This window comes from Cricetulus griseus (assembly GCF_003668045.3).
Source record: "Cricetulus griseus strain 17A/GY chromosome 1 unlocalized genomic scaffold, alternate assembly CriGri-PICRH-1.0 chr1_1, whole genome shotgun sequence".
Taxonomy (NCBI): domain Eukaryota; kingdom Metazoa; phylum Chordata; class Mammalia; order Rodentia; family Cricetidae; genus Cricetulus; species Cricetulus griseus.
In genome coordinates, this window is record NW_023276807.1 from 59,545,654 (window position 1) to 60,122,369 (window position 576,716).

The 576,716-nt window shown below is 41.8% G+C and overlaps 1 protein-coding gene, 1 non-coding gene and 2 pseudogenes across 2 annotated transcripts; 2 read left to right on the forward strand and 2 right to left on the reverse strand.

Annotated features, from left to right (window-relative positions):
- The first annotated feature begins 156,136 nt into the window (after window positions 1–156,136).
- On the forward strand, window positions 156,137–156,742 carry LOC100753810 (annotated as a pseudogene).
- Window positions 156,743–173,369: 16,627 nt separating this feature from the next.
- Window positions 173,370–454,474, reverse strand: Zmat4 (zinc finger matrin-type 4). Its single transcript, XM_035453381.1, has 6 exons — window positions 454,373–454,474; window positions 398,537–398,626; window positions 320,461–320,617; window positions 289,026–289,253; window positions 216,136–216,232; window positions 173,370–174,938 (listed from the first exon to the last, which is right to left on the reverse strand). Exons 1-6 carry the CDS (start codon window positions 454,472–454,474, stop codon window positions 174,923–174,925), a joined length of 690 nt encoding a protein of 229 aa, XP_035309272.1. The 3' UTR covers window positions 173,370–174,922.
- Window positions 215,312–215,447, forward strand: LOC113833468. Its single transcript, XR_003481159.1, has one exon. It is a non-coding gene; the product is annotated as a small nucleolar RNA SNORA23 (small nucleolar RNA).
- A 41,045-nt stretch (window positions 454,475–495,519) lies between the features above and the next one.
- LOC100758654 lies at window positions 495,520–496,058 on the reverse strand (annotated as a pseudogene).
- Window positions 496,059–576,716: the final 80,658 nt, after the last annotated feature.

Below are 576,716 nucleotides of genomic sequence, written 5' to 3' on the forward strand. Positions count from 1 at the left end.
TGGTGTTTTAATTATTATGTGTCTAGGGGACCTTCTTTTTGTGGTCCAGTCTGCTTGGTGTTCTGTAAGCTACTTGTACATTCATAGGCATATCCTTTTGTAAGTTGGGGATTTTTCTTCTATGATTTTGTTGAACATGTTTTCTGTACCTTTGAGCTGTATTTCTTCACCTTCTTCTATACATATTATTCTTAGGTTCGGCCTTTTCATAGTGTCCCATATTTCTTTGATATTTTGTGTTAAGGATTTGTTGGACTTGAGATTTTCTTTGGTGGATGACTGTATATCCTCTAGAGAGTCTTCAACAACTGAGATTCTCTCTTCCATCTCTTGAATTCTATTGGTTATACTCATATCTTTAGTTCCTGATCATTTATCCAGCCTTTCTATTTCCAGCATTGCCTCATTCTGTGTTTTCTTTATTGTTTCTATTTCAGCTTTCATGCCTTGAACTGTTTCGAGTGCTTCCTTCACTTGTTTGGTTGTTTTTTCTTGGCTTTCTTTAGATTCTTTAAGAGATTTGTTTACTTCTTGAATTTGTTGGTTTGTCTTTTCCTCGATCTCCTGTAATTTTTTGCTTGTTTTTTTTTTCTTCTATTTCTTTAAGGGATTTTCTTCTTTCATCTCTAAAGTACTCTATCATCTTCCTAAGATAATTTTTGTGGTCCATCTCTTCTTCATACTCTGTGTTGGGCTTTTCAGATCTTGCTGGTGTGGAGTCCCTAGATTCTTGTGGTGCCATATTGGTTTTTCTGTTGTTGAGTGTGTTCTTACTCTGTCTTCTTCCCATCCCTTCTTCCAGTGAGTGAAGGTGGGGTCTCTCCCTCTCTCAGGTGGCTGGTGGAGGGCTCAGCCTCTGGCAGCAACGGGATCGCAGAGGATGATGGGTGGACAAGGATGGGGTGTGTCTGGATTCAGGGTGGACCTTCCCGGACTGGGGAGGTCCACTCTTGTCTGGGTGGGGTCAGGCAGAAGCCAGCAGGTGTTGATGGAAGATGTTGGTGCTGGGCAGAGCAGCGCCCAGACTCACCTGAGGCTAGGGCACCCGCTGCAGGACAGAGGGCAGGGTGTAGACAGGGGTGAGTTATGTCCAGACTCAGGGTTGGCCTTCCAGTCTGGGCTAGTCCACTCTTGTCCAGGGGGAGGGGTGTTTCAGGAAGAAGTGAGCAGGGGTTGATGGGGGAATTTGGGAAACAGAGCAGCACCCAGACTCACCTGAGGCTGAGGCTAGGGCACCCGCCACAGGCCCCATACTCTGTTTCTAAGGCTTCATCATTATTTAGTGTATACAAGTGTTTCAGTTGCACGGCTGAGCAGCAGTGCATGCAGTACCCACAAATACCAGATGAGGGAGAGGGACCTCCTGGAACTGCAGTTACAGCCCATTGTGAGGAGACATCTGGGTGCTGGGCATTGAACCTAGGTCCTCTTGAAGAGCAGCTAGTGCTTTTAACCACTAAGCCATCTCTCCGGCCTTTGAAAAATGCATTCTTAATGCCCAAACCAGTTTTCTTCTGTTTTTTAGTCCTAGGAGGCAGATTTGTTTTTCTGGATGAGTGGTTGCCCAGAGTCATTCAGGGCAAAAAGAAATGTCTCAGAATACATGTAATTATACTGAGCCAAACATTTTGTATGATGACAATATTCTTTGGGGCGAGTGAGATAGTTCAGCATACAAAGGTGCTTACTGCCAAGTCAACAGCCTAACTTTGACCCCTGAGATGCCCATGGGAGAAGGAAGGAGTAAACAGACCCACTAAAGTCAGGCTCTGACCTCCACATGTACTGTGGTGTGCTAGTGTGATAAATAAATGTAACGAGATTTTAAAATTCTTCTGGGGTGAGGTAAAACTTGTGTGTCAGCTATAACATTATTATTCATAGTAACTATCAATAAGTTTATTGCTGTCTATCCCTGAACATGGTACTGCAACAAGTTAAGTCAGTATTTTAAAGCGTATTTTGTTTTATATGTATGGGTAATTTATCTGCATGTATGTCTGTGCACCATGTGTGTGCCTGGTGCCTATAGAAACCAGAAGAGGGCATCAGATTTCCCAGAACTGGAGTTACAGATGGTTGTGAGGCACCATGTAGATGCTGAGAATTGAACCCAGCTCCTCTGGAAGAGCAGCCAGTGCTGTTAACCACTGAGGCTAAGTCAATTTACATATCTGCAAAATAGCTATTTCCTACTCCTATCCAGGAACTAACCCTTCAGCATGGAATATCTGCAAAGCATGGGCACTCATAAATATTTTGTAGATGTGAGAGCTGAAAGAGATCAAGGAGTGGAAATGCTGTCTTGTGCACATGACATAGCTGATGCACTCATGAATTCCTAGCCAATCAATCAGCCACATCAATCCAGCCGACTTCTTGCATAGATAGGATAGATGATCTCAAAAGCCCACCACTTACTTACTTACTTGCTATTGGCAGATGACAGCTGCTGGGGGAGGGGATTATCTTTAAGGGTGGAACCACTGGTTGGTTTCCTACACTCCAATGGGTGGCCCCACACCCAAGTGAGTTTAGGCAGGAATAATCGGACTTAGTGGGCTATCAAAGAACAACGATGGTGACAAAGTTGGGAAGAGAATGTGTTGAGGAGATGTGGGGGAAGCTGGAGAGGGAAATGAGTGGTGAGTGTGATAGTATTTTGTTGGATACATGTGCTAAGTTCTCAATGAGAAAAAGCTATTTCCTAAGAAAAGTACTGTGCATGCGCACATGTACACACACACACACACACACACACACACACACACACACACACAGAGAGAGAGAGAGAGAGAGAGAGAGAGAGAGAGAGAGAGAATAAATTTTGTGACTACAGAAAGAATGATGGATTGTTCAATGTAAGTTAGGAAAAAGACTACAGCTCTCTGTGCATAGACTGCTTCTCCTGTTAGAATTGTAGTAAAATACAAATAACTTCTCAGTGTTGTCCTAAAGACAAAGTGAATCTAGACAGAGCTCAGAGATCCTGTTATTAATTACAGAACCCTAAAATATGTGCATGAATACTAAGTGCAAATTTAAAATTACATAGTAAGTTTCACATATGAAATAACTAGGAAATGGGTAAAATATATGAAAAATCATGTTTCCTGGAGTGAAACAGACTACACTTAAGGACAGACTGGAGTAGGAGATTTATCCGTGCAGGATGGAGTACAGGCTTGGATGGGACTTAGGATGAGTAGGGAAGTGAATGAGCAGATGGGGGGTGTGGCAATGCAGTATGCTGTTAGCGAAACTTCATCATTATTACACAATGGAATATTTGGGAGTCTAACCCAAATTTAAAGATATTGCAGAAATCCACATATAGGATATTCAGTGAAACAGTTATAACAAGTTTCATTTTGAAAACCCCCTGTCTTCCTGTTGGGTACACAACCATGAGAACACACATGTTGCATCATTTTATTGCATCGGTGATTGAGATAACTCAAAGGACCTGCTCATGGAAAGAAAGGGACATTTAGACTCCTCATTTCAGAGGGATAGGTTCATGGCCATTTGGTCCCATGAGCTAGAGCAGGACATTATGGAGGCAGGAGCATGTGGTAGAGAAGGGTGGTTCATTTTGTGACTGATTGGGAAGCTGAAAAGCCAAAAAAAGGACCCCCAAGTACCGGTATCACTCCAAAGATATTATAATCCCCTACAACAGGACCATCTGCTAGAGGCCAAGTATACACACACAGCAGCCTGCATGGGATACCACCGTTTTTAGAGTATATAGTGTGTAATACATCCAAAATCACACCTTCCTCAACAATTTAGAAATGAATAGCAAAAATATAATTCCCTAAAATATTTTAAAAATATATTTTAATGAAACATGGTTGCATACTTAAATATGTCAAAATGTTCTCACATATAATCAAGCTTACTGAAGTACTAGTTAAGATAAACTCTAATTTATTAATAACCATATGGTATGTTTGGAGCCAATGGCCTAGCAAAGAGATCATCTCTGAAGATAAGCAGGAGGAAAAGGACACCAGAGATTGATAAAGGCCTCTGGAAAGATGATTACAATACCCCAAGGATTTTAATGAAGAACAAAAGTGACTGGAGTGCTGATGTAAAGCAGAATGAATACCATAAAATATATATATTTATATATTTGATACCTGCCAGTGGCTGACTACACTATGCCATTAAGACCCAGAACAAATTAGAAACATATGATTATCCCCCTTGTCTAATCCATAACCTTTGATTAAATGAATGACAATGGAATGAAAAGGAAATATGCAAAAAAAAAACCCCACAGTACTCAACCCCTCCCCTTGGTACCTACTGGGCACAGATTGAGCAAAGGAGTAACAACTGGAGTAACAACTACCCTTTCACCTCATGTGACCTGGAAACGTTCTGTGGTTTCCTAAGAAGATACCAATGCTGGTCAGCCATGAACAAAACACAGCATGAGTCTGCCAAACATGAACTCTGGCTGTAATCCAGCCTTCCTGAGTCACCCATACATTCCCCAGATCTTCCGGGGCTACAGGGATGTACCATTTGACCAAGCCTTACCAGCTCCATGTTATGGCCGTTGTGTGCACAAAGAGACATTATCATGCTGTATACATGTGCTAACACCCTTTCAGACCCTTCCCTCTGCTGGTGCAAGGTACATAGAGATATCAGTCCAGATGTGGATTTAGAAAGTTATATAAGAGTTAGAGGCACTCCAAATACTTTGCAAAAGGATATGACTGTCTTGAAAGTCACAACGAATCTGCCTATTTCCCTGTCTCCCCTGTGTTTTCCAGGGCAGAGGTACTGGGTCTGCAGAGTCAGTGTTTCGTGGAGCAGTTCTGAGCATTACAGATAATCTTCCAATCTGAGAATAAATATTCTCACCATCTCTGCATTTATTGCATGCTTTCCAAGTCATGGGCAATTTTTGCTTAGCAATGAAAATCCAAGCAGACACTTACCAACTGTCTAATATCCCAGTTCTGTATCTACACTGGGCAGTTGGGGAATAATCGAGACAGCAACGTATATAGCCTTCTAAGGAAAGTGGCCATTAAACAGGCAATTAAAGCAAGTGAGAGGCTTACACCAGGGCACCTTGAGGACATATTGCAGGATGCTGTGAAAATCTCAGGGTACAAAGAGGACTTTGCTGTGCATATGAATCTTAAGCGGAGAGAAGAGAAACGTGCTTAGCTGAGGGGAGGGAAATGGGCAGGAACAATAGTGTGTAGCAGCAGGAAGAGTGGTTGGGAGCTGAGAGAATGGAAGATGCTATAAAATCCCAAGAGTTCTCAGAGCATTGTCTCCTTGGTTATAAAAAAAACTCTCTGGATGCTTGCTACATTCCTCAGAATACAAGCCTATATCAGCACTATCAAAGAGTTCATTTGCCCTCTGGCTGCTGCTTGGTTTGGTAAAAAGGGAAGGAGGTTTGGTATATTATCAGATAGAAGGTAGGCTATGAGAGAAAATGCTGGTCTCTTCTTCCTTTCTCATTCTGTATATATCTTGGGATCATTATCAAAAGTTACCTATTGGTCAAAGTGGTGTTCTCTACCTGCTTTGTGGCAGCCTTTGTTATTATTGGTTGACTGTGTTTTCATCCTGTGGAGCTGAAGGTAAGCTCTGTCACCAGTCCCACTTTTCTATACCAGCCCTTGGAGATGCTGACACAGCCACATCATTAAGTGCAGGATGCTTAGTGTCTCAGTGGTTACATTTGACTGTGTAGTCTTCTCCCTGTTAGGATGCAGACCCATAATGGCTATAGAACTGAATTCTAGTCAGAATAGCCTTGTGATGATTTAGAACTAAACAAGCTTAGTTAAATTCCTTTTCATTAGGAGTGATCATGTGACACACTCCAGGCCAATAACAGGTAGCCAAATACTGAAGAGGCCATAGGAGATTTCTAGAAGTGTTCTTAAGTGGAAAATGGGGGCTGAAGAGATGGCTCAGTGATTGAGAGCATTTGTTGCTCTTCTGGAAGATCTGGGTTTAAATCCCAGCATCCACAAGGTGGCTCACAAATGTCTGTAGCTTCAGACCTAGGTGATCTAATAACTTCTGGCCTCCTCAGAAGTATATGCACATGGTGCACAGATATACACAAAGGCAAAAACTCTCCTCTCATAAAGAGATAATAAAATCAAATAAATCTCTTTTCTTTTAAAGGCAACAACTTGGGCATGGTGGTGCACACCTGTAATTCTAGTACCTTGGGAAGACTGAAGCAGGAAGGATATCAAATTCCAACCCAAACTGCCTTAAAGGGGGGTTGGGGAAGAGTCTGTCTAACCTCTATGGGTATCTTTTGTCTTCTGATCTTAGAAAGGGTTTCCTACAATCCAGGCTGGCCTCCAAGTCTTTATGTAGCCAAGGATAACCATGAACGCTTGGTCTTCCTGCCTCATTTCTTGGGTGCGGAATGACACAATTATGCTACCAAACCGGATGCCTCCTAGTAGCCCTTTATCTTCTCTTTCTAGAACAGCAGGGAACATTTTCCCTTCTAGGACATCATTGTTCACATTTTGAGCAGGGTAACGAAAGCCATAACCTTAACTAAGGGAACAACAAAGTAAGGAGTCTGACAGCCATAAGGCATGGATGGATCATGTGGTTGCCCTGGACCTCCACTTCCCAGATCATTTGTTACACAGAGCAGACACATTTGCATGACCCACTGCAGATGGTGCACATCACATTCAGCCCATGCAATCTTAATGCAAAGAAGCTGTGAGTTCAAGGCCAGCCTGGGCTATAGAGTTAGTTTGAGGCCAGCCAGCTTAGGTTACAGAAACCCTTTCTGAAAAGGGCATTCAAATTGGCAAAACGTCTCTGTGGCTCAATAGCTTGGGAGTTAGGGGAGGCTGTCTAGGAGGCAGTGCAAGTTTTTATTCAACATCCAATATGTGGTGCATTGTCTCCATAACCATGATTCATAGTTCCAGGAATCAAGGGGTAGAACTGGGAATGGTTCCACTCACTATCACCCCTAGTTACATGCTAGGAAAGTTTTGTCTCTGCTGGCCTAGTTTGTGTCCCAGACTGAGAACACTACTGCCAGGAGACACAGCAAACATGCCACTGGATTGGGAGGTCAGGCTTCCCCTTGGCCACTTTGGGCTTCTGATGCCCTCAAGTCAACAGGCTAATAGGAATAAAGGTATTCAAAATGGTGACTGATTCACACTATCAAGTAGAAGTTGAAATGCTTCTCCATAGAGGTAGTATTGGAAATTATGTCTGGAGTATGGAGTATCCTCTAGAGGAGTGATGTTCTCAACCATCATAACCCTGGGACCCTTTAATACAGTTCATGTCGTGGTGACCCCCAGCCATAAAACTATTTTTTGTTGCTACTTCATAGGTGTAATTTTGCTACTGTTATGAATTGTAATGTAAATATCTGTGTTTTCCAGATGATCTTAGGTGACCTCTGTGTAAGGATCGCCCTACCCCACCCAAGGGGTTGTGACTCACAGTTTGAGAACCACTGATCCAGAGCATGTCTTGGTGTTACAGCATCCTGAGATAAAGGTCAATGGGAAACTGCAAACATCCAATCCTGGCAGGATGGCCAAGGGCACAGACCCTTCAGGGATGAATCTGTATGTCACTCCTCCAGGGTTAAAACCAAGACCTGCTGGGTTTGGGTCTCACTTTTGTCCAGCACTTCCTCCCTTACTTGACACTTTCCTCTGGTACTGCTTATTTTATTCCGACCATTCTGTAACCTGTCTGACTTTCTTGCAACAATAGCTCCAGTTTAGAACTGGGTTTACTAGCTTCTTATGATCTATCCCTTTAGTTTCCTACCTCCAGATTTCTGGATCTTCTTCCATCCAGAAATTGGATCACTTTTCTTCAAAACCAGAGCACTCTCTGGTAAGGATGCCTTGTCCAGAGCACTCGGAAACAACTCTGAAGGCTTAGGGAGAGAGAGACCCAGCAGGTCCATGCAGCAGGATGCTCCTCGGAAGAGGGACCAGGGCTGATGGTGCCATATCTCCCTACTTTCCACAGCCTCGAGTTTAATCACCTTTCTTAGAGTTGGGTCTTCTCATCAATAGCTCTGATAATTGGCTGTCCTTATTCCAGAGTTGTTCAATAAAGAAGTAAGTTAAAAGTCAAAAAATAAAAATGTCTCTCAGCTCCAAAGAAATAATCCACAGCCTGCATAATAATCTAGTGATTATTGTTGGAGTTTCAGAGAGATGGAGCTAGAACTCTGGCTAGGAGCCAGGACACCTGGATGATTCCGATGCTGGAGGAGTAGGCTAACCTTCCAGCACCCTAGGGTTCCCTGCTAAAGTGTGAGATGATTAACTCTGTCTGCCTCACGGGGTCTTGAGGGCATTCCTATCTCAAGTAATACTGGCTCAGGGGCACACTTCTCCCCACCCTGAGTTGAGATTTTAGCTAATGTCATCATCTGGAATATGTTGGGCACAAGTGAATTAGTTCAGAAACTGCTTTCTTACAGAACAATAAAGCATTCTGGGTATGCTCTGCAATACAGCTGCTTTCCCCCCTGTGGAGCCAGAGGGGAAAAGGTACCTGGCAGCTATTTCCTTCTGTCTGAATCTGGCTTTCTCTCTCTTTCATTTGGCACTTTCTCTGCCCAACTAAAGTCACAGGTAATTAACCTCCATCTACTAAGTCGCTTGAGGTCCTCTGCACTGTTCTCTTAAGAATTCATTTCAGAAATGAATGACCAGCTAGCTTTTCCTGAAAACAAGCAGTGAGCTCTTGCAAGTTCACCAGTATAAACATGAGCCTGTGTCTCCGTCTCTTTGTCTGTCTCTGTGGCTCTGTCCATCTGCCCCTCTGTCTGCCTGTCTGGCTGTCTCCCTCCACACACACACCTTGTGCATGTCATCACAACACTGGTGGTTTGTTAAGATGCAGTATGGAATGATGTCACATTTGAGAGTGCAATGCTGGAATGTCTCTTGCAAGGCCGGATCCCATCTCTGCATTTCCCACTTCATGGTAGCAGCCATGTCATTCAGCCTCTTGCCTCTGTTTTTCCTTGTACGAGTGGTGATGGTAAGGTATAGGGGAGGAGTAGCCTGAATCATGGGAAAGGCAGCTGGAGGTCTGGGACCTAAGAGAAAGCAAATAGCTTCTCTGGGCCAACACTTGGCAACTGAGTCCCATGCTGCTGTCTGTGAGAAGGATGGTCATCTTGGTTTCATGGGCAGAAGAACTGAGAGTCAGACCAACTAGTTATTTAGCCAAGTTTATGTCACCAGGGCTGGCAAAGAATATTCCCAGTCAAAGCTGCCTGGCACATGTCCATTTTTGTTGTTTGTACTGCTTTTAACATGGATTCTCTGTGTAGCTAAGGCTACCTTTGAACTCCCAGTCTTCCTGTTGCTAGGGGGTTATCTTATTGTTAACATTTGCAGTGTCCTTTATGTGTCATTGGGAGGCATAAAGTGATTTGCAGATAGATATAAATACACTGTATAAGGGCTAATTACTAAATTAAGTCAATTATTAAAGAAGCTAATTAACATTCATCACCAATATATGCATTTTTGTCACCAAAGCATGTGAAATATACCCTTATAGTGAAACTTCAGTATGTAGTATTCTATGATTAGCTATTTTACAAAGCCCACTCCACACTGTGATCAATCTCTGGATGTTTACCTGAAGGATCCAAGTGTTTGAAAAGACAGATGCACTCTTGTGTTCATTGAAGGACACTCTTGCAGTTCTCTGAAAAACAGCCAAGCTAAAGAATCAACAAGTGTCCAATGTCAACTGAAGCTCCTGGGAAAAATGCTTCATCTATTTTAAAAATTCTACACTGGGGCAGGGCAGTGGTGGCACTCACTCTGTGAGTTCGAGACCAGCCCTGGTCTCAAGACCTAGTTCCAGGACAGCCTCCATAGCTCCAGAGAAACTCTGCCATGAAAACAAAAACAAAACAAAAAAATTTCTACACTGGTTAGAACTTCTCTGATGTGGACATCTTGGAAACTTACAAGTCAAGAGACAAATTATTGGGTTATCCTTGGCCTCCATAATAGCCATTTATTGCCCGTTTGTGTGCTTGATCTCAAATCCATCCTTGTGACTACTAGGGAAATTCTTCTTTATAATTGCACTTGGTGTGTGTGTGTGTGTGTGTGTGTGTAAGAGTGCTTGCATGTACATATGCATGTATGAATGGCATGTATGTGTGGAGGTCAGAAGATAACCCATATGAGTCAACTTTCCCCTACCATGTGGATCTCAGGCTTGGCAGCATCTTCACTGAAATGAGCCCTCTTGCCTGCCCAAGAAAATTCTTTTGGAATTTTCAAATAGGCCCTTATCTTTCACCAACACACAGGCTAAATATGCCAGCAGCTTTATCTGAAGCTTATGGCACAGACTTCCTTACTTTGCTGTAACCACCTGGTACTGATGTGTGTAAAGGTCCCTTGATGTAGGACTTTTTTTGTTTTGTTACTATGAAAACGTCATGAAACTGCTAATACATTTGGAACACCCTGAATCCTTGTTCCTGGGTCATGGTCACTCATACTGATTTCCATAATCAATGGCCTCTTATCCCCTTTCATCTGAAAACTGTGTTCTTGCATAGCCCCTAACCGTGTAAGAATGAATAAAGAAATTGCTGTGGGTGTGCACAATGAATACTACTCAGCCTTTAAAAAGTAGTATGTTCTGTCATTTATAAAAAACATGGATAAATGGAATAATAGCTAAGTGAGATAAGCCAAACACAAGCATAAATGCTGCATGTTCCCACTTATAATATGAATCTAAATACCAATGCAATTAATGCAAAAAAATAGGAAGGTCTTTACCAGAGGGAGTATTCAAAGGCTACAAAACTTCAGTTGATAGGGTGGTTCAGTTTTTTCTTTAAGATCAGTTACATATCGAAGTCCATATTCTTGACTTAGCTATTTTATTGAGAATTTTGTACAGGCACACAATGTATTTTGACCAAGTTCACTCTCATTCCCTCTGCTCAATTCCTTCTTAATTATTCCATCATCAGTCTCTCCCAACTTCATGAGATCTTTTCTTCTCTTCTGTTGCATTTACTCATTGCTGTCAGGATGTGTCAGTGTGTAGGACCCTATCTCAGGGGCAGCATCCTTGAAGAAACAAACTCTTTCTCTCTGAGCAGCCATCAGTTTCAAATAGCTTCTTACATCAGATTTTGTCTGGCTTGATTTTGAGCAAGTCTTATGCATGCTATCACAACCACTGTGGCATATATGCAAGCTCCCTCTTGTGATTTTAAAACACTATTTCAATGTGGTCATCCACTGCCTCTGGTCCTTACTGCCCCTCTTCCATGATGATTCCTGAATGGTGGGAGTGGTATAGATGTCCACAGTATCTTTCTCTTTGCATGGGGACCAGTTTTGTTTCTGTGTTTCTGGGAAATGAAACTTCTCTGATGAGTTTAGGAGGATCACTAATCTGTGGATATACTGGTAATTCATTAGGGGACTAGTTAATATTGTTGACATACTTTCTAGACTCCTTGTGAACTATGACAAAGGAACTAAGATAATATTAACTAAATAATGTGAGACATATATTCATTCCATTTAATCCCATGGTAGCTTATTTCTCATTCACATTTGTCTGATCTGGGTCCATCATATCTCTAGCTGTAAAGGGTCCTTGAGACTTCCTTCTTCCAATTCAGTGACTTTTTGCATGTGATTTCCAACTAGAAGTGTGTGTAGGAAAGAGCCAGGAGAGGGTCACACAAGAGACATCTGCAAGTGGTACATCATACCACTTCTAATCATATGCAATGTCTTCAACCCCACAGCAGGAGGCTACACAAGGCAAGGCAGGAATCTAGGATCTAGCTATTTTGCTAAAGGAAGAGAAAGCAGGTATGCTAGCCTCTGCCATAGGAAATTGCTGCCAGTGTTTGGGTCCTGGAGGAAGTGATACTCTGTAACCACCACACACACCCAAGGTGTCATTGAAATGATGTGAAAGATGTTCAGCCATTCTTGTCCATTAAGAGATGATGAAATCTCTGAAGTAGCTATTTTCTTGAGACCATGTTTGGCTTCTGTATTAACGTGTTTCCAAGATCATTTCTTTTTGTCGGTTTATAACTCTAAAGAAGTTACTACATGGCCATTCCTTAAAATCCTATAATCCATCATCAACAACAGTATTAAGTGTTAACTCCCACTCTTAAATTGAATTTTAGCGCTCTCCATTAACAGCTCACTAGAGAGAAATGACAAATAATTTCATGGCTCAAGAGCAGCAGACAGATGAGTTCAGCAAAAAAGAGGGTCAAGCGGCAGTGGGGGGCGGTGGAAAGGAGTCTTCAAAATAAGGACAATTGCTCCCATCTTCCCCCGAGTATAACTCAGTATCATCCAGGGCTATTAGCATTGCTTCTCAGATGAGCATCCTGCTGTCCTGCAGAAAGAGCCCACCTTCTCCTAGTTTCAGGATGCCTCACATTTGTTTTACAACAGAGATGACCAGACCCTTTGGGAGCCTGAAAGCTCAAATAACTTGTTTCCAGATGTGCTTCCAGAGGTGGGCAGATTTCTCATTCTCAGTAAGATGATGATGCTCCATAACTCCCAATCTAACCTTTCCCTCCTTTCCTTCAGGGTTTTCTTTCTGTTTAGATCTTCAGAGAAGAATAGGACATTAGTCTCAGTCTATTGGAAAGATGTGTGGATGCACACTGGGTTTGGCTTCCTCCCATGGTGTATCTTTAGAGGCAGGGAACAGCCCCCAGGACATTGTCCACCATTAGCAAAGCCTCTTCTACATTAGCCACAGAGCAAAGGAGGGTAGGTGTCTGTCTTATGCAACCTCTGTCTAGAGACCTCCAAGTTGAGGATGGGATCCCTTGGGAGAGTCGTTTAGGGACAACTACAGGAACATTCTCTTCACACTTTTGTTTTTTGGCTTCCAAACCCAAGACACAAGAAAAGCTAATAGCAACCCATACCAGCATTCCCGGTTCTAATAAGTAACTTGGACTCCTGCTATTCTGCGACTATTATTGTAGAGAAAGAGAATGTCAACTGAGCCCAGAACTTATTACTCCCTCCACCAAAATGTCAGACCACCTCCTCCAAAGCACATGAAATATCCAGAATGCTGAACCACATTGTTTTACTGTTCTTCCCCCAGAAAGATTCAGGGTTCTTAACATAACTCAGAGAAGCCAAGAAGCAATCCAGGCAGAAACCTATCAGGCACCTACTAGGTGCGTTTCTCCCAGAGCAGAGACAAAACCATCTACCCAGACACCAATTACATAAACATGCAGATCTGGGAGTGTGGATGTCCCTGCATTAGTATGATTATAACAGCTAAAGTAATTTTTTTCAGAGATCTCCCTGTCTTCATTATTACTGACACAGGCACCCTTCCATCCAAAGTCCATCAAAGCTTGTCACATTGCTGACCTAGGTCTTTGCTAATTGCATCTACCTTCCCATTGAAAGATTTGTCTTTGTTGCTCACCTCCTTTCATCCTTTCATTGTTTTCCTAAAAGCTTTCCCAGCTTTTACAACACTGCACCATCAAAAGATGCAGTAGCATTCCTGATTCTCATATTATTAGTACCATTTTTACCTGTTACTAATGTAGACAACTTAGATAGCTAGTTTCCTACTCTCTCAGAATTGGGCCATTGTTATTTCTATTATTGAGTTGCATATATATGCATGTGTGTATGTATATGTATGTATGTATAGATATATATGTTTGTCTATGTACATACATATACATATATATGCACACATATGTCCTTATTTAATATATATAATTTGAAAATAATTTATTTCCTTTTTGGTATCTCAAAATTTTCCTTGTAGAGATCTTCCACTTCCTTGATTAGGTTTATTACTAGATATTTTATATTTTACAGATTTCTTAAATTTCTAATGGCTTTTTCAGTAAGTTCATTACACACACTCACCATATGTTGTTCATTTTTGTGAGTTGATTTTGTGCCCCGAAACTTTGCTGGAAGTGTTTATCAGATGCAAATTTTTTTATGGACTTCATGGGATAAATGAACTCTAGAATCATGCCATCTAAAACAAGGAGAATTTAACTTCTGCATTTCCTATTAATATTCCTTCTCTATCATTCTCGTTTTTTATTTATCTAACCAAGACATCAAGCACTACGTTGGACAAGAGCTGAGAGCATGGCCACCCTGACTCATTCCAGAGATTAGAAGAAATGCTACCAGTTTCTTCACATTTAGTTCAATCTGATCATAGGTTTATCATATGTCAGTAAAGGTGCAGGCTTACATGACCAATGTGAAAACCTGTAATCTTTTATATATTTATATTCCAACAATGAACTAGCTGAAATGGAAATAAAGTCATTGCCATTCATAATAGCAACAAAAAATAAGATGCAAGGAATAAAAATTAACTACTATAATAAAAGACTTCTGCAAAGAAAACTGAAACACTGTTGATTCAGTCTCCTCTGAATTGAAACACTCTCTCCAGGAAGAGGGGAGACTTATGGGACTCAGGGTGTAAACAAAGTGTCACATATCTGAAAAAAAAAACAAAAAGTTTTTTGTTTTGTTTCTCAAAAGTCCCTCCTGGGATGTGTAAAAAGAGTAAATGTCTGTTGGGGGAGGAGACTGACCAGCCTAGTTACAAGAACTACCCACAGCCTGCAGAAGGCTCAGGTGTGCCGTTTTCAGGAGATGCCATTTGTGTTGGATGGCTTTTGAATTGTCCTGCTCCTGTAGTAACCTCTCATCCATACTCCTGCTAGAAACACTGATAATTCATTGGTTCACTGAATTGGACTTCTGCACAATCTTTATTTTATTCTGTTGTGGGAGTCCCTTCCATGGGTGAGTAGTTGTGTATGTTGTGTCTCCTCAGGAAAAGTCTCTCACACAACAAACACTGATGAAGGAAAACTATGGAGGATATGTGTGCCTGCATTAACACACACACACACACACACACACACACACACACACACACACACACACACACACAGAGAGAGAGAGAGAGAGAGAGGGGGGGGGCAGGATATCCCATGCTCATGAATGGGAAGATTAAGTATTTTTAAAATGTCTATACTATCAAAAATGATCTGTAGACTCAGTACAAATCCTGACAATGATATTTGTGTGTGTGTGTGTGTGTGTGTGTGTGTGTGTTGAGGGAAAGAAGTTATTTATTTAGAATAACAAAAAACCTGGAAAACCCAAAACAATATAGAGACAAAAGAACAAAGCTATAGTTATCACAATATCTGACTTTCAAAACATATTATGAAGACAGTTATACAGCAGCATACAGCTAGCATACATTCATCAATGTATTTACAAGCAATTGATTTTTTTTAGAAAGCTATCAAAAATTTATATTGCTGAAAGGGTAATCTCTTCTATAAATGGTGCCATAAACAGGATATTCATTTACAGAACAAGGGACTAGTCCTTAGACAGAAGAAGAGACAGTCTACAGAATAAGATAAAACATTTGCTAAATATATACATGACAAGGGGTTAGCAACTGAAATAAGTCAAAGAGCATAACAAATTTAAAGTCTAATTAAAAATGCATGAAAGGCATGGACAGACATTTCTTTTTTATATGATTTATTTATTGCGCATGCAAATGCTTGTGTGTGTGTGAGTAAATGGGCACCAATGCATGTGTGGACATCAGTGGACAACTTACTTGTAGGTGTAGGTTCTCTCCTTCCACCAGGAATGTCCTATGAATAGAACTCAGGTCATCAACCTTGGTGGCAAGCACATTCACCTCAGGCTCTCCATTTCTTAAAAGAAAGCATGTGCTGGCCAACAAGTGCACAGAGAAATTGACATCACTAATTATTGGGAAATGCAAATCAAAAGTACAGTGAATTATTATTTCACTACAGTTAGGATGATAGTGATCACAAACACAAAAAATATCTGGTGAAAGTGTAGGGAGGAGTGACCTTTGCACACTGTTGGGAAGTGTAATTAGCACGGCCATCATCAATGACCATGTAGAGGTTCCTTTGAGAGTGAAAATAGAACTAATGTGTTATCAGCATCCAGCTACTGATTATACATTCCAAAGAAATACTGTCATTATGCCAAAAGGATACTAGGATTTGGATAGCAGGTAGCAAAATGCAATTGGACAGGGACTTAGCTGTAATGTTCATGGCACAGGAGGGGGTAACTGTCACCTGAAATAGTTTATTATTTATTTCAAGGTAACTTCAGGGGGAATGGTTTGAAGGCTCTCAGTAAGGAGCTATAAATGCCAAATACTTCAATTTAATCTCTACACATTCATACATGTATTGGATACTAATACAGTACCAAGGAAAACGCAAATATAATGTCAATTAAAAAGGGATGGCCCTTTCATACATACTGTAATAGGAATGGATTTTTAAGATGCAATGCTTGGTAAAAGAAGTCAGATCCAGAAATCACAAACTGTGTAGTTGCAGGTATATCAAATATCCACATTAGGCAAATCCACTGACACATGGCACAGAGTGACAGTTGCCAGGTCCTGGGAAGAGGGAGAACCAGAAACAGGCTGCTTGAGTGTGGGGCTTTATTTAGAGCTGTTGGAAGACTCTGCACCTAGATAGACAGTCACACAGCCTTGCAAACACAGTGTTCATGTTGAAGGAAAAGCTTTTGTAGCTTTTGTGTGGTGTGAATCTTACCTTAATTTAGAAGTCATCAGAATGTGTTTGCAGTCTCATTTGCATTTCCATTCTGCTTGCAGCTTCCTCCCTCTGTCCTGACTGCCCCCTCCCCACCCAGTAGCCCATCCCAAATGGAGACTGCATCACCTGTCAGGGACTCCATGCTTGATCCTCATTTATGCATCACTGGCCCAGCCAACAGATTACGGCATGTTCAGCGCAGGCCAGTTCTGTAGTTTCACCGAAAGCCAACAGAGTCCATTCTGATAAGTAGCCAAGAAAAACCAGCGTAGGCAGGCGAATGTTTCTAAATAGAAACACCACACCCATGCAAGTAGGCATGAAGCGGAATATGGCACAGCCCCCTGAAGACAGCAGACTGGTGGTTTAGACACAGCTGTTGTGACTGGGTGGAGGAGATGTGCTAGCCATCACAGAGATGGGGCAATGAGAATTGTGTTTCAAGGGCACAGGGAAGGTAACCTGTCAACTTTTAGTGTAAGCTCCATAAGCAGATGCTAATGTAAGTTGGGGAGTCAGGGCATGGGAACCTCAAGCTGATAAAGCACACAGCCTTGGGATAGGGGTTTTAGACTGCTGCATTCAGAGGATGAAGCTGAGCATGCCACTCATATGATGTTGATAACACTTCAGGAGCTGAGAGAATAAAGTTTACGTGATGAGACATGATTGCATTTCTCCCTGAACCCAGTGAAGAAGAAAACTTAAGTTCATCACTTTCCTTCAATCTGTATCTTGCCAGGCCCCATGCTTCCTGCTCACCCTCTCCAGGGCAGTACACTTGGTGAAGGAGAGCTGCACCTGCCCTCCCTCCACTGGTCTAGGGCTGCACCTGCCCTCCCTCCACTGGTCTTTGCTGAAATGCATCTCACCTTCTCGGATCTTTGACACCTTGTCAAGACTGTTAGGACCTCCACAGACTATGATTCATTTGAAATCATGTCAGCCTAAGCAGTGGGATATTACCTGTGAGTAAGTGGACATACGTTCTAGAGCTTTCTGTTCCGTTGCTCTGGAAGTCAGAGGCAGTTACACTTCCAGTTTAGGCTCAACAAACACATGTTGTTTACTTTCTGCCAGACACTAGGCTAACTGCTTTAAAAAGTACATAGTCATATTAATACATGCATAATACAAGTAATTCAGCTGTCTTTATCTCCCAAAACATTGGAGACTTTGGAAATTAGCTTGAATGTTAAATAGGCATTCTCATTAGATGAGATGACTGGCATTAAAGCATGAGGCATGACTATGCTACCACAGAGGGGAAGAAAAGATCTCACTTCTGGTGGAACATCTGATCATCTTTAATCTTTTTCCAGAGACACTACTTTTGGGCTGATCTTGGAGTGGTCAGCTGCTGTACATATCCTGTCCAGCAGAGACCAAGGTTTCTACTCAGGAATAAGGATTCTACTGGTAAAAATCTTACCAGTCTCAGGCTGATTCTGTACAGGACTAGGTGAGGGTCTTTAAGTAAGACAGGGTGCTGGAACCTGTTACCAGAGGACATACGCTAATTTGTCAGCAAATGTTTGTTTAACAATGTCTGAATATGGAGAACTACATATGAGACTTCTCTTCAATATAACCTTGTAGCAAGACTTCGGGGCTATTATTACTGGTTCTTGTCCATCATTTTATCTGGCTGCTCTTACAGCAAGGGCGGTCTTCACAGCATTTGTGACTAATTTTCTTTACAATGAGATTGTCTGGATTTCAGCATTATTTAGATGCAGGCCCATCATTCCCCATAGGACCTCCCATGTAGAACATTTCTTTTCTAATGGTGATTTGATTCTGTGTCGTTTTTGGGATTGACTGACAGTCATCATTTCTTCTCTAGTGGTATCTATAATCTGATGGCCTGGACAATATCTGTGACCATCTTACCTCTGGTAGCCAGAGCCTAAGCCCCATGCTTCCTGTCTCTTGATAGTAGAAGTCAAGCTGTATAGTCCCATTCCTTATTTTACCCAGGTTGTTTTGTGGATATAGTGAAACACACACAAAAAAGTGATGGCATGACTTTTTACTACAAAATAATATTATTTACTACTAGATAATAAAAAAGTCATAGCAGTCTTGATCACTTTCAGTCTCATTTCTATGTCTAGGTGATGTAGCCATCAAGTGGAAGACAAATTGGCCATAACCAAGTTTAGGATGCCCTTGACTCCTAGAAAATGGAAATGTTTTCCTGTGTATAGCAGGACATTTGTAGTCCAAGCATTCTGGAGATCGAGACAATAGCATTAATAATTCAAGACTGGATTCTGCCAAGACCTCCCCTGCCTGTCTACAACCTAAAGGCTACTCCCAGGTTATAACCATCACTTCTGCCAGACACTTAACATTCCTTGACGGAGTCTAGCTGAGTAAATCTATCTCATGATCCCCTCCTCCATGCATGCTCCCTAAGCTGCCAGAACTAGCCTGGGTCTCATATCCAGTGACTCAGCCTAGTTTTACCATACCTGTCTATAGTATCTCCAACCTCTGCCAGGACCCACCCTGCCTTCCCACAACCTGTAGGCATGCCTAACCTCTCTGCCCAACCAGATCTTGCCTATCCTTTGCTAGAGTTTATCCATATGAGTCCACCTGATTCTGCCCTCCACACAATCTCCTTAACTTTCAAACTATGTCTACCCCCAAACTCCAGTCCTAGACATAATGCATGCCAACAATGACCTCTAGGTCTACCAGGCTGAATTCCACCTAAGTTCCAACCTTTAGGCCCAATTAAATCCACATGTCCTATTCTGTCCCAACTCTCTCTGTATATCAGACATAGAAATAATGAAAGAACTTCACATACCCAGATCTTAATGCAAAAATACAAACAATATGAACGATCAAGGTGGTACCTTCCCTCTCCCTCAGCCTACCTGCCTCCAGTTCATCAGTCCTATAGAAATGTTCATCAGTAAGCATTATGTAGATGAAACCAAGGACACAAAATTTAAAATAACAAATAAAAACCTTATTTAAAAACTCAAAGAGTTTAAAGAAGACATAGACAGTTTGATGAACTTCAAGGAAATAAATGCCTGAGTCATGCCCCCCAAAAATACAAAGGTTAGACTGATAGAAACGGTGAAGACAATGAGGGTTTGGAAACAGAATTCAATAAAGAGATAGAAACATTAAAGAAGACCCAAACTGAAATGAAAATGGAATTGAAAAATCCAATAACCCAGCTAGAAAACTCAAGGGAAAGCCTTACAAGTAGAATGAATCAAGCAGAAGACACACTATCCAGAACAGAAGATAGAGAATCTCACCAAATAAGCAAGAAATGTGAAAAAAAAAGTACAAGAAAGGAACATAGAGGAAATATAGGACAACATGAAAAGACAACATTTTTGATATATAGAAATAAATGAGACAGAAGAATTCTGTATTAATGAACAGAATTCCTGAAAAATCGCACAGATGAGAACTTTATCAAAATCATACAAGAAATCTTTCCCAAATAATGGAAAGATACCCATGTAGATTTAAGTACACAGGGAACAAACAGACAAGACCAGGAAAAAAATCCCCATATCATATCATAAATAAATCACTAAGTGTACAGAACAAGGAAAGTGTATTGGGAGCTGCAAGAGAAAAATACTGCTCACATATAAAAGAAAGCCCATGAAAACAATAGCTAGTTTCCCAACAGACATTTTGAAGGCCTGACAAGCCTAGAGCAACGTATTCCAAGTCCTAAAAGACCAGGAAGTCCAAGCTTAACTGATGTACCCAGCAGAACTGTCTGCCATATTGACAGATTATGATAAGTTTCCATAATCTAAACAGCCTTAAAAATTTTATATCCAGAAGATCATTTCTAAAGAAAACACAGGAAGCAATTATTTTGGGCTACAGAGAAGAGTTAGCATAGCCACTCTTTCCAAGAGGCTATGGAAAGAACTATAAAGCCATAGTTACTAAAACATCAAGTACCACTGAGAATACAAACATCAAAACTCAACAACACAATGACTACAATCAACACACACCTTTTAACAATGACTCTAAATATTAATGATTTCAATTCTCCAATAAATAGATACAGCTTGGATGATTGTATGAAAGAGCACAAATCCATTTGTTGTCTACAAGAGACACAAATTTAAAAATAGGCACCATGTTAGAGAGTAAGGACGGGCGACAGTACTCCAATCAAATGGAACCAGGAAGAAAGTTGCATTTCTAGCCTAGTTTCTGGTAAAATAGGCTTCAGGCTAAAATAAAATTCAGAAGAGACAAAGTGGGGCAAGTCATCCTAACCCTCTAAAGAAGAAGAATTAACCAAGAAGATGTTCCAATCCTAAATGTGTATATGCCGAAGTCTAGTGCACCAAATTTCATAGAAAGTGCACTACTGGAATTAAAGACATTCACCCATTAATAGTAGGTGAATTCAATGCCTTACTTATTCAATAGTCAGGTCATTTGGAGAAAAAGTAAGCACAGAGAAATGTCAGAATTGAATGAATTCCTACATAAAGTGGACTCAGCAGACATTTATAGACTATTCCACTCAAACACTAAATTATATGCATTCTACTCAAGAGCTCATAGAAGCTTTTCTAAAATAGACCACATCTGAAATACAAAACAAATCTTAACATATTCAGGAAGACTGACATAACCCCATGTATCCCATCTGACCATGATGCAATAAAACTTATAATTGACAGTAAATCTCTAGGAACCACACATGTTAATGAAAATTGAAAAACTCATTACTGTATGATGAGGAATGGATCCAAAACAGAAAAAGAATCAGGAAAAATAATAAATATCCTATAACCAAATTAAAGTGAAAGAATAACATAACAAAGTTTCTAGGACTCGTTAAAAGCAGTCATTGGAGGGGAAATTTATAACACAAAATGTCTACAGTGAAAAAAATGGAGCACAAATAAATGATTTAATAATGCAATTCAAATATTTAGAAAACCAAGAAAAACTAAATCCAAACCCAGTAGACAAGCAAGGCAAAATAAAAACTAGAGATGAAATGGAATCAAAGAAAACAATACAAAGAATCAACGAATCTAGAGGGTGTTTTTTTGTTTTTGTTTTTATTTTTGTTTTAGATAAACAGGGTCAACAAAGCCTTGGCCCAACCAAGTAAAAGAGAGGGCCCACATTAACATAGTCAGAGATGACCAGGGAAGCATTACAACAGACACAAAATAAATTCAGAATATCATAAAGGAATGCTTTAAAAACAAAAACAAAACTGTACTCCATTAAGTTGGAAATAATAGAAAATGGACAAATTTCTTGATTCAATAAAACCACCAAAATTAAACCAAGAAGAGATCATCATCTTAAACAGATACATAAAAAATTAGGAGATTGAAATAGTAATAAAAAGTTTCCCATCTTAAAAAAAAAGAAGTCCAGGGCTAGATGAATTCACTGCAGATTTCTACAAGACCCAAAGATCTACAGCCAGTCTTCTTTAAATGTTTCAAGTGTGTGTGTGTGTGTGTGTGTGTGTGTGTGTGTGTGTGTGTGTGTGTGTGTAGATCACTCCCAAATTTATTCAATAAACTCAGTATTGTGATAATACCTAAACCAGGTAAAGAAAAAACAATAAAACATAAACCTTAGGCCAATGTTCTTGATTAGCATAGATTTTAAAATGCTCACTAACATAATTGCAAAGAGTGTATAGACATACATTAAAAACATCATCCAACAACAATCAAATTGTCTTTATTCTGGTAAAGGCAGGGATGGCTAACATACATACACTAATAAATATAATAAACCATATAAATGTATTTAAAAATGAAAATTATATGATCATCTCAATAGACGCTGTGAACAGGAAAAATGGTATTCCCCATTTGGTTATCTAATAGCCAAAAGTCATCCCTGAGATCATAAATATATAGATATAGATATAGATTATATATATTGGGGATATTGTATTATGTATTTAGGAATAGAGGAATATATATCAATTATATATATATCAATTAAGGAAAAGCAGTGACGAATTTGAGAGAGCTGGGGGAGGTACACAGACAGGGCTGGAATAAAGAAAGGGAAGGAGGAAAATTATATGGTGGCATTAAAATTTTAAATAAAAATTATATTTAAAAAATCCAAGTCCTCCCATGATGCATAGTAAGACCCTGTTTTAGAAAAAAATTGAATTTTTTAAAGTAAAGCCCTTTCTTGACCATGGGAACCAGATACTGAGAAGATCCCTTCGAGGAGCAAACATTGACGCAGGCTGATCTAGGTAGAGTTCAGGTGGCCTTCTGACATTTTGAAGTCCTCATAATTTATGAAGAAGAGAGATGGAGGATACCACTTTGAACAACTGTCATTCAGCAAATGCAAGAACCCAGGAAGCCCATAAGTAGAGGGCTGGCTGGAAGCCACAGAAAGAACTTAGGTGTGTAAGGTCAGTATTGTGACATCAAGGTCATAGGATAAGGCAACTTTACTTGATCTGATGGGGTGCAGCCTGGCTGAGATGGTGTTCAGGTGTGGCTCTGGTCAGTTGCTGGGTGATGCTGGGAAAGTTATACAGTCTTGAGCTTGGCTTTATTACGGGGAACATTACTGTAATAATCTATGCTCCAAGTGTTTTTTTTTTTTTTTTTAAGACAATGAGTTAAAATATGTAGCTGTGTTCGGCAAACTATGGAATGCTGTAGAACTATAAAGGATTTTTTAGTATGCACCCGTAGTGGTTCAAAAAACCCCAAATGTAAATTCACAAATTAGAAAGTCATTATGTGCTAAAAATATTGTTCCAAATCTAATTAAATTAGAACAATGGTTCATTTGTCAGTTTGGATGCTAAGTATCCAAATAGCTAAGCTGCAGAATGTAACTAATGAACAGGAATGGGCCGCAATAATGACTGGTTATGCAGAAAATGCTGCTACCTATATATTAGTGAAGTCTTAATAATAATCTTATTCAGAATTCGCTCTTTGAAAGACTGGAAATTGGTGCTTTAATAGTACCTGACTTGCTTAAGCCCCTTGTAAATGGCATTAAAATGTATATGAACCTTTTATGTGCATTATACATTGCAGTTTCCACAGTGTTTTTAGTGTACTTTTCTCTGTTGATTAGCCTGAAATACGAGTCTAACTTGACACCATTATGCATGGTGCATGCGTGAATGGAGAAAGTGAGCTAAGTGATGCATGGGAGGTGTTCTCAAATCGAAGAACTATCATTTGCTAATAGCACATCTGAGGCACAAACTTTGGATTTGTCAAGTTCCCACTTCTATTACTACCCCCTGCCCAGCCCAGTCACCTGGATGCTATGGAGTATGTGGAAGGGCAGCCTTGACTGTTGACCATCCTGCACAACCCTGGCATCCCACTCATGCAGCCACCCTCCCTCTTAGCAGTCTTCCTGAGACACCACCTCATTTTGCTCCAGGGAGAGATTCCCTCCATCACCTGTGCCTTGTTACAGCTGGGATGCCTTTTACAAATTGCCTTATTTCTCCCCACCGACGGGCGAGAAGCTTCTAGCATCTGGTGTGGTGTAGCCTGTATTATAAAGGGTCTTGTGTGGGAAAACAGTTTAGCTCAGGTCCTGGAATGAGCAGGGTCCCTGCTTGTCATAGAGACAGGACCAAGAACCCAAGTGATCTGACATCAAAACTGAGCAGCAAAAGCCACTTTCATCATGACCTTTAATCCCTGAAGGGACATATAATCAGAAAAGAGGGGAACTTCCTTCTGTTTCCTTTATCTAATGTGTATTTTAGGGTTTGTGTGTATTATTGAGATACATTTTCTAAGACCCTTCCCTACTTCCCCTTACTTTTCAAAAACAATGATGCAGAGACAAGGTTAGACAGGCCTTCCTTTAGACCTGCTCAGGCCAAATCCTGAGGGATATGCCTCTCAAATCCAGAGGGTGTATGCTTCTCAAATCTGGAGGGTGTGTATGACCCCACACTAAACTCCCTCCCCCTCGTCACTGCTGAGGGCTCTATGCTCCTATCAGGAGTGTATTCCAGAAAAAAAAAATGGCTAGGACCCTTCTCTCGCCCACTTCTTTCTGCTGCTGCTTAAAATAGAAAATAAATATAGCTCCAGTAATTCTATATTCTCCTCACAATAGAGATCAGCCCCGGGGGTGGCACTGCAGATCTGCACGAAGCATATCTAGCTGAGAGGAGAAGGTGCTGCTGGAAGCATTTGTTTCTGGCAAACAATTTTAAATTTGACATTGAGCTGAGCCAAGGCAATCAGTGAATGCATTCATATGAGGGGTTTTAAAGCAAAACAATAGCAAAGACTTGAGAACCAAACTTTCCAAAGAGTGTTCTGTGGGACAATGAGGGGTTTGGGAGGCATTGTGTGAACATGTGTGTCCAAGGACACTACATACCACACACACCTCTGTGAATAGACCAACAGCCTCAGAGTTCAAAATAAAACTTTGAATGTAGAAAAGGAGAAAATTGTGTTCCTTGGTTATAAGCATCAATACAATGTGGAGGCGCCTCAAAATAACCCACGAGACATCAATCCCAGCCCCTCACCCCTGGCTTGGTTATGTTGGCATTTCTATCAGATAACTGCTTCCAACAGCCATTATATAGACTCAGCCTATGAGGTCATTAGAGTATAATATATAAAGACCATTCGATACATACACAACAATATTCTATCCCCAAATACAATGAAATCTTTCCTTTGTAAGGATGTATGAATGCCTTGGGGGGCATTATGATGAGTGAGACACACATGGGCTGCTGGGGTTTGTTAGCTTGACGCAAACCAAGAGTAGTCTGAGAAGAGGATATCTTACTGGGGAAATGGCTCCATAAGATTGGCACATAGGCAAGCCTGTGGAGGGTCAACTCACTTGGGGTTGATGCCAGGATTGGTTGCGTGGTCCTAGGATGTAGAAGAAAGCAGGCAGATCATGAAGTCCATGCCACTAAACAGCACTCCTCCATGGCCTCTACTTCGCTGCTTCCAGCCTTGAGTTCCTGCCCTGGCTTCCCCAATGATAGAGCATGTGACCCAAGAGCTCTGAGTCAAGCTAAACCATTTCTTTCCCAAATTACTTTTGGACATGGGGTTTTCTCATAGCATTAGAAACCTACCCAAGACACCTCATGTTCTCACTCTGGTTCAGAAGCTGAAAAACAAATTGATCTTAGATGTAGATAGTGTAGTAGTCATCCTAGAGAATTGGCATGGCTGGAGTGAAGGAGCTGGGGAAATGCTGGTTAATGGGCACAAAATTCACAGCTAGATGAGAGAAATGAGCTAGCATCTGTTGCACATTATGGGCCAAGGGATTGATAATGACATAATCATTAGACATTTAACGTAAGTGGTACTTCACGGATTTTGTGCTTAAACTGTTTGTTTCAACAAATGCTGTTGACCAAATATTTATTGTAATTGGGTTCAGGCTATTATTTCTTCTCCATGATTCGTAAGCTGCACTTCATCTCAGGCTGTTTGCAGCTGGATGCCAGAAACAGGTATCAGGGTATATAGCCTATTGTAATTACGGGTGTTATGTTAGTCATGCATATCTTAGTTCATTTTCAGTTGCCATTATCAGAATGCTGCCAAATTGGTAACTTAGGAAGGATAAGAGTTGGTTTGGTGCACAGCCCTGGAGACCAGCTAGTCTAAGAGCAAGCTTTCTTATGGGGACGGTTCTACATCACATTGTGTTCACTCATGACAGAAGGGCAGAGCAGAGAGCAAAGAGACTGCACTACTTTGTAAGAAGCTGTTCTCGGTGACAGTGGCCTTGGTTCCATCATGTGGGCTGTGTTTGGACACTTTCCATTAGGACTCATTTCTTACTGTTGCTATGGTGGTAGTTAACCACCTTTGTAAGGCCTTTGGACCAAATAGTGCAGATGGACTTTCTGGCTCTTCCATGACCTTTTCAATCTTAGGTTTGATGGCCAGGATGACTCTCAATACCTGACTCCTTGACTCAGAAAAGCACTTTCTTCAGTGGCCCTGAACTTTTCTCCAGAGGTCAAGACAATCCTATAATTGCTTATTTTCTTCTATAAAGATCACGTGGTCCATAGAAGAGTGCAGTGTACAGTTTTGCTCTTTATTTTGTGATCCAAAACATGGTCTTCAGCATTTTAGCTCAGTTGCTCTAATACCAGGGCACAACTTCTTTACAATTGCAATGAAGCTGCCATCCAGATCATGTGCCTTACCTGGCACAAACCCATTATAGACTTTGACTCAAGTGTCAAGGTGACCCCACTGCAGACTGCAATGGAGACCAAACTTATATCTACACACAAAATCATATCAGTTTTCTTTTGAGAAAAACTAGTTCTAGCTTCCTCACAGATTAACCTAACAATGGCCTGAAAGATGATCCATTCTCCATAATTCAACTTCAGACCCCACTAAAGATGTTTTATATGTCCCCCATCCCAGAACATTCAACTTGCTCCTCAATTCAAATCAAGGGGCACATTTTCTAGCAGTTACTATCCTCAAAGAAGACTGACACTATGACACTCTGAAGGACTGGGTCAAAAAACAGGCACAACCATGGTATACTCTGAGGTCAAACCCAGGCATTCTCCATGTTACCTTTCCTCAGGCTGAGGGTATCAGTTAAGTTTGTAAAACAGAACAGGTAAGCTCTATATAAGCCTGTGTGAGTCAGCTTTTAGTTACTATAAGGAATGATCAAGATAGTGAACTTACAAAGAAAAAAAGGCTTGCTGTTGAGGTTCAGTCTATGATTACCCCTTGCTTTGGGCCCATAGAGAGGTGGTTGATCAGGGGAGGTGCACACACTGGAGTAAAACCTCTCATCTCATGGCCATAAAGAAAAGAAACCCCAAGGAGAGAGCCAGGCTCCACTATTCCCCTCAAGGTCACACCTTCAGTGGTTCAAAGACTTTCCACCTGTCATAAACATCCCAATAGATCCATCACCTCCCAATCTTACCAGCATAGGGACTAAGCCTTGAACATGTGGTGTTTGGGGAGACATGCGAGACCTAAACCATAGCAAAGTTCAAGTCTGCAACCAGCCAGGTTTATAAAAGATGGTCAGCAACTGTTTCCACCCTGATCCCTCAGAGCTTCCTCGTAATCTCAGAGTGACAAGGGAAAAGAAATGGGAGTAGGTTGGAAAGAGTTAGAGGTGGGATGCAAAAGTCTTGTTAATGCTGCTATCTAGCCTTCTATTACAACTCAGTGAAATCCACAGCTATATTCCCTTCTCTGTGTCATTATCTATATAGGGCTGTGAATCTAGTCTGCACATGTGCTCTCTCTCTCTCTCCTTCTCTCTCTCTCTCCAAGAAGATGGCCGTGATTCTGGTTACAAGTGTACTGTGAGTCCATGGTGCAGATGACTATGTATTTTAAACCCCTCCAGCAAGCTATTTTTGGCTTTAAAAAGCTGGTGTTCCAAAATTAAGGCTTGGGCTGAGTCACAGTCCTGGGCTCAGAAAAGAAGTGGTAGAGAAGTCAGGGCAGGGGGTGGGGATGAACACAGTGGGGTGCTCGACCTGGACATGGCAGATGAGAGCCACAGGCTGGATCTAGCCTTTGATACTGTTCTGTTGAAACACAATTATGCTCATCAGTTACTGGCCCTCTAAGGTGGCTTTGTGTGGCAAGCATGGCTACAGTGCAGATTGTATTTGACCTAAAATTATGAAGTTTTACTGTGTAACCCAACCCTTCTGAGTTTGCTTATCTCTCTTTGCCTTTTCCTGACATGGGAATACATTTTTTTTTTGGTGAGTTGAGTCATTTTAGCACCCTGTGATGTAGTTTATAGTTTGTGTTTTTATACCCAATTGTTCAATGAGGAAAACAGATTTATATAGAATGTATGACTGAGACTTTTCATCACCTGGATCTGTCCAGGATAAGGTGGGATGCACTTTCCCTGGTAGACTTGCCTCTGCTGTTCTAGTACTGCCCCAAGCCTGAGTTAAAGATCCCCAGCTGAGGAAATCTGGGTAGGTTCCTTGCTTTTAGAGCATCTGAGTTCCCCATTTGTAAAATAAATGAGATGTTTTCCATTTGAAAGAAAACATAGTCCAAATCATTAACAACTTGAACTTTCTACAAAGTGTCTCAGTTTCCTTTGCTTTCCAATACTGTCATATTTCCTTATATTAAAAGTCCTCTATGGCCCCCAGAAAGCCCTGTAATATACCCACTTAAAGACAAGGGAGTATGCAGGGGTCATATGGAGACAGTAGGGGAGGGAATGCTGTCACATTCTCTGCCACCCCTAGCTTTGTTTCTTTGTAGTTTGCCAGGTCCCTTCACATGGCAGCTGTTACTGATAGGTTCTAAAACTTGCTGGAAAAATATGAGTTTGCTCGAAGTCTGGTAAGGGGGGCTCCTGTTTATAGAATAAGGGTGAAGAGAAAGCACTTATTTGGTTAGTCAAGACTTTTCTTTTTCCCCCTGCTAATGGAATGTGCTATTTTTAACTTCCCATCAGCCTGCAAGCGCATGTGCAGTAACTGGCCCCTACACATTTGAATGATGTCCCTGTATCCCTCTGTGACATGGTGCAGAACCGCAGCTCTGTACTTTGCATTTTTATTGTGATGAAGATATTTTATGACAGCATTTGAATCATAACAAAATGCCTGAAAACAAGGCCTTTCTAGACGACTCCCACAAAAGGAAGGTGACCAAGAACAAACTCTTTTTTGGTAACTTGGGCTGTACTAGGTCTGGTCTCCATGGCAGGGAGGCTAGTGGCTGTCACATGCCCACCCATTACACTGGGAATAACTGCCAGATGAAGCTTGCAACACAAAGGTCTGACCCAGTTCTCTGTGATCTTTTGTCCCACATGTGCAGACTCCAAGTTCCAGCCAACAGAAAAATAGTTATAAAGATAATTGGAGGTCCTGAAACTCTCTGATAGGGGATTGTGTAGAAATCCAGAGACAGCAAGAGTAGGAAATGGTCCCCAACTCTAGGATTGGAGAGGGTAGATGGTGTTACCAATGGAAGCTAGCTTCATGCCAAGACTTCCAATAGGCACTGCATCAGAAGCAGGGATGCTTGGAGGAAGCCAATGCTAAAACATTTCCATTGACTTCCCAAGCTGAAGGAAGAAAGGTTTCTTCACCCCACCCCCTCCTTTTCTGGTTCATTCTCTAATCAATGACTCCCACTAGATGGACTCAGCAAACTATCAAGAAACTAGAAGCCAAGACTTTTATGGGTCATCTTGAAACACTGGCAGAGTAGAAAGGATACAACTGAATTTAATACACAACAGACAAAACCCAACCTGAACCAAAATAAAAGATAAGTGGTGACTACACAAACAAATAAAGCTAACTTTGTGTAACAGTTCCTTCTCTCAAACTAATGCTAAATCAAGTATCTATTGTCCTGGGAAGGACACATACTGCAATCTCCACAGATAATAAAAATGGAGCCCCATAAAGAGAAGATAAAACACAAATTCTCAACCTCTGTCACAAGCATCACATATCAGACATGCTGCATATCAGATATTTACATGAAAATTCATAACGGTAGCAAAATTGCAGTTATGAAGTAGTAGCAAAATAACTTTAGGCTTGGGGGTCACCACACCATGATGAACTATATTAAAGTTCACAGCTTTAAAAAGTTGAGAACCAACTAGTCTAAACAATGGGAAGGTGTCACACAGAGCCAGGGTCACATGAGCTGTCCTGATATCTAGGTCACAGACTGATACATTGGTTGAAAGATGCTGCATCCAAAATGTAAGTCACATAAGATGCCTGGAACCAGGAACAATGATTGCTCTATAGCTGTTTCTGGCTGGCTCTTTCTTGTACCAGATTCCAAATGAGTAGCTAGCACCTTCTGGGAAGGGCATCCTAAAGAAGGGGCTAGAAATCTGAAAATACAGCATCTAGCCTGCCATCACAGAGCAGAAATGACATCCCATGTCTGGCCCTTTATACAAGGCCCAAGTAAAGGTTCAAGAAAATATATTTTGACTGCTAGAAATATGGGTCCTGCATCAATAAATAGTTATATCTATTCATACAATTTCATAGTTTATTGATCATCCAAAGGGCTCTGGGCTTCTACTCTCACACACTTATAAAGAAGATGCAAACCCCAATCTTTAGGATAGGTTGAAATGGCTCACAAAGAGAGGAAAGGAAGGAGACTTATACCTTCAGCTGTGGCTTTAGGCCTGTAGTAGTTAGGAAGTGAGCAGATACACAGCCTGATTCCTGTGGTGGCTCCGGCTCCTCTCAGTTGCATGACATACAGCTTTTTCTTGAAAGCTCAATGCCTCTTTTTCTTCATCTGCAAAAAAGGAAGAATTACACACACTTTATAAGATGAAGGTGTGGTTTAAATTAATATGCAGGAAGCATTTGGTCCATTCTGGGTGGCTCAAAAACAAGTAAAACATACCCAGGAATTTATTGTGTGAAATAAGAAGTGTTTACTCTTCAGATTCGGTAATCAATTGAGGCCACCTTCAGTGCAGGAGGCATGGGCAGTGCCAGTCCTCTCATCCTCCTCTAGACAGTGGGCTAGATGACAATGTCCCTCTATTTCTACTTTCCTTAGGTAGGGTTTCGATTATTATAATGAAACACCATGACCAAAGCAAGTTGAGGAGGAAAGCTTTATTTGGCTTATACTTCCATATCACTGCCCACCATTGAAGGAAGTCAAGACAGGAACTCAAACAGGCCAGGAACCTGGAGGTAGAAGCTGATGCAGAGGCCATGGAGAAATGTTGCTTACTGGCTTGCTCATTATGGCTTGCTCAGCTTGCTTTCTTATAGAACCCAGGACCACCAGCCCAGGGATAACCCTACCCACTGCCACGGACCACCCCAGGAGGGTATGGGAGTCCCTGGGATGAGGGTTCTCGAAGAATAGTTGGGTAAGAATTCCACGGTGACAAACAGAAACAAACACAGAGGCAATTTGAATCTGAGTGTATTTTGCAGTTCTCAAACAAGGTTTTTTTTATAGAGATACTTTCTCAGGGGATGCTTTTAAACAACCCAAACATATGACATTATTGTTACTTGACACAGCAATGCAGAAATCCAAAACATAGAATCATCCAGGGTTAATAAAAACATGAAATTTGTCCTTGATTAGTCAAAACATAAGACCGTCCTTGATTAACATAGTATCATCCAAGACTAACCACATATTTCTTAAATCAAATTAATATATTTTTATAGTCAGTTATTGTTTAACATCGGTTACCTAGTTCTTGTGAGTTTTTGAAGTATTGAGCTATTGTAGCTATTTTAATTCTTTCTTATTAAAAGCTTTTGTTACCAGACACCTAAGCCGACTTTCGATGACACATGTACAGCCATATGAAATTTTATTGTTGGGAGAGTTTTCACTATTTGTACTTATGTGAATGACGTGAATGATTTGGAAAGCTCTGTTTTTTCCTGAGATGAGGTCATGGCTAGTGACCCCATCTCAGGGAATGTTTTCTTATCTATTTCTTTTGTTTGAAATGTCAGCATAGGCTTTTAGGAACATTTCGCTAATGTGAAAAAAGGAATAGAAGAACAAACAGAAATTGCCACGAGAATCACAGCCCAATATTTTTCTCCAGCTGAGAGTTCCACAATCGTTTCCAGGAGACCTCCTTCTTTTGAAGTTATTGCCTCAGTCTGTGGTACTTGTCACACAGAATCTACTGGATTTGGTGTGGTAATCCACAATGGGCTGGGTCCTCCTCCATCAATTACTAAGCAAATGCCCTACAGCTGGACCTTATGAAGGCATTTTCTCAATTGAGGTTTCCTCATTTCAAATGACTTTAGCTTGTATCAAGGTGACATAAAAACCAGTCAGGACACTATAACAGATATACAAGAAGATAAACTCTTTCTCATATCGTGACTTGGAGTGATATATATATATATATATATATATATATATATATATATATAGAGAGAGAGAGAGAGAGAGAGAGAGAGATTTACAAGCCACATATCAGGGACCAGGGAAACAGCCTCTGTCCCTTTGGGAGGCATGACCAAGTCATAGGTACACACACAAGAACTTGAGTGGGAAGGAGTGCAAATTATCAGCACCTATAGCATTGTAACATACCACCATAACATAATATGGTCAGTAAGGTTGCAAAGGCACCATCCCCAAACACTCTGGCAAGTAAATAGATGTGATTGATGGCTCATGACCCCACCCAGCTGAGGGCCACTACAGCAGGAGCAAACACTGAAAACAATCAATTCCTTTAACAGCATTTAACCAATCCACAGCTATGCCTCCTCTCTAGGACAGTTACAGGGTGACAAGGACTCTAGGGAACAAGCTAACAGCTTTGCCGGCAAAACAGTGAGTGGTAGACTTATTTTAATTGAGTCCTTTAGTGAAAAAAAAAATGCATCTAACACTGGAGGTTCAAAGAGAGAGTTACTTAGGAGCTTGGGAAATATGGGGCAACAAGCACAGCAGGGGAACAGCCAGCTGACTTTGGTGTGTGGGGGCTGAATAAGAACACTCTGAAGTTGTCCACATCCTCGTCTCTGAATCAGTCACTTTATGTGACAAAAGGACCTGGAAGTTGTGACTAAGGCTCTTGATTTAGAATATCAAATGGGCTCCCTAGAAATACAAGGACCTTCCAAGTGAGAGGGAGTGATGTTAGTTCTAGACAGAAGCCGACGGAAGGGTGGAAGGAGAGGCACATGTGCAGAATCTGGAAGATGTCACACAACTGATTTTGAAGATCTTAACTGAGGCTACACGCTAAGAAATATAGGTAACCTCTAGGAGCTGGAGGAGGTAAGGAAATAAATTGTTTTATGCAGCCCCAGTTAGTCTTCTTAGGACTTTTGATCTTCAGAACTGTGACAGAATACAATTGTGATGTTGCTTGAACCACAAAGGTGTTGGCAATTTGTCACAGCAGCAATAAGAAACTGATACAAGGTCAACCAGTTCTAGGATCATTAGCATCTTTATGGAGCTAAAAAGAGACCACAGACTACAGTTCCTACACTCTCAATGTTGGAGAAGTTAGGAACATTCTCTCTGCTTGGCCATATGCTCTTGATAAGACAATGGTGGCAAGTGGGAGGAGGGGTTTCAGACTAGAATCCACGCCCTTGCAACTTTTTGCAAGTGCATGCAAAAGCTCATGCCCAAGCCTGCCTATGATGGCTGTTTCATATGTTTCTTGAATTCTAGGTCTTCCTCACAGGTATAGAAGCCCACAAGGAAGTGACTGTATGTCCAAATGATTTCCACCTGGTTTCCTACTTTCTTAGAAACATGAGATTTTAGTGTATTTACCCAGAGTGTAGGAACCTCTTAGAGCTGGAAGCTTGGTGAGGGCTCCTTAGTCTACCTAAGGATGGCTGGCAGAAGCCAGTAACCATTCCTGACATGGAGCCATTGGTTTTCAAACAAAAGATCCAGTGGCTCAAAACAACAACAACAACAAATAGTATCTTCCTCTTAAGAGAAAGAAAGAAAATGACCAACACCAAGTACCAAGGAATGTGCAGTTATAGTGGAGGGAGGGGGAGTTAGCCTCCTTTCCTTCTCTTCTACCATCTTGCAGCAAGGTTTTATTCCAAGTTCACTGGCAGAGCTCTAGTCGTTGTACTCATATTTTTAGCAGGAGGAGAAAACAGCAGGTAATGCAAAGGAGGAAAACCTGCCTCCAACACACACCTTGTACCTGCTTTAATGTCCTTTCTGGAGGGTCCCATGGATTCTTGCTTCTCCCTAGCAATACTTTACTTTAGAAAGTATTAAAAATAGCCCTTTGTAATCTGTTAAAGAAGGACATTTGCTCTGTTAGAAGGAGAAGAGAATAGATAAACCTAGTTAGCCTGCCCCTTCACTATCCAGTGTCCATAGAGACTCTATCTAGAATATATTCCTCATCTCCCTCAAGAACCATTCTATGAACTTGTCTTGTTACCATGCCCAGCTCAACGTTCAGGGGATCTGGATAGCATGGAGTCGTCCCCATCACTTCTGAGTGTTCTCTTTTGTGGTCCAGTGACAGCTCAACAGCAAGTCTCCAAACCCAGTCCCAGGGCAGAGAAGCAATCTTATTATCATAATAACAAAAACAACTAAAACTCCTCTATGTGGAAATTCAGAACTTGGGAAAGGTGGGCCACAGAAATGAGCAAATCCATTTAGGCAAAACAAGCTAACCCCCCCCCCACCATCCCTACCTGATTTGTGCAGGCTATCAGCAGAATACCTGCTGCACCTGGCCACCTCGTTTTGCATGACACAGACTCAGGCTTACACCTCTGCTCCTCATCACACCAGGGCCTGAGCTATTATGCTCTCATGCTATCATGTTTATCACTCTCTACCTCAAATAAAGGAGGTATGTAGAGGCTTTGCTGGGGGCTCACACACCTTCCATACCCTACTTGCTACTGATACTGTTTTGGGGGCAAGGAGCTCAGGAACTATTTTATGGTAGAAAGCCTCAGGTTGCTGAAGGTCATGTTCAAGTTTGCTGTTATTATGTTGGATGCACTTGGTCTTCTTGCTTCTATTCAGCTATACCAAAAGAGCTTATTGACGAAGGCTCGAACAAACTTTTAATCAATAGGAGTCTCATCTTTTACCTACTGGCCTCTGCTCAATTGTGGTCTGCTTTCTCAAATTAATGGCTACTTCCCTGTCTCATCTGAAGTAATACACTTGGATGGAGCAGAACATCTTTAATCTCACAGTTTTGACCAAGTCCCTGCTTGCTTTGAAAGACCAGCCTCATTTCCTGGAAAAACAGCAGTTTTCTGAGCACTGTTCATCCCTCCTCTATGCGGTGCAAACACATTTGATCTCCACTGTGAGAGGCTCAATGATGAAACTATTCCATCTGGATGGTCGATTGTGGGCACTTCTCCCCCAGGAAACTGGTATTTCTCTCCAACATTGAGAAATAACATGGCTAGTTCTACTGAAAGAATCTCTCTTCTTGGAAACTCTGCAGAGAGCAACAGAAAGAGGCCAGCACATGCTAAAGTATTACATTGTCCTGATTCTTCAACTGTGGTCAGTATACTGACTGCTTTCCAAGTTACAGACTCACATGGGGTTTCCCTACTGCACTTTCAAGGACAGCAAAATCTTCACACCCTGAGGGATCTCTGGTACCTGTGTCCCACTGTCTGCATTCTACCTGCTTGGTATCTGGAGTTCTGTTATCTCTGGCACTCATTTCCAGAAGCCGAATTCCATGTTGATTGTGTTTTGCTTCATTCCATCTGTACATAATAGAAAACTGAAACACGATGAAGGTTTTCTTCTTCCTCGCATGACAGAAATGGGTGATCTAGGATTAGCAAGGGGGTGGGGATTATGTTCCTTCTGTTCTGTTTCATTCTATGTCAGGCAATCTCATTGTTTAAAATATTTACTGACTCTCCAGACATCATGGTCATATCCCAACAAGAGAAAGAAAGTGAGGTGGGGGGGGATAAACATGAAGTAAAGGCTGCTAGCTGAGTCAGCTTGATTTGCAGTTCTTTCTTTGAGTATCCTCCCCCTAGTACTTAAATCAATTTGGACCACATCTAAATGTAAAGAAGTCCAAGACTGTCTTTTAGATAAGCACATGGCCACACTAAGTGATTGGGTTTCTGCTAGCAAAGAGAAAGAGGGAAAGTAATAGAGAGCAGGCTACTATCCATCTTTTCTAATAGTGCAGAAATTCCACCTTTGCTCCATTTAGGTCCCAAGCTTGTGCACCCAGGAACAAGACCAGTGCCCTGGTTGCATTGGCACTGAATCCAGCGGAGTTGATTGAATGTTCCCAGAAAGGTGCAGGGAAGAACTATCATGAGTCATTGACACCTTTATGCCAACACATCTTGTCACTTCCTGACAATGGATTTGGAGATGAAGGTAAAGGAGAGTTTAACAAGGGCATCAGGTAGGGCTAAGAGAACAGTGCCACTGGTTTGTCTGGGTCTAGTGCCTGGGTCATTACAGATGACCCATTGCTTCTGCTAGACACAGTTGCAAACACCATCAAGATTAGAGTAGGAAAGATTGTTTTCTGGTCTGTTTATCACCAAAGAGAAGCTGTCCTGGTTGCTTCCATGAACTGAGATGGCCTGGAACTGTGTTGGGCAATGCCATGATTGGCTAAGTTTTGCATTTGTGGGTAGAGGTGGCTTGCATAAGAAGCAACCATTCTGCTTCTAGAATTAGTCTTCCTCATGAAGCTGGGACCTCTTAGCAACAATACTCCAGGCCAGAAATACTTCTGTTGTAAAAACAGCTTGTCTCCAGCCTGCATGATGGAATGCTCTAACATGGGTCTGGTGTATGAGCACCCAAGAGTGATTCCTTCAAGATGTGTGTACCTTGAATACTCTGGGTATCTCTGAATGCAGCCATACAACCTGAAGTCATGTAAAACTGACATTTTTGGCCATGTTTTATGTCAATGGTATGGTTCTCAAATGTGACCTTGGAAGGTGTTATGTAGAGAGGCCTTGCCAAATGGTTAGATATGCCTGTAGTTTAGCACAGTGTCCAGGGAAGGGACTTTAATGCCCCCAACTTCTAGGAGTGAATGACTAAATGTACTCTCCATAGTTTCCCTCTAGAAGTTGCCCTCATACAAAGAATGCCACATTCTGTGTGGTCACAGGCCTGCCCAGAGGAATGTCTCTCTCAGAGAGTGATGGTTAATGAATCAAGAACCACAAAACTCTGGAGTAGCTCAGAGGGCTCTCTTGGGTCTCTTTTGAAATTACATCCCAGGCCAGCATTTCCCCTGGTTCTACAGTCTTTTCTCTTCTCTGTTAGACATTGTTTGGGAAAGCAGTTCGAAGATCGAACTGCATATGAGATGGACGTATCCTTCTTGGGTCATGGTCCATGTGACTCAGTGTCATCTCTATAAAGAGAGCTCCTGGGTTGATGCAGCAGAAGCAGCTGGCCATCAGGTGTGCTGACACAGATGCAGGTGTAAGTATGACTTCCAAGTATCATTGATCTTCCTGACAAGCCAGGAAGCTATGACAAGAATTTATTTAAGCTTTTGTGTGTCTGATATAGCATTACTGCATGCAACCCACCAGGAAGATGATTTTTATAAGCTTATTTAAGAAGTTTCTGTAAGTGAAACCTCTTTCAAACTTTAAGTTTATACTCTCTGTCTGTCTGTCTGTCTGTCTGTCTGTCTGTCTGTCTGTCTGTCTCTCTGGTTTGGACTATCTTCTGATTCTGCACAAGGTGACCCAGGTGTCAGACAGACAGGGCAGGAATGCATACTATTTAGAAGCAGCCTGTCCTGGAAAACTGTACTGGGAGGTAGAAGCAGAAAAAAAGAAGCTGAGTCACAAAAGTGCAACTCAATAGGACAAAACCTGGCATTGCTTTCCAGCCCTGCCCAAGCCCAAGCCTGGAGACACTGAATCTGCAAGACAGCCTTAATTTAATAACCAGGAAGGTGTCCCTACCAAGGGCGGGGAATGATTCATCACACCACATCAGGGCTGGATGAATCCTTTCAGATTCCAGATTCCCCAGTTCCCTTTGATCTGATTTGTATTTGCTACCTAGCTTAAAGTTATTATTTTGACTTCTCTAAGAAGCAACTGTTCTCAGCCAGAGACATAGTAGGTCTTTCCATTGGATAAAAAGATGTTCCCTTGTGTTCTAATGGTGCTCCTCTCCTGATGTGCTATGATTTTAATTTGGTTTGTGTGACTCAGTGTCCATGATTCACTTTTGCTCCAGGACAATGACAGAGTTGGGAGTCCTAGGGACAATGAATTTCAGCTAAAGCCCTGCTGGTGAGATCCAGTGGTCAAGAGCCACCCAGTCTTACCTGATAAATCATCTCTCAAAAGAAGCCTGGCTTATGGAAAAAATGTCCAGTGTATCTGTCTACCTGTTTGACTTCCCAAGAATTGAAGTGTTGAGTGTCATTGCAAACCTACAGAATATCATACCAGCTTATCCTTTAGGCCCTCTCGCACAGTCAAGATTCAAAAGCACCTCCCAGGCTACGTTGGTTCTTTTCACAGCCATGCCTTAGGATTTGGTTAGAGATTAAATAATTTTTCTCTCTTTTTGAAAAAAAAAAATAACATTCTTGGAGAAGTTCCAGAAGCCTGTACTTCCAAGAATGGCATCCCCATCTGGAGAAAGTAAATGTGTTCCTCCTTCACCAGATGCCCAGATGAGGTTATCACCCATCGCTCTGTGTCAGAAAAACTTGCACGTGCCACAGCAATAATACCATTGGTGTCATCTGTGCCTCGTCTGCCTCGGTCTCTAGCTGGTTCTCCAGCCCACTGCTATTCCTCAGGCCCAAAGAGCAGGTGGCTCAGAACACTACAGCTGAGCTTTGGCTGTTCACTGTTTTCCGTTTTCTCAGGCCCTTATACTTATTCTCCAATCCTCTGTTCAGATTCAGTGTCGGTCTGGGTTTTCCTACTCATGGCTCTCAGGGAGTGTATGGGCAACCTGTCTTGCAGCTCTCTTGTGCTAAGATGTTACTGGTCATCCATCCATAGCTCTGCCTCATGCCTTTTTCCATTAGCACTGAGTAAGAGAGTCCAAGAAGTTCTCCTGGAGTTGTGTCCCCACCTCTGTCAGAGTGTACTCTTGTCTGCTGGAAGGCAGAACCAACCACCAGGCCTACCTGCCTGCCTTCGGCCATGTCCCAGAGAAGGTATGGGCTTTGTCTGGTAAGAACTGAGCATCTTGGTGTGAGGCAGGTGCCACCATCCAGAGCATCCTTTCTATGAGTCACCTTGGGAGTTCACTCCAAGGGTGTAATCAGGAAAACACTCTTGGAAAATCCTTAAGAGAATGGCAGTATTTCTTTCTCAGTCCACCAGGGATTGTTTCCAAATATTGAAGTCAGATGGTCTCTTCACCTCTCAGGAGATGAAGGAGTCAGCAAGGTAGGTACTCTACCAACAGCGCCACATCCCCAGCGCCAGACCAGTTATTGAAGGCACTTTCAACACAGCAAATTTCTCTCTAGACTCTAGGCTGGTGCAATGGCACACTCACCAGGGAAGGAGCTGGCTGAGCAGTCAGATGCCTCCCATCTCAGCAGGTCTTGTCTCAGGGCAGATGGCAGGTAACACAAAGGAGCCAGAAACACCTCTCCTCATGCCGAGGGTCTCGCTGAATTTGCCTATGCTCACTCCACAGATGGTCTGTGAAGGTCACACCTGACCTAGTGGTTAAAACTGGGATCAGTGGGTAAGAAGGCTGGCTGCCATACTCTGGAGTGTCCTAGTAACCATTCTAGGAAGTTCAGAGATTGCCTTTTAAACACTGGTGATCTGAGGGAGGAACTACCTTCTAACAAGATGGAAACCTGGAGGACTAATCAAGAGGGAACACAGACAGGAAAAGCAATCAGAAAATACAAACAAACCTTGCTTACTCCTTCAGCTCCTGAGAGGTGAAGAGACCATTTGACTTCAATATTTGGAAGCAATCTCTGGTGGATTTAGAAAGAAATATTGCCATTCTCTTAAGGAATTTCCAGGACTGTACTCCCGATTACACCCTTGGAGTGAACTCCCAAGGTGACTCAGAAAGGCTGCTTTGGGTGGTGGCACCTGCCTCACACCAAGATGCTTGGTTCTTAGTGATTAAAATACCATCTAGTCGGTCAAAGACCAGAGTTGAGAAGAAATTCCCATTTCCAGAAACACCTGTGTGTGCATCCAGACAAGCAGGCTAACTGCTGGGCATAAAATGTACAAAAGATAAGTATTAACACGACCTCTAGATTCTTTTATAAAACCTGTTTAGGATTTTTATTCGTAAATATAATGTGTTTGATCATGTCCAGCTCTCACTACATTGCTCCAGCTCCTTATAGGTCCTCACCTCTCATTTTCCTCCAAGCCTAATGTCCTTTTCTGTTTGCTTCATCGAACTCATTGAGTTCAATCAGTGTTGCTGGTATGCACATGGGTGTAGGGCTGCCTACTATGCAATGGGAAACCTACCATGGACCAGCATCCTGAAGAAGACTGATTCCCACTCATCTAGGAACTGTTGACAGCCTATGTTTAGGAGTGGGGCTTGATGACCTTCTGCCCATCTGCGCTAGAATATTGACAGATCTCATTTGGGTCTTGTGCAGGAGCCATAGCTGCTATGAATTCATGAGTATGATGACTGTGTCATGTTCAGAAGATACTAATTAATAGTAGTCCTTTTTTTTTTTTTTTTTTGCTTTTTCAAGACAGGGTTTCTCTGTGTAGCTTTGGAGCCTATCCTGGCACTCGCTCTGGAGACCAGGCTGGCCTCGAACTCACAGAGATCTGCCTGCCTCTGCCTCCTGAGTGCTGGGATTAAAGGCGTGTGCCACCAACGCCCGCTAACAGTAGTCCTCTTGGGCCTCTGGCTCTTAAAAATATTTCTGGTCCTTCTTCTTTGATGGTCCCTGAACCTTGAAGATATGAAGATATAGATGTCTCATTTGGGAGTGGATATTCCACAGTCCCTTATTCTCTACATTTTGACTAATTGTGGTTCTCTGTTATTAACTCCTGCCCACAGTAGGAAGAGGTTGCTCTGATGAGTGATGGGAGTTGCAATAATCTATGCTCATAGAAATAGATATTTAAAAGCCAATTGGACACTATACAAATTTAGCAAAATTATAATAGTAGGTTTCCCCTAGGATCTATGACCTCTCAAGCCATGAGCCATGGGTTCTTGGTCATGGGTTCTTGGCTAGGTGTGAGGCATGAGTTCCTGCCTATTGAAGAAGCCTTAAATCCAACTATATAGCTGTTGGTTACTCTCAAGACATTCATGCCACTATTGTACCAAATGGGCATATCTTGCCAGGTCTGTTATATTGTATCTGGCAGAATTTGCAGTTTGGTAAGACTGTTGGTAACTTTTCTCCAGCGACAGCCCACATAGCACCTTCTGGCACTATGAAAGCTACTCACCGGGGAATGGGTCTCTTGAAATTTGAGGATTAGAATAGATGTGAGACTTGAATCAAAATTACTAGAGAAAACATGCTTTACCTAGTCAACACAATTTTAGCAACATATTTCTTGCTTCTCTTCTATTTTATGTTTTCTTCTCTTATGTTTTTGTCTGCTTATTAATCTTTTGGCAGAGTATAATTACAATGGTATTGGCAAGGTAGAGAGAGGGCAACCATGAGGAAATCTACATGAAGATGGGGGCTAGATGTAAAGGCCTATGGTTAGGAAATAATTCTCAAAATCAATAAAGCAAGTCCTATAGATTAGAGCACTTTAAGAACCTTGTTGATCCTCCTTTGGGTGAGGTACTCATAAGGGAAGGGAAGAAACATCTGGAGTCTCACCTCCCTACTTCAGCTGACCTCAAAGTTTGCTGTTGTCCTGTTGACTGAGAGCTTGTTGGTGTCATCTTTACAGGAAAGGCTGCAGTTTTGGGCAGGTGGGAGAGAATAGGGAGGCGATCTCAGACTTTGGAAAGGATGTAAGATCTTCATGCCAGGTTCCCAGATATGCATGAAAAGTTAAGAGAAAGAACAGGCCCAAGGGGGAAGATAACATGGTTAGTTTATAACATGTGAAACACAAAAACTTAAGATTCTAGTCTGAACTCCTAGGAAGAAAGCACCATCAAATGAAAACCCAGGAAATGGAAGTCACTTTGCTAAGTATCATGGAGTTACTTAGTTTTATTCTTTCTACAATGGCTGGAAGAAATACTGTGTCATTGCTTGTAGATACGGGGAGTATGGTGGTGTAAACTGGCACATCATGTGTGTTCAAGACTCAATGGGTCTCCAGCTCTGCTGGCTCAGAGGGCATGTCGCTTCCTTTCAGAAAGTTAATTAAAGTTGTCCCCGGAACAAGAGAGGAGGATGGAGACCAGAGTGTCCCACATCAGCGCCTCCAATTATCCAGACAATTTATAAACAATTTCACACACTTCACCTTCAAGCCCAGATCAATGTCTATTTTCTGTGGCTTTCCCTGTAGTGGTTCATTTACCCATCAGTTCCCTACAGGCTGGAAAGGCACATGTGATAATGATATCTGGGGTTTTTTGAAGCTAGAGGTTCCAGTTAGACAGAAGGGAAGCACAGACTGCTGTTATCATAGAGGAAGGATGTTCTTCAGCCAATTTACATTCTGCACAGCTGCCCTCTATGGTAGAGAGCACAATCAGTGGCAATGACCTGTGTGTTCTTGGAGACTGCCATACATAAAGCAAAACCCTGCCTTTGCTGGGTAAAATTCTCGGCATGCAGACTGCTTGCTCTTGGCCTGAGGAGGGATGTGAGATGGAGATCTACCCTGTGCTAACCCGAGGCCTTCTAATATGTCATCGCTTCTGTTTTATAAGTTGCATTGCTTGCTTTTCATATGTACCTGATAGGAAGGGTTTATTTTGTCTTACAGTTTGAGGGGATCTAGCCATGCAGTAGGGAAGGCATGGTCTTGGGAGTGGGAACAGCCAGTCTTGGTCAGGAAGAAGAATGTTGAAAATCAGTTTACTTCTCTGTTCTATTCAGCCCAGGTCCCCAGGACCACCAACTGAGAAAGCCCATCCATGGATTCAGAGTCAGTATTCTCTTTTTAGTTAAACCTTTCGGAAACATCCTCCAAGACACACCTAGAGATGTCAGTCCATGGTGTTTCTGAGTTCAACCGAGTTGACAATGAGACTCACCATGCTAGATGTCAAAATAAACTTCCCTTTCTCCTCTTCTTCCTCTACTCCTTTCTATATTTTTATGTTAAACTATCTGGATTGGTGTAATAAACTCTACATTTAAGCACCTTGCCCAAACATACTGAATTCCCCAGATTTCTGAGTGCCTGAAAATTCTCCTTTGCAAATTCAAGTCCTCCTCAGCAAGCAGGACGCCCCAGGCTACACATACAGAATGTGAGAGCAGCTGGAGTTAGTAAGGTGGGAGCCAGAAGCATAGAGGCCCACAGACCAGACCAAGGCATTGAGTAGGCATTTTGTGGTCCATAGGTTAGCCTTCCAAGAAGAATGATTTGGATCACTGGGTATCCATCCATGCCTGATGGCTGGTATCATAGCCACAGGACAGAAGTGAGAGTATGGGCGGTCTTGTGGAGTTGAGAATTGGAAAGCTGCCAGCTGAAGCGAGTATATCCCGGACCTCAACCATTAATTATGAATTTTCATTCATGGAGGTGGATGTTGAATGAGCTTCATAGCCAGGATTAACCAGAGATTATCAGTTTCTATTTGTGGTCCATGCCCTCTGTTTAATGTTTGTTTAAGTTCGCTCTACTTATTACACTTCTTATTATTATATCATGACAGTCCGGAAGTGACAGAGATAGGAGTGAGGGACATGCCTCAGGAACACTCCATGATACTCCCTAAGAAATCATGTCCTTAGAAATCATGTCCCTATGCTGATGGTTCAGGTGCCTTGTGATTCTGGCAAATTTAAGAGGGTTGATAAGAGAGAAGTTTCTCTTCCTTGGGTTGTGAGTCCCTTGTCATTATGTAAGATATACCATATACACCTATACACCATATAGGCTTAGCTAGGAGATATTGCCACAATAAACCAGATGCCACAATTAAGTGAGTCACACAGTGTTTTGGTTTCTCAGTGCTTGTAGAAGTTATTTCTATGGTGTATTACAGTATCTTTAGTGGGAAATTGCATTCTGTCTAAAACAGCCAAGGTACATATCTTAAATAAAAATTCTTTATTTTTAAAACAATAACCATTCTCAGTGCCTTCAGCAAGTTGTTCATTTTTGGTAGTGGGAGGTTTTGCCTTGACATGGATGGCTGCTGAATGAGCAAGGTTATAGATACTGAAGGCTTGCAAGGCAGCTGAACCTCCTCACTAAAAAAGAACAATGAAGCTTGTCCCACGGATTGACTTTTTCTTCCTCAAAAGATTTCTCTTTAGCGTGCAAAGCTGTTTGACAACAACAGAACATTTGCCAATTGCATTCACACCGCTCAAAGTAAACCAACCCACAGAATGTCCTCTGTATTGTGTCAGCCAGAAACACAGTGCCTTCTCCAGCAGCAGAAAAGCACTTTGCTTATCCGAGGCAAGCTAGCTAGCATGTGGGTGGCTAGCATGTGGGTGTGGCCCGTGGAGTTCAGAACAAATACAGGGTAACCAAGAGCACTAATTCAGTTCACAATAGCAAATGGAATGGGAATGAGATAATTCAAATACAGTGAGAACATCTAAATTCCATAGGCAGGAAGTAAGCACACACTGTTGGGGGAAAAAATGGTACCTAGAAACCTGTGGACGAGGCGTGCTGGAAATATTCAGTCTGTGGACACCACATCTGCCAAGCACAAGGAAGTGAAGCACCCGGAGGAAGGAACCCTGTAACTCGCACTCCTGTTCAGTGGGAGTGGGGAAAAACACTTTCTAGACAGAACAGCATTGTTTGTTTGGTTCCATCATTGTCTACCATCTGTAACAAAGTGCTCACTGTAGACAGTGTTTGAGATTCAAGAAAAACTGAAGTAAAATTCCTACTAGAAACTCCAGAGGCAATGTCACCCCTTCCTGGAAAGTAGATGTTGGCACATTTAGGCAGCAATAACCAAAAGTGACACAATATGCTTTTGAAACTTAATGTTTTTCTACAGCAGCCAAGTTGCAAAGTTCCAGAAAGTTATCTGACTGGGTACCCCAAGACCTTTCTCACAATATTTGTGACATTTGACACGCCTGGCATCATTTGTCATAAAATTTCTTGACATCAGCAGCTGAAGTTCCTGCTGGGTTGAGAAATGTTTCCATCCTGGCCTCTGTGTGATGTATCCGCTGTGAATCTGGACTCAACGTAGACTAATGAAACTGAATATGAACTAGAATCACACATTTGGTAGAGAAGCCCTAAGCAGCAAGGCACACCGTCCTCAATCTCCCTCAACTCAGGTAGATCTGGGAAACCCTTTTGTACACATTTTTCTTAGACCCTGCCTCCCCCAGCACCCTTACAGAGCCCAACTTCACACAGAAGTACTCATCAAAGCCTCAAGCCCATCTCTCATCATCCTCTGAGGTTTCCCCATGGCTGTCTCTTGCCTTTCTTGCTTACCACTCCTCTCAGTCTCCCAGCTAGACTTCAGTTCATCCTGCCTTTGGAACCTTGAGCTTCATAATAGCGGCTCTGAAACAAATTAGAACTAACTTAGTGTCTTGACAGATGTGAGTTTAGTTCCAAGCATGATGGCACATGTTTGTAATCTAGTACTCAGCAGAATGAGACAGAATGGTGGAGGCTTAATGGACAGACTTGTAGTGAAATCCTGTCTCCAAACAAAACAAAGCAAAGATATGAATAACACCTCCTGGATTTATTACCAGACAGTTCTATTGAAGTCTAACATGAGCCACAATGCACTAGGGTAATGGTTCTCAACCTGTGGATTGCAACCCCCTTAAGTGACCCTTTCACAGGGGTCTCCTAGCACCATCAGAAAGCACAGATATTTACATTGCGATCTATAACAGTTGCAAAATTACAGTTTTGAGGTATCAACAAAAATAATGTTATGGTTGGGGGGGGGTCACCACAACATGAAGAACTGTATTAAGGGGTTGCAGCATTAGGAAGGTTGAGAACCACTGCTCTAGAGTCAATATGCCTGCAATGCTGAGTTCTTTCAGATGGAACCTGTTTCCATTGCCTCTTCTTGCTTCTAGAAGGCTTGTGTTCTGCTCCTCCATCCTCAACTAATGAGGGTGGGTGGACCCTTCTCATAGGACATGGCTTACACCTGTCTTCATTTGCGCTCTGATTCTCCGCTTCCTCCTCTATCTGCCTTTTAAGAGATGTGAGCTTTCACTGTGACCCCCCTAAACAATCCAGGACCATTCCCATATCTCAAAGTTCATAATGACATTCTCAAAGTGATTTCTTCTCTACAGTGTAACATAGTCACAGGTGCTGGCTATGCGCAAAATAACATCTGTGAAATGCTGTTATTTTGCCTACTGTCGTTCTCACTGCTCCCTATTCCCCTAGAATTCTTGAGGCCAAACTTTAATTTGATATACATATGCTCCTTGATTTATGATTGGCTTATGTCCTCGTGAACATACGGTAAGTTGAACATTCTGTAAGTCAGAAGTGTGTTTACTGCATCTAGCCAGCTGAGCATTGCAATTTAGCAACAAGCACACTGTAGCCAGTGGTTGTCTGTCCTCACCATGTTGTGACTGAGAGACGCAGCTCCCTGCCATGCCCACGTGCAGCTCCCTGCCATGCCCAATGTAGCAGTATATCACTGTAGGGGGAAAGATGAAAATTCAGAATCTGAAATATAGTGTCTATTGAATACATATCCCATTTTATATCAAAATACTAAAAGTCATAAATCGAAACTTCAGAAGTCATGGACCCTATATTATATGAATGAATTCATCTTGTTCTTCCTTCCCAATTCACATATCCAGCGTTGTTACATTTGCCTTTAATACCAAGGTGTAGGAAAGACAATAATGCTGGAGTCCTATGCACTGCGGCAGAACTGGGAAGGGGTAATTTCTGTCAGGCATAAAGGGAACTATCCACACATATGAATCACAACACATACAGAGGTATTTAGTCAGTCAGAATCTGGTATATTGCCCCATAAGGGTCCAGAGTCCATAACCCAGGGTGGGGTAGTATTTTGTTTTGTTTTTCTTTAGGCCAGGGCGATACTATGCACCTCATCAATGATCTGCTACCTAAGATATTACAGCCAAGGATATTTCCACACAGCACTAATTCATGGGGAAGAATAGACCTCTCTCCACATTGCTCTGCTCCAAGTTAGTGCACTTCCTGGGATTGAAGTAGATGCTATTGTTATGCCTACTTTTGGGATCTCTCTCTCTCTCTCTCTCTCTCTCTCTCTTTCTCTCTCTTACACACACACACACACACACACACACACACACACACACACACACACCCTCCATACACTCACCCACAGGATTTATCTAGGCACATCTGTGAACATGGCATATCACATGCATCACAGAACAAAGAGCTGAAGCCACTTAAACTGGGTGAACTTAGGGCCGGCTGCTGCTCTTTCTTTTCTTTTCTTTTCTTTTTTTTTTTGTTATATGTATCTTAGTATGAGAAGATTCAGCCCAGGAAATGAAAAGCGTTGAACCTTTTTGAGGAAGGTTTACAGCATGGCAAGGCTATCGATTGCTGCATGATGAGAAAATGAAGAAGGATGTGGCACATTTCATGATATTGATCCCACCTATTAGCAACAGTGGCAGGTCACTCCATCCTCCAGATCAGATCCATGCTCCAGCTACCTTGGGCAGGAAGAAGGCAGAGCTGAGTGAAAGAATTCCCTTTGCAGAAGAGTGCGCTCTCTCTCTCTCTCTCTCTCTCTCTCTCTCTCTCTCTCTCTCTCTCTCGTGTGTGTGTGTGTGTGTGTGTGTGTGTGGAGGGGGAGACAGAGACAGAGAGACAGAGAGAGACAAAGACAGAGACAGAGAGACAGAGAAAGACAGAGACAGAGACAGGGGAGGGGGCAAAAGGGAAAAAGGTCCAACAAGAAAGTGAAAAAAGAGTCAGCGAGCAGGGGACATTAAGAATGGAGCAGACAACAGCATTTATCAGCTGTAAGCGAGGGAGCCAGGCAGTTCAGTTATGACCTGCCAAGATGTTGAGGTCATAAATTTTTGAGAACTTGAATTGAAGAATAAGTAGTTGTCTAAACAAATAGCATGGAGAGACAGAATGATCTTTCAGGAGCACAGGCACTGCTGTTCACAACTAGACTCCGTGGCTTTTGGAAGGCCCTGTTCTATTTTCCCCGTCCAATTGTCATACATGACAATCCATCATTACAGATGGATTATGGGAAGGGGGATGGGGCTCAATCTTTGCAAGACAGCCCCATTTTAAAGGAGCAACACTCCTTGAATGGGAAATTAGTTGCAGCAAAGAAGCAGTGTTATTAGAACTGAGTCTTGGTTAAGAAAAGTGTCCACGGTGAAAAGAGAGAGAGAGAGAGAGAGAGAGAGAGAGAGAGAGAGCTTTAAGAGAAGAGCTAAGAAGTCAGACAGAGTGAGGGACATGGAAGATGGCATGGGGAAGCCAGAGGATGGTAAGGAGGGACACAGACAGCATGGGGCTTTGTCACAAACACTCAGAGCTTCTGTCTCCTGAAGCTGTGACCTGTAACAATTCTTTCATCTTCCTGAAATACCGCCATGCAACTTCTCTCATTAGAACTTGGAGATAAGGCTCTGGTATTTGTGACATTCAAGTCAAGGAGGCCCATGAACTCCTGTGCCTGGTGTAGGACAAATGCTAAGTATATACAGTTACTGTCTTCAGACAGATCCCAGACTCATGAAACCCCAGGCAGGACACAAGACTGCCTAACATTGTTGGAAGGTGTTACATATTCAAACATCTCTTGTTGAGACACTGGTAACCAAGCTGCTTATGGTGGTTTGGAAAAAAAAGATCCCCATAGGGAATGACACTATTAGGAGGTGTGGCTTTTTTGGAGTGGGTGTGGTCTTGTTGGAGGAAGGATGTGGGCTTTGAGATCTCATATATGCTCAAGCCACACTAAGTGTCACAGACTACTTCCTGTTGCCTGCAAGATATAGGACTCTCAGCTGTTTCTCCAGCACCATGTGTGCCGGTATGCCACCATGCTCTCCACTATGATGAATTTAATGTACTAAACCTCTGGACTGTAAGCAAACCACAGCTAAATGTTTTCTTTTATAAGAATCAATGTGGTAATGGTGTCTCTTCACAGCAATAGAAACCCTAACTAAGACGCTGCTCATTGTAGCCACTGGTATGTATGCACATCACTGGCCAGGATGGCTAAGTTCAACCCAGGGTACCTGGATGAATGCTCTTCCCTCAGCTTCCAGGGTCCCAACCTTCCTACTGGGCATCTGTCTTGTAGATCTGGCTTTCTGACAGTCACTCCCAGTTCGGCTCACACTCTAAATGAGAGAGAACTCCTAGGCTTAGCTCTGTCCTTCTCCCCATGCTGTTTTCTCACTCCTTTAATGACTGCACGAAACCTCAGGCTTTATACATAATCCATCTGGTGGGTACCCTGAGATCCTTTCTGACTCGGCCCTGTACTGCTCTATAATCCAGGAGGTGACCTCTGCAGACTACATTACAACAGCCCCCTTTTCTGGCCTGCTTCAGCCCTGCTGCCACTTGGGAGGGAGCTGCAGAAATGGAATTTTCCTTGGCTGTAGCTCTTACTGGCTCCAGGCAACTGTTCCCTCTCCATTTCTCCTTCAAGCCTGAAAGTGGTAATGACTTTCCATATTTGCAGGTCCCTTGATGCTCACCATCTCTTGTAAACTCTTTGCATCCTGCCAACATCTCTGTAAATAGCCCCTTTATTAAATTCCTTTCAGTTAAAGCCTTTTGAATGTGTCAGTGTTTCCTGCAGGGCCTTGCAGGATACACTGATGACTCTGGGATTCTGTCTCTTGCTCAGACATTTAAACTGTACACCTAGATTCAAATGGATTCCCCATAGATGCTTGGTAGTTATTTCAAAGTTCACACATGCTCCCAGGTGAGCATCTACCACAAATGACACTTGCTAATTTCCTTGTCTTCTCCATCTTGGTGATGGTAACAACCTCCTTTTTATGCTTATCTCTATGGTCCTAGACTTCTTTCTCTCTTTTTCATCTGGCATCCTACATCTGTAAGAATTGGGTCTGTTGAGGGGCATCTAGGTTGTTTCCAGGTTCTGGCTATTACAAATAATGCTGCTTTGAACATAGTTGAACAGGTGTCCTTGTATGAATGTGCTTCTTTTGGGTATATGCTTAATAGTGGAATTGCTGGATCTTGTGGTAGACTGATTCCCATTTTCCTGAGGAATTGCCATACTGATTTGGTATGTTTCCACAATGGAGTACTACTCAGCAGGGGGAAAAATCAAAGGAATCTTGAAATTCCCAGGCAAATGGATGGAACTAGAAGAAACCATTCTGAGCCAGGTAACCCAGTCACAAAAATACAAACATGGTATGTACTCACTCATATATGGATTTTGGACATAGAGCAAAAGATTACCAGCCTACCATCCACACTGCCAAAGAAGCTAGGAAACAAGGAGGACTCTAAGAAAGACATGCATGGCCCCCTGGAGAAAGGGAAAGGGACAAGATCTCCTGAGCAAATTGGGAGCATGGGGGAGGGCAGAGGAAGCTAGGAGAATGAGAAGGGGAGAAGAGGAGGGGTGATTAGGACATGAGGGAGCAGGAAGGTTGAGTTGGGGGAAGAATAGAGGAGAGCAAGATAAGTGATACCATAATAGAGGGAGCCAATATAAGTTTAAAGAGAAATCAGGCACTAGGGGAATGTCCAGAGATCTACAAGGATGACACTAGCTAACAATCTAAGCAACAGTGGAGAGGCTACCTTAAATGCTCTCCCCTGACAATGAGATTGATGACTAACTTATATGGCATCCTAGAGTCTTCATCCAGGAGCTAATGGAATTACAAGCAGACACCCATAGTTAAACACTGAACTGAAATCCAGTTGTAGAGAGGGAGGAGTGATGAGCAAAGGGGTCAAGACCAGGCTGATGAAACCTACAGAAACAGTTGACCTGAACAAGGGAGAGCTCTTGGTCCCCAGACTGATAGCTGGGAAACCAGCATAGGACTGACCCAGATCCCATGAACGTGGGTATCAGTGAGGTCTCGGAAATCTATGGGGCCTCTAGTAGATCAGTACTTATTCCTACCATAGGAATAGACTTTGGGAGCCCATTCCACATAGAGCGATACTGCCTCAGCCTAGACACACAGGGGAGGGCCTAGGCCCTATCCCTAAAGATATGACAGACTCTTAAGATCCCCCATTGAAGGCCTCACCCTCTCTGGGGAGCAGAAAGGGCATGGGATAGGTAGGGGGTTAGTGGGGGGGCATGGGAGGAGGGGAGAGAGAGGGAACTGGGATTGACATGTAAAACAATCTTGTTTCTAATTTAAATAAAAAATGGAAAAAAAAAGAATTGGGTCTGGGATCTTTATAAAATAACCATGCAATATAAAGCTTGTTAGCAATAGTTTTAATAAATCAAGCAAGCACACCCAGCTAGGGGCAGGGGGTCTATACTGGGCATTTATTCCAAGTACAAAGTGGCCTGAGCCTAACTCTGCTCAGAACAGCCTCACAATGTTATGTGATTAACTAACAAGGAGCTGCACAGTTTCCAGGGAGAAATGCAACTTGCAGGAATGAAATGCTGAGATAGCTTTAATCATCTGGGCAACTTAATCAGCTAGAAGTAGAAGACCTCTACTCACACAGAGAAGTGTGTGCTATCATCGGTGGACATTTTCATTTTTTCTACCTCAAGGATTTTATGAAGTCCACAGGATACTTTGAGAGAGTCTTAGCTCAGGATGCTTTCCATCTGGAGTCTGTTTTCTCTTCAGCCCTCTAAAAAATTCTTTTGGTAAGTTACACACCTTCATCTACCTGGTTAGCTAAGATATAGACACCAATACAACAATAACTTTTATATTACATCATACATAGACTCAGGTCCCCAGTGAGTCCCTTTCCCTTTATTATAATGTGGGTCTGATTTCTAGAGACTTTGTAGTCTCTTGATCAAGAAGTCAGTTGACTTGCCAAAAGGGTCTTTTCACACCCTGTCCTAGCTGACCTTGGAGGGCAGAGGGCAAACGTTGTCCTTTTTGACTGTTCATCTTCATTAGTACAGTATTCCAAGCTGTGTTGAACACCTTGAAGGACAGCTTTACCAGTCTTGTAATTTTCAATTTCTGTGTAATATTTAAAGCTGGGACAAAAGTACTGTTTCAAGTAAATTTGATTTTGTTATGACTCAGTTTCTCCTAGCGTTAAAGCCTAACAAATTGACAAAAACTAAAGTAATTATCTTAGTTAGACATACATTCTTTGCTATTTAAGTCAGCTTTTATAACCATGGATCAGTATAATTTTAGGAATTCTCATAACCTTTGACTATCCAGCAAACATCCGTGAGTCTCATCTCTCACAAACAACTTATTCAGATTTTCCCTGACTTGGCTTTAAGCTTTCTTGATCCTATCCTCACATATTATCTTTCACTCTTAGTAGAAAATTCATATTCAAAATTTATTCTTATCTAAAATATTCTTCTTTCTTTGTGAGCCTTTTTTATCCAAAAATATAAATTCATACTTATATCCTTCTAAACAATTCTCTGTCATAACTACTTATAGTTTCTTTTGTATTTTAGTCTCTAAACAAGAGTTGGATCCAAAGTATATACATGGCATATTGTAGCAAATGAATATATATATATATATATATATATATATATATATATATATATATATTCCTATTAACCAAACAAACCTTGAGGAAACCACTTTAACTATTACATACACACACACCACACACACACACACACACACACAGAGAGAGAGAGAGAGAGAGAGAGAGAGAGAGAGAGAGAGACAGAGACAGAGACAGAGACAGAGACAGACAGAGATGATTTCACAGAGCTGGAGAATTAGAAAAACTTCACAGTGTTAACAAGAGCCTTCACACATTATCAGTAATTTCAAATAGGGGAACACTCTTAGTAAACAAGAAAATATAGTAAAGAAACTATACACTAAACTTTACAAGTGAACTCTGTAACTGAAGTTTTAAATAACAGGAGACATTTATTCTAGTTGTTCTAGTTAGAACAGAGAAGAATGTCCAGCCCCAGTCAGCCAGAAATGTAATCTCTTTCCCCTCCCAACACACTCTCAATCTTCTATCATGCTTTCCTATGTCTGGCCAACTGTTAGTTACAAAGTGTAATTTTAGCATCCTTTGTCTGGAGGGTTCTACTGCATCTAATCCCAAGCACTGTCTCATCTGGTCCTTCACTTTCTAGGAACTCCACAGGCCCTGCTTCTTTCCATACGGGTTTTATTTATGTCCTGGTCCTGAAGTCCTTATTCCCTAATCCCTCTTAAGATCAAGTTCCTAAGATCCCGCATGTGGCCTCAGTGGACTCATTGTTACTTTTCTATTCAGGTTGTACCTCAGGCAGTTTTTCATCTGCTATCATTACATGCAGTGAAAATGGATGTTATCTTTTGCAAACAGCATGACAGTCTTCCTTACCACACCCCTTGTCTTCACCAAAGAAGACAGTACTAGTATGATGTCACTATTAATATTGCACATGAATTCAAGGAATTGATCCAAGTGATCAGTCATCCCATATAGGTCTTCTGTCGGAGACCTCAGTTCCCTTTTGTTTGGGGATTATCTTCCCCAAACATCAATATTCACTTCAGTAGACTATCAGGGGAATGTCACAGGGAGAATCCCCATTTCTCCCTTTCTCAGTTCTCTGTCCCTCACCCCTAATAGAGGTTTTTCCTATTGCTCCAATTTTGGAGCATCTCATGATGACATCTCAGCCATATTCTCATACCCTGAACTTCTCCGATGGCCAAGGCAGTACTTTGTAGTACAGTTTTCTTACCTTGCTTTGTGCACAGAGTCACTTGATTGCTTCACCTTGCTTGGAGCCCTCATCATCACATTGCTGATATACTTTTGCTTCTGGGTTTCCGTTAGTTCTGTGTGGTTGGCTTTATTTTTCTCTTTTGGGGACCCACCACCCAGATCCCAAATAAATTCATAGAGACTTATTCTTACTTATGAATGCAAAACCTTAGCTTGGCTTATTTCTTGCCAGTTTTTCTAACTTAATTAACCTGTTTCTCTTCTACATTTTGTCTCTGGGCTTTTTACCTTTCTTTATTCTTTTTTTCAATGTATAGGTACACTGTAGCTATGACTGCATGCCAGAAGAGGGCATCAGATCCTGTTATAGATGGTTGTGAGCCACTATGGTTTCTGGGAACTGAACTCAGGTCCCCTGGAAGAGCAGCCAGTGCTCATAACTGCTGAACTATCTCTTCAGTCCCTACCTTTCTTTATTCTATGTCTTTCTTCCCTTCTTACTCCATGGCTGGTTGTGTGACTGGGTGGCTGACCCCTGGTGTCCTCCTCTCCTTCTCCTTTTCTTGCTTCTCCCCTTTCTTCTATTTATTTTCTCTGCCTGCCAGCCCCACCTATCTTTTCTCCTCCTTTGATATTGGCTATTCATCTCTTTTACTAGGCCAATCAAGTGTTTTAAGCAAGCAAAGTAATGGAACTTTACAGAGGTAAACAAATGCAACATAAAAGAATAACCACATCTTTCCACCATTGAACAAATGTTCCACAGCATAAGCAAATGTAATACACCTTAAACTAATATTCCACAACAGATCTGAGTCAAGGAATGCTTCCACATCTAAAGTCACCCACAAGAAAGCAGCAGGTGCATGCCCCAGTTAGAGGGTTGTTCCTCAAAACTGTCACACAGAGTGTGTCCCATATTGGGTTCCAAGCTATTAAAAAAAAAAAAAAAAAACCAAGTCTGGTATCTCAAGAAAATGACAACATGATCCAAAGTATTTCAGCAAGCCAAAAAGTTTTAGCTCTGCAGAAGGGTAGGTTGCCAAGACAAATCAAATAAGTAAGCACACATGGTGGAGAATGGGCTGTGCTTTTTACAACTGATGCAAAGGAGTCCTGTGCATCACTCTGAGGGACAGAGCCCAGCCTCCCATTCTTAACATGAATTGGCTAATAGACAACAGCACAGTCTTTTTTTTTTTTTTTGTTGTTGGTGGCATGTACCTTTAATCCCAACACTCAGGAGGTAGAAGCAGGCAGATTTCTGTGAGTTCAAAGCTAGCCTAGTCTACAGAGCAAGTGTCAAGACAGGCTCCAAAGCTATACAGAGAAACCCTGTCTCAAAAAAACAAAACAAAAACAAAAACAAAACAAAAAACAAAGAAAGAAGAGAAATATTGAAATTGTTTTTAATTTCAAAAGAGATTACCAATGATTTAGAGATAGATAAATATCATTAATGTTTCATTGAATTTCAGTTGATAGAATGTAATTTTGGAAAGAATTTAAATCTCATGTTAATCTTTCTCTCCAAGAGTAAATAATAAATTTCCATGAAGAAATCTTCATCAACATCCTTTCCTAACTTTTTGTAGAAATCGATATTTCAAAGAAACGTTATTTTAAATTTCATAGGTAAGCAAAATTTTTATAAAATTTTCCACTAGATTAATTTGTTATGTTTTTGAAATAAAATTGCTTATATATAATAGTGGATGAAACTTAAAAATTTATAAAGGTTGGTGGTGCTAAGAGAGATGACTCCATTTAAAAATATTTGTATTAATTCTTTCAGATTTTCATACAATATATATTTTTAATTAAATTATTTTTCTACTCCTTCCATGATTGATTCCTCCTTTGCAATTCACAGCCTTCTTCTTTTTTTCCATTTTTTATTTGAATTAGAAACAAGATTGTTTTAAGTGTCAATCCCAGTTCTCTCTCCCTCCCCTCCTCCCCTGCCACTACCCCTCAACTAAAACACTACCTATCCCATATCCTTTCTGCTACCCAGGGAGGGTAAGGCCTTCCATAGGGAGTCTTCATAGTCTGTCATATCCTTTGGATTAGGGCCTAGGCCCACCCCCATTGGCTCAGGGAGTATCCCTCTATGTGGGATGGGTTCCCAAAGTCCATACTTATGCTGGGGATAAGTACTGATCTACTACAGAAGGTCCCATGGATTTCTGAGATCTCCGCACTGACACCCACATTCATGGGGTCTGGATCAGTCCCATGCTGGTTTCCCAGCTATCAGTCTGGGGACCATGAGGTTCCCCTTGTTCATGTCAGCTGTTTCTGTTGGTTTCACCAGTCTAGTTTGGACCCCTTTGCTCATCACTCCTCCTTCTCTGTAACTGGATTCCAGTTCAGTTCAGCGTTTAGCTGTGGTGTCTACTTCTACTTCCATCAGCTGCTAGATGAAGGCTATAGGATAGTATGTAAGTCAGTCAATTTCATTATCAGGGGAGGGCATTTAAGGTAGCCTCTCCTCTGTTGCTTAGATTGTTAGTTGGTGTCATCTTTGTAGATCTCCAGATATTTCCTAGTGCCTGATTTCTCTTTAAACTTATAATGTCTCCCTCTGTTATGGTATTTCTTATCTTGCTCTCCTCTATTCTTCCCCCAACTCAACCTTCCTGCTCCCTCGTATCCTCTTCACCCCTCCTCTTCTCCCCTTCTCATTCTCCTAGCTCCCTCTCCTCTTGCCCATACTCTCAATTTGCTCAGGAGATCTTATTCCTTTCCCCTTCTTCAGGGGACCATGTATGTCTCTCTTAGAGTCCTCCTTGTTTCCTAGCTTCTCTGGCGGTGAGGATTGTAGGCTGTTAATCCTTTGCTCTATGTCTAAAATCCATATATGAGTGAGTACATACCATGTTTGTATTTTTGTGACTGGGTTACCTTTCTCAGAATGGTTTCTTCTAGTTCCATCCATTTGCCTTCGAATTTCAAGATTCCATTGTTTGTTTTTTTCCGCTGAGTAGTACTCCATTGTGTAAATGTTGAGGGGCATCTAGGATGCTTCCAGGTTCTGTCTATTACAAATATGGCTGCTATGAACATCATTGAACACATGTTTTTGTTGTATGAATGAACAGCACAGTTTCTAAGAAGAAAAGAAACTGTAGCATATATTTGTTTCAAGGAGTGCTGGCCCTGAAGAAATATTTCCACCAAGTAGCCTGGTCACCATTTTCTTTGAATAGGATTTGTCATATTTGATCCTTTGATAGAACATTTTGCTTACATATCCCACATATTGAATGCAGAACCAGAAGGACTTGTTGGTTCTGCCCTTAAAAGTAATTCAGAGTCCAAGAAATTCTTCAATATCTTCATGAAACTCAGCCAACCCCAGGCTAAGCCTCATGTTTGTTCCTTGGTTACCTTGGGTCTTCTTATTTCTCCTCTGTTTTTCTGTAGTCTGGCCTCAGATACCACTCAGTTACAGACCTTTCAAAAGAAGATACAGGCAGAATGTCAGGGGCACACCTGTCATCCCAGGTCCTGGTAGACAAAGGATTAGAAATTGGAGAGCAACTTCAGTCACAAAGTTTAAAAAAAAGAAAAAAGTAAAAGAAAGTTCAGATAGTGGTTGCCCTGCTCAAGACTTGGTTGGCAGTAGCTACCCATTTCCTATTAAGTGAGAGACAAATTCTTTACGGTGGCCTATGAAGTCCTTAGTGAACCAGATTTTCACTTCTCTGATATCACTCCAACCATGCTGGTCACTTCAAAAGTAACATGCTGATCACTTCAAAAGTGTCTGATAAGCTCTACCTTAAGCTTTCTGTCTTGCCTTTCCCTAGAATCGCTTTATCTGATATGAGTTTGACTAATTACTTCACATTCTTCAAGGGTCCTTCTTCCCTAGAAATCAAATGCACCTTCTCCATGAACCTGAGGCTGTCACGATGTTCACATTTAAAGTTGTTACACAGCTGTCTCCCATTTTCCAGTGTCCTCTCAGTGTGCCCATTTCCTCATAGGAGTTATCATTTGTTGTCAACACAGTGTCTGTTTCATTGATTTTCTATATTTTTTTTAATTTTTAAATTTGCAACAATATTTTACAGTATAATTGTGGGTGGATTTATTAAGTTCATGCTTACTGCCTGTAAACAATACTGTTTTATAGTATGAGTTATCCAAGAACAGGGATTTTAGCTCATCTCCTCACTGAAGCAGGGAATATATTCACTGCTTACAATATGTTCTATATTACAGTGCTTGCAGTATAGAGGATGATCTAAGTTTTTTTTTTTAATGAAAGTCAACCCAATTAAGAAAGTTTATAAAGCTTGCTCAAGGCAGGCCTGACCTTGAGTGTCTCCCTTGAACTAGCTTCCTTCGACAGTGGAACACAGTGTTCAGAGGCCAGAGCACTGCTCACCAGCTCCATGACCTTAGCAAATCATTTAACCTCTCTTAGACTCGCTTGGCTCCTTGACAAAATGAAACAACAATGTCAAGTCTCAGGGTCATTGTGAGAAATAAGTTAGGGATACACATTGGCACTAACATACACACCTACACTTCGCATGGTGCCTGGACCATAAGAGTGCTGTTAAATTGGAAGCGGGGAGCTGGTTTCATTGTGAACTTGGAGGTTCAATACCATGCATACTGCAATTTCTCAAAGAAGAGGTAATCTGTTTAGACATGAAATTACACCATTCTTCTCAATACTGGATACTTTGAAGATATAGGCTCTGGAGCCAGTAGTTAGCCACCAAACAGGCTGAAGACTTGGAATGCCCCATTCCTGGGGTTATACATATGTATTACCTTCCAAGCAATGGGAACAATCTCTGTATCCTGAGTGAATTCCTACCAGGATTAGATGTCTTTAAGTAAGTCATACCTAGCAAAGGAGTTAGAGCTGGTTTTGAAATGTTGCTCTGAAATGTAGACATTTGGCTATAGGTTGAATCTTGAATACCCCACTATTCACTGGTCTTGCAGCCTCACTGGAGTCTGCTGTCACTCTAGGACAGGGCTTGGCCAAGTGCCACTGCCATCCTGACCTTTGCAAGTAACCTTTATTGGGAACTCTACCCTAGAGACATTTCTTCTTTGTGAGTACTCACTGATGACTGGTGTCTTCTAAAGAAAATGATTCATTTAGAACTGCTACCATCTTCCCCGGAGACCCAGCACATGGGTGTCCTTAATAACAAACCATCTTGAGTCACTGGGTGTGAATTTTCCCACCGAGACTAACATATAGAGGGTGGCCCCAGCCCTCCACAGTTCTCTTTCACCCACTTATAGACAATGGCCCCACCCAGAACAGATTCAAGGATGGGATGGGCAAACATGTATCATACTAACAGAATAGGACATTAAACTATCACAGATGTTAACTGGAATTATAATGCCAATCAAGTCATGGGGACTTATTAAATAATGACTCAAATAATAATTGCCCCTGCCTTACAGAGTGGCCTCAAAGGTAAACCTGAATAAAACATCAAAAATGAAATTCTTGCATGTCACAGATAGAAATCTCCTCACCTGCATGGCACTCCTCTGACATTAGTTTGTTATATTCTGCCTCTGAGTTATACACATATACTTCTCAGTTTTTAAAGCATTCTTTATCATATCTAGTGTGTTTGGGAGATCAGAAGTGAATTATTAGGAAAGTATCTGAGTAATTACTAATAAAATTATGTATTGAAATGTGTGTCCATTTAAATATGCTGCCAAATGAAAGGCACCATCTACCAGTTGCACCAGCATTTGAAGAGGCATCCACTATAGAGCTGGCAGTCTACTTTGGCTTTCCTGCTCTGTGGTGTCTCAGGATCATCATTTTCTAAATGGAAAACCACTTTCATGAGCATTCGGGATCTTTGGCTATAGGGAGTGGTTAAAAGCATACTGTACCAGCTTCTATCCAAAGGGCAAACCCGGAGTGGAGCTGTATACCAAGTAAACTCAAGTGATTCATAACACTCCTAATTTAAAGGAGTCTGAAGCAGAGGGGGTGAAGCAGCGAGAGAGAGAGAGAGAGAGAGAGAGAGAGAGAGAGAGAGAGAGAGAGAGAGAGAGAGAGGAGAAGGTGGGGGAGAGCATAAAATCCTACTTTTCTCTGTGGGACAAAGGTTTAGGCAGCATTCATTCTCTCAGGTGGGTCAGCCTCCCCTCTCTCCTGCCCTGCCGTTGTGGTAGACTTCAGTCTGGGTTGTGGTTTCTGACCAGGGCAGTGAGGGTTCTCATCAGGGGCTCACAGACTCTCATCCATCCCCTGGTAATTAATTCCAATACAGCTCCATTTAATACAGGGAGAGATGCTGTAGGGCATGGTTTTACAAGATACTGCAAAGCCTAATTGAAATTCTTTACCTTTCTCAAAGCATTTAGAAATATTTAATAGCAATGAAAATGCAGCTCAGCAGCTCTGTTTCTAGCTGTGGAATACTTGCAAGATGTGGCTCTGTCTACTGAGGTGCCTGGGCTGGTCCTCAGGTCACAGGTCTACATAAAATTGGAACTTTAAGAAATGTTGCAGGACTTGAAGACACCACAAAAGTTGGGTAGGGGACACAGAAATCAAGATAGAAATTGCTATCTAGGTTTCATGTCATCAGAAGGGGTTATACAAGCGGTTGGGGCAATTAGGTCATTAGTCATCTTAGCCAACTGTAGATCCTGTCTGTTACAATACTAATCTGTCAAGCAAGATGTGCCCATTGGCGCAATAGTGGCATGACTGCTCTGGGGGAAACTAGCTGTTTTATTGGATTTCAGGCCTGCTTCCTGGGAGGGAGTCTGCACCTAGTACTATAAATCTGTTCAAAAGCCTATTGCTATGAAGGTCATAGGCCCTGCTAAGTGGAAATATAGTCCAGTTGACTTCTAAATACTTGTTTGTAGCCATAGACTAGCATGGCTCTAAATCTCTGTCAGAGTACCTCATTGGGCAGTGAGTGATGTTTATGTTTAGCACAGATGCTCATAACTGGTCAAAGTGCTGGAGGAAAAGTGACTTTTTATTGCTCAGCCATTAGCAGGAAATCCATATCACCCCCTGCAAGGCACAGAAAAGAAAATAGAGTTGAAGGAACGTAAGAGCCAGAGGATGGAGAAGAGTGCTACAGAACACTGTCTTTTGAAGATGACATGGTTGCTGTACTCAGGAACTCATAGTTGCTGTGACTACTTGCACATGATGTGCACAGCAATACAAAGATGTCATGGAAGTAGGAGCAGAACTAGTTGGGAAGAATGAAGAGGAGTGGGAGGGATAAAAGAGGATAAGGGAGTGCAAGTATGATCACTTGTTTGAAACTTTCAGAAATTTAAAAATTAATATAGCTTTTTAAAAGTTGCCAGTACTTGTGTAATGCTCAGAGTGCAGTAGGCATTGCTCTGGGCACCTCTGTGGAGGATCTGAGGTCCTCTTTACAGGTTGCAACCTAAAACACAGAGAGGTTTTGTAGCCCTTCCAAAGTCAAGGCAGTCGTCATGTTAACCCTGGACAAGTTACTTTTAATCTTCCACCAACTCTTTTGGAGCATCATACTTCACGCACTCACTTCCCAAATGGAGAAAACGAGGACCAGGAAATGAGGTGTGGAGATTGTCATGCCCGGTATAGCTGAGCTATGAAAGAATGTGGGTGCAAGCTTTGCTCATACCCCACAGCTCAGAAACCGGTCCACAGCTGGGCAGAAATGCTTGGTCTTCCCCTGAGTCTCACGTGTCTGCCAGCTCTGACTGGGCACTGTCTTCCTTTCTTATTTGTTAATTGGCTTTCTTATGGAGTTGAACAAGAAGATGATTTTTTCCCCTGAGTCCCCCATGGATATTGATCAGATTTGATTATTGTCTAGCATTGGAACAGCTGTTCCTTTTTAGGCTTAGAAAAATTGTCCAAGAGAAGCTTTTTAATGAACACAAGAAGTGTGTTCTAAGTTAAGGCAATAGAAAACCCTGGGGACACAAGACTTCTACATGCTCAGCCTTCCTTCTCCACGTCTCAGGTTGCATGGTCTAACCTCCCTAAATGAGTGAGCTCAAACAGGGTACTACAAAAGGCTAGCTTCCTGGATTGATGCAGACTCTATGGGGAGGATTTCTCCTAGCACTATGGGGCCAGCCTGCCACAGACTCTGAGAGTCTGAAGGAGCCAGGTTTTCAGGCCTCACATTCCCAGAAGCCAGCAGCCCAGATATTTCTTGTCCTGTTCTTGTCTGTACATCTACTTCCCACTTAATAGCATTCTATCCCTACATCTTTTGTTAGATTTGACTTTAATATTCTTTTCGCTGTGCTAATCACCCCCTAGAAGTTATCTAATTTAATTTATTAAATCTAACTACAAAGTAACCAACTACAAGTTCAACATGTCCTCATTCCCACAGAAGCCATCTGGCCTAGTAATGATGCCTGGTTATTGATGACATAAAAAGATTCCAAACATTTTTAAAACTCATGAAGTATTTTTTTTTTTATTTTAGTTAAATTCCATGACTCTGAACTCCAAACTCACCCATGCTCCGCAGTATAAGTGAACTTTGTTGTTGGGGAATGTTGCTTTAAAAATAATGATCTGTCAAGCGGAGCTGAGAAATCATTTACTTATGTAGAGTTTTTCACTGCACCAGCTACCCACATGAAAGGAAACCAGTTTGATCCGAAAATGCATTTAGTGAGGTCTGAGTCTCAAGTTTCAGCTCTCTGCAGAGGTGAATCCTTTTGTCCCTGCTACTCTGCATGGCTCTTTGGGTGACCTCCTCTAACAACGACCTCTCTGCACACCTAGATGCTACATAACTTCCACATAGCAACAGCTTTTAAAGTTATTATTTTCCATCATGTTTTCATTCTCTGAGAAGCTCATACAGATATACAATGAAACACGGTCACAACCATCACCACATTTTCCCTCCCAGTTCCCTTTGTAATCTCTCCAACACCTTCAGAAAGCAGCATGTCAGAACACTCTTCCCCACCCTCCAGACCTTATACTCTTCCCACTTACTCTACAGTGTTTCCCGAGCCCTGTAGTGAGGGTGCCCCATTTAGAGGTAAGTATTCCTGGTCTATTATCCTCAGAGACTGGACCACTTAATGAGTTTCTGCTTTGATTGCTGCCCTTTGCAAAAGGAAGCTTTTCTGGCCAGAGTTGGGTTAAGAGAAGCCAGGTCTGTGGGTATGAACGTAAATAATTAGGAGGCAATTCTACAACATGGTCATTTAACAAATAAAAATGGCAGAGTCTATCCTCGGATCACTTCAGCCATGGATTTTTGGCCAGGATTACATGAGGCACCAAATTTATTTCTGTTATACAAGTTTATAATCCAATTAGAAAGTGGTTAGTTACTCCATAGCAGTTGTGACACTATTAAACCAGTGGCATGTGTTGTCTGGTAAGTTGGTATTGTATTATGCAGGGCCCAGTGCTAGGCGAGACCATAATGTCTTTTCTAACAACCAAAACTGTATCTATAATCCAACCAATTTTAGCTTCAAGCTCATAACTTTATATAGCTGTGTTTCATTCCCATCTAAACTGATCTCCTGCTCCAAACTCTTAACCACCCCCACCCACCACCAACCAGTTCTCCCATTCCTGGTGAATCTACCTAATCATGCAATCCCATGAACCTTTGCATAGCACTATGAACATTGCTCCCTCCTCTCTCCTGCTGCCACTGCCCCACATTTCTACAAGACTTGGACTTGGCTACTATATTTCTTTTTCACTTCTACCCTCCCCACACCAAAAACATTCCCTGTTTCTGGAGAAGCAAGCCCCTTCCTCGGCTTCAGGAATGCTTCACCATGGCTCACAGTTAGACCATTCCCTTGCTACAACTTACTCAGGATAAACATGAGACCTGATTCAAGGATTCTGTTGTGATACTCCCATGAAAGGACTAGTGGGGAGTTTGTTCTTCTCTGAAGGATTCTAGAAATGTTCCCCCTCTCTGCATGGTGTCATGTATGGTCTGAGGTATGAACTGTGATCATGTTATTGCCACCTTGAGAAGACAACCAACACAAAAGCCATCAAAGCAAATGTTCAGAGAAATTACTGTCTGTTACTCTTCAGATTGCCCTCTTTCTGAACCTAATATCCCCTAAAGGAAAAATTGCTTATTTTTGGAGCCAATTTGTTTGTTTTCTCTGTTTGTTGCTATAAGTTTCCTAAGAGAAGGCCCAATGATGACTTGCTGGGGTCTAATGTCCCCATGCCCATCACTGTCTCCTTGCTGCAGCCTTAGTACTAGATTATTTCTCTTGTAGATTAATGGACCAATCCTCCTCACTGGTGTCACTGTCTCTAACCTCAATCTGCAGCTATCCATCTCCTGCAGCCCTTAGCCCTTTTCTTTTCAACATGGGGAAAATATAAATCTGCTTTCCCTACATTCCTGATCAACAACTTTTTCTTTTCCCTTTTTCTTTTCTTTCTTTTCTCTTGCCACTTAGAGTTCACATTTATTAAGTAAACTGTGAAAAGAGGTAAGGTAAGAGAATGGAGAAGGGACCAGACTTTTCCCAAATCAGGAGAAACTGAGGCAGGAGCCCAGTACAGCAGAAGGTACAGCAGTGTCTTGGTCCTGTTTCTGCGTCTCCATTAGATTGTGTGCATGGAGACCACACCATTGTCCAGTGTTCCAATGACAACTTAGTAGTTTCTGCACATGGAGTAAGATTTGGTAGCTTCTTTGCCAACCAATGGAATGGAAGATGATACTTAGCTCCATCCTCCTTGTCTTAACCAAGTCAGACTTGAACCACACAAACCAAATCACCTCAGATGAACAGAAGGCTAGCTATAAGATAAGAAGACAAGGGTTGGCCATGGGATCAAACGTGTTTTGCCTACAGTACTTGGCTTATTACTCAGTGCTGCCAATGACTGTATCCTAGGCTTTCTCCTTCATAATGATGCCGACGCACATTTTGTCTTCCCAGAAGTTTGGTACCCAACTCATCCTTTCTCGGGTTTCTCACCTCCCTTGGAATTGCTACAATTCCCATAGGCATAGCCCTGCTGCTTTGAAACTCTGTTGCCTTGTCTTCCAAGCCTCAGCATATTGTTTCTGAAATTGGTTTCTAAGTCCCACTTGGAGAATTCAAGGGTTTCACTGGGAACTTCTGAAAATGGAAACAAGAGTTAGGCAATCTTATTTGTGCATCCAAGGTCCATGCAGGCTACATTTTCTGACACACAAAAAAATTGGGGAACAGGGAATATAATGGGGTAAAGAAGAGGAAGATGAGGAAGAGGAAGAAAACAAAAGGAAGAGAGTAGATATGCCTGCCAACTTAATTTTTTTTTAAATATACTTGCTTTTAAGAGCTGGATATATTATTGTGCCCAGATACTCACTGAGATACCTCAGTTCCTTATAGCAATTTGCCTTTACCCCCTTCTACTCCTTAGCTCAACAATTGTGATGCTTGTGCCAAAATACCAGGAACTAATATGCCCATCTCCTTTCCTGTAATTAACTCTCTTAGTTCTGTGCATCTCAGAGCCTGGATGCATAGATCTCCAAGGTGATATTCCCTTCCACATCTCCATGTCTTTGCTCATGATTTCTGTCTGACTATCTCTGTAACACTAATTTTCATCATGTACCAATGTCTGAAATCATGTTGTATACCTCTATCTCAAGTTAATACTCCATCCATACTCCTGCAATGCTCTGTCATGGCTTCTCCAGCACCTGTAAAATCCTGCATTGTATACACCAAGGCCATGGGACAGTTTGGGTGTTAAAGTTCTTTTGGGCCACAAGACTTCATCTCTGTTTTTGCTCCTAGAAAGCCATTTATTTGATAAATGTTTCTTGAATGACCAGTGTAATGAATGGGTCAACAAATTGATCAGATAAATGCAATATAGAAACTTGCATGCATTTTGTAACATAGCAAACTGCCAATAACTTTATAAAGGATGAGATGGTGAGATTCCTGGAGAACTCACATATACATGTTCTCTGGGTGACATGAGGATTAGTATTTCACTTTTGGTGATCAATCTATCAATGTATAGCAATGAGATGAGAATGTCCACATTTTTAAGCTCAAATATTAATTCCTCCCACCATGAACAAATTAGGCATAGAAAAGTCTAAATACACACTATACAACAATTATAATAACCACAAAGCTGTCAGAGAAGCTACTGAATTATAGCACATTGCAGTGATAAAATTGTAATTTAAATAAGAAACAATAAAGAAGAACATCATATTAGTTTGAATATGAAACTACAAAGGCTCTTCCTTTAGGAATAGCTTTAGTAGTGACAGAATATACTGTGCAAGTTTCCAAAGGAAGGAAGTAATCTAATTCTATGAGTTATGACACTTTTGAGCCATAAGAATTATAAACAAGGCAAGGTGCAATAGTGGCATTGCTATCTTGGCAGTAACCAACAGTGGTCTGATAGTACTTAGCACTCTTTCAACAGGAAAGAAAGCATGCCTGGAAACCTAACCAACTCCCTTGCACTAGTGAGGTCATGGGTTTTAGAGAACCTATGACTACCACTTTACTAGAATATCAAAATCCTAACTGCATTCTAAAACCCATCCTTCTACCCACAGACAAGTGTATCTCCTCATCTCTCATCAAGGAAGCTTCCTTGAGCAGCAGATGGAGACCATTACAAGAAACCACAACTGGCCAAAATGGAGAGATCAACTATTTATGGAATGCCCAGCTCCCAAACCCAAGACTCGGGGAACATCATGGAAGAGGGGGCAGAAAGATTGTTAAGAGCCAGAGGGTCAGGAAGCTGGGTGTGAGATTATGTCTCTGAGAAATAACAGAGAAGTTACAACCATGATACCTTAAAGGCTGACTAAATAAGACCAAACAATGTCAACACCAACAGACATGCTAATGTGCAAAGAGGAAACAGAATACACTTTACCCCTAGACTAAGAGCTATAGGCCACTAATGACTGCTGAGAGAGGGAGAATTGGCCTTTACCAGGGATGAGCCCCATAATCACTTATCCAATACCAAGTAGTGAGCCCTGGAATCATGTCCATACAAGCAACACTCAACAGACTCCTCAGGTTGTATGTATGTATGTATGTATACAACAACAATAATAAAGTCCGTAAGTTTAAGACGGGCTACGGAAGTGGTTGGAGGGAGAAAAGGGAAGGGCATTAGGGATGAAAATATATTTTAATTAAAAATTTGAAAACTCTTTAAAAATAGATAATGACACAATCATAAAACAAACATATATATTGCAGCACATATGTAAATGGCATATTTTCAATGTTCAGGCAGAATTTTGACCCCCTGTGAACAAAAATTAAATAGTTGTCTTGTTGATATTATTCTATCAAATCTGACTTTAATTAAAAACATACTATAATAATATTTATTAAAGGAAGTATCAAGTATTATTTTCCATATTACAGGATATACTTGCATAAGATATTCCTGATGCATAAAATCCAGTGCATGCAATTGAAAACCCTTCTACCCACATGGTCTCAGTTGACAAATTTGCATAATGATTTATGGACATTTGCCCTAACAATTGCGTGGGGAGACGAGGCAGCTGTTCACTAGCCTGGCTTTGCCTGTGCTAACAAGAGATGGACAGCTGCGGTTAATGAAAAACAATTGCTAATAGATAGCTCAGCAAGACTTGAAGTGTATTCTGGTATTGCCAATTCAGGAAAAATAGGTCTGGAATCATGTTGCCTACTTTTCCCCCTCCTCTCCCCAGACTCCACCTGGAAGGCAGCTAGGAGCAGAATGCCATGGTTGGGGCTCATCCAGTGATGACTCATGATAACAAATATATGCAGAGCGTGGATTTGGAGGCTGCTAGAAAGAACATGCAGATCACAGAGCTGTGCTAGATCTGTTCATGTTTCTGCCAAGCTCCACTGTGTAGGACATTTGAACCCTTAATACAGGATTTCTGGGAAGTTTGAACTGTCCAACAACACAGGACTTTGGTTTCTGTTATCTGTTATCCTTATTGAATGGATTCCCTTCCCTGAGCATTGTTTTGCTCATACAATGTGAAAGATTGGAAAGCAGATCTCTGGGCCCCTCCAGCTCTGTGCCTCCCTAAGCCCTAGAGTGGCATCGTCACAGAGAGGTTGCCTTTAAGCTCTATTGCCTGTGGACATTTGTGACTGTGAGAGCCCTTAGTCACTTCTTCTGAGCATGTCTTCTGAGTTAGCATTGAAATGACAATGGGACTCAAATTACAAATTGGGTAATTAGTGAACTGTGCAGTGGAATATTTTTAATATATTGCAAGTTTCAGTTCATATACCACAACTTAATTGAATTTGCCCTAAAGCCCTTCAATTAAAAAATGTGCAGAAACTAGCATTTTCAAGATAAATGTGGACCTTGACCAAACTCCAAGAAAACAAAATGGTAAGTTTTTGAAAGGTTAATAACATTTTCTTAATCGAGGCAATAATGGAGATGAAGAGGCAATTTTCCTTCTTATCATATGGGAGAGTCGATGTGCCCCTCTCAGGCCAAGCTGGTGCTCTCAGTTCAGCTGAGAAAGAAGCAGCCTTTGCAACCATTGGTAAGTAGCAGCACCCCTTTTAAGTGTGTGCTCAGTCTATTACCTCCATGGCTAGGTCAGTGCATGGTCCAGGGCTTTGCACACACTGCCATTCTCAGCCTTTTTGTCCTGCTTTACCAGGTTCTTTATCCTTCTATGTTCCTCTGTTCCCTGTTTACATATGTTGTGCCTGGCTTCATATGCTCAGTCACTACTACTCTTTGATTCAAAAACTCCTTCTGAGCTGGGAGTACGCCTATCACATCAGCATCTGGGAGACCCAGGCAAGAGAAGAGCAGGTTCAAGTATATTCATGTCTGTAGAACGAGACTTTGTTGCCAAACTAACCTGAGTTGGGGGATTGCTGAAAGTTCAAGGCAAGCCATAGTATATACCAAGCCAGTCAGAGACACACAGCAAGAACTTGCTTTTGCTTCAAACACAAGAGAACAAAAATTCCTTCTAGTCCTTTGAAAGCCAGGTTGTAAATGGTAAATCCAGACAAAGTGCCTATCTCTATTACTTATTCCTTGTGTAACCTAGACACAGTCTTTCTTGAGAGAGGCTCCCTTTTTAGTGAAAAAAAGGGAAATAAAAAAGAAATAAGGTGTTTCAAACAGGCTCTTCAAAGATGTTCAGGAGTGTGTATTTGTAAAACAACAAAAGGTATTCTAAGGAATGTAACAGCATGCAGACAGGACACATACATGCAGGTGTGCACACGCACATGCACGCGCGCACACACACACACACACACACACACACACACACACACACACACAGAGAGAGAGAGAGAGAGAGAGAGAGAGAGAACAGAAGATACTAGAAGAAAGTCAGCAGACTGTACCCCCATCAATCCTGTCTGTGATATTGCACTGTTGTTCATCATGCCACCACATCTCCACAAGGAAGCAGAGCAGGTCCACACAGATTCTTCTATAATTTGTCACAGTTGAATGTGAAACAAAATTTTTATTCAAATAAAAAGTTTGCTTAAAATGTTACCAGCAGTACTTACTGTATGAGAAAAAGGGGTCCCTGTTCATGAAACATGCATAATGAATGTCAGGAAGCACAATGTCCAATGGGGTTTGCCATTGAAGTCCAAGCACAGTGACAAGTACTCTGCTATGTAGTTGGTTATTCTTTTTACTCTTTGTAAGTTGCTACCAAGCTCCCAAATAAGAATATCTTGGCTTGTTTCTAGCCAGCTTTTCTAACTTAAATTATCCTGTTTCTCTAGCTATGTTTTTGCCTCTAGGCTTTTTACCTTTATTCTATGTATCTTTCTTTCTTTCTTCTTACTCCATGGCTGAGTTTGTGGCTGGGTGGCTAGCCCCTCTCCTCCTTTCCTCTGGAGCCTGCATTTCTCTTCTCTCTTCTATTTATTGTCTCTGCCTACCAGCTCCACTTACTTTTCCCTCTTGCCATTCTACTGGCTGTTCAGCTCTATGTTAGACCAGCAGGTGTTTGGGGCAGACAAAGTAACACAGCTTCACAGAGTTAAACAAATGCAACATAAAAGAATGCAACATATCTTTGCATCATTAAACAAACATTCCACAGCATAAATTAATGTAACATATCTTTAATATTCCATAATACTGGTACATAGAGGGGGGTAGAAAGAATGGAAAACTGGTACCTCCCATTATCAGAACAGAATCAGGGAGGAAGAAGGAAGGAGAGAAGAGGTATGAAAGGCAAGCAGAGTCAGGTGATGGAGGTCAATTCATGATGTGTTTTATCATGACTTTGAAATATAACCTTTAAAAAATGTGAAGGCATTGAAGGATTCCATTTTAAGGAGCCTTTGATTCTTTGCATAGTGCTATAACACTGACAAAGAGTCATGTCCTAAATATCTGGTCCAATGTGGTCCAATCTCTTTCCCCCTCTCTCTCCCTCAATCTCTCTCTCTCTCTCTCTCTCTCTCTCTCTCTCTCTCTCTCTCTCTTTCTCCTCTCATAAGCTTAGGAAGTCATATCCATAACAGCAATAATAACTCAAAATTATTGCCAAAAGTATCATTTTTCAAAGACAGACAACAGTCAATGAGAAACTATGGAGGAACCCAGCCACTGAGAGGGACTGAATATGTGGATTTAGGGTGACACTGCAAAAGTCAACTAATGCTGCCCAAATGTCAATCACATGTCTACATGATCAGTGCCCATAGACTAAATAGTCACTCTGATCTATTTTTCGTCTTGATATTGAGGAAAACCCTAGGCTTCCTTATGGGTTTTACATAAGTTAAAACAGGGACAGTGAACATCAGGGTCTGTATTCATTATGGAGAGGCAGCTGACTGGGTCATCTATGCATGAGATCCCATACAGAACCAATTGCCTGAGCATCCAGGACTTTCCACAGACTACACAAATCTGCCATGCACTCTTTATTTTTAAATTTAAATTAGAAACAAGCTTGCTTTACATGTCAATTCGAGTTCCCTCTCCCCCCTCCTGCCCTGCTCCCCACCAACCCCATATCCCATCCCCTTTCTGCTTCCCAGGGAGGTTGAGACCTCCCATGGGGGATCTTCAATGTCTGTCATATAATTTGGAACAGGGCTTAGGCCCTCCCTGTGTGTCTAGGCTGAAGGAGTATCCCTCTATGTGGAATGGGCTTCCAAAGTCCATTACTATGGTAGGGATAAATACTGATCCACTAACAGAGGCCCCATAGATTGCCCAGATCTCCAAACAAACATCCATGTTCAGGGGGTCTGTGTCAGTCCTATGCTGGTTTCCCAGGTATCAGTCTGGGGCCCATGAGCTCCCCCTTCTTCAGGTCCGCTGTTTCTGTGGATTTCTCAAGCCTGGTCTTGACCCCTTTGCTCATCACTCCTCCCTTTCTGTAACTGGATTCCAGAGTTCAATTCAGTGTTTAGCTGTAGGTGTTTGCTTCTGCTTCCATCAGCTACTGGATGAAGGCTATAGGATGGCATATAAGGTAGTCATCAATCTCATTACCAGAGAAGGGCATTTAAGGTAGCCTCTCAACTATTGCTTAGATTGTTAGTAGAGGTCAACCTTGTAGATCACTGGACATTTCCCTAGTGCCAGAATTCTCTTTAAACCACTAATGGCTCCATCTATTATGGAATCTCTTTCATTGCTCCCCTCTATTCTTCCCTTGAATAAATCTTCCTGCTCTCTCATATCCTCCTTTCCCCTCCTTTTCTCCCCTTCTCTTTCTTCTATCTCCCTCTCCCCTTTCCCCATGCTCCCACTTAGCTCAAGAGATCTTGTCCCTTTCCCCTTCTCCAGGGGACCATGTATGTCTCTCTTAGGGTCCTCCTTGTTTCCTAGCATCTCTGGCAGTGTGGATTGTAGGGTGGTAATCCTATGCTGTATGTCTAAACTCCATATATGAGTGAGTAAATACCATTTTTGTCTTTTTGTGACTGGGTTACCTCACTCAGGATGGTTTCTTCTAGTTCCATCCATTTGCCTGTGAATTTCAAGATTCCATTGTTTGTTTTTTTCTGCTGAGTAGTATTCCATTGTGTAAATGTTCCACATTCTCTCCATCCATTCTTCAGTTGAGGGGCATCTACATTGCTTCCAGGTTCTGGGTATTTTAAATAATGCTGCTATGAACATGGTTGAACAGTTGCCCTTGTTGTATGAATGTTCATCTTTTGGGTATGTGCCTAAGACTGGAATTGCTGGATCTTGTGGTAGACTGATTCTCATTTTCCTGATGAATCACCATACTGATTTCCAAAGTGGCTGTATGAGTTGGCACTCCCACCAGCAGTGGAGGACTGTTCCCCTTTCTCCACACCCTCTCCAGCATAAGCTATCATTGGTACTTTTTATTTTAGCCATTCTGACAGGAGTAAGATGGTATCTCAGAGTTGTTTTTATTTGCATTTCCCTGATGGCTAAGGAAGTTGAGCACTTTCTTATGTGTCTTTTAACAATTTTATATTCCTCCATTGAGAAGAATACTCTATTTAGTTCTATACCCCACTTTTTAATTGGATTATTTGGTGTTTTGGTGATTAGCTTCTTGAGTTCTTTGTATATTTTGCAAATCAGCCATCTGTCAGATGTGGGGTTGGTGAATATCTTTTCACATTCTGTGGGCTGCCATTTTGTTAACTGTGTCCTTTGCCTTACAGAAGCTTCTCAGTTTCAGGAGGTCCCATTTATTGTCGATCTCAGTGTCTGTGCTACTGGTGTTATGTTCAGGAAGTGATCTCCTATACCAATTCGTTCAAGACTATCACCTACTTTCTCTTCTAAAAAGGTCAGTGTGGCTGGATTCATGTTGAGATTTCTGATCCATTTGGACTTAAGTTTTGTACATGGAGATAGATAAGGATCAATCTGCAGACTTCTACATGCCAGCATCCAGTTATGCCAGCACCATTTGTTGAAGATTCTTTTTTTCCATTGTATAATTTTGGCTTCTTTATCAAAAATCAGGTGTTCATAGGTGTGTGGGTTAATATCAGGGTTTTCAATTCAATTCCATTGGTCTAATTGTCTATTTTTGTGCCAATACCAAGCTGTTTTCAGGACTGTAGCTCTATAATAGAGCTTGAAGTCAGGAATGGTGATGCCTCCGGAAGTTCCTTTATTGTACAGGATTGTTTTGGCTATCCTGAGTCTTTTGCTTTTCCATATAAAGTGAGAATTGTTCTTTCAAGATCTGTGAAGAATTGTGCTGGGATTTTGATGGGGATTGCATTGAATCTGTAGATTGCTTTTGGCAAGATTGCCATTTTTACTATGTTGATTCTACCTATCCAAGAGCATGGGAGATCTTTCCATTTTCTGGTGTCTTCTTTAATTTCTTTCTTTAAAGTCTCAAAGTTCTTACTGTAAAGGTCTTTCACTTGTTTGGTTAGAGTTACCTCAAGCTATTTTATGTTGTTAGTGGCAATTGTAAAGGGTGATGTTTCTCTGATTTCTTTCTCAGTGCATTTATCATCCATATATAGTAGGGCTACTGAGTTTTTTGAGTTAATGTTGTATACTGCCACTTTGCTGAAGGTGTTTATCAGATGTAGGAGTTCCCTGGTAGAGTTTTTTGGGTAACTTATGTAAACTATCATATCATCTGAAAATAGTGAAATTTGATTTCTTCTTTTCTAATTTGTATCCCCTTGATCTACATTTGTTGTCTAATTGCTCTAGCTAGAATTCAAATACAATATTGAAGAGGCATGAAAGAGTGGACAGCCTTGTCTTCTTCCTGATTTTAGAGGAATTGCCTTGAGTTTCTGTCCGTTTAGTTTGATGTTGGATGCTGGTTTACTGTATATTGCTTTTTTTGTTTAGGTATGTTCCTGTTATTCCAGATTTCTCGAAGACGTTTATCATGAAGGGGTGTTGGTTTTTCTCAAAGGCTTTTTCGGCATCTAGTAAGATGATCCTGTTATTTTTCTTTTTTCATTTTGTTTGTATGGTGGATTACACTGATGGATTTTCATATGTTGAACTGTCCCTGCATCCCTGGGATGAAGCCTACTTGATCACCGTGGATGATTTTTCTGATGGATTAGTTTTGCCAGTATTTTGTTGAGTATTTTTGCATCGATGTTCATGAGGGATATTGGTCTGTTGTTCTCTTTCTTAGTTGTGTCGCCATGTACTCTTTAAAAAGTTAGAATTCTGATAATTTACTTGTTTAAAATAATCTTGAAAGCTAACTCAAACTTCATGAAGGAAACTGTAGTTGGGACAAGTGATGTGGCTTTTTCCTTTGCAGCACTGGTGGGTAAACCCAAGGCCTTGTGCACACTAAGCAAGTGCTCTACCATACAACTACATCCCAGCCCTTGATAGCTGGGGGTTCTTGTTGCTTTATTTTCTTCATAGTGGGTCTGACTCTGTAACTCAGCCTTCCCATGAATGTGCTTTGTCGTACTTAGTCTCCTGCCTCATACTCCCAATACTCCCAAGTGTCTAGTGCCAGCTTTACAAGGTAGTTCCACTGCAGCCAGCTCAGTCACAATTTCAGTGTCATTTCCTGACACAGCTTCCCTATAGACGTGGGTCTCTGCATGCTTTGCATGACTTACCTCTTTGCACCTGGCTTTCTATTTGTTTGTAATAAAAAGGGTGAGTGTTTACCTGACACAATTTGGGATTATTTGCTGATCTAAACAAAATCATGTTTGGGAGCACAGCTCTGTGACTATCACCAAATGGCCCCACAGGTGATCCAGAGATGTCTCATGCTGCAGCCCTTTTATTAGGACCCTGGGATCCACAACACATTTTTGTTGGAAGACAGAGTAAACACAGTTACCATTTGGTCTATACTTCAGCACCTAGCAGGAAACAAAGAGAAGATGGGGTTCAGGAGGGATGCAACTGGGAGTTGGGGAGGGCTTATTTTAAAGATGACCTTGTTGGCCTTCAACTTATCTAGGTGGGTGAAAGTGCTTGCTCACAGACCTGACAACCTAAGAAGAAAACACACACACACACACACACACACACACACACACACACACACACACACACACACACTAACATATTGTAGTTAGATTTGTTCTTTTAAAGGAATCAGGGAGAAGAACTCCAAGCTTCTCATTTGGGAAATACTGCAGGGTATTAAACCCAGAGTCTTGTGCATACCAAGAAAGCATTCTCCCACTTAGCTTAGTAGATTTTATCTCTTTCTTTGGCTCTTTACCTGCAGGATATTAGGTGGTTAAGCACCACAACTTTGGAGAACAGAATGTGGGCTCTAATCTTGGCCTTGGATCTTACCCAGCTGTAACTGCCAGAGTTCTTTATTCAAGTTGGAGTTCCTAGAGTCAGAGTAAATGGTGAAAGATTATATAGTCACACTGTTCGGAGCACAACACCAGTGACACTGAGGACAGGAGAAAGAAAATGAGGCCAATGAAGTGAGCAGACAGAAGGCCATGCCGTACTTCTGGGATGGCACCTCCTTGTGGCATGTTGATTTCTCAATCTCACTGTGTGTCTTTTTAAGAGATTAGATAAAAATACTCCTGAGGATAGCAAAGAAGAATGTACCTGCAGAGTTTTTTTTTTTTTTTCTGATTTATCTGTGTCCACCATCACAGGAAGTCAACTCCTAAATGTCTAGGTGGCCTATAGATGGGTAACAACTAGATTTGATAGGGAATCCGACAGAGACTGGGTTATTCAAACTAATTCTAGAAGGTTGGAATGATAAACAGCAGAAGGGATAGAAAAACTCCTGGAGATGGACCCTTGATGTCAGTGACTCCATTCCACAGTTTTGAAAACAACACACATCATTAGGCTAACTCTGTCCAAACAATGCTCTGACACGAAGAGACTCAGTGCTGAAGGTGGGGATTGGTATTGCTTGACTCTTCTGCACCGAGGTTCCTTGTCTTTTGTAAGGGAATAACAATGACTCATGGGGCTGTAGAGATGTCTCAACAGCTAAGAACACTTGCTACACAATCATGAAGACTAACATACACATGGACATGAGTGCACGTGCACACACACACGTTTTAAAAATTGCTCACCTACCTCATAGGTGTTAAAACTAAAGAAGTTAGTAAACACAGGATTCCTCTATGCCCTGCCAGCTGATATGACGCCTGTGGGAGGCAGAGACAAAGGCAATCCCACTGAGCAGCCTTGGAATTCATTTCTGCCGTGGTTCTGAAATGCTCTGGAACCCACAGATTCTCATCCTGGGACCCACATGATAAGGCTAACTACAGGCTTATCTTGATTTTCCCCTAACTCAGCCACCAATATTGAGAAAGGCATCCTCTAGACCTTGAATTTCAAAGGCAGATTTTAGGTATAATAAGGGCTGCTTGCATACTCTGTGGCTTGGAGTGTCCCATGTTGTCTCCACAGGTTTGGTAGGAAAATTATAAAACTATAAAAACTGAGCTGCCAGTAGAGACATTGTAGGAAAAGATCATGCAAGGATTGCTAGCTCTGACCCCATCAGGAAGGACCACAATTAGGGTGGTCCCTTTAAAGGCTGATTGAAAACAGCCTTTAAAATCATGATATCTTTCATAATGACTTATTAAAAAGACATTGGAATTTTAAATGACCATGGGCCTGAGTTTTCATGGGTACCAGATAGCCAGGGCCATATCCTCACTTTGTGCTTCTGTCTTTGCTGGAGAACTCATCACTTATTATTGCCTTGTCCAGCTGGTCTCACTTCCTGCTATTGCTCTTTAAGTCATTATTTTGTTCATTGTAATTGTGTATGGTGTTTGTGTATGTGTGCCTGTGTATATGTGTGCCTGTGTGTGGCTCTGTCTTCATGTGTGTGACTGTGTGCTTGTGTTATGTGTGCCTGTGTGTGTGTGCCTCTGCATGTGTGTCTGTGTATGTGTGTTATGTGTACCTGTGTGTGTGTCTAAGTTATGTGTACCTGTGTGTTGGTTTATTTGTATGTATTGTGTGCCTGTGTATGTGTATGTGTGGTGTGTACGCATGTGCCTGTGTATATGTGTTATGTGTGCCTGTGTATGTGTCTGTGCCTGTATGTGTGTCTGTGTCTGTGTATCTCTCTCTCTCTCTCTCTCTCTCTCTCTCTCTCTCTGTGTGTGTGTGTGTGTGTGTGTGTGTGTGTTAATGTGTACCTGTATGTTATGTGTAGCTTTGTGTGTGTGTTCAGGTGGACACATGCCAAGACAAGAGTGGGAAGGTCAGAGAACATCTTTCTGGCTGTCTCCTTGTACATTGAGTTCTGGGGACTGAACTTGAGTCTTCAGACTTGCTCAGAAAGTACCTCTACCCACGGAGCCATCTCTCAGTGCTGCCACTGTTCTTATAGACAACATTTTAATTTCTAGCTCCGAGCCTGCCAACGTCTGGCCGGATGCTCATTTATCATGGCAGCACAGGCTCTCAGACTTTAAAGGCGCTTTAGAGATAATCAGATCCTAGGCGCTGCAGCCCTGCTGCCATGTTCCTTACCAGCTCGCTGAAGACTTGTTTGTGTTGGCTTTTAAAGTGGACTAGGTTTTTGCTTTTATTGATGTTAGCATATCTTTTTAAGAGACACACATAGAAAAATACACAGAGAACAAGAAGAAAATGATAGATTAGCCCATGATATAAAGAGACTCACTCCTAGTAGAAATGCTGATATATATGCAGAAGAAAGCCCCACTAAATGCCACTCAAATACCCAAAGCCAGCTTTCCCTTTAGCTTTTACACTTTAGTATCTGGAAATGCAGAGGGAACCTTTCTCAGAGTCCCTTCACCTCAGCTTTCCCGGGAGTGCCATGTGCCCCAAATCTAAAGCATAGAGGGAGGGGTCAAGAAGTTCTGTGCCTGCAGTTTCTTAGGCAACACAGCTGTTGAATGAGGAGAGGCAGCAACAGACAGGTACAAGGCAGTGTGGTCCAGAAGGTGGGGATGGGGGCTTGAGCCAGCAGCAGCAGCTCACTGCATTCCTATTCTGGCAGTCCTTTAGCAGCTCGCAGGGAGTCATATCTGGGCTCAGCTCACAGCCTGCCTCTCAACACTCCCATGATTGGTGAAGTCTCTCCATCACTGGGTTATACCCCTTTGTGCCTGGATTAGCTCTAATGGAATCTGTTGCATACAGACAACCTTGGGCAAGCAATGCCCTCCAACACACCGTCCAGGCTTTGTCCAGCTAGGCTGCTTTCCACACAAATACTGGAAGACTCATTTTAAATCATTTTATTTTGAGGTAATTATTTGTTTCATGTTCATGTGTGGCAGATGATGCATAGAATGTCCATGAGTCTTACAGCTGGCTTCCCCATGTGAATGCCACTGGAAACTATAGTTCAAGTTTCCAACCAGGAGTTTGACATTGCTATAATCTACTCACGTTATTCTATTTGTTGTGCTCTGCTTATATGTAGGTTTGTGAGTGCAAGCCTGCAATTCTATCATGTATGGGTCCTGTAGCCATCACCAGAGTTGGGAAGCAGATGGATCCAGTCCACAAAAGCCAGTGGTTAAGGGAGTTTGATGCTCTTTCGGATTTGGGATCTCAGCAGCTCACAGCTGTCTGTACCTGCAGCTCTGGGGAATCTGACATCTTCCTCTGGACTCTCTTGACACTTGTATATACAATAAATAAGGCTTTCAAAAGGAATCCCTTTCCTGTGCTTCAGATCCTCATGGCCCTCCCTATCCCCCAATCTCTATCCTGTTCTCCAGTTCCACATTATCAGTTCATGCCATGCTAACAAACTGCTCTGTCCTGAAAATTTGTGTACCCCCAAATCCATAGGTCAAACCTAACTACCAATACAATAACAACAGAAGGCAGTACTATTACATTCATGAGAGCCTTGCTTAAGGCAACCTCTGGGGGTTTTCCAACCTTTTCCCAATGAGGCTGCAGGTAGAAGCTGCCAACATTTACCACATACAAAAAAATGCCTTGCCATATGCTGAGTCTTCTGGTCCTTGTTCAGACTTCTCTGAAGATGTTTCATTATGATCCTGTACAACCATGTCTGTTTCACCTACCGCCTTCCGAGACTAGCTTTTTCACTCAGCATGCTTCAATGCACACTCACACAATGGCACACGTCAGTGGTTTATTCCCTTTCACTTTTGAGTATTATTTCAAGATAAGATGTCCACAATCTATTTAACCACCCGAGCTTTGAAAACTCATACATCATTCCAGTGCATAGTCATGCTGAGTAGAGGTGTCATGCACATTCCTGGGTAGACTTTTATGTGTTCAGCCATGACTGGGTCCCGTTGGTTTGTATTATAATTGTGTATTTAGCTTTATAATATAGTTTTATATCATTTCACAGTGTGACTACACCATTTTAGGACTCCTGGCAGTATATGAGAGGCCCAGTATTTCTGCATGTTGTGTCTTTGATCTTACTACTGTTTTATATCTTCATCTAGCCTCATAAAACAAGTGGTGTCTCTCATTCCAGTGAGATATGCATAGCACTACATTTTAATACCAACACTTATGTAGAATTGTTGCATTGCTCTATGCAGGTTATTTTCCTCTAGCTTGCCTCTCAAAAGGAAGGCCAGGCTCTGCAGTGTTTTCACAAATTTTGTTGGATTTAGTATTTTCTGAATCATGGTTTATTTTTATGATGAGCCCCTTTCTGTAATAGGGGTGTGAAGACCAAGAAATCATTAGCCTTGCACCTGTGATTTCACCAGAACCAGAGGGGAAACTGGGAAAAGCCCGTCTCCAAGGTTCCTTCCAACTCGTTGATTTGTCCTTTGCCTTTTGCCCATTTCACAGTTTAAACAGAGGGGTGGGTGACTTGGAATTCCCCTTCCCTAAGTAGAAAATATCTAGAATTTTCCACATTCATATGGGTCTGCACACTGCCTGTGGCCTGGGCCTTTCCTGGAGATTTCTGAGTGGGGGCGGGGTGGAGCAATCTACTCTTGCTTAGGAATGTGATTTCAAATGAAGGCATATACATGGGGTTGCCTTCACACTTTAAAGGCAAGCAAAAGGGAATGACAGATTGTAGATATGGATTTGCATCCTAATGGTCAGAGATTGCACTTTCTGAGACTCCTAGGAAGATACCAGAAGCTTGTGTGTGTGCAGGATGGATTGCCCCCAACCGTGGCTCCCATTTGTCCACCAGGCCACGAAAGCAGGTTCGGGGGCCACAGAGAAAACTTAGAAATTGTGAGGGTTCTTCTTGATTCTCAATCTCAGCAGATTGAGGAGCACCTAGTAGATTGCTTAAGCACACTCCTAATGTGTCTGTGGGTGTTCATAGAGAGGGTTTAATAAGGGAAGAAGGCCCAGCCTGAATGTGAATGGCACTGTCCATATACTAGGAACCCACACAGAGTCAAGGAGGAGACTGCCTGAGAATGCAGGTATCCTCTGCTTCCTTCCACCATGAGGGATTGAAATGTTCATAACTAAGGTCAACATAATTACTCTTCAAACTCCATCTCTGGTTTGGGTGAGCTTTGATGGTTTGCCTAACATGGTAATAGAGTACTATTGGCCAACACATTCTCTTCTGTCTCCCCAGACTCTCTGTGTTCCACTAGCATCCAGAGGGCAGAGATTCTTTAGTTACCAGCAACCTCTGCTTCATGCTGCTACAGAGATTAATGAACGGTCATGGCAGCCATGAGTTGTTCTGCTGGTGTGAGATGTTCCAGCGCAACTTTCCCTACAACTATTGTCACAGACTTTAATGAGAATATAAGTTTCTGCTGAATGAAACTCTCTAATTAGAAACTCCAGAGAGAGAGAAAAAAAAAGCCAAGCCTTAGCTGGCTGGTCATTATCACACCAGTAAAACCAAGAGAAACCTGGAGTTGTTCCCTCTAATTCATTCATCTCATAGACAAGTCAACTGAGGTTCCACATGGTCAATTCGAAAGAGTCCATTGTGTTTAGTTGGGGCTGTGATGACGATGTCCACAGGTTCTGTGGGGAAGGGTCTATCAGTGGTTACCTTAGTTTTCTGCAGCATCAAATGCTAGGTGCTGGCAAATGACTGTAGAACAAAGCTACTGAGATAGTCTCTCACAAAATTACAAGCTGAGATGGAAAAGACAATTGCTTGTAGCATGTGGGACACATGGTAAGTGATGCACAGTAGAGGAGATGTCGTGAGTATCGCCACACAGGCTAGGGTGTTGGCGACTCCAGCAGAGAGGGAGCACTGCTTCTGACAGCTCATTTCTAAGGCCTAGCACAACTCTCAGTGTATGGCAAACTCACTAAATACAAAAGTACACCTAATCTAGAGTAGCATTTTTCTCAGAAAGTTGGTATATTTGGTACTGTAAAGAGATGCAAACAGGAATAACAGATCATGAAAGCTTTAAAGATATCAAAATGTCAGCAAAAAAGTCACCTAGGGTAAAAGAAATATATTAGTGAAGGGGACCTGGTGATGGCCATCGAGGGTCAGGAATCTGTGGCTACTGCTTACTTTATGAACAGTTCAAATCAGATCACTCTACATTTGTTGCTGTTCTTATATGTTTGGGGTTTTTGATTGTTCTTTTTTATTCTTTCTTTCCATTTTTCTATTTAAATTAGAAACAAGATTGTTTTACATGTCTCATACGTATATGAAGTTCAATCGTGTCTACCCCATACCTGATATCCACCTCCTTCAGTGATCCCCATAACCCCGTAACATGTTCTCCTCTTAACTTCATTTCTCCTTATTCTTCTCCTCCTCCTTCTTTCTCCCCACTGAGATCAATACTGACCATACTTGCATGGATATGGAACCACCATTTTAAAATTTTATTGTCTTGAAAATAGAAAAGAAAATAATAAATTCTATCTCAAAATGTATTTCTGGGGCTTGGGAGATGAGATGGCTCAGGGGTTTAAAGTGCTTCCTGCTCTTGCAAAGGACCTAAGTTCAGTACCCAGCACCTATATTCGGCATCTTACAGCTGCCTCTAACTCCAGTTACAGGGAGTTAGATGCCCTCTTTCAGCCCCCAACCCCACCCCAGGCAGCCTCACACCTGTGCACATATCACATATCACTATGCATACATAAACTAGAAATAAATATTTTAAAAATCATTTTCTCTGAATAATTAAAATACATCAAATGTGTCATAGATGTGGATTTTAGACATAGAGTAAAGGATCACCAGCCTACAATCCACACTGCCAGAGAAGCTAGTAAACAAGGAGGACCCTAAGAGAGACGTTCATGGTCCCCTAAGAGCACAGGAAGAGGGGGAGGGAGCTACGTGAATGAGAGGGGAAGAAGAGGAAGGATGCGGAGATCATGAGGGAGCAGAAAGGTTGAGTCAGGGGAAGAATAGAAGAAAGGACATGTGATAGGTAGGGTTTTAGTTGGGGGGATGGTAGGGGTGAAAGGGAGGGAGAAGGGAACTGGGATTGTCATGTAATTCAATCTTGTTTCTAATTCAAATAAAAAATGATTAAAAAAAGAAAAATCCTAGTTGGTAAGGTTTCCCAGACTGACTCATAATGTAGACAACAACGCCCACAGCTTGCTAGGGAAGGGGCTAAAATAAGCTATACCATTGTCAACTTCGGGAACTATAGGCTGTCTATCATGCCTTGAAAGATGGAAACAATTTAGGTGGATAGAGCTCTTTGCACAAGATACGAGTGGTCAGTATGCCCAGGTGTGGGCTCAGAGCAGACTGCTGGAGGCTATTATTAGCCCTACCTCCAGGCTAAGGTTCATATGGGAGAGTTAGTTGCCTGAGGGGGTCCACTGGTAAAGGACAGAACATGCAGAACACTGGCATTGTTGGCGCACATTTGGGAAATGCTTGTCTTGTAATTGGTGAACTTTGAGTGCTTCTCAACCCTCATGAGGAGGCAAAAATCTGAAGCAGAGTTTTTCTTTTGCCATTGCAGTGTTGGAGACAGAGCATACTAAGCAAGTGCTCTACCACTGAGCCATGCATGACTGGTCCTCCCAGATGAGGTTTTAAAGATGCTCCAGCGGCACATGTCTGACAAGCATTTTTGCCTCAATTATGTTGGCAACTCCAGCCAACTGGTGCTCTGAACAAAATGTTCCCAGATTTATAACAATGTACAAACCTTGATGATTCCTGTTTTTACTTTTTTGTTTGTTTTTACTTATATTTATCTTGTGGGGAGGTATTCAGTCTGCCAAAGTGAACAGATGGAGGCTGAGAAACAACTTGTGGGAACTCATATTCTCTCTCCACCATGTGGGTTCTGGGGAATCAAACTCCCATGCTACCAAGCTTGGCGGCAAGCGCCTTTACCTGATGAGCCTTCTTCCTGGTTCTGCTTTTCAGTTTTTAGGAGATAGGTTTAAGAAGTTCGGGATGTCTTTGGATTCACCATGTAGCTGGGGATGACCTTGAACCCCCGTTCTCCTGCTTCCACATCCCAAGAGCTGAGACTACAAATGTGTGCCCCCACATCCAGGTTTATCTGGGTTTGAAACCATTAGTATCTCAAGAAGTCATTTGCTCTTAAACTGAATAACAAGAAACAATTGAAAATTAGACAAGATTATAATTTTCCCTGCATGCTGATTTGAATGTTGCAAATGAAAAAAATCTTTAGACAGTAGAAGTTTCCTTTAAAAAGTTTAATATTGAATTCTGTTCAAGATGATTATTGGCAGCAGTCTCTTTGTTCCCTCCTCGGCTAAACACAGGCTGAACATGTATTTAAGAAATATGAGACTGGCAGTACAGTCTCTCTGGGGTCCCTCTGTCTTTCCCTGGCTCTGATGAGAATGGAGCTTCCATTCCTCTAATGTGACTTTGGGGGAAGGCCCCTGCATATGCTACACAGAAAGGCTGGATAAACACCTGAAAATGTCACGTTCTCCAGAGACTCCTTTCCTTTTCTAGAAGTTATCCCTCAAGCAGAATCCAGCTCTTGCAACCAACCAAACAAACAAACAAATAAACAAGCAAAACAACAAAAATAGCCAGCCATCTAAGGAATAAACATTGGGTATTTAACACAAGGGGTCTCGTCCCTCTGTCCACCTGATACTGGGATGAGGGATGCAACAGCAGCTAGCTCTGTCCTGTTCTCCCAACAAAAGAAACAGGCAGGCAGATTTCTGTGAGTTCAAAGCCAGCCTAGTTTACAAAATGAGTTCCATGACAGCCGTAGCTGTTACACAGAGAAACCCTGTCCTGAAAAGACAAAAACAAAACAAACAAAAAAACATAACATAGCCCATCAGAATATGACTCTGGGTAAAGGGTAAAGAGCCCATTTCTTCTTCTACAAATTGGGGGTGATGATAGTGACACTGGCTGTAAGTGAAGGATAAATGGCAAACTACTTAGTTTTATTATTTAGTCACTTGTATCATTATCCTGCCCTACGGAACTGCTCGAAACTTTTTGCCATTTATCCCCATCATAACTCTCCTCATCTCAGTTGAACATGCTGCAAGTATCGTGACTGTATTCTAACAAGTCATCCATTCATTCCCAAGGACAATCTAGAGCAGATTTGGCTCTTCAATTAGCCACTAGATGTCTATGAAGCTGTCTGTTCTTCCTTCCTCCACTGCTGTTTTTGTCCTTTGTTGTCACCATTTCCTTGGCTGTAAAACTAATATGCACTGATGGCATCCCCAGCCTGGTCTTTGGAATGCACCCTACCCTTTGCCAACTTCCCTATGACTTTCATGTTCTTTCCTCTCACATACACGCTGCAATGCGGTGGGGGGAATAGTCCCTTCCTTTGTAGGACCGCTAAGTTCTCTACCTTCACAGGGCTATTCTGAGACATTCCTCCAAGCTGAATGGCTTAAACAGTGGAAATTTATTCTCTCATGATTTGAAGATGAGAGCTCTCAAATCAAGAACCAGAATCCCTCTAGATACCCTAAGGGGTAAATCTTTCCCCATTTCTAGCTGTAGTTGGGCCCAGATGTGTGTCTGGGTTACTTTTTATTTATTCTTTGTGTCTTTCACATCATGCTTCCTGATCCCACCTATCTCCCCCCACCACCATAAAACAAAATAAATTTAAGAGAAAAAAATGAAGAAGGGGAAAATCTTCTCATGGAAGCTACAGTGTGACACAGAGAGTCACGAAGTAAACCCTTTATCTAGACTTTACATGTAGGCATTTATGGAAAAGAATCATTTGTCTGGCTCATGCCCCTGCCTCTGCTGCACCATTGACACTGGGCCTTCACTGGAATTCTTCCTGGACATCCTATTGCTGCCCTATGTAGTGGAATTCCTACAACTTGGGTCCACAGGACCAGACCTCCCTGCTCCCAGCCCCCTGCCTTATACTTCAGCAGATCACAGATGGAGTGGATGCTGGGGTGGGCCAACATGTGACTTTAAAGGGTTCTTGCAGGGTTGGTTAGCCCAACATCTCTCCTCTGTCTTTGCCATGGGTCCACTTCTCTGGGTTTCATGATACCTTCAGGGCCAGGTCTACTGTGTCACACCTCTAAGATACTTTAAATAACTCCTCACTTTCCTCCAAATATACCTGACTTTGGGTCAAAACCCATCCAGATAACCCAGGATTAGCTCATTACAAGAGTCTTAGCTCAATTATATCCACAAAATTCTTTTATCCAAATTAGTTCATAGAGATTTCAGAAACATAATCCTGAAATTATCTCTTCTTTTGTGTATGAGTGGTGGTGTCACAATTCAAGTCTCCTTTCATTTTTTCTTTTCCTTGAAATATAATGTGTTGGGGTGTTTTGCTGGGCACCAATGTCTGTGCACTTCATGTGTACCCATGGAGGCCAGAAGAGGGCATCAGATCCCCTGGAACTAGAGTTACAGACATGAGTGTATTGCCTTGTGAGTTCTGGGAATAGAACCAAGTCCCCAGAAGAGCAGCCAGTTCTCAAAACCACTGAACCATCTCTTCTAATCCTGTCCTTTTTTTTTTTTTTAAATTAGTGGTAACATTGTTACTACTGCTCATACTTAATCAGCTCTGTGGCTTCTCGAAACTTCCATTCAGAACATTCAGTGAAAAGTCACGTAGTGTTGAATCACAGGGTGACACAAAAGGCAACAAGTTTGCCTAATTGAAATGTATTTTCACTAAAAACTTAACCCTTTCCCATAAAGAATCTCAGACACTTTGTGAGATGTTGTTAATATGATATGGAGCATGACTGACAGCCTGGGGATGTCCCTCGTCCTGAGCCTGTGAGATGCTCTGGAAACTCCCTACACATCTCCACCCAGCTTATCTTGCCAGGCTGAGAGGACCACAGACTGCCTGGACTTTTTGATCTTGTTTACCCTGAAGTCAATTCGGAGGTGATCCCCCCCCCCCGTGTGCGTGTGCGTGTGCGTGTGTGTGTGTGTGTGTGTGTGTGTGTGTGTGTGTGTGTGTGTAGAGAGAGAGAGAGAGAGAGAGAGAGAGAGAGAGAGAGAGAGAGAGAGAGAGAGAGAGAATTAGCTCCTTGGATCATATTTTAAATTTTATCTACACTCATTTCAAGAACTGGCAAAACCTCCTCTGTTTCTTAGTCCTGTAGCCTACTGCATAACTCCCTCTGAAATGGGCCCCATGCAGTCTTCTGCAATATATCTTCCAAGACAAGCAGATTAACCTATAGATTCAATTCTATTCTCATCACCCCGAGGATATACAATGATCCCCCAAAACACTAATCATCTGAAATTCCACTGACTTTAAAAATGCATTCTGATCACTCCCATCAGTGAGAGAGAGAGCATCTTGAGCCTAAGGGACCTGAATACACAAACAAAGAATTCACCTGCTGAGTATGTACTATAATCAATGCTCAGTTTTGGGTTGCTGCCACAAAATGTCTCACACAATTTCTGATCAAGAAATTTTCACTTGGCCTCAATTTTTGCAAAGTTTCAGTGCATGGTCATTTGGCCCAGTTACTTTTATGCCTATGGTAAGACAGTTTATTACTGGACTTGGCAGAAAAGGGGGTGCTGATCTCCTGGCACCAGGAAGTGAAGAGAGGAAGTTCACTCATATAAACCAAACTGTGAGTCCATAAGGAGATGAATTCACTGATGAGATCAGAGCCTGCAAATCCACTCACCTCCCAACAACTCAGGGACACTACTGCACTGGAGGTCAAACCTTCAACACATTAGTTTGGGGGACATCCTGGTTACATACAACACAGAGGTTGTAAATGGTGAATGGGATGCAAAGAAAAAAGATTTAAACTTTCCACATGTGGACTTGGCATTAGAACTACAATGGTTGACCTCCCTAAAGCTTCAGATCTTTCAGTGGAAAGAGTTGTCAATCATACCAGTCTCCTACGCTTACAAAATCTTTCTTTGACAAGAGAATTCTATCCCGTATGCTTTTGTTTTCATACAAAGAGCAGTACCTAAATCTTTTCAGAAGAGCATCATAACAGGAAATTCCATATGGGCTTTTCTCAAGGATGGATATATATGTGTGTGTGAAAACAAGAGAGCAGAGACTCAGAGCAGGTGATTGGTCCCTGTGCAAGTCCTCATCCTGTCACTCATCTTGAACATCCTGGGTTCATGATGATCTTCTCTTTCCAGCCAATGCCAAGCAACGTCTTCCACATTCCCAGCATGACCCCAAGTGCCCGAGTCACCTACAGATCTGTTCTAATTTCTGATTTGCACTTTGCAGATAATTAAGTTATTTTCAAAGTGTCTTGCTTTGCTTCCCAGTTCTGTAGATGATATTTCTCTCTCTCCCTTTGCCCTCACTACCACTCTTGAAGTCTAAGCATTGTTTTTTTCATATTGTATGAAAAGCAGATATGAAAGTTGCGATTTACCATATGTGTGTGCCTGAGGCTCTATAATGTTTTTGTGATAAGGGGAGCCATTCACCTGCTGCTTCCCTCATTCATTGCCACAATGATGTTAGCCCTCTAAGTTCTGCCCTGGGTCCCTTCTTTGTTCATTACATTTTTCTTTTTCCTGGAATATGAAGATTGTGTTTTGGAGGGAGTTATAGGGCAATAGAACTCTGTACCTGGGATAAGGCTTGATAAGGATGCAAGGTATTTGTTGTGCATTTTATTCTTCCCCTGCCATCAGATGCAAGGAAGAAAAAAACAAAACAACGACAATAGTAACAAAACCAACCAAATGAACAAAACCCCAAGTGTAAAACCAAAACCAAAACTAGTTCACTGATCATTTTGAGCAGAGAAGCAATCCACCAAATTTTTAAATGAGAGACTTAGCCTTGTCATCTAGCTGGTTTCTCCATTAATGACTTACAGGAATCTTTTTAACAGATGCTTATTTTGTGTTTGTGTAACAGACATGGCTTTTACTTAGCTTTGGGGAAATTATGTTTGACACCTTCGGAGGCTCTCCTGGAGTTTCCTGATGGCTTGCCTTCCATAGTCAGTTGCTCTCCCAGGCCTCATAGGCCATCTTCCTTCCCATGGCACTGTGTTCTCAGGGTCAATCAAGCTGCTTTTGTCATCCCTCCCCCTCCTCCTTCTGACCAGCCCAGCCCTTTGTTTGCCATCTGTTTCCCCTTCCTTGCTGAGTCTTTATATCTGATGATGTGTTCACATCCATACAGTGTTGCCATTATTGCCTGCTGGTGGCAGCAACCACTGCAGAGTCCATGACTGTAAGGTGGTGACTTCAAGGAGACTTAGAAATTTCTTCACATAGAGATGGAACACAACCGTGTTCTTAGGGGACAGAACAGAACAGAACAATCTGTCTTAGAATTTCTTCTGTTCGTCTTGTGGGTTTCTTCTTCAAGGTCTCAATGGGTTCGTTGCTGTTTTCTGTATTACTCTGTCCCAGAGCTGACATTGTGAAGCCTAAGATGCAAATTATCTGTGCTTCTGACTGGGAGAAGACCAGCTTCTGGATGCATGAGTTGACATATCCATATGTGTCCATACACACCGACTAATCTATAGAATATGCCAATACTTGGCATAGTCTGCCAAAAGTGAGTAAGCTCTGTTCTAATTGGCTTATGGGCATTTGTGTGAATCTATTGAAATCTAATATTTTCACGACCTTGCTAAAACAAAGAACCTTCCTCTAATATTTTATATATGCTACCATAAACCCAACAATGGCAACAACAAAAACATGTAGAAGGTGCAAGGTCAAAAGCTAAGTTGAAGAGATGAAAGGACAACTTATAATGGCTAAGCTGGCTATACATGTACCTTCTGGTGCCCAGTGCAACAAAAATGGGCATTGTGTGTCACTTCGATTTTTAAAAGGAAATAAAGACCTGGGCTTTGAATTTTTTATTCTTAATTAAGAGATTGATTGGCCTAACCTTCCTAAATTTTTCTGGTTTACTTACTAAAGTAAGTTTTAGATCATGAAAAATAGAACAGTGTGCCAATGGTTTGTACTAAAAGTAATTGTGTTCCTCAGTGTGCCAGTTTAAACCCAATCAAAAAATCAGTTAGCTAAAGTATCAAGTTCTTAGTACAATATTAGTTGACTTGCTTAAGATGTAATGTTTGGCAACCCAAATACTTGGTCATTTCTTTTGTTATTTTTTATGTGTCAGAGGGTGGCTATACTTTTCAATGTTAACACGTATCTATTTTGCCACTTTAAAAAGGCAGAAGGTATATAAAAGAAATTGACCTTCGGAGCAAATGAGCTCTTCAAGTCCATTAACAAGCTAACAACAGAGTAGTCACTTACCTCCTATATCAACAGTTCTCAACCTTCCTAACACTGTGACCCTTTAATACAGTTCCATATGTTGTGGTGATCCCCAACAGACATGCACTGCTACTTCATAACTGTAATTTTCCCACTGTTATAAATTATGATGTAAATATCTGATTTGCAGGATGTATTTTCACTGTTACAAATTAACCCAAGAGGGTCTCAACCCACAGGTTGAGAACTACTGTCTTAGGTCTTTCTGTACCATAGATTTTCCATGCTTGGGTGAAAAGTTGGAGTTAACACAAGATTCTACTCAGAGCAGTGAAAGCATCAAGATGCCATTTAGCATGAAAGATAATGCAGTAATTTGGTTGGATGAAAAAGAACAGTTTTGTTTAAAAACTAAACAAATAATTTCATTGTTCTTACTGTTCTAAAATGTACATGTGAATAAGGAATAACAAAGCACAAATCCCTTCAGGAGAGAACTCTGCCTGGATTCTGGAATGGTTGAAAATGCAATGAAATGTGAGGATTCTGCTAAAGATGATGCTGTCTTGATGACTTTATTCAAGAGCTTTTTAAAGGACAATGGCTCATTTAGTATCAAACATTACTGTTCTTGGTAATTTTATGTCAGTTTGACATACAGGCTAAAATCATAGGAGAGGAGGGAACCCCAACTGAAAAAAATGCTTCCATAAGACTGGGTCTATACAGGCTTGTAGAGCTTTTTCTTAATTAGTGATAGAGTAGTGTCCAACCCATAGTGTGTGATGCCAACCCTGACTGGTTGGTGGTCCTGGGTTCTATAAGAAAGCAGGCTGAGCAAGCCAAGAAGACCAAGTCAATAAGAAGCACCCCTCCAAAGACTCTGTATCAGTTCCTGCCTCCAGGTTCCTGCCCTGCTTGAGTTCCTATCTAAACCCTCCATTGACTAACAGAAATATGGAAGTGTAAGCCAAATAAACCTTTTCCTCCCTAACTTGCTTTTGGTTGTAATGTTTCATCACAGCAATAGAAACCCTAACTAAAACAATTACATTGACTCAAAACTAGAACTCAATTTCATTTTGTTAAAATGATAACTTTTTCTTGGAATATTGATCTGAACTTTCCTTCCAGGATATCTTATTAAAAATATCTAGGCTGGAGACAGACTGTCCCAAGATTCAAAACATATACCTCTAAACCAAATGTCACAACTATTTGTATAGATATGGCTTCATTAGAAGACAGGCATATGTGATCCTCAAATTTTAAAATGTTTATTATGTAGCCCTTTACAAAAAAGTTTACTGACCCTTGCTGTAGGAAAGAAGGGAAGTCCTGAGTGAATGTGTATTGTGTGACCTGGGAAAGGCCATGTCCAGTGCCTTAGATCCATGGGAGATGCCAAGGTCTTCTCCTGGTCCTTGGACAGATCTATACAGCATGTGCAGGAAATGTCCACCATAGCTTTCTTCCCCAGGATGTTAGATCCCTTATGGAGACTACTCCTACCAACATTAGCCAAACCTGCCTCCTTTTTCAGCTGTATAATCCCAACTCTTTGATCATCTGTATGTAGTAACACTGCTTACCTGTTCAACTGTCTATAGTAAACATGCTGAGCATCCAGTATGATGAGACTTCTCCATTAGACAGCCTTGTCCACCTAATCCTAGCTTTTCTGTGTTTCATGTCTTCATTACCTCACTGCCCCAGTTAGAGAAGGATGCACAGACATGGCTCCATCCTTGGAGCCAGGCAGAGTGTGGCAAGTAACACCTGAACAGAGAATTGAACCACGGGCCTAAAATGCCTGACTATGGGAAACTTGAATTGGTCAAAAGAGAGAATGCTTCTGAGAGAAACATGAAAATAAAAGCAAAACAAAGATGAAAATGAAGGCAAAGGAGAGATGTGGAATTCTAAGCATCAGGTCTAACACACAAGACATGTAGAGACAGGGAGTTATTTGTGGTGCTTTGGGGAAATTTTTGATAAACCATGGAAGTGGATGGAGTCAATGCAGCTTCATCAGCTTAGGGGCTGTGTTTGGTAGGTAAACCAAATGATGAATTTGGCTACTTGCTAAATGGATGGATGACAGATCATAGATAGATGATAGTTAGATAGATCAAAGATAGATGATAAAGAAAGAAATGGGGAAAATGAGGGTTAGATAGACAGCCAAGAGACCAAAGTGTGTCCCCAAGTTTGCTTTTGGTTTAACAGCTTTTATGTTGCATTTGGCAAAAAGAATCAACAGGCAGGTGATAGATACCCAGCTGTGGAACTCTGGTGGGTGATGGGAATGTCTGACTACTCATATGTTTGGGCCACAATGAAGCTTGGTGAGTTGACCCTTTGCAGTGCTGCACTGGTGACCCATATCAAATAATACACACTCACCCAGAACTTCACTCACCCACTATGTCTCTCTTTATATCTCCTCTTTCTTATTCCTTACCTGTTCAGGATGGACCTTCAAGCTCACTGCAGTGCTTGACTCCATACTGAAGAATGATAAGATGGGAGATGATGACAGGAAGGGAGGTGATCATGATAGCCTCTTTGACAAAGAGAAACAAGGTATGTTTTGGCAAGTTAAGGGGTTGGAGCTCACCAAGGTTCATTTTTGCAATATTAACCAGAGAAACCCATCTGATCTGGAGCCTTTTGCATTTCTAGGTTGTGCTGACTTAACTGGGGCACATCTGTGCTATCATTACTGTGGGTCCAAGCTCCCAGGAGGCAGGTCCCAGTTAATTCCAAATTATAGCTGCTCTCATTTTAAGGGACTAACGTCAACACACATGTGTTGGCAATCCATGTGACATATTAAATCCTGTCTAAATTGGAGGGCTGGAATCCCCCAAAAATATTTGTACAGAGCCCCCTGGGACTTCAGGTAACTAGAGAAATGCCCTCCCCCCTAGAATGGAGGACATCATTGGTATAAACAGGTATAGCCACTGTACAGAGGTGCACAGGCTTCTCTATTGACCAGCCTTACCTGCTTATGTATAGTTACCAGACACATGAGAAGTATAACTGCTGGGTTATTTGGGTCACATTGTTCAAAAACAGGGTAGCATTTAAAGTGGCCAAGATGTGTTCCTTTGGCTGTGTGCCTCCTCTGCATGGGGCAGTGGCTGCAATGCCACCTCATCTCGGCTCTTCGATATCTGTAAAGCTGTCCATTCTTCATTCTTTCATCATCCCTAGTCAGGGTTCTTAGCCCCAAAGCCATTCAAGGACATGGCACCTTGTCTTAAATCTGCTGACCCTTTATAAATGGGGAGGAAGGCTGTCTACAGGAGTCTTGACAGAGAAGACAGCAGTTAGAAAACATGTACAGACCTTGTGGCACAAATGATAGGAATAAATACCTTGAGTTTGCTAGCTTAGAAGAGAAAATAAAATAAAGTCCACTTCTGAAACAGTAGAAAACATTTGGTTTCTCCAAGCAGAAGTTAATTTTCTGGGTTCGGGAGATAGGTAGGGCAATAGGCAATGTGCTTGTTTTATAAGTTTAAGGACCTGTGTTTGATACTTAGAACCCACATAAAAAGCTGGATATATTAGTGCCCACTCATGGTTTCAGTGACAGTTGGATCTCTGAGGCTCATCGGACAGCCTGGCCTACTTGGCAAGATCCATGTTAGTGAGAGACTCTGTCTCAAAAGTCAAGATGGATGACTTCTGAGAAACAACACTGGAGGTTGACTTCTGCCCCCACATGTGCAAACGCGCGCGCGCTCGCGCGCACACACACACACACACACACACACACACACACACACACACACACACACGAAGTTTGTTTAGAGCCACAGTACTCTCACTTTGCTAACAGTATCAACAGTGGCTTTTTAATATTAACATTTTTGTGCAACTATGTAAATGAACCAAGTCTATTCCCTCATGAAACCAGCTTTTTGTGATCAAGACTAATTTCTGGGGCTTTTTTAAATCAAAGCAGAAACTCTTTAAAGTTTTGTAAGTTGATGGAGTTTTGTCAGAACACAGCAAGTGACCTTCCTCAACAGGGACCTTCTTTCATCAAGGCTTGTACCAGCAGCTGCTGGCTTTCATCAGGGTCTCTCTGGGCTGCTTCAGGGGCAAGCATGGGCTGCTTCAATAGAGACCAAACCCAGAATGGTTATCCTGTGACCACCGGGGAAAAAAAACAAAAGAAATGAAAACAAAATCCTTCCTCTTGAGGTGCTTTTCAGTGACTTCCTGCTGATCAGGATAGTTCTTACCTCTGTATGGGTAAACCCAATCTATAGAAAGATTTCTGTCAGACAGGAAAGCAAAGCCTTTTTTTTTTTTTTTCTTTTTTGTAGACATTTGAGGACTTCTGTAGAATAGTGGAGAAACCCTCAAGCACTGTGTTTACTGTGCCATGGGAAGCCTGCCAAGTTTGCTAGAGAAATTAACCTTCTCACTTACGCATTTTTTCCCCTTTATTCACTACATACATTGCTTTATCCATTTTATTGTTGAGTTCTCATTGATTAATTACTTCAATAAATCTGCTGTGTATTCACTTAAAAATCAAAGGATGATTAATATGTAGTTCAATTTTACCTTCAAATTCTTGTGATAAAGATTTTACCTTCAAATTCTTGTGATATAGAGTTATGATTTTGATGTCGTAAGTCAGAAAAATGTAAGTTGAAACTGCTTGATGAGGTATACGAATGCACAGCCACCATTACTGGCAAACAGTAAAAGTTGGTAATATCTAATTTCAAAGAAACTACAGGAAAAATACACTCCATTTATAGGAATGCATATCGGTGGAGCCAGTCTAAAGAGCAGTCTTTATTCAGTAAATTTAAAATTACTTGTAAGCCAGGGAAGACAAGGTCTCCCCCCAGGTATTAAGCCTATACACCCATTCCCAAATGTTTATAGCAGAAAAGTTCGTAGTATCAAGCAAGCAAACCTGGAGATAAACAATACTGCCCACATTAGATATGTAGAACAAGTATGCCACAGCCACGCAGACCCAAATGGAAGAACCCAAGAATGGACAATGGGTTTAAAATTCAAGTCAAGAAAGAACACAAATACTGTGACTTCCTGTAAACAAAGTCATATCAAGCAGACTATAATACATTAGGTATTGAGTACATGATAATGTTACAAGTTAAAAACATGTAACTCTAAGACAAAAGTCAAGCTTGTGGCTACCTCTAGGTAGGATACAAGATAAGATTCAAAATCTAGGAGAAGCCTCTAGAGAAATGTAAAACAGTTGGGTTTTTTTTTTCCTAAGTTGTGTTGGCAAACAATCAACTTGACTTAACACTTTTGCTTAAACCTTGTAAACACTGTTTCAAAAATACTCAACATTTAGTAAAAAAATAAACAAAAAAACAAAAGGCAAAACAACAACAAAAAACAAGTCTTATGAAAGAGCCTAGCCATGACAAACTAAAAGATGGCTTATAAAAATTTAAAAATGCAAACCAAGAATTCTGTATGTCAACCCAGATGCTGCAGGTTACAAATGAACAATGTGTAAAATAGGCTTAGCGCAAAGGAATATCAAGGCCAGGGCTTCTACCTCAACTCAGCCAGAAGAGGTAGGGAAGACTGGTCACATTATTTATTTGGAATCCTGGACCTTGCATCCCCTGCTTCCGGGATCTCTTTCTCCTAAGGACGGTAAGACCAACATTAAAGTTCTATTGCCACATTGTCTAGGTTGGGGCCTCGGTGCAGAAAAGAAGAAAGTACACTGTTGACTACGAGCTCCTAGTGTGGGTTTTTTGTTTGTTTGTTTGATTTGGCTTTTCAAGACAGGGTTTCCCTGTGGGTTTGGAGGCTGTCCTGGAACTAGCTCTTGTAGACCAGGCTAATCTTGAACTCACAATTGGCTCAGTTCGAAACATGTGAATGCTCTTGGCCAGTCACTGAGCAGGAGTACACAGCGTTCTGATTGGTTGGCACAAATCACATCCATGTAACCAAGGTGAGAAGAGAGACTGGTACTAAAATGTTCTTTTCCAAAAGATTCAGATGAAGTCCTGGTGGCAAAACATAAAAAACCCAAAACACCACAGAGTCTGGGTTACTCTTAGTGAGCCTGATTAGATGGCCTAATCCAGCATGAACCAAAGACCATTGGTCCAGCAACTGAGTGCTTGTGTTTATCTGGGTTTCCTAGGAGTCTGAGCCCGAATCTAATGCTTTTGAGCAATTAATTCTCTAGGGGAATCCTAACGAACAAGGGACAAGGAAAACAAAGGGGTGGGGGTGGGGGCAAAGGATCCAAAGTACACGGATGAGACACTGGCCATTAAATATGACACGCTTCGGGAACACAGTTTCTATAAACGGTCTGTGTTCTAATCAGGGTAGCTGGCTCTGATCACCAGACAAAGCTGACTAAAAAGGGCATGAAATGGGAGCAATACAGACTAACTACCCTGTGGCATGGCGAGCTGCTGTCTGGTGTCTATGTCCCAGATGGAGCTGCCACACACCAATTGGAAGGAGACTCACTGTTAGGAGCTCCTGGGCTGAGTTTTCTGGAGCAAGGCTACTTGGAGCAGGTCCCCAGCCTAGAGTGTACTGCCTTCCTTTGGTCTCAGCAGCTTCAGATGCAGTGATTGCCCACAGAAAGTTGACTGGTGGCAGCAAGGACCAAGGGCCAAGTAGGAGGAGTCTTCTTCGGGTTGCCGCTCTGAGGTGTCACGTGACCCACTGACCAGCTTGGCTTATTTCTGGGGCAGGTCTCAGAGATCAGTCAACATTAAGTCTTTGTGCTTTTGTGACTCCTCTCACTCTGTAATGGGACCAGCAACTGAGCAAAACTAAGGACTAGGAAATCTCCAGGGAACTTGATTAAGAGACGAAAGGGTTAAAGACATAATTTGAGTAGCGGAAGGGCTGGAGTTGTGTTAGTTACAATGCTGCTTCCCAGCGAGGGACTGCTCCGTGACTATGTGAAGTTATGGTTCCCCGAAGGTTAAGTTTTTCGAGAGGCGTTCTGCACCACTCTAAAGTAGAATTGCTTTCCAAGAGGTCAGCAGTGCTGTGATAAAAGCCCATTTGAAAAAAAAAAAATCAATCCGAAACATTAAAGTGGAAATAATTCCATGCTCAGCTACAGAAAGGAAGAAATGCATTTCATTGATGAAAAGCTTTTAAATATAATAGAGACCTTCATTTCCTGATCCATAAAATGAGAGGTCTGGGTCAGGCGACCTTGAAGGTCATTTGTCTCCCTTTGTTTTGGTTTTAGGAGTCTTAAAAATCCTTGCTGTGGATTTTTAAGAGGCTCTGGACTTGTTTACATCTCTCTGCTGTTTTATTTTTTTCTGCTTGTTTGCTCAATATTTCTGTCTGCATTTAGAACTTAAATATGTATAAGTCTCCATGTGTGTGTTGAGCTGTGGTAAACCCCCTTATGAAACATATGTTACCAAGATCCCTTCCATTTGTAGTACTCTGTGATTTTCATAATGTCGCCACTTGTTTTTCCCATCTGTAAAACAGAAGCAATAATTCTTGCATCTCTCCTTCTCCAGCTGCTGAGTCTTGGGCATTTGGAATATCAGATGTAAATAATAGCCTTGGAAGCTCCCCACTTCCCTGTGTCCTCAGAGCTCTGCTCTAGACTGTGACAGCCCTGGAATACTTAATTGTCCCAGTTTTCATGGCCACCTGCCCTCCTTGTCTCTAGGCACACAGTCCATCTCTGCTGCTCTTCCCCAAGGTACATCACAGAACTAATTTTTCATGTGTCTTTCTTGTACTCAGCTCCTACACCAGGGCACAAAGACTTCTGGAGTACCTGGGCTGTGGCTCAAGCTCATTTAGTCGCAGCAAGAAGCTCAGCAGGCACATCACCAGCCCTTCAACAGGTGGCGAATTCATTCCAGAGCAGATCACCATGACACAGGCTGGCAAGGGCATCTGCTTGCTTGCCCAGCCCTCTGTCTCTCCTCTGCCACCAATCCAAGACACTTCTTCATCTGAGGACATTGTATGCTATCCTGATGTAAGCCCCCAAGTTCCATCCTTCCTTCTTTTCTTCCTTTCTTCTTTTCCCTCCCTCCTTCACCTTCCTTTATTCCCCTTCCTTCCTGTCTTCCTCCCTGTCTTCCTTCATTCCTTCCTTCCTCCCTTCTTTCCTTTCTTTTTCCATTTCCTTTCCCTCCTCTTTCTTCCTTTATCAAATGGTTCATCACTTCAAGAGAAGTTAACAAGCTACTCGGTATTCTGCAGCACAGACTCTTCAGTTTTAAACAAAGAGAAAAGGCTTTCATACATTCTTTATTAAGCTCATCATGGTGATAAGGACAAAGTGAGGTAAATCTGTGGCTTAACCAGCTATAAATCCTGGCTGTGCCTTTCAGCAATGGCCTTTGTTAAACAGATAGGTGGCACTGCCACATTAACACTCCTATTCTTGCCATGCAGGCAGAAAATCCATTCCTGCCTCGAGTGTTTACAGGATGTGTGAGGAGCCCAGCAGGGTCCTGGTAGGTCATGATAAATCTGGGGTGGCAGCAAGTGATCTCAATTCCTGCATAGACTCAGATTCAGTTGAGTGGAAGACAGTGGCTAGTGAGCAAGGCCTCCTTCTATAGCTGCCTCTTCGATGTGCACTTTCCCTGTGTTTACAAATTGTCATTTAATTTTAAAAACAAATGACAAAAAATAATTACTAAGCCTTTAAGTATATGAGTCAAACAAGAAAGATCACTGGCTATCCTTTTTTGTAGACTTAGGATTTCTACCAAGGTTTCTGTAAGTAGAATTTTTCATCAGACCAATTGGCTTTGTCCTGCCAGCCCACTTCCAAATAACCACACAGAGTCTTGTTATTAATTATAAATGCTCAGCTAATAGCTCAGGCTTGTTGTTAACTAGCTCTTACAACTTAAATTTGGTGGGGGAAGTATTTCTGTAAATATGTTTCTCTTATTGGTTGATGAATAAAACACTGGCTGGCCAATGTAGCAGGAAGATAGGAGAGACTAGGACGAGAAGAATTCTGGGAAAGGTAGGCAGAAAGGGCCCACCAGAACAGTCGTCATGTGAAGCCTGGGAAGAAAGGACACTCAGGGTGTTCTCCACTAAGCCAAGACCACGTGGAAATACATAGATTAATAAAAATGAGTTGATTATTAAGACAGAGCTAGCCAATAAGAAGCCCAAGTCAATGGCCAACAGTTTTATAACTAATATAGCGTCTGTGTGTTTATTTAGGGCTCAAGGGCAGTAGGACCTGAACAAAAAACATCTTATTACATAAATTAACCCATATTTCTTAACTAAGTTTTACCACATGGCTCATGGCTTTTTACCTCATTTTCTAAGTGTCCTGCTCCCTCTGCATCTAACTTGCAACTCCTCAGTCTCTGCCCTTCCCAGTGTCCTTCTAGTCTGGCTCTCGTGCGAAGTTTCTTCCTGCCCAGCTACAGGCCAGTCAGCTCTTTATAAACCAGTGAGAGTAATATATATTTACAGGGCACAAAAAAATCTGGGTTTTTATCAGGTGTTTGTGTATTTTCTTCATTTACTTAAAATGGCAAACCTCTAAGATGGATATTGGTAACTTCAACTTGCAGTTGTGCTCTAGAAGGCTCATGTTGCACATGGCAAGGACACTGGAACCCCAACTTACTTCACAGTCAACCTTTGTGACTTCCAAACAGCCAAAGCACCCCCCCACACACAGCTAGGAAGCAAGAAGCTGCCACCCTGGCTTCTGCCCTCTCTAGTCAAACTCTCTGGTATTCTCTTTGGCTTTTTGTCAGCATGCACTTGAGTCCTAAGGAACATCTACACAGGTGCCTGCTGTGCAGGTTGGGGCAGTTGCATTATCAGTCACCCATATGGTGTGAGCTGCAGCTCTCTTGTCTATATGGGGTGCATTGAAAGCTTCTAACAAAAGCAGCAGCATTGCTACTCCATTTGGAAGCTGAAACACAGGAGTAGGAGTCCTGTAGTCCCAGATAATGTCATGCACAGGTCCTGCTGCCATGGGATTCCCCTGTTCACTTTGGCACATGGAATCTGCCAGCCAGATCTTCCATATCCCTGCCACCTTTCCAGAACAACTTAGTAAACTGTTCCCTTGCTTGATACAAAGTAGGAGAAACATTTGCATAGTGGAACTTGCCAGCAACAACCACTGCAGCAAGACTCAGCTCAAACTTCTGTGTAAATAAGTAGCTTTCTGGGGCTGGAGAGATGACTCAGAGGTTAAGAGCACTGACTGCTCTTCCAGAGGTCCTGAGTTCAATTCCTAGAAACTACATGGTGGCCCACAACCATCTATAATGAGATCTAGTGCCCTCTTCTGGTGTGCAGATATACGTGGAAGCAGAATGTTGTATACATAATAAATAAATAAAATCTTTTTTTAAAAAGTAGCTTTCTTCCTTGGGTTCTAGAACATTGGCCTGCTGGTGCAGTAGGGATTTAAACTTAGTAAATGAGCCTTTCCTTTTCTCTTTCTGCTTATCCCCCATCCCCACACCAGGCTTTGAGGACTTGTACTTCCCCTTGGGTTTATTTAATTATTCTTAGCACAAGTAGATGGGGAAACCTTAAGCACATCACTGGGGACAGAAGGATGCTGGGAAGGGTGAGCAGCCTCATCCTGCCTGGGCATGGCAGCTATTCTCAGGGCTTGGTGCAGAAGCTGGATGTCAAGTCAGGGAGCTAAGGAACCACCAAGAAAACTGCTCAGATGCCTCAGGAAAGAGCCGAAGGAAGGGACCAGGGGAACTCTAACATACCACACATATTTCTGAGATGCTGAAAATTTCCAGCTGTCTCCATCAGCCTCACATGGTCTGAAACGAGGTATGCTCCTTGTCCAAAGGGAAGGCATCTCTGGATGCAAGAACATTACGTTCCAGCTCTGCGAACACGAACATGGCAAAATTGACTGGGACCATAGATAAGAAAGTCAGTCCTGTGGGGACAGGGAGGGCTGAGGGACCTGGACAGCTACTGAGCTTTAGGGAAGCTTTGCTACTAACAAGGAAAGGAGTATATTCCAGGGTACAGTGTGTTCAGAACTTCAAATAATGCTTGCATTTATGGAAAGTCTCTTGTGCCCTAGGGTCGTAACTATTTTTCTAACTCAAAGAGACTTGACTGGTAGAAAAAAGAGAGGATAGGGGATGGGGACATTTTGAGACACTCCCTAGGGTCTTAGGAAATACCCAAAGTGCCCCCTCTGTAACTGAACTGCCATGCTTTCATCTTGGAAGAAAGCAGCAGGAGCCAGGCACCATATTAGTGTCAAATATAAAAATAAGATGATTTTCACCAGCTAGATGATGTCTATGAGAGGATGCAGACATATAAACTAACCCTGTCAACACAATACATTAAAGTCTATGAAAGAAGCAGGAAGAAGATACAAGGAGGTGATAAGTCTATGGGCTCTTGAGAACAGGGTGCTGTGGAATATTACTTTAACTATGTAAAGGTGTGTTGCATATGTTTATGCTGTGTTTGGTTAACTATGTAAAGATGTGTTACATTTGTTTATGCTGCATTTGCTTGAAGTTGTAAAGATGTATTGCCTGGAGTGCCTAAGGCACTTGATGGTCTAATAAACAGCTGAATGGCCAATAGCTAGGCAATAGAGGGATAGGTGGGGCTGGGAGGCAGAGAGACTAAGTAGGAAGAGGAATCTAGGCAAGAAAGGGGAGAGAAGAGAATGAGGGAGAAAGAGTGGAAAACACCTAGGCCAGACAGACAGACATAGAAGGAGGAAAAATAGGTCATATAGAATGAAAGAAAGGTCAAAAGTCCCCTAGACAAAACATAGATGAAGAGGAAACAAGTGAAATTAAGCTATAAGAACTATTGGAATGAGCATAAGATAAGGCAGAGCATTAATAATTGATAATAAGTCTCAGTGTCCTGATTTGGGGGCTGGCAGTCCAAGAAAGCCTGCTACAACAGTGGGCAGTATTCAGCTGAAGAGAGACAAGGGGAGGGGGAAACTGCAAGCATGGGTGAAGGAAAACATATATCATGTGCAGAGAAACCGGAATGGGAGGGGCTGTGGCCAGGGTGAGCAATAAGGGTACTGCCTAGCTATCATGCTTTTAAGCTCATGTCTCCCAGCGCTCATCACTCCATGCAAGGCACATCCCAAATTAGGAAGTAATATGCTAACTTGTGTTCCAGGTAAGTTGCTCATGTGGCTGTATCTGTGATGTGGCAGAAGACAGGGATGATGGCTGAAAGCTGAGAAACTTGCTGGGTAGTTATTTTAACAGTCCCAAGAGGGGAGCTTTCAAGGACTGAGGCCAGAAAGTCACTGTAGGAACACCAGGCAGGGAATGGACTCTAGACTGCTTTATGACTAAAGCCATCAGAATTTGAATGGATTAAACACTCAGATGCAGTCTGGAGGTTAAGGAAGAGTGAAGGTTTATAAGCTGAGAATAGCAGTAAGAAACACAAATAGAAATATCTGCAAGAGGGACTGGAGAGATGGCTCAGCTGCTATGAGAAGTTCCTGGTCCTGCAGAGAGCCAGGGTTCAGTTCCCAACAGCCTTGACGCCAGACCCAAGGGGACCAATGCCTCCTTTTGGCTTCTGCAGGAGCTGTGCACACATGTCATACACATAGATGCACACACATATACATAAATAAAACATAACATAAATTTATTTTTAAAAAATATCCAGGAGATAAAACTCTAATAAACTGGAAGAAATGACAATCACAAAAATTAGAACAATGTCACCTCCTCTTGGACAGGAGAGGGCCGGCACTGTGGAGAGATAGATGCGCTGGGGACCCCTGCAGCACAGGTGACATAGTCATTTACAGGTCAAAGCTTTCAGAGGCATTAACAGTGGTAGAGTTTATATGTACGTTACTTAGATTAGTTTTAAAGAATTGACACACTCTACAATAATGTTTGAAATGAACCACATGACTAGGAATCAAGAAGTCAAGACATAAAATGGAAAAAGAATCTTTCAAATTATTTAAGTAGATAAAACCAGAAAAAGTAGATTGAGTTTAAGTTTGAGGAACATATGAGCCTGAGCATGGTGATCTAGTAGTTTAAGAATGCAAGTCCGTGGGTATGGTGGGAAGAGGTACAGCTTGTGACTCATTCCTGGTACTCTAAGAGGAAGAGCATATCTTGGAAGCTGAAATATGCATGTTTGTGCAAATGAGCATGCATGGATGGTCACACACACAATCATCATCATCATCTCATCATCATCATCATCATCTCATCATCTCATCATCTATATTCAACACTTCAATAGCCACATTCACGTTATAATGGTGCCATTCTGGTCTCCACATCCAACCTTTCCTTACTAGAGTGAGTAGTTTCCCACCTATGTGCAGTTTCCCTTTGTACAATTTCAAGTACCATCACTGCCAGTGATGGTCGAAAAATACTTAAAAGTCCTGTAAGAAGTGACTCCCTAGTTTTAAGTACACAGCATTCTAAATGGTATGATGCTGCTGCTGCTGCCCTGAATGTCCCAGTTTGGTTTCTATGCCAGTGATAAATGCCATGAGCAAAAGGAAACTCTGGGAGGAAAGCATTCATTTGGTGAACATGCCCCAATCACAGTCTGTCACTGAGGGAAGCCAGAACAGGAACTCAAGGCAGGTACCTGAAGGCAGGAATGAAAGCAGAAGCCACGAGTGACCACTGTTTACTGGCTTGCTCAGCTTAATTACTTAAATCACCCAGGACTACCTGCTCAAGGATAGCAGTGCCCACAGAGAGTTAGGCCCTTTCACATCAATAATTAATCAAGAAAATGTCCCACAGAATTGAGTTGCTGATAGGATGTTCTGATGGAGGCAATTCCTGAGTTGAACTTTCCTCTCTCCAGACAGGTCTATGTTTTTATCAAATTGAGAGAATTGACCAGTATTCATTCCATTTCAACTGGGATTATGTCACTGATTCGTCCCGCATGGCCATGATGGACACCTCAGCCATGCACTCTGCACATCACAGCCATCTTATTTAGCTGATCAGTAGTCAGTCTCCCCCAGTGCTGTGTGCAAAAAGCCCTACATGCCAGGATGTACTGTCCACTTCCCTTCACTGCCTCGTGTAAACATTATGACATCTGAAAATCATACAAAGAAAGGCAGAGCCAATACAGTAAATTATTGCCTGAACAAGCATCCATCCTTCATACAACCTTGATACAATAACAATAGGTTATTATAACTACAATTTTTCTATTGTATTATTACTTTTGTTGGTAATCTCTTACTCTAATTTATAAATTAACCTTTACCATATCTATATAAAAGAAAATGCATATGTATACTTATATATGTATATGTGTGTATATGGCATATTTATTACCATCAATGGCTTTAGGCAACCATAGGGTCTTGGCACAGATTTCCTGTGGAAAAGAAGAGACTTACCATCATAGGACAGTTTAGAGTTTCAGTTCTATCTCTACATTATGTCATTATCTGCCATCTGTCCTACTTGTCTAAAATGGCAGATTCCTACTGCCTTTATTTGGTATTCAGTCATTATATTGTGAAGATTTTTCTTACCTCAGTTGTACGATAACTATCTTATAATTTTGGTTACTTCTCATTAGTAAGTAAAATTATTGCTAATGTCATTGCCTTGATGTCATTTGCTGATATTTCAACCCCAAGCCCTATTCTTTTAAAACCTATTGTATGAGGTCAGAGGATGGATCCCAGTGGGACAGTGCCTGCTTACCATGACCCCAAGTCAGTCACCAGAACATTCACCCCCTCAAGGTTATCATGTTCTGATAAAATGAAGCAGTGTTTTGTGGTGTTAGGTGCTCTGCTTGTCTTGTTTCTATAGCCATGGGCTCAACTGTCTATACATTCATCTTGATGTGGTGGCTTCTTGGCTAGGTTACAGAAGGAATAACATGAGATTATCTTAAAAGCTTGTATAGCACAAATAGGACTGTTTTTTATTTTCAAAAACACTACAAGTCAGTTGAATGTGGCAGATAAAACTGAAAAAGAAATGAAGAAGAGTGGCTTTAAGAGATGGGCATCTTCACAGAATAGATATGAATAAGAGCATTGTGTTTGTGTATGACATAAGTCCTCCATTAGGCTGCCTGTCCCCTTTAACAACCAAGAACAGCACATCACATAAAACACAAACAGCCGCTACCCGAGGCCACTGTGCACTGAGTGAAGGCAGCTTTTTTATGTGATAAAGAACAAAGAAAAGAAAATGAAACAGCTCCAGCCCCAAATGCCAAGAGGTAACCCTGAAAATAACAAAGCTTAAGGAGGGGGGGACCTCTAATCTTGAATCCAAACCTGTTCTGCACTCTAGAGAGCACCTGAGAGACACATGTGCAAAACTAATTGGAGCAGCCCCACAAAAGGCCAAAGACTGGATTCCTATGGTATGTGCACCTGCCCGTGGGAATGAGCAAGTGGAAGTCTGAATCTAATTACGTTAGCATTTTGATGAAACAAAGCACAAATAATCTTCAAGAGAAAGAAAACAGCCCAGAGTTACCGTCTCTTATTAGTCATGTTTAATATACTTCACAATTATCTCATCTAAACAAACCAAGAAAGTGAACCCACTCACAAAGATAAGATAATTTTGAGATAAATCCACACATTAGAAATAGCTGATATAAGACCAGAAGTTTGGCACTGTGGTTAAGACAGTGTGCTGCTCTTGCAGGGGACCTGAGTTCAGTTCCCAACACCAGAAAGCTCACAACCACCTGTAATAGCTCCAGGGCATATGATGCCCTCTTCTATTCTCCACTAGTACCTGCATGCACGTGAACATGCCTATATACAGGCACACACAAGTATATACAATTAAAAAACACTCTTTAAGAAAGTCATTATTAAACATGTGTCCAGTGAGGTAAAGAAAAAAATCACTTATATTAAAACAAGGAATCATAGTGAAGATGAAGGAAACATGAAAGAGAGCGAAATGAGAATTCTGTAGTTGTAAATCATAACATTATTCTATTTTTATAACCATTGAAATCTTATAAACACAAAGCTCTAATTATTGGCAAAGACTGGTGTAAGCAGTACTTTACTATACTATGAGTGATATTCTCAAACATGCTACCCATTTGTTCAATGGTTTCCTGAGACATGAAACATACAATCACATGATCTACCCATTTTACTCTTGGGATTTCCTTAAGAAAAATGAAAATGTTTGCTCCCTCCAATACTTCAGTGTTTTTCTACAACATTAAGGTAGGAAACACATAAGTGTTCATTGGCAGTGAATAAATGGACAGAGGTAATTTATTCATACATGGGAAGGCACGTATGAATAGAGTATGTTGAATGTCAGAAACACTGTGTTAATAAAAGAAGATAGTCACAGAAGGAAAAATGCAAAATTGTAAACACTATTTGTCTGATTCTATAAAATTTTAGGAAAGGCAAATCTTATTTTTGTTGACCAGAATTTGGTATAGGGCCTGGGTGTTGCTGGGAATCAGAGTGAGTTGCACTGCAAGAAGAACTGAAAACATTTGCAAGAAGGCCTGAAAACATTTTGTGTGTTATATAAGTGTCTTTTCATGACCTTACTTATGTGCATTTGTCAAAATGCATCAAAGTGCACTTTAAGTGAAGCAGTTGGCTTTGCATAAAATACCTAATAAAACTGAGTCTTAAAAGTACACACTATATTGGGAATCAGAGCAAAGCAGGAACAAGAGGATAATCAAATAACTTAGAAGCTGAATAGCTTTCAGAGAGTGAAAACACAGTCACCTTGAGAAACGAGTGTATTCAATATTTGATCTGGGTCTACTGGGTTCCATGTTCTTCAAAAGCCCAGTAAAAACATACCTGTCTATTGACAATTTCCTATGTAATTGATGGATAAAATTCTTGTGCATGTGGCTTGATACTGAATGAAATAAGAAAAGCATGTAGAGGTCAAATGAATGAATCACAAATTTGATGATTTTAGCAAAAGGAAGCTCAGATCAAAGGAATAGTAGCTGTATAAAATATCTCCCAAATGTGGAAAAAGTACGATGAAGCAAACATCTCTCTGTAGTTTGGACTGGGGGATTTGAGGCAACAACACTCTGCTCTGAAATGGCCATATACATGTGACTAATTATGTGGCTTGTAATTATAGAGCTGTGAGCATGAAAGTTTTGTGTCTAGAATGTGAACATGGATGAATATTCAATTGGATGATGTGTCAAAATCCCAAGAGGTCTCTGCAAAACTTGTACCTCTGGCCTTTATCCCTTGAGTGTGGTCAAGGTGAGTGCCAAGACAAGGTTCTCTGAGGAACTCCACACTGTGCTGCAGAGGAGTGACCAGACACTCCATTTCCTGTCCTGTGCTAATTAGCACCTCAGCCACAAAGGCAGGTTCCAGTCTCTTTTGCAACAGCAAGTGACTCTGGTAGGCTGTCTTGAATCTTGTCGTTCTCTACTAGGACACTTGTCTGACAGAGAAATTTGCTGGGCAAATTGAGTGTACGCCAGATAGGATTCTCTGGAAGGTATGTCACTATGCTCCATAAAGCCATTCTGAATCTTGCTCTAGCACTGATCATTCCTTATTTATGGATGGAGAAGGCCCCCCTTCTAGACATGCCTCCAGATGCAAAGATCCTGGTTTATTAGAAATTTCCTAACCACTCAGCTTCTTTATGCCCACAGAAGGAACCATCTCAGCCCTTGGAATTGTTGGAATATTGGAGCCACAGAACTGAAAGAATGGCCGCGAAATGGTGGAAGGCAACCATCTGTGTGTTTGTTATCAAGGACTTAACTGCCTCTTGAATGTTATAAAATTGAAAAAGAACATTTACTCATCTTGGTAAATAAGATATTTTGAAAATGTAACATTTTGCATTTCTGTTTTTTGTTGTTTTTTGTTTCCCCAAAATGAAACTCACATCACTCCATCAATGGGAACTAAACTGGAGTTTGACAAGAGAAAGAGGTCTCAGTGTGCATGGCAGAGTAGGGTGGCAATGAGGCAGGAATTATACAGTGCCTCATTCAGAAGTCTGGAAGTAAGAGGTGCTGATAGTTGCAGCATAAGCAAGAGATGCTTCAGTGTATGTGGATGTACATTTAACCTGGTTTAAATATTTACACATATCAAATGTGTACAGGCAGAAGCATCAGATGTCACCCTGTTAGTATCATATATTATGAGTCTACTCACATCAATTAGGTACTGAAAATATTAATAAAATTCCAAGATAAATAAAATGGAATACATCATTCCTTAGTAAACATTGCTTCCTTACATGTCATGTATTTTTCTAATATTTTTCATACACAAGGTAGACTAATCCTCAAAGCCTCATCAGTTATCATTGTTCATCTTTGTAGATACAGAGAGAAGAAGCAAGAGGAGGAAGGAGAAGAGGAAGGGCAGATGGAGGGGAGGTGTTAACAACCTCCCCAAGGACAGCACAGATTTTTGCAGACAGAGCTGAGATTTCAACCTAGCAGTGTGACTCCAGCCATCAGCCTATGACTAAAACCCTATGTTTTATTGACTTTTTGGCTGTTACAATGGTGAGTTAAAAGTGTGAATCAGCTGTGCTCCCATAAAACAGGTATTCTGCCAGCAGGAAACAACATGGAAATGCCAAAGCCTTTCTCACTCTTTATCACTGTCCTAGGACTCAGAGGGATTTAAGGCTACAAGTCATTAAAAAGTATTAGAGAGAAACCTTAGTTCAGACCTTAAGGAGGCAGCTGGCAATGCTGCTCCAGTGAGAGGTCTGTCCTCTGTGTCCCCACATAATTTTCTCTGGATATATTTCTTTTGGATCAGTGGGATATGAAAATAGGAAAATGAAACCCAAACCACAGGCCAGAAGACCCAAGTTGCAGGTCTTTTTCTGGAAACAAATGACCTTGAAATTTCCATTTCTCCTCATGGGCCTAAATTAACTCATCTAGAACGCAAAATCTGTCCCATTAGTTTGAGCAGAAATTGTTGCTGGAGTGTCTTTTATGCAACAAGCATAATAAAAAACTTGGTTGGGTGAAGAACTCCTAGCCCTGTGGAACTCACTGTTCCTGTCTCTATAGTGCAATGGGATAACTGCTGTGATTGACAGCTGCACGGTGAACTATTTGGGTGGAGCCATACAGGAACCTGGCATAAAAAAAAAACTCAACAGCCATGCCCAGACACTTCTCAGATGATTCTAGATCCTGTCAAATTAATCCATGTTAACCATCACAGAGACTAATACACAGTTTGGTTCAGGTGGCAATATGCCAGGTGGGTTCTTAGTCAATCCCCAGAACACTACCCTTCTGAGAGTTATTGATCTATAAACAGGGGATATGGGTTTCCTTTAGCCCAGTAAGATGGTTCTGGAAAATTCTAGAAAAGAATTCTTCCCCGATGGAATGCAAAGTTCACAATAACAACCCTTTCTTTATTTTGCTCACTCATTCCTCTGTCTCACTGTTTGGGCACTCTTCTGACCCCTGCCCCAGGCACAGTCCCATGAAGAGTTTGTGTTTGGTGCTGAAGTAACCATCTGGAACCATTAAGAGAGGACAGGAAAACTTCAGATGCATCTAAAGCTTGAGGCTATAGTTGCTGTAATAGTCCAGAAACTTCTGTAGATATTGGTAGAAGATGAAGCCATATGGTTGAAGCTACCCTTAGCCAAGTTATTTTTACTTAAGCTAAATGCATTGGTAACTCATGAGAAATATTTTACAACACTACACTTTCCATTTATGAACAAGAAAAGATCACATCGAGTGAACTTTGGACAATTGTTCAAAAAGGGCCCATCTATGAGGTCCTCTAGACCACAGTTAAGAAAGATGCAGAGGTCATGAGGGAGCAGAAAGGTTGAGTCAGGTGTAGATTAGAAGAAAGGATATGTGATAGGTAGGGTTTTAGTTGGGGGGGTGGTAGTCAAGGAAGGGAGGGAGAAGGGAACTGAGATTGTCATGTAATTCAATCTTGTCTGTAATTCAAAAAAAGGAAGCTTTAACTTAAAGGGAAACAATCAGCCCAAGGGGACCTCCTTACCCCATCTAGGAACTGAGGCACTCGGCACTATTATCCAGCATGGGCCTACCCTAGCAGCATAGTTATTTCATGTCTTGTGAACATTTCCTCTTTATTTACAAAGATAATTGCCAGGCTCAGCCAGGGACAAAGATAATAAAACAGGATGTAGTTCTTTGTTCCTCTCTCTCTCTCTCTCTCTCTCTCTCTCTCTCTCTCTCTCTCTCTCTCTCTCTCTCTCTGTGTGTGTGTGTGTGTGTGTGTGTGTGTGTGTGTATGTGTGACTGTGTATCTTGGGTTAGCAATGCTTTCTATAACAGATCAGTCTGACTTTGAACTAGTGACAATCCCCCTGCTGCAGTCTCCTATGAGCTAGAAATAATGCTCAGAGACAATATATCCAATTGATGACTATTTTCAGGAAACTGGATCAAAAGAGATATGATAAACTCCACAATGGTGCTCAGGCTGTGAAGAATACAAGCACATAATCTTTGAGTGGACCACAAGAGCAAGGCATGGAGAGTCATTAGGTCCCAGTGGGTAAGAGATTTGAACTATACTTTAAATGTCTCCACAGTTAAAACCTGCAGGGGACAGTGGTGACACTAGAAATTGTTCATGGTGTACAATCATCCAAGTTGAGAAGCTACTTGCTCAGGAGTAATTTTTTCAGATTAGAAATTGCTGAGGAAGCATGTGGTAAATTATTGACCACCTGGCAGGGAAAGGACATGAGGAGCCCCAGTTTCTGATGAGGTTAGAAGTATTTTTACATATGACATTGAAGAGAGGAAGGGTATCAAGTAAAGAAATAAATTTGGGGAGGATTAAGCAAGTACTGACGGGAAATCTCCCAAACCCCAGCTCTGCTAACCGAATTCTGAGAGGCCCAAGAGACTCGGCCAATTATTCCAATTGTTTCAGAAGGAGAGAATAGCACGGTATTGCTCACATTCAGGGAAGCATACAGCAAGGGAGCCTGGGTCCAGGGAGTGGGGAGACAGAGAGTGAAAAGAACCATAGGGAACAAATAGATGTTTCTCCTTTGACAGCAGCAAATTGTAGGCACAAAGACTAAAGAGGAAACCTCTAGATTTATTCCTGGGATGTTTTGGATCAGGAAGTTTCTTACCTCAACTCCTTGAAGAAAGATTCAGAAATACAGGCTGGGCGTTGGTGACTTTTTAAAAATCCCTGCATGTTTAGCTTACTTTGCTTCTTCAAGGACCTTCAGGAATATTCTAAAGCATATATTCCCAGCTAGATACCATCACTTCTAAGGAGGTGAAAATTGACTCTTGAGTATGTAAGAAAACCTTGATATTACAACATTTTGTGCCCTTGCAATGAGCCAGCATACATAAATAGATTTACCTAGTCTATGCTATGAAAATTTCATAGGATAGGGTGGGGGGAATTTTAGAGAAATGTTTTTAAACTTATTATAGTTTTTCCTCATGCAAATTCCAAAATATGAAGAAACTGTTAAAGATGAAGCATCCTACCAGAATACCCGATTCCAGAGCCATGTCCAGGACAGCTTTCGAGCTGCAGGGTATAGCCTCCTAGTCCATATGCCACCTCTGTCCCATGTTAGTTCAAGGACTCTGTACAGACACTAAGCTGGATGAACATGCATTGCCAACATGCCAAGGCTTTAGTTACTCAGGAAGAGGCCACTGGTTCTCTACTGAAAAAAAAAATGGTTGGAAGACAGAGTTCTGTAGGCCTCTTGTATCTCTGGGCATTTTGTGATGAGTCATTGACAAGATTACTTGCAGATAATCTCAACAGACTCTGTAGAGCAACAGCCAATTTAGATAAATAACAGTGTCTGTCTTGGAAGAAGGGGGGGGGGATTCTTGTTTCTTGACCAGGATAATGAAGATAATGTCTCCTCCAGGGCAAAAGTGGGTCATGTCTGCTAGAAGCTTCTTTGTAATACTGGAGTTTCCCTTACCTTGATATTCTTTGGCTAGTATAAACTGACTATGTAGCCATGCCGTTGTTGTCACATCCCTGTGTATTTAATGTGGGTCAGAGAGGGAGAATGACCCAACATGAATCCAATGCTCACATTTTCTGTTGTGCCACAGTATCTTGTCTTCCACTAACATCTGTGAGATGCAGGAAGGCCAACTTGTTGGTGAACTCTCCAGTCAGTTCTTTGTGCTCTGGAACAAAAAAAAAAATGTCCCTTTGTTTTTGCTGGAAGGAGGAAGCAAGTTAGTCAAGATGGTGGAGGAAACTCTCTTTGGTACACATTCCCCAGCCATATCAGAGAAGAATAAACCATGCCCCACAGGCTGCATCTAGTTCTGCATTTAGAATGAGGAGGTGAAGGGTGTACAGCTCTGTCTCAGCCAAACTTGTCATATGGCAGAACCTGGGCTGGCACAGACATCCCTTCCACTCAATTTTGCAGAGCAGTTGGGGAGAGGAAGTGGAAAACCAGTGATTGTAGCAAGGGAAGAGTGGAAAGGTTAGCTCCAGCCCTGCATGGTGTCAAAGCTTCATTGCAGTGAAGTGGTGACTTTTGGTTCAGTAAGCAGTTAAATTTAGACCAAGAGAAAAAGAGCAACAAACAAAAGCAAATTCCTCCTGTATTTTAGGTGTCCTATATAGAAGAATGAGTATGTGGACCTTAGATCTATGAGTGCAGCTTCAATGGCAGATGGGGTTGTGATGTACATTATGTTGGTAGATTGTTACGTGCTGTTTGAGCCCACTGAAATGCTGGCTCTCAAAGCAAGGTTTGAGCGGCTCCCTGTAACCCTTTTCATTCCCAAGTGTGTTTGTCTCAACATGTCCTCCAAAACCCATTGTCCAAGGACAAGCTAGCCCTACTAACTCTGTGATAGGGAGAAAAGAAAACAAGACAGCCCAAGAGCAAACTTACTGTCCTTGAAACGAGGTAGAAGAAAAACCATTTTCAACAGAGCCCACTGTTACTTATTCTTTGACCAAAAAGTGGCAGCATTGGGAATGGGAACCATAGGTTGAACCATGGAAAGCTCAGCCACGGACAGGGATCTTAAATGAGAACTCCAGCAGGTGCTTCAGCTTCCCTGATCCATTTCTGCTGGATGATTGTAAGACTCTGAGGATGCTGCCTTTACATGCTCTTCCAGTCAGGCTACTCCATTCAGCTCTGCTGGATTCTGTGAACTCCTGATTCTCCCCCTTCCACCATTTTCTCCTTCTCTCTCTCTCTCTCTCTCTCTCTCTCTCTCTCTCTCTCTCTCTCTCTCTCTTTCTCTCTCTCTCTTTCTCTGTCTGTCTCTCTGTCTCTCTCTGTGTGTGTCTCTCTCTGTCTCCTCCTTCTGTCTATCTATCTGCTACTTGCTTTTCTTCTACTTTTGTACACTATAGACTAAAAGTACTTTTCAAACCGCAAATCATGGCTATTATAGATCATTCCCCAGACTATACAGTACAGGGAAATGAAAGGAAAGAGAGAGTAGACCAATGTAGAAGGGATGGACTTATGCTGAACTTTATGGACTTTATGCTGATGGACTTACTAGGTAGGAACCAAGTGACAAAATTAAAGGATAACCATGTGATGGAATGTGAGAATATTCATTGTACACTACTGTACTATTTCCTTAATTTCAACTATATGTAATATTAACATTCTAATGTTAACTAATGATTATGAAGAGGCAGTACATCCTAGGCAGCATATATAGTATATATAGTGTCCCAACTATACAGTAACTCACCCTTCTCAACAACTCACTGAGGTACGGCCTCTGTCCTTGCCATGTTGGTGCTGAAGAAAACAAAATCAGAAAGACAAAGTCAGTAGCATGCTTACAGAGAGAGTTAAGTGTATAGTCCCCGAGCTCACAATCCTGGCCATGTGACTCCATACCTTCTCTCCAATACTCTTACCTGTCCTCTTGACATTCCCAGGACCCCTGTTCTTAATCTAATGTTGTCAGATATGAGCATTCAGATAATGTTGACTCAATCTCAAGTGTTCTGGTGCTATTGAGTCACAATTCTCTGGTAGTTCAGCTGTGTGACACTTCTGACAGAAAACCAAGACAGCTTCCCTTGTCATTCTCTTTTTTCCTTTTTTATAATATCAGAATTTATTGTATAACCAGAAATGTGCAAGGTATGGCAGCTTGATTGATAGCACTTTTCCAGGTACTCTGGTCTTCCTTGGTAGCCCTGTTTGGGGCAAACACAGGTTTATTCCTGTAATTAGTCTTAATTACTAATACCAACTCTCTGATTGTATATTACATGTCACACAGGAGTGTGTGTGTGTGTGTGTGTGTGTGTGTGTGTGTGTGTGTGTGTGTGTGTGTGTGTGTTACAGGATGGCAATGGTTAAACAGGCAAGGAATTTTGAAGGTCAGAGTTGAGCTAGCAGAGTGTGAAGTCAAGGGCAGGATTGGATCTGAGCAGGTAGGTAGAGGGCAGGTCCAGGTGGGCAAATAGGGGTGCAGGTGAGTACAATTCTATGAGGCAATGTGAACAGGGGAGCCTAAGCTCAGCAGAAGTTTCCAGATGGTGTGTAGTTCTCTGCCTGCAGCTCCCTTGATACACATAGCAGGTGGTCAGATCACAGGGGAGTAAGGACTGACTCCACCCCACTGCTAGGTGTCTACTCCTTCATGGAGTCTCAGGTGCCTGTTAAGTCCTTGGGCTTGGTTCTCCTGATTTGGTTTTAATACATCTGTGTTCCTATCGTCCCAATTAACCCCAGTAAGTCTACAGAGTCACTTGCTTTCTCCTACCAGAAATAAGTCAATATCACTTTGTGCCCCATAGGTGGTGGTATATGGATGGTGTCATTCAGGTGTCCAACCAGGTGCAGAGTCATTCTTTATCCTCAAAATGGAATCAAAGTTGCTTCTAAAATGGAGTCTCTCTGGGCAAAGTGCAGTACGAATGACCACTGTTCAACACAATGTGATGGAGTAACTTAGAGAAGGAACTAGTCTGATCTCCACATTCTATTAATCCCCTTTGAAGTGTTTTTAAAGCACATACAACACAGGATCCACCTGTAGTAGATCCCATGTCAAAGAAAAACAAGTACAACATTGTTGTTAATTCTTGGAGATTTTCATACATAGAATGGATTTTGATTCCATCTACTCCACTCTTTCCCCACATCTTCCTTGAGTTTCCATTCTTAAGCTGCTTTTGATTTATTGATTTTTTTCTTTCCTTTAATTAATCTGTCTGCTGAATTCTTTGTTGTCTTGATACCTGAGGTTGGTCACTTGAGACAGAACCCAGGGAAGCTGAGTGCCTACAAGACATCTTTGTCCTATCTTTTCACTCTCCGGAAAAGCCTCAAAGTGCTCTGAATTTAAAAATTGGCAAAGCAAAGCAGGGGGGAGTGGCTGTGATCCAGTGAGTCCTGTTGGGCCTGTCACCATGGGTCCTTGACCTTGCTTGCCTCAACTGCATCAAGTTAGCAGAAGAGCAATTGCTTAATGATGTGGGTCCCTGGGAGGTGAGATGACATAATGAATATGGTGGCTTTAGCAGACTGCCTGGTTAGTGTTTGGAAAGTGTGATTGAGTTGTCATTATTGTTCCTATAAACAGAGGTCCCTTACTGAGTCCCAGAAAGACTTATGAGAGTCAGAGAGCCCCCAGCATCCTAAGACTATCTACATAAAGCCATCTACGCAGATCTCTGGGCACTGCTCTCAGCAGGCATCCATAGATCCCTGGGATTCTCAAAACAGATGCTCACCAACTTATTTTCTTAATTCCTGGTCTATAATAAAAGCTTTGAAGATTCAGGAGAAGAAGCTTATCTCCACACTGCATTTGTGGTGTGTGTGTGTGTGTGTGTGTGTGTGTGTGTGTGTGTGTGAGAGAGAGAGAGAGAGAGAGAGAGAGAGAGAGAGAGCATATGACTGTGTACATGTGAATGTGTGCGTGTGTAGGTATGTGTGTGTGTAAGAGAGAGTGCATGTGAGTGTGTGTGAATGTGAGAGAGAAAGACTGTGTGCATGTGAATGTGTGTAGATGTGTTTATTAGTATGTATGTGAATGTGTGTGTGTTTGAGAGTATTGTGTATGTGTTTGGGTGTGTTTATGAGTATGCATGTGAATGTGTATATGTGAGTGTGTGTGTATGTGAGAGTGTTTGCATGTGAGTGTATATGAGTGTGAGTGTATTATGTGTATGAGTATGTATGAGTATGTGTGTGTGAGAGAGAGTGTAGGTGCATAGGTGTGTGTATAAGTATGTATGTGTGTGTATATGTGTGTGTATAAGTGTGGATATGTGTGAATATATATGTGTGTGAGTATGTGGATGTGTGCGGATATGAGTGTGTGAATTTGTATGTGTGCGTATTTGTGTGTGTGTGTGTGTGTGTGTGTGTGTGTGTGTGTGTGTGTGTGTTTAGGTAAGTTTGAGTTTCTAGTCTTCTAGTTTTTTTGTTTTTCTTGAACAGATTTTTCATGAGGAAGTGAGAGAGGACAGAATCCTGCCACCATGCCTTCTCCACCACGATAATAAAAACCTTAGTCAAAATACCCTTTCTCCATGGAGTATATTCTTGTTGGGTATTTGATCCCAATGATGTGAAAATAGCTGCTGGTGGAAGCTGGTACCAAGAAGTGGGACACTCCTGTGAGAAACCTGAGTGAGTAGTTTCCAGTCTTCAGAGCTTGTTTGTGGAAGGAATGTGGAGGAGTTTGTAGCTATAAAAGTCAAAGATGCCACAGATTCCCACAAGGAGAGCATAATGGGCCCTTCTGGTAGGAGCTCAAGGGCCAGAATGATGATAAAATGTGAGCACTGAAGGCTGTGATGGTGAAGTTTCAACAGACACTCTATCAGAAACTTTTAGCTGGAAGCAGCTGGAAACAGCACCATTGCATAAATGTGGCCAGAGTCACCTGCTGCTTAAGAGGGAGCTGATTGCAGAAACATGGAAAAGGCATCCAGGAAAAGCTCCTAGAATTGCAGGCTGTTCTTCACATAGATTCCCAGGCATTCCTGATATAGGGACAGACAGACACTGCTTGAAGTATGAACCTACACCACCGAAAGATGATGGGGAATGTCCTTCTGTGTATATGTTTATCTTATTGGTTGATAAATAAAGTACTGTTGTTGGCCAATAGGAAAGCAAGATAGGTGGGACTAGGAGTCAAGGAGGATTCTGGGAAACATAGTAAAGAAGTGTTGTGATCCAGGCAGGAAGTGACATAGCAGGCAGACTCATATATAAGCAGGGACAAGAAGGAAATCATCATTTTGCCCTTGCTCTTCCTCCTGCTCTCTGCTCTGTCACCCCCATGTGATCCCTGCAAGAGAAGATGCCTGCCACTAGTGTCTGATTAGATAAGTCTTATAAAATACATAGATTATGGTTATGGTTGATAATTAAGACTGAGCTAGCATATAAGAAATCCTAGTCATTTAGTGTAGGTAGAATATCAAAAGACAAACATGGTATGTACTCACTCATATGTGGATTTTAGAAATAGAGTAAAGGATTACCAGCCTACAATCCACACTGCCAGAGAAACTAGTAAACAAGGAGGACCCTAAGAGAAACATACATGGTCCCCTGGAGAAGGGGAAAGGGTCAAGATCCCCTGAGCAAATTGGGAGCATGGGAAGAGGAGGGGAGCCAGGAGAATGAGAAGGGGAGAAGAGGAGGGATGCAGAGGACATGAGGGAGCAGAAAGGTTGAGTCAGGCAAAGAATAGAAGATAACAAGAATGGAGATACTATAATAGTGGGAGACATTTTAGGTTTACAGAGAAATCAGGCACTAGGGAAATGTCTGGAGAGCTACAAAGATGACACCAGCTAACAATCTAAGCAACAGAGGAGAGGCTACCTTAAATGCCCTCCCCTGATAATGAGATTGATGACTGCCTTATATGTAATCCTATAGTCTTCATCCAGCAGCTGGTGGAAGTAGAATCAGACACCCACAACTAATCACTGAACTGAATTGGAATCCAGATGCAAAGAAGGACAAGTGAAGAGCAAAGGGGTCCAGACCAGGCTGGTGAAACCCACAGAAACAGCTGACCTGAACATCGGGGAACTCTTGTTCCCCAGACTGATAGCTGGGATACCAGCATGGGACTGATCCAGACCCCAGGAACATGGGTTTCAGTGAAGAAATTTATGGGACCTCTTGTAGTAGTGCAGTACTTATCCCTAGCACAGGTGTGGACTTTGGGAGCCCATTCCACATAGAGGACTACTCCCTGAGCCAAGACACATGGGGTGGGACTAGGCCCTATCCCAAAGGATACGATAGACACTGATGACCCCCTATGGAAGGCCCAGAAAGGATATGTGATAGGTAGGGTTTTAGTTGGGGGCAGGGTGGTAGTGGAGGACAGGAGGGAGAAGGGAACTGGGATTATCATGTAAAACAATCTTGTTTCTAATTCAAATAAAAAAAAAAAAGAAATCCTAGTCAATTGGCCAGTATCATTGTAAACTAATATAAGATTCTGTGTCTTATTCTGGGCACCCATGTGGTGGCAGGGCTCGGGCAGATGGAGTAAAGACTTTTCATAACAGAAAGATACCAATGACAGGACTCCAATGTCTCCACCACTTTCCCATGGCATAGAGAATACCCAGGCTGTGTGGGTTTTACTGGTTGTAACAAGCAGATGGATTATTCTTGGTTAAATTTTAACCATGTCATCCAACAGACCCTTTAGCCTGCAGGGCATATCCACCAATATCCACTCTCACTTAAGAATTCCAGATTTTGCCAGGCAGTTTTGGTACAAGCCTTTCATCCCAGCACTCAGGAGGCAAATCTCTATATGAGTTTGAGGCCAGCCTCAGCTACAGAGCAAGTCCCAGCACAGCCAGCCAGGACCACAAAAAGTAACCCTGTCTTGAATACCCACCAAGCCAGCTTTTCTCTGACACCATGTGAATGGCATTCAAGTTTACCAAACTACCAAAAGTCTTCTAATTCAACGCATGTTTTCATCAACCTGCCCTTGACTCCTGACCCTCCTTCTATTTGTTAGTGATCTGGATAGTTTCTACCCAGTTGTCTCTACCATACAGTCCCTAATCTCTTCCAGGTTCAGAGAGTAACCTCTCCCACTAATTGGGTCTCTCACAGCATGTAGTAAAGTATCAGGGTATCATATTTCCATCTAGTTGATTATTCAAGTTCTAACCTTGTCAGATACACAGGCACCCCCCCACACACACATATCTATTTCACCACTATGCACCCAGCAGCTATAAACAGAATAGTACTTCTCTAAATGTTTGATGAATGAGGATACAGACCAGCTCATCTCCTCCCCACTGATCCTCTCAGCTTCCCTTCTAGGCCATCTCTATACCCTTCTGTCAGCTGCTGATGTGCAGAAATACAGGAACCCCAAATGGCCAAAGTAGCTGGGACTTGGATAGGCAATTTTAACTCTCTTTCCTGTCCTCTATTACACTAGCCCCAGACTTACTTTTAGTCCTATAGTAGCCTGATTGTAGGGGCCCCTCCTTCCACCCTACTTCCTGGGGACTCTGTCTCATGATGCAGACTTTGGTTCCTATCACTTCCCGTGGTCTCTCTCTGCCTTTCATCCTAGCCCACTGCCATTCCTTCCTACCACACACTGACCCACAAGAAACACTCTACAAGGGAACCCACAGCCACCACATTTGCCTGGGATTCAGAGAGAGAAACAGCAATCAAAGAACAGAACGCCCACCCAACAAAAACGGGCCAGATATCAACAAGGAACATCACAAATATAATATTTACAGATTTCTAGATACTGGTGCAAAAACACAAATATGAGCAGCCAAGAAAATATGTCTCCATCAGAAGCCAATAGTCCTACTGTAGTGGGCACTGAGAAATGCAATATACATGAAACACATGGCAATAACTTCAAAATAAGAATCATGAATATATTCTAGGACTTTAAAATGATATTTTAAAGTTGCATAATTAAGTCCATGAAAAAACAAATAACAGTTGAATGAAATAATGTAAATAACTCAACACATGGAGTAGAATTTAATAATGAACCATAAACACCAAAAATCCAGCTAAAATAAAATTACAAACAAAAACCTCAGAGGTAAAATTCACCAACAGGTTATAAGATATGCAAGTGAGAATGTCAGGTGTTAAAGACAAAGTTCAAGAAATAGATACTTCAGCAAAAGAAAATATTAAATCTAAAACATTCCAGGTACAAAACATCCAGAAAATCTGGGACTCTATGTAAAGACAAGTAATAGGAATAGAAGCCACAGAAAAATCGAGGTTAAAGGCACAAAAACAATTTTAAAATAGTTGTAGAAGAAATTTCCCTAACCTAAAGAAGGATGTGCTTATCAAAATACAAGAAGCATAGAGAGTACCAAATAGCACAAAAACTACTTCTTACAATACACAATACTTGAAACACTAAATGTAGAAAACAAAGAAAGAGTATTGAAAACTGCAAGGGAAAAGATCAAGTAAACTATAAAAGCAGGCCCATTAGAATAATACCTGACTTCTCAATGGAGACTATGAAAGCAAAGGGGTTGAATGGATGTTCTACAAACTCTGAGACCACATGTCATGCCAGACTACTATATCCAGCAAAACTCTCAATCACAATAGATGTAGAAAAAAAAGCATTCCAGGATAAAACCAAATTTAAGCAATTTATATCTAATACACCTCTACAGAAGGCACTAGAAGGAAATTTTCAGTCTGAAGATGTAAACTACATCAAAGAAGACATAATGAATAAACAATCCCAGAACAATAAATCAAAAGAAGAGGAAAAATCCACACCATAACAACAATATAACAGGAATAAAGGCTGTTCATTGTTAACACTCAATATTAATGGTCTCAATTCCACAATTAAGAAACATAGACTTAAAGATTGTATTAGAAAAAAAATACATTGTTCTGCACCATCAAGTATAGACATTGCATCAAAGTACAAGAATGGAAAAAGATATCCCAAGCAAATGGACCCAACTTGCTAATAGGTATAGTCTTTTTTAATATCTCATTATAGGGGAAGGGCATTTAAGGTAGCCTCTCCACCATTGCTTAGATTCTTAGCTGAGCTCACTCTGTGGATTCCTAGGAATTTTCCTAGTGCCAGGTTTCTCTTTAAGCCCATAATGGCTCCCTCTCTCAAGGTATTTCTTTCCTTGTCTGTTCTTTCCCCAACTGGACTTTCCCCTATAATGAGATTGATGACTACCTTAATGTCCTCAATAGAGCCTTCATCCAGTAGCTGATGGAAGCTAAGCAGAGATTCACAGCTAAACATTGAGCCATACTCCTGAAATCCAGTTGTAGAGAAAGAAGAGTGATGAGCAAAGGGGTCAAGACCATGCCATGGAAACCCACAGAAATAGCTGGCCTGAGCAAGTGGGAGCTCACGGACTCCAGACTGACAGCTGGGGAACCTGTGTAAGACTGAACTAGGTCCCCTGAATGTGGGTATCAGTTGGGGGGCCTGGGCAATCTATGGGACCACTGGAAGTGGAACCAATATTTATTCCTAGTGCATGAACTGGCTTTTTGGAGTCCATTTCCTATGGAGGAACACTCTCTCAGCCTAGATACAGGAGGGAGGGCCTGCCCCAAATGATGTGACAGATTTTATGATCCCCCATGGGAGGCCTCAGCCTCCTTGAGGATTGAATGGGGGTGGAATGGGGAGATGGGGGGGGGGAATGGGAGGACTGGAGGGAGAGGGAACTGGGATTTTTATGTAAAATAAGATTTTTTAATTTAAACAAAAATAATAAAAAGTTTCCCAAACAAAAAACAAAAACAAAAACCCAGAGCCAGGGGGACTCAGCATAAAATTAACACCAATACTCCTTGAGTTATTCTGCAAAATAGAAAATTAAGTAACAGTTTCTAACTCTTTTTAATAGGTCAGTATTACCCTGATACCAAAACCACACAATAGTTGAACAAAAAGATAAAATTATAAACAAATTTCCCTTGTAAACATAAGTCCAAAACTTTCAGTAAAATACTTGTAAACCAAACCAATAAGACATCAAAAAGATTATCCACCACAACCAAGTTAGGTTCATCCCAAAAATGCAAGAATGGCCCAATATGATTAAATCAATAAACATAATCCACCACAGATACAGACAGAAATTTTTTAAAAAATCAGATGATCATCTCATTGGATCAAGAAAAGGCTGTTGACAAAATCCAAAATCCCTTCAGAATTAAAGTCCTGGAGAGACTAGGGATACAGGGGTCATACCTTAACAAAATAAAGGCAATTTATAGGAAGCCCACAGAAAACATCAGCCTAAATCAGTGGTTCTTAGCCTTCCTAATGTTAAGACCCTTTAATACAGTTCCTCATGTTGTGGTGACCCCCAGACATAAAATTATTTTTGGTGCTGCTTCATAAATGCAATTTTGTTACTGTTATGAGTTGTAACAATGGAGCATGAATAATAAAACCCCAGAGACAGATATTGAAGTTAAAGCTGAAAATCACAGAAGCAAAGAGGCCAGCCGCTGGAGAGTTCTCACCTCTGCCAACAATGCACTGACCAAAGAGGTGATCCACTGAAGCTCCCCAACAAACCTCAGAATGCCCCCAGCTTCTGTCTCCTCCTGCCTTATATATACAGGCAATAAGTACATCAACAATGTCTATTCCATTTGCATTTGACAAATTCAGAGAACATATTCCATTATCTATCCTATCTTGGTGAGTCCAAAGTCTTGTACCTAATTTACTTTCTATCGTGACTTGCATTACCATTCAAAACTATCTTTTCATATCTCTCAACATTATAACTTTACACTTTTTAGTGAGTTTATTTTCTGCATCTGGTAAACATGGGAAACTATAACTATCTAGCCTTTAACTCCCTCAGAGACCCAAGAAGGAAATAATATTAACTGAGTAAGTAGGAAGTGCAAGCAAGCGACTTCCCAAAAAAAAAAAAAAGTGAGAAATTACAAAAACAGCTGACTGCCTGGACAGTCACCCAAGGTTCCTCTGCGATGTTGGGGCATCCATCTTTGGCCTATAGGCCTAGCATCTCTGACAGACTTTTCTGTGAAGCAGAATTTTTGAAGGACTGCCCCTCTTTGTCTTGGGAAGCTTTGCAGGCATTCTCTTTTATGTCCTGTTTGTCTAATTTGGACAGCATACTGTCAGCAATCGAGGCACGGGCATGTTCTTGCCCAGTGGCTTACTTTTGCCGCAAAGAAAGTAAACTCTATGTGGAGTTTCTTTGATGTCCATCATCTTCTTTGAAGTAGATTGGTGTTGCCAGGAGCAGACATGTCTCATTGTCATAAAAAAGAACCTATGGTATTAAAACATCTTAAATGGCATATTCTATAGATCTCTGAAGTATTTGAAGATGGCAAGCCTTTTTAAATATAGCTCTGTTTGACCTTGAAAACCTACCTAATGTGACTACAAGTTTAATTGGAATAGGTGACTAATTACTAACCTGCATTTCCTTATTATCCTATGTAGTTGGTAATAATAGCTTTCAAGAACTAGAAATTTGCATTACATTGTTAAATGAGCTGTATAAGTACAATACCTTTAACAAGATTATAAATGTATGTACAGTATGTTCTAACACATTAATCTCAAATTTGTATCAATATACAAAATACATTTAGTCCAACTTCAGATGTCTCCAAAGTATTGTAATCTTAACACCGTTTAAGTTCCAAAATTCAAAGTTTATCCTGAGACTCAAGGGAATCCTGTCATTGTAATCCCCTGTAAAATTAAAGAGAAAGCTGCATGCTTCCAACGTATAATGGCACAGAATATACATCACCTGTAGGAGAAACTGTGGCAAGCCCATCCAAGCCACAGTCTTCCTACCCCACGCCCTCTGCGTGCTCAGGCCAGCCCGCATGTGTGGCAGACACTGCCTCCCTGAGTCAAGCTGCCAAGCCTGCCTCAATGCCCAGAGATTGCTGACAGAGATACACCTGACCCAGAGACACCACTGAGGAAAGGACAATGCAACAGAGTCAGCCACCTGAGCCAATAGGACCTTGGGAGGGGGTATAAAGGCAGGCTTAACTTCCTTAATAAACAAGTCTGCAACACACTCTGCCACTCACTGACTCCAGGTGCCTGAGTCGGTGTACCATCTTCTTACGCCCTCCCCCAAGTGATGTCCTAGCAGGGTAACCCCCAACACCCGGTGCCTAGACATAGGGCTTGTGGATCCCGTGCTGGCATGGGTCTCGGTCCCGCTTGAATCAGGGTAGTTTTGTTTTGGTTTGGTTTTTCTTCCATTGCTTCAGCTGTTTTTTGTATGGGCTCTGATCTTTGCCTTTTGTTGCTGGCAGTGCATCCTCGGACCCTACATTGGTGAACTTTCACTTTTCTATCTGCACCCTTTCAGAACTCCTCTTCATGCTCAAGGTGAGTTTCGGCACCCCCTCCTCAGTGACTTGTTCGGTGAGTTGGCCCCTCTATGTTTCATGCCCTTGGTCCTCATGAAGGTGAGTGTTGGGACCCTCCTTCTTTTCTGTCTTTTCCTTTGTGTCTGGTAACCCTGGTGCATTAGGCAGGAACATCTACTACACTTAGGTCTGACACACTTCCTGTTTTTATTCTAGTCGGTCTTTGTCTGTTTTAGACTTTGTTCTTGTCTAGGGCTCCTGCCATTAAGAGAATGGGGAACTTACCCTCTCACTGTAAGTTCATCAATATTGGTCACCAGGTGCCTTAAGGTTAAGACTGCTGATCTTGAAGGATTTGGGGGATGAGGTCATGGTGTTGTCCCCCTGGATTTTTCCCGAAAACATGTGGGAGCCTGACCCCTGAAGTGTGTGCTCTTTCTTGCCTGAAAGCGTGAAGTTGGCTCAGGAGTGGCCCCCTTCTTCCTATGCTTTGACTGGGGTATTGTTTTATTACTAATCATTCTCTTTAAGTGTTTCCTAAAGTGTATTTCCACAATCCGGGTTCTCAAGGCACTTCAACACCCAGAATGTGGCTCTCCTTGGGAGGTCTCTTGGGCCTGGTTCACAGAAACTTCTAAGACATAATTGGACAGGTGTTCCTCCCACCCAGGCATGCTTTCCAGAGATGACATTTTATAAATAGCTGGTGTTGAGAAATGAGGGAAATGCAACTATTCACTGACCTGGTGCTTATGATTCATCCAAGATGAACCAACAATGCTCAGATGATATTAAAATGACACCCAAGGCCTTTGAATATGACTTTGAATTAAGCTTTGAAATTTTTCCTAGCAAAACATTTAATTAACTGGGATACTTGGTTTATATTAAATCCAGATCAACTAATATTAAAAACATATATATTGAAGCTTAACAGCTCAGGGGGCTCTGGATCTGATTGTGGCATTATTCATTGTAATGTACAGGTTCACTGACTCTCCACCAATTGGGCATCAGGGACTGTACTACTACTATGGATTTGGAAATCACAGTGGGAGGAATTCAGTTCTTGTGCAAACACATTTATATTCAAAGCACTGTTTAGAAGGAGTTTTGGGGAGATTAGGTTGTCACTTTAATGATAATAGCAAGTCCCTGTTTATATCAAACATTGGGGAGTCATTTCTTAAGCCATTGCAGGACAACTATAGAGATAATGTGGCTATGTGGTGTGCTTTTCCAGTCTGTAAAAGGAACTATAGCCTCGTTAGTAAAGCTCAGTGTAGTAGCAAGGATTGTCACAAAGATGCAAGATCTGAACTTAGAGGAAGCAGTTGCAGGGCAGGATCTGGGAAGGATTTCATCGGTACTGAGATGGACCAGGCATCACAAAGGAGGCCTGGAGAGTTTACAGGAGAGGGAAGATACAGGTAGAGGTTGGGAAAAGGCCAGAGATATCCCATCAATATTTCATCTGACAAAAGTATTAGACAACAGTATATGTAATCTCTTCTCTAGGATTCAAATTTCACAGTGCAAAGCCACTAACAATGCCTGACTATTTTGGTTAATTGTGTACCTCGCTTTCTCTCATCACATTCATATGTTGTCAGCATCCATCATTTAATGTCTTCAGTAATATTTTTACTATGCCCCAAATATGAAAAGATTGGATTGAAGAAGGAACAGAGGCTGCAAAAAGCACATTTCAGACTCCAAATTCCTCCTTGAGCCTCATAAAATCTGTCAGGAAGTCTTTGACTCTACCCCTGGGACAATGCATGAATTTGTCACATAAATCGCCACGAACCCTGCTTCTCTCTACACACACACACACACACACACACACACACACACACACACACACACACTGGATGCCACCATCTTGATTTGTTGCTCATACTGGTTATAAAGGCCTTGCTTCTGGGCCTGCATCAACCTACTAGAACCTCAAAATGTCAAATCACATGATGTAGCAAAGCACTGACACCACCAACCTTCTTCTTTGATGGGATGCCGTTCAGAAGGCTGTCCTAGATATGGGTGACGCTTAACATCCTCAGGACCAATTCTAGACCCTAATGCTAATGTCCTGAAAGACCCAAAGTCCTGAATGTCACTGTCACTATGAAGGCAATCCCAAAGTCGAAACCCTGAAAGCTAAAATTCCTTAAGTTACGAGCAACTCAGTTGAGGGAAAAAAAGAGGCCATATGAGAGAGGCATCATGTATCTGAAGACTCAAAGCTATCATCCACCAAATGAGGGGAAACATTCAACCTTTGTCTTTCTGGGACTAGGTTACCTCACTCAAAATGATTGTTTCTCCATCCACCCATTTAGCAGTGAATTTCATAATTTCTTTTTTTCTTAACAGCTGAATGTAATTCTGTTGTGTATATGTACCACATTTTCATTATCCATTCATAAGTTAATGGACATCTTGGCTGCTTCTATTTCCTGGCTATTGTGAACAGAACAGCAATGAATATGAATGACGAGGTATAACTATAGAGGGTTATAGAGTCCACTGGGTATATGCCCAAGAGTTGTTATAGCAAGATCATGTGCTGGGTCTATTTATAGCTCTGTGATGAAACTGCACACTGATTTCCATATTGGCTGTGCTCGTTGTTCTCCTACCTGCAGAGAATTAGTGTTCCCTGTTCCCTAAACCCACACCAGAATTACTGCCATTTGTTTTTGTTTTTGTCTCCTGCTCAATCTTACTCATTCTGATTAGGGTAAGATGAAATTGCAACATAGTTTTAATTTGCATTTATCTGATAGCAAAAGATGTTGAACATGTTTAATGTTTCTCAGCTGTTTGTGCGTCATCTGTTGAGGACTTTCTGTTTTGGTTCATGTGTTATGCCCAATGTTTTCTATTATGCCCTATATGTGAATTGGGTTGTCTGTTTTCTTGATGTCTAGTTTTGGAGTTTTTTTATTTAGTCTAGAAACCAACCCTCTAACCCACTGTCAAGTATATAGTAAAGATTTTTCCCCACTCTATACCCTGTCTCTTCAGTTGAATTGTGGTACATTCTGCTGTTTTTAGTTTCAAGAGGTCACATTTATTATATTGTTGGTCATAATGCAATTATGACTGTACTGTTAGGATTCTGTTCAGAAAAATCCTTTCCTGCACCAACAAGTCAAATATATTCCTGATTTCCTCTTTTACAGGATTCAGGTTACCAAGTCTTAGGCTGAGGTCCTAAATCCATTTGAAGTTTAGTTTTGTGCATGGTAAGAGATAATTCTAGTTTCATTCTTCTGCACAGCTATTCAGTTTGGCCGGCACCATTTGTTGAAGATTTTGTCTTATCTCACATATTCATTGCTGGCCACTTTGTAAAATATCAGATCACTATGGGAGTGTAGAATATATGTGGGTTTCAATTCTATTCCATTGATTAACAAGTCTGTTTTAATGTCAGTGTCATGATATTTTTATTACCACACGTGCAGTCTAACTTGAAGTCTGGGATCGTGGTACAGCCAGCTTGTTGTTTGCTTTATTTTAATTGTTCAAGATTGCTTTGGCTATCCTGGATCTTTTTATTACCACATGAAATTTAAGATTATTCTTGCAATTTCTGTGAAGAATTGCATTGGAATTTTGATGAGGATTGCATTGAATATGTTAATCACTTTTGGCAACACAGTCGGTTTCACAATATTAACCTTACCACTCCAGGAACATAAAAAGTCTTTGTACCTTCTGGTTTCTTCTTTAATTCCTTTTGATTTCATTTTCTGAAACTTTGAATTGCACAAGGCTTTCACTTCCTTGGCTATATTTATTCCAAGATATATTTGATGCTATTGTCAAAGGTAGTGATTCCTGATCTCTTTTTTTTTCTTTATGTTTGTTGTTTGTATACAGGAATGCTGCTGGTTTTTGCATATTAATTTTATACCCTGATACTTCTCAGAATGTTTATCAGCTGTAGGAGTTTTCTGGTGGAGTCTTTGGAGTCTCTTGTGTATAGAATCATACCATCTGCAAATGAGGATACATTGACTTCTTCCTTTCCTGTTTGTAGTCCTTTATCTATTTCCTTTATTTGTCTTATTGCTTTAGCTAAGTCTTTTGATTGCTGTATTGAACATGAAGAGGGAGTAGGAATTCTTGTCTTGATACCAGTTTTAGTAGAAATGCTTTGATTTTTTTTCCCTCCATTTAGAGGATGTTGGCTATGGGTTTCCTGTGTATTGCCTTATTATGTTGTGGGAATACCCTTAGAAGTTAGGGAGTTTGTAAAGGGTGATTTGGGGATTTCAAGAGAGGCAAGATAGAATGCCTAGGTATAAATGGTTAAAGGGAAAAATGGAACAGCAAAGGTTAAATAGGGCTGAGGAGGAAAGGATAAGGGAGAGGAAGCTATAGAGGGAGGGAGGGAGGGAGGGAGGGAGGGAATAAGGGAATAACTATCACTAAATACATTTAAAAACAATCCCATGGAAACCTATTACCAGGAACTTATTTGGAGATTTTTTTTCCTGGTCCCTGAAGTTCAATAGAAATCTAAACATTGCATGCTATTGCCAATGCTCTTTGTTACCCTCCCTAACTTGATGGTAAGACCCTATTGCTGAAGACAACACATAGTTGAGTCTTAGAATATGGATAAATCAAGCCAGCTCTCACCTAGAAGTTTCATACCTACTGACTAGTTTTCATTGTTCTGGAAGGTGCCATGCACACTGCCAAAGAACAGCAATCACAAGTCATTTCTGTCTATGAACTCTGTGAGCTACAATAACATGCAACACAGCAGACATGCCCCTTAGTGCATTAATGGCACGGACATCCTTGGAGTAACCAACCACTCTCTGATTGAATGTAAGAGCCACAGATTAAAATCCATACCTGATACCAATGTTGGAATTGAGAACCTGTGTGGCCAGATAGGTCATCACGCCCACGGGAGAACACACTGTATTCATTTTGCTAAATAAATATAGTATTACATTGACTCCAAATGACTTACAGTTATACCTATAGATTAGTGTATCTCTCAACCCTTATCAGAGAAGTTTCTATTTGCAATAGGTGGAAATTAACACTGTAGTCCCACAAATGACTAGTGTGAACAGAATAATAGATTGTAGAACGTTCAGCCCTAAATGGAACATCTATGTAACACTCCTCCTCTCAAGGCTCAAGGATCATTGTAAAATAGGAAGTAAAATATTTAAAGAGCCAGAGGTGGTAGGTGACCACAGAGAAGTGGTGTTTTAGGATACAACAAGCCAGTTACACATAGGAACTCACAGCAGTCATGAGAGCATACATCAGGCCTGGGCAAGCTCAAACTAGAAAAAAATCTGATCTTGGATGTGGGAAGTAGCCTAGTAACCCAAAGTAGCACTAACTAAGAAACTATTGGCAGTAAATGTCCGTTGGAAGAGAGGAGGTCAGTTTTGTTGAAGAGTTTTGCTTGGCCCCAGCAGAAGGCCAAGAATATATCAGCCTCACAAACCATACTTGATAGACTTAAAACAAAAGGAGAACTCCATTTGGGTGGGTAGGGAAGGGAGTGGGTCTAGGAGGATTTGGAGGAGATGACTATAACCAAAACACATGGTACAAATTTTTCAAAGAATTAACAAAACCAGAAAATGAAAGAAAAATGAAGTACGTTTAGAGAGAGAGGGGCACAGCAGGATGAATTCTGGACATCGAGTGGTGTGCTATTGGTGGTATGCAAGAGAGCTGCATCATGTTAGACAGAATTTCCCAAATCATTATTTGAAGTGTTGTGAAGGAGTTATATAGAGATGAGTGGGGGTGAATGGAGCACTTAGGGGGAAATCCTCCTTAGGGTAGGTGACCCCATTCACCCTCCAGGCACTTGGAAAGAACAAATAGACAGTGAGAGCTGGCACGGTTTTCTTTTGCTTCTGTAGATATCATGATGTCAGGCCCACTGCCTATGGACTCTAGGATTTATGCCAGCACACACCCCCCCCCCATTTATTCTGACACACCTTTTTGCAAATTAGATTTCATGAAAGTGTATTATCCTCAAGTTAACTTTGTGGGTGCATAGAAGCATTATACAAGTACATCCAAGTGCCAAAACATCCTAAACTGATGAACAAATGTCTTTCTTGTGGGTCTGCACTCATGAAGGATGGGGTGGCTCAAGCCCTGGGCTGCCTATGTGTTAGGGTTTGGCCAGTCTTGTCTGAAGACTTAGATTGCTATTGTGGTCATGTACACATCACAATTTTAAAGCTGTGTGTACACAATTAACCATGGTGATAGGCATTTACACAATTCACCTTTTTACCCATTTCTTTATAGATATGGCTGTTCCAGTCATGTGACTGGATAGCTCAATATTTATGCTTGCAAAGAATATTCCTTCTTATTTACCTCTATCTGGTAAAGTAACCTACAAAGTTACTTGAAGTTTTATGTATTTCTTATATAGATATCCCTATAGTAATATAAATAAAATCTTTAAAGATTATTTATCTTTCCCATAATCATATTTTCACTATTTTTTGACTTGGAGATTTATATTTTCCAAGGTTTAATCATTAGAACTATGCTGTTTCAATCTGTGTCTTCCAGGATTATGGCCTGCACTCAACTCTGAGAAGCTGTAATTATTTTCTTTAAAAAATGGGGAGGACAGTGCCTATGGGGTTTTCTTCTGATTACAAGGGACAACATAGTTTTTTGTCAATAAACCTACTTTTCTTTCTGTGAGTGATTTTGCTACTTTGCTACTCATAAATCAGTGTTTTTACTTGGCAGAGTGTGGGTGGGATCAATACAGCAATGCATAGCTAGGGCTGTTGCACCAAAGCAGGAGAGGCTTGCATGGGCTATGGTACTGTACCCACCCCCTTTCCTTCCTTTAAAAAATAAAATAGAATTAGTCAATACTCTGGATTCAGTGTAGCTTTCCAGTGCTAGAGAGAATGATGGCAGAAATACAAGGAAGGGCAAAAGCAATAAAATGAAGAAAAATGCAAGGCACTTGATGGTGTATTATTCAAAAAGGGTTGTCATTTTCACACCTCAGTGAACAACATAATGTTCTCTGTGTAGGTATACATGTTTTTCAGAGGAACAGAACCAATACAAGAAAGAAAGTGGGGGTTAGGGCAGATGGGATTTTTTTTTTTCATATTGTGAAATCAACTGCATAGATTGTGGAATTTGAAAGTCCTGCAGTATGCAGTTGGCATTGTTAAACAGAAAACCTAATGTAAGCCCTAGAGTTCAAAGGCCTGAGAACCTGGCACTCCATCTGAGGGCAAAACAGCCATATCCCTGTTCCAGGAGAAAGCGAATTTGCCTTCTCTGTCTTTTGTTCTCAGCAGACTGACCCCTACCGGCAATGGTGAAAGTGGACTTTAACTCAGTTTTCTTACCCAAATGCAGCTAGGTTTCAGAAACACTCTTGCACATGCATATATGACACACACATTCCAAGCTTGCATTTAATCAGTCAGATAGACAACCCTTAACACAATAAAGAGTATAAAATCACAGTGGGGTTCTGAGAGTTCTGAGAGACCTCACATAAATGTCTAACCTTGGTTAAGACTTAGCTCTCTTGCCCATTTCTTTGGCCTGATACTTTGGTGTGTGTGCTGTGGTGGTTTGAAAGAAAATGGCCCCAAAAGGGAATGGCACTATTAGGAGGCATGGCCTTGTTGGAGGAAGTGTGGGGCAGGCTTTCAGGTCTCTTTTTCTCAAGCTTCCCCCAATTGACTTCCTGTTGCCTGTAAGATGTGGGACTCTCAGCTCCAGCACCACATCTGCCTACATGCCATCCTGGTGATAATGGACTGAACCTCTGAAACTGTGAGTGAGCCACCCCAATTAAATGTTTTCTTTATAAGAGTTGCCATGGTCATGGTGTCTCTTCACAGCAATAAAAACCAAAACTAAGACAGTGGCTTTGGATAAAACTAAAATAATTTATGCTATGAAGTGGACTGACATTTGTACCTGACAGCTGTGGTACATGCAAGTCTGAGATACCTGATCTTTGTCCTGGAGACCCCTTTTTTCCCTCTTGTGTTAGGGTTGAGCCATGAACTTCTAGCCACACTTGGTAAAATGCTGAAGGTGAAATTGCTGGTGGTGGCCAGATGAAGGCAGTATATGGCACAACTCTAACACCACCATGACACTGTTTCTGATCTTTTGCTCCCTATAGTTCTTTCTGCTCCCCCAAATATCTTAGCTATACACACCTTCAACATTCCAAAGTTCTGGCAATGTAGGAAACTCTCCACAACATGTCCTGACTGCATTCCAAAATGATTTAAGCTTGGAGAGACAGTCACTTCAGCATTGGCTGTGGGCAACCATCCTGTGACTACAGACATCCCCCCAGCAGTCAGTCCATGCTTGCCATACCCACAAAGAAAGCTAATGTGGATGTGACAAGCCAAAGTAGCTGTCTCCCTTCTCTCCTCTCTATTCTGTTCATTTCACAGAAACATACATTGAAATATATGCATGTGTATAGAAATACAGATTAAAAGCTATCATCTAAAGGGTGCATATAGCCACTTTAATATCTGCTCACTCAAACTCAGATAAGTCAATTAAAAGTTAAATTCCTTTTTCTGGGTAAAAGAACTTGAGTTTAAATTGGCTAAGGCAGTAGTACCCTGTTCCTGGCACATTCCCTGCTCCTGGGTACTTTTCAGTGTTGTCCTTCCTATACCCAAGGTCATAGAGGCTGATGGAACAAATGAATTCACAGACAGCAAGTGAACAGGAGTTCTGTATCTCCCTGGGAAGCCGAGTGGTGATTGTGCAAACCTGTCCCCCTGGCTCTATGGCAGCCACATGGCTTCTCCCAGGTATTGTAACCTTCCTGTCCCCCATGCTTTGATGATCCCATCTCCCCTCCCCTGCTCTGGTAAGTCCTTCATGGATGCCTGGGTTCAGCAGTAGCAGTCTCTCCTGATCTCACCGTGAACTGCCCTGTTATAGTGGAGGCTGTGTAGGTGCCCTGAGGCTAACAAGCCTGTGAAACAGAGCGGCTTGGAAATAGAGTACTGCAGTGGTACCATCTGCATCGCCACTGTCCTTCTCTCTGCTCTGCTGCCTCCTCTCACTCCTGCTTCCCTCAAGGTTATGTTCCTGCTATTGAGCTATTCAGTAATGCCTGGCCAGTCACCTGGCCAACCTGACATTTCTACCTGGGGGAGGGGGCTCTTGCTTATCTCTCAGGTTTACTATGTACTACCTTGAACCTATTCTCTCTGACAGTGGTTGGTTAACCCAGGAAATGAAAACTCTGTTTTGTATTTTTCTCGTATCAAAAATTCTGGGGCGATCTCTGCTCTCTCTTCTCATAGTCCACATCCAGTGCTGCAACAAAACCTTGAAAATGAAGGATTAGACCACTTCTCATGTCCTGCACTACAACCATCTAGCCCAAGCCACTGCCATTTTCTGACTGTATTTCTTATCTCTTTATCAAACATTTCTTGAGTACCTACTGTGTGTCAGGTACTTCAGGGTGGTATGTATTTGATTCAGTGGGGAATGTTCAGTAGGACCCAGCAGTGAAGGATCACTGATTTGGAGCTTTACCCCCAAAAAAGGCTGGTTGGAAAACTTAAAAGTGTTCCCCCATTCCTGTGGGACTTTTGGGCTGCCTGGTGATTCAGGAGCTAAAGGGTTAATGCTATGTCTCTAGAAAAGCTGGGAGTTTCATCTCCCTACCTGTAGGCCAGAATTTACTGAGGAAGAACAGAGTCAGTACCCTGGTAGATGGGAAATGCTAAGAGGCTACACTGGATAAGTGTTGATGTATGTGAGCAGTATGAGGTAGACTGGTGGCTTATTTGAAAATCTACATTTAATCAAAAGGTTAACACATATTCTTGTGGAAACAACCAACAAGCAACTAGAGGCATGAGTCAGGGACTTAGGAGAGAAGCATGCTCTGGACCAAATATCTATTGGCATTTTAAGGTGGCTCCCTTCATAGACTAACCTGCCCAGAAGGATATAGATAATGGCCCTCAACCTGTAGATCAAAATCCCTTTTCTGGGGAGAGTTGGATTGGGGTGTCAAATGGCCTTTTCACAGGGATTGCTGAAGACAACTGGAAAACACAGATGTTGGCATTACAATTCATAACAGTAGCAAAATTACAGTTATGAAATATCAATGAAAATAATGTTGTGGTTGGGAGTTACCACAGCATGAGGAACTGTATTAAAGGGTCACAGCATTGGAAGGTTGACAAACAGTGACATGGAGGCTTGAGCAACGGCACCTGAAAAAGCATCCAGGTATTTCAACCCCCAGGACACAGTCATGTAATTTGATTTAGAGAGGGAGCCTTTTGTGGTAAAATCAAGATAAGAAGACTCTTGAGATGAGGCCAGCTTGGATTATCAAGGTGATGCTTCAAACTAATGACACATTCATTCATTCATTTTTTAAAGGGAGATCTTTACCCATTGAGTGTCTATCAGGATAACAAATGCCAGAGATAAACCAACTTGAAGATAAAAGGTTTGGTTCAGGTTAACATTTTGTAGGGTTCATTCCTTGGTTAGTTGGCCTCTGTGGTCTGGGCCTGTGGCTTCACATCATGAAGATAATGTGATGGAGGAGCTAAGTCTCTTACCTCATGAGGTGATAAAAGACTGGGGACCCACCATGCCCTTCAAGGCCCAAGGATCTGAAACCTTCACTATGTTCTACCTCTTAAAGGGTTCTTCTAACTCCTCTGTAGTAAAGCCAAGCCTTTACTACAGAGGTTATTGGGGACATTCTTGATCCCTGAGGAGAGACACGGAAGGACAATGTGAAGAAAGATACAGGGACTAGCTCAGTGCTGCCACACAAATTCAGTAGCCAACAGGACAGGAAAGGAAATAACATTGCTTAGTATCTGTAGAGAAAGTGTAGTCCTGATAATTCTTGATTCCAGATGCCGGCCTCAACAGCTTTCAAACAGCACAATTCTCTTTCACATCACCAGCGTTCTTTAAATTTGTTTATGAAAGCCCTAGAAAATTAAACATGACCCAGGAACTTTGAGTGTCATACTCCGAGTGTCCACCTTCCTAATGTCTCCTCCCATCCACCTCTCAAGTATGCTTCCTGCAGTGTTACACCTTGTCCACCCTCCCAATGTCTCCCACCTGCTACCTGAGTGTGCTTCCTAGTTCCTTATTAGGAAGCTAACACAATTTTATTTTAAGGGAGCTGGACAAGTATCTTAAACCAGAGGAAGATATTTTCTATCCTCTTATATAAATAGCCTCAGAGCATAATGCACTGGCCAGCGTCAATCACTCAGACAGAGCCACAGGCCAAAATTGGTTGTTAGAGAATGGTGAGACTCAGAAGTCATACTGGATGGCCAGAGACAGTAAGTGGAAGGAAATGAGCACTGGACATTTGGACTAGTATTGGAGGCAATAATGGCAACTGGGTGGACACTCATATTGTTGCATGGCTCTGGGAAGATTTTCTCTTAAGCTCATGTGACCCAAGGGATTATGGGAACTACATTTATGCAGCATTTAACACTTACAAAGTCCTTTATATTATTTTTATGGCCTCAGATCTACCCAGGAAAGAGAGTAGGAATGCCTCTGCTCTCATTTTGATTTTATATCTGGGAAAATGTAAATATAGTGAAACCATGACTCACCTAAGCCTTCATAGTCTTGAAGAGGATTTGAGTTAATTCTGGTATTTATATTATTCCTACATTAATTTTTAAAAATCTCTTTTATTTGATGTGTATGGGTGTTTGTTGCCATGTATATCTATGCAGCACATGCATACCTGGTACCCATGGGGGCCAGATGTGTCAGATCACCTGGGACTGGAGTTATAGATAGTTGTAAGCTGCCATGTGGGTGCTGGGAATTGAACCTGGGTTTTCTAGAAGAGCAGCCAGTGCTCTTGACACAGTGCCATCTCTCCAGTCCCCACCTCCTTTTAAAAGCTGTCTCAAATTTGTTTATTTTGACTTAACTGAAGCATTATTACCAAACAGGAATAAATGACCAATTACTTTGAGATACTGTACCTACCTATGACTTTGTTGCTGGTATTATCCTGAGCTAGTTAAAAACAATTTAAAATGAAATTTCCTAACTATGTTCATTTTTGGTACTCCAAAATAAATCCTTGTTGGAAAAGACAATATTTATTTTCTACAGTTTTTGAAATAGGGCCCAATCTGAAACCTCCTGTGACTCTGATTTTAAACTCTGTTGAGCCAACTTCTGGAGGGGAAATGCATTTAAATGAGAGGAAAAAATGGCCCAAAATATTACAGAAGAGCTTGAACTTGTACTGAACCCTTCTTTTGCTGTTTGCTTCTGCAGGGAGAGAAGGAAGGGCAGGAAAGTAAGCTATTGAAATTCTTCCATGTTGAGGTGTTAGGCCTGAGAGCCTTAGTCTCCCATGTTGTGGTCTCAGTGCAAAGCCTTTGTCTTCCCTGTTGGTCTCAGTGCTGAGCCTTAGTCTCCCATGGTGACCTCAGTGCAGAGCCCTAGTCTCCCATGTTGTGGTCTCAGTGTTGAGCCTTGGTCTCCCATGTTGTGGTCTCAGTGTTGAGCCTTGATCTCCCATGTTGGTCTCAGTCCAGAGCCTTGGTCCTCTATATCATGGTCTCAGTGTTGAACTTAGGTCTTCATGTAGTTGTTTCATTGACTCTTCAACATGATATACTTGGTTGCATCATTTGTTAGGCTTTTTAAGATGAAAAACAAACACCAAATGTAGAAAATCTTATGCAACATCATCCAATCTTTAAATGAACAAAAATATTTTCAAGCAAAGTATAATCACATGTAGTTTCTCTTCACTCAGAGGCAGAAATGACAACCTAAAAAGAATGAAAATTTCTGTTGAAGAAGCCGTGTGAGTTTTCAATGTAGGAAATTTCTTTTTCCATGGCCACATTGGTCTTCTACGGAACATCCGCATTTGGCTCCAGGAATGGCCATGGGCAGTGGAGGATGCTCCAGCATCTTTAGCACTATCGTGGCTGTGCTCTTAATTAACCTGACGATTAAGTCAAAAGTGAAGATTCCATTGTTCTAGAAATGACACCCATTTGATTGACTTTTCTTCCAGCTATTTTGGCCATTTTCATCTCTGTAATTTTGATTCTTCTCAGACCTCTTTCTAGCAAAATGCACTTTAAAGCTGCCCCTTTCCTGAAGCTTGGGCATGTAGCTGAATTTTTCTTATAAATCAGTTCATTAAGCACTTGTGACTACATAGACATAGACTAGAATTTTCATTTTTAGATTAACTGAGATCCTGAGAGTTTTAGAAGTTTCATAGAGCTACACAAAGAGAGTAAGGACTAGAAGAGCTGTTCTCAACCTGTGGGTCATGACTCCTTTGGGAGTAGAGTGACCCTATCACAGGTGTTCCATATCAGATCTCCTGCATATCAGATATTTACATTATGGTTCATAACAGTAGCAAAATTAGCTATGAAGTTTCAACAGAAATAATTTTATGGTTGGGGGTCACCACAACATGAGGAACTGTGTTAAAGGGTTGCATTAGGAAGGCTGAAAACCACTGGACTAGAAACATGAGGAGCACATGTTCCCAGGGGATGCTGGTCCTCTCTTCTGACTTTTGTCAAGTACCTTAGTCTGCTCCACACTTTAGGGGTTATTGTTATATAATCATTCCATTCTCTGAAGTGTTAAATCATGTTCTCCAAGAAGAAAATGAAATAGAGACAATCTGTAACAATGACAGAGGTCCATGCTCCCCATGTTCACCTTCACCCTGCCTGAGCCTTCCATTACTCAGATCAAATTAGAGAACTCTATTTTTCCCTATAACAGTTCATGATGAACTCAGAGGCCTATGTCTGAGTTTGCATCTGAAGGGACACAAAACATGGTCTTATACTCTCTCTACCTGTGTATCTGTGCACATTTATGACTTTATATGTCATTATATATTAAGTCTATTTTATCAGGAAGGAACCAGAATCCTAAGCTATAGACTTCGTGTCCCATTTCTGCATTAAAAAAGCAACTTCCTTGTTAAATGGCAAACCCTTCATCTCATCTCAAAGGTTGAATAGTGTAGCACTTAAAAAAGACTTCCAACTGGTTACATTTGAGGGGCTGGGGAAAGGTTGGACCAAAATATCTACAGGCTAAGAGCCAGGGAGCTCTTTTGTTTGATATTGAGTTGGAAACATTTTCTCACCTGCTCTATTCTTGCCTTTTGAAATTAGGTCCTATGGACACATAAGCACAGAGCCTACAAGGAGGACAGTGCTGGCTCCCATCCCTCATTATCACTGCCAGGCTGAAAGACCTGATGTTCCATATGAGGGTTAGCACACGTTGTCGAAGGCTGCTTCTGATACCATTTTTTTCATCAACTCTTGGCTGAAAAAGTGTCAAGAAAGAGAGAGAACACATGCGCAGAGCCTCTAGAGGCAAAGGTGCTGAGTACCTGACCATACTCAGCATGCTGCTCTCTCTCAGCCTCTCTTGTGTGATCCCCCCACAATGCTCTTCCAGTTGTGGTTGGGGTGCCTTTTCTTCTCTCTACTCATGGTTTCACAGTGTTAGCTAATATCAACATTCAACCCCTTAACTTCTGCTCTTTGAAATGTCTTCTCATAAACCAATGACATAGGAATATTGCTCAGCTCTATCCTAGACAGATCTGTTTGCCCCAGTGTCTGTTTGCCCAAAAGGTAGTGAGAACTGGGATATTTTTGGTGGTGCATGGGCTTGCTGCAAGAGCATCTTGCTGACTCCTCATGTGTGTCAAGTGAGCTAACTTTAGGAATAACTACACTTAGGTATTTATAGAGAGAGGTGACTCCCAAATCTAGAGGCTGAAACTTGACTATGTGTTTCAGCTTCAGCATCCACTTTTAAACTGTCCTCACTTTTGAAGCATTTGCTATGCTTTCACCATTAACCATTAAGGGGGCAATTGTAGACATACATCACACAGAAATTTCATTAAACCAGTGATTACCTGAAGAGATGTTCAACAAAAACGGATGACATTCAGTCAAGAAACAGCAGCTAAGCCTCTCTGCAGGAGGATGAAGATCTCATTACTATTGTAAAGACTGATATCCTCAAATCCATCCCAAATGGTACCGCAGTTACAGCACTTGAATTAGTTGGGCCAGGCAGCAGGCACTCTTAGATTAGGAAGATGCAGGTAGAATGATAAATGAAGATAGAACATCTGGTTGAGGCAGAAGAAGCCCAAAGCTAGCTAGAGGTAAGAGGCTAGATGAAGGTGCCAGTGGGTCCAGGAAAGGGAAGGTGCTCTTGGCAGTGATTTCTAGACCCATTGCAGATCTGGAATAGTACTGTGCAATAGTACAGTCCCAGGAAAGATGACTGCTGCCCTGAGATAACTCATGAGGTCCCAGGACTAGTATGGTCTCCATACGGAAAGGAGACAGCTCCCAAGATACTTTAGGGTTGGTTTCTTGCTATACAAAAGCTAGAGATGGCTAAGTCACAAGAAGGCTTCATATGGCTTTGGCTGTCCAAGAAAGGGACAGACTACCAGATGAATGATGGCTGCATGAGTTCAACCTGTGTGAACTGAAGTTTCCTCATCAAACTTCTCTCAGTCATACAGTGGTAAGGTTATTTCTTAGACATCTGGTCTGAAGGCTTCTGTTAGAGTTATCTTTCCCACAGTAAACCTGGAAATATCTGAGCCATCACTATGTCTTAACAGCATGCTTTCACTTTACTATTAGCAACTTTCTTTAACTTTCAGAAGTTGACCTCCTTTTGTTTCAACTCCCACCATCCACTTATATCTACTTAACAGTTTTCTCCATCACTTTCCATCAATCTATCCCACACCAGATGTTCGTGCAATCTAAAATAACCACCCCCCATTCAACAAGTACTTATTATCTCGACTTACTGCCTGTAGCACTATGTGCAGAGGTAGGCCTGTAGAAATCTTAGTGTGCTTATGGTGTTTGGGTGGTACAAAGACATTAATTAATATCTCATACAACTGAATGGCAAACCACACCTGTGATAAGAACTGTGAAGTAGATAGTGGCCTATCATGTGTTGACTGTGGGGGTCCAAGTATGCTGCCTAACTGCTGATGGCTTCATTCTCTTCTAACACCCCTCAAGTCACTATCTGCATGACAAAGTACAAGTCCTTAAACCTGGCCATGGTTGCATTTAAAGGTTCCAGCCCATTTGTTCTTCCCCTGTGCTCACATGGCTTTACTAGCCATAGATGCTTGCTGACCATCATCAAGGATCACAGTTCTGCATCTTGTAGCCTCTGCCCATGTTGCACTGGGTGGGATGTTATTACATGACCCTCATAACATCCCACCAAGAACTTCTTCCAGTGCTCTTCACCCTAACCCGAGCTCACTTACTAAAATTTAGCTCACCTCTTCTCTCAGCTCCCCTGACTCTATGCCCTTAAGGAATTTTCCTAGCATTTACTGCCCAATCCATTATTTTGGTGCTTTTTATATCCACTTCTCTAGTTAGTTAATTTTTCATGTTTTCTCTACTACATACTGGCAGCTAAGTATCACTGGGGATTGTACTCTGCGTTCATTAATTTCTGCCAGAGCACCTAGGTCCTAGGCAAGGGTACAATAAATATTTTCATAATAAGTAACTATTCTCCTTCGTGAAGGAGATGTACTCCTTTATCTCTGAAAACTCCAGGGTGCTGTTTTATTTAATGCATTAACAATGGTGGTGAGTTCTGCTTTTCAAATGAACAGGGAATTTCAGTTCATTCCCTCTGAGAGTAATGGGTTTGTGAGTTCCATTTACACTCTGTCCTAACCCCCATGACTAATAAAGTGGATTTTCATGGTTACATCTCAAGGTTATAGTATAACTTTGGAAAAGATGTTTATATTTTAACTTTTCCAACACTAACTAAATATAATGGACTTTAGACTTATAACCTTGTCTTCTTTAATAGCATGCATTAACCATCTGTCTCAGTTAAGGTTTCTATTGCTTCAAGGAAGCACCCTGACCAAAAAGCAAGTTGGGGAGGAAAGGGTTTATTCAGTTTACACTTCCATATTGCTGTTCATCACCAAGGGAAGTCAGGATGGGAACTCAAACAGGGCAGGAACCTGGAGGAAGATGCCGATGCAGAGACCATGGAGGGGAGCTGCTTACTGGCTTGGTCTCCTGGCTAGCTCAGCCTGCTTTTTGATAGAACCCAGAACCATCTGCCCAGGGATGGCCCCACCCACCATGGGCTTTGCCCTCCTTAATTAGTCACTAATTGAGAAAATGCCTTACAGCTGGATCTCATGGAGGCATTTCCTCAACTGAGGCTCCTTCCTCTCTGATGACTCTAGTTTGTGTCAAGTTGACATAAACCCAGCCAGTACACCATCAGAGACACATCTTGATCTACTTCAGTTTGGTTCTGTTATTTTCAGTAAGTGAATCCAATTTAAGCTCTTCCCAAAGTTACTCAAAATTAGAGGCATGATCTCTCTTCTTCTACACACTGCTATGTGTGTGGCACTCATCAATTTAGGATTTCCATACATAATTTGAATATTTAAGAAACAAGGGTAAGGCTGGGCCATGAAAACTTTAAGGTAATAAAGTCTATGAAAGAAGGCAATGATATTCTTTTTTGCTTAGTTCTGAGCAAAATTAAGCAGCGAGACAAAGCCAAATATAACCTTCTTATTAATAAAGTCCACAAGGAAAGAAATGGTTTACACACGTACACATGTATTCTTCCTAATCCCGAAGGCTGAGCTAGTTAGACTTAAACTCCTACTCAAGGCCATTCTGTGCCAGAGAGGTCCTCAGCACCCTGAACCATACTCAAAGTCCTGCAGAAACCCTTCTTAGAGTGAGTCCTGGAAAATGACAGCAGATGATGGGTGTAAGTCCCCTCATTTTAAATTTGCCCAGTCAAGTTAGTTGCCCCACTTCCCCATGGCAGAAGAAGTGAGGAGTAAAAAGTAGCCAGGATTTTGATGCTCCCTGCATCAGCTCCTGCCTCCAGGTTGTGTTACCCTGTTTCACTTCACTTCCTTCAATAATGGACTACAATGTGGAAGTGTAAGACAAATAAACACTTTCTTTCCCAAGTTGCTTTTGGTCATGATGTTTCAACACAGCAATAGTAACCCTGATTAGGAGTTACCTTTATAGTTTAGCTAGTTAAATTCGCCCAAGAGACTTTTGGAAAACTGTTTTCAGGACCATGACAGTAACTAAGACAGCCACATGAAGATGTTTCCTGGAGGTTAGTGTGTTGATAAATGTTGGAATTAATACTAGAGTCAAGATCTTGCTGGATCTAAAGCCCATTTCCCCCATCATGTCAGACTCTAGCCTATAGAGTATACATACCAGCCAGGTTTAACCATTCAAGTTCTATCATGCTGTCAGTGCAGTGAGTGACCCAGAGCATTCACTGCCAACACCAGGCCAGCTCTCTGGCTCTAGGTTCTTATTGGTTCCCTGTGACTTCATCACTGGCTTGCAGACTCCTAAGTGCCCTCTGCACATAGACAATCTCGAGTGAACTTGGTTTACAGTACTATGCACAATGCTGTATAGCTCTGGGATGTGAGGAGTGAAGATGAATACTCACGTGTCCTGAGTGGGAGTTGTGAAGTGCAGAGGGCTGAGCAGATCCAGTTATCCTCACTGCCTGCTCTGCATCCCAGATGGGCGAGTTTATTCCACCCTGACTGCATGCTGCCAGGCAACACCATCCACTCCCATTTGTTGTCAGCACATTCTGGATTTCCACACCCTGCCCTGGTCTTTACTTCTATCCCTTTCCCCCAGGATTCAAACAGGGGAAAATGAGTTTTAGTATACACATGATGCACACAGTGTAATGAGCTGAGGCCAAGATTCAGTATAAACAAATGATTTCCATGTGTCCATAGAGAGTCGGTGATGTGGGCAGAGGGAAGTCAATAGGAGGAATAATTCAGGCAGACATGTCACCCAGGTAATGAATCCATTCTCCTCAGGAGAATAAATCAAATAGAAGCTTACTCTTGACGTGGGTTGGTCAGTTAATCTCATGCCTGCCCTTCTCTGGGTGTGTTGATGCATTTCCTTGGATTAATTCTGTTTCCAGGTGGGTCTTAAATAATATGTTTCTGATCTTAAAAGCTCAGGAAAGAAATGATTTATTTCAAAAGGAAAGCAAATCATAAAAAGTAATAAATGTAAAATGCCAGAAAATCCCACAACAGAACACCTGCTAAGTAGCACAGGGACAATGCCATCCAGGAGGCTGCAGACCCCCTCTTGAGGAGGGTGAAGCACTGGACATGAGCAAGGGACAGGCTGATGGCCAGAGACTTCCCAGTAGGAGGACTCAGTTTCAAAAGTAAAACTATGATTGAAAACCTTGATATAGATTCGCCTTAAATATCTGAGCTTGTCTGTCCTGTCCATTAGGAAGGATGAAGGCTATGAGTCTAAACCAGATTTTAAAATTTTATTTTTATCATCTTACAGTAGTTAGGATATAGTCCTTGTACACCTGCATTTGAGGTCTGAGATCCCTACTCACTCTACAAGTAGAAAATCGTGAAAATTTGTTAAGATAGAAATCAACTTATATGAAGAGAGATGGATTTCCCAGTATGGAAAAAGCTATTGTACTACAAATGAAAGATCAGAAAGAAACAAACAGTTTTAAGGCTGAAAATTCCTCTGTATGGGTTGTAAGCAAACAGCCACAGAGGGCAGCCAACTGGGCTTTCTTTTCCCCAGCAATTTTAGATTTCTTAATTTGTTTAGCATGATCAAATTTTGTGCAGTTGCTGGGCCCACCAGTGTTTCCAACCCCTGAGTCAGGCAGGTAAATGGGCTGGAAAGGCCTCTGGGAGGAAGAGAGGAGAGCTGGCTTTTAGCAGACGTTCTAGCTGCAGGGCTCTGGCCAGATACTGGGGCTCATTTCCCTCAACAACAAGGGAGAGTATTAAATTAATTCACTTTCAAGCAACCGCATACGGAGGGCCAAGGGAGGGTTACAGAGGGAGCATGAGTGGCCTCCCCGGCTCGAGGAAAATTTCATCACTGGCATTTAGAATTACCAGGGCATGGGTGATAAAAAGCAAACTGGAGGCTCTTTTTATTGATTTTCTGTTCTTTGCAGACACTTGCTTATGCCACACCAAACTGGGAGGCTCTGGGGACTCCCACTCTCTCCCTGCTCAGAATTCTTCCCCACTTCCTGAAATCTGTGATTCAGCTCTCCTCACTGACATCCAAAGGCATTTACATCTATTCATCTTACATTCCTCCTAGACTGGGGGAATCAGAACTTGGGACTTCAACCTATTACCAGTGAAGAGCTGATGTTGTGGTAGGGCCAGGGGCAGCCATCAACCCTGTCAAGCCAAGGTGTTAGTGAGGTCTGTGAAATACACCATGACTTTTGTACCTTGAAGAATGGCTTACAGCTCTAACTGCCAACCACCCAGAGCAAGTGACAGCTGCTCCATTAGGCCTCCTGTCCAGGCATGTAGGTTCCTATGGGTCCCCTTTGGTTTCTTTGGAATTTGCCCTGGCATGTTCATTTGCAGTCCACTAAGAGCCCTGTGAACTTGTATAAATACAGATAAAGACAAGTCACTTTGGCTGAAGATGCCCTTTGCCTCCTCACTATGTTGAATTCCCTGACTGGTCCCATGTTTTTAGAGAGCACTAATGTTGCTTCTTTATCCCAAAGCATGACCTTCACAATCCCCCTTAAAAAAAAAAAGTCCTGGGTGCTGGTGCAGGCCACCATCCTTCAGTGTTACTCTTGAAAGTGACAACTGAGGTGGGAAGTGACAGATGTGGGCATTCTCACCCCAGCAGTCTCTCCCCTACTCCTGTCCCCTCCCCACTGCTACAACTACACCCACACACTCTGCCTTTCTTTGCCTGCTTCAGAATCTGGAGATAATGCTTAGTGTGAAGGAAAGGAAAGGAAGAAAACAAGAGTGACAAAGAATTCCAGTGTATGAATAATAAAAACCACGTTCCAGATCCACTGTCAATATTCTAGAATGGAGGTGGCTGGACATTTCTGCTCTGTTATAGGACCGCAGATCAGAGAGCAAATGATGCCATGATGGAAGTGCTATTCAGACCTTGGAACCTAGCTTGTAGGTAGCAACACCAGCCAAAATGAGAACAAAGACCTAATCCATTAAAGACCCTAGTTCTGGGAAAGTCCTTAACTGTACCATCATTGCCTTTTGCCTTCTGTATGCTTCTGGCTAACTGGTCTTGTTAACTGGGTTTGTGCTTCAAAGTTCACTGGAGAAAGCCCCAAACACACCAGAAAGTCCCAAACACCCAATGTAATTGCCAGCCAGCTAATGAAGACTTTCTGTTGGCTTGAGCCTATGTGAGTAGTCTTCTCTGGTGCAACCCACAATAGCACCATTTCAGTGGGTCTGGTTTGAAAGTTCCATTTGCTTTCTAGGTGAAGTCCTCATTCATCTGTTTTGTTGCTTCACAATTTCTTATACTACAGTTTGAGGTTTGAGGACTCAGCCCTGGAGGTCCACTTGCTTCACCATCTTAAAATCCTATGAGAGTCTCACATCCCTGTATGCATGCTGCACAGCAGTTTCCTCAAAGATTGAAGTATGCAGCCCTGCAGGGAAGCTCCTTAAGACAGCAAGTAAACAACTATTGGTTCAGGAAGTCCCCGGAACTGACTGGATTCACTATGCTCCTTCCTCCCAGAATCAATAGTAAAGATTGCTGAGAGTCACTCTCAGGTGAGCCAAGCAGCAAAGAAACAGAAGACAGCTGATTTGCTGTCAACTGATGCACCTGGAAAAGACAATCTCCAACCTGTTGAGCTGCCTGAAGGCTGTGCAGTATGCTTCAGGTCCCCAGTTTTGTGAGCTGGGGACAAAGCTGGGGTGGGCTTTGGTGATATAATTGTCTTTTGAATAATTTCTGCTCCTGTAAGGAACCCCAATAAAACTCATTGGGTCACCAAGTTGGACTTGGGTAGTATCCATATTTTTGTTTGTCATGGGCTCCCAAGCCCATGACAAATACAGTGTGAGATGTTAAATATCACTGCCAAGTCTATGACACCAGAAAACCCTTGAGGCTAAAGGAAACAATTCAGTGTTCAACACTGCCCTTTCCCTTAGCAAAGAAGCCTGACACAAAAGAAGAGATTGGGTACCAGGGACCCCATAGACGAGTTAAACAAGGACATGGAGCACATAAATCATGAGCATGGTCTCTGAATTCATGGACAATCAAGTCATGTCTCCAAGTGTTGTGATATAGAGAGTGAGAAGTTGTGGGGCAAAGACTCCTTAAGCAAGTTTCCTGATGCACCTGTCTGGTACTGAGAACCCTCTGAACTAGGTGAACAAGGTCTCTCTTCTCAGGCACTTACACTCCACTTCAGAAGATGGAGAAGCCAACAAGCTGTAAGCAAATGGTCCATGTTGTTAGAACATCTTGACCTTGCTAAGAAATCAAGGGAAAGTGTTGGAATGCCCCAGTGTGTCAAAGCATGAGGACAAGAAACAGAAGACTCACATTAGCACTACTGATAACCTCCAGCCAGTTCCATTCAAGGTCTCTGAATCCATGAACAACCAATATAACTGTACCTGATACCAACATGATCCCACTCACAAGGCCCATCTGTATCATTTCAGCCCAGAGCCGTGCAAGCTGTCAGATGCCATCATCACAAGGGTGGAATCTGTGAAGAGAACTACCTGCCTCTGAACCATCTCCTTTAAATAAAATGAATGGCATTGTCAATGCTACATAGTTTTGAGGTAAGTGATCAGTGCACCCACCACAGATTATTAAGGGAAGATGGTAGCAGTCACTAAAGATTTAGCTTGGTACTTTCTACCTGGGAATGGATTTCCCTAGCAGAATGTATGGGCATTCACACTCTGCCTATGCTGCACCCCAGCTGTGATACATTTCATTTGAGGGAGGGGAAGAAGGCTGGCATGTCATTTGGTGTATCATATACTTGATAGAGTCTGATAGGTTTTCTATGGTTTCCCATCTTTGCTCTTCTGTCCCATAGATAACCATGAACCTAATCCCGTAAACCAGTTCCTTATTTTATAGATTTCCTAGACTCAGGAAACTTAAGTGATAACATTGCACATTATTTTGGAATCCCATAATGTTTTTATGGATTGTCCATTCTTTGGGTTCCGAAGGTAGGACTAGCTGTAAGGGCAGCAGGTGGGTGGTACTAGGAGTGTGGAGGTTTCAGCCCAGGAACAAAGCTCTTAGCCATAGCTGGTCCTGATGAGGCTCACTGCTGCAGGCAGCTCCACTAGAATATTGCAGCATCTTGGGGCTCATGATGTTTTTCCTCTCTTGTACTACCATGATGAATTCCTAGTCACAGTAGCCGACAGAGGGGGTTTATATCTCCAGATCACATATAGCGAGTTTGTATCTCCAAATGGACTAGATACAGTGAAGGGATGGCTCCTCCAGAATCCCCCGTGGGCACAGAAAAGGCCCCTGCACATTTGAGCGCTACTGACATAAGCAGATCAGTCAGGCACGTCTCTAGACCCTTCAGAAATGTCATCAGAGTATGAGTGGGAGCACCCAGGGGTGGGATGGGAGCTGATCTGAAACATGTCAATGATAGAGTCCTTTTATCAAGGGCTGCTGGATGAGAAAATAAAAAGACATTGCAGGAGGGTCAGAAAGTGCTTGGGAATACTTCCATTATTTCTTACTCAGTGTTTCAATTCAGAAGCTATGCATTTGTACTTTAAAAGAGGACATATTTTTTCAGATGAAGTCTTCAGTTTGATGGTGTGAATTATTCAGAGTAGGTTGATTCCATGCTAATTTTTTAGATGCCATCACCCAATCAGCAAACCACAGCAGTAAGAAGAGAAAGATCACAGGAGTCAGTAAAGGCACATATATGTGACATGTCACTGTGTGGTTGCTAGCACACTAACAGACCTGCATGAACTCTCTGAATACCCAAAGTGAGGTGGAAAGTCAGAGGGAAGGAAGAGATGAACTGAGCATGCAAAGTGGAAGGGTTGGTGGTGGTGATGAGGGGACTTCACCTGGTGCTTGGATATGAATATGGGTAGTCACCCTATGACAATAGAGACTTGTTCTCTGGGATGGTTCTATTGGTAAAGAATGTAGACCTTTAGTAGGTAGGGTCTAAAGGGGAGCCTTCAAAGGCCCAACCTCCAAGGGGCTGCCTGAGAGGCAAAGAACATTTGTCATCCAACAGCTAACCTCAGTTCTTCCAGTGACCACCCAGGTCCTCACTGCGCTCCACCCATCCCATTGTTTCTGTTTCTGGAACCATGTCTTTTCCTGAACAGGGCCTTTCAGAGGACTGAACTTCCTGTAGTGGCCAACATGGCTGTTTTATAGTTTGCAATATTAAGACTGTAATAAAAATTGGTGGGGGTAGGAAGGAAGAAGAGTGACAGAGACATACAGTGGAAGCTGTGTTTCTTTTTTATTTTTCAAATCTTACAAGAAAAATAATCATTGAGCATTTTAGTTTTACAGAAATCAAGTGAGTTTTTTATAGGTATCATTAGAGGAGGAGTAGATGAATCCTACTTTACAACAGCACTGCCTGGTAGAGATTCAGAAATGATTGCCATGTTGTCAATGAAGGTGCAGAGACTCACATTTATTCAGTTCTAATTGTCTTCTGTGGCTAGTGGCCATGGCAGTTGGCTGTCCAGACCTAAAGGATAAACCATAGCTTATGTGGCTAGTGACTGTGGCAGTTTACTGTTCAGACCTATAGGACAAACAGTCACAAGTCACTGGAATATATGTAAAGCAAAGTAACTGAAAAAAATAACTTCTCTGCATCCCTCTTGATGCACTCTAATGGGCAATTGCAAACTGGTAATAACAAGGAAGTCACAAGATTTTGCTCTTTTTGAGGACAAATGACAGACCTTGGTAGCTCTTGTCTCGTGTAAGGGTTGGTAACAATAAAAAGAAACAAGCAGTAGAGCCAGGGATTTGTTCTGAAAGGTAAGACAGCAAACACATATTTTTCACCAGCTAATGGAAGAAACAAAACTATATTTGGAAAGTTATTTCTTAAATTCTCAATAATACTCAAAAATGGGAATAGTACATCAAAAGGAGAGTCAAAAAGATTAGGTGTTGAGACAATTAGAGATGGAAAGATGGGCAGCGGAGAAGCAGAAAGGGGTATAATCATTGGTAGATGAAATAAGCAAAGATGAGAGACCATTGCAATGCAATCATTGGACAGCAATCTGCCTCACAAACTCCTCAAACAGAATTGCTACTAAATAATAAAAGGAGCCAGCTGGAGGACATTCACAAAGCTCTCCTTGACTGTGCATCAAAAAGCAAAGAGCAGTAAATAACTAAAGCTAAGAATAATAGGAAAGAGACAATAATGTAAAATAATGATCAATCATTACAGAAAACATTCAAACATATAAAGATAGACCCAATGCGCAAATTGAAAAGGTCATTGCAAAATCACCAAATGAGTGACAGGAGAGCTGGCAAGATATACTTGAAGGGACATTTTGCATTTTGAGTCTTAGGCAAAGCTTCTGAATGTTTTCATATAAATCCAGAGGAAAAATAGATGATACATAACTTAAAGACATGTGGGCACTTCTGACACCATGCAGGATAGCTAGTGTATTTGCAAACATGGCAGCCATGGGCTTTATCCTTCCCCAGTCTTTTCTTGGGCACAGAGAACAGAATCATCTTTAAAATGATAATACTTTAAAGTGATAATTTAATTATTGTAACAAGACACTCATTTTTAAAAAGAGCTATTAGCTATTTTTTTCTCAATATCAGTAACATCAGTTTTATCCTAGTTAAAATATGGACAGGATTGCCTCTCCAGCATTTCTTTCACAGATCAGTCCCAGTAATTACATTTTGAGCCCTTCATAAAACTACATCTTTAACAATATACAGAAATTGGTCCAAAATAGCCTATCATTTTTCACATTTATATCTTTTATGACTGCTGGAACTGTTAAACTTTTATGTGACATGATAAAGCTAGATCAGGAAACTCCTAAGGTCAAACACTTCATTTTAATCTCAAAGAGAGTCCATTCTTGGTTTGTACTTCATAAGAACCTAAACATAAATCCAATGTCCCCCAAACCCTCCATTTTCCAAGTAACAATGTATAGCAATAGATTGAATTTCTATGTTTTAGAATCTTGTTTCTGGAGATTTTCCTGAATTTATGTATTTCAGCTCTTGGTGGTGATGTTAATCTCTAAACTGTGGTTCAGTTTCTCCATGATTTGCTTCAGACCCTCCACAGGAGTGGTCTGTTGTTCAACAAGACTGTTGTTTTAACTTCAGCAATGTGGCTGCACCTTAATCTCCTGACATTTCAGCTAACAATTGCATCTCCAAAGTTACAGCCTGGTCACTCAGGCCACAGCCTGGTGGGAGTTCTGTTCCCCCTGGCACTGGCCTTTGTGGCTGCCACTAAAGCGAGCTTTCACCAAATCTCTATGGTTCTGTTTATAAATAAGACTTGAGATTCAAAGGCTGGGGTGAAAACCTTCAAGCTCAGAGAAATGGAGTAACAACTAAATAATCCTCTCTCCTTGCTGGGACTTCACTGAATCTTTCTAAGTCTTCCAGATGTCCTTTGATGTTCTATGATCACTTTCTGTCAACTAGTTACTAACCCAGCCTCCTGAACCAAGGCTAATTTTATTTAATTAACACAAATACAAACATGAGGTTCACAGTGTGATGGAATATCCCCCAACACAAGACAATTTAGAAAAACATAGAGTAGGAAAGAATTCCTTTGGTTGGGGCTGTGCCAAGTCACTTGAAGCTTTCAGCTGACTGGAGGCAGCAGGGAGGAATACCAATGAATATAGGTGGGAGAACCTATTCTTCTGTCTCTCAGCTCTTGGGGAAGTTACTTTAGAATAACTGTTCCCCAGTCACCCATAATAGTGTCTAGATGGACTCTTTGGGTGGATCTATTCAGTTGCATTCACATGCTTGTACTTAGTGAGAGTTCCTGGAAGGTTGGGCTCTGTGGTCTCTCACCCATCTATGCTGGTCTACCCTCTCTATGGTCTTTTCATCAGAGTGGCCAGACTTCTTATTTGTTGTCTAGGACTCTGACCTTTAAAAAGAAAGAATGGGCAACTGCTGCCAATTTTAAGACCCAGAACTGCCATTAAAACATATTCTGGTGGTTAAAGCCTACCCTGGTTCAAAAGGAAAGGACACAGATATTTCATACTGGGAAGAAGATGAACAATTTATGACAGATCAGCTCCAGTGAAATATAGCACATTCAGGCCAATAGAATTCTTTATTCCTTGGTTTTCACTTTTTTGTTCTTTTATGTTATAAGAAACCAAGATGTAGGCAAGCCCAGAACAATGCCTTTGCCCAAGGGCATTTTCAAGAGAAGTTTCTGACTGATCTTCTCTGTCTTTATTGTATTTCTGCCTTGATGTTTGACCTGGGTATGCAAAGATCAGTCTGGCACACTTCTCACTCTCCATGGTAAAGCTACTGCAACAAAAAGTCACAGCGCTGGTCTGCAAACAAACACACATGTCAATGGATTAAAATATGATCCAGATATAAATCTGCAGAGTTAGAAACACCTGATTTTTGGTCAGTAATTCCAAAAATATGCAGTGGAGAAAGAGAGTATCATCAGAAAGTAGAGTTGAAAACTAGACCTAGACCTGGAAGAATGAACTAGATCTGTTGCTCACCCAGCCCCCAAATCAACCCCGAATGGATCAAAGATCTCAATGTAAGACTCGGAATGCTGAAACAGTTAGGGGGGGGATGGTGTGGAATATGCTTCAAGATGCAGGAATCAGAAAGGGGCTTTCTGGAAAGGTCTTGTATCACTCAGGAAGTAATACCAACAACTGACAAATGGGAGCTTGTGAATTAATTTTTCCGTACAGTGAAGGATTGGCTGAAGCTGATTGAGTGAAGCAGCAGCCTATAAAATAAGAGAAAGTCTTTGCCAGCTATACAGCTGATAGAGAACTAATATCTAGAAAAGCAGAGACCTCAGAAAACTTAACATAGAGAAAAAAATCCAATCAAAAAAATGGGCTATGGGATTGAACAAATAGAACTCAAAAGAAGCAGTTCAGATGTCCAATAAACATCTTTAAAGTTGTTTAACATCATTAGCCACTAAGGAAATCCAAATTAAAATTACTTTGAAACTTTATCTCAACCTGTTGTCACATGCCTATCACAAAAAAAAAAATGACAACAAATGCTAGTAAAATGTAGGGGAAGGGAACACTGATTCACTGTTAGTGTGAGTGTAAATTAGTGCAGCCCCTGCATAAATCAGTGTGGAGGTTTATTTTTAAGTTGAAAATATGTCACTCCTGGACACATGCCCAGAAGACTATATCAGAGGACAGAGATAACTGCACCTCCATGTCCAATGCTGCTCTATGTACAATGAATAGAAAGTACAATCAACTAGATGCCTTTCTTTTTTTAAGTTAGAAACAAGCTTCATTTACATGTCAATCCCAGTACCTCTCCTTCCACTCCTCCTCTGTCCCCACTGAACCCCTATCCCATCCCTTTTCTGCTCCTCAAGGAGGGTGAGTCCTTCCATGGGGAATGTCCAAAGTCTGTCATATCATTTGGAGCAAGGCCTAGACCCTCCCCCATGTGTTTAGGCTGAGGGAGTATCCCTCTAAATGGAGTGGGCTCCCAAAGTCCATTTGTATACTAGGGTTAAATACTGATCTACTACCAGAGGCCCCATAAATTAACCAGACCTCCAAACTAACATCCTCTTTAAGGGGGTCTGGAACAGTCCTATGCTGGTTTCTCAGCTGTCAGCCTGGGGTCCATGAGCTCTCCCTTGCTCAGGTCAGCTGTTTCTGTGGGTTTTGCCAACCTGGTCTTGACCCCTTTGCTCATCACACCTCCCTCTCTGCAACTGGATTCCAGAGTTCAGCTCAGTGTTTAATTGTGGGTGTCTGCTTCTGTGGATGGAGGCTCTAGGATGGCATATAAGGTAGTTATCAATCTCATTATGTGAGAATGGCTTTGAAAAGTAGCCTCTCCACTATTGCTTAGATTGTTAGTTGAAGTCAACCTTATAGATCTCTGGACATTTCCCTAGTGCCAGATTTCTCTTTAAACCTATAATGGCTCCCTCTATTATGGTATCTCTTTTCTTGCTCTCCTCTGTTCTTCCCCTAACTCGAACTTCCTGATCTCTCCTGTCCTTCTCTCCCTTTCTCTTCTCCCCTTCTCTTTCTTTTCTCTCCCTCTCCTGTCTCCCCATGCTCCCAATTAGCTTAAGAAACCTTGTCCCTTTCTCCTTCTCCCAGTGAACCATGTATGTCTCTCTTAAGGTCATCCTTGTTTCCTAGCTTCTCTGGTGATATGGATTGTAGGCTGGTAATCCTTTGCTCTGTGTCTAAAATCAATATATGAGTGAGTACATACCATTTTTGTCTTCTTGTGACTGGGTTACCTCACTCAGGATGATCTCTTCTAGTTCCATCCATTTGCCTTCGAATTTCAAGATTCCATTGTTTGTTTTTTCCGCTGAGTAGTACTCCATTGTGTAAATGTTCTTCAGCTGAGGGGCATCTAGGTTGCTTTCAGGTTCTGGCTATTTTAAATCATGCTGCTATGAACATAGTTGAACAGTTGTCCTTGTTGTATGAATGTGTATCTTTTGGGTATATTCCTAAGACTGGAATTTCAGGATCTTGTGGTAGACTGATTTCCATTTTCCTGAGGAACTGCCATACTGATTTCCAAAGTGGCTGTACAATTTGGCACTCCCACCAGCAGTGGAGGAGTGTTCCCCTTTCTCCACATCCTCTCCAGCATAAACTGTCATTGGGGTTTTTATTTTAACCATTCTGACAGGAGTAAGATGGTATCAAGGAGTTGTTTTGATTTGCATTTCCCTAATGGCTAAGAAAGTTGGGCACTTTCTTATGTGTCTTTCAGCCATTTTAGATTCCTCTATTGAAAATTCTCTATTTAGTTCTGTATCCCACTTTTTATTTGGATTAATTGGTGTTTTGGTGACTAGCTTCTTGAGTTCTTTGTACATTTTGAAAATCAGCCCTCTGTCAGATATGGGGTTGATGAATACCTTTTCCATTCTGTGGACTGCTGTTTTGGCTTAATGACTGTGTCCTTTGCCTTAAAGAAGCTTCTTAGTTTCAGGAGGTTCCATGTATTAATTGTTGATCTCAGTGTCTGTGCTACTGGTGTTATGTTCAGGAAGTGGTCTCCTGTACCAATTTGTTCAAGACTACCACCTACCTTCTCTTCTAAAAAGGTCAATGTGGCTGGATTTATGTTGAGGTCTTTGATCCATTTGGACTTATATTTTGATGCTGGAGATAGATAATGATCTATCTGCAGTCTTCTACATGCCAGCATTCAGTTATGCCAGCACCGTTTGTTGAAGATGCTTTCTTTTTTTCCATTGTATAATTTTAGCTTCTTTGTCAAAAATCAGGTGGTTGTAGGTGTGTGGGTTAATATCAGGGTTTTCAATGGATTCCATTGGTCTACCTGTCTATTTTTGTGCCAATACCAAGCTGTTTTCAGGACTGTAGCTCTATAATAGAGCTTGAAGTCAGGGATGGTGATGCCTCCAGAAGTTCCTTTATTGTTCAGGGTTGTTTTGGCTATCCTGGGTCTTTTGCTTTTCTATATAAAGTTAAGAATTGTTCTTTCAAGGTCTGTGAAGAATTGTGCTGGGATTTTGATAGGGATTGCATTGAATCTGTAGATAGCTTTTGGCAAGATTGCCATTTTTACTATGTTGATCCTACCTATCCAAGAGCATGTGAGATCTTTCCATTTTCTGGTGTCTTTAATTTCTTTCTTTAAAGACTCAAAGTTCTTCCTGTATAGGTCTTTCACTTGTTTGGTTAGCATTACTCCAAGGTATTTTATGTTGTTTGTGGTGATTGTAATGGGTGATGTTTCTCTGATTTCTTTCTGAGAGCATTTATCATCTGTATATAGTAGGGCTACTGATTTTTTTTTGAGTGAATCTTGTATCCTGCCACTTTGCTGAAGGTGTTTATCAGCTGTAGGAGTTCTCTGATAGAGTTTTTCGGGTCACTTATGTAAACTATCATATATATCATCTGCACATAGTGAAAGCTTGACTTCTTTTCCAATTTGTATCCCCTTGATCTCCTTCTGTTGTCTGATTGCTCTAGCTAGTTCTTCAACATGGAGAGAGTGGACAGCCTTGTCTTGTTCGTGATTTGATTATTTCCTGGCATCTACTCCTCCAGAGTAAGTTTGCTTCTTTTTTGTTCTGGAGCTTTCAGTTGTGCTGTTAATTCTCTAGTGTGATTATTATCAAGTTTCCTCATGTGGGCACTTTGCTCTTAGCACTGCTTTCAAAGTGTTCCATAAGTTTGGGTATGTTGTGTCCGCATTCTCATTGAATTCAAGGAAATCTTTAATTTCTTTTTTTATTTCTTCCTCAACCCAGGAATTGTGCGATTGGACGTTACTTAATTTCCATGAGTTTGTAGGTTTTCTGCAATTCATGTTGTTGTTGAATTCTAACTTTAAAGCATGGTAGTCTGATAAGATACAGGGGGTTATTTTAATTTTTTTGTAGCTGTTGAGGTTTGCTATGTTGCCAAGTATGTGGTTGATTTTAGAGAAGGTTCCATGTGGCACTGAGAAGAAGGTATATTGTTTTGTATTTGGATGAAATGTTCTATAGGTGTCTGTTTAGCCCAATTGGGCCATAACTTCTATTAATTCCTTTGTTTCTTTGTTAAGTTTCTGTCTGGGAGCAGTGGCCTGTGGCACAGATCTAAGTGACGTGAAGGCTGGCGTAGCCTCGAGCCATCACAACCATGAGCGGGACCTTAGCGGAGATCGAAGCCAAGATGGCCCAGACTCAAAAGAACAAGGCTACAGCACATCACCTAGGGCTGCTTAAGGCTCGTCTTGCTAAGCTTCGAAGAGAACTCATCACCCCTAAAGGTGGTGGTGGTGGTGGGCCAGGAGAAGGTTTTGATGTGGCTAAGACAGGTGATGCTCAAATTGGGTTTGTGGGTTTCCTGTCTGTGGGGAAGTCAACTCTGCTGAGTAACCTAGCAGGAGTGTATTCTGAAGTGGCAGCTTATGAATTCACTACTTTGAACACCGTGCCTGGTGTCATCAGATATAAAGGAGCCAAGATCCAGCTCCTGGATCTCCAGGGTATTATTGAAGGTGCCAAAGATCGGAAAGGCAGAGGTGGTCAAGTCATTGCAGTGGCCTGAACATGTAATTTGATCTTGATTGTTCTGGATGTCCTAAAACCGTTGGGACATAAGAAGATAATTGAAAATGAGTTGAAAGGCTTTGGGATTCGATTGAACAGCAAACCCCCCAACATTGGCTTTAAGAAGAAAGATAGGGGAGGCATTAATCTCACAGCCACTGGCTTTGGTCTGGGGTCTCTCTGTGAAACATAAGCCTCAGAAAGTGGGTAAAGACCATACATTGGAAGACGAAGACGTCATTCAGATTGTAAAGAAGTGAAACCTCGTTTCCCATCTGCTGGCCAACCATAGCAATGTTCCTTATGACCAAGTAGCCTCCTCAACCCTTCTGCCTCTGGCAGCCATTGGATTGGGATACAGGGATAGATGTGGAGACTCCAAACTGGGACATCATATGTCTTTTTTTGTTTTTCTTTTTTTGAGGTGGGGTCCATTTATTTCAGGCTGGCCTTGAACTCTGTATCTGAGGCTCCCCTGGAATTCGTCTTTATCCAACAGCCTCCCTCTCCCAAGTGTTGGGCTCACTAGTGTGTACTTTCGTCTCAGCAACACCACCTTTCTTACCTTGGTATCACTTCTCTTGAACTGTATAAAACCCTGATGGGCCAAAAACAACAACAAAAAAATTCTGTCTGGTGTTCCTGTCCAGTGGTGAGAGTGGGATGTTGAAGTCTCCCACTATAAGTGTTTTGGTTTTATGTGTGATTTGAGTTTTAGTAATGTTTCTTTTACGAATGTGGATGCCTTTGTATTTGGGTCATAGATGTTCAGAATTGAGACTTCATCTTGATGGATTTCTCCTGTGTGAATATGAAATTACTTCCTTTATCTCTTTACATTGATTTTAATTTAAAGTCTAATTTGTTAGATATTAGGATTGCTATCCAGCTTGTTTCTTGTGTCCATTTGACTGGAAAATCTTTTCCTAATCCTTAACTCTGAGGTACTGTTTATCTTTGAAGTTGAGATGTGTTTCTTATATGCAGCAGAAGGATGGATTCTGTCTTCATATTTGTTCTGTTATTCTTTTTATAAGTGAGTTAAGACCATTAATATTGAGGGATATTAATGACTATTGATTATTCATTCTTGTTTGTTTGGGATTTGTTTGTGTGGATTTCTACCTCTTTTTTCTTTTGGCTGTTGGTAAAGTGAGATTATCTATTGCCTATATTTTTCTTGTCATAGTTAACGTCCTTGGGTTGTAGTTTTACTTCCAGAACTTTCTGTAGTGGATATGTATTGTTTAAATCTGGTTTTGTCATAGAATAGCTTGTTTTACCATCTATAGTGATTGAAAGCTTTGCTGGGATAGTAGTCTGGGCTCGATCCCCCTTTTTTTTCTTTCTTTCTTTCTTTCTTTCTTTCTTTCTTTCTTTCTTTCTTTCTTTTTGGTTTTCCAAAACAGGATTTCTCTGTATAGCTTTGGAGCCTGTCCTGGAACTCATTCTGTCAACCAGGCTGGCCTCCACCTGCCACTGCCTTCCTCCCGAGTGCTGGGATTAATGGCAAGCACCACCACCACCCAGCACCTAGACACTTTTCAACTGATGAGTAAATAATGAAAATGCAGTCTATATATACAATGGAATTTTATTCAGCTGTAAATAAAAATGGAATTTCAAGGAAAACTAATGGAATTTGAAAATATATGACGAGTGAGGTAACCCAGACCCAGAAAGACAAATTCTGCTTTTTGCTCATATCTGTATCCAGCTTCAAAGTGTTTAAGGTGGAGTGTTTGCAAAGGCCAAAAAGTAAAAAAAGAGCCATGCAAAGGGGGTGGGGAGGCCTCAAGGATGCAGTGGGATGAGAATATATCACATGTAATATGTAATAGATGTGAGGGAATGCTAGGCCTGGGAAGATTTCAATGGGAAAGGGGTAGGTCATGGAGAAAGGGAAGGGTTAGGGTGTAGGACAGAATTAACCAAAATCAAGGATGTGTAAGAAAGGTACACAAAACTGCTAATTTACATGGTAACTTGCTGGGTAAGGCTCCTTACAGAAGTCCTGGGTTTTGAAATGTAATTCTCTATGCCAGCTGTGGACTGACTTCCTATGATTTATAGGTCAGGGAACCCCAGGGGCTTGTACATCAGCACCGACTATTACCTTTGCTCTTGCATGTCTGCTAGAAGTAGAGGGTGAAACCCTACTGTTGAAGACACTTCTGATACAGGAAACAGAAACTAATCTATAACTGAGTCCTGAGCCCTAGACAGGCCATCTACTATAACACACACACACACACACACACAGAGAGAGAGAGAGAGAGAGAGAGAGAGAGAGAGAGAGAGAGACAGAGACAGAGACAGAGACAGAGAGACAGAGAGAGACAGAGAGACAGAGAGACAGAGTCAGAAAGAGGAGGAGGAATGCTATGAAATGTCTTTTGAACAAGACATGACTGTTGCAATTGTGAACACAGCTGCCATGGCTAGCTGTGCACAACCTACACACAGGGTGGAGGTGAGGGTGCAACACACATAAATGCAGAAAAGAGACCAGTTGGGATAAAGAAAAGTCAGCAGGAATAGCAGGGGGTAAAAGAGGATAATGGGGTGAATGTGGCCACAATACAATGCATAGATGTAAGATGCTATTAAAAAATAGAAAGGAAAAATGAGAAAGAAAAACTTATTTACTTGTTTCAATGCTTTGCAGAACAAATAAAATTCCACCACTGTGAGCCTCCCACTATGTAGAGTCCACTCATAATGTAAAAAAAAAAATCAGCCATAATAAATACTTCATAGCTGTGACATGAATTTGAAATACTTTGGGAATGAATAAATGATAAGTACTTTTCACAGAGAGATCTTATGGAATCCCCACAACTGTATTTTTAAATAGGCATTGTTATTCTTAACTTTCAGGTGAAGAAGGCAAGCAACCATTAACAATGCAAAGGTGAATCTTTGAAAGTGTGAATGACAGATGAAAACAGGCAGTAAGAGAGCTGCTGTCAACTTTTGAATTCTGTCCAAAGAAAGCCAGTGGTAGGAGTGAAACCAGAGTTTCAGGGGTGAGGCCTGGATTTGTAGGGGTGAAGCCCAGAGTTGCAGGAGTGAAGCCCAGAGATACCTTCTCCAGTCAACCACTGGAGAAGATGCCCTCCCTTGTTCCAGATTCTGTGTTGAATGAAGACAAACAAATGATGTTGGCAATACTCAAGATGCCTGGGGTCTGGCTGGAGAGCAGTCAGTAGGAAATGAGGGTTTGCTCTGTTTGCTTGGCAATGGGGAAGCTGGGAGGAAATGGAACCAACCCCCTGTGTTGTTGATGGATCCTCAACATTCTACTTTAGAAGAACATTTAGAGAGTTTGAGTAGATGGCTAAAAGCATTTGGACACACCCTACTAGCACAGACAGGACACTGGGGTCAGCATTGCACTGTCTGAACAGCTGAGAAATAGTGTAGGACCAAAGCCATACTGGAGAGGCATCAGCTGCACTGTGATTACTGCCTCTAAGGATTGAGTAAGGCTCCATACAAGAATAGGAACATCAGTTATGGCTGCCACCAAATGATGGGGTTATTTTCATCCAGTTAGCCTACTCATTATTCTTGTTTGCTCAACTGGCCAACGTAATTATGTTGGGTCTGAGAAAGATGTTGGGATTGAGATAAAAGTAAAGCTAAATCATAAGAAGTTCAAAGTAGGTATTTTTATAGAACAAATATTGTAGGTGCTTCTGGAAAGGAGCTATTGGAGCATTGCAGAGATTTGGTAGGACTGAGAAAATGATGAGACCTGCAGAACTGTAACGAAAGTCAGGAAAGGATAAGAGAAGAGGAGGACCAGATGGAACAGTTTGTCTTCATTCAGCTCAAGAGGGCTCAATGTCCTTGGTTGGCTCAAGCTCACTAGTGTGCATCAGAAACATTGATGATAGCACTAACCTCAGTGCAAAGCATAAATCCAGTGTGAAGTGCACAGTCCACTTGTCAAACGTTAGACACTTCAATATAGTTATGTGTGTACTAACATCCCCAGTCTATGAGTAGATGCCTGCTATATATGTAGGTGAGCAAAGAGAAGCATTTACTGATAGGACATGTGTGGCAGGTGACCCCAGTATCTTCATTAGAATATATACAAAGTCATCATTGGATGAGGATTACAAACCTTTTAGAGCCTAATTGAATATATTGCATTGTCATGTTTGTACAAGTTGTTCATGTGGGCATGCATGGTTTTGCATGTGTAGGGGAACAGTGCATGTGCATGTGTCCCATTTGTGGAGGCTTAGGTTAATATTGGGATTCACCTTCAATGATACTTCCACCTTATTCACTGAGGCAGGGGCTCTCAACTAAGACCCAGAGCTCACCAATACAGCTTGTCTTGCTAATCAACTTGATCTAGGGATCCTCTCCTACCACCTTCTGAAGCTGAAGTTACAAGTGGGCTGCCACACCCACCCAGTGCATCAGTTTCTGGGAATCTGAAGTACAGTCCTCATGCTTGTGTACCAAGGAGCTTCAATGCAGACTCGTCTCCTGGCCCCCATGGTTTGTGTGGCTTTCTTTAACAGGCTTATTTGTAAATCTGAAACCTTAAAGACACAAAAAGCATTCTTGGGGGCTGGAGAGAGCAGGAGGTGGGTGGAGGGGGCTGTGATTTGAATCTTTGGGAAGTACCAAGCCCAACCAGTAGACAGGGGCCTCACAGTCCAGATTCTGGCCCTTCTTTGGCTGGTTAGCTAAAAGTTCAGGCCAGTGGTATTGTCCTTCTTTGCTTTTGTGTCACCCAGCTGTACAATTGTGCATATCAGGGACATCAGTATCAAAAGCTGCCCTGAGGTCTGTCCTCAGAGGAGGATGTTGAAACATAGTAGGCTAGACCAGGTCTGCAAACCTCTTTCTCTCAATTTACTTGAATTACCAAATTGAAGGCTCATGCTACTCCTGATTTTCTTACGCTCACCTGCATTGCCTGTCTTGTGGCCTTACTTTGAGGATGATTACACCAATAACCAGTGCTTTCAGTCGCTTGTAGAAGTCATTTTTTTCTACTTCTACAGGAGAACTGAGGAGGTCTAACTGAGTTTCTTTGGTCAAAGTTCCTGTATTAACTGACTTTCCTCATGGACAGAATGCATGCATGACATGTAGCTTTCTAAAAATGTGTGACAAACTCTTTGTCCCACCCCACAGAGTGACTTGATTTCATCTCTTTCCTCATAGGTTTTAGGTTCAGAAGGAAAAGAGAATGTATTGTGGAATTTGTTAAAGCCTTGAGATACTGACTCATGTTGATGGCTTGAACTGGCCTGGGATATATCACAAACTACCAGAGGAAATTGACATGACAAGTTGTTTTCAGTGAAGAGCAGGTCCTTAATCAGACAGACAGCTCTTCATCTATGTGCTTAAGTGCTTCATACTGCAGTACAATTCCATTTGTCCCTGGGCGCAATGAGCAGCTACATATTTTTTATTTACATAAATTCAATTACCAATTATGTGATTATCAAATGCATTTCTAATGAGTGCTTTAAGTTTGTGACAAGCACAGATTTCTCCTTACACCTAGATCCTTCCCATACTGCATTTCTTAGCTTCCAGAAAGACCTGTGGCAGTGGCTTGTGTCCACCAGAGCTTTGCCTTCTGGTGTTGGAGCAGCATAGCCCAAGTTCATGCTGACTGGCACTGTTTGTTTGGTTTGCTTATACCATATCTTTATTATTTTTTCTGTTTTTTATTTCAATTAAAAACAATCTTATTTTACATACCAATCCCAGTTCCCTCTCCCTCCCATCCTCCCTTGTCCCACCAACTTCCCATCTCACCCCCAATCCATTCCCAAGGGAGGATAAGGCCTCCGTGGGGGAATCATTAAAGTCTGTCACATCATTTGGGGCACGGCCTAAGCCTTTCCCTGTGTGTCTAGGCTGAGAGAATAATCCCTCTGTTGGGAGTTGAGAACAATTCCATTAGAGGATTTCTCGGGGTCCAAACCTCAGGTTCCAGCAACTGGGAGCTCTGGTCTGCATTGTATTGCAGATGCTAGCTGATTTGCTATTGAATGGCATGCCTCAGCGGAGAATATCCCCTAGTTTTGCATCTCTACAGAACTAGGCATTTGAATAGGCCAGGGCAGAGGGCAAGGTCTACATGAGTAGAGATGGTTTGGAGGTATCTGCTGAGAGGGCCTAGGGAGAGATTGGGGAGAAATGGTCTCGGGGTCAGGGAAGAATGATTAGAAAGCATCCAGGAAGATGCTGAATAAAGGAGAGACTCCAGTTTTGCAGCATGGAACTGAGAGTTCTCTAAAGATGACAAGATGCCTGTGTCTAATATTTATGGCCTTTGGGTTGCTAGGAATTTCCAGGTCCATGCTCCCCCACTCAGGCTGGACCTCGTGGCTTCTGTGATTTGGGACTGAGACATGCCAGGCCCCAACATCCCTCCATAGGGAATGGGCTCCCAAAGTCCATGCACTGGGGAAAAATACTGGTTCTACTGTCAGAGGCCCCATAGACTGTCCTGGCCTCCCAATTGACACACATGTTCCTGAGGCCTGCTTTGCTGGTTTCCCAGCTGTCAGACTTGGGTCTGTGTGCTCCCACTTGTTCAGGTCAGCTGTTTCTGTGGGTTTCTCCGGCATGGTCTTGACCCCTATGCTCATCACTCCTCCCTCTCTACAACTGGATTCCAGGAGTTTGGCTCAGTGTTTAGCTGTGGAGCTTTGCTTCTGCTTCCATCAGCTAATGGGTGAAGGCTCTAGGATGACATTTAAGGTATTCATTAATCTCATTATAGAGGAAGGGCATTTAAGGTAGCCTCTCCACTATTGCTTAGATTCTTAGCTGGATTCATGCTTGTGGATCCTTGGACATTTCCCTAGTGCCAGATTTCTCTTTAAACCTATAGTGGCTCCCTCTATTCAGGTATCTCTTTTCTTGCTCTCTTTCTCTATTCTTCCCTTCCTCAATCTTCCTGATCCCTCATGTTCTCCTCTGCCTCTCCCCTTCTGCTGACTGGCACCCTTACCCACCTATCCTCTCAACTGCTGGCCAGTTCCCCAGGTCTCTCCATCAGTTCTCTGCTGGGGGATTGTCTATCAAGAGTTGACTCCACTGAGGCAGATACTGCAGTTCCTCGGGAAGCCCCTCCCTGGCTTCTCAGGATTGTGGCTGAGTTGCTACTCTGCTGTCAGAAAGGACAGAAACCTACTGCTGATCCTGCCAGAAGACCCACAGGCAGAGTTTAAGTTCCAGGACCAAATTCTGAATCATATGGAAAATCTTGAAAGAGTCATGACAGCTTCCAAGTCTGTGTCAGGACTTGGGGGTGTTCAGAAGAGCTGGCTCCAGTCTTTGGGCACCTACTCTGAGGGTGCTTGTCTGTTTGGCTGTGCCTTGTGGTGCCTGAATACATTGGGGCTCCTTGCTTATCAACTGCCAGTCTGGCGTCAGTAATTTGCAGCTACCCGGTTCTTGGTGCCTGTTCCACATTCCCAGATGAATTCCTTCCTTGGATGCAAATGAAATGGAAATAGAAGTGCTCCCTATTGAGATTGGTTCTTTTGGTTTCACTCTCTGGATTCCACTTGCCTTACAGACATCTTCCTGTCAACCTCTGATCTGCCCCTGCATCTTTTGACTACTATTACTGAATTGAGACCTTGTCCCCTGGATAGGACCCCTTGCCTCATTCACTTGTGTTTGCAAGATCATCTGGAAACTGATCAACAGTCCTTCAAGCCACTCATGCTATGGCAATCCCTTTCCATTGGCCAGTATGGTTAGCCTTGACCTAGATTGAGCTACTTCCACATCCTTTTTAGACATCTGATATTTGGGTCCCTGAGTGGCTCATCTGGAGGGTAGTTAAGCTGGGGCAAGCATAACCATCTCAAAGCTTCAAGGCAATGAATTTCCACTGAAGACCAGCAAAGCCCAATGGCCAGTTTATTCCCTCTACCTTTTCTGTCCTACAAGGTCCTGTTCTGATGGGGTATGTATGCATGAGGAAGGATGTGGAGGATTCGGTCCCTTGAGATGGGAGGCCCATTGTGTTGGTCTTTCTGATACATTAGAGTAGGCAGAAGTATGGGTTGGAAGTAATGGACCAGAACAGGGACTTTAGGGAACAATCGGGTCATCCTATATAGTATAATGGGACAGTGCCTCTCCAGATGCCTCAAGATGGTTGGCTGATCTGGATCTGGAAACCTGTCATTCGTGAGTTTTTCCCATGCCTTGAAGAAAAACTTTGAAGCATCATTCAAAGTGCATGTCTGTGGTCAAACTGGGAGTTATGACAAAGTCACTCCTAGTTTGGTTTCTACAGACCAATACTAAGCTGCTAAATAAGCATCTGAAGACTCATATTTTGTCCTTTCCCCAAAAGCCCAATTCTCCTTTACCAGGCATGTTCTTCAGTCTCCTAATCAATGGCACATGATCACACAACTAAAACATTTCCAGAATCCAGTTCCATTTAGCCACCACTCCCTGGAAGCAGAATTAACTGAGGCCCTTATATTCCTAGGGAACACCAGTACTGTTTGATATGCCAATGTGATAATGGTAGCTCTCCAGCCATGCCATTTTAGAAGCAAATTGGCTTAAGTAATCATCTAAAGCCTTCTTTTCCAAAGGACTTTATTGTTCGCTCCACAGAGTCTGTCATTTTCAACAATGAGGGACAGAGAAAATAGCATCCTAACTAATACAAAGGATTACAAAATGTTTAAGAGCTTGTGTTTAAATAAAGGTCCTTTAAACACCAAACTCAGTGCATGGACTGCAGTGTTGCCAGATATTCAGTTTATACTCATTGTTTACATGCCCCATCTCAACAACCATTATTACAGAGGAGTTTATGCCTACAGTGATCAAGCATCAGAGTAGGCTGCCCTTACTTACCAGACTATTCTTTTCAGTCATGAGCCTGGAGGGCATTGTTACCTTTGTGCCATCCAACACCAAGTGGGTGCTTTGGCCTGACTCCTCTCAATGACAAGTTTGATGTGGATGGATTTTTGAGGAGCACAGCCACACAGACTGTGAACATAAAAGGCTGTCTTCACCTTGCCCTATTCTCAACTGTAGCTGCATTCCTCAGCCCAGGCTCCTCATTTCTCCTCCTAGGGCTGACAGGTGCTGCTCCTTTATGACATTGGGGCCAGTGGAGTTTACCAGAGTTTTGTTAGGTCTGCACAATCAGAGGCAGGAGATAATGTTATGATTCTTGTTAGTGACTGATGATAGATACATACCTAGGCGTCAGGATGTGGTCTGTTAGAAAGCTGAGAGAAAATCTTTTCTCTGTTGCCCTTGGGCTACACACTGGATTCATCCTGGATTCCGAACTCCTTGTTAAAACTGTTTAACATATTTGGTTACAATATTAAGTTGTCTCTGTCACTTCCAACCAAAGCTAGGGGCACCGTCAACAATTCTATGGCCACACAATGAAAGAGCAGATGAGTCAAAGATCATATAAAGTACACAGGAGTGGCGATGACATTCAAACATCACCTTCTTGCTGCTGAGTGTGTGAAAAGCAAGGAATCTTGGGAGCTGGTGACCTCTCACCATTCTGGGCAGCCATGGCAACACCCTGGATCTCCTGAATTGCTTTGAATCACATCTCTGGATATAGAAGCAGGAGTCACTGCTTCATGTCAGTGTTGTAATAGAAGTGCAGCCACTTTAATATTCTACTGGCTTCGGGTTTTGTATAATGGCTAACCCCATTCCCGTCCTACCATTTTACCTGCAAAAGTCAAACCTGCAGGAAATAGCTTATTTTCTAGAAGCTCATTTTTATCTCCTGCCAGAGCATTGCTAAAAACTTCAGCTGTAACTTCCCGTTCTCCTCTTGTGTCTACACCTTGATTGCCCATGTGCACAGGTACAATTTTAAAGTGTGTTCACAGTGATGATGGGGGATGATTAATCTCTCAGATCCTGAGCCAGAGAAACTGACTTTCTGTGGTTCCAAGAATCAACCCCAGGGTTTTGTTGATGCTAAAGCAGTGCTCTGCTTTTGGAAACCATGTGAATGTCACACATACACACATGCTCCCTGTGTTCCTGCCACTTGCTGGACTGTCACGGTCCCATCCATACACGCCAAGGACACCCTCTGCTGGAAGAATAGTCTTAAGTGGACAGCAGCTGGTAGAGAAGAGCTACCCAGGGGAGGAGAGACCGCCCCTTCCAGAGAGGCATCAGTGCGATACAGCCTCTGGACTGGACTTAAGGACCCAGCTTCAGGAAGAAGAACCAAGAAGTGGGGTTCCAGCCTAAGCAGCAGCTGTACTGAAGGCCCCTGAGAGCTGACCATGCACATTATGTGTCACTGTGGGCAGTGTGGCACACCAAGCTCTGGGTAGCAAGGCAGAGATCCATCCTCACTCCTAAGGCCAAGCTAGTTTCTCATTGATTCATAGAACTCTGAAATGTATTGTGCCCTTAAGAAGACTGAATAGAAGTAACCAGGCTCTAACTCTACAGGAATTCACTTGCGTCCCAACTGTATTCAGGACCTCACTGTGTCCCTGACCCTGTAACCTCCTCTCTGACATCTATGATGTGGAGAACTCCCTGAATAAGCAGACCTCTGCTTATTCCAACCAGGAACAGCAAAGCACGGCTAAGGTGCTTAAAGTGCTGACTTATTTGGAGAGCTGGGCTTTCAGATTTTCATGAGGATTTGTGTCATCAGCCAGCTTTGTAGAGTGGGGCTCCTGTTCTGCAAGCAGATTTATGTAGTGGGCTTGTCTCAACTCACAAAGTTTGTGACTCAGCAATGTCTGCTTGACATTTATTACTCAAGCAGACTGGCAGCCATAAATTCAGCTTCACTTTTGCTGTTAAATGCCTCCTATTCTGAAACTAAGGAATAAAGGCGAACAATCCACAGCTGTGCTACTTATCTTGTAGCTTACCAAAAACTGTAAAAAATAGCAAAAGGTCATGTTGTATCAGGACCATCTTAATAAGCAAACATGTGTGCACAGTCCGTACAGGCATAAGGGAGACATGCTGTGGGGAGATACAGAGTGGCCACATGTCATCCTATGTTGGAGCAAGTAGGCCTCCTGAGTAGTTGCTCTGCAATCAGGATGGCTGGCCTTCAGCTACCTGTGTGATGGTTTCTGTACTGGCTAAAAGCCCAGCTGGCCAGTAGAGCTATAGGCACAGATGCTTGCAGCTTTGGGATGAAGAGGAACTAGCTAGGGTGCATTAACCTGGGTGGAGGTTGCTGAGGTTTACAGAGGACAGGAGACAGATAAAGGTGCCTGGGGAATTCATAGTAACAGCTTCTGGAACACATTAGGTTCTGTTCTTTGGGAAGCTGTTCCCTATCAGAGTTGTTCTAGGAACAACTCTCTCCACTATACTTTAATTCCATCTCATGTTTTCAAAGTGAGCATGTTCAGAATGAGGGTGATGGACGAGATGGTTTTAAAGATCAGTTTCAGCTCTCCATTATCCTGAATAACTAATAGTTAGTTGGATGGTCACAAAGAGAGAAGAAAGTTTATAGAAACACTTCAAGTCTATCAGAAGAGAACTCCAGCTAAGAGTGTAGCTGTAGAGGCCTGTCCAGCTTCCCAAGGACCCAGGCTACCTCCTCAGCACACCATCATCATCACCATCTTCATAATCATCATTATCAACACCACCATAGAAATCTCTTCCCTTTAGGCTGAAGGGCTCACTATTTAAATAGTATGGTAGTATAATTCAAGCACTCAGGAAGCTGAGGCAGGAGGATCATGAGTTTATGGCCAACCTCAGCTACAAACCCTAGACCAACATTAAGGAATGATAATGAAGGCTGTCTCTGAGCCTCACTCTAAGTACTGAGCAATTGAAGCTCAGAAAAACAGTATGTAATATGCCCAAAATCAAAACAAAGCATTGACATAATGATACACTAACCCCCACTTGCCTAACTCTCCATCACTTCCATATAATACTTTGCCTGTGTTTAATAACCAGTTGTTAAATTAATATATCTGTATGCCCTCGTTAGGTTTCTGTTGCTGTGATTAAGCACTCTAACCAAAAGCAATTGGGGGGGGGTGTTTATTTGGCTAACAGCTCACAATCCATCATTGAGGGAAGCCAAGGTGAGAATGTGGAGGCAGGAATTGAAGCAGAGACAACAGAGTAATGCTGCTTGCTCTGCTACCCTCCTTATACAATGCAGGCCTCCCTGCCTAGGGGTGGTGCCATGCACAGTGGGCTAGGCCTCCTTCCAAGTAGCAATTAAGAAAATGTCACACAGACATGCCCACAGGCCAATCTGCTAGAGGCCATTCTTCAACTGAGATCCCTGCTTCCCAGGTGTGTCAAGCTGACAGCAGAGATTTGATATCATCCAGAGTTGGATAAACAGCTTCACACACACACACACCCTCACCCTCTAACACCTCTTACTACTTATTTTAATTTGGATCATCATCAACAGAAGAGCAGATTGCTTCTTAAAATTTTAAAATTTCTTTTCCTTCCAGTGGTTCCCACTTCCCTTTTCAGATGTTTGGCTACAAAACTACCAGCAATAACTGAGATAACAGCAGACCTTTCCTAACGAACACAGGGTCTCTTTCTTGCACCACAGCAGTGGAGAGGGGCCTTAAATCGTATGAACAAGCGACTAAAGTGACTATGGAGTGCAGGAGGGGAAGAAGTGAAGCAGAGCTGTTCTGGAACCAGTGAGTGTGGCAAGGGACATAAAAAAGAAAAAAAAAAAGATGATATCTCAATATTTGGTTCTTTCTCTCCTAGGACTGCCAAGCGCCAATGTCTGGTTGAATCCTGAGTCCCAGGAGACCCACTGTCATCACTGGACCCCACGAGAATTCATAGAGGACACTGGCTTTCAGGGTTAAACTCTTTAAACCCAAGAGCAACGAGAGAAGAGATGTTCTATAAAGAAGGTAGACATAGGCTTATGATCAGCCTTACATTAAGTGGTTTATAAAATGATAAATGAAGACTAAATATTTAACAGATTACTTCTAGGGAGCAAGTGGGAACTTTATGGTTTTCAAACAGGCCTCTCAAATGGCATCATGCACTCGCAACATACTGCTTTTAAACCCTTGCTGTCTGTCACATTGTGAAAACCATCATTTTCTAGATAAGAGTAGCAAAAAAAAAAAAAAAATAGAAAGGACAAGACACCCCAAACTTCTGACAATGTGTTCCTCAAGGCTTGTGACCACAAACAAATGCCACTACAAGAAATGAGGAGGTAACTGGCAGCATTCGCATACAGAACTGAGACTTATGAGAGCACCCAAGTACTGAGAGCTGCAGGTTGCAACTAGAAGGCCTGGTGTCTTTCTTCCCACAGTGTGCTCTCACCCAGAACCTGACAAGTTCTCTCTAGGTGATGAGTGGAAGCTAACTTCCTTGTAATCCTCCATTGCATTGTTCTCTACCCAGCCAGAGAGATTATATGATTGATAAAACAGGTAAGTACGCCTATGCTCTTGTCTACACCCCCAGTTATTAGCTTCTCAAAGAGTTCTAAAGGAGGAGTGAACCGAAGGAGAGAGAATAACAACTCTTGAAATGCCATTGGTAGATTCACCAGTACTAACGTGACAGTCATGATTCACCATGAAGTCAGTTTCAATCAACTATGAAGACAATTTTGCTATGATTGAGCATACATGTACACACATAGAACCTGAATATTTCAAAGCCGATCCTTCCTCAGCCCCTGTGAGGAAGACTTCTATGGCTCCTTGTCTTCCTGCTGGATATTCTCCTATTTAAAGAGCAGCAGACCCCATGGTAAGTTTGCCGGAATCCTCAAAAGAGAATTATAAGAGAATCCATTACTGTGCGCAGTTGTCTTCATTTCCTTATAGTAAAAAAGGTGCTGTGTTTGCATTACCCCTTTCTTAGAAGCTGAGTCACCCTTAGCCCTTACTGACTCTGATGACCACAAGATAACTTGAGCTTGGACTTGGGACAACCCCAGCTGACTCTGAAGGACAGCAGGTTGTGCATCACTTACTAATGGCAGTCGGAAGGGTAGAAGTAAAATTCAATTTTTTTCCCTTACTCATATAATTTGAAGATTACAGGGTATGGGTTTTAAAGGTCAGAGTGAATTACTAATTAAGTTGAAGCATTTGAAATTAGCATGTAAAACCTCTACTCGTAATAGCGATTAAGGAATAATTAATCATGTAGAGGAAAATGGCTGCCAAGTGGGGGCAGCAGTAAAACTACTTTTTAACTAGTTGCTATGGAGTTTCCAGATGATGTCAGTGGGAAACTGGATAGTCTTAACTCCACTCCTTTCTCTTTAGGCTGCTGGGTTTGTTGCTGTTGTTTTTAAACTAAGGGCTATGAAGATGTCTCAGTTTGTAAAATGCTTGCTGAAGTACTTCCTGTACAAGCAATGGAGACCCGTGAACTTTACCTAGAACTCAGGTAAAGTCTGGGCATGGTGGCACGTCCTTGAAGTCCCAGTGCTAACATGAGGACCCATAGGGGCTCACTGGCCAATCTGATCCAGGAGACACTGTCTCAAAAACAAGGTGGGTGGTGAAACAGCACCTAACATTGTCCTCTGGTCTACAGGCACAAGATCTTGCATCTCCTCCCCCATACACTGCTTACACACACACACACACACACACACACACACACACACACACACACACACACACACACACACTCATACACACCATTTAAAAGGTTTTCAGGACAGCACAATCTAGGCAGATGTTCACCAATGCTACCAACCTCATGGATCTAAGAAGCACACACAGGAAGCTGTGACTGCTTTACTTTTCTTTCAGATGTGAAGGAACCTACACCAATGGTATCAAGTTGTAATCTCAAAACCACTTTAATTTTACTATAAATTACTTTAAATGCAGACATTTAGACTACCATAATATCATCTCAGATACTCTGAAGGCCAGTGTTGTCTCCTTTTTAAGAATTTAAAAGCCTTTGAGAGGCAGAGGCAGGAGACTAACAGTTCCAGGCAAGCCTGAGCTACACAGAGAGACTGTGTCTCAAGAAACCAAAATAGATACATAAAGGAGCAAATAAAAGTAAAATTTAAAATAAGTAACATGCTTTTGATTTTGTTTGTTGGCTGTGCAATGTTGTCTGGTGGCATATCCAACAGTTTTGGATTGTGCCCTTAGTCTATCCTGGCACAATCAGGATGTCAGCATCCTGAATGCTGAGATGGCAGGTGTGGCCCCCACGTCTGGCCTTTACACATCAAGTTGAAATATCACCCAGCTGATTTGACTCATAAATCTTTTGTGAGGAAAAACATTAAGGCGGCATTTACATACAGATTCATTATTTTAAGCAGTTGTTATTTATTAATCAGCTAATCCACACAACAAACCTATGAGGTAGTTTAACATGCCTTGAATATGAACAAATTCAAAACCAGAAAAGGGGAGGGGGACTCATCCCTACAATAATTTGTTGAACAGACAGACCCTTCTTAGTTTTATTCTTACAAAAGAAAAATAATTCATTGGACAAAGCTGATCAAGTGAACCATAGATATTTAGTGGAGAGTGTAGCTACAACCTGGTCAGTCTCTTATTGGGGTTTAGTGTTCTGGATTCCCAACCCCTTGTCAAAACATGTCTCACTTAGCTTTGACAGGAAGGTGGGGAGTTCTACAGAAGTGTCAGTATTGCACATGTTCTTGCCTTTTGATATGGTTGGCCTAATAAAGTCGCTCCAACAGACAGTATGAAGATCTTTGCAGCTCCAAATGTTCCTATGTCATCTAAGAGGCCAAGAAAGTTCAAATCCTGCTGGTCTTCCAGTCCAGCAGGAGTGGGTGAGTTTTACTGCAGAAGGAATCGCTGCAGCATTTGCTGCTTAGTGGATTGCTTTATGAGCATATTTATGAGTTCACTGGGCTGTGGAGACTGTATATAAGGAGAGCTCATTAATTTGGGACTCACTGCTATGGCATTTGTGGCCACTGGCACATGTGCTAGCCTCAAGTTTACTTCTGCACTAAAAGGGAAGAACATTTTGTAAAGCAAATTTGAATTGTATTGCCAGGACTAAGGAGTCATTTGGACCTCTGAGGAATCAGGGCTACACATGGAGTTCACATGGTAAATTACATGGACAATGCCTACTGAATAAGATTATGTCATGGGATGAAAAGAGAAGCAAGAGAAAGAGACATTTGACCATATTGACCATCAATGACTTTCTATTGAATATAGACATTTTCAATAAAGGGTTGGTAGGTATGTGCTTTCCTTGTGGCTGTTCCAGAGTGTTCCAAGTGATGGCAGCATGCATCTCTTTTCTTTCCAGCAGAGTTAACTGGCCATTTGAAAACATTTGCCCTAAACTCAACTCCCATCTACCCATAACAAAATTGGAAAGTAATGTAAGACTTAATTTAACATAGAGCCACACCAAAGGAACAGTGAACAGCACATTTTCCCGAGTAGAGGTGTTTCTATTCTACAGTCTCCAGGACACAGCAGTATTTCTGAGCCTTCCTGCATTAAGCAGTCTGGTCAAGTGGTCTTTATGGTGTGCTGGAATGAAATTCCCCTTATCTGCATGGACATGAACAAATATGAGAACAGTCAAACCAACAAAATTTCTGGTGGGGTGTTTGTGTCAGCTTGACAAAGGGCAATGGGATTTCAATGAGGCACTCTGAAATAATCAGATTATTGTAGCTGGAGGTTTATCTATAAAGGGCTTGGCAAAGCTTCACTGTAACACAAAGGGAATCTATGTTCCTAGACTTTTCTATCTTAGGTCATCAAAAAATAAATAAATAAACACACTTCAGGGAAAGAGCTCAGGCACTAAACATAAGCAGAAAAAAAAGATTTAAAAATAAAAATACTCAGACTATGCTTATTTTACAGCAGAATTGACAAATAAAGCTTTATTCCACACATTCGAAGACAAGCCATCACTGGAGGATTGTAGCTCTGTTGTGTGCTTTTTCCAAAATAGCAAAATAAAATTGTCACCACACCCTTCTTCCTCCCCACCTGCAGCAGGACTGTACATGGTGTGTGACCTTCCTCTTCACAGCCACAGTCTGGACGCTTCACAGACTGTGACCTCCTCACACAACAAAACAGGCACCTTAAGAACAACACTGTGCATTTCCGTGTCGTTTCATTTATTGCTCACTGGCTGTAACCACTTCAGATCTCCGTGGAAAGCAATGATGTCTGAAAAAGTCTGACTTCATTAGATTGGTGGTCACAGGGTGGAAAGGGCTGCTCCAGCCAGCTGAGAGCCCAGGAATGGCAGTTCTGCTTCTACCTTGTAGTGTGTACAAGACACTACTTCCCATCACAATGCAGAGCAATTGACCCTGGAGAAGGAATTTAACAGTTGCACTCAGAGTCGATCCCTTCAAAGAGCATCAGTTCTCTGGTCGATCCTCTACCCATAGTCATCCTTTTCAAAGTCACCAAATCCCAGCTCAGCAACAGGATGGAAGAGAAATAGAAGAAAGAAGCTTCTTCAGGATTTAGTCACTTTCTCCTCCAAATCATCAGTGTCCCAAATTAAAGCCCACCATTCAGGCCAACTTCCTAAGGACCATTTCTCTCTCACTCTGGGGTTTAAAAATCCTCCTTTGGATGCCTTTAGTAAAGCATTACACCAAGGTCGACCACTGTGACAACACTTTGACTTAATAGGATCATCATGCAATCAAACTAATTCTTTTCCTAAGCTATGATCTGGCAGCTTGCAAGGACAAAACTTGGCTTAATCTTAGGTAGCTTTCAATCAAGGTGATCCAGAGTGAAGGTCCTTCCTCTCTTTCTCAACTATTCGCATGCTCCTGGCATTAGAGGCAAGGCTGGCTCATCGGCGTGAGGCAGAAAGACCAGAATTCTGTCTGTTATATAACTTCCACAAACCACAGTCTGTTCTATTACTGCGGATGTTGTCACCAACTATGTTCCCCGTGATGACAAACGTGTAATCGTTAATGGATCTGGGAGACTTACATGATAGCCATGAAGGGTCTCACAGAATCATGGTAACTCTAAGGAAATCTAGAATAAATAGGAAATTAAATTTTCCACTCTGTGTAAGTCTGAATAATGCTCTGACTAGTTGCTGTGTGATTGCAGATTAGAACTTGTGCTAAACATGTTACCAGGAAAGGATTCTTTAAAACCCATCCAAGTATAATTTGCCACTAAATTAAACAAGGAAAAAGAAATCTTATCTATTTCCAGAAATCAAGATTGGTCATGTGTTAATCTGTGAATCCTTGTAAGAAGTGTTCATTGCTCAAGAAAGGATCCTCTTTTGGTCGGTGAGCAGTTCTCTGCCACAGAGAAATGCTGGCATCTCTTCTTAGCTCTTGATTGATGTTTCATTATTTATTCTTCAGGCTGCAAGACAGAAAGGAAGACAGTAATACTCCTTCCATAATTATACATAGAGGCATTCTACTCTTTCTCCCTCACTCCCTTCAACCCCATCAAAGTCAAGTTAGGATGAGTTTAGATGGTGAATCATTTCAGTGTGTGTGTGTGTGTGTGTGTGTGTGTGTGTGTGTGTGTGTGTGTGTGTTGTGTACATGTGTGAAGGTATGATTGATAACTTGTGAGTGTCTGTGTGGCAGTCAGGATCAACTTCAAGTTCTACCCTAACTTCTCTCTACATTATATTTTTGAAGCAGGGTATCTTCCTCAACCAGGACCTCATCATTTTGAATAGATTGACTGGCTGGCAGGTCCTAGGGTTTGCCTGTTTCTACCCTCGCAGTATTGTGATTGTAGGCATACACAGCCATGCCTGACATTTATGTAGGTGCTAGGGACTACAGCACAGGTCCTTTTGCTTGTACACCAAACACTTTACCCTCTTTGCCATTTCCCCAGGCCCTCTATGATGATTCTTTTAGGAGATTAAATAATCTGTATTATATAATGGATGGATTATCAATACCATCTCCATATTGTGAAAATTCTGCACTCTACACTCAGTCCAGGTACTAGCTCCTTTTTAAATAATCTTAATGTAAAAACAACAAATGTCAAAATGTGGTTGCTTCCTCCCATAACATTTGTGGCACTATTTCACTACTATCTCTTGAAGACAGGTTGCTACTGTAGGTCAAAGGATTTGTAGATTGGTGATATTGATTAAGCTTCTCCTTTGATAGTTTGCATAGGACCTTCCAGCACCATGAACACTAGTTAGTAGGGGTAAAGTTCCTAGTTAGGCACAAGCTTGATGCCACAATGCTTGGTTTCATAACAAAATATTGTCTTCAATAATAGATCTTTACCATCATGTTGTGGAGAGCAACTATCAGCCTTAGTAATAGTCTGTAATGTTTAGGGGGTTCCATGGGACTCCTTTGGCCGAACACTCAACAAGATGTGATTCATACCTGGCACTACAGTTGTACCTTGTTAGCTAAATATATCTAGTTGGGGCACTGTCCCTGCTATTGGATTTAAGGCCAACTATGTAAGATTTAACCCATGACCTGATACTGCTAAAATGGACAAGAACTGGAGACTAAATTGATCATGGGCCTACAGGAAAACCCAATATTATTATTCTGTCAAACATAGCAATAAAATGTATCCTACTGACATACTGCTATCTACACAGATCAGTAATTTATTCAACCCACATCACAGAAGCTTCTTGCAATGGGTGAGAATTAACAAAGATACCCACAATTGAACAATGTGCAGAGTCAGAGACTTTGGAGCATTTGGTCCTAAGTGGGATGACTTAATCAAACCCTTCCCTACTCAAGGCTCAGGGATCCAAGTGGAAGAGAAGGCAGAAAGATTATAAGAACCAGAGGTGATGGATGATTCTAAGGAAACAGTGTCTTCTAGACACCAAGAGAGATTGTGGCAGCATATGCAAGGTCAGCACAGATTCAAGCCAGAGAGGGTTCCAGCACTGAAAAGTGGGAATAGACATGGGATATCGAAGAAGTTATGTGCAGTTGACAACAGCCATTTTTCTCAGGTCTTTCCTGACTTTCAGCTCTTACAATCTTCCTGCCCTATTTTCCATGACAGTCCTTGAGCCTTGGGGACAAGGTGTGATATGAATGTCCCATTGGTGGCTGAGCACTCCAGAGTTATTTATTCTCTGAACTTTGTCTAATTGTGAGCTTCTGCATCAACCAACATCTACTGCACAATTAAATGTTTCTGATAAGCTGTGAGAGCTGTACAAAACTACAGAGATCCATGTATTTAGAGGACAGTTAGAAAAATAACACTAGTAGGCTAGAGCCTCTGAGTTCCCTAGACATGGATTCTTGTGCAAATTTGCAGCAGCAACAGCAGCAGCAGCAGCAGCAGGTATGAGTTTACTTCTACAGAGTGGGCCTTAAATCCTACTAGAAAGCATCTGTGCAACTATTGCACCTATGGGCATATCTTGTCATGCTGGGTAACATTATAGTAAACAGGGTTCACAGATAAATAATAGTGCTTAGGATACTACCCCCCCACAGCAGCATGGATAGCATCTTCCAGTAATCGAATGAATAAATGTGAGACATCTACAAAGTGAGACACTATCACTCATAACCAAAACCTCATTTTTCAAGAAAAATGCTGTCATATAATATTCTTAGGATCTGAGTAGGGATGGGAGTGCTGTCAGTATAATGCAAGCCACCTGGAAAAGGAGACCCCACACTTTGTCTTCTTTTTAATGGCTTTGAAATGTTGCCTTGAAATGACCTTGGAAACCATAGTCACTTTTAAAAAATAATTCTTCTGCAAAGAAAAATCCTATTTTCTTAAAAAAAATATTGCATTGGGTTTCTGCCACCAACAGTTCATGACCTAAGGAAACTCTACTGTCCTTGTCAACATCATGAATTAATGTGACAGAAAGGCCAAAAGTTCATACTCAGCAAACAAGTATAATTCCATTTCCATAAACTGTGGAGATGAACACTTTTCAAGTGAAAAGGAACCTGGATCACATATCCGTGGGTACCAGTAAGGAGTCCAAGCATATCTGCAGTGAGCAGTCATCAATCCCAATTGCATTCTATCCTGATGAGGGGTTGGGGTTTTTTGTTTTAACTTATAGTGAAAGTGGTATATTAAGGATTTAATCTCATAATGAGGGAAAATATCACTCAGTTCCCTTTGTAGTCAGGATAATTATTCAGATCCTTACTGAACACAGAGAAGTAATGACAAATGAAAGGGTCATTCAATTCCGTATAGCTTTTATAATTATTCTCCTAGAGCAGTTATCCTTGCTGGAATGGCTCCTTCATATTTTACATAGCATCCCATCAGATACAAAGAACATGGAAATTTTTACTGCTATTAATAAATATGGAGTTATCGAATCCGAGCAGAAAATTCCTTTTCATCTGAGAGATAAGTTGCATAATTCATATATTTTCAGAAATTTCTTAAAATAGAAAATTGAAGAAAAGCAAAGGAAGGAGAATTCATGGCATTGTTTCTGTTTATGCAGAAGGTTGGTGTTCCAGTTTGCTGTCTGTTGCTGTGATAAACACTGTGATAAAAAGTTGGGGAAGAAAGGGTTTATTTAATCATATAGGTTATAATCTCTCATCAGGGGAAGTTACAGCAGGAGCCCGGAGCAGATACTAAAGTAGCAACCATGGAGGAATGGCTGCTGCCCAGCTTGCCCCCGGGCTCACATTAAGCTGCCTTTCATATACAACCTAGGCCTGCCTGGTTGCAGGTGGTACTGCCCACAGTATCCAGCCCTCCTCCATCAAGTACTAACCAAGAAAACTCATTACCAACATGACCACAGGCCAATCTGACAGAGGCAGCTCTTCAGCTGAACAGCCCTCTTCCCACGTGTGTCAGGTTAGCAACCCAGAGTGATCATCACAGATACTCTCACAGTCTTTCTTCAACTGGATCAAGTTGGAGGACAGAATCTCAATTGCATCCTGCACATGTCAATCATGCAGCTTGCTTTACTCTCAACATGCACAGCAGTAAACAGGATAAGCCTAGAGGTCCCCCTTTTCACATTTGCAGCCTTTCTGAGAATATTAGATGTTAACTTGGGATCTTGGAACACCGTCAGAAAGAAATGGAATCATTTATAAGTGTTGCACACAACAGAAGTTTCCATGTCAGAGAACTGTAGAGCTACACATAGCTCCTATGAACTGTAGCTCCTATGGGATGTGATGGCCTTGGGGCAAACCACTTGAGAACCATGCCTCAGCATCAGGCAAACACAAGCACTTCTGCTCTTTCTATCCCTTTCCCTTTGCTGCATTTTAATTCCAAAAGATTAAAAGTGGTGTGTTTTGCTCCCACCTGGACACCAGACAGACATCTACACATAGCATAAGAACCACTGAAAAAAATCATCCCACATTTTAAAATGACCAGAAATGTACACAGGTCATCTTCCTATTATATAAGCATGCATGTTTGAAAGGGGTTATGTTTTATATTTAAGACAATCGTTTCTCATTTTACCTACCAATCCCAGTTCACACTTCCTCCCCTTTTCCTGCTTTCCCCACCTTCCCCCATCCACTCCTCAGAGAGGGTAAGGCTTCCCATGGGGAGTCAACAAAGTCTGGCAGGGAAATGGAATGACCCACTGGTCCCACACTAAATTTCAACCTTTCCATATATAAGCTGAAAACCAAAGCAGAATAATACTGTCTGGATTCATAAAGCTGCACTTCTGACAGTCAGACCACAAGTAAACAGTGAAAGAAATGCTACCACAGGGCCATTGTTCCTATTAAATAACACAGGCAGAGTGGTGGACAAAAGAGGAGTGTTCTTAGGTTTGTGTACTAAACAGTCACACTTTTAACTTACTTGACTGTCCAAGCTGTCCAGGAGGCTAAGGCAAGAGAATCACACATTTATGGTCTGGGACAGTGTGAGTTCAAAGCCAGCCAGAGCAACTTAGTGAGGCCCCTGTCTCAAGACAAAAAATAAGAAAGCAAACAGGGCTAGGTACATAGCTCAGTACCACACCACTTGCCTAACATGTGCTAAGCCTAGGCTTTACCCCCAGTACTAAAACCTACTCAACCTATGTTTCCCAAAGTAGATGATAGCCAAAGGCTTAACACTTTTGCCCAACTTTCTCAGCAGAATGAAAAACCAAGTTCAAGTGTATTCCTCAGGGGAACCACCTGCCATTCCTATCCCTTCCTTCCTGCACTCCCTCTTTCAAAAACAGGACTCGGACTTTCTCCCTCTGATTCCTTTTCTGATCATGTTGCAACCAATCGACTACCAGTCTTGGGCCTCCTACTTCATCTCATGTCCACTATTGCCTCAGCATCATGGAACCACATCCTACTGCAGAGTAGGAAATATATTTTCATGGAACAAAGGGACTCCAGAGTAGGAAATGTATTTTCATGAAACAAAGGGACACTGAAACACTAACTGCTGCTTTCTGACTCTGGGCCACCAGTTGGCCAATGATGCCATCAGAATAACCACTCCCCGTCATGATTCTGGAGACCTCTTGAGGTTCCTGTCCTTGGCATAACTCCTCCCCATCGAGATTCTGGAGATTGCTTGAGGTTCCTGCCTCTGTTGTGTTCTCCTGTGTAATGTCCATTTGCCTAGGTAGCTCATTCTGCCTGGGAATTGGTCCAGCCATTTTACTTGCCCAGATGCATGAGGATCTTGAAGGAAACCATGCATTCCCCAGATAATCCTTGCCTGAATTTATCCTGACAAAACCAAATGTAACTAGCTATTTTCAACAGCCACTTGAGAATGGAGAAGAATGCCTTAAGAAAATGGTCAAGCTTCAAGAAGTCATAAGCAATTTCTATGCTTATGAAAGGGGGTTGGATGCCAAGGGGTCAGGTTGGATATACTGTCTCTGAAAAGACTGTCTGGAGATTGAAGGGCTCAAGAAATAGTGGGGGAGGGGATAAAGAGAGTGTAGGGAAAGTGGGGACAGGAAGATGATTGGAGACTGCCACCTCTGAATAATGCTCGAATCTGACATGTAGCTGTCTAGATGAATGAAGTATTTGCAGTGTTCAATTTTAGTGGAATTCTGTGTAGTGTGGCAGGTAGAGGGAGTAGAGGGAAGGCATGCTCAGGTGTATGAGGAAGAAAGAAGGATGCAGAAAAACAGACAGTATAAGTTACAATTGCAGCCAAGCCTTCGGATGCTGCAGGGCAGGACCATGCTGACTCAAAACACCCAAAGGCAGATGGGATTCAGTTGACATCAGATAAGCACAAGATGAACTTATTCGAATCTATCCTGGCAAAACAAATCCTGTACATTTATAGCCCATGGGATGGAGAGGTAATTTACAAAAATTCAGCTATCATGAGCAGAAATCATGAATGGTCAAAGTATAGACTATTACAAAGTATTTGGATATGCTGCTTTCTAATACACACAGATTTGCACAATTGACAAAAAAAGTATTTGTAATTAACTTACCCAAGCCTCCTCTGCTTATATGAAGTTTGCATTGTTTTTATGCAAATGAATGCTCCTGATGCATTTTAGAACAGTTTATTCCCTTAAGAAGGCAAACATTCTCTTTATAATCTTGTTTACACTATTCATTTGCTTTGCAAAACATTTTTTCCACAAAATCTCAAAATAATGAAATGTTAGAGCCAGAGGGACCCCTGGGATTATCAAGGGAAAGCCAATGGCAGTGCTTCACAAATGCAAAAGCCGGACAGGGCCCCTAACACACAGGTACATTCATGCTTGCCATTCCTGAGATGGAAGCCTTTAGATCCACGCTCCTCCTTGGGGGTGGCACTCTTCTTTGGGGCTTTAGCCTCACAGGCAATTGTAGACAGAGCAAGAAGCTCACAAAACACTAAGATTTGAAGCACCTTCACCCCCACCCCCACCCCTACCCCATCTGGGAAGCAGAGTGGATAGACTTGTACCCCTTTCCATTTGTATAGAGCAAGAACCTGCAAAGTCCCTGACCATTTATAACCCTTGGCAACCATATTCTGTTCTCCTATCTCCTTGGTGCTCCTTTTGCCTCACCATTCCTTCAGGCTTGAAGCCTTGTCCTAGATGCTCTCCTTGATTACCAAACTCAACACCTGATTTCATGTTGCAACAATTTGCTGGCCCTCAAAACCCCATGAAAAGTCTTGGGCTGTATCTTTCTAACTCCATATTGTCTATGTTATTATAGGACCTGGCACAGGGATGGTGCATAACCTTTCCTCACTAAGCATGTTAGAGAAATCAGAAAAGGGGTCAGCTGCCACATCTGGAAGAAACAACTCCAGGTGTGCACACACCTCACTCACTCTCCTCCAGGTGTGCACACACCTCACTCACTCTCCATTCGGAACAAGACCATTTCTAGCCCATATTTTCAGGGAGATCCAGAGCTTTGCATCCCTGTTCCTCATCCATTTATTAGTCTTATATATTCAGAGAACTTGTGATTGACTTGAAGTAACACACAATTATATAGTGACAGTTATTTTCAACTCCAGGTGTGCACATGCCTCACTCACTCTCCATTCAGAACAAGTCCATTTCTAGCCCATATTTTCAGGGAGATCCAGAGCTTTGCATCCCTGTTCCTCATCCATTTATTAGTCTTATATATTCAAAGAACTTGTGATTGACTTGAAGTAACACACAGTTATATAGTGACAGTTAGTATTGACAGTTATTTTCAATATCACACCAAGGGCCTGGAGAAATGGTTCTGTGGCTAAGAAGTGCACACTGGTATTTCAGAGGACCCAAGTTCAGTTCCCAGAACCTAGGTCAGGTGGGACACAGTCACTGGGGTAACTTCAGCTCGGGCGAGTCTGATACCCTCTTCTGGACTCCATGGTTGGTCTTGGTCTCAGTCTCTGTCTCTCTCTCTCAACAAACAAACACACAACCTCACATCAGTAGTTAGCAGTGAATGCCCATGAACAGCATTGTAAGCTTTTTTAGCCTCATTAATTTCTAAAACAAAGACATCAATAGCATCTTTCTCAGGAGAGCTTCAGAAAGAGGAAATGAGAAAATGCATGTGCCCAGGAATGACTAAAAATTCAAAGATGTTTGTGTCCCCACCCTTATCTGTTGGTGAGGTGGTCTGCAAAGCCTACAGTCTGCAGATTTCATTATCTGCATGTGTGAAGACATCATAACAAAGCCATTATTTTATTTATGTAGTATATGCTAATTTAAAAAGTTTCTTACAGAAGGGTTTGGCATTTACTCCAGGCTCTTGGGGTGGAGATCTCTCAACACTTAGAGGACTCTTTCCTATTGGCACTGGGACATAATAGCTTGCAGTGGTAAAGTGATAGCCCCGCTGAGTTCTGAGACAGTTCCAGAAATGAAATTAGTCACACTTAAAAATATCAGCTACATGGTTAGAGGGCAGAGGCAAAAGCAAGCCTGCCTGACCTCAGGAAGCCTAGAGTACTAGCACTAGACTACAGTCACAGCCACTGATTTAGGCAAACTCACCTATGTGACAAAGCCATGGTCACAACTGCTGGCCCTAGGTCTCAACCCAGCTTCCTGAGCCAGTGCCTCAATGTGTTGGGAGGATAGTGTGTCCCCATTTCACAAGGATGGGGTGCAGGAGCTCCAGGAATTCTACCTCCCCAGATCTTGTCTTCAACACCTTCTCATTTGGTTGGTTCCCATTTGTATGCAAGTAAAACTAGCCAAAAGGCTAGCTCTTTTTTGATTCTGAGATTCCTTCCAGTGAATTGTTGAACTTGAGGCAACCCTGGGAACTCAGAGATGCATAGCTAATGAGAAGTACAGGTGGGCAGAGGAGCCTCGGGGCTTACAGCTGATGTCTGAAGTACAGGTCTGGTGAATACTATGCTTTTCACTTGTAAAGCATGCACTAACCCTCAGCAGTGTCAGAATTAACTGGCAAGCTTAGGCCATTCTTGGAATTACCTTTTTTTTTTTTTTAACTCAGAGTTCGATGTCATGTACAGTAAGTAATGAGAAGGTTCATGGTGCTAGGCCAGGAATTTCTCTGCAAGGTATCCTGACAGAAACACTTCAGTAGTTGTCAGAGAGAAGGCTTCACTTTCAAATGTCTAAACTTAAATTATAGCACATGTTACTTCCGTGGCCATGCCTCAGTTTCCTGGTACACAAAATGGGTATACTATAGTGATGTGTAGACCTCCTTGGGATGCAGTGCAGACTGAGGGGAGGGAGGTCAGTCAAACATTTCATTACTAAATGAAAGTACTACGTAGCTTGTACATGAGAAATAGCAAATGTTCTCTTATTTATCTTCAATGTGGGCCTCAGTTTTAGACTAAGTTAACTCCTAGGTCTGATATGACTGTCAGGCACAGAGGCAGGGTCTTGAAGTAGATCTAAGTTCTAGAGACCAAAGACAGTTGTTTTCTACCTACCCCAAGGGCCATGATGAAAGTGGCATAAAGATGGTAGATGGCAATGATGCTACTTTGTGATGGGTCCACAACAGTACTCATGCTAAAGAAGGCTGCATTGTCTACTAGGGTATCTGCAGCCATGTGTGGCCATTGAAATATAAAATAATTTATGTTAGATACTATCAAAAGTCAATTGATCTCTCACATTAGCTGCATTTCAAGTGTCCCCAGCTACATGTGGTTCTGTCGCCATACCGTATGAGTAGACACAGAGCCTTTACATCACCACAGGACTTAGAGTGCTGGTCTGAAGTCACCAAATGTTTCTTTAATCAGATATGCCTTGAAACATAAAGCACAGTGCTATCTTCCTTAATTTTTATAGCTACATGAAACTCATCCATTTTTTTTCCACACACAAGAAAAAAATGAAGAAACAGCGGGTAATTTTTATATAGATGAAGCACTGTTCTGTTTGACTGACCTCCCTCCCCTCTCTTTCTCTCTCCCTCTCTGTCTCTGTCTCTGTCTGTCTCTGTCTCTCTCTCTCTCTGTGTCTGTCTGTCTCTCTCTGTCTCTCTCTCAAGCACTTTAGTCTTCAGTAGATGAAGAAAAGTTGACACACCTTCTGAAATACTATGTCCCCTTGTTCATCTCACAGTCAAACTTCCCACAGAGCATGGCTTCTAAAAACCTAGGGTCCTAACAACACCAACAGATCCCTGGTGTGTTCAGAACAGCAATGGTCAGCAACAGGCTGAGGAAGGCTATGTCCAACTCTGGCCTGGGACAGAATGGGTAGAAGCTGCAGAAGCCAAGCAACGAAAGCCCAGGACAGAGCTGATAGTAGTGAGTTTGTGTAGGATGGGAGGAAAGGTCTGATGGAAGGACAGTGATAAAGGCTTTAGGAAAAAATCGTTCTCTGGGTGAGTTGCATCTCAGAAAACAACATGCCAGCAGAGGACAGTGCCGGGCTGAAATACAAAGGAAGGTGCCATGGAGATGAAAGGGAAGGTGAGAATTGATACCCATGTAGTGGACCCTTGGATGGGCTCTGGCAACCCAGCTGCCTGGCCAGTGTTAGCAATAGCAGTAGCATGATGATACAAATGGTTTAGAACACATTTTTGTCAATAATTAGATTGAACCTCTCAAACCCAAAACAAGTTTGCTTACTGTCATGCAGAGAGAAGATGCTGGCTCTGAAAGAATCTACCACAAAATGGCTACCTACCCTACAGTGTCATGGCATCCTCTTGTACCCCAGACTCAACATCTGCTTATGGACTAAGATGAACCCATTCTCCAGCTCTCCTTTCTTTCTTATATACTGGTGTATATATTTCTCTTTCTCATATACTGATGCCCTGTGGTTTGCATAAGGGCAGCACCATAGCGACAAACCCGACACTGCCTGCCATTTGGTTCCAAGTTTTTCAGGTTCAATAATTTTCTGTGAGTCTCATCAAAAATGACTACACTCTAAAAAAATTGCAAATCCAAAGAGAGAATTTCTTTGAAAACTTTCCCTCTAGTGTCAGGGTTCACATGACAACCATCACCATCTACAACACAGAAACCTCCAGCCAACATACATATCCATGCATCTACCACCAACAGCTGCCAGCATGTTTGGTAAAAAGAGCCAAACTATCTCTTATAAATGTATGGAGAGGCTAAAGGAAGATTACAAAGGGCGTCTGAGAGCTTGTGCTCTGCTGTGACAGTCTCCAGGTCATCCAGATCTAGACCAAATCAAAAGAAAGTACATCTTACAGAGGAGGATAGGTCTACAGTGTCTCTGGTAGGTGAACTTAATCTTCCAAAGCTATTCTCCCAACTTTCTCAGGAGGACATCTGAGACATGGCTATGGAATGTCATGTGATACCTTGTATATCGGGAACCAAATTGTTTCACTTTTCTGAGTCTCAGTTCTGCAATCTCTAAAATGGGTGTAAGTAAGACATGTGTAGGATACTAGTGAGGAATAAACAAATTAATGAGAGCCTTTTATGAGTGGTTAACTTGTGGTAAATATAGCTACCTTGAGGAAATCATTGCACTTTTACCATTTACAAAATAAGATGTTACTCATTTTAATTAAGATTGGCTAATAGGACCCACATACTTGCTAGCTAAGTAAAGTACCATCAGGGATTTTTTCCTTCCATGATCATTCTGCCACAGCCTAATTTCAAACATCAAAGGAGTCTAAATCCTATGTTTGGGGTACAGAAAGCAAGATTTTTATCAACATGGCAGGGCCAGAGCCTTTTCAGGAGATATCCTGGGATCACAAAGGGCAATGGAGCCAGAGATGGAATGTAAAGTGAGTCAATTAACCATTATAGGAATTAAGTATTGATTATTTTGAAAATGGCTGACCTGTATGGATAGGGAAAAAAATGAAATGGCCACATCAAAATTTTAATTTTGCTGCTATAAACCAAGGGCCTTCCAGAAGCTGGAAAAGGCCTGGAACACAGGCTTTCCTGTGCATGTGGGCCAGACACGGCCTGCTGACACCTGGTGGCTTTTCTGCCTCCTGAGTGATTAAACAGTACATTTCTGTGGCTAATGCCCCTGGGTTGACTACAGTCATTAAGGTCAAGAGGCAAGTGTGCTGACAGAGGGCCTCCCGCATGGTAGATGAGGCTAAGAAACACGGCTCCTGGATTCATTGTCCTCTGAGACACCATCATCTCCTCATTAAGCCTGGAAGAAGTAGTCAATGTGTCTGTTCAAGTCTTCAAACTTCATCTCTCCCTCCTGCTCTAGCCATAGAACAATGTGCTCATTGACTCCCGAGCATTCCCCTTTCATGGCAGCCCCCTCCCCACACCTCCCAGAGGCCAGAGAGGCAAGGTCCCTGCAGGAAAACTTGCAGCAAAATAAAATTGCTGGGCATAGGAAAAAGAAAAGTCAAGACAAGGAGGATCCACACAGGTCTCACTCTCAGAACAGATAGGTCCCAGGGAAAAAAAAGGAAAGGAGACAGAAAACTGGAGTGCATTTGGTGGAAACTCATTGACAATACCAGCTCAACTTTTTATAGAAGCCTGAAAGCAGGTCTCTTTCAAAGGGAAAAATAATCCTCTTGGGGCACACCTTTTGCATAAATTTGGCTTCTATAGAAACATTCACCAGAGTTTAGCTCTAAATGCAAGCAATTGGATTCTCGGTGTTGGGATCAATTGATTCTCACACCCTATAAACTATTCACTTTTAGTTAATAGACAAAAAGAAATTGATTATGGAAAAGCTCAGGGCTGAAAAACAAGACATCCTGATTAAAATTCATGCTGACTTCTCTCATCCAGCATTGGCGAGTCCGGGTGGGGAAGAAATTTTTCTTTTTCTTTCTTTCTTTTTTTTTTTTTTTTTTTTTTTTGGTTGACTTCGTTAGTACTGAAGAAGAAAGACTTAAGAAATGAATTGTGTTCCTGTGGTCCTCAGAGGAAACCTTCAATTCCCAAGACAGCATAATTATCCGCTTCCAGCCCATGACCTTTCTTTGTTGTGGACTGGTGAGTGGGAAGGAGAAGGGCACGGAAAGGCTCTGTGAGGGCTGCAGATGCCAGGCAATGGCCGGCATCTCACCAGTTGCTACAAGAATGTAGATTATCTGCAGCACACAGGAGTGCCTTTCCCACAGATCCTTGGAACAGAGACACATCCTGCCTGCAGCAGCTGGTCCAGTGGAGGATACTGTTTTAAAGCATTTAAAAAGCATACAATAGGCTACCGGGGAGAAAATATGCAGCTGCAATGCTGATAAAGAGGGAGGCACATTTCTTGAGGTGTATCCTTGGCCCTGTCCTCATGAACTCTCATTTCTAGATGGCGAAGCTGCTTCTGTTAATAAACACTAAGCGCCAATTAGACATCTGTGTGTGACATCTAAATGGAACACTTGGCTGGCTCATGCGTGTCCCTGCTTCCCCATCTGTGTGTGCCATCCAGCCTGGGTGATGTCATAAACCACAGGGGACACCCACCCACTTCACTTGATCCTTTGTTGATGTTTCTTCCCTCTTTTGGCTTCTTCTTCTCTCTCACAGCCTGGCTCCCTGACCTAAAATCCAGAGATCCATGAAACAGCAGCTCCCTGCTGGAGCCATGAAATCACTCTACTGACTATGGGAAATAAAGGAAATCATAGTCTGTGTGTAAAGACACGGGCCTGGGGGCTGGGCAGACCAGGACTAGAACTAGAACAAAGGCCTTATCATTTCCCAGTCACGTGACTGGAGAGAGTCACTTTGGCTTTCTCCACCCATGTCCTCTCATCTGACAATACTCAAACATGGAGATCCTGATATTTGACCTTTGTATAAATTTTGAACCACACACTGTTTTAATGTGATGGACATGTAGCAGAAAATAAAAATGGCAGAAGCCAGGATCTTGTAGATGAGGAATGCAGATGAGTAGGATAAGTAAATTATATTCTAATCCAGGCACGAATAAAGACAACAAAGGACCGAGGGCCAAGGACAGAGGCAAGAGAAAGAGGAGCCCAGCCATGTGCAGCCAGTTGCCATGTGGCTGTCGTGGTTGCCAGAAAAGCAGCTAGCTGGACCAGCAAGAGATAAGGCAAGGGACAAGACCTTGCTAATGAGCTCTTCAGTGGGAACAAAGAAGTTTATGCAGCTGGGACTGAAAGAAAGAGGCAAGAAAGAAGCTGGCAACAGGACAAAGAAATGCCTCAAGAAAGGAATGTTAGGTGCATGTAACCCTGTAGGCTGTTCTACATGCTCAGTTTTTGTGTGAGCGGAATAGAAAACTGTTCCAGTATTTGGAACCAAGTGGTAGCCCAATCACTAACGACGCAGTGAATTTATGAGGAGGAAGGATGATCTACAGCACCTAGGGTGTGTCTTCCAGGGAAAGGGATTTTACAATAGGTTTTCAAACCTATGCACAGCCTGCTCTTCCTTCTCCTGAGACTGTGTGATTGATGCATAAAATTCTGATGGGAAATTTTTATATTGCCTGAGTATTTAAACCATCAGAAATGAAGTGTATAACCAATGTAGAAGCTACATGTTTTTGTGGGTGAGTTCTGCAGTTCAAGGGCCTCGGGTACAACTGTACTGCATGGTATAGGTACCAATATAAGGGTGCTCTTAATATGTATTCTACATAGACTTAAAGAGGATAAAGAGAGGATTCTCCCAGAAGAAACAGAGAAAGACCAAGGCAAGGATGAGGTTGGCTGGGCCCTTGACCACTTGACAATGAATTTGTTTACAGCCCTCCTATGGTTGTATGGTTTGGGGGTTTTGATTTTTTTCACTCATGATTGTTCCAACCATATAAATGTCAAGAGATACACAGATGCCACATGAACAAGCTTATTGCTATATACGATTGTTGACTGACTTCTGGGATAATTAGGAGGACTCTGGAGGAAGAAAGGTAAGCTTATAACTCCAGTACTGAGTTATCTGTTGACAGCTATGCAGAACTACACCAGAGAGACCAAAAATACCATACTAGTCACCTGAATTTCCCCCCAAATGATGTGTCTTTATATAATACTTCCCTTTGAGAATGGCTCCTTTCCAGGACCTGAGCCAGGAATCTGGGAATTAGAGACTCTGCCCAGGACACTGGGGATCATGTGACACCATTCATTCATTTCAAGCCCTCTCCTGGCTTCTGCACATTCTGCACATTCACCATTAATGCTATCCTCCTGAAGGGCACTTTTCGCACAGTCTAACTCTCTTCCTTGTATCTTGCCACATCTGATTGGTTGGGAGGAGAACAGCTCTCTTTCCTCCTGGGAGCTCTTCAATTCCCTTTCCTGCTTCAAGGGTTTAGATTTGTATGTTTCTTCAATTGGTTACCAAACATCCCATCCCTGCAGCCAAATGGTCCAGCCACAGTAAGCTCTCAGTTCTCCTCCCAGGGAAAGGGCTTGAGTGTATCTATCCTTTGTTAGCTCTCCCACTCAGCCTGGGATAGTGTGGTTTCCTGAGTCAGAGGTAGCATTGAGAGTGAAGGCCCTATGCATCACATGAGGAGGGTAAAAGAAACATCCCAGTGCTGACCCTGCCTGCTTTTTTTCCCCCAGCATGTTTCCAGACTGCAACTCAATCCAACAGGGATGGTAGGCAGGCCTTTTGCTGGAAGACCAGGTTGTTTTGGAGAAACCGTGGCTTTTCACCAAGCCATCCTCCTTTCTAAGACAGTACAAAGGTCTAGAGAGGCTGTGCCAAACCTGCTCTCTCCCTCTCCTTCACTCTGCCTTAGACTTGTGGTCTAACAGCTTTCCCTGCTCCCACTAAATCTCCCATTTGTTTTCATATGTACTTTCCTCATCAAATCCTTGCATAGCTAATCTTTGGGAATTTGCTTCTTACAGGACCCAGTCACAGACTAATGCAATGATCTGAATATGTTTATTACATAGATGGTGTCTGATACATCTCTGGGCCCACAGCAGTGATTCACTACCAAGTACAAAAAAATGCTTACCACATAGTAAATGCTGGTAAATATATGTTGAGATCAATAAACAAATGTTTCATGACTGACTGAATGAATACACACATGAGTGACTTACACAAGCTCCAGGGCAGAGAAAGAAATCAAAAGCTATCATAAACATGGTAGGGGAAGAGAGAGAGAAAAAAGGAGGTACTAACTAGCAAGGAAGGACTAAGAAAGATTCCAAATGGGTCTCTTGAGAATTGCATTGACGTATAATTATAAACAAGTATTCAAAGTTTGGTAATTTTGTTGTCTATTGCACTAATGATATGATTATGAGCTTTTATGCATTAGAAGAAAGATGTGCCTCATGTGGTAAGGAATTTACAACCATATCTGTAAACGGGACAGATTTGAATTTGTAGAAGAGACTCAAAAAACAAAAACAAAATAACTAAACACCCTACCCAGCTCCCATTTTAAATATCACTACAGAAAAAGAAAAACAAAAAACAAAACAAAACAACAACAACAAAAAAAACAGGCTGTCAAGGGGAAGGGGATTTCTAAAGAATGAGGTCATCTTATAGCCTACCCTGCATGGGCCATGTTAGGTGCATGCTACATTTTAAGAAATACACTGTAATGCATGATGGTATCTATAGATACAACTTTCTTATGTTCAAAGCAGAGACTGTGATGTAATGTTTACAAACTGGAATTCAAAGCTCATGTCCTCTTTTGCTGTGTGACTTTGAACAATGGTGAGGACTTTTCAGATCATTCATTTCCTACCAAAAAAGGAGAATATTAACTTCCTCACCATGTCTGGGGACTGAATAAGACAAACATAGATACCACACAAATGGTGTCTGACACATGATCAAGGTTGAGTCAACACTGGCTGTGTTGGTAACCAGGACCAAAAGGTACTGTGTCATTTCAGATGTCTGAGATGAACTCCCTGCCAAGGTACTCAGAATAACCCTCTCACAACTGCGAACCTCATTTACTGTGTGTTGGCATTCCAAACTCTGGTGTAGCAGGGTCTGAAAAACTTCCCCAATGCACTTCCCACTCTCTGGTAACCCTGTGACCACTTTACAAGAAACTGCCTAGCACTTCATGGAACCCTGCAAAACAGATGAGTCTTCCTATACTAGTTGTGCCTGAAACATTGGTAGCCTCACTCTCTGGATGTCCAAGAGAAAAGCTCCAGCAATTTTTCTCTGACTTGTAGAGAAGTGTGCTGACTTCAAAAACATGCCCTTACATTTGTTCACACTCCTTTCTCCAAAAGGAGGGTCTATACTGTTTTCCATCTGCAAGACTGAAAGTAACTGTGACCAGTAGTTAGTTGAAGTGGTGGTGTGTGATATGGGAGACTCAGTCACAAAAGGAGCTATTTCTGTCTTTTGTTCTTTGTCTTGGGCTTCATACCACAAAAGAGATGGGCAGCTATCATGGCAGAATGTTTCTGCCGCAGCCTCCTGAGTCCCCCAGCATCAACTACTAAAGCCCTAGGTCACTTTGTGATACCCATCCTGATTTAGTAACAAGTGTCCATTGCTTTGATTTGCTCACAGTTGCTCACATTTGGGTAATTTGTTACATAGCACCAGACAGCTAATCAAGATCATTCTTGAATATTCCAATGTTTCCAGTTTGTTAGATATAAAACCTGACATCTTGTGCTTTAAGGTAACCTCTGAGACTCTTGAACTGACAGCCTGGGGACTTGAAAGTGATTTGGAAAAGAAAATTGAAAGTCATGTCTGACTCTCTGCAGACATAGGGGTGTTTGTATTGGCAAACACCTCTGACACAGACGTCTCCAGCACCAAAATAATGGTGAGTGCATTCATATGGGATTCCATGCCTATGTCACCTTATCTACGTGAGAGTTCCACTGGAGAAGTGGGAAAATCATTCACAAAGTCCACATTCCCACTTTCATTTGTATTTTCTTCTAGTTTCTGTGCTTTCATTGAAAGAACTCTTCCTTTATGATACACAGCCTTCTCAAACTCTGTGATTAAAACTGAACTTAAGATTTTCCCTTTCAAACTACCTTTCTTCTTTCACCAAGCAATATCACCATCCTAGAGGTCTGCAGTTATCTTGCAACTTGCTTATGACTCACTCTTTCCTTTCTTCTCCTTATAGTGTTGTCAATGTCTTAGATAAAGCTCTTGTCTTACTGCATCCAGTTCTACCAGCCATACCATTGAGAATCAGAGCACTTCTGCCTGGTCTTTACATACTCTCTTAATTATTTCTGTTTCTTGTTCTATAGATATGTGTGTATGTGTTTGTAGGGTGAGGTTGCAGGTTATAGAGCCTGGATACTTGAGCATGCTAGGCTACAACTCTCACCCAGACTTTTCCTTCTTAAAACCAACTTCCAGCCTGCTTCACTGGGATTACTTCCATGTTGTCTCATCACCTCGGTAGACATGAATGATATTGAATGTGCATTATACTAGCTCCCACCTCTTGCTCACACTCAAGCCCATTGCTCTCTTCTGTCTGCAACCCAAGAGATTTTCTATATTGCTTTAACTATTTATTGCTACCTAAATGTATCATTCAGAACATTTGGACATACTTTTGAAAAACAGAAGTATAGGTATAGGTCTTCAAAAACCTCAAACACCACCTCTTTAAGTGCAGCTTCCTAAAGAGCAGGCTGGCACCCCATTTTGTGTCCCAGCGCTTTTCCAATATGACATTGCCCACCATTTCTGACGGCCTGGAATACTGGTGTACAGTGTATGTCTTCTAGAACCCAGTCCCTTCTAAGTGCTAAGTGACAGCCGTGAATAAGACCCATAGAATCATTACATCATAGAAATGTTGCTGTATTTCCAAAGGAGACATAATCGAGGCAGAAAACAAACAGACAGGGGCATAGCTTAGACTGCATGGAGCTCTATGAGCCATCAGGAAAATATTGGTATTACTTCCAAGTAGGGTGAGAAGGCTTCAGAAGATTTATGTGGGGTGGCCTATGACCTGGGTCATGTTTAAATGCCTGCTCCAGCTACTGGATGGAAAACAAGACATAAAGAAAAGGCAATGGAGCCTAGAAACCAGCCAAGAAGATGTTGTTTGTTAGGAGTAGGAAAGAGAAGGAACTGAAAGCTGGAATGGAGGAGCTGGAAGTGGAGATGGAGAAGATGAGGCAGAGCTGAAGATTGTGGAGGTTGTCACAAGAATTCTTCACAGGAGGATGTGTAAAGGCAAGAAAGGAATCAACATTAACAAGCAGGCTTTGTGTTGAGCTGCTGGATGGATGGTAGTGCTAGCTAGAGACAGAGGAGTTGGAGGAAGTGGTATATGATCTGGGGTAGGGCAACAATATTCTCTTTTAACCATGTGGGAGGCCTGTGGAATAACTACACTGAGTGTCTGGACTTAAGGTCAGGTTTGAGATAAAGATTTGCAGTGTGTGTGTGTGTGTGTGTGTGTGTGTGTGTGTGTGTGTGTGTGTGTGTACATATTCGGGCGCGCGCGCACACACACACACAGACACACACACACACTCAGCTGGATTAAATGCTTTTTAAGAGTATGAAAACCAAAAAAGAACAGGCAACACAGAAGTGGGCTCTGTGATCCCTTCGTGTCCACTTAACAATACTCTTCCATGCAGACAATAATGGCAGAAGAGCTCCTGATCCTGAGCATACTCCAAGTCAGTTGTTACTTTTACATTTCCTTATTCCCTGAAGTCTGTCATGTTCTCCAGGGAAACCTGACACACACAAACCTGCAAATCTTTATCTCAAACCTGACCTTAAGTCCAGACACTCAGTGTAGTTATTCCACAGGCCTCCCACATGGTTAAAAGAGAATATTGTTGCCCTACCCCAGATCATATACCACTTCCTCCAACTCCTCTGTCTCTAGCTAGCACTACCATCCATCCAGCAGCTCAACACAAAGCCTGCTTGTTAATGTTGATTCCTTTCTTGCCTTTACACATCTCCAGCTAACACCAGTCCTCGTCCAGCAACAGCAGAGGATGCCTGGACATTGCCAACAAGCCACCCGCTCGCCCTTTCAGTCTCCATTCACAAAGTGGCTAAGCAGTTTCTTTCTTTCTTGTTTTGAATGATCTTTTATAATCCTGTCAAACGTTAAATATACATATTGAAAGTAAAATAGACAATTTCACACAGGAAAGAATGGGATATTTTGTCATAACTGCTTATTCTGAACAATTTATAAAAATATTACTACTTCCAATCATCATCTAGCTCCCAAAAAAGCCCTGCCACACTTCCTTGCACTACAGCCACAGTAACAGCAGAGGATGGCTTCTTTCTTTACTCATCAGAGCTGTTTTTCTTTTGCTGAAGAAAACATATTTTATTTATAAAATTACAATCTTGTTTTCTTCAGGTCATATTTTAATTCCTTAGTGTCCTGTGTACGAGTCATCCTAGGTGCTTATCAATTAGCTACACATGTAATGCTAAGATGTGCTTGCCGAAGGCACATGGCTCAGTTTAGTTCATCTTTTCCCTATCACCTCTGTGCATATTAAAGCAAGTAGCTGGGAGTTCAGGCATGCACACTCTTCACTACTTCGTAAGAGGGACAAGGAGATGTGTGCTTCAATTCTTCCTGTGACCTGCAATCATTTGCCTTACTTGTTACCTACTACCTGGCACTATTGTTCTACTCATGCAATGAGACAGTGCCATGTTTCTCGAATTCTCTTCCTTTGAATTTGGGAGCCTGTCTGTCCGTAGGCCCGCAACTGTGATTCATATATATGATCATCAGACCCCCTGAGGCTCAAGATGGTAAGAACTGATTTTAGGTTCAGCTTCTACTCAGGGGCTCTGGCTTGTCCTTACTCTTCCTGACTCTAAACTTTAATGACCAAGGATGAAAGACACCCTCAACCAGCAACCATAATTGCTTAAGGACAAATCCCTAGTGTATATAAAAGAGAGAGATGGGGAGACAGACAGATGGACTGACAGGTGCCTCCTGTTTGGCTTTTTTCTGATTGGATGCTCACAGATAAAATATCCCTTCTCTCTGTCTCTATCTCCTTCCCTCTCCCTCTCTCCTCTCTCCTCCTCCACTCTATCTTCTCTTTCTCTCCCTTTCTTCTCTACTGCAGAACACCCACGGAGTCTTCAACAGAGGACTTCATTATGTCCTCCGTAAGCTCTAGTCAGGCTTCTTTTCCAACTATTATACAATATTCCATTTGGAGAAAACACCATAATTCTGAGGTAGGATGTCTAACCTTCACATACTCTTTAACTGACTCACATGCCAGCCAGTCTCCAGCAGTGTTCCTCCTACATCTCAGACTAGGCAGGCAGGCCCTATGAGTCACCTCTTGATCATGGTAAGTCATGATTCTCAGTGGTTCCTCAAAATGGAGAGACTGGGATGGGCCACGGAAGAAATGTACTGGGTGCCACTTTGCACTCTATGTTCACTTCCAGAAGAAGGAATTCTACTTCTATGAATTCCACACACTACTGTTTTATAAAGTGTGCTCACACACAGTCTCAGCCTGTGTGTGACATCCAGTGCATCACCTCTGTCTCCTCATTGGCCTTATCACTCTCTGCAGGGCACACTTGCCAGGGTATCACTTAGGAGTATATCACTGCTAAGCCTAACCTTACTTTCTCTTCCATACCAGCTGTTGTGGTCATCACAACATGACCCATATGGTCTCAAATGTCACACTTCTTCCATGGTCAAATGGATGGCCACCCTTAACGGACAATAATCTTCCCACTTGATTCTTTTGGGACTTTATTTCTCTATTCTGCACCTTCCCTAAATGGTCTTTAGTATTTGATTTCTGAAGCCTTAATATGTTTCTTTACTCCTTTCTTTGTCACCCTGTGTGTGTAGGCATAGGTGCTGGTGAGCAAGCATGCAACCAGGTCTTTATACTGTCCCCATGTCATATCATCTGCTCCCTGGTCATCCATGCTAGAAGCTTCTAGGACACAATGACTCCAAAATCTTCATCTCTGCCTCCCATTTCCTCCAAGTCTAGGCCCAGAATACTAACTGCCCCAGTATCTCCTCTGCATGCTCCTAGACTTCTTAAATACACTCTTTCCAAACCCATTTCCTGCTTGGTCCTTAGCTTAAATCAATCTTATCTCAGCTTCTTGCTCATCATACTTTCTTCCTCCCTTCTCACTATTTCTGAATTCTTATATAAATCACTTTTTAATATCAGCCAAGTATAGATATCATTGTATGGTTATTAATGGTAACTCTAATGAAAATTTACAATGAAAAGGAACACGTTGAACAAGGAGATAAACAGATTAAGAAATGGAATACAGGAAGTGGTGACCTAGGGGCAGATCCCACCCAGCTAAGTTTCCAACTTGTGAAAAGAATTTTTTTTTTTTTTAAAAAAAAGCTTAAAGTCAGGTGTGGTGGCTTTAATCCCAGCACTCCAGAGGATCTCTGAGTTTGAGGCCAGCCTGGTCTACAGAGCAACTTCTAGAGCAGGCAAGTTTAGGCAAGAAGGAAGCCATGGAAAACAGAGAGCTGGTGAAGATGTAATTGAATGTGAGGCCAATGTCCAGCCCCAGCAATAAACAGAACTTGGCAGCTTTGACCATATGGTTCTGGAGTTAAGGAGAGAAGAGAAGGGCTATGGAATTTGCCTCTGTTAGGCCAAGCATGTGTCAGGGGTGCTCCTGAATGGAGGCCTAGAGAGGCCATTGAGTAAAGCAGTGAAGTAGAAGCCTGCATTGCCTTGGAGACCCCAAGATGTTGGAGATGCCAGAGCCATGTGATACCCGCTGAGGAGAGCTGCTAACAGAGAGTGGAACCAGCCCAAGAGAAAGAAGTGTGTTTCAGTCAACAAAGAAGAAAGGAGCTGGAGATCTCAAAAGTGCTTTAACATCTAGCATAGAGATGTAGAGTTTGCCCAGCTGGATTTTGGTCTTGCTTTGGTCCAGTATTTCTTTACTATTCTCCCTTTCTTATGTTTTAGAATGGTAATTTATATCCTGTGTCATATGTTGGAAGTATGTGATCTGCTTTTTTATTTTGATTTTATAGGGGACTACAGTTAGATTGCATGAATCTCAGAAGAGACGTTGAACTTTAGACTTTTAAATAAGTTTGAGACTGTTATAGACTATGGGGACTTTTGCAGTTGGACTGAATGCATTTTTGCATTGTAATATGGTTACAAGCTTATGGGGGTAAGGAAGTGGAATGTGATGGTTTGAAAGAAAATGTCTTCCAAAGGGACTAGAACCATTAGAAGGTGTGGCCTTGTTGAAGTATGTGAGGCCTCACTGGAGGAAGTGTGTCACTGTGGGCTTTGAGGTCTCATATATGCTCAATCCACCACCAGTATGGCAGATCACTTCTTGTTTCCTGTGAGTTAAGATATAGGACTCTCAGCTCCTTCTCCAACACCATGTCTGTCTGCACATTGCCAGAACTAAACCTTGGAAAAGGTAAGCCAGCCCAATTAAATGTTTTTCCTTTATAAAAGTTGCTATGGTCATGGTGTCTCTTCATAGCAATAGAAACATTAACTAAGATGAGCACAACACAAGCCAACATGAGCTGGACCCTTACCAGTCAATTATTCAGCCAGAAAATGCCCCACAGGCTTGCATTTTCTTAATTGACATTCCTTATTTCCAGATTATTCTAGCTTGTGTCCAAGTTGTCATAAACTATCACACACTTCTTGTCCTTCTCCCCTCTAAAATTACAACATGGGTGAGCCATGAGTTCAGTTCATCTACTGACAAACTGACATTTTTATGAACATCAAACTTGAAAAAGTCTATCACACACAACTATGACAGGTCTAGAGATACACATGCGTAGAAGATGTCTGAGCTAGGTGCTTCTCACTGCTCTGCAGGTTCAGAGTTCACTAAAGCAGGTGCTGTATCTTTGAACTTGCCTGGCCTGAATCCGTGAAAGCCAAGCCAGTCCCAGCCATCTCAGCCTGCTCTTTCAGGCATCACTACAAAATTGAATGACAGTTTGTAAATTTCTGTCTTAGGTCCATCCCATTTCTACCACTTACAGCCTTCTGGTATTTGGCATTTGCACACCTCACAGTACAATTATCCCTGGCTGGGATTTCTATGGCAAAGTAGACAAAAGCACATTTTCCCTCTGAGGTTGTAATTTTGACAATTACCCAGCAGGTATATACAGCAACGAGGCTATCACTGTGAAAAAAGAAAGCAATCCTCTGAAATTGCATCAAAGGCAAACTCAGAGCTACAGTGCACAAAAAATCCACCAATAGTAATGTCAAAATTACAATGCCATTCTAGAATGCTATCCATGATATTCACTGACTTTAGTAATCAAAAAGACTGTTGGCCTCTACCCTAATTAAACAGTTAAGGAAAGGAAGACAGAGATTATAGAAAATCCATGGTGGGCATAGGATGAGATATTGTAATGAAAAGATCAAGAATAAATGTATTTCAAGGGTTAAAAAAACCCACTCTGGGAGCAAGGGCTCCAATTTAGAACCACAAAACAGCTCTTGTTAGGGTGTCTGATGCCCAGTCTTATGTTTTCATCTCTATACCACCTTACATGATCATTTCCTGGCTCCTTAATGGCAAAGGAGAAAGTGTTATTAGCATAAAGAAGAATGGATAATTAAAATGATTTTCACCAGCAATTCGACAGATAAACGTCTCTAATCATCATTCTTTGATCACAAGTGTCACCTATCCTTAACGGAATCGCTCAAGCAGGTTGCTTACCAGTGAAGTGTCCTATCAGGTGTTGTAATTTAAGTACTCATGCATAATCAATGAGAGATTTTCAAAGACTATCCAGAAAATAGAAATTTATGAGTGAAGGAGGTAATGTCTTTTGGAGAAGGCTTTGAAGTCAGACACCAGTGATTTCCTAGGAACAACACTACAGTGCTGTTTTGGTGCCAACATCTAGTCCAGAGCTAATGCCCCTTTCTACTCAGAGCCTGCTCCCCACCCCTGAGCCCCCCAGGCTTCTCGTCTCTGATCCCAGGCTCTGAGAGCTCTGTCATCTAGAACCTATCTTTGTAGGGATAATGTCATATTTTTGTACACAGTAGGTGCATAATTACTCTCAGTCAGTTCAGTGACTCTTCCATGGCAACAGCTCAGACAGCTCAGCAACCTATTGCTATCCCAGCAAGGCCATCAGCACACGCGGCTGCGGTTCTAATGTTCCTAAGAACTGGAAGCTTTCCTTTTGGCACTGTAACACTTGAGTGTTTGGAAATTTAAACAGTGGCCTGAATGCAGAGCCCAAAAGCAGCAAATGCAGATAACTGATCTGTTATTCTTTGAGGTGATTTAGATTGCAGTGTGGAGTAGGTCATTCAATGTGCAGGGTAGCCTTGACCAATGGATGTCCTGGATGCAGTGGAGATGGAGTAGACCATTCAATGTGCAGGGTAGACCTGACCAAAGGAAGTTCTGAATGCAGTGTGGACTAGGTCATTCAGTGTGAAGAGTAGACCCAACCAATGGATGTTCTGAATGCAGTGTGGACTAGGTAATTCAATGTGCAGAGTAGACCCAACCAATGGATGGTTTTAGGTTCCTTACATGGATGCTGTTTCACTGACAATCTTCAGATCACTCATCCACAAGAACAAGTCTATAAATTCATTGTGGAAATAGTACTTTGTGTCCCCTCAAAAGATGACCAGTTAGTTCCTCACTACTGGATTAAATTTGCTATGATATCTACTTTCTCCACATGCATATACAAGGAAAAGTGGGAGCCGAACTTGAAAGACTTATGTTGATGCTTTCCTATGGCTGGTGGATGTGTCTACTTCCTGTGATCTTAGAGGGGACTCTAGTGACTGAGATGGATTTCTTCCTTAGATCATACTCTCTCTCAGCTGCATTCCAGGGAAAGCTCATCTCTACTCCATGGATTCCCATATGGCATGGGATACCAAGTTTAGGGCACCTAGTTCCAAGATTAAGCAATAGAAAACTGTGGTTGCTTTTGAAATCTGTTGTGGAGGCTGCTGGAAAAGCTCAAACTCTCTACCCAGCTTCCTGGAATAGGAGCTACGCTGAGCAAAAACTAGGTTTTTAACGAGACTCATCTCTACAGAGTCTTGCAGTGTCCATTCTGACACAGACATTCAGGGACAACTGAGTCCCAATTTAGTAAGACAGCTGCTCATAAAAACCTGAGCTCTCTACTGGGCTTCCTGAAACTCTGGAAAGAAACGTCAGAAATTGGATCTATTATTTGAACTTCATCCATTATCAAGGAAATAAAACCAGCATTTTTAAAGTTATCTATTTAAGGCAATCCTAAGATCTTCCTGTTAGGACAGAAATAAGTTCAATGGTGACAGTTTTAGAAATAAAAGAGTAAAGTCACATGCCATTCTGCTGGGCAGCTTTTGAAGAAAGAGCTCTTACATAAGGAAGGGGAAAGAGAGCTCTCAGAGAATACAATAGCACCAGAGGCTATGGATACAACGCTGAACTAATTGTGTCCTGGGGCTTGAAAAATTACCAACATTTCTGGAAGCTCACATTGTAGATTTTGATTTTGATTTGACTACTCAGCATGAAGTGAACTGAGATTTTTCTATAACTCAGAAAAGTGAGAAATAAAAAGCCACATGTTTTCTCCTTCCTCTTAAAGACAACTGAGGGTGAGCTAGGTATATGAGACTAGTGGACACTTAGATAAGTTGATACTGACTGAGGCCAGACGCGCACTACATCTGACTTTCCTGATCATGATATAGAATGGACTAGATTAGCTCCAAGAAGAACAAACCTGTCACAATGCCTGTTACTAAGCTAAATCAGCAACAGAAGCTAATGCCAGACATACCTCCCTCATTCAGGATTTTTGTTTTGTTTTGCTTTGTTTAACAAAAATTAAAAAAACAAACCTCTTCCGATTCTGGACAATATGCATTTCCAAATGTAACCAGCCAGTAAGGGGCATTTTGCCATAAAAATGCCCAAGCAGAGTGAATATATATTTTTAATGCTGAAATAAAGATTGAAAGAGGAGGGAAATGAGCTTTACGGGATCAGAATGGTAAAGAAACCTCACCATGGAGCTCCCAGACTAATGAAGGAATGTTAGTCAGCAAAGAACATGTTCAACTCTATTTCTTTTAGTTTTGAGACTATAATCCATATTGTTGGGAGGATAATGTGTAAACTGAGGATGACTGACTAAATGAAACTGAAAAAAAATCAAGAAATGTGTCTTTGAATTTTATTTTCTCTCTCTCTCTCTCTCTCTCTCTCTCTCTCTGTGTGTGTGTGTGTGTGTGTGTGTGTGTGTGTGTGTGTGTGTGTGTGTGTGTGTGTAAGTGTCCATGCCACAACACTTGGGTAAAAGTCAAAGGTAACTTTGTGGAGCTGGTTCTTTTCTACCACCTTTAGATGGAGTCCAGGGATCACACCCAGGTTAGACCTGTGTTGCCAGTGCTTATCTACTGAGGCATCACAGAGGCCTGTGAAACTGATCATCAAATTGTTGAGTGACTTTTGTGCATGGTGATAGATATGGATCTATCTGCAATCTTCTACATGTCTGCATCTAGTTATGCCAGTACCATTTGTTGAAAATGCTTTCTTTTTTCCATTGTATAACTTTAGCTTCTTTGTTAAAAATTAGGTATTCGTAGGTGTGTGTGTTAAAGACCTCAACATAAATCCAGCCACAGTGAACCCCTTAGAAGAGAAAGTGAGAGGTACCCTTGAACAAATTGGTACAGGAAACTGCTTCCTGAACATAACACCAGCAGCACAGACATTGAGATTGACAATTAATAAATGGGACCTCCTGAAACTGAGAAGCTTCTGTAAGGCAAAGGACATAATCAACAAGACAAAATGGCAGCCCACAGAATGGGAATAGATTTTCACCAACCCCACATCTGACAGAAGGCTGATTTCCAAAATATACAATGAACTCAACAAGCTAGCCACCAAAACACCACACAATCCAATTAAAAGTGGGGTGCAGAACTAAATAGAGAATTCTCAATAGAGGAATCTAAAATGGCTGAAAGACACTTAAGAAAGTGGTCAACATCCTTAGCCATCATGGAAATACAACTCAAAAAACTCTGAGATACCATCTTATACTCACCAGAATGGCTAAAATCAAAAACACCAATGACAGTCTATGCTGGAGAGGATGTGGAGAAAGAGGAACACTCCTCCATTGCTGGTGGGAGTGCAAACTTGTATGACCACTTTGGAAATCATTATGGCAGTTTCTTAGAAAATGGGAATCAGTCTACCTCAAGATCCAGCAATTCCTTTTTTGGGCATATACCCAAAGAATGAACATCCATACAACAAGGACGTATGTTCAACTATGTTCATAGCAGCATTGTTTGTAATAGCCAGAACTTGGAAGCAACCTAGATGTCCCCCCCCAGCTGAATAATGGATGGAGAAAAGGTGGTACATTTACACAATAGAATACTACTCAGCAGAAACAAAAGACAATGAAATCTTGAAATTCTCAGGCAAATGGATGGAACTGGAAGAAAACATCCAGAGTGAGGCAACCTTATCACACAGAAACACAAGCAGGTTATGTACTCACCCATATATGGATATTAGACATGGAGCAAAGGACTACCAGCCTACAATCCACACCACCAAAGAAACTAGGAAACAAGGATGACCCCAAGAGAAGAACACATGGTCCCCCCAAAGAAGGGGAGGGGGTCAAGAACCCCTGAGCAAATTGAGAACATGGGAGGAGAGAGGAGGGAGATGGGAAGGGGAGAGGGGTGAAGAGGAGGGGAGAACAGGAGGACTGAGATAGGGGAGGAATAGAGGAGGGCAAGAAAGGAGATGCCTTGATAAAGGGAGCCAGTGTAGGTTTGGAGAGAGGTCTGGCACAGGGGAAATGTTAGGGGATCCACAGGGATAGCCCCAACTAAGAATCTAGGCAGTGGTGGAGAGGCTGCCTTTGATGCCCTTCCCCTATAATGAGATGGATGACTACCTTGGTTACCATTCCTAGAGCCTTTATCCAATAGCCGATCTCAGGAGAAGCAGGCTAAACAATGAGTCATATTCCTGGAATCTAGTTGCAGAGAGGAAGGAGGGATGAGCAAAGGAGCCAAGACTGTGCTGGAGAAACCCACAGAAACAGTTGACCTGACCTAGTGAGAGCATGGAGACCCTAGTTGTAAAGTTGGGGAACCAGCATTGGACCAAACCAAACCCTCTGAATGTGGGAACCAGCTAAGAGGCCAGGACAGTCTATGGGACCTCTCACATTGGAGTCAGTGTTTATTCCTAGAGCACAAATGGACTCTGGGAGCCCATTCCCTATGGAGGGATACTATTACAGCCCAGATACAAGAATGAGGACCTAGGCCCTCTCCCAACTGATGTGATGGACTTTGATGGCCCCGTGGAGGGCCTCACTATCCTTGGACAGTGGGTAGGGGGTGGTTTTGGGGTTGGTGGGGAGCATGGGAGGATGGAGGGCAAGGGAATGGGAGGACTGATGGGTAAATAAGAGTGCTTCTAAAATAAAAAACAAATTGTTGAGTGAGGTATAAGATCAAGAGAGAAAGAAATATGGCTATGAAGACAACAGTGAAAGCATTTTGAAAACATTTCTCCCTCTGGCAGTTCTGAGATCACCTTCAGGTCACCACAAATTGTAGGTCAGTACTCTGCCACTGAGCCTCTCCCCTAGTAACAGTACATATCTTTCATAAATGATGCCAAATAAAATTCCAAACTATTGTATGAAATGAAGCCCAGGACCACAAAAAGTTAAGAGTGGGCCACTTTGGTTATGGGCCTTTGTCAGTTCTGCTGTCCCTCCTGCCTGATAGTTGAGATGGACTGTGTCTCCTTCATGAGAACCCAGAGCCCTACCCTTGGGGACAATCCATATGTGGAAATATGGGGGACTGTAGAAGTCACAAATCTGAAGATTAACTGAGACCAACTCAACACTTATACACCAATTCCTCAAGGCTCATTGTGAATAAAGTTCAGATAATAGTCTTAGTCATTCTTTCTTGAAGGAAAATATTCCATGACAATTACTGTCACAATATTTATTATTGTTGGTTGTGATCTTAAAACTTAGTCCTTACCATACTCAGAATGAATGTTTGTGGAGGTGTTCATGTACATGTGTTTGTGCATGTGTCTGGACTCCTGTATGTGTGTGTGTGTTTTAAGGCAGAGTCTCATGTATCTTAGGCCTTAGGCACTACTGAAATTCACTATGTAACTAAGGAGCTCCTGATCTTCCCTCCAGCCTCCTCCCTTGAGTCAGTGTTAAATAACATTTCTCTAGCCTGTTGCTTTCCACATATGTGCAAACTAAACCGTAGAGAGGTGCTCAGTTATATACCCAGAGACACACAGTTGGTGGGTGGCAGAGGCATGGCTGCCAGGGCAGTTGTCATTCCCACAATTCTGCATTATGTCATTCCACTGCAACCTCAGCTAATATTTCCAATACAGGCCGGGATCCCAGCAGCACTGTGTGTCCCTTGTGCTTGTGTGATTTTATGCTTACTTATATTATTACTTGGATTCTTGTTGTACATTCTCAGCTTAATGATAGATAAAGTAGGTGTGAGAAATGGATGTCTCCATGGCCTTGTGGTTTCCTCAGCACTGATTCTACAATCTAATCCAGTTGGTCAGTGCTCAGTAGACTTTGGTTATGAGACAGAATTGACATAAAGGGCTGATTTGTCTAATCATTCATACCTTCACCCTAGCCACACCATGAAAATTACAGTCCAAAGGAACGAAATGCTGTCTCTTCCATACCCCAAAGGCAGTATAAGAGAATAAGATTCATCCCTTCAAGCAGGGACATACCTCCACCCTGTTTACCTCCTCTCTTAATCCCCAATGGAATATGGTGAAACTGCATCTTTTTTGATTTAATTAAATTTTCTAGATGGCAGTGTTTCATTATAAATTATAAAGGAATAGACAAAAGTTGGCCAAACTCAATTCCCTAAAAAAGTTTTGTAAGTGCCAATTGCAGCTAATCATTTACAAGAACACACATTCTACTTTTTTTTCAAAATTATTACTCATTTTAATCACACAGGCTTTTGTAGTATAAGAGTTATGGTAATGGTAATGGTCACATTGGGGCAGTTAAAATTTCAATGTCTTTAAACGCTAAAAATGATTAATATAATAATCATGCATATTAGTAAAAATAAATCAGAATGGGATATATATTTTTCAAAAGGCACAAAATGCATGAGAATCTAGTAGCTTGATGTTTAAGCAAGCATCCAGGGTCTCCTTAAGAGCCCTCCTGAGTTGATTGTACTCAACCCATTTTCCTGAGTAGCCATTAGAGTCTGATTACAATATCATGATATAATCTGGAATTATAATGAACTCAGTCCTTTACAATCTACCTGACAACAAACTCTACATCTCTGTCCTCAGTTAAAACCAACAGGAAGCCCTATCTTATATTCTGATGGTCCAGTGGATTCATTTGGGAGTTTGGTCAGCTTCTGGACTATCCAGCAGTACAGAGATAAATACTAAAAAGAAATATTTCTAGCCATTTCCTGCTAGTTTAAAAATAGTAAAAGTTAAATAATGAAACTGTGAAGTCATACAAGTAAAGAGTATTAGAGCTGATGGGAAGTTTGACATGTAGGTTATAGCGCAGTTCCTGTATGCTCAATGGTGGCATACTTTGTTCAAAACCACACAGGCAAAGAAGGAACTACCACTCCATGCAGCAATGTGAGTGACTCTCAGAAGCATTATGTTGGGCAAAATAAGCCAGGCAGAAACACACACACACACACACACACACACACACACACACACTGTACCATCCCATTAAATCCCAGAATAACAAACTAAGCAACGACGGCTAGGCTACGGATGAAGGCATTAGTGGGGAAAAGCTGCTGGTGGTTCTGAATGTGTTTTGGATCATGACTGAGCTGGTGGTCCCATGGAACCCAGGCATATCAAACCCATCAAACTGTGCACATAAAACTAGTCTTTATTTTGTTAACTTGTATCTCAATAGGCTTGCTTAATGCTAGTATTTAAACTTGTTCAAGGCCACATAAACAGTGAGAAGAAAAACTGACACTGGGGCTCTGGCCATGGGCCTACCAAGAAAGGTCTGTATTGAAAACAAGCCTGGTTCTGCTTACTTGTAATGGGAATGCACTTCTCTGACCCAATTCTTGTAGTGAGTGGCACTCATGGTAACTGACACTGGATGCCTATATGAGGTATAGCACAAATAACATGAGATTTGCTGGGCTCCAGGGGTGAATCTGAAACATTAAGGCATCATCTCAGAGCCCCTAGAAGGCAACCATGATTTGTAACACAAATAATAAAAGCCCAGAAACAGATTCTGGGGTTCAAACTGAAAGATCAGAGAAACAAAGCAGCCAAGCCCTAGAGATTTCTCACCTCTACCAATGCTCAGACCAAAGGGGCGATTTTGTCCTCTGGTTGCATCTCCAAACTGCACTGCTCTCCACCAAGCCTCAGAATCCTAGACTGCTATGCTCTCTTCAACATGCTGGAGACTAATTGCCTAAGACTTACTTTGCTTCTTCCTTATATACTTTTCTCCGTCCAGCCATATCACTCCTGTCTCTATCTCCCTAATGCTGGGGTTAAAGGCATGAGATCCCAAATGCTGAGATCACCTTTGTATGAGCTGTTTCTCTTTTAGACTGGGTAAGTTTTGTGTAGCTCCATGTGCTCTTGAATTAACAGAGATTTGTCTGCCTCTGTCTCCTGAGTCCTAGGATTAAAGGTGTGTACCACCACTGCCTGGCCTCTATGACTAGCTAGTATGGCTGCTTTTGAATTCTGATCCTCAGTGACTTTGCTACATCATAAACAATATATCACTGCAATGATTCATACCAATTTCAAGGAGGACAATGTAATGATTACAAGTCACACAAAGAAGGAAGCAGGAAAGAGATGAAGGAACTGAAGAACATCAGGTGTCATTGGTAATTCTAGAATCCACACAAAGATGAGCATGCACCCATATGATCCTTTTCAAGCCAACAGATGACCTAAGCATGGCACACAGTAGTAATAATGTGACCTTAGTATACATATATTAAAATCACGCAAATGAAAAAAGAAAACAGCTGCCAAAATTTACCATGTATCAGTGAACTTCTCAAATAAGCCAGTGTATTAAAGTCCTCACCTCCTTCAACAGCAGAATCCCTGGTTAATAATGGTAAACTACACTGAAAAGCCCATAGAGAATATTTGTATTTTTAGTTTACAAAGAAGGATATGCATTGCTGTTGGTTGTTTGCCTTTTTCCAAAGAGAACCAACTCTTAGGTTTCTAGGCTGATTTTAGTTTTTATTAAATATAAAGAAATCTTTATGGTTGGCATTACTTTCAAAAATATTTTTACCTACTGTTGTGTACCTCCTAAACAACTCACTGCTATTCTGTATTCTAAACTGCTTAAAGCAAATATATTCTTCTATGCCTGGAAATTAGTCTGAGCAAGCATTCAAGCACTTGAGAAATAGATATAACAGAAATGAGTAGCGTAAACCTTTGTCATGAGAGTTCATACCAGTTAGGGGAAACTACAGAAAGAGTAATGGCTATTACCATTGAAGTATTCTTTGAAGAACAAATGAATTCAGAAATCCCTACTCATTGTAGGTTGGGTTGACACTTGCATCTCATTTTTAATCAACTGATGTATCAAAGTAATGACAACTTTTATGTCCATTACTTCTAGGTAATATAATGTTCGGAGGCCTAGAGTGTTCCCTGATTTCAAATTTAAGTACATTAAGGGGGAATTATTCATTAGTGTATGGTATATACTCAAGGCTTCTAAATTTCATTTTACTCATTTGTACTAATTGACAGACTAGATCCCCTGGAAGCAATGAAGAATCCACTAATAGGTAATTGCTTTATATGCCAGTGTGGGCATTTGCATGTCTAAGTTTTTAGTCTCATTATATGGCCAATATTTCTCTGGCTGCTTAACAATAGAAGAGTGCTGACTACTTTTGGGCTATTTATGATATCTTCCAAAAATGGAAAAGACTGCATCTATGTTACTAACACTTGCAGATGCAGACAGTAGTTTCACTAAGAAATATGTTCATTGAGATGATAGGCAGACAGCTTGATTTTTGCTCCTTGTCTCTGCCAAGCAATTATTTTTAAGGCCCTGAATACGTTATCTAACTTCTCTGAGATTCAGTTTCCTAACCTAAAATAGAGATGTTGCCCTCTAGTTAGTATCAGGATATTAGGATACTGTGTATTTCATGATCAATGCCTTTAAAACATTTATATTTGTCATTCCACTCTATACCCAAGTTCTACTCAGCTGTCAGTCACGACATCATCATCATCATCACTATCCTTGACAGCAGAAACAAAGTGGGTGTTTGCCTAGTAAAAGGCAACCTGAGAATTATCTGCAGAACAGGGCTAGTGGATTCTGTGTACTGTGTTGTTTTGAAGTTTACCATTAAAAACTATCACAAGCTGAGTGGCTTAAAGTAGCAAAAATGGACTCTCACTGTGGTGGTTTGAATAAAAATGCCCCTCATATGCTCATATATTTAAATACTTGGTCCTCAGTTGGTGGAACTGTTTGGGAAAAATTAGGAGGTGTGGAGGTGGTAAGTCACTGGCAGTTGGATTTGAGGTATTAAAAACCCACACATTCCCAGTTAACTTTTCTCCCATCTCCTACTTGTGGATCAGAAGTAAGCTCTCAGATACTATTTTAGTGCCATGCCTCCCAGCCTGCTGCTATGGTCCCCAACATGATGATGGTCATGGGATCACCCTCCAAAGCTGTAAGCCCAATAAACTCTTCTTTCTATACATTTTCTTGGTCATGGTATCTTATCACAGCAATAAAAATGTAACTAAGACAATAACTATAAGAACAACACAGATATTGGTGGACATATGGCTGGAAACAGAAGTAACTATGCCTACCAATGTTATCTCTAGAAAATCAAACCAAGAAATAAGGCTTCATTACCTTAATATCTGATAAAATATACCTCAAAACTGGGTCATATCATCTTGCTTAAATATTACAATTTTGAATATATAGGCATCAAATGCAATTATACTCAATTTCATAAGGCTAAGTTATAGATTAACTCTAATCTGGTAATAATGTGTGATTTCAATACCTTGCTCTCATTAATAAAAAGATCATATGAACAAAAACAGAGAAGCATAAGAGTTAAATTACTTCATAAATCAAAATGACTTAATAGGCATCAAGACAATATTCCATCCAAATGCCACAGAATACACATTATTCTCAACAGCCCATGGAATTTCCTCTAAAGGAAACCATATATTAAACACACAAAGCAAGTCTTAACAAGGGAAAATTCAAATAATTGCTTATATCCTATATGACCATAATGTGATAAAGCTAGAAATGAACAGCAGGAAATCATATAAAACTCTCAAAATCATGGAGATTAAACAACACAGGACCAAGTAATGGATGTACCACTTCAAAGAACTAAATTTGGACAATCTAGAACTGATTAAAATGAAGACACACAAAACAAATCCTACATCAAGGGCTCAGGGAGCATTTCAGAAGCAGGTTAGAGATATTGGAAGAACCAGGAGATCAGGGAGTTTGCTGTGAGATTGATTCTCCTAGGAGTATTAGAACTGATACCCATCAAGTCTCAACAACATGGGTGTCTAACATGAGCTGAACAGGATAACATCAATAGACATGCCATTGTGGACAGAAAAGAAGCCCACAAGACCTCAACACTACACAAAGAAATTCAGGGAACTACATAATGCTAAGAACAGGGTCAATACTCTTCCCCAGGGAAGAACACACTGATTGGTTATCCAATACCAAATAGTCAGCACTGAAAACATACATGCAAGTAATATGATATGGACTGAGCTGGTTATGCTATGTACTTAAAAGTATATATGTTTACACATACATCTGCATGTATGTGACAACAATTAATGGAATAAGAGGTCATAAATTTGAAAGAGAATAAGAAGGGGTGTGAGGGAAGGTTTGGAGGAAAGTAAGGGAAGGGGAGATTTATGGAATTACACTATAATCTTGAAAAATATGAAAGGAATAAATTTTAAAAATGATGACACAGCATACCAAAACTTATGGGTAAAATGAAAGAAACCCCAAGTTCCACAACTACAAGTGCCTATATTAAACACCAAAAAATGTCTCAAATAACTACATAATACACCCTAGTGCCTTGGAAAAATTAGAATAAAACAAACCTCAAAGGAGTAAACCCAAGAAAATGTTTATGATTAGGCAGAAATTAATGAAATAGAAATGAAAATTACAAAAATAATCGAAATTAAGAGATGGTTCTTTGAAAAGATAATCAAGATTGGCACTCTAAGCAAAAGAAAGAGAAAAGACACAGATTAATAATACCAGAGATAAAATGTGAGAATTTACAACAGATATAAATGAAATTCTTAAAAGCATCTACTTTGAAAAATATATATTACATTAAATTGGAAAATATAAAAGTTATCAGTGATTTCCTAGACCCATATGACTTACCAAAGATTAGATAAGATGAGATAAACTGTGTAAATAGATCTACAGTAAGCAATGAGGTTAACATAGAAATTAAAATTGCATAATGATAAAAAACATCTTGTTCCATAAGGATTCAATGAACCAGGTCTTAAAGAACTAACTTGAAAAAAATAGAGGTAAAAATCTTTGAACATATTTAATAATACCAGCATAACCATTATAATAAAACTAAAAGTATTACAAGAAAAATGAAGACCCCCAAACTGCTTCATTAACAAAGATACATAAACACACACACAAAGACACACACACACACACACACACACACACACACACACACACACACACACAGTCCTTAAAATGTTTTAGGGTGTTCATTCCAGAAATACATAAAAATAAAATATTTCAAGAAAAATGAAGTTTCAGTGAAATGTTACATTGTTATTTGAAAATCATTGACTATAGTTTAGCAGTTTATAAATGAAAGTTGAGATACTATGATCACATCAGTAAAGTAAAATCATTTGATGAATTTTATTTTCCAGTCATGAGAAACACTACTAGCAGATTAGGAAAGACAATCAAGTCTCTTGTTTTAATGTCTAATGTTATCTGAGGGTTTGTGAGATGAGAATGTAGTGACTATGTTTCTACTTGAATCGGCAGTGCAGCAAAGGATCTCCACTGTAATGAGACTGGTAGACAACAGGTGAGAAGAGGAGGGGACTCCCACTGTTTACTGATGACATCTTTCACATAGAAAACCCTTAATTATTTGCTGATGGAATTAGACTGTTAAGTAAATTTAACAAAGCAATTTGATACAGGCTTGGGAACATTACTGTTTATAACTAGAATTTTTAAATGATCTTGGTTATATTCTGGTCTCTTAATATGACATAAATCATTTGCCTTTTACAATGACCTAACACCCTCCAAAATACAGGTCCTTAGGAATAAATGTAAGCAAATTGGTGTAAGATTCCTGCAGAGAGACCTGTGAAACCTTTCTGAAAGAATCAGAGGCACAGCCAAAGAATGGTGGGCACCGTGAATGGGGGAAGGTGCAAAGATGCACTGGTGTCAACAGTTTCAGGGAAATTGACAGTTTGATGCTAAATTTATGTAAAAATACAAAGGGTCAAGAATAATGAAAACTGTCTTGAACAAAAATGCAAAAGTGGAAAATTTAAACTACTAGATACAAAGACCTACCATAAAGCTATAGGAGACGATGTTCAATGGAGGAAAGAAAGAGCAGCATGGGGTGAAGAGTGCAGAACCCAGACAGAAACACAAAGACATGCCTGTAAACTACCTGATTTATTAACAGGATTGCTGAAATTCCCCTTTAAATAAGTGATACTCAATCAACTAGTATTCATATAGGCAAAATCTGAAAATTGACCTCTGTCATACTATGCAAAAAATTGACACCAAAGGCCTACATCCATAATGGAGGGCAATGTAAGATCAGCAGAGTAAAGTGGAAATTTACCTTGATAACCTTGGGATGAGCAGACAATTTCAACTCATACTCAAATAACTCAAGATATTAAAAAACAGATTCGATGAGCTGGACTTTATTTTAAAAATACAGAGTTCTACAATTTGTTAAGTAAATAAGGGTGTAGGAGTACAGATTGGTTGAAGTGCTTTTCTGTATGCCCCAGGACCTGAGTTTGAGATCTAGAACAGGACAGGCAACAAAGGAGAAAGGAATAGCAGGAGATGAGGATATTAAAATGAAAATGAGAGGTTGAAGAGATGACTCACTAGTTAAGAGCACTTGCTTGTCTTCTACAGGACCTGAGTTCAGTCTCAGCACCTACATCTGGCAGCTCAGCTCATAACTGACTGTTAACTTCAGCTCCATGGGATCTGACACTCTCCCCTGACTTCTGTGGGCACCTGTGTGCTTGTATCATGCATTTACACACACACACACACACACACACACACACACACACACACACACACACACACACACACACACACGTAATAAAAATAAATCTTAAAAATAGAATCAAAGCCTTTTTAAGATAAGCAAAGAAACTAACATATACATACTCATAATAAGCATGAATGCAAAGAACACACAAACATGCACGCACACACACACACACACACACACACACACACACACACACACACACACAGGCATACATACAGAGGATACCTAAATTAAGCATAAAAGGAAGCAGAACAGACAGACATCTAGGACAGCACCATTGAAATTACTTTGTTCATTTCCCCCTCATTTCACTTTGCATAGTGGGACAGAGTTATGCTTATCATACAGAAGACAGATGTGTAAGTAAGTGGGATGCATTCTTCTGATGCCATATGTATCTACTGAATCATATGTGCAAAGTGGTACCTCAGTTGCAAAACAAACACACACCACAGAGCTCTTTACTGGCACTTCTCTGTTGAAGGCCCATGTTTGTGAAACTCATGTGGAGTCATTCGGAATAATATCATTCCCAGATGGGATCAGTCCTTGTTCTGTTGGCAACTTGGTGCTGGGAGTCACTTAAGTTCTGAGCCTCAGCTTCCCCTCTAGGATGATGACTCAATGATGCTTTTTAAGAGTATGTACAGGAATGAGATAATAAATGCAAAAATACCACAGTTTTATAGGTATAGATGGGGAGATGGGCAGACATTGCTGGAGCTGGACACAATATTTTCATTGTTATATGTATATCACATGCAGGAATGAGTAATAAATGCAAAAATATCACAGAGTTTTATAGGTATACTTGGGGAGATGGACAGACATATTCCTGGAGCTGGAGACAACATCTTCATTGTTATATTTATAACACATGCCACTTAAAGTCACTATTGTCTCCTCTTATTTATTAAGAATTAATGCATGTTTCTAAACCATTATAAATTTGTGCAGATACTTTTGTGTCACCCTGCACACTGGACACAGAATAACTAATATGTCTACAGTGCTCTTATGTGTTATTAATTAGAGGGTTGATGAAAGTGATTACTTTGGGGAACAGAATGAAATAGTCAATACTATCAATCAATGCAGAAGCTGGAGGTATTCTGCAAAGAATCAGGAATTTTCACTGTTGTTAATTTTTTAAGACTTCTTTTGATGTAGACCCTTTCTTGGGTTGATCACAGCAAAGTAAGCCTGGACTCTCAAGACAGTGGAGTGATAAGAAGGAAACAATTCCCCTAACTGTTTCAAGCTAACTCTTGGTATAAACTCCCTGACCTGAGGCTGATCTCCTATGACTTACATGTCTAGTGTCTGCCTAGAATGTTCCTACTCACAATATAGCCTGGAAAATTATTACTCATGTTTTAACATTGCATATTCATTCCATCAAAGCTTCCCGTCTTAGGGTTTCTATTGCGTTGATAAAACACCATGACCAAAAGCAACCTGGGAGAAAAGAGTTTATTTCACTTACACCTCCAAGAAATAGATCATCACTGAGGGAAGACAGGAACCTGGTGACAGGAACTGAAGCAGAGGTCATGATGGGATGCTGCTTACTGGCTTGCTCCTCATGGTTTGCTCAGCCTGCTTTCTTATACCATCTAAGACTACTGCCCAGGGCTGAAACCACTCACATTGAGCTGGGCCCTCCCTCATCAATAATTAATTAAGAAAATGTCCCCATAGACTTATCTATAGGCTAATCTTATGGAGGCATTTTCTCAATTGTGGTTCCCTTGGGTTGGATAACTCTACCTTGTGTCATAAAAAAAAAAAAAAAAAAAAAAACTAATAAGGATGTCTCCTAACATCCATGGAGATCCATGCTGGGCACCAGAGATGAATTCTTCCTTGTGTGTGCATTATCTGTACCAACACCCTAGGAAAACTGGCCTCACTTGTGCCTCCCCCAATTCTCAAGGCTCTGGTGTGCACACATTGTTTGAAAACAACCTTCCCAGCTAGCTGGGGTTCCCTGAGAGAAAGGCCTGCATCTACTCACCTTTCCCCAAGCAATAGGGAAGTCTGACATACAGTGGCACTCAATAAATGTTTGCTGGATGACATTAATTATTCACAGGGCCTTAATACAGTCAGCTCTGTTCAAGGATTCTCTTGATGAATTATTTAGAAATAAAAGCAACTGCATCTAGTTAGAGTCCATCTTTTTGAGACATTCTTTGTTCCTTATACACTATTGTATGGGTGTTTTCTTAACAGCCTCAGGGGCTGCCTCACACTGCTGGTCCTGGTGCTGGTGACTGTGAAAGCATGCAAAAGGTAGGTGAGAGAGAGGATGCCTGCAGGCTGCAGCATGTTCCAGTTTAAAAATCTGAGACTCTTCTGGAGGAGAGCAAATCAGAGCAGGCTTATATTTAATTGAGTGTGTGTGTGTGTGTGTGTGTGTGTGTGTGTGTGTGTGTGTGTGTTTGTGTGTATGTGTGTGTGTGTGTGCCACATTCACACCACACACAACACACACACACACACACACACACATATATATATATATATATATATATATATATATTCACATGTATGATTTAAATCTGAATTAAACATGCCAGGAGATCTGATATGTTTTCATAATAGTTGACAATATACACCCAGATGGGAACACACTAGGTGATATTCAGAGTTTGAACATTAACACAGAAGTTTAGCACAGCCTACAAATAGGGATCATGTTGGTTACTAAAATACACAATATAGTTGTAAAAGTTTCCTAAAGATCATAAAGCATGCCGAATCCCATTATTTGTGCTGAAGTGGGAGAAGCAGCTGTTCTTGCAGTAACGCTAGGCACATTTTGATGGCTGGCTCAAGGAACATAAATGTCAAGGAGACTTCGGAGATAAGAAGATAAAATCTATATCCATCTGCTTTTTTGAGATAAATAACATGTCTGGCTTTAATGATCTTGCAAAAACAAGTCCATAGGAAGGACCAGGTTGTGGAAACAGAAAGAGTGGGAATGGAGAAAGGTTAGAGGCAGAGAAAGAGTAGGAACAGAGAAAGGGTGTGGATAGAGAGAGTGGGAACAGGGAAAGAGGAGAAACAGGGAAAGAAGGGAATGAAAAGAGTGAGGAAAGAGAATGAAGTGGGAACAGAGAATGAATGGGGATACAGAATGAGTGGGAAGAGGGAAACAGAGAAAGAGTGGGAACAGAGAATGAGTGGGGACAGAAAGGAGGGGACAGGGATAGAGTGGCAACAGTACCTACTTGGTCTGATGTTTCGATCCTTGCAGGTGTGCATGGTACTGTTCTATTGAGTTGAGGGACACACTGCAGATGGTACATCTGTAAGTACGTCTCAGACCTGTGGGTGACAGACAGACATGGTTAGCTACATCCTGCCAACAGTCCGGATGATGACCAAATTTCTGAATATCCACAAAGGCATGTTCTGAGTATTAGAAAAGATATTGGTTCCCCTGTTTCAAGGCCACTCGTGTCCCTCCTTCCAGAGCCTAGAAACCAGACTCAGAAGACATGGGGATGTTCAGGTGTTTATCAGAAGTCTGTCCTATTTATAGATAGGTAAAAACAAATGACTCTGAACACAAGTTAAATGTTTTGGGAATTTTCTATCTCAAGTCAAGAAGTATGCTGCCTTTCCCACCTAAGTCATATAGACATGGTTTTTTTTTTATCTCTACAGTGAAATAAAAAACAAAAATCAGTCCCATTCCTTTGTCATCTCCCATCCAAACCAGAACTGTAGCATAACATTAGATGCTATTAACTAGGCTTGATCCTATTAACCTAGGCTTGATCCTAAGATTGTCTTACAAACTGCAAGTAACCAATAGAGATAAAAATGAACCAATCCATTCTCAGGTCTAGCTTCCCATCAGTTAATGCCATCTATGTATTCTCCTGTTTATTCATTTGCCTCATTAATACAGCATCAGCTATGGGCTAGGCACTAGGAATTCCAAAATAGAAAAGACATGTGTTTGGCTTTTAAGGCATATGGGAAAATCGTGAGTGTTTCAGAGCACTGACTTATCCAAAGGAAACTTTGTGTTACCAGGCAGCATTATCTACATCACATTAAACCTCCAGCACAGTAGAGACCCACAATGGCACATACTCCTCCTACAGCTGCACTCCTAAGCAGGGAGAGGAAAAGTGAAGCTAACGCTAGCTGAGTCCTACAAGTTACCAGGACACACTAGTCAGTTTGAGACCCTTGCAAGGAAAGATGAGTCTATGCCAGCTTGTATGGTTTCTGTGATGTAACTTGTCATTCCCTATTGCTTCTGAAGCTTCTACACTGTATCCTCAGCTTTGGAGGAACCAGGGAAGACATGGTGAGGAGAAGAAAGAACAAAGTTCTAGAGGGCAACTCAAAGCTCCAGGAAGGCAAAGAAAGAACTCTATCAAATATGCCTTCATGATAAGCCGTGGGGACATCTCTGCCTTAGATACATTAGTGGGTATTTCCTGTGTCTGTAGATGACATTGAAAATTCAGGCCACGAAAGAATGAGCCCCACAGAGGCAATGTGACTGGGAAGCATGGGAAAGTAGAGTTGACTCTAGAGTCTGACTTCAGATGCCTGCAGTTCCACTGATGGAATGGGGTAACATTGCTGTACCTGCTCTGAACATCTGTGATGTGAGCAAAGAGCCAAAGCTCAAAGTGCAGTGACTTGGAGTGTAAGTCTGACCGCAAGCAGCCACCCAGGAAAAACTTCTGTGACAGTGGCCCTCAACCTTCCTAATGTTATCCTCCAATACAGTTTCTTATGTCACAGTGACCCCTGACCATAAAATTAGTTCATTGCTACATCACAACTCTAATTTTGCTACTGTTATGAATCCTAAAGTAAATATCTGATATAAAGGATAGCTGATATGTGACACTGTGCAAGGGTTGTTTGACCCCTGAAAAGGGTTGTGATGTGATCCACAGGTTGAAAAACCACTGTTTTATAAGACCTGTTCAGAGAGCTATGCACAGAATCAAAAGGTGTTTCAAACCAGAACCCCATCCTACCCTATACTCAAAAAACAGCTGGGCATGGCAGCACACACCTTTAATTCCAGCACTTAGGAAGCAAAGACAGGTGGATCTCTGAATTAGAGGCCACCCTGGTCTACAGAGAGAATTCTAGACAGTCAAGGCAACACAGAGAAACCCTGTCTGGAAGACCCCTCCCGAAAATGGACAAACAACAACAAAACTTTACAACTTCCCCATCAGATCACACTTCACATTCTTTGACACTTGACTTAGGTCAGCTAAGGTGGGTCTGAGGAATGAAAACCAAGTTGCTCCATTAAATAGAGCTGAGCTTGCATGGCCTTTCCACTTCAGAAGGATTATCCTGCTCTCCAAACCCAGGGGCTATAAGTTATCACAGCCAGTATAGAAGTTGTCAGGATGCTTATCCAGGCCTGGTCCATGCTGCTCTTTTATGCATAGAATCAAAATATGAAATCCAGCTTCAGGCAGTAACTCCCTCCGGAGGTCTCCATCAATCTCTTCATAATAAACAGTAACTGCTGTGTGTGAGTCCTCCTTAGAGTTCACACTAATCAAAGGGCTCTTCGTAAAAAATGAAGGTTCAGTTTGGCAATAGGCATAAATATTTATGTTTAAAACTGGGAACTTTTAAGAACATCAACAAATTTAAAAAATATTCTGATCTGCTGGTTTCTGGAAGTATTCCCATGCTCTGCATCCAAACCAAAGCATGGGTTGGGGATGTCTGGTACTTTATTGCAATGTAAGCCTCAGGGGCGTTGAATTGAAAGGCCGTGGGCATAAATAAGAACAAAGGTAGAGGGAGCCTCCCACACACAAGACGTGGTGTCATTCTCAGTGGGAACTTAGGGATTTATTAATACTTAGTTGAAATCCCAACTGCTTTGGAATTATATGGCTCTTTTCCCTCAGGGGAACTAGAGAATCTAATTATTAAATCAAAAATGTCAACTTCCTTACTGAATCCATTTCAGCACAATAACACATTTATGGCATCCTAAAGCCCTGGGAGTCTAGTAGGATGGTGTGGGAGCAAGACAGAGTTTCTCACATGGATGATCCAGTAGGATTGTCTTGAAGACACATCACTTTGTATTTATATTTCCCAGCACAGTGTTTATAAAAACAGATGGGTCTGGAGAATTTAGCAGAATGTGACTCCTCAATGTGTCTTCTCAAGTCTAGTAAAACTAGAGTCCATATGACTTCAGCTGCATTCACTGTACATTAGAGGAGTGGCACTGGGCCTGTATTATGGTGACAGGTATTTTGCTGAATGCCCAGGGTATTGGAAATAATAAGACATCGTATGTTTTCTTATGGAGTTATTTGCAGAGAAAGGCAAACAGAGTTAAGGGACCCTGAGGTCTGGGCACAGAGAGTATACCCCTAGTCCTCATTCCCCTAGTCCTCATTAGGGAAGCTACATTTGCACTGGACAGCAGCAAACAGAGAGTCACAAGTAGTCTAAGTACTGACAGTATGTGATGATGGAGTGATCCATTCTAAATATGATTCACCCACTTCCTGCCAAGGCTTAGGAAACATTGTGGAGGAGGGATCGGAAAAGGAATGTACATGATAGAGGTTGGGGAGGACATCTGTAAATCAGTGTCATCTGGACATGACAGGGGAGCAATCCTGAACTCACAGCAGCTGTGGATCCAGCATGGATGGGGAGCATTCAAGGTCTACCCCTAGATGAGGAGCTATTGGCAGTTAATGCCTGCTGGGGAAGGAAGAATCAGTTTTAATTGGGTATGTGTGTGGCCCCATATTCAAGCCCATGTGGGCTTCACTAATTGGAATCAGTGGGCTCTGTAGGAAGCCTGATAAAACCAGAAGATGGCAACCTATCTACAAACTGATTCTGGGTAAGAAACAGGCTAAGGGAGAGGAGTCAGCATGTGGAGGGCAGAGGAGGAAATGAGCCTGAGTGAAAGGATAATTTTTTAAAAAGGAAAATAAAAGAATTAGAAAAAGCAAAATATCCTTGTCAATTCAGAATTCAGCATCTGTTAGTAAAACATGAAACTCAGGGGAAAGCAAACATATGCTCATAAATAAAACCTAGCCACACAGTATGCCTACAAGTTTGAACTACTACCGTTGTGTGTAGTTCTTAAGGTGCAGGAAAACAAAACAAATGAAAACCCTATACACACCACGTTGAAATTAAGGTCTACAGGCAAAACAATAACATGAACACCAGAATAGATGCATTCAGCTCCAGCCAGATGACACCAGGCTTGACCACCACCATTTGAGGACTCACATGAGGAAAGCAGAGAACAAATTCCCGAACATTGTCCTCCAACACCACATGTGCATTGCAATGTGCATGTAAGCCTACTCACATACACAATGCATACAGGCACATGTACATACAAATAAGTTTCAAAATATATAAAAAAAGAAACACAAGTTTGCAATCCCACCAGGAATACAGGGGTGTTCCCCTTACTCCACATTCTCTCCAGCATAAGCTGTCATTGGTAGTTTTGATCTTAGCCATTCTGACAGGTATAAGATGGTATCTCAGAGTTGTTTTGATTTGCATTTCCCCAATGGCTAAGGATGTTGATAGATTCCTTAAGTGTCTTTCAGCCATTTTAGATTGTTCTGTTGTAAATCCTCTATTTAGATCTGTACCCCATTTTTTAATTGGATTATTCAGTATTTTGGTGTCTAGTTTCTTGAGTTCTTTGTATATTTTGGAGATCAGCTCTCTGTCATTTGTGGGGTTGGTGAAGATCTTTTCCCATTCTGTAGGCTGTCATTTTGTCTTGTTGACTATGTCCTTTGCTTTACAGAAGCTTCTCAGTTTCAGGAGTTCCCATTTAATAATTGTCTATTTCAGTGTCTTTGCTACTGGTGTTATAGTCAGAAAGTGGTCTCCTGTGCCAATGCATTCAAGGGTATTTCCCACTTTCCCTTCTAAGAGGTTCAGTGTGACTGGATTTATAGTGAAGTCTTTTATCCATTCAGACTTAAATTTTGTGCATAGGGATACATATGGATCCATTTGCAGTCTTCTATATGTCAGCATCCAGTTATGCCATCACCATTGCTGAAGATGCTTTCTGTTTTCCATTGTATATTTTTAGCTTCTTTGTCAAAAATCAGGTGTTCATAGGTGTGTGGATTAATATCAGGGTCTTTGATTCGATCCCATTGGTTCACCTGTCTATTTTTGTGCCAATATCAAGCTGTTTTCATTACTATACCTCTATAGTAGAGCTTGAGTCAGGGATGGCGATCCCTCTGGAAGTTCCTTTATTGTACAGGATTGTTTTGACTATCATGGGTTTTTTGTTTTTCCATATGTAGTTAAGTATTGTTCTTTCAAGGTCTGTGAAAAATTGTGCTGGGATTTATATGGGGATTGCATTGTAGATTGCTCTTGGTAAGACTACAATTTTTACTTTGTTGACCATACATATCCAAGAGCTTAGGAGATCTTTCCATTTTCTGGTATCATCTTTAATTTTTTTTCTTTAAAGTCCTTGTCATACAAGTCTTTCACTTGTTTGGTTAGAGTTACCCCAAGATATTTTATGTTGTTTGTAGCTATTATGAAGAGTAATGGTGGTTTCTCAGAAAATTGGGAATCAGTTTACTCAGGACCCAGTAATACCACTCTTGGGTAAACACCCAAAGAATGTATACTCATACAACCTGGACATTTGTTCAACTATGTTCATAGAAGCATTATTTGTAATAGCCAGAACCAGGAATCACCCTAGATGTCTCTCAACTGAAGAATGGATAAAGAAAATGTGGTACATATACACAATGGAGTACTATTCAGCAGTAAAAAAAAAAAATGACATTTGAAATTCACAGGCAAATGGATGGAATTAGAAGAAACCATCCTGAGTGAAGTAATTCAGACACAGAAAGACAAATATGAGCCTTCATTCAGTAACTGATGAAAACCGACACAGAGATCCACAGTTAAACAATGGGTAGAACTCTTGGAGACCAGTTATAGAGAGGGGGTAGCAATAATATGAGTAAAGGGGTCAAGACCATGTTGGGAAGCCACAGAAACAGCTGACCTGAGCAGTAGGAGTTTATTGACTCAAGACTAACAACTAGGAAACCTGTATGAGATGAACTGGGACCCCTGAATATGGATGACAGTTGGGACGCTTGGACAGTTTATGGGGCCATGGCAGTGGAACCAGTAATTATCCTTATTACATGAACTAGCTTTTTGGAGCCCATTTCCTACGGAGGGATGCCTGGCTCAGCCTAGATACAGGGGGGAAGGCCTTGGTCCTGCCCCAAAAGATATGACAGACTTTGATGATGACCATGGGAGACCTCACCCTCTCTGAGGAGTGAATGGGGGATGGGGAGATAGTGAGGGGAGTGAGAGGAAAGGTGGGAGAGGGAACTGGTATGTAAAATAAGATTGTCTTAAAAAATTTAAAAATACAGCAAAAATGAAGTAATGAAGCTATGAGTATCTTTCCTTTAAGATTGCACTTAGTTTACCCAAAGGCTACCAACAACTTAGATATTGTATTTTAATGTTCATAGCATGCATAGAGTTCAAGCAAAGAATGAGCAGGAGTAGAGAAACACTGCTGAAGGATCATTTTGTTTATATGAAGTAGTAGACTTTTAATTCTAAGATGACAGGGAAATTTAAGGAAGGGATAATTCCACATGCTCTCTTACAGCAATTACTAAACAATTACAAAGAGCTGAGGGCTGAGAACATAATGCAGAATGATGAGTGTTTCAATCAGCCCAAAGCCAGGTGGGATAAGTGTTAGAAAACAGAAAACATGGAACTGTGGGGAAGGGACTCTCAGGCAGTACAGTGTTTGCTCTCCCAGCATGAGTTGCTGGATTTGGTTCCCCAGCACCCATGTTAATATTTGGGTGCAGCACCAGGTTATAATGGCCCCAGTACTGTGGAGGTAGAGACAGGGGAATTCCTGGAGATTTCTGGCCACTTATTCTACCAAGTCAGTGAGCTCCAGTTCAGATAGAACAAGACACACAGAAGTACATACCCCCCGACACACACTTTAGACACATATACCACACACACACACACACACACACACACACAAATATATGTACATATATATATATATATATATATATATATATATATATATATATGCCACACACATACCCCATGCACATATACCACATACACATATAACACACACACACACACACACACACACACACACACACACACACACACGTACCACACACATACCCCCCAAACACAGTTCCCACATATACATGGAAAAATAAAAATGGAAAACAAATGGAACACATAGAAAAACAAACAGCAAAAGTGATACAACTAAATTCAATCACATTAATAACTACATTAAATAAAAAATAAGCTTAAAAATCACCTCAAAATGCTGAAATTGTCAGAGTGGATAAAAACCAAGACCCAAATATTTCAAACACAGGCCTCAGTTAAAAGGCAGACTTTGTAAACCTAGAGGCTAGAGCTAAAGGGGTTGTTTGAAACTGATTCATTAGAATAATAAATTAAGTAGCTTCTGTTTATGTCTGAACAGACTTCATGGTAAGGCATCTCTCAGACATGAAGTGGGCACTTTAAAATGATAAGGGGAGGATTTTATCAGGAGGACATAACTTGGAATGTCATTGAGCTAATAAAAGCTTAAGAACAGGTCATATAAAGTCCAATAAAACCAAAGGAAAAAGGAGTCAAGAACACAATTATGGAGAATGTTCACATGCACCTCTTGGTAGTTGTTAGAAAAATGGGGAAAAAATCAACAGTGTCTAGAAAACCTGAGCAAAAGTGCCAGCTACCTTGTACTAATTTACATTTGTAAGCACAACTCTGTTAGTGCTCACTGGGAGACACTCATGTGAAGAGTATGCTGAGCTCCTATAAGCCCCATAAACTTACAGGGAGTGCTGATGACAATTCAATTAAATTCAAAATAAATCACAATAAGATTTTCAAAGCATCTAAAATCACTCCTGATAAATAAAAGAGGAAGACAGGTTGAACCAGATAAAGAAAACATTACAGATGCAGTTTTGAAGGCTATAGAGATATGTATAGTCTCAACCCTATGACACTAGACAATGGCAAGCACTTAAACCAAACTGTAAGTAACATAAAAAAAGACAAGGAAAAATCCACATTAAAACTAATAAAACCAAATTCTGGTCTTTGAAAAGACAAACTCACATATTGCCCCCCAAGCTTATTGAATATAGATTAAAAGCAAACAAGCAAACACATACCAGCCAAATAAGAGTAGACATCAATTCAGACTATATGGACCAGTTTAGAAGAGCAATAATAGAATTGGCATAAATCAGGCTCAAATACCATAGCTAGGAGGACAGCCATCCATCAACAGACAGAAATTTGTTGCTAAGGGTTTCCTACATAGAGAGATAGAAACCCAGATGGTTGCTCTGGAAAATCCTATCAAATACTAGGGGATTTTGTGACACTAACTTTAAAACACACTCTTGGGAGATGGAAGAGGAAAATATAGGCATGTGCAGAGGAGGATGTTTCAGAAATCTCTGCATCCAGGATCAAAATTTGTAACAAACCAGAAGAAAGTTTTATTGGGTAGAGAATGCCTATGTGATTTCTACAGCTAACACAACATTCAATGCTAAAATTATGGACAGTTTTCTCTGAGTAATATAAAAACAAAGAGTGTCACTTGGAGAAGAATTTCTAGTATCAAACCCAGGGCCTGTGCATGCTGAGTTCAACTACAGCAAGGTGTGAACTTCATGATAGCTGGGTTAGGCTACACCACCAGAAAAGAAAAGGAAATAAAAGGCACTCACATGGGAAAGGAGGAAGTAAAATAGCTTTGTTCATAGAATATATTGTGAAGTAGAAAATCCTAAAAGGTCAAGCAAACGACTACAACTACAACACATGGATTTGGTAAAGTAACCACACACAAGATCAATAGAAGAAGTACTGTTTTCAAAGCTACATTCAATTGGAAAAATCAATTGAAAATTTCTATTTTCTAATATCATTATAATACAACCCCAAACCATTTTAAAATGGGAGTAAGTTTAACAGTAATGTAGAAGGTCAAAATCCACAAATATTTCAAGAGAAATCAATAGGCACCAATGAAGATACAAAGATCTGAAATCAGATACTGATTCCATACTGTAGTATCATCAATAAATCAGAGATTCCTTGTAAACACATTAAAATATCAATAGGCTCTTTGTAGAGTAGAGTGAGACATGTAGACTGAGAAATATAGGGGAATGAAGAGGCCTAGAATGGCCAAGACAATTTTGAAAAAGAAAATAGTTTAAGGGGCCATGTTGAGGAGTTCATGATGCTCAATCAGCACTGAATGGGCACAGGGAACCAGTGGGGTGGGAAGAAATCAAGAAGGATGGAATCAAGATGGAATCATCAGAGGTTAGGTGAACATCAATAAAGATCTCAAGGCAATTCAACTGGAAGGAAAGCTTTCCTATGAGTGGAAAGATGTATGGACACTAACAAAACAATTAGGGTTGGCTTGAGCTGCCAACATACATGAACATAAGGGGTTTGAGATGGTGGAGATATGGTTCAGTAAGGAGAGTACAACACACCAGATTGGTAAAATCTCTAGAACACATATATAGGTACAAAGAGAGAACCAGCTCCACAAAGTTGTCCTCTGACCATTCACATGTGTATGTGCACATGCACGCGCGCACGCACACACACACACACTCACATACACACATACACACACACACACACACACACACACACACACACACTACCACCACCACCACCATTACCATCACACATCATATACCCAGTAATAAATAGAATAAAGAGTAAAATTAAGGCTATTACTACATTAACATTTACACTTAATGTTATGTTAATACACTAACACAACATCTTACATTTTAATGTAAAAGTTAAACTATAGAACTTCTATAAAAATATAAAGACTATAAATCATCTTCATGAATATGTAAGAAGCACGACCTATGAAAGAAACTGCAAAAACATAAAAAAGGATAAAAATGTTTCATAAAGCATAAGAAGATTTTACTTATAAAAATGCCATTTAGAAACAGCAGTAAGCAATACTTAGGGAGAGATATATCCAATGCAGGGCTGTGTCCAAAATGCAGAATTAAGTCCTGCCAATCTATCATTAAAAGACAACCAAGTATTTCAAACAGCAAGGGACTTGATCAGATGTGCCATAAAGGAAGATATAAATATGATCAATAAGCACATGGGAAAGTATTTCGTTTCAGTGGTCTCTGGAGAGATGCAAATTAAATGAATGATTAATCACTATCTCACATCCAATACAAATGCTGCCATCAAATAAAACAATGCCAAGTGTGACTAACCATGTGAACAATCAGAATTCACACATTCCCGGGGCAACTGGAAATGGTGCTCCTTGGAGAAACCATCTGGTGGTTACTTCTGAAGTTTTAATCACTTAACTGTACAGGGTTTACTCTAGAGAAATATAAAGCTCTCTCTTTCTTTCTCTCTTTGTGTGTGTGTGTGTGTGTGTGTGTGTGTGTGTGTGTATGTCTGTGTGTATGTATGTGTCTGAGAGTATGTGTGAATGTTATGAGTGTGTAAAACATGTACATAGATATTTGTAGCAATTTTAATTGTAGTTGCCAAACAATGACCATGTCCATCAACATAAGAACTGATAAATCAAAATACATATACTTATTTAATGGCATAAAAATGAGAAAAATTTCAATGTACTAATTAATTCATCAAAATAGATGATTCTCAAAAACATTCTACTTTGGTAAGCACTGGACACAGAAAGGCTAATCCTGTGTGATCCCATTGATGGGATGACAGAGACCCCAAAGATCTCCTGAGAAAGCAGGGTTCAGAACAGCACTCCATTTGACAGTGGAAACTGATGAGTGAAAACTGGAAAATTTGGAAGAGATAATATTTTCTATTTTGATGTAAGATGGCAATTACAAGGTATGTTCACTTATAAAAATTCATTATATCAAGACCTGTGCTTCTCACTTTATTTTTTTATGCATGGCTACAGTTTACACAAAACTTGAGTTTCGCCCTCTTTCCCCTGTTGTTTGTGTTTTTTTTTTTTATTGAATTACCAGAATACAGACTTCATGTTGATGCTATGAGAGCTTTTCACCATGAAAGGAAATGTCCACACCTGTTCTGAATTATAGTGTTCCCTACAGATGAAACTTCTGTTGAGGATGACTCAGAATATAAAGGGAAAAACAGTGTGCTAGCTATTGTCAACTTTACTATATCTGCAATTAACAAAAAAACCAAAAATGGGGTGGCACACCTTTGATGTATTTTTGCTGATCCAGATCTTACCTGGATCTTTGAGGTGGGAAGACATACCTTTAATCTGGATCTTTTGAGGTGGGAAAGACCCACCATTAAACTGGCCCATGCCTTCTGCTAGAAGCCTATATAAGACATGGAAGAAGGAAGCTTTTGCTCTTTACCTGCTTGCTCTAGCCTCATTAGCAAGTCCATTCCTTCACTGGCATCAGAGTCTACTTCTCTGGAATTCTGATGTATACTGAAAACTAACTGAGACATCCAGTCTTCTGTACTAAAAAATGACTGGATTCTTGGAACTTCCACTAATAGGCAGCCATTGTTGGATTAGCACGAACACAGCCTATAAGTCATTCTAATTAACTGTATGTGTGTGTGCACACATGTGTGCGCTCAAGTGCAACCTCTGACACTCTGTAATATGTAGTTATATTGAACCTTCATATCCATCAATTCTCCTGAATCTCTTCCAAAAGAGATTTGTCTGCTAAGACAAACCTTCATCCCCTCTGCATTTGTACTTGGTTGCTTAACTGTCATTGGATGTCCCTTAGGGACGACATACGTACTTCAAGCTCTGGGTCCATTATAACCGGTACTGGCTGTCTGGTGAGCTCTGAAAGGCTTCTGAGTGCCTCCCCCACAACAGCAAATGGACATTTTCTAAAGCCAAATTATCTCTTAGTGAGAGGTAGGGACAAAGTGCTATGGTATTTGTGACTATATCCTTCTAGTTCCAATGTGTTGGAACAAATTCCTCAAAAGTCAGGGTAGGGACTATGTGATTAGACTACAGCCATGAGAAAGTGTATGGATTTAAGGTCACAGGCACAGCTAGCTCAGTGGGTCAGGAGTAAACAAAGGAATAAAAAAGAGGCCAGGAGAACGAAGGCTACATTAGCACTGCAGGACATCAACTCCCTGTCCATGGGTCTGTGACTTCAGGAACTGCCCTAGGGAAATCATGAATGGCTGATAATTTTGTCTTCATGGGGAATGTTGCTGCATCCTAGGCCACATACATATGAATGTTAGGACTTTAAGAAATGAGAAGGAATGGAAGGAATGGAACCCTACTTAAAACAACAACAGAACCTACAAAAAAAGAAAATAACAGCAATAAACATACATGTGTACATATGTGTGTATATATGCATATGTCTACACACACATAAACACACATATACATATACATGTTTGATCAAAGTACTAGGAATGAGCAATTGTGAATGCTTACCCTTAAATGGGACTTCAACACAACCATCTTCCCACAAAGCTCCAAGAATATCTACAAAGAAAGAATGTAAGAGCAGGAGGATGGGAGCTGTGAAATGCTGTCTTCTAGTCATGGCTATCCCACTCGTGAACCATGAACTCGAGGAAGCATTGATTGCTATACAAGACTTACACAATATTGAAGCTGTCATATCATGCTGTCAAAATTCCCTCACAGACAGGAGAGAGGATCATGAGGTCCCCTCCTTTAGTGAGGAGATACTAACAGTTTATGGGTGCTGATGGATAGAGAGTCATTTTTGGGAGTTTGTGGTCACTGGTAGGTTTCTTACTTTACCATACCTTTTGCATTTGAGTGGTGCTAATGATACTCAGTAGGTCACTTTTAAAGAGAGAGAAATAAAACAAAGAGGAAATGAAATTAGGGAGACCTGGAGGAGTTGGAGGGAGCTGGGGAATGGGTATAACCAAAATACATTATAAACATATATAAAAATTTCAAAGAATGATTTAAAAGTATATAAAAATATTTTAATTTGAGATGGCTATGTGAGGTAGGTGAGATGTAGTGTCTGATTATAGTGAAAGTTTTGGGTCTAGAAAAACTGTCAGTTCTCCATCAAATTCCAAGCACTCTGTAAGTACTGAGGTACTGGACCTCAATTCCCATGGAGGAATTGAGAATCCATGTAAGGAAAGCACAAATATGACCCACACATATTAGGCTTGCAAGAAGGAAATTGCTCCTCTTTATGGGTGGAATCTACAAAATCTCAATATTAGGTGTAATAGGCTGCTACTTTACATTGAGATGTTCTAGGCACCACAGAGAGTATCTAAGTGCCATCTGAATTCAACCCATCGCCTACAGGCATAGACTTCAGGGTACCAAACAGCTAATTAAAGAGAACACACGCTTTCTAAAACAGTCCTTTCTCTGTCTGAATAGTGAATATGCAAAGCTTTGAAAACTGAATCAGCAAAGAAAACGTTTACCACCCTGAAAAGCTGTTTCCAAACAAACAAAGCCTAAAGAGAGGGAATACATTTATTCTCAGCAATTAAAAGACAACTTTATCAGTGTTGGATGCCTGGCCCAAGCAGGGCCTGGAAGTAAGTCATCATCAGTGAATACTCAGAAGGGCTAGAGTAGTTCAACCTAAACACTAGCATACTAGAGGTCTAGCACACTAGAGGACTGTGTAGATCTATTCCACTAGGCAAAGGCAGGCTGTAGGCTTTGATGGTTTGAACAAATCCACCTCAATACCTTAATTTAATTTTAAAGATGATCGTAACTCTTATGTGACTCTTTGTGACTTACATGAAAGCCAGAGAATCAGAAAGTTTTGCTTTTGTTTTGGGGATCTGAATCTAATGTGAGGCAAACATAGATAGGTTGTCTGAATCTACCCATTTGACCTGGACTCAAATGATTTTTAGCCATATATTAAATAACAAATGTGGGAAATGCTTTCTCTTTTTTGGTCTGATGTTGGTATGGAATAAGTGGAAATGGATAGATAAGAGGTGGGATGTGCTTTTTTTCTGTGAATCTTTTGTTTGTTTTGGGTTTTTTGTTTTTTGTTTTTTTGTTTTTTTTTGTTTTTCGAGACAGGGTTTCTCTGTGTAGCTTTGGAGCCTATTCTGGCACTCGCTCTGGAGACCAGGCTGGCCTCGAACTTGTGATCCTCCTGCCTCTGCCTCCTTCAGCAAATCCTACTGGTGTGTGTCACCACAACCACTCTCTGTGAATCTTGTAGCATTGCCAGTGACATAAGTTTGTACAGCAAGTGATAAGGTCAACATAAGTATAACATTTTCGTGAAATTTATTTCCTGTAGGACACAATTTTTGGCTTCATATTACTTCAGTCATGAACTAGACCATGCTCTTAATAGGGAGTTGTGGATTATGGCATGAAGTTAACAACACATTAAAGTAAATCTCAAATATGTTCTTGTGAGTTACTATCTGGAATCAGTGGGAAAATGGAAAGCTGTACAGGATGCTATGACCAAGTTAGCCATCATGTCCATTCTCTTTTCCTACTGCTCTATGGCATCAATGACAAAGTCTGTACACATGAACCATCTCTTCTTCCTGCTCTGCTATCTATGACCAAGACATCATGCATGTTCCTTCTCCTGCTGCTCTATGGAATCTATGACCAAGTCATTATGTATATCCCTTCTCTTCTGCTCTATGGTATTTACAACAAAGTCAACACACATGCCATGTCCTTTCTCCTGCCCTTTGCTACTGCTCTTCAAGGCAGCCCATCTCTTCCCTGTAACTCCTATGATTTCCTTAAAATGCATCATCAATAGTAGTGACACCTCCACAGTTGTCGATAAACTGGGATACATGCCTTTAGCTTCATCACCTAAGGTCCCAGTAAAGAGTCTTAACAAAACAGTCACCCAGTTTGCTTCAGTTGTATGATTCCAAAGGCTCTGAGCTGCATTGTGAGAGGCTTGCAAGTGATATGACCTAATGAGAGCCAAAGTTGGGAAGACAAGAACAAAAATATTCTAAATTGCCAATCACTCCTTATAAGCACTCAGATTTGATATACATGCTGTCCTTTCTGCATTTTGCCCTCTGTCGCTCATATAGACTGGTTAGGTGCCCCACGTATCTTTCTTGAGCCTTGTTTGATCCATAGTTCTCAAGATCTCCCAAGTAGCCAATCACTGTTCCATGTCAAGTCCTGGTTTTATGCTGCCTCCCTGCAGAACTGACCTCCTGATAAGGCTAACCAAATTTAAAAGTCTTCAACACCATAAAATAAAATCACCTTGAAAGGTGGTGCTGCAGGTTTGACAATTTGATTTAGAGAAAGGTTGTTGAGATTGTGAACTTCAAATCATTATGGCCATATGCCCACCTGCTCTATACTTCTGGAAGATCCATGCTGACATTTGCAGTTGATAGCCACACTGTGACTTCCACAGTTGACTTTTCTAATAAACACTTGATAGGAGCCTCACAATTTAAAACAGTGATCCCAATAATCTCACCTAATTATAGTTTTACACCCAATTACTCATATACAATCCAACAGAAAGAAGCAAAATTCACAGGCTGAAGAGGAAACTCATTGTTTTCAGAAACCAAAGACCTTGTATAAGGACTAGAAAATTACACTCCTCAATAATTCCTAGATACACCAGGCCTCAGACATGGGGGAGAGGTATAAATGATAAGAACCCAGCTGATCACTTTTAGTGGAAGAAGTCTATATTTTTTGCCATTCTATACTTACTGTTTATCCAAGATGTGTCTTTGTTTCCTAATCTATAAAACAGAGGGGAAAATTACAACCATCCTGAGTTCTTATTAGACTTAAATGAATTAATGAGTATGTAACAAAGGAGACACAAAAAGCTCAATGAATGTAAGTGACAGTGAATAGTTTCATTTTATTTAAATTATTTTTTTTAGCTTCCGAAGAAATAAGTTTCATTATGGCATTCTCCAAAATGTGTCTTTCTTGCTTGTCTCCACTGCACATCTCCCTACCCTCCTCTCTTCCTTGTGCCTTCCCACTCCCAATAGGCTACTTTCTACATTCATGTCACACATGACCCTTTGCCTTTCTTGCATTTCTGAGCACTCTTGTTCCATTCCCTTAATCTCCTACCAAATCCAAAGTCTGCACCCATTCCCATAAACCCTTATTTACACACATACAAATAGAGGGTGGCTATTTTCAGTCACAATGATCTTATGTTTGAATGAAAATGAAGATTCCACTCATGAGTGGAATCTTGAGATAATTTAATGGTCTAGAAAGAACACCCCCTTTGTAACAGGCACATTCAAGGCATCCTGGCAGTCTGGTTTCTCTACAGGTGCTATTTATTCCATCTCTTGACAGGTCACATGCTTCCAAATTTACTCATCAACCTATACATCAGTTTAGCTTAGAGTTAAATGGAAAATGATCCCTAGTCTTCATTTAAAACTATATTTTGGAAACACCATGGGACAAAATGACATGAACTGCTTCTGGCAATGCTACTGAAACCATGGACCTCAATGTTTTTGGCTCTCTATGTTTTAAATTGAGTGTCTGAGGCTACTGAATATATTATTAGTTAAGTTCAGAGGTCAGCTATCTCCAAGAGCAGAAGGGTATGTTGAAATGAGTATAACTCTCATCTTTTAGTCTTAGGAGTGCACTCAAAGGTTTATCTGAAGAATTGGGTTTTGTATATGAGGGGGTTTTATTCCTTTTATCAATGCCTTCCACTGAGAATACCATTTGCTCTCTTGGGTCCTTGTGAACACTGATTCCCTGATGACTCCAGTATGTCCAAATGGGAGGGAAGGGTTCATAACCCCCATTGTCAACACTCAGAAGCCTTTCAAACTTAAGCACATGTTTGCAGATTAGCCTGCATTAAAGGTCTGTAGCTAAGCAAGGCAACCTTGCCTCCTCATTCAGCCTTCCCATAGAGAAATGGGGGATATGAATAGGGGGCAGAGCAATAAAGTGAAATCAGCATTAGGACCAGTTAACTGAGGTATAAGTCTCAATATTATCTGTTCATCTGTGGTATCTAGGAACAAGGTAATTTAATATTTAGCAGAGCTCTCTCTCTCTCTCTCTCTCTCTCTCTCTCTCTCTCTCTCTCTCTCTCTCTTCTCTCTGTGTGTGTGTGTGTGTGTGTGTGTGTGTGTGTGTAATCCTAAATATAATCTGTTCAGCCTTATAGTATTACTTTTATATATGTTGTCAGGGTTGTTTGGCACTGGACAACCAATTGGCACTGGACAACCAATTGGTGTGATCTTCCCTGCAGAAGACTGCCTCTTCCACACTCAGCTTTCTTAAGTTACCTATAGTTCTTTATACAGCGTTACAGCTTCCTGGGCATTTCCCCATCCAGTTTGGCATGTTCATTGGTGTCATCCTTTTTTCAGCCCAAGGTTGGGCAGTAAGATTGCTAAGACTTTAAGGGTATAATTTATAATATTACTAGGAGATATAATATCACACAAAAACCCTGGTCCTATGGCTCTTAAAATCTTTCTGCCCCTACAGTGTCCTTTGGGTCTCAAGTGTGTGTGTAGAGAGTGTGGGGGGTTATTTTGTATATGTGTCCACTGAGAATGGACTACACAATTCTTCATTTTGATTGGTTGTGGTTTTCTGTAGTGGTTTCCACCTGTTTCAAAGACAAGTTTCATTTCTGGAGGGTGAAGACTACATTTATCTATGAATATAAGGACTAATGTTTTTATATTGTTAGCAAATATACTGATTTGGTAAATTGGTGGTAGTAGTTCTCCTCCAATAATCATGACTTCACTAGCTAGTTTTCCAGTACCAGGCTGCTTTCCTTCTTGTTGAATACATCTTATGAAGTTTTAGGGTCCCTGTAACAATAAGTCTTTCTTCCATCCGCCTGAGCCCTGCCACCATGGGCACTTTCTGCCTGGCTGCTGGAGTTCTGCCCACTACCACGTTAAGGTCCCAAGTAACACACAGAGATTTATATTAGGTACAAATGTTGCTTGGCCAATGACTAGGATTTCTTATCTACTAGGTCAGTCTTAATTATCATAAATCTATATATTTTATAAGACTTATCTTTTTGGATGGCAGCGGAAGTGTCCTGTCTTCCCAGGCTCATATGGTGACTCTGTGCTTTCTCCTACCTTTCCCAGAATCCTCCTTGACTCCTAGTCCCACCTATCTTGTTTTCCTATTGGCCAACATTATTTATCAGCCAATAAGACAATCATATACACAGAAGGACCTCCCCATCATCTCTTCTTTTCTGTCTAAATGAAAAAGGTAACTTATCTTTTATAATAACTGAAGAAAACTCTAACCATAACTATCTGTCTTCAACTCCATCAAAGACCACAGAAGGATAATATATAAACTCTAGAACTGACAGAGACATCTCGCTTCCTGGACAGTCACCCAAAGTTCCTCTGTAATGTTGGGGCATCCATCTTCAGCCTATAGGCCACAGTGTGTCTGGCACACCTCTCCATTTTGTCAGGAACCCTTCAGTACTGTCTTGTTTTGTAAGTTCAACACTCACTTTCCTGTAGGCCCTGTATGTCTACTTTATATAGCAAAAAACAATCCAGAAAAGAGAAGTTTCTAGCCCAAATGGCTAATCTTGCCATATTGAAAGCAAACTCCATAACGAATTTCTTCAATGCCCATCTTCCTCTCAGATGTAATTGGTGTGCCAGGAGCAGTTGTGTCTTACTGTCAAGGAAAACCCTTAACCACTTAAATGCCATATATTCTGAAGGTCTTTGCAAGATTTGAAGAATATATATCTATCTCAAATATAGCTTCGTATATCTAGAAAACCTAACTAACCTAATTATAATTTTTGACTATTATAGGTGACTATATAATCTGTATTTAATTATTCATATCATTTTTAAAGATCTGTATAAATACAATACCTAAACAAGAGGAGACATATACAGATCACAAAATTGACCTTAAAGTTGTATCAATAAATGAAAGGACTGTCCAGGCAGTGAGATATCTCTGTCAGTTCTAGAGTTTATATATTATCCTTCTGTGATCTTTGATGGAGTTGAAGACAGATAGTTATGGTTAGAGTTTTCTTCAGTTATTATAAAAGATAAGTTACCCTTCTTTTTATTTAGACAGAAAAGAGGAGATGTTGGGGGAAGTGCTTCTGTGTATGTGTTTGTCTAATTGGATGATAATAAAGTACTGTTTGGCCAATGAGGCAGCAAGTTAGGCAGAACTAGGAGTCAAGGAGGATTCTGTGAAATGTAGTAAAAAGTGGTGATCCAGGCAGGAAATGACATAGCAGGGATACTCATATATAAGCAAGGGCAAGAAGGAAGTCGTTCCCTTTTGCTCTTCTTCCTGCTCTCTGCTCTGAGCTGCCATGTGAGCCGGGGATGAGGACACTAATGAAAGGCATCCTACATAAGGTAAGTCTTATAAAATATATAGAATTATGATAATTAAGAGTGAGCTAGCATATAAGAAATCCTAGTGATTGGCCAAACAGCATTTGTACCTAATATAAGTCTCTGTGTGTTACTTGGGACCTTAACTTGGCAGCGAGCTGAACTTGGGTGGCCTGGCAGAAAGCTCCCAAATGGCAGCAGGGCTCCAGTGGATGGAGGAAAGACATTGTTACAGGTCCCAAATTCTCTGATAATAATTTCTCTTCATTTTCTTCCTACTTTATTCTAATTGTCTCTCACTCTGGACTCCTGTGCTACTTGGGTATAAAATGCTGAGAAAAAAAGGAATAGTTGTTTCAGTCATGTATTTTCAACGCTACTTTATTCATGTGTTTCCAGCACTGTTTCATTCATGTATTTCCAATTGTCTGGCACACAGTGGACATTTCATTGATATCTATATATAAGGTTAATTGGGAGGACTACAGTGTCCAACACACATACTTGAATACAAATACACACATATATATTATATACTTATTAATGATACAGTCATAAGCTGAAATTCAAGAAATAGAAGAACTAAAACAGCTTTCCAACATTTAGAGATTCTTCATAAAATATGTGTTCAACAAAACTATATAGGGAAACCATATATTAACCTTTACATCATATTGAAAAATGCAAAAATCAAAGCAAACACAAGAAGACAAGCTAAGTAAAGATGATTATGGAGAAATGTCATCTTCCTTTGAACTTTCAAAGTATGTATAGTTGCCTCTTTGTGGCTTTCCTTCCTGGGGCTCTGCGTAGAAGCAGGTGGAGGTAGGGTTGAAGATACACCAAAGGGGAATATATGTTGAAGTGGCCACACTGCCTGAGTAAAGCAGGTGGTATATACAAGCTCCTGTACCCCAGCCCACCAGAATCTTTCACCCCATTACCCCTGCTCTTCAGACCTGTGCATCCTCCTCATGAGGGCTGAGGTGTCCTCTGCATAACTTGGATGCTGTTTTCACAAATCATGGAAAGTTTGGAACTCTTCTTGGCCCTGATCTATTCAAATTAGTGCTACTTCCCTCTTTCTATCTCCCCACTAATCTAGATATTTCCCTGTGGTAATAGTGCCATCTCTAGACAGTTACTCACAGCTGCTAAGTATGGGTGTATATCCATGCCAAGAGTGCAGATGACAGAGAAAACTTATTTTTGCAGTTATAAATAAATCAATAAATAAATCTGTATAGCCTATCCTGCAATTCTCGCAATGTCTATCATTTCCCCTCTGACAAAAGTCAGCAGATACGGAAGTTCTCATGTCTTGTGTTCAGACATTCTGTTGTTCTGATTTCCACTCTGACTTTACTACTCTTGCTAGCTTCTGCAAGAAAATACAGTCTAACTATAGCATCATACAACTGCACGGGATGTAAACTAGGTCCAGTCTGGATGCTGGCTAGTATCTGCCCGCTATGGTGGGTCTAGCATGTCCTTGGCATCCTCCAGCCCATGCTGACCTCTAGAAGAGATTGATGAGCTCCAATATCACTAGCTCAGCACAGCAATAACTGCAGTGACCTCACCTTGCTAGTGGCTCATGCTTGACTACTGGGCCTCTGTAGGGGTCAAAGGTTAAGAGTGTCAGACCTCAGTTCCTTTCCATGTTTAGAGGATGCTCCTTGACATGGTCTACTTGGGTCTATATTCCAGAGTGTGATTATCCCTCATAGCCATCTCTAAGCAATTCCACTGTAGACTACATGAGAGGGCCACAGTGCTATACTGAGTTCCAGGAAAGTGGAGCTTGAAAATGGATCTCACTGTCAATATGAATTATTGGTTAGATTCTTTGAGTTGCAGAGAAACAATGTAATGGATCAAATAGGTAAGGGTCTCCTGGGGCTACTGTGTTTTAAGGAATGCTGGAGACTCCAACTTACAGTGGTTACAGGGCTGAACTTGTATAAGATAGAGAAAATAAAAGTTGAAGCTTTGTGGCTTTCACTTCAGGAGTTTAAAATAATTAAAAACAAAAACCCTTTAACTAAAACCTTCATCAAGGGTACCAACAAGTCCCAGAAGGGTCTTTTTCTGAGAAGTATTTTAAGAATTTTTCTCAAGTTATCTTTAGTGAAGAACTTAATGACTTAATTTTTATGATGTTACAGAACATACTTTTACAAAACTCAACAAAAAGTTTAACTATCACAACAATAAAATGAAAGCAAACACATAAAATCCAAGCTGAAAGTTTTCTCATTAAAATCAGAGCCATGGAATGACAAAAATCAATATTTCTAAATGTTCACCCTCAATTTGTGCAGGTATATGTCTGTTTGCAGATGAGTGACGTCATGTCCACTGCTCCCCTATCCACCAGTGAACTGGCCCTTCACCTAGGCTTCTCTGTACCCCAGTGCAATGGATACTACCCAAGGGCTGCCTACCATTTTCTCCTTTCAGCCAGACTTGACTGGCCTATCCTAAGGAGCCAATCTTCATCAGCCTGACCTTCCATCAGCTCTTTGTGCCTGACCAAACCACATGCAAACACAACTGAATGTGAAGAAGAACTCATCACTGAGATTTCTTTTCTGTGCTCACATAGTTTTCTTTCCCTGCCCTCTCTTTCTTGTTCTGTTAAAGGATAATTGACTTGGGATCCACCGATCCTTACTTGCTGCTTTGGACTTTGGCTTCCTGCAAGTTTCTCATCCTGGAAGTTCATGAGACTATGTGTAGGAAGGTTTAACATATGCCCATTGTGTCCACTGAGCCCACAGAGTCCATATTCAAGAATGACAAAGATCATGGGATTTTCCATACAACTAGGCACACGTGGCTGCAGATTTAGAACTTAGTCCCTCCATCCCAACCTGGCTATCTAACCAGTCCCCATGTAAGCTGGCATCTCAGGTCTTTATTAGATGTTACTGACAAATGCAAGTCATTGTAACAGGTTCCAATTGCTGAACACCTTCTCTATCTTTAAAAGTGTAATTACAAGAAATCTAAAAATATATGCTCACCACAATATGGAGTCTAGAGTTTAGGAAACTTCCATTTATGTAATAATTTAAAAAAACTGAGAAATGACTCACCAACAACTATATGAATTAATATAAATGCCACCAGAACAAAGCCTTTCTTGTCTGCATGAAGGGCACTTGAGAGTTAACTTATGTTTTATCTTGAACTAAACTAATGAACCCTTGTGAGTGCCTCATGCCTTAGGTAGACACACTATTACAAAGCCAAAGTGGATTCTAGAAAGGAGCTGTGCAGGGTCACACTTCCTCCATAAGAATAACACAGTTACACATATGTGTCATTATGAAGTGGGTGAGCCACCAAGCTACATACATATTTTCTATAACTGAATTGGGGATGTGTGACCTGCTTTATTTGGAATCAATGGAGTGAAGTCATTCATCAACAGCAAAAATAAAATTTGACTCCATTTGTCCCTGAAAATGTCTGAATCTCCCGCTGGATATAAGATCTGATGCTGCTTCCTGGGGTTCTGAATCTTTGGACAGATCTTTGATTCAAATTTAGAGGCTCTATAAACAGAAAAAATGGAGGTGGCAAGAGATGGACACTAGAGAAAACTCAGCCTTGTGACACTCAGGCCCTAGGGCTTTCCCCAAGTTTTGCTCAGTTTAGGTACATGGTGCCTATGAGCAGACTTCTTTTCATCACTATATGACAAACACACTTAGCATTTCAGAAAGACCCAAAGGGACACCTGAACTTTGCTTTGAGTTCTGGGAATAGAGGTCGGTGCCTAATTGAAAGGTTCCTTTTGCAAATGCAAAAGATGTAGAAAATTCTGTTGTTGAGTCACTTGAAAGTGGTTTTAATGGAGCATGTAATAGCTTATGTGACCGTGCTCTTTCCTTTTAGCATAAGCGCATAAATATTCCACTCAGACACTGGAGATTTATTCAAGGCAAAAATAGAGGCCCAGTGTGTGAGCTACAGCATCATTTATGTTGTGGTCCATTTAAAGTATATCAGTGTGTCACCATTAATTGTGTCCATCTGGGAAATGTACACATTATCTGTGGGATGCATCTGATCTCTGAAATGTACATTTCTATGTCTGGTTCATGTACTGACATTTAGTAAAACAACATTCTGTCCTACAACACATCGATGTAAGATTTCCTTCAAAAGAGAACATTTGTGCTGTTTCCTTATTCTGAGGATTAGTAAGAAAGACTGGTAAAGATGCAAAGTAAAAGTTTGGAGTATTTGAAAATGGTTTTTCAAGGGACATAACAATAAAACTTTACTATTGTGTATTTCAGCCTTTACCGACAATCAGCTTAACTGTAGTAATCAGCCAGAAGAAGCGGGGCCTAGAATGAACCTGTACGTGAGAAAGCTGGTTTCTCAACAAGAATTTTTATGAGCTGACTGACAAACAAGGGCAAACCAGCATGGTCCAGCACAGGACAGATGCCATACCTGACCTGGACCTCCACTGAGCACCATGTTCCTGCATTGCAAGGAAGAAGTTACTGCTGCCTGCATCACTGCGTTATTGTAGAGGAAGGAATGATGCAGCTGATGCAACATGCCAAGTACAGTCATGATAGGCCATGCACACTCACCATCCTTGTTCATGTTTGTGCTGAGTGGCTGCATAATTGCACTAAGCTACATTACAGAAGCCAAGAATGAGTTATGTGTCAACAGAAATAATGGGCAGCGAGGCAGTTTCTATGCTGAATTAGTTACTCATGACAACGGAGAATCTCTGCTCTGTACTGTTAGCAGGTCTTTCTGTTTTCTTTTAGATCATCCCTTACCATGTACTAGAAATCGACCTTCCTCAGAGGCTGGCATTCTTCTAGTCACTATCTGGCCTTTCTTTTCTCATAGCCTTATCCCCAGTCTGACCCACTTGTGGTCCTGTACTACAACTTGCTGCGTATGATCTGATGTCCAAACAGTCAGTCCTCAACTTGCTCCAAGCTCCAGCTTCACATATCCAGTGTACAAATTTCATCCTTGTTGGAGGGACCTCAAACTCAACATCTCTAACAGTGTCCTTTCTGTCTCACCTCTTTCACTGCCCTCCTGTATTCAGCCTCCCACGCAATGCTCTAGTTACTGGTATTTCAACCCCATCATTCTCTAAGCCAGTTTGTCACTTATCAATTTTAACAGGTTAACTAGGCTATGACCCTTCCCCTCCCATATTCTTCCCACCCCACAACTTTTCTCTGCCTTTTATCCACATGTATACCTTATGCAAATCCTCTTGGATGTCCTGACCTGGATGGTTTTATGGACTTGATGCCCATACACCATGAGTCATTAAGATGCTTACCTTAGGACTATACCTTCTGCTACATCTGAACAAGCTTTGCTGAGGTTAGGAAATCTAGCATTGCAACCATCTACCAAAGGGACTGGAGGACACAACCTAGAAGTATGAGTACACTGAACTTCCACAAGTCTGATTTGTCCTCAACGTCAGAGACAGAATAGATCTAGACAAAGGGATTCCTGCTTTTCTCTTTGTCCTGGACCACTGAAAGGAGGCTTCTTGAACACAGACAGACACAAATGATGCCCATACTGAGAGGTATTATCCCTGGGCTGCTTCTGTCTTCTTCCAGTTCAGCAGCAGCAGCAGCAGGCTAAATGCATCACTTCTTACAACTTCCCATCCTTTCTACATCCCCAAGCTTCCCCTCCACTTTGGACTTCAGACTTCACAAACCAAATAGCAGGTTTTTTTTTTTAATTCTTGCCTCCAGCTCTATCTTTGAGGGAATCCAGGAATAAGTATGCTTCTAAGAAGGGTTTGATGCAGCTTAAACCGAAGCCTCTTTACAATAAGTTAAGAACCCTTGGCTCACTACACTTTATCTGGATTAAGTGCAAAAGAAAAAAATAATGTATTTGTAGTTTAAATGCATGTTTGAGGAAAGCTGCAGCTTTTATAAACTTTCGCTTTGGCTTTTCTAGCAGCTGGGGTAAAGAAGAAAACACCAGACTCACAAGCAAGTAAGCAGCAGTAAATTTATCAGGGAAAAAAATGTCTGAACTGTTCCTAGACCCTTAGCTTTGGCTCAAATTTATTTTAATAGGTTTTTGTTGGTGGTGGTTTTTCATATATACATTTGTAGTATGTGAATTGCCTCCTACATGCTAGGCAAGTACTCCACCACAAGCTACGCCCAGGCCCAGCATTGAGAAGAACTTACCCTGCTCTCCACTTGAACTCTTAAAGCAATACACAACATCACATCCCTTGCATAATGCACATTGTTTCACAAAAAGTTTGTTCCCACATACACACACTGTGTTCCCGTGTGGCTTCTTTTTAGTACCAACTTAGGTAAAGGCCATAGTCAGGCACTATAGCACAGGTTTCACAATGCTGACTACACAAAGTTTCCTAGAAATCCAATTACTCCTTAGACTTACATATCCAAGCCCCGAAGCTGGGGTACATACAGCCAGGGCTTTTGAAATGTTGCAAGTATATGGCCACCAAAGTTTGGCTATGGACTATTTCTATCACTTCAATGTAGACCGAGTTTCTGTCCCACCTGGTCCCATAGCCATTCAGTCCCAAATAAACACACAGAGGCTTATGTTAATTATAAACTGGTTGATGGCTCAGGCTTCTTGATAGCTAGCTCTTTCTTAATTATTAACTCATTTCTATTAATCTAAGAGTTCCACGTGGTCTTGGCATCCCAGAGAATGCCCAGCATCCTATATTCCCAGTAGCTACATGGCATCTGACTGTCGCTACTCACTCACTCACTCACTGCCTTCCTCTTCCCAGCATTCTCCTAGTCTGGTAGCCCCACCTATAATTCCTGCCTGGTTACTGGCCAATCAGTATTTTATTAAACCAAAAAGAGGAACATATATTCACAGCATACAGAAGGACCTCCACCATCACTTCAACCTAAAGGTTATCTCCAAAGTTATTATAATTTTAATAGCAGAAATTAGTTCTACAGGAAGATTCTAAATGTTACTACAGAATGCAGGGTCACTTCATAATAGCACTGTTCATCCTACTTCAGGGCTTACAAAATGTAACAAATGAAACAAAGCAGAAAGTTGCAGAGGAGTTGAACATTCTTGCAGTAATTATCTGTGAGTACACTTTAAGGTTGCAAAAGCATGCTTAAAAGAAGAGCCCAGCATGTGGATGGAAGATATTTAGAAGTAATAGTCCCCTGTAGACTGTGTTTCTGTTCTGCCTGGTCCCACAGCTGTTTAGCACCAAGTAAAAACACAGAGACTTTTATTAATTATAAACTGTTTGGCCAATGTCTCAGGCTTCTTACTGGCTAGCTCTCTCTTAATTATTAATCCATTTCTATTAAACTATGTATTGCCATGAGGCTGAGGTTTACCCTGAATGTTACTCCTTCGGCAGCATGGTGTCTCTCTGGTGGCATCTCTCCTCTACCCAGCATTCTCCTTATCTGGTAGCCCCTCCTATACTTCCTGCCTGGCTACTGGCCAATCAACATTTTATCCATCAACCAATAATAGAAACATGTATACAGAAGAACATCCCCCTATCAGTCCTCTGCAACAAAGCTCAGGGCATACTTCAGAGGGAAAGCCACCCAGTAAAATGATGTACCACCACAGATGCAAACTGATTATTGGATATGCATCCACTGAAGAAGTCCAAGATCTATAAAATGTTTTCCTTTTGCTTTTAAAAAATAATTGAATTTAATATATTTACTTTTTAGACATGGTCTCATGCAGCTCAGTCTATGGGAAACTTCCTATGTGGCAGAGGATTATTTTGAACCTATAATCCTCCTGCCTCCACCACTCAAGTGTTGGGATTACATGACTGACAACCACACCTAGTGCATGTGATGGTGGGAATCAAACTTGGGGCTTTGTGCATGCTTGGCAGGCACACTGCCAACTGAGCTACATCTCCAATCCCATGTTCTGCATTTCTAAATAGAACTTGTCCTTCCACACATAGCTTTGTTACAGACAAGTGGTGTGAAATGAGAAAGCGAACAATAAGACTCATGGCATGGGCCAAGCATGGGGACACTTCCTTGACTCTGACCTCTCTCTGACTGTGACAGGCTGCCCAGAAATGAACTCACCACTGCTTTACATACACTATTGGTGCTCAGTTTCTGCCACTGGCACGTGTGCTCTAGGAAGCCTAATATATTCTAGGAGTAGACCTTCTTTCTAGGATTTTCATGTTCAGCTTTTAGATATTTGAAAGTATCTTCCTGTTTACAAATGAAAAAGAACACATTATGCCTAGGATGAGCAGAACAAAGGCAGTGGGAGGCGAGGTTTCCACTGCCAAAGAGAGCCCCAGAGGCACTGAGAGATGGAACGGTCACATGCAACTCTTCCAGAGGATGGAGAAAGCAAGTATAAATAATACCACTTGACACCAGACATACTGCAGAATGCCTGATGTTTGCTGAAAGTGATGCTCCAGGTGGCCAATGTACGATGATGGCTTTCATGTCATTTAAGAGGCAGTAGTTTGTGTTGACAGAAACTCTGAACTACTCACTGCAGAGCTCTGGAGCAGTTTTGGGTGCTTCAAAATCAAACTCCTTTAGTTTCCTGATGCTTGAAACTGTGTTGTCATTTTTGGTTGTGCATCTATATGTGATCCAGCATATATAGAAGAAAGAAGATGCTTAGTGTTAGAGGTCAGAGGGGAAGTACAAGAGAAGCCAGTTCTGACCTGCTCAGGCAGAGTCTTGCCTCAAGCCCCATTATGGTACCTCAATGGTGCCTCAGTTTCACCAGAATTGACCCACTCAAGGAATTGATGCAGACTGATTCCAGAGGCAAGTCCAGGAAACACCAATGAGAGAACATGATGAGACAGCCAGGGATAAGTGGCAACGAAAGGGTTTGTGTCCATGAAGTTAGCTCTGTGAGTAAGGGTAAGTCTCTTTACTGGGGTCTCCCAGTGACCCTCCAAGGGAGGGGAGGAGCTAGGCTTTCCTACACCATCTCTATTAGTCATTGATGGAAGGATGGTGAGGAAAGGAAAAGGCCACTCATTCTTCAATGCTTATGGCTGCTCAAAAATAGAAACTGTGCCATAGAGTCTAGGAAAAACCCACAGACAGACAAAGGTCAGTGGTAAGTGTATGACATCAAGTTGATGTGTGCCCACAAGTTGTGGGTTAGGGTCATAAGCAGTGCATTGGTGGAGTCATATCCTAATGGTCTTGCTATTTTTCATGTATGGCCTCCACACTTTGCACCTATTCCAGATCATGGCTGATGCCTTGGGTGAGGGTGGAGGGGGAAGTTAAAAAAAATAGTAGAGCCAAACTTCTTACACTTCTGTGCACAGGTTGGGGATGCTTATCACCCTCAATAAATACTACATGTTGCTGGTGGGCTTCAGGCTGGACTTAGGTGAGAAACCATGAATGTACCTGTCAGGCATGTTTGATGGCCATGATATCACATCTGCGATGATGACAGGAAAAGGCTTTCATTGCACTTTGGCAAATACAGAAAAGCGATGGTAGGAGCTTTTCCTTAGATTCTGGGAAACAGAAAGGAATAAAGAACTGAACAGGAACAAGGTGCTAGGATATGCCTAGCAGTGTTTGATGAGTCTTGGAGAGTCATTGACTGTATTTCATCCATCTCATTTCTGATACACTGATGACAGTGAAATCAGAAACAATGCTATAGTTCAGATCAGAAATGCCACCAAAGACCCATGTGCCAAAAAATCAGTCCCCAGCTTGGTGCTACAGGTAGGTGGTCACACCCCTTTAGGGGTGGAGCCTACTGGGAGGTCTTCAGATTACTGGAGTACTCTTTTGCTTCTTCTATTTCCCCCTGGCAGTGAAGTAAATAGCATTGCTCTCTTAAATTGTTTTGTTCGGGCTCAGAAGCAGTGAGTTCACTTGACCATGGCTAAAACCTCCACAATTGTGAGCCAAAATAAATGTGACTCTTTTAAAGCTGATTGTGTAAGGCATTTTTATAAATAGAAAGCTAATGGAGGCACCAAAGATGAAGGGCACTTCTGCCCCCTCCCCAAGAAATAACTGAGACCTAGGAAGCAAGGAAGGAGACTTTGTGTATTGACTTTTCCCCCAAATAACAAAGCACTTATATTCAGACTTGACACACAGCCTATTACATTACCAGTGGCCCAAGACCTTTTAGTCTGGCTTCTCTGAGTGAATCACCCACTTACAAAGAGTTTACATAGTAGAAATTTTCTGTTCAATTGGTATTGGCCATCAGCAACCACAGTCTGTGTTTGGAGTATCTGACAAGAATACAAATCTAGATGTATTTTCTTGATGCTATTCTAGAGCATGGGAGATCTTGAGATATGGGAATAGCTTGGCTTAATTTAAAAAAATATGTGGTCTAATACTTGATATAGGACATCTGACCCATATTCCAAAATGTTATCTCTGTCATTCCTGAACCTTGAGAATCATAACATGGACAAGCTGTAAAGTGGAAAATAGAAGTTTGGCTATTTAAAGTAGTAAGAAGTTAGACCTGGAGCAGATGGGTATAGGATCCTGTTAAGGGTCCAGCCCCCTCTCCATCCTTTCCCTGAACATGGCTGTAACACATCTGAGCAGTAATCTGGGACACACTGGGGTATAGAATCCCTAGATCTAGGAATATGCTTCCTAGAGTAAAGTCTTCTAAAATTTTCCATAGAAGGAATATTTTGATATTTGATATAGAGGCATGAGCCTGTAATCCCAAAGGCTGAGAAGCTCAAGCACAAAGTCTCAAGTGTGAGGCTAATGTGGGCTGTGTAGCAAGTCCTAAGCTAGTCTGAGTAACCCAGTTACAACCTGTGTTCATAACATGGAAGAAAATCATTGTAACTCAGTACGTTAATAAGTTCTGTGTCCTTGTAATACAAGAGATAGTCAGCTTGTGAAGTATAAAGGTTTGTTTGGCACATAGTTTCAGGGACTTCATTCTAGGACCAGATGATCCCATTCTCTGTGCCTGTGCCGAGGAGGAATATGGTGGGAGTGTGTGGTAGCAAATGTGCTCACCTCACCACTGGGAAGAGGTGGGGGAAAGGGAGGAAGGGAAGGAGGGATGGGGAAGAAGGTGAATGAATGGGGGAAGGAAAGACAGAGAGAGGGGGGGGAGAGAGAGACAAAGACAGAGAGACAGAGAGACACACACAGAGACAGAGAGAGATAGAGACAGAGAGAGAGACAGAGAGACAGAGAGAGACAGAGACAGAGAGAGGAAGAAAGAAAGAAAGAAAGAAAGAAAGAAAGAAAGAAAGAAAGAAAGAAAGAAAGAAAGAAAGAGGAAGAACGAAAGAGAGGCAAGGGAAGAGAGAGGGGAAGGGCCTGAGGGAGAGAGAGGGGGGAGGGAGGGAGAAAGTGTTTCCAAGTTCCTTAAGGATGCTCTTCTAACGGCTTACAGACCTCCCACCTCCTAAAAGCTGCATTGCCCTCATAAGATTACCAGCCTGAGTGACAAGTCTCTCCAACATAGGAGTTAGAGGACACCTGAGCCCCAAAGTTAAACTCTCAGAGAGCTTCCCTAAGACACAGAAAACCCACTTAGCAGCAAGCAAGCAAAGACTTTTGTTTGGAAGGCACAGATCACCTCCACAGTTGGAAATGCTTTCCATGTAAAATTGACTGCAAGATATTCCTCATTTGAATCTCCTGCTTTACAGATTTTATCCCCCCCCCTTTTAAAAAATCGGGTCACTTGGTTTCCTGTCACTTCTGTCTGAGTGTCCTACAATGCTCAGCCCTGACAGGTTGTAATTTTTGCAATTATACTATCTGGATACCCAATATGCCTGAACTGGACCAGAAATTCTGCAAAAGATCTTTGAACTTCAGTAGTGTTTGCAGGCAAGCTTGGTGGTTCTCCACCCCAAAAAGCCTGTGTTATGTGCACATTTCAACATCAGCATCCCTCCCAGCTGTGCCTTCATCTCCAATGCATCTTGGGCCATTTGCAGCATCATTAGAGATGCTCTCTTCCACATAGCTGAAGCCTGAGTTGTTAGAGAACTGACAACATTCATTTCTCATCTCTGTCCTTTTAGCTTAAGAAGTATGGGTTGCAACTGTGTCCTTACAGCCTCAGCAATACCAGTGAGGGACTGGGAACTTTAGGGATGTTGTCGGCACTAAACACAGAGCCTGTACATATGAGGCAGCCTAGTACCTCTCAGTACCTGCCCAGGATAACCAAATACATGGGAAGAGGAGAATATTTTATATATCCAAGGAGGGCAGAGTTTGGTTCATTAGCAGATGAATACAGAGATAAGGGACTGAAGGTGGTCCCAATCTTGCACTCACACATGGTGGGGAATAACTAGGAACCAGACTTGATTCAGCTGTGCTTCAGTTAGTCTAAATGACCAGGTCTGAGCTGGCTGCATTCTGCAAAGAAACGGGGACTCAGAAACAGAAGAGAAACAAAAAGGAAAAAGAGGAAGAGAGAGCAGAACCATGGCAGCAAGCAGGGCTACAAGTTTAATATGCTGAGATAAGAACCAACAGGACAAGACCGATACTACTGCAACATGACATCATTAAGCCACCGGCACAGGCTTCTCAACCCTGCCCTGTGCAGGCCAAGTACCACCACTGTTTATAAGTGGAAATCCTGAGACCTCTGGAGTTGTGTCACTTAGTGTTGGACCTGGAGAAAGGAAAATGAAAATACTTTACTTTGCTTTTCTAGGTTTTTTTTTTTTTTCTGTAAAATGAGTAACATGAACTGGTCTTTTAGAGTCACCCAAGGTCTAAGATGTAATTATTGTAATGGTTCTTTCATACAACCTATGAATTGTTCAAGGCAAATTAAATCATATTTTGATAAAGCTTCCCCAGGGGATTCCTATTTTGAAAATGTCAAAGGCTAACTTCACTAATCGGGTTTAGGAATTTATTGTAAAAGTGATGCAAATATTGAATCTTTTGCATAGTTTTAATAAAATTACTAGAAGAGCCATTGTGATAAGCTCCACTGCAATTGTCTCAATTGTTTAATAGGCTTAAACTGCTCATCACCAATGTATGAAACCACAGAAAATTCAAGGGTGTTTGTAATTACTAAATGGCCTGATTAATTCTTTTTTATACACTAATTGCTATGGTTTATAGTTTAAACATGCAAAACACAAAGGAAACAAACTAGGTTATTTCAGACATTCAAGGGGAAATGGTATATTTGGCTAGTGTTCTAAGGATGTTGTGACAGATCTTTGCCCAAACACTGATGTTGGGACAGACCCTTACCCAAACAGTGATGTTGGGATGGACCCTTGTCCAGACACCAATATTGGAACAGACCCTTGCCCAAACCCTGATGTTTGGACAGACACTTGCCCAAACACTGACTTCTCAGCATTAAAAATAACCAACAGTCTCCCCACTCCAGGGTAGGTGTTACATTTCCAAGAAGCTTGCATGAGTGAGCTAGGACTATGGAGAATGGACCTACTTCTTAACAGTGCTATATAATCTGGAGAAGTTGCATGGAACCTTTTATCTTCTCTGGATTGTCCCTCCTTTCCAAAGGAGAGAGAAAGCCAAATTGAACACTGTGACTGTAGGAGACCACAGAGAATCAACATTTCCTCCTACGAAACTTCCATTGCCTCCTTTCTACATGTAAGTCACTATGTGGGGTTGATGACATCAAGGCAAACAGACAATGAAAATACAATATCCAAAGTCCTAGAAAATTATGGTAGTTAGCTTCATATCAAAATAACAAAATGATGAAAGCAACCAACTTATGCAGAAACAGTTTGGAACTGGAATTGTAACTCAATGGTAGAGTGGTAGTTGTTTGACGTTCATGAACCCATATTCAGTCCCTAGCACATGCACGCAGCAAATGAGAAAAAAAGGAGGTAGGGGATTGCCTTGGCTCATAGTTTGGGAGGACCTCATATATAATCAAGTACCCCTATAGTTCTGGGTCTGTGGTGGGATGGATGGAGGGTGGAACAGCAGAGCAAGTGCTCACCCCATTAGCCAGGATATCTGAGGGAGTACAAGAGAGAGAATAAGGATCCTCCAACACCCATCAAGAAAAAGCTCTCAGTGACCTAAAGAATTCTCAAGATTACACAACCTCCCATGGAGACTCAGAGGACATTTGGCATCCCAACTGTAGCAGGAGATGACTGCCTAACTGAGGGATTGCCTTCCCAGGACACTGTACACCACTGAGTAGCTGGGAATGCCTGCAAAAGATGCTGTGAGGACAGAGGGGCCATGATGGCACAGGAGGACTAGAATTCTCACCATCCTCTATATGCTTGGGTTTGTGAGAACACTGGAGCAGAGTGGCACAATGAAGAAGGCAGGCTTCAGAGATCACTCTATGCAAATACAGTTACTGCCCCAGCATTCCTTCAGTCTGCAAAAACACACCAACGCTACGTTACTTGCATGGCTAAGGGAGGATTAAAGTGGGAAGCACAGGCAAGAAAAAAAAGTTAGCTGGGGTAGTCTAATGCAGTCTAGTGTAGCAGGTACATTCATTTTCATTAATATGCAAATTATGCAAAACAAATGAAGAAAAGAAGAGCCTTTGCTTAGGTTTCTTAGAAGGAATCCTGAGACTGTCAGAGATTATTATGGACCTAGGGATTGTTCCAAACATTCTAGTACAACCAACATACAGAGCATCCTAAAAATAGAGATTCCTGACAAGAGATGTGGGTCCCATGATGGAATAACTGCCCTTGTTCCTTCACAGAAATAGTCATCACCTGTCCCTCCAAGCAACCACCAAATGTGATGGATCCCAGAAGGAGACACTCTCTACCATTGGTGGTCCTTTTTCTCCACATGCTATAAACAATGATATGGAGGGAAATGGGGAAAGGGTGAATATATCCTTGGTTCTGCTTGAAAGATGCTAAGGTGGGAATATTTACTAGACATAGAACAAATAGAGAGGTACCAGTCTGACACTTAGAGGTGAGGGGTATATCTGACAGTGATTAACATGAAGGCATGGGAGCCAAGAGGGTAGATAACAGCATCAAAGTTCATCAGTGTAGGAGAGCAGGTCTTTGGAGTCTAGTTACCTGTAACAGTGTGCAATCCCAAAGCTCCCCATTATACCCTTCCTAATACATGTTCCGAGCTCAGTAAATCATGACACTCCTATTCTGCAGCTGTCAAAGGCTTTCTCTAGCCACTGTGCACCGTTTATCCTTAAGTGACTCAGGATAAAGCCCTGGGGCACATCCATATCTAGAATCAAGTGGAGAGGAACCCAGCCAATGAGCTTGGAAGGTGCAGGTGGGGGAAGGGGAGAAGGCAGGTGTGTGTGTGTGTGTGTGTGTGTGTGAGAGAGAGAGAGAGAGAGAGAGAGAGAGAGAGAGAGAGAGAGAGAGAGAGAGAGAGAGAAGCCAGAAGAAAATAAACAGGATGGCATCTAAAAGCCCCAGCTGGACCTGGATGCTGGCTGGACCAACAGTCAGGAAGCCTGCATGGGACCTATCTAGGCCCTCTGCCATGTGTATGACAATTGTGTAGCTTGGTCTCTTACTAAGGCTTCTAACAGTGAGAGCAGGACCTAGCTAGCTTTTGGTAACCCATTCCCCATGCTGGATTACCTGGCCCTGCCTGGATGTAAATAAAGGGAGGAGCTAGGTCCTGCCTCAACTTGATGTGCCATGCTTGGTTCAAGCCCATGGGAGGCCTGTCCCTTTCTGAATGGAAATGGAGGAGGAATGGATGGGTAGGGGGGTAGATGGGAAAGGGGAGAGGATGGGAAGAGAGGAGGGAAGGGAAACTGGTTGGTATGTAAAATAAATGGAAAAAATGTTTAGATAAAATATAAATAGATAAACAAATATATAAATAAAAGCCCTAGATGCTATCCCAAAAGGGCAGCACCAGAGAATTTACAGCTCATCCTCAGATTCCATGAAGAAAGGGAAAGGCAATTCCTCTAACCTACTATGCACATGACCACAACATTCTCTGGGATGATTCACTACCTGTAAGCACAGTTGCTGCCATTCTATGAACAGTGATGGGGGATCAGCAAGAACTACCAAGGATACCATAGACCACATGGGGCATGTCTGGGATTCAGCCAGGCCTGCTGATGGAGGATTTATCTGAACTTTATCTTTGCACTCAGAACATCATTTAAGAGGACATTATTTCTTCATCTATTGGTGGGAGATCACGTGCCACTAACTACCCCAGCTAGGTATGGGAATCCCTGGGATGAGGGTCCTCAAAGAATAGGCGGGTAAGGATTCAGCAGTGACAAACAGAAACAAACACAGAGGCAGTTTGAATCTGAGAGTATTCTGCAGTTCTCAAACAAGGCTTTTTTATAGAGATATTTTCTCAGGGGATGTTTTAGTTAAACAAACCCAAACATATGACATTTATTGTTACTTGGCACAGTACTACAGAAATTCAAAGCATAAAATCATCTTAAATCAAATTAATAAATTTTATGGTCAGATATTGTTTAACATCTATTATCTAGTTCTAGTTCTTATCAGCTATTTTATTTATTTTAACTCTTTCTTATTAAAAGCTTTCTTTACCAGACACTTAAGCCCACTTTTGATGACACATGTAGAGCCGTATGAAATTTTATTGTTGGGAAAGTTTTTACATTTCGTACTTATGTGAATGATTTGGAAAGCACTGGTTTTTCCGGAGATGAGGTCATGGTTAGTGACCCCATCTCAGGGGATGGTTTCTTATCTATTTCTTTTCTTCAATGTCAGCATAGGTTTTTAGGAACATTTTTTCAATGTGAAAAAAAAGGAATAGAAGAACAAACAGAAATTGCCATGAGAATCACAGCTCAATATTTTTCTGTGGCTGAGATTCCCACAACCATTTCCACGAGGCTTCCTTCTTTTGAAGTTATCACAGCAGTCTGTGGAACTTGCCACACAGAATCTACTGGATTTTGTGTGGCAATCACTCTCTGTGACTAAAGGAACATGCCAGTGTTCAGAGCACACACAGAAAGAACCAAATGTCATGTGAGCCATGGATGGATGAGACTCAGCTAAGAGATGATGATGCAGGGCAGCTGGAGAGAACTCTTTACAGCTGCAGCGTAGTAACACTATGGTCTCCTGAACTTGCAATGTGTGTTACAGTGTAGAAAGGTAAGCTTAGATTGCACTGCCCTGATGCCCCAACTCCAGAAGTCCCTTCCCTGCTCCCCTCAAGTCACTGTTTCTAAGATGACTTAGTGAGCGAATGCTTTTTGCTTCCTTTCCTTCACTTAGCTGCACCTGGTCCAGCAGAGATTCAACAGATGATGATTGAGCCAATCAATATTCCAACAACTAATGGTCAGGATGCATGCAATTTGGTTTATCCTTAAGAATATGAGATTTGCCTTCGCTAGAAGAACACTGCTGAGGAGCGTTCTATTAGAGATGCTGCAATTTTCAAGGGCATTAAGCACGCTCCGGATGTGTCATCACGTTACATAATCAGAACATTTCAGAATCAAATGTATCTACAGCATAGTTAGGCTGTAGAATTGAATCCTTTAAATAAACAGGAGACACTCCAGCCAATTACAAAATGTATGTATACACATGTATGTGTTTCTATATGAGTACACAGAAAATATCTATCATCTCGGAGGTCGGAAAAACATCTTTCTAAAATGGGTTTTCTCTCATAGAGCAGTATACCCTGCCTTTGCTCAACAAATACATGTGCTAATAGAACTTTGTGACTGAGATGGCCCCATTCTCAGAGAAAAGGAGGGGCAGGTAGAGACAGAGAAGGCAGGAATCTGGGGGACTAACTGCTTGAAGGTCTGTGGAAGGAGCTGAAGCCACCTACTGAAAGAGAATGCGGGGCAGGTTAGGACAAGGCTACACAGGATCTTCAAACTCTCTTCACAGGAAATGGGCAAAACATTACACATAGGTGCATGGTTACGAGCTAAGGAAGAAGGATCCTGTAAATATTTTCCAGCCCCAGGTTGAGTTGACATTCACCATTGGGGGGTAACATTGTAATTATAGGAATGCCAGCCATGGTGTGGTGATGGCAGAGTCCCATCACTGCTCAAAGTGATGAGGGTAGGTGACAGCTCAAGTATCAGCCATAAATGGGACATCTATATCTCTATAAAGTTCAGGAAACATCACATAAGAGGCAGAAAAATGCAAAAGCAGAGTAAGAAATGGAGTGGTATGAAGACTGGACAGGGCATGATGCTGTAGTTTTGAACTCACAACAGCAACAATTGCTGGCACAAGATATGCACAAAATAGGGACTATCAATTAGCTTGTCATTGAGGAGGGGGTGGCTCCCAATAAATCGTTCAGGATTTATCCCCAGTTAATGGTTGCTTTGGTGAGCAGGGCATTTTTCTTAAGTGGTGTGGGCACTGGAACAGTGCTTAGGTTTCTGTACAACCCTGTTCTCATAAGCATCCCCAAGGAAACTCATTAGGTCACACAAAGACATAGGAGAAATGAAAACAGAAGGGGGTCAGTCAGGAAGAGGCAAGTGATCAGCAGGTATGGGAGGAAACAGAAAACCCAAACAAAACTGCTCCTAGGTAGTCTGACAGAATATAATCAGGAAGGTGTGACTCAGGGGTATTAGCAAGAGTGGTATTGAGAACAAGGGACATAGTGAGATCTACGCTGAATAAAAGAACCAAATGAAGAATGGACAAAGGTTGGGTTAGTGTAGATCAAAGGACTGAAGGTCATTAGCCCAGACTAACATCTCAGGAGACTCCCTATGTATCCAGCATTGCACTTTAATCTTCACTATTTCATGTAGGCTTCGTGAAAAATCTTAGGAAGCGTATTTGGAGTAAGGTTTCACTGCAAACCAGTGGCAGGAATTAGAAGCTTCCACTCTCTCGTCTGTGAGAAGACGGCATGGAGGTCCAGCACAACTGCTCAGGAGGTAGATGCTCTTTCTGTATAAGCCTAGTGAGCTGACTTCAATGCCCAGAAACCACAGAAAGAGAGAACAGACCCTCAAAGCTGTCATCTGACCTCCACTGTGGTACACATGGGCCCACATGTATATTTATACTATATAAGCACAATAATACTTAAAATACATTTTAAAGGCCACATGGAGAATGATGACTTCTATAATTAAGAAATTATTTCAAATACAGAAAGCTGTGATTCAGATACAAGTTTTGGATAGAAGGGAAGAAAGGGACAATTGCTGTAGGGAATAACTAGCAGATACAGGAGTTGAAAAGAAATGAAGGGAGTCTCATAAACATAACTATTGAATTGGGAAACTGAGGTAAAATTGTGGGTTGTCATAAAAGAAAAGGACGCCAACCCTACTTTGATACTTCAAAGGTGACTGTGACTCAAAATAAGAAGAACCACTTGAAAATGCCATCATAACTCAACACTCCACACAATGACTCCCACCTACATACTAAGTGTACAGACATACAACACACAATGAAATAAAGATTGTGTCTAGACAGGGGCATGTGCAGACACATTGTGATGTTCACTTGAGGGACTCTCATTGTGTCTTCTATCTCAGCCTTGGTTCTCTCCTTCTCTGAGAAAGCTTGATGTCCATACCTGTCCAATCTTCACTTGTATTTATCAAATTCTCTTGTATTTGGGCCAAATTTCTCTCTCCACTGAAGCTTTCCTTCTGTCTTTGAATCTAGAGGCATATGCTACCTGTTACAGAGAGTCCGTGGGGCTTGATTTGCACTTAAAAGGCCTATTCTTCCTTTCCTACGAACATCCATAATTAGAAAACAAGAGCTCACATTATTGGGGAACATTCTCCTTGCCAGACTAAGAATTAATGCCATTAAGTGAATTAGCCTCAATAAGCCCATATATATCCTGTGGGGAAGATAAAACTACCGTCAGTCCCACCTCAGAGACGAGGAGGCAGGTTCAGAGAGGTTAATTCACTTAACTAACCTCACAACCAAATAATAGGAAACTCAGGGTTCAAGCACAAGCAGCATTTTGCTTGCTATTAATTTCTCACTCAACCACTAGAGTGTGTGTATAGAGCACACTTGGTATCACTAGTGGGCATTAGTAAGAGTCAGAATGGTCTAAGATCTGTGTCCAATTTATTTATTTTTCAGTGTATGCTCATGCTAATGTTTTATGGATTATCATATTCAACAAAGAAAAACTCTGTGATCAAACAAATACCTGTAGGAGAGGGTGAATTAAAAAAAAAAGACCAACTGGAACTCAGTCAAAGGAACATGGGAAGATTACATGATGTGTCACATATATCACAGTACACTAAAGACACTTGAGTCAACAGGACCAAGGCAGCATCCCTTAGCCGAGGCACACTTACTGTGTGTACCTTGTGTGGGTATGTTTGTACATATGTTCATAAACTCATTTCTTAACCTGAATATTTTTTATTTTTTCATAGTATTTCCTTATAAATTTACCAATATGTAATGTACAAATAATATGTTCCACATTTCCAACCAGATGTAATGCTGAAAGGGGTAATCTACATTGATTCATAATTTGTGCTAGTCAAAATCTTTAATTATGTAGGTCAAAAATTGTAAGGAAGATGGCACTGATGACTGGATAGCAGAGACAGATAAACATGACTCTCTAGTAATCTTTCTTTTTAAAAGATATCGTATGCATAGGTATGCATACAAATCTTTATATGTGTGTACACATAGACTAAAAGTACACGTGGTACATGTCCACTGTACTTAACCCTGGGAATTTGTTCTTTCATCTCAACAGTATGTTTTATAAATACCAAGAATCTTACCAGTCCATAGAAATATAATGTGAGCCACATATGACACTTCAAGTTTCCTGGATGCCACAATAAAAAAAATCAGGACAAAGTCATTGAAATTAGTGTCAGTTAACGTTGTATTTCACCTAATTTATCCAAAGTATGATAATGTCTACATGCAAACAATGCAAAATGCTAACAATGATGCACATTACTTTCTCATGCTAATAGAAAATCAGGAGAACATTTTACATACACATTTCCTGCATCTTAGGAACTTAGTACTATCTATAGCTGGTGACTACCATGCTAAACAGTTTGGATGACAGATGCTTGAATGGAAAGGGCTTACAGACTGATGCCATTAGTTTATGGAGTTAGATGTGAATGCACAGACCGATTAAGTGTGTGATGTCATTCCACTCAGTTTTCACTCAAGACTTTTCTAGCTCTTTCTGCCTCTTCCTGTACTGTTCCGTGATTGGGTGGAGTATGAGCATGGGGATAAGATGTGGTAGAGGTCAGCACAGCCTTACATTTCCTTACACAGAAGGAGCTTGTGGGACTGAGCATTCCAAGCCTCACTCACAGATGAGGTAGCTGAGAACTGGGGTTAGGCATTTAGAAAAGGTTTCCTGGGGTAGAAATGGGACTTGAATAGAAAGCTGTCGCTTATACAGTTCCTTAACTGAAGACAAAATCAGCTGGCATGGGAGACACACACACACACAGGGTGGGGGAGTGGAGGATATGGGGAGAGAGAGAAGAGGAGGAGGAAAGAGGAGGGATGAAAGGAAAGAGAGATGGAGAAGAAAAAAAGGAAAGGGAGAAGGAGAAAGAAGGGGGAGGAAGGAGTGTAGCAACAGCATGACAATCAACTTCTCAGTATAAGATGCATCCCCCAACATCAAATAATCAAATTATAATTAAATATAGGCATTTTCCTGCATTTTTTTCTGTGGCAAGTTCTAGACCTCGATTTCTACCCACATCCAGCTCTGTCCCTATGCAGAACAATTTCTAAGTAGAACCAAGGTGCCTATGCAGCTCTCTGCAGGGCAATCTAGTAGTTTAACCAAAAGAGGAACATTCCTGGGGTTGAATATTTGGCTGCTAATGTCTGTGGTCAGCATTACTAACCTTGGGTGGGATGCAAGAGTTTCCCCAGAAACCCACATCAAGCACATATAAATTGTTGAGAAGGAAAGGGATTGGAAACATTTATAGAAGAAAAAAAAAACACATAACAAAACAGTTGTATAGACTCTTGGAAATGATGCTATTTTATTGCCTATTAATTACCAATTAATAATATATGAACAAGACTATCAAAAGCATAAGAAAGTAATGAAAATTTACTATGTCAAATTCAGTGAGTCAAAACTCCAAAATGTGACTTGAGAAGTATACAGGGTTTTTGGAACTGTGACTCAGGCATATGGAGTCATCCTGGAGTAGGATGGGTCCCATCCAGTGACAAGCGTCCTTGAGAGAGGCACAAATAGGCAAAATGGAGGCAAAGGAACATGTGAAGGAAAGGAACCACTGAAAGTTGAAAGGGGCAAAACCAGTTTACCTCAGAGTTCACAGAGGGAACATAGCTTTCCAAGCCCTAGTTGCCAACATCTGGACCCCTTCATAGTAACAAACACAGGTCTGTTTCTCTTAGCTACTAAATTTATAGTGGTTTGTTTGGAGAACAAATTTACCTCCGTAACTCAGGCCACTGTGTGAAATCCTCATATGCACCCATATTTGATGTGCAGGGTTGTGGTGAGAGTTCTGTTTGAATTTCACTTAAAGGGGTAGGAGACTAACTTCTTGAGCTTGCCCAATGTACCAGACACAGCAGGGACTTGTCATGAAGTCTTTTTTTTTCTTTCACTTTTTGTATATGTTGCCTTCCCCTTCTTCTTTGCTCCAAATATATACCAAGACTGAGAGAATGGAGTTGGAGTGGGGAGATTATATTTCATTGCCAAGGAAATGAGGAAAGGAAATTATCATTGTTCTTTTTTTTATTAATGATATGGCTGCCCAAAGATGACATGGCCATGGGAACAACTGTCTAGAATGAGAATTTTTCAGAATTCCTTTATTTTTGTCATATTTCATTATGCCAAAGGGCACTCCCTCCCCAACTCTACTTCTGCACATTCCTAAAAGCCAAGCCTGGACAATTCAACTCAACTCTCTTCAGGCAACCAAAGCTCCTGTGAAGCATGCTATGTGGACACAGAGAGGAGATGATGCAGGGAAGGTAAATACTCTGACACACTGGGGTATGGGAGCAGGCAGAGGGAGGAATTGGTAGCAGAGAATGCAGAGATCATTGTACAGAGTGTCATAAACGTGAAATTCATCTTTCCTATCTCCACTATCATTTCATGAGCCACTCCTTATCAAACCTGAGTATAACAAGGTTGAAGTCATTTGAAGCACCCCTTGAGCAACCTGGTAAGAGGACCCCAAGGTGTGCCTTCCCATCTGGAGGATACAGAGAGCCCAGAAATAGGTTGGGAGCCTTTCAGCTGGTACCTAGAGAGGCAGTATGATTTTATAGATGGAGCCACTGGACAGCTCACCCCTGCAGGGATAAATGAGTGGCCAAAACTAGAATGTCATAGAGTCCAAATCATCTCTTACGACAGTGGTTCTCAACCTATGGGGCTCCACCCTCATTGGTTCACATATTGGATATTCTGCATATCAGATACTTACATTAAAATTCCTAACAGTAGCAAAATTACAGTTATAAAGTAGCAATGAGATGAGATTTTTGGTTGGAGGTCACCACATGAGGAAGTGCAAGGAACTGCATTTGGAAGGTTGAGACTTAAGAGGACTTCCAAGGGACCTGCTGTTGAAGTAGCAATAAGGGACCAGTAAGGGACAAGTCATTCTGGTTAAAAGAATAGACTCTTGTGTGGGGTGGAAATCTAACATTCCAGAAGGTTGGGCCAATCAACTAGTCAAGGGCTACTCCTCAGGGAAGAGGCATTGCCCCTAGGAAGGCAGTCTCACCTTACACCATGCTAAGGAGAAAGAATCCCATCCCTTTAATGAGACACTGTCCTGTTCCATCCCATACTCCCTCCCCTAGAGGGGTCACTAGAGAGCCCATCCATGCTGCTTCTAAGTCTGCCTAGTTTCTTCACTTACTGGAGAAATCATAACTTTCCCTAAGACTTCTCCTGCTGTGTGGCCACCTGATGCCATGTGTTTAACCTGCATGCCTACTTAATTTAAATAGCATGGCCTTTTTCCTCTCTCCTCTATTCTCTTCCAGGCAGCTGCTGAAGTTTACAGCTTGCTTGCACCACTCTGGAGGTTTTTCTCTTAAATGCTAATGAAATTGTCCTTGAGCTTCCATTTGAGTTGGTTCTTAAATTCTTTTATTGATGCAATTAAGAAGCCCAAGAGGAGACCTCGATTTCCCTGTTACTACTAACTGTATGCATGAGGTGGGCATGGAAACCTGCTTTATTCTTTTAGCATAGCAATCTTAAGTCCAATGTCCAATTGCCTTCTTTGAACCACACCTAAAAATAATGCAGATAGACATCAATCATCTCACACTGTGTGTGTGTGTGTGTGTGTGTGTGTGTGTGTGTGTGTGTGTGTGTGTGTGTGAAAGCTTGAAGGGAACTGAGCCTTCCATGTAATTACAGCAGTTACTGAAGAGTGATTTATTCTACAGTGCAGCCTCCTGCACACTCATGAATCTATTATCCACAGCCCTCCAACACCTTGTACCTCATTTGCAAGACATTAATTCCTATGTATTTACAAGGAGTTCATGGCGATATTCCCAGGGATCAGTCTTACTTGCCTGTTCTATCTCCCAATTGAATGGTGGGGATCCTGTCAACAGCAAGACAGCAGTCTCCCTGAGGCTCATGGGTAAACTGTTCAGCTACAAACACCGATGAACAGGTGGTATTCTTAGGTTTCCTCCCCCAAATCTGTACACATTTGGGAGATTTCTAAAAGGCCCACTGAATTAAGAACCAACAAATAAAAGTTGGTGTGGGGAGCATTGTTCAATAAATCTTGTTTCCACAAGGGCTCTAATACAAGCAGTGAGAACAATGTTCATTGTTTCTTTCTTGATAGTTCTCTGCTGTCTTCCTTTTCCCCAACAACTTCTGCTACTTTTTATGGGGACCCGTTTTTCTGCTATTGCTTTTTCTTTAGAGAATATTCAAAGTCAGTGTACCCATGGGAGCCCCTACTCTTCAGCCCAGCACCCACTGGAGCACACATGCTTTATCCCAGCACCCACAAGAGCGTTTGAGCTTCAGTCAGCACCCACAGGAGCACACCCACTTCAGTCTAGCACTCCCAAACACTCACACTCTAAGATATTCCATTTTTTGACCCAAGCAATCAAAAAAGCTCCCAGTCACTACTCTTAAGGTGCACTAATGTTTTATTTTAAATGGTCTCTGAAGTAGGACAGGCTGTGACAAAGCATGTGACTGAGACTGGGAAGTCCTAAGCTTGCATTCTTGCTTCATCATTTACTACTTCTGTGACCTCAGAGGAAAAAAGAAAGAAAAAGAAAAAGAAGGAAGGAAGTGTCACACTCTGTATCTTTACCTTCAGTGACATGGCTTTGGAAAGGCTCTCAAATTTCATCATTGTGGGATAAATGACAAGCAGACATGGCCCTCATGGGTTGAAATCTGAGAGGCAATATTTTAGTGGGGACCTAATGAGAGAAACTAATTAATAGAAACCAGTCGAAGTTGAAGAAGAGGAAATAAATTTGGGCCCTGGAACATTCTGAGAGCTTCCAGGACCATGAAGCAGAAAAGGTATGGGAGGGTCTGGTGCATCTCTAAATGTCACCGGCATCTGGGGAAGCTGGGTGCCAGCAGCTCTAAGATGTGCTGTGTAGAGTGGTGACCTAGTCAAGTCACACAACAAAGGAACTTTCCCAAAAGCTCTGCATTCATCTTAATGATTTTTAATACTGTATTAAAATTTAGTACTGTATAATACTTAATACTTTTAATACTGAATTGCTTTGGAATTAGGGGACCTAACTAAAATTCTTAGTAAAAAATGGAAAGCATGCAGACACGTGTGTGCAAGTATGCATATCTTGCATGGACTTTCTCCTTGAGAATAGGCTTGCATGCCCACACGGATTGTGGTTGGAAACCTCACTGCCCTGAAAGGCAGGGCTTGGAGTATTGTTCATGAACATCTTTAATTTGGGAAAACCAGCATCTCTAACATAAAGCAAAACAGTTAACTCGAGCCCTGCATCCATTAATCATACACCAAGCCTGTGCTCAATTTATTTTGACCAACACAATCAAAATCAAGATTGGGGTGCTCAGAAGCCAGCTTCAAATACCTTCATGGCATTCTGGCTACCTCCTATTACTCTTTGAAGAAAATGAATGACAACTTAGAAAATGAGGCTAATTTGCTGTGCCTGCTGAAGTTCAGGGGCTAGATGACAGGAAAAACAAGGGAGTGGTCTCAAGCGACATAGCCCAGAGGGGCTCTAATTAAACAGACAAGCTTCAAGCAGCTCATGCAGACATTGACTGGATCAGGCAAGTTTGTGTCTGAGATAGTCAAGTGACAGTCTAATGGGGATATCTGGACACTAAGGGATCTATTTATGAGGAATTAGGGTCTTAGGATCAATTTTAATCTCACCAAATCCGTAAGACCAATCACCAAGATTTTAAAGGACAGCTTTTCATCTTTTTAAGGAACCATCCCTTCGAGAGAACCACAGAATCTTTATCTGACCCAAGAGCTGACAAGTGCACATCTGAGTGACCTTAAAAAGAAATGTCTTCCCTAGAAATGTACATACAAGTAATATTATATAGGCCCAGAAGCTTATATTTAGGAATATATAGGTGCATACATATATTTATTCATCTAATTACCATTAAAGAAAAAGAGACTATGAAGGTTAAAGAGAGCAAAAAGGGGTATATAGGAGGGTTAGAGGAAGGAAAATGAAGGGGGAAATTGTGTAATTACATTATAATTTCAAAAAGAAAAGAAAAAAGAGAGAATGACTTCTCCAGTTAATATGTACATGTAGGATTCTTGGGAAAAGCAAACTTCAGGTCCCCCCAAAAAAGGAGGTGACTGAATCTTAAATTTAAAAATATTAAAAACTGTAAAAACCTGCAAGTCCCATGAAAGAGTACAGGACTCCTCAGAGGTCTTTTCTATCTTGAAATACCAATTCACAGCAAATGTCAAGTATTGGCAAAGGGGTCAGAGAGAATGCTGCAAGAACATGGCCAAAATAAAACAGCAGACTTTGTCTTGAGACAGTCTCAGAACGAAACCAACTTTAGAGACAACTCAAGTGGACAGCTATCATGCAAACTGCTCAGCATCAAACCAGAACTGATGAGCAAGTGGGCAATTTCGACAGGCTAGTCTCAGCCTACAGAAGCTACTGAGAGCGAGAGTCAACAGACCATTCTTTAAGCTTCTGCACTCTCCTTTCATTGCCTTATCAGTGAGGTCAACATGATATAATCTGACTCAGTTTCAGAAAAGGAATCCTTCCACTGTCATCTTAGAGTAACCTAGTGTGCCTACAGGTCCATCATTCTCACAAGTGAGAGCAAGCTATAGCAGAGCAAGTGTAAGAGTTTGGGTTGCATATAGTATACATCCCCCCAAAACTGAAAGATAGCATGTTTGTCACTCTCATAAGGAAGAAATGACTATTCTCTGGGGAAACAGGTATATTTAACTTAATTTGAACATTGCGCAATGTATCCAAGTATAGAAATATAACAGGGTACTCTATTGATATATGCGATTATCTGTTCTAATGTATCTGGTAAGACTATACTCAATTACAAAAGTTTTTAAAATGTGCTAAACATAAGTCATTAGTAGTAGTAGGTCATTTGCTACATTAGAAGGTGGAGAATTAGAGATAGTAACTGAGACAATTCAGACAGGCAAGTACTTGGCATGATTTGGGTATGACATAGGCCCTAAAGACTTCTGTATTGAGAATCAGTCCGATAGCAGCAGTATCCAGAGTTAGAGCCTTGAGAGATCACTGGGTTATGAAGAATCTGCATAAGTGGGTTTGCCCATTTATGAGTTCATAGCTGAATTGGTTATCACTGGGGGTTGGGGTCTAGTTAGAGGAAGTGGTTCACTAAAGGTATGTACCATCAGTGTATATTTTGACCTAGCCCTTCCTTGGCCTAGTTAGAGGAAGTAGCTCACTGAAGCTATGTTTCATCAGTGTGTGTCTTGACCTAGCCCTTTCTTTTCCACTTTTGGCTTTTATGAATACAGCTTTGCATTGTTTTGTTTTTCCACCAATATGTCTTCCTTGATATAGGTCTAAAGTAGCCAGGCAACCATGGGCTGGAAGCTCTGAAACCAACAGCCAAAATGAATATTTAGCCCTGAAAGTTAATATCTCTTAAGTATTTTGTTATACAAGTAAAGACCCAACAAACATGGTAAAAGTCCTTATGTGAAAAGTAGTCTTATTTTAGGGAGGAAAACATCTGTTTACATATATTTTTGCCAGGTGACATTTCAAATCTTACTGCAGAAACATAAATGGGATAAAAGCCCACATTTTGCATATATAATATCTTAATAATCATGGCAAAATGAATTAAAGACAATGTTTTGATAATAATTTAAAATATAAGTTACTTTATATGAAATTGATTGGCATACAAAACCTATGACTATATATGCATACTATTTTGGAGAAATGCACACACCTTGAAACCATCACCAGTATCTTTCTAAGTTTACCTTGTCTTCTTTCTGTATTGGAGAGAGAGATAGGGGAGAGAGAAAGACAGATGGACAGACAGACAGACAGACAGACAGACAGACAGACAGACAGACAGAGGAGTCACTTCCCTCCTTCCACCAGGTAGGTCATGAGAATAGAGCTTGGCAGCAAGTACCTTTACTGCTGAGCCATCTTACTAGCCTAGCTATTGGTATTACTTTGATTGCCTGTGTTCTAAGCCAGCATTTGAAAACAATATAGTCTTTCACTGCAGGCACTGTGCTGCATGGTTTGTCTGGAGGACAGCCAATACTATAGAATGAATGGGAACTTACTTTATCCTCTTTGAGATGGCCTTCTAACCTGCATTCTGATTGAAATTTAAACTATTGAAGATAATATGAACCTGAAAAGTGAGTAGGACATTAAAGTTCCCAATTGTAGCCAAAGAATTACAAGGAACTATTAGATTGGATTTGGATAAAAAATAACAAATCATTTTAATCAAAGTATTCCAAAAATATTTCAGACTTATTGATAACTAAAACTAGGGTGAAGAAAACAACCTATGTATTATGAGAAAATGTTTATAAGCTACACATCTATAAAGGATTATCTATAATATAAAGAACACAAATAACTTAATAGCAAGAAAGCAATAAAAAATTTAATTAAAAAATGAGCTGAGCAAAGGACCTAAATAGACTTTTCTCCAGAAAAGATATGCAAATGGACAATAATTATACTTGATAAATTCTCTTATCCTTAGGATAAAGGAAATTAAGATCACAATGCACAATGATCTGCATATCCCAGAATGGGTGTTGCTGTGATGGCAGGCCAGAAGACCCCTCGAGAGAACTAGTGCACTGCAGAAATGCAAGCAGAAACTGGATAAGGAAGGACACAGCAGAGTCAGCTCTGCAGACAAGCAGAAGCCTGATACATGAGGCTAAAGCCAAGGGCTCAGATGATTGCTAGAAGAGGCAAACCCAGATAGCCACAGCCTGCATGGGCTAAATAGGATCCCAGCAAGTGTGCAGCAGAACCAGGGATAGTTAACAAAGACTGTCCTGCTTCTCTTTCAGATTTGTCACGTGGAACTTTAAAAAGGCTTTTTGTGTGCCTTTGATTTTCTCTCACATTGTGCTGGCAAGTTTTATGTCAACTTGACACAAGATAGACTCATTTTGGGAGAGGTAATCTCAGTTGAGAAAATGTCCTACCAAACTGAGTTGTGGGAAAGCCTGTGGGGCAATTTTTTTTTTGTCAAAGATTAATGTGGGAGATCCAAGCCCATTGTGGGGAGTACCACTCCTGGGCTGGTAGTCCTGGGTGATATAGCAGTACTTGTGTGTTCTAAGAGGAGACATTCTTTGGGAAATCAGGACACATGTCTCAATCATTTCCTTAGTCTCAATCCTACCCAACAAATCAATCATAATTAGTTTGATCAACATAAGTTGACCATAGTTTTAAAGCAGAAAAAAATTACAGCTTAAGAGATTAACAAAATTATTTTCTTATCTTTAACATCTTTGCCCAAAAGTAAAGCTGATTTGGTCAAGAATAACATAAAATCACAGGAAAATTTTCCCCTCTACCAGCAGTCCTCCCCATTATCACCCAGTTCAGCCCTGCATATACCCAGAGCCCACTGAGACAATAAAAATCCTTCCCCCAATGTAAATTGTGTATGTGGGCCCCTATCTATGGACACCCAACCTCCTCTCAGTTGTTCTACACTGTCTCTCTCTTCTAATGCCCCCCCACCTGGGCAATCATTCAGTCTCACTATGTAATCAAATCATGTTTGCAGCACTCAAGCAATTATTCTTCAAAAGTTTCTCCAGGAGTGCATGATGACAATCGAATGATCCATCATAGCTCATCAAATCCAAGCTTTTCTGCTGCTACATAAAAGTAAGCTGACCTAGACCCTGAGGACAGAGCCCAGCCCTCCTCCATCATCTCCCTTCTGCAAGATGAAAGAATATGTTGCCCCTTCTTCTTACCTGATGTCAGGGCCTGGAATGACAGGTTAATGATCTAAAAGCTTTGGGTGACTGAGACACTCTGGAGAGGAAAGCTGACTAGTGACATCTGTGGAAGCTTATGCTAAACAGACCCACACACCAACCCTGTTAGTATCTACATAGTTCCATACTGCAGGGGGACTGGCCTGCTGATGGACTCTTCCATCCCCAAAGTTCCTCCTCTACAACCCTGTAAAAGCCCGAGAGTCCTACACCATGTCCACAATCTCACTTCTACAGAGAGACTAAAGCTTTCCACTGTTCTGTTTAGGGGCAGTTCTGCTTCTGGAGATGCCTGCCACCTTCCCTTTATTGCCAGTTCACCTCCATCTGTCCCTGCCTAACATTCTACACACGCAAATTAATAAAGGCAACCTTTGAAAAACCACGACCCTTTGTAAACAGTTGGTGAGAACTGTGTCCTGGGCTGGCATGGAGGGGACTGCACAGGGGTCTCTAGCAGACCACTATGAGACACTTCTTCAGTACATAGCAAGTGCCACATGTTGTTAAATGTGGAAGAGTGTAGACAGGAAGCAAGTTCATAATTCAGGCCATGGGAATCAAAGGTGAGCTTTCCATAGCGAATGCCACCACAGCAGGATACACACACACACACCACCACAGCAGGATACACACACACACACACACACACACACACACACACACACACACACACACACACACACACACACACCTGTGGAGAGATGTGAACAATGGCAAGCTGAAAGTTCCTTGAAGATGATCGGCTCATCTAAAGACATCCAATGGACTAAAAGCAAAGGAGAATTCTGTCAAAGGGTGAATGAGCCACAGTTCTAGTCATAATACTATTCACAGGCTCCTGGCAACTCCAGTGTTTCAGTAAGGATGGTATAAAACTCAGCTGAGCACTTCTAGATGGGAAGGTGGAAAGGAAAATAGGAACCCAGTCAGGAAAAAGCTTCCAACATTACATTTAAAGCATGTCCCTAGAGCAGCCCTGCTCTTATGAAGGATTTTAAAACCACAGTAACAACATAACAAGGTTTATATTTTATGATTCTCTCCAGTTGCCAAGTAGAAATCAGATTAAAAAGGGGGAACATTTGGGAGAATCTGATGTAGAGGAACGATGAGCCTAAAAGAATAGATTGGGTTTGAAAGGAAAAAAAAAACCTTGAAGTAATAAACACTTATTGGATAGAATAAAAAGGGAGAAAATCACTCCAAGTAAGCAAGTACCTACTGACCAAATCTTCATTGCTAGGATCACTGGGGGATGGAGGGACTCCTCCAAGAAATATCAGATTTTATGGAATGAGCCAAGAAATTCACAGACAGAGCTTAAACCACCCTGCTATATCATAAGGAAGGTACAAATACAAACAACATGCCCTCAACCCCTCAGACAACAACAGAGGACTGTCACAAGGCATAAAAGGAAGAGCTTCTGGTAGCAAAGCCTAGCAAAATGTGACCTACTGTGAAAGGAATAGAATTGGATTATAACCCTAAATATGAAATATGCAGACAGACATATGGCTCCACAGTGTTGTAAATAAGTGATTATGAACAATCTCCTCTATAAAAATTTCAAATGATTTTTCAGAGGCTTTGCCCTCAAAGGGATATCAGACAAGTCTCCACTCCTTTCGTGTATGTTATGCTATAACTTATTCCCAAGAGTACAAAATGACCAAGACTGACAAAATGACAGGAGACAAGCAAGCATGGTTAACCTACCAGTAGCAGTCATAATGATAGGCCATACACTTATGTGACCAGAACAGCATTGTGGGCTTTGGTCCAGCCTAATCATTAGGAAAACATCAACTATAACTGAGGATAACTCTCCAAAATATCTGAAAAGCATCATGAAAACTGTTAAAATTATAAACATAGACAAAAGAAATACTAAAGCAAACAGACCTACTAAGGCAGTCTAAGAAAAGAAAAGTCACAGCCAAGAATATTTGATGTAACAAGTGAATAAATGCCATCCAATATTCTGGATTGGATTCTGGGGCACAAAAAAGCATTTGATAAAAACTAAGGAAGTCTGAGCAAAACCAGAGTTCATCTAATAATACCATACCAACATTGTTCCATTAGCTGTGACTGGTGGGAGATGGGTTACCATCACTAGTTTATATAATCTATAATTAATCTAGAAGAAAGACAAGTGTTGAAAAATAAGAATGTGAGCTAGGATGAAAACCATGAGTCCTCAAGGGATGAGCTGTAGTTCACTGAGCAAGATGGATTGGAGGGAAGGTTCAGAAGTGAAACAACCCAGGAGATTTGTGTCCACTTAGTAAGGGTTTATATTTAGATAAATCTCTGTATAAACAGAAAAGGTTTCACATTAGGGAAGAAGTGTTGTGTCTAATTAGATCACTTCTTAGGAAAGATAATTCTCTTCTGATCTATGAGTGGAGCATGGACCACCTTAGGATAAAGAAACAAATAATTTCTGAACTAATACCTGACTCATACACACCTGGAATATGTCAACTTTGAACATAAGATTGCCCACACTGGGTAGAGATTCCATAAATTGGAGGGAAGTTAAGTATATTTGAATGAATTGAACTGACTGTGGCATTTTTGTGAAAAATATACATCTTCCATCAAGCATTCTATAATTAGTAACACACACACACACACACACACACACACACACACACACACACAAATGCCGAGATATAATGGTCTTTATTGGACATTTGAGTCATAGTCTTATAGTGACTTAGTGACACTGAATACACATGAGCCTCCTCTCTATAACAAGCTCTCATACAGAGTGGTCTACACTGAAAGCCAGGGTTTAAGGTCCTGGCTGGATTATATGTTTTGTCTCATTCTGAAAAAGTCCTGCCTTTTAAATGGAATGTTTAACCATTTTTCATTAATGTAACTAAGATAATCACAGGTGGGGCTTCCATGTTACACATGTATTTTTCATTTTCTACGACTTCCCTGATATTTTTATTTAACCAAACTTCTCTGAATGTTTATATTTATGCATTCTCTTTTAAACGCTTGCTCTATGCTTTGAGTAATTTCTCTAAGGATTATTGTACACATATTTTAACTTCTTATTCACTTTATAATTAATATTGCATCACTTTGCATTAAATGTAAGGACCTTTTATTCTCATACTTCATAACGAAATAGATTTCATTTAATTTCACATGCAGTTGCTAATGCAATTGATATCTATGATATCAATTGATAAACAGAGGATCAACAAGAAAATCAAAGTCTCAAATGATACTGAAGCCAAGGACAACCAAAAGACAGGTGCAGAAGCCCTAACTCAATGGCAGTGGAACACATTCTTAAGTGCATGTGATCTGGTTCTGGGAACAGAACATATATTTAACCATAGACCATGGCATAATAACTTTAGAATGAATACAGAAAGCTATGTAAGTATGTTCTCTATAATGGATGAAAATTAGAAATCAGTAATCAAAAGAAATCAGAGAAACTCACAAATATATGGAAATCAATTCACACACACTTATATAGTCTCAACAAATCAAATAGGAATTTTTGAAGGATAACAAAACATAGTTATGTAAATAAAAATGAAAACACAAGATATCAAAATACACAAGGAACAGCATGGCAGTGCTGAAAGAAAAAAATGTAGCTGAAAACACAAATACTTAAGTAAGGGACACTGCCCAGTTCACCCAAGGTTGAGTTGTATGAGACAAAGATGATTCTACTGTAAGCTGAGATCTGTTATTTCAGTCTATCAGAAACAAACACAATTATTATTCTGACTATTTTTACCTACATGATTTATTTAAATAAGAATAAATATTTCTGAGTGCTTTAAATATTGTGTAGAACTGCACCCAATATCCATGGCTGTGGGCAAATGGCTATAAAAACACAAAGTCACCAATGCCCTCAGAACCCTCTGCTGTAGAAACTGGCTTCTAACTGTGTAATGTATTATCTTCAAGCCATGTCACTGTAATACTGTATGCAAGGACTTGCCTTGCATACATTGTTATAGTGTGGGTGCTGGAGGGTCTCACACTGTGAAGGACTTCCCTTGCATACAGTGTTACAGTGTAGGTGCTGGAGAGTCTCACACTGTGAAGATCTTCCCTTGCATACAGTATTACATTGTGGGTGCTGGAGGGTCTCACACTGGGAAGGATTTCCCTTGCATACAGTATTACAGTGTAGGAGCTGGAGGGTCTCACACTGGGAAGGACTTCCCTTGCATACAGTATTATGAAAGCATCCTCTTAGGAAGTCTTCCAAGTGTGAACACAATCATGTTTTGTCTTTATGCCTCGCAGGTCTTGGCATTGCTAAAACTCACCAGACATCCATATTCGCTCAATACTGAATCACAGCAAAGAACTGACAAGGACGTGAAAAGAATATTTCTTATAAATGTAGAAACAAAAAATGTTAATGAAGTAGATTCATGAAGAATATACAATATTACTAACTAGACATAATTTTAAGAACTCACATTTGATTTTATATGTAATTAATTAACATAATTGCTGTAACAAATAAACAAGAAAAATCACATGATTAATGAAAGTGAGAAAAGGAAAGGGAATATGAAAAGCCGCCAAAATCTTTCATGCTCTAACACTCAACAAACTACAAAGAGATAAAAGCAGTACAGTTAATATTAAGAGCTACACCAGGGATTTCCCCCTTAAGGTCCAGAAAGAAAATATATCTATTCTTGCCAGTTCTCTTTAACATAGTACTGAAGGTTCCAATCAAGGTCATTACAAAGAAAATTAAGAAGTCTTATATTGGTAAAATTCTCTTTCTGCACATAGCATATTATGCTATTTTGCTACATATAAAAATCCATTCCCCTCTCCCTCACTAGCCCATCTCTCTGCAAATGAATGGATTCTACAATGTTTCAAGATATCTTTCTATAAAACTTAATTATGTTTCAATTCCTTTATAATGAAAACTTCAAATTAAAACTGAGAAAAAATCATTTTAATTTTATCAAAACACATCATATTAGGGATAAATTTACCCGAACAAGTGAAAGAGTTGAACATTAATTACCATGAAGCATAAATGAAAGATAGGCCAACAGGATGACCCCATGGCTAAAGGTACTTGCTACATATGCCTGGTGACCCAAGTTTGATCTCTGGAAGCACATAGACATGGAAAGACAGAATTAACTCCAGGAGTTAGTTGTTCTCTGGCCTCCACACTTATTCCATGGTTATATATATACCCTGTGTCATGTACACACACACACACACACACACACACACACACACACACACACACTAAGTGCAATTAAAAATTTTCATTGAAAGAATATCTAAGTGAATGAAATACTATTAGTATTTATCTATCAAATACTCTCTGTAAGATTGATGCATATTTCTTTTTTTGTTTTGTTTTGTTTTGGGGTTTAGTTTTTTCAAGAAGGGTTTCTCTGTGTAATTGCTCACTTGCTTTGTAGAACAGGTTGGTCTCAAACTCGCAGACAGCCACCTGCCTCTGCCTCCCCAGTGCTGGGATTAAAGTTACATGCCACCATCACCTTGCTAGACTGATGCACATCTTTAATATAAAACTTACGGCATCTTAGTCATAATTTATGCTTTACATAAATCGACAAGATGCTGTTAAAACATACACCTCTAGCTAGAAGGAATTCTGAACAGTCAAAGCCATACTGGAAAGATAGAACAAAGTTGGAAGACTGGCATTTTCTGTTTCCACAGTTGTACTGAATTGCTACAGTTTTGTGACACTAGTATAAAAGCACACAAGTAGATCAATGGAATGAGTTGGTGGTTCAGAATTAATGCCATAGGTTTGTGGAGAATCTATTTCCAACAAGGATGGCCAACAATGTTCTACATGGAAATGGTCTGTTCAACACATGGTAGTGGTACAACTATTTAGTTACAAGAATGAAATTACTCCCTTTCCTCACATCATGAAAGTATTTCATAGTGGATCAAATATCTCAATGCAAGAGCTAAAATTATAAAGCAACTAGAAAATAAATGTGGTTGTGACAATAAAATTAGGCAATGCTTCTGTAGATATGAAACAAAAAACATAAAAAACCCAAACATATAAAATATAACTTGGCCAGGTGTTGGTGGTGCACGCCTTTAATCCCAGCACTTGGGAGGCAGAGGCAGAGGCAGGTGGATCTCTGTGAGTTCGAGACCAGCCTGGTCTACAAGAGCTAGTCCCAGGAGAAACCCTGTCTGGAGAAAAAAAAAGGTGAACTGTGGTTATATTTTGCCGGGCACTGGTGGTGCACGCCTTTAATCCCAGCACTCGGGAGGCAGAGGCAGGCGGATCTCTGTGAGTTTGAGGCCAGCCTGGTCTACAGAGTGAGTGCCAGGACAGGCTCCAAAGCTACACAGACAAACCCTGTCTCAAAAAACCCAAAAAATACTAAAACTTCCTGCTTTGCAGGACAGACAGTATTAAGACAGTGAAAACAGTCCACAGAGCAGAAGGATGGTGGCAAAGCAGCTAACTGGCAGGAGACCATGATCCTAGAAGGAAGTGTGGACTGAGTTCAAGGCCAAGTGAGAAACCTGTCTGTCTGCTGCAGCAGTAATCACAACAGCCAGGAAACAGACCGGGCCTAGATGTCCATCCATGGACGAGTGGATAATAAAAATGTGCTACATGTGCATGATGGCATTTTATTCAGCTGTAAAGAAGTACGAAATCTACAGGAAATGGGTGAAACTGAAAAGCATTATTTTATAAAAAGTGTTTCATATTCAAAGACAAACGTCACATGTTCTCTCTTGTATGCAGATCCTAGCCTGTAAAACTAACATTCATTGAGTGAAAATATCTTTATTACACCTTTCTTCCAGAACACTATTTTCATGACTTGACTGCTTTATTTATTTATTTATTTATTTATTTATTTATTTATTCATTCATTTATTTATTTCCCTTTTAATATTTTAAACATACTTACTTGCTACTGTAACTTTTAAGACAATAAAGCATATTGGCTTCCATTTACATTGTGCCCTCTGAAAATGTTCAATCGTCCTTTCTCTATGGCTGCTTTCAAGACACCCTCTCTGCCCTTCAGAAGTTAAGCCAAGTGTGTGTGTACAAGTGTGTGTGTGTGTGTGTGTGTGTGTGTGTGTGTGTGTGTGCATGCACACACATGTGCACTTGTGCATTGGCTACATGAACAAGTGTGCACATGCACTGTGTGTGTCTGTGCATGCATGCATATGTGTCTGTGTGCATACATGTGTGTACATGCATTGCGTGTGTCTGTGCGTGCATGCATATGTGCCTGTGTGCATACATGTGTGTACTTGCATATGTATATATGTGCTCATGCATGTGTACATGTATGTGTGTGTGCACACTTTAACTTTTCTCAGTTCTCATGAGTTTCTCAAACATGTGTCTGTTTCTTTCACTTATGGAAATCTTTTGATAGTATGACCCCATAATGGGTATTTAAAAAAAAAAAAAACTAATCTCTAAGTTCAGTGACTTTTTTTCTTCCCAACCCAGTCCATGTTATAAATTTTCTTATGGTTTTTAACTTATTTTTCACATCCAAAATTTCCATGTGGCTGTGTGTGTGTGCGTGAGTGCGTGCGTGTGTGTGTGTGTGTGTGTGTGTGTGTGTGTGTGTGCGCACACACACACACACACACACACACTGCATTCATGAGTGCGTGTATGCTGCAGCCAGAATAGGGTGACTTGAAACAAAGAAAAAAGACCTACATAAAGAATAGCTGAGATTAGGTAGGCACTCCACACATTTCTTACACACAAGAAGGCATGCCAGTTAAACTCAGTAGAGAGGTTTCTGTAGAGGAGCAGCTCCAACTATCCAGGAGAAGGAAGATGTGGTGGACAGTTTCCACAGACATTGTTAGCATCAGTACTCAGCAGGGAGAGATCTTGCCATTCCTCCCTGTCTGAGGCACTGGGGTCATTGGCATGGCTGTGTTCATGCCAGCAATACACACTCACTCATGATTTCATCTGCTCTCTCTTTCTCTCTCTCTCTGCGTATGTCTGTCTGTCTGTGTTGCTGAGAAATGAACTCTGGGTTTAAGTTAGTAAGCACTCTACCACTGAACAACACACCCAGCTTTCCTGATTAATATTCTGTTTTTTAATCCATAAGTGCATTTTATTTTATACCCTTGAGTATAAATAAACAAATTAGCTCCTTTTTGGACCATTTCAATATTTGTCTCCCCTCTCTTGAGTACTAATCACATTCTCAATTTCCTCATGGTCATTTTTATTAATTTAGAATTATATCTAGGTATAATGAATAAAAACAATGTGTAAACTCTGTGCTCTATATATTCCTCTAGAGTGTTTCCTTTACAGCAGGCAGTGAACTTAGATGAACCCAAACCTAATCTCTCTCTCCTGTGATGAGGGTTGAGGAGATGTGGAAGAGACAGTAGCTGAAATTTCTGCTCAGTACAGTGAGGCTTTGCTGGGCTGCTTGATGATGGCATTTTGGATGTGTCATTCAATGTCAGGATCAAGTACAGGCAGAGGACATATAATAAATTTGGGATGTCCCCTACGAATCTTGAGTTTTTCCTGTCATGAATTTTCCTTTCACTTTTCAATGCTGTGGGTCATTCAGATCTCTTAATACCAATTATTCCTCTTGGGATTTCTTTCTTTCTTATTTTTCTTTTCAGTTTTTAAATAGCAATTCAGCTTTTATCTTAATGAATGCACTGCCTGATGCAGTTAGCCTGTCATGGTTCTTATCAGAGTTTAAGGCTGTCTGCTTGGTATTAATGAATTAATTCTGAGAGGGGGAAAAAGTAGACAAATTATGAGATACTCAATTCTGCTTCCCAATTGTTCATTTCCCTCTAGTTCTGCCTGCTTTGGGATTACTCTTCATTGTCATCAAGTAGATGATCTTTTACTTTGTCCAGAGTCTGTAGATACTTTGAGCAGGAGGGCACATTTGGTGGAAGTTCTTCCACTATTAGTAGATGCGTGATCCTTGTGGTTGAGCAACAGCAACAGTGAACTCCACTCACATGATGGCCACACTCAGAGAAAATGAGAGACAGGAATACTATGGGACGATATTTGTATGTGGGTACACATGTATGGTCAGTGGGCTACAAAGGCCATTGACTACCTGCCCTACTGAAGAATGTTTATACCTGGGGCCTATAGACAGGTAAGTGACAGAATGTGTGCCTAACATTGAGGGACAGAGCAGGAAGAGGACAGGGCAAGAGTGAGAGAATCTGTGTGTGTTGACTTGTGAGGATTGAAGGAAGACCTAGGGGATGATGGCAATATAGTAAATCATTGCTTACATGCTGGCTTGTATGGGGCTACATGTTGAGATACAGTTTGCACAGATTCAAGACAAATAGTAGCATGAGGTTATTTACCATGTTCACATGCTTACATTGCTCCTAGACTGGTGAAAACCCCATAGGGAGAAGACAAATAAAAATTCTTTTGTGGACCTGAGGTAAGGTCAATTTATTAAAATGAAACCTGGAGAGTCAAAATCCTATTTTGGAAGAGCAATTACCAAGCACATGAACTCAGAATAAATTATCTAGACAAACCTAAATGGGGAAAATACTAGATGGTGACTCTGTCTGATCAAGTCCTCCTACACTTACATTATAGACAAGAAACCAAGGCCCAGAGAGGTAAACTGTCTCCTCTGACTTCCACTAATGCTTGGTCACAGAGACAGGACTGAAACCTGGACCAGGCCTCTGAGTCCACTCCCTTGAACTTCATTTAGAAACCATTACTTGTAAAATCAAAGCCTTCAAGAAGAGAGATGCAATTCTTCCATGTAGAACCACACACAACATCAAGACTCTTATTTACAAAGCGTCAGTGCTCACCAACTCCTTCCAACTCATTTAGCAGCTTGCCAGCTAGTGTCCATAAAAAGCTGCACTACCACCTCACTGGTCCATTAGCTATTTCAGTAAATTGCATTATTTGTCATAATTTATAAAAGTAGACTCTAAATCTGAGTTACTAAATATTTCTGTTCATCATTTAGGTCTACAGATTCACTTAGATAATGCAGATATGGCAGTCACCTTCCAAACAAAGATCCATTGTGGCAAACATTATTTCTATTGTCAGGACCCCACAAGTTTTCAGATTTCTAGAGAAATATCTACTTGTACTGCTGTAAATTTTTAAGTTAAAGTGAATTTTCTAGGCTCCCCAGAGAAGTTTTTCCATTTCTTACACATGCAAGTCATAGGGGTTCTGACACATTATTTAAATCATATTAACATGTGTACTTCAGCTGCTTAGAAGCTGGCTGAGCTCAAGGACCATGCCTACAACACGACTACATTTTAGGTGTTGGGCAGGGCCAACAGCACAAAAGCCACTTCAAAAGTAAGTGATGAATGAGTAATGAACAGCATTCGTTCAGGTGACTCGGAACAATGAAAATATGGTGCTGTATCTTGGGCAGCACTTTTAGTCCTGGGCATAGAGCCACACAAAAGTTCTGAACACAATCCATCACTATACTTCTCTCTCAGCTACAAAGTCACTGCTTTGAGGGGGAAACTTCAGGGAATGATAATTGCCAGTAGCAGAACATATCTGACAAAATAGATGTGTTCTCAATTGATCATTTCACGATCTACATTTTATTCTCTCTTTCCTTTTCTTCCTTCCTTCTTTTCTTCCCTCTTTCCTACCCCCTTTCCCTCCCTCCTTTCTTTCTCTGTTCCTTGTTGTAAACAAAGTCTTTGGGTACTATCTTTAGGGATGTGAGTCTTAAGAGCACTTGTCACACAATTTCACCTGTCACAGAAGCCACAATATTGTGGATTTATTAAGAGAGGAAGAATGTCTTCTTTAAAATCCAGGACGATGTCTACATTATGTTCTAGGATTTTTGGTGTCTGTCACATGGTAAGTGCTCATTAAATATTAGCAAAAATAACAGTCAACAAGCATCTCAATGGGTATGTAGTACTTTGAGCAAAACTTATGCTTTCTTTTTTATCTTTTTCAGATTGTTTATTTTTTCCTTTTTAAATTTAAATCAGAAACAAGCTTGCTTTACATGTCAATCCCAGTTCCCCTCCTCCCCTCCTCCCCTCCTCCCCTGCTTCCCACTAACCCCCACCCCAACCCCTTTCTGCTCCCCAGGGAGGGTGAGGCCTTCCATGGGGATCTTCAAAGTCTGTCATATCATTTGGAGCAGGGCCTAGACACCCCCTCCCCCAGAGTGTCTAGGCTGAGAGAGCATCCCTCTATGTGGAGTAGGCTCCTAAAGTCCATTCGTGTGCTAGGGATAGGTCCCATAGATTAACCAGACCTCCAAACTGACATCCTTGTTCAGGTGGTCTGGAACAGTCCTATGCTGGTTTCCCAGCTATCAGACTGTGTTCCACGAGTTCTCCCTTGTTCAGGTCAGCTGTTTCTGTGGATTTCTCCAACCTGGTCTTGACCCCTTTGCTCATCACTCTTCCCTCTCTGCAACTGGGTTCCAGAGTTCAGCTCAGTGTTTAGGTATGGGTGTCTGCTTCTGCTTCTATCATCCCCATATTCATAAAAGAAACATTACTAAAACTCAAACCACACAGAAAACCTCAAACACTTATAGTGGGAGACTTCAACACCCTGCTCTCACCACTAGACAGGACCACCAGACAGAAACTTAACAAAGAACCAAAGAAATAATAGAAGTTATGACCCAGTTGGGTTTAACAGACATCTATGGAACATTCCATCCAAACACAAAAGAATATACCTTCTTTTTAGTGCTTATTTCTTATACCACAATTATTGAATCTCATCTACGTGATACATCTGCAAAAGAATTTAACATAAAGGATACTTAAGATTACCTTTTCTGCAATTAACATAAAATTTTAATTTTATAAACAAAATAGTCTCCCATTTATTAAAGGACAGGTTTATCTTGGTTTTAATATTGCTGTGTCTTATTTTGTCAACAAAATTGTGCCACTACCAGCCATAACAACTTCAGAGCCAACATGACAGATATATCCTACCATAACCTTAGGAAAATACTGTACTGAGCTTCTTCAAAATGCCATCCTAGCTCTTAACCTTAAAACAAACAATGGGGACCTCCAGGCAGCACCAGTAAAGGTCTTGGAGCTCTGAGTAAAAAAACAACTGTCTAGCAGCTGCACATCACATTTTCAGCTTCCTCCATGCAGCCCCAGGTGACTGCTAACAGAAGTCCCTTGAGCAGGGCACATGTGGGGTTATTTTTGCATTTTTTTAGTTAACATTTTGGAGTAAAGATACTGGTTTCCAGATAAGTTCATAGTTGTTTAAAATGCAGCAGCCATGTCTGAAATTAGGAATCTAGTATTTTCCAGTCCCAGTTTAATTAGTTTGTATACAGCACTTACATGGTGGCAGATGTGCAAAATGGATTCCATTTTAAAATTCATGCTCATCTTTTCCTGGGATCTAGTCAATGAAGATAAAGATCTAACCAAGCTTTTTCAGACAGCGATGCATTTTTTAGCATCATTAGGAAAAGTAATGGACAAAACCTGCCCCAGATGAGAAAGGCACTGGCCCACAGGGTGTAAATAGGCCACTGTAAATGTTCATCAAGTAGATTTCTTTTTGGATATGAATTTGAACAGAAATCTAAGTTATTACTCATACTCTTCATTATATCTGTTTTTTTCCTGCTAAGAGTTCCCAAGGCCTAGAGTTTCCTTGACCAGATCATAGAGAATCCAAATCTCTGGCTCATTTTCATGTGGCTGGAGTGGGGCACAGAGATTGTGCACAGAACAACACATCTCTTCCCTCCTGCTGCTCCTCCTCAGCACCCTTCAGGCCCTGACCAGAGTTACAGAGCCATTTGGTCTCAGCTTCCTGGCCTTTGGGGTCTACTTATCCCAATCCAGCAAATCCTCTGCTCCCAGGCAGTGCTAATGTATAAATGATTACAGTCATGACATAGAGCATGTCAGCAGTAGGAAAAAGGATCCAGCAAACTCTCTGTTCCCAGGTAGTGTAATGTAAAAATGATTCCAGTCATCACTTGACTCGGAGCATGTCAGCAGTGGGAGAAAGGGTCCAGCTTTCCCTGATATACAAAACAGCTTGTCATGGCTCTAAGCTATCTTTCCAGCTTAATTTCATCCAGACAGTCAATGTGTCTTAATCCCTTGGGATGCTCTACTCCCCATCTTCCACCCCTTCACTCATGCTCATCTAAATACCCTTGTCACCAGCGTCCATGTTTCCTGGTGCTCATCTCAAGTTGGAGGGAATTACTTTCTCCTTTTAAAACCCTAAAATCATTACAATTAAAGGGCTTTTAAACTCTTTCCTTTATGTTGTGTTACATTTCAATAAAGGTGTCATTTTTTTCTTCTCCTTTGTTCTACCCTTTAAATTCTTTCAGATTAAATAATGAGTCATAAACAATTTAGTATTCTCTTCAAAGTTCAGGGACAAATTTTTTTCTCATAATATGAACTTAATAAGCTTGAACAAACAAGCAAGCAAGTGAATGAGTGACCGACTGACTGAACGAATGAATTGAAGATAATCTCTCGTACATCATAATATTTCCCAACCTCATTCCCACTAACAATTATGACAGGATATGAGACATTTAAACAGCTAAATTGTCTAACCCAGAATGTGGGCTCTGAAGATCAGAGTAAGCCTACATGCAGCAGTTTAGGTGTCAAAACACATTAAAAATAATAATGCAAAAATAACCAGGTGTAATCTAAGCTAAGTATTTTCTTCAGCACTTCTACCATTCAGTTTAGAATTGTGTTCTATAATTATCATATCTGCTTAGAGGTCCTATTTTCTGCTGATGTTTAACTAGTTAAACTACTTTACAGATTGAAAATACTATATAAAGGAGAAACCATTGTATTTGTTTTAATTGATTAAACCTAATAAAATGTACCTTTATTGACATAGTAATTTTTGTTAAGTATGTGGTGCCATAAACCTTTAAATTGTCCCCTTGAGAGCCATGGTTTTGACTGCCTGAAAGAATGGAGGATGTAGAATGTGGTTTTCCTGTTGGAGAGCATGGCAGAGACCAATCATGTAGGACTTCTATCAACAATATATGGATCTAGACACTGGATAATCCAAAGGGGACAATATGACCTTTATTGTCATAACTCCAAGGTTGGGTTAAATTGAAGCAGACTGCTAGTCTTTGAGGCCCAGTATAGGATACTCACACTTCAGAAGACTATGAAAGCAGCAATGTGGCAAGCAGGGTAGTTTAAGGCCCTAGGACAGTGTTTCTCATTCAGTGGGTCATGACCCCATTTAGGGTCAAATTACCCTTTCACAGGGGTCACTTAAGACCATCCTGCATATCAGATGTTGACAATATGATTCATAACATTAGCAAAATTACAGTTACAAAGCAGCAATGAAAATAAATTTATGGTTGGGGGGTCACCACAACATGAGGAACTGTACTAAAGGGTTGCAGCATTGGGAAGGTTGAGAAGCACTGGTCTAGGGATATGGCTGTATAGTTCAGTGGCTGACTGCTTGCCTATGACTTGCCTACCATGAGCAAGACCCGGGGTTCTCTCCTCAGTCATGGAAAAATATCAAAGTCAATCAGGACTCACCTAACAAATCCTGTTATATTTCCATGTGTGTGTTAGTCAGCTTGTCATCACTGTAACAAATACCCAAGTTAATTCACTTACAGAATAAAAAGCTTTTGGATTATTAGTTAGTGACCCAATGGACCATTACTAGGGAACTGGGTAGTAGCATATAGTGACTGAGTAAAACTGTGTCATGAATAGGAAGCAAAAGAAAGAGGAGGGGGAGAATGAGAATCCACTGAAGATATTTCCATGATCCTGAGACCACCTGCTAGGCTACACCACTTGAAGAATTGTGCCCCCTTCCCAATAGTGTCATGTTGGGAACAGTCTCCAATACATTGGCCTTTGGGGGAAATTTTGGACACAAAGGCATTCAAAGTTTTTCTGTTTTCTTTACTGTTAAACCTTAGCACCCCAAAACTTTCTTCAAGTAGCTCAGGTTGGTGTAATTTCTCACTAGAAATAATAATTAGGCTAAAAACCTTCCAGAATATATTCCTGCCTGTAATTTCTCCCCCCCACCACCAAAATAGCCTTAGGCTGACATTACAAAGACACAGATATCAACATGTGCTTTCCTATTGAGAATCATGAACTGGGGCTTCATTATCTGCAGACAGAAATAGGGACATTCACCTGTCACTATTATCTGAGGATTTCTGCTCTTCTCTCTGCTCCTAACACTGCCAAACATACTTATAACCTCCATCATTCTACAAGGCCCACATGGTACTTCTACAGTGTCATCCTCAGCTATGGCCCCATCCCTATATGCAATTACCTAACATGAGAGCCTCTCAGTCATCCTCCCAAGCTTGCTTAATGCCACTCTATCTCAAAGCCTTGAACTTTCACAACTCTATCTCCAGTGGCACTCTCATCTCACTTCTTCAGCAATTTGGCTCTTTTATTAACTCAGCCAGATGAGACATTTGGGTCAGTCACCCAAGTCCCCTGTTCTGAGATGACTATCAGGTCCAATTTCCAGTGAATAAACTGTGCCCAAAAGCAACAGTGCATGCCTGCTTAACACTGTTGCTGCTCCACCATGATGTTCCTGAGCTCAGCTTTTAGGGAATTCTGATCTCAGGCCCACTAGCAATGGTCAGCACTGGTAAAGAAATCCCAGCCAGTTGGTGTTACCTTTCAGGACTAAATGAACTCCAGGGTCTTTGCTTTAGTCCTGTTAATCACAGACCAGTGCTGGATCTCTAATAGAAATGTTGGCTCTCCTAAAAACCTGCTACGTGGCAATGTAGCTTTGAACAAAGGAAGCATGAGGGTTGTATTGATGGAGGTGATAAAGCAAAGCCACTGTTGGACAGAATGTATAAGCAGCCCAGGACAGAGAGGAGCCAACCCTTGAAGAAGAGGAGAGGTGCAGTGCTTGGATTCACATGCAGTACCACACAAACACTTACAATGCTCTTGGAGAAAGTAGGGACCCTTTATTGTGACCTATGAAAACATACTGAATGTGGCTACACTTACCAGAAAGCTCACTTTCCACCCATCATCAGCCTTTGGCTTACTGATGCTTTCTGTGCTCCTTGAACATGTCTTATTCTTCCTGCTCTAATGATCCTGTGATCTAGCTGGGGCTCTCTGTTTGAGACAAGCCATTGCCTCACATCCAACTGTTTCACTGGTCTTTAGGTTGGAGTTCAAGAATGTCAGCAGTTCTGCAAAGCTGTCATTAACCTGTTTCAGGAAACCCACTCTCCCCCATCTCATTATTCTCTTGCCATTCTTACTGTACCTTTAGCACTTATCACAGGCTAAACATGTTTGTCTTCTGTCATCTGATAAACTGGGAGTCTTCTCTGCCTCATATGCATGGTTTGTGGTAGAAGCTTGGGAAATGCCAGTGGGATGAATGGGGGAATGAATGGATGAGTAAATCAGTGCATCACAAGTGAAACACAGAAGTAACATACATCATGACCCTGCTTATGAAATATTATCCCTAGCCACCTAGTCAGATCTTCCATTCCAATGGAATCATGAGAGACAGGTGGCCCATGACCAGGCTATGTGAACTCCAAAGTACTGGAATTCTTGTAGAAGTCAACTGTCCACCTTCTCTGACTCATTGTGATAGGTATAAAGTACGCTGATGCTTTCTGCTGGTCTTAGAAAGGTGAATTCTGGTCCCCCACATCACTTGGATATAACTAGACTTAGTCACACAGTGAGATTCTCTTCAAACCTCTGGATGAGATTCAAGGAAAAAGTAAAGACCTGCACTGTTAGCCATGAGAGACCACCTTTTCTTCATTTACTCAGTTTTACACATTTAAATGCTACTCTATACTTAGTATATAGTCACATATAATTTAACAATGACCTCCATTTGAACACCATGATCTCAGACCAATTTGTATTACCCCTCTTGCTGCTGTACTGTAGTTATCCCTGGCTTCCTAACCCAAATGACTTTGTCTCTCCACTTCTAATCTGTTTCACAGGGTAAAATGAACTATTTCCACTCTCCAGGACATCCTAGCTGCAGTTGGCAGCAACTTGGACCCTAATTCTGCTATAGAATCAAGAGAAACCACAATTCAGGAGCACAGGACAAAGACACTCCCAAATTCATCCATGGTATAGTGGTTTGAAAGAAAACGGCCCCCAACGCGTATGCCACCAATGGGAGGTGTGGCCCTGTTGGAGTAGGTATGGTCTTGCTGGTGGAAGTGTGTCACTATAAGGGGGGACTTAGAGGTATCCTATGCTCAAGTTACAGCCAGTGAGGCAGACCACTTCCTATTACCTGCATAAGATGTATAACTCTCAAATTCCTCTCCAGCACCATGTCTGCCTGAACACTGCCATGTCCTACCATGATGATAATAGACTGAACCTCTAAACTGTAAGCCAGCCCCAGTTAAATGTTTTTCTTTATAAGAGTTGCCATGGTGATGGCGTCTGTTCACAGCAATAAAAACCCTAACTAAGACACATGGTAAATGTGGAAGATGGTAAACATTTCTTGAGTTTAGTTTTAAAGCACTGAGCTTCTAGATAATGTTTACCTTACCTTGTTCTGAACATTATGTGATTTATTCCCCCAGAGCATCCTTTCTTTCCTTAAGTCTTGAAGATCTATTGTCCAGATGCCTGAGCATAGCTACTAAAGGTAACAAAAGGCAGAGAAGTTGCAAAGTCTAAATATGCTAAGCCACCCACCTCCTGGGAATCTAGCAAAGGCTAAGCCAAGATTAAGCAGAACCAAAGTAAGTGGAGCCAAGTCATATACATCTCACAGCAGAAATAATTCAAAAAGTGAAAATCTCCCATTCCCATGCTCTACTTATTTTGAGGTAAATCTGCTCCTTTTGACTCACATCCCACTTTTGTAATGTGAAGTCCTACTTGAGTTGCTTCCTCCCCTTGAAATCATTCCCCATTACAGCCAATCCACAGAGTAGCTGCAATTATAGTGAGAGTTAGAATGTAAGAGCCCCTCAGAGAACTGTACCTCTCAAGCCCTCACTTTCAGGAAGAGTGAATGTGATTTCTTTGGGTTTTCATAATTTATTCCAGTTCACATAGACTCATAAACTCCATATGAAAATTTACTTATTAAAAGAATACCATAATTCTGTCAAGAATCTATTTCCGGAAAACTGAGTTAATTGTGCTTATTTTATATAATTGAGGTCTAAGCAAGGCTTGAAAATGTATTTCAGCATATCTTAGTTGCTCAACCTCAACCTTCTAAATGGAAGAGTGGATTGCTCATGGTTCTAATATTGCAGTGCTGAGTCATGGAGATGGGTGTACCTGCAAGCGGAGGTGTTGAGTCATGAAGATGGTGTTCTGTAGCAAGAGGTGTTACATCATGGAGATGAGTACACCTGCAAGCACAGGTGCTGAGTCATGGAGATGAGTACACCTGCAAGCACAGGTGCTGAGTCATGGAGATGGGTACACCTGCAAGCAGAAGGTATTGAGTCATGGAGATAGGTACACCTGCAAACAGAGGTGCTGAGTCATGGAGATAGTACACCTGCAAACAGAGGTGCTGAGTCATGGAGATGGTATACCTGCAAGCAGAGGTGCTGAGTCATAGAGATGGGTGCACCTGTTATTGAGGGCTTAGACCTATGGCTCTAGTAGCAACTTAGAAGAGAAAAGCCTATTGGCAGCTCTAGACTTTAGAGCTGTAAAAAGAAAGAACATGTATAATTCAATGATTTTTAATGTGTCTTACAGGGCTATTACTCTTTTGATTCTTAGAAGCATTATTAATTTTTTAAATGTGCTTGAAAGCTGTGTCTTCAGACAGAATTACAGCAGAAGAATCTAGAGTCCTCTAAACAACAAATAAACCTGGATTTAGTCTCATTCTGAAGCTTTTAAAGGAATTATTAAAACGTATCAAATGAATATTCTATATGCAAGTAGTCAAAGTTTCAGAATTTACACTGCCACAATTTGTAAATAAGAAAGTACCTTCTATAGATGTTTTATGCTAACACAAAAAACTAAACCATAAAGAAAAACTCTAGGGTACTTTCCAATCATTAAATTTCATAATTCTATACTCTGATAGCTGTTTTTATAGTAGACTTTATATTCAGGAAGAGAGACAGGCTTTCCTTGTTAAATTATAATTCAGATGTAGAGATGCAACCATTTATTTTCTTAGAAAAAAACAGAGTCAGTGCTTGACTGTACATGCTAATTAATATTTAGGCCAATCCTACTTCTAATGCTTTGTTAGTTCATAGAAAATTGACTTTTTAATTTTTTACCTGTTACTTAAGGGTAACAGGCAGAACAATGTTTCCAGTGACAACACACAATGAACACCAAACATAGCAGAAAGTGCACATTGTTTGTATTATGAAATTACATGAAAATAACAGGTAGAAAATTATGTGTAAGCCACAGAGATTGAAGTCAATGTATAAAAGTGTCTAAATATTATCAGCCAACACATTAAATTACATATTTATACTTTGTAATAGGTTAAACAACATCAAATATTCAACATGAATTCAAAAAATGATGCACAAAACAAAACATTTGCCCTGGCTCCAAAGCCTTAAAGTCATCCCAGATCATGTGACTATGCTTTGAATAATTTAATTCCCCCACACTGATCTGCAGATAATTGATTCTTACTCAACAGTCCAGATAGCTTTCTACCTACAGACTGAAAAGCTGATCCTGAAATCCATACAGAGTGCAAAGGAGTTAGAATAGCCATGCCATCTTCAAGCTGGAGACCAGATAGTGCCTAATTTCAGGATTCCTCCAATGCTAAACAATCAGTCCAGTATGCCAGACCCTGAGGTTACCTGGAGAAAACAGTTGTCAGGAAATAAATACACATAGAAACAACAGATTTTCCTCTTTAAAAAAAGATTGCATTTATTTTTATTTATATGTCTAAGTGTTTTGCCAGGAGCATGTGTGCACACTACTTTTAGAGGCCAGAAAAGGGCATTGAAACACTTGGAACTGGAGTTACAGAGGTGATAAGCTACCATGTAGATGCTAGAACCAAACCCAGGTCTCCTGCAGTATCAGTTAAGGCTCCTAACTTCTGAGTCATCTCTCCAACCCCATAAACAACAGATTTTCAATAAAATAATTCAAGGCAACTCAGGAATGGATATTAAATATTTAGCAAAATTTTCAGAATCACTGTGCAAATGAGTATAAACAAAATTAATTTCAACCCTGTACCTCAAACTAAACAAAAAGTATATTTGAGATATATCATAATATGAAACATAATAGCTAAAACTATGAAGCTTGTAGAAGAAAATCCAAGAGCATCTTTGGTCACAGGTATAAACAATGATAATGGATGAGTGTGTTCATGTTCACATGTGGGGTACATGTGGGGTTCAGAGGGCTGGGACTAACCAGGAACATCTACAGACATTTCTCATGATATAAAAAAGTCACATATGAACATAGGAGTGTGAATTATGCCAGCACTTGCAGTGTCAAAACTCATAAAAGTATAACAGTATACATTCAAGTGTACAAAAAATATACATTTTTAAAATTGGAAGGATCGTGAATAATATCTTATGAAAATTATTCAATTGGGGACCTTTTAGAAATGAGGCATACAGAATTGTGGGCCAGGCTTTTTTGGTTTGTTTTTGTTTGGCCTTCTCTGATATTCATTCAGCAATTTTTGAGTAACTGTTACATGTCTTCCACTATTCTAGATGCTTTGAAACTTCCTATCAACTAGAAAAACTAACAAAAGAGTCGGCTTTCAAGTTGCTAACAATCTATATGGAGAATAGGAAGAAATATTTAAAAGAAAAAGGAATATCATGATAAGCAATAACTAATGTAGTATTTAAAACCATGAACATGATTTTAGAGATGAAAAAGCTAGCCCATAGCAACACCGTCATCATCCTCCATCTTCCTGATGCCAATTTTTTAAAGTTATGATATGCCTATACTTATGATATATTTGCCTTATTAATTGATCATGCTTTAGGGTTATGTCAGAAATAGCATGTACAAGTGCATCTCTGAAAACATGCCAATTTTCCAATGTTGCTTTATTCCTCAACAGTCTGTAGTATTGAACACTTGCATAAATATATAAAAAGCATCAACTGGTGTGAGAGAAAAGGTGGATCCAAGGACAGCATTCCGTATGCTATTGAGTCACAGCCCAGTAGAGGTACCAAGACAAAGAGCATCCTTTTGTCTTCATATCAAAGACAAGCCACTCTAGTGCAAGAGAATCTGACGCCCAAGTCATTAAGATGTGGTTGCACATAAAAGATGCAGTGCAGATAATTCAAACTAGACAAGAAAAATGTGCTGTAGCAATAATTCTTCTTCATGTCATAGTATCTGGCACAGACAATAAATAAATCCTCATTTTTCTCTTCCAGTGCCCTGCCATGAAGGAGCCACAGAGCTTACGTGTTATCTGCCATTAATAGCAACTTTGTGGGGGTGGTCCTTAGCTATGGAGAGACTTGACTTCTGTATGTAAGACAAAGACTTTTACCACCAGAAATCCCCCCAACAAAGAGCAGCCATGTCACTGATTCAACACCTTCTACAATGCAAAGTCAGCTAACATACTGAAGTAGAAAAGACTGTGTGGTTTTTCTGTAACTCGAAACCACACAAAAAGTGAAGCGAAGCTCTTGCAAGTTCGATCTTAGGCACTGTTCAAATGTTATGGAAGAATCAGCATCAACTTCAGCTTTGCAGGTGCATCCTGGGCCCTGAAACTCAGATCCATGCAGCAGTCTAAGGATCTTCCAGAACCATGCATTAGACAACTGTTCCCTGCTAATGTATCCTGTGTCTCTTGGTACACCCATGATTTTGCTGGCTTATCCTTATTTCCTGCTAGCACATCTGGCTCCAACTCAAGTCCTATTTCTTAGCAAGTCTTTCTCAATAAACTTCACAGCATGGCCTTTGACCACACGTTTATAATTAATAGTCACTAAAATCACTTACTGTCAGAAGCATCCCTCCCTCTTCTGGGTCCAACACCACATTGAGGGATTCAAATCACAGGTTCTTCTTGCAGAACCCAGTTGAAACCAGGTGGCCTTCTCAAAACTTGTTTGTAAATTTTTGTATTGTATAAATTACAAGTCTTATTATCAATGGTCTCCTGGTCAGTTCATAAAACCACATCTAAAATATGATGTACCAGGCTAAGAACATACGATCAACAGGACCTTTCATGGCATCATTTTCAGAGGAAATAACAATGAAATATGTAGTATGAAATTTTGATCTGTTTCTACACTGCCAGTATCAAGTTGATAACAAAATATTCATGTGATCAAAAATGCTTAAATGATTATTGAGGACAGGATATATCACTGAGTCCCATAAATTGGTCATGGCCCCTATGTTACCCACTGCAGCACTCACCACTACTCCACACTCTCCAAGCCTCTGCTGTAGTCCCAGTGAAAACCCATATGAACTTCAGATGTTTTCCAGCAGCCTAGGGATGTCTAGGGGGCAGGAGGTGGCTGCAGTGAGCCACAGGGCACAGCATTGCTTCATTTGGCTGAATGCATAGCACACAAGCTTACATAAGATAGCATTACACACCTTCAGTTTCTCTTATACTACTCATCTGCAAAAGCATTCACTAGAGAAGGGGCTTAATAATAGACAGAAAGAAAAGAAAATGGTTCCTAGATCTGCCTCTTTGATCTGAAAAGCAGTCAATAAAAATGTGGAAATAAGTACTTTGAAACCAAGATGCTCTTAAAAGTCATGCTAAAGCTAGCCACTGATCATTTTCTCAGCCATTATTTTAGAGATTCCCATGCTTCCCTTTAGCATTAAGGCACCATATTATGAGCCACCATTCTGTTTTCAGAAACCACAAGGTTTGCAGAGAGCCTTGTTGGGGAGCAAACAATGAAAGGATTGCTCTTACCTCTCAGTTCCCCCAGATCCAGCGATGTTCCCAGCTGCTCTAGCAAGGCAACCCGTGCTGCATTCTTTTTGTGTTTCTTGCCATCATAATGCTGCTGGGCCATCAGAGGATTATTAAACCAGGCTGCACAGAGGCCACAGTATCTGTCAGAGTCTCTCCTTTGATAGGGAGGTGTGACCACAGGAGCCGTGTCCACTCGAGGGGCCTTAAGTGAACTCAGGGGTGTTGCTGCAGGAGAAAGCAACAGTATGTCAGCGCATGTCTGGGCACACTTCCCATAAGTATTAGTAATGAGCATCCCATGCTCATGATGGCAGAGGCTTTGTCAAGACTTGGAAATCACCATTACCAACCATCATTTTGAGTAGGGTACAAACAAGAGTCTCCTAACCACTGAGATCAAAGTTTGGATACTTTCATTTTTAAAAAGCTAAGAAGATGGTCTTTTGTGGAAAAACAAGTTTTAAAGTCTTGAAGGACTGTTCTTGAAGTCAACTTGAAGTATAATCAAGACTTAAAGGCTTGGGATGAGTCAACTGGTGCTATAGTGGAATAAACAGCCAATAAACAGAGGCTAGCTGACTTTCATAGTACCAACTGAGGAAAACATGCTACATATGTCAGGTTTTTATCGGGATAGGCTATTTCAGGCCATATATGCTAACACTGATGTTGAAAGGACCATTTCTCTTCCAGAATACCCGATGAGACACACTCCTGAGCAGAAAGTTGCTTATCTAAGCTGGGAGGGCATATATCACTATTTTGAGATTGTACTCCCAGCGATTAATTTAACACATCCCATTGTGAATTTAGTTATTTCTGGCCCAGGGAAAGAATAGAATTGAACTTGAAGGAGTTTACTAATGGAAAGTAAAAATAACTTCTGTATGCTTTCAACATACAAATTGCTTCTTTTCTTACAATGAGTGTGCCTGGAGTTACTGTCCTACTTCTCAGATGATTGACTTCAAAAGCAGCAAGGGGAATGCTATAAAGGTAAGGGATGTAGTTATAATGCATGGCACAGAGCCAAATACTTCAGCTCCAAGGTCAGAGCATCTTCTCAGACCCCCAAGAACTTTCATGCTTAGTAAACCAAGAAGCCACCTCTTTGTTTTTATAAAGGATTACACTGTATCATAGAAAAAACAACATTTCAATCCAAATATTTCGGAGGAAGAAACTGGTATTCTGTCTCGTGGCTTGTTAGTCATAAGCAATTTAATAGTATCTTCCATGTGTCCCTAATCTCCATGACAAGGATTTGTAGTTGACAAAATCATGACAATTAGAGTATTCTTCCAAGGAAAAGCAACAGCTTGGAAAATCAAAGACAAGATAAAGAACCAATTAATCAACTTCTCAAGCTTCCAAATTTTTGTGGGGGACCTTTAATGTTTGAGTTAAATGACTGGTGTGCAAATACATACTTGGTGTATGACACTTTCATCCAAGCAGTGCACTATCGTGACAGTATCTCAGGCAGACTTACTTTTATTCTGAATGCTCATCATGGTTGTAGCTAAGATTAAACTAAATGGGCCGCTTTGTGGAGGAACTCTGATACATTTAATGTGTTTTAAAAGCCTCCCTGCTGAATTTGGTCAGCTGGAACCATACAGAAATGAAGCTCAAATGTGGGCCATATGTTTCATCTGCCATCTGCTATCATTCCATCATGACTTAGCAACACTAATGAAAGCTCTGAATATGCAGTCGATCTGTCTATGAAAAGATATCCATTTCCTATCTCCAGGAAATCGCACCTTGCTTCCAAAGCTTCCTGCATCCTTATCAGTTTCTGAAGATGCACAGCTACACAGCAATGGGAAACACATCAAAAAACTGTAGTCAGATTGAATGATGGCTCCTGAAGCATGATTGTTTTTCTTTAAACTGAGTTCTAGAAGGGATTTCATGGTCATTTTTGTTACTTGATATCTGATATTCCACATCTGGGCAGGAATGGCATACAAGAAAGAACCTGTCAAATGGATAGCCCCCTCTAGCACACAGGAAATCCATTTGCTCTTCTGTTTGTGTTGGAGCTTTTACTCCTCCTAACTGCACAGTTTTAGAGTATAAACCTGAAAGTTTTAACTTTCTCTTTCGTCTCATTTTCCAGACATCTCCACATCTCCAACCAGTTTCTATTCCTGTGAAGCCTGTGAAGACAAACAAAGGCGGCAGCATGGAAATAGCCTTGAATCAAAGCCATAACCTGGTCGGTCAGGGCTTCAGCACCACTGGGCTGGGTGACTCCAGATTCATGATGTCTTTAGTTTCCACAAAGCAACACTCCAGGGTCACCATCTCTTCTTAAGCTAGCACGTTTGTGATTACAGGCTCACCGGGTTGCAATGGAACAGGCTGTGGAAATTCTTTCTTTCTTTCTTTCTTTCTTTCTTTCTTTCTTTCTTCCTTCCTTTCTTTCTTTCTTTTTTTTTATTAACAGATTTGACTCAATACCAAATATAGAAATTATATAGGAGGAGTACCCTCTCAGTTTTAAACCTGTGTGTGCATGGATCAAAACACATGGCTTGGCCAAAGTGTACTGTCCTAACCAAATGAATACCAAAGAAGAATATTGATGATCTTTGATTGAAAAAGTTCTTTAGTTAATATGTAATTTTATTTTAATTTTATACTTTTGTATTCTTTCTAACTGTAAGAAAATACCCAATACTGACTTCACCTAACTTTTCAAGATCAAAAGTATTTAAAAAAAAAAAAAAAAAAAAAAACAAAACAAAAAAACAAGGAAAACCCAAGTTTCTCTGTGACTCATTTATTACAAGAACTTGGTCTGGAGTCATGCAATGGTATTTATAGGCTATAAACCATGTAGAGGGAAGCATACTGGATGGAATTTATTAATCAGTTGTTTCCCCAGGTTCATATATGCATATCATATGGTGTGTGTATCAGTATAAGTATTGGTTAGTTTTTATTGCCAACTTGTTACAAACTAGAATCACTTAGAGAGGGAACCTCAGTTGAGGAATTGCCTCCATTAGTTTGGCCCGTAGGCATGTCTGTGGGAGATTTTCTTAATTGTTAATGACACTAGAGGGCCCAGTCTACTGAGGGCAGGGCCACCCCTAGGCAGGTGGACCAGGATTGTGTAAAAAATCCAGCTGAGCAAGTTAAGGAGAGGAAGCCAGTAAGCAGTATTTCTCCTTGGTTTCCATTTCAAGCTCCTGCCTTGGATTTCCTCAATGAAGAATGGTGAACTATAAGCTGAAATGAACCCTTTCTTCCCCAGGTAGCTTTTGTTCATAGTGTTTATCGTCACAATAGAAAGTAAACTGGGACAGTACATTTTCAAGATCCTGAATATTTTCAGTTTCAAAACACTTTTAACCTAAATGTTTTGACCAGAAGGTCATGGATTTGTAGCCAGTGAAAAGTAGCCCAAACAGACCCCATTTCTCTAAGAATTAAGACAGCTGGAACACAGTTTCCCTCAAAACTTGACTCAGAAGAGTCACGGCCCTACGCGCATTTCATATCCTTCTGCATTCCTTAAATAAAGTTTGTCAGGAAACAACATCACAACAGAAAGTTATCAGATGAGCTGTCTGGAATAATAAGCTGGAATAATGTGCACTTTTGACCCCTGTTTGTATTTTTCTGACAAAACCACCAGCTGATTTGAGGACAAAAAAAATGTTTTCAGTGTCTGCACTGCTGTCAAAATACTGCCTTACTGTGCAGCAAGGCATTGCTTGCAACCCAACTCTCCACGAGAGGTAAGCAGCTAGTGGAGTGCAATCTGTGGCTTTCATTGATGACTGAAACAACTAATCGATGAATAAATAAATGATCACCATTATAAGCAAGTGAACTTAGACAGAAGCAAATTTTTTCCTTCTGCTTCTAAATTGTGTCATGTGAAAGGCTTGAGAAGCTCGGTGTTATGATAGCCAATGTAAATATAAGCTACGGTGTGATGAGCTGTTGGAGGGGAGGGCTTGATGAGTAAACAGTTTGCCAAAGTATGGACACATTCCCCAGGCTTTCTTTTTCTTTCAAACTAAATTAGGCAAATTAAAAGTCACTATTCTCTAATTTACATCCATCTTGTGGGATGGCCTATTTATTTTTTGGAGACTATAAATTGTGTGCACCATTCTAGAAACTTTGCTTTCAAGCAGGAAGTTGTGCCTATCTTGGAGTCCTAACTCTTTCTCTCTGGTTTCTGTTATGGTTCTGTCATCCTCACTTCTGATGATGCACATGGTTGGACTAAGGAATGACTCAGACATTTGGTTACACACTCAAGTGTGTCTGCCACGGCATCTCCAGAGGCTTTGGAGTAGTGAATGGATTCATTTCTTGATAGGTTTATCTGGCAGCATTTTCAGGAGGTTGAGAAAAGGAGAAGGTGGGTCTACTGGGAGGAAGTTGGTCTTTGGGGTACTACATGTCAGCAAGGTCCCTTGTATTTCCTCTCCTCTTGTCTGCCAGGAAGAGCAGTCTTAAGCACACCCATCCCCCATTTACCATGATGCTCTTTCCAAGAGCGTGGGGGTACAAGCAACAATGGACCAGACCCTCTGAAACCATGAATTAAATAATTCCTCTTCTTCAGTCAGGCATTTTAGTCAAATAGTAACTCAGCAGGTACCAGTTGTCATAAAATGGCTGATATTTGGAGGTTTCCCAGATACAGAACTTTCAGGGCTGAAACAGGAAAACCTGCTGGGCACACCCCTGCTTCTGAGAACAAAGCTGGCTTAATGTCATACTAGGAAAAGAAAAATCTGTGAGAAGTTTGGGATGGTTATTTCAATGAAGCAAGCAGAATCTACCACCAGACCACCAAGAGGGCATCAAAAGATGGTTCCCGAGCAGGAGGGGGGTTTCAACATCAACCATTCTGAAGACTACATCTCTTCTCCTGTTCTCTCCCAGCAAAGGTCCTCCTCCCATCTGCCAAGTCCTCTCTCACTTGTCTTAATTTTCTCTCTGCCAATCTTCTTTGCTCTCTCAGTCTTCCTCTCTCTGTCTTCATTACCCTTCTTTTCATCTCCCATGTCCTCTCTCAATTTCTCTGTCACTCTCACTCTCTGAATCCCAATCATTTACACTATCCCCACTCTCTTCTCAGTCTCACCCCTTCTCAATGCTTTTTAAAGGTTGAGGTGCCCAAGCACAGACTACTGTGACAAGGATCTCATCCCATGGAGACAGAGCCAGGGACCCACTCCACTTAAAGTATGTGGTGTTCTCACCATGGCAAACTCCTCCATGATGCTAATCCTTCCCACTTGTGTGTTGCCACAGTTTTCTACTTTCTTGGTTTAATTGCCCAAAATTCTTGATTGGCCATTGGTGCAATTTGGAGTTCAGGAGCTGAATCATTTAGCACAGGGCACTCTAGTAAGTAGCAGCATAGGAACCAGCAAAGACCAGATCTGCTCTGTGACCAGCACCACAACTGTGAGATCTAGTTTCCAGTGGTGCCTGGGAATCAAGAGTTCAAATGATCCAACACATCAAGACAAAGGCACTTCCCATGTGTCAGCATCTGTTCTTGGTGAGCATTATTTGAGATTGTACATTTTTTCCTTAAAAGAAATTGATTTCCAATGTTTATGATGGACCATCTTTCTTCTTTCTTATCTTAACCCAAATTAATGACAGTAGTAACTCTCTAGCAATTGTCACCTACCCTCCAAATACTGTAGATAGTAGTACATCTGACCAGATTATTAAGTACTGACTGAAGGCACATCTGCCACTGTAAATCTGCAGCTTCATTACCAAACTATCCTGATCCTTCTGCAAGTACCTGACTCAAGGCCATGGCCTTATGAGAGGATCCATTCAGACTCAGATTCCTTGCATACTTCCTGGGGTGTGTTTGATGCACATATGATGAAGGAAGAAATGAAGGAAGGAGGGAAGGAGGAGGAGAGAGGGAGGGAGGGAGGGAGGGAGGGAAAGAGGGAGGAGGGAAGAAAGAATGGAGTAGAAAGAAAGGAAGAAGGGAAGGAGGGCACCATGGACTTTTTGCTCACATTTACTTGGGGGGTATATTTTACATTTAAATAAATAATTTCTGAAAACTAAATTTGAAAGCTTTGAGAATTTCAACCAAACAATCTCCCAGAGCTAACAAAGAAGGTATATACATCACAGGTAATATGTGCATTCACAATTTGATAAAATATCATATTGCAATAGGAAAAAACAATATGGCCATATTTTAAGAAAAGTATTATGATACCTAGAGAAATCCTCATGATAGAACATAAACTAAAGGATATGGTTTATATTATGCCTAGGGTATAAAACCAAATCACTCATGAAATGATGCATCCACATACACAAACAACATAAAACTATGTACAAGTATTGTAAAAGTACAAATTAAAATCTTAGTGATGCTTGTTTCTACTGTGGATTATGAATTTTTAAATATCCATGTATATGTACTCATCAGTGCAGAGGCAAGCATTTTTATTTTATAAATTATATGTAGGCTACATTTCATGCTACCATGCTTTGGTACAGCCTGGAAAACGCGACTCTAGAGACTTGCAGCACCATAACCAGGTCTTAAATCTCTGAAGATTTCATTTGCAATGACTTATTTATTAATTTGTTGTTGATTTTCCTGGAAATAAAATGAAAGAAAGGTAGCGTGGTCAGAATATAATGTAAGTGTACCTCTGTCTTCTGCCTTCACAGAAACCCAGAAGAGAAAAGCAATTTTCACAGTATTTTCAAAGACAAAAGTGGTTCTAATTATTCAGATAAAGATATGTATTCTTTTCTCATGGGAAAGACCCTGAAGTGAACTCTGTTCCTTGTGTCATGAAGAGAAAAAAATCACATGCCCCGCTATAAATTAAACACTATGGTATGTGAAGTTTCAAGTTATACACCACTGTGTATTTCCTAAGAATAAACTAAGAGAAACATGGTTTCCCGAACTGTCCTTCTAATTCAATTGTGTCAACATTCTTAGCATATGATTAGTCTGCTAACATGGCTTGCTTCCCCACCCATCCTCATGCATGAATATGTTATCAGTCCTCATTAAGACAATAGTCATAGATCACTGGTTTTCATTAATTCAGAGTAATTCCCTCCAGTTTCAGTCACTGATTGGGCTCTAAATATCTTAAGTGCATCTTTTTTTTTCTGCAGGATCTTTGTATCTAAAAAATAGGCTATTACATAGAACTTTAGAGGGGATGGAAAGCCTTTTATTTCTCATGCCAACAAGAGTTTAGAATCTAAGTTCCACTGGACAAGCGTTATTATCTGTTTGCTCACTGATCCATCTCAGGTGCCAGGAACTGGACCTGCACATAGCATGCTCTTGCTAAAGGAGGAAAGCAATTCAGTCTCTATAACTCAGTTTGCATCTGAGAAAGAATGATGACTTGCTTAGGGTTTCCCCTGACTGGGTATCATGACTGCCACTGAGTCACTGATCACAGCTCTCTGCAGCCTGCTCAGGAAAATGTGTTTCTCTCAGAGAAGACATCATGGCACTGGGTCCTCAGATTCTGCACAGAGCAGCAGAATCTCTGGTTGTGTTTATGAGTCCTAATCCCTTGGTGGAGCTGACCTGAGATAATTCATGGAACTCGTACAAAATCCTTAGAGGGATTTAAAATCTGAAGACATTGAAGTCTTGTGGATCCCACAGGAGCCACTTGCTCAAGGTGACCCACATTTTCACCACTTGATACCATATCCCTTTCAGTCATTCCCTATTTCTTGAAAGCTGGACTTTTGGATGTTATCCAGAACTAATCTAACTGACCAATAGGAGTATTCATGTATGTTGCCTAGGTTTGTGATGCTATATACAGTGTCCATCAAACAAGGATCTTCATTGGTAGAGAGGTTATTTTATTAAAAATAAAATGAGAAGAACTTCTCTAGTTTGATTTGTATTGTGTTTTCAAATGGCCAAGATATTAAAACAAACTTATGAAATTGTTTAGATCTAACTATCTGAGAGGTACTTCTTTTGACCCAAGGGCATCATAGATTAATTCTGAAGGTACCCACTGCAGCACAAGTTCAGATACAATAAAAATTATAACATTGCGCCTCTATGGCAGTATGGGATGTACTTCTGAGACCCCAGGTCTCTTAACGTTCAAGTGTTCAATGTCTCATTGCTATCATAGATCTCAGCACATTTAGGATATTTATATTTTTCTTTTTAAAATTAAATTGAGATCATTTACCATCTTAATGGATGTTCTTCATGATGTTATTTGACACGTCTGAATGGCCTGAATGGCCAGCACCAATACTCTTGCACTTTGGGCCCTTTAGTGACTAAACTTAGGGTCATTTGAACTAAGCATGTGGTGCCATGGTAGTCTATCTGATGTCCATGGTCCCAACTAAGTAGCAGACAGTGAGGTAGCCTATGCAGCTTTGATACCCTGCACTAAATGGTGACTGACAACCTGAGAAGGAGAAGTGGGACAAGAGATTTCACCACTCTATTGAGAATGGTACATACTTTAAAATCCATGAGTTGTGTAAGTCTGGAATTTTTCTTGAATATTTCTGGATCCCTAAAAAAGTGAAATCATACATAAGGTTCAACTATTGCTTATTGCTTGGGCAGGAATTAACTAACCACCTGTTTACCAAATACCTGTTGACATGATGGCATGTCTTTAGATCTCTTCTTACTTAGAACAGGTAAGAGGCAACATTCAAGATAAGGGCAATGGTCATGCTGCCAGGAACTGGTTGCTTCCCCACCTCCCAACATCTGCTCCCAGAAAGTGTCCCAAGCCAGAAGCATTACCTACATCACAGAAACCAAGGTCCGAGCAGCAGGAGGATTGTGCAGCTGCCACCTGTCACTGGCACCAGCTGGGTTCCTTTGCTTCTGTTGGCACTCCCACTCCACCCAAACCATGCCCCACTCCAGAGTAGGGAATAATTTACTTATCCTACAGCATCAGCTATTCAACTGGAGAACCAGCTTCCTGGATCATTTCTTATAGCTATGAATATTTATAGAGGAATCAGAGATGAGAATAGTGATCAGGGCTAGAAGCATGGCTGAGATGAACTGCCACTACTAAATCTGGAGAAAGAGAAAAAGCAGCCTTGCAGCCTGGGGGCAGGAAAAACAGAACATTTGGAAGTCCTGATAGGAAGGGAGCCTGGCCTTGTTCTCTGTGCAGAACTCCTACATCCACACCCTGCTTTTCTCCACCCACACCACCTCCCCTCCACAGAAGGGGGTTCCTGGTTTTTCTGTTTAACTACAGTATTGAGATTCTTTATGCACATACTCTGAGGTTAGCATTGACCTCAATAGTCTATGGTTTCCAGGTTATGGACAGTGACTCTGCTTGCATTAAAAGCACAATGTTAACCATGTGTACAGGGTGCTCATATTTATTCACAGATAATTTGAAGGTGAAGTACTCCTTGACTGCTATTTGGATAGACACAAACTTGAGAGTTGCCACTATTCTGATTTAGCTCTATAAAACTTCAAAGCAACTCTAGACCCTCATGAGATCACATTCTGGGCACAGATGAGCTGCTGTGCTCCAAGACATGGAGGGTCTCTCCCAACATTTACACCAAGAGCATCCAGAGTGTTAGATCCTGACATACCATGGTCTCTAAGAATGTGAAGTCCCATGTTCCTGTCACTGCTCTTCAAATTGAGCAGTAAGGTTGGTGAACAGGGGACGAGTGTCAATAAGGAAGGAGTATTTAGGCTGGGCAAGTCTCTTCTGATGAATGTTGGAAAAATCATTAAGTTAGTACATTCCCTAGAGGACCTTCACAAAGCATACACTATCAAGTGCATGACCCACTGTCATTAATTTCACAACAGCTTCATCAACACACATCATTACTGCTACATCATAGTAATAACAGAGGCTGAGGACATGAGAATGAAAATAATCTCTTTTGATGAGACTATGTGTGTGCCAAGGACAGCCAGCCAGAGAACAGCTAGTTCAAATCTGCTCCCCAGGGTATGCCCCCACCAATAATACACATCTTCTGTCAGTATGTTAATCTCAGGTTGCTCCCCAACCAACAGATGGAAATCTGTATTCTGTAGAAGTCTCATACACAAATTAAATTTGAGGAGTTACGATTAAGGACTCCGTGGTTCTCTGTCTTGACTGGGTGTTAGAATCAGCTGAGGGAGGTTCACCTATCACTGTTCTCTGTCCTCACTAGACTGACTGGCTCAGAACCCCCTTAGGTGGGGACAATAGCAGCACTTTAAGCACTTTATACCTCTCAGGTGGCGACAGTCACAGTGGGGTGACAATCTATAGCATGGGCTCACTTTCACAGCAACCTTTCCAAGAAAGTCCCATTAGCTCATCTGCATCACAGCTGGCACTGTGTTCTGTACCAGGCAGATAGCACACCTCATGGACTTCAGTTGACATGTTTTGACCCAATTTCCAAAAATTTTTATTAAGTGTCTATATGTTCACAGAACTACTTTTACTAAATGTCTATATGTTTTCTAAGAAGAAAATCATGAACTCAACAAATAAAAACAACTGTGATTTTTGAAACTTAAACCACATTAAATTCAAATTCATAACTCTAGCTAAGATGATTTTATATGGCTTTGTGTTTAATTTGGACACTGCTTGTGTGGCTGCTGCATCTGTTTGAAGATATGTTTTTAGCCATGCTGGAACCCAAACCACCTCACTGCTCACATCCACCCCTTAGTTTTGCATTTCTCTCTATACTGAAAGAGGTTGAGCCAGCAAAGGTCAGGACTGTGTGATGGTGAGTGTCCATGTAGATGGACACAGTTTTGTTGTCGATCTAGAGAGATCCAAGACTCCTCCAAAGCCAAACAAGATGCCTCATAGAATAATAGGGAGGGTGTGTGAGAGCGAGAAAGATGAGTTAGGAAGGAAAGCCTCACCAGCTGAAGAGTCAAAGCTACTTAAAATGGAAGAAGAGAGGCTGAAATATGACTTAATAATACTTGAGACACACCATAGAGGAGGGAATGTGACCTGTTGGCCATCTATTTTCCAAAGTGGCTAGAAAAAAGGAAGCAGAGTGGGCCAGGAACAGCAGGCCCTTTAAAGAGAGGTACTTATTGACCGCTGATGCTAAGACATGTTGACTGTAGTCGATGACTGAAGGGTGCGGTGAGACTTCAGCTCCATTATTTCCAGTAGAACAGGGGAAGGCCGCCAAATCAAACAGGCTGTGGGACTTGTTGGAAATGGAAACTCTCTGGAAACAAGTGGATAAGATGGGATTTTGTGAACTTGTTCCATCCCAAGACATGGTATAAGCACACTTGGAAAAGCAAGATTCTTAAATGCTGAACAATAGGATTTGTGAAATGTGTGAATTAACTTCTCCCTTAAAAAAATGTATGTAGTAATATGTCTTTTTCACCTAGAGCTGGCTCCCCACTCCATCCTCCATCCTCCACTCCAATATTCTATATGTATTAGATTTACTAACTGAAAGTGGGAAATCCAGGCATTGATATCTCAGCTACCATTCTGGCTGAAAGCAAAATGAAGAGGCTAATGATTAGCAATTTGTATTAATCAAGGTACAATCATGGGAAGAACTGATGAGTGGGCTTCAGCCTGTGCCCACTTCTCAGGCAAGTGATCTCTTCAGGTAGCAAACTGGTGACAATTTGCTGGGACTGCAGGCTCCAATGTCCTCCCTAACTTCCCCATACTGAGGCCTTTGCTCAAACTTCCTGGATCCTGCCTATAGCTACCCCTAGCTAAGAGAAACCTGGCCTGCAGAGGGGATTGAAAGACCTGCTAAGGTACCCTTAATCTCCCCTTTGTGACTCATAATACAACAAAATGCTCTTGAAAATCTTAGGTAAATTTAAAGCCCTGGACTCCCAGGCACTCAAGGAAATCACTTAGCAGGAAATCCACCAGAGAAGCAGTTTCTCTGAAGGCTATCAAGTTAAAAAGGGAAAAGAAAGAAATTGTATGCTTCAGTGTGCCTGAGCCAGCTTGCTGTTGGCACACTTGATAAAAACGAGCATGTTTTCTACTGTATTCTAAACACAAAGTTAAAACCAGAGGACTGGCTTTCCTACCCCAGGACACAGTAAACCACTGCATTTATGATGAGTAGGATGGGAGGCGAAGGGATCTGAATGTCAAAGAGGGGTGTGCTCTCTGTCAGGAAACAAATGGGCGTTGTGGGGGACCAGACAGGAAAGGCAGGGTCCTAAGTATCAATACACTTCTGGGTTCTGGTGGAAGCTTCATCCCAGCCCCTGGCATCCATATACCCAGAGTCTGGAATGTTCTGGTGGAAGCTCCACCTGAGCCACCTCCCCCATCTCTCTCCAAACCCTGCTGCATCTCAGAAAGCCCTCCAAATGATGACCCCTCCCCCTTAGAAATGCTCAAGACCACCCCCCTCCAGTCTCTCTTTTCTGGCTCCTCTGGGGTTGGGTCCGGGTAGAAAATCATCAAGAAGCATTTTATCCATTGAGTGTGGCCTTTTCTAATTTGATTTGATTTGGTCTAATTTGGTTTGCTGTGTCAGTAGAGAGGCTTATAGGGGTGCAGAAACTTTTCATTCTTAGCCTGAGAACAGTTCAGAGCAGGCATGCAGTGAGGGGGGTTTCTGGGGGGTCTCTTCAGAAACACCTATGGGGAAGACAAGGTGTTCTTGTCTTCCAGAACTTGGAATGCGGAAGTTAACACTGAGTTAACACCCTCAGTGTTAACTTCTCTCAGTCTGCTGAGGAAGGTAGGTGAGAGAGACCCACTTTAAGAAAGTCCTGGGGCCTTGTGGGCAATCTGTTGAGATGAAGTACCCAACAGTATCCTGATAATTAGTGATAAAATCACGAAGTAGCCCAAGCTTAGAGCCAGAGATATAACTGAGGATACTCGCAGGCTGCTTCTGTGGCCCTCAAGAGAGAGGAGAACCCTCAGGCACTGGTGGGAGATGGCCTTTTCACCAATCTTCATGGTCAGAGAAAATTTAAATCTATTTTCTTAATATAAAACACTACGATGCTTACTTCATTTGACCACAGCCCCTGTTAATGCTTGTAAAACCAAGAGAAAACACTGTTTTAAGGCTGATGGTCAAGATCTATGAAGACTTCAAGGATTAAGGATGTCCAGGATGTTCACTACTCATTATTTCAGGTATAATGCCTTCTTTATGAGAGCCTTCCCAGTTTCACAGACTAGGCATAGCCTGGGCTCCTACCATTGCTGGGAAAATCTCAGTTGCTGACAGTTTACTCTGAATAGCAATGTACTCATTCTGTGTGAGCATGCTGGGAGGTGGTGGTGCACGCCTTTAATCCCAGCACTCGGGAGGCAGAGGCAGGTGAATCTCTGCGAGTTCAAGACCAGCCTGGTCTATAAGAGCTAGTTCCAGGACAGCCTCCAAAGCTACAGAGAAACCCTTTCTTGAAAAACAAAACAAAAACCAAAAAACTCATTCTGTGTGAGCATCCTGAGACTAACCACGTTTCCTGCTGGCAATTTAAGTGTAAGCACAATGAGTTGATCATCTTACTGTTTTGCTATACATCACTGTAGATATGGTCAAGAAATCTACAAGGATGACCCCAACTAACAATCTAAGCAATAGTGGAGAGGCTACCTTAAATGCCCTTCTCTGATAATGAGATTGATGACTACCTTATATGTCATCCTAGTGCCTTCATCGAGTAGCTGATGGAAGCAGAAGCAGACGCCCACATCCAAACACTGAGCTGAACTCCTGGAATCCAGTTGTAGAGAGGGAGGAGTGATGAGCAAAGGGGTCAAAACCAGCCTGGAGAGACCCACAGAAATATCTGACCTGAACAAGGGGGAGTTCATGGACCCCAGACTGATAGCTGGGAAACCAGCATAGGACTGTTCCAGACCCCCTGAACGTGGATGTCAGTTTGGAGGTTTGGGCAATATATGGGGCTTTTGGTAGTGGACCAGTATTTATCCCTAGTACATGAATGGACTTTAGGAGCCCATTCAACATAGAGGGATACTCTTTCAGTCTAGACACATGGGGGAAGGGTCTAGGCCCTGCTCCAAATGATATGACAGACTTTGGAGATTCCCCATGAAAAGCCTCACCCTCCCTGTAGAGCAGAAAGGGGATGGGATAGAGGGTCTGTGGGGGAAGGGGAGGAGGGGAGGGAACTGGGATTGACATGTAAAACAAGCTTTATCTAATTTAAATTTAAAAAAGAAAAAAAATATATGCTTTACCTTGTAATGCTAAAAAAAAAAAAAAAGAAAAGAAAAAGAAACGCTGCAATAGAGGCCCAGCCACATCCAAAAGGCTGCTTATGCTTAAGTCCTCTATTGTCTTGACACTTTCTCAGTCATCCTAAAGGGAAATGTTGAGTTCATGACAGTTAAAGGGATTTGGAAGTTATCACTTAAGATAGTAGTTGTATGGTAGTCAACATTCATATGTTAACTCTCATTTGCAACAAGATCCTCACTATTGAGTCTTACATGACAGGCAGTTAAACTCATTAGCCTTCAGGAAATCTGAAGGTAGGCAAAGCTTCAATCTCCCCTCTGTTCATAAATATCTTTTACAGTAACAACATCAGGACCGGAAGTCCCAACACTTGCCTTACATGACAATGGGCTTAGAGTTCACAAGCTCCTGGCATCACTTTTTGCTGACATCACTGGAGTGATTAATTGTCAATGTCAATGCTGAAATGGACTGCCTTTCCTCTCATTCTAACTCACAAACTGTGTTTGCCTCCTGATGTCTCATTTCCACTCTGAACCAGTAGCGAAATAATTTTCAAGAAAAGGAAATATAAGTATAGAAGATGATTAAATTCCCAAGTTTGGCCTTGGGTTGGGGGACAGTAGTTGTAGTGTTAAACCCCTCAATTCTGCCCAATCATTGATCTTGTATCTTTAGTCAAAATGCAAAAATCTGGCAAACTTGATCTAATCATTGCTCCAAACCTACTGTGGTTCAGAGAATAAAAGTCATGGCCAAAAGTCCTCAACTCATCTCGTTCACTGGGCTGATGCAATTAAGCCCCAGTGACCAGAGAGTGGTCCAGGAAGTGAGTGGTGTGATTTTGCCTCTCTAAAAGATATCCTGAAGGGATAATTACAAGAAAAGAGAGTTTCTGCTGCCAGCCACCTGCACCTCCTGGACAGACACAATTCCACCCCTCTAAGCTTCAGGTCCCAGAAAAGGAAAATGAGATGATTTGCAATTCTCCAAAGCTATTTCTTATATTTGTGCACAGCTATGAAAACAAGTATTGAGACAGACTATGCCAAGCCATCTAAGTAACCTGAATCAGAGGATAGAATGCCAATAGTATATAAAATCTTATATGCAAATAGGAGGTGTGGATGGAACCTGGGATGCATACATTATTCAACATTTGAATTTATGTAACTTTCAGACAGACCTAGAATACCCTGATCTTTATTCATTCCACAGAGAACTCAAATAAGCAAGTCTGTGTCTCGCATGGAAATTCATGGATGATTTCTGAAGCTTTGTTGTCTTTTCCCCAGGGAATAAAAAGGAAGACAGAATGTACAGTCAACATACACACAGACGCTGAGTGGCAGAGGCCATAGCTGATTTGTCTCCATTCCCATACTGCTCATTGTCCCTACAAATGAAAAATGATCCATTTCAAGACTATAAATATCTGTCCTTGGCTATGTTGCTGCTGATCACCTAGTGAGAGCCCTAGAGTTTAAACTGCTGTGATGAAGTAAGCCAAAATCAGCAAGTAGTTTCATGAAGTCCTACTTACCACCAGAGAATAGAGCCAAGTCCTAGAACCTGCAATCCTCCTAGCTTTTGCTTCTCAATTCTGACTGTGCACAATGCAAGTGTCTCACTTGCAGGTCTCTGCTGCTTCTTCAGTTAAATGGTCCTAATAATAATACATTACTGTGCTTTATGCTTGACAAAACACAAAAGACTAAATGAACAGTGAGTGTGATGCTTCTGATATAATCATTTTACAATTACCAGCTTTGGTTACTGGTTTTATTATTATTAAACTAGAGTCCGTCTACTCAGCTTCAAATAGTTTAACCGTATTTAGGATTTTTTTCAAATGTTAGTTTTTGTATCATTGCAGAGTAATGAGAAGACTTTCTGAAGCTTAATGTTTGGAAATGAATACCGGGTAATTTTTGTTGGGTATATATATAGTCATTTCTCATTATTCATGGTAGATTTTCAATTGTGGCTAGAAACATTGAACAGTGAGTGATGAGCCACTGCTATTACAGGCAGCTCATGACTAGCTAGGCTCATATGAGCTTGTGGTCACATTTTGATCAATGGATCAACACACAATTCTGTTGTGCATTTGTTAACGATACATTGTTTGATGCATACAATGAGTCCATGGTCAGCTGTGCTCTAACTAAAGCTTGAAAGTACCTGAAATATTGCTTGTATTTTCTCTACAAGGTCATCTCCATCTGATTGCCTTAGGAACACTAAACTGTACCTCAGTACAACCCTTGGGGCAATTATAAATGGTAGTATCACTGTGAAAAATTATAGTCAAAGACTTTATCCTCAATAGAAAGCAAAACTAGGACACTGTTCACAGTGTGGGAGCTGACACTAGAAGGGGAGAGGGCTGCCTCATTCAGCTTCAGTGTGGATCTTTTTCCTGGGGGTAACTCAGATTTCTTACACTTTGGCACATGTGTGGGAATAACTACAAGGGGCTCTGGCAGCTGATGCATTCAGTGAATCCTTCTTTACCAATGATGAGTGGACTCATGTGCTGTTGGTACACACTTAGTGTATTTATGCAGGACAGTATAGTCACTCTGTACTTAGCATGAGATGGACACTACACCAGGCTTTTATGAATGTATCTTCTACTTTATTGTAATCCTTCTCCAATTCATTTAGGGGCTGGCGTGCCAACAGAACTGATGAAAGTTTGCATAGGTAACCCAGAAATTAAAACTGGGTCTGCCTTCAGAGGCTGTGTTTGTGTCTTGGACTGCAATCTATAGCATGCATTTGAAAGGAAAGGCCATTCGTAAACTCAAGAAAGTGAGCAAGTTGGCCCATCGCTGTCTTCAAACTTTAACCAAGGCTATACAACCGAAAATGAAGGCATCAATATTTAATCACCTATCATTATTCTAATGTTTGCTCCCAATTTTACAAATCCAACAGATATTCCCTCAATGCACCAACGACTGTGCTAAGCACAGCAGCAAGACTAGGGAAATGATACCATGCTCCCTGCTAAGCATGTCTCAGGAGTACGCTGCCGGTGTTTTTCCAGTATGTTAAAACAGGCACTACAGCAACTTCAAAAATGAAAGAAAGGTTATTGCAAGCTTTAGTGTCATTACTGTCAGGCTAATGATGTTTGGGAATTATAGAAAACACTGGGCTCAAGATCTACTTTTTCTGTGATAGATGCATTCATAAAAGCTTCCAGGTGAAACAGGACCCTGAAGGGACAATGCATCAGCAGGATAGATTAAGCTCTCTGGTAATAGCAATGCTCAACTCCAAAATAACACACTAAAGGCTTGCTTCTTGTTCTTGCAAAGTTGCATGTCCTCTTCCTTCTGTAGCCTGGCCTTAAAATGATACCTATGTTATACCTATTCACAATCAACTTAATGTCTAGGGTAGGAGGTGAGTAGGTGTCACATAAGTAATGTGCACTAATGAACCCTCTAATACAAGACATATCTCCACCTAACCATTCAGATTATGTATCCACAGTCTAAACTTTATACTTCAATTTATGGCAGAACATGGAAGATACTGATAAAGATGCCTTTCTAGGTTTCAGATTTCCTTTTTCATTTTCATTTCTTTTTTATTAATTTATTTTTTACATTTCAATCCAGTTCCCCCTCCCTCCTCTCCTTCAGCTCCCTTAATTCTCCCTTCCTCCCATCTGCTCCATGGAGAGGGTAAGTCCTCCCCTAGGAAGTCTACTAAGTCTGTCCCATCATCTAGTTGAGGCAGGAACAAGACACCTTTCCACCTCCCACATCCCTGTGTATAGGCTGAGTAAGGTATCCCTCCATATAGAATGGGATCCACTAAGTCAGTTTGTGTATTAGAGTTAGATCTTGGACACACTGCCAGTGGCCTCATATATTGTTACAATCACATCATTGTCACCGATATTAAGGAAGTCTAGTTCAGTCTTATGCAGGTTCCCCATTTATCAGATCTGAGTCAGTAATCTCTCACTAACTCAGGTCAGCTGATTCTGTGGGTTTCCCCATTATGGTCTTGCCTCCTTTGTTCATATTATCACCCCTCCCTCACTTTGATTGTACTCCAGGAGCTTGGCCCATTGGTTAGTTGTAGATTTCAGCATCTGCTTCCATCTGTTTCTAGAAGAGGATTCTAGCTTCTCTGGGATTGTGGATTGTAGATTTTATATCTGGTATCCACTTGTGAGTGAGTACATACTATATTTGTCTTTCTGGTTTTGGTTTACCTCATTCAGGATGGTTTTTTTCTAGTTCTGTCCATTTGCCTGCAGATTTTAGGATGTCATTGTTTCTTACCATTGAGTAGTACTCCATTGTGTAAATATACTGCATTTTCTTTATCCATTCTTCAGTTGAGGGGCATCTAGGTTGTTTCCAAGATCTGGTTATTACAAATAATGTTGCTATGAACATAGTTGAGCAAATGCCCTTGTGGTGTGAATGTGCCTCCTTTGGGCATATGCCCAATAGTGGTATTACAGGGTCTTGAGGTAGGTTGATCCCTAATTTTCTGAGAAATTGCCATACTGATTTCCACAGCAGCTATACAAGTTTGCACTCTCACTAGCAATGGAGGAGTGTTCCCTTTTCTCCACATCCTCTCCAGCATAAGCTGTCATTGATGTTTTTGATCTTAGTCATTCTGATAGGGGTAAAATGGAATCTCAGAGTGGTTTTGATTTTCATTTCCCTGATAACTAAGGATGTTGAGCATTTCCTTAAGTGTCTTTCCAGCATTTGAGATTGTTCTGTTGAGAATTCTCTGTTTAGATCTGTACCCCATTTTTAATTGGTAGTTTGTTTTCTAGTTTCTTGAGTTCTTTGTGTATTTTGGAGATCAGCTTTCTGTCACATGTGGGGTTGGTGAAGAACTTTACCCATTCTGTAGGGAGCCATTTTGTCTTGTTGACCGTGTTCTTTGCTTTACAGAAGCTTCTCAGTTTCAGGAGGTCCCATTTATTAATTGTTGCTCTCAAAGTCGGTGCTACTGGTGTCTGTTTAGGAAGTGGTCTCCTGTGCCAATGCATTCAAAGGTATTTCTCAATTTCTCCTCTGTGAAGTTCAGTGTGGATGGATTTATATTGAGTTCTTTGATCCATTTGGACATGAGTTTTGTGCATGGTGATAGATATGGATCTATTTGCATTCTTCTACATGTTGAAAGCCAGTTATACCAGCACTAATGGTTGAATATATTTTCTTTTTTTCCATTTTGTATTTTTAGCTTCTTTGTCAAAAAATTGAGTGCTCATAGGTGTATGCGTTGATATTGGGGTCTTCAATTTGGTTCCATTGGTCTACCTGTCTGTTTTTATGCCAATACTAAGCTGTTTTCATTACTATAGCTCTATAGTAGAGCTCAAAGTCAGGGATGGATGTTGATGCCCCCAGATGATCCTTTATTGTACAGGATTGTTTTAGTTATCCTGAGTTTTTTGTTTTCCTATATGAAGTTGAGTATTGTTCTTTCAAGGTCTGTGAAGAATTGTGCTCGGATTTGGACTGGGATTGCAATGAATCTGTAGATTACTTTTGGTAGGATTGCCATTTTTACTATGTTGATCCGGCCTATCCAAGAGCATGGGAGATCTTTCCATTTTCTGATATCTTCTTCACTTTCTTTCTTTAAAGACTTGAAGTCTTTGTCATACAGGTCTTTTATTTGTTTTGTTAGAGTGACCTCAAGATATTTTATGTTATTTGTGGCTATTATAAAGGGTTATGTGTCTCTGATTTCCTTCTCAGCCCATTTGTCATCTGTATATAGGAGGGCTACTGAGTTTTTGAGTTAATCTTGTATCCTGCTACATTGCTAAAGGTATTTATCAGTTGTAGGAGTTCTCTGGTAGAATTTTGGGGGTCACTCATGTATATCATATCATCAGCAAATAGTGACAGCTTGACTTCTTTTCCAATTTGTATCCCTTTGATTTCCTTTTGTTGTCTTACTACTATAGCTAGAACTTTGAGTACTGTGTTGAATAGATATGGAGAGAGTGGACAACCTTGTCTTCTTCCTGATTTCAGTGGGATTGCGTTGAGTTTCTTTCCATTTAGTTTGATGTTGGCCATTTTGTTACTGTATATTGCTTTTATTATGTTTAGGTATGTTCTTTGTAACCCTGATCTCACCAAGACCTTTATAATAAAGGGGTGTTGAATTTTGTCAAAGGCTTTTTCAGCACCTAGTGAAATGATCATGTTTTTTCTTTCTTTCAGTTTGCTTATATGATGGATTACATTGACAGATTTTCATATGTTGAGCCATCCCTGCATCTCTGGGATGAATCCTACTTGGTCATGGTAGTTGATTTTTCATGATGTATTCTTGAATTTTGTTGGCCAATATTTTATTGAGTATTTTTATATCTATGTTCATGAGGGAAATTTGTCCGTAATTCTCTTTCTTAGTTGTGTCTTTGTGTGGTTTGAGTATCAGGGTAACTTTAGCCTCATAAAAAGAGTTTGGCAATGTTCCTTCAGTTTCAATTGTGTGGAATAATTTAAGGAGTATTAGTATTAGAAATTCTTTGGATATCTGGTAGAATTCTTTACTGAATCTATCTGAGCCTGGGCTTTTTTTTTTTTTTTTTTTTTTTTGGTTGAGAGACAATAATTGTTTCTTTTTCTCTCCTTTTTTTTTGTTTGTTTTTTTGAGACGGGGTTTCTCTGTGGCTTTGGAGGCTGTCCTGGAACTAGCTCTTGTAGACCAGGTTGGTCTCGAACTCACAGAAATCTGCCTGCCTCTGCCCCACCCCGACCCCTGAATGCTGAGATTAAAGGCAGGTGCCACTACTGCCCAGCTGCCTGTGTCTTTTTATAGGTGAATTTTGACCATTTATATAAATGGATATTAATGATCAGTGATTGCTAGTTCTTGTTATTTTTGGTTTTGTTGGTAATGGCACTGTTTGTTCAGTTCCCTTCTTTGGGATTTGCTGCTGTAAGCTCATCTATTTCCTATGTTCTTGCAGACATAGGTGATTTCCTTAGGTTGGCATTTTCCTCTAGTACTTTCTGTAGAGCTAAGTTTGTGGATACGTATTGTGTAAATTTGGTTTTATTATGGAATATCTTGTTTTCTCCATCTATTGTTATTGAAAGCTTTGCTGGGTAAAGTCTGGGCTGGCATCTGTGGTCCATTAGTGTCTGCATAACATCTGACCAAGACCTTCTGGCTTTCATTTTTTCCATTGAGAAGTCAGTTATAATTCTGATAGGTCTTCCTTTATATGTTACCTGGCCTTTCTCTTTTGTAGCTCTTAATATCTTTTTATACATAAAAAATTATAATAATATTTGATTATTATATGGCAAGGGAAATTTTTTTTTGGTCCAGTCTATTTGGTGTTGTATTTTCATAGGCATGTCCTTCTTTAGGTTGGGGAAGTTTTTTTCTGATTTTGTTGAATTATTTTCTGTGCCTTTGAGTTGGACTTCTCTTTCTGTCCCTATTATTCTTAGGTTCAGTCTTTTCATGGTGTCCCAGATTTTCTGCATGTTTTGTGTTAAGGATTTGTTTGATTTAAATTTTTCTTTGAGCCAGGTGGTGGTGGCCCATGCCTTTAATCACAGCACTTGGGAGGCAGAGACAGGCAGATCTCTGTGAGTTCAAGATTAGCCTGGTCTACAAGAGCAGTTCCAGGACAGCCTCCAAAGCCACAGAGAAACCCTGTCCCAAAAGGACCAAATAAATAAATACAAAGAAAATTTTCTTTGATGAATCTATTTCTTCCTAATTATCTTCAATGCCTGAAATTTTCTCTTCCAGCCCTTGTATTCTGTTGTATTCTGTTGTTATGCTTACATTTGTGGTTCATGATTGTTTACCCAGATTTTCCATTTCCAGAATTCCTTTGGTTTGTATTTTCTTTATTGCCTGTATTTCAGATTTCAGGACTTGAATCATTTCCTTCACTTGTTTGATTGCTTTTTCTTGGTTTTCTTTAAGGGATTTGTTGATATCTTCCAATTTTTTGTTTGCCTTTTCCTCCATTTCTTTAAGAGAATTTTTCATTTCCTCTTTAAAGGCCTCAATCATCCTCATGAAGTTATTTTTTAGGTTGTTTTCTTCTACTTCATCTGTGTTGGGATATTCAGGTCTTGCTGTTTTAGCACCACTAGTTTTTAGTGGTGCTACTGTTGTTGGGTATGTTCTTACCTTGTTGTCTATGTATCTCTTCTCTAATTGGTATAGGTGGAGCTTGTGCTTCCTGGGTTCTCTCTTTCTCCAATTGGTATAGTTGGGGGCTGTGGCTCTGTTGACTATTCCTTCAGGTACAAGTAGAGCAGAGCTTCCAGTGAACGATCCTGCTGGTGGAAGTGAGCCCAATGCTCAGGTGGTCACTCCTTGAGGTGCAGATGGGACTACAGCTCCAGTAGATACTCCTACCATTGGAGGTGTAGATAGGGCTGAGGGTCCAGTGGTCAATGTAGTAGCAGGGTATCTTCCAAGGAGAAATGGTATTGGATGCTGGCTGGGACACAGGAACTCTTTCCCAGAGGAACTATTTGCAATAGTTTCTGGAAGCTACACTCCTGGGCCTGAGGCTGGGGCCTCCCTCTGACTCTGCTCCGGGTTCTGAAATCCTGTTCAGGGCCTGAAGCTCTGGCCTCCCTCTGGCACTGCTTCTGAGCTCTAGTGCTGCTCCTGGGTTTCTCATTTTTATTTCTCATGAAAGGTTTTTGGTTATTTTGTTGTTGTTTGGGTTTTTTTTTTTTTTATCTTTTTAGTTTTCTTTTCCCCAAACCAGGGATTCTCTGTGTAGTCCTGCCTGCGCTGGAATGCACTCTGTAGACCAGGTTGACGTCAAAGTCAGAGATCCACCTACCTCTGCCTCCCAAGTACTGGGATTAAAGGTGTATGCTACCACCGCCTGGCTTTCCAAAAGAATTTTAATGATTAATATTTTTATTTCTTGAATTTGTAATATAATTACACCATCCACCATATCCCTTTCCTGTCTCCAAATCTTTCCAAGTATCCCCTGTTGCTCTCTCTAAAATTCATGGATTTTTTTCAATTGTTGATATAGATATATGTGTGTACATATTCATATATATATATATATATATATCATACATGTAAATATATGTATATACATATACACTGTCACTGAGCTACATCTTCATACCATGCTTGGCTATTTTGATTCACCTTCTCTGCCAGGTTTTTGTGACTCTGCATACCAACCTTTACACTTAGACTTGTCATCATGTAGGAACTAAACACCAAGTTCTATTTTTCTATCATTCTCTATCATGAAAATCGTGACAGTCAAGCTGGTGTCTTGGAATGTGCCAGAATACAGAATAACCATGGAGATATGGCTCCTTTATGATGTGAGTTTATAGACCAACTGGCAAAGTAAATTAACCCAGTGGCTTTGCCTTGGACAACAAACAATAGAACAGCTCATGTGCAAAATTCTATGTCCCAGAGAAAAGTTCAGAACAGAGTAAATAAAAATTGCTACACTTCTGAAATGGACAGAGCCATTTATGGTGCTCTAATAATGTGACAGATGTGTTCTCTGATGATGACAATCAGCTCATATAATCATCATGGCAAGGAAAAGAAAGTGCAAGAAAGTAAGTCCTCCACTAAATACTGAGACAAGACATAGCTATGGCTTATGCGATGACCACAATGTACTCTTTGAGATTTCTAGAAGCCAGAAGGAACTCCAAAGACTAGTGGAGTCCTCTACAGGATTTAGGGGGTAGTTAGATACACAGCAGGAAGTGTGAAAAACATCTCAGATGTGGAATCACTACAGGGAAGGCACACATTCAGGAGTGGGATTCAGAATCTGTCCATATCACATGAGAAGGCACATTAACAAAGAAAGAAAAAAAGGTAGTAGATGTGGAGGACTTAGTGGCAAGCTCTCAGTATTATGGAGACCAGCACATATACTACCAGAAAAATAGTCACCAATGGCAATACATAGGCATGGGGGGAGTAACTGAACCCAAGGAATAAGACCCAAATGAAGGTACAACTCCAGCTTCTCCAGCATTCCCGGTCTATAGTCATGGGTTCTAAGACAACAGTGTGACTTGTACATAAGATCAACAAGTCAGCTACCTGTGGGTCCAATTATCAGTCTCCACCCTGCCTGTGACAAATTATCACACATGCAGTGGCTTCATAACACAGATTTGTAATTTTACCATTCTACATGTCAGGACTGTGAAATGGACCTCACTGGCTAAAATCTATGCTGTCAGAACGGCATACTTCAGAAAACTGTAAAGAGAACCCTTGCCTTGTCCAGCTCTGCTAGCAACTGAAGAATAGTAGAGCCCTCCCACCACATCGCTCTGAGTGACCCTTGCCTCCCTTTTTCACTTTGGAAAACACTGGTGATTATATTGGTCCACTAGGACACTGTAGAAGAATCTCCTAGTTTCAAAGTTGATGAACTAGCCATTCTAATTCCACCTGAAACCTGGATTCCCTGTCACATAACCTGTCTGTGCAGGTCTTGGGGAACATCTTTGGAGAACATTATTTCACCCTCAGCAGGCTTCAATCATGTTCTTGGGGCTCCACCCATGTCAGACCTACTGCCATCTAACTTACCACTTGGGAATGAAGTTGTACAGCTATGGGCTCAGTGTAGCTGGGAAAACTGTCTATACATACAGGAGTCCAGGAGGAAGCCATACATAACTCACAGCCTAGGGAATGTCTCTGGCCAGTTTGGTACTTAAGCTACAGCACAGGCATGGGAAGAGTGACTCCTATGTATACCCTGGGCTTTGGTATCAAGCTTCCAGCTTTTTAATCACTGTTTTTACTGTGATAACAGAGATCATACTATGTTCCTGAGACATAGGCCCTCTTTGGAGCCGTAATACTGGTATCTGACTCCTTATTGTATCTTGAGTTTCTATCTTGAAGACTACACTCTATGGCTTCCGCTTTCTAGTCTAGGGTTTTAGCTCTTGTTTGGTACCTGGATCCTTCCTTCTGGAAGGCTTACTTCCCGGACCTCCATTGACCTTATGGTTCCATGATCCTCCCCATCCTCAAGTCCACCGATCCCCCTTTCAGGCCCACTAGAATACCTCCCCCCTCCCAGTAGCTCCAAGTGCCAGAACAGGCCTCAGCCCACAAGACACAGCTGAGAGAGTCATGTCCTAGAAGATGTAATGCAATGGCTTTTTGTGTTCTTGACAAGGCAGCAGATAAACAAATCAGAGGCTCTGGACGTGGAAGGGAACCAAGCTCTTCCCTCGCCAAGAACTCTGCAAGAACAGTGAGATACATGCAAATATATGCACAGCAGTAGAACAAAACAACAGATGAGAAGACTGAAGCTGGGGAGGGAGGAGAATGTGCTGACCAGAATATATAAAACTGATCTGGGAGCACTGAGCCTAAGCTCCGGTCCCTCAGCCCCCAAATCAGTGTTCAGCCAGTTTGTTGGGGAGGGGGGCTACTTGCAGGTGGCAGTAAGCAGAAAATCTCAGGTTGAGAGAACCTTGAAAGTATTCTGAGCTAAATACTTAGTGTGGCTGGAACTCCAGCTGGAAAGGCCGCCAGAAGCAGCCCGCAGATTCTGCATCAAGAGCTCCCACGTTCGCACTCTGCCTGGGAGCATCTCTGGCTATCAACAGACTCCTCCTTGTCTTTAGCTCTCACCTAACTCTCTGGTTTTCTGCCCACTCACTGGTTATATCTGTTGCTTTCAGGCACATGCACAAACACACATATGCACATAAAACACATGCTCCACAATTATAGCTCTTTCCTCTGAAAGCTTTTTAGAAGACTTGCCCCAAAGTGATGTGTTTTACATTCCTAACAGTCCCAATTCCTTGATTCATCCTCCAAAAAGAGAATTTCCATTGCATTATAGTTTGGATCCTAATTCCTCCAAAGGTCTCTGTTCCAGCACTTGCGAGAAGTAGTAGAAGCTAGTGAGAAATCTTCAGGTTATCAGGTATGTACCTTTGAATGACACAGTGGGATGTGGACTCCTTTCTCTCCCATGCCAAGAGAAGGGCACTTTTCTTCCACCATACACTTCCACAGCGATTTCTTACCTCCCTAGTAGAAGCCTAAAACCAATGTGAATTTCAAATCATGGACTGAAACCCTAAATCTGGGGGCCCAAACACTGGGAGACCACTCCCCTCCCCTGCCTACATTGTGCAAGTCAGACTCACAGACACTGCTGTTAGAGCTGCAATTCACCCTGGCTTTAGAATTCAGTAATACCCACTCACAACTGTTCTAGTCCTTTGGGACTCCGTGCTAAGACAAATCTCAGGATGCTGGTTACTCTGTGAACATACTTTATCTCCTTCCCTGCCCCAGCTGCCCAGGGCTCTGCCACAAGCCATCAATCAAATCAGTGAACCTCTCAATCTTGCCCTGCATTGACTCTACAGCACCTAGCAGCACTCAGCAAGAATCCAGCTGGAGAAAAGGAAGCCCAAAAGGTAAATTGTGATGTGCGAATTACCTGTTCATTCAAATCTTCCATTTTCCCCCTAAGATTCTCTATTCTATAGGGGATGAAGAAGAATAAGGGAAAGGATTAAACATCACTTTTTTAACTTTTTAAATCACCATCATTGTTTTTACTTAAAATTGGTCTGTATGCCTTTTTCTCCCAATTGCAAATTAGAATATCATTGTCCTGTTGCTATAGAGATAGCTAAGTGACATAGCCTTCTGTATTCTTGCCTCTTTTTACATAGCCCAGTTTCTCTGGTCTTGCTGCAAATGATAAGATATGGGCAACATCCATCTCTCTTCCCATCTGGGTACAATCCACACCCCAAGTTCTTTGGCCCTGTGAACATGTGGCAGTCCAGCAACTCTCCTTGTGCTTTTATCTTCACAGCTGTGTCTGGACCAGAGATTCAGAGACACCAGCCAAGATATAGAACTGGTTTGTGTTCCAGCATTCCAGTGGGCTGGCCAGACATTTCTGAAGCCCTATTAAAGATGTTCTCATCTGAAGAAGGCACCTCAGAGGGCAGTGGGACCTACAGAGTGCTCAGCTGATGTGTTATTCAAGGATAGATGGAGGTGGAAGAAAGTGATTTGCCAGTCCTGACTGTTCATCTCCATCAGATGAAGCAGCATAGCGAAGGAACAAGCTCGACTCCAATTATGCCTACCCAGAAATCACTGGGGTATGAGAAGCTATTATTCATGACATGGCAGCATAAGAGCCATACCTGAGCAGGGAATTGCTTCTCTCTGGCACCCTGATTCAGGTACTGGGTCATACATGTCAGTGTTTCCCTTTTGTTTTCATTACAGATATAATTTCAACCCAGCCAAGCTAATTAAGCAGTACTAGCCCATGTATGCACAGGGAAACCTCAGAACTGAACCCTCTCTAAACTGCTGCTAGGAAAGGCTGTGGTCTGCAAGGAATGGCTATGTTATGCCAGGCAAAGAACTGGCACAGCAACTCAGGATGTTCTGGCATGGGTCTTCTCCAGCTTCTAGGTTCTTGCCCTCACAATAACTGGATTTGTGTTTTTGGCTACACCTCAGTGACATCCTTCTCCATCTTGACAACTACTCATTAACTTGTTGTGGTCACTGTGGCCCTCTTTCTTTTTCTTACACTTCTCTCATATATTACACAATAACTATAATTTCCCCTCTCTCCCCAACCTCCCAGTCTCTCCCCTCATCACCCCTCAGAGAACAGCAGAGACATCAACCAAACACAGTATAATACACTACAGTAAGACCAGGCACATACTATCAAATCAGGGCTGAATGAGGTAACCAAGTAGGAGGGAAAGGGTCACATCAGGAGGCGAAAGAGTCAGCAACTGACCCCTCTCCCACTGTTAGAAATCCCCCAAGAACACCAAGCTACTCCGCAATAAAATATATTCAGGTGAACTAGTTCAGACCCCTACAGGCTCCCCGATCTCTTCGAGCCGCCATGAGTCCCTGGTCAGTTGATTCTGTGGGCCTTGTTCTCCTGGCATCCCTGTCCCTGCTGGTTCCTCCAGTCCTTCTTCCCCCTCCTCTGCAGGGCTCCTCCAGCTCTGCCTAGTAACTGTGGGATTCTGCATCTGCTGCCATGCTTGCTGGATGAAGTCTCTCCAATCTCTTTGAAAAAGATTCTGCTAGGCTATGGTCCCAGAACACTCTGCAGGCAGGCAAACTGTAAGGCATAGGTTTTGTGTCTGGAGCAGTGTCCCAGTACCTCCACATGAGGCCTTGCCTGGTTACAGAAGATGGCCGGTTCAGCCTCTTTGTCCCCTATTACTAGGACTCTTTCCTAGGGTCTCTTTCATAGATTCCATGGAACTTCCATTGCACTAGGTTTCCAACTCACCTTAAAATGCTGAAATCCAGTCCTTCCTCCCAGTATTTTCCCTCCCCTATTTAGCTAATCCCTCTTGTTCCTGCCCACCCCCAGTCCATCTACAAAATCTATTCTATTTCCCCTTACCAGGGAGATACTTGTAACTCACTCTAAGCCCTCTGTGTTACTTAGCCTCTCTGGGTCTGTGGCCTGAAGCATGATTGTCTTTTATTTTACAGCTACTATCCACTTACAAGTGAGTACATATCACAATGGGTATACTGGGTGGTTTTGTCTGTCCACTTGACACAAGCTAGAGTCATCAGAGGAAGGAGCCTCAGCTGAGGAAATGCCTCCCTGAGTCCATTTATAAGGCATTTTCTCATTTAGTGATCAATACGGGAGGGTCCAGCCAATGGTGGGTGATGTCATCCCTGGGTTGGTGGTCCTGGGTTCTATAAGAAAGCAGGTTGAGCAAGCCGTGGGAAGCAAGCCAGTGAGCAGCTCCCCATCATGGCCTTTGTATCAGCTCCTGCCTCCAGGTTTCTGTCCTGCTTGAGTTCCTGTCCTGACTTCCTTCAGTGATGAACAGTGATGCTGAAATGTAAGCCAAATAAACCCTTTCCACCACAATTTGCTCTTTTGTCATGGTGTTTTGTCGCAATAGAAACCCTACCTAACACAATGGGTACCCCTTCTTATTTTCCCTAAACCCCAGAACCGTAAGCAAAATCCTGCTGTCAATAACTACAGGTGTTCTGCTTCATCACTCAAGTTTTCTACAGCCACACTAGCATGCTACCCTTTGTCCCATCCATGTTCTAACCTTTAGCCTGGGCCACACCTCCCAGTGCCTATTTCTGTATGTTCTTTGTGTCTAATGGCTGGCACAATTCCAGTCGTGAGAATTGGTTTAGCTTCTGAGGACTCCAATTTTGTCTGTGGTTGCTACCTTTCAAGATGCTTTCTACTCAAAGCAGATGGATGAGATGCTGGAGAAGAAAAGTATGAACTGGATGAGAAAGAGTCTATGATGACAACTAGATACCCTGATTCCCAATGGAAGCTTCCAGCTGATAGTGCAATTATCCTTTCCCATTCCCATTAAGTCCTGGCCCAACAGGTTCCTGGATTTCTGCAACCTCATGGCTAAGTTAGAACAATGAATAGCAAGAGCCAACTCACTGAATAATGGGACACCTTGAATGTCTTTGGAATACCCCCTCTCTTCTCTCCCTCTCCCTCTGCCTCTCATATATTTGTTTATGTGGAGGCAAGCTTGCCATAATGTATGTGTAGAAGTCAAAGTTTAAGTTCTGTCCTTCCATCACAGAGGTCCAGGAACCAAGTTCAGGTTTTGCAGGCTTAGTAGTGAGTTTACCCTCTAAGCTGTCATACTAGTCCCTGTCTTTGGAATATATTGAGAGTTAATAAGTCAGCCCTGAGTTCTGTGGCCTAGTTCTGGGAAAAAAATGATCTGGTCCTTGGTTTTCTTGAAGATGGATACAAAAGTCACAAGGAATTATTTTTGGCATGTGATAGTTTTGATACAGAAATAATCATTTTCCCATTTACTAATCAGGGCAATAAATAAAGATACAGCCACTCTCCTCCCATTACTACTTCCAAAAGGAAATTTAACATCACTATTCTGCTTAGGCAAAGAGAACACACCAGCTAGTTACTCATTCATGGACAGAGTAGATAAAAATTTTCCAGTGACTGTTTCTTTGTGATGTCTATTTTAAGAGGTTTGACGATGTGTAGGTCACAAGGTTAGTGCCCCAGCCTTTCAGAGAACAAGCGTCTCAATAGAGCATCGCTTGATCAATGCCACATCACGTAGAGCCTCCAAAATAAGCTGCACTTGTTCCCAGACAAAACCATTCTACACATGAATGTCACATCCACCTCCAAGAAAATAGTATGCTTTACTCAAACTAAGCTGGGAAAGAAAAGATTTCTTGCTATTTGCTAAGCAAAAGAAGACTGCTGCTTAAGAAAAACTCCAGGGATGTAAAAGCCAAGCATTGTTTCAGACACTCTCTGGTTTTCAAAATACCATTTAAAAATAATTACACCCACGATTTATGCACGATTCATTAGACAGCCAGATAAGATGCACTACTAAATTTTAATTGCACTGCAAAAGTAGACATAATGAAAAATATCCCCTAACTTCTTGGGATTATAACCCAGTGCAGTAACATCTTCATCATGATATAAATCTTTCCAAATAGTTTTAGAGTTACTAAATTATATTAAAAAATTAGCCTCTCGATTTGATAAACCTCTGAAGACATTCTTTGGTTAAGCATTTAGAAGGTCAAGTAGTCTGCTATCAATATTTGCTACTGATGAAAGTTAATAGATTTGAATCACAGCTTCCCCAGTAATGATAGCAGGAATATCATAAATACATACTTGTCTCCAAACTAAAGTAGCTGTAAAGACTACAGTTTCCATCACTGCCTCCCCTACACTAAACTAAGAGCATAGAATAACACCCTGCTGTGTGTAAAGCACAAATGTAAAGAATGGTATTGGCTTTAGATAGACATTGACAGAACCTACTTCCTATGCTGTGTGCACATCTGTACCCCTGTGGAGTACAGGCTGAACCTGAGACAGCACCACAGACATGTGTCTTGAATGGTATGTAATAGGTGTGACAAACATCCTAGAGGGTGTAAACAATAGTTGCTGAAATCACACTCAGTGGTCTGCTGTGCCCAGGCTTCCAATCCATCCTTGTGGGTTTTGAAAGGCACCTGCCATTAGAGCCACAAAGCTTGCAGCTTCTGAAGAGAGGGTGATTCATGTGACAGATGCAGTGTATGGCTCTCAGTGCCAGCCTGAAACATTTGTTCCCACACATACCTGTGGTTTTCAATGGAGGTTTCTCTCCTAGCAACAGTTTTAACCTTTTGGCGTGAATTTTGCCTTGGTAGTGGGAGTCGGCCACCACAGCTGAGGTAAAGGACATGTTACAGAGTGTACAGCACTTATTCTTATCCACCGTGTCAGCGTCACTTCCCTGCATAGGGAAAAAGAAGACAGACAGTGTCACAGAGGAGCTCAGGTCCCATGTCATGAGACTTATCATTTACATGATATCTGTCTATTGCTGACCACCTTATAGACACACTTAGCTTTTGTTCTGCAGTCCTTTTCTTCTTTGTTATAATTATCATCAACTCAGTAATGAACATTTCTTTAGTGGCTACATGTGCAAGACACTGGGCTATAGGAAACCTTGCAGATATGAGTTACCTAAAGAAAAATGGAGCCCACAATTAGGAAAAAACACATTGTCTGGCTCCATGAGGAAAGCAGTTGGTAATTGCACACATTATACTCATTAAAGTAAGGAAAATATCAGAGTTCACATGGCCTGAATTATTTAGCAGAAATTATCATTTGGCATTCAGCTCTGCCTTTGCCAATTTTAACCTCACCAGGATACATGGCTCCAATGTTCAAGCTGTTTATATATATATATATATATATATATATATATATATATATATATATATATAAGTTTCTCTGAGGACTTGACTATTTTTTCATACTTAATTTGCATATCTATCCCAGAACTATGATGACCACACTGCCTGAATTTTCTGGCAGGAATTTGTGTAATATTTTTCCCTTTTCTTCAGAAAAGGTGATTGGCTAAATGCTGCACTGCTTAGTCCAGCTTAATTTTTATGCTTTTGTAAGATTTAATGAAATTGAATCGTGATTCAGAAAAAAAGCAACTTCTTTGTCAGAGCATGTGACATGGCCATTATGTGTGCAGGTCATCAATTACCTCTACTCTCCCAGAAGATTAATCCTCTGCCTCCTCTCCTGCCTCGTTGGAAATTGAGGGTACAGCGGGCTCTAAGATAAGGACTCAAATCTGTTCTTTAGTGGAACTGCATTAGCAAGGCAACTCATTGTTAAAGAATGGCCTCAGAGAACTCTCTAGCCCCACAATAGTCCCTTCTTGGAGACCCAGAAAACCCAGAAATGAAATTTAAAATTGGATGGGACAAGGAGGAGGATGGGGACAGGATGGAGGGGAGCAGAGAATTATATAACTTTCACATAATAACAAAATGCTCATACTGCTAGAGAGAGTGTAGCCTTACACACATTATGTGGTAGATAGAAAAGTAACTCAAGTAACTCCTTCTGTAAAGCATCACTATATGAGATCCCTGATAATTAGTTTTTGGTACTCAGGAAGACAGCTCGTGTGTGTGTGTGTGTGTGTGTGTGTGTGTGTGTGTGTGTGTGTGTGTGTGTGTGTGTGTGTGTGATGAGGCTGGCATATGCTGAAAAGGTAGGAACAACAAACTGAAATACTGAAATTCTGGGAGTAGGGGACAGTAGTGTCAGGAAGTTGGACACATCAAGAAAGGGACACAATTCTACAAGACTCTTCCAGGGAGCATTCTGCCCTTGCTGAAGGTAAGCTATGGTACTTTGAGTTTTGCTTTCAGGTGAAAATAAAGGCACAGGGACTTTTACAATCCACCACGAGGTTTACTATGATATAAAAAGAACCAGGCAGTAGAGCAGGAACATTGGCTCTCACTCATCTCTCCAACCAATCCTAATGAGGGTACAGTGTCTCTTGGAGAGGAACAAGTCCCAAAGTACCAAGAAAAGCCAAATCTCAGAGCAAATGAAGAAGCACAATGCATTTGCTGAAGAGTGAGGGGCTGGGGGGCTTTGGGGCATAGAAAACAAAATAGCAACCTTCCCGCTGTATGCTAGGCATATTAGTCCTACACCTTTAATTACTTAAAAGCTTTGAGATTATAACTACATTTCTGTCTACCCTTCTGTAACTCCAGAACCTCCTATCCACCCCTTCTTTCTCTCTTTCAAATGCAGAGCATCTTTTTATCATTGTGATTACATGCATATATGTACATGTAAACACACACACACACACACACACACACACACACACACACACACACACACTGCTTGGTTTGTATGTTACTTGTGTATTTTTAGGGATGACTAATGGGGATTAACAAATTGATGAGTACTTCCTTGGGTAAGACTATTTCTTCCACTCTCAGCATTATTTAGTTGTCTTTAGTTCTTTGTCTGGGATTGAGGCCTGGGTGGTATTTCCAAAGTCTACTTTGGCATGTCAATTTTTTATTTCCTTGCTCAGAGTGTGTTTACAAAAGCCATGATTTAGGAAGACTTTACTGGTGTTGCTTCTGACATCACTAGGAAACGCAGTCTTACAGCAAACTCCCTGATCCTTTGGCTCTTACGCCCTTTTCTATTTCCTCAATGCTCCCTGAGCACTCGGTGCAGGAGTGTTCTATAGATATATCCATTAGGGTTGGGCTCCACGACTATATTTTGTTTGGTTATAGCTTCCTGTAAGGGTCTCCCCCCTGATATTTCAAAGGGAAGTTTCCTTGATGAGAAGCAAAGACTACACTTATCTGTGTATATTAGGGCAAATGTTTACATTGTTGTTAGACATTATGCTGGTTTAGTAAAGTAGTGCTTGTAGGTTCTCCTTCAATATCTATGATTTCACTAGCACTGATAGTTGGGTAGGTTTCTAGTGTCAGGCATGAATTTCCTTCTGTTAAACAGACTTTAAATCCAATTAGAAAGCTGTTGGCTACTGCCAAGGAATATGTGCCACTACTGCATCCTTAGAGTCATCATGCCATGCTGGTCATTGGTGTGGTTTATAGGCATCATAGCTGGCTAGGATTGTTTGCTGTATCCTTCTTTTGGAAGGCTTGAATGGCATGAAAGTTAGTCCTCAGGGAAGAGACAATCAAGTCAGTTTTAGTTCAGGGGTCTCTGGGCATTGTTTCTGAAGTGAATGGTATTTTCAGCAATAGGGATTTACCTTTCACCTATAGGAGATAACCAATGACAATAGCATTGGGCTGTATGTTCTGGTCAACAATCAAAAAAGAAGGGTTCTCATGCCTGATACAGAGATTTTTGTTGGGTGGTCTTTGGTTCTTAGAGAGAGCAATGTTATTGGAGAAAAAAAAGTTTCATTAAAATCATATGTGCATATTAATACACATTATTAAATTTAATAGTTGAAGTAAATAGTTGATCATATGATTCCTTGTGGCATTCCCAGAAACTCTTGTTATTTTCCCTCCTCCTTTCTTCTCTATTTACCTCCCTACTCTACCATAAGGAACTCTCCCTTTTTTCATTGCCCTAATCAAATCACTTGTTCACTGCTCGTTCCTTTTACCCTGCTCCCTCCTTCTTCTCTATTTGCCTCTGTTTCACTTCTTAAAGAGCTCCCTGTTTCCCCATCATTTGATCAGACCACTAGGACTTTGCTCTTTCCTTCTCTATTGCTCCACAACCCACTATCCTGGCAATGATTTCATTGTACTTTCTCGGCTTCTACAGTTACTCCAGGCTATGTCCCCACATCTGAAGACTCAGAGCTAGGAACCAGAGATAAAATAGCACATTTGGTATTTGTCTTTCTGGGTCTGGGTTACCTGACTCAACGTGATCTTTTCCAGTTCCATCCATTCACTGGCAAATTACATGACTTCATTTTTCTTTATAGCTGAATAGTATTCCATGGTATATTTATACATTTTCATTATCCATTTGTCACTTGAAGGTTATTTAGATTGTTTCCATTTTCTAGGAATTATGAATATGGCAACAATGAACATAAATGAGCTTCCTCACTCCCACTCCAGCATTTACTGTAAATTGTTTGGTGATGCTTGCCATACTGACTTAAGTAAGAAGAAAACTCAAGTATGCATTGATTTACATTTCCCTACTTTCTAAAGACAATGTGCATTTTTATGATATTTCTTAGCCAATATTTTTTTCTTCTCTGTTCAGGTCCTGGGCCAGTTTTTGGATGGTTTCTTGAGTCTTTCTTTTTTGAGTTCTTTATCTATTCTGAATATTAATCCTCTTTCAGATACATAGCTGGCAAAAGATTTTCTCCCATTCTGTGGGATTCCTCTTCACCTGGTTAATTAGTTTTGCAGAAGCTTTTTAGATTCATGTGAATCCATTGTCAGCTGTTGACCTTAATTCTTGAGCAAATGGAGTTGTATTTAGGAAGTCTTTTCCTACACATGTATCATGTAGGGCAACTGCCTGTGTTTACTTTTAGCAGTCTCAGTGTTTCCTGCTTAGGTCTTTGAAGTTAGTTTTCATGCAGGGTGATAGGTATAGATCTAATTTCATCCTTCTGCAGATATCAGTTTCCCCAGTCCCATTTTTTGAAGATGCTTCCTTTTATTCAATATGAGTTTTTGGCATCTTTGTCAAATATTAAGTGGCTGAAGTTAGATTTACCCTATGTCTTTTATTTTTTTCTGCTGGTCTGCATGCCTGTTTCTGTGTCAGGAGATTATTGTTTTTATTAATATGTCTCTGTAATATATCATATGATCTGGTATTGTAATCCCTCTAGCATTGCTCTAGCAACTCAGGGTTGTTGTGCTATCTGGGATCTTTTGAAGCTTCATATAAGTTCTAGTACGCTCTTATTTCTCTAAAGAATGAGATGGGGATTTTGATTAGGATTGCATTGAATCTGTAGTTTTTGATAAAATGGTCATTTCCACACAATATCAATTTTACCTATACATAAACATGGACTGTCTTTCTATTTTCTATTATCTTTATCTCTTTGGAAGTTTAAAGTTTTCATTGCAGATGTCCTTCACTGCTTTGGTTAGGTTTATTCCTAGATATTTCATTTTCTTTGAGGTCATTGTGAATGGAAGTGTGTCCATGATCTCCTTCTCTGTGTGTCCGTTGTTCGTTTCTGAAAAGTGACTCTGTATCCTGCCGCATTGCTAATTTTTCTACAAGCTTTCTGGTAGAATTTTGTGATTTCTAATGTATACTTCAATATACTTTGGCAATGGGGATAATTTGACTTCTTTTCCCCCATTTGTGTCCCTTTCATTTCCTTATCTTGCTTTTTTTCTCCAGCTAATGATCTACATACAATATTACAAAGGAGTGGGGATAGTGGACCTCCCAGTCTTGCTCTTGTCTTCAATGGAATTTCTTCAAGCTTCTCCATTTAGGATGATGTTGACTGTGTTTTTCTCATATATAGCTTATATGGAGGTATTTTGGGGCATGCTCCCGATGGCTCTACCTCCTTCAAGACTTTTATTATAAAGTCATGTTAGATCTTGTTTAAGGCTTTTTCTGAATCTATGGCAATGGACATGCAATTCTTATATTTAAGTCCATTTATGTGTTTCATTATTGTTATTGACTTGTGTATTCTGAGCCATTACTGAGTTTCAGGGATAAAGTCAAAATGATCATGGTGGATAATCTCTTTTTTGTATGTCTGTATTCTGTTTGCAAGTATTTTACTGAGCATGTTTGAGTCTCTGTTCACTAAGGATATTGGCCCATTTTTTTCTTTTTCTTGCTGTGTCTGCACCTAGTTTGTGTATTAGAGTGGTCCTGGCTTTGTAGGAAGAAATTTGCAATGTTGATTCTGCTTCTATTTTTTTACAATAAAAAACTGGCTGTAGATCTTCTGTATTTGGGTATCTCTCAATTCCCCATGGAAGCCCTTTCACCCCACTTCTTATCTAATACACACTAACCACAGTGGGTGTTCATGGCTCAATTCAACTTCATCTCCTTGAGATGGAGTTCCTGACACCTAATACCCCACAGAATTGGATGACGAGCCTCTGGAATCTCTGGGTAGCCTGGGCATCCTTCTTTCGTAGCAGAATACTAAATCCTTCCATTTACCTTTTTCATATTTGTCTCTTACAATAAAACTCCTCAAAAAGCGAGAAAATTATCTCATTGACATCAAAGAGCCAGAATCCAGCACAGTGCTCACAATACTGGTGGTGGTGGTGGTGGGCTTTCCACTATTTTCTGAATGAGTATAGGAAAGGACTATTTATGGGGTCAAGAATCTGAATGACATTAAAAGTCAAAACAGGAGACAGGATATGCAGAGGAATCTTAGGACAAGCCAAACTGTTTACAGATTGACAAGGTGGTTACAGAAAGAGACCAGAAATATCTATAATTTATACAGCAACTTCAGGGTTCAAGTACAGGAAGATGTTCCCAATATTTGTGTTAGTTTTATGATCATGATTTTAAGTACCATCTTACAATTCTATTCCCTGGGCAAGGTCAGTCACTTCTCATGCAAAAGAAGCAAAGATAATTAAAAGTGGAGAGCCAAGCATTATGCAACAAAATATCCTGCAACATAATTATGCTATCAATGCAAAAGAGGGAGGAGGGTAGCAATATCGCACTATAAGGAGGATGAGACATCCTGAGAAGTTAAGCAGCCTCTAAGGTCAGTAGCATGTGCTTTGGGTATATAACACTATCACATAGTTTATATGGTTCAATTGTATCCATTCCAGTGATGCTGGCAGACACACACTACCCAGAAACACAGGCCTTAATCTGGGCCCATCTAGTGCCAAGATTTAACTGGAGATTCTTAGCTATCTAAACTCCAAATTAGTGGTTTCTTGGGGCTACAGATCATGTCACCTTTCTGAAAGTTCCTCACTACACACAGAGCAAGGTTCACTTGTGGCCTAGGGTGAAACTTCATAAATTTTGATGAACTGACCTCAATGAATATATTTAAATATCTTGCTTAAAGAATTGAAAAAGGCCCTAAAGCTATCATGTAAATGAAGGGAGAACCTATGATTATTTTAAAGCAAGGACTTTATTCTCGAGAGAAAATGCAAATGCAATGTCTGTGTTACTAAGAGAAAGAACAAATAAGTTAGTGGAGTATATGAAAGCTTCTCACACAGGAGCACTTTGCAAAGTTAAGAAGCTTTCAATAGAATTCAGTCAAGAGAAAGAAAATCCCAGGATGCCTCTGGCGGGCATCTCATCCTGAAAGGTCTTTTCTCTTCTCCAAAGTTCTTTTCTAAAACTCAATTAATATGATTGTTTTCTCTCAATTTAGCTTTAGGTGACTACAAAAAGTCCTGGAGTGATGGTCACTACAAAAATGGCAAAATGAGGTGTTTTATAAAATTGTTTCTCAGCAAAACAATCATTAACTGCTGAGAAAAAAAAAAAAAAACAAAAAAACAAAAACATGTCCTTGAAAAATTCTTTAGAGCTACTAGAAATTATCTTAAAAGCAAACAGCTCTAAGGATGTTTGAAAAGACATATGGAAACTTATCATCACATAAGATTCCTGGATATTTTTCATTTATTTATTCATATAACACAGTTTAATGGCCATTACCCTACACAGGTGATAATACTCCTCCCAGAGCCACATGCTATCAATTAAAAGACCAATGTCAGATATAGATATGGTATCTTATCACTGGAGTTGTAGGTCAAGAGTGTTCTTAAGACCCCCAAACATTGCAATTGCTCTTGGTTACCCACCAAAACTTAACAGTAAGACACTGTTGCCAAAGACACCATACCCATTGGTCACAGGAATTCAAACTGGTAAAGATCAGGAATCTTCTTCCTTGATGACTAGCTTTCATAACAACAAAAGATTCTACATAGACTGCTGGGAGAAGAAGTCATCAACATTTTACCTAGCTAACAGCCCTGCGAACTACATCAATGAACACGAAGGCAGGATATGCTCATGGGTGCAGTAGGGGAATGGATGCTGTAGAAACAACTGGCAGTTTCTGATTGGATTTAAAGTCCATTCTATGGAGGAAACACATGCCTGCTACTACAGTTTTGGCCAAGAACCCATTGTTGTGGAGCTCATAGCCCCAAGGGTAAACCTACTACTATTAGTGTCTAAACCAGTGGTTCTCAACTATCTTAACACTGTGACCCTTTACTATACAGTTCCTCATGTTGTGGTGACCCCCAAACAAGAAGTTATTCTCATTGCTACTTGCTAACTAATTTTGCTACTATTATAAATTATGATGTGTTTCCACAGAAATACACTGAGCTGAAATCTGGAATTTAGTTGAAGAGAGGGAGGAATGAAGAGTGAAGGGGTCTGTACCAGGTTAGAGAAACCCACAGAAACAGTTGGCCTGAACAAGGGAGAGCACATCGACCCCAGATGCTATCTGGGAGGCCAGTATAAGACTGATCCAGCCCCCTGAACATGGATGCCAATAAGGAGGCCTCTGCACTCCAGGGAGCCTCTGGAAGTGGATTAGCATTTTTCCCTGGTGTAAGAAGGGATTTGAGAGCCCATCCCATGTGAAGGGATATACTCTGGCCCTGGACACATGGGGAAGGGCCCAGGCCCAGCACAGGAACATTTGGTGGACTTTCCAGAGCCCCCGTTGAGGGCCCTTCCCTGCCTGGGGAGTGGTGGGTGGATGGGGTGGGGTAGGGTGGGGGAGGAGGGATGGGGTGAGGGGAGGGAGAGGGAGAAGGGACTTACATGTGAAACAAGCTTGTTTCCTAACTTGAATTAAAAAAAAATTATGATGTGTTATGATAAATCTTTCCGCCAAAATCCACCTGCCACATGAGCGCTTTCTGCCAGTCGTCTAAGTTCTACCTGCCGAGTTAGGGCCCCAAATGATACACAGAGACTTCTATTAGGCACAAATGCTACTTGGCCAATGACTAGGATTCTCATCTGTTATCTCAGTCTTAATTATCATAAATCTATATATTTTATAAGACTTATCATATCGGAGACCTTCCATTGGCGTCCTCATCCTGGGATCACATGGTGACTCTGGAGCAAGAGAGAAGGGGCCCACTTCCTTCTTCTCTTGTAAACAAGGGAAGTCTCCCAGCTATGTCATTTCCTGCCTGGATCATCACTTCTTTACTACATTTCCCAGAATCCTCCTTGACTCCTAGTCCTGCCTAACTTGCTGCCTCATTGGCCAAACAGTACTTTATTCAACAATCAATAAGATGAACATACACAGAAGTACATTCCCTATCAATGATGTAAATATCTGATATACAGGACATCTGCTATGCAGCCCCTATGAAAGGGTCACCCCACTCCCAAAGGAATTGTGATCCACAGGTTGAGAACCACTGTTCTAAACAGATACAGTACCAAAATGCCCTCTAAATTTACATATTTATACCCATAGATCAGTGTGTCACAGAAGCATCTGTGTACACTGGACAAAACTTAACATAGACTCTCACATCTGGACAGAGATGAGTGTCTGCAGAGTGTGTCTCAGTCACAAATGTGAGATTCATACACACACACACACACACACACACACCACCTCTCTAAAGCTCAGGGACCATCATGGAAGCAGGTGTGAATATTTTAAGAGTCAGAGGTGGGGGTAGGGACATGAGTGGTATGAAACAGTGTCTTCTGGACATGGTAGGACTAATGTACTCATGAGTTTACAGCAGCTGTGGCTTTCTGAACTCTAGCAAGTCAGTCCACATTCTAGTGGACATAGGAAAGGAATCACTAGGCTCCACACTGAACAAAAGAGCTATTGACAGTTGATGACATCAGCATCAACTTGAAGGAGAGTTTTCTTTAAGGGTGTGGTTCAGGTAGGTTGACAATGTCCCTCAAAGAAGGAAAGGACTACACCTAAATGAGGGAAGTGTGAGACAATGTCTTGTCAAACTGAATCTTAATTCACAAGTATAAATTGTAAAGAACCAAAAAAGGTATCTGAATACAGAAAGTATGAAAATCAACATTAAAAGTTCACAAAGGTGCTCAGAAGTAGATTTGATTTGGTATCAGAATGTCAGAAGGAAGAGAGAGGCAGCAAAGCAAGAGAACAGTCACTGAGAATGTCCCAAAGATGAAGACACACGGTGGAGGGGACCCATAGCCTGTAAAAGCCTTAGCAAACCCACACCAAACAGATCACCATAGAACTGTTGGAAACAAAAACCAAAAGAAGTGTTGGCAAAATGCAGAGAACAACCCTTCGTGTGCAAGAAAACCACAGTAAGATCAACAGGTTGCTTGAAAACAATGTAGCTCGGAAGCCAGAGGGAAAATGCTGAAATTTCAGAGAAGGGACATCTGTTAAGACCACTTTGTAAGGAATATGAAAGGAAGACCTTCAGGGGGAGGGCCAGGGACCAATATCAGCACTCCAAATTCCCACAGTAAGTAAGTTCACTGCAAAGGTTAATTATGAAATTATAAGAGACAGTTCAATGCGCACTTTCCTTTCTGTTTTTAACTAATATATGTGTGTAAATAATTAATATAGATGATAGATAGATAGATAGATTAGATAGGCAGATTATAAATAAGATAGACATAGACAGAGGATAGATAGATGACAGATGACAGATAGACAGACAGATAGATAGAATACAGACCTATAAATTGTATGTGAATAATTCCCCCCATAACATAAAGAAATTTATTGTATAATAGTAGCTTAAGGAGTCAAAAAGGGTCAAAGTCTACTGGATAGAAAAATGATACCACATCTAATACATAAGATAAGAACAAAAGGGGAGAGAGAAACAGGGTGACAAAGAAGGGTAATAAAGCAAACACCAAAATATGTAATCACTGTCCATTTCTTTTCTTAGAGTAACATATATGAAGTTATATAATAATTATAACTCCATTTTTGAATTTATAACAAGTAGATATGATATGCCTAACAATAGTAGTCAGGGAAGTAGAAGAAATAGCGTCACATGGGGTAACATGTATGCATCTACCTAAAATCAAAGTTGCATAAACCTGATTCTAATGAATTGAGGTGCATATGGTCAGCTCTGGGTAGTGCAACCAATAAAAAATGACTCAACAGCAAAGATATTAAAATACTATAGTCTAGGACATCACTAGAACAAAACAGTACAGGGAAAACAAAATCCAGACGGAGCAGTAGTATTGGTAAATATGAACAGACTACATAACCCTGCCACATAGTTTGTGACTGTGTGGTTGTTATTGCCACAGTGTACTTTATCTTGATGAGATTGGACACTGACCAAAAGGAATGTGGGGAGGAAAGTGGGTGTTTCATCTTATACTTCAGATAACACTCCATCATCACTAAAGGAAGTTGAACAGATGTTCAAGATAAAAACCTGGAGGCAGGAACTGAAGCAGAGGCCATGGAGGGGTGCTGATTACTGGCTTGATCTCCGTGGCTTGCACAACCTCCTTTCTTTTACAACCCAGGACCACCAGCCCAGGGTGGGATCACCCAAGTGGGCTGAACCCTCCTATGTCAATCACTAATCAAGAACATTCTCCACAGAATTATCTTCAGGCCAATCTTTTGGAGACATTTTCTCAATTGAAATTTCCTTATTCCAGATGACTAGTTTGTGCCAAGTTGACAAAAACCTGAAATAATCAAAATACAAAGTTTGTTTGACTAGATGAGAAGAAATATAATAGAATAAAAATGCAAACAGATAAAAGCAAAATGACAGGAAGATGTCATGCAAATGGCATAAGAAAACTGTGGAGGCCACACAATATCAGAAAACTGAAAATTCAAGACTAAAAGGGTTGCATGTCATAGACACATTTATTGCAATTTAAGCACTGAACAATTAGGAAAATGTAATAGCTTACAGAGTGGGGAGAAATAATGCTGTAGACATCTGCTAAGTCTGGTTAATTTGTCTTCTCTTTCTTTTCTCTTGCTAATCTGCCTAGTTGTTCAGGCCCTCATTGTATATATAGTATGGAAGTCTCCAACTATTGTTGAAAATTATCCAAAACATCAAAAAGTAGGCAAAGGACTTATAAGGAAGATATAAAGTGGCCAAATCGGTCTGTTTATATGCACTCAATTTTCCAAATTTTGAATTGCTACAAATTCCTATAATCTTAAAATCATGAGTGAAAAGGAAATAAATCATCAATTTTAAATCACATGCTATTCTGAGTAGCGTGTGACACTTCCCACTGGCCCAGTGCATCATAGTGTGTGACCTTTCACACTGGCCCACTACATCATGTCTGGCAATGAGTCACCCCTCCCTTAAGCATATATGTTGTCACTTTATAAATTATTTGATCATTGCTCACTGAATCATCTTCTCAGTTATCAGCTGTCATTGTATCACAGCACTTGCTCCCTATTTTGCAACACAGTGCTTGCAAACTGCAAGAGCAATGATGCCAGTGCTTTAAATATGCAAGGGGCAGCAACATGGGTTTTGCTAGAAGTGAAGAGTCAAAGTGCAACAAGAGCTTTTGAGACCATCGTGTAGAATGTTTGTTATTATATTTTATAACTGTTTTATTTTATTATTATTTTCACTATATCATGACTACTTTATAAATCAAACTTAACCATAGTCACATAGAGAAATACCAGAGCAAAATATAGAGTTTTAAGATCCAGGATTTTAGATATCTACTAGGTGCCTTGCAAAGTATCCCTAGGAACTACAACAAATACACCCATGCATTATTTATTGTATATACATACATCATTGATATAAACTTTTACATAAGTTATAAATAAAACCACAGTCAAATACTACAGTATAACTCCTCGAATGTCTAAAGTCAAAGAGGTGGGTGACAACAAGGCTTGGCAAGGATGTAAAGAAACAGATGAGAATGTAAAACATTTTAGCCACTTTGCAAAATCATCCAAGGGTTCTTCACATGTAGACATTGGAAAGGCAATCTTCCTTTCATGGACTGGTGGGAGGGAAAAGTATGCAACCACACTGCAAATCTTTGTGGAGATTTCTCAAAAAAAAAGCTCACAACAGCAGTAACTACGTGTATCAGACTGCATAAGAGTGGTCTCACCATCATTTCAGTATGGATGAAGGAGAGTCTCAGTCAGGCCCTACCTCTTCCTAAGAGGCTATGGGCCATTAATAGTTGCTGGGGGAGAGGAAGACATATTCCTCAGTCATGTACCCAAGAGTAAATTGCTCATACTCATGCAGACAGCTCTAATTTAGTGCAATTGGCTACAAAACAGACACAAAAGAGAGAGACTTGTTGCCTTAAGACCAAACAACTCTATTTGGATTTAGATTCAGTCCTCATTATTGGATCTGTTTATGAATATGGACACATGCATAGGACCTAAATCCTTGAGTCCCTCTGATGTGCAAATTCCCAGTCAGGGCCAAGAAAACTTTGTTCCACTTCCGTCTTTCAGCTCTTGTACTGTGAATTTGTGCATCTTTGACCCCCAGTGTTTTGCTATTATACTTTAGTGGGTGATCCATCCCACTGCTTGGCCCTCAGGGTAATGCTGAAGGGTTCTCTAGTGGTTCTAAGTGCAAGAAGTTTCCGTGCTCTTTATGAAGAAAAAATTAAATGTGGTAGAGAAGCTTCACTAAGCTGCATATGACAATGCTGCTGGTAATAAGTTCAATGTTATATGATCAGCACCCTGTATACCTACAAAAACAGGTAACTCACTGGTATACTGTAAAAGTATTCTAGAAGATGATTTACATAGTGTATAATGGAAAGACAGGAAAGTGCCTAATTTGTAAATGCCTAAGTTAGCAACTGATGAAAGAGTATTTAGGGAATATACTGTAAGGCTAAAAACCAAAGAAATGTATAGCAATATTACTCCAGACAAGAATAGTGTTAAGTCCCTTTGGGCAGTATTTTATTATAAAGAAATACTACATCCAGTGCATATCTATTCATAAGAAATATATACTAATGAATCTTCAAAACAGAAATGTCCATAAAATAAGGTTGTGTTATTTTATGTGAACAGGCTGTGACAATAGGATCAAAAGAACCCAGTCCTCTACTTTACCAAGAAGCTAATCTATCACTAGTGGGGACATCACAGAACATAATTAATGAGAAGGAAAATCAAATGTATATTTCATTAAAATTAATAATAGCACATCTACACATATAAAAATTTATACATAAATTTATGTATAAATTTTTATAGCAACATCATTCATAAGAACATAAATGTGGAAATAACCCCAATGTCCATTCATTGGAGAATGAGTAATATGTGATTTGCTCACAAAGAAGTCCACTATCAGTAATGAAGGAATGATGTTCTGATACATGCTACAAAAGGGATGAGCCCTAAGAATAGTATGTTAAAATGGGAGAAGAAATCACAAAAGGCCATATATTAATTCATGTCATTCAGCTGACACTTCCAAATGACGAAATATATTAATTGTGAAAACCAAGAAGCAATTGTATAATAGGTACAGGAGTGAGAAGGAAAGCAACACAGAGAGACAGACACAGACAGATGTACACACACACACACACACACACCTCCATCTGTCTTTAGAGTATAGCAGAGTGGTAGAGTGATTGTCTACCATGTATGAGACCCAGGGTGGAATCACGAGTAGATTAAAAATAATTAATATGTAATAAAATTATATGATTAAAACATTTAAATTTTCTTAAGTATCACTCTATTACTAAAATATTCAGTTTGACTATACCGTATCTAGAGTAGCTGACCTATAGAATATTACAATCCAAGCCATATGGAGACCTTACTTTGAATTTAAATGAGTCCATATTTAAAATTTCTTTTACCCACATTTTAAAAAGAGTCTGAAGTTAATTTTAAAATACGTTTTATTTAACCCAGTGCATCCAGTATATCTTCCTTTAGCAATTAGTAGACATAAAACTTACATTTGTTCTTTCTCATGTTAATGCTTCAAACCAAGTGTATATTTCCTATTTAAATTTATAGCACCTGCATTTCTACTGTTCACTGAATCCAGGTGATTGGTAGCTATTACACTGAACATGGAACCACAGACAACACTGAGTAATTATCACTTAAGTATCAAGTGAACTCAAAGATGAATGAATGGGTAGGGATGTCATTTGGTGGTGGAAGGTTGTCACTAGCATGTGTAAGGCCTTACATGCATTTCACTGAACCAAACATACAAAGAACAAATGAATGCATAAAAGAGCCAGCGAGTAAATAAATGAATAAAGCTCTCTTTTTACAGGTTATAGAAATGAAGCACAGAGACTATACATAAATTCTCTATTGTGCCCTAATTTAGAATGTAGGGGAAGTGCTATTTAGCTCTTGTCTGGCCAGTGTAAGGCACAGCACTGTCAATGGCTCTGTGCCACCTAAAAATAAATTCATTATCATGACATTTAAAGTGAGTAGAGTTAACTCTCAACATATTTTGTGTTCTTTTTTCCCACCATTGCTTTCCAAACTTGACAATTGCAAACAAGCCAATTATTCCAGGTTAGGAACACTAAGATATTGCCGAGAAGTAGTTTTGGTTGTTTTTTGTTTTGTTTTGTTTTGTTTTATGGTTTCTTTTTGTCCTCCATTTTTTATTTAAATTAGAAACAAGACTGTTTTACATGTCAGTCCCAGTTCCCTCTCCCTCCCCTCCTCCCCTGCCACCCCCACTAGCGCCTTACCTATCCCATACCCTTTCTGCTCCTCCAGGAGGGTGAGGCCTTCCATAGGGGGTCTTAAGAGTCTGTCATATCTTTGGAATAGGGCCTAGGCCCACCCCTGTGTGTCTAGGCTCAGGGAGTATCCCTCTATGTGGAATGGGCTCCCAAAGTCAATTCGTATGCTAGGGATAAGTACTGATCTACTATAAGAGGACCCATAGATTTCCGAGGCCTCCTCACTGACACCAATGTTCATGGGGTCTAGATCAGTCCCATGCTGATTTCCAAGCTATCAGTCTGGGGACCAAGAGCTCCCCCTTGTTCAAGCCAGCTGTTTCTGTGGGTTAGAAGTAGTTTTTACTCCCCCCTGCTCACATCTGCCTGTTGCCTCACCTTACTAGATGCTGTAGGTCAGTGAAAATTCTGTCCTTCAAACCCCAGTTTTCCATCAGGGTGGAGATCAGAAGCCTGTCCCATCAGACAAAGGTCCCTCCTTCATGTGTCCATCTGCTCCCACACTGTGCCTGGCACACAGCAGCTTCTATTGAGTATACAAAGGAAAATTGGGACAGACATTTGAGTTTGCTTTATTACTCTATGAGTGCATCCCTCTAATGGCCTGGTTCACATAGCCCATCACAATGAGGGCTCAATCAGTCTGTTTATATGATATATCCTTGACCAAGGCTTTCTGGAACTCCTCACCATAGAGATTTCATCTTTCCCTCAGAGCAGAGCATCACCGAGACCTCACTTGGATAAGTAACACCATTAGGCATAGAGCATATAATGCAAAAGTGAATGGCAGTTCTTTGAGAAAATATATTGTCTTATTCATTTTGTGTGTGATGTGATTGAAAAAGTACCTAACATTAAAGAGGAGCAAGTTTGGGCTTTAATGGAAAAGATGTGCAATCGTTGAACTTAAAATCCTGGCTTTTAACATGAGGGTGTGATCAACCTGTCCAGTCAAGATGAAGGAAGATACAACTGGAGTCTGGCTATTGCTAGGAATATCAGGGGCTGTGACCTAGAAATACTGGGATCTGTATTGTCCTCAGATGCAGGCAAAGAGAGACCAGAGTCTTAGAATGAGGCAGAACAGGGGCACCACCCAGATGGAGCAGATACACCTGGCCAAGAAGTTCTCTGTGTCTGGTGTGACAACAACAATGATGGGGCAGGTATATGCTTCTTCACTCTCATCCACACATGGCTGTAGTTTCAGAAGGGCAAGAGTCTCTATGATGGGAATATTGACACCTTCATCTAGATTGTCTTCTAGAGGTCTCAGGCAACCAGCACTACCATTACTACTTATAAGCTCATTCAGAAAACTGTATCTGACTAAAGTCAAAATAACATAGTCAAATCATTGGTGCCTAGAGAGTTAGTTTCCCTAGAGGCCTCCATCATCATCATGCCTACTAATGCAATCCTCCAGCACCCCATGAGGGACAGCAACTGTGACTTGGTTCACTACTAAGAGCTTAGTAACAAAGAGAGAAAGGCTTGCTGCCTTTAGTCAAACTAAGGACACCATGAGACACCCTCCAGGCTCATGGACTATGCAGCTTTTACAAGGCTGTACCATTCCTCTGTTGACTTATATTACAAACAATGCTGTCTGGGTGCAAGAGCTCCATCCTCCTGGCCTGGAAACACACAGTAGCAGACAATGACCCTCGCAGTCTCATGAATACTGAAATCATCTCACCTACACCCTGCACCACCCTCATTGTGGTAGGTGACATGAACCTTGAGAAACAGACTGGATGATACTACTAGCAATGCTGACAGCTTCTCAGTTTCTAAGTTCTTAAACAACAACAAACAGGATTTGAACAAAAACTTGCAGATGGCATTCATAAGCAATGTAGGTAATAAGGAATTCCTATAAACCTCAAAACACATCTGAATGAGAGCAAACCGATAATAGCCATAAACCTGTGTGACATCAGCATTTGCAGAGCAATAGATTAAAGCCATGAGGCATTTTGCCTCTTGGCATAATTCCATGAGTTGGGCAGTCCTCAGTAAATAGAGTCAGATCTACACAGAGCCAGAAGTTATCCCCAACAGCTTACTGATACAGGTGTAGGTAAAGTATGAATGGCAAGGAGAATGTGGCTCATCCCATCACAGCCTCCTTCCAGCTATGAAGAAGCTACTGAAAATGAAACTAAGTGGATGAGAGCATGAACCACAAGAAGGAAGAGGAGGTTCCCACAACATGGGAAGGAGAAATGCTATGAGTTTAAGTAAACAAACCGCTATGTTTTAAAACAGTATCCCACATGCCAAGATTAGCAGCCCTGGAGAGTTAGAAAAATGCCCTTAAATCATCTTGCTGAAACATTTAAAATGCCACACTTGACAGCAGCCAGAGGAAAATACCAACATCAAACTCCACACAAAGTTGTCAAGAGAGCTTAGACACTGTCTTTGTTGCTGGGACGAAATACTGAGCAAACACTTTGGAGAGGAAGGCTTTATTTGGCTTATAGCGTATATTCCATCACAGGCAGAAGTCAAGGGCAGGAACCTGGAAGCAGGAACTGACTCAGAGGCCATGGAAAAGTGCTGCTTATTGACTTGCTACCCATGGCTTGCTCAGCTTGCTTTCTTACACAACCAAGTATCACCAGCTCACAGGTGTCACCACCTACCTTGGCCTGAGCCCTCCAACATCAATCATTAATCTAGAAATGCCCCCATAGACATGCACATAGGCCAATCAAATGTAAGTAATTCATCATTTGCAATTCTCCCTTCACAGGTATGTCTAGGCTTGTGTAAAATTCACAGCCACACACTATACTATGCACTATGAAAGTAAATTGCAAATGTCTGCTTATGAGGAAAAAAGCAGAGCTGCAACCTTCCTTTTCAAATGCAATGAGAGTCTCCAAGAAATAGTGCATAATACTTTCAAATAACAAAACAAGGCCATAAAATTCACAATTTAGGTGTATGAGCTACAAATAGACAGCGGAACAATTCGTTTCAGAGATGAAGATTAATCTAGAACAAACACAAAGTGATTAAACACAATGAAGAATTGTGTCAGAAAAATACAAGGTAAAATGGAGGAAATCATTGAACATATTGAAACAAATGAAGAGTTGCAAAGAGATGGAAGGAGACACCCCAAGGTACTGTGATATGTGAAAGCTGTGAGATCTTAAGCAACCCAGAGCATGGGGACAAAGCAACCTCTAAACACTACAAATCTAACACTAAAATCAAAGACAGAGCATACTGAGTGCAAAACATTTGCACCAAAATGTCAGTCCAGAACAAAAAGGCACAAAGTAAACATAGTTGCATGGAATTATGGAGTGGGAAAAAGGCAAAGCATAAGCCTCTGTATAAGAAAATGACCTCTCTCTAAGAACTAAATTAGTGACAGGCATTTCACTTGCAGTGTATTATTCCAAAAACTAACAGAATAGCATACTTTTTACTCTTAAAACTACAGAAATTAGGCAAAACTATAACTGAGCTGTAAAGGATTGAAAATGGTAAAAGCTGACAGGCAAGCACTTGTGGTCTTGTTTTAACAAGCTGCCTCATGTGTGCCTGCCAGAATATATGTCAAATCACATTACGAATGTAGGAGACTCTAATATGAGAACCAGAGAGGCAGGGGTACATGCATGAGTGTGTGCATGTGGGTGGATGTGCTTGAGAATATGCATGTAGATGAGTGTGCATGAGTATATGTGTATATGTATGTGTCTCTGTGTGTATACGCATATTCGTGTGTGTGATATGAGAACTGGAAGTTTGATAGACAGTGGTTATATGCTCAGATTACCAATAATTTCTCCATTTGAGATATGGGAAAAGAGTAGAGGAATGTGCATTAAAAGGGAACAGTTTCTCAGTTGATTACATTAGTGATGCAGTATTACTATTGTTACTCATAAAATGACTACACTATTTTGGATAGAATGACTGAACAGTCATTGGGAGATTCTTGTTTCATGATAACACTTAGAAATCTTACCAGCCTGAGGAGATGGCTCAAAGTTAAGCACTTGCCACACACCCAATAAAAGAGACTTCACATCCCCAGAACCCAGGTAAATGCCAGGTAGACATAAATAGTCACCATAATTCCAGCCAAGGAAGACAGACAATGAATCCACTAGCAAGGGGGCTAGCAAGAGCTCTGTGTTTCATTAAGAGCTCCTTCTTCAAAAGAATATGGTGGAAAAGTGATTGGGAAAGGTTTAACATCAACCTCCAGCCTACACACACACACACACACACACACACACACACACACACACACTATACATACAATTACATGAAAAGAAAAAGAGAGAGAGAAAGAGATCCTAGCAAACTGAAACTACAGTTACTATGAAAAGAAATGCTGTTTCTGTTTAGAAGGCACGGAACAGAAATTCTAATGTGGACATAAACAGATGAACCTATAAACCTAAGATACCCTGCCAGCCTAGATCACAGGGAAGCTGTGAATGACAACTACCATAGTGAAGCAAGGACTCCTCAGAGGTGAACTGAGACCACTCAGTCTCATAAGAAAAGCAGTTGCAGTTAAACACACTCACAAAATATGTCGTAATCCATGGGCTCTTAAAAAAAAAACACTTTAACTAAAAACACTATTGTTCACTTTTGTGGGATGATAAGGAGGAACAAATTCCTTCCTTGGAAAACTGATAAAAAGAAAGAATAGAGTACTATTTTTTCTTCCCTTTCCTGAAAGAACTGTAGCACAGAGTGCCAAGTAGCAAATGAGGCAAACTGCTTGTTCTAAAATTATCCCAATTAATCAATGGGGGAAATGATAGAATAAAACACTTTTGCAAATTCCAATGAATTAATGTATCTAGGCATTGAGCACCAGCAGCTGCTAACATCACATGAAGAGACAATCAGATACCATGTGCCTAAAGATGAAAGAATTCAACACCATTTATAGGCTTGCAAATGCATCCACCCAAAAGCCAATCAGCTCTCCGGATCTGCTTGCCAGTTTTCAGGGAACACAGGAAAATGATGAATGAGACCACAGAGATACAGTCAGCAAAATCTACACTTCAGAAAAACCATACATGAAAAAAATCTTGGGTTTCTTTACAAGTTAATTGTGGGGAGGAAGGTGTGGTGTTTGAGTGGGAATGGCCCCCATAGTCTCATATTTGAATGTTTGAGCTCCAGTTGGTGGAACTGTTTGGGAAGGATCAGGAGGTGTGGCCTTCTCAGGGAGGAAGTGTATCACTGGGAGTAGACTTTGAGGTTTCTGCACTATTCCCCATGTCTCTTTCTCTGCTTCATGGTTGTTGTCTCAACATGCAAGCTCTTAGCTATTGCACTAGGGTCATGCCTATCTGCTGCCTGCTGCCATGACCGTTGTAACCCTCTGCAACCATGAGCCCCCAAATTAAGTGATTTCTTTTACAGGTTGCCTTGGTCATAGTATTTTGTCACAGCAACAGAAAACTAAGAAGGCAATGAAGAAAGAATCTGAATAGCAAGTGCAAGGGCTGGGGAGACAGCTCAGGAGGGCTGGAATTCTGATCCCCAGAACCCACACAACGCTGGGTGTGCCGGTGTGTGCCTGGCACACAGCACTGAGGGTGGAGATAGCAGATGGCAGAGACTCACTGACAGATACTCCAGCTTAAACAGGGTCTCTATTTTCCATAAAAAGACCCTGTCTCAAAGGACATGGGAAGAGAAGCAATTAAATAAGACATCCCAGTGTCAGCCTCAAATGTATGTGTAGATACACTCATACAGCACACACAGGTATATACATGCATACACTACATGAACATGCTTGTGCTCGTGCATGTCTCTCTCTCTCTCTCTCTCTCTCTCTCTCTCTCTCTCTCTCACACACACACACACACACACACACACACACACAGAGAGAGAGAGAGAGAGAGAGAGAGACTAATATGCTTATATTAAAATTTTTTATAAACTCATCTGTGTTGAATCTCACATAAAAAAAGCCCTCAGAAACAGTCATGGTGCTCTGTGAAAATCCTCACACCCCTTCCTGAAGACTCACATTTGAACCAACCAGACAAGTGAAGAGCTGCCCTCCGCTGTGTGGCTTCTTGAACTGATAGCACCACATCGCTTAACTAATCCTTACCTCTGAGCCAGGTAAACCTAATGTTCCATATACTGTAATCGATACACCTTTTCACACCACCAACAAAAGAATTCGACAGGAAACTGCATGGGGCAAGTTCCAGAGACTGCACATTCTGAAAATGAGAACTGTCCCCTAATGTTAGAAACTCAGCCAACAGGGTAGGAGAAGATACCACTCACAGGCACAGCACCTTTCTAGTTGAGAACGTCCTAGAATCTGGGAACAGGCTCAGGTGCCATGCATTGCAAGCCACATTTAATGATGGCTATAAGAAAGGCATTAACAAACTCACCGAGTGAACACCAAGAGAGCAGTGTCTTCCCAAATGTACTCATAAGCTTAATCAGTAATGTCTTCCCAAACGCATGCATAAGCTTGCTGCAAATTTAATCACTGGGTATTGAGAGAAAGGCATTTTGAATTTCTTTTTTAGGAAACAACAAAGGGCTAGTGTAAAGCTCAGTCAGAAGAGTGCTTACTAAGCATGTGCAGAGCTCTGGGTTTGATCCCAGTACCACATGAACCTGCTGGGGAGGCACACAGCTGTAATTCCAACACTTGGGAACTGGAGGCAGGAAGATTGGGAAATCAAGGTCAACCTTGGTTACACAGTGAGTTTGAAACCACCCTGGGATGTGGGAAATCCTTTCTAAAAAGTAAAGGGAAGAAGAAAACAACAGATACTAAACAGCTAGGGTAATTTTGAAAATTAAAAATAAGAACTGTTGTAGTATCAAACCATTAACTTTTAGGATGGTTAGCTACAGAAAAATGCAGATTAGGAAGAGAACAGAAAACCAAAAAGCCACATGTAAATTCAACTGTGATGAAAGGAAATTCCAAGTCAGTGAGAAAAATGGCACACTCCATAAACAGAATGGAAAGGGACAAAAACAATCTGAAGAAAATAATAAAACCATAAAATAACTTGAATACCTACACAGAAATACTTGTACAATCTTAGGCTAAGTCAAACATTGTATATATTTTACTAGAAAATGTATCAATACACAGAGTATAATATATATATATATATATATATATATATATATATATATTATTGCAGTCTGCAAATATCAAAAATATTGCTTACTTTAAATGTAAAACATGTTAATGCTGACCAAGTATCCTTTTTTAAATACTTCCCTATATAAAGAGCACTTGCAAAACACTAAAAGAATGTTAGTCCTCCTACTATCCAAATTAAGCAGAAAGCATAAACTAAAGAATGGATATGGTAAGATGGTTCAGTCAGTAAAGAGCCCCTTAGGGAGGTGTGGGGAGCTGAGTCTGGATCCCAGCACCCATGTTAAGAAAGCCAAATACAGCAGAGCATGGTGAGGCAAAGATGGGCAGCTCCTGGAACTCCTGGCTAGCCACCCTAGCCAAATTGTTCACTGAAAGACCCTGTTCAAAAAGCAACGTGGAAAACAATAAAGGAAGACACTCACATTGTCTTCTAGATGTGTATACATGCATATAAACACATGAACATATACACTACATATACCAAACATTTACCACACAAAGAAATAGACAATACAAAGGTTGGGAAATGAACAAAAGAAACAAAAAGTATTTTACATTTTATTTATTTTTATTTTATGTGCTTTGGTATTTTGTCATGCATGTCAGGTCCCCTGGAAATGGAGTTACAGACAGTTGTGAGTTGCCATGTGTGTGCCAGGAACTGAACCCAGGTCCTCTGGAAAAACAGTCAGTGCTCTTAATCATTAAGCCATCTCTCCAGCTCCCATAAAGAGCATTTTAATGACTTAGGATGCTGCACTGTTAAAACTTGGAATCTGTTTTTTTAAAAAAAACAAAAACAAAAACAAAAAACTGGTATGTGGTGTTTCCCAAGGTGGGGAGGAATGAGCATTTGAAAGATGGTGTTTGGAAAAACAAGAGCACTTTAGAGCTTGATCTGAAACTGTCACAAACCAAAAATATAACCTTCTGGACCTAGTGAGTTCACTGCTGAAATTCACCCTACGGAACTTCTCAGACATTTGAGGAAACTATGTGGAGATTGTTTGCTGGGGTTCTGGTATAATAATAATGATATTGTGATAATAATAACGGAAATGTATATACAAAGTTAATGAATTTATCTGAACAAACTTAGTGAATTGGTTATTAAAGTGACATGAATCCATGTTTAATAAACCATGCCATCGTTATATATTGATGAAATGGAATGCAATGTCATTAACAAAGCTATTAAAATCGTGCTAGAGAAAAATCCTGTACATTGAATATGGTTGAGGGCAGATAGCTACAAGGGTTTATTCAGTCTTTTAAAAAGAGTTTTTGAGGAATGCCATGGAAGGACAGTCCAGACTTCTCATATGCTAGCAGGGGGAGGTGATGGTGTTAAGTCCATAAAATGTCCATCATGTACTTTGGTTGTGATCATAAAGCAAGAAAATGTGAAATTTGGAGGTGGAAGTATGTGAGGTATTAGAGGACTACAGCTGTCATCACTGTGGAAGGGACTTTTGAACAGAAACCTAGAAGAAATGAACCAACAAGCAGTATCCACAGGAGACATTGAGTCGAGGCACCCTGAGCATGGCAGCACTGGGACTGGTCAAGACCAACCTTAGGCTGATGAGTCTAGAGCTGAGGGAAGGAGGAGGCAACAAGGTACAGAGGCCACAGGGGTGGGGGTGAAAGATGGGGGCAGGGGGTGAAAGTGAAAGGTGGAGTAGGTGGGGTGGCAGGTGGGGGAAGGGGAAGGTGGAGGCATGGGTGAAATGTGGAGGAAATAGGATACTTGGGATGACAGGTGGGGCTGGGTAGGGTGAAAGGCTAGGGGTGGGGGATAGAAGGTAGGAGGCAGGGGTGCAAATTGGGGTTTGGTGCACCTCCAGCAGGGTCCTGCAGGAAACTGCAACACTATCAGCTTTTTCTCTAGAACATGCAAAACCAAACACAGGCAGTGGGTGGGATCCTCATAGTGTCACATACATAAACAGTATTAGCAGAGATCCGTGCATTTTATTTATGTATGCATGAGAAAGTGGAGGAGGAAGGACAGAAACAAAAATGGAAGACATGTCCCTAAATATCAACAATGCAATATATATATGCACATATCATTATAAAAAATTACTTGTGTCCTAAATAGTTTAAACATTTCATACTGTGTTTAAGTACAAAAAGGAGCAGATTTTTAAAAACATTTATGGTTTTTAAAATGAACAAGTCTCTGTCTTGTGAAGTTTGCAAAAAAAGGGAGATTATAGCTTCTCCAGTGATATTCCTGGTTCAATTCATTGGGAGTAAGTCCAGTAGTTATTACAGCAGACCTAAAGCTACCTCTACTGAGTGAGCCTGCAGGGTGACCCATGTCACTGATCTGAGCTGGATCCATGGCAGGCACTATCCTGTGTGCATACATTTACATGCCCTGAAGACTCCAAAAGCACTGCAGATTAAAAATTTTCAGAGCCTGCAAACCCTGAGGAGGAACCATCAAAACATCAACATAGATGTTTTCTACCTTAACCTGGAAATGCTTGTTGCTTTCCATCTTTATCGCTGCTATAGTAAGTTCCAGCTCCCCTACTGTCCACAGGGTAACCAAGCAGACACACAGACACATGCATCACCTCCCACAGATATTTTTATAGGAGGCATTCCATATGTAAAATAGTGTGTGTGTGAGAGAGAGAGAGGGGAGGACAAAGGGGGGTAAGGAGAAGATGCAAAATTAAAGATTTAACACAAAATTAAAATTTCAACTAGATTCACTATGCACCCTGAAAAAATAATGTCTAGGTTCTCAAAATATGATACCCAGATCTGCAGGCCCAGGGTTATCAGAGAATTAATAAAAATGCAAATGTCCTGGGACTCCTATCAGACCTGCTGTATCAGTAATGCTGAGCATGACCAAGCTCTCCAGGTGATTTCTGAACAGTGCCAAGAAAGCCAGTAGAAGTGGGGTGACTTCCTCTGATTCCTCCCCTCCCCTCTAAGGTGAAGGCAGGACACTGACCTCGCCTGCTCTTTGCTCTATGCGGTTTCTAAACACGGACTATCCTTCAGAAGTTAACATCTACCTGGGTTTATTGACCATTTACCTTCCTGGGCAGAGTAAGATGCAACCCTGCCACTAAAAAATGTCCCCAATGCAGTCTGAGGAGAGACCACACATGCTAGTCTTTGCCCTCTTGATCCCTTCGTTGCCAGTATACCTGTCACTGTGAAATTGTTTCCTGGGTAAGCTAATCTCTGTGCATTAGTGCTATCCTATAAAAAGTCCTGAGCTTTCCTTTCCAACAAAGGGAATAGATGAAACATGTTCTCTCTCTTTTATAATCCTGTAATTTGATCTGTGATTGCTCTGTAACACCACCTTTTCCCAATAGGATGGAATAGCAATTCGCTATTAAACCTTCACACACTGAAGGCCTTAAGTCCCCATCAGAGGGGACTAGATGGAAGGTGACTGAGAATCCCATTTGCCATTTAATTGGTACTTGCCCTCTGAGATGGATAGTATAAAAAGGTCTCAGAGAATCGCATTGTCACTACTCTTTCTGGATCACTCCAACAAAATAACACATTATTACATATGCAAAATCAGTAAGACTCCCTTTTCCCTCAAAAACTAAGTAGGGTTAAAACCTCAAAGAATCTCTTAACAGGAACTTATTTTCCCAAAGTACATGGCCATGAACATTTCTGGTATTGTTTTGATGTAATTTTTGTTTTAGAATAACTTTAAGACAGAAGTTGCCATAGCATCACACAGTGGCCCCACAGACCCTACACTCTGCTATCCCTAATGTAAACATTTTACAGGACTGTGATGCACTTGTCAAAACTGAGAACCAAGCACTAGGGCAGGACTATCACAGCTCTAAGTCTTTATCCAGACACAAACAGTTTTTCACTAATGCTTTTTCTCTACTCCAGGAGCTAATCCAAGACATTGCGTTGCATTTAGCATTTTGTTTTTTAGCTCTTTTCTTCTGCTTGCCAACTTCTGGATTAGAACTTCATATAGAACAGGCACTTATAAATAGCTGCTAATTAACTAACGCAGCATCCCACATTCCCTAACTGTTGGCAATTCTGCTCCAAATACAGAGCATTCCATGGTGCAGAGGCTGGGTAAGTCACAGTGTTGCCAGGTGGCCTTGTGCAGGCCCCATACAGACACCATAGGTGAGCTGAGAGCTTGAGGGGGAAATCTATTGGGGCCACAAATGAACTGGACAGGTTAACGATGCCCTACAGATCCCTGGTCCTGGAGATAAAAACAATGTTCTGAAGGGAACTCTTTATAACAATGCTCTCAAGATAGCCAGAGCAATGAATGGCTTATGTAACTGCACCTATCCATTTTTATAGAAAGCATTTTCCTTATCTGTTTGTCCAGTGATAGATATTAATGTTGACTCTTTATCCTCTGGCTATGATGAAGTGATGCAATAGATATGAAGTACAGGGACAAGAGACAGGAATGAAAATGTACTCACTGCAAAGAAATGATAGATGTTTCTATGCTAATTAGTTATGTTGATCACCATCTATTGTATATACCATACCATGCCTCTTAAATACATACAACAGTATATTTCAATCAAGTAAATTTTAAAGCCTTTTGTTTCCAAACCCTGTCAAGGTTATCCAAAGGAAACAGTAAGAAATATGTGTAGGCAAAGGTATGAAGGAAAACAAAGGTGTTTTGAGGGGATTGGAGAGATGGCTCAGCAGTTAAGAATACTGGTTACTCTTCCAGAGGACCCAGGTTCAAAATTCACAGCACCCACATGACAGCTGTCTATATAGTTCTTAAGACCTAACACCCTCAAAGACACATGCAGACAAAACACCAATGCACATAAAATGAAAATTAGAAAAAGAAAGGTCCACTGATTTCACTAGAAGATCTTGACAGCAGTTACTGGGAGATTTCCTGCCCTGTGTGTCTTGCAAATCTTTTCTTCTTCCTATCTTCTCTTATCCTAATTCACCTCCCTGAGAGTGAGAGAAGAGAGAAGAGAGACATACTTATAGAAGAATGAAAGCTTCCAGAAAAAAGCTAAGCTTGGAAACAGCCAACCAAGGACTTGACACCAGGTCGGCTTAAAGGATGCCTCTCAGTTTTCTGAGAAGACAGAAAAATGGCTGCCTAAATTCCCCATCCTGAATGGTCCTTACAGTTCCAGGTGGGACTCTTCAAATTTTCTCACACTGCAGCATTGGCCTGGAAAACAATTGACCAATGTTTGAAATACTTCATCCAAATGACCACTCAGATGAGAAATGGGTTGGGCCCAGAAATGAACCCAGGGGTTCCCCTTTAATGTATTATAGCAAAGCAATGGTCAACTATTTAAAAAGTGTAATGAATAAGTTGTTATGACAGTCACTGTGGCTTTAGTGAAAATAGTTGAGACAGACACCTATGATAATCACATCTGAACATCAGTGGCAACTACAGAAAGGGCCATCAAAGCCTTAGGTGCCTGCTATTCCTGAGACAGTCAAACATATTCCATACTCCTCAACAACCCTCTGGCCCCAAAACTAGGTCTCAACATGTGGGTTGAAAACCCTTTAGGGGTCAAAGGACCCTTTCACATGGGTTACCTAAGACCATGGGAAAACAGATATTTACATTATGATTCATAACAGTAACAAAATTACAGTTTGAAGTAGCATCAAAAATAATTTTGTGGTTGGGGGATCACCACAACATGAGGGACTGTATTAAAGGGTCACATCAAAAATTGAGAACCACTGATCTAGATGTAAAGTCCTGGGAAAGGTTCTGCTATGGTCTCTGTAGTATGACCAATGAACCATTAGATGATCTTTGCTTGTTGTATAGAAGTTCAGAGCAACAATGGTTTTGTCTCTATCTCATTATAAAGCAGTTATTAATGTGTACATATCAGCATACTTTTCTAATTCTTAGGCATGTTATTTACTTATTATTTTTATTTTATAATTTATTCATTATTTTTTATTCTTAAATAGGTTCTCAGTCTCTCTGAGAACTGAAGACTGGCCTAGAATTCTCTATACATTTCATAGTGACCTGGAATTTGCAGTCATCCTGTCTGGGTCCCCTTACCCTAAGTTTGGGGTGGCAAGAATGTACCACCATGTCCACCTTGAGCACATTAGTTAGCTTCAGATTTGTCTGAAAAATCTAAGCCCAATTAGATTATTTCATGACCCAAAGAAAAAACAGTTTCACCACAGACATAGTTACAGTGTGTGAACAGGATGGGCAGCCAAGGTTCACTCAAAGTTCCTCTTCAGTTTTCCTAATAAAACATACTTGGAATTTTCTGTCAAGATCTGTAACACTAGTTACCTGCAACGGCTGCCTCAAGCCAGAAACACTTGCTTTATTCCCTACCCAGGCTGTAGTTATAGGGAAAACTCACTTGAGTTATAGGGAAAAAAGAAGCCAAGGCCAGCAAGGTCACAGGCCAGATATAGATTTTATTTTTACAAATACCTCTCTCCTCATAGCCAGCATAATCTATATATATGGGGGGAGGATATTGGAAAGCTAGGCACAGACAGAGCAGAAAATGTCTTACAAAGCAATTTTTTCAGCCTTAAGGGCAGAGATTCCATACATCACAGAGTGTTAGCTAACAGACAAATCACACAACCATATTTTAGATCTTTCAGTGTATGTGGGGTGGGGGTGGAGCTTGTGTTTCTAACATGCTAAGTACAAAATAAGTCACAAATACTTCACACTTCAGCCACATCTTTACCTCTTGCTTTGTCATGCTTCAAGTCTTTGAGATTTTTATAGATTCCACAATACTTTCCGAGGAGTCATAACTACAGCTTTAATTAAACTGCTATCAAATATGATAAATTCACATTCAAACTACTCTCAAAATGTAATAAGGAAACTCTCTCATGTAATCCCCAGAGAAAAAGCCAAATTTGCACCTCTGCAATCAATCCTCCCTGCCTAGAATCATGAGGAAATCTAAGAAGGGGAGAAGACAGGAGGAGGACGTGACCTGCTGAGATGGACTCTTCCATGAGGATCCACACTAGTGCACGTTTGCCCCCTCTCTTATACATACACACTCACTTGCTACATTTTCCACTAGTGCTGAAATAATGGCCCCTCTCCCAGCATCAACTCCCAAAAGAACCACTTTGCTTTGGAACGCCTGCTTAGTGGGGAGGCAAACCACAGGGAGTACAATCAAGAAGGAAGTCATTTTAAAATTACCAGGCATTCTAGTTGCATGTCCTCAGAAACCTTTAAGTGTTGCTCCCCACTAAGCCACCTGGTGTCAACATCAAAGCACAGGTCTTTCTGTTAAGTAGGGATTGGAGATGGCTACAAAGAGCTAGAGGCATTTTCGTCTCTGTAGATGTCATATTCACTCGTCCCCACAAAAGACACAGGACAAAAAGAGAAAGGGAGCTGAGTTGCCATCTTCAGGGGGTTCTTTTGCCCCCTCTACGGTTTTTGCTTCTGTGTTAATCAGGATATTCTCTGATGCTGGACAAAAGGGTCTCACGGTAGCATGCATTTGCACATTTGTTTTAGAAATTGGCTTCAGGGCTGGAGGGATGGCTCAGAGGTTAAGAGCACTGACTGCTCTTCCAGAGGTCCTGAGTTCAATCCCCAGCAACCACATGGTAGCTCACAACCATCCGTTATGAGATCTGGTGCCCTCTTCTGGTGTGCAGATATACATGGAAGCAGAATGTTGTATACATAATTAATAAAATCTTTAAAAAAAAGAAATTGGCTTCAAAGAGCAGTATTAGAAGGAAAGTACTTGGGCAAAGATGTGCACACTGGGCTGTCACAGAGGACACAAGCAATCCCCTAGTTGTACTCCAGAGTACTCATCTTTGCTAAGGGGCTCATTGAATCATAATTTCATTGCAACCTACTTTCACAGAGAATACTGAATTTTAAAACACAGGTAAAGTGAGATAAGAAAGGACTTGGGAACAGTGATAAACATCTTGCTGCTCATGAGCCATGACACTCTACAGTATTTACCATTGCACGATCTAACTCAAGATCCTCTAATTTCCACTCTGCTGGTACTGTGTTATTTAGTCTCCGGCAGAAGCACGCATTGTTACTCCCCAGGTCACTTTATTAGCTGACTTATATCTCCCATATTGTTTGACATAGTAATTAATACTGCAACTAGAGCCTTGAATAAACACAAAAGAAGTAAAGACTTCCCCAGTTAGAGTACCCTTGAATAGACATCACCAGTCTTTATCCAAACGTCCAAGTCTAATGGCACTGCTTCTTATTTGATCAAAGATGCTTTGTGTTAAGACAGGCAGATGTTCTGGAGCAAGCCTGGTCCAGATGTTTTTTTCACATTTGTCATTGCTGTCATTTATAGCCAAATGACATCAAAAAGCTGTAGCCAAGATTCCATCATCTGGTGACTGATTAAGTAAAACTCCAACTGTATAGAAGTCTTGAACCTCGATTTTCATTCTCCCAACCTTTGACCTTCCATCATCTCACAGCAGAAGTAGCTCTTTCACCAAAGGGCAGGCCATGAAAGTGCTGGGGAAGAGAGGCAGGAAAATGGTCTGCAACCACCTGCTCTGTGTCCTGGGTTTTTTGTTTTCCTGGTACCAGCTATGAGCACATTTTAAATAAGAGAAGTATGCAGCCCTCATCTGGCCCACGTCTGCTTTTCAGAAACAAAGCTTTATTGGACCAGAATCATGCTGGTCTACATCCAGACAGTCTGCAGATGCTCTGAGTGTGTAAAAACAGAGCAGGGGAGGGGGTGGCAACAGAAATGACATGGTTGGCAACATCTAAAATACTAATTTTCAGGCTTCCTACAGAAAAGTTTGCCAGCTGTGTCTTGGGTATTGGACTACTTAGTATAGAGTCTCCGAGTGTCCTGACTAAGCTGAAGGCCTGCTCTCCATTTCTGGATTCCTTATTTCACAATAGACACACATAGTCACACACACAGAAACATGAAACCCACCTTCTCTACAGAGATGTGGAAGAAAACACTCTAGTACATTTTCAGTTACAGTAAAGACAGCAAGTTGGCTAGCTTAAGGACTTCATTTACTTACACAGTATGTGGAGAAATAATTTAGGTAAAGGGTTAGTTGTGATGGTGACTTGACAATTTAACAAGCACCCTGACTGATGATGTTCGGCTCCTTTGCCTGTGGCACTCATTCAGAGTGCTTTGTGCTTCTGATTGTCATGGCCTTGTGGTGGCTGTACCTACACTCATGCAATAGAACAATCATCTCCCCTCTTTCTGGTCTGAAGATTAAGCAAAACCATTCCCAGAATTCCCAAACATGCCCTCAGTTTACTGCTCCTCTATCCCATTGCATGGACAACACCATAGATCCATGCACTAAGGCAATTTTTACCAAGAAGACAAAGGCCGCTGTTTTTTTCCAAACCAGTTGGATATGGCAGCTAGTGCTGAGATCACTTGCATGTGTGCTCCTCTCTCTCTCTTTCTCTCTCTCTCTCTCTCTCTCTCTCTCTCTCTCTCTCTCTCTCTTCCACTCCCTCCCTCTCTCTCCCTCTCTCCTTTCTCTTTTCCTCCCTCCACTCTCTCCCTCCTCTCTCCTATCTTTCTCCCTCCCTCCTCCCCCCCCCTCTCTCTCTCTCATTTTCTCACTCCCCACTCTCCTGAAGCCTAAGGCTTATCAGAAAAGGATGAATAGTTGAACAAACTTTGGTCTTTGTGAAAAGGATGGCCATAGGCTGGCAATCAGTGATGTTTTCTATAGATTGGAATGATCCCATTTTATTGTAAAAGAGTAATGCCTAAGTCACCAGGCATGTCATTAATGGTGAGCAGGTTTGATTCCCTATTATAATATTTTATGCATGCATGCACATACACATATATAAAAGCAAACAGCTTCAGAAATAAAACTATTCCATGAATTATCATCATGAACTTGAATACAGCATTTTATCTCCCTCAAACTTAAGAGGTTAAGACAAAAATCCCTTCAAGGACTATGATACAAAAATCATTACTAATTCAAAAGCTTGAATAAAAGAACATTGGGTATTTGAATAAATATTTCATTTGTACTTTTTTATTTATAAGCCATATTTTTTTACACAAAGAAGGTAAGTTAGCCTTAAAAAGTTAAATAGCAAAAGGAAAATAAATAGTCACAGAGTTGGTGGCAAGGGGAAGCATTATGGACAAGTAGCTAGGGCACAATGCAAACCAGCTATTCTTGAAGAATTGCCCATAAGTGCCACCTACAAAAATGATTTCTAAATTGTGTATGATTTAAATCAAGAGGGAAAACATTAAATTGTAAAATTGACAGTGTCCAAGAGATAGAACTAACTACAAATGATTCTGAGGAAGCTTTATATCAACAGTTAAAATAAATTCTACTTATATCTCCCTGGAAAGAGGACACTGCAGTAAATATTCGTCTTACTTTCACCATTTTAAAATCAAATATATTACTTATAATAACACTAACCATTGAAAAACAGCCTGAAATCTCAGTGTCTTTCCACAACAGAAATGTATTCCTAAGCATAGACAATGCTCAACACTCATGGCTGTGATCCATCCAGTCTATGCGTCCATCCTTCTCTAGGGTCAAGACCCTCTGCAGTCAGCTAAAACAGGACTTCTCAGCCTGTAAACTATGGACAGTCTAGAATAAGTAGTCTTGTTTGTTTGTGGACCTCTTCAGCACTTAGGATATTTAGAAGCAATACTGCCTAACTAAGTGCCCAGAATATAACAAAAATGTCTCCATATATTGCCAAATGACTCCTAGAGGACAAATTTGCCTCTGCCTGAGAAAGAGTGAATTAAATATAACAGGAAAAACTTGAGAAGCCATACTCCCTTTTACTTGAAGTCTAATTGAACACACACATACACACATGAATATCCACAGTTCAATCTTGACCCTCGAACTCAATGACTTTTGGTGGTGATTATTGCATCTGTTTATATCACCATTTGAAAGAAGAGGCTAAATGCTTCTCTCACCCAGACAATTCTTAGGCAACTACTTTCTGATTTCTACCACCATAGGTTGGGTTTTGTATAACATACTTCATTTGGCTGGAATTCTGCAATATGTACTCTTTCATAGTCCATTCCTTTCAAAACAGTACTTTGAACTTTACCCATATTACAACACAAACTAGTTCTTTCCTTGGCACTGCTGAATAGTATTCCATTGGACAAGTGGAATTTATACAAAGTATAATGCATCACACAATGTATGATATATAAATTTCATTGTATAAAGACACCACACATCTGTTCACTGTTTCAACTGCTGCATGCTGCTGTTTTAAGAGCTTATAGGCTAGTATCTTAACCCATACAAATGTAAGAAGAGTTGAGAAATGTAGCTAGGCAGAGAAAATTCTATACTCTGAATAGTGGGGCATAAATCTTTTGCAAGGCAGTAAAATATCTCTGTTTATGCAATACCTACACAGGCACTCTGTGTTTCACTTCAGACCTTTAGGCAAGGATAAGCAAATGTTGTTGGGAGGATTTGCATTGTATATTAGTGAGGTTTCTAAAAGAGTATAAAATTTTGCTATCCATGGAAATATTTACTGTTAACCATGTTAAATAATAAAACAAACATACTTTAGTTAATTAGCCACATGTTTTGATTAAATACTAAATGATCTAAAAGTACCTAAAGCATCAACAAGAAATACTTCATTTTGGTGTTTCTTTTGTGCATTACTTTCTTGAAAGTTAAATATTTTAAATTTAAAGTATTTGGCATTGGTGAGAATGTGATTGACCATGTATAAAGAGTAATGTATTTGAATGACCATAATTATGTTTAAAATATGCAGACCTGCAATTCACAGAAGGTTCAACTTTAATTTCATATGATGTGGATATATTATATTTTAACATGAACTCAAAAGAGATAATCCATAATAATAGATGTGCAAACTGAACAGTTACCATACTCACCCATGAATAAAAGCCTATAATCATGAATTCATGAATATTTCCCCAGCAAATTTTTCCCAGGCAAAAGAGCTGGCACCTTAAAAATATATTGCAAAAATATAGCTTTTTGGGGCAGAGAATATTGTTCAGTAGTAGTGTGCATGTTTCACATATGTAAAGCCATGGGTTTGATCTCCAGCAGCCCAAAATGGTCTTTCTATTTGAATAATGCTAAAAGATAAAACCAACTACCTTCTGTTGCCTTACATTTTTACTAATGATGGTAGAACTAATATGAAAATGGCCATTCTCAGTGATATCTTTGCAAAGGAGAAAAAAGCAGTCCTAGAGTTCATTACAAGCTTAGGAAACTCTAAAGAGCCAAGCAATCTTGAGGAAGAACCAACTGAAAGGCTACTTCTACCTGTTTTGATAACTATTAAACTACAACCCTATGACTCAAAAACAGTTCCACTGCTGGCATGTTCTCAGGTACAGAGCATTTGCCTAACCATGTAGAAGGCTCAGAATACAACCCCTGCATCAGAAGTATAAAACCTTAACCAAAAATCTTGAGCAAAAATAGGGTATCTGAACCTCCATGATACTGAGGATGAACTTTTACAATAGCTAGGAAATGAAATTACCCTAAATGTCCACTGACTGATGAATGGATAGTGAAAATTCAATGAGCATACACAATGGAATTCTCTTCAGCCATAAAATAAAATTTAATTTTCAGGAATATGGACAGAAGTTGAAAACATACTGAGTGACACAATGCAGACCCAGAGAGAATCCCACATGCTCTCTCTTGTGTGAAGCCTGGATTTGAATATTTAAATTTCAGTGCCTATAGGGGTCAAAAAAGCAGGGTAGGAGCCATGGGAGGCATTAAAGATAAGAGAAACACAGGGAATATGGAAGTGAAACAAGTTGGATGCAGGGATGGGACAGTGTAGACAGTGTAACAAAAACTCAGGATGTACAAAAAGGGCATATACAAATCCACTACCTTATAAACTGAAGAGTATACTAGAGCATGGAACAAACCTTTCGTGGGTAGATACTGCAGATCCCATAAGCCACAGACATTTATGCAAGAATCCAGTAGCCTATGTGATAGCCCCTTAAGTGATATTGGACAGAGTTCCCAGAGGTCCCTCAAAGGTCACAGGTTATTGTCATTTCTCTTGGTGGCTCACTAAAGCTGGATGCCAATACTCTATTGCTGAAGACAACACACACACTTTGATTACAGAGGCATCAGGATAGAACTGAGCCAGAAACTGCCTGCTTGCTGTGCTGACTACTTCCATAGTATTGGAAAGTGATAAGAAGAACTCTGTGGGGGAAAAAACTCATCAACACTCACCCAACTGAGGACCAGATGTGCTTTTTGGTGCAATACAGGGATAGCCAACTGATTTGTGATTTGTTTTGAGATTCACTGCACAGGAGGGAATTCACATCTGGTAGTATAGATCTGGTCAAAAGTCCATGGCTGGGGACAGAAATACAGCTCAGTGGTGGATGCATTTGAAGCCTGAGGACCGGAGTATGACCAACACACCCACTCCCTGCCCAGAACACGTATGGTGGAAGTTGAGAACAGACTCTTACCACTGCCCTCTAACCTCCACGTGAGTGCTCTGTGTGTATGCACAATGAATAAGGAAAGGCAACTTTTCAAACATATGTCTGGAGGGCCTGGCCCCAAAGGGGGAAACATACTACCATTGTTTCCCTAAAAAAAAAAAATGCTTCATCCTGTCTTCTAGAATAGTTATGTTTACACCAATAGGCCAGTGCAACTCTCAACCTAAAGCAAGGAGCTCCCTTTTGGAGAGGATGATAGTTAATATAGAAGAGTGGTTCTCAACCTGTGGGTCATGATCCCCCTTTGGGTGCCTACTGACCCTTTCATGGGGGTCACCTAGCAGATATCCTGCATAAAATATATTTACATTAATTTCATAACAACAGCATAACTACAGTTAGGAAGTAGCAAAGAAAATAATTTCATGGCTGAGTGTCACCAAAACATGAAGAACTGTATTAAAGAGTCCCAGCATTAGGAAGGTTGAGAACCACTGATACAGAGACTCATATCTGAACAAAGTACTGGAATAAGTGATGAACACTCAGACTTAAACATGACATCTAGATCACGCTTCTGTCCCCTAAGGTCCAGGGCACATTGTAGAAGACAGAGCAGAAGGAATTTAAGAGGCAGAGGCAAAGGATGAGGAAGAGCCTCGTGAAATACTGCCATCCAAACATGACTCTGCCATTGAAACACGAACACAGAGCAGCTATGCATACCTGAATGAGAATGTATCCAAGTTCCCATCACATATAGAGATGGTGCTGATGTGACCCATCCTTTCCTGAGAACTATTGACTGTTAGTGGTTGCTGGGAGTAGTCATTTTTGCTAAAGATGTAATCACTGGAAAATGATGAAGTTGCTTGTCAGAAGAAGGGGCTCAGGGGGAAATAAAGGGAGCCCCCAGAAGGTAATAGGGTGAATATAATCACAACAGATTGTGTATATGTCTGAAACTGTCAAAAACAAAGAAAACAATGGGAAAAGGCAGGAAAGAGATGTAAATAGATGTTCTATAATTAGATATATATTTTAGATATATATCTAAAATATTTTAGATATATAATTAGATATATAAATAATTAGATATATAATTAGATATGTTCTATAATAGATATATAATTAGCCTATAGACTAATCATCAGAAAAATGCAAATCAAAACTACAAACTCATTAACATATCTATTTTTTTTAAATAAGCAAAATCTGTGTTTTCAAAGATGTAGAAATATTTGAACTCCAGTGCTTAGCTGGGAACATGAAACAGTGCAGCTACTGCAGAAAATCTCCTCAAAACATTATAAACCCAAAGACCCTATCACCCAGAAATGCCACTCTGTATAACCAAAGGACTTGAAGTGAGCCTTGAGCAGATAAATACAGGCACAAGGCAGGCTTGTTGTTAATAGTTTTATACCTAGGAACTGAAATGCGAAAAGATATCCCAGGGACACACGGCGAGAATAATGGATATATAAAATGGTATGTTTAGCCTCAAAACAGGAGTTTGTGACATACACCATAAAATGAATGGACCTTAAGCTTACTGCATCACTCAGCAAAATGCAGCAAACCATTCTCAGAGAAAGCAGACACTGGACCACACTAATGGCACCAGGTACTTGGTATTCAGAGTCCAGGACTGAAATGGAGCTGTGATGCCACAAAGTGTGATGGGAGGGGACAGATGAGATGTCAGATGAGTGGAGATTCAGTTCTGAAGCAGTATTATTGAGGTCAGTTTACATGCCTGTGGGATGGGTCATGGACCATAGGCCTCAGTTGCCTCAGCTATGGGGGGAGGAAGAATCCAGGCAAGGGACCCAGGGTTACCCAGCAGACACAGGTTAAGCATCCCCTCTTTTCTTTTAATCTTACAAAAACAACCCTCAATATAGTTTAAGTAAACTAATATCATTTTATAACAAGCCTAAGGGCATCTCTATTTGCTGGATCCTAAGACGTGTGTGTGTGTGTGTGTGTGTGTGTGTGTGTGTGTGTGTGTGGTGTGTGTGTGTGTGTGTGATTGTAGGTACCTGAAGAGCACTCTCTCTCTCTCTCCTCTCCCCCTCTCTCTCAGAGCAGAGGCAGAGAGAGGAGAGAGAGAGAGAGAGAGAGAGAGAGAGAGAAAGAGAGAGAGAGAGATTGTAGGTGCCTGGAGAGCTAAGGCGCCTAGAGACCTCAAGTCCCCATGGAGCCAGAGTTGAGCCAGGCAGTGTGAGCACTTGTACATCTCTTAACTGTGGAGCCATCTCTCATCTCTCCATACTTTTGAAGTAATCTTTTTAGAGAGAAAATCATGAAAAGAGGGCCTGGGGTAAATGGTGAGAAGAGACCCATTCTTAGTTTCTCATTAAGTTTTCCATTGTCTTCAAAAATTAAAACTCTAGTGGATTTTATCTCCAGCTTAAAAGATCTTGAATTCCAGCATGTCTTACATTTTTGGAACATTGCCAGAGAGAGTGTACTGACATCTAATTTTCAATGACTGCCTAGTCATAATGCTAATTCATGTGATGTGGGTTAGTAATCTACACTTCAAAGTGAATTCTGTATATTCTACAGAATTAACTAGAGTTGTCCACAGGTCCCTTAGCAAGTAGCTGAATGCAGAAGCATTCAGACTCACTGGGCAATCACAACCTATTACAGGTTGTGTCAAGGCAATTTCAGAGATGGGCAAAAGAGATTCTCTGCCCTTGGTAAAGCCCTAGGCACTATCAGATAGCATTAAGAATGGCATATGCATGGATCCCAGGTAACTGCAGTAGGTGGGCTCCCACTGAAGAAATAGTATTTGTGAAAGGCAAGCTTAGAACATGTCTAAGTTAGCAGAATCATTTGTTTTAATGAAGATTTTTTTTGTTAACTCAGTGACTGTCATCTTTCCAACAAATGTTTCTTGAACCTTCTCATATATTTACATGGAATTTCATGAATTACCAAGGAAAACACAATGGATCTTCGAAGAAAAAGACACCCTAGAAGGTACATGTTGGCAATTAGATATATCCAGGAAGAAACTGGCACACACACACACACACACACACACACACACACACACACACACACAAAGATGTTATGAACATGAAAATGACACTCTATTTCTAGGAGGAAATTCAAGGAAAGCTTTACAAAGGGCATGGTTACACAGTGAGACTCAAAGGCAACAGGACTCCAATAACTAGGGACTGTAAGGAAGGAAGACAGGAAGTAGCTAGATGGGCACAAACAGTGACCAAAGGCAAGGAGAGAAGAAAGGAAATATGGGCAGCCATAGAGACGAGATTCACAGTATCTAGAGGTCAATTTTTGCCTAAGAGATATCTGAGAAACAAAAAGAGAGTTAGAGCCAAGTCAAGAGAAAATTCAGATGCCAGGCTAAGAAATGTGTAATGGACTTGTTAAGAGTCCACCAGGTTTTCTGCCAAAAGAAGAAAAAAATCTGATGTATGCTGAATTATAGTGGCACTTCCCTTTAAATACCGAGCTGTTACGGGATTTCCCACCTGGTTCTGCAGCCATCTTGACCCAAATGAACACTCAGAGACTTATATTAATTATAAAACTGTTGGCCAGTGGCTTGGGCTTCTTATTGGCTATCTCTGTCTTAATTATTAGCCCATTACTATTAACCTATGTATTTCCACGTGGTCTTGGCTTACCGGAGAACACCTCTCTTCCTGGACTCATACGGTGACTCCTTCTGCCTACACTTCCCAGAATTCTCCTCTGGTAGCCCTGCCTATCCTTCCTGACTGGCCACTAGCCACACAGTGTTTTATTCATCAACCAACAAGAGAAACATATACCCAAAAGGACAATCTCATAATCAAGCATCTTCTAGTGGAAGAACATTGAAAACAGAAGTATCAGATTTAAAAAAAAGAAAAGAAAACACCAGGTTTGATAGGGATGTGACAGGAACATCATGTGTGCACAAAAGAAGTCACTTAAGCTGCCATGTCCCAAGCTTCTGTGACCTTGTGAAAGCTTCCTTGTACTGCACAGGAGATGACAATTATTTCACATTTTGGGTCTCAAAGAGGACGAAGCTCTTCCTTCCAGAAAAGCTATCGATGGTCCCATCATCACTGACCTTAGGAGAGATGCTCAAATATGAAACACAGATGGGATATTGAAACATAATTTGTACAGGACCAAACCAACATCAAAGTACCAATAAAATATGGAGTACATAATGAGTATTATGTAATGGATATTCAACAGTGGTTTACATTTTTAAGAGGAGCAATGGAAATTACAGAGCAGTTGTAGATGAGATCAGTTCAAAAGCCATTTCCCCAGGGTTCCTGGTAAAGAGTTCTTGTCAGTTCTTTGGTAAGGAGGGACTGCAGACTGCTATGAAACCCATGGCCTATTCTTGTGTTTGGTTGTCAAGGAAACCAAATATTGCTTCTGTTGGAGGGCAGACATGATCACATGCAATGCACATCTTATGAATTCCATGGAGTAACAAGAGAATAATCTAGGTAGGAGTGTATACTGATCGCCACCATTGAGAGGACTCTCTGTAAGTTCCAGGCAGGAGCCTGTGACTAGAGAATCATTTGGTAGGGCAGGGAAAATGGTTGACAGTTCCAGAGCTGTGATAAAGGTGTGCTAGGATACAGCACACGTTGCAGAAGCTAACGGTGGTAAATTATGGCTCTAGGCTTGCATATCTGGGGAATGGGGTAAGGATGCTAGAATTCTTTCTGCTGGGCATGGTGGTCCTCTGTAGATAGCATCTGTGTAAGATTATTATCTCAGTAGGGAACAGGCTATAGAGGGGAGATGTCCAGAGCAAGATGCTTAACATTAGGAAAAAAATGAAGGATGAAGAAAAAGGCCGGAGCACAAGACCAGATATTCTTCAGCCACTTTATAAGAGTGACTATGACCAAAGTATATTATACACATGTGTGAAAATGCCACAATGAAATCTATTATCTTTTATTACTAGTACAGACTAATAAAATTATTCTTCAAAGCAAGTATCAGAGTGTATGCAATTTTCTGGAACTATCATAAAAATTTTAAGTGTGATACACATTTAATTGCCATAATATATTCAGCAATAAATAGAGGCTGATTTTTTTTTACAAAGTGATAGAGTGATAATTTGGACTAACAAAAACAGTATTCTTATTAAGAAACTATAATATAAAATTCTGACATTCCCTTGTTTCTAGTTGTTCAATGCACTTAAATAATATGTTCAAAATTTCATAACAACTACTAATTTAATCTTTAATAGGAGTCCCGGATGTTCACATTTCAAACATTGTGAGCCTCAGGTGTATTTAAATAATTAAGAGCCAACTTTACAAAATATTACTGCTGTTTATCATATTAGGAACATTGCACTAAATTATAAATCCAGGACCTGGTACGTGCTGCATCTGCTCTTGTGGGTTTTCTCACTTTTGTTTCTCAGATGTGCAGATGGTAGGATGCTACAAGCAACCCTCAGACACAGAGTTTACATGTAAGGTGAGTTCGCACAGAAGGCAGCCCCCCAGATCACTCATTCAATCAATGCCTTATTCAAAACCAACAGCAACAGACACCCAAATCAAGCCCCCAAAGTATCATTCACATACAAAGCTTACGGAGGAAGGGAACCCTTTCTATGGAGTATTGATGCCTAGGACAGAGCCTGGCTAGCATCCAGCAGGAAGTTAGTATTTGCAAAAGACAGATAGCAATGAACAACAAAGTGAGTTTTTTTTTTATTTTTCAGCAGATATACTTAGGGCATTTTAGAAGAAATATTGCACTGCATGCTGTAAGATGAAGTTTAGGCCCCAAGTCTCCTCTCGCCAAATGGCACTAAAGAATCACTGTGACAGCAGGGTGTAGCAAGTACAGCAATCCCAGCACTCAGGAGGCAGAAGCAAGAGGATTCATAGGTTCACTGGCCAGCCATCCTGACCAAAGTGATCTAGCAAGAGACCAGCACTCCATAATAGTAATAATAGTAATGTGGAGAATGATTGATGAAGATACCCAGCATCAATCTCTGGGCCCCATACTCTTGTAAAAACACATGCATATGCATCAATAAAGAAAGTACAATGCACAAACCTTGTTGCAGACAATACAAGAAAATCAGTGGCCATTGTAACTTAGAGTCTGTAGAGTTTGGGTTTTTGAAGAACACAAATTATTTTTCTTTCTTGGAAGGACTCCCAAATGTAGATGACTAAACAGGCATAGTGACTGAGGCATAGTGACTAAGCTTTTATCTGACCCAGCTGGTGACAACCTGAATTTCTCATGAAATCTGATGCCCTAGGCAGAAACTCTAACTTACTGGCACTCAAAACTACAAATTCAAATGATAACAGTAAAATAACCAAGATATATTAAATGGTATAGTTGGTGATAAAGCTACAAATCAAGCTACAATGTGTATTTGGCATAGATCTGGAACTTAATAATTGCTTCTTATCTAGAAAGAAATAAAAGACATGGCATGACCTTAGTCACACAGGGCAGAAAGTTGTTACCTTCTGATGAGAGAGGACAAGACATCATCCTTCATAAAGATTTCCATTGAATGGCTCAATATTCATTTTGCTGTTCATATATAAAACATTCAGTTATCTGGAAAAGATACTAGCCCAGAATAGGGCATTTTCAGATGTCACATTATTTCCTTAAAACCATGACTTAAATGTAGGATATGAGTTACAATGTAGATTTAAAAAATGCTTGGGAAGTAGCTTCAGGAAGCCATCTCACTGGAAAGTCCAGTTTTGGTTGTACCCTCTTTTCTACCTCTAGTCTCAGAGAGACCTTCCCACAAGCCAGAACCACACAATTTGCAAAGTTTGATGCTTGGTGCATTCAACAATCATCACAAAGCCTTGAGCTTGGCTGAGTCAAGAAAAATATATATGGATGGTTTAAAAATGATTGTGACTCTCTGGCCTTGGCTGAACTGCTACAAACAGCCCACCATGAAAACAACACAGGAGGAAGGCAGGTGGGGCCGGCTGCTGGGCACAGTATACCAACCACTATGGTGAAGGAGCAACAGATTCTCCCTGCCAAGGTCAGGCACTTTTTCTCAATGTGGCTATGACCCAGAACTTCTACATTCCTAAAATTGCTCTTTCTACATCAGTCAGCAGTAAATTATAGAGAACAGCATTTACTCAGTGAATATTTGTCAACACCCACTGTGAGGAAGGCAGGATGGTTCCTCCGGAGACATTGAGAGTCAGGAGCAAACAAAACACTCTGTTGCAAACATCAGTGAATGTATTGCATAGGCACTTAACAAGCTATAGAGAAGCAAATGCAGACAGCCAAAGGAGGATGGGGCATGACTGCAGAATAATGTCCTGGGCAAGATGAAGCCTGTGGAGTGATGGCTTTTGTAGTTTAGACAGCTCCTCTGTGAGGTGGGTGGGAATGAAGAGAAATGAAATGTGAAAACAAATTCTTTTTCTTGGCAAAATATTTACAGAAAAAAAAAACCTTAACATGAGGAATTATTTACCTGAACCGGGGATTTCAGAGTTCAGTCCATGGTCCCTTTGCCCTATATACTTGGGCAGAGCATCAGGAGTTGGTGGGAGTGAGTGAATCAGTGTAGAGACCAAAGAAGGTTAAGAGAGAAGGGTAAAAAATAAGGATATAGGCTGTGAATACTTTAGAAATTATGATATCAGCAACCAGTAGCAGACACCAGAGAAAATGAAAAGTAGCTAGAAATATAAGGAAGAGACAAAACAATCTCTAGAATCCCAAACAGTAGAAAATGACTGCTGTTATTTATTAATACAGATGTAAACACCAGTGCCAGATGTCCAGAACAAAAGTAAAGACCCAAGAATTCTCACTGGTTCTAGTCATGGCAGGCCAGTCACAACCACTTACCCAGGTGCCAGAGGCCACATGGATGAGAAATGAATGAGGTGAGTATCCAGTAGAGGAAGTGAGGTTGAGGGAAGGTCCGGTCATACACACGCAGGTTACTCAGCTAATATGGGCTAATATCCCTACAAACTCATCGTGCTTTTCAAAATGCACTACCAGCCCTACCCACTGAGCATCACACCATAGGCACAGTGTCAGCTGTTAAGCCTGTCATACGAGCAGTGCACTACTGTGGTCCTGTACTGCAGGAGAGCTGCATTCTGTTTACCACTAGCCTAGGAAGGAGAAGAATTTAAATTCTAGTTTCATCATCATCACCACAAATAAATTATAAGCATAGTTTATGATCAATACAAAACTGCTTTTGTCTGCACCATTTAGCTATCCCCTCTCTGTTCTTTCTTTTTAAATTTCAAATGGAGAGAATACTAGAACCCACAGCAAAGAATGACTTATAACAATGAATGTGAAATGCTTTGCTTGGATGCTAGAATTACACATGACAATGGATACTCTCTTGATGATGCCAGTTATTAACGTGTCTATCAGTAGTACTACCACAGCCAGGATATCAGGAGCAACCAGCAAAGACCAATCCAGGGAAGAGGAGACAGAAGTGAAGCAAAGAAGCAAGCATGGATGCTGGGAGCCAAATCTCAGGGCTGGGCATGAGATCCTAGCCATGCTTGGCAGGCCACATAGTTAACCTTTACATAGCAGCTCCTTAGAACCTCAGCTCAAGAAAAGAAACAACCTGATCCAGTCCTCCACCCACAGGCTCAGTCACCTAAGCAACCCTTCCTAGACTTCTTAATCATGAACTCTTTACCCTGCCAAACATCCTCTTTGTGGCTTCCTAATATCCTGCCTATACCAACACCTGGTGCACAAACAACCCATTCTGCCCCTCCCCATACCCTGACTATATAAGCTAGCCTGAGAAAAGTAAAGTTTGCCACTTGATCAGAATCCTGTCTTGTGGTCGTTCTTTCTGCATCTCTTGTCCCCATTCCCTATCCCTTACTCTCTTGCCCCAGGTTGACATCCTGCAGGTCGGGACACACGTAGAGTGAGTGAAATGAGGACGCATGCAAGGATAGGAAACAGGGATGAGGTAAACTCACTCCCAGAGTGGAGTTAGAAGCTAGAGTGCCAAATGAAAAGGAAGTTACGAAGACAGGTCTAACACCACAGACGGGGTTAGTGCTGGACCATGACAGAGGAGAAAGGTGGTGAAATGGGCATTGCATTGGAATGCTTTTAAAGATCATCCCCTTACTCAAGAAGCTAGCATTAGAGGAATGGCCCTGCCTTTCTGAGAAGCAGAAACACACTTAGAGGAAGTTCCGAATCTAGGCTTGTGCTAGGAGGTGGGACGTCTGTCCCCATGGGTGTGAACATTCTTCAAGGTAATGGCCAGACAGTGCCCAGGTCACTGCAGAGCATAAAGCGTGATGCCGCAGAGTACAACAAACAAGGGTCAGGTGGCCTTTGTGGATAGGGACCCTAGCTCAGAGGGGCAGTGTTACATGAAGGTAACAAATGGACCAGAAAGCAGGCAGGGGCAATGCGTTCCACTGCCATGGACCCAACTTTCCAGGTGCAGGAGGGAAATGCTTCCTCACAGGGAAAGAAAACAAGGCTATACTGTAAAAAGCAACTGGGGGTGTGATTTGTAAGAAAGATGGGTATAGAAATGCTGTCTGAGGCTAGGTACCATGCCGCAGGCCCATAATCTCAGCATGCAGGAGACTGGGGTAGAAGTCATCATGCAGGAAGACAGCAAAGCCAGCTTGCTTCATAGTGAGACCCTGTCTTAAAAACAAAAAATAAGCAAACTTGCTAACAAAAACTTGATTTAAATGTGTGTTAAACCTTTAAAAGACACCCTGCAAAGGAAAACACACAAATGGCCCAAGAGAAGAATAACAGGGAAATGTAAACTGAGGTATCATGTCACCCCAATTAGACTGGCTATCAGAAATGATGAATGATAAATGATGATGATCTTGCGGGGGAAAGGGGTACACTTACAAACTGTTGGCAAGAATGTGTGCCAATATAGCTGTTATGGAAAACATGAGATCTGTTTACAGGTTGAAAATAGAATTACTTTATGATCTAGCAATCTAACCACTGGGCACAGAGTCAAAGAGATAAAATGACTATTATCCGAGAGATATTTGCATCTCATGTCTAGGCAGCACTCTTCACAAAAGTCAAATTATACCATCAACCAAGGTGCTCACCAACACGAGGAAAATGTGAGATGTGAATACAGATACGTATAAAATGCATATACATATATATTTCTGCATTTACATGTATGCACACATCTCTGTATAGGATGATGTTTAGCAAAAAGAAAAAGATATCCTGTCATTTTCAACAATGCTGATAGAACTAGGGATGCTGTAAGGTGAAATAAGCCAGGCATAGAAAGACAGATAGTGTAAATTCTCACTCATGTGAAAAATAAAGTCTGTCTCAGAACAAATCAAAGAAATGGGTACAGAGTCATCAACACACAGTTGACAGGAGGAATCAGCTCTGGGTTTCTATAGCAGTGACTCCACTGTTTCCTACAATGTCCTATGACATACATCAAAATGTGCAGAAGAATCCAACATCCCCACACAGGAGTGGCTTCTTTAGGGGGAAAGCTTTCATTCCTCCGATCTGGTCACTACACATGTGATATACTGTATGTGAGTGAAGGCCATTAATTCGCCCCTGGAGGCATTTATTCCATCAGGTCGCAAAGCCACATTGCCTAAAAAAAAAGGCCTAGGCACCAGAACATACAAAATGGACTTTTAAAAGGGGCTCCAAAATATGGAAATCACAAAACTGCTATTACTAAATGCTTAGTTAAATGTATACAAAACGTATCATTATGTCAACTTCATTAATTGTTAAATTTAGAGCTCATAAAACTTTCATTACATTTAGAAAACAATTTGTATGTTACATTCCTCCTCTTTGAAAAAAATCCCTGAGTAAGCTCAATGGCTGTCAGGAAGTTGCAGCCAGTTGTAAATTATATTAGTTTCCCATAACCAAGGATTTGAAAATACAATTATAATAATTCTTTCAAATAGTTATAATCAAATTTTATTTAATGTGGAACATGGTGGATGCTGATATTCTTGATACAGCATTTGAAAGGATTCTAGGAACCTTCCAGGCAAGTCTTCCAGTGGAACAAGGGATCCAAAAAATGTAGAAGAGGTGGGACTGCAGAGGAAAGATACCATGAAATTAGGTGAGCCCAGGAGGGAACACCAGCATCTCAGCAAGGAACATAGAATCTTCTAGAGATGTTAGCATCCTCTCTAGATGAGAAATTGACCAGCAGACACCTCAGGAGTTGTCAGCATCAAATGAAAACTCAAGGGGTCTTTTCAAAATGATGATTTTAATCCCTAAAACAGAGAACAAAGGAGATGAGTGATGGTCAAATGCTTGCCTAGTGTGGTGATATGAATGAGAATGGCTCCCCATAGGCTAATATATGAATGCTTGGCTACTAGTGGATAGAAGTGTTTGGGGAAGGATGGGAGGTGTGGTATTGTTGGAGGAAGTGTGTCACTGGGGGCAGGCTTTAAGGTCTTAAAAGGCTACTCCAGGTCCAGCCCCCCTTTTCTGCCTGTCTCTGTCTCTGTCTCTCTCTCTCTTCTCTCTCTTCTTTATCTCTCATATCTCTCTCTCTCTCTCTCTCTCTCTCTCTCTCTCTCTCTCTCTCTTTCTCTCTCTGCCTCTACCTTGCAAATTAAGATGTAAGCTCTCAGCTATTCTTTCAGAGACATGCTGTGCTCTCCACCATGATGGTCATGGACTCATCCTCTGAAACTGTAAGCAATCCCTCAATTAAATGGTTTCTCTTATAAGTTGCCTTGGTCATGGTGTCTCTTCACAACAACAGAAAATCATCTAAGACACTTAACAAGAATAAACCCTGGGCTCCACCTCCAATGCTATAGGAAAACAAAATGCATAGGATACAAAAACACAAAAGAACAATTACCTGGGAATGAAACTATCATCATATTTAATGCTTTGCAATAAAAAGGCAGAGGAACAGAAATCCAGCTTTATAAAACAGAATATAGCTAGAGAATAGAGATATCTTTTAAGCTATCTTTAACAACATTATTGTGATCTGAAATTATTTTTTGTTGTGGTCACCAACTATTACTGTGGTTTGTTGTTTATGTTCATAATTTGATGAAAAGTCTCAAGAATCTGGTGCACTTAAAGATGGAGTTTTGTTTCTGATCTATGTTTATAGAAGAGAATTCTATCAAGACTTCTGTTTTAAAAGGAGGTGCTCTGGCTCCTCTATAAATATAATTAATAGTTGAGGGGCAAATATTGAAAACCTGAAATACCAGGACAGAAATGTTTACTGGTTTTACAGGGGCAGTGGATTCAAATGCAACCCCATAATTCTTACCCACCCCCTCTAATAAAACCATCACACCCATCTAGGACGAACTTCTTCAGTTTATCTTTATCCCTTTTAGCAGAACTTCATTTGAAGAACAGTAATCTTTGGGAAATGCGCAGATTCATACGTGCACAGAAGCATAAAATATGATTCCTAACTTAAGACAGTTTCATGGCAAAATATAAAAATCAATAAAGATAAATGACACAATTCTGGAAAAGGCCATGAAGACAAAGAAAATGTAGAAACAGACACAGGAAACAATGTTATTTCTTGTCTCTTATCAAGTCTATGTTGACTAAATAAGGAAATCACATCTCTGTCCATCAAACTGTCACCTAATAAAAAGATTAACTACAATGAATTTGTGTGTGCATGAGGTAAAACATAGGCTTTTATACATTCTTTGTGGGAATATGAGTCAAAACTGCCTTTTTTGGGCAGCAACATGGTAATAGATGATAGATAGATAGATAGATAGATAGATAGATAGATAGATAGATAGATACATAGATGCATAGATGCATAGATACATAGATAGATAGATACATAGATGCATAGATGCATAGATAGATTACATAGATACATAGATACATAAATAGAAAAATAGGCATACAGATGATAGATGAGCAGATGATAAAAGATAGATTATCCATGATAGATAAATATTAGATAGGTGATAGCTGGATGGAGAGTAGATAGAAGATATATGATAGATAGATAAGTAGATAATAAATAGATAATTGAGGATAGATGACCAATCAAAGTCTACCAAGTATGCACACTGCTCTAATACACCATCTCTCTGTACAGATACACAAGTAAACAAAAATATGGACTAGACATTCAACAAGTGCTGAAATGGGAATTTCACCAAACTACTTTAGCAATTTAAAAAATAATAGAATAAAAGTCATCCATTTCAATCCTCCCAGGCCTCAGGAAACACCACACAAGATAAGACAGAAAGAACATAACAGCAGGTGTCCTTAGTTGAAGAGTCATTTCTCCAGCCACCTCTTTATGTGAGCATTACTGACAGTGTAATCCCATGTATGCTGAGTAGGACAGCATGTGATTTTATATATACACCCCGCATAAACTCATATATCAGAAGTGTTTACTGCTTACATGCAAGTTTGTGTATAGACAGAAATTCCCTCATCAGCCTACCATACAGCTAACAATCTCACACAGACTGGATTTTAATATTCAGATAACATAAATAAAACAATACAGAAAAGTTAGAAAAGGAAATAAAGATATTTGTATTAGAATAATAGTGACTTGCTTTCTGTTTCAATCAAAGGCCAACTTCTTTGAGGGAAATCTTTTAAATAATTGAGGTTTTCTCCTTAATAAGATCCAGGGCTTCAGAGCACATTTAATTGGGTCTTTTGAGTTCACACCTGAAAGCAGTAACCTGGGAGGACAGCTGAACACGGAGCTGGGAGCTTCCAGCCTGATTGTGGCCTGATGGTTGCACAACGTCAGGGAGAAACTCAGGCAGCTGCTCTGAAGCTCTCCTCACTATGGGTGTGCACTGAGCATCTCCAAAAGGCCACACAGGCTGTCTAGCAATGCACACTGACAAGACTGGCTAAAACCCAGGTCAGCCTCTCACTTGCTCATTCATTATCTACCAGACACCAACACTACCGGGCTTGAATTGTGAGTGCAATAGCATGTCCACAGCTGGCTAATTTGATTCCAGTCTCTAGAATCCCAGCTCCAAGAGTGGGCCCAGGGAAGGAGCAGGCATTTCTAACTATGGGGCTTCAGATCATAACAGTCTCCTGGGGCAGGCACTGTTAGAGGACATTTTCTGGAAAATAATTTATTAAGTTAAATGCAAAACAGGCATTCCTCTGTATAGAGGTGAACATTTTAAAGATAACAATAAGAGAAAGCTCACATTAAATGTGTCCAAGAGGGAGGACTGTCTGGTTTGGCACATTTTGCATCACCAGAATGAACTTTGGAGCTTGGTATAGGAGGGAGTGAGCCAAGGTTGCTATGGCTGGCAAGGGACAACTTGGAGAGATACTTGGTGGGATTTTCAAATGGAGCAAGGTGCTCCCCTATCCTGGAAGCACCAACATACTGATTCACCCACAGACTACTATGTCTTGGGGTATTTAACCAGACAATTCAAGGATCTGCCTCCAGCCAGAGAAGACATCCAGCTTGAGGCTGAGGGTGTAGGTGAGAGATGGAGAGGGACCCAAGGCCTGAACCATCTGCATATCCCAGCCAGCCTATGGTCAAACACACTTCCTTTCATAATTCTATAAATATTAAGAATACCCTGGCCTTCAATATTCTAAATGGAACAGGAGAAGTGTGATAATCCTCCATGTTCCTCCACATTTGACCTAATAAATATAGGATAGGGGGTCAGATCCTTCATTGTCCTTCATATAGTGACCAAGCCAACTCAGCTCTAGCTCAGGAATAATTAAATAGTGACCTTCTTCCTCACTCCAGACTCGGGTTCCCATCACCACAGTGGCCATGACACTTTTGATACTACATTTTCCTGGGAATGAACAGAAAATGAAAACAATGGCAGAGACTTGTTAAAGGTTATCTTGAAATTTCCATCTAACTTCTAACAAAAATAGCAACCTTCACGTAGGGACTGCAATGGCTCCATAAAAAACTGAAATTTCATCTCATGAGAAAATGCACCATCAAAGGCATAGGCGTCCACAGGCTTTGTATTACCATACAGAAATTCATGAGCTAATTCATTTATATATATAAAAAAAAAAAAATGGGAAGCTGCATGGCTCCCATCCGCAAATGTAAACCCTGTGCTGTGGACCCATGAGGTGCCACACGGCATTAGCAGAGACACTGGAGAAGGAAACCATCTCACTCCATCAGCCAAGAATCAGCAAGATTCTTGGCCTGAGACCCCATAACCCCCTTACAGGACATCAGTTTTCCCAGGCTCTCCCATTATTCCCTACTTCTTAATAGTGTCTCCATCACCCACTAAAGCTACCCCAGGTACCAAGCACTGACCTTTGAGGAACACTCAAGACTTAAACTACAGAAATGTCTACTAGTGATGAGGCCAAGATCAACTCTTACATAAGAAAGGTAATTCTGGCCGCAATTTTTTTTGGCAGGTTAGAGGGAAAAAACAGACTTAAAATGAAGGTCAAGAGACAGAGGCTTCCTGCCAGGTTGGGGTTAACTGAGGCTTGACCTCACTGGGAAGCAGCAGGGGGAGGACCACAATGAGGTGAGTGGTGTCAGATGAGCTGGAATCACAGGATCTGGGTCCACAGCAGCTGAGGAGGTTGAATGCAATTCAATCATTTTTGGCACAGGGAATGGAAGAAGTTGTTAATCTAGGAAACAAAGAAAAATGGGTTTGGGAGGAGAAAAGGTACACCAAGAGATGGATTTTCTATATAGAGAACACCCACAACTTCGATTCTGTGGCCATCAGGTTCTCCTCTTACTATATCTAAAGAAAACTGCAAAGTCTAATTACTCATATTAAAAGTCTGACTTCCAGGCTAGTAAGATCGCTTGCTTGGTGGGCAAGGGCATTTGCCGTGTAATCCTGGAGGCCTGAGTTGGATCCCCAGGCCAATGTAAAAACAGAAAAAGAAAATTCAACTCCAAAGTTCTCCTCTGATCTCCATGCCCAGACCACAACATTAGCAGGCCCTCATTCACTTCTCATGTGTTCACAAAAGCATAGACACAAATAAATAAAATAATAATTACTATTTTTTTAATATAAAGACTTTGTCCCATTGGCATAGGCTGGTAATTCCAGTGGTTGGACACCAAAGGTAGGGAAATGATGATTTCAAGGACAGCCTGAGAGAGACACTAAAGACTCTGTCTAAAACAGAAACAAAATGAAACAAAAACCCATATTCCGAATCACATTTCACAGAATAGAAGAGATTTCTTTGTTCTTTACACAAAACAAGAGATTTCAGCATATTAGTCATATGCATCTTACCCTGTATGACTCTAAGAACTGAGAGCTAAAATGATGAGGCCCTGCCAATCAAATGCAGCGCCTATGGACAGCCTTCAGCCCGTCCTCTCTGACCCTGAGGCAGAGCTGCCAATCTCCCCATTTCCCAAAAGAGGATGCACTCACCCCATACTAGTCTCTGTGGTCACTAAGTCCAATGCTGGAAATTAAGAACAAAGGGAAAATGGGCATTTCACACTGCTCATAGCTCAATGTACCTCATGAGCAAATTAACGCAGGCCACTCAATCTGCATTTTATTGAATATACAGTAAAAATGTCTGCTTTATCCTCTATCATTAATTTGATTTGAATCAGCTAAGCCTCCCTTAGCAGCCCTCACATGAAACATTTGTCATGCATTCCACCAGACATTCCATGTCGCAGAAGCCTCCTTAACATCATCCCAAGCAGGAGATATCCTTACTCTGGCTTTTTCCTACCTCCTACTCTGTCTTCAGGGACAGTAGGAGTCTCCATGTAGCCTGGAGTCTCCTGCCCATTTTGTCATTCCTCTTTCCATCACCCCCCAATGTCAGAATGACTAGAGTAATTTAGACCAAACCAAACTGGGTCCTGTCCTCTAAATTCCTCTCAGTGAACAGCTCCTGTATCCTACCACATAAGACACGCAACAAGTGCTTACCTAATGGCTTAAAACAACAACAGCCTATCTTGTCTGTGAGTCAAAAAATAGGCAGTTCATCTGGAGCTCAGTTGAGTGGTCCTACAGGTCTGAAAATGGCTCCGTTGCTACCATAGTTGGAATGTGAAATATCTCCCACAAGCTCTTGTGTTGGACTACTTGGCCCCCTGCCAAGTGCTGTTTTAGAAGACCTTGGAGCCTTTATGATGTGGATCTTTGCTGCAGGAAGTAACTCAAGGGGGGTGGCCTTTGCTCAGTTCCTGTTCTTTCTCAGCTGCCTGATTTTAGACATGATATGACCGTCTTCTCTACCATACCCACCACCAGTGTTGGGCTATATCCCATTGAGTTACAAAGTAAACCCTTTCTCCCTTACAATGAATACTGTCAAAGCTACCAGAACATTTAACTAATGTAGATTATCTCTGAGTCTACACTTGACTGTCTGGTTTGCTAATAGCTAGTTTGAGGGTCTACAGTTGCCTCTACCTGGGATGCCTGGCCCTCATCTTCCAATAGAATGACCCAGGTTGGTTGTAGTTCAAGAGCAAAGAGCAAAGTGCCCCTCTTTCACATCTGTGCAGTCCACTATCCCACAGGTGAAACACCTCACCTGGCATGATGTGAGTGAGGGTAGAAGGATAATGCCAGGATACAAGGAACATAAAAAAGCAGAAACTGGTGATGGAGAGATGGCATGGGGTTCAAGAGGACTTGCTGCCCTGGCAGAAGACATGGGTTTAGTTCCCAGCAGCCACATGGTGGCTCACGATCATCTATAACCAAGGTCAGGGGATCCAATGCTTTCCTCTGGCTTCTACAGACACCAAGAACACACATGGCATAGGTGTTAACTGGGAAAAGAAGAAAATGATGACATTGTAGACAAAGACAGCCCCATCACAGAAGTTTGGTAAGAGAAAGAAAGAAGGTAAACATGGCTAAAATATCAGGGCACTTATTGCTACGATAAACACCATGACCAAAGGCAACTTGAAGAGGAAAAAGGTTTATTTTTTATCTTACAACACTCGGGTCACAGTCCATCTTTAAGAAAAGTCAGCACAGTAGCTTAAGCAAGACCCAGGAGGCAGGAGCTGATGTGGAAGCCAAGGAGGAGTTCTGCTTACAAGCTGTTCTCTGTGACCTGCTCAGCCTGCTTTCTTATAAAACTTAGTACCCCTGTCCAGGGGTGGCCCCACTAGTCACAGTGGGATGAACTCTCTACATCCATCATTAATATAGAAAATACCCCCACAGACTTGCCTGCAGGCCAAAATGATGGAAGCAATTCCTCAATTGTATTTCCCTCTTCCCAGAACACTTTCACTTGTGTCAAGCTGACGATTCACCATTGAACCAGCATAACAACCGGATGCAAACACCCAACCAGCATGAAGAGATGAGTAGTAGGAATGAGGCCATTTGAGGATTTTTAGAGCAGAGAAGGTAATGCACTACATACACGCAGGCAATATTCATGCACATACAATAAAAATAAATGCATCTTGTTGTAAAAAAAGAAAACAGAAACAAATAAAGGCCATCAAAACAACTGAATCTCCATCACCAAAGCTGTCAGCTTCGAGCTCTGTCCACATATTCCCTTCTTGTAATCTCCATGTCTTCTAGCCTAATCCTCACAACAGAAGTGTCTGACCAGAATGCTCTAACAGGCTCATTAACTCCTCCTTTAAGACTCCCCCATCTTGTCTGCACACTGTGATTGAGCGCTATTAAAAATCTAAATTGGAATTTGATCCACTAATTAAACTTTCCCCATGAATTTTCATTGCATGTAAAGATAAAATTACCTTAAAATTAACTGTTGACAGGGGCTAAATTAGTGTATACCAAGTTACCTATTACTACAGTTTTATTGTCAACAGCATTTTTTCATGTGTAGAGTTTGAAGGTAAATTATGACACTACCCTTCCTCTGAAGCTCTCATGGGGTGTGACTCCTCCTTTCTGAAATCCTCATGGGGTGTGACTACTCCTGTCTGAAGTCCCCATGGAGTGTGATTCCTCCTTTCTGAAGCCCTCATTTGGAGTGTGACTCCTTTCTGAAATCCTCCTGGGGTGTGGCTCCTCCTGTCTGAAGTCCCCATGGGGTGTGAGTCCTCCTGTCTGAAGTCTCCATCGAGTGTGATTCCTCCTTTCTGAAGCCCTCATGGGGTGTGACTCCTCCTTTCTGAAATCCTCATGGGGGTGTGACTCCATTTGTCTGAAGTCCCCATAGAGTGTGATCCCTCCTTTCTGAAGCCCTCATGGAGTATGACTCCTCCTTTCTGAAGTCCTCATGAGGTGTGACTCCTTTCTGAAGTCCTCATGAGGTGTGATTCCTCTTTTCTGAAGTCCTCATGGGGTGTGACTCCTCCTTTCTGAAATCCTCATGGGGTGTGACTCCTCCTGTCTGAAGTCCCCATGGAGTGTGACTCCTCCTTTCTGAAGCCCTCATGGAGTGTGACTCCTTTCTGAAGTACTCATGGGGTGTGACTCCTCCTTTCTATCTGTGTGCCCTAATGTGTCAGCCAGGCTTCCCTTCCTTCTATCCCTTATTGAACTTCCATCAGACTATTGCATCTGCCTAGAATACCATTCTCTCGGATCTTTTCCCAGTTAATGCCTGAGCACCCTTCAGATGCTGTAAGAATCACTGCAGAGGGAAGTTGTTCCACAATTCTCAAACCAAATATCTCTTCTCATGAGCTCATTGAGTCCATGGTGCTTATCAGAGATGTTACCTCCAATGAGGACAGGAACCCTGCCAGGCTTGATCATATTTAACCTGACGTCTAGATGGATTCATGAATTATATGTATGAATAATTATTATAACAGAAAATATGGCTGAGGATGTAGCTCAGAGATGGAGAGCTTGCCTAACATGTGGAAGGCCCAAGGCTTAATCCTCAGAACTGCAAAAAGAAAAAGAAAAAGGAAGAAAGAAAGAAATGAAATACTTAAGATTATAATCACTCTAAATTCCCTTTACTTAGAATCACAGTATCAGTTTCCAAAGAACATTTAAATTACATGTTAACTAAATAGAAAGGAGCATACCAGAGGAGGGAACAATCTAGGTTCAGTGATTTGCAGCAGACCTCTTGTCATTTTTGAAAGTGCAGTCAGACTACATGCTTCCTTTTACTTCTAGAAGACAAGACTCCAACAAGCAACTTAAACATGCCTCAGGTTCAAGTATCAACTAGTAACGATAGAACTTAGAACATCACTTTTCCTTTATAGCACCCTATACTTGCTCTCCCTCCCTCTCTTCTGCTCCTTCCCTTCCCTTTGCCTCATTGGGTATAGAGAACTCACAACCCCAGAAAAGGAATGAGGACACACACATATCAACCATAAAATGTCATCAAACTGTGGCAAAGGGTGCAGAGAAAAGTCCATGTTGTTCTTCATTTCTAGATGCCCAAGACATTTCAGGGCATCATCTCTATGAATTTTTCCATCCTCTATTACAAGGATGAACATAAGGGATAATGAGAGATCAAACAACTAATTTGTCAATTCCATGATGTGACATTGTGACCATTTATTTCTGAGGTTGCTAATGCCAACCAGTGACCTTCTAGGATTACACATGGCCAAAATATGAGAAGGAAATTTAATAAAGAAAGGTTAACGATCACTCAATGCACCAACAAAACATGACAATTTTTTTTCTTTTATGATTAAATAGCAAAATAATCTACAAACCAACCCTATGTCTTATGATATGCTTATCACCAAAGTCCTAATGACTATTCAAATTATATAGAGGATAATGTTTGCCAAGGTCTAACGTCGCTGAAGCCACAGATGTGCCTTTAAAGGTCAACTGCAAAACCAAATAACAAGTTCAAAGGAAAATGCATTTCCCATCATGAATTCACAATAAAAATAATCTCCAGCTCCATGTGACTTTTCTTTTAAGTATGCTTGGCAAGAAGACAAAGCTAATAGATGAATTACGTATGATCACAAGCCCATTATGCTCTACAGTACTACACATCAAAAGGGATGGCTCCTGTTGTGAGCAGGTAATAGCCCTACACAATGCTCACTCACATACACTTCCACAGAGCTTCAGCAGGGCTTCAAGAATGACACGCTTAAACAGTCACATGTTTAATATCTATTAAAGTCACCGTGTCAAGGCTGAATAGTGCTGCCTGAGAGTAGAAAAGACAGGAATACAACCAAGGGCTCAGCACACACAGCTGAGTGCTGTACACTGTCATCTGGAGCTCTTCTAGAAGTCTCCCTTCTCCTCTGGCCAGGTTGAAGAATTTAGGCTGCATATCAGTCAAGTAATGGCAAGGTGTACTTGTGCCTCTGAGCCAAGCTTGACTGTACAATTGCCAGCACTATATTCTTTACTCAGAATTAGCTTAGGTTCTTCAAAACGGAATGGTTTTGAGCACTGTAATGTTTCCTCTCAGCTTTTCTAGTTCCTTGCCAATTACTTAAGGCTTCTCCTACAAAATGAAGAGACGAAACAGAACCAAAGTGTCTCCCAGAAACATTTAGTCTTGTACCTGCAACCTATGCTGTACTAGCTCATACTAATTGGGTCTTTGGTGGGCATTCCACTCTGTCAAGTATAAAATTAATTGGAAAGAGGTTGCCCACTGCTGGTCCCATGGTGAAGGAGAAGAACAGAAGACAAGTGTCAAGTATCTTTCTTGCCTATGCAAATATATTTTCTGCTTTGTGTTTCCATTATCACATTTATTGTTACAATTTCAGAAGAGGACACTTGTTCTAAGAAAAATGGAGGGATTTGACTTAAGATCATTCAGCTAGCAGACATTAAAAGATTTGATCCCAAGGTAGTTCCTAAAGTCTGTCCCTCCCCTTCTCTGACACTGAACTGATAGAATATGACACTCAAAAATCTAACAGGTCTTCAAAGCCATCAGCTCTTAACAGAGACCTAGGGAAGCATAGTGAGGACAACCCCTTGCCCAGTACACTAGCCTCGTACAGGTGTGAGTCTTATGTCATGGATGTACCTTGTGAGAGGGGTCTGCATGTTCATGGCACCTCTATGTAAAGGAGCTGTACCATCAAGGAGACAGAATTTACACTTTAAATTAAAGGAACTGAATACATCAGAGGCAGCCACAGGAAGTGGCAATACAGAAAAGTACTAGATACTATAAGCCCTCAGTGTTGCTGTTTACTTAATTATTATTGTTGTTGTGAGTGTGTAAGAAGGGGGAATGCACACATCCCATGGAGATGAGAGGACAATATGATAGAGATGGTTTTTCCCTCCCGCCTTTACATGAATTCCGGGGACAGAACTTGGGTCATCAGGCTTGTACAGGCAAGTATTTTCACCAGCTGAGCTTTCCCTGTATTCCTGACCTCAGTTTTGGTCCAATCTCGGCTTCTACCGCCCCCTAAACTTCTTGCCTCGTCTGTGGAGCTGATGTAACATGGCTCACATGGCAATTCTGAGGCTTACATAAGACTCCATATGCACAGTTCTCAGGGCCTTCTGTGATTGAGGGCAGGTGCACAGGAAACGTTTGCTGGATCCAAGTCCAAAAAGACGCTGAACTGCAAATAAGTAGAACTCAGTGCAGCACCGTTCACCATTGTTTACATGCCAGGAGGCAGCCACCATTGCCTTAGCACTCCCTGCACCAAATTCAGATCATGCATGCTATAAATGTATCTTGTATTCTTATGTCACAACCCTTGGCTGAAGTTAAGTCAAGGGGAAAAAAATGAAAGGGGTGTGTGCCTGTGTGTTTGCATTTGTGTGTGTGTGTATGTGTGACACTGTGTGTGTATATGCACATAAATGTGTGTTTCTGTGTATGTGCATGCATGTTTTCCTCTGTGTTAATGAGTATGTGTACACATGTGCATGTGTGTTTCTGTGTGTATGTGCATGCATGGTTTTTCCATGTACATGTGTGTTAGTTTGTGTATGTTTGTATATGTGTATGTGTGCATAAGAATGTTTATGTGTCCGCACATGTGTATGTGCAAGTATGTGAACCTAAAAAAGAAAAAAAAAGCCAAACAGCCACTGGGCAAATTATAGTAAAGGCCTCTTCCTTCTGCAACAATAACAATTCTGAACACAAGGAATGCCCATGGGTTACTAAGGAGAATTGAAATGGTCACATGGGGTCACCTAATGGGAAGACAGCAAGCTTGATTAATGTAATGCTTTCATGGGAACAAAGACTCCTTGTGCTATGTAGGGCAAAGAAAGAAAAGCAAACAGTACCCTCTGGGACCCATCCCTGTACTCCAATAAGAGACAGACAGATCCAAACACTAAGGAAAGAATCACGACAAAAAGTCAATGTAGAATAAAATGTTACTGAAAGGAAAATAGACTTACTATTTAGGAATCAAGAATATTAACCCAAGAAATCTCTCAGGAAACAATTCAGATGGGAAGGAGAGCAGAAAGGAGAGGGAAGAAACCAGGCACATGTGCAAGGGACTCTTCAAGTTGTATCTAGGGATCCAAAATTCTGTCTGACAGTGAGCCGTGCCTCCAAGAAATGCCAGCAAATAAAACTAACATTTCAGAAAAGAAGTGAGAGAATAATTACCACATAACAAAATCAATTTTTCAGTTTGTTGTCACCAGAGTTCTTTTATTCAAAAATCCCTGAACAAAAAATATATACTTTGATTCATTTTCAAGGGTACATTCTCACACAAAGGCAGACATATGGTTGGAGTTGTGGCCTGCATGACTTAAGACCATCAGGCATGGTGATCTCCCCACTCCCACCAGACAGGACCATAATCTTAGGCAGAATGGCATAGTGCAGATCTAGAAAGAAAGATAGCTCTCTGACTGCAATCACTTCCTGTGAAGGGCCCTGATTTGTGGAAGAAAATGGGGGTAGAAGAGAACAGTTCTGAGTTCTGGAGCCAACCAGTGATCACACAGGAGGCTGATGAGGCAGAACACATACTCCCAGACCCCAAACAACTGCTCAAGACACATCTGAACTGCTGGATGGCATTTTGGGTTCCAGTTATTAAAGACACCATGCACTAATTTTAGTTCAATTTGGAATAAGCTAGAGTTATCAGAAAAAAAGTAACCTCAACTGAGAAAATGCCTCCATAAGTTTGGGCTTCAGGCAACCCTGTAGGTCATTTTCTTAGTGATTGATGGGGGAGGGCCCAGCCCATTGTGTGTGGTGCTATCTCCACAGGGCTGGTGGTCCTGGTTCTATAAGAAAACTGTCTGACAAAGGCAGGAGGAAGGAACATGCCAGTAAGCAGCACCCCTCCATGACCTCTGTATCTGTTCCTCCCTCCAGGTTCCTGCCCTGCTTGAGTTCCTGCCCTCACTTCTTTTGATGATGAACTGTTATATGGAACTATGAGTAAAACAAACCCTTTCATTCCTAAGATGCTTTTGGTCATGGTCTTTCATCACAGTGATAGTAGTAACCCTAACTAAGACAGACCAAGAACATGGCACATTCTTACATGTATAGAGTCCTCAAACAAATTCAATTCACAAAATACTGTTTTTAACAAAGGTAGTTTGATAATTTTTTTTTGCAGATTGTCTTATTTGAATTAGAAACAAGATTGTTTTACATGACATTCCCAGTTCCCTCTCCCTCTCCTCCACTACCACTCCCCAACTAAAACCCTTCCTTTCTGCTCCCCATGGATGGTGAGGCCTTCCATAGGGTGTCATCAGAGTCTATCGTGTCCTTTGGGATAGGGCCTAGGGTCACCCCTGTGTGTCTTGGTTCAGGGAATATTCCTCTATGTGGAATGGGCTCCCAAAGTCCACACCTATGCTAGGGATAAGTACTGAACTACTACAGGAGGTCTTGTAGATTTCCAAGGTTTCCTCACTGAAATCCATGTTCCTGGGGTCTGGATCAGTCCCATGCTGGTATCCCAGCTATCAGTCTGGGGAGCAAGAGTTCCTGGATTTTCAGGTCAGCTGTTTCTGTGAGTTTCACCAGCCTGGTCTGGACCCCTTTGCTCTTCACTCATCCTTCTCTGCAACTGGACTACAGTTCAGTTCAGTGATTAGTTGTGGGTGTCTGCTTCTACTTCTACCAGCTGCTGGATGAGGGCTATCGGGTGGCATATAAGTCAGTCATCAATCTCATTATCAGGGGAGGGCATTTAAGGTAGCCTCTCCTCTGTTACTTAGATTGTTAGCTGGTGTAATCTTTGTAGATCTCCAGACATTTCCCTAGTGCCTGATTTCTCTGTAAAACTAAAATGTCTCCCTCTATATGGTACCTCCTTGGTATCTTCTATTCTTTCCCTGTAGTTTGATGACTTATAACTCACATCCAAATCCATATATACTTCATTGCTAAGACTTTCTGTGCAAATAACAAATTTTCAGTTAAAATTGTTTTTAATTGTAATTTTTTCAAGGAATAGCAATAGGGCACTATCCTATAACAAAGTAAACGACCATGCAAGGAAGCCTCTATGGGAAGGGGTCAGCATGCAATGATGAACTTGTCCCTCACTTCATAGGGTCTAATACTGAGCTCTCCGGTTCCATCACTGCTGAATTCCCAAGGTTATACCAGAGCTGGACCTTTAAATACCCCTAGTTCTGGTGGAGTCACATGCCCAAATTATGTCAACATCTGTACCCTTCTCAGGAAAAACAGACCACTGCTACTGGCCTAATATGGGGCAACAGCTTCTAACACTGTGAGAGATGGTTTGAATTGTCAATTGAACACAACATGGAATCACCTGGAAGAGGGCATTAATGAGGGACTGTCTATATCAGGTTGGCCTGTGAACATGTCTGCAAGGTATTGTCTTGATTACTTTAGTTGATCTAGGTAGACTTAGCCCACCATGGAAGGCACCATTCCCTAAAAAAGAGGATACTGAACTCAATGAGGATGGTGAAATAGGACTCAGCACAAGGAAGCAAGCACTCATGCATTTTCTCTGCTTTTAAGGGTGGACTTGGAATTGATAAGCTACTTCAAGTGCCGGCCACTGTGACTTTTCCCACAATGATAACCAGGGATTATGAGCTAAAAATAAACCCTTGATGGGGAATGTACTGTATATGTTTATCTTATTGATTGTTAAATAAAATACTGTTTGGCCATTGAGACACCAAGTTAGACAGGACTAGGAGTCAAAGAGGATTCTGGGAAATGTAGTAGAGAAGTGGTGATCCAGGCAGGAAGTGACATAGCAAGGAGACACATATTTAAAGAAGGAGAAACAGGAGGCGTCCCTCTTTTCCCCTCCGCCCCTGCTCCAGCAGCACAATGTGATCCACGGGCAAGGAGGGACACCAATAAGGCATCCGATTAGATAAGTCTTATAAAATATATAGATTTATGATAATTAAGACTGAGCTAACAGATGAGGAATCCTAGTCATTGGCCAAGCAGCTTTGTACCTAATACAAGTTTCTGTGTATTCATCTGGGACTAACTCGGGCGGGCGGCTGGCATAAAGCTCACACGTGGCAGTGGGGCTCAGGCGGCTTTTGGCAGAAAGATTTATCGTAACATAAACCCTCTCTCTACTTAGTTGCTTTGTGCCAGGATGTTTTGTCACAGCAATAAAAGTGAAACTGAGACAGACACTAAGTTCTCAGTGCATCTATAGGGTACCCTTGGCCGGTGCTTCTGTGTGACTGGGCTTGACCTGAGGTCTCCTCCACCAGAAGAAAAGAGGAGCACTGGAAAGACACTCCTCTGAGGACAAAATTTCACCCACTTTACTCTCTGTGGTGCTTACTGTCCCCCTGGCCAGAAGTGAACTGAACCTTTACACAAGTTGATCCTCCTCAGTCTGTGTTAACCTGGACCAGCCTGGAGAAAGGTACCTTTGCAATCTGCCAGCTCCTCATTTCTTTCTATTCTTGGCAGTTATAACCTTGAATATCACAGCCAGACATCAGTCCACCCTCTTTGTTGTGTAGGTGCTAAACATATGGAAGTCATTCAGAAAACCTCCTCCTCTATAGGCATCCAATCCAATCATTTCTACCTACTTAATTATCCCCCATCAGTTTCTTCCATGTTTCTCACTGCAACCACTGCTCTCATCATTAAAGGGCACACTGTCATGTGGCCCCCTCAATTCTTCACTTACTTACCAGTCAGCTTCTAAACCAAGTTCAACTATCATCTCTTGATAAGTTTCCCCTGGTCCCAAAGTTCTCATGGATTTTCCTACTTTTATACAGTTACAAGAATCCTTACATTAAACCTTGGAAATCTATGAGACCTCCTGTAGTAGATCAGTATTTATCCCTAGCATAGTTGTGGACTTTGGGAGCCCATTCTACATAGAGGAATACTCCCTGAGCCAAGACACAAGGGGGTGGGCCTAGGCCCTATCCATAAAGGATACAATAGACTCTGATGACACCCTATGGAAGGCCTCACCATCCAGGGGAGCAGAAGGGATATGTGATAGGTAGGGTTTTAGCTAGGGTAGTGGTAGGGAAGGAGGGGAGGGAGAGGGAACTGGGATTGTCATGTAAAACAATCTTGTTTCTAATTCAAATAAAACATCTGCAGGAAAAAAAAGAATCCTTACATTAATGCCTATTTCTGTACTATCCCAGTAAATACTATAAAGAATTTAACAAGTCAGCAAGGTATCCTGACTTGGTTTACAATTAATTGACATTTCCTAAAAGAAAGGATAAGTGTGTAAATCACAACTTTGTAGGCCTTGAGTTCTAAAACCAAACAACATTAATTTTGAATATTAGCTATGCTGTTTACAAGGCAACAACTTAAGATGATTTTGTTTCCCTCTTTGTATCTATTCAAAGGAAGGCAATCTTATTTATCTTCTCAAAGAACCTGCTCCATTTTTCATATTGTTTTTTTTTTTTTTTGCTCCTGTGTCATTAATGTCTGATCTGATTACTGTTTTCTGCCATCAACTAGGTTTAGATTTGGTTTGTTCTTGTTTTTCCAAATTTTCGAGTTGCATCATTAAATCATTTATTTTTGTAAACTTTCTGATTTGTGTTTTTGTATTTGCTGCTTTTTGAGATAGGGTTTTTCTATGTAGCACCAGCTGTCCTGGAACTCATTCTGTTGACCAGGCTGGACTTGAACTCACAGATATCTTCCTGCCCCTGCCCCTGCCCTGCCCTGCCCTGCCCCTGCCCCTGCCCCTGCCTCTGCCTCTGCCTCTGCCTGCTAGGGTTAAAGGAGTACACCACCACTTCCCAGCTTTGATTTTTTAAGATAGGCACTTACAACTATTAATTTCCCTTGTAGGAACCACTCTAAATGTGTAAAAGAAATTTGGTTGTGTTTTATTTTTATTTAGTTATAGGAAAATTTTAATTTCTTTCTTGATGTTTTTCTCTGGCCCATTCAACATGCAGTAGGGAGTTGTTTAATCTCCATAATTTTATGTGTATTTACTAGAGATTTGTTTGCTGTCAATTGTAAGTTTTATTGCCTTATGGGCAGATGGGATGCATGGAACCATTTCAATCTTTGTGAATTTTTAGAGATTCGTTTTATGTCCCAGGATGTGGGTTTTTTTTTTAGAGAAGTTTCCATGGTCTGATGAGTAGAATGCTTGTTCTTCAGTGGTTGAGGAGAATATTCTATAGATATTTCTTAAATCCATTTGATGTATGGTGTCATTTAATTTTGATGTTCCTGTTTATTTTTTGCACCCAACATCATCCTACATAAAGAAAAAACTTGAAGCAACCCCACTGAAATCAGAACAAGACAGGGATGTCACTATCCTCACACTTCTTCAATATTGTGTTCAAAGAACTCTCTAGAACAATAAGGCAAAAGCAGAAAATTTAAGGGCTACAAACAGAGAAAGAAGAAGTTAGACTATCCCTATTTTTAGATGATATATTATACATTAGAGATCCTCTCCAAAAAAACTACAAGAAAACTTCTAGAAAATATAAACTCTGCAACAGGACACAGTAACAACCTGCACAAATCAGTAACTTTCCTATATACCACCAACAAATATACAAGAAAGTGATCATGAACATATTCTTTTCACAATAGCACCATAGAAAATAAAATATCTAGAATACACATAACTAAGGAAGCAAAAGACCTCTAAAATGAAAACTTTAAAACTTCTGAAGAAAGAAATCGAGAAAGGCACTAGAAAATGGAAATACATTCTATGCTCATGGATTTGTAGAATTAATATTGTGAAAATGACCATTTTATCAAAAGCTATTTAAAATTCAATGCAATAAGAATAAAAATCTCCATTTCATCATTCACAGAAATAGAAATAACTATCCTAAAATCACCTGGAACCAAAAAGACACTAGTCAAAAAGATTTTGAGAAAAAGAACAATGCTGGAAAGATAACCCATCCCAGATCTTAAGATATATTACAGAGCCATAGTAATAATACAATACGATACTGGTACAAAAACAGACATGTAGATCAACAGAACAAAACTGAAGACTCAAACATGAGTCTTCCGTCATTTGATATTTAACAAACAGGACAAAAGCATTGAAGAAAAGAAAGTATTGTGAACAAATGGTGCTAGGAAAACCGGATGTCCACATGCCTAAGAATAGAATTAGATCTGTGTCTATCACATTGCCAATTCCAAATAGATGAAATACCTAAATGTGAAACCTGAAAATGCTAGAACATAAGTACATGACATGTGTGTAAGAAAGGAGTTTCTGAATAGGACTCAGTTCACCCAGGAATTCAGGCCAGCAATTGACAAATGGGACTTCAGAGAGTCAAAATGCTTCTGTAGAGCTAAAGAAACAATCAATCAGGTAAAGAGGCAGCCCACAGGATGCAGGAGGGTATTTTGCCAGGTACACATCTGACAAGAATGATTAATATCCATAATATGTAAAGAATGTAAAAGAAAATAAAAAACATAGTAATAAAATTAACATCAAATGTCCTATTCAAAACTAGGCCTGAGGTCTGAGCAGAGAGTTCACAAACAAAGTGGGGAAAAGTGCAAGAAAGATCTCAAAAATTCCCATAATCCCTAGCAATTAGGGAAACTCAGATCTTTGCTTTTAGACTTCACTTTTAGACTTAACCTGGGCAGGATGGCAAATATGAACAAAATAACTAGCAACAAATGCTAAAGGGGACATGGGGAATAGGATACACTCATTCACTATTGGTGGGATTGAACACTGGTATAGCCACAATGGAGATCAGTGTAAAAGAAATCACAAACTTAAAAAAAAAATCTACCTTATGACCCAGCCTTACCACTGCTTGACACAACTCTAAAGGGTGTGACATTCTACTACACAGATACTTGTTCAGTCATGTTCTTATTCACAATAGCTAGGAAATAGAAACAAACAAAATGTCCCTTCAGTTGATGAGTAGATACTGAAATTTGGTACATATACACTATGGAATGCTTTTTGTAAAAATAAAAATGAAATAGTGAAATTGTTCAGGTAAATGGAAGGATAACAGATCATATTGAGTGAGGTAATCCAAATTCAGAAAGACAAATGCCATGTGTTCTCTCTCTTCTGAGGTTTCCTAGCTCCAAGTCTTCAGATGTAGAGTACAGATTCTAGAGTGACTACAGCAAGCAAGCAAGGAAAAGGGACCATCCTAAGGTCCCTCTATTGCCAGGGGCAATAGAGAGGGGATATCAGGGTAGTACTAGTGATCAAAGGGGGGAAATTGGCATTTTTTATATCATGAAAGAGTGAAAGAAAGGACAAGATATCCCCTTCAAAGATACACAATGACATGTTTCCTCTGGGTATGCAGGTCCTAACTCCTACTGGCCCACTCAGTTACAAATTCAGTGGATTGTTTCCTTGGTGAGATCAGGCCTTTGTGTCCTTCATGATCTAGTCACCCCTGATGACCTCCTCTCCAAAGCCTTGCAGTCCAAGCCCTCAAACACAGGAACCCTTGGGAAACATTTCCAATGCAAATCTCCACACAAGGTCTTCCATACTGGCAAAACCTTCAACCTTATGGCAAATAAACCTAAAACTCTGTGAGTGGAAAGCAGACTGGCACTGTCACCTGTATCACCTGCAGAGAGCATTGCTGTGAATCTGACGACAGAAGCCTAAAGGAGTGTCAACTGCTGACTACCCCCCCCACACACACACACAGTCCAACTCTAAAATCCATCCATGTCAAATGGGGGCAGGCTACCACATTCTGTGATGGACCAGAGAGTGCATATTTTAGGTTTTCTGGGACATATGCTCACTGTCCCAGCTTTGAGATTTTGTGTCCATAACATGTGAGCAGTCAGTTGCCTTATATAAAAGTGGTGATTTTCCCATAACACTTTATTTACAGACATTAAAATTTGAACTTATTCTAATTTTATACTTCACCATTGTTATCCTTCCTCTAACTTTATTCTAACATTTAAAAATGTAAAAGCCATTCTTAGCTTGCAGACTTTGCATAAACAGGAAGTGCCTGAACTTGGCCAGTGGTTAATTTCTGACTCCTGATTTAATATGGTGCAGAAATAACTGTTCTTTCATGCCTATTGATTTCCTAATTGCTCTTCAGATCTTTCAGAGAAGAGCAGCCGGCCCATCCCTAATAGAACCATAGAAATTGCAAATAGCACTAAAAAGACCCAGGAAATGGTGCCATTCATCATGTCACAGCTTCTTACTGGGACCTCTGAACAGCAACATGTCATGCCTCTACAGAGGGTAAATCAGGAGAAAAAGTGAGAACACACCTGCACAATTAATGTCACTGCAATGTCCCTAGTATAAAGAGAACTCAGGCAAAAACAAAGTTCATTTGTTCTTAGAATACACACAGAAAGTCCAGAGAGGTCTGTGTACCATTCTGCCACTAGTCTATGGACAGAGGCACCCCAAGAGCTAATGGGTATTGGCAGTGTGACTGATAAGTACAGTGTCTATGAAGACATTGAAAACTCAGCAATACTTGTCAAAATTACAAATACATGTTTTGATTGAGCAAACCCACTTCTAGCAAGTTCTCTCTCCCTCTCTGTGTGTCTCTGTGTATGTCTGTCTCACTGTGTCTGTGTCTCTTTGCCATTCTCTGCCTCTGTCTCTCTGTCTCTCTTCCCCCACCCCCCCCCGTGTGCATGTGTGTGTGTGCTTGTGTGTGTGTGTGTGTGTGTGTGTGTGTGTGTGTGTGTGTGTGTGTGTAGTTTATACATGCAAGAGGTGCATATACATCTATCAACAGGGCATGGATATTCTGTGTGATAATGTGTAAGATTAAAACCTAAATAACAGTATAACAGTAGGCAATCACATAAATTATGTGGCATACATGCACACCATGGAACGCTACCCAACTGTACATGTGTAGGTACATGTGTAAACACACATGACAGGCTCTCATGGTTTGTAATGTCATGGCCCATTGAATCATTATAGACACTGAATTAGCAAACACTGAATCATCACCCCTCCAGGAATATTCATAAGCCCTGCTTACATTGCTATGCACTGATCAATATGTAATTTGTTTTATACATGTTTCTGTTCTAAAGACACATTATTTAGTATACATTATGGGCTTAGTCAAGACATGGTTTCTCCCTAAGGCACATCATACCAGACAGTATTTCAAGTCTGTTCTCAGAGGCCATTTAAAATTTAAAAAAAAATATATAAGCAAAAAGAAAAGCAACCCAAATGCACCAAGTTGGAAAAATGATGGTACTGTGTTGACTCTGAAAAAGATATCTTTGGTATAGGCTGATATCAAGAGGGCCTTCCCTCTATTTTCATGAATGCAGGTTTTCAGTAAATTGACAATCAGTTTGAAAATTCTCTGAGTCTTATTTTCAGTTTGGGTAAACAGTAAGAGAAAACATGTATACTAAATAAAATATGCATACTCAGAGAGAAGAATGAATGAACACATGAAACCCTCTAAAAGAAAGTAAAGGAAATCAGAGATTGATAATAAATGGAATCTAGACGTTTGAGAGATGTATGGTATGGGCAATCAAGTGGGTTACCCAATAAAGCGATTTGTCACAACAACTTGATGACCAAATCCACATAAAGGTGGACAGGCAGAACTCACTCCATAAAGTTCTCTTCTGACCTGCACACACATGGGTATGTACACACTCCCATACAGACATCATACTTATGCATGAACATGAGAAGATACACACTAGTAATAAGTAAATAAAATATTTCTCAAAACTGTTGTATGATGATAGTAGATCCTAATAAGATAAAATAAGGCACAGCAGGACCTGGAGGCATATAACTGTAATCCCAGTCTTTGGGAAGCTGAGGCAGGAGGATCATAAGTTTGAAGGCAGGCTGTGATGCATAGCTGAGACCATAATGAGGGGGGGAAACAAAGACTGTCGATCCTATAGGAAGAATTGTCTATATTGATTAGAGAACAGTAAAAAGAGTGGTGCTACCTATTCACCGGTCTAAAATAATCATTAGTTCTTTTAAAAAATCCTTTTAGAGCAATTCAAAACAAATATGTAGAGTCCCTGTGCAATCATTGTAGTGATATGAAATTAGCTGTTTGGAGTAACATCTGCTAAAATCTAGCCAACAGTCAAGGTTGCTGTCAACAGAATATCTGTGTCTCTTCAAAGACCATATATTGAAACCATAATAGTTATCTCTAATGTGGTGCTATTTGGAGAAGTAGTCTGTGAAGTAATTCAGTCATTCAGATGGAGCCCACATGAAAGAGATTAATGTTCTTACTAGAAAAAACACAAAGGTGTTGACTCTCTGCAATTCCCTCACCTCTGACCCCAGCAGTGTGAGGCTACAGCCCTCACTGAAAACCAAACTGTCTATCAGAAATAAATTTCCATTGCTTAAGCACTCAGGCTCTGTAATTTTTCTCTATCAGTTGAAGCCAACTGAGGAAGGTCATCAGCTCTGGTCATGCTCTGCCCATATTGCAAGGTTGGACTACACCCGAGCCCCATATTCACAGGAGAGAGTCTCTCTTCCTCCATATCCAGGGAAGGGGGTCAATGTAAAACCATACTTTCACATGGAATTTGGGTCAGGAGTAAGATGATTGCCTAGCTCACCCATGATGAGGCCAGACACAGCCCTCCAAACTCCCATTTTCTGTCTCATAAATAATTAGCGGGATTATTTGTACTCAATACAATAGAACTAGCTAAGGCCAACAGGGCACAAATCAGATCACTAGGACCAAATTCCCAGTGACCTTAATTAAGGTGATTAAATTGTTGTCACTTTCTTCTCGTTTCCCTGAACTGTGTCCTGCTCTGAAGCTAAACAAGCACTGAGACTTTATATGAGCAGTGGTGTGTGTGTGTGTGTGTGTGTGTGTGTGTGTGTGTGTGTGTGTGTGTGTGTGTGTGTGTGTGTGTAGAACTCTTCATCTGATACCACTACTAATGAGCCCTAACGACAAATAAACATGATTTGAGTGAGTTGCCATCATAGCACCTCCTCTCCACACAAGCAGGACTTTTATTAGCCTTGATGTGCATCAGCCTGCAAAAGAAAGCTCCTGCCTGCATTCAGATGGTTATATTACCAGTTGCAGCAGACTATCATGTCAAAGCCCTCCTTACTCAGCTCCAAGCTTTTAGTTGGCATATATTCTTACCATGTCCATAGTGGTTTGCACTTGTTGCTGCACATGCTCTGCCAACCTCCAAATACAAGCCCCACCCTGCCAATCAAGCCACTCTCCCAGGGCACCCAACATTCCAGCCCAGCTTCCCCAGAGCCTCATGAGGATCAGGCAGAGGAGGAAGTATGCTGAGGAATGGGTTGGGTCACTTAGCTGGAAGGGGACAGAACCTGCACTGGAAGAAATCAGACAAAATAAAACCAAAGTGCCCATTAAGCCAAACTTTCACTGACTAAATCTACATGATTATTGCTTTCAGCAAAGCTAACTTGATCTATAGCCAAGAAACTCTCTACTCACAAAGACAAGACACCCACCCACACTTCATCGCCCTCACATATTGAACATGCAAACTGCACAGAATTCCTACAGAATTTAGTCCCAGCCTTGGGCCAGGCCAACTGGTATGTGTGTGTGTGTGTATGTGTGTGTGTGTAATATGAGCATGAATAGAATAACAACTGTGATTTCCTAAAGATAGGAGACTAAGGAGCTGACAGTGTAGCTCAGTGGTAGAGCCTATGTTTAAAGTTTGCAAGACTCTGAGTATGATTTTTTTCACCAAAAGAAAACCCAACAGTTTGTCATCACCTACATTACAAACCTTCTACCGGGCTCCCAAAAAGTCATTTGTTCAGAAACTAGTAACAACCTGAAGTAAGGGGAGGCAAAGCAAGAGGGAAGAGGGGGGAAAGAGTGGGGGATACAAAAGAGGGGCATGGTTCCTCATAATAAACATAGAGAAGCTAGAAACATACTTCAAACAATAAATCCTAAGTGTGTTCATGAAAGCCATTCCATCATGGCCTAAGGCAAGCAACTTTAACTATCCCTAAGCTAACCAATTGCAAACAAGTTTTAAAGTTATACTTGGCATATAGATTTTGTTTTGAATATAAACTTTGAATATAAAAGAATCATTGTTTAGTGTTTTAGTAGCTTATCTAATTACACATAATGTGTTTAGTGATAACATCTTCATACATATATGTAATGTATCTAGATCTTATTTGCCCCTCCCATCCCTGTTAATTCTCCTCTTCCTCTTAACTGCACTTCCTTTCTCCTTCTTATCTATAGAAGAAACATTTTATTGGAAATTTTTTAAAGGGTCTTTCTAAATAAATGTTGAATAAAAGTCAATATGAAGCTGAAGAGATGGTCTAGCAGTTACCACCACTGGCTGCTCTTACAGAGGACTCGGGTTTGATTCCCAGCCCCCACATCGGTGTCTCATTACCATCTATAACTCCAGTCCCAGGGAGTCCAATACCCTTTTCCGGGCTCTGTGTGTAACAGACAGGCACATGGTACAGAGACATACATGTAAAAGAAAAAATCACGCATATGAAGTTAATCAACCAATTAATTAATTTTAAGTCAGTGTGAAGGGTCTTTGGAAGTCTCTGCCTCATTAAGTCCCCACAAGACCTTACTTGCCTCTGAGACCTTGTATGAGAACCCAACCTTAGCAAGCTCCATACTTCCACCAACCTTATCCAGTCCTCTAGAACTTTCCAAGCCCCAGGGAAGCAATAATTTCTCTGGTCACCTGCTTTATTGCCATCAGGATGGTACTTAATTGTTTCATTTCTTTGTGTATCCTTTTCCTCTCCAGGTGTGTAACAAGCCTAACATTTCATTCTTCATGTGTCCTTTGCAATGTGTCCCCACATGTACACATAGTAGAAGCTCCATAGAAATGGGCTGATTAATTGTGGCAGGCTCACGAGATCAGGAAATAATACAAAACAAAACCAAGTCTCCCTGCCTTAACACTTCCCATACCCTTCAGACTCTACCACACTCTTCCACAAAAGGGAAGATTTTATTTGAGTCCCTTGACATTTCTAAAAGACAAGAAAAAAACAGTAATTACAGCCCCAGTTATAATCATAGTAAGTAAGGTTTAGCAGTTTAAAACAATGTTATCAAACTAATATATAGCAGAGCCAGGAACCCCATCTTCTAACTCTGAAGTCCAGGAGTCCAAACACCCAGTGGGTGTGGAAATGCACCTGCCTTAAAATTTTTACTATGAACGCAGCTCATAACAGTGAAGAAAGCAGAGTCAGCAGGGCACAATGCATGTTAGGGCTACAGGTGAAAGACTGCTATCTGTGTCTACTAGATCAGACATTCATATGTATTCTATTGATCTATCTGTCATCTATCTACCTGTCACCTATCTACCTATCTATTACCTATCTACCTATCTATACCTATCTACTTGTCTGTAGCTATCTACCTATCTATATCTATCTCTCCTCTCCTGCATCTTTCCCCTCTCTCCCCTCTCCTCTCTCACTATCTTCAAACCCCCTATGTAAACCCCCCCAAGGATGAGCCTGAACTCCTATCCTCCTGCCTCCAGCTCCTAAGTGCTATGACAATAGGCACATGCCACCACATTCAGTTTCTAACCCAGACTTTTGTTTCTAATGTTGTATTTGATGAATAATCTCACCTCCATATTGGTGACCTTTTAGACATGAGCTCTTACTTGGAAATGGGATCTAAACAGCACTATTAAATCCCCTCTCTTGAGATCCTTCTAGAAGCTAAAAGTACAGAGAAAGAACCAGGTTATGAATCAGGGATTGCAGCAGCCACCACAGATGGGAGGGAGGTAAGTAGCAGGCTCCCCTAGTCTTTGGAGGGAGGATTTCAAGTCATTTTATCTTCTTCTCTCCTGGAAATCTGAAACTGACCACTGCCCAGAGTGCTATCCTTGCTAGAAATACCTTGGGCTTCTGTCCTGTCTCCCTAATGCTATGGCTCATATTGACCCCACACTCACAGAAGCCCTCTCCGCTTTTCTCATTGGTTCATAAGAATTAGCAAGGGGCCATCATGCTTAGAAAGCCAAGCCTCAACCTAACCTACCAGGGGCAACTGGGAACACCCTCCCCCATGCTCAGTCACTCTACAGAAGCATAGAGAACATTGTGATAAGACAGATTACAAACAGAACTTCCCTACTCGTTTGGAATGAGGGAGGATCTAGTGTCTTCCAGCACTTAGGGAGGCATGCAAGCTATCTACTGAAGTAGCATAGGAAAGCTAGGGAACACACCCAGGGAAAAGAGCTTTCTTTGATTTTGTTTTCTGTTTTCCCAGACATGTCTCTGTCATTTACCAGCTGTCTGAGGGGAGTCAAGTCATTCAGTCTCTTTGTGGACAGATAATGCCTGTCTCTACCTTACACAGAAGTTGAGGGTGAACACTACTAAAGTGTGTCACTTGCTTAGAAAACACTAAGTGCCAGTAACATTGTTCTAGACCAGGACTCAGCATCAATGCCAAAGGTCAGAGCGCTGAGACATATCAGGGACAGGAGTAAAAGAAGTAGTGTGACAAGCTCAGTTGTGGCATGCTATGGCACATTGTGTGTGTGTGTGTGTGTGTGTGTGTGTGTGTGTGTGTGTGTGTGTGTGTCTTCATTCTTATTTTGACCTCAGTAATAAGAAAAGTCTAGACTCAACTTCCACCTGGATTCCAAGTTGGCTGGGATCTGAAGGACCTCAAGCCATGCTGCAAGTTTCAGACCTCAAAGTGTATCCATGCATCCTCATCACACTAAACAAACACAAGCTTCACCCTTTACAGGGAATTATACAACAACTATATAAAAATGTGTTGTTTACTTAGTAGTGATTGGCAACTTTGATTGGCAGACGTTTATGCCTTTCGAGAATCAAAAGCAACAAAATCTAAACCCCAGTTTTCCTTAAAGTGCTATTTCCTAAATAGATGTTTGCAAAGCATGTGATCCATGGGGAGAAGATAATGAGAAGGCCAGTGGTGCGAGGCAGAGCCAGTGTGGGCTAGTGCATCTCTCAAGTCCATCTGATTCGAGCATGTCGAGAATTACTGAAAATATCTTTGAGACAATCAGCTATAAAAATTGATTTCATATTTGATTTTACTCTTTGGCCTCAAAGGAAAATGTCCTGCTCAACATTTGGAGGGATGGGGGAGGGAGGGCATGGGGGGAGGGTGGGACAGAAGCTCCAGCTGCAGAGTCTTAAGAACAGGTATATGAAGGGGATTTTAGGAAGTCAGAAATGCTAAAACTGGAGACAGAGATGGATGGAGGGTTTTAAAACATAGGATGTTCTCTTCCATTCTACATGTGGGGTACCACATATCCTCTTAGAGCAGCGAGTAGGGTAGAAGGGACATGCACAAGGAGCCTGGGGAAATTCAGGAACCTGCTTTCTGTTTTCAAAAGCCACCCCTCTCCTGGAGTTAAGTAGGAGATGCAGAAGCGCATCTCAGTCCTAGACTCTGGTTACAAACATACCACAGCACTAGGAATCAGGGAGGCTAGAAGGAAAACCGAAGTCAAAAGAGCTGTGGATCCCTCAGGGAGCCAGGTTGCTGGCAGAGAGATGGCCAGCAGTAAAGTGTGAAAACAAAGCGCTAAGCAAACATGAGTGACATCCCATATAAAGCTGTGAGTTTGAAGCTGCTCTTATCCTTGTGTTACAGCCCTGTGGAAACAAGCAGGGATCCTCTACTAAGTGCAAAAGCTAGTTATATGGCATTTGATATACCCCTGAGCCAGCCACCATCACTCGGGTTTAAGGGAGACTCTAAGGCAGGAAGAGAAGGAGGCTTCTTCATAGGAAACAATGAAGCCTTCAGGCATTTGTGCCCTGATTATAGGTTGCTGTGGGGGAAGTTGGGGAAGGGCCAGCAAGAGGCAAAGCACCCTGTGCCACTGTTCCGGGTGCATGCCTACCATTCTCTGCTTGGTCCAAAACCGGCAGCAAGGGATAAAGATTAGGGATGGTGTCGCTGATCAAGAACAGTACAGCTGGGTGCCTCTTATTATAGAGTTAATGCAGGGCTTCTTGGACTGTTTTCAGAAAGAGCAATCCGCCATCATCTAAGTATGACTTACAGCAGATTGTTCTCCTTGGCTGGACTAAATACTCCTGGTTGGGAGTCAGTCTTCTCCTTTTCTATATGGATTGGTCATTGAACATGGTATGTTCATTCTCTTGCTTTGTCAGTGTGAGTCTGCACAATACAAGTTACTCCTGATACAGCACATGCCTTCAGAGGCCCAGACAGAAGCTGAAATAGTTTCTGAGCTCTACCCAGCACATCAGAATGCATAGTGGAAATGGCATTTTACTGAGAACTGTACACATGGGGGTAACAAATTCACCAACAGTGTCTTCACCTAAAGCAGAGTTAGCTTGCTGCCTTTCTGTTCATGATTTTCTTTTATAGCATGATTAATAAGTTATGGAAAATGATTTGATAAATAATAAATCATTGGTAGATAAAACTTTCCAGAACCCAGCATGCATAGAGGGGATGTTTTCAAGGGGGCATTAAGTAAAGAAGCCTTGAAAATTCTCCTTGTTCTAAAATCCAAATGTCTCCCCTTCTATGAACTGTGTTCAAGGTTATTGGCCAGAACAGAGCCCACATGAGGCAAATCATAGATCGTCTCAAAGACACAAAGGCCATGTCCTCCAGCCTACAAATACAAAGTCAGTCTGAGGCCCATTCCTTTTCAGTTTCTAGCCCTTAGAGGCCAAGATGCTCACAAACAAGTTCAACATTCATATATAATATATGTCCAAATAGCTAGTTATCCAGTAGGCCTGAAGTTTGTCATCTCTAACTGTGAGATTAAAGCATTCTTGACTCCCGAGAAAGGATCCAGGTACCACTACTGGGTTATTTGGGGAAATACAAACAGTTCTACACTAGCTGTTCATCAGTAGAAGGTATGATTTCCATGTAGGAACAGGATTCTGAGGTCCTGCAAAAGTTGCATAAGGCTAACTCATCTGTGGCTTAGCAAGACATTTTGACTGACATGCAGCCAGGATGCTGGCATCCTTTCCCTGCCTCCTGCATGGCCCTCTCCATCAGATAAACTCCGCTCATATCCTAGAGCCCAGCAAACACAAGCCCTTCAGCAACCAGTTTCCATGAGTGGGGCCTTTTTGCAGGATTCCCCTATCCCCTACATTTTGCCTCTGTGGTTCTTTTTGAACACTGCTCAACAATGCATTGTGTTATCAAAGTCAATCCTTATGCATCACTAAGCTCTTACTACTCTCCCAACTTTCTTGCCAGCACTTCTGCCTCGTCTACTTGTTTCTTCATTACACCACATTGCCAATGTACATCGTGTTCACTGTTTCATGTAATAGTCACAAAACCTAGTGAGGAAAGTATAATTTACTAGTGTTCCACAGAGGCAACACAAGATCAATTACTTGTGTCAGATGCCAAAGTGAAATGCAGACTTGGTTCTGGGTTTTGACGGTTTGCAAACTTTCCATGCCACTGATTTTTTGTTTTTGTTTTTGTTTTGTGTTTTTTCTTCAAACACTGCCTTGTCTGGCAGTGATGACAACTGTAGTGTATAGGTCAGTCTATCGGCAATCAGATCAAGCTACAATGCTAAGTGCATACATGTAATTGGTGTGAGGGGACAATCCAAGGACTCTCCACCTTCAGGCAAAAGCAGTTTCTTGATGCTCTATTTCCTTCCCCCAAACCACCACCCCCCAAAGTCCATGTTTGGCAATATTTTTTCAATGATCATATATTAAAAAGAAGATAAATGGCTACAAACTGATAACACAAGGTACCAATTCGGTACCAAAGCCTCTCAGAACCCAATGTTTAATGTGTTTAATGTTAAGTGTTAGCATGCAGGACCTCTGTAGCTAGAGGATGAGGATGTCCCACATTGAAGTCCCTGCCAAGAACAAAGCCTGGCTAGAATGAACCCAGTGCTCTGACATTATACCTCAAACAACTTCCCAACTTTCATTGTCTTCCCAAGTAAATTCTCCCGCAGGGAGAGGGGGTCACTGATCAAAAAGCCCGAGTATGTCTCTTTGCAGAAGAAATGTACAGTCTTCATTATAAATTAACAAGCTGACATTCCATTCTACACAGCAGAGAAATCAAATATGTAAAGAACAAAGCACTTGGTATTTCTGACAATTTTGCCCTGTAGGTCTTCTTGTCTTCCCACATTTTGTCTTTGGTGGCTCTGTCTTCCTGTCACCCACGCTGGTTCTGTCCCAGCACCTCTGCACCTTCTTTCTCTGAAGGGCTCCAGAGAAACATCATCAAAAGCCTGAGGGTATGAACAAGTTCTGGTAAAAAAGGAAAATCACACCAATAGACAGGAGTCTGCCCCCTCTGTAACACAGCCTATAAATGATCATTACCTCTATTCTTTTCGCTTTGGCACTCAGATAGACACACCTACAATTCTTACACCTACAAAATTCGTAGCAAATCACCCATGATATCATGTGGTACCACATACTCACATTTTCTGCTCGGAGCCTCTTGGCAGGGCACCCACCATCCCTGGGGTGAAGCATGTAATATAGTCGGACTTTGCTTGCATGTTTTCGACTCTGGGAAAGGAAAATAAAAGGAGATACTGTTAAAAATAGTAGCTGCTTGTGAGGAGTCCTTGGAAATGCAGACTGTGACCACAAATGCAAGGTATTTTCAGTAGAAAATACTTTATTATGCTCCTGCAGATTCCATGGGATTCAGCTTGAGGTAGATGAATTAATCAAAGTTCCCAAACTGTTGTGCAATGTTTTACTCTTTTGGCTTTTTATTCTTATGACTTTTGGGGGAGCCTATCACCCAGCTCCCAAATAAATCACACACGGAGGCTTATTCTTAGTTATGAATGCCTGCCCTTAGCTTTGTTTCTTGCCAGCTTTTCTTAACTCAAATTACCCCATCTATCTTTGTTCATGGGGTTTTTATCCTTCTCTATTCCTGTTTACCTTTCTTGCCTTCTTACTCCATGTCTGGCTGTGTGGCTGTGTGGCTGGCACCTGAAGTCTTCCTCCTTCCTCTCATTCCCAGATCTTAGATCCCAGATTTCTCCTCATATTTATCCTGTCTGTCTGTCAGCCCTGCCTATTCTTCTTTCCTACCTTGCTATTGGCCAATCGGCTCTTTATTAGACCATGGGGTGTTTTAGACAGGCTAAGTAGTACAACTTCACAGAGTTAAACAAATGCCACATAAACAAAGGAAACATGCCTTAAAATAATATTCCCCTACACCAAGCCAATATCATTTTAGGATAAATAAAAATTAGTAACCAAGAGTTATGAATCAATTTACTTTATTGCATGTATTCAATTGGTGTCAAAAGACAGATAAGCAGAGGAAATTATGGTCAGGTCAACGGTGATGAAAAGAGTGGTAGGATGTTTGCTCTCATGTCTCCCCTGAACCCAGATTTGGGGCATGGAGAACCCCCATGTGTGTAGCACTTACAGAAAGTCTGGCAACTAATCAGAGCTCAAGTATTCTACAAACAAATATATTCAGGTAAATGGGGAGGATCTGTGGACCATTGACTGGTCCAAGGCCAGCAAGGAAAAGTTTGTTCCATCTTGGCTCTATTTCTCCTAGTCCTGTGATCAAATGACCCCAGGCCTGACCTGTATCACTTTGAAGAATATTGGAATTCTAACTTTCATGTTCTCCATGAAGCAGGAAAGAAGCAAGTCTCATGAGACAGCATTCCTGAATTTCAGAGTCCTGGTTCCAGCTGTACTATCCGCTTGCTGCATGACGTCACACCAGTTATCAACTGGAGTATACCCTTAGTCTAAATGAGTGGGATGTTTCTACACACACACACAAAATGAACACAATACTATTTTGGCTATTGTGAGAGCTGATTTTACATGAAACACAGTGATTTCCATAAACCCAATCTTCCCATTGATTACACCAGTTCCTGACCTCCTGTATTCTCATTCCAATCCCTTCCCTTCCCTTTACTTGGAGATTACCTCCTTCTGCAGGCCTCTTTCTGCTCCACTCTGTCTTCATTCATGGCTGAGTGCTAGCCAGCCTCCCAGATGATGGCTTACTTTTATGGATTAGCCACCAAGGCAAAGGGATTTTTGGAGAAAACACAGTGAGTTGCATTTTGTTTGCAGCATGCACTATAAATCCTTTCTCCCTGCCTTCCTCATTCATCACTTTTTAATCCCATTATTTTGCCTAGAACAAGAATACAACATTTCCAAACAGTCCCTGGGCACTTCTCAAGGCCTTCAAGTGGGTTTAGAAGCAGTAATAGAGCATGAGAATGTATACATTTTACAAACGCATACATACCGCAGTGTGGCTGGAAACACACTGTGGTCATCTCTAGGTTCCAGAGAAAGCTCTAATTAAGGTTGGCTGGAGTGTTTTCTTGACTGGAATGTCTGGAAAAATGATAGGATGGAGAGCTAGAGACCTGTGATGACATGTCATGACCCAACAGCATTGTTCAACATCTACAATATGTTTAGGAATGACATGGTACAAATAAGTATTATGTGTATGTGTGTGGCATGCTAGTTACTAAATCCGACATACATTTTTTGCCATGTGGGTGGGGATAGACACTGGTATTATTCATAATACAGTGACAGGCAAGAGAATGAAACAGGCCAACTTAAAGGTCTTCAGGATGTAGAGCCTGGGTGGATGGCAAAGCAATGCACACAATAATTGGTAAACAAAGCGTTTCACATTTACACGGACTGAAACAGATTTCCAACTTGGCAGTTCCTGGATTACCTGTCCACCCAGAGGACAGGCTGATGACAAAGTCGGAACTCTCACAGTGTGGCCTGCCTTGTATCCCCTTTTCTCCCTTTCCTGAAATATGCTGTTTCTCTTGAAAAGACTCTCCGTCAAAGGCAACATTTACCAAGTTATTTAATTGCAGTTTGACAAAACTAGTGAAAAGCCATTAGCCTAAATGGAAAAGGTGAATAAATGACAGTAATTTCTCTGAGGAGAGAGGTGGGAATCTGGGGCTTTTCAGCAATTTTGATGACTGCACACCTGATACCAGCTTCAGCTTCCAAGGTCCTATTTACACAGAGCAGCCATGATTTTGCCTGAGGCTATGGCTAAAGACTTGGAAAACATTACAGGCTGCAGGATAGAAATGAAGATACCTTGGTCCCTCTGTCATGAGTGACCCACACCTCCCTATTTGGCCTTTTTAGTTCCTCCCCATCACTTTCTCCAAATCCTACATCTCTACCCACAGCTAACCCTGAAGGAAAGTGGCAGCCAGGCCACTCAGTAGAACAAGTCCATTTGCAGTGAGAATACTAACATTTGGACTGACTGTAGGAAGGCATCCATAAACCCTGTCCCTGAGATTTCAGCATGCTGTAACAGACATCCCCATGAGTCCTGACTCTCACCACATCCTCATCAGGAGACTCTGAGGCACTTAACTCTGTGCCTCCACCTGACTTCTCTAACCCGCACCTTCCAGAAATTCCTTGAAATTTGGCACAGGAATACCACTCCATTTATTCTAACAAACTTCCCACAGAAAGTTAAAATTAAATTGCAGCAAAGATGTTCACTTTAGCATTGCCTACTTTGAATAAAAACACGAGAGAGGGCAGCTCGGTCAACAGTAGAAGCCTGGTTAAAGCCGCAATGGAATAGCCTAATGCCAAATGGAAAAGTGGAAAACTCATTTGCTATGTAAGGAATAAGGAATAAAATGCCAAACACTGAGATAAATTATGCAATGGCCATGAGTGTATCAGGAAGAGGTGAGCAAGAAAAGGATTTGTTAGGTAAAATGTAGTACGGTTTGATTTTTATCTCTTTAACAAACTTGCCTGAAATACATAGCAATAGTGTGGCAATACTCACACCCTGGCAATTCAGCATTAAGTTTACATTTTATCCAAATGATTACATCTAGTAAAAGCCACCCCTGATCTGAAGTGTTTCGAATGTAGAATGATACAATTGGCCCTTATCAATGTTCCAAATGCATATTTTTTTCCATTGGGATACTTAATGTTACACAAGCCTTCTTAACCCAAGAGCAAAAACACTCACTTCGAATTTTAAACTTTGTTTTGGTACATATGACACAATAGTAAACTGTGCTGTCCACTGTGTGGTGAATTTTCAGCTTCTGTGTATTGACAAGCACTGAAGAAGGTTGTCAGTGTATTCATATCACCAGAATTGTCCCCTTTGATACAATCAGACTTGAAAATGACAAAACATTCTTATTATATCATCAAGATTTGTCATTACTGACAATGTATACTGTCTTTCAAAAGTATAAAAGGGCAGACTAAGTGTTCATTGTAATGGGTCATTGGTCTGGTTCAAAGCCTTTGGTTTCTGCTACACTATCAATACTGGGTCCTCACTGGGACTCCTTGAATATCCTATTGTTTGTTTGTGTCATGGGGAATCATGAAGCTTTGGATCTGTAGGCCCAGACCCTCCAGCAGTTTATAGATGAGGTTTATGTTGAATTGGGCTAACTTATATCCCTGGTTCTGAGCCTGGGTGATAGCTGGGTTGTCAGACCACCAGCTCCCCCTCATCGTCACCACCCAGGTGAACTCTCCAGGACTGCCCCAGCTGGTTCACTGCAATGAACACTTACAAGATGTATGGACTAAAGGGTATACTGTGTGACTCACTGGGCCACACTACAGCTTCCATGCTGAGATTTTTCTTGTGTGTGTGTGTGTGTGTGTGTGTGTGTGTGTGTGTGTGTGTGTGTGTGTGTGGTTGTTTTGTTGAGGATCTTTTTTTTTTTTTTGGAGGAGGAGGGGGGTTCTGTTTTTTTTTGTTGTTGTTGTTGTTTTTGGATTTACTTTTAAATTTGTTTTGTGGGGGAGGTTGCCAGGGCAGGAGGAGTAAGGGCACAGGGAAGTAAATGGGATCTAGAATCAGTATGTATGATGTGAAATCCACAAAGAATCAATAAAAGGTGAGAGAGAGAGAGAGAGAGAGAGAGAGAGAGAGAGAGAGAGAGAGAGAGAGAGAGAGAAGCTACTAAGGAATAGCAACTTCCAAGACAAAACAATACTCTGGGGTTTTGATGAAACTAGTGGAGTTTCAGGAGAGAGAAAGGACAATTACTTGAAGGAAGGAAAGGTGAACAGAAACAGGCTATTCCAATGGTGACAGTTATTCTGGATCTCTCTTGCCTTTGCATTTTAAGGAAAAGCCTTTTCTTTCTTCACTGAAGCCACAGGCTTCCTGGATGTCCCAGGGAAATTCCAACTCCTCCACTTTGACCAAAGCCTTTGCCCTTCCCTGGGTACTGCACTGGGTCAGCCCTATCTGAAGAAAGGTTTCTTCTGCTGAAATAATCTCTTGACACTCCGGCAAAGTACAGAAAGTGGAAGTACTTGGGGGAATGAGAAGAATTGCAAAACCTCTATTTCAGATTTCTGAAAAGGGGGAGGAGCATGGGAGCTGGAATTGATGTGTGCTTCACCAAAATAGCCATTTTCCATGATTGCACATTCCTTTTTTTAGAAAAAAGTCTAACTTGAGTTTGTTTCCAACGAGGGTACTGGCGTCTCCTTAAACCAAACGTGGAAACAACAAAGCAAGTTTGTGTTTGCATAACTCTTCAAGCAGTCTTCATAGAATTTTCACATTCATCATCTCAATTCATCCTCGGATCTCAGTTGTGAGGCTGGCAGGAGAGGTGTGATCTTAAATAATCATCATGATTCGTTCTTGATTTCCTAGATAACTCTTTTACCATCTTGTTTCATCATAGCCGTCTAACTATACCTCCTCCAGAAACCAATTAAAGAAAGCCAAGAGCAGCTAGGAAATGAGAGAGCCCAGAACAGACTGATAATTATAGAACTGAGATTTTTCACAGGCCACCATCTCTGAGGTATTTCAAGACAACAAACACCATGAGTCTAACTCACTGGGATTTAGAGAATTGTCCAGTGGGAGATAGGGATTCCCCCTCAAATATGGAAGGAAAGCTGTCCTGGTGGGTCTCCACTTACCGGTTCATGACAGATGACCCTGGGCATGAGCACTAGCAAGCCACACCCCCATCCTAGGAGTCAAGGCTAAAGCAGGAAAAATATAAGAGTTACAGGTTGCTAAGAGAATGGCCTCCTTCTAGACTTCTACATCTTCTGTTCTTACCACTGATGAGGATGTCCTTCTATATGTTGTGAATATATGTTTCTCTTATTGGCTGATGAATAAAGCTATTTTGGCCAATGGACAGGCAGGACATAGCCAAGCAGAAAGTATAGGCAGGGCTACCTAACTAGGAGAAGGCTGGGAAGAGGAATACAGAAAGTGGGGCACCAGAGAGAGGCACCATGTAGCTGCCCAGGGAGCAAGAAGTCCAGACATTACCAGTAACCCAAGACCATGTAGATATACACAGATTAATAGAAATGGGTTAACAATTAAGAGAGAGAGAGCCAATAAGAAGCCTGAGCCATCAGCCAAATAGTTTATAATTAATATTAGCCTCTGTGTTTATTTGGGACTGAAGGGCTGAGGGACATGGCAGGACAGAAACTCCCATGAACATACCACAAAAGTAAGCTGGGTTCAGAACCTTCTGGCACTGAGTGAGTGTGCATTTGGGGCCATAGAGAAAGGCAGGAAGGGAAAACTCTGGAGGAAGGTTTTACTATCACAGAAAAGGCCAGACACGCCCAAGCCCAGGTTTCAGGTCTTCTTCACAGGCTATGGGCTACCAACAGGGTTTTGCAGCCACTCCTAGAGCTGGAATTGGACTGGATGATCCTGAAAGGATCCCAGTAGCCTGGCTAATTGCACACACAGCAGGGTGTGATAGCCTTTCTAGCCTCTGGCCTGCCAGTGGTGAGCAACACACAGTAAAACAACATGTTATGTAGAGGAAACTTCTGGTTGTGTTAGTGAGAGAAATCAGGGGTTTGCCTATGCCAAGCATTCGATCACTTGAGCTCCACTCACAGCACAAGGATAGCTTTCAACAGATCTTCAGAGAAAAGATCAAACAATTGTTTTTAAAGAATATACAAGGACAAATAGAAGTAAGTTGTCAGTGGCATACATGCTGTGCCATTTAATGAGAGGAGGAAAAAAATGAACTGAGGGTACAAAACCTGAAAAATGAAAGCAGACAACTGATTGAGATGATACCATCTGAGTTAATAAAGGAAGGGAATTAAAAATGCCATCACATAATTTGAAGGTCTTTTATAGCATTCAAGAGCGGAGTTGCACTGCAGATCTTTGCAGAAGTTAAGATAAAACAAATTGTGTTGAAGGGAAATTGGATAAAGAAGTGAAAGGGGGGCTAGGCGGGACACCACGAGAGTTATTCAGCACTTGGGAAGTAGCGAGAGGATCACGCATTTGAAACTGCAAAGACAGTACAAGGCCTGCCAGAATGAAGTGAGATCCTGTCTGAAAAGCAGAAGTGAGGAGGAGGGGGAGGATTGAAACTGAGGAACTCATACCTACAAGACCAGAACACATCCATTATGGTTGCATGGACACAAAATATAAACAAATGAAGTAAAAACAAAAGCTCTCAACTCTAAGGAAAAGCTGGACGTATCTAACCTTGAGCTGGGAAATTTTTAATCAGTAAAGCAAAAGAAACAGGAGCCATAAACACAGAGTAACATGGGTAAGAAAGGTGCCCTCAAGAGGCACTGTACAAAGCAGTGGCCTCAGTCAGGGTTTCTACTTCTGCAATGACCCAACAGTCTGGTGAGGAAAGGGTTTATTTCATGTCTCAGCTTGTAGTTCATTACCCAGGGAAGTCAGGGCAGGAAGCCAAGCAGCAAGCAAGCGTGAGGCAGTTGCTGATGCAGCGGCAGGGGAGAATGCTTGCTCTCCGTGGCTTGTTCAGCCTGTTTACCAATAGTACCTAGGAACATCTGAACAGGCATGGTACTGCCTATAGTGAACTGGACCTTCCCATGTCAATCAAGCAAGAAAATGCCCTACATGCTTTGCCACAGGCCAATCTGGTGGGGTATATTTTGAATTGAGATTTCCTCTTCCAAAATGAGTCTAGCTTGTGTCAAGTAGACATAAAACCAGCCAGCACACTGCAGTATTTGCGACAGGTCTTTGACAGAACATAAGACACCACTAATTTATACAGAAAAGGCAATATTGAACTAGACAAAAGAAATAAATAAAATTTTAGAAACAAGAATAACCAAAGGCACTTAAGAAATTCATCCAAATGCAAACTGACAATTTTTAAATTAAAATAGGGTTTATTTTTCTCCCATCAAAGTTGTGCAGATTCCTCAACAACACATAATCCATTGTGGCAGTAAAACTTTAACTATGTTCAGCTCTGAGGTAGGCAAGGCCACAGAATCATGTTGTGGAAGTCTGACAATACATATCAAACAGGCAAGGCTGAATGCAGCTAACAATCTTACTTCTATGAATTTATATCAAGGATCAATTAAAGACACATACAGTACCTGATCTGTGAAGATGACTATTGAAAAATTAGTCAAATGTTCTAAAACAAAGGTAAATATTATAAAACATTGTAGGGTAGATGACGGCACAGCCATTAGCAGACAAAACACTGGTCAATAATATGAAAACGTGTATATATATATAGCAATATTAAGAAAATGTCAGTTTTAAGGCAGAACATGAAGGATATCACACTCATAAACAAAAATACCTGTACACATGTGTATGTGTTCGTATATGCTGTTCTAAGTCTAGGAAAAACATACTAAGAGATTTATATTGTCTAATTCAGTGGTTCTCAACCTTCCCAATGCTGTAATCCTTAATACAGTTCCTTGTGGTGTGGTGACCCCTCATAAAATTATTTTGTTACTACTTCCTGACTGCAATTTTACTGTTATGAATTGTAACGTAAACATCTGATATGAAAGATATCTGATATAAGACCCTCAAAGGGGCCACAACACACAGGTTGAGAATAATGGTCTAATTCTAAGTAATTTGACCTTTCTTACATCTTTGATTTTTCCAAACATTTTAGACAAAAATCATTCCCATAGTTAAGGAGGGAAAACCCACAATTTTCCTGATTCATTAAAGATGTGGTGACTTAACACTGGAAAGTCTTGTCTGAGTCTCACAACTCTGAAAGGAAGTGGGAAGTACCAGCCTTTTAATGCTGTGTCTAACCCCAAATGCTGCAGTGTGGGTCAAAGAGCAACACCCATAGACCTTAGCAGCATGTATGCGTGGGAACCTTGGGGAGGTGCCCTTACAGAGACTGTGACTAGAGCATGAATTCTGGAGAACATGGGAACTGCTATGGAGGGTGCAGAAGGAAAGAGTCATATGCTGAAGACACCAAGGCACATAGAGGACAGAGTTAACATAAGCGCTGTCGCTGTGATTAGACAGACTTGTAGGTCTCTCCCCTTCTCACCTCCTCCCTCCCCTCTACCCTATCCTTTATCTCTTTCCCTTCTAGTCGGCAACCTAGTCAGCCCCCTGAACAGAACAGAAAGCAATAGCACTGGGACCTCAATGGTGGACTCTGGCTTCCAAGCTGCAAGGAAATGTGTCTCCCAAGTCCTCCGATCTGTCTTACACTGTGAGAGGCCAGCTGAGCAATGCAATGTCATCTACCAAGTTCCTTAGTCTCTTTTCCATATACTCAGAAATCAATCCATCCTTTCAAAAGTGGTCTCAAAATTCCTAGAATTAGGTCACGTTGCTTTTTTTCTGAAATATTTTTAAACCATTTGAAATAAGAAGCACCAGTCCTTAATAAGCGATGTATTAGGGCACATACATTTGGGTTGGAGTGAAATCATGTATGGTGGGATGTATCATAGCTGTATAAACATACTTGTACAAAATCGACATTGCTATCTGCAAGCACAAGTGACTCCATCAATGCATTACAATTTTAAATCAAAGTCCTGCAATACAAAAAATTAAATTACCACTAAGACATGGAGAAAGGATTTCTTTCTGTGGTGTCTGGAGCTGAATGTGTCTCTGTGACATCTGTGTATTTTGAGAAGTTACAGGAGAAACAGGCGAGCAGGCCTATCTAGGTATTTCTTCCCTTTTGCAATTTTTTGAGGGGGAGAAACATGAAAATTATATCCCCTGCTAAGCCCCTTGCAGAGCAGTTAATGCTACAGTGATCAGTGATTAAAGTCAGAGAGGCCTAGGTGGTTTGAAGGAACAAAGCTGCAGGATCCTCTGAAATCTGAAAGCTCTAGCACCAGCCAGCCAGCCTTGCCCTGAGGTCTTCCAGGGGGGCTCTTGGTTTCCTTTAGAAATGTCATAGCTGAGTTACAGGAAAAATATCACCTCCTCACATAAGCCCTGCTGTGACCATAGGCGGAAGACCTGCTTGTTTGAGCAAAGTCCAGTCTCTAGAAAATTCTCTATAATAGAGTATTTGTCCCCTAAAGCAGTGAGCTACAAGGTAGAGCAGTTACCCCAATGCCCACAAAGAGGTCTCCAGAAGCAGGGGGTCTGGTGACCGGTTACTCCATATGACATCTTCACATTAGAGTCTCCTTTTACCCTATTATTTTGCACTCTTTGATGTATTATATAATTACTCCCAAACTGAACTCTGTTCTTATTACTAAATCTTTAGTCTCTCATTATTTGAATAGTCCTAATCTATTCCCATGATTCACTTTTAAATATTCTTCACAGAACAGTCTTCTACAAATGCCCACTAACAGTTTAAGTAACCAGGTGAATTAGGTGACAGGGTACAACTTAATCAGACTCTGCTTTCAACAGTTTAAAAATTACTGTGTGTGTGTGTGTGTGTGTGTGTGTGTGTGTGTGTGTGTGTGCGCGCGCGCGTTCGCATGCACGCACATGTGCGTATAAATTATTAAAACACAATAGCTGCTTGCCTAAGAACTTATTTATCCTTCAGAAAATTATATTCTCATTTGACTACAACTGAAATGTAATGGCATCTAAAATTTTTCCAGGAGAAGGAGAAATGGTTCTCTCTGGGGATGAGCTCTCTAATGCCAAGTGTTCAGTCCTGAAATCATTGTATCCATACAAATAAATCTAAATGGACTCAGAAGGTTTGTGGTTTTTGAACACTAAATATATAAACTAAAAGATAAAAAATCTAAAGAAAAGAAGTTATGGTTTTGAGAGTGAGTAATGGGAGGGGTTGGAGGAAGGAATGGGAAAGGGGAGGATGAATGTAATTATGTTTTAAATTAAAACAATACAGAAAATTATATTTGTGTTATTATTAAAACAATTTATACACATAGAAAACATTTATAATCCACAGAGAGTGGCTTACAAGTTTTCCGAAGGACACTTTACACAGTGTGTAAAAAGAAGAAAAACATGACCTTCCCACCTCTTCTCCCGGTACCCACCTCTTCCCCACACAGGCGGATCTGGGACGTATTGTACACCAAAACACTGCCCCTAAAGCGTGTCAGGGCAGGAAGTCTACCCTCCATCAGTGCTTGAGTTCTAGGGTTGAGCTCTGATATTAAGAGAAGATTAGTTTTCCTAGCACTGTTTTACATAATGATGGGGAAACAGGCATTTTCCCCCTTTGAATCTCATGCTGCTGAGTCCCTGAACAGAGCTAAAGAATTCCAAAGCATCTTCTATTTTTCCAGAAATTCTTGTTTTGGTTAACACTACTTTTCAGACACTCAGAGTACCTAAGTATGCTACCAGCTGCAACTCCGTAGCTGACAGCCCAAGGGCCACCTGCTTTTCAAATGATCCATTTGCCAGCTTTTAGTGTGTTTGCAGGTTGCTTTGAATTGTCACATGATTAAAGAAAAATAGGGAACTTCCTTTTCTCTAGACAGGTGGTTCAGTAAACGATGATTTCTTTTAAGCCATCCCCAGATGTGCCCAGAACCTCTGCATCCCTCAAGGAACAGACTCTCTTGAGGAGGGCTGATTCCTGAGTCCCAATTCATCACCTGCCTTTATGGAGACAGTCACTCTTTTCCACCCCTGGAACACCAGATTCTGTTTCAGAGAGTCATTGAAAGGCTTTCAGACCCAATCATGAAAATGAAGGCATGTGGAGAGCTGGGACTTTCATTTTCCACTGGTTTCCAGATAGTTTGTGGAATGCGGATTTGGACAAACCACAGCACGCTCCCCTCCTTTCCTGACCCTTCCATCCCCCTTGCTCTCACACAGGCCAAGCCCAGACTGCCAGGAAAACAACAGCCAGGGAATTACCTCCCAGCTTCAGCCATATGGCAGGCAACTCAGTAAGACATCCCATCTAGAACCCTGCTCCAGCCAGGCTCCCCAGGACCTACAAGGAGGAGGCTGAGGACAGGGCCAGGAGGAAGTTTGTTGGCAGGGACATCACTCGAAGGTCTTTCAGCTTTCCAACTTCCCAACTGTCAGTTTGGATTACTTAGACTCTTCTCTTTCCTGTTTCCTATCTCCTCTCCCTAGATGCCTCAGGAAGTCCCCCATTAGCTATTGTATTAGCCCATTCTTAACTGCATCCTTCCTCATAATTCTACCTCGTTTGCACCATTTCTGTCTGCATCTAGAACATCAACTGGTAACAGGCACAAAACAGAGTGAAGCAAAAACATCGAGGAGATGAACCCGATCATCTTAACTAAATATGTCTAACGAGTGTGATGATAGCACTAATATGAAACATAACTGTGATCTCACAAACATACATGCATATCACAACCAAGGAATCTTTATTACTTAAATGGATGAGAATTCATTAATGTAATATGTGGCATTAACAGAAGAGAAAGCAGAAATCCCATGGCCATCTCAATAGTATCAAAAATGTCTTGATACTCAACAACTAGAAAGCAGAATGAAGTGGTCCAAGTCACAAAGGCCATTATAGAAAACCCTGGCAGCCATCACTGATGGGAGAGAACAGAAGCATTCCAAGGATGAAATGACAGACAACCCACACCCCACACTCAACACTACTTCCACTCATATGGGTGGTGTGAGCAGCCTAGGAAGATGTTCAGTGTATACAAAGTGTTTGCTGTGCAAGCAAGAAGACTTGAGTTTAGATCCACAGCACTCGAGTGAAAGTCTAAGCATGGTGGCACTAGAGGAGTGGAGGTATATGGCTCTCAGGGGATTGCTGGCTAGATAGTCTAACCAAAACAGCAAGTTTGAATCTCACTGAATCTCCAGATTCAGTGAGAGAACCTGTCTCAATAAGGAGAGTTGAAAAGGAAGACATCCAATACCTCCGGCCTCCACATGTGCACACAGGGGTGTATGTACTCACTCATACATGTATACTCACACAAATAAAAACATTAAATTAAAAAGCAACACACATGTGCTATGTAACTGGAAGCAGGAATACTGGAGTGGAAAGATAGATGAGGAGGGAGGGACAGAGGGAGGGGCTCAAAGGTGGGGGAGGAGAAGGGATAAGAGGAGGTCAACTAGAGCCAACGATGTACCAAAAATGCATAAATAAAATTAAATTTTTAAAAATTGTAAATTTATTTGTAGGTGACAAGACTCTGATATATCTATTGAGGAAAAAAACATTATAATGAATAATTCAGAACTAATTTAGCCAAGTTGCATGATACATGATTAATATCTAAAGCTCAACTGCTTTGCTAAATACTAATAGCGAACAATACAAAAGGTTAATGATAAAAAGGAATTAATTTATAGTAGCATCAAAAATAACATTCAAATACAAACAGATCCTGAAATGACAGGAATTCAGATTAGTGCAACCAACCCCAAAAAGAACAGAGCTGATAGGTTGACATTTCCTAGCTCAACCATTAAGTTAGAGTAGCTATATCAGGGTAGTATAAGGTTAGCTATGGGTCAGGAAGATGGAACTGAGAATCCACAAATAAAACCTTACATTTGTGGCTGATAGATTCTGGAGAGTGCCAAGATAATTCTGCAAAAGTGATGCTGAGATAACTAAATATCCACATATAAAGAATAAAGCTTCCTTTTTACCTCGGGTCATACATAAAACTTGACTGTGAGAATATGCTCAGCCTTGCATACACTAAACCTGTGAAACTCCTTGGGAAAAAATGTGAGGCACTATCTGTGATCTGGGACTAGGCAATCACATTTGAGATGTGGCACTAAAAGCACACAGGACAAGAAAAAGTAGACAGCCTGACTAATGGAAAATGTTTGCAAAACTGTGCTTCAAGGACATCATCAAAAACAACGTGAAAAGAGCCAACACAGCCACTATGATGCTTGACCACAACTTTCTATGTCTACCCAAGGCTCACCCCTTAGTCAGACCTTCTGCAGTCTATCCCATTCTAACACATCGAAGGTCATGCTGTCTTTGATCTTTATTGTTTTCACTTAATTAGCTTATCAAATACAGTGTTATAGTTTGATGACTCCCCAGTTTATAGCGTGCAATTCTACACTGCAACCTCGTTAGCAAAAGACAGAATTCTGATAAATCATCTATTGTCTAAAAAGCAAAGAATGCTGTAGATGTTCAAAAAGGCTGCTTGCTTTCAACTGAGACATGAACAAATCTCACTGTCTGGAGAGTGACGTTACAGCCACTTACTTACTGTCAACCTTGGTTTTGGTTGTCTCTCTTGAACCCATAGTCTGTATTCTATTTCTCCTTTGCCCTCATCATTCTTGACAATCTAATTTTCATTCAAGTGTCCAAAGGCAGCCACTGAAAAATGGGCATATATAAAGTTAACCAAGACCCCCCCCCCAGAAGTGCTCAAGGAGTGTAATCATATATTTAGGGTAGATATTTTTCTCCTCCAAGGGAAGTAACATCTTCACCCAAACATCACCAGGTATCACGTGATGCTACAGCACCAAACAGCCCTTCTCTCACCCCCTGATCTAAACTACATTCCTGGGAGGGCTGCCCACTTCTTTTCACCTGCTCACTGATTTACTGTTTCATACAAATCACTGAACTTTTGAGGAGTGGAAGTTAAGGCTGTAAAATTATGACCATTTTTCTCTAAAAAGATAGAGGGTTTAGTTGTTTTCAACACCTCTCCTGCCCACTGCAGTTGTTTGTTTCTTACTAAACACAGCAGCTAAGTAAGGGAGGCCATGGTCACTAATGCCTTTCTTCTGAATTCAGGATCCAGCAAAAACTAGAGTCTTGAATAAGATCTGTTCTTTGCCCATTCCTTTCTCCTGGACTCCATCAAGGGTTATATATTGATTTTAAGTCACATTTCATCCAACTCCTAGTGTTTGAAATGTTATTCCTCTCAGGTAAGAATGAAGTTACACACCAAGAAGGTAGAGAATTAACTATTATTATTGAAATTTATTAATATTCTTGTATTTCTTTTGTTAGATGAAAGTATAACAATAAACCTCCAGCTTTAGTTTGTTCTCCAAACTATTCATGAAGGTTACACACAGACATAGATCCACAAGGCCAGGATAAACCATCTGGGATGTAGACTATTTAGATTGAGCTACTGCTAGTGAGTCAGAGAGGAGTTCCTCCCCAACACATACACACACGTTATTCTCACATGAAATTTCAATAGCTCCATTCACAAACATCCATTTATTTGCCATTCTCACTCAGTCTTTTGTACTTCTCTTACTTGCCAGAATTCCCACAGCCACTGGCCTTAGCCTTTTTAGGCCCCAGTATGCCTAATGGTGTGACCCTAAAAGGATCTTGACTTCAAACAAACACAAACAGACTGCCCAAGCAGGAGAAGATTGGAGCTGCATTGTGTCAAAGGCTATTCTAGACCCAATAATAAAACTAGGTAGAATACTGTTTGAAAATCAGTTACAAACATTAAAACAGAACAGTCAGTTCATTTTTTAAACATATATTACATATATACATATATATATATATACATATATACATATATATATATATATAATCACAAAACTAATTTCACAAGAACTGTGTAATGAAGCATCATTGGGTGTACACGAATTAGACTCAAGATGCTAATTTGATTCCTTAACTATAAAGGTGGAACATAACCATCCCTAAAATCCTAATCATTTTATCCCAATCGTGATACCCAGAATTTGATGATCTCAATCAACTTTAGCGTATTCATAACACAAAGATTTTGGAAATGCAGCCAAATCTATAGTACCACCTGCTAAGAAAGAGCAGACTCAAAGTAATGGCTTCGGCTCTACTTTAAATATCTCAAAAGTCAGGGGGAGGCACAAAAGTAAAGATCAGAGCAGGAACCAACAAAGTAGAAAAGTGAAAAACAGTCGAGATAATCAATGAGAGCAGACCATCAAAACTGATAAACCTCTAGACTGACTAACGAGAGAGAGGACAACAACATCCATATCCACCTCTACAGCACCACCAGTCTCAGTAGCCAACACTGCATCTACATTTCCTAAACTGTCATGAAAAATGCCCTGCCAATCAATTACATGACTTACCATAAGATGAACAAATTACTTAAAAATAACCTACCAAAGCTCATTCAAGAATGAACAAGTAAGCCAGAGGGCAGTGTATTAAAAAGATCTACTCTTGGTTAAAGAGTTTCTCTACAAAGGAAACATCACAGTTGTAGAGATTCACCAGAAAATCCCATAAAGTATTAAGAAAGGAAGAGAACCATTGTATACAAATTCTTCAAAAAAATGTAAAGGGGATACGCTTCAACTCACTGTGATGTAAGTGTGTTTTTGATATCCAAACAAACATCATAACAGAAGAAAATAAAGAGCTGACTTTCTTTATAAGTACGTATTGAGAAAATTTAACAAGTTTTAGCAGATCAACTCTAACAATGTATGAAAACAATCAAATGAGATTTATCTCAAGAATCATTTCAATCCCAAATATACATACAGGAGATAAAAGGTGGGAGGGCTTCATAAACATCGCAGTGGACTCAAAAGAAAATCCAGCATAAATTGCTGGTTGAGTGGGGGGGGGCACTTTGATCAAAGTAGAAATAGGGGGTGGGAGATGGTTCAGGGAATAAGTATAGCTGCAAAGGCATGAAGATCTGTGTCCAGGTCCCCAGAATCCAAGCATGTCAAGACAGGTATAGGAGTGTGTGTTTGCAACCTCAGCTAGATGAGTTGGGAGAATCCTCAAAAACACACACATGCATCCTATATACAGACTGAGAAGTGGAAACAGAAGTAGACATCCTTAATCTGAGGAACTGCAACTACAGAAAGCCTTGGGATCACATTATACTATATGGCTAAAGGTTTACTGTTCCCCCAGATGGAGTAACTCCCTGTGTGTGATGCTAGAGATCGAGAAAAAGAAAAACATCCAGACTGCAAATTGAAACAATGAACACAAGATGGACAGTGGTTGGACTACATATGAAAGCAGGTGTCAGACCTGCAGCAAGAGGCCCAAGACACCAACCTGTGACTCAAAATAAACCAGTCCAGAAAGGCAAACTACCTCCTGTAGAAAAAAGAAGCCAAACATGTCTTGTAGCAATCAGCTTCAAAAAGCCAGAATATGATGAAATATTGATAGCTTGTCTAACTTTACCTCCATTTCCAGCTGAATGTCAACTGGAAATTTTCTAAACTAATCATAATTTCTTCACTTCCAGTGAAGCCACCCAAGATCTCCCCACATGCACAGCATCCTGAATGAGCACAACTAAATTTCTCATTTTTCCCCTTCTGAAAGCCTCCCTGCTCCTCTGCCTGCCATTGGCAGGTGATGGTGGATGACCCTCCCATTGCAGAAGCGCTGAATAAATATATTTGCTTGTTTTTATTCATTAGTAATCTTCAATTTTATAAATTCAAAAGAAAGTTTATCTCACCAGCAACAAGCTTTAACGATAGAAACTACCAGAGAATCATTTTAAAAAGCTTCTATACCTTGATGAGTCAGTAATGTCACAGGATACAAAAATGATGTTGTAAAATTAATTGTGTGGCAACAATCAGAAATTAACTTAAAACAAGGTCATTTGTGATGGCGTCAACTATATTAAATATGAAGGAGTAACCTGAAAAAATATGTACAAGAGGAATTAAAGAAGATGAAGTAAATGGAAAGGTCAGCCATATTCACAGATTACAAGGCTTAATATTATCCAGATGTCACTTCACCTATAAAAGACTCATAGAGCCAGTGTAATTCTCATCAAAATGCCATCTCTTATTTGCAAAAAGTTGAAAAGATTATTTAAAAATGAATATGAGTGTGAAAAGTATTTAAAAAAGCCCAAGCAACCATAAGCGAAGAACAATGACATATTACCCACTTCAAGACTCACTGTTAATGCTACAGTAATCAAGAAACTGAAGAATGGTATCAATATAGAAAAACAGATAAGTGAAACAGAATGGCCAGAAATGGATTCACATACATCATCAATTGATTTTTTTGACAAAGATGCAAAAATAATTCAGTAGTGAACAATCAAAGAACTAACTATAAAACCTAGAAAAATATTACCTTTGGAAAAAAACAAGAGAAATTATAAGGAATAAACTATTGATCCACACAACAGTGTTAACATAGTTTGGATCCATAACATCCCAAAGGAGTTTATATCAAAGGCATGGTATGCAGACTAGTGTCATTGGAAGATTAAGGAACTTGGTGGAACATGGATCAGTCTTTAGGCTACTAGATATGTTTCCTTGAAAACATTACAAACATCAACTTCTTTACTTTTACATTGTAGCCATGAGGGTCCACCACATGTTCTCATGATGATATGCTACCTTTTACAGGCCCAAAGCCAATGATGCCACTTAGTTGTGAAATGGAACCTACAAATCCATGACCCAAAATAAACCTTTTCCTCTTTATAAAATTGATTGCCTCCTTGTTTCATTATGGTGATAGAAAGCTGACCAACACACACACACACACACACACACACACACACACACACACACACACTTGCACAAGGCTCTGAAATCAAAGAAGCTGGACACACAGACCACACACTTTTGATCATGTCCCTGACAAACTCTATACCAAGTCATCTATAGTAACAGGGCATGTTGCCTGTGGCCCAGCCAGTGGAGACAGGAAGACTATAGAGGGACAAATAAGATTGGTTATAGATGGGCAAGCTTCCTTTCTTAACTATAGCCATGGTTTCATAGGTACAGTCAACCAAAGTTGACCAGGGTCAACATTTTAAATAAGCAGGCTATTGTATGTCAATATACTTGAATAAAACTATAGGAAAAAAAATGGCTTCCATTTCAGGCAAGAAGTGAAACACCTTTACCAAGTGGTTATTAGAAAAATGGCATTAAAAAATACAGGTCCTGTATGTAGAACTGTATGTAGAACAAATCTCAATTCATGACACCTTATGAAAGATGTGAGGATTGATGAATATATCCAAGAAAATCCAGCTTCATTGCTGCCATATACCCGAATTTTCAGCTCCAAGTTAGTGACCTTCATGAACTTTCTCCACCAAATCTCTTGTCCCCTGGAGTTTTGTTGGATTCAATCCATGAGAATCATGCAGCAAGCCTGGCTCCACAGTGCATACACAAAAAGTCTCAGTATAAGAAGTCCAGGATTAGGAAATGGTCAGCACTGGAAAAATGGTTCATTACTCCTAATTCCCAAAAAACACAGGCCATGTCTAACCATGGTGTGTGAGAGGCAGTGTACACATACACAGGGAGGGACCTGGGTTAGTCACACAGCAGGAGAGGGGCATTCTATGGCAAGAACATTTCTTCAGATTGACACAGGAGAGAAAGGCTAGGCAGGATGAACAGGGTTAGTACTTGGCAAGCTGCATCAATTTCAGTGGGCCCTAAGGCCCAGGAGCAGTCGCTGGCCATCTAGAACATGACTCTTGGGTGCTTAGGATACCTAGACCAAATTCACAGCATGAGAGTCTGAAAGAAGATGACTGGGGTATACACTCTGGGTTGTTGACTTGTACTTGAAAAATGGGAGCAGTGGGAGAGGTGGCTAAAGAGAAGGGAGAACAAAATGAGACACCTGGAGTTGTCCATAGGTAGTGTGTCCAACACAAGTGCACAGGGCAGAGAGTAAAAGCATAAACCATCTAGAGGTTAGAAGCAGGGTTGACAGCAACTGTATGGTCACACAGCATGGCTCAGTCCTATACTTGACTTACTACTCTTCTGGTAATGTATTGGAACTCCTCATTTTTTGGCAAGGCCCCAAGCACTACAGAGCTGATTCTTCCTGGTAGAGCAGAGGTACAATTAAAGGTCCCAGTTCCTCTTTCAGCTCATGGTTTACCAATGTCTTTCTTCACACATCTGCCAAAAGCCACAGTCTCACCAGGTGACTCACTACAGCTGGGACAGGTGTTCCAGGACACCCAGAGCTCCTCTTTCCTGACAGGAGTTAGCTTCTTGCTGTGAGGATCCAAGAAGGGACACCCCAGATTGATGGATAAGGATAAGCGCCCAGACCTTGTGGAGTGAAGCATAGGTTTGACCATGGTCCAAAATCATAAGAAAGAAGTCAACAGGTAAGCTATCTGGGATGTCCCAGGATAGCAGCCCCATGAACCTTTTCATTGACTACATCCCCAAGCTGAGGCAGAAGAAAATGAAGACAGACATGAGACCAAAAGTGCAAAGTAGGCACCTTGGGGACTGACAATAGTCTGACCTGATCTCTACTGACCTCCAGAACCCAGAACGAAGGACTGGAAACTGGAGTATTCCTTATGCTGAGAACAGCGTATTTCACAGTGTGCAGCATATCCCACAGCTCTGAGTCTGAGCCTGACAACCCCAAGGTCTCCTCTGAGTCCTTCAGATTAGAAAGCTCTGCTGGCGGGGCTTCCTTGGACAAGTCCCTGAATAGCTCAGTGACCATACCTGGATTCAAGGTGGAATTCTAGATGAACACACCCAAGGTGTACCATGACCTCACCTCTTTGGGGATAAAAAATAGGATTAGGCTGGGACTAGGTATGGGGACAAGCAAGTCTAGATGGACCCTGGGACATAAAACAATCTCAGATTAATGCTATGTAATTTTGCCAATAATAAACATCCTATATTTTCCTTTCAACTTTTGATATTTCTGTTCTTTAGCTACATGCTGGGAGCCTGACTTGTGCTGAACTATGTGAAACTGTTATTCTGTAAGTAACAGTGACCAAATGTTGGCCATTCCAAATAGTTTGGCTTCATATTTCTTTCCTAGTCAGAAAAATAAACATTTTCAGATGGGTAGGGAGGTTGCAGTGGGAGGGCGATCTGGGAAGAGATGAGGAAAAGATCAGAATATGCTATATGAAAAAAATTACTGTCAAAAAATTTTAAAAGATTGTATCTACCTCCAGGATTTATAAAAGGAAAGATAAGTATTTTTATTTTTAACAGGAAGCAGATTGTAAACATTTCTCACTCCTGAATCAGTCATTTTTCTTAGTTTCAATAAGTCTCATATATTCTACAGATTTAAAAACATGCTATTAGCAGCCACAATAAATGGATCTATAAAGTATTAATCAGGGAAAAAATGGAAATGAGCTACCAAGCTGTGAAAAGACAAAAGAAACCTTAAACACTGTGGTAATCATTTGAGTGAATATCCCCCATATGTTCTCAGACATTTGAGTATTTGGTCCCCAGTCGGTGGCACTTTGGGGGAAAGCTTAGGAGAGGTGGCTTTGCTAGATTTTCAGGTTTGAAAGGATTCCTGCCATTTTGATCCCACTCTCTCTGCTTCCTGTTTGTAATCAAAGATGTGAGCTGTCAACTGCTACTCTAGCTGTCTGTAGATCACTACCTCCAGCTCTTATCACAGACTCTAACAATCAGTAAACATAAACCAAACAAACAAAACCACCCACCTCCCCTTTGGAAAGTTGCTGAGGTATCAGTGTTTTTATTAATGCAACAGAAAAATAAATAAGAGAGGATGGTACCAGGATCCTTGGTACTGCTGTGACACATCTGACCATGGGGTTCTTGGGAGGAATGGAGAAGACCTTGGGTTTTATAGAAAAGTGGTGACCATAAGCAGAGCTTACAGGGCTCTAGTGGGAACCTGTAAGACAGAAATGCTGAGGATGATGAGGACTTTAGCCCAGCTCAGGAGACTTCAAAGGAAACAGTATTACCAACTACTTTAAACACTGTTCCCTTTATATTTTGAAGGAGGAGGGAGGGAGGGAAGGAGGGAGGGAGGGAAGGAAAAACATGGAGTTTTTGCCTTTAAGAACTTCTGAGGATAAATTTTAGAATAATGAACTAATTTCTTTGGTGGAAGAGGTATCAAGACAGCTTGTTATTGACTCTGCCGTGTAGTTTTTAGAACTCACCCTTATTCAGATCTACAAGGGAAAAGAGCAAATGAGGCACAAAGAAATAAGAAATGTACTGGTTGAGGAGGAAAAGAGCACAGGGAAATTACTGTTGGAACCAAGGTTGTGCTGGAATTGATGAGGAGATTGTGTAGAGCCCTGATCAGCACTGGGGTAAATGTAAGGGGGACCCCAAGGGCAAGACCCCACCAGCTACACTTCCAACTTGTGAAAAGGAAGGTCCTAAGGAAGTTTGGCTCCCCAAACAACAAAAGCTACTGCAAATGCTGTTTAAAAAGATACCAAGCAGGCAGTGAAACTTGGCAGTGCCACCCACTGGCTTTGCAATCAGGAAGAAAACAAAAAATAAAGGGGTTGGGAAATCTTCCTCTGTGGTAAAGGAGAGCTGAGGCCAGAAAATGTGTAGCAGAACAGTCCCTGCATGAAGGTCCTGAGAAGACAAGGAACCCTGAGAGGCCACTGTGTGAAACAGTGGAAGTGGATTGTGTGCTGCAGAGCCAAGGATGCTGGCCATGATAGGGCCATGTGCTGCACACAGGAAATGCAACAGAATATGAGAGAGACAGAGAGAGAGAGAGAGAGAGAGAGAGAGAGAGAGAGAGAGAGAGAGAAAACCCTTATGCCTTATAACTAGCAAAGCTAGAATGGCAGAACCATCAAGTCCTTTGACTTAGAGTATGCCCTGCTGGGTTTTAGTCTTGCCTTGGTCCAATGTTTCCTCACTATTCACATCTAGCTGCTGCAAACAACAACCAAACGTTCCTTCTATAGGGGAAGGCTGTTGAAGACCATAGGATTTGGGGTAGAGCTTAATGAGCCATCCTAATGGGAACTCATAACAGCAGTGCTGAGAAGAACTCAGACTCCTACTCCTGGCTTTGTGAACAGCGATGCATATTGTATGCCATTGTACACTGAAGTATATAATTTGCTTTTTGACTTCACAAGGACTTACAATTAAGAGATTGTCTTGGGTCTCAGGGGAGACCTCAGTAAAGGACTGAGATCAAACAACTATAGGGACTTCTGGAATTGACTGAATGCATTTTTTGAATTATGATATGGCCATGAGCCTATAGGGGCCAGGTAGTAGAATGTGGTGGTTTAAATGAGAATGGGCCACAATCCTTATGTGTGCTCAAATACTCAGTCTCCAGATGGTGGCAGCTTGGGGAGGATTAGGAGGGTGTGGCCTTGCTAGAGTAACTATGTCACTGGGGTTGGACTTTGAGGTTTCCAAGCCAGATCTCTCTGCTTCCTCTTTGTCGTCAAAGATGTGAACTTTCAGCTGATACACAACCTTCTACCTTCATTCTGCTTTTGTGAACCCAAACCATCCAAAACTGTAAGCCCCAAATAAACTCTTTGTTCTATAGGTTGTCTTGACAAACATGTTACTAAGCATAAAAAAGAAGCAAATCCATAAACTTAAATAGTCTAACTATATACTATTCTAGGAAATACAAAACAACAAAGCTGGTAAAATGACCATTGGTTGCAAGGGCTTAGAGAGAGAGAGAGAGAGAGAGAGAGAGAGAGAGAGAGAGAGAGAGAGAGAAAGAACATGGGTCCTAAGGGGAAATTAGGGTGGTGAAGCTTCTGATGATGCTGTAACACCCACAGAATGTACACTCTCACAAAGTGAGCCCTAGTGTCAACAAGGAAATTTATGTGGCCGCATATATCCAATCACAGCAAATGTGCCTCACTCATCATGCAAGATGCTAACACTAGAGAGAAAAGGATGAGATGAAAGGTGCATATGGGAGGGAACTCTGCTGTCCATTCAGTTATTTTGTAAAACGAAAACTGCTCTGAAAAGTGAGTCCGTTACCTTAAAGGTACGCAGGCAAGACACAAACCTTGCTTCTCCTCCAGTGCCAAATAAAAGGATAGACCAGATACAGGAGAGAGAACACAAATCTAGTGTGCATCAGGAGGGGCTTCAGTCTCTGATTGTCCACCATGAGGGGCCTCAAAGAAGCCCAGAACCCCAGAGACACGGACACACTGCATCACCTTTCCAATAGTCTAACGCTGACTTTTCCCCCAACAACATAAACGACAGCAGCCTTACCATGTTTCCACACAAGTATGTGTCTCCCTCTCAGGCATTATAAATTTTCCATCTGGGGTGCTTCAAGCTTTGCTAATAGTTCATCTCCTCTCCAAGTCAGGCTGAGAAGTCCAACACTGGCAAATATTCCCAAAGGAAATGAGCTGCTCAGGACACAAAGTGTCCCCAGCACACCTAAAGCTACCAGACTGTGAGAATGGGAGCCACAGGCTTTCTCTGTCATCTTTCTAGCCCTGGGGCTTCTCAAGGTTAGGATGTCTTCCCAAGACTTGACATCTATAATTACAATCCACACAGATGCTTTTGTCACCTTCTGTACAAATGTGACAAACTGGTCCCTCCTTTGCTATCTTGGTAGAAACACATATTTGTGTTGACTGCCCCAGATTTATATATTCCTCAAGGACAACTCTGAGCCACCATCCATGAAAAACAAAATACATTTCTTTCCCCTCTTGCCTTGTACTATTATTCACTAAAGCAAGATTGTCTGTTTCCATTGAAGAGTTTTCCTTGGAAAACTGCTAGCCAACTTGTCAGGAATCAAAAGGCTTTAAAATAAATAAATTCTTTAATGGAAATTTTCAGACTCAAATATAAATATTATTTAATGAAACCCATTGATCCATCACAGCTGGTCTGTAATTTGGCTTGGCAGTAAGCCAAAGTCTCACTAGTTTGATCTGTAGGCCAGGTATAATCTCATGAATGGAGACAGCTGGAGGCTCCCCTGGCATTAGGGGTATTAGGATATGCCCCAATTTGTGCCTAAAATGATTCAGAAATTTATTGACTCAACGCACTATATAGCAACACACTATACAGCACATTTCTCCATTGAAGCTACTAACTGTAATGTGGGTTACCTAGAAAGAACAAACACACCGTATTTCAGTTTATGGAGTGTTTTTCTAGTCAAAATATAGACAGTCCACATAGCAGGTTATTGTGGTGGTTTGAATAGGAATGTTCCCATAAATTCATGTGTGTGGATGCTTGGTCCATAAAAAGTGGCACTAGTAGCGGATATGGCCTTGTTGGAGGAAGTTGACACAATGGAGGCAAGCTTTGAGGTGTTATATGTTCAAGCTATGCCTGGCATGGTTTAGTCTCCTGCTGCCTGCAAACCAAAATGTAGAACTCTCAGGGTCTTCTCTAGCACCATGTCTTCCTGCATGCCACCATGCTTCTCACCATGATGGTAATGGACTGAACTTCTGAAACTGTAAGTCAGCCCCAATTAAATGTTTTCCTTTATAAGAGTTGCCATGGTCATGGTGCCTCTTCACAGCAATATAACTTCAAACTAAGATAGAAGTCAAATGTCTTTATCAGATTTCTTCCTACAGCATTGGATTGTATACACTGGGAGAAAGACAACTGAAAAAGTGCATAGCCCACCAACAAGGATAGTTTTGGAACAGAAATCACATGGTGACAATGGTACAGACCTTAGTATGGTATGACAATGGTATGACACACATCTTTGGAGTGACATATGCCTTTGTTCTTTTCAACTCTATGATACCTATCAATGGTTTAATAATTGTACATTTGTCCTTTCAACTCTGACTTCCTTAATGGACACAGTGGTTCCCAACCCATGTATGTCTTTCTTCTTAAATGCAGATTTCTCCTCTATAGGTCTATATGTGGACTGGCACTCAGCTGTCCATCACTGATGGATGTTTGTGCTATCACTGATACTGGCTGAGCTGGTGCAAGAACAAGAACCTTCCAATGAAATAGGGACAGTGGAAGACAGTGGTAAAAGGACCCACATCCTTCTGGCAGCAGCAGAACAGATGTCCCCAGGAGCTAGACAAGATACAGAAAAATGCTGCCTCTGTTAGAAACTCCAGACAGCCAGAACTCCTCTCTGGGAACATTGTCTATTCAATTGTGATTCCAATTCTGTGAAGAGGATGACTTCCTAGTCCTTGACTAATCACATTTTCTTATCCACACTTGCCTTGAAAGCCCTGACCCACATTCATGACCATGTAAGCCATCATTCCAGTTGACCTGCAGGCAGACCTCTGAAAGTAGTCCCTGACAATAATTTAAAATCTAGAGACACATTTACAAAAAGGCCCTTGACCAGTCAGTTCCCCAATACATGACTATAAACCCCAGTAGGCCAAAACTGAAGGCTCCAAGGTGTCCTTATGAAATACCATGACCATTAACCCATGAGACTGTATTTTAGAGAAATTCATAGCTGAAATAGTTAATTCTAGAATTTACAGTTACAGAAATTCAATATGGAGCCTAGGTTGTCTCTAGACTGAGATGAGAATTTAATGTCTCACCCTCTTCCTCCCTGTAGGCTTTTTATGTGGTTTTGGCTGACTACACTGGCACAGCAATTGGGAAAGTGTCCTCGTCAGTAGAATACAGCATGAATTTAAAGTTCTGAACTCAGGATATGAACTTTCTCCTCAGATTTATTTCATACAATCCACTGCTTTCATGTTGCATATAAAACTTCTCCACACTTTATAATAACACCTGCTGTTCTGCAAATTGCAAAACCAATAACATCTCAAGCACCCAAAATGGGAGTGTATATTCCAATCACAATTCCAAGCATTGTAGGGCTCACTCAAGACTCTGGGTGGGCTTGGGCCTCTTCTTGTTACAAAATGAAGCTGAAAACTAAAAGTCACAATTAAAAATATAAACAACACTTTGAAGTTTTGAGTTTTCTTCTTGTTTTAGCCCCATTGTTTCCTTCTACATCTTCAATAGAAATTGATGTGTGAGGGACTAAGAAGTTTACACTATGATTCTGCTACATCACAATGACCACCTTCCCCACTTTGACTGGTCATCATGGGCAGCAGTGGTTATAAGGAGACCTGGAAGTTTCCATTGTCATTTAACCAGCCCTAAAAGCCAATGCATAGACAGACTGCTCCCATCTACATAAGATATACAAAAAACCCTAGCAGGCTCCAAGATATATGAGAGAAATCACAGATATTAGACCCCACTTCTGTCCATTATACAAATGCTATTCCTGATCCACTTGGCTCCTCTTTGCCCACTACCATCCTTCTAGATAAATGGTCCCTACAGGATTTACCCAAATCCATGATGAAAAGTGAACAAAGAGCTTAGAGATGCCATTTCAAGATGCTTATTTTGGTACTGCTTATCACAGGAGGAGAAAAACCACTTGAGGGAGGGGATGAGCAAGTGCTTAAGTCAGCATCTCTCAGAGTGACTCTCCTTTCACCAGACTGTTCAGTTCTACCCGGCCTTTTATCACTGTCTTGGTGGCATTTTAAAAAGAAAAAGGAAAGAAAAAAGAAAAGGAAAACTTTCAGAACTGCAGACTTAAGTTCTATTTTACAGTACTAATTAGGTAGGCAGCCCCTTCCCTCCCATTCTGCCACATACAGCCCAGGCAGGTGAGGTCAAAGGACCTGAATTTGCAAGCCTTCAGGATTTCTCACAATATTCTCTTGTGTGTCTCCATCACATCTGATCCCTTCCACGCCCAGCATAGAGCATTTTGTTTCCACCTTTCCATTCAGGTATCGGGGGCTTGTAGTAGTGTATCTCAGCCATGCTTGGGAAACTAACCAAGCCCCAGACAGGATCTGCTTAATGCATATCCCTACTCTGTGCCTTGGGTTTAGTCTCTTGCCTACCCCAAGATCCTCAGGCCCTCATCTTTGACTAACTGGTTTCCCAAACTGTCTTCACCCTTTCTGGGTGCCAGTGAATCTGTGCTACAAATTATAGTCTGGACTGTCACTGCCAAGCTTCACAGTCATCACTCAGATGTGGAAAGTCCATTCACTCCTTAGAATCCTACTTACATCCCAGGGATAGCCATATATCTCATTACTGTTGCCACCACCACCAGGTATGCCAGCCCATGCTAGGCGGCCAGTGCACCTCTGCTCCAGTACTGGGGGTATGCTGGTTTGTGTAGTAAATGATTTACACATCAGCACCTGCCCTTGAGGAGCCAGAGAGCAGTCATCCAATAGAATCAGCCTCCCCATATTTCTGAACCATAGGTCAATGAATAAAGCATTCTGAAAGCACAATGAAACACTAGTCAATGAAGGCAACACCTTGAACTGAACTGAACTGTATCATCACCTATCCTTTCTCCTCAAAAAGAAAGTGGGAAGAGGGCCAGTGAAGGGACCAGGGAGGGGACTGCTGGAGAATCTTCCAATGAATAGGCTCGTATACAACAGCCGGGCAAATGGCATGATTTCTCTGTACCCCAATTTACTCAAAGAAAGGCCAGAAACCATGAAGTTTCTAGTTTTCAAGGCTATCTAAAAGAAGAAGAAGAGTGAGTGAGAAAGGAAGGAAGGATGCATGGATGGACAGAAGGAAGGAAAGATGATGGCTGAGAGAATAGTTCAGTGGCAGGGCACTTGCCCAGACGGATGAGGCTCTAAACATCACCATCAGCACAGCACAGAAACAAAAATTTAAATTAACAAAATGAGATGATGCATATAAAGCTTGGTGCTAGTGCTCTGCAATGGCATTGCAGCCACAGCTAAGAGCTGGGTAAGAAACCCATACAGCAGGAAGTCCTTACATAGAGGATGCTCTCCTGCCATGTCCCCATGTTCATGCAGTCTGCCATTGCTGATACCTGCGCTAGAGCACAAAGCCACTGGTCACAGGGAAGGACCCTGAGTTCCAGGCCAAAGTATTCAAATGACAGCTAAGAAACAGGTTCAGGTGCCAAGGGAGCTGGCAGATGGCAAAGGGGATGAGTCAGAGGTCCAAGGCTTTTGGCAATCTGTGGGGTCCTGCCTGCTTCCCTAGGCACAGCCCAGCCTAGCAGCAAATGAAGAAAGGGAACAATATGCCCCAATAACCCACAGATGATCTCTGCTGCTGGCTGTGGGCCATGTTGCTTACCTTACCCTGCACCTCCTCTTGGTCTGTGAGCATTCCCAAGGACTTGGAATGTATGCAGATAAGCTCGGAGACTTGATCTGCAACTTAATGACACATCTCAGGGAGAACTCCCCCGATGTTCATGTCCCCTCCCCTGGCAAAGATCTTTCAAGTCCCATGGAGGATATATTCTTGCAATATGCATGGCTCTGCTTCAAACCCTAATGCTAGGCTGTTAATGTGAGACAGGGCTCAGTAAGCAGGCTTATTTCTCAAGCCCCGAACACAAGCCTTATGAAGACAGACACTGGCAAAAAGCAGAAAGGGCACTTAGAAACCAATAAACAGCTCTCCCCACTGACTGAGTCTTCCCTGAAGGGCTCCCTTGTTCCAAATGCTGCATAAATCCATTTATGGCTTTAGAGCCCCAGACACCCAGCCTGTACTTCTAATGGTTCCCAGCACTTAAAACTCAGGGTGCCTCTGACAGACAAAACCTTCATGGACAAGTAGGTAATTCTTACACAGTCCCCTAAAGCAGCATTGATCCAAGACTAATTTCTCCTACCTTTCCTGATACTGTGGTTTTTTCTCAATATTCAATTCTCTAGACTCAATACATGTCAACAGGGGGTTTATCATGAAGGAAATAAAGCTCAAATTCTAGGCACTTTCTGCACCACACAGATCTCCTTCCACTCTCCCTACCCATTCTCCAGTCCAGGGCTCTGCACTTGGCTTCTGCTCATTCAGAGGTCTGCCTCCTCCATGGCTTGGGAATAAAACATGTTCTCAGATCACCTTACCTGTGCCTTTTGGCCTGAGGGTATCTTTTCATTCATCCATAAATATAGTGACAGACCGACAGACAAATGGGAAGGATGGACAGATAACAGATAGATGACAGAGAGATAATAGATGATAGATAATTGATAGATAAAGATGGATAAAGATGGATGGATAGATAGATAGATGATAGATAGATAGATAGATAGATAGATAGGATATTTAAATATCAAGTGCTACCAAGATGCAATGCTCCTGATCTGTCTATCCTCTAATGTAGGCAGAGAGTTTGAGACAGCAGGAATCAGAAAGACAGAGAGGAAGGTATTGTTTTTCCTAATCCCTACTTTCCATATTTCCCCATTCACCAATGAAGCATCTTCCTGGGGGATCTCTGGGTTCCATGGATAGTTTTAAAGTAAAATATAAATGTGAAAACAACTATTCAAAAATTCATAAATTAAGAAAAAACATAAGAAGCAAAATGGCTCAGAAGGTAAAGGTTTTTGCTTGCTATAAAGAATAGCGACCTTAGTTTGATCCCTGGTTCCTGGAACCTACTTGGTGAGAGGGGAGAATAGATTCTTGATTATCATCTAACTGCCACAGAAGTTCTGTGGCACAGACATTTCCACACATACATAGCTACACATATAATCAATCAATAGATGCAAAAAAGTAAAAGAAAGCACATATGTCCATACACATCCCTCCTGCTACATACATCATCAATAGATGCAAAAAAATTAAAGAAAAGTAATAAAGACCAGAGTCTCAGACGTATGTGACATCTTGACAGACACTAAAGGAAATAAATTTAAAACTTTATTTTTCTAATTAATCCAACAGTTGTCAGCTTATGAAAATTGGTAATAACAACTGAGTGCTCAATTTTAGGCACACTCACATAAATAAAACAAATGACAAGAAGGCACACAGGAGAATTGGGAGACATGAAGACTGAGTGTCCTAATGTATTCAGGTTATCCAGGAACATTACCTGGCTTAGCTCTTGGTATATATTTCTAACTCCAAGGTTTTAAAAAGGTGGCATTTTATTATTTTATTAATAATGTATTAATAAAATAAGATGAGAGAAAAGATTCAAAAATTAGTGCAAGAGGCACAGAAGCAAATATGCTACACATCTACTTATCAATAACTTTGCACATCGGTGACCTAAATGAACAAACTAAAAGATGGAGACTGTTGGAATAGATCAAGAAGTAAGAGCTATATGTTTTATTGAAGAAGTCCACCATAGACATAAAGACATATGTAACCCTAAAAACAAATTATGGAGAAATAAATAACAAACTAAAACTAAAAAAAAAAAACAAAAATGGAGACTAAGCAAAGTTAACAGGGATACCAGACATTCTCAGCAACACAGGGAAAAATCTCCCAGAACATTTAGTATGCATATGCCTAATAACAGCTAAGCATATGAGAAATGTGTGCACATCCAGAAAGAGCATTAAAGCAGACAGAACTGTAAGTGGAAAACAGAAAATCCACTATTATAGCTGAATACTGAAACATGCCTCTACCAAAGCCAGACAAATCCAGCAGGGAGAAGATTAGAGAGGACATAGGTGAACAGAGAAGCATCAATCATTTGGACATAATGGACATCTAGATATAGACTACTCCAGCAACTAGCAGCACAGAGCACACTCTTCTCCAACACATAGCATATGTTCACCAAAGTGCAAAACATTTTGACCACAAAATACAGCTTAACTGGTTTTATATAATTGACAATCAGCAATATCTATTCTCGGATCATAATGAGAACTAAACTGGCATGTCATAATAGAAAAATAGTTTCAAAATCTCCCCCAAATAGTAAGTGGTTGGATAAAGCAAGCCTAAATAACATACTACTCAAAAAAGCCACCTTACTCACCATTGAGCTCAGGGACTGCATAAAGCCAAACTTGAAATCTTCACTGGATAACCCCAGGGCTGTTCCTCTCCCCTACCTGCCAATCTCTCAGCCATCCTACACACTGAATCAACCTGGAACCACATAGAATCCAAGCCTGCAATCTGAAGATGAACTCCAGGTATAAATTCCCAAAGCTAGTTCATACCCAGAGGAATACAAACTGGATTTCATGTTTGAGAGGGGCAAGGGAATAATGAAGGGAGTGTAGACTTAGGGGTGGAACAGAAAGATTTTGAGGTGGGGGATGAATATGACAAAAACACATTTTATGAAATTATCAAATAATAAAAACATTATACAAATATTAAGAAAAAGCCATTTTTAACAAAATGAAAATATAAACAATTCGAATGCATGAGATACAGTAAAAACAGTTCTTAGAGAAAAATATATAATTTTGAATATGTATTTTGAAAAATGAAGAAATGTGTGCCTGTAATGTCATCACTTGGGAGGCAGGTTGAAGGATTGTGAGTTCAAAGCCAGCATGAGCTATATACCAAGATCATATCGGAAGGCATCACTGATAAGAGTGTTTGATCAACATGTTCAAGGAGAGACAGGAAGAAAAGGAGGAAGGGAGGGAAAGGATAGGCAGAAAGGAGGAGAGAAAAGGAAGGCCATAAAGGGAAATTATGAAGAAGAAAAAAGAAGAGGAAAGTAGCTCTATAAAAAAAATCACTCACCCAAGACTCAGCCTTAGAGAGGTAGGGAGAGGAAGAAAAAACTGAGTCCATAGAGGGCAATGTAAAAATTAGTGCAAATAAAAAATCAATGAAATGAAAAACAAAAAATTAACAGAGGAAAATCATCAAAACCAAAAGCTTGTCCTTTGAAAAGATCAATAAAATTATAAAGCCTCTAGCTAGGCAAAGAACAAAAGAAGAATGACATGAGCCATTAATATCAGAAGTAGGAAAGAAAGTATCACTATAGGCCCATGGACACTAAAGGGACAGGAAAGGATCAGGGTACATAGTTCCACCAATTTTGATGGGCTAGCTGGAACAGAGAATTCTGAAGGCCACGATCTAATGAAAAGGGGGAATCATGAGGAGGCTTCCTTATGTCTGTTAGAGAAGTTTTTGGGATTGAGATAATTGAATTCTCTCACAAAAGAGAAAGCTCACATGGATTCACTGAAAATTGCTACCCAACGTTTAAGAAGGAATTTAATCAGTTCTGAGACATCTTTGAAAGATGCCAGATTCATTTTATGAGGACAGCAATATCCCCAATTCTAAAACACAATGAAGAAAGGATGAGAAAACTCTAGCCAAATACTTCTCATTAATATAGATGTGAAAATCATGAGCAAAGCATAAAATTTGGATCAGATAATCTCTTTCTTAGTAACTTTTCCATCTCTGTGATAAAGCACCATGACAAAGGCAACTCACAGAAGGTTGGTTTTATGGCTCCAGAGGGATTAGTGTCCATGGTCACCATGGCAGGGAGAATGGCAGAAGGCATGCAAGCATGGATTTGGGGCAACAGCTCAGAGCTCACATCTTTATTCACAAACTGAAAATGGCACCAATATTTTGAAACCCCAAAGCCCAAACCCAGTGACATACTCTCTTCAGCAAGGTCACACCTTCTAATCCTTCCCCAAGCAGCTAACAACTAGGGATCAAGTATTCAATTGCCCAAACCACTACATTCCACTCCCTGACTCCATACTTCCATGCCTGTATAATAATATAAAACGCATTTGGCTCAACTTCAAAAGTTTCCATAGCCTTTCACTGTCACAGTACTGTCTAAACATCCAAAATCTCTTCTGAGACTCAAATCAACCTCTTAATTGTAACATCCTGTAAAACCCAAAAGAAATTATATACTTCCAACATAAACTGGCACAGAATATACATTACCATCCCAAAAGGGAAGAGATGGGGCCCAGTGAAGAAATATAGAACCAAAGCAAAACTGAAACTCAGCAGGCAAACTCCAAATCCTGAAACTCCATGCCTAATGTCAAAGGGTTTAAATATCTCTGCCATTACAGCTTTGCCACCTGCAAGATACATCCCTCTTAGGCTGGTTCTACTCCCTGTGTGCAGCTCTCTTTGGTAGATATCCCACAGCCCTAACATCTCTGACATTTCCAAAACAATCAGGTTTCCCTTCTACAGCTTCACGCAGTGCCTCCCAGGGCCTCTTGAACTCTCAGGGTCTCCATGCAGGAACTGCTCTACCACACATTTCCTAGCTTAAGTGATTTTCCTTTACTGAGAATGAAGGCTCCACAACCCCTTTCCTGGTGTATCTTCATGACTCTAAAGGCAGTGAACAATACAGCCAAGTTTGGTTACCTATTTGGGATGGAGCCCCTTGAATAACATTTGCAGAAGTTTTTGTTTGCTGTTACATTTATGAGAAGAATTCCCTAGGCATTTTCCTTTCACAAGTTGGAAGTTTAGATGGGTGGGATCTTGCCTTGGGGACATCTTAGCATTTATTCCAGCACAGATTTGGCCCCCTCCTTAATGGTGGAAAAATGAGGGCACATCAAGACTAGCACAAACTAAGGCAAATGACCACCAACCCAGCAGAGCAGAAGAGCTAAAGAAAGGCTAGACTCAAAGAAAAGAAGTGTGGATCACAACATGACAAAACCCAAATATAACAAACCTGGAGACAACAAGGTAACAAGTAGAGGAAACTGAAAGCATTTCCACTAACAACTGGACTAGGCCAGGGTCTCTGTTCTTTTTCAATACAGTGTTCATTGATTTATCTAGAGCCATTAAGAGAAAAAAAAGGACTACAACAGAAAAGGAAGAAGTCAGATGATCTCTACTTTCGATGACATGATGATTCTCTACTTAAGAGTCTACAGATTCTACCAGAAACCTCAGAAACCTGCTAAACACTTTTGGCAAATTAGCAGAACACACCAGTATATGAAAATCATTAGCTTTTCTACATGCCAATAACACACTTTCCAATAAAGAGATGGGGGAGCTATTATTCATCAGAGCTTCAAAACATGAAACATCCAAAACCAAACCTAAAGAAGGTGGTAAACAACCTACACAAGGAAAACTTTTAAATAAAAATAAAGAAGACAGTGCCCCCTAAAAAAGATCTCCCATTCTTATGGATCAGCAGAATATTATGAAAATAGCTCTATCACCAATAATTATCTACAGAGTCAATGCCTTCAAACTGCCAATAACATTCTTCACAGTGCTAGTAGGAAAAAAAAAAAAAACATGTTCCTGTGGTGATGGAAGCACAACAGATCAAAAATGTCTTAAACAAGAAGCACAATTCTAGAGGCATCACAAAGCATGACCTGAAGGCACACACCACAGACAAACAGCAACAAAAGCAGGATGGTGCTGTGAAGGAATGGACATGGAGACCAAAGGAGTGTAGCAGAGGACCCAAAAGCAGACCCATACAATCCCAATCACTTAATTTTCATCAAAGGTGTCAAAACACTCAATGAACAAAAAGCTCTTCAACAAAACTGTGATGTGGAAATCAGATATTAATATGTAAGAGAATGACATGGCAACCATACCTCTAACTCCGAAGAAAAACCTATTCAAAATGGATCAAAGGCTTTAGTGTAAAACATAAAACTCTGAAACTCCCAGAGAAAAACAGGAAAAACACTTGAAGGCATAAGCACAAGCAAGGACACTCTGAAAAGAACTTGGATAGCATAGTAACAGTCTCAAGAATTGCATGGCATTTAAAGTCTCTAGCAAGGAAAGAAAACTGTCAGCAAAGCAAGAGCAGAGACTATAGGATGGCAAATATTTTGCCATCAGAGAGGGGATTAATATTTAGAAACTATAAAGAACCCTAAAAATTAAACAGCAACAAAACAAATTATACAACCAATAAATAGGCCAATGAATCAATTGACAGTTCTCAAAAGCAGAAACACCGATGGCCAACAAACATGAAACATGTTCAACATCCTTAAAGCAGAAGTCCAAATTGCTTTCAGATTACACCTCACCCTGACCAAGACAACTTTGATCAAGGAAACAATGTTTATTAGTGAGAATGTGAAGAAAGAGATACCTGGTATAGCTGCTATGGAAAGCAGTCAGTCAGAAACTAAAAGCAGAACTACTACACATTCTAGCTCTGTCACTTCTGGATACATCACAAAAAGATTCTAAATCAACATACCACAGCAACACTTGCACAAAGATGTTTATTATGGTGCTAGTAATAGTAGCCAGGAAATGGAACCAGCCTAGATAGCCATCAATCAACATAGGAATGATAAAGAAAATTGTGCTATACATGCACAATAGAATTTTATTCAGCTGTCAAGAATGAAATTATGACATTTGAAAGAAAGTGGAAGGAATGGAAATCATTACATTAGGTGAAAAAAGCCAGACACAGAAAAAGACTGCATGTTTTTTCTTATATGCAACTCCCAGATTTGTGTGTGTGTGTGTGTGTGTGTGTGTGTGTGTGTGTGTGTGTGTGTGTGGTGTTTGTATATGCATGTATGTGGAGAGAGAGGTGGAGGACTATGAGAGGGGAAGAAGGGGTCTAAAGAAAGCAGGAAGCAAGACAGGGTTATGAAATATTTGTGACACAAAAGTAAAAGATTATTTAGGAGAAGGAAGGGGAACCAGCAAGAGGGGGAGTGGGATTATGAGAGAAGACAGTGAGGATGGAAAATGAAAACAAATTATTCTGAATATATATTTTTCATACATATATATGAAAGTACCACAATGAACATTCTTACTTTTTATGCTAAATAGAAATTTAAAAGGAAAAAAGACTTAATATCATTGACCATCAATAAAATGCAAATTTAAACAAAAGTGATACATCATGTCACTCTTGCTAGAATGACTATTATTAAAAAGAAAAATAAAAACTGGCATGGTGTTGCAAGCCTGTAATCTCAGTACTTATGCTGAAGGAGGAGGCTCTTCACAAGTTCAAGTTCATCCTGCACTACATAGTGACACCTGTCTCAAAATACAAAAATAGTGTATTCATACAACTACACACATATACACACACCAAATGCTAGTGATGATGCAGAAAAGTGGTAATTCATACAGTATTAGTAAAAATATAAATTAGCACAGTCAATATGAAGAAGTGTGGAGGTTCCCAAAAAAGCTAAAATGAATGCTACCTTACAAATTGTATGATTCACCTTTCCCACTCATTTATAGGTATGTGTCCAAGAAAATAAAAAAAATACCAAAGAGACCTGGTACCCATAGTTACTAAAGTATGTACCCATAGTACTAACCTGCAATGGTTAAAGTATGGACTCACCCTAGGTGCCCATGAATGGCCATCTCACCCAGGAACAATTATCAGTCAACCATAAGGAAAGCATCAGGGCTGGCAAGATGGCTTAGTAGGGAAAGGTATTTGCCACAGTCCTGGGAACCTAAGTTTGAGTCTGAACCTGGCTCTACTAGCACACTGTGGCATGTGTGTGTGTGAATGAGCTTGTATATGTGTGTGCACACACTCATGCATGCGTGCACGTGCACACACACACACACACACACACACACACAAATAAGTACATTTTTTTTGGTTTTTTGAGACAGGGTTTCTCTGTGTAGCTTTGGAGCCTATCCTGGCACTTACTCTGTAGACCAGGCTGGCCTCGAACTCACAGACACCTGCCTCTGTCTCCCGAGTGCTGGGATTAAAGGCGTGTGCCACCAACGCCTGACAATAAGTACACTTAAAAAAAAATAAAAGTCTCTTGTTTGTAACTAAATAATTCAAACTACAGACCATTATGTTGGAGAAATATGCCAGACCCAGAGTGTCAAACATGCCATGCTTATTCTCTTATATGAAAGCTATAAAATGTCCACCTGAAGTAGATTAGTGATGAGTAGAAACTGGGATGAGATGAGAGGCCGGGAATGGAAGTACGGATTAAGTGGGTGCCATGTGGATGTACAGAAACATGATTCTGAACACAGTTGATATGTAAAATTAACATTTATTTAAAATAATAAAACATAAAATAAAATTTTAAATTAAGATAAAAACAGAATGATTGGATGGTGCACTTGAAGATTCCATAATACATATAGTTTGAACCAATATTTCTTAAAACTGGAAAAAAAAAGAAATCCTCAAGTGTTTATATGAGCAAATTCTCAAAGATCAAATAACTAACTCCTGTCAAGACAAAATAATTTAACCTCCTTTTTTTCTAAAAAATAATACTTTTTGACTTTTGTCACAAAAAAAAATCTTGTAAAAATGTGTGCAGTAAGAATTATCAATAAAAAACAAACATTTGAAAACACAGGAATCTATAGATTCTCCAGATGTTCTCCTAACCAGGTCTGAGACATACACTGTCCACTTTCCGAACTCCCACTCAGCCACTTAGTGTTCAAATGTCTAAGCCTGTGTTGAGACAGACATCACTCCTCCCCATCAGAGTTTCATTTTGTTTCTTTTAAACTCTGTGCAATAGATGACAGACAGGGAGTTCTTCAACACCCTGCCCATGACAGAAATCTCAACATAAAAAGTAGCTTTCTGAAACTTGTGCAGCCTTGCTACTCGATGTATGCTGCCCAAGGCTGGTTTTGTTCTGCATAGGGAGCAAGTAACTTCTTTAAATTATTAGCTCTGTCATATATACAAATTTGGTCTAATGAAAAGACATGGGCAATTCTTCTCATTATTTTCATGTTTGCTTCATAGAGAACAAGTCAACTCTCATCTGCCTTGATAGCAGGCCAGCTAATCTCTGTGATGGCTCACACATCCGTGTCTTGCCTGACCCACAAGCGGTCCTCTCATTTGTGCAGGTAGAGTCTCTACTGGAGTCTTAACTCGTTTGCTTCTACAATTTGAGTTCTTTCTTCTTTCTTTTTGAAATGTAAGTGTATGTTTGTGTGCATATGAGTATATGTATGACACACCTCTGTGAGCATATGAGTGTATTATGACACCCCTCTGTGTGAATATGAGTGTGCATATTATACAACACTGTGTGAATATTAGTGTGTTATTATATACCTAAGAGGCCTTAGGGGACATCAGGTCTCTTGAGGATGGAGTCACACATGGTTGTGAGTCACCATATGTGGGTGCTGGGACCTGAACTCTGGTTCTCTACAAGAGCAGCAGACATTCTTCATCACTAAGTCATCTTTCAAGCCCTGAAGTCTTAACTCTTGGCCTGAAATGAATGCAGCATTATTTTGTCTTTCATCTAGAAATTCATATATGATAGGAAAATGGGCTCTATCATAGTGCTTTTACATAATGTAGAAGTTTAAAAAATAATACATTGGGGGAGTAAATGCAGGCACACATCAGCAATGCTCATTGCTAGGCTTCTGGTTCAGATGGCCAGAAATAGATGCAAGTCACCCCTCTCTTAGGATCTGATACTATGCTGATGAAAATAGGAACAAACACTGATCACTTTGTCCTATGTGTGGTCTATACAAATGCTGGTCTGTGACCTGATTTCACATCCCTCTTCTCAGAAAACATTTCGTGATAAAGTCTAAATATCATGTGGCTCGGTGACAACAGATTAGCAGAATCAGAATATTGATTGGTATACAAATACCACTACCAGTATTGCTTGGGGCTGCTAGGCAGTCCCAGGATATTTGGGTTTCTAAAGGGCCAAAGCCTACTGCTGGCACCTCAGTGTCTGGCTTATGCAGCATGAGATTTCCACAGGTATTTGAACTGGTCTTACCACTATGCATCATATCATAGAAAATTGACTTAGCTTGTTCACAGTGACATGATCACAGTCAAACACCCTCTTAAAGCAGGGAAGGCTCATACTGAATGGGTATACTGTTATGCAGAGCTGGGTCTATACAGGTAAACATTACATGCATCCCTGATCATCACAATTACCCAGATAAAGAGCAGACAGGAGGCAATAATAGCCAGAAAAGCAGGAATTAGACATGTCACCAACAACATGAAAGCATACACTATAATGCTTATAAGAAAATAAAACATTTTTTTTACCTTTAGAATGAAGGAGACTATATTGGAACACCTGAAAGAACAAAGGTTTCCAAACAGAACACTGAACATGATTGCACTTTACATGTAAGATATGCTAATGAAAACATAGTTTATGGGTGAAGCTGAAAAATGAAAGAGAACATGTTTTGACTTTCTACTACAAGGTAATTTAAGAGAGAGCTTGACAAGAATTGCTAACATCTTTCTAATGGTTGTAAGCATATTTGTCTAAAGCCAGAAACTCACCTTGACTGGTATTGACACAGATAGGTTTTAAGTTACATTGCTCATTGCCAGAGGAACTGCAATGCAAAAACTTAGTTTCAGTCAATAAATGGAGGTGGGTGTGCACTTGTGTTACACAGCCTCATCCTTCAGGAAGAGCAAGGCAAGGTGGCACACAAACCAATGAAAGCCGAGAAGGAACGGAAATGTGAAGGGACAAAAACAAGGGAGGCCATGAAAAATAAATAACCTGCAGTAAGATGTCAAATTAAACAGCAACGATAACCCATATTTAGGAAAGCCTTCTCAGCATGGAGACATGGTGAGCAATTCAGTATTGTTACGATCTTCTAAGGAAAAAAAAGACTTCTTATATGGAAGACAACTTATGAAAATCATCACAAAATTTAACAAGTCAAAAATGATCAACACTCAGCAATGTGCACATAATAGAATGGGCAGGGATATAGACAGTATCTAAAGCCAAGAAAATTTATGAAAACAAATAAAGGAACCCAATGAAAAACATAGATCAAGGACATGAGTAGAAATCAGGAAAAAAAAGGAAAACAAAATGGCTGAGAAGTATCCAAATGTTACTGTTTCTCATTACAGGGTACAATTTAAAACAAGAATACATAAAATGCTAAATAGACTAGGGGAAATGAGAATGCTAAATTATTGGCAGGCATGCAATGATATGAGGACCTTCATTTTACTATGAGTCTGATACGAAGGCTTAGTCAAATTGAGAACTAATATGCCCCCTGGAGAGGGGTGGAGTAGCTCAGCTGGTAGAGTGCTTGCCTGGTATGCAAGGGATCAGATCCCTAGTAATGCATAGGTCAAACATGGTCGTACATGCCTGTATCTCAGTACTCAGGTAAGGTCAAAGTCATTTTCAACTGCATAGCAAGTTCAAGCCAGCCTCCACTAAGATCCTATCTCAAGACAAAATACTCCGGCCAACCAATATGTCTAATGATAAAGAAAGTCCACACTGAGTTGTACATCCATGTAAGATCAACTCCCAGAGAGGTTTCCTAGGAAATCTGTGAGGGATGTTAGTCAAAGCAGTTGGGGGGAGGGAGGAGGCTTTGGAAACAATGTGGATATCTGAACCTGAAAGAATAGGAAAACTAAAATGTAACTAATACTCATGTGCAATGTTGTGAACCTGTCAGAAGCAAGAGATCATATGCACAAGTAAGAGCACAGCTGAACAAAATGGGTGGGGATGAATTCCATATCATAAAACTATCTGCATGCCTTCAGTGTATGCCCTTGCGCTCTCATTGTCGTATCCTGTCAGGGACTACAGCAGGGAGGAGGAGAGCAACTCTGAAGTGAAGAACTGGGCAAAAACTCCCTCAGCAAGAGAATCAAGAGTAGCATCAACATGAGTGAATGTGCTGGCATCTTGCTCTCTTTGTCTCTGTGCTTCTCCTTCTACAAACACACAGCAGAGGCTTAGCAGGAGAGAAATGCTAACACACTCCCAGGGTGTCAGCCTACTGAACACACCTGTCTGGTAACTCTCAAGCTGGAGAGGTTTTCAAGTATGTGAGAGGCTTGAAAAAGTCACAGGGTGAAGAGACATAGGAGACGTGAGGCTCAAAGGTAAGGGGGATACTGGGTGGGGTCCTGGAAAGGAAATGTGCATGAAGAAGGGTAAGTCTGAATACAGTCCAGACTGGCTGATTGATAGTGTGTGTTATATAAGCATGAGCCATTGGTGTGCCTCTGATGGATGACAAATTTACTACAGTACTGGAAGATGTTAACCGTGGTAGAAACTGGGTCAAGTATATACAGAAATATTCCAGAATTGGCTTGCAACTTTTCTCTAGATGGAATGACATTCTAAACTTTTGAAATTATGTAAAAAAACACCTATACCCACAGAGCTATACAGGTTTTAGAGAACGTAATTAAGAGACACATCAGATTTATAAAATGATTTTAGGGATACAGTTCAGTGGGTAGCACCTCATAAACTGGGTGCAGGAGCACATTTCTTGGGAGGTGGACAACAGGGATCAGGAGTTCAAAGTCATCCTATGATCCATGGTAAATTTAGACCAACCTAAGCTTACATAATTCAAAAGAGAGGGAGGAAAGAAAAAGGAAAGGAAAAGGAAAAGGAAAAGGAAAGGAAAGGAAAGGAAAGGAAAGGAAAGGAAAGGAAAGGAAAGGAAAGGAAAGGAAAGGAAAGGAAAGGAAAGAGGTAGGGTTGAAGGCATGAGGACCTGAGTTTATTCCTAGAACCTACATAAAAAGCCAGATGTGGCAGCTCATGCCTATAATCCTGTTCCTATGGTGATGTGGGATGGCAGAAGGAGACAGTGAAATCCCTGGAAACTCACGGGTCAGCTAGCCTTGCATTTGCAGCATGGAACAAAAGACTGAAAAATGGTAGAAGGGACAGAAACCAGAGGTGATTCTCTGCCCTACAAACCCACATACCTTGGCATGCATCATGAACCTACACTCACACACATGCACACACACACACATGTACACATACACACATAAATATTCACAGAGCCTCACACACATGCATATGCACACACTCTCACATTCACACACAGGCAGACACATACCCAAACAGACTCATACACACTTGCACACACACTCACACATTTACTCACTTACAGTCTTTCTACCTTGATGCTGGCTACAGATTCAGTTTCTTCTCTTGCCTCTCCTCTGTCTTAGCACCTAGCACCAGCCTAAAGTGCAAAAGCATGAGCAACATGTCAGTATAAATGCAACTCATGTCTGAAACCACAGCTGTGCCCAAGCTTCAGGACACTGGAAGAAAACATCTGGTTGTCAACCCTCTTTTCAGCCATCTCAGGCTCAAACACTGAAATCCAACAGGATGACTTCAACACTAGGAAATGCAAAACATGTCTGTGACCATTACACTAAGGTTGTCTAGGAAGATAGCCACAAGGTTGGCTGCACTATGCAGTGCAATTTTGCCCTAAAGTTTGTCTTTGAAACATTTTCCAATGGAGTATATTTTATGTGGCACTATGGGCCAATAGAAAATTATGCAAGTTGGCCATAACAAGCCAGGCCTAAGGGATGGCTCAGTGAGCAAAGGCTTCCTATAAAACATGATGAGATGAGTTTTATCCCTGGGAACCACATGGTGAAGAGAACTCTTTCTCTCTCTAGTTGTCCTGTGACCTCTACCCTGGAGTGCACATGTGCACATACACACAGAGAATAAATGAAAAAATTTTAAAGGAGCCACTTACAATACATATCCCAATAAGCTCCTGAGCAATTGTATAGCCCACAGCAAGACAAAACCACATGTCATTACTGTTGCATAACCAAAGGCAGCCTAGATATTCACACAATAGATACACCTCTCTGTCTCTAGGCAAGGCAGAAACTCTATTACTGACTGAGAACCAGTATCTAAAGCTATAACCACCACTTCAGTAAAGCACTAATACCCTAACTTTTTTGGGGGTGGCTACAGAAATAAAGGGGGGAACTTACGTGGCTGTTTACACTCAATCTTAACCAAAAGGCCAAGAAGTGATTCATATGTGATTTTAAAAAAAATAATGAAACTAGGTATATGCCTAATTTCTATTGTTAAATGTTTTGGATTGATATGTTGTAATAAAGCCTTAGTCAAAAGAAAACAAAAAAATGATAATCTGATAACATACAGGAAAGCATGGGCAAGACAGGAGGACCGAAGGAGAGAGCCTACATGGCCTTCTATGTTACAGGAATCACAAGCAGGAGTGTCAGAGGGCTGGGCCCGTGTTACATCCAGCCTTTTGACTTGAGTCAGGGAGTTCCTAACTGAGAACATCTCCAAGAAAAAGCTAATGAGTCCAGGGAATCGGCAGAAACTGAAAATTCCCAAGTGAGCTCAATGTTGGCAATGCTTGCCTTTCCAGGAAGTGAAAAAAAAAAAGAAAAGAAAAGAAAACGAGTGACAGCATCCACACTGGCTATGATAAAGAGGGGAACAAGGTAGAGGCACTGTTCAGAGAAAATTACAAAGACTTACTGACAATAAGGTGCAACACAAATAGCTCGGATGTCTCAAGGGAACACTTGCGTAGTCCAATAAAGGTCCTACTATCAAAATAGTGGATCTTAAAGAGACTCAAAGGAGGAACACTGTTCTAGTCAGGTTACTACTGCTGTGATGGGGAGGAAATGGTTTGGCCTAGACTTCCACATCATTATTCATCAGGGAAAGAAGTCAGGACAGGAACTCAAACAGAGCAGGAGTTGATGCAGAGGCCATGGAGGGGAGCTGCTTACTGGTTTTCTCATCATGCCTTGCTCAGCCTGCTTTCTTATAGAACCCAGGACCACCAGCCAAGGGATGGCACCACCCACAATGGGCTATTCCCTCCCCATCAATCACTAGGAAAATGCCTTCTAGGCTTGCTTATATCCCCATTTTATGGAGGCCATTTTCTTAATTGAGGTTCCTTCATCTGAGGTGGCTTTAGCTTGTGTCAAATTAACATCAAACTATAGGGCACAATTTTGAACCGTTGTCAACTCGAAACACAAAGCAGTATTTCTTCTAATACAAAGTATTTAAGTATTAAAGCTTTAAAAACCCCATCTTAAAAATTCAAAATCCAAACACTTTGAAAATTCAGTCTCTTTTAAATAAAAATCCCAAGTTTCTTTTAAAATCCAAAGTCAACTGTGGGCTTCTATAAAATCAAATAAATAAAATGACTTTCTCACTTCAAAGAGAAGAATAGGGACATAGTCACAATCTGAGCAAAGTAAAAACCAGCCACCAAGGGTGTAAATAACTCAATAGCCAATGTCTGGCATCCACTCACAATCATCTGGGTTCCTCCAAAGAGCTTGGGTCACACAGCTTGTCTCATAGGCTCAGGCCAGCTCCATTCCATGGCTGCTGCTATTCTTGGCAGTTGTCTCATGTTACTAACATCTCCAAAATGCTGGGTCTCCTGCTGAAACTGGGCTGCACTTTTGCCAATAGCCTCTCCTGATCTCTCTTCAGGAACTCCAGCCCTGCTACACAGTGCCAAACTCAGCTGCTCTCTATGACCCCTTCATGCCTTTAAAATCAGTAGCACCTGGGGACTCTCACACCACTAAGTTCAGGTGCCAGTAGGAGATACAACTTTGGTTGTCTCTGAAACACAGCTTCTGTGAGCTGACCCTGAAGAAATACTTCCCAGAAGATTTCACCTCAGCAATGCTGCTCTATTATTCACCACTAATTTCGCAGCTCCAGCTGACCAGCATCAATTGTCCCAGCAAAGCAAATGTTTTACAGCAGTGTTTCTGGCCTCTTGTTAATCACCGCTAACTATTCAGCTCCAGCTTACCAGACACCACAGATTCTCAAATAACAATATGCTGTGGCCTGGTAGTCTTTAAGTGACTCTTTAAGTGACCACTTACTGGAACTTCACAAGCCAGACTCCCGTCATCTGCCTTTTTCTTATCTGCCAAGCTACCTAGTAACAGTTCACCAAGCTTTGAACACGCAAGAGTTTTTCTAGCCAGAAGTGCCAAAGTCCTTCCACAATCTTCCTATAAACAACATGGTCAGGTCTGTCACAGCAATACCCCACTCCTGGTACCAATTTGTCCTAGTCAAGGTTACTATTGTTGTGATGAAACACGATGAACAAAAGCAACTTGGAGAGAAAAGGGTTTATTTTGCTTACACTTCCACAGCACTGTTCATAATGAAGGAAATCAGGGCAGGAACTCAACAGGGCAGGGTCCTAGAGCTGGTAGATCAGCAAGGGACAAGGAAGAGTTTTGTTTACTGGCTTGCTCCCCCATGGCTTGCTCAGCCTTTTATAGAACCCAGCACCACCAGCCCAGAGATGGCCCCACCCACAATGGGCTGAACTCTCTCTCATCAATCACTGATTAAGAAAACACCCTACAGGCTTGTCTACAGCTGGATCTTTTGAAAACATTTTTCTTGAGGTTCCCTCCTCTCAGATGACTTTAGCTTCTGTCATGCTGACACACAACTACACAGTACAGATACTCATAGCAGAGGAGAGGGTTCTGGTCCATTTTTCTCTTTATTAGTAAAATCTGAATTCTTTCAAAAGGATGGAAGAGCTTTTAGCAGCTGGAACAAAGGTTTAAAATTAAGACTTTCCTAGCAGGGGACAAAGCAAGCTGAAGGGGGTGAGCAGAGGGGGCTCAAATGTATAAAAAAAATCTACTCCAAATTAAATCATCTTAGTAAAAGCTTAAGGAAGCTAATTAAATTCTCAAATCATAGAGAATGGGGATGCACAGTTTTCAACACCTCAGCACACTAGAAAAAAGCAAGGCTAATCACACGCAGTAGTTTAACACTCAAGCCCACTTGTTGTTGGTTGTTTTACTCTTATTACTCTTAGCTCTTCTGAGGGGCCCACCATCCGGTTCCCAAATAAATACACACACACACACACACACACACACACACACACACACACACACACACAGTCATGTTCTTTCTTATAAATGCCCAGCCTTAGTTTGCCTTGTTTCTAGCCAGGTTTTCTTAAATTATCTTACTCCATGGATGGCTGGGTGGCTGACCCCTAACATCCTCCCTCCTCTCCTTATTCTCTCTTGCTTCTTCTTCTCCACCCAGATCTCTCTTCCTATTTATTCTCTCTGCCTGCCAGTCCCACCTTATCCTTTTTCCTGCCTCGCTATTGGCCATTCGGCTCTCAATTAGCCCATCAGGTGCTTTAGACGGGCAAAGTAACACAGCTCCACAGAGTTAAGCAAATGCAACATAAAATAATGCAATGCATCTTTGCATCATTAAAACAAATGTTCCACCGCATTCACAAATGTAACACATCTTAAAATAATATTCTACAACACCCACTGCTCAGGCCAAAAGCCTCTGGAATCTCCTAATGGGCTAATCATACAGAAGAATTAGAAACTCCAGATGCCTTACTACAAAGAGGTCAGGAATGGATAAATCTTCCAGTGAATGCTAAGAAAGGGAATGTGGAAGAAAAATCATTAGTGAACATTGCCAACCTGCACAGGTGGGGATGTGAGAACTAAGTGACATACACATCATTAAATGGGTTCTAAGAACTAAGTAGCTCCACCAGAGTTTCACCAAGGAATTACAAGAGAATTCCACAAATGTTTCTCTACAAATAATGATACAGCTGTGTGTGTATTCCACATGGTTTAGTCTGGGAGACTTGGACAACAACAGAATGGAGAAAGAACAGACACACAGACACATAAATAGAAAATCTAGGACCAGGTAGGCTGTATTTTTTCTGAGGGCACCAACTGTGCCCAGAATCAATTTGTGTTTATTTTATTCATCTGAATCAAGGGGGTGGGTTTATTGTATACAGCTGAACAAGGAGGCAGATTAGCTACTCTTGGTAAGAAGTCTCTTTAGGGACGCAGTCTCAGGCTGCTCTCACCCAGGAGGAGGATGATGTGGTTGATAATTTCTATATACAGTGTTAATCATTCCTAAACACTTGTACTTGGATCAGAGAAAGGCTTTGCTATCTCTGAGTCTCACCCAGAGAAGGTTTCTCTACTCCCATTGGTCTTATCCATTGGGGTCCTTGACATTTCCATGTCCAACTCAATTCACTCTGGAATTCATCTTTTCTTTAAAACTATATTAAAAGTTATCCATGTCACAACATAAATAAGGGTAGAACATTTTTCCATTTGTAATATGTGTGTGTATGTAAGAATTAAACTGCATTCTTACGCATAAAATATTTCAAAGAAAACTGGGTGAGTCCGAGTGACTAAGACAGAAGTAGTGAAGAGTTTTGGCATTAAATACTACTTCATTTACTGATTTTTAAATTATGGAAATTCAGTGCTTCTTCAAAAATGAATAAAACAATTTGCATTATATTTCATCATTTTTTCTGAAATACTTAAGTCATATCAAAATATATCTAATTATAATATAAAAGGAAAAATAATTGAGTGATATAGGCACAAAACAAGATGAAGGGAAAGAAAAGTTAACTGTCCATATACACCTACAGTGAACACATTCAGTATGCTCACAATGAAGATTGTTGTCCAGTTTTTGCATGTGGCCATAAATTTAGTGTCAATACAAACACCAGTCTCTCTGCCCAGACAGATAACATGCATCTGTCTTAGTCTGGGTTATCCCTGCTGTGATCAAACACCATGACCAAAAGCAACCTGGGGGTAAAAGTTTCATTGGCCTACATCACTGTTCATCATCAAAAAGAGTCAGAACAGGAACTCAGACAGGGAGGCAAGAGCTGATGCAGAGGCCATGGAAGGATACGGCTTATGGGCTTTCTTGGCCTGCTTTCTGATAGGATCCAGGATCACCTGCCCTGGAATGGCCCCACACACAAAGGAGTGGACCCTCCCCCATCAATAACTTGTTCAGAATGTACCCTACAGGCTTGCCTACAGCCTCATATTATGGAGGTATTTTCTTAATCAAAGTTCCCTCCTCTCAGATGACTAGCTGTGTTAACTAGTCAGCACCGAATCTTTCTCCAGTGTAAAGACCCATGAGACAGCTGGTCACACACACACACACACACACACACACACACACACACACCTTTCCTCAATTCTTCAAATTTAGCTAGGGTCACATTGAAAACTGTATTACAAGTGAAAGTAGCTCAAAGTGCCAACATTAAATAATTGGAAAGAAGAAAAATAAATGGCTTAATGATACAACTCAAAAAGTAGAAAAAAGAAAGTACACACCAATGCCAAAACCAGTTAGCAAGAAATAATTAAAATCAGAGCAGAAATTAATGAAATAGAAACAAAGAAAACAATACAAAAAATCAATAAATCTAAGCGTTGGTTCTCTGAGAAGATAAACTTGATTGACACGTACTTGGCCTAACTAACCAAAGAAAGAAAGAGAAGACCTACATTAACAGAGTCATAAATGAAGTGGGAAACTTAACAGATACCAAGGAAATTCAGAATATTACAAGGGAATATATTTTTAATGTATTCCATGAAGCTGGAAAACCTAAAAGAAATTAATGAATTTCTATATTCAGCCAAACCATCAAAATAAAATCAAGAAATCAACAACCTAAACAGATCTGTAACAAATGAGGACATTAAATAGTAATAAAAGACCTTCCAGCTTTAAAAAATGTCCAGGACTAAATGGATTCACAGCATTTCTACCAGACTTTCAAAAAAAGTCTACAACCATCCTTCTTAAACTATTCAGAAAAAAGAAAGAAAGAAAGAAAGAAAGAAAGAAAGAAAGGTAATATCCCCAAATTCCTACAAAAAAAACAGGTAAAAAACACAACAAAAACAGAAAATTACAAGCCAGTATCTCTGATGAACATAGACTCAAAAGTGCTGAATAAAATACTTGCAAAAGAATATAGACATAAATAAAAAGATTATCTACCATGACCAAATTTGTATTTTCTCTGGGATGCAAGCTTGATTCAAATATATACAAGTAAAGAAATGTAATAAACCACATAAATGGACATAAAGAAAAAAATCACATGATCTTCATGATAAATGAAAAAAATCCTTGACAAAAATCTAACATAATTTTATGGTAAATAGTCCTAGCAAATGCTGAGCCATAATAAACATACTTCAACAAAATAAAGGTTAAATATGAAAAACTCACAGGCAACATCATCCAAAACAGAGAAAATCTTGGAAGCAAACCCATTGAAGTCAGAAATGAGACAGGATTATCAACTACCCCTACCCCTGTTCAATACTATGTTCAAGTACTAGCTGGAGCAATCAGGCAAGAAAAGAGAATTAAAGGAATATATAGGCAACAAAGTCAAACTTTCCCGTGTATCTCTCTCTCTCTCTCTCTCTCTCTCTCTCTCTCTCTCTCTCTCTCTCTCTCTGTGTGTGTGTGTGTGTGTGTGTGTGTGTGTGTGTGTGTGTGTGATACTACAAATATATATAGTGATACTACAAATAAGTGATACCCAAAATTCTACCAGAAAATTTCTAGAAACTATGAATAAATTCAGCAATGTGGCAGAACAGAGAATGAACTCAAATAAGTCTATACATAAACAAAACCATAAAGAGAAAGACAACGGACAGACTTCCATTCACAGTATCCTCAAAGAAAATATCTAGAAAAAAAGAGACTAATGTAGGAGGTAAAGGGTTTCTACATTCAAAACTTTAAATTTCTGAAGGAAGACATTCAAAAATGGAAAGATGCCCCACACTCATGAAATAGTCTCTCAGGGAAGAACACACCAATTATTTTTTGTCTTATACCAAATAGTCCTCCCTAAAAATATACATACAATTAAGATTATATAAACTTCACAAGGTGTGTGTGTGTGTGTGTGTGTGTGTGTGTGTGTGTGTGTGTGTGTCAACAATTAAAGAAAAAGTAGGCCATGAATTTGAAAGAGAGTAAGTGGGGTTATATGGGAGGGTTTAAGAGTTTGGAGGGGGAGAAAGGAAGGGGAAATGATATAATTGTACTCTAATATCAAAAAGTAGTAGAAATAATTTTTGAAAGCAAAGCAGAAAACACAATCATGAAGCCAAGCATCTACAATGAGCTAACCAGTCAGAAGAGGATGGTACATGGTTGGAGGAAGGATAGAGAGGAAATGGAAATGGTGTGATTATATTTGTATAAAAACTTCAAAAGCTTTTTTATGAAGAACCATGGGACTGAGTTGCGGGCAATGGCATGAGAAGGGCTAACTCCTAAAAAGTCTTGCGAAGTCACCATCAGGCTTCGTCATTTCCAACTGTCTGATAGATTCTGATACTCCTGGCAGGTAGATACTCCTGGTGATGTAAGTTCGGATGGAAGGAGAAAGAGGAGGAGAGGGAGATGGAGAAGGGAGAGAAGGTGGGGGGGCAGAGAAAGAAAGCTTTCATTGTTGCAGATGCAGTAAGATTTCTCAGCCTTGTGATCCAGGCTTTTGGCGGGGGGGAAAAAAAAAGAGATTAAGGATGTGGCATTTCCACCTACTAACTGTTAGATAAACTTACAATTTCCACAACTGAACTCAAAGAGGAAGTAGGCAAATGGGTGAAGAAAAATAAAAAGGGCAGCCTTGAGATTGTGTCTACAAAAGAGCTGTACAGCTGTGACACACAGCTCTCTGAAAGCAGCTGTAACGAACGCCTGCTGGATTGCTGAGAGGATCGCATTACTAAGGAAATTATGATTCTGACTTTAAAAAATCTCAGAACACTGTACAAGCCTTAAATCACCCATGGGAAGGAAGCAACAGGAGGTCAGGACCTGAGATCTGCCTCAGGCGGGTCCAGGGGGATGTTCAACAGGGAATGGTTCAGGGGGGTGAGTGCCACAGCAAAGAACAAAGTCCCTCCTCGGGAGGTCAAACACTGTTCTAGGACGTTCCCTTATTCCCCTAAGAGGGAGAAAACCGTACCTATCCTTCTGGTGGCCCTAAGATACTGACTGCCTTTGTCTCCAGTCCTCCTATTCCTGGATGGGAAATATTACTGTCACAGCTACCCTAAAGTGAAGTGGGAGTGGGTGGTATTAACATCTGTTTTATTCACAGGTCAGCAAAGTAAGAACTGCATATGCCTCTGGTGGTTTTGTCCACTCGCAGAGCCCCCAGCCACTGATCAGGAAGAATCCAAGGCTATTCCTGTGGAGAGGAGATGAATGTGTTTATTTTCCATCCCAGCATGAGGGAATACAGTCCATAATAGACGGATGGCACCGTGGTGGGAGAGAAACTGCATCACCAGTTCAAAAGCAGAGAGCCATTGATGTCCCAGTTTGATTGGTTTTTCCTTTTATTCATCCCAGAACCACAGGCTACACCCGCATCCAGGTGGCTCTTCCTTAGTTAAGCCTTTGTGAAAACACCCTCCTGAACATACCAAGAAGTATGCTTCCATGATATATCTATCAAATTGGCAATCATGATTAACCATCACACACAGCCACTGATTCTGCAAAGAGCAATTGCTGAGACCAGTCCCACAACAATGCCCAGGGATTTACAGAAAGAGGTAAGAAATTGGGCTGACATTTATTACTGACATTTATATGAGACCTGCCCAGTAATTGTTCTTACTTTCTTTCTATATCTGAACTATTTCTTCCCTTGGATTTACTAAAATATAAATAAATACATATTGTATATTTATATGATAATTATAATGTGTATAGCAATACTGAATATTACATATTCTGCATATGGTATATGGATAGAGAAAGAGAAGGCAAGATTTTCTATGCTTTGGCCTTCATTTCGCGTCATCTACTGGGGACAACTCTCCATCCTCCTATAGACCAGAGAGCCACACCCATTACTCATGCATGCAACTCTTCCCTTTGTGGGAAATTATCCTTTAGCCTCTTGAAACCACAGGAGATCATTCCAGTGCTGCCCCGCCCCCAAGAAATGAGTTCTGATCTTTGTAACATTAGGCACCTCACTCTGAAATGTTCTCTTCTGCATGTGCTCAGTGTGTTAGCTCCGACAACATGTCTCTGTTAGCAGAGACAACAATTAATTATATTTCTACTGCTTAGCAAGGAGAGAAAGAGAGAGAGAGAGAGAGAGAGAGAGAGAGAGAGAGAAGAAGAAGAAGAAGAAGAAGAAGAAGAAGAAGAAGAAGAAGAAGAAGAAGAAGAAGAATGTCTGAGTGCCCTTCCATTTCCTTGTTTTGTGTTTACATCAGGACTTCATATGCAAAGAGAAAAATGTTCGAGTATAGTCCAGAACAGTCTGGTCAATTAAAAACATGCTAGGCTTTCCTTCCCCCTCTGTAAGGGTTCATCGGTTAAATAGGCATGCAGATATTAGCAATTAACCCATTTGTTTGTTTTTCTTCTACTTCAGGAGACCAGCTTACTAGTGTACAGTAGCATGTACACAGGCACACAGGTACGCACACACGAGCATTTTCACCACCAACCTTATTCTCTCTATTTGCTGACCCTGGTGACCTTCCTAGCCTGCATCCTCCAGACAGCCAGACCAGCCTCTTCAACATTCTTTGGAAACAAGTATCATTTATCACTTCCTAAAATTGACCCATGCTTGAAATCTGGGTAAATCATGATATTTGCCAGTAAGTTTTTTTTTACCACAATTGGTCTTTGTGATGAGTGTAGGTCTTTAGACATACCCTTAGGAGTATGATTGACCATGCCCCAGAGGAACCAAACTGATGAAAGAACAGACACTGTCTATGTGGGAGAGCAGATCTCTAGGTCTGTGGAGCTAGTGGGGAACTCACAGATCTGGTACTGAGCATTGTCATGTGGGTGTCTGAGTCACATGGGACTCAGTAACCTTTCCTTCCCATGGAGTTCCTGAGCTTTTCGGGCACAAAGACCATTTCTCTTACTGGTTCATAATCTCCTCCCATATCTAACACTAGTATGCTAGTCACATAGGAATACACAGTGGAAGCTCACTGGTGTGCCCCCATAGGGAAGCTGAGGCTATTACCAGCCCGAACTGGAGAAGCAAGTCAGACTGAAACACCAAAGCAAAGCACTGAGAGTCACAGGCACAGCATTATCAATGAGTTGAATGAGAGACTCACTCTACAGGTGATGTCAGCAGAGGCTGTGTGTGGAGTCCAAGGACAGATGGATAGAACACCAGTTTTCAAATAGTCTCAGGTGACCTGAGGCACACTCCAGCATAAGTGTCCCCAACAAAGGGACAGGAAGACAAGAAATGGAAAGTCAAGAGACTCTCATAAGGGATCATAGGCCCTGCCTCGGTCACTGCACTGCCTCAGTACCTCTCCAGTGAGAACACACAGGCACACACAGGGTATTTCTGATAGAAGGAAGATGAGGGGCAGACAAGCAAAAGGCACCACTCAGTAGTGTCCATCCACATTCAAAATGGACTTAATGTTGCTAGATGATGTATGGCACTGCTTGTGGAGGAGCTATTGATTGCTTTGTTCTTTTTTTTTTTTCTAACCCACGTATGCTATATTCAATTAACACCTATCATCAACAATTAGATTATTCCACAGCAAGAGTCCAGTACATCAATAAGAGAGGCTGAGATCAAAACAAGCACACTTTTAGTTGAGCAGCTAAGGTGGGCTTTTGTTGTTGTTTGTTTATTTAAAAGTTTCATTGTTTGAAATATTCTGCCATCAGCCTTCTAGTTCAGCTACAGTACTGGTCAGTACCACCAACATGTTTAGGTATGAGACCCATCCCCCCACCTCAAATGCTAAAAATAAAAATACCTATAATATGCAGGTGCTGTTCAGGAATTAGGCATCAAATAAACTTAACCCTTTCTATTCTCAAATACGGAGAACAATGGTTACAAGTTAAAATAAAAGACCTAATGTAGAGAATGTAATTTCAGAGCAGGAAATATTGCTGGTGTTGATATCTCGCTTGTACAAGCAAAGCCTGTCTGAGGGTCAGAGAATGGAGCTTGCCACTAGCTGGCCATAGCTCCAAGACAATGCGGTTCAGTCCTACACATGATCCTGGTTCACAGAAATGAGAACCATGGTAGGCCTCTATGGTTAGCTAGTGGCAGACTCCATTCTCTGACCCTCAAACAGGCTTTATTTGTACAAGCAAGATATCACCACAGATGCCCTGCTCTTTAGTGGTATTTTTATAGTTATGTATATGCTTACAAACAACATCTACAGAAACTGGAGAGTTTATCATTCCCAAAACAATGGGTTTATTCCTCATAAACAAGTTCACTTTTAGCTGCTTCCAGCACTCACTTCCCTCTTGACAAAAGAATAACATGTCAGCCTCCAGGTCCATGATTTCCAAAACAAAAGCATGTGGGGGGTGGGGGGTGTTTCACCAAGTTACAAAAAGCAAAGCAAAGTTTAAATTTGCCATAGGCTAATGCTATGCTGAATCTATGCAAATGGGCACTGTATAGGTGTCATTAGTGATCTAGAGATTATTAGAAAGACACGGGAGGACGTGCATAGGTTCTCTGTAAATATCACACCACTTCACACAGAGGACTTGAGTAGCTGCTGGGTTGAGTTTCTGGAACCATTCCCCCGTGGAATGCTGGGGTGGGCAACTGTACTGGCTGTTTCCCATAGGTGTTGATTTCACAGCTGCTTCAAAGAGCCTGTTTGTTTGCCATCATCAAAGCATGGCAGCAAAGGAGATAACAGCAATAAAAGAATTTCGCATGCCTGACACACTTAGCTTCCAAAACATTTCCACTAACACAAACTCCTGTGGAAAAGGCAGAGTTAGTGTGCTGTATTTCTGGGTATGTATGAGTGTGTTCTTATTATTCCCATGGTACACAGAAAACCTGGGAACCAGAGAAGTTCAGTGAGTGAGAGTAATAACTGGCATTCATGAAACTCATAAGATGAAAAACAAAAGTTGCTGGCTAAGCCCTGTAATCTAAGCTTCCTTACAAGTCATCACACCTGAAAACCCCTACTCCCATAGCTGTTGGAAACCAGCACACACGATGCTGCCCTCAGTGTCTTGGGATCTCCAGCTCCCTGCCCTCCACTCCTGGCACCTCATTCCTCCCTGGGATATAAGACAACCCTTCCTTTCCTATCCTCTGCTTCCAGTGCAGGACCAAAGAGCATCCACCAGCCTCTCCCATGCAATAGCCCTTCCAGAGCATCCGGGCTAAAACTTTATTGTGATAGCAGGGGACTTCTACCTTCTGATGGCAGGGGACTCCTACATTCTGGTGAACCTTTAGGTCACTGACCAACAGGTGAGGTTCTCTGAGAAGCAAGTGTCTTTACTCCCTCTGAGATGCATGTTTCCCTGTGTGACTAACAAGGGTCTTCAAGCCTATCTTCACATCACAGGTGGAAGAAGACAGTGGAATTTATATATCTGACATATATGCCTATCTCACAGAGAGAGCGAAGGAAGGAAGCCCAGTCTGTCTCTAGGGGCTGAAGCACACATTAAAATATTAATAAACAAAATTAAATAAAATCCGGGAGGTAACCAGGGCCTCAGAATAATGTCCCCAACCTTTACTCCCTATTCCCAACAAACACATCATGACCTGACTCACACAACACAGGCTCACAGCTTACAGTTCTGAAAACTCCCCAACTCCAAAAGCAAGTATCCTCAAGTCCCATAGCCACACGATGGTGGCTGAATGAGCAGAGCTATCCTTACCTCATAATGGGCCACCCGCTGGGATTCGGATATCAGCTGTGCGCTGCACACCTTGCAGTAACTGTCTGTAAACAAATCCTGATCGATATCGGAGGACTTCATCAGGCTAAAGAAAAATCAACAGGAAAGAAAAGGGGAGGAGGGAGTCTGTTACTCTGATGATAATGCAGAACACCAGGCATGTGAAAAGCAGCAGGTCTGCCGATGGTAGCAACAGGGTGGGTCTCTCCAAACCCTGGTGTTACCATACCAACTAATCACAATAATGAATAGTTGATCATTTGCCTATAAAAATCCAACAGGGGTGCCAGAGCCTTAAACGATAATAATCCATCTTTATGGGGGTTTTTTGTAGCTATTGTTTTTCTGGGGATTTATGTGACAAAATAATTACACATGTGCTATATATTAACAAAGAATTGCAAAGTACCCAATTCATGCAACAACAGGAAATGGGTCAAAAGCATTCAGATACATCCTCACCACTAGAAATAAGATCTGGGTTATAAGTCCAAATTCAGAAGTTTACAGGCATGTATGCACAATAGTGTATGGAACTTGTTTTTAAATATGTAGAGTGTACTTTCAGGAATGACAGGTCATTGTTTTATAATCATTTTGTTTTGAAATGCTTCTACGATGAACATATTTTTTTTTAAATCAAGGAACAGGTTGTCATAGGAGCTATATATGCAGCATAAAATGCAATTTGAGTTCAGTGGCTACACTTTAAAAAAAAATCAGAATACAAGCTTCCTTCTAACCTCATATCTTGGAACACAAGGAGGCCTTGCCCTTCATACTGCCTTCTATACTCAAGGATTTCAGAGTCCATTAAATCATCTTTACCGTACCACATCACAACTGAATAAATGGTAAATAAATACATCCTGTAGTTCCAACCTGCTATCAGAATGCAGCCCAAGTCCACATGCCAACCCTAGCTGATAGGGGCCCTGTTACCTATAAACAGACACAAACTCCACTTCATTGTCCCTCCTACCTATGAGGCAACAGATAATGCCTGTACCAAACTGAAGCAGACAGAGAGGCAGGAGAATTGTCAATGGCAGGCCCACAGTGTGCATGATGGGTCCATCCTACTCTAATGCCCTCATCTTACCAGCAGGACTGGCCAAAACCACATTACTGTTCAGGGCCATGGCCTAAATGATTTCCTTTTCCGAACATTCCAGCTCCATCTTGGAGCTAATGCTGCCATGTGATTTAGATGAATCACTCAACTCCCTGTGTCTCAGGCTCTCCCATAACTAAGGAGATTATAGTAGATTTTACTTGTTAAAAAACTATAGTGTATCAAAGAAAGCAATATATTAAAAGTACTGGATCTAAAACTCTCATCATATTTTCAAATACTTGGAACAACCAATAATTATTCCAGATACCATAGACCATTGAATCCTTACAATTGATGTGGACCTGTTATTACTGGAAATGTTGTTCCTAGTAAATGGCTATTTGGCTTGAAGTCCACCACTTGCCATAGGTAAAGGTTTACTCCCCACCATACACAATGCAATCTGTTCCAGGGAGGGTAAAAGCTTTACTCTATTTCTCTTGAGATAAATAAAAATCTACCCTATTGTAGTGTTCATTCATTAACTCTGCTGTATGTCCAACATAGAATACTCTTTTTTTCACTAGATATCCATACTTGAAATTCCAAAGAAAAATCATTTTGTCTATTTCTGAGTCCTGCCATTCCTCATAACCTTGTGCTGTTTGAGTGCCATCTTCAAGAGCAGAGCTAGGGACATGGGAGTCACCAGAAATAGTCCAACAAGGACCGAGGCAGACCCCACCAACAATACAGCATTGGTGGTAATCTCTATTCACATCCCAGGATGGAATTGGAGGAGATGACTTTTGAGTATGGAAAAAGAAAATGCAACAGACATTAGAAATGTCAAATGGTAAGTGAAAACTTACATCTTTATGCCAAGTTCCTGTTAGTGGTTGCGCTTAAGTATTATCATGTTCTCTGCTATTTTTAATAAAGAAGTGCATGAAGATAGCTTCGTGAGTGACCTGCTTAATAAGAATCTTCGAACCTCCCAGCACACTCCTCCCTCATCATGGGACCAACCGCAGGCTCTAAACACCGTGAAGGGATATTCCGGTACAAGGACTGAGCAGAGCTCGTGGGAGTCTGCCTCGGTGAAGCAGCTGTGCAGCAGAAATAGCCTTAAAGTCAGAATATAAAATGTGTATACTACAAAAAAGATTCAAAAGAAGAGAAAATATCACGGCTGTTCCCATCATCTTACGTAAGAATATTGATCTGAGCAAGTCTGTGTGCAATGGAACAGGCAATGAAGACCCTTGTGAGTCTGGGACATGATTGAGATGCCTGAATACATTACAGTCTAGTGGGAGGCAATTAGTGGACGAGTGCCAGTCTGGCTTGTGCAGAGAATTCTTTCCATGCAGTTGGTTTAGATGAGGAGAAGATCCCATTTGTGACTCAAAGACTGGAATTCTCAAGAAAGAAAGCTACCATCTGCGCCCCTCCTCTGGCTTATCTGAGAAGCCCTCAGCTTCACTGTTCTTCAGAACATAAGAGGAGGAAAAAGAGGATGGTGGAACATACTCCCTTCTTAGCCTTGCCCACCATGCTCACAGGCCCATGTCTCCCATAGCCGCTGGGACAGTAACAGAGCCATCAAGCCCTCACTAATCAAAGCCAAAGTGTGAGGACCTCCCATCTGCAACTTGATCACTGCGTAGTGCCATAAGGTCCTTGGGAATTCTGAGAAAAAGTATAAGGGAATGGAAGAGTCTGACTTCCCCTACTTTAGCTGCAAAAGTGTTTCATCTTTGCTACTCAGCCACCAGCACACTTCAAAGACACATCACAAAGCCATCACCAGGGACTTGAGTGACCTAAATGTTCTTCAACATTCACCAGGGATAGTGCCATCCCCAGGAGATCCAGAGCAGATGAGCAGGCCATGTATGAATCTGGTCAGATGACTTTGCTGTCCCCAGTGTCTATTCTAGGAGAACCAGGTGTATAGCATTATTGGTACAAAAATCAGATGCACAGCTGGGCAAAATACAGAAAACTTGAAAAGCAAGAGCTCTTTTTGGTCTCCTAGCATCTCACTATGCAGCACTGGTTGGCCCAGAACTGGCGGTATAGAATGGGCTGCCCTTAAATGCATAAAGACTGACCTTTCTCTACCTCCCAGGTGCTGGCATTAAAGGCATAAATCACTATATAACAGTCACTGGGACACTAGTATGTATGGGGAAGAGCAAGGACAGTAGGTACAATCATTGGCTCCAAATCCTCAAAGGCAATGTAACAATAAAACACACACACACACACACACACACACACACACACACACACACACACACACACACACACAAACACCAGTCCCTAAGACAAAGAAAGAACTGCTACAAACATTGGTGCAAAGGGCTAGGCTGGCCAGCTTGAGATGACAAGATATTATCAGTTATATTAGACTTGAAGATGGGAGGATGGATAAGATAAGGACAGAGGAAAATGGGTCAAACTCTAAGTCAGTCCTTTCCCCTGGCACAAAGGAAGTCCTGATTAGCAACAGACATAAGAATATGTGAATATGTGTAAGGGTAAGAGCAGAGGCTAGCCATGAATAACACAAAGTAAAGGGAAAGCAAACGATGGTAAGAAATGGATGGAAGAGCCCGAGCAGATGAAAGGAGAGACTGTTGACAACAACCAGGTCCTAAATGTCCTCATGGGGTGCAGAGAGGCCTTTGCCACGGTCCTCAGAAGCAGCTTTCCTCTGGCCTTCTTAAAAGCAGACTGCAGAAAGATAGGCTAAGACATTTATGGACTCCATGCAAAGGGCAAGTACTGTTCACTCCTCTCCATGACTGACTATATGAAAATAAAGTTAACTCAGAGACCTTGAACTCTGTGTGAGGAGACTATTCTGGTTTGGCTAATCACCAGTCAGGGTATCCAGCCAGTTCAATATGCCCTCTGTGTTCTGGTCTCTTCATATGTGAACTGGGAAGAGGATGAATCTCACTGGGTTGCTCTCCCGGTCTGAAATACAGTGGATAAAGCATCTGATACACAGTGGCATATGGCAGACTCTTAAAAAGCCAATATTCTGACCATTGATAGCAACATTACCAATTCTGAGTAAAATTTTGGTGTTTTGGGAGCAATACTGTAAGTATTTAACAAGTGTTTAAGAAGAGAAGTAAACAGGACCACATTGGAGGCTGGGTAGGAAGATGACAGACCAGAGCACTGAAATCATAGTTCTTATTGCTCATCTAGTCATTCTGTGACATGCACCATCCACAGAAGGTGAAAAGCAGCTGGTACCCTGGTCTGGGACCCAAGAATACCCTTCCTGGGGAAATTGATGAGAATCTGTCCCCTTCTCTCTCCTATTCCCTCTCTTCTCCCTATGGCCTGCTCCCCAGGGGCCACAGAAAGAAGCATACACAATCCAGGGTTTGGCGTCAAGGCATAAACCAGCAATCTTAGCCCACAGCATCTCACTGCTCCAAAGCATCTGAGCAACCATACCTTGTCAGGGGCCATCTATTCCACCCCACTTATGAGGGAAGAAGTCTGGAGTGTGACACTGACCACTGTGTGGTCATCACTCTACCTTCAGCTATGGTGCCCATCATACTAAAGCTCACCCAGGGGGTTGATAGTCCACCTTCCACCCACACTGCCCTTTCCAGTGGCCCTTTAAGGGCAGGAATTAAGACTTGTGCCATTCCCAGCCTGAGAGCTCTACAGGTAGCATGGAGTGCTGCTCTGTGTGACACTGAACTCTCCAGTTCCATGATCGTGGTGTCACTAAGCAGAGTCCCAACAGCACCTGACCCTTGTGAAAGTTCCTAATCTGGGAGGAAAGATTTTGCCTGAGCCTTCCCCTACACTGGCTCTGTAAATGCCTCATTTTCTCTGTGAAGACACTAAGACTCGGGGGAGATTATTTTGCCTGAAGATCCCTGAGTCTCCAACATGACAGTCAGTTTTCTAAGCCAAGGACGAATCCTCTGTCTACAGTCATGCCCTAGTTGGGCTGCCTTTACCTCTGTGTAAGACCATGGAAAGTGCTTGAAAGCTCAAGACAGATGCCCCAGGGCCCATTTCTGACCTCAGTGCCTAGATTTCCCTTTCTTGGTCTGAAGAGAGCTATGATTCACTATCATCTTGTAGATATTTTGAGTCCATGTTTATATCCACAAGGTTTCAGGCATGGGCACAATGACCACCTTCAGATTAGGTACCCACTATTATTTTCATTTTAGCCTAACATTTTGAGGAGTCACTGCACTCTATGCCCAATACAACCCGGCCTTCTGATCCAACCTGGCACCTCCCTCTCTAGGTCACATGGCCTTCCTGCCCACCATGAAATAGCTAAGCAGCTCTCAGCATCTCTGGCCTCTGCTCCCCAGTATTCAACACAGGCAGCCTAAGCTTTTTATCTCCTTCCATGGCCCACTAAGAATGTCCTCAATTCAAGTGCTCCCTCCACATTTAACAATTACTCATACCCAAAAAGCACTTACAAGTTTTTTTTTTCCTGCTCTGTTTTATTGCTGTAAAAACTATACTTAGAAAGAGGAAGGGGGATGTTGAAATTAGGGCTGGCCCATCTTCAATACAAAATAAATAAGCCTTGGCTGGCTCCTATGTGGTCCTTTTAGGTTACTATTCCCTGAACCCTGATGCTACCTCTAATGCTTTGTACCTACAACCTGGTTTTCACCTCCTTCCCTTTCCTGGTTCCTGTCACTCTCCTACTTTACCAGGCTACCTAGCAGCAAAGAGAAAAAGAATTGGGTGGAGGGGGGCTGAGGCAGACAGGTAGTTTCAGAATACAAGTCAACAGTGCTCCTCTCTAACGCCCCACAGGCACTCAAGGGCCTCTGATGATGGGTCTGTCCTGTCTCCATCACATCTCCCTCCAAGCCAAGTGGGTGATGCAGGGCTGGTTGCCTTGGCAGCAGACTAAGCAGGAAAAGAAAAAAGCCAAAAAATTACTACAGAAATGAAAGCAGGTTGTGACATCCAGCCAGAGAACAGGGACGCAAGCAGACAACAGCATGGAGTAAAACAGGTAAGGATGTCTGTACTGGAGTTTTAGTGGCATCCTCCTGCCCACATTTCCCTATAATTTAGCATGCATGTGGGTGACCAAACAGAGAAATCTCCCATAGTGCCTATGTGCAGGGTGAAGGTCAAAGACATGACCATCATAAAGAAGCTTTGGGATTCTGTGTTTCTCAGAATTACAGCCATTCTTCCAGCCAGAAGACCTGATCTTGTTCAATTGAAGGGATCTGGTAGTTCACACCTCTCATTATACACATACAGATGCACCCACAAGCTGTTCCCTACCCTGAGTTGACGGCACCTCCATCCCTATCCCAGTGCCCTTTCCTTGCTCTGTGTCAGCAAGAGAGGAGACATTGACTCACACTATTTGAGCAATTTCCTCTTAAGGGAAGAACTCTCTTCCCTAGTAAAGCCAGGCTCTGTGGTTCCTGACCCACAGGCACGTGCCACTGCTGGGAACAAACCCGACCCTGGCAATGGAGCCACATCTGTCAAGCCTCTGTCTTGTGTGCACAGCCTGGCCCAGTGGCATCTGGGAGGGAAGGCAGCATCATACTGCCAGCTTGCAGGATGGCAAGCCCACAGTGCTCAAAGCAGGTACCTGGCTCCCAGCCACTTCTCCTCCCTGGTTCCTTTTCCATTGAATGGACAAGTCTGAACCACAGATTCCACAAAGTACTAGTGGGGTTGGTGCTGAGCTATGAGGCCACACTTCAGCCTTTCTTTGTAAATCCCTCAGGGATCCCATGTCATTTACCAAGTGTCATCTACCAAAGTCTCAGGCATATCACAACCTCATTTAGATTGCCCCTCTATTCATGACTCAGACTTTTATTAGGCATTGTTTACAAGCCTGGCACTGCTTAAATTTTGAGGTTTGTAGCCGCTAGTGAATCTCTGAGGTTCTGATCTCATAGAGTAGATCCATATAGTGGGACCAAACATACACCATGCTACCCAAACAGACAGGCTATTATCTCTTCACATAAATAAATGATGCACACCAGCTGAAGCAAACAAAAGCCTCCTGCACTTGCAGCACCATCTGTGCTATTCTAGGATCTCTTCTTGCCCTGAAGGTTCTGGACAAGATATCAATACTAGAAATCTTCCTTCACCTAACAATAAGACTGGACTGGGCAGCAAGTGCCAGAGGCAAGCAGGTCTAGTAGAGATCTAAAAATAAATAAATAAATAAATAAAATAAAAAAGAGGCATTCTGTCTAGGCTTCCAGAAGATCCTAACATCAGTTCTGAGGACAGCATGTAGTCCAGTAACAAACATGTCTATGACCAGGTGATGGGCCTAACAAGCTGATGAAATTCACTGTCAGGGAAAGCAAACTGCTTCTGCAAGACACTGCTGGGTAAAGTCCAGCACCATCACAGCCTCATCAGTTGGGTGGGGAGAAGATGGAGAACTTGGACTTTTAGTTCCTTTACCACATCAAGTGAGAGTAAAACCAGAGCCAACATCACATGGGTAAGGACGGGCAAAAGTGTCTAAACAAAAACAAATATATAAACAAACAAACAAAACCTCATTAGCCCACGATGACAGCAAAGGTAGGGGAGAGAAAAATGAGAGGGACTCTTTGTCACTTATTTTAGCAAATCAGACCCCCCAGCCCCATTCCAAAGAAGAAAGGCAGGACTAAAGAGACGGCTCAGTGATGAAGAGCACACACACTGCTCCTGAAGATGGTCAGGGCTGGTTTTCCAGCACCCATGTTGGTCATCTCTCAACCACCTATAACTCCAGTTCTAAAGAATCTGTCACACTTTTCTGGTGTCCATGGTCACCTATACTCATGTGAGTGCATCTGCACACATGTGAGCGCATGTGCTTGCATGCACACACACAATGAGTGTTTAAAATTAAAAAATAATAATAAATCTTAAAACAGGGCAAAAATTCAGTGTGGAGCCCTCAAATTCTAAATGAAGCAGGTGAATGGTCAAAAACAGTGGATTTCCTTAATTGTTAAAAAAAAAAAAATCATAGTACTTCTTTTCAAGATTAGCTACAAGTCTTCAATGTTACAGTCTATAAATAACTGTAACTTATTAGCATGATTTATAAAGACAGGGCTGCCCCTACTGAACCAGGCAGACTGAGGGCAGTTTCAATGGGGCAATCACATGGAGGGTGGCACCTGCACGCAAATGTGAAGTAAGGCAGGCATGGTCAACAATTACATCTCTTTGAACCCAGGCTGTGTGGCTAAAGCATGGGTAGCCACTCAGGCAGACATATCCAGCTCTGTCTATCCTTCATGACAGCATGCTAACTTAATGTGACTTCTTCAAGGAATCTTCACCTTTCTGAAATCAACAAACTGTAGGGCATCTAAAAATGCCAAAATGCCACTTGAATTTAAATTTTAATTAATCATTAACTTTTAATTATAAAATACCTCATCACATCTAGTAACTAAAATATTCCAGTGATAGGGGAAAGGATGGCTACTTATCTGAATGTGGCTTGCAGATCTCACCTTCCAGGTCAGCCTTTAACTAGAACTTATGTTCAAATCTGAGAGCTGGTTTGAAATCTTGTGACAAATCCTGCTTTGGCATGAAGCAAGCAATGAAAATGTTGATGGCTCAGGGAATTCAGCCGCCATAGGAATTGAACATGTAAAGGTTACAGTGTGTATATCATGCTCATGAATAGTCGATCAGGAGATTGGTAACAGCAAGAGTGCCAGGCTATCTAATGTGTTGTGGAAGGTGTGGACACAGGATCTTTCATACAATTTTAACAGGAGAGCTTGAAAGCTTAGCATTATCCTACAAGCCCAATAGCCCTACTCATACTTTGCAGGGGAAAAATTCTTGCTATGTACAGCATAGAGCAGGTAAAGTATGATGATGACACATTCTTCATAGCAAAATTTGTACACCCCACATATGCATGCAAAGTAGATGAATAAACTGAGACAGAATCTCACTGCAAGAATAAAACGAAGCAAGACAGGAGATTATGGTGGATGAATCATGGGCCCGCTTCCCCAATATTCACATGAAAGGGAAGTACAAAGAGGATGCACTTGAGACTCTTTTAAAGTCATGCATCCAGTAAGATGCAACTCTGAAAATGTCTGGAAATAAGTAAGGCCAGGATACAAAATGAGGGTACCACAAATAGAAGAGAAAGAAAGGAAGAACAAGGGAGACCTATATCCTATAGCTATTGATAGAAAGTTACCAGATATTAGCTTTGCTTAAAAGATATCCTATGGGTGCTCATTCTGCTATTACAGATGGTAAATGATGAAAGTCATAATTTGATGACAGAGATGACAGATAGATAGACATGCGGATGGATGGATGGATGGATGGATGGATGGATGGATGGATGGATGGATGGCATAAAGATGGTAGACGATAGATGATAAATGACAGCTAGACATCATGTATATACCAATGCTGACTGAACTGTCTAGAAACAGATCTTCTACAATCTGTCACAGATAGCTTTTTCCTTGGTTCCATTTCCAGTTAAAAAAGATTTGACCAGATTCTCCTGCCTCTCTTGTATCCAATGGACCATATGGGTAATCACTGTGTATAAATGATGTACATAGTTCTATACCTGGAATTAAAGGCCCAGTGTGTGCAGCAATCTGGCCTCTAACTCTCCTACAGGTTGGAAACTGTCACCTTGGTCAGCCTGGAAGCCTGTGTTCAAGGATGGGGGAAACTGAACACCTCAGTTCTTAAGCAGAGTAGAGCCTCTGGTCTCCAATCCTTGAAATAAACTCTTGATGTACTCAGCCACTCCAATTCCAGGACTTGCCTAGCATTTTAATGAATAGCTTCACATGGCTGAAAAAACAATGTACAGCCATGCGCATTTTGCCTAGGTAAACATCTTCTATGCCTGGTGTGAAGCTAGGGGGAAAAAACAATACCCAGAGACTGTTGAGGGTTTCTACTCTAGAAATGAGACTATTACACTTGCCACTGTGCTTAGCGCAATAGACCAGCCAGCCCTGACCTCAGTGTGACTGCTCGTTCACACACAACAGGAACAATGTGGTCCACTAAATTCTGGAGTTGAAAATGAATTATAGGAACACAAGGCATTGTTTTAGGGCCAGAAGACTGTCACGGGTGTACTGATCAGAAATGTGGACCAGGTCCTGGAGGCCCTTCAGTAAGGCTGCTCTTTCTGTCTGCCTTTGAACAAATCTGTCTCACTACTCCTGGCAGGCCCGTGCTCTGCCTTCTGAAATCTACTTTGATATCGTATGAGGGGGCAAACCAAGCAGATGGTCATGACCATTGGGATGCCAGGTAATGACCAAGTGCCTCATATCAGAGTATCCAGGTCTTGTCACCTCGCCAGAAATGACAGCTTGGCTGTCTGGCAACAGCCCTGATGTTGGGAAGGAAGCACACATCTCTCTACTTAGTTCTTAATTTATTTACACTTTGTAAACCACTCCCACCCCTACCCTCACCCATTCTTCGATCCTTATCAGCCAAGATGAATGGCAACTAGGCAGTTTCCTGGAAAGGAAACTGGGTTGGTGCATATTCACCACCTGGCTTGCTGCATCCCAGGCTTTGGGACAGAGTAAGCATGCCCATACGGGCTGGCAATGCCCTCTGCTGCCCCTGCTTACTCGCCATCACTCTGACCTCAAGCCTGGCAGAGAATTGCCAATGCCTCCTCCCATGCTGCCCACCTACCAACAGACTGACCTTCAAGCTAATGCCACTTCTACGCTCCCTCTTCCCCATTCTCCTTTGAAAGGGAGGATGGGCCTGCGCTGGTAGAGAGCTATGGAGCAAATGGAAGGAAGAGGATACGGCCAGCAGTTGAAGGTCAAATGAAAAGTTGGCAAGACAAAAGAAGAGGAGGGTAACATTCTTCTCATATCTGAACAGCCTGGAGATAGAATCAGGCCATCCCATGATGTAGACAAATTTTTAAAAATCACATCACTACATAGGGCCTGGGGGAAATCTTAGTTTTTGTTTTTTTTTTTTAATCTAATCCCTTCATATTAAAAAAAGAATACAAAATGACACCCAAGCAGGTGGTGGGATGCACCCATGTACCCCACCTATAGGCAAAAAGGAAAATGGAGAGAACTACTCCCCCAAATAGCATTATTTTCCTGCAACTCATTTCCAACTCTTAGCTGTCCCATTTAAGGAGCCTTTTGAGCAGGAAAGAACACACCCACCATTTTCAATTCTTGGAAGACAAAACCTGTGTGACTGGCCAATAACACCAATGCAACCAACATGAACTCTCCTCCAGGTCAGATCCAAAGGTGCCTGGCAAGCAGATGTCAGCAGGGAGCAGGCATCTCAGCTCATGTGCAATGTGTGACTTACAAAGTTCAAGCCGGGGTACTCATGACATGTGACTGTGTCTGTGATACTATGAGGCAAATCTAAGTAAGTAGTGATTGCATTCAAAAGTTAAAAGTTGCTTCAGTTATTCCTATTTCTCACTGAAAAAAAATAGGAAGTTGTGACCCCAAGTCAATAGGCTCTGACTTGCTAACCAAGTGGCCAGGACCAAATGTATCATGAAGACCGGGAACATGGGGATACACAGTCCAGGTACCACTTCAAGGAAGATGCACCCAGTTACTAAGAACGTGGGTGGAATGCCTTCAGCCCCAGCCTCTGTTGCAGAGACATAAATTATTTCCTTACTGTCATTCCTCTCTGGGGGCCATAGCCACCAGCTAGGTCACAAAAGCCAAGAATTCCAATCGCTGCTGCTCACAGTGGACCAACACCAAGAGGCCACACCAGTTGTGAACTCCCCCCAGAGCTAACCAAGGTTATGGTACCTTCACTAAAGTCCAGCTTTGTTAGGCCCTTCCCCCATTGGGGTCTGCTGACCATCTAATGACTAGGAACTTACTTCTTTCCCGCCTTCCGATTGGGCCTGAATGCAAGAATGTAAAATATCCACCCATCCTTATTGCCAGAGGGGCTTAGGGACATGAACTTCAGACCTGGGTAGTTTTCCACTGTGCCTGCTGACTGGTATATAAGCTTTCTCTCCTTTGCAATAAATGGCATTCTCTTTGCAAGAATGACCCGCTTTCTGTCTTGTCTTTATTTGAATCCTCAGGTCCCTTGCCAGAATCTGTGAGAAGTGTTGTGGCACTGGTGCTACACAGCTTCTCCCTGCCTCACCTCACTCAACTGTGCCCTCCACAGATGTCCCTCTCTACCAGAACACATCTTGTGAGTCCCCTGAGCACCAAACTCTTAGGAGTCTGTTTCCTGGTAAGCCCTTGTGGCATGCCTTATTACTGTTCCTTCATGAGACAGCCCTCACACAGTAGGGCCACACTGATTTCAGTCTCATTGGAGACCAGCAAGGGACTAAATCAATTCCCAGAACCCAAGAACTCCAGAAGTTCCTAAACATATTCACAAAGTTAACATTTATGTGATTGGAGGCAATGAATTGTTTCTGGTGAAGCTGTATCCTGGGATGTGTTAAATGCTGCTTAATAATATGCTAACATCGAGTCCCAATTCCCATTCTTTTGATGTCATTCCGTAATGTAGTTACAGATACTATCTGCCATCTGACTGGGACTAATACGTCTAAGTTCCATAATGTCAAATAAGTCATATTGCAGTAACACTTCCTACCCATTGCTAAAAATATTTTTTTCTTCCCACACAGCTATTCCTAATGAGATATTTCAAGACACCTGGCACCCAAGGGAGTTCCTTGACTAATTTACCCAGGAGTCCCATGAAAGAGAAAATTGTACACAACAGTACACCGCTGGAAGCTGATGCCAAAGTGCAAGAACAGCAAGCCTACAGGTTATTCTGTCCCTTGAGGTGTCATATGACCATAGAGGGGTCAAACTCAGTACACTTTATGATGTGCTTGTATAGCCAATATACCCAAAGAGGAGCCTGTCCTAGCTTGCATGTTGACTTTGCCCTAAGACCCTGGCTGCTCCTAGGATTCTTGTGAGCAGCAGCCTGAAGCCCAAACAACTGCTAACTACTGATGTAGAAGTGAGCTCCCATCACCCCCAGCCAGCACCAGCTCTATCCCTCAGTCACCTCCATAGCTTATAAATGGTATGTGTGCTTCTCATCACTCAGCAGATTCCAATGCCAGGCAACACTTCCCATGATGCTCTTCCCTGTCTTCCCAATCAATGCTGGGTTAAGGCTCCTGTCCAGGACCCTCTACCACCCTACAACACTCTTGTCCAAAAGCCCCAATACATTCTTGGAAGGGTGTGTTGACTTGCTCAAGGAACTGCTGCTCATCTTTGTTCTCAGTAGGCAGCTGGGAAATAAGAAAACTAGGGGCACTCTTGATGAAATAATGAAAATTAAATGTGCTTGGTATAGTCAGCCTTGAATGAATAGAATGCTTTGTGTCTGTTCGTTGACAAAGTCTCATCCTGAAAATTGTTGCTAACAGCCCAAATGGTGATCTTCTAGAAACCAACTCAAGAGCACACCAGCACAGCAGTGGGCTTCGAGAACAGCCTGCAGCACCCACCAACTTGTCTAGCCATGTCTGTTCCAGAGCAGCCTGTACACCCACTGACTTGTCTACACATGCTGGTTCCAGAGCAGCCTACAGCACCCATGCCCATTCCAGAGACAATAGGAAGATGCCTGGCTGTAACTAGATGATGATGCCTCTGCAGTTGGGTGCAAGACTGAGAGGTCTTCCCTCTACTACTGCAGTGTTTCTGCACGCTGAGTCTTTATGCAGCCAGAGGTGAGACTAAGAGCAGAAACAGATGTAGTTATTGATGGAACAGAAGCAGCAAGAAACCAGATAGACTCACCAATACTCCCTGTCCTCCTACTGCTCCTCTTCTGACCAGTCTCCCTTCCTGGCCTTGGATCAGCTGCATCTCCATTCAGAAAATGCCCATGGAGATCCACAGCCCAATATTAGGGAATCCCACAGAAAAGGGACAAAAGGATTTTAGGAGCCAGAGGGGTCAAGGACACCACAAGAAAACACACAGAATCAACTAACCTGGACTTAGAGTAGTGCACAGATACTGAAGCAACAATCAGGGAGCCTGCATGTGTCTGCACTAGGTCTTCTGCATATATGTTATGGTTGTGTAGCTTGGTGCTCTTGTGGGACTCCTAACAGTGGGAGTGGGCCTGTCTCTGACTGTATCTCTGGCTGCTTTGGGGACCCTTTTCCTCCTACTGGGTGGCCCTGTCCAGCTTTGACGTAAGGGTATGTGCCTATTCTTACTGTAACTTGCTATGCCATGCTTGGTTGATGTCCCCAAGAGATCTGCTTTCTTCTGAAGGGAAACAGAAGAGGAGTGGACCTGGGGAAAGGGGGAGACTAGAAAGAGAAGGAGGAAGGGAAACTGTGGTCTGGTTATAAGAAAAAAAAAAACTTTAATTTAAAAAAAAGGAAGATGCTACTGAATGCTCACCTGTCTACAGTCATCATTTACTGGCTTGCTGCGATTGAGTTGTGTGAATTTTATCTCCCAGAACTTGTGACTGAAAACTCCTTTGAAAGTATAATTACGGTTTGAATGAGAATGGTCCCCACAGGCCTATATCTTTGAATACTGGGTTCCCAGTTGGTGAAACTGTTTAGAAGTAGTAAGAGGTGTGGCCTTATTGGAGGAGGTGTGTCATTTGAGGTTTCCAAAGACTGATATCATTCCCATTGTGCACTATGCTTCCCTTTGTGGATCAGGATGTGAGCTCTAAGCTGCTGCTCCAGTGGCATTCCTGTCTGCCTTCTGCCATGCATTCCCACCATTGCAGTGATGGACTCCTATCCTCAGAAACTGTAAGTCCACTAAATGCTTTGTTTTGTAAGTTGCTTTGGTGTTTTATTACTGAGATTTAAAGGTAACTAAGACAATAGTCCTGGGGAGATACAGAAGACATGGTCCTACTGGGACAGGGTGAGCCTTGGTCGGATTCCTACAAGAAAACAGACACTTGAACCTGTGAGGGCAATGCATGTGAGGGTGGAAGCCATGTGACAGGGGATAACAGAGGCAGACAGGAAGTTGACAAACTAAAGAAGTCCAGGGACTGTTCACCCGCCAACAGTAAAAATAAAATGTCTGTTCCTCTAGAACCCTCAGAAAAGCCCTCACCCTGAGACCTTGGTTTTAGACTTCAAGCCCTTCATAAATTTCCAGGGGATGAATTTATGTTTTGCTAAGCCACCCTCTTCATGATATCTTTATTACAACTGCTCTAGGGAAAAATATATGGAATACCCATTTGATGCTGCATTCTCTAATTCCACAAAATGAATGTATTTCATCCCGCTTACAGTCGTGGAAGGTGGTTGTGGAGGCCTGAAATCCACATAATATGTCCAAAGAAAGCTCAGTGTGAACCCACAGAATTATCACAAAGGAGTCAAAGATTCAAAACCATCTCTCCTATCTTCAAATCCAAAATGGTTCCATACCTTCAATATTGAATTGTTATTGGGGCCTTTGTTTTAAGGTTCTCCAAGTACTTATTAAAATACTCCTATTACCTATCTTCCCAGTTACCAAAAGACAAACTTGCAACTCTGACTGCATTCAAATCTCAGGAAAGGTAAAGCCAGCTACAGCTGCAACCATCAGCCTGTCCCACACCCTGCCTGGGTTACCACACCTGCTTTGGGGCTTCAACAAAAGCAGTCCTTAAAAACTGCCTTTACCTACCAGTGCCATAAAGGGGGGGCCAGAAGCAACTAGGCATTTCCAATCACTTAATTCCACGTTAAATCTCCTCAAGAAGAAAGCAATAATTACAGATCTCTGCTCTGACTGGCCCTTGGCTGGTCTTCAATCAACAGCATTCCTTCAAGGTATTATTAAAAAAAAAAAAAAAAAAAAAAAAAAAAAAAACACTTTTAAAACAGTCTCCTCATGATTGCATCCCTGAGTCCCAAAGCCCTGGCAGAGAGGCAAAGCCAGGAAGCAACTTGCATGGTCTTCTTCTCCCTTATGCATGAAGGTGAACTGTCCCAGTACAACCTGATGCTATGACCTGGATCAAAACTCCAAAGCAAGAACTATGACCATATCCAGCACCCAGACCATATCCAAGGTCCCAGACATACAACTCATCAGTAGGTGGGTCGGAGACTCAAGCCTTGTCCCCTGTGTTCAGCACAGTACAAAGTGTCTTTGTATGCTGGCAATACGATGAAATTAGGAGGAAAGTTGAGGAAAGACATATGAATTCTTGTTTTCTCTGGGAGCAGAGAGCTGATGAAGAATATGGTTCCTCCACCATCTACTGAAGTAGTGTCTCCTGTGATCATCCCAGAACAGTAGTAGCATCAAGTCATAACTATTCCAGCCTCATATCTCCATGTGCTTAGCACTCCCTCATCCTTCTACAACACTGTAGTGATTCTGTCAGTGGCCACTATCTATTAAGCACCACTGAATGTAAGTTCCTAAGCATCACACCTGAGACTGCCTTCTCCAGTGCCTGAAAGATTTGTGGCCTCAAGTCATCAGCATGTTTTGTTAATATCAATGGCTCAAACAGAGTCCACCTCAAAGCTATCAGTGAAATCAAAGGTAGTTGAATGAGGGTGGGGTTAATTTTGAGTCTGGGATAATTGGCCAACTGGTAGCATGGAAAAATTAAGCCAGCAAGGTGATGGAAAAATTAAGCCAGTAGGAAGATGCACAAATTTTTAGGAACCATTTATAACAACTTTAACCTCTGCTTTACAAGGCAAGCATACAGAACATCTAGAAAATCTGAACTCTATAATCTGAACTATAACTGGAAATGCAACCATTTAGCAAAAGCCCAGCAAAGGATTCTGGGCAATTTTATTAGCCCAGCCCAGGAACAACAACAAAAAAAAAAGACGCTCAACTATTCCACTACTATCCATGACTTGGAGGACAGGAGAACTCTGTCAGTTTCAGGCCAGCCTGGTCTACAGATCTACAGAAGGATGCCAAGGAAGCTGGTCAAACAACATTTCTGATGATTCTAGAAGGAGTTAGAATTTGCACTTACAGACTGAGTGAAACCAACCTTCGTCAACCAATGTAGGCGGGCTTCACCCAATCTGCTTAAGACAGAAGAAAGAGGCAAAGTTGTTCTTTCCCTCCTTGAGCTGAGGTTTTCATCTTTCCCTGACCTGGAAACATGCCTGCACACACATACATTGAGTGTGTGTGTGGGTGGCAGTTATTGTCCTGTGATGTGGGACAGCTGAAGAAACTGAGGCCTAAAAGTACTGAAGTGACTTCTAGGGCTATAACTCATCAGTAGGGAGTGTGCTTAACATGAACAGTGGTTTGACTCAGGTGTCTCAAATAGTCTCCAGCACCACTTGCATACTTGGTCCCCAGTTGGTGGTGATGTTTGAGGAGACTTAGGAGGTATAGCCTTACTGGAGGAAGTGTATCACTGGGGAATGCTTTGAGAGTTCAAAGGCTTGCATCATTTCAAGTTCACCTGTTTCCTGCTTGTCATTGAGGATGCTCCTGCCACCAGGCCTGCCTACTGCCACACTTCCCTGCTATGATCGTGGTGGACTCTTAAGACTCTTAGACTCTTTCTGTAACTGTGAGCCGAAAATAAACCCATCCTTCTATAAGCTTCCTTTGCCATGGTGTTTTATCACAGCAGTACCAAAGCAATAACCACAGCATGCATGAGGCCTGGGTTCACTCTCCAACACTAGGGGAAATGATTTCCCTGATGTGGCATGGTCTAGGGCAGAGTCAAGGCAAGAGCTCAGGCACCCATGGGTTGGTGTGAGTAGAGGTAACGAGGCTCCTCCAGAAGGGAAGGTCTCCCTCAACCCCCTCAGCTTCACTGACTATGCATACACCAACAAGTTAAAGACGTGACATTGACTGCGCTCTCTGACTGTTGGGAGACTTAGTCCCAGGGAACATGATTGCAGGGGCTGAATGAGCCTCCAAACTAAATACCAAGCAGCAATAATTCCCACTGAAAACCCTTTCCTCGCTATCCAATTAGCTCATCCTGCCCCTACTTCCGTGTGACTTAGATCTCTAAGAGAAATGTGTGGATACCTCAGGACTGCTCCCAGATCAAAAGCAGCCAAACAGCTCCAAAAAGAATCTTCATTACTATTTTTCAAAATCTTTCTTGCCTCCAGGGAGAAACACTCTCACTTTGAGACTTGACAGTCTATAGATTACTCCAGGAAGAGGACAAAAAGTTAAAAGTTACTAATGGGCATCTCTAGGCACTTAGGAAAAAAACGTGTCTCCCTCAGGTTCCCAGTCTCTTCGGATGCTGCAGGCCAGTTGATGGCTTTTCTGCTTCTGAAAGATAATACAGCCTTCAGTGCAGTTGCTAAAATGGTCCACAAACCAGCAGGTTGTGGCAGCCTTCTGAAAATATAGCAGTATCCTATAATTCAGCATAGGCAAGATACTTGCTTATATTTACACACGTTAGTCCCCACATAGTGAGATCCCTGTATTTGACTGTTTTTTCTCTTTTGGCCCTTTGGACTCTTTGCAGGGGGAGGAGGGCATCACACAGCTCCCAAATAACTCACAGACAGAGGCTTATTCTTGGTTAGCAATGCCCAGTCTTAGCTTGACTTGTTTCTTTCCGGATTTTCTAACTTAAATTATCCCGACTACCTTTTGCCTTTGGACCTTTTCTTACTTCTGTACATCTTACTTTCATCATCCACTTGGTGGCTGGGTGGCTGGTGCCTGATGTCTTCCTCTCCTTATTGTCTCATTTCTCTTTCTATTTATACTCTCTGCCTGCCAGCCTGGCCTATCCTTGCTACTGCCTAGCTATTGGCTATTCAGCTCTTTATTAGATTATCCTGTGTTTTAGACAGACAAAGAATCACAGCTTCACAGAGTTAAACAAATGCAGCATAAACAAAAGTCACACACCTGAAAATAATATTCTCAACAGATCTCCAAGAGACACGAGGGAACATGGCAAAACCTGTGTTCACTGTCCCAATAAACTACAAAAGCCTATCAGGAAATGGTTCAAACTCACAAGCTAAGGCCATTTGCTAGTTTAAAAATAAATGAGCTGCTGAGCATTGGTGGCGCACACCTTTAATCCCAGCACTCGGGAGGCAGAGGCAGGCAGATCTCTGTGAGTTTGAGGCCAGCCTGGTCTACAGAATGAGTGCCAGGATAGGCTCCAAAGCTACACAGAGAACCCCCCCCAAAAAAAAAATAAATAAATAAAATGAGCAAAGTTTGAAGGAGGTAGAGAGAGGGTAAGTGTACTTAACAAACAATGCCAAGCATCAATTAGGACCTGCCCTAAATGATGGCAAGATGTCCAGAGAAGAACCAGCCAGCAGACAGATGGGCTCTAAGCAGGACGTGAGCCTCTTTTTCTAAAAACCCTGAAATTCCTAGATTTGGACTCCAGCCCTTTGCAAACTCACAGAGACCAACTCCACAAGAGCTGTCCTGAGGCATGAGGAGAGTGAGTGGCCAGATCTGTCAACATTTCACTAAACAGCCTGAGGAGCAGCCAACCTTGCAGAACAACTATTTGTGAACCTGGCTCCAAATGGGCTCCCCAATAAAACTCGTTCTTCTTTCCTTGCAGTCTTTACAACGTTTCCCTTCCACCATCTGTCCCACCATTGTGCCCTGCTTTCCTATGCAACCCACCCTCATCTCTGGAGGAAGACTGGTGTCATCGTCCCCACACTTCCTAATGGATGCTCTAGAGACACTGCCTGGGGACAGTGGAAATGGCTTTCCTAAGGGTGAGGACACCAGGCATGGCTGTGGCACTGCTGACCGTGCTGGCTGTGGAGGATGTAATTAACGCTCTGGGTGTTTGATAGCCTGCTCTGTGCAGAGTAATTAAAACCCCTGCACTGCTTGTTTTTGCATTTCCTCTGATAAATGGTAAAAACCCTATAGCAGGCTGAAGGAGTGAGTTTCCAACTCACTGTCCTCTGGCTTCCTGCACCTGAGCTGCCTTCCTCTACAGAAAGGTGGAGAGTAGGGACAGCACTGCAGGAAGGATAGAGTGGACAGACAAGACACACCCACAGACTGGAAGTGTTGGAGGATGAGTATGAGGCGGGGCTCTGAGAGTTTCACATCCACTGTTTGGGACAGAAGGACCGGAGGGGGTTTCATAGGGAAATCCACAGTGTAAGTTCATGCTATTCTCTGTCCTTAAATCACATACCCTCCTCCCAATTCCCATGACACAGAAATGGGAACAATTCAGTCACCCTGGAAAATACAGCTTTGCTGAATTTCAGTATCTCCATCTGTGAAATGGGTAGAGTCCTTCATACTTTGTCCACTTATCACCCTGAGGTGTTAGGAGGATTAAACTGCCTCATGTCTAGGAAAAGGCTCTCCCAAATGAAATGGCTGTACATTCTTGAGTTGTCCATGCCTCCAGAAGACCAGATAAAGAACAAGTCAGCTTGTTCCCAAAGCAAGTTGGCCCTGAACTTAAAGCAAGGGGCCCTAAGGAAAGACTGGAAGGAGAGAATATGAGAAGACAACGGTATTCGAGGGACTTTTCCAGTCCTTCTTCAGCCATCCACAGTCTCCTGCAGACCTCAGACAACCCACAAGCCTTGCATAGCAGGCTGCTTTCCCAAGGAGCTCAGCTCCATGCAGGCAAAATGCCCTTCACTAATGACTTGCATTCTCTCTGGAATTCAGTTGTGAGGCATGGAAGATGCTTGCAGAAGTCACCTCTGTCCTGGGGTCACCTGCATGTGGCTCCTGAATTGCATCCAGGATGTGTGACTGAATTTGCTTCCATCAAGTCAGGGTCTACAGGGTCCTGACAAGAAAACTGAAAGTCAGCTGTATTGGGCCTCCCAAAACTGCTGACCTACCTGTGGATCATGGGAGATCATTTCCAAAGCACAAATGATATGGCCTCTAATTTTAAGTCAAGGACTATTTTTCAACAGTGTAAGAGTGGAAAAAAGGGGGGGGGCAAGAGGAATTCTGTGTGAACTCTGGATTCGGTGTGTCTTTCTATTTCTTCCTGCCATTAGCTGTCCAGGGAAATGATGTTGTCCTAATAGAGGAAAATGAAATCTTTATGACTACAATAACAAGGAAGATAGGTTTCAAATGGCAAAGGGAACTCCTGAAAGTAAATTATTCTGTCCCAAAGAACGCAATCCTGAGGCTGTGAGTGTAGCTCCCTGGTGCAGAACTATGCTAGTGTGGCCAAGTCAGTAGAATTGACAGCCACGGCTCAGGAAAGGAGCAGGTTAGGGAAGGAATGCTCTGGGTAGTTTTATGTCAACTTGACACAAATTAGAGTCATCTGGAAGGAGGGAAACCCAACTGAGAAAATGGCTCCATAAGATCAGGTGTAGGTCATTTTCTTAACTAGTGATGTGGGCAGTCCATTGTGGGTAGTGCCAATCCTGGGCTGGTGGTTCTGGTTTCTATAAGAAAGCAGATTGAGCATGCCATGCCAGAGCAAGCCAGTAAGAAGCACCCCTCCATGACCTCTGCATCAGGTTCCTGCCCTGCTTGAGTTCCTGTCCTGGCTTCCTTCAATGTGGAAGCATAATCTAAATAAATCCTTTCCTCCCCAAGTTACTTTTGGTCATAGTGTTTCATCACAGTAATAGTAATAGATGGATGGGGGGGGTCCCTCAAAGTAATATGTCATATGCTCTCATATTGTATTTCCCACTCTGGCCACAGAGTCTATGCCCAAGTATGATATCACATGTCACATATCCTGAATATGTCCAGAAAATGTTCATTGTCCCTTACCAATATCACCACAAACAAAAATGATTTTGTGTGTGTGTGTGTCTTGTTTGAATCTTCTTTTTAAAATGTGGTAAGCCAGCATGAGAGCAGCTTTGGGGACACACAAGTAGGTGTGAATATTGTATTAGCTTTGTCCTGTGCTAGTTACCTAACTCTGAAGACATCATTTAATCCCTAAACCTCAATCAACTTGCCTATAAAATTGCCCACGAAAACCGGGTGGGAACATTGTTATGAGAATACAAATTGGTTCTCAGTGCTGAGTAAAGACCAAATAAAATGTAGTTACCTTTGTCACTGCCAATGGGTGCAGCTATATAATTCTCGTCTCTTCTGCCCTCCATTCAAAAACCTCTTTGATGTGGTTGTTATCCCATAAATGTTGAGTCAACACCTACATCACTCTTGCTGCTCGCAAAGAACCCGCCTCAGAAACACCTCCAGACTCCAGTTTCAAGAAGGCCTCAGAGGTCTTCCGCAGGTCTCTAAGCTCTGATCCTTGCAGATGGCAAGTCATGCTGGGAGAACAAGCTGCCGTCAGGCTGACAATCCCACCCCACGCTGGCATCACACATGACAAGGTCAGCCCGCACAGCTGCCTAAAGAGATCCCAGCCCACAAATCTAGATTCAAGGAGGAGCTTTTAAAAAAAAAATGGTGTGAGAGAGAAAAGCACAGCCTGGCAACATCTTCCGGCATCTTCAGGAGCCCTGGGCCACTCTCAATGAGTAGCTACCCTGGTTCCATCATCTTTGTTTTTCAGTAATAGAAATGTGAGCCAGAACACCAATTATCCTAGACAAGAGCTCCACCAATGAGCCCTACTCCCAGCTCTATTTTCTTCGTCTTTAAACCAACAAGCATGCAGACCTGGGCCAGCACTGCACAAGGAACACTCATTCCTCTGCCTCTCCAAGCATTTCCACTATTTACTTGTAATATATTTATAAGTAATGACATTCCTCCACCCACCTCTCTCCCACAGACACAGGAGGAGGAGTAAGATAAAACGCTATTAGCCTCCCCAGAGAAAGAAATGAAAACGCTGTATTCACATCTCTTGGGCTCACAAATCTTATAAAATTGTTGCTGAGTCATGCTATCTTGTCCCCTGAAAAGCCCACACATTCATGGATTAGCAGGTGTTTTCCTGGACCATGATCATCCTCAACATACCCCTCAAACGGTAGAAAAAGAGGATAGTTCACCCAGAAGGAATTACTCACTGTATCTTCTGCTCCTACAGTACTGTGACAGGAGAGAGATAAATACAGCCTTGTATTGTGTGAGTCACACTGATGACAGTCTTCTCATCATACAGCTCAGTGCCTCACCCAGAATGGGTCTTCAACAACATCAGATCAATTAAGGTGTAGTTCACAATCCTGGACCTTCAACAGGGCTCAAGCCTGACTTGGTACCGGACGGAACCACTCAATCAATCTACAGGTTCATTACCCTGTGGCATTCGCACTCAACACAGGATCTACCCATTCACCAACTTGCTCTAGAAAGAATCTGAGATTCCTGGTAGCCCATTCTAGCCTCTTTTCTTCTCACCCACCACTAATCAATTAGCAGGAGAAAATTGCTTTCTTTCTCATATAGATCCTGACTATGTCTCACTAGCTTCAGCAGAAAGCCAGGATCACAAGCTGTCATCACTTATCATGGAAACTATGAGCTGCAGCCTAGTCCCTGCCCCATCCTCATCTCACCAGGATGATCTCCGTCCGCTGTCAATGGGTTCCTGTCAGCCTTCAGTTATAATTCTTATCAGGCTGGTTCAGAAGCCCTATCCCAGCTTCCCCTGCCTAGTCTCCAAGTAAATCTTCCCTGCCATTCCTTCTCATGATCCTTTTCCCCATTTGCACTAACCCAGCCATGCCCAGTCCGTATCTGAAATGCTGCATGGCTGAGCCCCACAAAGGCACTGCCTGTCTCTCTGTTGCCCACCTGGCTCTCCAGCCTAGTTCTTCTGCCTTGGAGCACTTTCCAGTACATACAATGGCATCATTTTTGTTTGTGTGCTTCCTTAACTTCTCATCCAAAGAACTTAGGTCTTATTTTTGCTTTTTTTTTCTATTTAGTTTAGAAACAATCATATTTTTACATACCAATCCCAGTTCCCTCTCCCTCTCATCCTCCCATACCCCCCACCAATCCCCAAATCCCACCCCTTATCCAATCCCCAAGCAGGGTGGGGCCTTCCATGGGGGATCATCAAAGTCTGTCACATCATTTGGGGAAGGGCCTGGGCCCTCCATGTATCTGGGTAGAGAGAGTATCCCTCTGAGGTAAAACAGGCTCAGAAAGACAAGCATGGCATGTACTCACTCATATATGGATTTTAGACATAGAGCAAAGGACTACTAACCTTCAATCCACACCTCCAGAGAAGCTAGGAAACAATGGAGACGTCTATACATGGTCCCTAGGAGAAGGGGAAAGGGACAAGAGATCCTGAGCAAATTGGGAGCATGGGAGAAGGGGAGGGAGGTAGGAAAAAGAGAAGGAGGTAGGAGAAGAGGAGTGGGGAGGAGAACATGAGGGATCAGGAAGACTGAGTCAGAGGAGGAATAGAGGAGAGCAAGAAAAGAGATATCTTAATAGAGGGAGCCATTATAGGTTTAAATAGAACTTAGGTTTTAAGTAAAGAAACAGAGATGTTGGGGAAGTCATAGTCTGGGGCCTCAGATGCCACTAGGTATAGCTGACTCACAGTAAAAATAAGTGGGCTGACTAAGCTAACTGGTTAATGCTGCCTCTAATGTCACTGAATTTAGTCCTGCATGCTCATAAATATTTATAGATCTCACTGACTGAGGAAGAGGAGATAAACTCTCCAGGGTCATTATGTAAGCCTTTACCTGACAACCAGCTTATGGCTTCCCAGCTCACCAAAACTACTACCTTCCTCTTAGAGAACATTCTAGGTCAGTAGATTCCAAACCTCATATACTCAGGGCCACCTTCACACACTTAAAACTGTTGAGATGTCAAATGAACTTTTGTTCATGTATGTCCCATCTACTGGCACTTACTATCTTAAGTTAAAACAAAAAATTGAAATAGCAATTATTGAAAATAACAAACCCTACATGCTAACATGTGTGTTCATATATAATGAAGTTCATTTTAGGTACAAAGTGAAACAGGAGTAATATCCTTCATTCTCTCAGCAGTTGTAATTTAAGCTAATTTCATGTTTTTGAAAATTGTACCGTGATTGTTGTACCCACTCGAGACTCAGGAGAGTGCCACTTAACGGCGGTCAGATTAAGAGTCCTTTATTTGCTGGTGGTCAAGATCAGGCCCATGCCCGGAAGAACTCTTGACCAGGGAGAGAGGCAAGGAAGGGTTTTATAAAGCCAAAACCACAATTACATCATGCCCAGGGCAGGCATGGTCAAAAGTTTCAAGAGTTTCAGGTCAGTTGATTAAAACAGTTCGTTATGTCATACAACAGCAACACTCCCAAGGCTGTAGGTTTGACTGTCCTGAGGGACAGAATGTGCTTAGCCTGGCCTGGGGAGCCCCTGGCTGAAGATTAGGGCAACTGGAGTCACTTTGGGAAGTTCACAGATGATCTAAGAAGCTAACATTAGGGGACACTTAGGTGTACATAGAAACCTACCGTATTTGCAGTTTTCCCCTATGTGAAATTTCACTTTAAAACAAAAGGCTTATTTTACACCTTCTTCTTAAGAAAATTATGAGAATAATGATGTTTCATATTTTCCCATATCTCTTCTGTCAGTGGCTTAGTAAACAATGGTTGTGTTTTCGTAACTATGTCTCCAATCAATCTGTTGTGATATGCTATTTTAGCTGAAATAAAGAAAACCCAGCTCCACAGAGAAAAATGGTTTGCAAAGTGAAAAAATTCAACAGCATTATCTAGCACTTTCCTAAGCTACTAAACAAAAGTTTGACAGGGATAGCTTCTTTTTTTCAAAAGGTTTGTATTTATTTTTGTTTGTGTGTGTGTATGAGAAAGAGAGTGAGTGTACACATATGCCATCTGTATGCACGTGCCCACATAGGCCAGGTGCCCCTGAGCTGGAGTTGCAGGCAGTTATGTGCCACCCAATGTGGTTGTTAAGGACTGTATTTAGTCTTCTGCAAGAGCAGCATACACTTTTAAACACTGAGCAATCTTTCCAACCTTGAGAATGAGGTTAGCATCCTCAAGGTCAGTTACAATTCTCTGTAGCCACACCAGTCAACTGTGTGCAGGAATACAGGTGTCTGTTGGCCTATGGTGTGCCACTTTACCTGTCCACAGTTTTGTGATATCATGCTTTGGTCATTTGAAATTATGTTCACTGAGTTATACAAATTTTCCAAATGCTGACACATTTTATTCTATAAGATTAAAAACACAATAACATTAACTTTCTCAGGAGAAATGCCTTTAAGGTATAGGAAGTTGACAAACCTATCATGATGGATACAAATTTCCCAAAGGTCTCATTTTTGTTTAAATGCTGGGATTTATCACTGGAAAAATAAAAATAAAATAATCTGTGCCCCCTTTTAAATGAGAGGTTCATTTCCATTCAACTTTCTATGCTTCCCATAAATATTTAGATTGGAATAGCGATTGTTTGTCTGTCACTCAGGTTTTTTTCAAGTAAAAATAAATGGTCCAGGAAAAAATTCTATTTCCATTCACAATGTAAATGCACAAATAACTTTTTCTTTAAAAAATGCTGTGTGTTGATATGGGACAAAGGTGTTTAAGGTAGCATTCAGAATATTAAAAATGTCAAGGATTGTCATTCAAACAGTGATTTCTACATCAGCCAAGTCACTCTAAAGTGACACTGGCAGGCTACCTTTCTGGAGGAGGTTAGCTTTTGATTTCAAACCAATACATTTTAATATGGTGACTTGATTAGGTCTGACACCAACAATTTTATCCATCCATTGTTTAGCTGTTTGTTTCTTCAATCTAAGTATCACAAATAGAAAAGGCAAAACCATCTTAATATTATGATGAAAATAATGTGACCTCATATATGCCCTAAAGGTTGCTGGGAAATCTCAGGAGTCCATGGACCAATAATTGTGAAATACTTGTATTAACAAACTCCAAATGCAAAAACATGCCCAGCACCAATGCTGTGCACCCAGTTTTTAAGTTAGTGAAGCCTGAAGAGTATAAAAAAGAGACCAATTCCGTTCCATACAGTTTCATGACAATAGGAATGCAAACATTAGAGACATACATCAGCCTGAGTAACACAAGGACATCCACAAGGACAGCAAGTCTGGTACCATGGCAGGAACTCAAGGTGGCAAGAGGATGCTGAATGAGGCCTCAAGCCAGGTGAGCTGGGAAGAGGGGGTTTCTGCAAGCCACGCCCTTTGGCAGAGTTGGTTCAGGTATTCAAATTTTTTTCCCACCAATAAAGAGTGCTCCCTACTAGAGAGGATTCTCCCTAGACAGCCTGAGCCTTAAGCCTACAGGTGGAGTTGGTGGGCAGGGATGAGGGATCTCAGCAGGCTTCTGATATTGTTGGGCTCCCTTGGGGGCGGCCAGGCTGCTGTGTTGGCCAAGCAGTCAGAGTGCTTCTGGATCCTAAAGCAGAACAAAAGGCAGACAGAAGTCTCTGCCCGATACCCACGGCTGGCGGTGATTTGGACAAGAGGAAGAACAAAGAGGACAAACAGTGTAGGGTACTCTGGAAGGCTCAATATTAGCAAGTAACCACTTTTAAGGAATTAGTTGTTTTAAAGATCTGTTAATCATTAAAGGTTAATTTTAAAAGGCTAATTTCCTCTCAAAGAGGCTTATTTTTTAAATGTGCATACATACACACACACACACACACACACACACACTACACATCTATAAAGTCAGTTCTGGGAAAGAACACAATTCAAGGGCAGGCAGGACACTTGGGAAGTGAAGTTTGTAAGGGGCCCTGTGCACCGGCACTTTCTGGAACTCCCACAGCTCATTGAAACACATTGGCATTCACGGTTTTCTGCCAGCCCCCGCTGTTTGTGTGCATTTCAAATGACACTAGCCTTCAAAACTTGGCTACCTGCCCACTTAACTTAGACTCTTTGTAAATGGTTTGCCCAGACCAGAAGCCATTACAGCCTGTAATACTTTTCTGACAAGCTGTGTTTTACCCAGCAGAGCCAGGATGCCCGGAATCCTAATGGCGCCCACTGGAGCTCATCAGAGACGTTAAGGGCTTCTCTGCTGGCTGCTTTAGCCTTGGTGCCAGATGACACAAACCCCCTCAGGCTCTATTGTTATGCTCACACGATTTTAAGCAGAGGGCTCAACTTAACTTTCACAGAGATAAAACCTGCCTCTCTCAAAAGTATCTACAAGTTGGAGGGGCCAGTGCCCTCCAGTGTATAACCAGTGGCCCTTGGAGAAGTCAGGACCGGTTCTCATGACTACTGGTCCCAGTTCCCCAACAAAAGTGGCTAGTGATATGTCCAGGGATAGCATGACTTTCCTTGCAGGCCTGCCCACCACACTCACAAGCAGGGCCATGTCCATTGTATTCAAGACTGGCATTTAGTTTGCCATAACTTTGTAAATGAGATTTACCTAGCTATTATCCCCTCACAAGACCTTATGCACATGTGTCCCAGTAAGTCTTTGTCTGCACAGGTTAGATAGGTCAGAGTGAAGAAACATACATGCAACCCAAATCTTGTTACTAACCTCTTCAGTTTTATTTGTTTTAATGCTAATGGAATAGTGTGCTCCTTCCTAGTAGACTTTAGGGAAGGCTTGCATGGCAAAGAAATGTGGAAAGAGTGTGTGTAATTCATGGAGGATGTGGAACTCAGGGTCCAATGCAAGTTAGGAAGGACTGAGCCAAGAACAAAGGGCAAAGGGAAGGGAGGCCTCCGGGTGAGAGCAAAGGCACTGACAGAGGCTCTAGCATCCCGAAGAAGGACACACTAACGTCTGGAGACAAGTCCCTGTAAGGAAAGTGGGCCAGCCTAGACTACAACAGGAAAGTGAACATGTGCTGCTGGACACTACATAAGCCAACAAACATGACTGCCATTGCCATCCCAGCAGAGGGACTATATAAGCCAACAGACATGACTGCCATTGCCATCCCAGCAGAGGGACTACATAAGCCAACAGACATGACTGTCATTGCCACCCAAGCAGAGGGATAGATACACTGGGAAAGTGATGCGCAGAACAGGGAATGCCAACCCTGAAGACCTCAAACAGATACTGCCTATGTTTACCAGTCACTGGGAAATGGGCAAAGATGACCTTCCCAAGGACAGGGACCAGCATGCATTGTAGCCTAAAGCTCGAAAGGGCACTTTACGTTCAGACTAAAAACGTACCAGCACGGGTCTGGAATGGAAACAGACTGGAGGGCTAATGTCCCAGATGTGGACAGCCAAATCAGGAAGGGGCTTACTTATGGCCAGCACAGGTTCTGAGGAGCCCAGAGAATGTCACAATCATCTGAGGCTAACCTGGGAAGTGAAGACAAGCTGGAGGACTGGATACAGGGTTTCGCACACTTCCCCAACAGCCCCAGGCTCTGATCTCAAGACAGAGAAAATGGAAGGCTTACTTAATCACAGACAAAAGTTAGAAGAAATCCTCATGTTGTACTAGTTAATGGTTTCCGGCAGAAAAGGGCTGGCAGGGAGGGGCAGATGACCACAGAGGCCACGGCCTGGCACAGACATATTGAGCAAGATGGCATTATGACTACACAATAATAAAATGCATCATGGGGTGGAACTAAAAGCCACTTCCCTAAGACTTGGTGTCTCTCTTTGTATAAGAAACCACCATTTACCCACTAGAGGTTCAGAAGGTTAGCAATACCAAGGGTTAGGGGGAGGCAGAGACTCCTCAACTCTAGTGCATTGTGGGAGTGAGGGAGAATAGAGCATCCACTTGGGAAAACTAATGGTATCTGTTGGTACTCAATATACAATTCCTTTTGACTCAGTTATTTCATACCTAGATATTTACCTAAGTGATATGATAGCATATTCCACCCCAAAATATACATAGTCATATGCATAAAAACTAGGAATATTCAGTGTGCTCATAAATAGGGAAATGGACAGAGACATTGTATGAATGTGATACATTCATACAAAGGGACAATCAAAAAGAATAAAAATAAAAAATAAGCAACTAGGATGAGGGGTAGTCTAATATATATATATATATGAAGGAAGAAAAGCCAGCCATAAAAAAATACCATACCATGTGATCCATTGATGAAGGTAAAGATATGAAAGTTTGGGAGGGGCATGAAGAGAGAACAGGCAAGCATTCTGGTGGTGCTGCAGCGAGCATGCACTTTCAGCCCGGTGGTTTTACCCAGTGAAACATGGCAGAGCTCACTGGACCTCAGACCTATGCATTTCACTGTGTTTTTCAAACTATATTTCAAGGTTTGTTTTTTTTTAACTTGCCTGAGGCAAGGCCAACTCCAGGTAACTCAAGAATATGCCTGGGCATTCAGGAAGTCAATCAATCACTAATAGCAAAGGAAATAAACAGTGGGCTGTTCACTTTCACCTCCTGCAAAGCTTATTCTTCATATCTGAGAACACTTGATTTTCTCCTGGGCTTCCTGGTGGACTAGACACCTGTTGGGGTCCCTTGGCTCTGTACTAAGCAGCAGCTCAGTAATTGGGTGCTGCCTTGGGCCCCAGATCAAAGGCAGCATCTCCTCTCCCTTCTGCCTTGAGATTGACAGATTCAATAAGCAAGTCTTTGAATATATTAGCAAAAGAGGGCACATGTCAGAGATTCCTGTGGCCTCCCTTCTGTGGGTCTTAGATTCAGAGCTGTGATGTGCAGAAATGAGGCTGGAAATTGAGGCTCACTGGGAGGCCGGCAATATAGGCAGTACCAGGAGGAGACTTTCTTTCCCACAGCCCTCACTGTCCAGGCCAGCAGTGAAGACTTACCTTTGTCATTAGACACTAATACTCCTGTTAGCACTTCCTTCTCACTGCCCTTCTCTACTGTTTTCCTCTTCCTGCCCTTGGTCTCTTTGTTAATACAATTGGACATGGGAAATCTACCCACATCCACTGTACACAGGTCTCAGACATTCATTGTCCTGGGAAACCAAGGCAGCTGCCTGCAGGACAGTCATGCTTACAATCATTTGTGAGGCTGAGCAGTCATCTCATCAGTATGCTCTTTTCTTGCACCTAACTCAACTGGGAAGACACCAAATGTCCCCAGGAAGCCTCTGCAACAGTCCTGGGGGAAGAATTCGTGTAAATGTCATTTCCTCCCCAGCGAGGCCGTGGCTGCTTTGCCAATCCTGACCTCAACAACTTCAAAAGGATTATGTTTTCCAAGGCAAATTAGATTTATGCAAAATATCCATGAAATCACATGCCTGTCTCCAAGGCCATCCTTACCTTAGAAGCTGCCAGGGGGCCAGCCCACAAAGCCCTCAAAAGTAGCAGGATGCTTCACCATCAGAAAATGACAGAGCTTAGTGGGATGACACAAATCCACATGGGGGACAAAAGGCCTTGCACCTTCTTCCATTCCTCCCATGCCTCCCATGCCTCCCATATAGGCACCCAAATCCTCAGTCCCTCAAACCACCTGCCAGTGGCACTAGGCAGGCCTAGCAGTATACAAACACATAGTTTCTGCTATCAGTCTACAAGAGTCACAGAGCATGAAGCAAAAGCTATGTGTGTAAGAGGGATGCACCAATTGTAACTGAACAGGCAAGGAATATAAATTACCCTGAGTATATCTAAGCAAGCATCTAGAAGAGCTCTTATAACCATGAGCCCAGTTAAGTCAAACCAACAGGTAAGTACAGCAGGAGGAGGGGCCAAAAACAGTCTCTCTTTCTTTAACACCTTCCAGATCCACTTTCCAATCCTGTAACTCAAGCACCTTTAAAGTACAGATGGACTGAACGTATAGTTCACGTGGTACAACACATGCTTTAGAATGTGCAAAAGCCTTAGCAACTCCTAGTGGTAAAAAGTAAGGCAATAAGAAAATAGAAGAGCAAGGCCAGGGGTATGCCTCTGTTTCTTCCATTGCTTGCCTACTAGGTACACAGCTGAAGATTTGATCCTCAGCCCCACACAAAACTGGAAGGTGGCAAACACCTTCAACACCAGCACTAGGGAGGTAGAGGCCAAAAATTCAGAAGTTCAAGGTCATTCTCAGTAGTTCAGAGATAAATGTGATGAATGACACTTGTCCCTAAAAGTAAAACAGTTTAAAAAACTATCTATGTAAAGGTAACCAACTGTTAACATAGTCTGACTGACACACGAAAGAGCTCCACTAGGCAGCAGAGGTCTGGTCTGAGCCAGTTACTAGAGCATTGCCATATTATGCCCCAAGAATTTCTTTGTAAAATTAATTTATCAATGAGAGATATTTTTACTTTGTGACAATACCCATTATGACCTTAGGTTCTCTAAGGCCACACAAGCCATCTGCACCATGCACTGTTACACTGCACAGGGCTGGCAACTCTTATAACTTGCCAGGACCACAGGCGATCTAGAAACTAAGAAGAGCAAGGCTGGAGCTCTGGGGTTGCCTCCTGTCCATGAGGACAATGGCTTGTAAACTTTTCCAGTTCACTGAGAATTTTGGCAGAGAGCTCCGATCACATGCTACATTGTTTCTCCCTTTGTTGGGAAGATCTCACTTTACTCCAAACTGTCAACAGATACAGATACTTACATGCAACTTCCGGTGCACTTAAAAGACAAGCCTGCAGCCGGACTCCTGAAGATGAGAGATGGAGGGTAGTTGTAATATAACAATACAAATACTCCTGTAAGAGAAGTATCTGATACTTAGTAAAGCCCTGAAAAGCCATGTGGTCTAGTCAAGAAGGCAAAGAGTAGATACCTGGAGACAGTGTGTGGAAAAGACCCCCAAACAGAGTAGTCTCAGAATCAGTGTCAATTTTCCAAGGAAGCAAGCCCTCCTGCCTTTGTAAACGGGGCCACTCTGACAGTCTCTTGCCCTGTTCTTTGCCTGACTTATTGTCATCAGCATCCATAAAGTCATGGTTAATGTTTCCCTGTGACTAGTTCCAACTACTGTGATGGGAAGGACATGTCCATTTTTTTTTTTTTTTTTTTTTTTGCTGGCATTTCATCCAGGCCTGGCACATACAGCAGGTTCCAGCAAATGTGTTGGATGAATCTCACTAAAAAGACCCTCCTAGGTTGAAAGAACAGCCTGGGCAAAGGGGAACTGGGCACCAACAGCAGACTGTGACATCAATGAATAGTGAGCTAGAAGCTGTCTGGCTTAACACTGAAGAACAGTGTGTTAAGAACTGAAGTCTGGTAGAGAAAGCAAAGGGGCCAAGCAATGCTAGGTGAGCTCCACAAAAGAATGTGGACAAGATGGGTCTCTAGGACATGCATAGAGGTGGAAGAAGGTATCAGATTTGTCACATACTACAGTGTAGGAAATGTAGAATCCAGACAGGAAATGGGGCATCTGGGGATATAGCCAAAGCAAACGAAAACAGCATGCCAGTGTTTATGGTGGAACTGTCCACAATAGCCAAGCTTGGATGTCAGCCAGTGGGTGAATATATGAAGAAAATGTGTTATATACCCACAACAGAGGACTATCCATCCTTAAAAATAATGAAATCTTGTCATCTGAAGGAAAAAAAGAACGGAACTGGAAGCTGTTGTGTGAAATAAAATAAGATAGACACAGAGGAATGAGTACCACATGGGCTCCTCTCCTCCACCCCCCCACTCATATGTGGAAGCCAAAAATTCTACTTGAAAGTAAATTAATGGTTACTGGAGAATGGGATGGGTATGAGAGTTGGAGAATGTATAAAGGAAAGGGGTTTAAGACTTGATTGGTTCACACTGTCCGTGTATTACCACACTGAACCAGAAATGTGCAACCCATACAAATTCATTGAAGAAGGATTAAGAAAACAACTTTTAAGGAGAAACCTGGCTGAGAGAGTATCATAAAACCATGTAAAAGATTATGGTAGCATGTTGTAGAACTGGGCAAGAATATGCAGGAAATGGAGGTACCAAGGAACACAGTACAAATTAGAAGTTCATCTTTTGGACATACTCTGAAGGTGATGACTACAGAAGGAAGAGTCAAAGCCCACAGCCTGCTGCTTGTCTTCACTGGTAGTGCCTTTGACACCAAGGAAGAAAACAAAGCCAAAACTGAAGACGAAACACACAGGGTGGTTTTGATTTATGCCTGTTAAGAGATTAGAGTCCCCATGCAATGCCCCACTATCATGCCTAGTATAAGTAACAACACATTCCAAAATAAACAGCTTAGACAAAGATTTAGACTGAATATAGATTTAAGTATAATCTGTAAGACAGGTATTGATGTCCAAGTACATAAGATCCCCTCCTGAAATAATCAGAATAGTAAATTTTATAAGATACCACTTAGGGTAGATCTTGTAAACATTGTTAATCTATGTCCAGAACCAAAGCAAGTTATTGCAAACTCAAAAGTACTATTCATGTTGAGATTACACAGCCACCGTTGCACTTCTGTTGGAAGACTAACCACATTGTTTTGATCTGGCAGCAACTAGATCATTAAAGTCCCAAGAAATGGGAATATGTCTGTCTGGATCTTATCCATCTTTTTAACATGTGCCTTGTATAATTAAAATATAGGAGATATTTAACCAGTATTTACACAGTGCTTGGATTTCATTTATATTTAATTCGCTTTCTTGGTTCCTTTCTCAAATGAAGGATAGGTTGGGTTTTCCTGCAGATGACAAAATCAGGGTTCTATTGTCCTAAGTTCAGGACATCAGCCCATACTATTGTTGGAGCAAGAAGTGCTGTGAAGCCGTACGTGGTGGCACACACTTTTAACTGCAGCACTCAGGAGGCAGAGGCAGGAGGATCTCTGTGAGTTCAAGGCCAGCCTAGTCTACAAAGTTCCAGGACATCCAGAGCTACACAGAGAAACCCTGACCCCCACCCCCAAAAAATGTAAAATTTAGAAACCACAAAACACCTCAATACATAAATAAAGGATCCCACATTAGAAAGAAAGGAAGGAATAGACACAGTTAAAAATAAGCCACATTGGTCTTGTTTCCTCTTCTCCTCTCAGGATGTGGGCACACATCTTCAGGGCTAACATGTCGCTAAGATCCACAGAAACGGAAGTTTGCATTACAGAAGAAGATGTAGACAAACTGACAGAAATTAAGAATTGATGCCAATGTGTCAGACATGGTGGCCCTGGGATGACATCCATGCTGGCACATCTGGGCATATACATGAGTAGGGGCAACTCTGCAGAACTAGATATCCTACAAGCAGAAAGGAAGGAAGCTTTTCTGTGTCATGTTTAGCCAGTTGGTGACAGCTGTGCCATATTCAACCAGTTGGTGACAGCTAGTCTGGTTACAGGGGGGCTCAGGACTTATCCAAGTAACTGATACTGTACTGCAGTGGTAGAAGCTGGATTTGAGCAAAAATAGAGAGACAGCCACAGCATTTAGGAGATGGCTGTGAAATGTCTGCCAAATTACAGTCCTTAATAACTGAACTATATGTCATAACACATTGAAAATTGAAATGTACCAAAACTGGTTCGTGTGGTAGGAAGCTCCAGCCTTTATGAGGTATAGGGCTCCTAAAATGTAAAATCCTGCACACTTTTATTGAAATGCTTACTGAAATTCTCCCTCTATTTGGGATGTTAGTTCTTCAAATAAAAGAGTGACATTACAGAAAATGCAAAGTTTGGCTGAATGAATTCTGAGCAGGGTCAGACACAAATGTGAAATTCAAACACAGTGAAAAACTCTGACATGATATTTCCTCTAAAAATGTCTTTTGAGTACGGACATCTCATCTTTCAGAGAAAGCAAGGGAAGGCTGCCAAAAACAAACACAAACAGAAAGGAGGGGGAAGCCTGCAGAGTTTTGTTGAAACCAAAGGCTCTGAAAAACTCACAGCAAGAGTGGCAGACACCATGTTCTGTCCTGCTGAACCTGCCAATGTTTTGAGAATCCAAGTCTATGACGAAGGGAAGTCATAAGTGCAGATTTAAGTGCAAACACAGGACCCAGAACTGACATCCCCTGATCACTCTCTTCTTCAACCCAGAAAGTCTCCCTACAGCTCCATCCAGATTTCCTCTAAGGCATATGGAACCCTGTGTGTTAGGGGAATAGATGATCAGAGTGTGACCAGTGGCAGCAGGGTCTTCAAAGCTGAATGTGAATTTTACCCTCTAGGGAGCAACCCTGTGAGGAATCCCAGGCCAGTCCCTTGCCAGGTCCTACTGGGATGAACAGTGGACATTGGTCTGGCATCTTTCCATGCTACCTATATGATTGGGAAGCATGGCTATATTCTCCCCAACTGTAGCTCTTGCAGAGACTATACCATTAATGTTTTCTGGGGCTCAGAAAGAAAACAGATCTCAGAATTCTGTCACAGACTAGTGAGGAGGCTCCGTAGGTAAAGGTGCCCACCACCAAGACTGAATGCCTGTGTTTGATCAACAAGGCTCACACAGTGAAAGGACAAAACTTCAGATTGTCCTCTGACCTACACACACGCGCACGCGCGCGCACGCGCGCTTTCTCTCTCTCTCTCTCTCTCTCTCTCTCTCTCTCTCTCTCTCTCTCTCTCTCTCTCTCTCACACACACACACACACACACACACACACACACCGAGAGAGGAGAGAGAATAAACAAGTGTGATAATAAAATAAAAATATAGAATATTGGCACCTATAGTCCTCAGTTTAGAAGACCAAGGTGCCAACTCACTGGTACTATACTGAATGTGGTTTTTCATGGCACTAGGCGACAGGGCATCTTGTCCCTGGGACACATCCTTCCTTCTTCTGCCTGATTTACTAACTGCATCAGATCTTCGCTGCAACTCTGCAAATTTTACAGCAGTAAACCACCTAACTGCCCAGCTGTTCTAAAGGAAGAGAAGCCAGGGAGCAAGTAATGGCAAGAAGAAAAGCTGGGCTCTAGTAACCACCATGGATGCACCAAGCTCCAGACAGGCTTGCAGCCTCTCTATGCCTCCTGGCTGAAAATACAGTTCAGCAACTCCAGAGCATCCCCAAATACCAACCCCAGTATTGAGGACTTCCCAAAAGAAACACTGTGATTCCCACCAGCTCTCTCAGAGTCAACCCCATCTGCATAGTGGGATGTGTCTTCCCCTGCTGTACTTCTGCCCTTTGCCTGGTCTTCCTGAACATTTAGGACTGGTGGGTACCATAGCCCAGTGACAATGGTTTTGATGCTCTGCACACAGTGCAGGGGCCCAGACTGGAAACTCAAGTGATCCTCTGTAAGCAGATCCATTTCTGCTAATGGCTTGTGAATGTGCGTTCTGAGCCCGCTGCACCCCAGGCACATTACCAACCAACAAATGTGGCACACATAGGAATTCATCCGAACCCAGCAAAAATCACTTAGCTTAATCATGCCGCCCTGATTTAATTTTAACTTTTCATAAAGCGTGAGAGATGAGTGGGGTGTGCTTCGTGTCTTATAGATTACTGATGAGACTGGGCTCACATCTGTCTGTTTCATCTTTTTTTTAACAAGTTCCAAAATGAAGGGGGTTAGGAAAGGAAGTTGATGAATAACTAAGAGGAGGCAACACCTGCAAGATGTGCAACTGAAATGCAGAGGGGATTTTTTTTGCTTCTCTCGGGTGTTCAAATAGCCAGCAAGCACCTGGGGAATCCAAAAACAATAGCTTCATTTAATGGATCTGAGGCTATGGCTGTGGATATCCGCCAGGAAAGACCTGTGTGCACACAGGTGCCCATGCATGTACTCACACATGGACATACTTGTACAGAGAGAGAGAGAGAGAGAGAGAGAGAGAGAGAGACAGAGAGAGAGAGAGAGAGAGAGAGACAGAGAGACAGAGACAGAGAGAGAGAGAGAGAGAGAGAGAGAGAGAGAGAGAGAGAGGAAAGAAGAATGATAGACAGGAGATAGGTAGTAGATAGATAGATAGATAGATAGATAGATAGATAGATAGATAGATAGATAGATAGATAGGATAGGATAGATGATAGATGTAGACATACAAATGATACCCAGGATGTGTGAGAATTACTTAGGTAAAATAAAGAGTACAAGATCTTTCTAGCCCTTCCCCCATCTTCAAGACAAGAAAATCCCAGGCTTCTCTGATCCCTCAAGCTGCCCCATACTCTAAGGTCTGAATTCTGACTTTAACAAGATTGCAGTAGAGGTTATTTGCCCAAGGAAAGTTGTATGTGTGTCTCAGCCTCCAGAGCCCTGGGTTACAGATGGGCACCAGCAAATAGTGACTAACAAGCTTTGGAGAAACACCTGTCCATTCTCCCACTGAGATGCAAAGCCTCCCTGCTTTCTGGCTCTGCCACCAAATGGCCACCACATGTCACCCTTGAGCCTCTCTGTTGGAAAAGTACCATTACCCCATTACACCAAGCAGAAAGGTAACATGCAGGTCCCAGAACCCTACATGCCCAACCCTGACAACAGATCTTCTGCCTTGGGTACTGTTTCCTCAGCTCTCCTCTCAGGGCAGAAGACACAGCTTCTCACCTCTGACAGGAAAGTTTCAGTCATTCCAGTGACTGTGAGCAACTCCCCTTACCCCACAAAGACAAGTTGTGGCAGTTGGCTTTGCTCTCCTGACAAAACACCTGAGCTTTGTTTAGCTTAGACATGGAAAGATAGCTCTGCTGCCAGGTGCTCTGCTGTCGACTGGCTGTGTGCCTTAAGACTGAGGCAGAGAAGGATGTCACCACAGTCCTGGAGACTGGTGGACTAGGTAAATCACTTCAAAGCAGCAGACAGGATGGAGCAGGAAGGGGCAGTCCTCATGTCCCAAGGGCATAGGCCCAAGGAACTTTTCCTCCTGATAAATGTTCCCCCCTTTTTTAAATTTTGATTTTATTTTTTAGATGATAATATATTTACACAAGTTTTCCCTTTCTTCTCTCTAAATCCTCCCATATACCTCTCGGTGTTCTTTTTCAGATCCTTTTTAAATTAATTTTTGGCACATATATATAGATATATATTCCTAAATATAACCTGCTCAGTGTGTATAATGTGACTTGGTCATCCCTTGTTATAATATATGCTTACAGGACTGACAGTTCGGTATTGAGTTGGTGGGCTCATCCCTCTGGCGAGAACTGTTTCTCCCAATTTCCGAATTCTTTGATGCCTGTAGAACTTTGGATAGGGTTGAAGAGAGTGGGGGGAACTTTCACCCCACTCACTTTAGCATGTCTATTGCTATTGCCTGGTTCAACTCATGTTGGGAGTTGAGACGTTATGGGTGTCATTTCTGACATCACTAGGAGACAAGTTCTCACAGCAAATTCCCTGATCTCCTGGCTCTTATAGTCTTCCTGCCCCCTCTTCTACAGTGATCTCTGAGCCAAAGGTACAAGAGTATTTTGTAGATGTGTCCACTTAGACTGGGCTCCACAACTCTGAATTTTCATTGGTTGTTTTCTATAACTACCTCTGTCTGTTGCAAAGACAAGTTTATTTGATGCGGGTTGAAGACTAAATTGATCTGTGAATATAAGGACAAATGTTTAGATTGTAGTTAGAGATAGTAATGGTCTAGTAAAGTGATGGCTGTAGGTTCTTCTTTGGGATCCATGACTATTCACTGAGTAGTTAGCTAGGCTTCCAACATCAGATGTAGCTTCCCTCTTGATGAGTGGGTTATGAGTTCAATTAGAGAGCTGTTGGTTACCACCAAGATATGTTTGCCACTACTGCATGATGGTGTCATTGTGTCATGCTGGGCAACATTGTGGTTCATTGGTATAAGACAGTTGGTTGCTTCCCTCCTTTGGAAACTTGAGTGGTGCCTTCTGGTAACATCAAAGCTAGTCCTCAGGAAGAGGCATTCAGGTCAGTTCCTGCTCAGGAGACTTTGGACCCCATGTCTGAAGTGCATTATCTTCAGCTATAGTGACTTAACTTCCACCTAGAGAGAAACCAAGGACTATAGCACTGAGTTGTGTGTTTGGGGAGGCTCTTGGGCAACCCTGGACAACAACTCAAAACAATTCCTGTGTTTGATACTGGAGATTTCATTAGGAGGGTTTTGGCTCTAGGGAGGAGCTGATTAAGCCAGATGATAAAAGTTCATTTAAACTATATATGTATATTTACACAGGGAAATGTCTGTATAATTTAATTTTTAGTTAGTTAATGGTATGATTCTTGATGACTTTTTCAGACATCCTTACTATTGTTTTCCCCTTCCTTTGTATATATCTCCCCAATCAAAGATCCTCCATTTCTCCATTCTGCAAGCAGATCACTCATAGACTGCCATTTCCTCTCTTTTGCTTCCCTACCCTAGAAATGGTCCCTTTTACTTTCCTGGCTTCTGCAGTTACTCTAGGATGTATACTCACATCTAAAGATTTGGAGCTAGGAGGCTCTGAGAAAGAACATGCAACATTTGTCTTTCTGGGTCTGGGTTATATCACTCTGCATGATCTTTTCTAATTATGTCCATTTACCTGAAAAGTTTATGACTTCATTTTTCTTTACACCTACATAGTATTCCATATTCTGTATGTACCACATTTTCTTTATCCATTCTTCCACTGGAGGACATTTAGCTTGTTTCCATTTCCTTACTATTCTGAATAGAGCAGCAATGAACATGGCTGAGCAAGTAGCTGTGGAATAAGATGTCAATTCCTTTGTTGCATATGCCAAGGAGTGGTATATCTGGGTCATATGTCAGACTCATTTTTAGCTTTTTGAGAATTCTCCACACTGATTTCCATAATGGCTGAACTAGTTTGCAATCCTACCAACAAGGAATGAGAGTTGCCTCTCCCCTCACACCCTTTAATATTTGCTGTAGGTTGTTATATTGATCTTTGCCATTCTGACTGGGGTGAAATCTCAAAATTTCTCTGATTTGAATTTCCCTAATTGCTACGGACAATGAACATTTTTAATATATTTCTTAGCCATTTTTTCTTCATTTGACAACTCTTTCTTTTCATGTCCAGGGCCCATTTTTCCTTTTGTTGGTTGATCACTGTATTTTAAACTCTTTGGATTTTTTTGAGGTTCTTTTTTGGGAGGGTGCAGTGAACTTTATTGATTGTATTCAAGAGAGTAGGGCTCCCTAAGCCCCTCCTTATTCTGGGGGTCTGGGAAGGAAACTGTGAGGGAGAAGATCAGTGTTGGGGGTTGCTGGACAGAGACTGCTCAGCAGCCAGGGCATCTCTCTTGCTCAAGTCCTTGCTGGGGGTGGATGGTCCTTGGAGGCCATGTAGGCCATGAGGTCCACCACCCTGTTGCTGTAGCCAAATTCATTGTCATACCAGGAAAAGAGCTTTGCAAAGTTGTCATTGAGAGCAATGCCAGCCCCAGCAAAGGTGGAAGAGTGGGAAGCACTGTTGAAGTTTCAGGAGACAACCTGGTCCTTGATAGAGCTCAGGATGGCCTTCAATGGGCCCTTGGAGGCCTGCCTCACCACCTTCTTGATGTCTTCATACTTGGCAGCTTTCTCTAGGTGACATGTCAGATCTATGAGGGACACATTGGGAGTAGGAACATGGAAGGCCATGCCTATGAGCTTCCCTATTGGCTCTGGAATGACCTTGCCCACAGCTTTGGCAGTATCAGTGGATGCAGGGATGATATTCTGACCAGAACCACAACCATCATGCCACAGCTTCCCAGAAGGGCCATCCACAGTCTTCTGGTGGCAGTGATGGCATGAACTGTGGTCATGAGTCCTTCCACAATGCCAGTGTTGTCATGGATGACCTTGGCGGGGGGAGGGGGGATAAGCAGTTAGTAGTGCAGTACTGCAGGACGCATTGCTGACAATCTTGAGGGGGTTGTTGTCCTTCTCATGGTTCACATCCCATCACAAACATGGGGGCATCAGCAGAAGGGACAGAGATGATGGCCTTCTGGTCCCACCCTTCAAGTGGGCCCCAGCCAGTGTGTGTGTTATTTTCTTTGTTTCTTCCTTGCTGATTTCTGCTCTTATTCTTTGTTATTTCTTGCCATCACAGCAGGGTTTGGATTTGGTTTGTTCTTATTTTTTGAGAATTTTGAGTCACATTATTAAGCCATTTAGTTGTTCTCTTTTTGACTGTTTAATGTATGCACTTGGAGCTATAAATTTCCCTCAAATGACTGCCTTCAATGTGTTCCAGGGGTTTTATTTTTTTGTTTTGTGTTCTTGTTTTCATTTAGTTCCAAGAAAATTTTTTATTCCTTTCTTGATATCTTCTTTGACCCATCCATCATTATTAATGAGTTGTTTCATCTCCATAAGTTAGTGTATTTACTAGAGATGTTTTTGCTGCCAACTTTAAGTTGTATTGTATGCTTGTCAGATAGGACACAAGGAGTGACTGCAATCTTTGTAAATTGGTAAAGATTTATTGTGTGTCTCATGATATTGTCTATTTTGGAAAGGCTTCCCTGTGATCCTGGCTAGGATGTGTAGTCTTTAGTGTTTGTGTGGAATATTCTGTAAATATCTTCTAAGTCCATTTGATGTACTGTCAATTAATCTTGATGTTTCTTTGTTTAATTTTTGTCCAGGTGACCTGTCTGTTAAGAAAGTGGTGTACTGAAGTCACCTACTGTTAGTGAATTGATGTTAATATGTGTCTTTAATTCCAGTAGTAGACTTTTTCATGTAATTGGGCTTCCTATAATTTGGAACATACATGTTTAAGGTATGATTGTCTTCTTGGTTAACTCTTCCCTTAATTAGAATTAGGTATCCCTTTTTATCTCTTCTGATTAGTCTCAATTGAATATTTTCTCAGATATTAGGATGGCAATGCCTCCCTGCTCCCTGGTCCCATTTTATTGGGGTACTTTTGTCCACCCTTTTACTCTAAGACAGTACCTATCTTTAAAACTAAGATATTTTTCTTGTAGACAACAGATAGATTGGTTTCTATCTGTTATCTATCTATTGGTTCCATTCAGTTATCCTGAGTGTTTTGGAGAATTGAGGCTATTGATAGCTAAGATTATTATTGAAATGTGTGCTAATAGTGGTCATTGTGTTACTGACTTTTTGTGTTGTTATTTGCATTCTTAGTGGTATTTTGTATTTTAATAACTATTGCTCTTCTTTCTTCCTAGAGACTCCCTGCTTTGCTCACTACTCTCTTCAGCCCAAAGTCATGTTCCTTGTATTTGCTTTTTAGGTTTAGATTGTTGAATACAATTTTTTAGGCTGTTTATGTTGCAGAAAAGTTTTTCTTTGTCTTTCAATTATGTCAGATATCCCTGCTTGCTATATTATTCTATGTTGTCTGTTACATCTTTTAGGATGGGGAATGCATTGCTCCGGGCTCTTTTGGTTTTCAAAGTTTCCATTGAGAAACCAGCTGTTATTCTGATGTTATATGTAACTTGCCTTTTTTTTCTCTTGCAGCTTTCAATACACTTTCTTTGTTATGTATATTTAGTGTTTTAAAAATGCTATGTCTTGGGGACTTTAGTTTTATGGTCTCCTTTATTTGGTGTTGTTTCCTTTCACCAACTTCTGTCTTCCCCTTCTACAGTGGAGCAGCAAACTCTAGGGACAAGATTCCAAGAAGAGTCATCCTCCCATTGAGCAGGTGTTCTTAGGAAACACTACAAGCAATTCAGTGGCTGCAACTGTGTACACTGTGTACTGTGGTGATACAGCACCCAAAAGTTCCCCAATAAAATCTTTACAAATGACGCCAGATCTTTTCTTCATCAAACTAAGGGGGAAAAGGAGGGTGTTTTATCTGTTTTCTTTCACCTGTGAAAAAGGAACATAATACTATGATTTACAGTCAAACAGATCTGGACCTAAAACTTTGCTTGCCACTACTGCTCCTGAATTTGACTAAACTCCTTAGTTACTGTCTCAATTTTGCTCTGTACAATATGAAATGTATAAAATGAGATAACTGCAAAGCCACACCAGGGCAAACAATTTTACTTTCCTGACCTTCATGCCCAGGACAAAAATAGATACATGTTGTCAACAATGAGAAAATTTGTGTTGACTGTGTGTATAAGATTCTTCCTATGATACTTACAATGCCTGGTATGTAGGAGGTTGCCAAAAGCCAACTATTATTCTGTCAGTCTTGTTCTCTGTTGGAAGATTGGCACGTAAGCACCAGGTGAACTGCTCACACGCCTGACTAGCATGGAAGGGCCCTGGCCACCCGCTCTACCCCCACTGCAGCCCATCAGCTCTTTCTCCTGGAGTTTATTCCCTCATCTTTCTATCACCATCTTTGAACATCTCTACAATTCCTTGTAGGTGGTAGTTTCTGTCCTACAAATTGCTCCCAAGTAACCTCCCATACAGACACTTAAGATTAATTATAAATGCTCGGCCCATAGCTCAGGCTTGTTACTAGCTAACTCTTACATTCAGATTAACCCATATTACTTATCAATGCTTTGCCATGTAGCTTGGAATCCTTTCTCAGTATGACATGCCAATCTTGCTTTTCTCTGTGTCTGCTTGTGACTCCTCTGACTCTACCCTTTTTCCTCCCAGCATTCTCAGTTTGACTCCCCTGCCTAGCCTTATCCTGTTCAGCTATTGGCTAAGTCAGCTTCTTTATTGAACTAATTACAGCGACATATATTCACACAGTGAAGGAATATTCCACTGTCCCTCCATTTATGGCTGTGGGTACACCCCTCTAAAATTACTACAGGAGATCAAATATTCTATACCCCCAAAGATACTTCTTTGGTATATTTTGAGCTTCTTTCCCTGGGAAATATCAGACCTCGGATAATCTCTGAAAAGCTGGTCTTTTATAAAGCACTGTGCATGTCTAAAGTAAATCTACATTAGTAACTTGTCTGGATTGGGAAGGAGGTTGCTCTAGATAATCTTATTACCGGAGAAACCAGACAGGCATCCCTGTTTTTGTTTCCTCCTCTTGGGCTCCTAGAATTTATGTGACTGCTACCCTCAGAAGCCTTTTTGGAGCTCTAGATGTTTCTACCATCTCTAGTCGCATGCCCTTCTTTGTGAGATGCCTGCATGCGTGCATTTGATTAACATGGCTTTCTTCCCCTTGATCTGTACCTGTCAATCAGATTCACAGCTGAGTCAAAGAACCTGCATAGGGCCTTTTCCCCATGCCTGTCCACACACTATGTAAAAATCAAGAAGTATGGTTAATTACAGGAAGGCTGGTTTACCCCTGGAAATTACTTATTTATCCCATTTGTTATTTCTTGTACTGTGGAAGGTCTCTGTGAAATTCTTTTCCTATATACCATTTGTTCATCCAGACAGATAATAGATTTCTAGAGCCAAAGAACATCTCTTCATTTATTTTTTCCTTAAACATATAAACATCATAGGTGCTAAGAAAGAAAGAAAAATTAAACAGAGATGGCTCAGTCGGTAAAGGTGCTTGTTGCCTGACCATGAGGATGCAAACCTGAAGACAGGGGTTCAAATCCTCAGAACCCATGTGAAAGACTCCACAAAGTTGTCCTCTGGGACCTACACAAGTTCCCCCCTACACACATCATGTACAAATGCACACAGTAATAATAAACATGAATTTTAAAAGAATCTAAAATAAAAGTACCTTTAAAAAAAAAAGGCATAACCACAGGCTGGGGAAATGCTGAAATTTAGTAAAGCATTTGTCTCGCAAGCATAAGGATCTAAGTTTAAATCCTCGACCCCCACATAAAACAATGTGCACTGCAGCATGCATCTGCAATGGGGGTGGTGTGGAGGGGGCAGACACTGAGGATTCCCAGAGATTGCTGGTCAAACATTGCAGCAGAAACAGTAAACTTGAGGTTCAGTTGAAAATGCTGTCTCAAAAACAAAGTGGAATATAATTGAGGAAGGCTCTCTCTCTCTCTCTCTCTCTCTCTCTCTCTCTCACACACACACACACACACACACACACACACACACACACACACACACGTATCCAAACACATGCATGCATATGCATACACACACACAATGGTTTCTCTGACTATTGTCCATTCTTACTGTTTTCTTTAGCAGCATCTCCTTTGGATGTCATCCCCTCTCACCTGAAAGACCCCATGCTGTGCTATAATAACTATGTTCTTCATTGAATATGAATTCATTCAATGGAGACCACAAGGACCAGGGAACCGAACAGTGACCACATGGAGATGGTGCTGACGCTCACTTGGCACCAACAGTTTTCTATTCAGCACTCCTTGTCTACAGTTCAAGCCTGCACTGTTTATTCCAAGGCTCTGTCCTCTCATGCTCTTTCCTCCTCCACAAAATGGATGTTCTTGTGTTCTCAGGAATGGACTTGATAAACTACATCCTGATGAGTCTAAAATGATAACAAGGACTCCTGAGTTGCCCTTCCCAAGTTTATTGGTTTTGTAGCTCAAATTAAAGCTAAATGCAAAAGAAATTCATCTCAAAATTGTGATATTCAGTTGGAGAATTATGTGGCTTTCAAAAGCAGAATAGACTATTTGGTATCGAAGACAACTTTAGCAAATTCAAGAGTCCTGGTTGCTACAACCAGGGGAGAAGCTTCTACACAAAGTGGGAAGTTCCTTCTGAGACCCCAGAAATCACACTTTCTGAGACCCCTGAAATCACACTGACTGCTGTCAGTGAAAGCTGCTTCTGCGTGTCTGACTCCTGTCAGGGGCACGTCTCTGCACGGTCACTAGAGTGTGTGTGTATGCACACATACTAAGCAAGGAAGCTGCTATGCAATGCTGGAAAAATATCCCACAGGGAGGCATCTGAAATGAGAACCCCACGGAGCATACCAGCTGGGGCAGAAACCCTCCAGGTGCCAGTGGGAGCATCCTTCCTTCAGACCCAAGTCATACCACAGCAGGATTCGCCTGTTACTAGGCAACAGTGCTCCCCCACCTCCACCCTTGCCTCCAAGTCCCCAGGGCTCCCACCCTGGGAAAAAAGAGTAAATAACATAGTAGCTTCTGCTTTTGTGTTTCCAAATCATCACCCCTGGGAAGGCAGACAACCTCCCCTTTGCCTTGGCCAACTGTGAGAGCTGGCTCCAGAGAGATGATGGCACAATGGGTCAGAAATAGCAGGGGCAAAGCAGCAGCCCCCAAGCGTCCTTCCCTCCGTGCCCCACAGGTGATATTCAGCATCTGTGAGATTCAGGGTGCTTCAAATATAAGTCAATTGTCAGAGAGCTTGATTTGAGTCAGAAGAGAGCAGCGAACCCAGGCTTCCTAATTCTGGTTGAGGAGAAGTGGGAATGATGAGAGAACTTCACTTGTTTTTAGTTGTAGGTGGCTGTTTTAGCATGGATGGGAAGCTTGCTACTCCATGCAACCCTTAATGCAGAACAAACTACCAGAGCAATCAGCATGGCCAGCCTGCTGAACCCTGTGTGGGCCCTCACAACAGAAATTCTGGCCTCCAGGATTTTAAATAATCAAGGCTTGTCAGCACCAATGATCCTCAGTCTCTGAAGCCCCATGAGGTTAAAAAAAAAAAAATTGTTCCATGCAAGGTGACAAAGAGATTTAGACTCATAACCCTTCAAAGGAACAAAACAGGCAGCTGTGGCTTTTGGAAATAGGTGGCCTGTGGCCCATCTGAGAAACCTCTTGTCGCCTGACTGGCGATCCATGCCCCAAATCAGCCTTCTTTGGATACACCAGCACATGTGTGCAGGAAAGATAATGTTAATGTCATTCCTTATTTATTTTTCTGTCTACAAAAATGCCCAGTTATCAGGATTTAATGACTCTCTGAAATAAAGCTATTTTAAAACATTATCCGTGATGCAAATGAGTCACTAAAAGCTGTTGCTATGACCTTCCTCTGTTGCTGGGTAGATGTTTCTAAATCAACACCAAGGACCCCATACTTCACAGACAACATCTGTGTTCACCTTAGCTCTGGGGAATGAGCAGACCTCAGAATGGTTCAAAGGTGCTTAAAGGGCCAGCTCTCTAGCTACATGGAACTCCAGTATTGCTTGCAGGATGAGGCATCCCCTCCTTGGAGATACTGTCTATAGTCTCTGGCTACCTTACGAGGGAGCCCAAGTGGCTTAGCAACAAGGAAAACCTACGCCCAGAGAATCTGCCCCTGCATTGTTGCCACTAAAAGCTCCAAGTACAGGGAACTCTAGCAGACAAGGTCAGTCAACAATGAGCCCCCAAAGCTCTTATCATCATCAATTTAATCAGAAGTTAGGAAATGCAACCTCTAAAAGTCCTGCTAGCTGCTTCAGCTTCACTTGTTCCTGATTATATAAATTCCATTAACCAGCTAGAAATTCACCTTCAGTGTTTGTCACTATACCAAAGTGCAGAAGATAAACAGCACTTGAGAGACTGAGGCAGGAAGATCTATAGTTTGAAGCTTCGTGGGTGACACTAGCTCATCATTAGCTGACCTGTTGCTTTGAGCCTTTGGCAGCACAGTGTGGAGGAAACAACAGTGAAGGAACCCACCCACCTAGCTAGGCAGCAAGAGCTGGCATACCAACATCTCCTCCAAGTGTACACCTCAGTCACCTCACTTCTCACTAGGCCCTATCTCTTAGATCAATACTATAGGCTAGGGGCCCTGTCTTTGACAAATGGCTGTTAGAGCACACTGTTCAAACCCACACATCCTTGAATGCTAATCAGCATGGGAAGGGTCGTCTGCTGCCAAAATAGTGAGCCTGAGCCGAGCTTTCATGATCATCTGGAACTCTCAACCCAAACCATTCTAAGATCGGGCAAAGCAGATTGTTCAGTATCTGACCTGTATCGTCTCAACTCATAGCTTTTTCTTCCAGGAAATATACCAATTTCCAACCCTCCATGACCTCAGCATCCCATCACTCCAGTTTCTCTTCCACAACACCCAAGGACTCCATCTTGATTTACCTCAGTTTTTTAACAGCTTGAAAAAAAGGTCAAGGGTTTATTCATTAAACTCTCCATGCAAGCTCACTGAGGCCTGGGCCTCACCTCTCCTGCTCTGCTCCAACTGCCCAAAGCAGCCGGCTTTCTCATTTCATCCTCTGCTATGAAGCTGAACTACACTCTCCACTGAAGAGCTCTTGCAGGTCCTGCTGGGTGAATGGACCCAACACAACATGTTACTGGCTAGGCACCTGATTTTTGCCATTTGTAAGGCAGGAACAGAGTATTAGGCACTATGGATCCTCTACACAGTAACTGACAATGAGAGGTGTCCCTTGAGCTCCCATGGACTGAAGAGCCTCTTCCTTTGATGCCACAGACAAGGACAAATTCATTGTTAACCCAGTCACCCACTGGAAAAAAAAGAAAACCAACAGGACTATTTTAACTAAGTTGCCCTGGCTTCAACCTAAGTATGCTTTTGGCTAAATCTCTCCCAACAAAGTAGCATTCCAACCAAAGACCTCTGAAGTTTAGCATTCCTATAAAAAGCCAAACAAAACATCCCTCACCCTGATACTGGTCTTCCCAGAACCCAAAAGGAAGATTCAGTTTTTAACAGTTCTCACACTCCGTTGGCATACTAATTAACACCGATTAATCATCTTCATTAGGTGCGATAATGACTGTGAGAGAAAAGATTAGAAAAAAGGTTTTGCATTCAGAATGTGCCATGCCCATATCAAGTCTTGCTGTAACTCATGAGATTAACCTGCCTGTAATCAAATCTTCAACACAGAGGCTCTACTCTACTGGTGAGCTGTGGCTGAAGTCCTGAACATTGTCTCAAAAAAAAAAAAAAAAAAAAAGGCAAATGTTGCACCTAGGGAAACAGCTAAACCCTGAAACCAGATCTAGACAATCATGATGAAATCAGTAGACAAGTACCCCAGCAGTGAGGCTTTGTAACTCTGTAGCAGTTGAAATACAATGTATCCCTCTGCGGTAATTGCCAAGTCCAAAGAAGGTGGGAAGCTCAACCATAGGGCAAAGCTGCTCCCAGCTGTTTCCAGTCCAGACTCCTCATCAGCCAGATGTCCTGGAGCGTTCTTCCTTCCTCTGGGTTGGTAAGTCCTTCCCCTTGTCCAGTCCCCAACCATAGCAGTCCTTCTCTATTCCTTTCCTTCTATCCATGGCAAAATCATAACTCATTATGTACGGAAGTCAGAACCACCTTCTACCTCCACCCTCCAGTTCCTTCCTTGACTGGTCTCCTGTTTCCATCCGATACCATCTCAACATAGCAACAGAGAAATTCTTCTTAAAGAATAAAGTTTCCCACGTCACTCTTCTGCCCCAAACCCCACACCAGCTTCTTGTGGAAATGGCCTTGGAGACTGTGATTGCCCTCTCTTGTTCCTCCCTTTACTTTACCCTTACCCATTACAGTCACCACTACCCACCACTGCTGGCTTTTCCTGATCCTGGAACACTTTGGGGGCACGTCCACCCCAAGACTGTTCATGCACATCATCTTCTTTGGGGTGCCAACTAAGAGGCAACCTTTTCCTGTTCTGTGATAAGATACTCTTACCAAAGCAACTAAAGTAGGTTTAATTCAGCTCAGTTTCATGGTAGAGAAGTCGCTGCCACAAGAGCTTGGGAGAAGTTACCGTATGTCCTCAGTCAAAAGCAAAGAGAAATCAATGGATACTTGCTAGGACTCTCATTTTCGCTCTTATTTTTAAAAATATTTTTCTTACACACATGGGCATTTGCCCACATGTATGTCCATTCATGTTGTGAGTTCTTGGTGCCCACAGAAACCAGAAGAGGGCATCTAAGATCCACCTAGAACTAGAGTTACAGACTGTTGTGAGCCACCATGTGGGTACGGGGAATTAAACCTGGGTCCTCTGGAAGAGCAGCCAATGTGCTTTGCCACTGGGCTATCTTTCCTGCCGTTGTTTGTCCCACTCTTGATACAGTTTAGAATCCCCTTCCCAGAGAAAGGTGCCACCCACAGAGGAAGGGTCTTCCCCTCAATTAATGTAAACAAGATAACCCTACATACACACACACACACACACACACACACGCATGCACAGACATGCCTACTGGCCAACCAAATATACATAAACATCCATTGATACTCACTGCCCAGTGACTCTAGAGTGTTTCAAGTTGGCAATGAAAATTAATCATCTCTATTTAAAATGGCCTCTTTAGCTCTGCATTCCCAAAACTATTCTCCAGATCTCTTTTCTCCTTTGTCACAGCAATTATCATCTAACATATTTCTGCAATTTACTCATGTTATTTTTATTATTTATAGTCTGGATTTCTCTCCTACTAAAAGGTAAGTCCAATGACACCAAACGTCTTTGAATTGTTCATTGCCTATCCAGAGCAGCAGGAATGATTCCAGGGACATAGTGGAAGGTAACCTTACTGATCTTCTATTAGTAAGTTCTAAGAACAGTTGAGAGTTCACAGCTGAATATGCATCTGTTAAAAGCAGGGACAGATGAGGTAAGAATGACTGCAAGAAAGGCTACACAGAGCATTCAGTGTGTACTGTGAAGTTAGCCTTGACAGTATAGGAACCTGCAGAGAGTTAAGGAAGGGTATTCCTGGGGAGGGCAACTGTGTGCCTTGGCTATAAAAGTGCTATAGAGGACAGTAGGACAAGTCTGTGAGGCACAAAGTAGTGTGAGTACAAGCAGGGGAGTGACAAAGAAGTGGGGTGCATATGTCACCTTAAGTTACAGCCTTCTGAAGGGTCAGAAGAGATCTGCTGCCTGTAGTCACTGAAGATGCTGTGATGAGCTAGAGGTCTTAGGGTTTGTTCAGACACTTCTAGGCTACAAAAATATAAACAGGGACTGTTCATCAAGACAGCATCAACCCTCACAGGCTGCCAGCCACAAGGGCTTGGCTATCCCCCACACTCAAGTCTGCTGAGGGGCCTTGGATCAAGTGAGGACTCAGATCCTTGCCTCGCTCTTACACCCTAAACACAAATACTACCCAGCTCAATTCTGCCTCTGTACTTAAACATCTTCTGCCCACCATCTCCAGCCTTGGCCCCCAGTGACCCTTCCAGGCTCTCAGGTCATTTGCTTCTGTCATTAGCATAGCACTTGACACCCGCCTGTGTGAGGTCATTGAGCATCTTGCGCTGTCTTGTGGCTTCTGCTCAGTTTGAGCATCAGGAAGTTCTGCCTAGATGCTTTTTGGGGGACAGGGACAAGAGGACCCAGTACAACATCTCTTCCAGTAGCTGAGGCACCACCCCTGGGCACTGTGGAGGTCCATTAGAGGCTATCCTGGAGAGATGATGAGTAGGAGGGTGCACAGTAAGTCCTGGAGAAAGCATTTTCAATTGTTTCTATTTTCTAACAAATGGAGAAAATGCACACTGGCATGTCCCTGCAGGAGAGAGCAATCAGCACTAGTCTTCACTGATTCCTCCTGCAAGGCTGCTGCGGGCTCTCTCAAGGAGGCAACCCACTCAGCACATCTCCTTCTCATGCTGCCCCTCACTCTCCTTCCAGGCCAAAGTTACAAAAGCCCACTTGAATTTTGGAATATATTCCTTTGCACCATTCCCGGGCAGCTGAGCAGAGCAAGCTAAAGCATAATCTACCGGGTAGCTGTAGTTTTGCAGATGTGTGATTTGGCTACTGGAACTAGTTTTTAGTGATCCCTGTCAGCGGCCCAAGGCCTTCACTAGTAGCTCTTGGGCCCGAGTGGCCTGCAAGGCCAGGTGTGACTCCTCTTGATAAATAAACCAGAGGAGGTAGTGTTTATAAGTTTGTAATAAGAAGAAGCCTGCTTCCCCTTGTTCTTGTTTTCCTGACTAGAGATCCCATCCACAGCCTGTGGTTTTCTTCTGAATGTCAGCAGATGGGAAGAAGCCCCAAGAAGATGAAATATGTCTGCTTATCTTCTTTGGGCAGCATTTGTTCATGCCTCATTTAGGGACTGGCCATTGCAGCCATGTCTCCCAACAGAACCCAAGGAATACAAGAATATCCATGGATAGAGCTGTATTTTTACCTTCTTGGCCCTGGCTTTCAGTTGAGTCTCTCCCTAGGGTCCCAGAGTTTCTTTTGAGGAAATACAATTGACCCTTCATGTCCCAGAGTCCCTGAGCAAATATGTCACCTCTGGTCCACATAAAAGTTCTGGCTCAATTCCAATGTATCCCTGAACCTAAGCCTGCCCCTGGCCAGCTTCACTGGTGGTGGGGAGACCAAGAAGCATGCAAGCTTGTTCAAGGTGGAGAATGTGTTAAAAAGAAGAAGCAATTAACAAGTATCTGTCTGGAAAGATAAACACAAGTTGGAATATCATTTGCAGTGGTTTCTTTTAATGTCACCTTGACACAATCTAGAGCCACAGTTCTCAACCTGTGAGCAGCAACTCCTTTGGGGGTTGAATGATGCTTTCACAAGGGTCACACATCAGATATCCTGCATATCAGATATTTACATTATGTTTCTTAACAGTAGCAAAATTCCAGTTGTGAAGTAGCAATAAAAGTAATTTTATGGGTGGGGGTCACCTCGACATGGGCAACTGTATTAAAGGTCACAGCATTAGGAAGGTTGAGAACCACTGCTCTAGAGTAACCCAGAGAGTGAACACCAGTGTGGGTCTACATCAGGTTGGCCTTTGGGTGCATGTGTAAGGTACTGTTTTGACTCCCTTAATTGATGTAGGAAGACACAAACTGAAATTGAGCCACACCCCTCCCTGGTTGGGGAACCTGGAGTGTATAAGAGCAGAGAAAGCCAGCCATTCCAGATGCACACACTCGTTTCTCCCCGCTCTTGACTGGGTGTGACTAGTTGCTTCAAGTTCCCACCACCTTTGCTTCCTGGAAATTATTAATAGGGTATGGTCTGGAATCTACCACTAAACCCTTTCTCCCCTAAGTTGCTTTTTGTCACAGTATTTCATCACAGCAACAAAAATAAAACTAGGACATCAGTGTTTGCTGCCAACTGGGTAAAGAAAAATAAATGAGGAATGCATGCCTGAAGAGACTGGATTTCAGCAACAGCCTCCACTAACAATGACAAAACTAGCACACAGAGGGGATTTCCAAGGCAGAAGCACAAGAGGAAACTGTGTGTGTGTGTGTGTGTGTGTGTGTGTGTGTGTGTGTGTGTATAAATGTGTATGTGTGTATGTGTGTATACATATATCCAGGTGTGACTATGTGTTTCTGTGTGTGAATATGTATATATACATGTATCCATGCGTGTTTGTGTGTGTATATGTCTGTGTGTTCATATATATATATATATATATAATATATATATATATATATATATATGTATATGTGTGTGTGTGTGTCTGTGTGTATATATGTATACATGTGTCTGTGTTTGTGTGTGTGTTTATATGTGTATATGCAGGTTTCATGTGTGTTTGTGTGTGTCTATGTGTATGTGCCTACTTACATGCTTCATAGACCATTTGTAAAGGAGGGAGGTCCTATCGGCAGCTGGGCCCAGACTGTGAGTCAAAGGTCAACTAAGCCCTTTCTTCTGTAGGCATTATAAATTCTGCCCACAGTTCTGGAATAAGTCAAAGCAATAGAGGAGGCCACAGTGCCACTCTCCTAGGCATCCCTCAGTCAGGACAGGAGCTCTCTCAAGGCTTGCTTCACATGTGTTCACTGTTCATGCCGGATGGGCAGAGCTATGGACCACAGGGAAGTTAATCTACAGGAGGGAAGATCAGAACATAGAAGCCTCTAGACCAGGACCGGGAACTGGTAAGTTTTATTGATAAAAACAGAACTCTCACATCAAGGGGCATAGGAGCTAGCTTATTCTGGAGTCAAATAAGGCCCAAAAACAGACTTAGGTTACTCCAAATTCCATGTTCCACATGGTCAGAGTTTTATGAAGTTTTTATAGTAATGGAAAGAAAATCTTAAATCAAGACACTTTCCATCACCTTGTGGAAATACCAAGTGGGCTGGTTAAAACAAAACAGGGAAGTCTCTACTATCAGCTGCAAATGCTATGTAACAGCATTCTTACCCTGCTGGCTGGCGGAAGCTGGGGTCTGTGCAGTTAATACATCCCAAAACATTTTGCCTGTTTGTCACCAAGATGTTGGCGAGGGACAAGGAATGGCTGTTAAAGGGGCTGAAGACAGCCACCATAAATCATAATTAGACTCTGGACCTGCAACATTCCAACCCTTCCACATTACAGAATCTCTTAAGCAGTTAATCTGCCTGGGGGGGGGGGTGTTCCAGAAGCCTTTGCTCATACTCCCCATCTGGTCATTAGAAGAAAAGGTAGTTGACTATGGTGAGGAGCAACTGGTTGGCAGACCCAAAACTCAAAAGTGGTGGGAATTACAGAAACCGATTCCTTACCAAAAAGAAGAGAGGTATGTAACACGTCTGACAACCTGCAATCATTTGAGGAAATTTCTGCCTAGAAGTGTGAGTATTACAGAAAGGTCATGTCAGAGTTGGAGTGGGTCTCTCTGGGAAGCAGCATGCTGCAGCTCTGTAACCATGTCCTTAGGCAGAGGTAAGTCAAGACAGAGTGTCAAGACAATGAAGATCTTAGGGTGACTTACAATCCAGCATGACTGGTTTCCTCAAAAATGGCGGACACTTGGACATGCAGAAACACCTAGAGAAGATAACCCAAAAAGATGTGGAAGCAAGAAGGGGGGAGGATGGCTCTGAGGTTAAGACACCTTCCTTGCTGCTCTTCCAAAGGACCCAAGTTCTGTTCCCAGCATCCATGTCGGGCAGCTCACAACTGAGTAGAACTCCAGCTTCAGGGGATCTGATGCCCTCTTCTGGCTTCTCCTGGCATCTGTGCACTTGTGGTATGTATGTATGTGCACACTCACACAATAAAGTTTGTATGTCTGTGTCTGTGTTTTAAAGACAGGGAAGGATGGCCATCTACAGGCCCAAGAAAGGCCACCAGGTCCTGCCCTTGCAGCCTTCAGGAGGAATTGCCCTGCCAACACCTTGTCTTGAGCTTCCAGCATTTAGAACCACAAGAAGGCAAATTCCTGCTTTGAAACAACTGTTTTGTGACATTCTTTTGCTGACACCATTAAAGATCTTGTCCACAACCACAGAACCTCAGGAACTTCCCAAGGTGACTTTGTACCGTACCCTCGGATAGCCTGGCACAAGTGGTGACTGACTTTCTGCCCTCTTACTAGATGTGAGCTCTGAGGGTAGGAAATAATTAAATTTAGCACTGTGCCTGGACATAGTAGATTCTTAGGAATTTTCTTTCCTTGTTACCATTAAAAGCTCTTTAGCTGCTTTTGTTCCTAATTCCTAAAACAGAAAGAAACAAAAACACAGATGGGGTTGAGTACATTCAAGATTTTTGCTTATAGTTTAGCTATTTAACTATAAAAGTGTGTGTGTGTGTGTGTGTGTGTGTGTGTGTGTGTGTGTGTCTTGGGGGGCATGTTTTTCTCCTAGTGGGTGGTGAGATAAAAATCAGCATCATGACAGCATTATAGCTGATGTTAGAGCTATTTATAGACTTGACCATGGTCATGTCAGAGATTTAAAAGAAGCCAAACATCTGGGTACATTCCAAAGCAGCAGAAGAGCCAGAGCCCCAGCACATCCCTGAAGAAAGTCGCATCTCTACAAAAGCTACAATTTACCTTCACTAAACACAATCAAAGTCCAGGGCCCCTGGGGACCTCATTCTGCAACTACTGGAAAGACAAAACACACAACAGCCATTGTGTTTTCAAGCCCCAAAGTGAATGAATGGAAGACCAATGGATGGGAGGACAGCTCAGCTTGGGCACGGAGAACCTCCATTCAGTATGCAGACAGCTGGTATCAATAGGAAAAGGTGGCTTTCCTTGAATGAGAACCAAAGATAGGGGCCCAAATGGCTTCCCAGCTCATGTTGTAAGAATGAATTTAAGTAAAATATGTAAATTTAGAACTCTTGGAACTGAGGAGGAAATATCTGCATTCCTACAATATTTTGTAAAACTAAAGTGTGCTCCACTTTCAGCAGCAAAACCAATATATTTTTAAAGTTCCGATTTTAAATATGATATATATATATATATAATACATGCATATATAACAGAACTAAGCTGTTCAGTTTATATATGGGAATAAATTCTACCCCACAGCCTCAGTTTTATCCAAGGAGAGATGCCTAGTGCGCAGCATGTGCCTGAGGCTGCAGAACCTTGGAAATACACTGGGTGTGTAGGACTCTGTTGTATAGCCTGTCCCATTGGTACACTTAACCTAGTATGAAATTTACAAACGGCATTCCTGTGCCACCTCCACACAGGCACAGGTGTGCAAGCACATCTGTGGTGTCACCCGAGCTAGGGAGGACTGTTTGTTTCCTGGGAGACGCCAGCTCTAGTCCATTGTCTTTGCCTGAGTGCTTTCCTACATCACCCTGCATCACCAACCCCCATGTTCTATTAGCATTGTGTAGGCAGGGCTGCTTTTTTGTTTTACAAAACCTCTTCCTAGCTCCCAGTGACAACCTGATAGAGAGGGAAGAGTGGTCCCCAATCTAACGTGATTTTGGTAGTGACTAACATGCTAATGCTGCAGGACCATGATGTCTGTGGCTTCTGGAACAAAATGGATTTCTGGGCAAAGAAAAAGTGAGAAGCATCTGTCCACTATACTCGGTGCTGCCTCCACTACTTCTCTCTCCTCATCTCACATGTTTGTTTCTATTGCCAGGGAGGAGTAAGAGGTGTGCCGACCCAAAGCCAGGCTTGCAAGGAATCCATGCCGGGACTGATCCACAGACTAGCCAAGAACATAAAGCCACTAGATCTCATTCTCTTTCTATCACTCTATTGTAATCAATAAATAAGGGTTCACCACAAAATATTTGTAAACTATAAGAAAGAAGCAAAAAAAAATCTTCCTTAATCTCAGGACCCGGAAAGAACTCCATTTACACTGGTGTCTCAGTGACATTCATGGCATCTCAGAGGCCATGTCCCTTATAGCTCCATGAACATGAGCTCACATCATTAATGTCCTTCCAGGAATTTTACAAGGTGGCTAACTATTATATGAATGCGCCATGATATACAAAATGGGCTAGTTGCCTTCTTCCAGAGTATGTTCTAGTTTCATTCTGTTACTATGATAAAAAACACTCTGATCTAAAGCAACTTAGGGAGGGAAGGGTTTATTCAGCTAATACTTCTGAGTCACATACCATCATCGAGGGAATTCAAGGCAGGAATGCGGGGTCAGACCTTGAAGGAGAAAGCATAGGGGAGCACTGCTTGTGGCTCATTTACATAGTCCAAGGTCACCTGCCAGAGAGAGGATCAGTGATGCACACCCACAGTGAGCTGGGTCCTCCTGTGTCACTTAACAATGAAGACCATGTTTGTCTTCAAAGATCACAGACTTGCCCACAGGACAATATGATCTAGTCAACTCCTCAATTGAGGCTTCTCCTTGGATGACTCTATGCTGTGTGTCTGCAGTTAAGGCTACCCAAGACAGTTAGCTTGAACAGTTTTCCAATACATCATGGAGGACTACAATGAGCAATATCATAGACATATACTTTCTCCACTTTTCTGATTATTTCCTTAGGGAAGAAACCCAGAAGTAAGTTGAAAAGTACAGAAATCTTCAAAACCCACACTTAGCAGAAAACTGCCCCTGCAGTGGCTCTGAGACAACAGGTAATGTATTTCTTAACCTTCAATGATTTTTATAGCTTGCAACGTTTCATCCCATTTCCACATTAATTAGCATCTTCATCATTGTTATTATTAGAGTTATTACTGGTAATAGTACATGACTTGAATTACCCTCCCTCTCCACCGTACAGAGCCACCTGTGAAGCGGCCCATCCCCCATCCTACTCTACAGAGGAATGACTGCCACTAGAGTGACTTGACAATGTGATTCGAGCCACTTCAGAGCTAGCCCCCAAGCCTGATCTACCCACTGCGGCTCTGAGCTGAGTACTGCAAACTTAAACATTTTCCTAGGTACTTTCAGAGGTTCCTCTCAACTATGCTTCGTCTATTTTCCCATGGAAAAAAAAAAAAAACCCTCTGTGCTTGGATGCTTTGATTTTGATGCCACTCTATAAGATTTCCACATCTCCCCCAAACCACTCCGCATCTCCCCAGAGCCATTATGCAGCAGTGTCTTCTGTAAACATGGGAAGGATTTTAAACAGCCTTCGCTAACCCCTCCTGCAATGACAAGCATCCTGAAGTTTTGACAGCTTCCGTGGGAAAATATCAGTGAAGTCAGATCCTGTGGAGCAGGTCTATGAAGTCCAGAAATGCAGGCTTCTTTGAAAACACAGTTCTGGCAGCAAGGAGCGCATCTCACAGATACATCGATCCTTTCCAGAAGGAGGTAGAGTGAGAAACCATGTACTGTCTTTACATGGAAATGGAAGCAACACATCATACCAGGAAGATTCTTGGCAATTTGATATAGTGAGTGCATCACCATCAAGCCACTGTCCATCATTTCCTCCTCTCAGAGGCTTGAGGAAATGTCCCATAGTTTCCTTAGCCCAAAGGGCAGAAGGATCTCAAGGGGGAAGGGACCTGAAAGTCACCCCTCTGGCACTGACCACTCAACACAGGCCTGGGCTGAAGGCATGTCACTAATCCTAAGTCCCACACTTGCTCATCAATGTGTGCTTTGGAAGAAGTCCATAGCAGTGTAAAGCAAGCTTCACAGATCACTCTGCACCTCACAAACAATCATTTGCTTGATGCAGCTCAAGTTGGGGAGATGGACAGGATTTTCCCAGAAATCATTTGACTGCTATGAGAAATCTATGTTCCTGCTGCCCTAAGCATTGCAACGATTCTGGTCACCTTTACTTTCTCTCAGCATTGCGGTCTTGCAGCTGAAGGGCTTCCAGGTTCTCATTTTAAAGGTGCTATGCTATTTGGCAGTACCATTATGATCCCCTACAGTGTACTTCTTCCAAAAACAAAAAAAAATAAATAAAAAAGAAAAACAGACCAGCAATCTTTGGGAGTATGTGTCTGAGTTTTGAATTGAAAAAACAGGCATTTCGGCCTTCTTCACTCACCACTCAAGGATCTACACAGCAGAGATATGTGGAATCCATGATGCCAGTCCATTACCCTGCCCCATCCTTAGGGATACCTACTACCCTTTAGTAGCTTGCCATATACCCTGAGTATTTAAGGCTAAGTACTTCACATCTGACACTCTGCCAATCACTACAAGAAAACACTCAGCCCCAAACCAGGTACTTGAAAGCTGTTTAAAAACCGGGTTTGGTGGCTGGAGAGATGGCTCAGAAATTAAACAGTGTTGCTCTTCTGACTTCCCAGCTCACTGTAGGTACATAGTGCATACATGCAGACCATAGTGCAGACCAAATAGTCATACACGTAAAAATTAAATAAGTCTAAAGGAAATCTTTAACTGGGTTTGGGAAAAGCCATATGGACTCTGAGTCAGGTGTGTTGAGCTACCAAGGGTTAAACTAGGGTCTGAGCTGTGTTATTCTGAGCTTCAATAAGAAAGATACCCCTGGAATAGGATCTGGAGGGAAAATGGACAACCTTGGTCAGTTATAAACTTCAAACTCATTGCCTCCGTCACTCCTGCAATGACCTCAATTGTGAGCATCAAACGCAGCATATTCCATCCTTTGGAATCCAAGAAGACACCATATGCAGAAAAACTCGTTCAGGCAGAGCCAGCCTCATGTGCATGCTCAGCTCTGTACATGGCCACCCCTTTCCTTGGGCACCTTCCCAGAGCTAGTCCTCATCCCATCTAGCACTGCCACCACAAAGTCCTGAGCCAGCCATTCTGCTGGGTACCTGGTCTCTGGTTGTTCTAGTTTTCAAACCAGGGTCACTTTCCTTCTCCTGAACCCAACTTCCTACAGCAAGTGGCTCCAGCTATGATTTCTCAGGAGAGCTGCTGACAACCCAGACAAGTAACTTTGTTTCTTTAAATGCATTTATCCAAAAGATACCTCGGTAGACAGCTCTGAGCCTACAGGAATCTACAAGAGTTCCTGGGAAGGCTCTTCTCAGTCTTATTAATTCTGTCACAACTTCAGAATTCACAAGGCATCTTTTGTAGTGGAAAGTTCCAGTGATAGCGTACGCACACACATATACATGCACACACATATGAATGCACACCATTTAACTCTGCTTTAGAGAGGCAAGACAACCCTTAATCACTGTCTGCAGCCCTCTCCCACTGTGTTGGGGACTCCCTCTGTCTGCAACGCCTACCACAACCAGGCCTTCACCTCTTCCTGAGAGGCTCTTCATCCATCTTTCTGCAAATCTGAGAAAATAAAGCAATTAAAAGAGTCCCAACCCAACACACTCACCCACCATGCCCACCAGATAGCTTCTTCAACCTTCCATTCTGTGTAAAAAGAGGCCTGCCCTCCCCAGCCCTACTCCACTGTAGGGTCTGGCCTGGGGCCCCTATGTCCCTTTCATCTGCTTACAAAGGGCCTGTTACATTTCCCATTTTGGAAGCAGACATGCTGACTTTGACCTCCACACAGTCCTGCAGTTGCTATTTCATCTCTTTGCACCTCTCGAGGACGACACTCTACCATAGAGTTGTTTATTTTCCCTGAACCCACTCCACCCAAAGTACCCTCATCAGGTAACGCTCACCGGCCTCCACTGAGCTGCTGCTTAGCTCTCAATCCCACTCTTGCAGCAAGAATGTCTGACCCTGAGCGGCTCTCCTTCCGAAGGCAGCATCCTCTCCCCTTCTGACTGCTCTCACTGCTGCTTCCTCTCCTTCCAGTTTCGTGGATAATCCTCGATGTCTTACACCCAAGGTCAGAGAATTCTGGCCTATGGGTCAGATGGATTTGCAGTGGAGTTCGCTATAACACAGCCTCGCTTACTCATTTATAGCTGGCCACGGCTGTTTTTGTGCTATGGGAGTCAAGTTAAACAGTTGCAAGGAACACAATGCGGCCTGCAAAGCCTTAAGTATTTACTGTCTGGCACTTTAGGAAGTTTGCCAGCTACTCTTCCTGATCTATAAATACTGCCATTCTCAAAACTCCGTCTTTACCGCCTCTGTACCCAGTCTCTTCAGAGTGAACTAATCTGGCCCTATGACCTGAAATGCCACTGGTGACCCCAAAGTCCTTCTCTAGCCTAAATCTTTTCTCTGGATTCCAGACCCACAACCCACCTTTGCAGTGGACATTTTGATTGGATGTCTCATACACATAAAACAACCCCCCAAACTCCCTGCCCTGCCAGCACCCCCAGTCCTCACCTCTCCTTCCACAGCCTCAGCCTCATTTCCCGTCCAGTCCCCTCAACCCACACCTTTCATCCTACAACCCATGCCATGCTCACTTCCCACCCTCACTCTCTATCTCAACAAGGACCACCCCCCACCCTTGCTTTCTGACCTTCTACCAGTCCCCATCCTCACCCGCTGCCCGCCCATACTCCACCCCATCCTTGAGCCCTATCCTCCCTCCCTGCTGCTCTACTCTGTACAACCTGTATTCTTTACTTCCTGTCCTTCCACTCTTCCTCGACTCCCCCCAGCACCCCTCCCCATTTGGTCCTTATATAGACCTTTCCACCTCATTCCAAAGCCTTGAACCCATCCTTGAATGTTCTCTCTCAAACCCAAAGCATCCTGCCTGTCCCCTCTTAAAAACCTAAATAGAGCTTGACCACTGCCAATAAGCCCCACTGTTGTTAATCAGGATGCTGCCCTCCCGGCTGGCCTCTGCCTACACATGGCCGACTACAGTGTACTATCAGGATGACAGCCAATGATGCTTTGACATCAGAAACCAGACATGCTGCTCTCCTCATGGCTCTACAGAGTTAGAGAAGGCTGAGTCTGGCCTCTGCCCTTGCAGCTACGGCTCACACCCCAGTGTCTCCAATTTTGAAGCCTTTCCTGGTGTGGACTGCCAGTCACCCGATATCCACATGGACCAGCTCTGCTGTTTCAGGACTCTGAGAAGCGCTACTATAGGAAAAGCTCTTCAGGACACTTCTTCCCCATAGGTGTTCCCCTGCTGGCTTTATCTTTCTCCATGCAGATACCAGCCCCTCAGTTATATTTTCTTTTAGTTCTAACCATATATCTCACTACCTAAGCTCATAAAGGACAGGGCCGAGAGCAGTCTCATCCACTACTACATTCTCACTGCTCAGAGAATTCTATCCATTCTCCATATTTGGAACAGGGAATAAGTGTATACCAAAATGCCCAAAAAATTTGTTTCACATTAAGAAAGTGGGAGGATATGGAAAAGAAACAAACTATTAACTACATGGATAACTCCAAGAGCAGACTGTATCCTAGAGCTCACATGCCCAAGCCAGCCATCCTCCTTGGTCAGCTGCCCCAGGGAATGTACTAAATCAAACCAGGCTCCAATGACACAAGGACTATACAGATAGAACCTTTTCTGCTGAGCCTCCTGGAGACAGTCGGGCCATGGGGAGGAGGGGCTCCTGTGAGTCAGACAGAAATGCAAAACCAGCTCCTTCCCACCCAATGTTAGTCACTTGGAATCCCTGCCAAAGAGCAGCAGGTACCCAGGCTATACAGCCTTCAAAGGAGCACATGATGGGCATCGGTCTTTCACTGCTAGCAATGCTCCCTCAGTAAACTTCATCCATAGTCCAAGCCTGTTTTCTCCCCTGAAGAAGAAGATGCTCTCACCAAATGTTTACAAATATAAAGCAAAGGGCTATCCTAGACTCTTGGACTTTCTCCTGTCGGGCTTATCACACCTAAAAGTGAGCAACCTGAAACTTTAAAAGAAGTTACCCTTAGGACAAGCTGAGATCTCTTACTCATACTTAAGCATGCCTCTGGGGCTTACTTGCTTACTCCCAACCTGGCCCCCAATTCCAAAGGTTTTCTTTTTTTTTCTTATTGGCTAATAAATTTGAAAACTCTAAGCTCTCAACTGAAGGCAGAGGGTTGATAGAGTGGCAACAGTTCCAACTCTCCTTTCTGTCTTCCTGGAACCCTACAGGTCAATTCCTTCTCAACAGGAATAGAACCAAGAACACAGCAGAAGAAAATGAAAGCCCTAAGATCCCAGCCCACCCCTGCCTCTGTAGTCTCCCCCCCCCTTTAAGCCCCTCATGGCCACATTGTCCTAGCCTACTGAACACAAAGACTTTCTAAGAGAGCAAGTCCTGCCACAGCAGAGTGCCTGTAGCATGTCTTAACATCACCCCAATGCAGCTCACAGCCCCTTGGCAGTCAGAGATGTTCCTTGCTAGCGCTTGACTCCAGGCATAGAGTAATTAGAGAATGCCCCTCCCACTGTCCAAATTAGTCACATCCTTCAATGCTCAATGTTCAGGATGTTTTGTCTTCATGGGCCACCTGAGATCACTGTTTCTCAGCATCTACACTCAACCTCATACTGTAGGACTCAGCCTAAGGTTCCCTGGTACCCATGCAATGTATGCTGCTATTGGCTCCCCCAAGTAGCCACAAGGGCTACACAGGATGCTAATTCACATCCCACCTTTACCAAGGACATACAGGTCCATGGGAAATCCTTGCTGCTGATAAGCCAGGTGCAATTTGCAGGCAAAATTCAGCTGCCCTCACAATTCCATATCCATTCCCTATTGATTTCTTCCCCTACAAAATGGGAAGGGCACCTCGCCCACATCTGAGGCTTCCAAATAAAAAAATACCACATAAATTTGGGATCTTATTAAAATAAATAGAGCAGCAAATTATGTACACACAGATCCTCAACCAGCCCTGCTTGCTGCAAGCCTGCCCACTTTTTTCCCAGTTAAGCCTGCAAAAGCCCCAAGGTTATGCCCATGAGAGCCACCACGGGCCCTGCTGTGAGCGGGTACCCCAGAGTCCTCATGTGGCCCAACACACATCATGGAGCCAGCCAGCTGTGTCTTCCACCCCAAGCAAGCTGACTTGGCTGCCCAGAGTTTATGCAACAGAGGAAATCACAGTGGGAAGTGAATACATTCTAGAAAACAAGAACAAATGAGACTCTCCAGCAGGATGCAGCCAGTGGGGTCGCCTTTGGTCCAGCACCCACAGCCTCTGCTCAAAGTAGAATAGCTGTCAGCACACTGATTTGGTCTTAACTAAAGAGAGGGTAAGGTGGTTCCACACTATCCCATGGAAATCAGCCAGCCTTCAGGAGCATACAGAGCTCAGCAAATCAGCTGTTCTGCAAAGACCATGGCATCTATCACCAGAGAGCCTTGGGTTTGTACCTTCCAATGCCACTCAGGAGGTTTTCTACCATGATTAATCCACAAGCCTCACCAAGCCTCAACTTCTCCACTTGTGATACATGGAAACATACTACGCAAAATTCAAAGTCAGGTCTAACCACCATGAAGACAGGACCCAGGTTGTAGTAATTACTAAGGAGGGCAAGATGTCACAAGCTCAGCCACCCAAAATGCCTGTTGCCTGAGCACAGGAACAGAAGGTGAGCTTTTTACAGAGAAGTGCCTGCTGGATTTCAGGGCTAGATTTGCTTATCACCTTCCCAAATGTACTGAGGACACACCAGTCAGTCATATGGAGTAAACATTGAGCCTACAATGCTCAATAGTCATTGCTTGAATGGCTATGATTTGAACAACTGATTTAAAAGAGCATTGACTCTCTGTGGAAGAGGAGGCAGGAAGACTGTCAGTGCCAGTGGGGATGGAGGACAACAAGGAAACAAGGCCTTCTAAATGCAGCAGGATCCATGCACATAGGATCTCACAGAGACTGAGACAGCATGCACAGGGCCTGCACAGACCTGCACCAGATGGGATCCCAGTGCTAAGAGGAGAAGTGGGCACATGTCCCCATCCCTAACCCCAAAGCTGTCTCCAATGGATATGGCTTGCAAATGAAAACTTAGTTTCCGCCAAGGGAGTCTCACTGGGAAAACAAACCACTCTTAAAGGCAGGCAGGCCCTGTGCCCAGCAGTAGATGGCCAATACAAAAAGAACTCAATAACATTTTTTAGAGGTTCTTTGAATCATACTTTGCTTGGGCTTTTTTGTTGATGTTGTTGTTGTTGTTTTTTGTTTCTGTTTTGTTTTTGACAGGGGGATCTGTCCAGACAGTGTTTCTCTGTGTAGCTTTGGAGCCATAGAACTCGCTCATGTAGAGCAGACTGGCTTCGAACTCACAGAGATCTACTTGCCTCTGCCACCTGAGTGCTGGAATTAAAGGTGTGCGCCACCACTTCCCAGCTTTGTCTGGGCACTTTTTTTAACCTTGATTTTGCTTTTATATGATAGTTTCTGATATTGTGCTTTCATGGACTTTCCAAGAATGTGCGCGTGTGTCTGTACATCTGCCTGTGTATCTTCGGCTTTTCCTTTGGCACTTTTTTCTGTTTGTTTGTTTTGTCCCATTCTGGTTTGCTTGGTTTGGGGGGGTTGTATTCTGGATACCTGATTGTTTCCAAATGAGAGAGGGGGGAAAACTGTGAATCAGTGAGTGCAGTGAATCTGGCAGGAGTTGGGGATGGTGGAGACCCTGATCAGAATGTATTGCTTGAAAAAAAGTCTATTTTCAACATAAAGAAAGAACATCACTTCTAATTTGCAGAATAACATTTTTCCTGTAAGAATCTGGAAAACTTTAGAGGTAAAAAAAAAATATCAAATTTATCCATTTCCATATTTTGATATTCCATTCCACTTTAACTGCGATTACACTCTACTTACTCTTCAATCTCTACTTAGTAGATGTATTATTAGCACATTCCGCACCCTTATATATTATTCAATGGAGTTTTAATAGCTTCTTTGATTTTCATTTTATAGATGACCCATATTATATTTAATTAATCCCCCACACAAGGTTTTGTTAGCATGAATAATGCTGAAAGGAATATCCCTGATTAGAACTACTTTGCACATCTCTGTTTATTTCTTTAGGGTTAATTCCTTGGAGAAGACCTGCTCACTGGTTTAAAGGGCAGTTTTTGAGACCTGTCTCATATTTTCAAATTATCTTCCCACCAGTGGAGTATATAAATGTCTATTGTTCTCTACAACACTGAGTATGACACTGACATTTTTTATTTTTTCCTCATCTATTAGGTAGCTAGCAATATCCTGGTTTTAATTTTGCCTATTAACTATGAGGCTACTGCATACTCCAGCCACTTCTTTCTTTTCTATATGTTTTTAAGTAGCTGTCCAGAAGTCTTTGCCAGCATTTCTATCGACAGGGCAGTTTCTCTCTAATATTCTGCAGAAAAATAGTTTCACACCCCCCTTTGACAATTCTCTACCCATTAAGGCATGAATTCTACACCTCACTTATATCCGCCCACTGGAGTTTGAAATGATTTCCTGTCTTGAATCTCTGTTTGAGTTGTATTTATTTTGTGTGTATGGGTGTTTTGCCTGTGTATATGTCTGTGCAGTGCCCATGGGGGCCAGTAGAGGGCATTGGATCCCCTAGAACTGTTGTTACAGATAGTTGTGAGCGGCCATGTGGGTACTGGGATTCAAACCACAAACCTCTGGAAGAGCAGCCAGTGCTCTTAACTGCTGAGCCATCTCTCTAGCCCCTTAGCCCATATCATACTCTATTTCAGCAGCAATAGCAGGTCTGGTCTCTCTTACCTCATGTTGTGGCCTTTATTACATTTCATCTTCCTCACTGGGATGCAGCTTTCCTTTTCGGCTGACCTCATGTGACTCACAAAGCCAGCAGATCTCCTATTAGCAGTAGCAGCAGCAGTACTGTTGTAGGGAGACACATGCCATGGCAAGCAAGTGGGAGTCAGACTGCAACTTGTGGGTTTGGTGCTCTCCCTCTTTGTGTGGGTTCCAGGGATCAAGCTCAATTTCTCCAGCCATACATGGTCTCTTGCGGGCCTCAGTCAGTCCACAGGCCTCGCACAATGGGCTACTTCCACAAGGAGTTCCTCAACTCCATGCAGGAAAAAATGCCCTTCCCTAACAACTCGCATCCCCCCGCCCCCGGAAATCAGTTACAAGGCATTGAAGACTAAATGCAGAAGTCACCTTGGCCCTGGGAGTTTCTCCAAACCTGAGCTGAAAGTGTCTTCGGTGAGTCATCTCACTGGCCCTCCCTGTGGCCACCATCTTTCTTCAGGCTCCCATCACTTTTCACCAGTCTTGGGCTCAGTCTTCCCCACCCCAAACCTTACCTTCTCCACTTGGCAGCTACCCAGGCTATTATTCCTAGCTCCAAATGAGACTGTCATTTCTTGCCTGAAATACTTCTGCCCTTCACCTGGCCAACTGGACCCTTCCTACCTGGCAAGCACCCAGAACCCTACCTCCTATTCTCCCCCCAGCCCCAGTAAACATGCCTTATATATTCAAAAACAACAGTACCCAAGTATTTCAGGCATTTTGTGCTATCCCATGTTTTTGAGCTGTGCAAACATGGCTCACTTCTGCCCATCCTCTCATAGACCTGGTGGTAAATCACTTCTTCTCTAGTCTCAAGCACTCATTTCTTCCAGAGACTTCCTATGAACCCCCTCCCCAATAAGCTATGATGAGCCTCACATCCAAGACATATCTCTACCCTACTCAAAACACCTATTTCGAGTATAGTTCCCAGAATCAAAAACTGAGGAGGAAATGTGAATGCAGACGAAAGTCACACTGAAGGACAAAGACATGATGAACCACTCTGGGGGCTTGCATATCTAATGGATTCCTCAAAGTTCTCCCCCAGATATGGTCACTCCATTCTCCCTCTGCAAATAGACTATGGATTCCTTCAACTCCCTCCTCTGTCTCTTCCAGAGCTCTCTGCCTTTGCAGCCCATCTTTCACTCCAGGGAACCTGCCTAGCCAGCCCAGTGTGATACCTGCAGGCGCTTTCTTCCTTGGCTTCCTTTAAATCTGCCTTCTAAGCCATTCCTTGGGCAAACATCCTGCCTTGTTGCCTGTCTGAGCACTTCTTTTGTGGTGTTCAGTTCTTGCTCACACAAAGACCATGAAGTAAAGACCTTCCCAGTGGCTGCCTCATTAGAAATGTGAGGCTCTTCCCCTCACCCCACAGACAGCCCGACATTGGGCCCTGGAAAGCTCCTGTGGGCCAACCCTCTACCTTCTACTAATGTTCCATACATGCAGATGTTTGTTCTGTTTATTCTGAAGATAACGGGTGAAGTGTTTTATTCACAGTATGACCTCTGTCACAGGTCTTTTTATTTCATTATTTCCATGAAGAAGTTGAATGGATAGCCATAATCCATTGCAAGATTCAAAATTAGCATCTCTCATGATTTCCCCATTCTCTTCTTGATGCTCCCCTCTCTATCTCTTCCTTTCTTTTTGCTCTGGGTTCTGACAGAAAGGCTGCCATGTGGCCCAGCAGCAACACTGCAGAGTCCCCAGAGATGGTAGAACAGTGTCCTCTAAACCCATGACTGGAGATGGAACAGTGTACTGTGTAAACTACAGAAAGTATAGTCAGGTAAAGTGTGAGCAATGGGGCCATGGAAAGGGCACAGAGTGTGAGCAAGGTGGTGTGGAGACAGCACACAGTGTGAGCAATGGGTGGTGTGGGAAAGGCACAGAGTGTGGACAATGAGCACTGTGGAGAAAGCACACAGTGTGGGCAATGGGTACTGTAGAGAGAGCACAGTGCTCAGCTGTGATGTGTGCTCAATGAACAGTGCTCAGCTGCAGATGTCAATCTTGGCTATTCAGGTAAAGAGATAGCAGGAGACAAATAAATCAAATGGTCTGTCCATTTGGGAATAAAAAGGAAATGAGCTGCCAAGGAAATAACCCCGTTTCTAAAGATGGGGAGGAGTGCTTAATTCTGGTCTCAGTTGTCACTGAGTCTCTAGGTGATGCCACCAAATGCTTTTACCTCTCTGAGATCATTTGCCAGACCTGCAACAAAAGAGTAGAGCAGACAGAGGATCCCTAGGCAAAGGGCAGAATAGTCCCATCAAGGTGGCAGCCAGCTCAGGGCAGAGGGAGAGGGTTCTACCCAAGGGGTTTCACAGGTTCCCTGCATTCCTGACTCACCTCAGGCACTTCAACGTTCAGCCCCAAAGCCAAGGGTGGAGTTTGGGAGAAATGGTTGTAGGTCTTCTCCAGGAGAGAGATGGAACCTGCAGCTCAAGGAATCCTGCCCTTTACCTACTCACAGTCCTCAACTTCAGCTAACACCTTCCTTCCGCTTATCCTTTTCTTAAAGAGTATCTTGGAGGCTCACAACCTTCCCTTTTTAAAAAAAAAAAAAATTCTTGCTGATGGAAAATTCTTCCTCATACCTAATCTAAGTCCATCTGCTGCAATTTCTGTCTATTTTCTCTCGTTCAATCCTTACTGGAGATGGAGAACAGCTGGTCGCCATCCTCCATATAACATCCCCTCCTAAACCAGAAACAGTTATGACATCACCCCTCAGCCTGCTTTTTCTTCTGGCGTACCATCCACTGTGCCTCCTGACCTATCTTCGTAGATTCTAGCTCTGAAAGTATGACCAGTCACCATGGCAGCATGGGAAGGCTGCAGAGCTGTGGCCTCCACAGTGGGAGGTAGACTCCCTGGCAAGATCAAAAGAGAAGGTCACTGCAGAAAGGGACCTAGAAGAACACAGTCATCCTTTTTACACAGGAGGAAACTAAAAGCCAAAAGAGCAAATGAGTGTAATGCCCAAGATCAAATCCCAGGGCTCAAGTGCCAGGCCCAATATTCCTTTTTTTCTCGCTTTCTGGTTTTTTTTGGGGGGGGGCGTGGAATAGGATCTCTTTAAATGCCTAAGCTTGCCTTAAACCCCAGATCTTCCTGCCTCCATAGTCTAAGTACTGGAAAACAGTCATGTGTGGCTAAAACAGCTAAAACCCCAACTCTTACCACAACTCCCCGAGTAGTCACAGAAGTGTCTCAACTGACAAGAAAAAGGCCACAGTCCCTCAGTTTGCCTCTCTCCAGTTCTGTCTTTCCTGTCCTGGCAGCAGATGCTCAACTTCTGCTACAAACATCTTTGGGTTTTTCTTAATACGCAGCTACTGAATGTGAGTGTAATTTCGTGGTAGTGTGATGCATTCTACAAATACGGGAGGAAGACTTCAACACCTCTGTAAGTTACACTGTTAACTTAGTGTAAGGGAGTAAATCTAATCTTTTCTAATTACTGATGGATGATGATTAGAAGAGAACAAAGAAATACGGAGAATGGCAAGCAAACTGCACTCACTGTCTGTCAATGTTTCCAAGGTCAGCCCCCAGCTGGATCATGTGGAGCCTGTGGAAGGGGAGTGGAGAAGCCAGCCTCAGGACAGAAGAGCAGCAGGATTTCTATACCTGGTAGGAATCACCTTTTCCCAGAGGCATCTGCCCTGTCTGCCTCACAGAACCAGCAGCCCACCACCCAGGAACTCTACTGAGATCTGAGTTAAAAGTGAACTGGGTGGAAGGATTGCCTCATCGATTCCACGGGGTAGTCTCCTATGGCTATCCCAGCATTCCTGGTGACTCTGGTAAACTCTTTCTGAAATGATGTGAATAGGGTATGGATGTGGAAATCTCACGAATGGTGCCCTGAGATGGTTCGAAGAACCGGAATGGATGAAGGGAAGAGAACTACACCTACCTATCAATTGAGTAAGGTGCCTGCTGCAGGTGAAGTAAGTCCCTCCCCATCTGGGATGAAGGATGCAGGGTGAGTGTACGGAAAAGTGCCTCAGATGTACTGTGCACTCATAATTTTCGGATCTGAAATTTTCCCAAATGAAGACCGGAGGACACTCAAGCAGGGAGGATACTGATCTTAGATTTCAAAAAAGCCTTTTGCCATTTTGAATAAACGGTGGCACATTGCAACTTAATCTTGTCTACTTTCAAGGATGTTCCAGACTGCTTCAAACCTGCAGACACACCCTCCCTGAGGATAGCTGGGAAATTCATAGATCCGCAAAGAGAAAGAAGACATCATGACAGCATTTACCAAAACGCCTAACCCAATAAACATGCTTATTTGATTTCCCCAAAACCACTAAATTAAATTTTAAAAGAGAAAACAAAAAGACACTTCTCTGATAGAAATTTTAATATGTTTTCAATCCTATTTCTGGGCCCGATTTTCTTTAACTGCAAAATCTGCACAAAATGATGAGATCGAAGCAGGTTGGCAAAGAGATTAGTTATTGACATGTTTATCATGGAAAGGGACGACAGGGAGGATGGTGGGCACAGAGGTCCTGAGGGGTAGAGGAAGTCTCTTATTTGCCAGGGCAATCAATCACACTGGGGTTGGAACAGCAAAAGGATGTAGCCCCTCCACATCACAGTAGCTCAGGGCACAAGCCCTGGCTGGCCAACTGGGCAAAAAGAAAAATACTACATGGATGCATGGTGCCCATCCAGGTTCCTAGTGAAAGCTATCATGTTCAATTCGGTGAAATGACAACCAACAAATTTAATTTCCTGAGCATCCATCAGTCCCTTCACACACAAGCAAGCAGCCAGCCTCACAGGAGTTAATCAGCCACATACCATGATTGTATTCTCCAGAGCAGAGGTTTGGGGTTCTGGGGTTTGTGCTCCCACTGTCCAAGGTAAAAAGCTACAATGAGGGTGGTTTGGGTTTTGTCAATTACACTCCAGCTCCTATGCTCAATTTTTTTTAGCTTAAGTTGTTATTTTAATGATCTCTGTTCCAAATGAGGAAATACAAGGAAGAGGAATGAGGAGGAGGGAGAGGGAGGAGAAGCAAGTGCTCTAGTGTGTCCCACTTGCACTTTTCAAAGCTCCCTCGGCTCCCTCCCCCACCCAGCCTTTTCCTCTGTGCATGAGTCACCACAAGGAGCTGTTTTAAAAACGCCTTGCTTTAATGTTCTCTATCATGATAGACATCAACAGATCCCAGTTTGGCATAAATTGAAGGGGGACCCTAAGTTCTGCTCCTGGTTTCTGGCCCAAGACACCCCTCAAACTCAAAAGTTTACTTAATTTATTCTTATGTTCATTAAAAACAGAACAAAACAAAACAGGGTATCTGCATCTAGGTCACAGTGCCTGGGTACTGACCCTATGGCCTCTTTGGGGTCATGTGCCGCCTTATATCACAGAGAAAAAAGTCCTTTAGAACTGTCCCCAGCCACCTAGAAAAGTTCAGTTCCACTCAGGGATGTTGGATAGCAGGAGTCATGCTATGCAGAGCCTGGGGTTTTGTTTTGCTACTTCCAGCCAACACAAAAGAGGTCAGGTATCCTGGCCAGCTGCAACCACACAAAGCTAGACAGCTATTTCTTCAACCATGGGGACTAGAACTTCCACAATAACATTTCCCACCCAAAACAGTTGCCTGAAGGAAATGAAGGTGAACCTGTTGTGTGTGGTAGTGAAGGACACAGGAATTGAACATGGAAACAATTGGTAGAGCAGAAGAATCAAGGCTGTCACACCTCTGAGGCAGTGGAAAAGGTGTCACAAGACACAGTACTGCTCAGAACCCTTCCCAGAGCATCCTTATCAGGACTGATTCTTGGCTTCAAGTCTGGAACAAAAAAATCAAGGGAAGGAATGCCCTGAATTCCCACAATCCAAGGGACTTGTAATATCACCTGACAACTGGAAGCGTCAGAAGGAGTTGCAGGTATGGCACACCACTGCAAGCCTTGTAGCCTTGGGCACCAGGATCTACCTGGGTGGGAAAGCAGGGAGTCCAAGGCCAAGTACATCACTGGCACTGGGGACACCACTTCCTCATGGTCCACTTCTCTGTGGCAAAAGTCGACAGAAAGGTGCTATTTCCAGCATCAAAAGTGAGTCTTGGTGCAAGTGAGGCCCTTGTAGTCCCACAGTGTGGAATATCCAAGAACCAACCACCGGGCCATGATGAGCATTTCTACTTGAAGAGTAGTTACCAGAAGTAGTGTGAGCAGGGACTCCAGCACCATCTTCCTGCCATAAGTGCACCTGCGATTCCACACAGAACTAGCACCCAGCAGCTTCCCTTCCCAGAAGCCTCACTTCCAGAGCTGTGGGACCTCAGAATTCCTCTCTCTGATAGGAGTGTAAAGCACCCTGAGATAAAATTCAGCTCCAGCCCCACTGTTTTTCCGGGTATATATACCAAATCAGGAAAGTCTTCCAGAATGTTTGGGAGCTAATCAATGAAGTCATTTCTTTGTCAATGGCAAAGGATTTATTTCTCACCAAGTTGGGTGATGCGTAGATAGATGTTCACGGGGTCAAAAGGGACAGGCTCCTACACCCTACAGAATTTCTCTTTTCAACAAATGAAGACAGATGGCGAGAGAGTGGGCAAAAGTAGCCCAGGAGAAGATGAGAAAAGTTTGAGGAAGGACTGGAGTTGAAGGTCACAGTAGTTTGGGCAAGGCAGGTCAAAGTATAGTGGACAGGGCAGAACGGATGGTACAAAATCCAATCAAACCAAGCTTGCTTCTGGAACCAGCTCGAGGATATGGTCACAGCATCAGTCTGGCCCAGGAAGCTGCCAATCTGAGTCCAGCCTCAGTCACCCAGCAAACCCGAGTCTACACCCTAACCCTGCAGGTCCTCTAGCCCCAAACCAGACCCATTTGAGGGACCTGAGCGCAGCTAATTAAGAGTAGTAAACAAGCCTAGCTGTTGACGACGCAGAAGTTTTTCCAAATTGTAGGCTTGTTTTCCTCCTAACAAAAGACAGTCGGACTCCACCTTTGTCACCTTTCCTCCCCTTAAACTTTTCTCTTCTCTCTGCAATCCCTCCACCTGTGCTAACTGCAAGCCTGTGCGAAAACACAGCGGAAGCAGCCCCCTCTCCCGGGACACAGATAAAGGTACCTTCTCCGAGAAGCAGAGGGGCTCTTGTTCGGAGGCTTGCTGCCCCGCCGAGCGCAGGAGGACGCAGCCGGGATGGAGCACGCTGAGGATGCTGCGTTCCTGCCTCTGCGACCAGACCTTTCAGCAGCTCGGACCAACTGTGCTAGCGATGCACTTAGCAATTATCTGCTGGCGCCGACGCCCCGCCTCCTGCTCTTGTGATTGGCTCTCCAGTCCCGGGCAAGACTGCATTGGTCTCGGCCGACCTCACTCATTGCTTTGGCTCCTACTATTATCTAAGCCATCAAAGGAAATAATTCCATGTTTCATTGACAACCTGTAAGGTTCTCTTCCCTCCAGGTGTCGGGGGAGGGGGAGAACTGGGAGTCCAGAGAGAGGAGGGGAGGACAGCTAAAAAAAGGTGGGGGTGGTCGAGAAAGGGAGAGAGGGAGTAGGAGGGTGGAGAGAGAGAGAGAGAGAGAGAGAGAGAGAGAGAGAGAGAGAGAGAGAGAGAGAGAGAGAGAGAGAGAGAGAGAGAGAGAGAGATTCTTGCCCCAGAAATTTAACTTCTACAGAACAAAGCCCATTGCAACAATTATCTGGCTAATTTCCTTATGTCTCCCTCTTGCTGGTAAATATTCCTTAGGCTTGTAGGAATCATATCGGGTTTATGTTGTACCAAAAGGCTCCAGAAAGACGAGCAAGGTTGAGGACTGAAGAAACACAAAGATGCTTTTACTCCTTGGAGGTCATCTGAAGGTCATTTCAGATTGTTCAGGGGGTCCTAGTAAATGCTTTAACTGGTTGTTCATGTGCCTAGTCTTTTCCCTAGAGATCGACTAACTGCCCCAACCCCAGGTCGCCATTTCCCTTTGCACCCTAGCAGAAGTCTGAAGAGAGCTGTTCTTAAAAACCACAAAAGTCTGGGATGTCTCACCACGGAGGGCACAAAGAAGCAGGTCATCTGGGCCTAAGTACCTGCCAGAACCTGTTTGCTAGTTTGTTTGTTTGTTTGTTTGTTTGTTTGGTCTTTTTATTATTATTATTCTAACCTGCCTTCCTTCCATTAATTGCACAGTCTCAAAATTATCAGCCAAAGCAAGCAAGGAAAAAAAAAGGAGCAGAGCCTCAACCTACATATGGTGACTAATTCAGTCTCTCACGCAGAGACCCATAAAGACAGTTTTACTCTTGTCCGGCTTCACATTTGTTCACCATGTTGAAAGGGCATGATTTAGAATGTGCTAAGAAAAATGATTAAGAAGGATCTTTGAAAGATAAAGTTCTTAGAAGATGTACTTCCAAGGCAGAGAGCGGGTCATCAACAGAGCAAGGACTTGCCTTCCATGTACAAGGCTCTGGGTTTACTTTCTGGGTACCTTTAGTTCATTAATTCAAAAGGTAAAGAAAAAATAAAGTTCCAGGTTCACCAGAGCCAGCCCTGCAGGCTTCTCATACTGGAATTCCACCTCTTTGGAAAGGCAAATCCAGTCTTACCCTGTCCCCACTTATCCTAGGCTCTGATCAGCTACCCTATGGTCCTCCACCTGCAAGGGTCACATCTAGTTCACACATATGTGCCTGGCTCCCTAAATATATTCTGAACCCTGGGAGGATGGAGGTACTATTGAGACAGACATGAGTAGGAGATGATTTTAGTATACCCCCCTCTCGTGATGATGCTCTTGGCAGTGTGGTTTATCCACCTGCACACTCCTTGCACATATGCTTCTCTCTAAACAGTGCCCCTAACAACCTCCAAATCCCCTGACCCCTCCATCTGCATCAGGCTACATGTATTTTTACATAACGATAGTATGAGTTCTTCCACTCCTGGTGACAATCAAATATGAACAGTTTCTATGCAAGTGTATTCCCCACATATCTGAGTATGAAGACTAGAAGGCTGGTCCAGCCTGAGCTAGTTTGGGTAGATGTGAAGTTAAGGCAAAACTGTTTCTTCTTTTAGGGAGAGTCCCCTATTTATCATCATTATGTCTATGCGTATGCATTAGCCAGGCAGTGGTGACACTATACATCTCTGAATTACATGCCAGCCTGGTCTACAGAGCAAGTTCCAGGACAGCCAGGGCTACACAGAGAAACCCTGTCTCAAAAACCCTTAAAAAATGCATTATGGGAAGGAACATGCACAATAGAAAAAATGATTATACAACCTCAATTTAAGTAGAGAACCACTTTAACTACATCCCTAAGTTACCAACCCCTCTTACCTTAGACCCTATAAAAAGAGATCTCGGGCTGCAGCTTAAAGCCCTTGAGAACTTTTACCCATGTGCTCTACTGTCAATCATTACAATGCATCCATCTTTAATCTATCTCATTGCTTTTCTCCAAATAAAATTATCTTGCTTCTTTTACAAATCTGCATGACTTTTTATTTTTTCAGTTCTTTAGGTAAGAGGCCAAGAATCTGGAAACATCCAACCCCGGCCTCCAGTAACAGTATTTTGTATATCTGTATAACTCATAGACAATATATAGTTCAACACCTAGGTGTGCAGTTCTGAGCCTCACAGAGCCATCATTCTACCGCTATAGCTCATCCTTGGTAGGCAGAGATGGGAGAGCCCAATTCAGAGTCCTAGAGCTAGAAGTCAGAATGAAGGCTGTGAACCTCCACAGCTTCTGAGATGATGCCAGGGCCCCAGTCCCTTTACCGTCCTTTTCGTTCAGTACTGTCACTGGTCAGAGAGACAAGAATTAGAGCTCTATACTGTCACATACAAAAACCTGAGGAGACCCCTTCTCTTCAAAGGACCCAGACTCACTTAAAACCAGATCCTTGGCTTCAACTCAGAAAAGAATTTCAGAAATAGCCACTGTCAAGCAGAGTTGTGGCTCCTGAAAACATGTGTCTAGACCTCACAGTGGTAGTGCATGCCTTTAATCCTAGCACTTGGGAAAGCAGAGGCAAGCAGATCTCCAAAATGCCAGGTCAGCCTAGTCTACAGAGTGAGTTCCAGGAGAGCCAGCCAGGACTGTTACACAGAGAAACCCTGTCTCAAAAAAAGAAAGAAAGAAAGAAAGAAAGAAAGAAAGAAAGAAAGAAAGAAAGAAAGAAAGAAAGAAAGAAGAAAAAGAAAGAGAAAAAGAAACAAAAAGGAGATGTGTTTGAACATATTTTCAGCAAGAGGGTGAAGAGAAGAAGGCATTTAGGAGGAAATGAAGGTGCAACTGAGGAAATGGCTGTGGGATTCACAAAGAGAGGCAGCCTTAGTTGTATTTACAGCAGTAATATATAGGATCCTGGTGGGTTCTGAAACGTTTATCTTCAAAAAGTTGCTAAGGAACTTGTTCTGTTTTGCTTTGTTAAACACTGCTGCCTAAAGCAACTTGGGTAAGACAGGGTTTATTTCACATCTCAGGGGTAGTCCACAGTTGATGGGCATCAAGGCAAGCACTCAAGAAGAGCAAGTACTGAAGCTGAGACCACAGAGGTATACTGCTTACTGGGCCACTCTCTCTGACTCGTGATCAGTATGCTTTTCTCTTCTCTTTTTTTATTTAGAAATAATCATTTTACATATCAATCACCCTCCCTGTCCCTCTGGATCCCATGCTCCCTACCAACCCCCCAAATCCATCCCACACCTGCTCCCCAAGGGTGGTGAGGCCTTCCATGGGGGATCATCAAAGTCTGTCACATTTGGGGGAAGGCCTAGGACTCCTCCGTGTATATGGGCTGAAATAGTATCCCTCCATAGGGAATGGGCTCCCAAAATCCATTTGTGCACTAGGGATAAATACTGGTTCCACAGTTAGAGGTCCCATAGCCTGCCCAGGCCTCCTAGCTGGCACCCACATTCAGAGGGTTTGGTTAAGTCCAGCGCTGGTTCACCAGCTTTACGACTGGGATCCCTGTGCTCTCACTAGGTCAGGTCAGCTGGTTCTGTAGGTTTCTCTAGCAAGGTCTTAAATGCTTTGCTCATCCCTCCTCCCTCTCTACAACTGGATTCCAGGAGTATGGCTCAGTGCTTAGCTGTGCGTGCCTGCTTATGCGTCCATCAGCCACTGGATGAAGGCTGTTCAGGAGGCCTAGTTTGGTCCTGTGCTGGTTCCCCAGCTGGCAGACTGGGGTCCATGAGTTCCCACTTTCTAAGGTCAGTTGTTTCTGCAGGTTTTCCCAGCATGATCTTGACCCCTTTGTTGGTCACTCCTCCCTCTCTGAAACTGGATTCCAGGAGTTGGGCTCAGTGCTTAGCTGTGGATCTCTGATTCTGCTTCCATCAGCTATGGGATGAAGACTCTAGGATGGCATTTAAGGTAGTCACCATTCTCATTATAGAGGAAGGGCATTTAAGGTACCTCTCCACTATTGCTTAGGCTCCTCGTTGGGATCATCCTTGTGGATCTCTGTACAATTCCCTAGTGCCAGATTTCTCTTTAAACTTATAGTGGCTCCCTCTATTGATGTGTCTCTTTTCTTCTTCTCCTCTGTTCCACCCCCTACTCAATCTCCCTGATCCCTCATGTTCTCCCCTCTCCTCTTTCCCCTACCTCCCTCCTCTCTCCCACCATGCTCCCCATTTGTTCAGGGGCTCTTGTCTTTTCCAATTCACTGGGGGACCGTGTATGTCTCTCTTATGGTCCTCCTTGTTTCCTTGCTTCGCTGGAGGTGTGGATTGTAGGCTGGTAATCCTTTGCTCTATGTCTAATATCCATATATGAGTGAGTACATACCATCATTGTCTTTCTGTGACTGGATTACCTCACTAAGGATGGCTTCTTCTAGTTCCATCCATTTGCCTGCAAATTTCAAGATTCCATTGTTTTTTTTTTCTGCTGAGTAGTACTCCATTGTGTAAATGTACCACATTTTATGTATCCATTCTTCAATTGAGGGGCATCTAGGTTGGATCAGCATGCTTTTTATGCAGTGCAGGACTGCTTTCTCAGAGATGATACAGCACACAGTGGGCTGGGCCCTCCTACATCAATTAGCAAGAGAAATGCCCATAGACTAGCCAGAAGACCATTAGCTAGGCAATTCCCCAACTGTGGTTCCTTCAAATAACCCTGGTCTGACAGCTAAAGCTAACTAGGGCAAACCACACATTGTCAACTTGATAATATGTCACTTTAAGCCATAACCTTTCATTTTTTGTCCCCCAAATCAGCTTTAAACATTCCACAGTCTTGAAAATATTAGCACTTTAAAACGTCCAAGTGTCTTTTCTATGGGTTCCTATAAGATGGAAAAAAACAAGTTACATACTTTCTTGTTCCTAGAGGGAAGAATCAGGACACAATTACAATCAATGAGAAACCCAAATTGAACAGTGTAAAAAGCTCAGTGTCCAACATCTTCCACTCAGTCAAGATCTTCTGGGCTCCAAAGAGCTGAAGTAACTCCCCATCTCTGGCTTTGCAATCTGTAGCCTACACAGCTTGTCTTGTAGGCTCAGGCTGGCTCCACTCCACTTCAGCCACTATCTTTGGTGGGTGTCCCACATCCTGCCATCTCCAACATCCTAGACTCTCCGCTGAAAAAGAGGTTTCACTTTTCACTAGTTGATTCCTGCCCTCTCTTGGGAGACTCCAGCCCTTGACACTTGGTGCCAAGCTTCAACCTCTCACTATGATCCCTTCCACCCTGGGGTCTCTACTTCCCCAAGACTGCACCTTCACCAATGGCCTCTGCAGGTCTCTCACAGTGCCAAGACTCAGTTTATCTCTATGGCATCTTCAATCTTGAAGCTTTCCTGCCACCAATAACAGCACTACATGGGAGACTCACATGAAAGTTTGGCTGCCAGCTTGAGACATAGCTTCTGCTGCCTAGACATGATAAGTCTTGGCTTCTCTCTGAAGTATCACAGATCAGGCCTCCATTATATTTGTATTTCTCTCAACATTCTTATCATCCAAGCTCTCATATAACAGTCCATTAAGTTCTATGCACCCTAGGCTTTTCCAACCCAAACACTTCAACAATCCTCTCCCAAAACAACATGGTCAAGTAGGTCAAAACTACACCCCACCTCTGGTTCCAATTTCTTTCCCTAATACTTTAACAAACAGACATCATCATGACCCAAAGCAGCTTGTGGAGGAAGGGGTGTATTTCAACTTACAGGTTACAGTCCATTGTCAAGGGAAATTAGGACAGAAGCTCAACCAGGAACTGAAGGTGAGGCCATGGAGCTAAAGTGCTTATTGGCTTGATTTTTCTGGCTAATGTCCAACCTGAGTTTTTAAAAAATGCAAGACCAGCTGTACAGGGGTGGTACCCACTACACACACACACACACACACACACACACACACACACACACACACACACAAGCACACACAAGCACACACTGTACTGTACTGAGCCTTCCAACATCAATTAGTAATCAAGAAAATCATATATATATATATTATATATTTTATATATATTATATATGGTTGAGGCAATTCTCCAGTTGAAATTTCCTCAGATGTACAATGTGTCAGGTTGACAGCTGAAGCCAACTAGAAGAGAACCTAAGTGAGATCACTAGGAGGTTCCTCAGGGTCCCTTAGTGGATGACATTTGATAAGGTATAAGGCTGGGTCTCAGGCATGCAAGATGGTAGGATGTCTTTGCCATAAACCAAGCTAACAGTCTTGCTTGAGATTTCCAAATAATGTCTGGGAGAAGGAATGAGGTCATATATCAAGATCACATGCCTTGATCCTGATTCATTGCTATTTTAACATAAAATATCCATGTATCAAAGGGATACGAGTCTGCCACTTTTCACTTCTGATTGTACCGGAATTCTTGCTTCTCAGCTAGAGGGAAGCTTTATCCAGACTCCAGGATGAGGGCCTCCTCCCCTCCTCATAATTTTCTCCATCTTTCAATCATGCTTCAAGTATCTTCTCCATCAAGTACTTGAGGGAATGAAAGGATGTGGGATGTGTGGTTTTCTTGCGTGTCATCTTCTCAAAACTGTCAGTCATTTCCATAGTGACTTTCCCAAAATGGGCATGGCTAGCAGGAGAGACACTATGTAATAGGAATCAAAATGTAGGATAAGGGGTGTAGCAAAACATTTGTTTCCATCTTAGCCATTTGACCAGGTGAGATTTGTATAAAGGAATATTGATAAAACAGAACTCCTCTCCACCTCTAAAACTGACACTGGCCCTCAAAATCTGGCATGTTTGGTTATGGTGTAAAACCATAAATAGCATCTCCATAATTTAAGCACTGTGAATTCTGGGAGAAGCTCTATACCCCCATTTTACCCCTTCCTCCACCCTCCACTGCTCTCCGTGTGTGTGTGCATGTGTGTGTGTGTGTGTGTGTGTGTGTGTGTGTGTGTGAAGTGGGGAGGAAGGAGAGGGAGAGAGAGAGAGGTGAAATTAAATTATGATTATTATTTTCATGAGTGATGGAGATAGGGCAGTTCTGTCAGTAGAATGATGGCCTACTATGCACAAAACTCTAGATTTGATCCCCAGCACCACATGAAACTGGGTATGTAGCTCATACCTGTAGCCCTGGAATTCCAGAAACAGAGGCAGGAAGATCAGAAGTTCAAGGTCATGGCCCAGCCAGATGGCTCAGTGAGTAAAACCACTGGCTGCCGAGTCTGACATGCTAAGTTTGATTGCGTGTGTTAAAATGAAGGAACAAACACCCACAAATTGTCCTCTGACCTCTATAAGTGTGCCATGTCATATACACACACAAAAAAAAAAATAAATGTAATTTAAGGAAAGAAAGTCAAGGTCATCTTTGGCTACATGACTAGTTTAAGGCCAGGCTGGGCTATATAAGATCCTAGAGAAGGAAAGGAAGGAAGAGAGAAAAGGGAAGAGGGAAGAAGTAGACGTTGTGGCATAAGCTTGAGCTATATGAAATACTTTACCAAATAATAGTAATGATTTTTTAAAAAACAGATTTCTCTTGAGCACCCATCGAAAGTTCAATTGTCCCCAAAGGAAAGACAAAGCATTACAACTGACTTTCTAAAATGCATTACCTAAAATACCACACACACACACACACACACACACACACACACACACACACACACACACCAGAGTAGAGAGGAAGGGAGGGAGAGAGGAGAGAGAGAGAGAGAGAGAGAGAGAGAGAGAGAGAGAGAGTGCCAGCAAGAGTATGGACTATAAACAGTTGTTTATGTCAGTGACTTTTAAACCCATTGATCATAAAATAGTCTCTTTGAGAGAAGGATGGTCCCTTTGTGTCCCATAGATCAACGGCTTAATTATGGGAGCTGGAGAATGAATATTAGATATGCAGATCTCACTGATTACGTTGTATCAAATATTAGCCCCATACAATTTAAACTCACCTGGGTATGGAGTGTACTGAATCCCATTTTGTGGGTAGCAATGACAACTCAACTCAATTTGATCTAACAGGTTCCAGTGTGTTAGTGGTCTGAAAGACTTCGGTGCGAGGATTCCTATTACATTTGAATTGAGTAATTAGGGAAGGAAATACAGGTTCCTTTATTACAAGACAAATGAAATTTCAGCCAGCAGAACTGCCACCTTCATGTGGGTAACCACACATTGCATAAAATCCCCCTGACCTACATGAGATGCCAGAGGAGTTCCATTCCCCCTTCTGTTTATACCATTTTCGCAGTTATCATTTATTTATGCCAGATTCTGTTCCGAAAAGGGAGGAGAGGAGAATAAATCTGGGCAATGCCAAGAAAGAAGGAAATGTGTGAAAACATGAGCAAAAAGACTTCCAGCACCAGGTCTTTGCTAATTGATGAGAGCCGTCCAATACCGTTTCAATGAGTGCGTGCTAAGCTAGTACAGGGATTTCTGTCTTTGTCTTTTCTTATATGTCTTATTTAGAATTGGATGAGAGAAAGGATTTTTCCTCTTCAACACCTCTCCAAGCACCCCTTCCTCAGTAGAGAAACACACATCTTTCCTTGCTAGTTAATGGCAGGTGTAGGACCTCAGGCAGTGGCCAGCCCTCCCTTTCCACCTCCCTGGCTCACCATCCAATCAAACCTATGGAACAAATGACATTTCTACAAAATCCAGGAAGAGATTGTAGCTGCCAGGAGAGTGTAGTTCACCAGGCACCATTCTTAGTTGTTTCATGAATTACTAATGACTCTACATAAAGTTTGTCTTACATATATCTTCATGAAATTTCAAGACTGGAAAATTTTATTATTTAAGACAATGGTAAATAAAAGCAGGTAATTCTGTTCATTCAAATCATGATTGTATTTATTGTGAGCCAGTGTTGTAAAGGGAGAAGAAAAGGAGTGAGAGAGAGAGAGAGAGAGAGAGAGAGAGAGAGAGATTTTAAAGGCTAAATTGTCCATCTAAATTCTGTTTTGCTTTGCTTTAGTTAAATTTTTATAAGAAATGTGCAGCTGAACACTGTTGTGAAATATTGTCCAACAGTGTACCAATGGACAGGAACTGAAGAATAACATTATAAAAGTTGGCATGTCTTCCATAGGGCTGACAGAACACATACGGGGAAATGCCCTCTGGGATGAAGGAATATAGCTATCAAACTCCTGTCTGCCAGCACCCAGGTTTAAGGGAGTTGTTTCCTCGGAAAAATGCATTGATTATTTTATCAATATGGTCCGTACACCAACTTCTCATTCATAACACAGGGGAAATCACACTGTCCCTAGGACTCCTGGGAGATGACAGCCAACCCTCCTTAGAGCACTCAGCAGTGGCAATGCCTGAGCCTGGACCAGTCGGCATGAGGCTCATCATTACCTGACTATGCTGTACCACTCAGATGAGCTCCTGGAGTAGAGCCTGAAGATGTCAAGAGGAGCAAAAAGACACTCCCAGCCACACCTTGGGACAATGATGTTTCACGTCCTGTTGCCTACAACAGGGGGCAAACTGTTCTATTAGTGTACCATCCTAGAGGAGAACATCTAAGGTAGCGAAGATATGATCCAAGTGGTATGCCATAGCCATTATTTCTTCAAATGTACTTATTTTATTTCCCAAGATATGCGAATTTTATAGTCTGTTCCAAAATACACCCATGCTTGGAGTAAAAGTTAGTTGATAGAAAACGCAAACTGATGTTGAAGAATTTTCTGCAGTTCCCCTGTATTCAGCTAGATAAATGTGTTTTCTCAGTGCTCATGAGCTGCACATGCTCTCTTCTTCTGCCTCTCCCACTGCCACCTCCTCTGCTTCACTTTCTCCTTCCCTTCCGTTTTATAAGAAGCAGGCGATAGTATAGTGATGTACAGAACTTATTGAGGAAATGAAATCAAGCTTAAGTATCTTGTCTTGAGACAGCATCAAGTATCCAGGGAGGCTGGCTCTAGAATAAGACTCAGGGTTGTGTGCAACAGATGACTTCCCTTTTGTGAGAGAAGACACCTTGATAATCTTGTCCTCCTTTTTTCTTTAGTAAGCACTCTAGGTTTCTTCATGCCTTTGTCATACATACATATCACTGTGACTTGTCACATTTGCTTCCCCCTCCCCCCCCATCACCTTCGCTGGTCCTCTACTTATGTGAAAGGCAAAATAACAAATACAAAAATTCTTCTAAGGAGATTTGAGCTTTGCGATGGTTACCATTGTACTCATCATCTTGGCAGGAATCTAGAATTACTGGAGAGGTGTCCCTCTAGGTACACAGGCAAGAGATTATCTAGATTAAGGTGAAGCCCTTGAGAACATCTGGGGAGATTATTTTGGTTATATTGATGTGAGAAGGCTTATCTTGGTTGTGAGTGGGACTGTTCTCTGGGCAGAAGATCTGGAGTTGTATGTAAGGGAGGACAGAAGCTAAGCGGCTAGTGTGCACCCTGCTATCACCCTGCTCTTCCTCTTGGTGGTAGATGTGGTATGGACCCACTGCTTCAGTTCCCTTGGTCTCCTCTTCCTCCCCAGGGACTTGGACCCTCACATAGTCAGAATAAGCCCTTCCTCCCTTAAGTTCCTCTATTCAGAGCATTCATCACACCAGCAGGAAGGCAGATGAGAACAGGGTCTTACATAAGAACCATGGACTACAGTGTTTTAAATGCTGCATTTACTTTCCCCTTGGGGAAAGATGGCGCCCCTCCGAGCCTAGCTCTGCTTGAGTATAGTTCCTCAGCTTTTACACCACTTCCCTGGGTTCACCCTCAGAAGGCAAGCGTGGGATCCACGTGGCTCCCAGAACTCCCAGTTTCCCTTGATTTCCCCCAGTAGAGTGAGAACTCTGATCTTTCCATGCCACATGGTAGCCAAGAGCTCTGAACTCCCAGAGGGAACTAATAAGATTGCCCTGTGAGGGGCTTAGGTTGGAAACTTTATCAGCCTGGAGAAATGGTTCTGTGGTTAAGAGCACTGGCTGCTCTTCCAGAGGACATGGGTTCAATACCCAGCACCCACATGGCAGCTCACAACTGTCTATAACTCCAGTTCCAGGGGATCCAACACCCTCACACAGACATACACGTAGGCAAAACACCAATGCACATAAAATTAAAAATAAATTATTCTTTAAAAAAAGAAACTGTGTTTATCAACGAGTCACATTTTCATTTGATGATATTTTAAGTTCATAGGAAAATAACAGTTTATTATAAACTAGGTCACTGCATTCATGTGAGGAACAAGGACTGACCAGTGGTTTCTAGCTCCTACAGAGAACAGGGTGGAAGCCTGGTGCTATCTTTGGCTATGAAGAGGCTCCTGTGGGAACCCTGGGAAACAGGTCTTTAATGGGATGGATGGGGAAAAACAGCATCTTTCTTAAGACCTGGCTTCCACACCTCTTCCCCTAAATCTCATTGTTTATTTCTCCCGGCTCACCTTTCCTTCACATCCATCTCTCCCTTCTCTTCTTTATCGTTCCCACTGCCCTATTCAATTTTTAATACCAGTTCTTCATGATCAATGTCCCCGAAAGTCTCTTTCACTTATAAGTCAGTCTATGCTAATCATGAAACTGCTGACAGGAAAGGGAACATGAAAATCTAACTCAAGAAAATAAAATTCCACTTTGTTGTATGTATGTGTGGGGGGGGCGGGCAATAGTTGGTTTTTAAAGATTTGAAGCTAAAAGGTGTTTACGAGGGCAGAGTGACATAAAGTCATAGCATAATGGTTTTATTGAGCATTTTATTGATTTTTCTCAGGAGTTGGGTTGGAATATTATTCTCAGGTAACCTCAGCAAATGATTCCACAGCACCAAAATTCATTAGCATCTGGCCTGTTTGCAATCATGCAGTATGGATGGGATGAGAGGGTCTAGGGGACCAAGCTGCAAGGCAGGTGAGGAAGGAAGGAGGGATGCTGCCAACGTTTCAGCTCAAAGCTTCTTAAACAGTAGGTTTATGGAACACCTGAAGGTAGGCGCCGAAAATGACCTGAGTGACGGTGCTGAGAATGCAGCTCTTCCTTCTTGTCGTTAAAAGGACTAGGGCAGCCTTAGGCTTTCAGAAGAAATCTCTGAAATGACACAAGTTTCTTAAGACAGGGCCCAAAGCCATGGAGAACAGGTCTACCAGTGAGTCACAGCCATGCCACTGTTAGCTGCCAACAAAGGTGACCTTTACATGGATCTCCAGCTTCCAGGGTGTCGGTGATGTAGAGCATCTGTGAACCAGTGTCCAGTCCATGATGTTTCCCTTCGTCTCTGGCAAGAGGAGCAGTCGAATGTTTCAGATCCACACAGGGATGTTTTGGTAAAGCATATAATCAGTTGCACAGAAATCCTAGCCAGGATTCTCCATCAAGACCAGTTGGTTAAGTGTTTCCTGGAATTATAAAGCTACAGTACAGCTTCCTGGAAACAAGACTTTTAAAAAGACCCTGCCAGATTCTCACCTTGACACCAAAGGATCTCAGACAGGGTGGATCATAATCAAAATTTTAGTAAAGTCCCTGCCCTGTACAAAGTTCTAAAATGCAAGACTATCTACAGAAAGGTTCACTGTTTAAGTGGTAACAATGATGTAAGTTAGGACCTGGACGAAGCTCAGGGCACAAAACATGCCACCAGGGCTCCACAAATATTTGTTCAAGGAAGGAAGGTACTGTCAGACAGATTGACAGGTGGGTGGATTATGTGTTTAAACCTTTGGCCTGTTTAGCATAAACCTTTCTTTCTAAGAGGGTGTCTTTGTTTGTTTGTAATTTTATTGATGTTATTTTGGTTTTGGTTTTTTCTGATGGGGTTTTTCTGTGTAACAGCCCTAGCTGTCCTGGAACTTACTCTGTAGACCAGATTGGCCTCGAACTCACAGAGATGCTAAGATGGTATCTTGAAAGGAAGGATTTTCTTTCTTAAGTTCACAAAGATTAGGAATTTATCCCAAACATCATCTCTCTCTCTCTCTGTCTCTGTCTCTGTCTCTCTGTCTCTCTCTCTGTCTCTCTCTGTCTCTCTCTCTCTCTCTCTCTCCTTCTGTCTCCTCCCCCCTCTCTTCCCTCTCTCCCACTCTCAGTCCCCCTCCTCCTTTCTTCTTCTCCTTCTCCCCATTCTGTGTGTATGTTGTGTACACATGTGTATAGATGAACCAGAGTATAGACATGGAAACCAAAGAAAGATGTCCGGTATCCTATTGTCACTCTCCACCTCATTCTTTTAAGTCAAGGTGTCTCACTGAAGCTGAAGCTAGGCTGGTGCCTCCTGAACCCCCAAAATCCTCCTTTGTCTGCCTCCTAAAGCATTAAGGTTGCAGCTTGTGTGTGACCATGACCAGATTTTTACACAGGTTCCGGGGATTTGAACTCAGATGTTCATGGCAGGGTAGCAAGCACTTTTGACCACTGAACCATAGCCCCACCCCTCTCTGTAAGTTTCAATTCATATATGCAACCATAAACAAAGATACCGTCAATTTTTTTCTGATTTATCTCCTTAAACATCTTCAAATACCCAGATTCCATAATATATGGAATTTGCCCCTGGATGATGGGGTGCTTGTTAGTGATTTGATGTGAGTTACTTTGGATGACTCTTTCACCTCACTGCTGCCCTTTCAACTACCAAAGTCATTGTTAAGTATGAGGGATTGCTGGAGAGTTGTGGTTTGGGGAAATTCTGCTAAAATGCAATGTGCTTGCTTTGCATTGGTTAGATGGAGCTGCTTCCAGGTGGGTTACACAGAGTAAATTTATATCCTCAGTTTTTGAGATTGGAAGTACCAGGTTCATATCTGCCCAGTCAAGCTCTACAGAGATTGTCTTCCTCATTGTGATCTCACACTGTGGACAGCAAACTCTTGGTGTCTCTTCATAGAAGGACTCTCATCCTTTAGGACCCTGGTAACTCTTATCACTGTGACATTATCTAACCTTTAAGCACTTCAGCACGATTATCAAATGTATGCGCGTGGCAGGCTATAGTTGGAGTCTTAATGTTATTTGAATAGTTTGAAGTTAATTCTCCCTACAGATGAAGAAATAGAATGGGTGCCTGACACCCTAACAGCTCATTCCTTCCAACATAATTGTCCCTAGCTTCTGCAAGCTGCCTGCCTTTCTCTGCCTTTCATTTTGCCTCTCCTGTTCCATGTTGTTTGCCAATAAGTTAACCAGTTTTCCATATTAGAATATTAGCATAAAGCATAATGCACAAACCCCCAATAATCTGCACACCACAGTAAATGATATGCTGCAGTAGTTGCTCCCCCGCCCCTGCCTGCGAGCTGTCTGCCTTTCACAGCCTCCTCTGTATCTTGGATCTTTGAAGTAATCCCCAACTTCCCATCTCTATGGGTTTCTCAAATGTCCTCCTCCTGACTCCTGAAGAGCTATGTCATAACCCTGTTACATATTCTCCAGTCACAGAATCAGACCTGCCTAGTAGGTACCTCTTCCACTGAGAAAACGCCGGGGGAAAGCAACCCTGGTAGAAGTGGAGGTCAGTAGATACTTATAGAAAGAATGTCTCTACTGTCAGTTGGACATAACTGCCACATTCATAGCAGGCTGGAAGAAAGATATGACCAATGGACAATGTATCCTGTGTGTGGTATGTTTTGTTTTTGTTGCTGTTTGGATGACTGTGTGGTTTGTTGGTTGGTTTGTTGATTGATTGGTTGGTTGGTCGGTCGGTTGGTTCAGGAAAGGTCCCACTGTGTATCCCTGGCTGGCCTGGAAATAGTTATGTAGACCAGGCTGGCTTCGAACTCACAGAGATCTGCCTTCCTCCAGCTCTGAGTACTGGGAATAAAGGCTTATACCACTAAGTCTAGCTATGGTGCTTTATTTTTAAATTAACAAAGAGCTGGATTAGGAGTCAGTGTTCTGGTGTTGTTTCATAGCTCCATCCCTGTGTACTCAGAGCAAATATCTAACTTCTGTGAAGCACAATATCCACAACCATAAAAACATCCATCAGTGTGTCCATGACAGATATAGTTAGGAAGATGACCACATGAACTAAGGTGACTGATCTCATTGGCACATGGCTGGACACACAGCAGTAAGATCATGGCATTGACATTACCAAGCATGTATTAGATCGGCATCAATAGCTATGAAACATGAACATGACTTCTATTGGTTTCTTTCCTTATTCATGTGACCAAATACATAATAAGAAATAATGAAAGCTTTTGTTTGGGCTCAAATTTTGAGCCAAAAAGGGATGGTGTGGCAAGGGGAGCATGGAGAAGCTGATGAAAAGGGGAGCATGGAGCAGCTGAAGGAAAGGGAGCATGGAGCAGCTGATGGAAAGGGAGTATGGAGGAGCTGATGGAAAGGGGAGCAAGGAGGAGCCAGACATATTACATCTAGTTATAAAGCAGAGAGATGGATGCTGATACTCATCAGTCTTTTTCTTTGTTCTTATTTTCATTCAGTCTGGACCTGCTCCCCAGTCTAAGAGCTGGTGCCACTCATGAGCTCCCTTCTCCCATTAAACTTCCTTGGAAATTCCCTTAGAAACACATCCAAACAGGATTCTCCTGGATAATTCTTAAATCCAGTTAAGTGGACAATGATGATGATGGTTACATCCTCCAAGAGAAACTACTAGGTACAAGGCAATCAGTGCTTTGAAGATGACTTAAGAATAAACTTAGAGAAAGAGCGGTATTTTAGTAATAATAAAACAATGCAAATAAATCTATTACACATATTATAAATATGTTAGAAATAAATAATATGTTCCTAAAGTAAACTGAAACAGCATCTAATTGAATTAAAATCATAGGCAATAAACTGGAAAACTAAAAACATAACAATTGATTCACAAATTAAATAGTTCATTGTCAAATGCAAGCACTGAAATTAATAAATTAGAAGTTCACTCAAGTAGAAGACAGAAGTACAATTACTCAAAGTAAGAAACTAGAAAGAAAAGAAGACACACCCTCAAATACAAAACCAGAAGCACTGAACCCTAGAGAAGAGAAAGGGAGGACTAGCCTTGACCTCATTGACACAGGAAAAGACTGTCTGAACAGAACATTGTTAGCACAAACATTAAGATCAGTGGGGACTCAGGGAACTAAAAAGCTTCTGCATGGCAAAGGACATCATCATTAGGATAAAGAGGCAGTCTACAGAATGGGGAAAGATGTTTACTAACTCCACATCTGATAGAGGTCAAACTATATAAAGAACTCAAGAAACTAGATAGCAAGACAACAAATAATCCAGTTTTAAAATGGAATATGGATCTAAACAGAATTTTCAAAAAAGCAAACTCAAAAGGCTGCAAAACACTCAAAGAAATGGTCAAGATCCTTAGTCATTGGGAAAATGCAAATAAAAAATACTTGGAGATTTCATCTTACACCAATCAGAATGGCTAAGATCAATGAAACAGATGACATTTCATGCTAGTGAGGATGTGGAGTAAGGGGAACACTCATACATTGCTGGTGGAATTGCAAACTTGTACAGCCACTGAGGAAGTCAGTGTGGCCATTCCTCGGCAAGCTGGGAATTGATCCACCTCAGGACCCAGCTATATCACTCTTGGAAATATACTCAAAAGGTGACTGATCATACCACAGAGATACTTGCTCAGCCATGTTCATTGTTGTTCTATTCATAATAGCCAGAAATTGGAAACAACCAAGATGTCCTCAACAGAAGAATGAATGAAGAAAAACGTGGTGCATTTATACAGTAGAATATTACTCAGCCATTTAAAAATAAAATCATGAAATCTACAAGTGAATGGACAGAACTAGAAAAAACTCATTTTGAATGAGGTAACCCAGATCCATGAAGGCAAATAGGGTATGTATTCGCTTATATGTGGATATAAGCTATTTAGTCAGTGATAACCAAGCTACAATCCATAGAACCACAGAGATTAGAAATATAATAAGGGACTGGGATTGTGGGGGAAGAAAGATCTCCCTAAGAAGGGGAAATAAAATAGATAGTGGGTAGATGGAGAGAACTGGAATGGGAAGATCAAAAGGTGGGGGAGAGGAGGACAAGGGAGAAAATATGAGGAGAGATAGCCAAAATTGAGGGCCATTTAAGGGGTGGTATGGAAACCTAATACTTTAGAAGCTTTCTTACATACATACATGTATGGAGGTGATCTAACTGAAATTACCAAATAATGGGGAAGACACAGCCCCAACTGGACATCTCTTGTCAACAAATATAGCTTCCAGTGCCAGTATTGGGTATAAGCTAATTGTGTTGTCAGCCAAAGAAGTCCCATGAGAACTCTCAAACAAACAAGGTTGTTGCCAAGACTATAGGTTGTTCTCCACAAACTGATGGCAAGGCCTCTTGCTGAAGACAACACCTTCACAACTCTTTGAACATGGAGAAGTTGAACTGGTGTCTACATCACTACATGCCTTCAGCACTACATGCTAGCATCTTTGGTACTGGAAGGTACTCTGCAGGCTACCAAAGGAGAAACGTAAACACAAACCCTTTGATCTACAATGGTGTCCTGCCTGCAACATGATGGAGTGATGGTGGCACAAAGCTTGTAGGAGTAACCAAGCAATATCTGATTTGACTTAAGGCTCACCCCACAAGATAGAACCCAGACCCAACACTGCTTGGATAACCAAGAACCTGAGACTAGATAGCCTATGGATCTAGGGTAAAACCAAATACTGCTGTTCTAAAAGAAAAAAGTAGCAATAAAATGACTCCTAATGAAATTCTGCTATACTCTGTGGTAATATCTTGCTTGTATAAATAAAGCCTGTCTGAAGGTCAGAGAATGGAGCTTGCCACCAGCTAAACATAGACATCTGGATGTCTGTACAACCAGACAAGAAGTGAGCTGGCTGGATGGAAACAGGAAGTGAGATGGCTGGGTGGGGAAATACAGACCTCTATGGTTAGCTAGTGGTACACTCTATTCTCTGACTTTCAGACAGGCTTTAATTGTACAAGCAAGATATCACCACAATAATCATAGACCAGTGCCGTCCTCAGCCATCATCAGAGAAGCTTCTTCCTGCAGCAAATGGGAACAAATACAGAGCCCCCAGCCAGATATCGTGCAGGGAGTGAGATACCTTGTAAAGCTCAGCCCTAAATAGGATGTCTCCCTCAGGGCTCAGGGAACCTAGTAGAAGAGGAGGCAGGAAAAGTGTAAGATCCAGAGGGAATGAAGGACTCCAGAATCAACTCCTTCTAGACACAACAGGACTTCCAGAGACTGAGGCAGCATACACAGGGCCTACATGGGTCTGCACCAGATGGGTTCTTTGAGCTGAAAGTAGAAGCGGACACATGCCCCCACCCCTAACCCAGAAGCTATCTCCAGCTGATAACCACTTGCAAATGAAATTTGATTTTCACCAAGGGAGCCTCACTGGGGAAACAAACTACTCTTAGGGGTAGGTCCCATGGCTAGCTGTAGATGGACAAATGAACTCACGAGCATCTCTGAAGGTTCTCTGTCTCATAATGTCATGCCAGGGTTTTTATTATTTTATTTCATTTCACTCATATTCTCTCACTTTTTTAACCCTACAGGTAGTTTGGGTATATATTATGTTTTCCAATCTAGTGTTTTATGGATTCCCGAGTGTCCTAATGAATGTGTGTCTACATTGGTATTTGTTTCTTGTGCCTTTTGGGGGGCTCTTTTCCTTTGTTTGTTTTGTCTTATTCCAATGTGTTACTTTTTGTTTAACCTGATTATATTATATTGTGTTAATCATTTAGAAGCCTGTTTGTTTTCTAATAAGACAAAAAAAAGGAGTAGATACAAATGGGAGGAGAAGTGGAAAGGAATTATAAGTAGAGGGAAAAGAAACTGTAATCAATGATATACTATGTAAGAAAAAATCTATTTTCAATAAAAGAAGGAAAAGGAAATCTAAGTACAATAAGGGAAATACTGGACACAAAGTATGTGAAGAGATTTTATATTAGAAGCTGTAGAGGGTAAGTTTGTAAATATGAAACAAAATCTAAGCACAATAAAAAAAATGATGACTTCACCTGAAAAAATCTGCAGCTGGTGGGAAACAGAGCAACAAGTAAACCATAGGACAAAGAATGAGATAGAGATTATTTGCAACTAACAGTCCAGACAACTAATTTATATGACATGTGAGAATTTCTTATAAATCAACAAAAAAAACAGTAACTAGCAAGAAAATGAGCAAAAGAAAGAATATTTCTCCAAAACTCAAACATAAACAGGAGCTGACCCTGACTAAATTCAAAATAAAACTACAGACACTTTTCATTACTCATAATGACACCTATCCTAATAGTAACACTGCCCAAAGGGGCATGGCCTTGATGATGCTCTATCTACTGGTAGAGAAAGTCCCTAGGTCTTTGTAATTTCATTTCTAGGAATTTTGTACTACAGTTAGGTCCCTACATGATCTAACCAGCTACTGAAGAAGAAAAGTCATGCTGGATAGGCCTTGACATGTCAACAGACCCCACAGTACAGTGCTATCTAGTTAGAGCAGGATGAAGAACCCCATGAATGTTGCCAATAGTGTGTAAAAGCAGAAAGAAAAGAGAGGCAAATATTTACAGGTACATGCATCCAAAGATGTAGAGGGGACCACAGGGGCCTGGAAGCAGTGAGTGGCCAGGAGGCAGAGATGTCTCACTTATGCCCAGAGCAGAAGACAGGTGGCTCTCAAGTGTATATCTACTAAAACACCTGATTTTGTATCATGTGTTCATAGTATTTTTGGAAATAAAATAAGCCTTAAAATCTTTGTCTTCTTTTTGTTAATGAGACCTTACTGTTTTTAAGCTAAACAAAACACACATTCACTATTAGGAAAAAGCACAGGTTGGAAGAAAGATAATAGCAAAATTAAATGGTCAAGGGCCACAGAAACAGTGCCCTCATCATTTCTGCTGCCCATCTACCAAGCTGTTGAAAAAGCCATGCTCAAGGGGGTTTGTGCTTAACAAATGGGTCTCTGTGAAAGTAAGAGCCCCAGCACACCCCTGTATTTGTGTGAGGAGATATTGGACTGGGTGGTCTCCCAGGCCCCACTAGATACAGAATCCTGTAGAGCTGCACTTTGATCTTTCCCTGCAGTCATTCTGTCAGCTTGTTTCCACATTATCCCACAAATTAAAGCTTGCCAGCTACTGACTATTGCTTGAAGCTTCCCCTTCATTTAGATAGTTTTCCATCATCAAGCTTTCTCCGGATGCCAGGTTGATGGTATGAGCAGACTCGGCATCTTTCTCATTACTGAGACTTGTATTTCTCTTGATCCCAGCGTGTAGTAGTTCCAGTTTTCTAAGCATCAGCATCACCTGTCCTTTCCATGGAAACTAAAGTTGGGAGGTAGGCTCCTCTTCCAGGGATGCTAAGGCAAGATGGTTCTCAGGAAGGCAGGCTCCCTTGCCTAGTCATAATGGTCTGCAGCTTAAAAGACATCAGGGCTGCATAGGGAGGAATCTTGGAAGAGGGTATGCAAAGACCACAGTTTAATAAGCAGAAGAATGTAACAGGATTTCTGGAATATAACCCATTCTATTCTGAAAATCTGAGAGTGAGCTGGCTGCTGCATTTGGCTTTTAACCCATAGCCACTGTCCCTCAGTTCTTTGCAGATGGCTAGACCTAGTCCAGAACCCATCCTAGGCTTAGTGGGAGCCACATGGCTAGGTCTCACCTATGGAATATGAGCTAAATTGGTGGGCCATCCCCAGGCTGAGGGAGGTGGTGTGCTTTCTCAGCTCCTTCTTCCTTTTCTGCTTGAGAGAACCCAGGACTCCAGGAGGTGAAGTCACAATGCAAAAGGGGCCTGGTTGATAGAGGGAACCATTTTGGGGCTTTCAAGAAACCTGGCACTAAGGGAAATTCCCAAGAATACACAAGGATTACCCCAGATAAAACTCTAAGCAATAGTGGAGAGGGGAACTGAACTGGCTTTCCCCTGCAATCAGATTGAAGACTACCCTAATTGCCAAACCTTCATCCAGTAACTGATGAAAGCAGATGCAGAGATCCACAGCTAAGCACTAGATCAAGCTCTCAGAGTACAGTCGGAGAGAGGGAGGAGTGACAACAGGAGCAAAGGGGTCAAGAACATGATGGGGAAACCCACAGAAACAACTGACCTGAGCTAGTGAGAGATCACCAACTCCGGATTGACAGCTGTGGAACCTGCATAGGACTGAACTAGACCCCCTGAATGCAGGTGACAGTGGGTGGATTGGGCAGTTTCTGAAGCTACTGGCAGTAGGTCTAAGATGAGGGGAGGGAGGGAGAACTGAGATTGATATGTAAAATAAAAAATAAATTTACAAGGGGAGAGGCTAGTTCCCCAGTGCTTCAGGGAGCAGAATTCCCCCTTCCCAGTGCCAGGCTGGAAACTGAACTAAATCTTTACCTGTAGAAACCACAGCAATTTTTCCAATCGCCTAACTGACAAAATGGCATGATCAGAACTACAGGCCAAAATACACCCATAGAAAATTTGACAAACAACAATAATATTGAAAGTTAAATGTCCCAAAGTAGATCAAAGTAGAAATTGTAGTATACAATGTAGCCATTAAAACACACATCTTTAAACTAATGTTTAATGCCATGCAGATATGATATAAAGTTAAATGATCTCAACGTTTTTTTGGCCACAGAGTCTAGCAGCAGAGTAATTGTGAAATAACTCAACTGTTTCACTCTCTGAAGGGGGGATGTATGGATGACAGAATTATTTTAAAGGCACTTTTTGCTTTCTGTCAACCCTTCTTACAGGGTGGCTCTTCTGGTGCATTTTGGAACTGCCTGAGCAAAAACTCATCTGTGCTATTGCTTCAGCTCCCAGTCCTGCTGTTCTAAGCAGGGGCAGGGAGGGTAAGTCTAGCCTGGCAAGAGGCAATAATGAGCAGGAGAAAATCCAGAGGCAGTAAGTCCTCCATTAGAAACACCAGCACCCAGCACCCAGCACCCAGCACCCAGCACCCAGCACCCAACACTGTTCTGTTTTTGTTGTTTTCCATGGTGGTTCTCAGTGAGCTTGAGGCCAGCCTGATCTGCAAAGTGAGTTCCAGGACAGCCAGGACTACATAGAGAAACCTTTCCACTTCTACAGTCCTGCTCATCTCTGCCCTGGAATCAAAGGAATTTTGTCAAGAGAGGAAAAACTAAACTCTTCTCCACTGCCAGTTAAGTGAGGGAAGATGGCTTGCATATTGTGGAGAAGAGTAATGAATAAGATGAGGGGGTCACAATCCATTAAAATAAAAAGTATAAAGGGGATCTTTCAAGGGGAACACTTCTCCACTGCTGGTGGGAGGGCCGACTTGTACAGCCACTTTGGAAATCAGTATGGCGACTCCTCAAGAAAATGGGAATCAGTCTACCCCAAGATCCAGCAATTCCACTCTTAGGCATATACCCAAAAGAAGCACATTCATACAACAAGGACATCTGTTCAATGATGTTCATAGCAGCATTATTTGTAATAGCCAGAACCTGGAAGCAGCCTAGATGTCCCTCAACTGAAGAATGGATAGAGAAAATGTGGTACAGTTACACAATGGAGTACTACTCAGCAGAAAAAAAAAAACAATGGATTCTTGAAATTTGAAGGAAAATGGATGGAACTAGAAGAAACCATTCTGAGGGAGGTAACCCAATCACAAAAGACAAACAGGGTATGTACTCACTCAAATGTGGATTTTAGACATAGAGTAAAGATTACCAGCCTACAATCCACACTGCCAGAGAAGCTATTAAACAAGGAGGACCCTAAGAGAGACATACATGGTCCCCTGGAGAAGGGAAAAGGGACAAGATCTCCTGAGCAAATTGGGAGCACGGGAAGAGTGGGGAGAAAGCTAGGAGAATAAGAAGTGGAAAAGGGGAGGGGTGGGGAAGACATGAGGGAGCAGAAAGGTTGAGTTAGGGGAAGAATAGAAGATAACAAGAATGGAGATACCATAATAGAGGGAGACATTTTAGGTTTACAGAGAAATCAGGCACTAGGGAAATGTCTGGAGATCTACAAAGATGACACCAGTTAACAATCTAAATAGCAGAGGAGAGGCTACCTTAAATGGCCTCCCCTGATAATGAGATTGATGACTGACTTATATGTGACCCAATAGCCCTCATCCAGCAGCTGGATGGTGGACATAGAAGCCGACACCCACAACTAATCACTGAACTGAACTGGAATCCAGTTGCAGAGAAGGACGAGTGAAGAGCAAAGGGGTCCAGACCAGGCTGGTGAAACTCACAGAAAAAAGCTGACCTGAATATCGGGGAGCTCTTGGTCCCCAGACTGATAGCTGGGATACCAGCATGGAACTGATCCAGACCCCAGGAACATGAGTTTCAGTGAGGAAATCTTGGAAATCTATGGGACCTCCTGTAGTAGTTTAGTACTTATCCCTAGCATAGCTGGGAGCCCATTCCACATAGAGGGATACTCCCTGAGCCAAGACACATGGGGGTGGGCCTAGGCCCTATCCCAAAGGATACAATAGACTCTGATGACACCCTATGGAAGGCCTCACCCTCCAGGGGGAACAGAAAGGATATATGATAGGTAGGGTTTTAGTTGGGGGGTGGTAGGGGAGGACGGGAGGGAGAAGGAACTGAGACCGACATGTAAAACAATCTTGTTTCTAATTCAAATAAAAAATGCTATGGACCATTTATTTTTACTTGACAGTAATTTATAAATATTTTACATAGTATGCAAAAAAGGGTTCTTTCATGAGATAAAAGTATTCCTTTAATATAGAAATTTTATTTGACGTGTGTGTCACTCCTACACAGTGCCTGCAGAGGCCAGAGCAGGATGTCAGATGCCCGAAACAAGAGTTGCAGATGGTTGTGACTGACCATGTGGGTGCTGGGAACTGAACCCGGGTCCTCTGCAAAGGGCAGCATGTGCTTTTAATTGATGAGTCATCTTTCCAGTTTCCAGATTATTATCTTGAGGAAGACTTTTATTTTTTTATATTATGAAACAGTGGTTCCCCAGGCAGTGATGGTGCACTCCTTTAATACCAGTACTTGGCAGGCAGAGGAAGGTGGTTCTCAGTGAGTTTGAGGCCAGCCTGATGTGCAAAAAAAGAAAAAGAAAAGCAACAGTGGTTCTCAACCTTCCTAATGCTGTGACCCTTGAATACAGTTCTTAATCTTGCAGTGACCCCCAACCATAACATTCTTTTCATTGCTACTTCATAACTTTAATTTTACTCCTGTTTTAAATCATGATGTAAATCATATTTTTGGCAATGGAGGTTTACTGACAGGGTTGTCACCCACAGGTTGAGAAGCATTACTAAAGAAGACAGCTGTAACCCAAAAATCAGGATTTTCCTAGAGCCATAACCCTACTACAGCCTATCTCCCACACCACAACCCTACCAGTGAAACAATATTTGTCATACATCTTGTGGCAGGTGGTCTGGGCTTAGGTTATTCCAGCCCCTTGAGAAGCAATAAATGGCAAAGCAATTGTTACCTAGCGGATGTCTTAAACGTGTATGGGTGCAAAGAAGGACCAGAAGGAATAGCACTGGGAAACAAGCCTGAACAAGCCTGAAGCAGAAATAAGAGTAAGGTCTTCAGAAAGTGAGAACAGGGCAGGATGTCCTCTTCCACCAGGGAGAGAGTCCAAGAACCTGGGCAATCCGGCATCCATCTCCTAAAAGAGTAGAATGACTGGTCTATAGCACCATGATTGAGCCAACTACATTGGCTTTAGAACAGTTACTTTTGCTGTCCTTGGGTCTGATGTATTCAGATTCTGGTGATGGCATGTTCTTTGCAGCCCTCTGTAGTGCCCTCTTGAAGTAGCTCGAGGAGAAAGCATATGCTTAGCATACAAAAGAAAGAAAGAAAGAAGGGAGGGAGGGAGGGAGGGAGGGAGGGGGAGGGAGAGATAGGAAAGAGAGAGAGAGAATATCCTTTTTGTAATAACTAGTCCTAAAAATAACTTGTTCTGAAACCCATCCCTCCTATCCCCTAGACAGTAGCTAGAGGCACAGTGTGTGGATCAGAAAAGGAAATGGCCACATCAAATTGTATGTGTAGGTGTCTATTTCGTTTTCCTAGTTACCTAGTTCGCTAAAGAAGCAAATTCATACACGACCAAACACACACAAAATACTGAAAGCTGTTACCACTAAATGATGGAATTACATGGGAAATTTCTTTCATATTTTCAGAATTCCCTACACTGACAATAAACTAGAAACAGAACAAATAGACATCACTGGGGGTGAGTGGGTAGGTCATCCGTTCAGAGGACTTGCTCTTCCAAAGGAGAGTCCAACTCCAGCATCCACGTGGAGTGACTCACTGCTCCAGTTCTAGGGGATCTCTCTATAGGCACATCACGTATGTGTATAAACCACACACACACACACACACACACACACACACACACACACACACACACACACACACCACATGAAGGGACACAATTAAAAGTAAGATTTAGATCTTAAACAAACGGCATTTATAGGATATTATTTTGCAGTCCTATTCCCAGAAAATGCCTCCTGACCATAGGGCAGTACAGAAAAACTCCTTGAAACTTCCTGAAGGGAATGAAGAAGCAAAGTTTGTGCCAACATGATAATGGCTGACTATCTGATCCTAAGGCTTTCCATACCCTTGATTTTTAAGTCTTTACAGACCCCTGGGAGACCAGGAGTTCAGGGGATTAGTGGGCACAATCCTCCCTTTGTTTCTTTATTCTCTTGTTTACTTGAGTCATGATTTCCATGTGTAGCTTGTCCTATACTGAGACTAAGTATGTAGCCCGGGGTGCTCAGTCTCCCCAGTGCTGGGATAAAGGTGGGTATCGCTACATTGGCTGATCTGTGGTACAGAGGCAGAGGCAGAGAAACATTGTATCCACCAGTGCAAGGGTATGGCCCTTGAGCACAACCAGAGGGCTTTCATTTATGCTGATCCAGCCACCTAGCAACAGGAAGTGTCATTGTCCGTAGCACTCACATGCACGGTCCTGCATTGCATCAGCTCACATCTCAAATCTAAATAGAGTATCAGACACCCACAGCCATGATATGCACGATGCTCTAGACCCCCTCCTGTATTCCTTGCAAGGAGAGATAGAGGAGGTAGAAGTGAGGGTCTCGTGCCTTTGTGTAGAGTGAGCCACATTAGCTATTAGTTATTGCATTTCGTTGCACAATATTTATATAAGCCAGAATGTCTTGTAAAATCTGAGTTCATATTCATATATTGATAAATAATAAAAAAGCCTCCCACTGTTGTCCTCTTCCTCTGCAGCCTCCACATTTTTCTAATCACTTTGGCAGGTGGAAGCACTCCTTCTTCAAAACAAGTTAGACGGTCTCAGCACATGTCACTCTGAAGAGAAAATGCCCTCATAGATGTACAAGGCAGGCTGCCAGTTCCCTGAGCCTTGCCACCTGTTCTGGGCACCTATTTAGTGCCTCAGGATGATCTTATTAGTGGGGTCTTCTAGGTTTCCAGGTGTAAATTAGCTAACTAATAACCCCTAGGTTGTGGGCCAGAGGGGGCAATTCATAGCTCACCTGTCTATCTTTTCCTTTTGGCAGGGGAGAGATCCTTTTTAATCTGTGACCCCATCTGGAAGTTGCTTTTGCCATTTAAAAATGTTTTGAATATGAGTTCCAGCCCCAGAAGAAACAGCCATGGGAGCAGACACAAATGGGGTCCTCGGAGACAAAGAAGACAGCTCAACACACTCCCGCAGAAGGGAAGCAACAGATAACTGTGGAAGAAAGCATTATGGTAAGGCTTTCAAAATCACTGAAAGCAACTCTGCCTACAACAGAGTTTCAAGTTTGAGAAAATAAATACACGGCTGGCGTGATGCCAAACAGTAACCTGAGATGGGCAGCAGTAATGTGGGGAAGATCGAGCCAACCCAGATTTTAAATGTGGGTATTCTGAACTTGTGAGAACGAAGATGTTGGCCCTAGACACAAACAACTAGGAATTCCTCTAACCTAGCAGAGCAAGGGGAGTACTAAAATCCAGTAAAATAGCTTGGTTTCTTTAATTAATTCTTGATTTAAAAGTGGCATGGAAGGGCCTGGAGAGGTGGCTTAGTGGATAAGCCAGAATGCTGCTCTGGCTTTCAGTTGCCCACACTCAGGTCGGGCAGCCCACAACCACCTGTAACTCCAGTTCCCTCGGAACTGTGGTTTTGTAACCCTGGCCTCACAAAAGCAGGCTGCTGGAAAATTGGTAACCTACCCTCCATGCTCTCTTCCTTTCCCTCTCATCCTGTGACTTCACACATTCTCCTGCTATGTGGAAGACCTCCATGATATCATGCAGCCTGATGACCTTCACTAGTGGCCAACCAGATAGAGACACCCAACCTTGAACTCCCATATTCCAAAGCTGTGAGCTAAATAACCCACTCTCCTTTACAAAACACCCAGGGGCTTGTGTTAAAGACACAACAAAAGGACTAAGCTCCAGGGTGACAGCTCGAACAGTGATTAGGGGGTGACACCTGGACTGGGCATGTCTTGCTGGCAATCACAGACAGCGTTAACTGTGAAGCAAGCAGAGTGGCTTCATGTGTCCCATTTCCAGAATAGTCAAATGAAACTCAGAGAGGAGGGATCTACTGCTGCAAACACCAGAGGAGAGAGGCATAAAGGGGAAACAGTCCCATGAGTACATTCCTGCTGGGTTTTTAATAACTTTTCTGCAGTTGTATTATCAACATTTTAAAAAAAAATTGAAATACTCCATCTAGAGTCAGTGTCTGGCTTTTTTATTATTTCCTCCCATCATCAAATATTCTTTGAGAAAATCACTTTTAATGAATGAACTGGTTTCTACTCTGTGGTTCTTCAATTATTTATCCAGCCTTTCTACTGTGGGACACTTACATGGCCACTAATATTTTTTTCAATTACACTAATGGCTGAGATGTATATTCTTGAACATAAATCTCACACATGAGTTTGATTATCGCCATAGGGTTAAAAAAAATCCTAAAACTAAAATTACTGGCTCAAAGCATATTAAGGTTGTAAGGCTGCTCATATACAAATTGCCAAAACACTCACTAGAAAATGGTCACATGGTCATGTTGTCACTAGCAGCAGCAGACTGAACACTCTTCCTCCGTGTTATGAGCAGCATAGGTGTATTTTCTTAAAATCTCCCAGAAATACAGTGAGCAAGGGAAGTGCAGGTTTACACTGTGCTTTTCCCTGATACTGGGTACAACAGGACATCTTTGAGGGTCCATGGACATACATTTCCATCTGCTTTGGCTGTTTCACTGAGGACCACCCCATTCTCCACCATGCTTGTAGAGCTTTTGTTCAGAACTTCAGGAAGTTGTACTGGACCTTTTGACACTAGAAGTCACATGTTCATGGTGAGGCAGACTCCCTCACCCTGAAAGATGATTCTCCTCACGCTTAGACAATGGGGCTGGAAGAGTCATGCACTCGACCTAACCCAGTAGCTCTGTATACTGAGAGCTCAGTGCACCTAGAACTGGATGAGGAGCCTGGACTGGAGCTTCAGAATAGGTGGTGCTGCACTGTGCAGCTTCAGGAACTAAACTTCTTCACTTGGTGACTGAATCTAGACAAGAAGCCATAGACACATAGCTATAAAGGCAACGTGCAGCAGACATCCCTGCAGATGGCAGAGGAAGCCTCTGAGGGAGCCTGAGGCACAGTGTGGAGAACATGGCCATCTTCACATTTCTACAGAAAAGGATGTAGCAGCACCCCACCCCTAGCCCTCCTAAAGAAAATGTGTGTTGCCCCTGACTATGAATTTGAGAGGAGGAAGGGATTAATGGACAGGATCTTCCTCCTTTCAAGGAGGCCATGGGGCTTGCCTTGCCCTGGCCTTTTTCTGCTGATAAGCAGCTGGTTCTAGTTTATCGTGAATGGACCAGGTGTGGGACATCCAGAGCTTACTACAGGTTATGCCCATTGAAGATGTTATAGGTGAAGAACGAGTGAAAATGTGGACAAAAAGAGACCAGCAGCAGTGTGCACACTCATAATCCCAACAACTGGAGCAGCTAAGACTGGAGTATCACTTGAGTCCATGAGTTTAAAAGCAGCTAGTGCCAACATACATATACATATATGTATACACATACTCATACATATGAACACATGGGCACATATGCATATATGTATACATAAATATGCATGCACACATATACATGCATTGTATGCACACATGTACATGCATGCATACATATACATGTGTGTGCACATACATGTATACATGTGTGTGCATACATATGCATATATGCACAAATATACAAATATATGCATGCATATACATATACACATATACATACATGTACACATAAATGCCTGTGTAAATATCTATGAAGATACAAAAACACTTCTCTAGTACTCGTGCTGCTTTGAAATAATTTATGCAGCTGTTTCAGTCATATAACTGCAGCCGCTTTGAGACTAAATAAGTCTTCTTCTTAGAGTCCTGGCACATAGTTGGATATATGCTTACTTAATGAAAGGATGAGCCAGAGAGAGAGAGAGAGAGAGAGAGAGAGAGAGAGAGAGAGAACTAAACCACATCTCAAATTCTTGCCTTTAGTCCTTTAGTTCTTCTCTTAGGAGCCATGTACACAGCAGCAGGATTCTCAACTGATCCCGATGGCCACTTTGTGCTAGTGGGAGCATCTTCATTATATTGTTCTGTGCTAGCTGTGGGCAGCTGGAGTGATGCCGTGTGACAGCTGACCCCACAGGGCTCTTGAATGAACAAAACACGTCTTTCTGGCCTGACACAGAAAGGAGAATGTGCCCCTACACCTGAGTGTACTTTTTTTAACATGTGCAGAAGGTGGCAAGATCTGGAGTAGCTACCATCACCTCAAATCCAAAGGAATGAAAGCGACAGATCCCGATGGTGGCTGAAAAGAATGTTTGTAACAGGCATATGCTCAAGACAAACCTTAGATAGAATCAGCCTTCGAGTCTATCATAAGAAAGAGACTGTTGACAAATTTTAATTCTGAGCTGTGTGGGGGTGGAGGAAGCAAACCAGAACTCAAGTCATCATGGAAGAAGCAGAGGGAGTGACATGTTACATTGGCTAGCTCCTGGTGCACAGCACCTTGCAGTACACTGACCTCCAAACACCCCAGAGGTGGGATTCCTCGGGCTGCTTCCTTCCCAGATAACCAGAGAGCCTCCCTTCCTGAATAACTGAATTCCCAACCAAACGGCTCTGTGCTCTCCCCATAGGAGCATTAGGGCTTTTACATATTTCAGAATTACTAGGTTGTGTAGTCACTGGGCTGGCCCTTTGGATACACAAAAGCCAATGTCAACTGTTGTGGCCACAACCCTGATAAAACTACAAGAATAGATGTGTACCCTTCCTTCTCAGTTCTAGCCAGGGCTTTTGCAGTATTCAAGGCCCCTCCCCATGAGCAGCTATTGTACAAGCTAAGCTTTGTGGTCTTTGCAAAAACAGAATGGCTGATGGAGGAGGGTGTGGGAAAAGGAGGCTTAGATGTTCTCCCATGCCTGCAACTGGCTCCCTGATGTGGTGACCCCAATTACTTGGGCTCCCCACCCACATCCAACATCCCGCATCCCAAGACCCTTTGATAATGGCTTCTGCATGGCCCCAGTCTTCTCTACCATCTGCCTGAGAGTCTTCAAGGCAGGCTTTGTAATGACCATGTCTTCTGACTCAATCCAGGTCCCCTGTGTCAGCTCCATGTCGCCTCCACACAGGCACACTCATACACTCATGCTCACGCAAGCACGCGCGCAAACACACACACACACACACACACACACACACACACACACACACACACACACATGCACACACGAAACACCTGTGCCTTCTTCCTTTCCACAACTGTCTTTTTAAAGAGTTCATTAAGGGACTGGTGAGATTGATCAGTGTTTAAGAGAACTGGCTGCTCTTCCTGAGAACCAGGGTTCAATTCCCAATACCCACGTGGTGGCTTACAACTGCCTGTAGCTCTCAGGAAGTCTGATGCCATTTTCGGGCCTCCCAGGGCCCTGTGTGCACATGGTACACAGACACTCAAGCAAGCAAACACTCATGCGTGTAAATAAAAATTAATGAAATTTCAAATTCTTAATTAACTTATTTTATCATTTATGTCAGAGAAGCATAGTGCCACGTGTGCATGTGGGGGACAGAGGACAACCTTGTGGAGTTGGTTCTCTCCTTCTACCTTTATGTAGGTCCCAAGAATAAGTTGTCTCAGGCATCAGGCTTGAGTGACAAGTGCCCTTAAAACTGAGCCATCTCGGTGCCTCCCATACTGACTGTGTTCGGGATGATACATATGAATTCAATAAACTAGTGACTTAAAATCAAGTCTCTTGCTCACAGTTCTGAAGGCCAGAAGTCCAAGGTAGGAAAAGATTCAATGTCCTATAAGGACCCTGGCTCACAGGCAACCACTTCCCTGCAACCACACATGGCAGAGAGGGGAGAGGACCCCGCTGGGACTGTCTTATAAGGTCACCAAGCCATTTCTAGTGACCTGCTGAAAGCCCTGCCTCCAGACACAGTCCTTTTGAAAGCTGAGAGGATCAAAAGGTTTAGTTTGCTGTACGCAGCATCGCCCTTTGTACCTGAATGCAGGCTCTCCTACCAGACTCTCCCACCACCCCACCACCAGGCTCTCCCACCAGGCTCTCCTACCACCAGGCTCTCCCAATACTAGACACTTACTACAAGGCTCTCCCACCACCAGGATCTCCCATCAAGCTCTACTACCATCGGGCTCTCCCTCCACCAGGCTCTCCCACCAGCACCTTTAAGTGTGTTCTTATCTGTGCCTAGATGTTCCTATGTCTCATTTTCTTCCCGTTTCTACTCCCATGTCACCTTGAAGATGCTTTTCTTGACCAGGCTTTTAGACTACACACACACACACACACACACACACACACACACACACACACACACACACTTGCCTTCATTTGCTACCTGACAGGTTTCCAACAAAATCTGCAAGGAAGGTTCTAGGATTCTCCCATCCCTCAAATACAAGAATGTTCTAGTCACTTCTGCACACACTCTCCTATACGCTTTAAATTATCTCTAGATCACTAACAACTCCTAACAATGTAAATGCTATGAAAAAAAAAATGCCCTCCTGTACTGGTTAGAGGGAGGGAAGCCCACAAAGTTCAGTACTCAAACAGTAATTTCAAATATTTTAAGTCCATTTGGTTGAATCCACATATGCATAAAGCACAGGTTTGGAGAGCTGACTACATGATTGATGATGGAGTTTTCATCCTTCAGCAACAGCAAAGACTTATTGAGAGGGACTCTGTGCCTTGCTCTTTATTTACTCCTACCACATACAGTACGCCTTGGCAGGGCCCTAAATATATTCAAACTCTCTGTTAAACAAGTAGTGAGAGCATCATTGTTTAGTTTTACAGATAGAGGAACGGAAAATCTGGGGAGCTAATAACCTGCTAAAGCCTGTGGGTGCTAGAGCTGTACCCCAAGCCTCAGGCTACAAAGTTTGGCTTCACTGCATCCTTTGCCTCAGAACCCAGTGCTGTTGGCTCAACCCAGGCCCATGTTCATACGGGTACTGCATCTCCTTCTCTACCTCCCTCCCTCCGCCTGCCCCAGAGGAGCTACCAGCCCCAACCAGTGGCTGCTGTGGAGGAATTCAGTGGCAGGTGCAACAGGCAGGTTGTCCAGGGTTTATCTCGTGCCTTGCTCTGTCTCATAACCAAGGTCCTGAAATGGCAGCACCTGGCATGAATTCCTGGCACTTACCTGTGAGGCAAGGACCCCAGGAGGCTTGAGCTTCCTGCAGTGCCCTTGCTGTTGCTGCTTAGACCTGCCCTCCACATACACTATTCAGAACTTCTGTAATGGTGAGACACAGAGAAGGGCAGGAAATCTATCTCCCTAATTACAATTTAACTGGATTCCTGATGACCTTTTGTACCTCGACAATTCGAATCCTGTTGTGTCAGCACTGCCGACCGTGAGAGAGCAGAAGCCCCCATGCCCCCTCCCTGAATGCAGACTACTGCAGCTGATATGGCCTGCCCCAGACCACCATGGCAGCAGGCAAGGCAGCTGCCCACCAGGATGGGAACAGAGAGGACCAAGGGTAATATGTACAGACTCTGCTTGCTAGAGCCTTGAATTGTTGCTGTGGAATGGTGGCTCTTCTGTCCCTCCCAAGTGTGGATCTGCACATTCTCCAGCCTGGGAGCAGGTAGCTGACAGCAGCAGAGATCTCAAATGGTTCTCTGTCCTCTGCCTCCCAGCACTTCCCTGAAACGTGGGGGCGGGGGAGGATAACATCAGAACAGCAAACTATTGACTAGTCTGCTCTCACCCAGCTCCTCTCCTCAGGGTTATTTGCCTTACCTGCTGCTTCAGGAATGCTGTACTGACTGGGTTAGCTGTGTGACAGAGACAGAGGAGAAAGGAACTCAACTGCCAACTGCTGCACTTGAGGTACAGCTGAACACACCTCAGGCTCTCAGCAGGGGACCTGGTTGTCCTGCTCCTTCCCTGTCACTGAAGGAATGACAGAGCTGCAGGTGGCCAACAGCCTGGGCCCTGTCACCAACCACTAGCTGCTCCTGTACTTGCAGCACTTGCTGTCACATCTTCCTGATGTCCCCACTCTTCTCACCCAGCTACTTGCTGCCCTACTTGTCAGCACGTAGGTCCCCAGTGGTCCCCCAGAGTGTGAAAAGCTGTGTTGTGGAAGAGGAAGGGTTTGAAGGGTAAGTGGGGAGTGTAATCACAAAGCTGAGAAAGGTAGAATGTGGGATTTCTGTATGAAAGGACTTTCTGGGCCCTTTAACATGTATGTTTTAATTGCAAATTCTCACAAGGAAAGTAGTAGCAATGTCCTTTCAACTCATTTTACAAAAGAGAGAGAGAGAGAGAGAGAGAGAGAGAGAGAGAGAGAGAGAGAGAGGGTATTCATTTAGACTATGGTTTTAGAATTATGTGTGTGAGTGTGCCCACATGTGCTGTGTGTGTGTGTGTGTGTGTGTGTGTGTGTGTGTGTGTGTGTGATATGTCACCATAGAAATGCAAATATACAGTAGTCACAAACTGTGAAAATGGACATAGTAAGATTTAGGGGAAGCAAGTCACACCATATCTTGGAGGAACAAAGAAATTCTACTGTCAGAAAGGCAAGACCTCCAAGCCTCATGTGTCTTGTCAGCCCAGCCTCGCTGTGGAAGGAGCTGCCATGTGTCTAAGTAATAACAGGGAAGAGGCCATCTTTAAACATAGTAAAAGCACATTGAGTCCCATCTCTCTGGATATAGCAGAGAAATGACAGATAAAGATCCCCATATCTGCATGGTGCTAATACAGTGTCAAGCCCTAGCCCTGAGGGTGGAGGCTGGAGCAGGCACAGACTGAAGGCCGAGGCCCTTTAAGGTTGGTTAATGGAGACATGCAGGAGCTGCCATGATATCCAAGCAGGAAGCAGGTGGTCTGCCTTGCTTGACTCCCCTGGAGTTCTCCCATTGCTCTTCCAGTTGTCACACCAGGTTTGTGACAAGGAGCGGGGTGGGGGGGGTGATCTCCACTTTGCATGTGGACGTATGTCCCCCTAGGTGATGGGTCTCTGTTGCTCAGCCTTCACTGCACTACTCTTTAGCACAGGAAAAACTAAAGCCCACGTAAAAGTATTTCAGCTAGACCAAGAAAAGACAGCTGGTTTTCAGTGCAAGGCCAAATGCATTATCTGTGATGCCCTGCCTGGTAGACTGTATGCTTAATCATTTTGAAGTGCAGAGCTGAACGCATTATCACAGGCTTTCCCTGTCTAATTGAGGCACTCGCATTAAAGCAAAAGTGCCTGGGAAGATTGGTATTCTGAAGCATTACTTTCTATCTGTAGTTTCATGCGGTGAGCTTACCAATGGCCAGGGTCTATCTGAGTCTCTCTTTCATAGATTAATAAATATCTTGGTTTATTTAAGGTGACGTGTATCTGGGAATGAACACATATCATCAAATTCACAACAACTTCATGGAATCTTATAGGGGAAGAGGGATGCCCAGCAGGGCAATCCATTGAGGTCATTGCCCTTGGTTAACAACCGGTGCATATATTTGCCCAAAAATAAATATAAAGATTTTTTTGGCAAATATCTTGAAGCTGCACTGTGCACAAAGAACTGTGGGTGGATACAGTGGTAAGTTATACAGGCCATGCCCTCCAGAACCTTCCTTACACATGATACAATGCAGACACAGATGTTGCATAAGAGCTGCAAGAAGGCTGCCAAGGGGTCTCCGAGGAAGGAGTACTCCTTTCCCCGGGGAAATGTGGGGAAAGGGAAACAGAGGACACAGTTTGGCAAGTGTTCTTAAGGGAAATGTAAAGTTGTTACTCCAAGGAGAGTGAAAGGTTATAAGACAAAGAGACTGAGAATGAGTGAGCCGTGTGACACAGCAGAGCTGTTGGTGCAAGAGAGGCAAGAGCATCAGACTGTGCCTCGGAGATGCCGAATTAACTCAGTCGAGAGCTCTAAAGGGGCGTATCAGAGGACGGCTGCACATACATCCATTCTGGCCACTTGAATCAAGCCTTGAAGGTGTTTTGAAGACATTTGACATGCCTTTGTCTCTTCTCTTGGTTCCCAGGTTACAGCAGACTGTGACGGGGACATGTGTTTGTACCCACCACTTTGGGTATCAGTGCCTTCCTTGCATCATTCTGCAGCTCACCCTAGGCTTCCTGCTGGGAGCTGAAGACCCTCCATTCTCATGAATGATGCTCCTTAGGTGAGGGTCCCTGCTCAGATGCTGACCTCCTCCTTTGACAGGGTTTAATTCTGCTCCACAACAGACAGACACCTCCATTCTTGTGGTCCACCCACCTGAGCTACCACACACCCGCCAGGTACGTACATTGCGTGCCTACCACACAGAACTGGAAATAAAACATGGTACAGGACATGTCCACTGCACCTGACTTTTGGGGTTTCCAGAAAAGGTTAGAATGTGTGTTTGGTGGTAACTGTTGTGGACAGAAGCATAGTAGTGAGTTCCAAACTCAGAGCAAATGAACTTCAAATCCCAGCCCTGCCCCCTATTAATGTGAATGAGAATTCCTGGGAAAAAAACTGGGCATACAAAAGTCAATTGACTGACCAGCATTTCAATGGCTGTGGCAAGTCTGAATGAAGTGGTTGCAAGATCTCATTACAATCTATCTTGGGCTGTGTTTAGCCTCCTAAACAGCTTTCAAAGTCCTTTCAAAGTCCTGTGTCAGCCCTCACATTCTGGGACTAGCAGATAAAGCTAAACCTAAAATCCTGATTAACAGATTAAAAACTTTTTGAAATGTATTAAAAACCCTAGTTCCACCAATCAAAGGGCCTGAGATAGCTACGAAGCTAAACCCTCTGCTTAACTTTTCTATGATGTAGTTGAAGTGCTTTGGTTTATGGCTTTCTTTGTGCTATTACTATAAAAATTTCATGAAACTGCCACTTCTTTGAAACTCAGAATTTGGGGTGACCTAAATTTATGTTTCCAGGCTATGGTCACTCTCTTTGCTTGTCTCTAGAATAAACTGTCTTTTATCCCATTTGAGATGAGTGTTCTGTTTTTGCAGTGACACCAACTGTTGGCCTTGTTATTTATCCCAAGCCCTGGTTCCTTTGCTTTAAATGAAGACAAAGATCATGCCCAGAGAAGGCAGGAGGGAACAGAAGGTTTCACCAGGAAGAAGTAGGACTAGAAACAAAGTCAAGGACAAATTATGTAGTTGTTCCTTTTCTTTGGTTAAATCTCTCTCATGACTAAACTAAGTGAATGCAAGTATTTGTAATTCCATGAAAGCAAAAAGCAAGAACAAAAATACAACCAATGGCACACCCACTGGTTTTGCAGTAAACAATGTTTGCATAAGCCTACATTATACCAACCATTAACACATCTAAGATGTATGCTATTACCACTCTGAGGAGAGTGAAGGAGAAGTGTACACACATAGGTGGAAAGAACAAAAATGTTAACCCTTGAAAGGCCCCTGAACCCAGCAGTTGGACTCAGAACGTGGCCCTCTCTTTCCTCATCCAGACCTCTGCTTCAATGCTACTTCTTTTGTCCAACGTGCCTGAAGGATGGCACCTCCAGCCTGTGGTACTGTGTCCCCACTCTGCTCTACTGTATGACATAAGGCTGTCTAATCAGAGATAAGACAGAACATAGAATAGTGCTTGTTTCGTAGGAGATCATTAACAAATATTGGTTGCATAAAGTAATGAATGAATTTCTGCAATAGGAAAACATCAATGACTCCATCAGGATCTTCCCCCAAAGCTGATGCCTCCAGTGAATGGAGATAGCCTGTTCTCATGAGGTATGGTTCTAAGGTGGCCCTCAGGTATTCTCTCCTCCATCAGTATCCCCTCTGTACTGGTTGGGTTGAGACTAAGGTTAAAGCAGGGGTTGACTGCTGTAGTTTCAGGCTTGGGGTGAGAGGATGGGGACTTTCCAGGGCCTGGGAGAAAGGACAGGAACTTATTTACTGAATCTAGGGTTTCAGTGTTAGACACCAAAGAAGGCTGGAAGTTGGAGGTGGGGATTGAGCAAGTATGACTGTCCTTTTTCCACTGAGAGATATACTTGAAAATGGTTCCCACTGTGGATTTTATATTGTGTAGATCTTACCACATAAAAGGTATTTTTAAGTCCTTCTTTGGGAAGCACAGACACTATCAAAGAGGAGTCTAAAGACAGCCATGGCTCCCTAGAAGGGTACATGATCAATCAGAAACCCCTTAGGGAGACCCTTTAAAAGAATGGTTCTCAATCTTGCTAATGCTGCGACCCTTTAATACAGTTCTTCACATTGTGGCAGCCCCCAGCCAATGAAAAATTATTTTCATTGCTAATTCATAACTGTATAACTTTGCCACTGTTATGAATCACAATGTTAGTATCTGTGCTTTCTGATGGTCTTGGGTGACCCCTGTGAAAGGGCTGTTTGACACCCAGGGATGGTGACCCACAGGTTGAGAACCACTGTAAAAAGGAACTCTGAAATGGTATATCACTTGCCTCAGATTTAGCTCTCTACCAGAGCCTGGAGGAAGGGAATTTATATACCAATTCCCATCTGTTTGAAGGCAGCTCCCATGGAAATAGGGAGTACTTCTGGCTATCTCTTGGCTTCTCTGAAGAAAGTCCTCAGGCAAAGAGGGGCAGAAATTGATAGCTAGATGCCAGCCAGCTGCTGGTGAGTAAGGCCTAAGGGACTGGGTGAGCATAGGTAGGTCACATGCAAAGCCTGAAACTAATGCTGCACAGAAAGTGGTCTCCGGAGATAAAGTGCTAACAGAGTCCAGAGCATTGTGCCTGTGGTGGAGGGCTCAGAAAAGCATAGCTCTGTTTTCTTGTGACTTTCCCTGACTTTCTGAAATCTTATTTCTCTTTTAAACTATGTCTGTTCCTTATTTTGAAAACAACAAGCCAAATTCGAAATGAATATGAATATCACCAGGAAGTCATCCCACACTGAATGTGCATTCTAATTTTTTTCCAAGGGAAAATGTCACAAAACGATTAACCAGCCTGTGAGGGAAAATAAGCAGTAGATGTTAAGGGGAGATAACCCAAATCAAACACACTGGAAGCCAGAAAAGGTGCTCTTCAATTCCAAGCATGCTTTGTCAGCTCCTACTATGTGCCAGCCCCTGCCTTGTGGTAAAAGGCACCGAAGACTCTCCACATGAGTTCATTAGTGTCCCACAGCACCTGTGTCTACCAAGAACCTCAGACTGAGACTCATATGGAAGTGGAGTCTCTGCAAATGTCATTATTTAAGGTGGACATTACAAGGGGGTAGCACAGCCTTATTCCAGTGATTGATGTCCCAAGAGACAGCCATGTGAAGACACCCAGAGGAGAAGGCCATGCAGATAGAGGTGGAGACCGCAGTGAAGACATATAAATCTGTTGGTGACCAGAACCTGGGAGGAAGGCATGGGAGAAGCTATTCCCGGCAAACTTGAAACTCAATGTGGATTCTAGATTCTACCACAACAAAGCTGTGGAGACTGGTTATGGTAGCCACAGGAAGATGGTTCTGATCTCACAGGAATCTGATCTCACAGTCTTCAGCTGGAAGGAGGCCTCAGGCTGTGCCTGTCACCCACCTATGTCTCCTCCCAAATGATGATGGTTGGTTGGCACAAGCTGGAGTCACCTAGGAAGACAGAGCCCGCAACTGAAGAATTGCCTCCATCACACTGGCATATAGGCAAGTCTATGGAAAATTTTCTTGACTAGTGATTCTCCACTAGTGATGTGGAGGGCCCAGCCCACTGTGGGTGATGCCACTCCTGGGCAGGTGGTCCTGGATTGTATAAGAAAGCAAACTGAGTGAACCATGGGATGCAAGCCAATGAACAACATTCCTCCATGGTCTCTGCTTCATTTCCTGCCTTGAATTCTTGCCCTGGGTTCCCCAGATGGTGGACTGTAACATGTAAGCTTAGTAAACTCCTTTCTTCCCCCAAGATGTTTTTGGTTGATGCAGCAACAGAGAAACAAACTCACACTCCACTGACTGGGTGTGAGCCCAGCCAGCTCACTGAGCTGGGGTGTCCACCTTGAGCCTTGGAATGGAAGTTGTAATTGGAAGGAGGGTGATGGTGAACAAGGGGGACCACCCTTCCAGGACCCAAACTGAACATTTCTTCAGTTTCATGTCACTTATTGCTGAATCCAGTCCCATTTCCTCTCTGGAGACATAAATATCTGCAACTCAATGTGCTACTAATGGGGTAGGAATGAGTGATTGGATTCACCTGGAGAGGTCAGGCTTGGCATCTCAGAGCATTCGATGACAGCCAGCTTTGAGAGGCGAGCCATTTGCCAGGACATGTGATGACAGGAAAGCATTTCAAGGAAGGGACACCATTTACAGACATGGTTGGTAGCGTGACAGAGTGGCTCGCTGGAGCCACCCGTGGTTCTGTGTGTATGAAGTCTCAGGCACAAGGCAGGTGCTGAAGGTGATGAATGCCTACAATGCTGTCCCGGACACTTACACCTCTCCATCAAGAGAGGGGCCATGAATAGCAGACAGCATTGACAGGGAGCAAGGCCAAGGTCAAAAGAACACCTGGGTGTAGGAATGGCTTTGGGGAAAGAAGAGTCAAAAGGTCAAGGTTAAAAAAATGGCTGCTTTGTTTTATGATGGCAAGAGCCAACTTAGTGCTGAGGAGTGGGAGAGAGGGGGAAAGGTTCCTCACAACACAACTTCAGTTGCCAAGTGGATTGACTCTGAACTGTTACAGACGAGACCCCACTCCCTGGATTGGAGCAGGACAGGTTGGAAGATGAGTGGGAGAATTCTCTCTCTGGATTCGGTTCTAATTCTGTTCTTTAAATTCTGAAGACAAACTCAAAAAACAAAAAATTGTTGCTCCTTTGTCAGGGATTCCCCTGTTCTCCCACAATTGGCCGCTAGAGGGAGTCAGAGGAACGAGGCGGCCTTCCCAGCGGAGCCAGGAATGGTTCTTTTCCTGAAGTATCTAGCAATGGGTCAAGCAGGCAGGGGTTCTCAATCTGTGGGTCACGACCCATTGTACAAGGGTTACCTAAGACTGTCGGAAAACATAAATATTTACATTATAACTCGTAACAGTAGCAAAGGCACAGTTATGAAGTAGCAACGGAAATAAGTTTCGGGGGGGAGTGGTCACCACAACTTAAGGAAACTTAAGGGTGGCAGTGTTAGGTGGGTTGAGAACCACTGCACTAGAACCAGCTCGGAGCAGATTTCCGGAACCGGCAGCAGCCCTCTGAGAGCCACTGAATCTGTGCTGTCACCCACAGAGCACAGGTTTTGAATGTCCAGCACCTGGCTAGTGGAACTGTTCTGAGAGGAGGTGTGACTGGCAGAAGTAAATCACCAGACATGGACCCCTGGAGGTTATTCCCCCACCTGCACTGTTTACAGAGAATCCAACATGCATCCCACGGCCATGGAGCCACAGCGCTTCCCTTCTGTCCTGGGCTGAACTGCAGGCCCCGGAACGGTATTTATTGTCTCAGGGACACAAAGCAGCTAACACAGGGCCTCCGTCTCCTGGGGTATGGGCAGCAGATGGACTGTGTTTTCTTGCTTTAGCCTGAGTCTTGACTCCGCCAACCCCTCCTCAAAGCAGGAGTGGGGGTGAGGGGGTGGCTGTTTCCTACCTTTTCTGAGTACCCCCCACTTTTTTGGTACCCTTTTGCCAGTTTTCCATATTAAAACCACTCCATCACGAACCATGTCCTGACTGGGAGAGTGGGCACACTGACGGTCTGAGGAGATAGATTCAACCCACAAAAGGGTTTTGAGTTGCTTGGGAACATCCCCAGGCATTCTGGGAAGTGTCGAGTGGAGTTCGGGGGTCCGTAGGCTGGAGGTTGGAAGAGAAGTGAGACTGTGCGATGAAAGTGTATTTGCATTTATCATGGGGGTCATGGTTAATTCCTCAGGGAGCAGATGATGAGGAGAGAAAGGACCGGAGGACAAGATGTGAGGAATCCAAACAGGGAGGCTGATGTAAAAGACCTGCAGCTGGGGCAGAGGAGGACACAATGACCCAAAAACTAAGGCAGAGGGTCAGTGAGGTATAATGCTTCCTTCCCCCAGAAAAACACTTCAAACAGGAAGTGGCCCTTCTATAATAGCAAAGCTAATAAAAAGCACGGTATCCCACGCCTTTAATCTCAGTAGTAAGGAGGCAGAGGCAGACAGATCTCTGTAACTTTAAAGCCAGCCTGGACTATACATTAAGTTCCAGGCCAATCAAGGATAACCAGTGAAACCCTGGACTCTTAGACAAAACTTATGGGTTTGGTGAAGGTTTTTCCCACAGAGGGAGAGAGGCAGAGCCCATTGAAAACAGACAGTGAGAAACAGTGATTAGAAGGGTTCCTAGAGGGCCAGAGGAACAGTTCCATTTTCACACGAGGGACATTTGAGTCCCTTTTGAGGCTGTAGGAAGCAGCTAGTTGGAGTGAAGTTGATTGCAGGGGTGCGATGGAGAGCCGGGAGGCACATCTTCAGCAACGGTGCCCACGTTTTCTGAGGCTGCTAGCTCACCCAACAAATATGTCATTGCCCAAGAGTTGCACACACTGCTCTAGATGCTGGGACAGCAGTCAAGGAAAAGATGAAAGCCAGAGGCTGGAAGCAAGGTGGCCCAAGTAGCAAGTCTTCTGGCAAGATCTCAACGGACGGGTTTCAAGACAGGAGGCAGGGGCTCTAGGCAGCTGACTTCACTGCATTTGTCTTGTTCCCTGAAGATGACAGATGATTTTTCCAAGCCAGATAAGACTACTGCCCTTCCCCTGACACTAGATAGTTGCCCTGAAGTCAAGGATGTTTCCTTTATCCTTGAATCAACGCAGAGTAGCATCTATTCCAGTACCCTTGGTGTGGCCTTGGGTTCTGCAGCCTATTTGTATAGTGTTGCCCTAAGTACGTGCCGACTTTCTTCCTTTGGATCTCCAGCCTTGTGTGTGTTGTGGGGGGGAGGGGGCGGGGACTCCAGTTGACTTTCCCACTGGGTATTGTCAATGCAATTGCAACAAACTGCTATAATATCTAAGGTGATAACACCACAGCCACATCTTAAAGAAGCTAACAAATAAAGCACAGATTCATGACTCTGGCCATTGAGAGCATCTTTCAAAGCACTGCCCTATCAGATAAATGAAGCTGTAATGTGAGAACATTTCTCACTGTCTCCATAGCCCTAATCTATCTCCTTGTGATTCACTTACTAAGCACACAATTCCCCCATTTAAACATCCTTCAGGGAAAACTTGATCCTCCCTCATAGGCTCCTAACACTGTAGCTGGTGGCATGGAATGACATGCCCTGCTCTGAATGTCAGGGTGTCAGGTGTCAGGCTCTGTCATGAGTGGGCTTTTCTATGACAAGAGCAATTCTTTCCACCCTTCTTTGGTCAGCTTCCTAGCTTTTCAGATTGCATGGCGGCAGTCTTCCCTAGTAGCATGACATACAGTTAGTGGACCCTCGACTTCAAGTTAGGTGAACCGCTAACATGATCCTCAACTTCACAAACTCTTCTTACAACAGGAACAAATGAAATATTGTCACCTTATCTTTTCCTCCTATATTGTCTCATTGGAACATTTCATTTCTCTTGCTTAGTCATCATGACAACTGAGCTAATCGAAACCATGAGCTTAAGCCTTGGATAAAAGCACCCCAACGTCTCAGAAGAAATACGGCAAATTGGACATAGCCCTGGCATCAAAGTACTTTGCACACAGGTCCAAACACAAGTTCCTGGACCTCAGGGACATCAACGCACTCTGATTAATTTAATTACTCTGCTATTATTTTTCAAGGTAGGAAGTCTGGAGCAGAGCCAGAGAGGGAGCCAATGTTCTCAGTGCAACAAAAACAATCATTATTAATTTACAATGGATACAATCAAACCTTTGATTTTAGCAGGCACAAAAATATCAGTTCCCAAATTTGTATGCAAGAAATATCAATTTATTTATTCTCTTTTTAAATTAGTTCTTTGAAAATCGGGCACATTGGGTTTTGATCATATCTACTCCCCACTCCTCCCATATCCATCCAACTTTGTCCCCTCCATTTTTATATTTTTATACCTATCAATTCCCGTGTGCACTGCTCACATATTCTTAGATGTGTGGCCTTCCACTGGAGTATATTTGATTTAGTAGGCACAGCACTCTTAAAGAAAGCTGACCCTTCCTCTCCCAGCAGCCAGCAGCTGCCAATCACTCCTCTGCTAGGGACAGGACTTCACGCCACAGTCTCCTCTCCAAGCTGGATTTCACCTGCCTTGAACTCATATAGGGTGTGTGCATTCTGTCATAACTGCTGTGACTTCATATGTGCAGTGACCCTGCTGTGTTTGGAAGACACTCTTTCCTTGTGTCATCTACCACCTCTGACTCTGACATTTTAAGCTCTCATCACTCCAGGATGACAAGAATGTCACCATTCCACCCCTACCACTCCAGAGTCATTTCCGAGAGTTGATATGGAGCACGTGCCTGGGAGGTAGTTCCAGAGCCTCTTGGTTTCACTGAGTCATGGACAGAGCTGGCATCTAACCATCCCAGTTTCTGGAGACCAGTGGACTCTTGTACCTTCCCTTCCCCACACTGTCCTTGGACATGGAAGTCTGCTGAGGTGAGGATTGCCTGACCCATAAAGATGTCTCACTCCCAGGAGCCACCACAGCAGGACCCATAGGTTATTACTGTCCATATGTCCTGCAGCTAGCTGCTAAAAAAAAAATACTTCTGCTTCCCCTGCATTGAAGTCTCTCCTTTCTCTTCCTTCTCCATCATCTCGACAAAGTCATCTACACAATGGGCCTAAACCTTGAACAAAACCCAAGCCCCACACAAAATCTTAGTGGGAATTAGCCAAGATGTAGAGCTAATTCCTCTCTCTCTCCTCTGGGCACAGAGCCCACCACAGCATGGCAAAAAAACAGGCTTACAAGAAAAAAAAAAAAAAAGGTGGGATCTTAGACAAACAACAAACCTCAGCCATAGGGACTGGAAACAAGTTCTTGAAACCATAATATTTCAGTAGAGAAATATGACAAACCCCTAGGCTAAAGAGGACATGAGACAAAAGGAAGGGATCCCAGGAAGGCAAAATGAACAAAAGGAATCTGTATTATACACAGAATGACAAAGAGCCACAACAGGAAGCAAAAACTAAGGACAATGTCAGATAAGACACTAAAATACTCAATGGAAAAAGAATCACAGATGACAAACACAGAAAGATTCTGGAAGGAGTACATGTAGGTACAGCATGGTTAAAAACACACCCACCATCATGAACCACAGCAGAGAAATCCAGTCAGGAAAGTAGAGACCGGTCCCTTCCAGTCAGCAGTGGGTAACTGTTAGAATTCTCTAAAACAAATTACAAGAATTGTCACCGTAAAGGAAACCTGAAGACTGTACCCAGGTGGAGACAGCAGCTGTGCTCTGTGTGTGAGCCACCCTCCTCAGGGACTGAGGTCCCTTCCAGTGTCCCACAGACAGTCCCACACTGTTTCCTCTAGCATGCTTAGGCATAACTTGCCTGCGATAAACATTAGCTGGCATATGGTTTATTGCTGTATACTGTGATATCGAGGATTCTTTTTCTGTGGCAAAATACCTGAGGAAAATCAACCTCAAGAAGAAAAGATTACCTGGGCTTATGGTTTCAGCCCAAATAATTCCATTGTTGCTGGGCCAGAGGTAGAGTCAAACTGCTCATGTCGTGGCAGTCGAAAGCAGAGGAAAAAAAGAAAAGAAAAGGGATCATGAAGACAGGGTTTAAATGAGTCCACCAGACCCAAGATAACCTTCCAGAGTTCCGATTACAGCCCAAGAGAGCAAGCCAAACCCTCGTCTTCCTCATAAGCGGTCATGTCTGTACAACTAAAGCCACACCCCTAGGATGTGGCCATCCCTGCAAGTCCACTGGAGAAACAAGATGCCACTACAGGGTCAGAGACAAAACACAGCCCACCAATGTGCATCCCTCCCCAGTATCCAGCAAGGCTCTTTCTGAAGTTCCCATCCCCCAATAATCCAGTAAGTCCGTTGGTGAGATTTAACCCTTATGATCCCATCTCCCCTCAGATGCCCTGCCTTGGACCACACTGGCCACCACACCTTTAGCATGTAAACTTTTGGAGGATATTGCAAACCCACACTAACAAGTATGCTTGCTATACTCTGGCCATGGTGGTGCCCAAGTATGATCCCAGCACTCTGGAGGTGGGGACATTAGGATTGCTACAAGTTTGAGAATGGTGAGCAAAAGAAAAAGGAAAGAGACATATAACTTGAGAATGCCCTTGAAACAGTGGAATGCTTTCAAAACATTAAATCTCAACCTACGTGAACACACTTTAAGTGTTCCCTGTATGGAACTTGAAGAAGATGCCAAACAACACAGGCCTTGAGCAAATGCTTGGTGTGAGCTGACTAAGCCACGTTGCACAAACTAAGTGTGTTATGGTCTAAGATAAGAAAGGTCTTTCTGCTTTGGGAGGGAGTGGGATTGAAACAGTCTTACTCTGTAGCCTGTGCTGGCCTGGAACTCACTAGGTAGCCCAAGTTGCCATCCAACTCTCAACAGTCCTCCTATCTCAGTTTCTCCAATTCTGGGATAACAGGCACAAGCCACCAAGCCCAACCAGGCTCACATTTTGAGCATTGATTGTTTCCAGTGTTGTTCTGAAGGTTGAGGTGGGTCTTTGTAGGGTGGAGACTGACTGATGGAAGCAGGTCACTAGGCGTGGACCTGGCCCCTGCCGTGCTCTTTGCTTCCTGGCCCACAATCATGTGACACGTCTCCACTGCCACATGCTTTCACCCCCAAGAACTCCACTGTGCCATCCCTACTATGATGGAAAGTGTGGGCCAAAACAAGCCTTCCCCTTCAGCTTTGTGTGTCAGTGGTTTATCACAGCTACCCAAAAGGAACTGTGTTTCTGTGGAAACAGAAACTAACAGGAAAATCTTCATTATTCGGATCTCAACTCTAATCAACATTTACTCAATGAATGAAGTGAATCTTTGACTTCATTTGTTGCTGATGGCAAACACAGTATTTCAAGCAAAAATTGTAATTTGGGGAAACTTCACATGCACATAGACTTTTCTGTTGAAATCATTGGTGACATGAAAGGATGCAATCTGTTATAATAAAAGTATCAGTATTTACAATGCCTGTGTATCCCAGAGAACTGGTACCCAAATGGCCAGCATGTGATGTTGGTAAACCATGCAGAAGCAAATGATGGTAAATGCCTGTGTATCCCAGAGAACTGGTACCCAAATGGCCAGCATACGCTGCTGCCAAACCATACAGGACCAAATGATTTCACTCAGAGTGGAGGATAAACCAACAAATGTCATCCTACCAGAGTGAAAGTCAGCCACATGACATGGCTTCTGATTCCACATAGCATCTAGCCTTTAAGAAACTACTATTTGTCAAAAAGACACTGCTATTTGTCAAATTGGTGTGCAATCAAAGAATAATACCCTAGATTATTTGAAAAGACTATCTTTTTTTTCTAACTACACACTGAAGTAAGGACACATTTTCTTCATTTACTTCAACAAAATAGAAGTTATAATTTTGAAGCAAGGTAGGCACCCACCTCTCTTTTGTTGATGAGGTTTTAAATGTAAAAATAATCACATTCTTTAATTTTTCATGTTTTAGAAAACAGTCATTTTATTGAAAATGTTTTATATCAACATATAGTAGGTTTATGGTTGTTTACACATTATACAATTTTAACAAACAAATGTTTATATATCTAGCAT

Bases quoted from the DNA above. Each gene is read 5' to 3' on its own strand.
- Zmat4 (XM_035453381.1), bottom strand. From the start codon at position 454,474: ATGAAGTCCTCCGATATCGATCAGGATTTGTTTACAGACAGTTACTGC. The intron at 398,627-454,372 runs GTAAGGATAGCT...TTCCTTTCCCAG, and splicing joins AGCGGGTGGCCCATTATGAG to AGTCGAAAACATGCAAGCAA. The intron at 320,618-398,536 runs GTGAGTATGTGG...TTCCCTATGCAG, and splicing joins AGAGGCTCCGAGCAGAAAAT to GGAAGTGACGCTGACACGGT.